Source organism: Halichoerus grypus, chromosome 10 (assembly GCF_964656455.1).
Source record: "Halichoerus grypus chromosome 10, mHalGry1.hap1.1, whole genome shotgun sequence".
Lineage (NCBI taxonomy): Eukaryota > Metazoa > Chordata > Mammalia > Carnivora > Phocidae > Halichoerus > Halichoerus grypus.
Window position 1 is genome coordinate 31803776 of NC_135721.1, and position 489913 is coordinate 32293688.

The 489913-nt window shown below is 39.8% G+C and overlaps 1 protein-coding gene and 1 long non-coding RNA gene across 17 annotated transcripts; one reads left to right on the forward strand and one right to left on the reverse strand.

Moving 5' to 3' along the window:
- Positions 1 to 65672: 65672 nt before the first annotated feature.
- SLC8A1 (solute carrier family 8 member A1) lies at positions 65673 to 446300 on the reverse strand. 16 transcript variants are annotated; one of them, XR_013441666.1, is made up of 11 exons: positions 393743 to 394040; positions 373062 to 374893; positions 148315 to 148421; positions 145073 to 145093; positions 144619 to 144636; positions 136300 to 136430; positions 132292 to 132391; positions 109184 to 109459; positions 85943 to 86200; positions 72867 to 73011; positions 65673 to 66711 (listed from the first exon to the last, which is right to left on the reverse strand). XR_013441666.1 is itself a non-coding variant. In XM_078056237.1 (11 exons), the coding sequence occupies exons 1-11, from the start codon at positions 393809 to 393811 to the stop codon at positions 85824 to 85826; spliced, it is 3015 nt and encodes a 1004-aa protein (XP_077912363.1). In that variant the 5' UTR covers positions 393812 to 394040; the 3' UTR covers positions 73731 to 85823. The 16 variants fall into 16 exon arrangements, 15 of the variants coding, with proteins under 15 accessions (XP_077912360.1, XP_077912353.1, XP_077912363.1 ...); XM_078056237.1 differs by lacking the exons at positions 65673 to 66711; positions 72867 to 73011 and adding exons at positions 140709 to 140777; positions 144491 to 144505 and having other exon boundaries at positions 73731 to 86200; XM_078056234.1 differs by lacking the exon at positions 72867 to 73011.
- Positions 445394 to 483890, forward strand: LOC144379207 (uncharacterized). The gene is made up of 3 exons (XR_013441669.1): positions 445394 to 445877; positions 451825 to 451912; positions 483071 to 483890. It is a non-coding gene; the product is annotated as an uncharacterized LOC144379207 (long non-coding RNA).
- Positions 483891 to 489913: the final 6023 nt, after the last annotated feature.

Sequence of the window (489913 nt, forward strand, 5' to 3'; positions counted from 1 at the left end):
CACTGGATACAGAGAGAGAGAAACATACCCCTGCCTTCATTGGGCTTACACTGCAGGAGAACAGGCTCTCTGAACTGTGACTATAACCTACTGGGACTGCTTTTGAATGATTTGGGGACTTGGTCTCCTTTGTATCCATTCCATCATAACTCTTCAAAGATAACTCCCATTTTTATAGGATCAAGCATGATGAATCCCATCCTTATCTACTTCCTTCCTGCTGTAAGATATTTTGGTATCTACATATTTCTCTTTGTCTTAGAGGGATGGTGGCAGTTAGAAAGGATGGAGGAGTGTGGAATGATGGGAGTGGTATTTATGAAAGGAGAAATGATATGCAAAATGTATAGAAGGAGGAATAGTTTTTTTCCCCCAGTTGTTCAAAGAGTATCAATTCTAGCTTATTATAGGTAAACCTGATAACCTTGGTGTGAGGTCTTAGAGTGATTATCAGTCATCTACCTGATTGTTCCCGAGACTGATGGTTTAAATCAAAACAAGAGGAAAAATCTTGTCATTCCTCTGCTCAAAAGTCTTAAATCACTACCCATTGCTTACTAAATCTGGGAAATATGTTGAGAGAAAAAAATGAAACTTGCAAAAGTGATATTCACAGTAGGGTGCTATTTATATATTTTTAAAAACTATTAAAACAGTACTATGTATGTTTATGGATTACATATGTCACACATCAAAATGATAAACAGCAAATTCAGGAGAGTATTTAGCTGTGGGGTGTGGGTAGGGAGAGAGGGTAATGCAAATGAGGAAAGGCTTCACATGTGTCTATAATATTTTATTTTTCAAGTTCGCTGGTATGTGCACAGATGGTCCATTATATTATCCTCTTAATTTTCTTGGTAAAATTTATTTTTTAAAAGTTTCATTTAGAAAGAGAATGCAGAATGTGTTATTTTAATGCATCTATTTAATCTTTGCTTAAGTCCATGTTACTTCACTTTTATCTCTGCTAGAGATTCGTGTGAGAAAATACTAAACCTCATTTGTATGACTGAGGGCTCTCAGTTCTGTAGGATCTGTTTACCCCCTGTCAGCTTCAGATCAAGGATGGTTGGCCATTCAAATGTTTCTTGAACATTTCCTGGACAGCAGTTTTCTATGCTCATGTTGAATGTTCTCTTCAGTATTGATTTTGCACCTGCCCTCCTAGGGGGCTTTACTTTGTTTGGCTGGAAAATTGTATAGGACTCAAAAGCATTTTTTTTTTTTTTGAACCATTAGTACTTTGAGCTGCTGAACTCCTCCCTGAGCCCAGCAATTCTTTGCTTTGATGATGGATCAACTGTATGAAGGCCCTGAGCTGGTGCTCCCTAAATCAAGAGTGAGGCTGGTCTCTTTTCAATGGATACACTTCATTTTGAGGAGTTTCTGAGTATTAGTATTCTTGGATATGTGACTCACCAAGGTTTTTAAAACTGATGCCTTTAAATTTGATTTTCCATTTCACTGTTCTAGTGAAAGGGCTGTCCCCTTCCTCAGGTTTTCACTGATAGGAACTACCACTGCCCAACACGGAATGTGGAGAAGAATGGGAGAAACATACATGGCTTTTCCTAAGCCCTCATTGTATTTCTCAGGGAAAATGGGGGAGGGGGCGACAGAAGATCCATGAGTGTGGAAAATGAAGGGATTGAACATGGAGAGCTCAGCCTTGCTCAGGTGTCTATTGGAATGACCTGTTCTCAGCATTACTTCTTTGCTCTTATCTCTGATGAGCTTTCTGGGTAGCTTCCTGTCCCCACAAGGGGTAGGGGAAGCTTCCTTTGGTGGGGCAAAGTATACTTTAGAGAATTTAGGAAACTCAATTCTGGCCATAGGTCAAGCCAAACTCTTTAGCCTTATCAGGAATGATGCTGTCATTTTCTTTTTTGTCTTTTTCTTTTCTATCACGGATTTTTTTTTTTTTTTAATTTTAATTCCAGTATAGTTAACTTACAGTGTTATATTAGTTTCAGGTATACAATATAGTGATTCAACAGTTCTGAACATGACTCAGTGCCCAGCATAAATGTATTCTTAATCCCCGTCACCTATTTCACAAATCGCACCACCCAACTCCCCTCTAGTAACCATCAGTTCTCTCTAGTTAAGAGTCTGTTTCTTGGGCGCCTGGGTGGCTCAGATGGTTAAGCGTCTGCCTTCGGCTCAGGTCATGATCCCAGGGTCCTGGGATCGAGTCCCACATCGGGCTCCCTGCTCCTTGGGAGTCTGCTTCTCCCTCTGCCTCTCTCTCTCTCTCTGTCTCTCATGAATAAATAAATAAAATCTTTAAAAAAAAAAAGGAGTCTGTTTCTTGGTTTGTCTCTTTCTTTTCTTTGTTTTGTTTAATTCACAAGAGTGAAATCATATGGGATTTGTCTTTCTCTGACTTATTTCACTTAGCATTATACCCTCTAGATCCATCCATGTTGCTGCAAATGGCAAGATTTCATTCTTTTTATGGCTGAGTAATATTCCATCACACACACATCAATCACATCTTTATCCGTTCATCTATTGATGGACACTTGGGTTGTTCCCATACTTTGGCTATTGTAAATACTGCAATAAACATAGGGGTGCTTACATCTTTTTGAATTAGTGTTTTGAATTTCTTGAATAAATACCCAGTAGTGACATTACTGACTCATACGGTGATTCTATTTTTAATTTTTTGAGGAACCTCCATATTTTTCACAGTGGCTGCACCAGTCTGCATTCCCATAACAGTGCATGAAATCTCCTTTTTCTCCACATCCTTGCCAACATTTGTTGTTTCTTGTGTTTATTTTAGCCACTCAGAGAGGTGTGAAGAGACAGATATCTCATTATAGTTTTGATTTGCATTTCCCTGATGAGTGATGTTAAATATCTTTTCTTGTGTCTGTTGACTATCTGTATGTCTTCGGAGAAATGTCTACTCATGTCTTGTGCCCATTTTTATTTGGATTTCTTTTTATGTCGTATAAGTCTTAATATATTTTGTGTACTAACCTTTTATCAAATATGTCCTTTGCAATCATCTTCTCCAATTCAGTAGGTTGTTTTTTCAGTTTTATTGGTTGCTTCCTTTGCTGTTCAGAAGCTTTTTATTTTGATGTAGTCCCAATAGTTTATTTTTGCTTTTGTTCACCTTACCTGAGGAGACCTATCTAGAAAATGTTGCTACAATGTCAAAGAAATTACTGCCTGTGCTCTCTTCAAGGATTTTTATGGTTTCCGGTCTCACATTTAAGTCTTTAATCCATTTTGAGATTATTTTTTGTGTATCATATAAGAAAGTGGTCCAATTTCATCTTTTGCTTGTAGCTGTCAAGTTTTCTCAACACCCATTTATTGAAGAGATTATCTCTTTCCCATTGCATATTCTTGCACCCTTTGTCAAAGAAAGACCATATAATTGTGGGTTTATTTCTGGGCTATTTGGTACCATTGATCTATGTGTCTGTTTTTGTGCCAGTACAACACTGTTTTGATTACTACAGCTTTGTGGTATATCTTGAAATCTAGGATTGTGATACTTCCTGTTTTATTCTCTTCCCACCCCCCACCCCAAGATTCCTTTGGCTAGTCAGGGTCTTTGTGATTCATACAAATTTTAGGATTATTTGTTCCAGTTCTGTGAAAAATGCTGTTGGTATTCTTTTTTTTTTTTTTTTAAAGATTTTATTTATTTATTTGAGAGAGAGAGAATGAGAGAGAGCACATGAGAGGGGGGAGGGTCAGAGGGAGAAGCAGACTCCCCGCCGAGCAGGGAGCCCGATGCGGGACTCGATCCAGGGACTCCAGGATCATGACCTGAGCCGAAGGCAGTCGCTTAACCAACTGAGCCACCCAGGCGCCCTGCTGTTGGTATTCTAATTAAGGATTGCATTAAATCTGCAGATTGCTTTGGGTGGTATTTAAGATTTTTTATTTTTATTTATTTGACGCAGAGAGAGAGAGAGAGCGCGCGAGAGAGGGAACACAAGCAGGGGGAGTGGGAGAGGGAGAAGCAAGCTTCCCGTGGAGCAGGGAGCCCGATGCAGGGCTCCATCCCAGTACCCTGGGATCATGACCTGAGCTAAAGGCAGACGCTTAATGACTGAGCCACCCAGGTGCCCCTGGTAGGGACATTTTAACAATATTGTCCTTCCAATCCATGAGCATGGAATGTCTTTCCATTTGTTTGTGTCATCTTCAGTTTCTTTCATCAGTGTTTTACAGTTTTCAGAGTGCAGGTCTTTTACCTCTTTGGTTAAGTTTATTCCTAGGTATTTTATTATTTTGGTGTAATTGTAAATGGGATTGTTTTCTTAATTTCTCTTTCTGCTACTCCATCATTAGTGTACAAGAATGTAATGGATTTCTGTATATTGATTTTTGTAATCCTGCAACCTTACTGAATTCATTTATCAGTTCTAGTAGTTTTTTGGTGGAGCCTTTAGAGTTTTCTATATATAGTATCAGGCCATGTGCAAATAGGGAAGTTTTACTTCTTTTTTTTTTTAAGATTATTAATGGACTTTATTTTTTTTATTTTTATTTTTTTAAAGATTTTATTTATTTATTTGAGAGAGAGAATGAGATAGAGCATGAGAGGGGGGAGGGTCAGAGGGAGAAGCAGGCTCCCTGTTCAGCAGGGAGCCCGATGCGGGACTCGATCCCGGGACTCCAGGATCATGACCTGAGCCGAAGGCAGTCGCCTAACCAACTGAGCCACCCAGGCGCCCGGACTTTATTTATTTATTTTTTTTTAATTTTTTTATTGTTATGTTAATCCCCATACATTACATCATTAGTTTTAGATATAGTGTTCCATGATTCATTGTTTATGCATAACACCCAGTGCTCCATGCAGAACGTGCCCTCCTCAATACCATCACCAGGCTAACCCATCCTCCCAACCCCCTCCCCTCTAGAACCCTCAGTTTGTTTTTCAGAGTCCATTGTCTCTCATGGTTCTTCTCCCCCTCCGATTTCCCCCCTTCATTCTTCCCCTCCTGCTACATTCTTCTTCTTTTTTTCTTTCTTAACATGTATTGCATTATTTGTTTCAGAGGTACAGATCTAAGATTCAACAGTCTTGCACAATTCACAGCGCTTACCAGAACACATACCCTCCCCAGTGTCCATCACCCAGTCACCCCATCCCTCCCACCCCACCCCCCACTCCAGCAACCCTCAGTTTGTTTCCTGAGATTAAGAATTCCTCATATCAGTGAGGTCATATGATACATGTCTTTCTCTGTTTGACTTATTTCGCTCAGCATAATACCCTCCAGTTCCATCCACGTCGTTGCAAATGGCAAGATCTTATTCCTTTTGATGGCTGCATAATATTCCATTGTATATATATACCACATCTTCTTTATCCATTCATCTGTCGATGGACATCTTGGCTCTTTCCACAGTTTGGCTATTGTGGACATTGCTGCTATAAACATCGGGGTGCACGTAGCCTTTCGGGTCCCTACTTTTGTATCTTTGGGGTAAATACCCAGTAGTGCAATTGCTGGATCATATGGTAGCTCTATTTTCAACTTTTTGAGGAACCTCCATACTGTTTTCCAGAGTGGCTGCACCAGCTTGCATTCCCACCAACAGTGTAGGAGGGTTCCCCTTTCTCTGCATCCCCGCCAACATCTGTCATTTCCTGACTTGTTAATTTTAGCCATTCTGACTGGGGTGAGGTGGTATCTCATTGAGGTTTTGATTTGGATTTCCCTGATGCCGAGCGATATTGAACACTTTTTCATGTGTCTGTTGGCCATTTGGATGTCTTCTTTGGAAAAATGTCTGTTCATGTCTTCTGCCCATTTCTTGATTGGATTCTTTGTTCTTTGGGTGTTGAGTTTGATGAGTTCTTTATAGATTTTGGATACTAGCCCTTTATCTGATATGTCATTTGCAAATATCTTCTCCCATTCTGTCAGTTGTCTTTTGGTTTTGTTGACTGTTTCCTTTGCTTTGCAAAAGCTTTTTATCTTGATGAAGTCCCAATAGTTCATTTTTGCCCTTGCTTCCCTTGCCTTTGGCGATGTTTCTAGGAAGAAGTTGCTGCGGCTGAGGTCGAAGAGGTTGCTGCCTGTGTTCTCCTTTAGGATTTTGATGGACTCCTGTCTCACATTGAGGTCTTTCAACCATTTGGAGTCTATTTTTGTGTGTGGTGTAAGGAAATGGTCCAGTTTCATTCTTCTGCATGTGGCTGTCCAATTTTCCCAACACCATTTGTTGAAGAGACTGTCTTTTTTCCATTGGACATTCTTTCCTGCTTTGTCAAAGATTAGTTGACCATAGAGTTGAGGGTCCATTTCTGGGCTCTCTATTCTGTTCCATTGATCTATGTGTCTGTTTTTGTGCCAGTACCATACTGTCTTGATGATGACAGCTTTGTAGTAGAGCTGGAAGTCTGGAATTGTGATGCCGCCAGCTTTGCTTTTCTTTTTCAACATTCCTCTGGCTATGCGGGGTCTTTTCTGGTTCCATACAAATTTTAGGATTATTTGTTCCATTTCTTTGAAGAAAGTGGATGGTATTTTGATGGGGATTGCATTGAATGTGTAGATTGCTCGAGGTAGGATTGACATCTTCACGATATTTGTTCTTCCAATCCATGAGCATGGAACGTTTTTCCATTTCTTTGTGTCTTCCTCAATTTCTTTCATGAGTATTTTATAGTTTTCTGAGTACAGATCCTTTGCCTCTTTGGTTAGATTTATCCGGACTTTATTTTTAAAACAGTTTTATATTAACAGAAAAATTGAGCAGAAAGCTCAGAGTTGCCTTATATCCTGTTTCCCTCTACCTCCACAATTTCCCCTATTTGTGTTAGTGTAGTACATTGATTACAATTGAGGAACTAGTATTGATACATAATATTAATACTAACTGAAGTCAATAGTTTACATTGCACTTTTTGTGTCATGCAGGCAAGGTTTGTTTTGTTTTGTTTTTTAACTCCTGAAATGATTTATTGTTTATCCTAATTTTTTCTTAGGTATATTTTCTTTCTTTTTTTAACATATAATGTATTTTTTGTTTCAGGGGTACAGGTCTGTGATTCGTCAGTCTTACACAACACACAGCACTTTACCAGTCTAGATTCCTTTTCTTTTTGTTTTCTGATTGCTGTGGCTAGGACTTCCATTACTATGTTGAATAAAAGTGGTGAGAATAGACATCCTTGTCTTGTTCCTAACCTTAGGGGGAAAGCTCTCAGTTTTTCACCACTGAGCATGATGTTAGCTGTGGGTTTTAATTTTTTTATTGTTATGTTAATCCCCATACATTACATCATTAGTTTTAGATATAGTGTTCCATGATTCATTGTTTGTGCATAACACCCAGTGCTCCATGCAGAACGTGCCCTCCTCAATATCCATCACCAGGCTAACCCATCCTCCCACCCCCCTCCCCTCTAGAACCCTCAGTTTGTTTTTCAGAGTCCATCGTCTCTCATGGTTCATCTACCCCTCCAATGTCCCCCCCTTCATTCTTCCCGTCCTGCTACATTCTTCTTCTTCTTTTTTTTTCTTTCTTAACATATATTGCATTATTTGTTTCAGAGGTACAGATCTGAGATTCAACCATCTTGCACAATTCACAGCGCTTACCAGAGCACATACCCTCCCCAGTGTCCATCACCCAGTCACCCCATCCCTCCCACCCCACCCCCCACTCCAGCAACCCTTAGTTTGTTTCCTGAGATTAAGAATTCCTCATATCAGTGAGGTCATATGATACATGTCTTTCTCTGTTTGACTTATTTCGCTCAGCATAATACCCTCCAGTTCCATCCACGTCATTGCAAATGGCAAGATCTCATTCCTTTTGATGGCTGCATAATATTCCATTGTATATATATATACCACATCTTCTTTATCCATTCATCTGTTGATGGACATCTTGGCTCTTTCCACAGTTTGGCCATTGTGGACATTGCTGCTATAAACATCGGGGTGCACGTACCCCTTCGGATCCCTACTTTTGTATCTTTGGGGTAAATACCCAGTAGTGCAATTGCTGGATCATATGGTAGCTCTATTTTCAACTTTTTGAGGAACCTCCATACTGTTTTCCAGAGTGGCTGCACCAGCTTGCATTCCCACCAACAGTGTAGGAGGGTTCCCCTTTCTCCGCATCCCCGCCAACATCTGTCATTTCCTGACTTGTTAATTTTATGTTGGCATATACTTTTTCATGATATTCTCTTAAAATCTTTTGTATTTCTGTGGTGTTGGTTGTTATTCTCCATTTCTGATTTTTTGAGTCCTCTTTTTTTTTAATGAGTCTTGCTAAAGGTTCATTGGTTTTGTTGATTCCCCGCCCCCCCAGAGAATCAGCTCCTAGTTTCATTGAGCTGTTATATTGTTTTTTTAGTTTCTATTTCATTTATTCTGCTCTGATTTTAATTTCTTCCTTCTATTGCTTTTGAATTTTGTTCTTTTTCTATCTCGTTTAGATATATGTTTAGGTTGTCTATTTCAGATTTTTCTTGCTTCTTGAGGTAGGCCTGTATTGCTATAAACTTCCCTCTTAGAACACTTCTATAGCATCCCAAAGATTTTGGACTGCTGTGTTGTAATTTTCAATTATCTCTATGTATTTTTTGATTTTCTCTTTGATTTTTTGGTTGACCCAGTCATTGTGTAGTAGTGTGTTATTTAACCTCCATGTATTTTTGTTCTTTCCAGATTTTTTCTTGTGGCTGATTTCTAGTTCCATAGCATTGTGGTTGGAAAAGATGCATGGTAGGGCTTCAACCTTTTTGAATTTGCTGAGACCTGTTTTTGGCCTAACATGTGATCTATTCTGGAGAATGTTCCATGTATACTTGAAAAGAGTATGTATTCTGCTGTTTTAGGATGGAATGTTCTGAATATACCTGTTAGATCCATGTGGTCCAATGTGTCATTCAAAGCCATTGTTTCCTTACAGATTTTCTGTTTGGATAGTCCATTGATGTAAGTGGGGTGTTAAAGTCCCCTACTATTATTGTATTACTGTTGATTACTTTGTTTTTAGCTGCTTTATGTATTTGGTACTCCAATGTTGGGTGCATAAATATTTACATTGTTATATCTTCTAGTTGGATTCTTCTCTTTAGGATCATATGTTGACCTCTTCATCTGTTGTTACAGTCTTTGTTTTAAGCTCTATTTTGTCTGATATAAGTATTGCTAACCCAGGCTTTTCACTTCCATTGCATGATAAATTCTTTCCTATCCCTTCACTTTCAATCTGCATGTCTTTAGATCTGAAATGAGTCTCTTATAGGCAGCATATTGATGGGTCTAGCTTTTTTATACATTCTGTCATGTCTTTTGATTGGAGAATTTAGTCCATTTACATTCAAAATAATTACTGATGGGTATGTACTTATTGCCATTTTGTTATTTTATCATTGTTTTTGTAGTTTCTCTGTTCTTTTCTATCATGATTTGCCGGTTTTCTTTAGTGATATACTTGGATTCCTTTCTCTTTATTTTTTGCTCATTTATGACTGGTTTTTGATTTGTGGTTAACATTAGGTTTATATATAAAATCTTAGGCATATAGCAGTCTATATTAAATTGATGGTCACTTAAGTTTGAACCCATTCTACAAGCACTAAATTTTTATTCCTCTTCCCCACCACATTTTAGGTATATGGTGTCATACTTTACACTTTTTATTTTGTGAATCCCTTGACTGATTTTTGTAGATACACTTAATTTTACTACATTTGTGCTTCCTACTTTTCTTATTCCTGCTTACTGTCTGTCCTTTCTACTCAGAGTCCCCTTTAACATTTCTTGTAGGGCTGGTTTAGTGGTGATAAATTCCTTTAACTTTTATTTGTCTGAGAAACTCTCCTTCTATTCTGAATGATAGCTTTGCTGGATAGTGTGTTCTTAGTTGCACATTTTTTTTCTTTTTTAAAATATTTTTTTTTATTTATTTGAGGAAGAGAGGCAGAAGGAGAGGCATAGGAGGGCAGAAAGAAGCAGACTCCCCATTGGGCAGGGAGCCCAATGAGGGGCTTGATCCCAGGGTCCTGGGATCATGACCTGAGCCGAAGTCAGATGCTTAACTGACTGAACCACCCAAGAACCCCTCAGCACTTTGAATATATTGTACCACACCACCCTTTTGGCCTTCAGCCTTATAGGGTTTCCCTCATATGTAACTGTTTTCTTTTAAAATTCTCTCTTTACCACTAATTTTGCCATTTTAATTACTGTGTGTCTTGGTGTTGACCTCCTTGGGTTGATTTTGTTGTGGGCTCTCTGTCTTCTGGATCTGGATTTGTTTCCTTCCTCAGATTTGGGAAGTTTTCTTCTATTCCTTCAAATAAATTTTCTGTCCCCTTTTCTCTCTTTTCCTTCTGGGATCCTTATAATGCAAATGTTGTGCTTGATGGAGTCACTGAGTTCCTTTAGTCTATTTTCATTTTTTTCTCTCCTGTTCAGCTTGCTTGCTTTCCATTCTCTGTCTTCCAGCTTGCTAATCCATTCTCCTGCTTCCTCTAGTCTACTATTTATTCCATCTAGTGTATTTTTAATTTCATTATTCTTCATCTCTGATTGGTTCTTTTTTTTTTATGTTTTCTGTCTTTTTGTTGAGGATTACACTGAGATCCTCCACTCTTTCCTCAAGTCCAGAGATTATCTTTATGTCCATTACTTTCGGTTCTCTATCAGGCATATTATCTCCATTTCGTTTAGTTCTCTTGCTGTGATTTTGTAATGTTCTTTCATTTGGGACACATTCCTCTATCTCTTCATTTTGTCTAATTCTTGGTGTCTGTATGTGTTAGGAAAGTCAGCTATGTCTTCTGATCTTGAAAGTAGTGGCCTTATGAAAAAGAGGTCCTATAGTGCCCTGCAGTGCAATGTCCCCTGTTCACCAGAGCCTGGTGCTTCGGGAGTGTCTCCTATGTGTGTTGTATGTGCCCTATTGCTGTGGCTAAGCTGTGTTTGCCTTCAGTCCAGTCATGTGCAATGGCGCTCTTTACCTGTTGTAGGCAGGGTTTCGTTCCTGTGGTGTTAGCGTGCTGATCTGGGGCTGCCTTAGGCTTGAGGTGAGCCAGACCAGGTGTTGGCCAGAGATACAGTAGCATTGTGAACTGCCGGGTGCTTTCCCTGTGTTGTCTCTGAGAAGCTTTGGTTGGTGGGTGGGACCAGCAGTCAGACCAGATATCTGCTCTCAGACACAGCTGGGGACAAGTTGGACTGGTGTGTGTAGTTATCTTCCCCTCTCTCTGGTTCAGGAATCACTTTGGAATGGTGCTGGCCCCTGTCGGGGCTGCTTGTACCCTGTCAGGCTTGTGGCCCCCCCCTTTGGATGGGCTCCTGTCCAGGGCACATTGGAGGGGGCATATCTGTAAGAGAACATGGTGATAGGGTGTACAGTACCAGCAAGGTCTATGCTGGTCCTCTGGAGGGGACCTGCCGCCAACTGGGAAAATTCCTGCCTTGGCCAAGATGGAGGCAGTGTTTTTGCAGAAGTCCCCGGGGACAGCACACACTGTTGGAAGGCTAGACAGAGTTCCCACAGCACTAGTTCCTCCAAGTATCTGTGTATCTAGTTTGGGGGCAGGGGATGGAAATGGAGCCTGCCAGCTCTTTTGTTCTTGGAGAAGTACCTTCAAGGTTCCTGCCCTTCCAGCACATGCTCTGAGATTAGTAAATAAATCTTTTTCCTATACACCCCAGGCATTCTTCAAACTGCTCCTTATATGCTGTATCTCAGTGGGGCTGTTTATTGTGCTGTCTCTTTAAGGGTGGGGACTCCCCTTACTCTCACCCTCCCAGGTCACTCAAAGCAAAGCCCACTGATTTTTAAAGTTCCAAGTGTTAAGCCCCACTTGGGGGGGCATTGGTTAGGTCCCTCTGGTTTTCAAAGCCAAATGTTACGGGGATTCATCTTCCCATGTGGGTCTCCTGTACCTGGGGTACCTGGCATGGAGCCTTGTCCTCCCCTCTCTCTGTGCTTGCAGTGTCCCTCCCTCCTGCATACAATCATGTGGGTCAGTTTGGCTTCATGTCTCTGCCCTTCCTACCCTCTTCGATGTGGCCTCTCCTCTTCATTTAACTGTGGGGAGTCTGTTTGCCAGTCTTTGGGTTGTTTTCTGGGTTATTTACACTTTTGTGGGTATTATCTTGGTGTATCCGTGCGACAAGGTGAGCTTAGGATCCTCCTACTCTGCCATCTTCTCTGAAAGTCTAATGCTGTCATTTTCATTATCATTTGTCCAATTCCTGTATTTTATCAAATGGAGCCAAATTCTTAATGGAGAGAAGGATATAGTTAATGATTATCTCCCAAATCTGGTGACTTCCACCTGGTTCTTGCATTTGTGAGTATGTGTAGAATGAGGTAAGGAAGGGACATGGCAGAATCCTTGGTTGTTTTCCTGGACCAAACACTGGAAAATAGTTTATATCTGTATATCTAAAAATTTTTTTGTCTGTGTAGGGTTTCTCATTCTCAGCACTGTTGGCATTTTGAACCCTGTAATTGTTTATGATGACTGTTCTTGCATTGTAGGAAATTAGCAGCATCTCCGGCTTCTGTCTACTTGGTGCCAATAGCACCTACCCAGTTATGACAACCAAAAAATGTCTCCAGACATTGCCAAATGTCCCCTAGGGATGGGGAGGGGGGCAAGCTCACTCCCTGTTGAGAACCACTGCTCCCTATAAATCTCAATGCTTGTTTCTTATTTTTTGTAAGCCAGCCAAACAGAGAACAGCTTTCTCTAAAATCTAAAAAATGTGTAATACTGTAAATTGGGATTCCACATGCTTCTCCCAATTTAATACGCCAGAATAGGAGTCAGGAGGCCCAGGTTCTAGTCTTGGCTTTACTGCCAACCCCCCGCCCCGCCACTGCAGGGTGACCTTAAGTAATTTATCCCCAAACTCCCTAGATTTAATTTTTCTCATACATAAATTAGTTATGCAGTAGATTCCTCCTCATCCTTGTGTTCTTATTCCACATTTGGGGGTACACTTAAACTTTCAAAAAGCGGGTTTTATAACCTTTGATTCATTAATTCCACTTCAAGTAATTTATCCTAAAGAAATGCATGTGTATACAAAGTTTATGTGGAAGTATGTTCATTGCATTGTTAATAATGGCAGATAATTGGAAATATCCAATGTTTATCTTTGTGTAATTAGGTAGATAAATTGTGGACCATTTATGCAATATAATACCACTGAGCTATTATAAAGAAAAAGGTTTGAAAATATACATATATAATATGTATAAATCTATATAAATGTGAAAAGATGCATAATATACATTTATAAGTAGGAAATAAAAAATTTGAAATAGAACATATATTACAATCCTATTTATATTTACAAAATTATCTCTATATGCAATGACATAGAGACATATGAATGGAAAAAATAATGAGGCTTATACACTAAATTGTTAATATTTGAAAGGGGTTATATGAATGACTTTCTGCATTACATGTTTCTGTAGTGTTCAAAATGTTAATTTTTTTAAGAATAAAATAAGGTGTATTTTTAAGAGAAAGGCATCTTTTCCTTCATACTGGATTGAGGTGGGTAAAACAGTCATTTTATCTAGGTCATTGTTCTCACCTGGAGGTGATTTTGGCCTCCCCCTCCAGGGGACATTTGGCACTATCTGGAGGCATTTTTAGTTGTCACAACCAAGTATTGGGGGATACCCCTGGCATCTAGTGGGTAGGGACCAGCAATGCTGATATATACCCAACATAGGACAAGTCCTGCCCCCACAACAAAGAATTATCAGGCCCAAATGTCCCTAGTGCTAAGGTTGAGATCTTAGTCATTTGATCAAGAACAGCTGATAGAAACGTACTAATTATGATGAAGAGACTGTTTGAGTAATTGCCTCTAAAATCTTTAGGGAGTATAGTTGAACCTGATAGATATAGTCATCAGAGATCATATTCTTCATCCCATTATTTTTTTCTTGGAATATTAAGGGACATTACAAAAACTCCATCCAGTTTTACCACAAGTTTTATTTTTTGTCATTTTTAAAGAACTTTTACTTTTTATATTCTCTCCTTGAAAATCATGGCTGTAATGAGTGAGTTATACTTTAAACCCATTGGCTCAATGGTGTCATCAAGGTGCTGTGTCTTTTCCATCTCTAGAGTGTTCTTTATGTTGGTTTCATCCTCAGCCTTGTTGCGATATGCCTGTTACAGTTGTAGGTGCCATAGTTAAATGCAGAAATGTCCAGAGAAATGTCCAGTGGCTTTGTAATAGAAACTGCTTAGGAGACTTGCTCTCTCATCTCAATGGCCAGAACTGGGTCATGTGCCGATCACTGCCCTAATTTCTGGCCAGGGGAAGAGAATTAACTTTAGATGGATCCACACTTCCCTGGAGCTGTAGGGGGAGGGATGGTTGCTCAGCTTTCCCTGAGGCTCCTGACAATGGGTAAGGAAGGTAAATACATGAAGAGAATTGGGTTATGTTTAAAAAAAAAAAAAAAAAAAAAAAAGGATGAACATTGCTTGTTGGGAAGAGAACTCACAGTGTCTGCTTCAAAAGAGCATCCCTGGGGCGCCTGGGTGGCTCAGTTGATTAAACAACTGCCTTCGGCTCAGGTCATGATCCTGGAGTCCCGGGATCGAGTCCCACATCGGGCTCCCTACTCAGCTGGGGGGTCTGCTTCTCCCTCTGACCCCCTTCCCTCTCGTGCTCTCTGTCTCTCATTCTCTCTCAAATAAATAAATAAAATCTTTAAGAAAAAAAAAAAGAGCATCCCTGTATGCTCTGAAGTAGCTCAATAACCTCCCATTCAAGGGCAACCCAATCCTGATTAACTCTGCAGTAAGCTGAGTTAGTTCTGGATCATAAACTCCTTGAGAACAGGGATAAAGATTTGTTCATAGACTTATTAATTATTTATGCTTTGACTGCTTTCAAAAAGGACTTGAAGTGACTTACAATAAAAAGTGCATACAATAAAACTCCTAAAACCATGGTAACCAGAATGCTATGAAAGGGTGGGAATAAGATTAATCTTTTCTACCTTTTATATCACCTAGCTTAGTGCTTTACACACATGAAAAAAATTCTTAAGAATAAATATTTAAATAAATGGCCATCCCAACCCTTGGCTGGGAGCATACATTTTATGAAATACCAAGAGAATCATTTCACAATTAGCAGCCAGTGCTTCCCTGAGGAAAAGCATCAGAGTTGCTTATCAGGCTAAGGTTGAGCAGATTTTTCATGCTAAGGGGAAACAGTACAAATGATGATTGACCTTGCCATTGGCAGCCACAGATAGATGGATTGTTTGTCTTACACTGTTCTTTTCAGTGAAGTACTCTTAGCAAAGAACCATCCAGACAGCAGCATCTACAAAACTCTACGATAAAACATATGTCAATTAGTGTGTTACACGGGTTTGTCCCTGTTATCTGTATATCCAAGGGGCTCTGGAAGAATCATTCCCACCAGCTAAACTGTAACTTAAAGCATCCAAAATTTCCTCCTGTGTTCTCTATTCCCAACCTAACCCCCCTCCCCAAATGTATTTCCTTGAAAATGTAAATGTGTAACAGGCTTAATATACTCTGTTGGTGTTTAGATTTTAAGTAGAAGCAAAGCCTTCAGCTAGAGACATATTTCAAATGGTTAGATTCCAGGCACTTGGAATTCATTTCTGGTAATGGTGAACCAGGTCATTTGGGCCAATCTTCCCACTGGAAATAGTGGAAAAGCTGGATTAACTATGGAAAACAACTGTTCTAAGGCTTAACAAAGTAGCAAGACAGTGACAACTTAGGGATCCAAGATCTGGGAGAAGAACAAAACCCAAAGAGGCAAGGCTGGCTTTGGGGGCTACTTTCCTGAGGAGATTTCTATAGGAGGAAATTCAAAGGCTGAGAAGCTTAAGCAGAGCTTTGATAGTCTTATAGGGCTGGTGAGACAAACACCAGAGTTAACGGTTCACCAAGGAGGGAGCTCTGCCAAACTCATCAGGTTTTGTGTTCAGACCTCAAAGGTGCACCCCCTAGGAGTAAGGATAAATTAGAAGTAGATAGGTTTTGAATCTTGTCAGTCCTTGATTGAATTGTGGTATTCTGGAATTGCGAGCACCCCTAACCTAGATCCAGAAGCAAATTTAAAACTCCTTAATAGGAAGATGCTATATTGCAGAGCCTCAATTTTTCTCTACATTTTTCCATGTAATATGAGGAAACACAAATTTGTGACCACAGACCAAAAGAAACAAGAGACAAAGGAACCAGACCCACAGGGGATCTAGATATGGAGTTATGAGACCCTGTGAGACTTTAAAATAACTATGCTTAATATTTTCAAGAAAAGAAAAGGTGAGATGGAGGGTGAGAGAATATGACATGATATTTAAAGAGATAAATGGTGTGAAAATTTCCAGAAGTGACAAAAACCTTCAAGCCACAGATACACACCCAAGTAGGACTAGTAAAAAGAAAATAAGAGGAAAACAGACTAAAAATAATACATTCTATAAATCTGAAAGAAGCCAAGGTAGGAGGGTGGGGGGAGGAAAGAGAGAAGAAAAGAACACAGACCAGATGGAACCAGTAGAAAGTAAACAGTAATATGGTAGTTTAAACTCAAATACATGAGTAATTACATTTGAAGTAAACATGCTAAAAATACTCCAATTTAAAGATAAAGATTGCCAGACTAAATTTTAAAAATCCCAAAACTCAATGACATGTTGCTTATGAGAGATCTATCTCATAAAATGTACATAAACATTAAATATAAGGGTACCAAATTTCAGACACTAGAGAGCTAAGTAAGGCAGGGTTTGGGACAGGAAACATTTAGTATGACTGAAGTAGCTGCAATACAGAGCTGCCTCTTCTGTCGTACTGCGTCTGTCGTTTGAAGGTGATTTATTAGGACATTGAGTAACCTCTGACTGCCTTATTAGACGTTTTACCCCAGATTGCATTATGAGTGTTAGCAAGGAATATAGGTTAAGGATTCCTAATCTTTTCATGATAATTTTTTTTATTTCTCTGAAGTCTTATGTCATTGGATATTAGGCAAGAATGGAGGTAGTAGTGGGAAGACGGTGGGGAGGAGATTTTTCTCTTTTCTTCCTCAAATCTCTTAAAACAATGAGGTGAGCTTAAGCAGTTAGGCAGACTTGGAATTAGCCACGTGAGTTAACTATGTTTTTTCAGGTTAAAAGAAACAGTGAATGCGTGGGCATTTTGGTGATGAGTTATTCGAAGAGTAGATGAGGAAGTGAGAAAACACAGGAAATCCTCTCAATAGGAAACAGGAAGAAGTGGACCTATCTTCAGTGCCACTCGGGGGTGCAAAAGGGGTCATCTTATCTTCTCTTTAGAAGTCTTTCTCCAGACTTTTAAATATGTGTCATCTTAATCCCTGCCATTGAGAGAATGCCTCCTTATTGGAGGATAGGGGAAGCAATTTCAGATGTTATGATTGCTGTAAATAATTGAAACTAGTTTTTAAGATTTACTTCCGTAAAGTAGTCATTACTGTGATATTATCAGCAGTACAGTTTGATATTATTAATGCTTTATGATCATTGTAAGAGTTGTCCATGGTAGTATTACTAGCATGATAATTTTTATCCTCATAGGGCTCTGATATCCCCTCTGCATACTACTGCTGTTTTGTGTGCTTGGGGATAGAGGGCAGGAGAGGAAAGACAGCTTTGGTTTTAATAGCACTTCCTCTCTCTTCAGTTCCAGCTCATCTACGCTTCAGTTTTAATTAAGCTCTGCTTTCATGTCAGTGAATGCTCCATCTAGGTTATTAAAACAATAAGGTTAATTCATTCAGGGATTCTTTTAAATTGTGGTTGCTTGTCTTGGAATCCAAGACCCTTTGGAACAAAAGAAAATCCTTTATTTTTATGTTCCTGAGAGGTAAGGTAACTCACTGCTTCTGTACCTTCTTTCCACACCTCCAGTATTGACCATAGCCAAGCCTTCCTTGTAAATTTGTTGAATTGAATGCAGAGGTTGAGTATCTGAAAGAAGGAGCCTTGGGACACTGTATTAATTTCATCCATGCCATTAAATCCTATCCCATATTTTGAATGCCCTAATGCACCATTTAAAGGAAACCTTCAGAGAATCTTGTGTAATAGAACAGATTATTTTAGTAATTTAAATAAATCCTTCACTCCTTCTTCCAATACATAATTTGTACACAGACTTTGGGTTGAAATCTTAGAATTTCATAAATTGGATTTCCCTAAAGTGGGGAGCACTTTTAACTTGAAATGTTTCCCAAGAGATGTTCTTTCCTTCAGGTCATTTATTACATTTATCAATATTTTGGCAAAAGACCAAACATTTTTAAATTGGATGAAAAATAGAAGGTGTATAGCTAGGATTTTTTTTTTTTTACATACTAGATACTGAGATCCAATAAAGAGAATAAAATTACGATTTTTTTGAAAGCGAGCATGCAAATGGGGGGAGGGGGTGGAGAGAATCACGACCCTGAGATGACCTGAACTGAAATCAAGAGTCAGACGCTTAACCTACTGAGCCATCCAGGCCCCCCAAAATAAAATTATTCTTTTTTTTAATTAAAGATTTATTTGAGAGAGCGAGAGCACACAAACAGGGGGAGCGGCAGAGGAAGTGGGAGAAGCAGACTCCCCACTGAGCAGGGAGCCCAATGTGCAGCTCGATCCCAGGACCCTGGGATCATGACCTGAGCCGAAGGCAGCTGCTTAACCGACTGAGCCACCCAGGTGCCCCTACCCTCACTGATTATTAAGAATAATTTCGGGGTGCCTGGGTAGCTCAGTCGGTTGAGCGTCTGCCTTCGGCTCAGGTCATGATCCGAGGACCCTGGGATCGAGCCCCACATTAGGCTCCCTGCTCAGTGGGGAGTCGTCTTCTCCTACTCCCTCTGCCGCTCCCCCTGCTTGTGCTCTCTCGTGCGTGCTCTCTCTCTCTCAAATAAAAAAAAAAAAATCAGTGAGGGTAGACTAGTTGATGTATGCCATTTACATTGTACCTGACATGATTTCGTAGTTTTTCTATCCTAGCCACCCACAGGGGACCTGAAATTTCATGTAAACATGGGTCAGTGAGAAATACCATCACTTTCCCAAAGCCATCTGTAAATGAGAGGAAAGAAAGCCCCATTAAATCTAATCCTAGTCTCTCCAAGCCTGCTCTGATGGTCTTGGTATTCTCTGGTCTTGGTATTATGGGTTAGTGCTCACTAAGGTGTCACAGCATGGACTAGGTAGAGCCATGCGCTTTTGTAAAATTCCACTCAGTTACACTCAAGACTTGCCACCAAATCTGATTAGGTTGATTTCTTGTCTTTATTATTATTTCCAAACTGGATCTTCCTTTCTCCCTGGGATATAGGATCTATTAAAACACTAGTTAGATTCAGTAAACACTTATGAGGTTTTTGTTATGCAAGTAATTGTGCCTATAGATGGGAAAGTGCAACATGATTAAAACTTGGCATTTTCCTTTATTGAGCCATTGAATTTCTTATATGTGAAAACAAAAAAGAATTAAGCTTTTTAAAGGCTACTTTAACAAAAGGACCCCTTTGTTCATATTCTGTGGCTTTCTAGTGAGAAAAGAGTAATAGTCTCAAGCTGGCTCTATCCCACAAGCCAAAAAAGGAATGATTTCAGCACATCACTTATAGGGTAATTCCTCCTAGGGCTGTCTGTCACATTTACTCTATTGCTAGAGTAGCCAGAGCTGTCAGAACAGGATTCTATAAGAAATGAATACATCATGGACAGAAACCTTTTCTTTGAAAAAACAAGATGAATCTAATGGCTGCCAGTAGGGTCAAACCAAGTCAGATGGGGAGGCAAAACTCTGGAACTGTGAAGTCAAAGATGGTGAATTTTTGAGAAGACCTCCCACTGGAAAAGATGATTGTGATTTCTGAGCCAGTATTGGGAAGGGAGTCCAGTATACTTGGAGCAGGGTTGAGTTTGAGTTCTTGTTCTACTGCTTAAGAACTCTGGGGTCTTAATCTCTTCAGCTGTAAAATGGGGGTAATGAATGCCTGAGGATTATTGGAAGTTAAGAATAATATATATAAAGTGCCTAGCACAAAAACAGCCCCAAATAATGTGGATGATGATGATGGCAACTATTGATAATATCAGCTTTGAAAACTGCTGAAACAGCTGACATCAGCACATCTGATTCCCATGGATTTATGCCTGTTCTTTCCTGGAATTGAACTGGACTTTCCCACAAGCATAATTTACTGTTTATCACAAAGAAGCTCGTTTTGCTTCCCTTTCCCCAATTCCTCATGACTTATTCACACCAACTTTGTCCATCTTAATGTTATGTTTGGAATATAACCAATTCCACAACCTTAGAGGTTGAAAGTTTATTCAATTAACAAATATTTATTGAGGTCCTACTATGTGCTACATGCTTATAATTCAGTAATAAGTACAAATATAACTTGGTTTTTGCTCTCAGGGCACTTATAGCCTGGTAGTAACCCTCTGGAAAGGAGACTAATTAATCATTCAAGTCGATATAAAAATATAACCATAATAATTGCTATAAAGGGAACTGTGTGTTGCTATGAAAGTTAATACAGTCTGGAAATGGGAGCTGGGATCTAGAGATGGGAAAGTTATAGATTACTGGATATTTTAAAAATATTTGGTTACAGCAGCATTTCTGATGTGAGTTACTGATAGGAGGTGTGGTAACAGGAGGAAAGGCAACATATATTCACTAAACACCATTGTCTTGATAATTGCTTGTGATGTCACCTGATCTTTTGATTCTTTTTTTTTTTAAGATTTTATTTATTTGAGAGAGAGAGAGAGGGAGAACGAGTGTGGGCAGAAGGAGAGGGAGAAGTAGACTCCCCGCTCAGCAGGGACCCTGACTCAGGGCTCGATCCCAGGACCCCGGATCATGATCTGAGCCAAAGGCAGACACTCAACTGACTGAGCTACCCAGGTGCCCCCCTGATCTTTTGATTCTTAAATAGACTTTTCTCAGTAAAACCTCTACATGTTAAGAATTATTCACTAGCCCACTATCAACATGTATCATTCTCCCCAATTTTATGGATAAGCAGAAGACAGATTCATATTACTCTTATTTCTAGGTTCTAACATATAAAGTGCATGACCTACAGACCATGGTTCTGCTGCTTTCATTAAGGGAAATCCTAACAGTTCTATATTTCTTCCATGATGCTTGCTGGCTTTTAACTGAGTTAGCTTGGGAAAAGTAATAAAGGCTCTCTGATTCCTTCACTTATTATTATCAATACAGTTTCTGATTTTGATGGGCTGGCCTTTGTGTACCTTCTAGTTTATGAAAGCTCTTTTTCCCATCTCTGTCTTCTCCCCTATCGCTTGCGATATATTTTTATGCACAAGTGTGGCTCCTTCAAGAGCCTCCTGCTAAAAAAAATTAATAAAAAAGCAAGTGAACATTTTTTGGCTTCTTTTAAACCCATAAAATTTTCAGACCCATAGGGCAAGAAGAGAAAAACTAAATTGGTCCAAGCTAGCAGGCAACCTACTTCAGCTCTCTGGTGGTAGAGATTTTGCTTTGTTCAGCATTGTATCACAGCATCCTGAAGAGTGCCTGTTTTATAGAAGGCACTTAAATAATTGAATGATTAACAAGCTCCAAATTTGATTTGCTCATAGGCTTATTGGCAAGTTTTACTTCTTTCCTTTGGGATTGTGAAGATCTTAAAATATAACACAACACAGAAATTTGCACTTATTTTCTGTCTCAGCTATGTCATATTTTTTTTTCTCTACCTATTCACTGTTGATTTTTTATGTGTGTATCATGTCAGACTTTCCATTGTCCTTGGCTGCTTTATCAACTCACTCCCTATTTCCTCATTACCCTCCAGTTTCTCAAATTGAGCTGAAACTGGGCAGCATTTCAGGCTGGTTTTACTGAGGTAGAGAGCTAGAGGGTAGGGCTCATAAATACCATGATGGGAGCATGGGAGTGTGAGGTAGGAAAATGCATAATCAGGATGCCACTGGCTGGAGAAAACTAGTCAGTGCCTTTGAAGACAGCTCTAGTTAAGGTTCAAGAGCAGCCACTGCTGTTAGCATAATTACTATCAATGAAAGTGGCAACACCCATGGTGAATCAGGCCTTGTTTCCCAGAATAGCTGAGATTCTAATTGATAACACACAGAGAACACAAGCATATCAGGAAGGAGAGAAGGCTATTAATTTTAAGTATAAACTACATGAAAGGAAAATGAAGAGAAGGAAAATGAATTTTAACAGAAAGAAATGACCTGTGCTCAGAATCAGCTTCTCCCTTTTATGGATAATTATGTTTTAGGATTATGCTAAGTGTTTTACAAGCATTATCTCATGTGATCGTTTAGCGCTGCTATGGCCTAAGATTATTGGGTCTCCCTTTACTTGATAAGGAAACTGAGGCTTAGAAACTTTAAGTAGTGGACAGTGGGAGCCGGCAACCTAACTAAAAAACCCCAAATTGTAGCCACTCTGCCATTCTGGGTACCTTATCTGGGTCACAGCTACAGTAGTACTTGATCACAGCTATAATAGCACTTTTCTTTCAGTTATTTCTTGTTGCTCATTGAGGATGACGTAGTTGTACATATTTTTGGTTCTTTTGAATTCATAGCTGCTTTTGGATTTAACCTCAAAATGGATACTTGGGCAAAAGAAGTACAAGGGCATTTTTACTAGTTAACTTTGACTACCTTTCACTTAATAATTTTGGGTAGAGAACATAATACTCAATTTAGAGGATGGAGAACTGGGGTTTGAATGTAAACAGATGCACTAAGGTGTTACATATGAAAATACCTTGAATGGTGCTTGGCACATAGTAAGACTAAGAGAAGGTGAAGTAGTGATAGCAATAGGAGGGAAAAGAAAGGAAACTGGAACATACGTCCAAAGATGTAGGACTCTATAAGGTAGGAGTCCGTCAGCCTTCTCTGTCACTCCTTCACTGTTGTCTTCACTCCTGTCTCAAGTCAGACATAAACACAATTGAAACATGAATCTCTTTTCATCTAGTAAAGATTCACGGTGAAATTTAATTTTGAACTAAACTCCAAATGAAGGTGGTGGTCTGTGGAGCAAAGTTCCATGTTTGTAATCTACCCCCTCTTCCCTGATAGGGGAGCACTCAAGAGGAAGAGTGAAAAGAGGGCAGAGTAGGAGACTGAGGGCACCAGAAGAGAGGCGAAATTTTGCTGACTTTCCTTCGGCAAGATCAGTCCTAAATGAATCCCGTGCTTCAAGTGCAATGGGAGATGGGAAGCATTTTCTGGAAGTTCTCAGTGCCACCAAGTGCCTGAGACTCTTTTCTGGGTGTTTAAAAAACCATGAAAATGCTCACCTTATTTGTCAAGTATCTATTAGGTCATAATGAGCTAGTTTAAATGTGGAAACAAAAATTACAAATGTGTGTCTGACTCCAAAGTCAAAGCTATTATAGACTCCCCTCTCTTCTACTCAGCCTCCTTTGCTTTCAGGATGCCAAGCTGAAAGGCTCAAGTTACACACTAGCCATGGGGCAGAGGGACAGGACTGTTAAGTGGCTTGTGTGGTAGTCAGTATACTTCAGATTGCTCAGCATGCTTGGGGGCTAGCTCTAATAAAATGTCCTGGTTAACTGAGAGGTACTAGTTGTCCCCAGATGGACTGCCAATTTTTGAAAAATGCTACAATTAAACTTAATTCAATTTTTCTTTGATAGCACTTGAAGATCATGCAATTAGTGTTTCTGTCATCATTAGGAATATAAATTCTCCTCATACCAGCAAATTGTGGAAGCAGTGGCTCATGGAGAGCTTATTATATTAAGGGAATGTCAATGAACCAGTATTTACTCTCTGAGGGTAGCTGACATTGGGGAGATTCTGCTGGTGGCAAAGGACGTGACAACTCTAGAGGGGATGGGTAGGAGAAGCCTCTTCTAATGTTTGCCATCATTGAAATGGTGCCCACTTGAACTGATTTGTAAACTAACAACATTGACTTCAGCCATCTTGTGTTCCTGGGTACTGTGATGAGTTACAAAAATTCACTGTCACTACACAGTGCCCTCCTAAGGTGCACACTTTGGTTGTGCTGTGAACAGTGACTCAAAGGCCTGATTTTGAATCTGTGTTGGTGCTGGCTCATTGAAGGGAGCATTCAAGTTTCTGTTATGGCAATGGTGAATTAAGACCTAATTGACTTATTTCACTTAGCATAATCCCCTCCAGTTCCATCCACGTCGATGCAGAGAAAGACAATTATCATATGGTTTCACTCATATGTGGAACATAAAGAATAGCATGGAGGACCATAGGGGAAGGGAGGGAAAAATGAAGTGGGGGAAATCAGAGAGGGAGACAAACCATGAGAGACTATGGACCCCAGGGGAGGGGGTGGCAGGGGTGGGGTAACTGGGTGATGGGTGTTAAGGAGGGCATGTGTTGTGATGAGCAGTGGGTGTTATATGCAACTAATGAATTGTTGAACACTACATCAAAAACTAATGATGTACTATATGGTGGCTAACTGAACATAATAAACAAAATTTAAAAAAATTTAAAAAACATAAAAAATAAAATCTAATTGAATTCCACAGGCGTTGAATAGTGCCTCTAATGTGGGCAAGGCTTTATACTAGATGATGTAGAGGTACAGAGATAAAGGATAAGGGGTAGTGCTTGGTAATCCAGGTTTCCTGGTTCTGTGAAGCTCTTAGCAGAGCCCCCTGCATTATAGACACATGCAAACAAGCTCATGATTGTGAAATGTTGACTTTCTCTCTGTCCTAGTTCACCTTCCCCCCAAAGTAGACCCTGCTGGGAGTAGTTTATCTGGGAAGAGATCTCAGGAAACACAGCTGAGGAAATGGGGAAGGGAGAAAAGCCAATAAAAGGTATGTTGATGAGCACGTCCCAGTCTGGACAAGTGAGGGTGGATCCCACTGGAGCTCTCTGAAGTACCCTGTGGTACACATGCCAGACTTGTCCTACCAGAGGATGGGGAGTTTAGATATTTACTGACTCCCATTCCCCATTAGTTGGGGATTGGCCCTGAGCTCAGCAACTCCAGAGCACTTCCACAGGCTGAGCAGGTGCTCCAGGGCTTTGAGAAGGCTTCCTGACAGATAAGCAGGAGCTGGAGGTGGGAGCTGTGGCAGGCTGGAAACCATTTGTTGGTGAACTCACCTCAGCCTAGGAGATTGCTGTTTATTATAGTGGTTACATGTGTTCACCACAGAAAGTTTGGAAAATATAAAGCACATTTCATAATCCCACTTCTCAGAAGTAACTTCTGTCATCATTCTGCTGGACTTTCTGTGAAAAATTTTTTCCTAGTGTATGTGTGTATTCTATATATGTATATTGGTGGGGTTTTCCTTTGTTTTGAGCTTTTACTTTGTTTTTCTTTTTCTCCACTCTTTAAAGCAGCTAATCCTTGATATTTACTTATCTCAAAGTTCTGAAGAATTGAAAGTAGACAATATGTGAGGTTAGGGCATCTTCCTGTCTTTTGTTAAAGACCTAAAAATGTTGTGGAGGTTATTTTGGATGTTCTGGAGGAAACGGTGGGGTGGGGGTGGGGGAACCAGGGAGCCCCTGGGTCTTAGTTTGGGCTATTATAACAGAATACACAGAATGGGTGGCTTATAATGAGAAATTTCTCTGTTCTGGAGGCTGGAAGTCTGGGATCGGGGTGCTAGCATGGTTGAGGTCTGGTGAGGGCCCTTGCTCGGTATGTAGGCCACCAACCTGCAGTAGCCTCACATAGCAGAGAGTTGTCTAGGGTCTCTTTTATAAGGGCACTTATAAAATTCCATTTCATGAGAGCTAATCCCATTCATCAGAGCTCCATCCCCATGGTCTATTCACCTCCCAAAGACCCCACCTCAAAATACCATCACTTTCAGCGGTAAGATTACCGTATGAAGTTGGGAGAGGCACAGACTTTCAGTCTATAGCACCTTGGCAGTAGCAAGGGAGAAGGAGATTCAACCAAAGACTGGAGGGATGTTACAGGCCTGAGATTCTCAGATACATCAGACCTCTTCCCAGGCTACGGCTGTACCCTGGGTAAATGACCAGGGTGGAAAGACTGGCCTGGGGCACAGTGGGTCTCAGCCAGACCAATGCCCCCAGGACCCCACAAGAGGTACAGAAGAAATAGATTTGCCTTTCTAAAAGGCTCAGACCTGTAGGTCAGTAGCATCTGGGGGTGGGGTGAGTGACTGATGCAGGCCAAGAGTGGTGAGTGATGACCTCAGAGGGCTCCCTGGTGCTTGGCTCTGCATAATGCTCTAAGACTTTGCCAAACTCCTGAGAAGGGGAACCCCTAAAAATAACTGATACGAATTATATCATCACCCCTGTGGATGTGGGCTTATGATCAGCTTTAGTTTGATTAAGAAATAGAACAAAGTAAGGATTTAAATTTTAGATTTCTGTTGTTTCCTGAGGGATTACTTTCTCATGGCCTCTTTGGCTTCTGTCTTCTGAGTCCAGCCTACTGCCTCTGATGCAGCTCACAATGACCCAGATATGTAACTCTCATCATTTTCCACCAAAAAATAAAAATCGCTTATTCTACTTCATCTGGTCAACTTTATTAAAGACTTGGGGAGTCAGAGAGAGATCACATTATCTGAAGTCCCATGCCATCTCTCCAACTATCTTTTTTCTTTCTATGTCTCCCCTTTCCTCTGGTAGCAAGAATGGGTTCCTATGGCTACCCCTGACTCTTTAGGCTGGTGTTTGTTCCTATTTGGTCTGTTCTGATTAGTTATTAAATATATTGTTCTTTCTTTTTTAAGATTTATTTCTTTATCTCAGAGAGCATACACCAGCGGGAGGGGGGAGGGAGAGAGAATCTCAAGCAGACTCCACACTGAACCTGCCCAGTCTCATGACCCTGAGATCATGACCTGAGCCAAAACCAAGAGTTGGACGCTTAACCAGCTGCGCCATTCAGGTGCCCCATATTGCATATTCTTGATCATCCTTCTAAGAAGCAAAACAAGTTTCTCTTTTTCATTTTATTATAAGTTACTAATGACTTTTTGGAGCTTGATCATGCCCTTGAGAGTCTCCTATTCTTTCACAGTTACCTTAAGGAAATAGTTCTAGATATAGACAGTACCCTTCTTAAAAGGCATTCTGTTGATTAAAGTTACATTTATCCTATATAAAACAGCCTCTTTAAGAATTTTCAAGGTAAGTGATAGAGAGCATTATGGCAGAGACACCAAATCCCATTTCATTTTTCTCTTCTTGGGCACTCAGGAAGATGTTCTTTGGCTCCCCTTGTAGGTAGGTTGTAGCTTTGTGATTAGTCTGAGCTATGAGCCAGGAGCCAAGAGGACATGTGTCACTTCCAGGCGGAGTATTTACCAGGCAGTGTGCCGCCCTCCAGCGATCTCTCTGCCGCAGTGCCTGTGAAAGCTATGTGCTGAGATGGTAGAGCTGCAAAATGGAAGCAACCTGGGACCACAGGGCTGCCCTCCGGAGAACTGCTTGGCTGAATTGGACTTGGTAATCTAATTGGGAAATAAACTGTTATCTCAGGTCACTAAGATTTAGGGGCTATCTTATAATAGCATATTCTAAAGTAATGGTTAAGCCTTAATCTGATGATCATGACCAACTCTGGAATCAGACTTACTAGGCTCCATTCCATGCCCTACCATTTTCTAGCTGTTTGACCTTAAAAAAGTTAATCTTACTAAGCTTCAGTTTCTTCATTCTTCCATAGCAGGACCTTACTTACAGAGTTGCAAGGAGGCAACCAATATGAGGTGCTTAAAATACTGTCTGGCACATAAAAAATGTTCAAGAAGTAATAGCTTTTTGATGACAGTTATGCGTAAGGATGATTAAAACCTAAGACAAAATTGTTAGAATAAGCATGTAAATACTCCCAAGCAATTTCAGTGTCCATGTTTCTTGTTTATATTTAGAACCAATTATTCATCATAAGAAATGGCATCGGGAAAGTTATTGGTTGAGTCAATATATGTTTACTGAAGGCAATAATCAAATGTTTGAGCCTGCGTTTTTCATATTTGTTGCCACAGAGTTGCACGTAGCACTATTATAAATATTTTAATCTTTTGCAGCTCGCACAGTGATGTGTCTTTATCATTTCTGAGCTAGCCTATTTTTGCTAATTTTTTTCTCTCTAAATCTGGCTGTTTTTCACCAGCTCCTTTTTCCATAAGCAGATAGCCTGTCTTGCCTTTTTTATGGGAGTGCACGTGGCAGTATGTCCCTGATTGTCTACCTCCCTTTTTTTTAATGGTGGTTGTAGGGGTGATCAAGAGAGTTGGGGAGGCACCAGACAAGATGCTTCCATGGCTTAATGCTTGGGGCTGGGGGGAGGCTTGAGGTTTGGCAGTGACCGTAGTGTGAAGTAAAGGAGACGATGAGCTAGGTTTGTGTCTGTTGTGTGAGAGTGGGCACTCGGGGGGAGTGGGATTTCTTAAACAGAGCAGTTTTGTCACATGAGTTTGTGGTGCTGGCTGAACATTAAGATGGAGACGTCCCTTGGCCTTTTAGAAATAAAGAACTCGAAGTTTGGAGAGGTTGTTCCTGTATTTAGGAATTACTTATTTTAGAAGCTAAAAACAAAGGGATTAAGAGAGAACACAAAAAGATTGCTTAAGGTATGGAAGAAGGAACAGGAACCAATTAAGAGGATAGAGGAGGACCATCATAAGAAGACATTGCTCTGAAAGCTAAGGAGGGAAAAGTTCATGTCGGGCACACGGCACTAAATATTTAATTATTAAAATAAATGGAAGGGCATTCAACCGTGCTAAATGGTACAGGCTATTTAAGAAGAATGCAGTCAAATCAACCTCACTCCTGCCTCTATTTTACATCCTTTTGTGTTCATTTGCTAATTTTGTTTCTTGTTTGGTTTGGTGTTTTCCCCCCACTTAGTTCTAATTTATTTTACTTGCTGTATTAACTCATTCTGGAATAAAGTAAGATATTTATAAAAGTATTTGTTCCCTAAGTAATTCTTTTAAGATTTTTTTAAATTCATTTTTGCGAGAGAGAGGAGAGAGAGAGAGAGAGAGTGTGCATGCGAGAGCGCATGAGCAGGGGAAGGGGCAGAGGGAGAAGCAGACTCCCCTCTGAGCAGGGAGCCTGATGTGGGACTCAATCCCAGGACCCTGAGATCATGACCTGAACTGAAGGCAGATACTTAACTGACTGAGCCACCCAGGCACCCTCCCCTAAGTAATTCTATATTAGCAGGATTTGAGAAAAATAAATATTTACTATTCTAACCTCACCAAGAGATTTCTACTGAAAAGGACATTATTATAAAGCTCTGAGTAAGCACATTGTCATAAGGATTATACCCCAGATGCATCTGGATAGCAGTCATCATTATAAAAATAGATGTTCATTCATAAAATATTCCCACATAATTTCTATTCCAGTGAATGAATATAGTATTATTACATAAGGGTCTGGGTTTAACGCCGTGTTAAGAAGAGTGTGGAAAACAAGTGATAATAGTGGTGATATATATATAATCCAAATATATAGAGAAAGATAAAATTAATAAATCTATATATGGAGCATTTCTGGGAGAATCAAGACGTGACTGTTTATCCATACCTTGAAAATTTTCTTTCCTAGATATTGAAGTTAGGATTTTTATTTTGGCTGCTGCCAGTCCTAAGTCTTTCCTAACTCTCCTCTCCACAAGCTGCCTCTCCTGCCTTTCTTTTGACTTAAAATCAAAGACCTTGCCTCCAGCCAGCTGAGTCTACAGACTTAGTCATTTCCCTCCCTTGCCGCACACAGGGGGCAGCTCCAGTTGGGCAGCGGCTAAGGGCTGCAGAACGAGTAGCTCTACCACTGGAGGCTGCTAGCTATCTACTTCCAGCCAGGGGCACTGTGCGTTTTTATGTTTTAGATTTTTTTTTATATTTTATTATGTTATGTTAATCACCATACATTACGTCATTAGTTTTTTTAATTTAATTTTATTATGTTAATCACCATACATTACATCATTAGTTTTTGATGTAGTGTTCCATGACTCATTGTTTGCGTATAAGACCCAGTGCTCCATTCAATACGTGCCCTCTTTAATACCCATCACCGGGCTAACCCATCCCCCCACCTCCCTCCCCTCTAGAACCCTCAGTTTGAGGCACTGTGCATTTTGCTGCCAGAGGCCAGTTTCTCTCTCTCTGAAGGCTGTTATGCTCCTTTGGCATCAAGACCCAGAAGTTGGGTGCATTGGTAATGGGCATGGGGTGGATTGGAAGGGAGTGGGACTCTGGAGAGGGAGTCTCAGCCACACCCACAGAACCTCTTAAGCTTGAGGCTGTTCTCATTGACTTGGTATTCCCATTCATATCTGACATAAACAGCAGAAAGATGGGCTGGAGAGATCAAACTGGGAAGTGCCTATTCCTTTGATAGCAGATACCGCATCTCTGCCATTTTATATTTTCAATATACTGTTGACAGATATTAGCTTGAATAAATGTTTCTAATTCAACATATGAGTCAATACAAATGCCAACAGATATGACTGAATAAGTGCAGGAGACGGTGAAATTAAAAGTATTTTACAAATATTCAAGATCTATATACTCTCATCTTTTTCCCAATTTGGGGTGGGTGAGAAACAGATAACATGTAGGAAAAGCACCCAAAATGAAAGAATATAATTTCATTCACATTTTTTTTTTAAAAGATTTTATTTATTTATTTGAGAGAGAGAGAATGAGAGACAGAGAGCACGAGAGGGAAGAGGGCAGAGGGAGAAGCAGACCCCCTGCTGAGCAGGGAGCCCGATGTGGGACTCGATCCCGGGACTCCAGGATCATGACCTGAGCCGAAGGCAGTCGCTTAACCAACTGAGCCACCCAGGCGCCCAATTTCATTCACATTTAACACTAGATAAGAATTTTTTCAAAGACCAAAATTACAAGTAAGTATTGTATATTACTAAATGATTCAAACTATAAGTTCCCAGAGTTCTTTAGTAATGGAACTTTGAATGTGATAACTGAGCAGTCCCTGTTGCTGTTTAATTTACAAAAATTCCTTAGTGTTGGCAGTGATCTACCTGTTAATTCATCTTTTCTGTACTGAGTAATCAGCTGTTTAGCTTTCACATAGTATCCTTGGAATTAATAAACCAATGTCAGTACCTTGATGGATGGGCTGCTGTTTGACTTTTAATTTACGTGGTTAGTTACAGTGGCCTAAGTGAAAACCAATTATTGCCATATTGTTTAACTTGGCAAATGGCTCTCTTATTACCTCTTCTAGGAAGCATGTCTTCTCTAGATCATTTCAACTGAAATTTTTTTTTCTGACCTCTGGATCTTTTGCTGGCTGATATCACACCTGTCATTTTATGTTGGGTCTACATTTTTTCAAGATTTTAGTATTTTTCTTTAAATAAAAGCTATTAACTTTAGAATTTTCACTAGTAAGCACAGTCTTATATATCAATGTGAAATAAGAGAGAGATGGATTGGAATCTCTCTGTGGTGCCTAGGATGGTTTTGGAATCCCAAAGAATTTGAGTGATCTATCTGCTCCTTTTGTCTATACCTTCCAGGATTTTTGAATATTTTTTTCTTCCATTGCACTTGTCAATTATTCTGCACCAGTTAATCTCTCTGAATTCTGATAACAGTTGATTATATATGATTATCTGAGATAATCCAAGTAGTTAATCTTATAGAATATATTTTATGTTGGAAAGTAATTTTGTGATTAAATTTTAATTGCTGTATCGGGAGTTGTGGGAATTCTCAGTATTTCCTCAAAAACAATGTCACCAACACAGAAGAATGCTAGGAAACATCGTGGTTCTCCTATCTCACCATTTCTCAACAAATCCATTCTCTCTCATTTGTATTGGGAGTAGATCATACTATTCTTAGAAAGAATGCACAGAACCAGTCCAACTCCTAAGTGATCTATACTCCTCTTCCTCTGTCCTCATCCTCATCCCAACTCCACTTTTTTTGTGTATGTGTATTTTTTTTTTCTTTTCAAATTTTTGTTTAAATTCTAGTTAGTTAACATATGGTGTAATACTGGTTTCAGGAGTAGAATTTAGTGATTCATTACTTACATATAACACTCAGTGCTCATCATAACAAATTCCCTCCCAACTCAACTTTTTATTGGAATAGGGGAGAATATCAAATGTTGTTTCTTGAGTATTTTGACTGATGAGCTAAAAAGGCTTCATAGAAAATATAACAGGTTTCTGACTGTAAGCAAACCACCTTAACAAAAAGGATGCTTGCCATCATGTTGCTAGGAGGGAGTCCCTGAAGTGACAGGTGACTCATGAGCCAAGACTGGCAAATGGACAGCAGACCAAGGGAGTCCTAGAGGTATAACAGCCAGATAGATACCCATGTGGGGTCACACTGCAAAGCCACTTTGGCCCAAGTGACACTGCTCTTCCATCACTTCTGATCAATTTGACATCTAAATGTCCTTCTGCCTTGGTTATAGTTGCTCAAGATTCTGGGTCCCAGGAGCAAGTCTCCAATTGATTGATCATAGATCCTATGAGTTTCCATAGGAGCCTGCTGGGGCAGGCAGGTGTTAGAAATTACCCTTCCACAAGGCCCCACAGAAAGATGGCGTGCTGATTGGAAGGGATATAGATAGATGCTAGACAAACACAAAGAAGTTAATAAATATCCAATAAATAACTATATCAACTAAGAACAAAGACAAAATAATCTTCAGAAGCAAAAGTCTAGCAAATAGTACTTGAGGAAAAAATCTAAACTGTACAGCACTCAGAGTATTACAGCTAGCTGCCCAGCAGAGATTCCTCCTCAGGGCTGATCCAAACTCAGAGCTAAACCCAAATTGTAGTTGAGGAATATGGAGAGGAATCTTATCCACCCACATGTACAGGGTATCAAGGTTCCTGCTCAACCTTTTAAGCCATGCATCTGCTGGTCTTTCATTGAACCAAGAGGCAAAGGAGCCCCTTGCTCTATTTCAAAGCCCTACTGCCTCCTCAGCAAGGACACTGTGAGGTCTGGCTCCCACCATCCCAACTCTCTTGCTTCGTCTCACTATCTCAGGCATCCTCCCAAAGACAATCCAATCTGCACTTCTATGCCTTCCAGTAGAAAGAGATTAAGGGGCATGTCAAAATTCTTAGAAATGTTGGAAATATGGGGCTAGTTAACTCAGATTTCCTTATAGGAAATACAGATTTACCCCATTTCAGGTAGGTCTCCCAAATGACAATCTTCGATGAGGGGCACCTGGGTGGCTCAGTTGGTTAAGTGTCCAACTCATGATTTCAGCTCTGGTTGTAATCTCAGAGTAAGATGGGGCCCTGCCTTGGGCTCCCTGCTCAGCAAGGAGTCTGAGATTCTCTCCCTCTCCCTGCCCCTCTTCCTGCTTATACCCTCACGTGCTCTCTCTCTCAAATAAATCTTTAAAAAATAATCTTCGATGAAAACACTTTAAAAATATTTTTTCATTTCTACTAATCTCATCTCTGTGCCTACATATTATACTCATCAGCCTTAAGATCAGCCAGCTGGCACCTCATATCTCAGTTGGCTAGAAAAACTGAACAATGTATGGCATTGTTCCACGTACTAAAAATGAGTAATTTATTATTTAAAATTCAGATAACTTAATATGCTTTCTAAGAAATTGTCTGGTTTAGACAATCATGAAGGAAAACTGAAGGAGAAAAACCACAAATAGGAAATGTTTCTGACATAAAAAGGAGAATAAAAGTTGAGCTTATTTTGATTAGATCTCTCTAATGATGATTCAGAAAATGGGAGAAGGGCCGTTGATCCTCCAATCTGTTCTAGGCACTGTGGCATTATCTCAGGTTCTGAGATTGTGTGGCATTATTTTCATTCCTTTAGGCTTCCAGAGCATGATTCTGCTACTTCATTTCTCTGAGGCTTCTGTGTTTTGAGTCCAGCACCCTCTAATCTCTAGCTGTCTTTGCTATTATCTACTGACCATCTAGTTGCTCCTCTTCATTGAGATTTTAATCCTGACTGTGGTTTCCCTCTGCTTCCAAAGTTCAGTCTTTATCCAGAGTGATTTTCATGCTGTGTGGATGACCCATCCAACACCTTGGTCTCTGTTTTTTTCTCTCCAAGGACCTCTACCTCCATTCAGTTTCACCCTTGCACACCTACAGTCTGGAGCCTGTCATCAGCCAAGCCTGTTCCGAACTCATAATTCAGACTCATCATGACATTTATTCCACTACATCAGGACTTCTCATTCATTGACTCCTTTACCCTCTGCCTCTCCCATACTCTTATTCAGCTTCTATGCAATATTCTATCATTTCATCCACTCTCTTCTAACAACTTAATGTCCATGTCTTATGTTCATTATACCCACTTGATGAAATTCCAAATCCCAGATGAATCTAACCACCCACTTCTCATGTACTTGTGTCTGTTCTCTTGGGTATCTCTTGAGAAAATGATTGGCACTGCTATAAATTTATGGTCATCATCTGAGTGTACAATACTACCCAGAATATTCTTTGAAAACTGCAAGTCTGATTATATTCCTCCTCCTATTGTAGTTTAAATGCCTTCAATGACATATATTTGCTCCTAAAATTAAATCTAAAACTTGCTTAAGCAACCTTTGCCCTCCTTTCCAATCTCAGTGCCCCCTGCTCCCATTTAGCCACTTGGTTACCTACTGGGTATCTTTTAGTTCCCCTCTCTGTAGATGTTTAACATGCTCTTTCCTACAACACTCTTCGCCATGCTGTTCTACTTTGATAACTTCTGTTAATTCTTTATGTTTGGTACTACTATCTCCTTGCTCAGATAAGCCTGACTTGACCTCCAGGCAACTTTTGCCATTACATGCTTCCGTAGCACTCTGCTGCCCATTTCATAGTACTTTTCACACCTTTAAAAATGTATGTAGTGCCTATATTCCACACTAGCATAAGATCTGGGACTCTTGCTCACTATAGTTTCTATTATACAGCATATATAATAGAAATCTTTACTGAATGAAAGGATGGATGGGTGAATGAAATATTCACCAATATGAATAATTCACACCATCCTACCCTACTAATATAGTTGACTTGTATATTCCCTTTGTTTTTTCTCCCTCTTTCTTTTCAATTTCTGAATTCTTATTTTGCCAGTCTATGGAGTATGAAATAAGATGAGATAGACACAGGAATTGGAGATGTGATGTCTGTTTTTATGTTAGTAACCAAGATTTTTTTTTTTTTTTAATTCCTTGCAAGTCCTCTACTGAGACAGATTCTTCTGATCTTGGACATAATCAGATCTGGAAGACCCTTGATTCTGTCGACTGATTCTTAATGCAAAGCACCTTCTATCCCTTTGTATGTGGTTGGCAAACTAAGGGTGAGTTTTTGAAATTTTGATAAATCCATCCATTTCGATTGTGGTTTAGATTAAATCATTTCCTGAAGATTTCATTTTTACTGCTGGTTTCATTGGCAAATTGGCAAATTTGTCCTTATATTAAACTATGTAAAAACAGTTCTAAAGGAATTGGCTTCAGAGGTCATTTTAATATTTTTCATATGAGAGGCAATTATTGGTCACATTGAACAAATAATTGGCCAACGTCTCTACTTAATGTACATCTCCAATGTTACCTTTGGAGCATTTTAAAGAATAGAAAGTTGAAAAATCTCTTGAGTATGATATATAGATTTCCTTTTAGCCTCTTGGAAATGACAGTGAAAAAGAAATTGGAAAGAGAAACAGAAAAGAAATTGTGAGAGGATGAAGAGATTATTTTTCTTTGTATAGTTGGCCAAATATCTTAACCTGACATTCTAAACCTTCTTTCAAAATGATTATGGAACTTTACCAGTAGATGAGTTTTCAGAAAAATGTGGGTATTGAGGCAGTTGGGGGGACTGATCAATCTTACCTTGAGGCATCAGGCTAGACATAGAGAAGTTTAGAGACTATTTCCCAGACTGGGAATCAGTAATGTGATGTGACTTCAGGGGAATCATCTATGAGCAAATTTCCCCCCCAAACTACTGCCATCACAAACCTACTATAGTCCAGGAATTTAGCCATTAATTATTTATTCCTCCGGGATTAAGGGATTATATACTTAGGAGTCTGAAGATGCAGGCTTTTTTCCCTATGAGGTCTTAGGGGTGTGCACATATGTGTACATGCACCCCACTTCCCAGTTATAGACTGGGAATTAATCAAATAGCTATCTTTATGGGAGGGAAACACTGGGAAGGACATTCTGATAGGTGAGACCAGCACACAACAGTTCTTTGGATGGAAGCAAAAGAAAGTTATCTCTGTTAATAATAACTTATTGGAAAGACACCGGTGGTGCCCAGCATTAGAGGAAGAGGCAGCCAATCAGGCCTTAAGAAGGACAAAAATCAGAGTAAATCTGGGAACTTAGGTGAGATGACTACCTCCTCGTGCCTCAGATTCCTCATTTAGGGACTTTGGAGATAAATACAGTGCTGACTTTATGAAGTTCTATTAGGATGAAATGAGTTAATACTCATGAAGTTCTTAGAACAGGGGCTCACATGTAGTAAGCACTCAATAAAAATGATCTCTTAGCCCGAACACAGAAAATCTGTGGGGCTGCCAATGGAAAGACTGGCTAATGGAGAGATGGCATGGGCCAGGGAGATATAGTAGTAGAGGTGATAATCAGATTCTGGACTTACATAGAGGTTAGAATGCCAACTGTATTTGCTAATGGATCAAATATGAAGTGCAAGAAAAAGAAGAATAAAAATGATGTCATGGTTTTGGGCCACAGCAAATGGAAAGCTGGTGGTTGCCACCTATTGAAATGTACATGATTGGGACAGATAAAGAGGCTGTCTTTAGATATATTAAATCTCAAATGCTTATGAGACTTCTAAGAGCAGGTATCAAGGTCAACAGGATATAGGAGTCTAGTGTTCACTAGAGAGATCCAGGCTTGAGTGGCAAACGTAAGATGGAAGAAGAATACATATAGATGCTGAAATAATTCTTTACAAACTACTTGCAAGGGTCTAGCTGTTATTAATGAATTTTCTCTGACATTACTGGTTCTATGTTCTCCCCACCTTTTAGCCAAAGCTTTAACTGGTTGGGTTTCTTTGTCTAATAAAGTGATCTAGACCTTTATTTCAGAGGTTTCTGGGACTTTGATGGAGCTGTAAGTAGTACATTTGCTAGAGTCCTCCATTAACATTTCCTGCTGGACATGGTAGATCAAGGTGGTACCCAGAGGATCCTGCTGGTTGGAAATGTCTCACGCAATTTTCCAGAGGGGAGCTTGGCAAAATAAGGCCACAGGAAGCACCTTGGGGAAAAAAGTGCTGGCAGTGGGAAAGGAGGAGGACAATGAGAAGGGAATGTTCTAAAGACAGGTTTTGTCTACTCTACTGATCACTGCTCAGTGTCTTCAGGGAACTGAAACAGTCTCAGACTACACCCAGTATTCTTTCCCTCCCCACTTCTGGTGCTCAGTGGGAGACATGGCTGAGGGAATCACAGGAAGACCTGCCTCAGCCACCCTCCACTTCAGCACATAAGGTCAAAGCATGTTGTGCTTGACTCTTCTGCTATTAATCTTCATTACCCAAACAGTCATTAAATGAAACTCAGCCCACATTTTTTTTTTCTGTTCAGTTTTTATTACCACCACCTGACTAATTATTAAAAAGCAAGCAAGCATCAATTAGCTCCAGACACATACATGACAGTTACACTGGGGAGACACGACAGGGTTGAACAACACATCCCCCTGGAGTGCATAATAATCTGGCAGAGACCAGAGCTCTATGTATAAGCAACAAATGCGTCTAATTGACTTCCTGGGAAGTGAGGTCCTCATGTCAAAACATCTGGGTACAATTTTCTGGGCATTTAAGCAACTCTGACTCTAGAGAGACATAGAGTAGGCCCCGGGCTGCATCTTGGCTGGATTTACACAACCCCCTAGCACCTTATCCTTGGTCCTTGCCCCACATATGCCCTTTTCTTTAGCTGTTGGTCCGATTCACCTGTTGTAGTTTGAAGTAATGGGCTTTTCTTCCTACATCTCATCAGCCAGTCCTGTGCCACACTGAATTTCTGGCCATTCTATGGACAGGAAAAGAGGGTCAGTAGGCACTTTGCACCTGTTCTTTGCCCCTTGTTTTGCTGAAAATGTGCACTTATTCTTCAACTCCTGGCCTAAATGTCACTGACTTAATGTGGGTTTTACTGACTGCCTCTAAGCAGTTAGCTGTCTCCCACTTTCTATCTCTGATAATACTTAACAAATTTGTGCTGTAATTTAACTGCTCAAGCATCTGTCTTTTCAACTAACATGTGAGCTGCTTGAGTTTAGGGAATATGTGGTTCTGATTTTGTGGTCTAAGATCCCAGTACTTGAGCCATTCAGTGAATTTTATAGCATTAAGGAACTAGCTTTTGCTTGGTTAACTAAAATAATTGTCAGAAAATATGGCTGAAATAAGTTTTTATTCAACAGTTGGTATTGTTTTCCTGTCAGTGGCCCACTGGAAAATATTGATAGGTTTCATACCCTCCTCACATTTGCACTTGTGATACATGACATATGAATGGTTCTCTGCGTTGTCAGAGGACCATCAGAATCATCGAGGGGCTTGATGGGCATGCAGATTCCTGAGCCCTATTTCAGACTACAGAATCAGATCCTTAGGAAGTGGGGACTGGGAGTCTGGATGTTCAAAAAAATTCCCTCAATAAGTCTTACAGACATATAAGTTTGAAAACCACTGTAGTAGAGAGAAGAGAGCGAGAGATAAGATGTTCCTTCATAAATGAAGTCAGGATGCACTATGGTATAAAACCATCAGAGGCCAGAAATTGAGGTGAAAAACCATATTACATCCTATGACAGAAGAGAGAGATCCTTTTATCCCCAACCTCTCTTACCTGCATTCTCATTCCCCACCCCTTCAGCCCTGATGCTGTGCATATATACTCAGGTCTATGTGCTTCATAAAATTTTTCACGAATGCTCCTAATAAAGGAAAATGAAGTTATACTTCTGGGGTTCTGAGGGTGGGAAGGTAACCCAAAGCAGCCTCCCAGAAAAAAAAAAAAAATTCTGTAGTCTTCAGTTTTATCTCACATATTCATGTTGCTTTTACATTCTACTCCATAATATACATATTTGTTTTAAAATAATGCTTTAAAGCACTATTGAATAAAATTTAAACTTCAAGAGGTTGTATCTGTTTGTCCTTTGCCGTAACTGCAGAGTTACTTTTTCTCTGTTTGAGAAGGCATCAACTTAAAATATCAGTGGCTAAGGATTCTGGTAAGAGGAAAAATAGAGTTATAAAACAAATGTAACTATAGGGACACCTGGGTGGCTCAGTTGGTTAAGTGTCTGATTCTTGATTTTGGCTCAGGTCATGATTTCAGGGTTGTGAGATCAAGCCCCGTGTCAGGCTCCATACTCGGGAGTCTCCTTGCGATCCTCTCCCTCTCCCTCTGCCCATCCACCTGATCATGTGCTCACTCACATGTGCTCTCTCTCCTAAAATAAATCTGAAAAAAAGATACTGTAGTGTAAATAGAAGAGCAAAATCCATAAAATATAAATGACCAGTCATGATGATCTTTGCTAAAGAACAAAACATCAAAAAGAGAGCCAATACTTAATGGAGAATCACAGTTGTTAAAATATACTATTCATTTAGCACTATTCAACCCTGTGAGGATAGACAGTATTAAATCACTTTAAAGGTGTGGAAATTAGGTTCAAAGAAATAGTGATTTATGCAGTTACCCAGCCATGTTAATAGCAGAATAAGGATTTAAACTCAGTCATCTGACTCCAAAGCCAGTGCCCCTCCTAGTCATCTTGCTCCACAAGAGTGATCAAGCTCATTCCTGTAGGCTCTTCTGCCACTTGGAGGTCTTACACCATGAGGAAGTGCTCCTTCCTTAAATTCCTTTGTATGTATCTGGTTTTCTCTTTCTCCTTTGAGGACATCTTTGTTCATCTCACTGGGGGGGGGGGGGTGATTTTGTAGGATTATGGATGTTTAGACTTGATAACTTCAAACATGTAGTCCAGAGGTTTCTACTTCTGTTTTGTGGGATTTGGGTGGCATGGTAAGTAGGGACTCCACTCAATGTCTCCTAAAAAAGATCTGATTTTACTCAATATACTGGAATTCTGTGTTAAGATTTCATTTACAGAAAATAAAAGGGCGCTGCTGCTGGGAAATTAATCTATTCCAACTACCAGAATGACTCACCAGAGGGAAACAATTGGTGAGTGGTACAACCAGGAAGAGAAGTCAGATCGCTTTCATAGTTTCTACTTGAGTTTGCTGCTTTCTGGGATTCTATTTGCTGAACACCTGTAATCCTTTGGGCATAAATGTGGCACTACCTCATTTCTTTCCAGATTGATTTTTGCCTGTGTTTTTTCCTAAGTATAATGTCTTCGAGGGCATGTCGCTTATCTTGGTGTCTCCCTCTGGGTAAGGACACAGTGTTTGCATGTTTGTTGGTTCGTTCATTCATTCCTTCCATATTGCAGTTACTTGTTATGTACCTGCCAATTATATGAATACAGTGATTACAATTTCAAACCCAGGTAGTCATTAACCTCAATCTCTTGTTGTTATGCTTGTCAGAGGCAAGAAATACAGGCAAGCCTTGAAGGTCAGAATTTTTAGAGCAGTTTCATTGTTAAAAAGTATAATTAATTGGAATATGTTCCCATGGTGAAAATGAAACTTGGCTGCTTGTCTGTATGGCTCTTTGGTGGAAACAGAGGGAGGTAAGTAGAAGATGGGGACTCTGGGGAATCTGTCTGCAGAGGGCTCCGTCTGGAGAGCTACATTTCGGGAATGTTCCACCTGGCAAACACCTTGTCAGGTGTTTCAGATTCAGTGAACTCTGGATGTATTTTTGCTTAACTGCCTTTTCCACTTGCTTCTCAACTCCTTGTGCATTTAAGTGGCAATTTAATCCATCTGCTTCATACTCATTTACACCTAACTCCTCTAAATGTTTGGAGGGAAAGCTGAGAAGCGTCTTCTGGATTTAGTTAATACATATTGATTTTCAATTCCAGAAAGGAAAGGCATAAACAAATACCAGGATCCTTTAGTCTAATTCATAGCATGGGAGCCCTCTCTTCAAGCCCTAGGCAACATTGTGACTAAAGCATCTAACTTTTACTATCTCTGGGTGTCCTCCTCCTCTGGGCCCCTTGTATGTCCATTTTCACGAAGTGCTCCAACCTCGTGATCCCCTAACACAGTTCCCCATATTTTTGTAACTCATGCTTTACTCATTGGCAGACTATTCATCTGATAGAGGATTTCATGCTTACTTAGGTGTTCATGAAAAATACTGGGATGGAACTAGCAATACTCAAATTTTATTGAACATTTACTACATGTCAGAAATGGGATTAGTTCATTATACTCTCATAACCACTCTAAAAGAAGGTAGTCTTGCTATCCTTGTTCCAAAAATGGAACTTAGGCATGGAGAAGTTGAGTGACTTGCCCTTGGCCATATTGCTTGCACATTGCATAATAGAAATTGAAAGGCCATCTGACTTCAGGCCTGCGCTCCTAATCCCCATGCTCACTGCCTCTTATTGACTTACCACCTTCTCAATGTGTTTGCATTGAACTGGCGCTTCTAGGATCTTTAATCTTAAAGAATGACTCTGATGGGTGTGGAGAGGAACAGGCACTAGGAGCTATAAAATAACTCCCCAGGACTCTTGAACCATAAAAGTTGGGTAGGAGGATGAGAGAATTACTCCACATTCACCTGAGATTGACTCATAAGATGCAAAAATACAAAAATATTTTCCTTTGTGGGTACAAATCTACTTGTTTGAAGAATCTGCCCTGGTACTTTCACTGTAGACAACAAACATTAAATAATTTTAAAATGTGCACTGGATTTCCCAGGTGGTTTGAGTTTTTGCAACCTGAACTTGCCTGCCTTCCAACCTCCCCAGGATATCACAACCCTCTCCAACCCCCACCCCAGCATGGTTATGTCAGTGCTGTGGTTCTCAAAGTGTGGCATCTTAAGTCAGCAGCACCTCGGAACTTGTTGAAAATGAAAATATTTAGGCCCTGTCCCAGACCTACTGACTCAGAGACTCTGGAGCTAGAGCTTAATAACCTATGTTTCAATCAGTCTTCCAGGTGATTCTGATCAATGCTCAAGTTTGCAAATCAGTGTCTCTGTGGCAGGAGTCAATAAAGTAAAATATGGATCCTTATTAACCTCACACTGTACTAAGAATGGTGGATCAACCAGAATATGGCTAGGTCTAGCTCTATTGGCAGCAAGTATACTTGAAATATCAACTATCAGATAGGAATCCAGATAGGAACATTAGAAATCAACATGAGGGAGGTAGAAAAAGCTTTAGCAGCAATAAAATACAAAGAAGTGAAATCTCTGCAGAGTCCTTATGGACCAGAACAAGTCTGACCTCTGACCCCAGGTACCCAAGGTTGGCGTGGGAACCCAAGAGGAGGCAGTGTATGGCAGGAAAAGGCACGTGGGCCAGAATACCAGTGTATGGCAAACTGGGTAACCTAAACAGAGTTTGCGTCCCACAGTTCTGGAGGCAGGAGATCTGAAATCAAGTTGTCATCAGGGCCACACTCCCTCTGAAGGCACAAGGGAATGAACTGTTCATGCTTCTCTCCTAGCCTCTGGTAGCCTCAGGCATTCCATAGCTTCTAGATGCCGTCCTCCAATCCCCCATTTTCACATGGCATTCTCTATATGTCTTCACATTTTCTTCCCTCTGTGCATGTCTGTGTCCAAATTTCCCCCTTTTTATAAGGACATCAATTACACTGCATTAGGGCCCATTCTAATGACCTCATGTTAAATTGATTACTTTTGTAAAGACCTTATTTCCAAATGAGGTCACATTTTGAGGTAGTGGGGTTAAGACTTAAATGTATCTTTGTAGGAGAACACAGTTGAACCCATAACAGTGTTCATAGGAGGAAAGCAAAGAATCAGGACAGGAGAAGGTGTGGGGAGCATAGAGTGTGGTCCCTTGGTGGATATAGCTCAGAGAACAAGAACAAGGAGCTCCCCAAAGAGTGTGCCTTTAGAGCTTTAGTTGACCCCTTTTGTACTTTTTTCCTGCTATACTTTATATGCTACACATTTTGGATCAACCCCACTAAAGGCACTGGATTACCCCTTCCCACAGTTTGCAGTACAGTAGAGAGAACACTGCATTAGGGACAAAGGGTACTAAACGGATACTTACTCACAGCCTGTTTTCTCATCTGTAGAAAGAGAATAATACCTACCCTACCTCTTGATTATCTGTGGAATTGTGAATTTTGCTTATGGTAAACCCTATAAACTCTCTAAAGAATTTCATCACGTGAAAGTATCATGCAAGCTGATAGCAGCTTAATGAGCCCTTCCCTATCTTCAGTTCCCCTCCTCACTCTGCAGGGGATTTTTAAGGGACATTGAGGTTTCATGCTAAAACCTGTATGGTGTAGGTATGGGTGGATGAGACAGGTCTGCTTCTTCAGAGTGCAAAGTTTTTTCAATTGCTTCTAGAACTCTTGAGAAGCCATGGAGAGTTAATCAAATAGTAGAGTAGGTTGCTAGAAGAATAACATCTACTGCATCACCAATGTGTCCTTAACCCCTGAGGCCCCTACCTTTCTGATTTCCTATGGAGTGGAGATGGGACTCTAACCTAGCAAAAGAATGTCATCAATTGCTCAAGGACAACCAGTGAATTATCAACCATGACAGACTCACTGAGAAAATAACAATCCTATTCTCTGTTCTCCTTTTTCATCTAGGAACTTCTTTGAATTAAAGATTGTCTTCTAATCTGGGAAGAATGACAAATGCGAGCGTTAATTCTACCTCTTGCACTTACCACGTTACATGATAATGTGCAAGAAGAAAGTAACTTCTCTGAGACCATTTATTAGAAAAAAGATAAAATATTTATAGACTGGGAGGTTATAATGGTGAAATGAGATAGTGAACATAAGCACAGCTCCTGAGGGCTTGGCACTCAAAATACTGGTTCTCGTCCTACCTTGCCTAAGTGGGAGCCACTCAGTGTTGAGGACCAGTTGATATCTAGGTGTTGGTGGTGACCTGGAGGCCAGGTGCACTGAAATCTGGGGGATGCTCATCCTCTTTACCTCTTCTCATAGTGCCTACTCCTGACTTCCTTTGTAAAGAGGGTTCTAGTGCTAAGAAATCATGCTTAAAACCCATTAGTCTAAGCATAATAACCAGATATCATTGAAAGGGGCATAACATTAAAGATTAACTTAGGAAACTACTCATATTGGGAAATGTGGCATGTATTGAAGTAAAGCCACATCACTCAGATAGGGAAGAGACTTTGGCAGAGGGATATGGGGCCTCATCTATCTGCAAATTTCAGTTTTGTGATGGAATTGCTCTTCTCAGGGTGTATGTTGAGCATTACAGCATCCCCTAATTCCAGGTAAGGCTGTTAGAAATCCTGTCTCTAAGGGAATTTACTGTAAGCAGGGGCAAATGCTACATGCCAGATAAATGGGTTTACTCATCTTCCCAACAGGGAGATCTTTTATACTGAAGAGTCCCTTCTTGGGAGAATTCCTTCTCGGGTTTCTAAGATTCCCAGGTATGATGAAGGCCATAACCTACTTCTGCCTTTACTCAGGGATTGTTCTATGGCTGAATGGAAGAGGAATCAAATTTAGAACTGCCTAAAAGGAAATCCAGATACAAGCTATTATTAGATGAGAGGTGAACTGAGGTGATATCAGCTGGTAGGATACTATCAATTATACCTGGATTTAGGAGAGGATCTTAAATAAGAGCATGGACCTAAGACCATGAATGTGGTAGGAATAATGAGCTTTCAGAAATTCCACTTTTCAGAAACCAAGGTCACAACCATGGCTTATATATGTATAAGGAGGCTCACTTCATGTAACAAGAGAAATAAAAATATGTTTTTAGGAAAGGACAGGACATTAAAGAAGAAAATAAAGTTAATTGTCTTTGAAGGGACTATCTTAAAATTTTAAATGGTACTGTAAGATGGGGAAAATGAGAAAATTCAGAGTAATGGAGTTTGGGAAGGCCTCTCTGGCTGTCAAACTTTGCCACTTGGCACTTAAAATCTTCCATCCTCTGGTCTCACTTTACCCCTCCTAAGTTGGGGGATCTTAGTGATGTAATTCCCAAATCTTTGCTTGATGGATGCAAAAACTGATGACCAGAGATTTTAAGAGCTAATTCACCCCTACACAACTAACATTAGAATTGATCATAGAAGTAAAATCTCCTATGAAATATATTGTTAGCAAAACTTGTATTAAACAGTGCATCTGCACACGTAATTGAGTATGTGTGTACTACTTTCTGAGTAATGACTATGGTTGATTTTTAGTTTCTTCTCTTTTACCTATATTTTCCCCAATATACTTATGACTGGGGAGTCTACAGGCACTATTTCAGCAACAGCCAGAACAGGGGCTCAAAGCAGGGTGCTCTTGTTCATTCGATTTCTTGACCCTGTTTCTTCTTAAGTATTGGCCTTATTCCTGCCCACTGAAGATGAGCTTCCTCCATGTGGCCAGGAAACACAGCCAATGGCAACACTAGCCTTTGTTTCCACTCTGTAATCCCAGGAGGGGTAGAGTTTCCCCAGAAGATTCTATCCTAGCAAAAGAATGTCATCAATTGCTCAAGGACAACCAGTGAATTATCAACCATGACAGACTCACTGAGAAAATAACAATCCTATTCTCTGTTCTTCTTTTTCATCTAGGAACTTCTTTGAATTAAAGATTGTCTTCTAATCTGGGAAGAATGACAAATGCAAGCTTTAATTCTACCTCTTGCACTTACCACATTACATGATAATGTGCAAGAAGAAAGTAACTTCTCTGAGACCATTTATTAGAAAAAAAAAAAGATAAAATATTTATAGATATTGGCAGAGGGATATGGGGCCTCATCTATCTGCAAATTTCAGTTTTGTGATGGAATTGCTCTTCTCAGGGTGTATATTGAGCATTACAGCATCCCCTAATTCCAGGTAAGGCTGTTAGAAATCCTGTCTCTAAGGGAATTTACTGTAAGCAGGGGCCTTCTTGATTCATGTGACCTAGATGGTCCTTCTTGATTCATGTGACCTAGATGGAATCGTAACTGTGGTCAGGAGAGGGGGACACTCTCATGGGCCTGACCAAGTCATTTACCTCTCCTGTCATTTAGGGCACAATTCCATGGTAGATACCCCTGACAATAGTTTATTACTTTTTTTTTTTTTTTAACTGAAAAAGTCTTTTGGACTTTTCTGGTTTCTTTCCAACATCCTATAGAACCTCTCAATTTACTGTCCTCACTACTTTCTCCTCCCACCACACTTGCTCCTGTCTCTGTGATGTTGCTCTGATTGAAAGGAGCGTGTGACCTACACAGAGAACAGGGTTCTAATCCAATCTCTGCCATTAACTACTCTTGAGTCTTGATGGTAACACCATCTCCTTGGGCCTCAGTTCTCTTAAATATGTGAGTACATGAGATGAGGAGGGTCTCAAATGACTACTATACAAGCATAAATATGAGGAGATTCCAAATATGGTGTTTCCCATTTTCCCATTGGGAAGTATCGCAGGCACACAAAACAGGTTTTGTTCAATTATAATAAGTACATTTTTCAGGATGCAAGTGAATGTCAAAATATATTTTAGTTATGCAGACATATTAAAATAGCATATTTTATAAAGATTAGTCATATAGTATTTTTACTCTCATGTTTCATAAATTTTAAACACACAAAATATTCAGCATTGGCATCATCATGACTAGAGGCACTTTTGAACCATCTCAGTTTTCCAGAGTATGCTGTCTTCACTTCCATCTAAGACGTAGTCCCTTTTGAATCTGTATATGATGATTTAATTGGCATTTATTGTCCCTCATCACAAATACTCTTTCAAAAGATATTAGTATACCTGATTTTTATTTATTTTGTGTGTGTTTGATAGCTACAACGTAACTTATTATGTTGATTTTTCAAATCTTTAAAAAGCTTGTTTATAATGGCATCTAACACTCACAATTATGAGCTCATGCCCTAGGAATAATTACTACAGCTTTATTAGATTTCTTGTTTCCTTATTGTATGCAAGCTAATCTGTCATGTGACCTCTATAAACATTTAACTAATATTGGTTATGGGCATTTCAGGCTAGTATCTTTAATCAAAAGATACTTTATTCCAAATAAAGTTTTGTAGAGTGTGCCCCCCTTTTTTGAGACTTTTTAAGGATGGGGTAATGTGACTCCCTCTTTACTAAGGAAAATTTTGGGGGAAAAAACCCTCACCTTAATATTTGTGATGGAAAGGGGAAAGAAGTGGGCGCCTGGGTGGCTCAGATGGTTAAGCGTCTGCCTTCAGCTCAGGTCATGATCTCAGGGTCCTGGGATTGAGTCCCGCATCGGGTTCCCTGCTCAGTGCAGAGCCTGCTTCTCCCTCTCCCTCTGCCACTCCCTCTGCTTGTGCTCTTCTGTCTATCTCTCTGTCAAATAAATAAAAAAAAATCTTTAAAAAAAAAAAAAAAAAAAAAAAGAAAGGGGAAAGAAGAGAGACAGCTGATTAAAGCCAACTTTAAAACTGCACATGGTAGAGGAGAGGCAGGTATGATGCCAGAGGAGGACTCAATCATGCAGAGAATTAATCTAGAGTGACCTGCCTATGGACTGGTACAAAGGCAGGTATGGGCTGTGTTGAGCCAGCAGAAGGACCACTGCCCCTGGAAGTATAGTTGGCATGAGTTAAAGGAAAAGGAGGAGAAGGTTTTACTCTCTAAGATCTCTCTGCATGGAGTAAGAACAGGAGAGAAACAAGTCACCCGTTACACCTCAATTTACTTCAATATTAACAAGTCCTTTCTGTAGGGCACTTGCTATTCATGAAATGTCAAATTTCAAATATGAAACAGTGTGGAAACTTTTGATGAATATCACTGAGAAAACTGAGTAGATGAATAGTGAATATAAGGAATATAATGAATAATCTATCTCATTTTCTGAGAAGCTATATGAAATTGCTTCCTGGGTGTGGGGGGAGATACATGATCATCCACAAATGCCTGCTGTGTCTGAAAGTTAAGGCTGTTGAAACTCATATTTCACATAGGATAAAAGAACAATGGGCTGGACTTGCCTTGGTTAATTAGTACAAGCAAGGGAGGCATTTCTGTGACATCAGATGACCTATTGTACATGTAAGCTAGTGTTTTTTGAAAACTATTTCAGGGACCTAAATGAATAAAACAAATGATGTTTGTTGAAACATTTTCAGGAACATGATTTCATTTCATCACACAAACCTCTGAAGTAGGCAGGCATTATCATTCCCAGTTTGCAGATGAACAGAAAACAGAGATGTGGAGTAGTTAAGGGCTTAAATCTACCTTTCAGGAGAACCCAAAGAATATTGGACTAGTGATGTTCCCTCTTATGTTGAAAGTTCAGAACCATTATATAGCTTGGCATCCAACACCAGGTAATAGCAACATTTTCCCCACCTCCTTTCCTCAGCAAAGTCCAGGTAGTCCAACTGCTAGGAACAACTTCAATTCTGAGGGAAAAATGCCCAGATAATAAAACTTCTACAGATTCAAAGGCAAGAAAATTACTGTATTTCAGAGTTTCTTTGTTTTGCTGTTGTTGGTTTTAGTAAGACATAGATGTGGCATATTTCAAGTAGTACAAGATGTTACAGTGAAAAATGTTTTTGTCTTATGTGCTCCTGACCTTACTCTTCCAGTCCCAAGAGGTAACTCTCAAAACACTCTTGTGAATGGTTCCAGAGAAATTCTCTGTATATCTGAGGACATCATTGCTTATCCCTCCTGACAATATAGTTTTTTTTAAGCACAATTGGCAGCATATTGAATTCTACACCTTCTATTATATCTTGGAGTTTATTCCATATCATTAACCAAAATTGACCTTATTCTTTATAGGGCCTACTTAGTATTCCATTACATTTGTTCCACTGAATAGATGTAACATTATTTATGGACATTTGGGTTTGTAAACAGTGCTGAACCAAATGTTCATATGTGGCCAATATCATTACAGAAAAAAATCTAGGAGTATAAATCCTGTATCAGAATGTCTGCACTTAAAATTTGGAAATTACCGAATTGTCATCCAAAGATGGTAAACTAACTTGCACTCCTATCAGTTAGGATTAGAGTAATTGTCTCTTTCATCAATGTTGCACATTATGAAACTTTTGATTATGGCCAATTTACTAAGTGAAAATTTAGTTTTAATTTGTGTTTCATATATTAAGAGCATATCTGAAGATTTGTTTAACAACATGAATATATACACTGAACTGTACACTTCAGTAACTAAGATGGTAAAAGTATAAATTTATATACTTTAATACATTAAACCCTATATGCATTGTTCCTGTCCTTTGTCCAGTTTTCTATTGGTTTAATGCATTTTCCTTATTGGTTTTTAAGAGCTCTTTTTATATTAAGGATAATAGCTCTTTGCCATCTGCTGTGAATAGTTTTCCCAGTTTTTAATTTTTATGAAGTTTATAGCATTTTTTCAACTTAGATTAAAATTTGCATGTGTAATTCAAAACACCAGTTTGACGTTTGATCTTTCAGAAATATTTTTGTGATTATATATTTTTTCTTTAATTTTACATTTAAATACTTAATCCACCCAAAATATTTTTGTTTTAGAGAGTGAGGCAAGAATCTAACATGTTTGTAAGATGAATGTGCAGTTGTTCCAATTTGTCCTATTTGATTTTTCCCCTGCTGAGTTAGAATGCTACCAGATTTCCACATGTAATTGACTTTATTTCTGGACTGATTTATTTACACATCCTACACACACTGTTTTTATTGTGATTTTATACATTTTATATACTTAAAAATTTAATATTTTTATTTAGTAAGTTGTTAAGTGTTTTACTATGGATAAAAACCAAAATGGAGGCCACAATTTGAGTATACCTCTAAGCCAAGCTCCCATAGTCAAGTAACTAAAACTGCCCTGATTTCCCTGAAATCCTGACTCTCACCTTAAATAACAATGCTTCTTCATGTCAGCATGGCCTTGCAGTTTACTAGCTAATCAGCTACAAGCAAGTAAACTTAGTGCTATTAACACTAAAAAGAATGTACATTTCAGGGGGCTTCTGGGAAAGATGGTGGAGTAGGAGGATCCTAGGCTCACCTAGTCCCAAGGATACACATAGATAATACCCACATCAGTGTAAAAAACCCAGAAAATCACCTGAAAACTGGCAGAACAGACTCCCCACAGCTAAATATATAGAAGAGGCCAGGAAGGATAAAGATGTGGTCAGGAGCCAAACAAACCCTCAGGACTGTCCCTAGGAGGGAGGGATGTTGCATGGAGAAGCTAAAGGAGCAGACCCCACACCAGGCACCCCAGGCACAGGGGACCCATCCTGGGAAGATGAATCCCCATGACATTTGGCTTTGAAAACCAGAGGGGTCTAATTTTGTGAGCTATTACAATCAGTGGGACTTAACACCTGGAACTTAAAAAAAAAAAAAAAAGCGGGCTCAGTTCTGGGAGAGCTGGAGGGTGATAGGAAACTGAGTTCCTGCTTTTAAAAAGCACAACAGCCCCACTGAGATACAGCATAGAAGAGGCAGCTTGAAAAACACCTGGGGGGGGGGGCACCTGCATGGCTCAGGCGTTAAGCGTCTGCCTTCAGCTCAGGTCATGATCCCGGGGTCCTGGGATCGAGCCCCACATCGGGCACCCTGCTCCACGGGAAGCCTGCTTCTCCCTCTCCCACTCCCCCTGCTTGTGTTCCCTCTCTCCCTGTGTCTCTCTCTGTCAAATAAATAAATAAAAATCTTTAAAAAAGAAAGAAAAACACCTGGGGTACACAGGAAGGAGATTTATTTACTAATCTGTGTGCTGGAGGGGTAGGGAACTTTGGGAGACTCCTCTAAGAACAAAAGAGCTACCGGTGCCATTTCCCTCCCCCAGCCTGGGTTGCAGGAACCAGCACAGCACATACACTCTGCAGTTAGCTTGTTAACAGCATGTCCTGTCCCTGTGCTCTTAGAGGACTTGCCCTCTCCATCCCAGGCTGGGCAGTGTCCTGAGGGGCTGCAAGTTCCCTCCTGGAGCTGATGGCACAGACTTGCTGGATTCTTATGCCCTGCCCTTGTATTCTGTGGACCTGCCCCCCCTCAATACGCTCTTGGCCAGAGCCCATCCAAAGTGGTGCCACAAGCCAGGCAATGTGTAAGCAGCCCCTACTGGGGCTGGCACCACTCCATTATGACTCCTGCCTCAGGGAGAGGGAAAGATAACCACACACACCAGCCCAACTCTATCCCCAGGGGTGGGCTGGAGGAAAACACGTAGTCTGACTGCAGGTCCCACCCACCAGTGAAAGCTCAGCGGAAAGTGCCCTGCAATTTGGTGCTACTGCATTTCTGGCAGATACCTGGTCTGACTCAACTCAAGCCCAAGGAGGCCTCAGACTGGCCCACTAACAACACAGGGACCAAATCCTGCCTATAATAGGCAATGAGAGACATTGCAGATGACTAGACTAAAGGCAAACACAGCTCAGCCACAACAGTAGGGTGCATGCAACACACATAGATGATACCCCTGGAGTGCTGGGTTCTGGTGAACAGGGAACATTGCAGTACAGGGCACTACAGGACCTCTTCTTCATAAGGCCACTACTCTCAAGATCAGAAGACATGTAGCTGACTTTCTTAACCCATAGAAACAGATGCAATGAGCTAGACAAAATGAAACAGGAATATATCCCAAATGAAAGAACAAGACAAAAATCACAGCAAGAGAGCTAAATGAAATGGAGATAATATGCCTGATAGAGAATTGGAAGTAATGGTCATAAAATACTCACTGGACTTAAGAGTGGAGGATCCCAGTGAGATCCTCAACAAAGAGAAAACATTAAGAAGAACTAATCAGATGAACAACTCAACAACTGAAATTAAAAATACACTAGATGGAATAAATAGTAGACTAGAGGAAGCAGGAGAATGGATCAGCAAGCTGGAGGACAGAGAATGGAAAGCAATCAAGCTGAACAGGAGAGAAAAAAATGAAAATAGACTAAAGGAACTCAGTGACTCCATCAAGCATAATAACATTCGCGTTAGAGGCATCCCAGAAGGAAAGGAGAGGAAAGGGGGCAGAAATTTTATTTGAAGGAATAGAAGAAAACCTCCCATATCTGAGGAAGGAAACAGAAATCCAGATCCAGGAGGCACAGAGAGCCCACAACAAAATCCACCCCATGAGTTGACACACAATAACTAAAATGGCAAAAGTAGTGATAGAGAATTTTTAAAGCAACAAGAGAAAAGAAAATGGTTACACAAAAGGGAAACCCCATAAGGCTGTCAGCTTATTTTTCAGCAGAAATTTTGTAGGCCAGAGGAGAGTGGCATGATCTATTCAAAGTGCTGAAAGAAGAAAATGTGTAACCAAGAACATTCTATCTAGCAAGGCTAGCGTTCAAAATAGGAGGAGAGAGAGTTTTCCAGACAAAAGTTAAAGGAATTCATCATGACTAAACCAGCCATATAACAAATGTTATATGGGACTTGCTGAGTGGAAAGGAAAGACCATATGCAAGAGTAAGAAAGGTAGGAAGCACAAAAGCAGTAAAATTATATCTATAAATATCAGTCAAGGGATTCCCAAAAGGATGTAAAGTATAACACACTATACCTAAAACGTGGTGGTGGTGGGGGGAGGAATAAAGAATGAGTTCAAACTTAAGTAACCATCAAGTTAATATATACTGTTATATGCATAAGATGTTATATATAAACCTAATGGTAATAGATGAGCAAAATTAAAGAGAAAGCAATCTAAGTAGATCATAAAGTCAGCAAATCATGAGAGAAGAGAACAAGAGAAGAACAGAGAGAAACTACAAAAATAACCATAAAACAAGTAACAAAATGGCAATAAGTACATACCTAACAATAATGACTTTGAATGTAAATGGACTAAATGTTCCAACCAAAAGACATAGGATGATGGAATGGATAAAAAAAGGACGACCCATCAGTATGCTGCTTGCCAGAGATCCATTTCAGACCTAAATGCACATTGAAAGTGAAGGGATGGAAAGCATTTATCATGCAAATGGAAGTGAAAAGAAAGCCATGGTAGCAATACTTAATATCAGACAAAATAGACTTAAAGACTATAACAGGAGACACAGAGGACAATATATGATCACAAAGGGAACAACCCAACTAGAAGATATAACAATTATAAATATGCACCCAACATGGGAGCATCCAGATCTATAAAGCAGCTAAAAACAAACATAAAGGAAGAAATCAACAGTAATACTATAATAGTAGGGGACTTGAACACCCCACTTACATCAATGGACCATCCAAATAGAAAATCAATGGCTTTGAATGACACATTGGACCAGATGATCTAACAGATATATTCAGAACATTCTATCCTAAAACAGCAGAATACACATTCTTTTCAATTGCACATGGAACATTCTTCAGAATAGCTCACATGTTAGGCTATCAGTCAAAAAGATTGAAGTTCTACCATGCATCTTTTCCAACCACAATGCTATGGAACTAGAAATCAGCCATAAGAAAAAATCTGGAAAGAACATAAATACATGGAGGTTAAATAACATGTTAATAATGAATGGGTCAATTGTGAAATCAAAGAGGAAATGAAAAATATATGGAGACAAATGAAAATTATAACACAATAGTCCAAAAATCTTTGGGATGCTGCAGAAGCTATTCTAAGAAGGACGTTTATAGCATTACAGGCCTACCTCAAGAAGCAAGAGAAATCTCAAACAACCTAACCTTATACCTAAACAAGCTAGGAAAAAAAAAAAACCCAAAACCAGTAGAAGAAAGAAAATAAATATTAGAGCAGTAATAAATAGAAACTAAAAACACAATAGAACAGATCAACAAAGCCAGGAGCTGGTTATTTGAAAAGATCAACAAAACTGGCCAGAGTCATTAGGAAAAAAAAAAAAAAAACTAAAACAAAAGTAGAAGAGAATAAATAAGCAACACCACAGAAATATAAAGAATTATAAAAGAACATTTTGAAAAGCATATGCCAACAAATTGAACAACCTAGAAGAAATGGATAAGCTCCTAGAAGCATATAACCTCCCAAAACAGAAGTAGGAAGAAATAGAAAATTTGAACAGAGTACCAGCAATGAAATTGAATAGTAATCAAAAAATTCCCAACAAACAGAAGCCTGGAACCAGATGGCTTCACAGGTGAATTCTAGCAAACATTTACAAAAGAGTTAATACCTATTCTTCTCAAACTATTAAAAAAATAGAAGAGGAAGGAAAGCTTCCAAATTTATTCTATGAGGGCAGCATCACCTTGACACCAAAATCACTTAAAGACATTATAAAAAGAAAAAGAAAACCACAGGCTAATATCTCCGATGAACATAGATGCAAAAATATTTCCTCAACAAAATATTAGTAACCCAAATCCAATGATATATTTTTAAAAAATCATTCACCACAATCAAGTGGGATTTGTTCCTGAGAAGTAAGGGTGGCTCAATATTTGCCAATCAATGTGTTATATCAAGAGAAAGGATAAAAACCATCATTTCACTAGATGCAAAAAATCATTTGACAAAGTACACTACCCATTCATGATAAAAATCCTCAACAAAGTAGATTTAGAGGGAACATGCTTCAACATAATAAAAACCATATCTGAAAAACCCAGAGCTAATAGCATACTCAGTGGTGAAAAACAGAGTTTTTCCCCTAAGGTCAGGAACAAGACAAGGATGTCCACTCTCCCCACTTTTATTCAAGGTAGTACTGGAAAGCCTAAGCACAGCAATCAGATGACAAAAAGCAACAAAAGACATCCAGACTGGTAAAGAAGTAAAACTTTCACTATCTGCACATGGCATGATACTAAATATAGAAAATCCTAACAACTCTATTAATAAAATACTAGAACTGATAAATGAATTCAGTGAGGTCATAGGATTATAAAATCAATATACAGAAATCCATAGCATTGCTATACACTGATGATGAAGTAGCAGGAAGAGAGGAAAACAATCCCATTTACAATTGCACCAAAAATAATAGGAATAAGCTTAACCAAGGAGGTGTGAAGGACCTGTACTCTGAAAGCTATAAACACTGATGAAAGAAATTAAAGATGACACACACAAATGGAAAGATATTCCATGCTCATGGCTTGGAAGAACAAATATTGTTAAAATGTCCATTACTACCCAAAGCAATCTGTAGATTTAATGTAATCTCTACTAAAATACCAATAGCATTTTTCACAGAACTAGAATAAATAATCCTAAAATTTGTATGGAACCACAGAAGACCCCAAATAGCCAAAGCAGCCTTGAAAAAGAAGAACAAAACAGGAGGTACCACAATCCTAGATTTCAAGATATACTATGAAGCTGTAGTAATCAAAACAGTAGGGTACTGGCACAAAAATAGACACATAGATCAATGGTACCAAATAGCCCAGAAATCCACAATTATGTGGTCAATTAATCTTTGACAAAGGATGCAAGAATATGCAATGGGAAAAAGTCTCTTCAGCAAACGGTTGGGAAAACTGGACCACTTTCTTATACCATACACAAAAATAATCTTGAAATGGATTAAAGACCTAAATGTGAGACCTGACATAAAAGTCTTAGAAAAGCACACAGGCAGTAATTTCTCTGACATCAGCCATAACAACGTTTTTCTAGGCATGTCTCCTGAGGCAAGGGAAACAAAAGGAGAAATAAACTATTGGGACTGTGTCAAAATTAAAAGTTTATGCACGGCACAGGAAACAATCTGAAAGGAAGAAGATATTTGCAAATGACGTATCTGGTAAAGGGTTAGTATTCAAAATACATAAAGAACTTCTACAATGTCAAAAAATCCAAATAAAAATGGGCAGAAGACATGAACAGACATTTCTCCAAAGAAGATGTATAGATGGCAAACAGACACATGAAAATGTGCTCAACATCACTCATCATCTGGGAAATGCAAATCAAAACCACAGTGAGATCACCTCACATATGTCAGAATGGCTAAAATCAAAAACAGAAGAAACAACAATCATTGGCGAGGATGTGGAGAAGAAGGACCCCATGCACTGTTGGTACAAATGCAAACTGGTGCACCTGCTATGGAAAATAATATAAAGATTCCCCAAAAAATTGAAAATAGAAATCCTGTAGGATCCAGTAATTTGACTACTGGGTATTTACCCAAAGAATATGAAAATACTAATTCAAAAAGATATATATACTACTATATTAATTGCAGTATTTACAATAGCCAAATTTTGGAAGCAACCCAAGTGTCCATCTATAGAGGAATGGATAAAGGAGAGGTGGTTTATATATATGATGGAGTATTACTCAGCAATAAGAAAGAATGAGATCTTGCCATTGCAACAACATGGATGGAGCTAGAGAGTATAATGCTAAGTGAAATAAGTTAGCCAGAGAAAGACAAATACCATATGATTTGACACATATGTGGAATTTAAGAAACAAAAGACAAACCAAAAAACAGACTTTTTTTTTTTTAAGATTTTATTTATTTGACAGAGCACAAGCAAGGGGAGTGGCAGGCAGAGAGAGAGGGAGAAGCAGGCTCCTTGCTCAGCCTGAGCCAGGGTCCTGGGATCATGACCTGAGCCAAAGGCAGACACTTAACCAGGCGCCCCCCCCCCCAAAACACACTCTTAACTAAAGAGAACAAACTGATGGTTACCTGAGGTGAGTTGGGTTGGGGAATGGGTGAAATAAGTGAAGGGATCTAAGAATACACTTATTCTGATGAGCACTGAGTAATGTATAGAATTGTTGAATCACTATATTGTATACCCAAAACTAATATAACACTGTATGTTAACTATACTGGAATTTAAAATAAAAATAAAAATATAAAGTATGTGAGTTTCTAGTAATGGATCACAATGGAAAACAATGTACTCCCCGTTATGCTTTATTAAACTGAGGTGTAATTGCTGAGAGCAGAGTTTGTTTCTCAATAAATAAAATAGTCATATTAAGTACAGCTCTCTGAATTTTCTTTTGATACTATTGTCTAGGAAGAACTATCTCATTTTTCTTTTAAAGTATCCTGAGCCTACCCTATTCTGTATTTTTCATGAGAATTTAAGTTTTATCTACTGACCCTCCCCTTAGCCTAAAGAACTGTTGGTATTTTGATTGGGATTATATTATAGTTACAGATTAGTTAAGTATAATTTACCTTATTACTGAGTTTTCCTATACAAGACTAGGGCATTTCCATATATGCAAATATTCTTTTAGTTCCCATCATAACTCATTAATTTTTAAAAGCTTTTTGTTAAAATATAGTACACAGAGAAAAGTAAAGTGAGCATACATTTATCAAAGTTAACATACCCATGTAACTACCATCAGGTGAATAAACAGAACATTATCAGCATCTCAAATATTTTTATCTTATTTCCCCCCAGTTACTACTCTGCATCTTCCTCCAAGATAATTTGTGTTCTGACTTGTAGCATTAAAACTATTTTACTTGTTCTTGGACTTATACAAATGAAATCATACAGAATATATTCTTTTATGTCTGGCCTCCTCAACCTTATGTTTGGGAGATTCATCAAATCTTTGAATAGCTTTAGTTTATTCAATTTCATTTCTGTATTTGTAGCCACTGCATAAATATACCACAATCTATGGAACCATTCTCTTATCACACATTTTTTCCCCAGTCTGGGTTATTAATGTACATATGTATGAGTTTTGGTTAATATTGCACACATTTTTGTTGAGTACTGAGGTATAAAATCACTGGGCCATAGGATATGCATATTTATAAATATAATAGGTAGTGCTGAATGATTTTCTGAAGTGATTCATCTAATATATACTCCTACCAACAGTGCATGAGTTTCAAATAACTCATGTTCTCACCAACACTTGACGTTGTTCTTTTAATTTTAGGCATTTTGGTGGCTATGTAGTAGTACTACTGTGTAGTTTTTTTTTTATTGTTATGTTAATCCCCATACATTACATCATTAGTTTTAGATATAGTGTTCCATGATTCATTGTTTGTGCATAACACCCAGTGCTCCATGCAGAACATGCCCTCCTCAATACCCATCACCAGGCTAACCCATCCTCCCACCCCCTCCCCTCTAGAACCCTCAGTTTGTTTTTCAGAGTCCATCGTCTCTCATGGTTCTTCTCCCCCTCCGATTTCCCCCCCTTCATTCTTCCCCTCCTGCTACATTCTTCTTCTTGGTATATATATACAATGGAATATTATGCAGCCATCAAAAGGAATGAGATCTTGCCATTTGCAACGACGTGGATGGAACTGGAGGGTATTATGCTGAGCGAAATAAGTCAAACAGAGAAAGACATGTATCATATGACCTCACTGATATGAGGAATTCTTAATCTCAGGAAACAAACTGAGGGTTGCTGGAGTGGGGGGTGGGGTGGGAGGGATGGGGTGACTGGGTGATGGACACTGGGGAGGGTATGTGCTCTGGTAAGTGCTGTGAATTGTGCAAGACTGTTGAATCTCAGATCTGTGTAGTTTTAATATGCAATTTTCTGGTTGCTAAAGTAGTTAAGTGCCTTTTTGTGTTTTGTTTTTGCTAACTTGGATACCCTATTTTGCAAGTGCTAACTTGGATACCCTATTTTGCAAGTGCAAGTGCATACACTCATGTCCATTTTTCTGTTAATGCCTCTCTTTTTCATATTTACACATAGAAGTTATTGAGTTTTCAAAGATATATATTTGTTAAGGTTATTCTTATATTTTTAAACTGGCATTCCAAATAAGATATATTCTACTGTTACATATTCTGATTTTTTTTTTTTTTTGCCAGAGTATCTTTGGATTTTTTAAGGGGTAGCAAGTATCCTTAAATCTTTTTCCTTTGATAGTTCCATTAGTGTCAAAATCTATTTTTATTTCGCCATCTTCAGGTTGTAAAAGGAAACTCTTACAAGTAGTGACTGACATTTATCTTGCTCAAGGCTTAACTTCTTCATACTATCCTCATCTGGACTGTTGTTTGACACGCATACCAGTCAATAGAGACACTTTTAGGAGTTTTTGATGTGAATGTTGGCTTACTTGCTGATTCTGCCATAATGGAATGTCCAGCTCTCAACCCAACATGCCTCCAATCACAGAACTAAGGTCACTTCAGAGCTCTCTTGGAATTACACACCCTAGTCTCTGGAATGAATTCATTCCTTAGCAGAGAAAACACTAAGTCTCTTGGATCCATAATTTGGTGCCAGAGTGAAGGATTTTACTTATTTGTGAATTCTCTTCTCACCTTCCTGCTCTCCTTCCACAACAGTATTCTGTCCATCAAAACACCCATAGTGTATCATAGTAAACAGTTGGGTCCCTGTCTTGTTTACTTGAACTTGAATTTTCTGCCTAGGTGGCTTATTAGATGCCCCAATTTCTCTGAAACTGGGGATTTTCTTTGACCCCCATAAATCTTTCCATGATAAGGTACTGCTTTGAAACCCGTATCCCCACTGTTGTTTGCCAAATCCTGGGTGTCCTGGGCATCCTTGTTTGTTGCTGTTGTATTTTCTTGATGTCACGCTCCACCCACTTATCTTAGTGTAATTCAATGGTTCTAAGTACTGTACATTAGAATGTATTGGGGAATAAGGTTGCAGATATAATAAGGACTCCCAGTTAAATATGAATTTCACAAAAACACATAATTTTTAGTATAAGTATATTCTGTATATCTGGGGCATACTTAAACAAAAAATTCTTTAAGATTTTATTTATTTGAAAGAGAGAGACAGAGCATGAGCGGGAGGCAGAGGGGGAGGGAGAAGCAGACCCCCCACTGAGCAGGGAGCCCGATGCAGGGTCAATCCTAGCACCCTGAGATCATGACTAAGCTGAAGGCAGATGCTTAACTGACTGAGCCACTGAGGTGCCCCTAAAAATGATTATTGTATTTATATGTATAGAACTTGTTAACTCTACTAGGGAAAGTTTTTGAAAAATGCTTGTACCTAAGTTGTACCATTTACCCTTATATGTCAAGATTTTGATTTAATTGGTCTGTAGTGGGTTCTAAGCCAAGTATTTATATAAACATTCCCCTAGTGCTATTAATGTGTAGCCAGAGTTAAAACCATTTCTCTAATTGTATAGGACTGAAATCTTCCCAATACCTGATCCACCACAGTGGGTCTCATCTTATCCTTAGATCCTGTCTCTTCCTGGGCTATCCATCCATCCACCCTTCCATCCTTCATTCATTCATCCATTCAATACAGGAGTACCAACCCTAGGTCAAGCATATGGCTTTGGCTTAATTTCCTGAACATCTTTAGTGTGACTAAATAAGGCAAATTAGTAAAATTATCCCCCGGAAGTAGTCAAGAAGGACTTCTAGGGGCGCCTGGGTGGCTCAGTTGGTTAAGCAACTGCCTTCGGCTCAGGTCATGATCCTGGAGTCCCGGGATCAAGTCCCGCATCGGGCTCCCTGCTCAGCAGGGAGTCTGCTTCTCCCTCTGACCCTTCCCCCTCTCATGCTTTCTCTCTCATTCTCTCTCTCTCAAATAAATAAATAAAATCTTTTTTTTTAAAAAAAAGGACTTCTATACTCTGGCATATGGGGGGTGGGGGGTGGGGAGTAAATCTTCTATTGGTTCTAAGATGTTTTAACTCATGTTCAGTTCCATTTAATCAGTACATAAAGACAATAGTTTATTCAATGTTTCTAATTATAAGTAGATCAAAAGGAAATGCCCTATCCTGGTCAGAGATTTAGTCCTAAATTCATATAAGCAGTCTTTGATGCAAAGTAATTAACCTTAAAGCACTTCACCAATTAAACACATGTTATTCCTAAGAGATTCTCATATGCAGCATGTAAGGGATCATTTGTCATCTTGCTGGTTGGAGGAAATTAATCCCAACTTTGAACAATGACTTGCTCTCTTGTGCCTGCCATGGATATAGTGTCATTACAGTGGAATGAAGGGGACACTGTGTAAGTTTCTGTGGATGATTAGTGACTCTGCATCTTTCTCAGGGATTTCCGTTAAGTTGCTTCCCAAAACATACTTCATGAATTTTATGATCACAGTAAACATGTTCTTTTACCTTCTGACCTGGTGCTATGGAAATATTGAAGGAACCTTGAAAAATTCCTAAGATAAGAACTCTGTCAGATATGCCATGATGCAGTATTAACTTTGACATAATTTTCTGCAATTAGTTTTCTTGTGAAAAAGATTTATATGCATTTTAGAAAACCATGCATTTCAGCTTAGAAAACGATGTATTTCAGTCTTCCGGAATGTTCATTTATCAAGCCTAAGTGCCTGTGGTTATAAACCTAACTTCCCATTTTTCACATTTTTCCCCATGTGGGAAAGTTAGGCTTGATTTACAATATTTTGATGTGTGGGACTAAAATATACACACACACACACACACACATATATTTATAATGTGAAGATTACTTTTATTCTGCTCATAATAGAGGCCTGGTTCTGCAATTATGCTGCTTTCTGAAACACTGCTGTTTTTTTTTTTTTTTTGCATAAATGCAGTAACAAATATAATGTATCCACAGATTCATTAAGACCATCAAAGAGGAAAAGTTCTTTGCTACTGGTGGAGTTACACAATATAAAACTATTAATATAACACACACACACACAAACCTACAAGGAGGAGAACAGGAAAGAAGAGTTCAGGAGCAGTGTTTTTTTAATGGCTGTTTCCATCGAGCTCAACATTTGGATTTTTCCAGAACCGGATCCGTGTCCTGGTGCCTGCGTGGGAGTGCGTGCAGCCCAGTGGGTAGGGGTGCAGTCTCTGGAGTCACACTGATCTTCATGCTGGCTCTGCATTGATTATCACAGAAGCTCCGCACATTGGGAGCCTCTTTAATTGTCAAGTTTTTCATGTGAAATATGGGGGTAATACTATTGGACTCATGGGGAGATTTTTTGGGAGGGGTGAATGAGATGATGTATGCGAAGTACCTAGCAGTGGCTGGCGCTTACTAAACGTGAGCTCTTGGTATTATTTCTGTTTATTATACAATGATAAAAGTCATGGGGTACCTTAGCAGGCATCACTAGTTGTATCAGTACTTTAAACCCACCAAGTTTCCCTCGTCACTTCACCCCCCTTTCCTTCTTTTACATTAAAGTGCATCCCTTTGGTGTCCATAGCATGTCACTGTTTTCTCTCACTTTTGTATTTTTCCTTTTGGCTCTTCCCAGTTGCGTCTCAGTGGCTTCTGTTCTTCTCTGCTTCTATTTTCCTAAACATTAAGAGTCAAATCCTACTTCACTATGGATGGAGAGTAAATAGAACCAATTACAGCTCTCCGTCTTCTGGCAGAGAAGGGCAGTATGTGACATTTACCTGGCACGCTCTAAGGATTCTGGGTATCTTAACTCATTTCATTTTTACAAGAACTCCATGAGATAGGTGCCATTATTTTCCCATTTTACTGATGAAGAAACTGAGGCACAAAGTAAGTAACTTGCCCATGATCACAGAGCTTAGCAGACCCGGGATTTGAACTCAAATACTGTGGCTTCAGAATTTATGCTCTGAGCCGTTACTCGATCGTGCCCCTCTGGAGGAGTATTAGGAGTTAGGCACCCACAATACAGTGACACTTGGACTCATGTGTTCCCCCCACACAGAACTGAGGCACAGCAATTTTTCAAAGGTCACAGCAGGTCAAGCACTAGTGCTTCCTGTGACTACAAAATTTGTTGCTCCATCTCAGGCTTCCTCTGACTGAAATGAAATGAAGTGCCCTGGTTGACTGACCTTAAAGGGTCTGACGTTTGCCAATTTTTTTTTCTATTTCATCCTTCACCAATTCTTAACTCTGATATATATATTTTTTGTTCTACTTGTAGCCATATGTATATGTGTGTGTCTTGATTGTTTTTTGACAATTGGACTTTCTGGGGTTTTTTTGACATCGGACTGTGCTACTGATCATCTTTGGAAAGACATGGGCACTCTGGTTATTTTTCTATTGAATTGAGAAGACTTTGGAGAAGGATGCTTGAGAGAAGTCTCTGTTCTGATTTGTCAACAGAAGGAGATTAGTTAAGAATTTTGAGTTAGGGGCGCCTGGGTGGCTCAGTTGGTTAAGCGACTGCCTTCGGCTCAGGTCATGATCCTGGAGTCCTGGGATCGAGTCCCACATCGGGCTCCCTGCTCAGCAGGGGGTCTGCTTCTCCCTCTGCCCTCTTCCCTCTCGTGCTGTCTCTCATTCTCTCTCTCAAATAAATAAATAAAATCTTTAAAAAAAAAAAAAAAAAAAAAAGAATTTTGAGTTAATCTTTCCCTTGGAATTTATGGAACTCTGGCTTAGAAAGAACCCTCACAAATGTGTTGAGGAATGAGGCATTATGGAGGCTTCAGTCACAAAAATACAGATTTTCTGTAATCAATAACAGGAACCATAATTTTTACCCCATTTTTTTTTCTTGCAGTGTCCCCAAACGTGAGTGAGCTCTGATCAATAAAGATGAGATTTTTTTTTTTTTTTTTTCGTCTTTAGGTTCTGGCTTCTTTCGGGCTAGGACTTACATACGCTTGGAATTTGTTGGCTAAAATTTTAAAACAGATGGCCACGTTCTTTTTTCCCTCTAGGAAACTTGCTTGGTTGTTTGTCCTCTAGTTCTCATGGTAACCAGAGAAGGCTGTTAACATTTTTCCTCACAAAGTAAAACCAGCAGAACTGTCAGAACAGGTGCAGCTGTTTGATGAGGGCTAGACCTTTTGTTGTATTTTCTAGTTTGTGTCGCTGGACTCTTATTGCACGTGGACCTTATTTTTAGTTATGTAGAGTAAGAAAAGAACATAGAATAAATTTTTTATTGCATATAGGCTATTTAATAATTTTTCATTGCTATATGGAAATAAAAATTTCCCTGCAATATCAGATCTTTGGTGATGTAGGCCAATGTTATTGCTCGGATGAAATGATCTCCTTTCAGTAGATGGGATATGCATGGGACCACTATAGATAACCTGCATATATTACAGATTTGTTATCTCAGAATTTCTGGTAATATTTTATGGAACTCTATTTTTAATCTGTAGTTGAAATGTGGAAGCAAAGGCACTTAAAAAGCATCTGACTCAGGTGCCAAGTAAGGATTGAATATGAACTTTTACTAAATGTATACTTACAGCGCATCCACCATTATTCCTCAAAATGTGGTGAGGTTTTATCTGCCATTGTATAGCTGAGCACAGATCCTGGTTCCACATACATAAGCAGGTAAAGTTGTAGGATCTTGAGAGTCTTCACTTAAACGTGTTTAATTATTGAAATTGAAAAGAAAATCAAGGGTTTACTGGCCCATCTCTGGATCTGCTTATATTGTCCTTCCCTGTTGGGGTGGCTCCGTGTTATGCAGCCAGTACACAGAGAGACTGGACATAATTGGAGAATCACAGCTGTTCACAGATGACGGAAGTGGTGCTGCACTGTGGCCGCTGTTATGGACGGTCTTAGAACAAAATGGTCATTTGCAGTAAGGGAGAACTCGTGGTATACCCAAGCACGTTTTGGACTGGTAATTGTGCCCATTCATGGATTATGCACATAGGCATGGCCTTCTTGTTGCTCTGGATAATCTTGTAACTTGATTTCTTAAAAGAATTGTGCTTAAATTTGTGAGCAAAATTAGACTTAGTTTTGTTCCCAAATCAGATGTCTACAGACAAGCATGCCAAAAGAGCAAGAAATAAGTATCTCTGTTCTCCATGGTTGTCTGAAATATTGAAGGTGATGTTGGATGATCTGTGTCTAAGGTGACTTTGATGAGGCATGAAAAGCTTAGTGAACTTTCCTTGCATCTGGGGGCTATTAGCCAGAGTCTCTTTACTGATACGACATTCTATAGGATTTCTTGTCACAAGTTATAAGACCTGTGATAATAATGATGTAGGATTGTTACTGTGGAGTTGTATATCAAATCTATGTGGAATTTTTTGACCTATTCATAGTGATTGCGCATATATTGGTAGATATTGCTATCATTTTATGTCATCTTAGGAGTTTGTTCAAACCAAGTAGATACTTTAAAGATTGATAGAGGCAGAATAGCCCAATGATCATAAATTTGAGCTTTGGGGTCAGACAGACTTGAATTCAAATTCTGGTTCTGCCACTTAGTAGCTATGTGATTTGTGGCAAATATGTAAGTTCTCTCAGCTTCAAGTTTTCATGTGTAAAAGGCAGCAGAAATTATACTCTTTTCAGAGGTTTTTCATGAGGAACAGGGATATAATACATTGCTTGGTTGATAGCAAGCACTCAATAAATGTTGGCTAAAGCTACTTGTTGTAGTTAGAATTAGTAGTTAAGAGTTAGAATTAATCTCATTTGGTCTTTTCGTCTCTCAGCATGGAAGATGTTGCTAGTGTTAAAGAAAAAATTATCAGACACTTGTTAAAGACAGGAAAGCTTTATTCAAGAAGGGGACTGCTGCAATGAGGAGTGGGGGAGAGAGACTGAGCTCAACTCTGAATAGAGTGAGGACAGTGGGGATGTATAGCCAAGAAGCAAAGAGGGGGTCAGTGGAAGGAACATTACTAAGAGGATACAACCAAGCTAGGTAGATTTTCGCTAGACTGACTCAACAGGATTCTTGCTGAAGGCAGGCCAGGGTGTTAAGATATCAAGGGTGAGGGATGATGAATTTGATCAGCTATCAAGGTGGGAGGATTTTCACTAAAATGACCCAGTAGGATTTTTGCTAAGACTGGACTAAGTGGGCCAGGGACAGATCCCAAGGTCAGAGCCTTCTCAAGAAGAGGTCTCACAGGAGTGCGACTTAAGTTTGGTCAAGGAGAGAAATTTTATCACTGGTATAAGGGACATAAATATTGTATAGGACATAAATACCAACTAACATTTATTGAGTGGCTTATGCATATCAGGTAGTGTGCCAGGCATTTAGTAAATGTTAATTATTTCATTGAACCCTTAGGATAGTCCTGAAGAGCAGGTGCTATTAGTCTGATTTTATACACCAGGAAATTGAGGTTCTGAATGGTGATGGGATTTTCACAAGGCTAGACTACAAAGCTGGAATTTGAATCCAGAGTTTTCTGATTCTGCAAACCAGCATCTGTGAGCGCTGCTTTATCTTGTACATGCGTGGCTGTATGGATAGATCTACTCTTACCTCCAGTGAGTAGCACACATTTACTGTGAATGAATGACTGAATGAATATCTGTGAGAATGGCAAGTTACAATTGGTTTCAACAGGTTCAGAGGAACTTCAGATGCTGCCAAAATTAATTTGTGATACAGGGTCAAGGCATACAGCACCTGTCAACCTTATTACCCTAAGCACCACAGTGGAAGGAATCACAAAGGTTTATATTTCTTCCAAGTTATTCCATTGCCTTGGAACTTTGGGCTTCATTCTTTGACCATGCTTGATCTCCTGCCTTCTGACTTGGATGGATCTGAAGCGCCCTTATCTCTGTCATAGCAACAATTCACCCTGAAAGACAGAGGCAGCATCTCCTTGAATAAGAAAAATGAGAATGTGTCACATTTCAAATGTGAATCTGGCTGCAAGTGAGTGGGTGACACACACAAGCACTTTTAAAAAGTGGGAAACAGACATGGTACATGTAAGGAAATATGTCATTGAGCAAACATCCTAGGTGTGTTCCCTTCTGTGGTATTATGTAGATAAATATCCCTTCATTAGCCATTTTCCTCCTCTTTCACAGGATTTCTTAATCCCCTGCAGGGACACCATTTTAGGAAATGTTAACAAAGAACCTTAATGTTTTAAAACCAACACAATATACAGGTTTCAAGGGGAGACCTTTTAAGCATTTCTTCCAGAGTCAGGGTTAAATCCCTTAAATTGGGTTTTATTTTAATTTATTTTTAAATATGACTTTAAGACATTACTTCTGTGATAGTTGCATTTTCTTGAGCCAGATGGACTGTGTTTTAATACAAGATCTTTCCTTGGGTAATTTCTATCTTTGTTATAATATAGGAGAAACAAAATAATTTCTTAATTCCATGGAGATTATGGAAGAATGGTCTAGGCGGAGGTCAGGAATTTTTCACTGGGAGATAGAGGTTTGTGATTTCTTTGGTTCTTGAGAATTCTCCTAATATTTGGTATAGAGCCTAATTCACAGTAGATGCTCGATAAATATTTGCTGGATGAATGAATGGATTTTTGCCTAGCTGAACTGTCCCTGAGCCTTGGACTGGACTATGACAAGGAAGGCTTTGATTCTTCTTTGTTTCAGGTTAGTTAATGGAGTCACACTGAAGATACATAAAAGTTGATTAAAAAAATGAATGGCTAATTTACAATTAGCCATTAGAAAACAGTTAAGACAATGATTCGTACAGAATTGACTAGTTCAGGCAGCGACTACTTCGTAGATTACAGTTTAACAAGATTAAATGTCACATAGAACATGTATGACAGACAGTGCTTCTGATTTCACCAATTATACGCATGAGAAATATTGCCGGTTCAATTTTGGGTTAAGAAATATGTAGGTTTTTTTTTATAAGACATTTCAAATTACAACATATCTCAGGCAGCATGCAGGAAAAGTCATTTATTGTACATTTGTTAGGACACACCTTGCAATAAGCTTCCAGTTTTGGGTAGTTAGATCAAGAATATAGAAACCGTTGAAATGATAGTATGGTTGAAATCAGCAGTTGTATTTACTGACTGAGAGAGAGCATTTCTGGTAAAAATAAAACTCTCTGAATTCATTCATTAGGAAAATGCACAGTGAGCATAAACTCAATTCTTTAAAAATTTTTTTTTCCACAATTCTCATTTATTGGTGATACAGCAGCTGCAGGAAATCTGAATTCTGAGAGCTGGTTGTACATAACAGCAGGAATTCTGTGGGCTCACATGATTACAACAAAGATGCTTACCATTTGAAATCACATGTTATAACAACGGTGCTATACAAACATCACAAATATTTGGTGTTTAAGAGTCTTAACAAATATTATGCTGTGGTTATTTCACAAAGAGACTAGATTAACAGGCAGTGTAAATCACATATATCTTAAGATTTAAAAAATACATTTTATACAATAGGTTTCTAACTTCTTCACTAGTATTTAATTTTGGTTTTGTCTCATACTTAGAGTCCTTAAAGAAACTATGAATCTCTGGCTCATGCCAAGAAAGTCAATAGAACTGATATTTCCCCACAGGAATATGGCTGAGTGTACATTGAATTACAGAGTCAAAAAGCAACATCTAACTTATAACAGATTATTTTCAAAATTCAAATAAAATCTAAGTATTTTAAAAGATAGCAGTTTGAACAAAACTATAGGAATCAAAATTTTTATTTACAAATAGTTGAATATATTTTGTAAATGGCTAGTTCTTGCTAACTGCACAAATTAAATGTCCCTGGTACACATAGTCTGTCAGCCTTCTATGCAACATTGTTAGACCTTGGAGTTAACTTACACGAGATGATTAGGTGAGAAGATTAGATGGTAATTTCTATCCAGTCACGACAGTGCTTGAAAGGGAACATGTTAATGCCTTCCATGTTAGACAATGTTAGACAAGGTCATTAATGTTGGTGCCTTTCATTTAAAAGAATTAACTGAAATTCCCAAAAGCGATTCATTGCAGTGTAAGAATTATAGGGAAGACTGATATATATGCCCTTGAATGTTGGACTGCTAATCAGTATTATGCAGGTAATCCAAGTTACTGTACCTTTCATTCCCAAGGTGTCCGTGTATTACACTGGTTTAAAGAGTATTTTCCTTGGCCCTCAGGAATACAAAACATTGATTTTCAAAAGATAGAGGATGATAGGGTGAGCATTTCTTATAATTACATTCATAATGAAAGAAATGAACCTACATTTTCATTAAACAATGCTCTTTGGCAGAAGACTATAAATAACCTCCCCTTTTACTTTTCATTTAGAACATTTTCCCTCTTGACAGTATCAGGGGTGTGGTCACTTGTTCACTACTGTAAGTTAATAGGAAAACACCACAGATACAAAAATATTTAAGTTTAGCACATATTTTTGAAAGTTGAATTCAAAATATATCGATTCATTGATACTAGAGAAGATATTTTACATAGGCATTTTTAACAGTGTTGCTTAAGATTATAATTTTAACAATATGGTCGGCAAGGAGGATATGAGAGTACCTTTATTCCCCACTACATGTTATTATTAACATACACTGAACGAATCCACTGGAATCTTTTTATACATAGTGTTTCCTACAAAATGAGTAATAGATGATGCGTTTACCTTAATATCTGTGTGCATGTAGTTGCGTGTGTTTGTGTGTGTGTACTCAGAATGGCAAGTTTAGAGATAACATTCATTGGCATTAAGAATAAAACCCGAAAAACTCAAGTATCCAAATGTATTACTGCCATACCACCACTCAGGAATTTCTAAGTGCAGTGAAGTTACTTTATAAATAGCTTTAGACATGTGAACATTTTCAGGATCGACTAGAGGAATATTAGGATTGCTTATTTCATTTTTCAAGGTAAAATCGCCTCCTCTCCATTTTTAATCTCTCCTTCCCACTCTTCCCCTCTCTGTCTTTGAACGTTATTTGTAATGGGTCCTTTAAACTGCACATACAAGATGTGAACAAGTGGTTTTTCCTTTTTTTGCCCTGTGCAGGCGATTTGTGATTACCTCCTCAGGAGAGGTGGTTTCTTGCCCAATGATCTGCCACTTTTTTCTTTATGGATTGCCTGTTCTGCCTCAGGATGAGTTCGGTTTACTATAGAAGTCTTTACCAGGCTTATTCAGTGGGAACGACTTGCCATCAGTAACCATCAAAGGCAAGAGAAAAGTTCTAAATTTGGTTCCTGCCTAAATCCTCTTTTCTCATCGGCCCCTCTTTAGAATACTTGCGGTGGTACGGAGCAGAGCATATATACAGTATGGACAATAGGCTAGTTCCTTTCCTTGCCCTTGTCTGGGAAGCTACCAATGTCTTCTCAGCGTGAGCTTCCTACTGTCTACAAAAATTAATGGATGAAACCCAGGAAAGTCCCATTGTAATAAGTTGTGCCAACAATTATTATGGCTTATTGGAATAGTGAATTGCACCACTGACCTAGGAAAATCACCGAGAATGGCCCTGAAAGGCAAAACTGTTGGGAGACGAAAACAATTCTCTGTTACCTTCTAATATCAAGGCCTTTTGGATGTGCCTCATGAGTAAGAGTCTTTAGAGCATATAACTTTTCCCCCTACTCTTTCTGAAAGAAATTTTTATTCCAGGTTTTTTTTCGAGGTTTTAGGACTCGAGCCAATAACACAAACCATGGGTTGTGGACTAAAGCAAAGCCACCACTGTAACTTTGCCCTGGGTTTAAGAGTGTAAAAATAACACAATAGACTCTCAAGTTCTGGAAGAAGGTCAAGGCCCTCTGGAGAGGCTGAATTCCAGGCAATCTGATTCAGCACGGCCGCCCCCCCCCCAAAGGTGTGCTTCCCATTACCAACGTCTTGACATTGATGATTATTCTAGAAAGCATCCTCTTAGACTTTAACTTTTAGTAAAAGAATGTGTAAATGGATACTATACAATTGTGGAGATGGAGGAAGGAGGGACTGCTTTAGCCAGAGCTATTTGGTGATCAGGTATGAAAGAGAAATAGGATAATGGGGAAAGAGCCAATGAGGAAATATTCTTGGAGACAGAACACAGACACTCAAATGCTCAAACTTTGACCAGCAACAGGAGAGGAGCACATATTTTTAGAGAAGCAGGCAGAACACATTATGATGTATCAGTTATTCTTTTTCAGTAATTCCTGAAAAAGCAGTCATTCCAAAATATCTGACAAACTGACTCCTTTGAAGGGAGGCCTGGAGTGAGTGACAGTTATAGAATTCTCCAGAATATCATTGTTAAGCCTCCATTTTAGGCTGCCTTTTGTACACTTTGAATTACTTTTCTGAATCCCTCAAAAAGGGGGGCAAAATGTATATGGATGTTTTAAGTACCTATACGTGTGATCTCTACAGGTGAGATTTTAGGAAACATACACACATGTACACACACAATAACAATCTTAAGTTCTATTTTGCAAGACCTCTTTGCAAGACCTGACTATAAACAAAGTCACTTGCTGATTCTCCACTCCATTCCTGCACCAATTCAAATGACAGAGCCTAGAAAGGAGCTCCTGAGGGACTTGGGATGGTGTCTACACTGTCTGTGGTTTCCGGGTTTGATAAGCCATACTGACCTTTGAAACTATCTTCTAAACCAAAACTCACTCATAACCAGTAGTCATTTTAGCTTAATCAGTTTACACCTAGTCTTTAAACCAGTAGAATGTGTCATTAAGTATAACTTAGTACTGGTACATGGTGGTGTAGCATTAAGGCAAATGGTCCAGAGCTCATCAATCAAGAGAAAAGTGTCCAAGGTCATTCTAGGGGCCCTGGGCCAGTCAAGCAAAGCAGATTAGTTGTTGGCTTTTTGAAAGAACTAGAAAACTTGATTAGGAATCTCTCTGGAGAGTCTGCCTGAAACTCAGTTATGCCAGGAAAGAATATTTGTAAGGAATAATTTGCCTCCAAATTATACTTTAAGTCCAAACAGTGAACATTTCTGTCCATATATCAGAATGTTTTGGGCCCACATGGAATCTGCCATTTTAGCTTTTACGCTTTTTCCTCTGAGAAAGCAGAGTTTATTGGCAACATTAACTTTCCTGGACCTCTCAGAGCACTGTTCAGTAGCTCTCAAACTTGAACATGCACCAGAATCATCCTTAAGGGCTTGTCAGAGGCCACATTGCTGGGCCCACTTCTAGAATTTGATTCATAGGTCTGGGCTGGGGTCTCTGGTAAGACCAGAGAATTTACATAAATAACAAATTTCAAGGTTTTTGCTGATACTGCTTTGTTGGGGACCAAATGTTAAGAATCACTGCAGTAGTTTATTCTAGAACACACTGTAGTCACCCAAATCACCTTAATGTGCTCCCAGGACAAAGCTTTTCCATGTGGAAGGTGAAGGTCGGTATTAGATCTCCCACCCCCCACAAGACATTTTTATAATGTAGGTAAGGGACAGATTCAATAGATGCTAATTTAATATTAGAGAAAGAGAGGTTCAGCAGTTTAAGTGCAAACCTTTAAGTAAAATGTGAATCAGACTTGTGCTCTAACCTATGACCTGCCTCTGAAGGGAATATTTTTCCATACCATTAAATTTGAGTCTCTAAAAGGCTTTTTTTTTTTTTTTGAGAAGATGGGCAGGGGCAGAGGGAGAGAAAGAATCTTATGCAGGCTCCACCCCAGCACGGAGCCTGACATGGGGCTCGATCTCACAACCCTGAGATCATTACCTGAGCCAAAATCAAGAGTTGAATGCTCAACTGACTGAGCTACCCAGGCCGCCTTTGAAAGGCTTTGTAGAAGACTTTACAGTTTCCCTGCAGAGGGTATTATTTTAGTAATAGCATTAAGGTTCTCTCTTGCCACACAGGTGATATTCTCCCTATTACCTCAAGGTGATTAACATAATAGTAAAGTTTGTTCACAGCTTCTTCACTGAGCACAAAGTTTTGTTGATTTTTTTTTCTAGTAAAATCTTTTTTAAAGTATATCAAATGTAAGGACCTACCTGCATGAGTAAAGAGAGAGCAAGAACGTCAGAGAAATTCAGTTGATGAGGAATTAAGTTGAACAAACTGTCAGCGCACGTAGAGACTGCCATTTGTTTGACAGGTGGAGCTGGGTCAGTTCAAGAGACCGGATTGGTACAAGGACTTGAGGGGGAAGAGACATGAGGGTCTGAATGAGCAGGTGCCTATGCATAAGGGAGTCTCAATCTATTCACAGCTTCTCTGCCTTACACTAAGCACCTACCACTGATTGACAGAACCACTTAGATGGCTTAAGGCAGTCATCTTTAGAAAATGCTTATGGTGCAGATTTGTTTAAAAAAAGACAGAAAATCCTACCTTTCCAATTTAGGATCTCCTAATCAAATGTGAAATAGGGGTCAAAGTCAATGTGAGGGACTTATCAAAATATAAAAATACCATGCCTACTGCAACTGAACAGCAGCTCTATATAAAGATTAGTAATGAGAAGGAAAAAATCATTCTCTCCCTAGGTGGAAGTCATAGACATTAATATAGTTACAGAAATATATTACCTATTTTTTTTCTCTCAACAGGGAGGTTCATGAGATCACTTTATCTGTTACAGTGCTGGGAATGTTTGTTTACCTTTCCCCCTGACAAATTTGGCGTCGTGCCTCAGTGCTAATAAAGCTGGAATATATGACTGTTATGATGTTGAAATGGTTTTGCCATTTCTAATGACATTCTAACTGGGATTTCTTCAAGAGAAAGCTTACGTTTATTCCACTAAAACATTTTTTTGTTTATATAAGCAGAGTTCACCATGGTTGCTTTTTCTTTTCCCCATGGCAATGCCTAAATTCTCTTGCTATATTTTCTCCAACTGTGTGTAATTTCAGATTGCTAATGAGGCAGTTGCGCTGTGGGCAAACCAGATGATTGCTAGGGGTGGGATTTAAGTCTTTGTAAAAGCTTTTTGAGTGGTCATTTTCTCTGTAACAAGGGAGGCTTGAGAAAGAGTTGAATTTGGAGCAAATGAAATTCCTTTTTCATCTTCCTTTACAATCTTTTAATATCTTTCTCTCTGGTCAACACATATCCTGTTTGTATTCACTTACTTTAGTATAAAATAACTGCTGTCAGTCTCTCTCCTAAAAGGTTGTCATTGAGTACAAAGAATGAAAAGTAAGTGGAATTATTATGGGAAATTGTGTGAACTTAAAGTTTACATTTAGAAGGATAGTGGATTCAGCCTTATAAAGGTCACTGATGTGGAATCCATTCCAATCTCATTAAATTTTCTATTGTAAGTTTACCCCAAAGGGAGAAACTTTTCACTCTCTGTTTGGGAAGGGAAATTTTTTTCTAGCAGCTCACAAGAATTATTTCAAAATAAACCTTTAAATTCCCATCAGACTTAATGTGGTTTTATTGGCTTGACACTTGCAATCAGGTATTATGAGGAGAAACTGATTCACAGTGGAAAGCACCTTCATCCATACCCAGTGGATGGTAACAGGGAACCACAGATTATGTAGGGCTTGATGTGTTCTGGGAAAGCAAGCTAAAGGTAAAGTCCCTCCTTTAATGATGAGGGAATTCAAGTTCAGAAAGAGCCGAAGATTCATAACCCTCTGAAACAAATACTAATTTTCAAAAGAGGAGAGCCTTTGGGTCTCTTCTCTGATGACTATTTGATTTTGAAATGAAGAGAACCTTGTGTATTCAGATGTGGGGACTGAAGTCTCTTCTAGTTGGCTGTTAAAATATGACAGCTGGAGTTGTAACTGACTGAAATATAGCCAGATGCCTCAAAGTCAAAAGAGCAATAGGCAGAGTAAAGAAAATCCAGTGATGTCTTAGTATCAACACCCAATAGAAAAAAATTCAGGAATGGGGAGACAAATGATCTTTGTAATCAGTTTTTTTCAACTGGAAATGTGAAAGACCATAGGTCAACTTCACACAGAGTTTGGCTCATTGTAGACTCAGGATCTGTTAGTTGAGTCTGAAATCATTTATCTCATTGGTGAAAGATTATGAAGTTAATCTTTTGATTATGAAGTTAAGAAAATTAGTATTTCTATTTCTATTAAAGAAAAGCTTCTTGAAAGATTTCAGAATGGCTCCATTAAGCAGTCTGAAATTGATAAAATGTTTCCAACAAAATGGAAGGTTAATTTGAGTGCCACATGGCCTCTTCTTAACTGAATTCAGGACTAGTGTTAATTTTCTTTCTTTCTTTTTAAAAAGATTTTATTTATTTTTTGACAGAGAAACAGTGAGACAGTCAGAGAGGGAACACAAGCAGGGCGAGTGGGAGAGGGAGAAGCAGACTTTCCACTGAGCAGGGAGCCTGATGCGGGGCTCGATCCCAGGACCCTGGGATCATGACCTGAGCCGAAGGCAGATGCTTAATGACTGAGCCACCCAGGCGCCCCTAGTGTTAATTTTCTTAAAACTACTTTGTCTTGAATTCTTCATATCTTCTCAGGGTGCATAATTCAATACTTTGCACACAATAAATGCTTGAGGTTTGTAGAATTGTAGGATTGAAAAAAATAGACTCTGACATTTGATTTAAAAATTGTTCCACAGCCTTGACTATATAGATGTTTTTTTTTTTAAAGTTTTGACTGGATATAAAGTGAATCAACAATTCTGGAAGACATAGTTGCTAAGTTGACTAATTTTCTGCCCTCTTTGGTTTAACTTCTGATTTTTTTTTCTCAGGTAATTTGCCATTTGATATTTATCTAGCCCCAGTATCCAGATCTGAATTTTAATTGATTAGCACCGTCCAAGCACACTCTGTATCTCTCAACCCTTATTGATTTGTGAGGACCAGGCAGGAAGATAAAGTGACATTTAAGATCCTAGTGTCAAAGCAATTTCTGACTTTTGATTAGGAGTTGGAAATGTTTCCTCAAATACTTTATTAAGATACTCTGAATGGTCTCCACTTTTGTACAAAACTTGTGAGTCAACCAGTGAGGCAGCTGTCGTTTCTTTCTTGTTTCTTTGTATTAGAAGCTAAGGAATGGCTGTTTCTCCTGGGAGAATTAGGAAATAAAAGGCAAAGTCTGGGGCTATGTCAGTATCCTCCCACAGAATAAGTGTGGGGAAATACTCCACTGGGAACCATGACAGATAAAAACTTACAAGGAAGAACAAAACATCAAAAGAGCCTGTCAGAAGCTCTGCCCTCCCCTTTAACCCAGAAGCCTGTGCTGAACCTTTTTCATTGTCTTCGAATGTTATTAAATATCTTGTCTGTTTTAAAGGGACCCAAACCAGTTCTGGTTTCTCTACAGCAGAAAACTGTCTTTGGGTAAAGTCCTAATAATACTACATATGGTTCTGGTTTTGGTTAATGGAAGTGTCAAGTTCTAAAGAGGTATGATTCCTAAATAGCAACAAAACTATTATTTTCATCTTACTAATGAAACGAGCTCTAGAGTTGGAGGGTTAGAGTACTGGCCAGGAAGAAAAAATACAAGATTGCACTCCTTTAAGTTTAGACTCCTTGCTAGGTCCAATCCACTTGGCTATGCTGCTTTCTTAGTGTTTTTGAAAATTGGGTCCATGGCAACCAGTTTGAAAAGACCAGTTCATTCTCCAGCCAGACAACAAGTATCTGATTGAGCTGCACGACTCTGGAAAGATTTGCATCAAACAAAACAGCCTGGCTCAGAGCAGAGAGGAATCGTTGTAGGTAATATTCACATTAAGTGAAAAGAATACTCTGGCATTGTTCTAATGTTCACAGACCATATCCATAATGGGGGTGAGCAAGGGTGGTGGTCAGACTCGAGAACTAGTATTGGTCCCATCTATTTTGTCTAGTTCCTGACCCCATCTAGTAACTGAATGGTGATATGACTTAGGACATTGATAGTGATTTCTCTCCCCTTCCCAACTGCTTGTTTGCCTCTCAATACTGTATGAATGGGATGCAGGGAGAGCAAGGGTTGGGCACTGATGTTACTAAATCCCATGTCTCAGTAATTAACATACATTTTCCTTATGGCTTTGCAAAAAATGTGATCTTGACTTCAGAATTGGCATTTAAAAGCATCCCTCTTGGTGTTTAAAGTTTCAAAATTTAAGCAAAAGTTTCAAGGTGATAAGCAGATTTAGTCCATTTTGAAAGTGAGCACAACCCTTTTCTTTTGGCTTTCCCATCACCTACAGTTGTTTCTGAAAGCTGTGCCACAGGGATTAAGAGTCAGGAATATGCAAAGGGGCATAGAAGAAGGGTTGTGGATGTAACCCTACTGTTCATAGCTTCTTTGGGTGCTAGACTCCTTTTTTCAACAAAATGAAACCAGTGGTTGGAGAACTTCCCAATCCATTTTGATGAGAAAGAGACTCATTTTTTAAAAAGTAAATCTATGCAGCTCTGTGAGGACAACCTGAGACTATCAAGAATATTTTAAGCCACATGCATACATTACCACAGTATCATCTGTCTCAAAGAAGACTTGAAGTGTCAAATTTCCGAAGGGATTACTAATGGCAGCACAATCCTTGTTGTTTTTAAGAACTTTAGATTGCAACTTCAAAGATAATATTTTCTTAGAAAATGTAACAATAACAGAGCTAATAAAGGACTTTCAGATTTTGCATGATGTTATCCTTTACTTAGATCCAATACCACAAAAATTTTGTTGAAATAGCAATAAGATAAAGTCCTTCCAGTATTTCTAATAGAGTCCCAAACGAGGTCCAATATGTAATGAAGCAGTTGGTTAAATAGGCTCCAATGACCTGACATCAATATTACTACCCCTCTCTCTACTCACTCCTCACCCTGACTGGACCCCTTGGAGAAATTTCATTACTCCTTAGTTGAAAGAGTTAGTTTGCCTATTAATAAGATCTTGGAGGGAAAATGCTAGGCACCACACAACCAGTGTATATGAAAGTTGAGGGTTGCTTCAGTGAAAATATCTAAGGTAAATTATAGCTAGTGGAGGATCTGTGGTGGTAAATGATTAGGATTTTATGGCAGAAGTGGGTAGGAGTCTCATTCCTTCGTTCCTGTTGTGCCAAAACACATTTCTAGAAAATGTCAAGTGATGTATGGGAGCCTGCCTGCTCAGTGCTATGTTGCCAGGGAAAATACAAAATCTCAGCCTTTTAGTCCCCCAGGATTTGACCTAGACGAGCATAATTTTTTTCAAGAGCGGTTTTCAACACCCTCCAAATAACAGAGGGTAATTGGAAAAGTCAGAGGGGCGCCCTAATTGATCCTAAAGACTTTCTATCAGAAATGCTTGCTAAATGAAGGGAAGAAAAATGAATTTTTTTTCTTTGAAAGATCTACTTATGTTTTTAGAAGGATCCATATAATTAACATTCTAGGCAGTTTTCAAACAACTTTGAATTTGCATCTTTCACAAAAAAGAAAATCAGGAATGTGTTTCCTTCTGTATTTCTCTCCCTTTTTTCATTTATAAAAGACATGTGATAAAAGGAATACTTAACCTGACATGAGCTTTTAGGGTAATCTTAGACATCCAAAATTGTAGTTCAAGTTATTTGACATACATTGTCTGTTTTTGTATTTATGTATGTATCTCTGTGCCCTAGGAAAAGATGGGATAGAGGAGATTTAATGCTGAAACTGTGTCTAATTCTTATAAAAATAATCTTCAAACTACCATTTCAAATACTTTTTGTTTTTATACTCGTTGAAATGGTAACCTCCGGTAGAAAAAAAAAGGTCAAAAACAGCCCTTCTATTTGCTTTGCATGAAAAGGCCAGTGTTTAAGAAGCCTTTTAACTACGGGTAGGTCTTTCTGGGCTTTATTGTTTATTTGGGTTAGACTCAAGCTCAATATCCCATCTGATGATTATTTAAAATATTAAAATTCTGAAATGTTAATAACATCAAAATGGAATCAGCCTTTTATAAATTAAATTGTCAAGTTCTAAAATTTAGAAACTTCTTGGCCTAAAAAAAAAAAGGGAAATCATTGAAGGCCTTTTTATGAGACACCTGTATAGATCCAGTGTATTCCACAAAATAACTCAATATTATGGAAAAGGGCCCAAAGCATACTTTTTTCTGGGGGGGGGGGGGAGGTTGCCAAAGTCAAAAGTTATGTATGCCCAGCTTTGATTTTCATATCAAAACAGATCACAAGCTGAAATTGTACTATTGTTTTTGGAAACTGGAAATTTATCTTCCTTAGGGTTAATGATTTTCAAATATTTTAGACAAGAGTAATCTGTGATGAAATATTACCTCACACATTTGTGCTAAATTCTCTCATTTTTAAGTGTGTTCTGTCAAAACATAGGTAATCATCACCTAAAACATTATTTTAGCCATATTATTCACTTACACGAACATTATTAGAATGTAAAATCTTTCAAGATTTCTTCTTTGGAGCATTTTTCAAAGTTTAATGTTAAGATAAGTATAAGAAGGTAGAGAAATGTACGTATAGAGAAAATTATTTTTCTCTGAACTGGCTAGGTCATATAACTTTTATCTTAAGTATTTATAAAGTTAATTTTTTAAGTGAAACATTTTGAAAAGCGGTTTTATATTTGGTTATTAGAATTGTTCCTTCCAATTGGAAAGAATAGGATCTTCACATGAGAAAATAGGGCCATAACAAACAGAATCACATTTTTAAGAAAGCTCTCCCTAGAGAATTTATCTCTTGTCCTACCATGTGGGTTCAAGGGGTCTAATAAAAAGTTCTGTGAATTTAAAGTGGGTTATTTCAACTTGGGAATGTAGAGAGAGGTCTTTGGAAATCTCTGGGCCAGATCCTCCTTGGTGAATAAACAATTTCCAATATAGAGGGCTGCTAGTATATTAAGTCCCCTGTCACCCCCAGTACATTCTTGGATTTGGCTAGGTAGATCTGTCTTTGCAGTCAACAAATTAGGAGGGCTGGGCTGTTCATTAACTGTCAAAATCGAGTCAGTAAATTGAAGTTAGCTAATTTCTCTTTTGGTGTGTTTGCTTATTGTGAAATTTTACTATCATTTTCATATCAGGAATATAATACCCACAGATAAACATTTGACCCACTCATATTTTTTGGAGGCATGGAAGCTATACATTATGTTTTTCTATGTTTACATCCTTCTTTGTAGAAACTTTCATAGGAGTTGAGTGTGAGTGTGTGTCTGTGTGTGTTAGGGCGGGCTCCTTAATCCTGATCCATACCTACATCTATCAATAGGATAAAAGGCTAGGTAGATGGCACTGAAGCATGAAAAATGTGATCCAGAAAGGAAAATCAATACTGCTGTAGTGGGTAGGTATAGGGTATAATCTCTCCTAAACAAACATGTAGAGATACATACCAAATGATTGTTTTCCAAGTAGAATGCCATTATATTTGTTTCTTCCTATGATAAGTTCACTTTCAGAAAAACATGCCCAGAGCACTTTATCATGAGCCTCTCTCCATTGCTGAGAGGTAATAGTGAGCATTACTAAGGGTGATGAATAGGATGGGAATAAGCATGGAAGAAATACAAATGTTTGGAATTAGGGAAAAGAAAGACTAAGATTGCTTATTTCAAAGTGAATCCCTCTCCAGATCTTTGATAAAGTTAGGACAGCATGATTCTAAAGAATGTGAGTAGGTCAAGTACTTCATTGATTACAGATAGGGTGATTCTGGACAAGCAAGTCTTCCTTGTAAAGATATGAGTTGTGGTTTGAACTACAAAGTCCTGTTGCCTTTTGAAGTTATGAAGTAATGTTCTTTCCTACAAATACATCAAAATAGTAATATATAGAATGACTGTTTATTTAAAGGTCCCTTAGATTAAATCAGAGGAACTTTGATGAAAGTGAAAATTGGTAGAGCCTCTGAGGACATCTTTTTGGACATCTTGGCAGGCAGGGGGAGAAGTCATAGGAAGCTACTCACTAGTTCTTGTGGGCTGGAAAGCTGAAGTGTGCTCTCCCTTGGGAGACCTAGCTCTCAGTGGTTGTTCTTTCTATAGGACATTCTCTGTCTTGGGAGGTGATTAACCCTGGCCTGATTAAGCTCCAACAATGAAATATCTAACTAGTGCAATTGTTTCCCCTCCCTATGTCCTTGTAGGTGGAATACCATCTGGACCACCGAACACTTACAATGTGTTGGGTGGAAGACAACATAGCTAGAAGTGATTGAAATGTAATATTGAAGAGCAGAAATACAGTCCATTAACAAAAATCTGTAGGTAGATCTGAAGGAAAGCTAATAAATGCACTCATAACAGCATCTTTCTTTCTCTGTAAGACAAATATGATTGTGTGAAGCTCTTCTACATAATTCACTCGTTTATCAGTTAAAATGCTACATTTTACCAACAGCTACAATGCTTTTGCCAAGGGAATTGATTACTATAACAAAAGCTGTGAGTGCCACTTGTAAATTTGGGAGAGATTTAAGGTTGTGCATTGTCAATCATGAAATGGCCAAATGTTCTTGAAGTTACGAAACTATACTTGCTCTGAATGCAACTGCCCAAGATCAGAGACAGAAAACCAGAATCAAAAGAGACACTCTACATCTTGAACCAGGAAACACTTTTTAAAAGAAGTCTTAAAGGGGCTGATTTACATTCTTGAGAAGGTGATGTTTTGTCACTGTTAGAGAATGGAAGGCTTCATCATCTACCGGAGGAAATTTATTGTTTTTCTAATTGCAGATATATGTAGAACAAACCAGTCAATCTCTATTTTGACAGATTAGGATCAGGGATCCTGGGCTGGGGAATCAACAAGGAATCTAGCCCTGTGTGGAAAAGGCAAAGTGCTTCTGTTACCTGTGAGACCACTGGGGGAAAGACGCTGTGTTAGGGATTGTCATTGTGAATGGGATCCACCTATCAGAATACCTGCAGGGTGGTTTAAAAGAGCATTTTTTTTTTTTCTTTGAAAAACAGTTTTACTTGTCGCTTTTATTCTGTATAGAAAGCAAAGCTCTCTGAAATCTTCAGTGGTGGTGGGCTTGAATCATTCATTATCTTTGAACTAAAATTAGCTTATAAGAGGTTGCGAATCATTGAGCCATGACATTTTGTTGAAGGGTAGTTAAACAGTGAAGACTACTCTGGTCATTGAATTACTGTCTTTGGTATTTAAAGAAATAAATGTTGGCTGCTCATTTTGTGTTAAACCAAAGATTGGTAACTAGGAGACATTAATTGTTGATCCAAGAAAATATTTAAATTATACCTTATTTCCTTCATATGTGAAAGCGTGCCACACATAATCATATATAGACATAATGAATTCAAAGCAAATTTTAAAAAGATGATCAGATGAATAAATTATCATTTACATGTACACAGTGGACAGATTCTATTATAAGAACTGAATCCACTGATATTAATGTAGACTTGCAAATAAGTACACAAATGAGAGGTCACTTTTTTTTTTTTTCCACAAATGCTGATTTCTGGTGTCGCCTCTTCCTATACTATTGACTATATGATACATAAAGTCAATAACAGGTAATTAATCAGAAATTATTACAGGAAGTTCTTTTGGGAATCAAGAGGAATATAGTATATGATACTAAGTATCCCTTAGGAAACAACTAGTTACTTCTGATCACTTTCATTGGGCTTGATTTATTTGCTGTAATATTCTGCTAAAAAGTGGTCTGATGTGTAACTGTTTATAGGTTCATGTTCTTGGATGCAGAAAGGATAAAGTGGTACTAAAAGATGTAAAAAAAAAAAAAAAATTAGTGAAATGGAGAAACATCCAACATTTATCTCCGTACCATCAGATAGACACATATTCTCACACTCTGCTCTCTTGGGACATTAAAAAGGAAACCTTGTATGACCAAAGCGTTGACATTTGCAAGAGTCTGAATACTGGGTATCTATTTCTTTCTTTTGGATGAGGATACCAACTGCACAATAATACCTTTTTGGTCTTTATTTCTTCAAAACATGAAAACAAAAATGAAGTCAATGACAATGAGAGGAAACATTCCATACAGATTATGCTGTATCACTAGTGATTAAATCAGAAACAATTAGAAACTTTATTTGTCTGTGTCAATAATGTGTACCATTTATAAGGAACGGCACAATTCGTGCACTTCCCCCCTAAAGCTGTGCACAATACACACAAAATAAAATGAAATAATTTTACACAACTACAATTATTAACAACTCTGAACAATCAGAATCATATTTTCCCTATAACATGAAACTTGAAAAAGCAAACAAACCAAAAAGCTTTGAAATTAAAATTCAATGGCAAGAATTTCTGAAAGTCCTCTGTGAAAATTTGCTATGGGATTATCGACGTTCCAAATATGGCTAAAATTGAGTGCAAAATCTAATGTTTAAACAACCTACATCCTTGGACTACATTTACTTGGTGTTTTCTAGGCTAGCTTTCCATTTAGTAAATCTTAAAAAAAAAAAAAAAAGGGTTAGAATGTGCCCCCAAAAGACTTAGACCCACAGTGTTGGGCCATGGCCTGCTGGGGTGAGTCTCCTGGAGATACGAGGAACTGTAGAGTGTGGGGCGTAGAAAAGTACTGTTGACCAACAAAGATAAAAGCTGGGGTTAATTGGACCTTTTCAGTCATCTGGATCACCAACATGATTGCCTTTCTTGGCTTACAATGGGGAGGTGTATATATCTGCAAGATCAGCCAAGGATACATAGGATGCTTCCCCTAACCTGTGCTTTATCTCTTGGTTAAAATCTTAGATATTTGGACAACTGTATTGGTACATTTTCAACATGTTTATGTTAAGAGTTTTGTAATTGTGTTTTTCCTTGCAAGATAAAACTGTTTCCATATGGCTGTGCTAACTTTTACCCATGGAAATAGCAATCACATTAGCTGTGAGCCCCCTGAGGGCAGGGATCTGGGCTATCTTGTTCATGGTTTAGGCCCCAAGAGTAGCACAGTACCTGGCATATTGAGTAGTAACCAGCATTTAATTATTCAGTCACCAAATGTTTATTAAATGATGAATGATCATGATTACTGAGTAGAAAAAGAGGAAATAACTCTGAACAGCTTTTATCTCTTAAGTATCTTTGAATCAATACAAAGGGCCAGTGGTGTCTCTGGCCTGGGATTCTTTATAGATAGAGAAGTCTCTGAGACGGGACCAACGTCATTCCATTTTTCCTCATTACTGGATTCACTACTTTGGAATGTTGGGTTTATCCTTGCTCTTTGGTATTTTGAGATAGAAAGAGCCATTCCTTTTCCAGGGTGAAAAACCTCCCAGCGCAATCCTCCTGGGAGGCACTAATCTCATTTAATTGCTTATTCCTTAGTCATAAGTACAGAAGATGCACTTGTAAAGGCCCATTGGTCTCCCTGGCTCCTTTCCTACTCAGGAACTGCAGATACAATCAGAGGAGTCTGGGTGATGAAAGAAACAGGGCTCAAAATAGCCTTTTACATAAAAAAATAAAATGAACAAACCACTATCTACCATCTGTGCCAGACAGAGCAGAAGTGAAATAAATACTTTAGGGGCAGGGGTGTCATGAAAATGGAGGCTCTCAAAGCCCGGGCACATAGAATCCAGCCACTGCTCTATACCTCTCTTCTTGGCCTTCCAGAATCAACAGGTGACTGTTTAGAGGCCTCTGGTGTATTCCACATGGCTAATTTTCCATGAAGATACTTGGTAGTTTGCCTGCTGTCCTCTCAATAGCTTTAACTTCCCAGTGAACTGTTATTGCTTCTTAGAAATGAATGTGCAGGTCCATGAACAATAAGCCATTTTCTCCTTTTATCCCTAGTAAAATCAAACTCAATAACAACACGAAAGTTACGACTCAGGTGAAAAGGAAACTCACTTATGTCTTCAATGTCCAGTCAACATTGCTGAATGGGAGAACAGTATACGCTATACTCTACTATATACAGATACGCTTATTTTGTTTTTCATCCATGCACTGTGTAACAGGTATCACAACAACATTCCCAAACAGGCACATGAAGAAGGAGCCAATGTTCAGTCATGACTGGAACAGGACTGTGCAAGCCATGGATACTTTTGAAAATAAAACCGACGAATGATCCCAGGCGACAGCAAACATGGGACTGGGACACAGTGATGCAAATGGAAAAGGATGATATGCTTTTTGAGTGGGGTTATTCCTGTTTGCATGAGAGGTGGTGGGCAGGAGGAGGAGGTTTGGGATGGGGGCCTGGGCGGGGGGCGGTTAGCCAGGCTGGAAAACCAGAATAAGGGCCTTGCTAATCACAGTCCAGAGCTAAGGAGATAAGAAATAAATGATTTTGCATGTTCTTGGGAATCGAGGCACATTATTCCTGTACCTGTTGAACAAGAGTGCCAGGCATCGTATCTTTAAATATCCGACTGTATCTAGAACCATCACTCTTCCTGGCTGCATTCAGCTCCCATGCTTCTTCTCAGAGGCAGCTTTACCTCTGCTCATGTTCCAGAGATAAGCATGAAATTTAGTGACCTAGTGAAGACATGCTGCTTTTCCATGCCCGTATCCTTTCTTAACCCAAAATAATTTTTCAAAGTGTTTGGAGAGAGTAATTGTAATGATTTAAATTTTTACCAAAAACCCATTTGCATTTAGATTGGTCATCACCTCCCACAAGAGAAACAAAAACTTTGACCCTCCCAACAAAACGACAGAACACAGAAGTCAAACATCAGCCACCTCCCAGCCCCCACCGAAACCAAGCAGAAACAGAAAACAAAATCAAAGACTCAACGATTTATGAACCTGGAGAGAACACAGTCCTTCTAGGCTGAGCTGCACAGATGCCCCTTTCTCCACGCCTTTGTTCAATGTGACGATGCCCCTGGGAATGGGAGGTGATGGTTTCTCACTTCGGCCCTAGCACAGAGTCTGCTCTTGAAGCTGGATTCCATCAGCAGGTAAGTGAACATGACAAATGTCAGTTTCCTCTGTTCATTATACATAATATTTTATGTATATATATACGTATATATATATATAAATTTACTATATCTGATTGTTCCTTTAGAAGCCTTTTATGTGGCAGTAGGCCTCCAGGGAGGAGAAGAAAATGTACAAGAGCCATAGGAGCACAAAGAGGCAGGACGTGAGGAGCTTGGCAGTCCGGGGCCCACCCAGCTCACCTCCGATTTCCGGCCTCCGCCGATACAGCAGCACCCCCACATTGATGAAAGCAAAAATGGTGAAGAGAGTGACAGAGAAAGCTAGCGTGCCAGGGGACACTTTGAACTGTTCCCCATTGGCTGCATGGTAGATGGCAGCGATGGACCAGGCTACGCCGATCCCCAGGAAGACGTTCACCGCGTTGCTGCCGGTGACGTTCCCTATGGACGCATCTGCATACTGATCCTGGGTGGCTGCCACTTTGCTTGCGAATGTGTCTGTGGAGGAAAAAGAAAAAAGGCAGTGACACTCGGTATTTTAAAGAGGCCCGTGGTGTGCTGGAAGGTTCAGCCACGTCCTCTAGGATCCAATCCCCCAGTGGAAACCCAGTGGCCAGGAGAGGGTTTTGCTGTTCTCTGGAGTCCTGGTCCTGTGGTTAGGATGACAGGGTCGAGACCTCAGAAATCAAAGGTTTGGTGTTGGCTGTGTTACTGACCAGATGATCTTGGTCAAGTTCTTTACCCACAAGTACCACAGTTCTTTGTCATATTGATCTTGCAGGGCAGTACTTTTCAGAGTGATCATGGCCCATTGACATCAGAATCGTAAGAGTGAACAGCACAAGTCTCCATCCAGCTGGGATGGAGCAGGATCACCAGGGCCCAGGAATCCAGTTTTAACAACCTCCCAAAAGATGGTAGGTCGCTAAAGTTTGTGAATGGGTGCTGGAGGGTATTACTAAAAGGTTCTGTATCATTAGCTCTAGTTCACAGATGAGAAAGGTGAGGCATCAGGAGATCTTTCCAAAAATTCAAGAGCAAATCAGCAGTGGAACTGAAGCTAATTGAACCATAGTAATAGCTGGCGTTTGCCTAGAGCCTTAGGGATAGGAAAGCTGACTCACCTATATTATTGCATGGATTGTGACAATTCTATAAGGCGAGGGCACTTTGTAGGTGAGGACATTGGCCTTGGGACAATAAGTAATGGGTGCAACATCACACAACGAGGAAGAAGCCATTTTAGGGCTGGCGCTTGGGTCTCCTGCCTTCACTACAAATGCTTTATCACTGTGCCATCTTACCTTTCACTATGCCATGCATACCAATGGCCATCCTCAAAGCTTTGTTCACCAATAATCCCGAGTACATCTTTTTCTGAAGGTAGGAAAATCATGGCCCATGCAAGGAGTAGGATAAGAAGTTTCTTGATGAGGAGAGCATAGGGATTTGGAGCATGTTTGAGCCAGAAGGTTTCAAATCCTGCCTTCACAATGGAATGTGTGATCCCAGGCAGATTACTTAATTTCTCCGAGCCTCCAATTTTTTAATCTGTGAAATGGGGATAGTGACACCCACTTCAGGGTGCTGTTAACCTGAAATACTATATGTGAACTGTTTATCTTTCTTGGTACAAAGTAAGAGTAGCTCTTTTTTGTTGCTTTGCAAAGACAATGTAAAGCAGGCTAGATCAGTTTACTAAAAGTTGAGGCAGGATCTGATATGGCTCCCTTTATTAAGCATGTAGATAGAGCTTGCAAGATATTCCGTTTCTTTTCTATATAATTGTCTCGTTAATAATGTCAAAGTCCTCTCAGCTACCTTGGCAGAATCCCTTGCACAGGTTTATGGAAGATGTGAATAACTGTCAAATCAAACTCACATTTGCAGAGCCAGGAATGGCAGGGATGATATTACAGCAAGGTATCGTTGTGCCATCTGCTCTGGTCCTCTGGAGGTTCTCGGGATGCTCTGAGCACGCACGGGCTTGTGGGCCATCGGGACTACTTTTCTCCCCTCTGTTGCTATTCTGTTGCCACCACTGACCTTCGGTAAATCCCCAATGGGGATGATACATAAGGCATGTGAGCTTATATCAGCTTGTAGATTTTTGTGCTTTACTCTGGTAAGTAAGTTATTTAGGCTGCTCAGAGGTTACTGCAGAAGCAGTATCTGCGCCCCCCCCCCCCCGTTTTTTGAAAGGAAGTCAGTCAACATGGAGGGCCCCATCTCATTAATCCTGACCTTTGCAATGGAAAAGCAGGTTTTACTTACTGTTCTATAATTAAACTAAGGCAAACACTGCTTCCTCTGTACCAGGCACTGTCCTACACATAGTACACGTGTGTTCCCGTTCAACCCCCTTCTCAGCTTTAAAGAGGCTGCTGTTCCCCTTTTATGATTTGGGAGCACCTCTGGGACAGGTCGGTAGAAGAAGGGTAATTTTAAACCAAACTGATTCACTTTTGGAGCCCATTCTCCGTCCGCACCACACCGCAGCTCCCAGAAGACGAGTTTTCCCTTCCTCAGTTCAGATTGCCCTGTTCCTTCCACTCGGAAACTCCGACACAGGTTCTTGCAGGGTGCTCTTTCCTGTCTCGGAGCAAAGACTGCAGAAGGGGTCGGCAGTCTGCTCAGCCACCCGCCGGGACGTGCGCGGCTGTGTGTGCTCAGATCACACACTGCAGCCCAGTGAGGACTGTTTTGGAGGCTGGTGAGTCAAAGCCCAAGCGAGACAAATCTTAATGGTCCCTTGCACTTCGTTATGAAGAGTTATCAGGAGCCGCAGCAGCAGCCTCAAAAAAAAAAAAAAAAATGAAGTCGTTCTGCTTTTCTTTTTCAAGGCAGCTGAGCAAGGAAAGTAAAGGAGAAGAGTGGAAGGCGGGAGAAGGCAGCCCACAGCTCAGCTACTGCTGAGGAACACCTGAGATGCTGTTCTGCGCTGACATGGCAGCCGGCACCTGCTGGTGGTGAACAGATGGCCGTGTTAGGCTGGGCCGTCGGGACGGGGATGTCCCCTGCCCATGCTGCAGGGGCAGGCGGCCTGGCGCTGGGCCACACCTGCTTACCTCCCCTGGCAGGTGCTACGGGGCACACTGGACTTCCTGGGTGCCCAGTCTCCGCTCAACCCCTAGACTTTCTGGAGGTTTCTGCCACTGTGCCAGAAGGGAATGAGGCATAACATCAAAAATTCCTGGGCCCGGGGACCCTGAACACCCAGACCGGTCCTTTTGCCTGAAACGCAGGGCACACCTGGGTCTGCAGGGGTGTCTCCCTCCCTCATTTTCCCCATAGCCTGTTGTGAATATTGAAGGAATTCTTGTCATAACAGGCTCCTGTTTTCAAATGCCTCTCTCTGGCTTCCCTACAAAATTAGTGGCCAAAGTAACTAGCTTGTCACATAAATGAAACCTATTTGGGGCCTTCTGGAGTCTGGTAGGTTTTATTTACCTGGGTTCTACATCAGGCCTTTTGTCTGTTTTAATTCACAAGCTACGCAAAAATTATAGAGACACATGCAAATCCAAACCATTAACCTTGGCTCCATCAGAGACAACTCTGTTTTTCAAATAAAGTGTGATGGAATCTCCCCAAATTACCTTCTATCACTGTTTGCTGCTTCGTGCAAAGAGCAACATGTCTCGCACCATATGTCAGGCGCTGTCAGGCCTTACCCTGAACACGAAGCCCATAACCTGCTTACGGCTGAACAAGGCAAAAGCCACTTATATGCCATTCCCCAAAGTAAAATCCAAGCAGTAATGACCCCTGTGGTCTCAGAGGGGTTGTAATCATACGCAGAACTTGGCCCATTAAACAAATCTGTACAAATCAGATTTCCCATGTGATTGGCACAAACTAAGACATGTTGATAATTATATATACATTTATATATATAATATGTATATTTTACATATACATATGTATATTTTACATGTATATAAAATGTATATTTATATAATATATAAATACATACATATTATATATATATCTTCCTACATATACACCTTAGATCAGATTTCTAGTAGGAATTTTTGCTTTTAACTCTCACCTTGAATTCTAATAAATTTTGAATTAGCCATACAGTCTTAGACTTTTGGTTCTGCCTCCCGGTACCTATGACCATAAATCAGTAACAGGGAAGATTCGGCTGGGAGACAGTGTGGCTGGAGCTAAACCATACGTCACAGAGTCAGGACATCACTGTTCTCTTATTTTTTACTTGAATTTCTCAAACTTTATAGCTACATACAGACTTAAGTGTCTCTTCTGTGAGAAGGATACTTATTATATTCCTACAGGTCACACATAGGGTTTATGATCTAGAGCAAGGGTTTCATCTCAGATGATTTATTCTTGACTCTTTGCATATTTGGGGGGGCAGCTATTCAACTCTCAGGCAGTCTGTGCTCAGGAACTGACACTGACAGTGATTTTAACTGGGATCTCGCCTGCTCCTGCCCAGCCACCTGTGAAGTCCTGACAATATAAAGACAGACCAGGGGATACGGAGCTTCATTAAGGAGACAGTTTTAGCTCTTCTGTGTGTTCTTGGGCAAGACACTTCACTTTTTTTAGGTTCTAGTTTCTTCATCTAAAATAAAGGCTTTAGACTAGAATATCTCTAAGACTGTCCCTACGTTTATTGTTTGGGTGGTACACAGAACACATCAAAATGCTAAATTCACATGGATGATTTCAGTGTTTCTCTTTTTTTGTAGGAGTTGGTACGTGGGCACCCTTACTCATTAGACTTGATTAATGATAATATCTTCTCCTTTTAAAGAACGGCCGAAATGAAATCTTCAAAGATCCTAGGAAGATCTCTAGAGCTGAAGAAGTTATTGCCATTGATCAAATTGTGACAGTATTTATGAGATTAAACCATACTGCACAGAGTCATTTACCTTTTCCAAATAGAGAAATGTTGGCAAAATTATTTACTTGAAGTCACTTTGACCAGCCGTCCACCTATAGGAGCAAAACCGTGGTATACACGGTGGCAGTGACGACTGGTGGAAACAGCGTGTGTAATGTCAAGTTTGCACACCCCTGGCATGGGGAATACTGGGAGAGCCTGGTTATAAGATCTGGGGCTCCACCCTCAACCCACGTAATAAGACTTTATGAAGAAAGGACACAGGAATATTCATTTTAACAAGTGCATCAGGTGATGCTCCTTGACACCAATGTTTGAGAACATGGCTCTCAGGCATGGAAATGGCTATTGTTCCAAATGCCCAGTCTGCCTTGCTGAGAGGGATAGATGTTTCAGTTCTGAGGAAGCAGCTAATTTCTCTTAGAAACAGTGATGCCCTCAGATATAGGGAGGGGCCACTTGGGTGGTGGAGGGGCCGGGGCTGCTTAACCGTAATGTCCTCCCACTCTCACATTATGCTATGTTCTTATTACTATTTTTTTAAGGTTGGTTGGTTTTAGCGCAAAAAAGCGCATGGGTGGGGGAGGGGCAGAGGGAGAGAATCTTCAAGCAGACTCCCTGCTGAGTGCAGAGCCCCTGGGCCCCATCCCGGGACCCATGAGATCATGACCTGAGCCAAAACCAAACCAAGTGTTGCACACTCAACTGAGCCACTCAGGTGCCCTAATGCTCTTATTATCTTTAAACCTCGTTCTAGCATAGATGCTCCGAAAGGCCAGAGGAGGAGGGAAATTTACTTTAGTTGAATTCTGGCTCTGTCATTTGCCAGGTAAGAAGCTTACCTACTTCATAGTGTTTTGAAAGAAATGTGTTAACATGAACAGCACTCAGATGAGGGCCTGGTAACTAGTGAGTGTTCAGTATTATTAGCTATTTTTATAATACAACAGCACCAGATCCCAAGAGAATCAATAAGTGGTAAGGAATTCTGACTTAATGTGCTAATTCTAAACTTTTAGGGAGTTATTGTATCCTTTAAAGACTTACTCTATGATCCTATGCATTTAAAAAATGTGGTAGAGCATAAAATTATCCTTAAAAATCAAAGAAATTTTTTATTTTGAAAATTCCATGTCACCTAAGTCATAAAATGACATTGGAGATGTTCTGGTTTCTAAGGCACTAATCTTACTGAAAGGCAGGCATCTCTGCTGAAACAGTGCTCCTATTCCTCTCTCGCTCCTCTCCTCTACACATGTTGTTCTCTTGCTCTTTTAGAATTCAAATGGAAATTGTTTATGTACTAATTCTTCTGTCACTAAGGACTTTGAACAAGGTTTTGTCTTTACTTGTGACATTTACCCAAGTAAATACAAAAACCACATTGCCTCACACACTCCGCTGGTTCATCTCAAAACAATCCTTATTTGACTTCCAAGCGAAGTTCAAGAGATCAAGGAATTACTAATGTTTTATTGATTAATGACCAGTCAGGAGTTGTAAAAACAGAAAAAGAGAAAAATACTTAAAGGAGATTTCTGCCCATAAAAGCTGCTCCTGAAAGAGAGAAAGAAATAGAGACGGTGACATGACCTATTTTTAGAAGAGAAGAAAACGGAGGTAAGTAAAAAACCTCCAGAGGACTCGTGTTGGCAGATCAGAACACCTGCTTCTAGTCATTTTTATCCCCAACTGCAAATCAAGCAGCAGGGCAACTTCTGAAAAATACCAGCTTTCTAGCCCCACCAGAGTTTCTGCTTCATTGGTCTGAACACCAGTGTTTTTAAAAATTATTTATTCATTTATTTATTTATGGAGGGATTGGGGGCGGGCAGAGTGGGGGAGAGAATCCTCAGCAGGCTCCACGCCCAGTGCAGAGCCTGATGTGGGGCTCGATCCCACAATCCTGAGATCATGACCTGAGCCAAAATCAAGAGTTGGACACTTAACTGAACCGAGCCACCCAGGCATCCCTGGACACCCCAGTATTTTTTAAAGCTCCCCCAACTAGATTGAGATCCACTAACCACTCAGAGCCTTTGTTTCTTCATCTGTGTAAGGACAATGGCAACTCTTACAGATTAGCCCAGATAACCTATGGAATAGCCCTGATACCATTTTTTTGTTGTTGTTGTTATTGAATAACTTTTTGTTTTGATATGTTAATGTGAATGTTTGCACTTTGCAAGGGTACCCTGGGACTTAATCTTCCTATTATGTATTTGAAATCCTGGTAGATTTTAGGGGTGCCTGGGTGCCTCATTTGGTTAAGCATCTGCCTTTGGCTTGGGTCGTGATCCAGGGGTCCTGGAATTGAGTCCTGCATTGGGCTCCCTGCTCAGCTCTAAAATTTTCTAGAATCCCTGGTTCTAAATCTTTGAGGTCAATAAAAATATTTGAGTCTCTCAAAGAACTCTGTCTGAGATGGAGCTTATTCTATTCAATTGCTTCATCACTCTCCCCACCCCAACTCTTGATCCTGAAAAAAGCCCCAAGCCAACTAGCTGGGTGTGGAGCAAAGAAGTGGTGGTCTGACCTGGTTGTCTCTTGAGACTTGGTTTAACATAGTTCTGGAGTGGACTGGATTATGTATGTGGAGCAGGGTGGGTCCTTTCACTTTGGGAGTCCTGCTTGTTTCCTTCCCCAAATTAAAAGGTTCATGCAGATTACAGTGGTGGAAGTTCCAATGTGTGCCTGAAAACCTAAGGGGTACAGGGTTGACTGACTTGAGAAAAGTCTCCTGTCTCTAGTGAAGTGGTGAACAGGCAGCTTGAGGATGGCCATAATATTGTGCAGTTCCCAGTGAGTTCCTGTGAATCAGAGGTTCTGCTTGGCATCGAGATATGTAGCAAGCTGAGGTTACTGTAAGTAGCTCATTTGGTCACCTGGTTCCATGTTACTCTGTGGTTAACCACGGTCATGACTGAAGAATGCCTGTCCTGGTTCCTGTGGACTGCATAATGTCTCTAGTTACAGTAGTAAGGAGCCTAAGCTATGGAGTAAGACCTGGTCCTAGTCCCATTTGCCATGTGCTGGCACTGTGGCCTTGGGATAACCTCTCTTTAAGCCTCTGATATCAGTAAAATAGGGAAAATAAAAGTCCCCATTTATATAGCCATGAAGATGATCAAAAGTACTGCAAAACAGCTTAGCATGGTATCTGGAAATTAGTAGGCGCACAGCAAATGTAGTTATATTTCAGAATTCTTTGTTCTGGTGATAACAAAGGGAATGTTAATGATATTAAAATCTTTCATTACGGTTTCCTTCAGCTAGGTGATTTAAGCTTCATAGATCTTATGTAGGATTTGGGGAGAATGTGTGTCTCTTTGATGTCCAGAAATAATGGTGGTGAGAAGGCAATAATAGTTACCATTTATGGGGCTCCTACACGCGGCTCTACATACGGCTTCTCATTTAATCTACAAAACAACCATATGAGGTAGGAACTTCTATTATCTTCATATGATGAGAAAACTGAATCCCTGAGTATAAGAAATTTGTCCAAAGTTATATAGCCAGTAAGAAGCGAAACTTGGATTGAGACCAAATGAATGTGATCCTAGCTAGAGTTCGTGTTCTTAACCACAGGTCCATGGTGGTTTATTTTCTATGATTTATTTATTTTAGGGAGAGTGAGCATGCAGGGGGAGGAGCAGAGGGAGAGAGAGAATCTTAAGCAGACTCCGTGCCGAGCACAGAGCTGGACACAGGGCTCAATCTTATGACCTTGAGATCATGATCTGAAATGAAACCAAGAGTCAGACGCTCAACAGACTGAGCCACCCAGGTGCCCCAGAGCACAAGAGCATGGGTATTAACAAGGACTAAATAATATATCTGAAATTTGAAAATGGACAAAGGTTCAAAGAACATATCCAGAAACTTCATCATGTTCACCTCTGACTATAACTACACAGTATTAAAATAGCTGATCAGTTGAAAGAAAAGGATTAAAATCATTGTACAGAGAAACATCTGCCTGACTCCTTTATTTTTTTTTTTAATTTTTTTTAAAGATTTTATTTATTTGACAGAGAGAGACACAGCGAGAGAGGGAACACAAGCAGGGGGAGTGGGAGAGGGAGAAGCAGGCTTCCCGCTGAGCAGGGAGCCCGATGCGGGGCTCGATCCCTGAGCCGAAGGCAGACGCTTAACGACTGAGCCACCCAGGTGCCCCCACCTGACTCCTTTAGAAAAATATTTGCATGGGTCAGAAACAGATTAAAGAAGGGGCTATTTTCATGGACGACCCTTCATTCCTTTAGAACAATGTTAGAGATCACTGACAAAGTAATTTTTTCAATTCCTTAAGTTCCTGGTTTCTCTTGGGTATTACATTTACACTGTCTTTCTAGTACATAAAAATAGGCTTGAGAGAACCTACTTTTAAAATAACATCATGGTTCTGATATTTTCAATTTTGAGCCATAATTCTGTTATTTTTATAATAAACCTTTATTTTTTTTAAAGATTGATTTGAGAGAGAGCCTGAGTGTGGGAAGGGTCAGAGGGAGAGAATATCCAAGCAGACCCCCGCTGGACATGGAGCCCAACTCGGGGCTGATCTCATAAGGCATGAGATAAGAACCTGAGCCAAAACCAAGAGTTGGATGCTTAATGGACTGAGCCACTCAGGTGCCCCTATAATAAACCTTTATTCTATTAATCCTCAGTCCATGAGGGTAAAATATTGTTGAGATTTAGTCAAGCAACATTTTGCTAATTTTGAAAAGCCAAAAAAGGGCATGTATGGGGCTAAAACAAATAGCTGTCATTTTCCCAAACCATTTTGTTATTAGATACAACTGGAAGTCCTTGCCTCAAACACAGAACAGGGCTGCCCTGCATGAAACAGGGTCCTTCCAACTCGCTTCTTCCTTCCTTCCCCATAATCTCCCTCTTTCGCTAAACCCTCCTTGCCTTTGAAGCCTGGTTTGTTCTTTTATACTTTGTTCTATTTCTGGAACATCCATCTCTTCTCTGAATCTTCTCAAGTCCTACTTTAGAGATGATAAAGCCATAGGTGCTCCAAGTCTTGCCGGAACTAGAGGTGGCTGAGTGGGACGTGATAGACTACTATAACTTGGAGAAAACAGACACCCTTACTCTCACTTCCAAGTAGCCTTACTAGGTTAAAAGAGAACTTCCCAGTCAGCTGGGCTATATTGGTGTAATTCAAAGTCTACTGAAGTAATCCTGCAAGTGTGAAAGTTTATGTATGGGGGTGGTCAGTTCAGAATTTTTATGTTAGAGAAAAATTAGAAACCTATTGTTTCTGGTAAAATTACAACTTTAATGTGCAACTGTTAAAATTATGGTTAAAGGTACAGTAACAAAGTAAAATGTTCATGACACTGCTAAGTGAAAAAGGTTCTGTAACTATGCCAAATATAAGTCCATTAAAAAGTGTGGGTAATTAGATATATCCTTGTATATATTTTTTTGTGCAATTTATTTAAATGTCCCAGGATTTTAAAATGAAATATAGATACAAGAATGCAAATGGATGGTGGGATTGCTGGATGATTTTTTTTATTCTGTGTTTATTAATATTTCCCATTTTATTTGCAAAGATTTTGTTTATTGCATTATTAAAGGGCTAATCTACATTTTTAAAAAAGTCTCATCTACATAATAGAGTCTGGGAAGGGATGAAAGCTGATTTTCAGACTTTTCTGGTCCTTTCAGTGGTCAGGGCTGTGGTAGCGGGATGCTAAGAGGGAAGGTATCATACGTATGACACACAAAGCAAATGCATTTTAACGGGCGTCAGGGTTCGGGTGGGGGGGGCGGAGTGATGAAGAGATTTCCTGGCCGTCAGGGGCTGGCCTGGAGTTCAGAGTCAGGAGGGTGCCCAGGACAGGCCATAAAACGGAACAAGGATTCTGAAAACAAACTTCACCCACTATAAAAGTTTTCTGAGGACCAACTGGGAAGGGAAGAGATGTGTAGGTCTTAGTTTCCTTCCAACCATTCCTGTCAGGTACAGATGGACTGTAGAGCAAGGCCAAAATCCTCTCAGTTCTTTGTATTTTTGTTCCAACAACACCATATTGTATTTACTAATAGTATATTCCATTGACTTCAACCCACAAAATTACCTCGCATATTCATTTGTTAAGAGCTCTGTCCCCTTGAGATTTCCGGGAAGGGACATGATACCCAAGAGTTCATTTGTCCTTGGGCTCTTAATAGAGAGGGAATTTGTAATGCAGAGACTAGAAAGGAAGGTGTAGAGCTGTATCCAAGCTGCTAAGGATACATGACAAGGTCTGAACTCTAATGTCAAGTTTTGTCCTTGTCTCCCAGGCACCTTGTATAGCTCTTGGTAGATACTTTTAAAATGTCTTTTGACAAAAATTTCTTATTTTTACATCTTAGAATTTTCAGAGCACTTCCATAGATGTTACACTATCCGCTCTTTCTGACAATTCAGTGGGTGGGTGGATGGGAGCAGCTACCATTAGCCATGATCTTTTCAGGGGAGAAAGCTGAAGCTCCCTAGGAGTCAGATGGGGTGGGGATGCAGGTCCTCATGCTGTAGGCTTGTTTCCAGGACCCTTCATCAAATCCCGTTCCTTGCCAGATATTATCCCATGCTCTGAACCGGATAACACATCTAAATTGCCTAACTTCTAGGGCTGCTGTGGATATCGAAGAAATAAATTATCCAAATGTACTTTTTAAACAGTGAAGCTATGCAAATTGGTTCCTGTTGAAACACTTTTTGTGTTAAATGCAAATGCTCTGCCCTTATGAAATCATCATGAATCACTGATGCCTTTATGCATCCATTTGTTGGATATTCCGAAGTAATAACTAACACGGAACATTTCCAAGGGGAGGGGAAGAAGTGTTGGGGAGAAAAAGCAAGGGCACTTGGGTACTCTCCCGTAAGAACAGATGTGGTAGGGGGTAAGAAGAGAGTCGCAGCTGCTCAGAGAGAGAAGTAAACCACCAAATAACTCAAAGGGATTATTTAAAGGGATAGGCCAGGAAAAAGTAACACCTTATCATAATTTCTAAGATTAGAACTGCCTGGTGAATTTGCAAGGGGATAACTAGAGGTTTGAGTGAGTAGGTATTTTGCTGAAGATTCGTGGTATAAGGAGTCATACCACCCTATTAAAATCCTCCTCCATGTGTGCAGAACATACGTGCTCTTGACGCCAGGATTCCATGATTCTGCTTTATTTTTCTTCTCAACAGTGTTCATCCTCATTGCTGTCTGAAACTTTATCCTATTTTTGTGAAGCATCCATTTTCTTCCACTGGAGTATGAACTTCGTGGATTCAACATAACAGAGGTCTTGTTTATCCCTCTATCTTTACTGTGTCAAACAGGGCCTACTGCTTAGTGGGTACTCACTAAATATTTGTAGAATCAACAAAACTGAGTGCAGAATGGTTCTGGATCCTATGCTATGCCCCTTAGCATACTGCTTCCTTTAATTTAATGTTTAAGAAATGGCATTAATCTCCTTTTTAAGGCCTGATGACTAGTGTAGAGAGAAGCACTTGAATATTTGATGATCAAGAATGCCATATTGTCTCACTCAGTTTGCACATCTTGGCTCCTGGCATCATCTGTCAGAACATAGCTTTTTATTTTGAAGATTACTTTTCACTAATATCCCGCTGTGGACTCAACCCAGGTGTAGAAGTTATAGAAGAAAGGGCTTAATCCACATTCTCAGGACAAGAGGACTGGATACTGAAGTTACCAATGGCAGGTTCTTCTGGGTGGTTTGACCCTTGTCTCCCTAAATGTGAAATTCTAGAAGCACAGAAGAAAGGACAGACAGCACCTGAGCCAGTTCTGAGGCAACCTCACCCTGAGTGTTGATCCCTCTCTGAGCAGCCTGACCTGCAGTCCTCTAGTGTGACGATTGGGTTAGTTTAGGGGTTTTGGCTTGCCATATTTCAGCCATCTGAAATATCATCATACATAGAATCCTTCAGAGAAGGACGTTTTCATGATCCTTGTGCACATTTGTGGCTATGTGTTGTTTTACAACTGTAATGCAGGAATGAAAAGGTATAATTAGTGCTCTGCTGGGTCCATTTGTAGACCCCACTGGGGATCTTTGCAGTTCGGGACTGCAGCAAGTCTTGCTTGTTGTCTCAACCAACGATTTTTTATAGTGATAACCTAATAATAGTTTATAATTTATGGAGGACCATGTCAAAAAGCCCCCTGGGCTCCAGAGGGCAGGGGAGGGGAGAAAGAAAACAAACACCACACATAGTTTCCTGGTTGTAAATAATGGAACCAAAGTAAGCTATTTTCTCCTTAGCACAAAATATAGGATTTATATGTGCTGAGCTAAACAAAGGTTATCAAATATGGTCACCAATAGATCTGGCATTTCTGGGTCACGTGCCAGGGAAGGTGGCCGAAGAATGTAAGGCGTTTTATGGATTTAAATCCCTTTCTGGAATGAAGCAGAATATGAACTAATAATACATAGTTTATGTTTCATTCTTGGGAAGAGGCAGGTTGGGAGGTCTGAGTGCTCAGGAGTATTGATGGCATTCCAGCTGGTGTTGTGCATAAATGCCAAGGACCATGATTTCATGTCTATAATATGCACTATCCCCAACAGATAGTAAAATGCTTTTACAGTCACATGTAAGATTTGCTTTTTAAATTGAGTCACATTTTATTTGCCTTCTTTTCTAAAAATACCAATGGGCCTTAAATGTGTTGCTCATGCAGTACCCATGACATGGCAATTAAGTTCTGCTTTTTTATAGCACGCTTTTTTTTCTTTTGAATTTATTAATAATATGTCATTCTGTGTGTAGGGAGATGGTGCACATGGCCTCTGTTCAAGGCCCTGGTCTCTACTCTCTTCCTAATGGATCCAGGGGCCAATGACCGGTATCTACAGGGTGACATGCTGGGGCCAGGGACAAGGGTCAGAAGGTGAACCCATGAGAGTTGCCTCCTTAGCACTGTGTTATGATTACCTGACTGGGCCAAGGATATTTAGGCCCTATAAATCATTAAACAGGGTGTTACCCCAAAATTCATAATGCTAATTCAGAATACCATTGTGTGATATTTTCCCCCAGCGATTTTGAATATATGAGCCAAGATTACCGTTGGAGGGAGGATAGTGGGATTGCTTTAAAGGGTGCACAAATCCATATATGCACAAAGCAATGAAGACCAAAAGCATCTCACACTTGTAGTTTGCAAATGTCTATGGAGATTTTGTGGTGGACGAAACAAAAATTATTTTAAAATCTTACAGAATCTGAGGTAAATTCCTACATTTTGTATTACTAAAATATAATTTCTATCATGTAGAGAATCCATGACCTTTTTACATTAAAATTGGTCCTTGTAAAATGTTGAAAAAAGACAAATCTGTGGGTCAGGAAGTTACATTAGTGGTTGCCTGGGGCAGGAGGTGGAAGTGGGGATTACCTCTCAGTAGGCAAGAGGGATCTTATTGGGGTGATGAAATGTTCTAAAACTGGATTAGGGTAGTGGTTGCAGGGCATTGTAGATTTGTTAAGAAAATCACTGAACTGTATCCCTCATTTCTAGCATATAAATTATGTCTCAATAAAGTTGTTAAAAAAAATGCAGCCCGAGGCCTGAATTTGAAAGAAAAGAAATGCAAAAGAGTGGTTCTTGAAATTTTTCATTTTCATTATCTTATTTTCAAATGGGAGAAGGGAGAAATGAAAGTTACCACCTCAACATTATTTACAAATCACTTGTAAGAGATCCGTGCTCTTGTTAATCCCCTTGGAGCAAACAGGCCTAAGGCCTTCAGTGCACTTGATGTTTGCTCCCTTTGGAATACACCTTGAGACTAAAAAGGAGAGGAAATTTACATTCATTCACATTGCACGTTCATAACACCAGCTCTCTGAACACACACCCATACACACACACCCCTGAACGGGGTGATGTTTCTGCCAATGTCCTTGCTTTGGCTGACCTGGACTCTTATAGGAAGGCCCAGATATGACCAGGATGAAATATTTTTAGCTTCCCTTCTTTTACACTGTGATTTTTGTGGGACTGAGTGAAGGTGGCTGGTGTGGGATTGGGCCACTAAGGACCGTGGAGCTTCAGATTGGTCATGACATGTGCTGAATTCTCAGCTTCCTGGACCACCTCCCAGTAGGGGACCTCATGGTTAGCATCTTGGTCCCCCTCCAGCCTTGTATTCCATGCCTGCTGCCCCTGGAGACAAATCAAGGATTGTAACTGCCAATAAGAAAACTTGAAAGTACTGAATACAAACTCTTCTTTTGGGCCATAAGAATAAAGGATGCAAATAGTTTTGAAATGGGTCTTTCCCAGGTTTTTACAAGATGCTTTGGGTCTGCTGCGTGTAGTCTATTCCCCGGTGTTTTTTCAGTTTCAGATAACAGGCAGTTCTTGTGCCATTTATGGAGCAAATCTTGTGAAATCTGGTATCCAGCCTTCCTTTGTTTTGCTCTGTCCTTATGTTTGCTTTTGTAAGCTGCTTTCAACTCCTATGACATCACCTATTCGTAAGAAAGTGTGCTGAAACATACTGTTTGACCTCCAGCTAGCTGGTCCCTGGCATGAGGTTGAGATAAGGTCCTAGGGAAAGCCCTCTGATGGATTAGGGCTGCCTGATGCTGCACTCTGGGCATGTCCCTGGGTGGCTCTGCCTCTTGGCCTGACTACGATCAGAGAGCCCATTTTCAGCAGTGCTGACCTTTCTTGGTGGCAAAGAAACTGACTGCTTATTAGGGTATCTAGAAACGAAATATATCTGCCCTTTAGGATCCTCTTGGGGGAACAGACATTAAAGCCATGGGGAAATCATGGTGTAGAGTAAAGCGATTCTGTTTTCATTCCCATTTAAGCTGATGTGAAATGTTAATCATCCAATTAAATATGTATACACACTGTAGCTACGGCACTTCCTCTTCAACCTGTGGCTGAGTCGAAATGCCAGTGTTCAGAGGATTAAGCTCAGAGAGAGTAAAATTGCAGGAAACAGGAACACAACTGGGAATGTCTACCTCACCAGAATTCCTAACATAGGACCATAATGAAGATAGGCTGAGAATTTACTTGGTTTGCTATTTTCACTTGCTGTGATATAGCTGAGCTAAGTACTGACAGGCCTAAACCCACTTATCAGTCTACTTAGGTAGAAAAGAAAAGAGATCTAACATTTTTTTGAGCAGCAGTCATATGCGAGGCCCTGTGCTGGGTGCTTGGTAAAGGTGCTCTCGTGTCATCCTCACTACAACTCTGAGACAGATTTTCATGTCCCCATTATTCAGGTTAAGGAACTAAAGTTGACAGGAGTTAAGCAATTGGCCTCTAGGGGTGTCGTACATTTTGTAAGTGGTGTGGGTGGGTTTGAACTCCTGTCTATCTGACTCTAAAGCTCATGTTCTTTTATACCTCCTTGTGGATATCCATTAACACTGCACTAAGAAGATTTTGCATAATTTTTCTGATATTGAGTTAACCAGTTCATCTGTGAGCCCAGAAATGAGAACACTAAATCTGTCTCGAGTAGGATGGAGGGAGAGGAAATGATTGCATCAGTCGGATTCCTTGTTGTTCTCCAGGGTAGATCAGATGGCTGTGGGATTTCAGAATGGCTGGATACAATTTCCCCTGAGAAGAATATCTGATTTGCGCGGGGTGCTGTGTTTCCTTTTGACCCCATCTCTGTTGGTAAGTAAGGGGTAGGCTGAGTGTGTGTACTGATAGATGCCTTGGACAGTTACCTCTAGTGATCCTATTCCTGGGCTCCTACTTCTTTCTGCTCAGACCCTTAGAAGACTGGGCTTGATTTCCAGAATTGTCAGTAAGTCTTTCCAGAACATGACTGCTGGAGGAACATCCTCAATATGTCCTTCTTGGGTCCCACTGACCCAGTGCCTGGTCAGCCATGCATCACAGGAATCTTTGGTCCTGGCGCAGAACGACCAAACCTTGTGGTCACTTCCATTAGCAACACATGGCTGTGCTGATGAGATTATCTTGGCATTCTTTCTTTTTTTTTTTTTGACAGGTCAGAGCTGAATATGTTTAAAAGGGTTTCCAGTGGTCTTAGTGTTTTAATTTTTACATGTAGGAAATGCTAAGTGTATATTGGTATAGAAATAGGCCTTTATCGTTTCTGAAATTTTTTGAAGCACGTACCCTACTAGGTGTTTTCCATGCCAAAGGGAATAATGATAGTGCCTAACCTCAAAGAGCTTGAATATAATTCTGCTGCATGCTTTAAAAGTAGGGAATACTAAATTGAAGCAAAGAGAGAAGTAATTTCCTCAAAATTATAAGGTATGTGGGAAAGAATGTATGGAATGCTTACTTTAAAAATGAATCCAGGTGGAATGACAGAGCGGTTAAGTACAGATTATAATAGAGACACAATTTATCATTGATTTAAATTTGAACTGAATACGAGCAAATCATTTGTTCTCTTGGAGCCTTAATTTCCTCATGTAACTGAAGATATCGGTGCTCCCTTTCTTTATGTGATAAAGTGACTTTTAGAGAGGACCACCACTATATTCATCCATGGGTATGGTACCCCATACATCTCCAGGGGTATCATTTAGATTATACTACAATCTCAAAGGACAACCATACAAGTTACTTTAGGATCCACTGAGAAATAAAGCAGCAAGATAGAATAAATTACAATGTCCTATTACCCAAGTATACTATACAGTATTGTAATTTTTAGAGTTATTAGAGGTCAGGAAACTAAAAACTAAAATATGTTAACCATCCATAGTGAACTTTTTTCTGCAAAAACAAATGTTTTCTAGCACAGTGTCAAAGAGGTAAAAAATAAAACTCATTTTTAGGAGAAGGGTCTAAGGAACAACAAAAAAATAAACCTCAGAGAGACAAAACCACTTCATATCACTTAATGATATAACCTAAATAAGATAATAGATAATATAAATACAGTGTGCATGCCTAGCACACAGTGATGTGGTAAATATTTTAAAATTTCCACCTCTGCTCATAAAACATTTCCCATTCATTCTCATTTTGTGATGGGTTTCTATTCCTTTCGACATTTTGAGAGTTGATGTCAGTGTAGTCAATGATAATTATTTCCTGGATTTATACCAATTTTCAGTTGACCAAGTGCTCTGAGGTCCAATAGTACTTAATCCTCTCATCAACTCTGCTTAAATTGCCGTGTATTATCATGCCTGTTTTACAGGCAAGAAAACCAAGGCTGAGTCAAAAAATTGATCCCAGTCATACAGTGAGTAATGGTTGGAAGTCCGGCTTTCCTGGATTCAGTTCTAATGTTCTCATCCTTATACCCCCTCAATGTGCTGTCATTGACACTGCCCTAAGAGAACATAGTGAACAGCTAGGATAACCAGTTTTTTGGCAAATTCTTCCTATGATAGTTAGAAATCTGGAAGTAATGTAACTTAAAAATAGCACACATTTTCTCTAAAATAAGGCTTTATTTTTAACAAAAGTCTCTATATACAGAGTGGGGAAAATGCCTAAAATCATCTATTTTCGTTCCCTTCATGACTTAAAATTTCTACAGTGAAATAATTCCTCCTTGACAAAACTCAAAGGATATTCAAAACACTGGAAATTAACAGAAAACCTAACAATGCCAGAGGCTAAGAAACAGCTATAGGATACCCGATTTTTAAAGTGTTGTGGTCCCAGGAGTGAACAACTCATAACGGGAAGTTACAGGGGGTAGCAGGCAAGATTCAGGCACAAGCCTTAATCAAGATGTATGGAGAAAGACCAAGGTAGAACTGAGTGAGGTAAAAATATTCCCAACTCATTAACATCTAAGAGTTTTCTCTGTAATTAAGGAAGAATGCTTGATTCCATTAGGAGCAACAGATGAAAGGAAAATCCATGTTTCAAATGTGATATAGAAGCTGGAATGTCTTGACCCAATATACCCAGTTTTAGCCAAGTAAATAATTGTAAGCTAAAAGAGTGTGTGAAATAGGTAGTGCCTAGTACAAAAATGGCTGGGTTCTAAACTTCTTGCATTAATTTCTCTTGAATTTTGAGCCTGTTTTCTTTAGAAACAATCTGATATAACATAGTTATGGACCCAGGTCAGACTACTGCAAAATGCCTATTTAGCACTACCCAGAGTATATCTAAAGTTTTAAAAGTATTGGCCTGAGTTCTGGATCTCAAAAGCAGGGATGATAGCAGAGAAAAGAATGAAGAAGAGACAACATATCTCGCTCCTCATCACACTTTCCACCATAGCCAAATTGTGAAAGAGGAGACTCAGTGCTCTTAAGTTATGCTTGCCCTTCTTACTACAATAAACTACCCACATATATTCCTCAAGAATAAGCCACACTATAAAAGCATCTACTGTTCATCTCCCTCAATCATAACTTTAATTCTTCACTGTCTCTAGAAGGTGTTAAGAAAGCCATCTGATTTAAGTAACTCATACTAATGTGTTAATGACTGATTTGTACATTCATTTATAGACACAGCTCATACACACACACACACGCAAACACATGGGCATATACAACTGCATTACTTATGTATTAGCTAGGCATCATTTTAGGAGCCAAAGATATGAGAGATTGGAAGGGCAGGGTTTCTGCTCCCATGAAGCTTACGTTTCAGTGGGGAGAGGTAGACAATAACATTCAAAAACAAACTAAATTGTCCAGAAAGTAATAAAGACTCTACAGAAAATAGGGTGATATAACATACTTCACATTGGTGGTTAGGAAAGGTCTCTTTGATGAAGTGACATTTAAGATGAGATATACTTGAAGACAAAGAGCCAGTCTTGTGTAAATGAAGGGAAAGAGCATTTTCGACAGCTAGTGCAACCTTGAGAAAGGAGTGAACCTGGGGCATGGAGGACAGTGTACAGGCCAGTGGGGCTGAAGAACAGTGGGCAAGGGGGGAAAACAGAATGGAAAGACAGGCAGGGGCCAAATCACATAGGTCTTTGTAAGCCTGGGGGATACTTCTGAAGTTTATCCTAAGTAGGGAGCCCTTGGAAGACTGTAGGCAGAAATGTGGTCTGATTTACATCTTAAAACAATCCTTAGCAGAAGCATGAAGAGAGACAGGAGGCCCCTGCAGAGGTCTGAGAGAACGGCCTACCCGGACTTGATGGTAGAGAGAGATGCACTGTAGGGGTAAGATCTGCAGGAGTCATGAATGGTTTGACGTGGGGATGAGAAAAAAGGAATTAAGGACACTGGCTAGATAATGATATTGTTTTCCAGGAAAAAAGGCAAGATCTGGAAGGAATAGGTTTGGTTGAAGGATAAGGCCGTGGGCAGTGGAAATAAGCAGTTCTACTTTGGACATGGTGATTCGGAGCCCCACAGTACACGTCCAGCATCAGTACAGGGAAGGAAGTTGGCATGTGAATCTAGAACTCGGGAAAGTTGAGGCTTGGGATAAACATCTGGTAATCATTGGCGTGTTGGTGGCATTTAAGTCATGGAGACTGCTGTGATGGGCCAGGGAGTGAGCCCAGATGGGGAAGAGAAGAGAGCTGGAGACCAGGCTCTACTTACTTCAACATTTAAAAGTGGAAGGAAACTATTCAGGAAGCCCCTCTTCTCCAGACAAGGAGCTCTGCAGAGGGTGATTCTGGAAAAGAAGGCTCTTGCTCTTTTAACAAGTGTGAGTCTTTAAGGTTGAGCCCCCTCATTCCCCATGAAGACCCTCAGGAGTCCTCCTCTGCCAACAGATTATAATGAGCACTTGATTACCAGTGGTAGGAGGAAGAAGCTCTGTCTCACCCGGAAAGGCATAGCTCTTTTCCCCATAGACTTTGAATATGATAAAAAAAAAATACTTTAAATGAGATATTTAAATATTTAATCCTGCCTTAGGGCAGGCCATCGGAAGCTGAGAATCCAAGGGTCTCACCTACCAAGAGGCAGCAATACAACAACGCTAGCTCGGAGCCCTTCTACTTTAGGAAAAGGTCAAGACATCAGCCTAGAGAAAAAGCTGGGCCTCAGGACCAATGATTAGTAGTAAGCTTTGAGTGAAAAGAATTAGTCTTTTTTATTCTTCCACGTGCAGCAACTGGGCTTTGTCATCTGGGAATAATAGCATCTTTTTTTTTTTTTAGGAGTCAGGAGATTAAAAAAGCACTGCTCTGAATCATCAGGGTTCAAGAATAAAGTCAGAAATATGTTTGTTCAGCATCTTGTTCAATTTGCACAGCTTTTGGGGGGATGTATGTTTATATAAATATGACTATGAGATTACCTACAACTATATCGTGTGGGGAACATGCTGCACAGCTCATATCACAGCAAATTACAGGAATTCTCCTATAACAGAGCATAGAAATCTGTTTCCTGATGGGAAGAATTGATGGCGGTGAAAGGAAACCATTTTGACAGCTAATGATTCTGTTGTATTCTCCCCAACAGGCTTTCTTACCTCTTGATGCCCCTACCTGGGTTCTGAGCCAGTTTTAAGTGGCAGAACAAATGAGGTTTGTACGCTAAGGTTTAGTGTAATCCACATTTCATGTACAGAAAAAAAAAAGTTAATGATATGGTATGGCTGCCACACTTTTCAAGAGAGTTTAATACAAGAGATGCACAGAGCTACTTTGGAAGACTAGTATACAGGAAAAGGAGCCAGTTTTGAGGTATTGAAATGAGGAGCAGGGAAATTTAAAAAACATATATATTTTTAGAAACAAGGATTTGATGTAGTAAAAGCATTTTTTTGATCATTTGGAAAACAAGAGATGCATTAGGTAGGACCAACTGCTGACTTTCCAGAGAAGTAGGTTGGTTGTGAGTACCTCTAATGAGAGACCTAATTTTGCTCTCATTATCATAATTTGCACATATTCTCCTTAAGGGTTAAACCTGGGGCCAGAAGTGTGTGCTAACTTGGGCACCATTTGATACAGTGATTTAAGCCTTAGGGAGAGTAGACTCCAAAACATATTCCTACAGTAACCTGAGAGTGATGGGTATAGTAACCTGAGATAGAGGAACTGTTATGTTTAGTTTCTTTGGGTATATATGTTCTCTAAACAAAATAACTCACAATATGAATATTTTAAGGTTTTCCTCCTGCTTGCTAAATTTCTGGTTATTTTCGGAAAAAGAATCAAAATAAAGACCAAAATTGGAACTGCTAGGAACAGCTGGTGTTGAGAGGGAGTCTGATCTCCTCTGAGGATCAGCAGTCAACTGGAAGACTTTGCATAGTTTACTCATTAAGACAGTCAGACAAGGACCCCCTAAATCCCCTGAGTCCTCCATTAACTCACTTACACCAGAACCCCGTCAGGCCTCTTGACCAGGACTCCCACATGGTCGATCATTTGGGTAGCACCATGGGCAATGGCTCACCACTATAAATCTGGACACTTTATTTCTGGTTATTCAAGGATGAAGTATCCAAATCTATACTGGTCAGATCATCTGCAGCTATTCATCAATAATAACAAAAGCTGTTGTTTTAATCAAATTCCTTCTATGTTTCAAATGCTTTACTAGATGCATAATTTATAGGTGTTTTCTCCAGTCCTTGCCACAATTCTGCAAGTTCAGTATGATGATCTCTATTTTACAAATAAAGAAAGACTCACAGACACTGAAGTGATAAATACCTGAATGGAGAAGAACAACTAGTGAATTCCATTGAAGAGATATATGCATGATTTAAACTGCACTTGTTTTCAGAGTCAAAACCAAAAGCCAGGGTTAGCTGTATATCTGTCAAGATGTCAACTAGCACTGGGCCTGCATCCAGAACTTTGGTTACAGTAGGCTCCCATGTGCACCAGAATCACCTGTGAGCTTAAAACACGCATGTCTGGGTCCTTCCTCTAGATCTTCTGATTCCACATGTTGATGGTGGGTTGCAGGCATTTGTATTTTTTAAACAAGCTCCCAGGTAATTTTGATGCTCACCCAAGCTTGAAAATTACTGCTGTCAAGGTCATGTCTGGGAGGATGATCTCTTAGAAGTCTGGGCAACTATAATGAGCTACAGTTGTAGACTGGAAGAAAAATTTAGCTTATAAGGAATGCATGAAGGGACATCCACGAAATGTGTCCTTGGCCTGCTTGCTTTGGCTGGGATTACTTTTGCCCTGATCAATGTCTACTTTTATTTTTTTTTAATTTACTCACATTAACTTTTGGGTCAAGAGACTATTTTATCAGGTCTTCAGTAGGTATTTATCTCAGTTACTCAACCAATAGAGTTTCATGGAAATTATCCAAACGTTAGTAAATATAAAAAAGACAGATTTTGTGCTTGAAGAGGATTCTGTAATTTTGTTTTGTGTTTTAGAAAGTGCTAACTGTAATGGGAAGCTGATCTGTCAATCTAGCCATCAAACCAATCTATTCTCACCAGGCAGTCCCTCTGGGAATGCTTTTCTGTCATCAAGATGATACTGACCAGCCTTCTAACCTTGAAAAATGCCATGACAGTCTTCTGGCAGTGACATTATTTATATCTCTGGGCTCTTGCCTTTCATAGGCCTGTTTGTTATCACAGTCCTTGAAACTGTGAGAAAGAAAAGGTCAAGAAGGCGAACGGGCTGCCACGGCTGGGGGAAATCATATACAAATATATTCTCTACCTGGTACCGAAGTGCCGAGGGCGACGAACACTACTGCGGTCACAGAATCTTTCAGGCCAATGGTGCATCCGAAGTGGGAAGCCAGGTCTCCGATGAAAGCTGTCAGTATGCCGATCATGAGGATGGAGACAATGAAACAGGCCCAGCCATTCCAGTATTCTGTAGGGGGGACGAAGGCGAAGAGGACCTTCCAGAACACGGTCAGAAAATGCATCACATAATCGAAACAGGAGGGCAGCTTCTCCTCTCCACATTCATCGTCGTCATCATCTTCCCCTGGAGGGAGGAACGAAGCACATAGCATCACAACCTGGGCTCAGCGGGGTCGTCTTCTCTCCGTCTCCCTCCTTCCTCGGCCTTGTCATCCCTCCCCCGTAAGCAGGAGGTCATTAGAGGTGATTGAAGCTTAGGGTTTTCTAAGAGTCAATCATAATTAACCAATTAATTATTAAGCTACTGACATACCCCCTCACTGTGGTTGATGGGTCAATGGCAAAAACTTAAGCCCCCACCCAGTTTTGGTTATATGCAGTCAACACACCCTTTCTAAGGTCCTATCAACTCCAGGGTGAGTTGTCATTTCAGGGAAATGAAAAAGATTTCTTCCAAAAGACTGGGAAGCCCTGTGTCAGGCTCAGAAAGAAGCCTCTTTTGACAGAAGATAACAATGACAGAGTTTTCCTCACCAAGGTTCTTCCAGCCTGGAGCCTGGCTCTGGGGATTCACCGTTAAATAATCACCCATAGGACAGTGTTCAGACAAGGTCTTCAAGCACAGCTCTGGGCCCTATAGATTTCTCCAGCTTTATCTCTTGCAATTACTTCAAACTCAAACTTCATCCTAGCCAACGGAATTATCTGCATTTTTTTTTTTTTTCAAACCATAAGTACTTTCTCCTACTTTTATCTGTTAGAACTAAATGTGTTTGGCGTGTCCTAATCCCTCCCTCCCTCCCCTTCCCCACTCATCCTTTAAAACTCACTTCCTTCCTGAAACCTCTGACGGCACCCTTGCCCTCCAGCCAGGGCTGGAAATTCCTCCTCAGAGCTTCCATAGCCTTCTGACACTTGTGACGCTGAGTCAGTGGTTCTCCAACTGTGGTCCCCAGACCAGCGGTATCAGCCTCACCAGGGAACTTGTTGGAAAAGCAAATTCCTGGCCCCACTGAATCAGAAACTAGAGGCCTGGGGGTGATTCTGATGCATACGCAACTTGGGAACCAACCTCTCTCTAGACTGCCCGTTCATTTTCTTCTCCAGTTGACCGTGAGCCCAGCGAGGTCAGGAGTTTGTTCATTTTTGTGTCCCTAGTGTTTGGTCCAATCTCCTGCACATGGATTAAGCTGGCTAAGGGCTTATTAAATGAATGAATGCATGCATGAATTTCCACTGACTTTATATAACTGCTTAATTATGTAACATATACACATATAACCCAATTCTGCCAATTACATCATATAATCAGTGCATAAAGAAATGCACCAAGCTTACTACTGAAAGGAACCAGGAAATCAATAATAGTATCCTAAAACAGAGACTTCATTTATAATGGGATATAATCCCCACTCACATATTTTAACATTGGGGTATTGAATGTCAACTCTTCTCGAAATGGTGGCAAAGAAATTTCATGTATTTTGTGCCATTTTGGAAAGCACCCCTTGAGGACTTTGTTCACTGCCCCACCCCCAAACCTTGTCACCAGGGATCTACTTTCCTTTGTCCAAGTAATGCCGTTGGCAGGTGAGACTGTCAGACTTTCCAGCTGATCGTGTGACCTGAGATTACCAGCAAGGAGCAAATATGTGTGTTCTCTGTGAGGCACTCAGTGGTGAGGCCATCTGGTGCAGATCATTACTGGGAAAACCTTAAGGCAGAGGAGCTTTGAGGGAAAAGTGTCTCTCGCAAAACACGAAAAGAGGAATATCTCCATTTGTCACCTGTCATGTCACAGGAAGAGAGACGAGGCTATGGCTTGCTGTGCCGTGAGCACATGGTCAGAATTATTATGCAAACAAACTTTGGGGGTCTGTGGAGAAAACAGCTCCCCTTTCAGGCTTTGGACTGTCTCCAGCGAAGTCTTGGGAGGAAGCCCCCAGCAGATGAATAGAATGACCTTTGGAGACTAGGTAGGTAGGGAACTCAAGTCAGGCCAGCTGGTAGAAAAGTGTGTGACTCACTGGAGTAAGAAAGCATTGTTGACCATGTTAAAGTAACTGATGGAGGCCCTCAGACTGAGATGGCCCTGATGCCTTGGTGATCTATGAAGGCAAATCACAGCCTAAACCACATCAATTTCATTCAATACACTTGCATCCGAGAAAACACAATTTTAGAGCAACCAATCACAAGCAGCCACCTAGGCTTTACCAAATAAGGCACCCACTTAAGCTACAGCCAATCAAATAATTTCCTTGCTTTGCTTCTGCCTCTGCTCCACAAAAAGCCTTTCCCCTAGCTCCTGTCCCTAAACCACTTTGGTGTGGCTCTGCCTGATCTGAATACATATTTGCTCAAATAAACTCTTAAAAGTTTTAATGTGCCTCAGTTTCCCTTTTGATAACTGTTTCCTATAGTGTCATGCTGTATGGCTATTACATATTTCTAATATCTTGCCTGAAAGCAGAAGATGATTTTAAACCAAAGCACACATTATGGGCTGAATTATCTCCCCCAGATTCACCTGGTGAAGCCCTAAGCTCAGAATGTGACTGTATTTGGAAATAGGGCCTTAAAGAGATGAGTAAGTTAAAATGAGGCTGTTAGGGTGGAACCCTAATCTAATCAGGCTGGTATCCTTGGAAGAGGAGGGTACTGGGACATACTGACACCAGGCGTGCATGCATATAAAGGGAAGACCACATGAAGACACAGCAAGAAGGCAGCCCTTCTCCCAAATCAAGGAGAGAGGCTTCCGGAGAAACCAAACCCGCCCACATGTTGGTCTTGGGACATTTATCTTCTGGACCTGTGAGAAACTAAATTTCGACTGTTTAAGCTACCCAGGCTGTGGTCTTTTGTTACACAGCCCTAGCAATCTCATACCGTCCCTTCAGAAGCCTCCTGCGGCGTGACACTGATACTTAAGGCCAACCACTCGGTGTTTCTATCACCCATTCCTTTCTTGTTTGCTCGTCCATTGCTTCTTTGCTCCTTCTTTTACTTTTCTTCCCATTTCCCTTTCGCCCTATGCTTTAGCTCCAGGAAGAACTTACTGTGAAAGCTGCAGTTGTTAGGGCTTATTGGAGAGAAAGAAGAAGAGAATCATGTTAATCCTTCCTCTCACTTCTCTCCTCCCCTACTCCCCATCCCAAAGAGGGGAGAGTTGCTCATACCCTACAAAACCTTGGGGAAAGCACTAGACCTTATGGTTATATTTATTTTGAATATGATCCTTATAAGTTCCTATATTCTATATTTTTGGACATTTTGTAACTTCATATGGTATATGATTAAAACAATTTGGAAAACACTGAATTTTAATCGTTTATGGAAACAGATCATTCTGCCTCTAATTCTATGAAATTGCTTAATTTGGGATGTCTAAGACTCACAGTGTGAAGATGAGCAAGAAAGCAAATAGTGAAGCTTCTCAGAAGAAATGACACTTATAAATCGAGAGTAGATACTACATTTGTCTTCAAGATGGAAATAATAACACCTTTCCCATGAGGGATGTGCAAGGGAATAATTAGATCATCTCTTCAAAGCGAGGATAGTTCAAGATAATGATGAGCGTGGTAGTTAGCGTTATTGTCCTCCACTTAGGATTTTCTGTGTTTCCCTGTCATTACATAATTGCTTAGTCAACATGCTGGGTCCTACGGTTACAGCCTAGGCTTTTAGAAACAAAAGTTAATCTTGCCCTCTGGAATTAGCTTCATGATCTATATGTGTGCAATGCAAAATAAGTGTGTGTGTGTGCAAGAGAGAGAGGGACAGAGGGACAGAGAAATTTCCTTCTGTAGGTTTCCAGCATTACAAGGTATCTGAAATATTTTAGCACTTCAGTCTGGAATGGGAGGCCCATCTGTTTTATTACATTTGAAAGTAGAAATGCCCTCCTATCCTCTTCCCTGGGATCACACTGTTCTTTATAAATTTTAATCTCCAACTCAGATGTCATTTAAATATTAAAAATGACCATGGGCTGCCACGTATGATGCGCAATTACCTTGTCTTGGAGAAGGAAAAAGAAATGGGATGTTCATCCGCCACCATCAGGACTATACTTAAAAGTTTGTTCTTTGCAAAGAGCAGTGGAAGATTAAAAACAAAACATCTGGAGCATTTTTATGTGATGGCAAAGATAGTAATCTGCCAGTTCTGTATGTGTGCCAGCTCAGGCTTACTGGAGGCTAGTAATGCTTTCAAGTCCCTCCTCTGCATTAGCAAAGAAACAGACAATGGGGGAGGGGGGTTCCTTTTATAGGATCCCAAGCGAAGGATCTTCTTATCTCAGAATCCTTCTTTTCAGCTTTATGGATTCCCCTAATGGAAAGATAAGAAGCTGCATTCGATTAACCCTTCCCATGGCCCTTCAAATGGTTTCCTTGAGACATGTTGGGACTTCCTAAATATAACTACAAAAATAGCCAAATCATTAAAACCACCAATAGAAGAGAGAGCATCACTTCAACTACTGACCTAACAGAACTTGCACTGACCTCGCTCTGGAGCATGAGAACAAAGGTGGCATCAGCACAATTGATCATGAAAGGGAACCCTGGGCTTGGCACCTGCAGATAACCGAGCATCTAATGTAGACCGGGTGTTGGTGGGCATCCCTCCAGAGGCACTCAGGGTTTGGCCTCAGGGAGAGCTTTGACAACCGGAAAAAGAGGCGACTGAGGTGTAGTGGACATTTAGGTCAGAAAACTTAACAAAATTTCTAGTTCTCAGAGCTTGTTTGGGAGCAGGACTTGACCTTCCTGAGCCTCAGCTCCTCGTCTGTCAACTGAGCTTCTTAACTCCCACATTACTGATGTGTTGTGAGGACCGGAAGAGGAAATGTGAAAGTCTTTTGTAAAACTGCGAACCCCTTTACAGACAGCTGTGCCATAGTCCGTCACTGTTACTTGTCAGAAGGCAGGCAGCAAATCAATACGATCTGAGATCCTGATTTCACAGAATCTATATTCCGTTTGAATGAGTCATTATCACCACTGCTTCCCCAAGCCCTTGATTTTAAAAAAAAAGAAAGGAAGGAAGGAACAGAGGGAGGGAACATGATAGGGTGTCTTCTAAGTGACAGGCACTAAACTTTTTCACATACCTGATCTTATTTAATCCTTACAATAATGCTGCAAGGTAAGCATTATTAATCCCATTGTACATAGAAAAAACCTGAAGTTCGGACAGTTTATGACTTTCTAAAATAATCACATAGTTGGTAAGTGGCTGAATTGGGATTTGATCTAACAGCCCGGGGAATATTCTGCTACACATGATGTCTTGCTGAAGCAAGTTGAGTATAATATTCACATCTTGATTCAAAGTTTGAATTTGAGAATACTTTCAATGCCTAGTGCTATATAGATACAATGTTGTCTTTTTTAGGAATTTGAAAACACTGATGCACCATGTTTGTATTGTAATTTTTCTTTTTTTTTTAACCAATCTATTTTTTAATTTTTAAATTCTTGACATTACAGAACTAAACTGGAATTTATTAACATTCCACTCTTACATTTCTTCTCGACAAACAGAAATAAAATTCATGAGCCAAAAACCCAAAACAAAACTAAAAACAGGGAAAAGCTTATAAAACTAAATATGGATCCCAGCATTAACAGCTGAACAGAGAATGTGATTTTTAAATTCTTAGCGGATGATAAAGTTGTGTAGAAACTGAACACTTACAAATTATTTAAAACCTGGAATCACTGACCAGAAATTACACAGGTGGATCATGGGAAAACAGCAGAAAGGGGTTATGAGTGAAACCTACACTGTTCTAGCTGCACCCCATGCCCTTCTCAGAGGAAAGCCTGGCATTGATTAGATATTGGGCCAGACTAATACTGGCAGCAGAACCAGTGATAGTAACCTGCCTACCAGAGGAGCCTTCCACTGGATTGGCAATTTTGATCTGGGCCCCGGACATCTGACAGATCTCATTAATGTTGGTGCCTTGGCGCCCAATTATGCAGCCAATTAAGTTATTTGGAATGGTGAGTTCATGAGTGGTTTGAGTAGATGTATCCAAACTTGCCCAACAGCCTTTCACCTCTGGAGAGCTGGAGTCAATTCCGGCGAATCCGGTCCCGCTGTGCATCATGGCAAAGTGAGACTGTTGTCTTGCCTGTAATTTATTTTCTAGATATGATACATTTTTGGTACAGTCAGCCATATGATCTTTCTCAAGACCTTGAGGACCAACTAAACACGGAAAACAATAAATGAATGGAGGGCATCATGGCTGTGACCATTTTGGAATCTCTACTTGAGTAGAGCAAGTTCTTATTTCCATTTCTAGTTGTCAAAGGTCAACCATGTAGTTTTGAATCAAACACCCTGGTTTACATCCAGCTCTTCACTCTAGAATTTGGGAAACTGGCCTACATTGTCACAAGTCTGTAATGGAAAGCAGTTTGGAGAATCCTTGCTGCTATTAACCTGAGGAAGGGTCTGACTTTCAATTACTTTTAGGTATTTACCTATAATTAGTCCATTTTTATTTTGCAAGAGTATCCTCCAACTAAGGGATTAATGAGAATGATCAGATGCTTTCCAGGAGTATGACAGAATGGATATAGAATGACATCTGCCAACCACACTGTCATCCATATGATCCGAGCCCAGCAAGTGTTACTCAACAGCCGCATGTAATATACAAATCAATAACTGTGAAGCTAGATCACTGCAGTGGTTTTCTATGTTCAACACACATTGTTTGGGGCCTAAGTTCTTTATGAAATTTTATTCCTTTTTTTCCAAGTGGGGTTGATTTGATTTTGTGTCTCTTTAGTTTCTGAGCAAAATGATTTGTTGCCTTCAAACAAATTAACAAGCTTACTTAATTGAATGGGCTTTCTCCTCCATAGCTATCACTTTTTTTTTTTTTTTGCAACCTGATACACAGTAATTACAAAAAAAATTCTTCTCTTCAGTTGTAGATTTCCATTTCTCTTTGTTTTCAAAGGTTCTGACAGAATCATAAAATGTTTAAGATAAAAGAAACCTTAGCAATCTGCAAATTCACCCCTCTTCATTTTAAGAGGAAATATGACAATATTTGTGATTTGATTGAAGTTTTTGTTCTCTTGATTTCTTGTATCTCTCCCTCCCATTTGATACATGAGGGCTTGAGTTAAACCCAGTGGCTTATACTGTCTTGCTCACTCAGGGATCTAAAACCTTTCCTCTCCATTTCCCCTTTTATGCGTTTGTATCTTATTTCTAGTGAGAAACCATTTATTCATCTCTTTCCACTCATAACAGTTTCTATATGCCACTAAATTCAGTAACCTAAAGATTCTGGATTTTGGAGAAGTGCTGTAAACATTTTCCTATAACCTAATGGTTGGCAAGTACTTACTTATATATTCTCTGATGAAAAGTAGAAAATATCAGCAATTTTTCCACCAGGTATATTGCAAGATAATTCCTTATCAAGAGAGATCTCAAAACACAATTTACTCAGATTCCTAGATCTGTGCATTGTCAAAGCACAGAGAACAAAATGCAGGCATTTGCTTTTATCAAATGAAATGTGGGTATTAGAAAATACCTGGACTTAAAGCACTGGGAGGGTTTCAGAGCTTGCTAAGGTCAACTCTCTGCTTAACATGCATTCCTTTAAAATCTGTCTACCAAATGGCCACCCGTGCTACACTTGAGAGTCTTAGCTACTAGAGAGTTCATGATCTCAACGATCCAAGTTTTAGCGGCTCTGGCTGTTAGGTTCCATTCATTTGCCCAGGCCCCATAGGACCATAAGCCATATGGAATAGGTCCAATCTTGCTCTGCATGCCATTCCTTCAGGCAGTTGAAGCTGGCTACTCCAATTTCAACCTCTCCTTGCTCCATGTTCCTTCATCAGGCTGGCCATGTTCCTCTGAGCGCGAAGTCACAGAATCATAGAATATGATGTGTGGCTCTGAGTGTAACTTCAAGAGACACCTAACTCACCTGCATCGGGGAAGGTCTTCTACCTTTGGCATTCTGGACACTATTCACTTTCATTAATGTACACATTGGGCTTTTGGTAGCCACCTCACACACTGTCCTACATATAACTTACTTATACCTATAAATCAACAACAACTCTTTCAATGCCATTTCTAGCTCCTGTCTTCCATTTCTCATACTAGTATAATTGACTTCTGGGGATACAATGTGTTTTGTTTTTTTTTTAAGATTTATTTATTTATTTTAGAGAGGGAGGGCAAGCGGGAGGAGCAGAGGGAGAGGGAGAGAGAGTCTTAAGCTGACTCCACACGGAGCACCAAGCCTGACACGGGGCTTGATCTCATGACCCTGAGATCATGACCTGAGCTGGAAACCAAGAGTCAGATGCTTAACTGACTGAGCCACCCAGGCGCCCCGCAACTGTACAATGTTGAATCTGTGCTTATTAGGCTCTTTAAGAGAAGTGACTCCTTACTGTCTTTTCAGTACAGTAGAACTGTTATTAGAATACCTGTAACGTTGATATCATGCCAGCTCTTTCTAAGAACTTTCCTTCTTGAAGCCTTCTCCGAAATGGATGTGGACTGTGGAAAAGTCCCTAGGAAGCTAGTCGTCCTTGGGGAGGGTATGAGGCTCGCTGTTGGTCTCCTATCTTTCTGCCCTAGTGCCTGCAGGCAAAAGCCTGTGAGCAAGCCTAGGGGTATACCGAGGGCTCCTTCTTCACTAGCTAGTGGGGATTTGAATTAGTGTGGACACTCGATGTCTAGACTACAGTGTGCCTGCATGCCCACATCTAAGTGTATGTAGTTTACTCCTGGATACTTGACTGGTCTCTAGTTTTTATTCTATGTCCCTAGGTAAAGAAATACATTGGACAGCAACACCACTGTGCATGAAATGTGAGTTCAAGATTGCTATAGATTTGTAACTCGGACTGCTGGCCTGTTCTGGGATGGAGAGGACACCTACACAGTCCCTGTTAATCATCCCCATCCCCCAATTCCAAGTCAGAGACAGCTATGGGCCATTCTGTTCTATAGGACCAGTGCTGGTTTCAGTCCATACTTGGGGGGCTAGGGACCTGTGATGTGTGACAGGGTTGGAAGGGACACAAGAAGGCCACTCACTCTCTGTGAATAACTTTCCACCATGTCTGGAACAAATGAACCCCTGGATGAAAGAACAGAATCCTTACCAGCTTAGGCCATTGTGGACCTTGTTAGGATGGCTGAAGCAAGAGATATCTAACGTATCAGAAATATTTCTCAGCAGATGTGGCCAGTGTCAAAGCGAAAAATGATCCCCTAAGGAGTTCCAGTTCTATGTAAGTTTGATTTTAGCAAAACGAATCAGTTTAAAGCTGAAAACTGACTGTGTGCCTTAGCCTCTTTCTCTTCTTAAAGACTTCTGTGTGAACTGAGTGTTCCTAAATGATTGTAGGTTGACATAATTAGTCATGCGGTTTTGCCCCAAGCTTTGTTTTTGCAAAATAACTCCAAGTCAGGCTAAATATCTTGAAATTCAGTGTACCCTTACCCTTTATTGATTGTAGGATTAACAGAATTCCAGGCTCCTGCAATAGGGAAGCATATTCCCTACAGATGTGAGCACCTAAGAAATACACCTTCAACAAGTAGAACTGATACTCAGCAAGTGTAGATGCCTCCTGCTAGTTTCGATGGTTTAGTTATAGTGGGTGGTTTGTGAGCACACCAGGTTCTAAGATTGGCCTGAGGGCTCTGATAACACTTTGTAAATATCAGCAGCTGCCTCTGAATTAGCCTCCTAGAGTGTAGGCAGTTGAGCTTTGGAGGAACTGTTTGGGCAGCAATAACCCTGTAATTTTCAACAAACAGCTCAATGTTATGTCCTAGGAAAATGCTGAAATTTATGTAAGGTTAGATGTGTACTAAAGTCTGCCCCACATGCAGAGCAGCATAGAGACTGTCCAGATTCTCTTAAGATGCTGCTATGATCAAGCTAAGAGGTCCGGTTCCCTTACTGAGTGCTTATCCCCAGCACGTGGGTAAATATATGCATCCCACCTAATCTTCATCCTCCTAGCAACCTGCTCAAGTAGGTATTACTTTCTCCATTTTAAAGATGAAACCAAGGCTCGAAGAGTTTAAGTGACTTGCTTATGAGAGCTAAACCTCTTTCCACCACTTCGCTGAAATTACTTGACCCACTGTTGCCAGAGAAAAAATTCTCTGTGGTTTGTCCAGCAGAAATCCATTCTGATAAAATCTAAGCTCATTTGGCATTGTTTTATGAAAAGTTTAATTAGAAAATAACTACCCTTCTTTTTTTTGAGAGAGAAAGCGAGCATGCGTGTGAGGGCAAGGCGGGGGAGGGGCAAAGGAAGATAGAGAATCTCAAGCAGACTCCATGCTGAGCGTGGAGCCGAATTCTGGGCTCGATCTCACGGCCCTGAGATCATGACCTGAGTTGGACGCTCAACCGACTGAGCCACCCAGGCACCCCAAATAACAACCCTTCTTAAAATAATCCTTTGCATATATAATTTTTAAAAGATTTATTTATTTATTTTAGAGAGAGAGAGCATGAGTAGGGGAGGGGCAGAGGGAGAGGGAGAGAGAAAATCTCCAGAAGACTCCCCCCTGACTGCGGAGCCCCATATGGGGCTCAGTCCCATGACTCTGGGATCATGACCCTGAGATCATGACCTGAGCCAAAATCAAGGGTCGGACGCCATCCAGGCGCCCCTGCATATATCATGTGTAAAATACTGAATGTTCTTTCGGGGAATGAATGGATGGCTCTCGTTTCTGCTTTCCCAACAGTCTGAATGTCCTTTCATCTTAGGCAAAATCCTCAATGGGTGGTTTATATTTGTCCTATTGAGAAGTGGGATCCTTTTCATTCTGGTGGCTCACATCTCTCTCTCTGCATAGCCAACAGAAGGAATCCAGCTCCTCAGCAACTGCTCCCCACCCCCACCCTCTGGTCCCCCAGCACCCCCTGCTCCTTGCTTGCCTTCCTGGTCTCAGGATCACCTGACCAGATTTTGTTCTGATCGTGAGGCTTGTGAGTTGATGTGCTGGCCAAGTGGCAATGTAAGTTGAGTATCTAAGATTTTTTTTTTTTAATTTTATTTTATTATTATATTATGTTAGTCACCGTACAATATATCATTATTTTTTGATGTAGTGATCCACGATTCATTGTTTTTGTATAACACCCAGTGCTCCATGCAGTAGGTGCCCTCCTTAATACCCATTACCGGGCTAACCCATCCCCTCACCCCCCCGCCAAAACCTTCAGTTTTCTCAGAGTCCATAGTCTCTCATGGTTCATCTCTCCCTCCGATTTCCCCCCTTCATTTTTCCCTTCCTTCTCCTAATGTCCTCCATGCTATTCCTTATGTTCCACAAGTAAGTGAAACCATATGATAATTGACTTTCTCTGCTTGACTTATTTGACTTAGCATAATCTCCTCTAGTCCCATCCATGTTGATGTAAAAGTTGGGTATTCATCCTTTCTGATGGCTGAGTATCTAAGATTCTAATCGTGGCTTTGGTTTACACAATCCAGAGTGATTGCAGTGACTGGGCACCCCTCATCTGCTCTCCAGGGTCCCCTTCTCTCTGTTGTGATTTTCAGTGAGCCCCTAGTAAAGAGGCCTGCCACTGACAACAAAGGGACCTCAGTGATTTCCATGTTCTTGGGCACTTCACAGATTCTCTGTGTGCTTTGTCTCCTGGAAACTGAGGAGAGCCATTACTAACTCTTTAGTGCTGAGGAAAAGATAAACGAGATTTTTAAGAGAGGTTATATGCTTATATGTAGTACAATCTGTTTTGGATGGAGGATTAGCTCATTCAGACAGAGCATGCTCATGTACACTTCTCTTAGAGGGCAGGCTGGCCACTACGGAGGTTGACAATCAAGTCTGTCTGCCACTGGCTTTTTAATCTCTCATAAATAATAACCTTGAATGGAGCTGTTGTGATGGCTTTCTTCCATGTAAACTATCTTAAAAGTATCTCTTTCCCTCTCATCATCTGTAAGTCTATGGCCTGTTTTTCTTATCTGGTTAAAGCAGGCAACAATGCTATTAAGTTTATAGGTCAGAACTCTAAAAATATTTTAAGTCACTCTTTTGTACCACAAGCCTGGGCTGAACCCCTCACCTGGACCAATATCCGCAGTAAATCTTTAAAGAGAATGGAGTGGTTGAAAGAGTGACTTTATCTGTACCGTTCATTTTTTTCAGTGAATAGTAATAATTTATGTGTCAGGCACAGTTCCAGGCATTGGAAATGCAGACAAATACCCCATAGAACTTCCATTCCATCCAGGAGAGATGGATAGCAATCAAGTAAAACAAACGAACAAACATGATTTCAGATACCGACGTGGGCTCTGAAGACTGAAGTCAAGTGGCGTACTTGGGCGTGGGTGGTTGGGAAACTCCTCTGAAGAGGTGACTTGTGAGCTGAGATCTTAATGGTGAGAACATCCAGACAGAGGGAAAGCCTTCCTTGGGATGGGGTGGGCGGGGGGCGGGGGCAGCTTGTGCAAAGGCCCTGAGGCAAGAGCATATTGTGAAGAATAAGAATAAGCCTATGGCTTACAGGCATTAAACTCTGGGAGGCACAAGTGTGACAAGATGGAAGGAGGATTGAGCTTGGAATCAGAACCTGTAGGTCAGGGTCTGAATTCCAGTTTCTGTTTCCCCATCTCATAAATGGGTTCATGAATACCTAATGCACAGGGTTGCCGTGAGGCTTGTGTGATCAGGAAACTGTCCACCAAGGGTGAGACCATTCACTCATTCAGTGCTGCTAAGTAGTTGGCTCAGGAAAGTTTTGGTCTTTGCTCAGAGGTCCTTAGGGAAGATCAGGGGCCAGGCATGGATGGACCAAGGGCTAAGGTGCTGGTTCTACAAATGCCAACTTGAAAAGAAAAATGAGAGCAATGCTGTAAAGTTTGGCAAGAACCAAGGATTCTAAAACAGGTCCTGTGTGACCTTGGATGAGACACTTTTCCTCTCTGGTCTCAGTTTCTTTATCAAAATAAGGGGAAGTTGGAATAGCTGATCAGTAAGCTCTTGTTTTGTTCTGCGCTGGCTTCCGGTCTAAGATGCTCTAACAGGGCATAAGACACGACCCCCAGCCAGACGTGGTCAGGCAACCGCAAGGCAGGAGAGATGAATGGGGTGGGGGGTCAGGGATTGGTGTCAAAGCCTGTTGGTTCAGATAAGTGGCTTCTGGTTGCAGGAATCAGAATGACAAGGTCTTTATCAAGAGAGCAGACTGTGAACAGCAAGAATTGATGTTGCAAGTCACTTTGAGGAGGCTCCCCTCTGCCTTTGGGGTGCGTGTATGTGGTGGGGGGTGGCTGTGTTTTCTCCTCCTTCCACCTCTTTGGATTATGCTGAAATGTTTCCCCCACTGTAAACAGTGTACAAAGGCCTTGCCTGGGGAAGAAAAGCCCCCCACGCCTCCAGCATTGATTTGTAAGCAACCACTAAAACTGTATTCACAGCGAAGCAGCCGACGCCAACAAAAGAGCTACTGGATCCAGTGAGGGCTCATTGTTTGCAGAGTGGCACAGATGCCACTCCACACAAAAGCTGCATCAGAGGAGAGACTCCAGGCTTACAAATAAGAGCGCGAATCATTCTGGAGCCCTTCAGCACAGTGTTTCCCTCAAGATTTTGTAATAAGCAATTTAAGAGAAAAACAGCTCAACAAGCCAATATTCTTTTCAGAAATATCAGCTAAAGCATATCCAAGGGCCAGAAGATAATTGCCAGTTTCTCCTGCCCTCTTGGACTCCCACCCCTGTGTGGCTGGCCTGCCTCTTTCAGAAACAGAGTTGAAGCTACCTGATTTAACATTTTATCCTGCTACCACTGACATTTTTAAGTTGATGGATATTCTAGAGTTGCCTTGCCTACCTACCAATATGGCCCCAAATAGTTTTCTCTCTGTAACTTACTATAACCCTTTCTTCCTCAAGCGCTCTGCTTTTCCTCTTTCTCAGTTAGCATCATGATTATCAGCTAAACACCTTTGAATCTTTGGCTTCTCTGGAGACTTGAGTTCAAGCGGTCAAAGACCCACCAACTAGTTGGATAGCTCTGGACAAGTCCTCTCACTTCCCATGTGAAATTGGGGGATTTGAGTAGGTGACCTCGATCTCTGGAACATGGAAATACTGAAGGGTCCTCTGAAGGACCCTTCGTTTTCAGCAATAGATGTCAACTTGCTTTCCCTGGTCCTACTCCTTGAAATTTAGGGCTCTGACTTTAATCAAGTGGACTATCTGCCTTACAGTACCTGTTAGATAAATTGGGTAATTACGCCAACCCGGCTAAAGCTCATTTAAGACATCTAACACTTAAGACACACCATCGGGGGTCACATTAACTAACTTCAGTAGCTGCTCTTCCTTGCTTTGAAGTAGATATTAAGAAAGTAAAGCTTTCACTAAGAAATTTCACTAAGGAAAACTGATAGACAAGGCCACTGTAAAATACAGATTTGCAGATCCAATTTGCACATACAAAAATAGTATTTTATGTGTACAGATACATGCATCTGAGTATTTGCATGTCCTGTGTATATGTATTCATTATACATGAATTACATATGTCTGGAACTTTTTGAAACATGGCATATGTCTGTGTGAGAGCATGTATTTATACAGATTTTCTTCTAGATCAGACATAGCTGTATGATGTAGTGAAAACAGGCTTTTAATCCAGTTACATGTGGATTGAAAAACACTGACACATAAATTCATTCATTCTTTTCCCACAAATAACTTATCATTGCTGAATACTGCCTTAAGTGCTAGGGAAATAATGGCTAACAGGACAGATTTGCTGTTATTTTTTCTTTTTTTTCTTTTTTCTTTTTTTTAGATTTGCTGTTATTTAAAACAAAAAAGGACTTTATTTTAGATTCTTACTACTTCTTAGAGGACTTGAACAGATCTGTACCTACCAATATAGCATAACATACTTTAAGATAAAATGGGACACAAATGTCTGAAGAAAACAGAGATAAAGGATGCTTTCAGACATCTGAACTGAGTGAATTTTGACCAGTTGGGCAAAAAAACAAAACAAAACTGAGTAAGCTTTCTGATGGTGAAAGCAAATAAAAAAATATTGAATTATACACTTATGATTTTCTAACTGCAGAAGTGGTAAGAATTAACTTGCTGGAAACACTTCTTTTCTTTAAACTAAAGTAGGAATTGATCATGTTTTCTTTATAGTGAGTGACATCATGAATAATTATTATAACTCTAAGGAAAGATAAAATAACACTTTTCAAATACTATATTTTAAAGATAAAAATTAAAACTGTAACTAAATTATAATTCAGTGAAGTCCGTTTTGAAAAGGGCTCTGGTAAAAAGTTAAAGCAGCTTTACTTTCTTAATATCTACTTCAAAGCAAGGAAGAGCAGCTACTGAAGTTAGTTAATGTGACCCCCGATGGTGTGTCTTAAGTGTTAGATGTCTTAAATGAGCTTTAGCCGAGTTGGCGTAATTACCCAATTTATCTAACAGGTACTGTAAGGCAGATAGTCCACTTGATTAAAGTCAGAGCCCTAAATTTCAAGGAGTAGGACCAGGGAAAGCAAGTTGACATCTATTGCTGAAAATGAAGGGTCCTTCAGAGGACCCTTCAGTATTTCCATGTTCCAGAGATCGAGGTCACCTACTCAAATCCCCCAATTTCACATGGGAAGTGAGAGGACTTGTCCAGAGCTATCCAACTAGTTGGTGGGTCTTTGACCGCTTGAACTCAAGTCTCCAGAGAAGCCAAAGATTCCAACATATAATTTTTACATTTGTCATCCATGTTACATGCACTCTCTATCACAATGAATATAAATATTTTAGCTGTATACTAGAAAAAGGAACGAAAACCAAGTTGGATGACAGCAGTGAGGTTCACATCTCCTGTTAGAGTTTAAAATAATTGCTATTCCTCTTAGTTCAAGCATGCTAGTGATTCAGAGCATGAAAAACCTACCTGAATAACTAATCATACCACCAGGAAACAGCAGGAGCTCAAAAAGAACAAAAGAAAAAAAAAAAAAAAGGATGGGCATTGATTCTTTTTATTTCTGAAGACCTGACGTGATTTCTAGCAGTAGATATAACTACAGTTCCAAGATCACAAAAAGAATCTAGAAGTGCTTCTGGCTTCCTCATGATGGGATTAACCTTGCAGTGACGGATCCTGTCCACTTTCCACAACTGGTATTCTTTCTGGTCCTTCAGCACCTCTGTCCAGTGCTTTCACACTCAGTTCCAAACCCTTAACTTCACAATGTGTAACTGAGAGTGAAGGACTCATCAACGTTGTCTCTTTCTCCTGAATTAACTCATTTGAAATCTGGCCACTTAAGCCCTGAATTAAGATGGTAGGAGGGACACCCAGGGTTGCGCTAAAAGCTTACGAGCTTTGGACTGACAACAATGGGGCTTCCTATTCTAGCTGACCACATGCTAGTTGTGTGACCCTAACTAAATATGTTTATGTAAGCACCCTGGGCCTCAGAGTTACCAATTCAGGGAAAAAAAAAAAAAAAAAAAACTTACCTCAGGGTATAGCTGTGAGGGATAGAAATAATATAAATAGAGGATTGGCCATGTAGAAGACAGTCAACAAATGATAACATTATTGAAGCAGAACGTGAGCCATAATTTCATACACAGGTCTTTGATAGACTTTCTTTAAGGCTGTTGTACCTACTGAAAAACCAGCATGAAAATAACACCCTTGTTCATGAAATGAAAAAGTCAGCTTATGATTTTTAGATAAAGGATAATTAGGAATCTGTATAGTCACATAAGAAACAGGGCAAAATGAAAACTCCTACTAATCTCTAGCACCTTCTCCCTCCACTTTGCTTGCCCTTCCTTCCTTCCTTCCGTCCTTCCTCCCTCCCTCCCTCCCTCCCTCCCTCCCTCCCTCCCTTCCTTCCTTGTCTTTCAGTTATGCTGAAGCTGTGCCAAGCTTGACCCAGCAGCATTTTCTCTAACTGCTTAAATGGGATTTTCAGATGACCCAGGGTTAACACATTAAGTAACGAGAGTGTCTCCTCCGTAATGATGTTCAATAACAGAAAAGATGCTAGAAAGATTCCTGCTTAGACCCGGTTGCATGGCAATCCCGTGAACATCATTTGAGGCACCATTTTTATTACTTATTATTTAGGCTCATGGAGTGGGTCAGTCTTCAGGTTGACAGTATTTTCTAGTGAATTATTTTCTGGGGCACCATCGAGTTGGCAGTTTCTCTTATTAAATAATTCAATTTAATTGATAGCCCTATTTCTCCACATAGCATGCATGGATGATGACCTGATGATAGAAACATCCCCCAAACCGAACTAGCCTCCAAGTTGATTTGGTAGACTTGGGAGAGCATGCCCTCATTATGTGGCTGAAGTCGGGTCTCTGGCTATAATCTACCGAAGCAGGGTGAGTGTGGACAGGCCAGCTGCATCTACCAGCCTGGCCTCGTGTTGAATGTCTGCCCTTCTACTGTAGAGGATTTCGCAGGGCTTTCTGATTTCCAGTTAAGGAGCAGGAAGAAAATTAGGCATTTTCAAAGCATCATCTCACTTTGTTTTTTTGAGGCTACCTTTGAAAACTATCCTCCCATCCCTTTCCTTCTAGGAGGATAGATGTGAACCGGATGCTGCTATTGTGCTAAATACCTAACGTAAGAAAGCTGGGTGGGTGGGAAGAGTAGACGTGTCCATGCCAAAATCAGATGGGCCACGAAGCACAAAGTCATCAGGGATATCACAGAATGGTACCGGCCACTGACAGAACTCCCAAATTTCAATACTAGATGGGATCTTAGAACTCACCTAGTCCAACCCTCTCATTCTGCCGCTGCTGAAACAAAAATTCAGAAAGGTGAAATACTCTGTCAAAGTTTTACAGCTGGGCAGAGACAGAACCAAGACCACAAAAAGGCTTTTTTTTTTTTTTTTTTTTTTTGCCACTTGGAGGTGCTCCTTCATTATGAGAACGCCAATAGATGCTCTGTCAGGCAAACTCTATATCAGAAGTAGTAAAAGAATTTCAGAAAAAACTTTGGTGCTGGATACCTAAAATTATCAGGGAAAAGGGAGGGCAGTGTGCTGACTTTCTTTAAAGAATGTCACTAATTACTGGGCAGGAGAAGACTATGGATGCATTAGGCAAAGGCTTCCCTTGGTACTTTAGGGAACTGGCTGGTATTCTCCATGGGGGCCTCTGAATGAGGCTTAAGGAGACTGAATGAATATTAAAGGAAAATAGCCCTTCATATTTTAAGCTGTGGCTCAATTGTCCAAATGAATAAAGATACATGCTATGTAAGATAATGTGCATGTCCCTGTGCGTGTGTTGTGTGTGTCTGTGTGTGCACATGCATGTCTGGGCATGTGTGTCTCTGTGTGTTCATGTGTGTTTGCGTGCACACATGCATGTCTGCATATGTGTGCATTTGTGTGTTCTACATGTGTGTCCCTGTGTGTATGCACGGGCACATGCTCAGCCCCCAGCTACTGCAGGTGAGTGCACTCTTGACACTGGAGAGAATTCTGGGCTGATTTGTATTGTCATTTACCAGCTTTGCTTCTTGAGCAAGTTACGTTGTTTTTTTTTTTTTCGTTGTTTTTCTGAACCTCAGTTTTTTACCTATTAAAATGGTGTGTGTGTGTGTGTGTGACTCTCACTATAAAAGGGAAAAGCAGTGTGTTTAGTCACTTAGTCATTTTAGTAATTAAACTGAATTGACTCTATTCACACAAGATTTGGTTATCTTTTATTGTAGATTCTTCAACAAGATTGGCCTCCCAAAGAGCCAATTGTGATATCTAAACTTATCGACAGCCCTCATGAAAATATGAATTGCCTTGATTAATCCTTACAGCAACTCCATGAGTGAGGAGCAGTTATCTCCGCTTTACATCTTAGGGAACGGAGATTGAGAGGGGAGGTAATCTGTCCTGAGTCACCCAGAGAATTTCTGGAGATCTGGGACACAAACACACACCTGACTCCAAAGCCAAGCTTGCAACCGTTCTCCTTCACCTACCTCACCACGGCCCAAGACTGTTGGTGGTTGTGCAGTCGGCAGCATTGGTATCTGGTTCTCTTTACCCAGCTAATGTTTGCCCTCTTCCTTGACACATCCGTTTCTCCTCTATATCCCGGCTCATCCACAATTTCTTAAGGTCATCCCTCCATTCTGCCTGGGTGGCTCAGTCGGTTGAGCGTCTGACTCTTGGTTTTGGCTCAGGTCATGATCTCAGCGTCATGAGATCGAGCCCTGCATTGGGTTTGGCACTCAGCGCAGAGTCTGCTTGAGATTCCCTCTCCCTCCGCCCCTCACCCTGCTCCTGCATGTGCGCGTGCGCGTGCTGCTCTCTCTCTTCTAAAATAAATAATTTATTTATTTTTTTTTAAAGGAGGACTTGGGGACAATTCAAACTGGACGTACAGTGAATGCTAGCCTCACTTGTCAGTGCAGCTGCTGACACATCTTAGAAGCACCTGATGGTACTGGACTCGCATCGCAAGCATCTGACAGCTGCCTACCTGGCTGTGGGCTACTGCTCCTGGTGTTCTACCCAGGAGGCCACCGAAGGAGAACCGCCGGGACAGGACTGTTGGATCCCTACCGAATCTCCAGAGTCTCATGAATCCTTGAACTCTTCAAACATTAGACTCTACCATTTGGGTTCCCAGAAACAGTACGGTCATTGGAGGCCCAGATACTGAGCTATGAAGTTTAGGAAAAGCAGGGGAACAAAAAGACTGCCGGGGCGGGGGGGTTACCTCGAAACTAATTTAAATATAATCAGTGAGAAACAGAAGCAAAATCCTAGTTCCAAAATTATTATTTTTGTTTAGCAAGATACATAGACTCAGTTTCGCACAGAAAATTGTGTAGGGAAAAGCCTCTCAGTAGAGCTGTTTAAAAGCAATTTAATATTTTTAATAAGGCAAACGGTTCTGATTCTCAACTCTTTAGCCATGAAATCTTAAAATCTAATGAAAGTCTGTTTTCAATAAATGCTGCTTTACAAATTTCATTGTCCATTTAACAACTAAAGAATATTAACATTCTTTAGACACTTAAATTTAATCGTAATGACAAATATTAAGCTCTCTAACTGCCCTTCATGTGATTTAGTGCCCATAAAATATGGGTTTGCTTTTCTGATATTTTGTCTCAAAATTGTAAATAAGGTCAATTTACCCAGCAGCCTGCAAATTTCTGAGCAATTTTGTATTATCCCCAAGCAGTCATTTAGAAACATGAAACACAACATACTGCATGACAAATAAGAACACTTGAGAGGTTTTACATTTCATTCATTAACAACAGTTCTTCAAAGGATTTGGGCAAGAACTTGTCCCATAGAGAGAGTGCTGAAACTGTGGTACCAGAGAGGTGACAAGACCAGCGTCCCTCAAGGAGACACACGTGGCAGAGGTGGGGAGCAATTTTCCTCATTTTGAAACCTCTCTCTCTTAAGGGAGGTAGTTAGCCCATTGGACTGGTACTTGGTAGATTAGGACTGAGCGCTCTTCCAAAGCCAATACAGCCTCACCAATGCTCAGGTTCTAGAAGATAAGGATAATCATAACACCTATGACCCACGATGTGGAGAGGATTTAATTCAACATTATATATGGAAGTGTTTGCAAACCCAAATCCGCCCCTTTAAAGTAAGGGAGTATTAACATCTTTAGCATTGTTTCACTCTATACCTATTTTGACCAGGATCACAACTTTGGTCTTGTGCCTGGCATAATCTCTCTCACTGTTTAAAGCTGCCCTTTGCCACCATAAAATGTCTCCTCTGGTCTCTGGGAGTTACTAGAATGTGTAAATAAAGCAACACAAACCCACTCCACTGCTAGAAAACAAACTGCATCATTAATGGGTCTGTCGATGGTGTCTTCTTGGCCACAGCCCAGCGCGGCCCCTACACATACTTCTTGTCTCTCTCCACAGCTTTGTTGTTCTCCACGACAAGCTCACCATCATACATACACTTTATTTCCTTATTTGCCTTATTCGCTATCTCCTTCAGCAGGATGTAAGCTCCACTTGGGTAGGGCTGTCTTTCTGTTTCACGTGCTGTCGTATCTCTTCCACCAAGAACAACGATTGACATATAGAAACATGAATTAATGATCTCCAGCTTGTGACCATTATATAAATGCTCATATATCTTCAGCCCAAGGAAACCTGGGAACCATTGGGAATGGTTCATTAAAGTTTGTGTTGCTTTTAATGTTTTTAATGTGCTGATTCTGGTATATCAAAGCTCATAAAACAATTTTATTATTTTTAATGTTTTCAGCTGGCCTCATCAGCACTTTCTTATTTGAGCCAGTTTTGTCCTTTTAGTTTTTGTCTCTGTGAAGACGGAGTATAGCTCGTATCTCAGATACTAATGTTAGATTTCTAGAAAAACATAAGCCATAGTGAGGGAGTGCTGTAGACTGACTGTGGCTCCCCACCCCCAAATTCATATGTTGAAACCTAGTCTCCAATATGATGGTATTAGGAGGTGGGGCCTTTGAGAGGTGATTAGGCCATGAGGACAAAGCCCTACGGATGAGATTGGTATCTTTATAAAAAAGACCTCAGAGATCTCTCTTGCTCACTCTTCCATGTGAGGACACAGTAAGAAGACAGCTGTCTATGAACCAGGAAGTGGCTTCTCACCAGACACCAAATTTGTCAGTGTCTTGATCTTGGATTTTCCAGCCTCTTGAGCTGTGAGCTTGTTTATACACCACCCATTCTCTGGTATTTGGTAATGGCAGCCCAGAGGGACTAAGACAGGGAGTTTTCCCCTCCCCTAAGTAGAATTTGTGGGTAAACTCCAAATCTATTCTCCAAGCAGTTTGCCACCATTTAATGTTCATAAATTTCCTTTGTATACTCAATCTCAAGAAACCAAAGTGTGATTATAAACAGCACTAATAATAAAGAGGCATGAAAGTTTTACCACCCTCTGTTCCCACAGTGCTTCAGAGATCTGTCAAATGGTTCTGTGGCAGATTGGAAAGAGGGGGTTGGGTTAGGAGTCATGGCCCAACCACCAGTGATGCTGGCTCCGTACTTTACGGTGGGAATCACTATTTTAAAAATTCTAGTTTTGTTCATTAGTTGCAACAGAAGATGAACCTGTGGGGAATGTTAAAGAGAAAGAACAAGTAGAGATAGAGCAGAAGAACTGGGGGGTAGTGGAGCCCATAACGGTGTTGCTTTCATGTATCTTAGAGAGAGACTTTCCTCTGTCTTTATAAAATCACACAGACAAGGGACAAGGTTTGACAATCCAGGAAAAAGACACTTCTTTCTGTTTTTAATTCCCTCAGGTCTCTGACTCCTTGAGCTTGAAAACAACTTCATTTTTGTAGGATTTTCCTAAATAAGACTCTGCTTGTAGAGGAAGAAACAGAATGTGATTCTATTTCCACTTCTAGAGCCAGTGCAGAGGCTTATTTGTTAGACGTTGTTGAAGAGTGTAAAATGGCACAGATGGGAGTGGTGAAGGGTCTTAAAGTCCCCTCATCCCACCTGGGAGTTTGCTGCCTCCTTTGTGACCTTCACTTGGCCACTTCTCCTGCCTTCAGGGAATTTTCCAGACAAAGCCTCGTGATTGGCTATCTGTGAGGTAGAGACAACAAAAGCTTTTAAATTTATCTCGTCTATTTCCAGAGAGAAAGACACAGTGTAGATGGAGAAGAGTGCCACGTTTGAAGACATTTGCTTCATCTAGAAAGTCTAAATCAGTCTCCGAAATGTGCAGGTATGCTACAAATACACTTATTTCCCTTTTCATTTTACCCTGGAAGTTCTCCGGTGCTTTGACACAGACCAAGTGGTCACAGTGGGAAAAGCAAGTGCAGTTTGGGCGGTGGTAATTTATAGCATGCAGAGAAAGGCACTCACCAGCACTGACAGTGATTGCTTCAATAAACTGCTCCCTCCAGCTGTTTGTCCCAACCACAAGGGCTAAGTTTGTCTTCTTAATAAGTTTGTCCACGGTACTCTAGAAAGGTTGGAAAGAATAAGATAATAACTGCTGGGTTGGTTAAGGCCTCGGGAAATCTAAGGCCTTGTTAATTCTGAAACCCCAGAGTTCTACAAGGGATGGCGGATGTTAAGCTCGGAACAAGTGTTGACATCAAACACTGTCACGATTATGCAAACAAGCATAGTCCTTGCTTGGAACCCTTCTGAAATAGAAATTTCTTCATAGCAGATATGAGCTTCCTTCACTGTCTAATGGCCAAGGAAGAACAGCCTCAGTGTTTAAGAACAGCAGATGTTGCAAAAGCCCACCCCTTCCCCTTGAATGCTTTATGGATTGGCTTCTCTCCTGGCTTCATCTGTAAGATGCTGCCTACAACTGAATTAAGATATGACCTGCTCAGCATTACATATCTCTGAATAGCCACAGTTGGTAGATAGATTATGAAACTAAAAACCATTATTATTGTACTTTTGTTTGTCAATGAAATGCAGCCAGACAGCAGAGCCCTAAGGTTGCTCCTGCATGCTCATCAATAAATAGATTTTTCTTTGGCTACTGATTTTGTCAGCCAGGCAGCTGTTAGAGAATTCACTCTAACTCTACTTCTGTTGCAAGCAAGAAAAGATGAGACGAGAACAGGTGAATTCATAGGGCTTAGGGCCCGTGGCAATTGGCATAGCTCTGAATTTCCCCATGCTTTACTCTTCTCTTTAGACTTTATTTTCTCTTTAGACTTTTTTTTTCTTAGACTTTTTTTTAAGCACTTGGTTTTAGACAATTAGCACTCTCTAGCTTTCTAAATGTCAGTTAAGGGAACAACAGGAATAGCCAAACGTTCACAGGAAAACTAAGGAAGCAGATGCACCCAAAGCGCTACCACAAATCATAGTGACTAGAGGGAGAAGGGTCACTTCCAGGACATGAGGCCGCTCTTCCCAGAGAAACTACCACACGGACTAGTCTACCACACATCTACACTTACTGTCAGAGCATCCTCGAATTCCCACTAATTGCAAAGAGGCAGAAAACACATATTATTTGTCTGAGGTCAAACTCTGTACATGTTTAATGCAATGTACGTGAATTGACTACAGTTTGGGAACAGAGCAAGTTATCAGCAAACTGGGAGCAAGGAAAATGGGATCTGAGCAGTCTGTATGGAAGGCCAAAGCTCAATCAGAATGTTAAGTGGGTTCGTTCAACAAGGGTCGTGTGAACATAGAGATGATAAGCACCAAAAGGCCCATCTCCCACTGGCCCACTCTGTATTTTCAACATTCTTTGCTTGGTTGTTTCCTCAGGATGGTGACCTCTCCACTCTGAGCCTGTGTCTCGAAATGCCAGTGCCCCTGATACCAGCTCTGTCACTGCTCTTGGCCACGATAACTTGAAGCACATGACAAGCATGTCTTTTCTCTCTGGCCTCAGCCCCATTTCATCAAGCACTCTGAGTTATCTTGGCTGATGCCAGTTCAAAGTTCTGTGGAGAATGTAACAAGAAATGACCTTGATCTTTCCTAAATGTCTTGAAAACGTGGAACAGGCCTCCCCAAGGGAGCCCTCTGTTCTGATGCCAAGGCAGAGAATCCCATCACCTGGCAGATAAACAATGAAGAGAGAAACTGCTGTAAGAGCTCAACACACAGACTTGCCTCAAGAAATCTCTCTAAAGAACAAAGTTTTAAAATAAATGAAAGTTAAAATTTATGTGGAGGAAAAACCCAGGGTAGATTATAAACTTTAGTCCATGTTGACCCTGGGGGACTATGGGATAGCCTGGGTTCTACCTGGGACTTAATTTGCATATGTGTCCTCCCTTGACCTATGGGAGGAGGGGGACTGACTAAGATGAATTTGAACTTGGACCTGTTCATCTATATTCTCCTGGAGGTTTCCTATATGCCAATGATCAACTCTCACTGCCCTAGACCTGGAAGCGATTGTTGTAACCTCACCCTCAACAGTGGGTATTAGGAAAGTCAAGCCCTTAGTCACAACATAGTAAAGAACCCAGTGGGCAAAGACAGAGTGGGACATTGTGAGGTATCACCCAGATTTGGGTCTTCAAGCAGTTCTGAGAGCTTTGAAAAAGGTCTTTAAAATAGCTATGGTCTAGAAAAAGAAATTTCTTAAAAGAATGACATAATATCAAAATTGATATTTGAGGGACATGCTCCCAATTTCCCTTTTGTGTTAACAGTAACTACTGATGAACTTCGAGGAGGTGGGAGGAAATAGTCTATGGGAGCTATTCTAGGAAGATAAGAACCCTGAACAAGTGAACTTAGGTAAAGAGACTGGGGGACTTTGAAATGTTCAGGTCATTGGAGTGGTTACCAGAGAGAACTCTGGACCCAAGAAAGCTTTGCTGCCTAGGAGACTGTGCCCTGCCATGCCCAACCCAATGCTTCCTCCAGAAATTTCTGTGATTGCTCCTTTTAGTCATGGGTACGTGGAAGGGGAAGGTTGAGGGTTGTCCCATAAGGGAGAGAACACACAATTATTCCCCATGAGAGCCCTGGGGTGGGGGCAAGCTTGCACCAGGCCCTCTGATTCCAGATGAAAAGAGGGTGAATGAGGAAGAGGGAGGTTGAATACATCTGGACAGACTGGTCCATAGAAATGGACAGTCTGAGTCACCTGTACCCCGCGATCACAGGGAACCTGTGTGTGTATGTGTGCCAGTCTTACGTGTGGAGTGAGGCAGGTTCTAGATCGAACAACAGCTGAGCTCTGATAGTTGGGGTCTGCCTAGAAAGCACTGGTCCTGGTCTTTACCCCTGCTCCTTCTTTCCGTGGGAATGAGTGAAAGAAACAGTGATTTGTAGCAGCCTGAAGGGGGAAGTTTAATTGCATTTTTATCTTAAAAATTCCACTTTGATTGCAAAAGACATTTTTTCTTTCTACCTGTCTCCTATCAGGCACCTCACTTTGTGGACCAATTTTAAAAAATAATTAATGGATCCAGCTAAAGGAAAAGACCACTGATATGAAATATCTAAGATAAAATACTGAGGCTTTCAAGTTTCTGGCCTGCTTCTCTCTTTTGAGATCCTCATTCTGGTTTTGCAAAGAGGAGCAGAGTCTGCTTTTGAAAAATAAGTGGGGAAAATACATCTGCCATCTGGGTTTGTGGTTCTGGAAAACCAGAGAACAACGTTCCTTTTCATGTCCCACTGCAGAAGTCAAGTGTGGCTCTCCTGAAGGGTCTTCTCAGACATTAGGGCTGTGTGCACGCAGTGGGATGGAAGGTGGGATGGGGGCAGAGGGAGCACCTAAGATGGACAGGAAGTTTCACCTCAAAATGCTAAGCTTACCCTAAGGTCCATCTGATTAACTTCTGAAAAATTACTTTCATCACCCAGAGAACCAGGAATCCAATTTTATCAGCTCAATTGTAAACTCTCTGGTTATAGGCACTATATACCTTCGGTATGTTGACTGTGCTAATAGGTCCTAGGATCTGAAGAGGCCTAAATATAAATGAGAACTTGTCAATGGGATGGATGTGCTATAGGGAGAGCTTACCATCTCCCCTCCACAACAAAAGCCTCCTAATTGTCAGCAGTGTGAATGCTTTGCTTCTGATAGATTTATTCCCTTCTTCAAATACAGCCTGGTCCCTTCCACACAGAACAATCTCTTGGAATCTACCTTTGCTTCTTCCTTGCTATCCCCTCGGACAACGTCCTCCCTTTGGGGCACCCCTGACCCTATGCAGGGACAGATGCCACCCTCTGGACCCTGGTTCTGATACTGTTTGGTTTGCAGGACCTCTTGGTTCCCTACCAACTTTCTAATTCTAGTTCTGCTCTGAAAAGCTTCTCGGTTAATGAGCCGGTTCCCGAAATTGCTAACACTATGAATAGTCTTGGTTCCAAGCTAGGCCTGGCCTCCCCTGTGGGCAGTGTTGGTAAGCATACCTTGAATTCATAGGATTCTTCAATGATCACTTCCAGCTTGGTGTGTTCTCCCAGAATGGGGCGCCCCATTTCTGCAATGCGCCTCTCCTCTTCCTCTTTGCTGGTCAGTGGTTGCCTGTCATCACATTCCTCTGTGAAAGGGGAGGGCAAGAAAGTTAGCAGTGTGCTCAATCCTCTTTGGAAATCCCTGTTTTCTGCTACAAGAAAACCAAGAAGGAAGGAAGCCCTGATGACCCACTAAAAGTCCCTCGGGCGAGATCATCAGTCGAGGGGAGAATTGGACAGAGGCTCTGGGCAGGGCAGGCAGCACATCACTGTTGTGCTTGTTGACAGCAAGTGGATATGATGACCCACAACCTGAGCATAAGCCAATGTGCAGATCAGGAAAGCAACATATAGACGCATGTCACCGAGAAAGTCTCTGCCTGCACATTGTCCCTGTTGAGGGAATAACCTAATTGTCCCCTGTGATGCTGGGTCATCTGGCTGTTTGCACACATTCCCTTAGCAGGTGACCAAAGGAACCACAATGAAAAATGCTAGAGTCACACAAGGGATGGAGGAATCTGGCTTCCTCCTCTCCACTTTCTAGAGGCAACAGAAAATGCCCCAGGGCCCACGAGTTGGCGGAAGGGAAATTCTGATCTTAGCCAGAGCCCCTGTTGCAAGTTAAGAAGCAAAACATCCATTCCATTTCACCAAGATGCCTGTGCTCTAGTGCTTCCTCTCTCTGGTGGAAAGTTTGCATTTGTTAGGAAGACCTTGACCACGGTTCATCTTAAAGTAAACAGGGAGGGCAAAGGTGAGGCCTTTGGGAGTTAATACTACTCACCATGTAAGCGTGATTATTTCCAGAACCACCATGTAGCTGACACTCCAGGAGAGGCTAGTGGGTGTTAAGAAAATGTTAATGGACTTGAGAGTCCATTAATGAGAGGAAGCTCACAGTTGGCTCCTCTCTGTGTGAAGATCATTAGGATAAATCCCAGACTGAAAAGGCCATGCACATGTGAAGGGCAAACAATGTTCCTATAATCACACTACCTCCTTATCTTTCAGGCCCAGGATGCTGGAACAAGACAGGCTACTTCCCTCAGAGTCAAGTCAAATGTACTTCATCTCCAAGGAAGTAGTATGGTGGTATGGAAAGACCTCAGACCTGATGCTTTTGCTTCTAGAACTTTCCAGGCAAACTGCCTGCAGTAGGAATCTATTGACTGAGGAAAACATGAGAAAGGGAGGGACTTCTAGCCCACTCTTCTTGCCTTTTGCCTTTAGGCATCAGCTCTGTAGGAGTCCACACCTCTCATTCCCTCCAAAGACATGGTTTCCCTCTGCTGAGGACCTTGCTGTGGTGGTTCCATTTGATGCTCTAGCAAATTTTGTAGAGAACTGGTTCCTAGGCAGGTGGTTCACTGCTAGGGCACGGAGCAGAGGGGCTAGGGATACTGCTAGCATTTTATATACCAAGTGTTAAAACCTACCCAAGGCAGAAGCAGAATGGAGCATATTAATTAATTCTTTAGTATGTACTCAATAGTGTCTTCCTAAAGGAATATTTTAGAATCTGCTTTTCTATTCCCAGTTTTTACGGGGCCCCAAGGAAATTAGATAAAGACTAAAAAATACATGATTTTGAACTGGCCAGAAACTGCTGAAAGTTAGTATATGCAAAGGAGAGGAGATTACTTTTAACTGTAAAAGTAGTAATGTGTTTTATAGTAGGCTCGGGAAGTTATGACCCAAGAGAGGGCAAAGGGTTACAACTGGTGTGCGTAGGATTTGTCCTTGAAATTATGTGTAGTCAAGGAAGTGGGAGGCTGGGATATGTGATGTCCAATCTACCCAGTGCTCAAATCAATCATATTGTGATTCCCACTGCTTTCTGATCCTTGAACCCAGGATAAGGTTATTGGTAGTTTCTTAGCAGCAGGTCACATTAGTGTCTTTGGTCAAAACCTTGGCTGAACATGGATGTCTTAGAGACGTACATCAAATGAAAATTATTTTTCCAGAAGAACAACTGGGTTTATTTTTGATTTGCAAAGCCATTGGGAGAGAATATTTATCATGGCTTCCTTTTCTGTAATTTACTGATAAATGGTAAGTTGCTTTAAATGGGGTTCAAGGCAATTTAGGTAGAAAACTGGGGAAATTACAAAAGAAAGGTGACGTGGTAGCAGTGTTTAATACCATATTTCACAAAATGAAATTATTTGGAACATGGTATTAGATAAATGGACATGGTAGTAAATGAAATCAAATCACAGTGATTAAAAAGGTTATTCCCTTTTTAATCATCTTTCAGTCCTTTGGATCAGGAAGAAATGCTTCGTTTGGTACCATTATGCCTGTAACTAGTTCCTGACATTTGTTCTATGCATATAAAGATCCTTTGTTCATTGTTCACATGGGAGGTGAGGCAAAGAGATGGGACAACTTCTAGTGCAGCAAGGTAAGGGCTGAGGGGTCAGGGTGGGGAAGCAGCTTGCTCTGCCTAAGGGAGTCAGGGAAGGCTTCAGGAAAGAGGACATATTTAAAATTGGCGTTGAAACCTGCAGAGAAGCTTGCCAGGGGAAGGTGGTGCTAAGGTTGGGGTAGGAGGTGGTAGAGTAAGAAGGGGCATTCCACAGACAGAAGTCAAAGCACAAAGGCATAATGTCATGGAGGAGTCAGGGCTATTTTCACTTAGTAAATGTCACGAACATTTAAGGGAGAATTCTATGTAATGGAGAGGAGACAACTGGATCGTTGCTCTACAACGATCCTGATAAATTAGTATCTATGGTGCAGATTTTTGGTACTGGCAAAGAAGAGAGCTGGGACTATGTTTTAAAAAGTGTCCTCTCTTTAGTATCTTTTATTGATTGGGGAAATAGTTGAACACCATTTTTTGGGATCGTCTATTATGTTTGTTTCCTTTTCACTTTATTTTTGTTTGTTTTGTTTTGTTTCCTTTTCACTTTGAATGCTGGATCAAATGCAGTCCATTTCACTCTGGCCAAGTCAGTTTCACCTCCTTATTTATGCCCCAGTGACAACATGCTGCCGTTTTAGTTTTGCTTCTCAGACAGAAAAGTCATTCTCTGTTTCTGTCTCTCCATACAGATACATGTATGCTTTTTAAATTCACCATATTTTACTGAGAAGTTGATAATCAATCACATAACATCACGGTCTTAACTAACTAACACAACCTAAAGATCAAATGGATAATTCATACCCCCTGTTAAAATCTGTACTGACAGGACATAAAACCAGCCTGTGATAAAACCACCAGTAGAGGACCTCCCTTCTTTTGAGTAATTGATTTTGCAAATGACAAATTACAGAAGCTAATAGGTACCTGGGATGTCTGAAAAGGCTGCTGCTCATGCTTTCTGGCTCGGCTGCTTTTTGAAGCAGCAGGGCCATGAGAGGTGAAGGGCTCAGAGGGAGAATCCCTATTAGAAAACAGAACAACCACATGCAGATCTGCACCTGAGGAGCTACTGTTGCTATTCTTTCACGTCGTGGCAATCTTTAATCTTAACCAACAATGTCAAATTCGGAAAGGGGTACAAGGCCAGTGGAGGGACACTTTGCTCAAGGTTATTTTAATCCTTCACTCAGATCTGTGCTGTGACAAGTCTGAGAGTAGAGACCTCTTGACAGTTTTCAGCACCTGACTGGCCTTGCTGGTAAAAGGAGACTGGTCTATTTATTTCCACTAGGAATATTCTGGAACAAGTCTGCAGTCAGGTCTTGGTATCATGATTATCGAGTAGGGAAGTGGCACGTGAGGATGAGGAAAGGAGGAAATGTTTCTCCCACCATGGCCAGTGATGGCGATGGGGATGACTGAGGAATGACCATCCCTGTCCTCACGCAGACTTGGAGATGCTGCCTGGGCTCTAAGCTTACAGTAGACCCGGGATGGTTGTGTGATCCTCTCGTCGCCCTGGCGATGTTCCCTCTGAAGAACCCCCACAGATGTACTATCACCCATGCATATGTGGATAACACTGCCTGGAGGCAAGAAGGGCAGGTTCTAGAAAGAAGGACAGCTTGCTTTTAAAGAAACGCCATTATACTTGGAATGAAAGACCTGTGTTTGAGGAGGGAGATTTGCAAGAAATCTGGAATCTATTGAAACTTGAGAGCGAGACGTCATGGTGGTCAACCTTCTCTGCAGGCCCGTGCTGCTCCCTCCACCAGGCCTCCTGTCCTGCGTGGATACGCATGTGTTTTGTTACGGACCCACCATGCTCAGAGCTTCAGAGAAACCACTGCACCATTTAGCAATGTTCTAGTGGGGACACGGGCCAAACTGTGCCACTTTAATGTCTAAAGACTTAAAGAACACTTGAAGGCAGTTAACTTCAAGCAAATTAAACTGTGGTTTTCAAAGACCATGATGCACTGAGTACCTGCAATGGTGATTACAGTAGAGGGAATAGGATGTTCTCTAGCATGAACTTTCCGGAAGACAGGTTGGCCTAGCGAAAAGGACAGGCAGAAAATCGTTAGAATGGACTGCGTTGGTTTGCTACCAGAGCTCTGTGGAATTAGTCAGCTAAACATCGCACCCAGATGCACACATCACAAGCAGTGTTAGTTTGGGGGTTGAGTGGTTAGAGGCCACCCCTATGGAGGCCACAGAAGTGAGCAAATAAATGGGTCAAGTGTGCTATGAGCCAAACCAGATTATGTGAATGAACCACACACTCCTCAAGAGGGGGTGCAGCTAGGTTCCTGCAGGCCTCTGAAGTGGAGTGTCCTTGTCCTTCAAGTTACTGCTTCCAGAGGCCTCGTGAAACAATGGAAAGCACTTAGTGTGATGACAGGTAACTTGGTTTTGAAGCCTACTGGTGCCAATGACATAACCTTGAGCAGGCCATTTCCCCAGTTTCCCCACAGGTAAATGGGGATATTAGCACCTGCTCCATCCATATTACAGGTTTGTTTGAGGGCTGAGTAACTTAGCATCTTGGAACATACTTATCTATTTCCTGAGCAGTCCGACTGGGAGAAGGTTTCATACACTGGTAGGCTTTGCAAGGGTATGCCATCATCACAGTAACTGTTGGGTTTTCATTAAACTTCTGGCTCAGTTGACTGCCAAATCTACCTGCTGTTGGCTTCTACCAAGAGCTACCTTGAACTGATCTGAGAATCGTGAGATTGGGACTTGGTGCCAACTCTGCCATATGTTTGCCATCGAAATTTGGGTAGAGCATTTCTCTTCTCTGAGACTCAGTTTCCTCAATTGTAAATGAAGCTAAAGTTGAAGGGGATTTGTTCCTCTACCCTGGATACTGGAGTGATTGAAATGTTTTAAAAAAGCCATGTACCTTGTTAAAGTCTATTATATGATGAGCATAATATAATTGGGAAAGCAACTTTTAAAGAAGTATATTGACTTTTAATATATAACTCTATGGCTGCCTGTTTGGGGAATCAGACATGCCTTTCTCCTCTCCAAATTGAACCAGAACACTTAATTTTTTTAAACAATACAAATTAAGGTGCTCTAGTTTCCCCCTTCCAGGGTCCCCCTCATTTCTCATTTGACTGGCATTCACACTGATGGCATTTATGTGGCATAGCTGGGCTTTGGATTGCCAAGGGGTTAAGATGAAGGTAGGAATAAAGAGACTGAAAGGGAGGAGATGAAAGTGCTGGGGTTAGAACACTCATCAAATGGCTGTGGACTTAAAGTCAGAGGGCCAGGCTCTGAATCCTGGATGGGTGATTTGGGGTAGATTAATTAATCGCTTTCAACCTTCATCTCCTCCCTATAAGTGAGAAAAATAAAATCGTACTCCATAAGGCTGAAGATTAAATGACATAATGGATACGAAATGCTTTACAAACTCTAATGAGCTATAATGTATAGGGGGTTATCATGTTATATGCCGAAAAGATCAAGGGACAATGAGATCACAGGTTCCAACAAGGGCCTTTCAAAGAGGCAAGGTCTAGGAGCAACACGTAAAGATTTGTAAATTCCAAAATCACCTCCAGCACTTAATGTCCACCACTAATGAAATCTCTGAAATATATTGGGCTGTGGACCAAATGACTTTTTCAATTTCCATATATCCTGTTTCAAATTTAGATTTTCACACTCAGCTGCACAAAACCATATAAAAGCTGCAGGCAGAGTCCAAGGGCTAGATTAATTCTTCTCTATTGCCCCTGCATCTCAAAGCCTCAAATTGACTTCAAAGAAAAGTTCTTTAGACTTAAAGCTGCTTTTCACTGTGTAGACCTAAGTTTTAGAACCTTCCCCAGGGCATCTATAGAGAGTGGATCCCAGGCATTCTGACCTGGATTGGGAGAAGAAGGGTCATATACTGTGAGAAGAACAGGCCAATGTAGAGATTCCCAGAGAGTTTTTGGAACATTGACTTGTTCTAACTGTATCAATTTCAAGTGTTGGGAAAAGGTGGTAACAATAGACAAACTATTATTTCAAATTGAAGCCGTAAGAAAGAACTTAATGAAGTAAGTACATGAAATGATAGAAATCTTTGGAAGAAGTGATTCTGTTCTCTTGAATGCAAGATGTGTCCTAGGCAGGGAATGTTGGACATTACCAGACAGATATTCTAGAACATGATATGAAGAATTCCTGAGAAAAGAAAAATAGGATTCTGTTACTACCTAGATACTTCAAATGATAGGGAAGGAAGGCCCTAAAAGCAAAATCCTGACATATTCAATAAGGAAAATAGGAAAATATCTAAATATATCAATGCATTTTAACAAAGCGTTCTATAGCCCAAGATTTTTGGTGAAGATCTCAGTACCAGGCTGCGTAAGGCTGAAGGTGTTGCTAGACACTGTACTATTTCTAAAATGGTTGACTTTTTCTTTCTAATTACTTCAGAAGCCATGAAGGCTGTCTTCCCCAATTTCTACCTTCCTCAAATCTCACAAGGATAACTAACTTAAAATAAATGGAAATTCCTGCATTAGATTCAAAACTCGCATCTTCAGCAGCGCACAGTGAGGGAGACTTGACCTGGGACAGCTTCAGATGGCTCAGATTTTAAAAATCCTCTATGAGGACTTGTCCTGTTTAACATTTTTATCCTTTTCAATTTCTGTGTCTCTGAGAGTCTTTGGATCATTTCGTCATTAGATGCCACCATGTCTGGAGAGAAGCAGTGGAGAGCCAACAGCCCCTGTGAAATTGCTCGTCTTCAGAAAGTTCTACTTGGGATAGAATCATGCTGGAACTACCTGATCATGAGTTTACAAGAACAGTGGTTTAATTAACCCCCAACTCCCTTACCACAGCATTTGCAGAATTGGAATCTGGGGGAATATTTCCTCCTTTAAGTATTTTGGTTCAGCTGATTGCAGAAAAAAAATAATTACAGTAGTGTTATCTGCACAATATATAGGAAAACGCCGTGGCTAGTAGGATGCCCTTAGGGACATCTTTAACCTGCAGTTTCAGACACATCACGCCAACCATTTGATATTTCTCTCTCTCTCTCTAAATCTGCCTAGATGATTCTGAAAGGGTGGGAATAAACTTAGGGTCAAAAGGGAGGATACCGTAAGGAGACACCTTCTTCCTTCTGTACACAAGAAAATAGCTTTAGAGTTGTGTTAAGTGACGTGATCAACGCAGGATGGATGCCAATATGAATTTAAGAGTTTTAAACCCTTTGAGTGGCATTTTGGGTTTGTATAGATCACTGTGTAATGCACTTCTAGGGGTCATGTTAATAATGCTCAAACCGAAGTCCCCAAAGAGGGGCTCAGACTGGTGTCGTGGAATGAAGAGAAGGGACGGCTCTGCCCTCTGCTATCAGGGCATCATATAGTATTAGGAGACCGAGCTTGGTCCTGGATGTCAATCCCTATGTTTCCTTGAGGCCAGCGATTGTCTTATCTAATCTGGTACCCTGGAGCATCTAGCAGAATACACTGCACATCATCAGCACTACATGAACATTTTCAAATCGACCAGTATCAAAATGTGAACAGTTACAGGTTCTCCATACAGATTTGCTTGTACATAAACACAACACACACATTGTTAATGTGTACAATGTTAAGTGTGTAAAATCAGCAAGAGCACACCTTGTGCCACAGCTAAATGTTAACACAGGTTACATAAAATGTGGTTTTGGTTTGATTTTTAAGGGCATTTGGGGGAAAATGAAGAACATTAAAAAAAAATCTGTCTTACCATATAGATATTTTCCTTCGTTCAAAGCAAATAAAAAAGAGAAACAATTTTTTAAAATGTAAACAACATATGGCAGGACAGAAAGCAAAAAAATAAAAATTGATGTCATTAGCTTTAAAAATTCATACCTGTTATTGTGAAGCCACCTAAAAAAGAAAAAAAAAGAAGAAATGTTACAATTTATTTAACTTACATTCTAAATGACAAATACCAGTGACATCGGACTGCCTGGCCACCCATCCAAGATACAACAACTTGCCAAATTACATTTACAATTAAGAAAAATCGGATAACATCCATTCGTGATTTAATCACTACTCATTCTTTTAAGATTATGGGACTTAGTGCACACATTTCATTCTTGTGCAGACCTAAGCAATCACTGGTTTTTAAAAAGATCATACTAAACTAAAAATGGAATATTAACTATCTAACCTACATCAAAATGAGGCCAATGGCCCTACACAACAATCCTGCCAGTAAATCAATAGAAATAAAGGTCAGAGAACTACTGGACCACCTGACATTCATGGAAAATCACCTAGAGAAATGGAAAGGAAATGGAAGAAATGAAATGCTTACCAAGCTCATTCAATAACAGGGCTGTGGAGGAAACAGACAAAGACAACACAGAATAAGAGACCAGATGAATAATGAAAGTAAGAGGAATATCAGCAGAAAGAAATCCAGGCAGATCTGATTCCAGTAGTAGGAAGGCCCTGCTAACGTGGGTGCCTCCCAGGGAAATGTGGCATTGGGAATAGTTTCTAATAAACAATCCCAACACTAAGTTTTTGCAAATGTGTGTGACTTATTATATATGGATACAATTCCCCTTATCTGTTATTTCTTGGCATTTAATAAAACATTTCTACTATATATGTTTACATATAGTAAATGTATCTAGTTTACCAAATAGAGTAGAAATGTTTTATGAAGTTAATCTTAACTTCATTGGAGTGAGTCTTCCTCATTAAATATTGCCCAGGAGTTACTGAATTCAACATATGGAAGTCTTAAATCATCCAGGATCTCAGGTGTGACACCTTTTGTTCAATGAAAACAGATAAAACATCTTCGGAAATTCCATTTTGGCTGCCCTGCCTGAAGGAGACTTTGGTCCAACGTAAAGCTCTCCCTGGAGGTTCTATTTGCATGGTATTCCTTGGCCGTCAAGGGATGCTTATGTTTTTTAAATCCTCAAAACTTGGGTGCCAGGAATTTGCATTTATTTGTGTGTCCTTCTCTATGACTTCTGCATGTTATAATTAGACAATCACAATTCTTCTTGTGGACACATAATTCCATGGGGACTGACAAGGCAGGTGGTGGGGCGGGGGCATCGCATCCATAATTTGTCTTCCAGGTTATGTGCTTTAAACCCAGACTATACAGTAACACTTTATTTTGGTGAAAGCTCCCTAGCGAAACATATTATATAAATTTCTTCAGGAGCTGTGGCGGGGAACGCTACAATTCTGTTTCCAGCCCCATTTTCCTGCTAACGGTTAGTGGCATTAGAGGACACTTTCTAAAACAAGTCAGTAATTTTATTTATAGCGACAAGAATCCACTTGGAGGGTGTGAAACCAGATAGTGCTATCAAGGAATTTTAATTTGCCTTTACATGAGGGCATATTTTACTAAAACGACAATTGAAAGAGCTGTATCCAAGATGCTCTTCCTTTAGATAAAAGACAGTGTTTTGGAGGAATACATTTAGAAGTAAGTGCTTTTTTCCTGTATGCTAATGAGGCATTTTTGATCCCATCTTTGTAAGAAATCAGCTCAGTTTTCTAGTGTCTTTTCCTTCTGCCTACTGCCTATGAAACATATTAAATAGCCGCATTAAAATGGGTCCCCAGTGCTCCATTCTCCATCATTCCAAACGGCTCCTGTTACCATTTGGGACATGATTAGGTCAGGGACATACATTTTTTTTTTTTTTTCTTTTTCTGATGGACTCTGAAGTCAGTGAGTTCTTACAAATGTGAGATTAAATTCCCCCAAATGTTGGGTCTATATAGGAATTAGTCCTGTATATTTGATATTTTTCCTTACATGTAAAAGTATAAATTTCTTACAAAGTGGTCCATCTAATCATCTTCTATGCTAGTCATCAATTGTTTGGTTGCAATGAGTAAGAGCTATTAATGTGTAGTAAGCTCATTTTACATGTATAATTATGTAATCCCTTTAAAGTGGCCATTGTTAGAGGATAATTGTAGGAAGCCCTTGTAAAAATTCAGAATAAAAAATGATCTTTAAGGGTGGTATAAAATTCCTGTCCTTCCTTATCAAAAATAGGTGGCAGAAAATAGAAATAAAATCAAAGAGGACAAAGAAATTGGCTTCTTTGTTCAAATATTTTCCTAAAAATATATAAGTACAAATCAACTAAAAAAAATCTAGTTATGAGGATACTGCTGTTTATTTCTTTTCTTTTTTTATTACACATATTAGAAATTTGTAGATTCTATAAGGATCAAAACATTTCAGAGCATAAGGCTGGTTAGGCCTTAAGCAAGGGCTAAATTCTTCCTAAAGGACTATATCCTTCCTACTAAAGAAAATTTGTATGACTGTAGTTTCCTACATCTGGTCCCTTTTAAATGTCATATTTGATGATATAAAAAAATCTCAGGCCAAAACGAATGCTAGAATGTGGGTAACACTACTCTTCAAGGATCTTTGTTCTTATTAAGTATATATTTTTTGAAAATTGGGTTGTCTAAAGAAGCCTAATTATTGAATTCTTCTGAAAGTTCCCATTAGTTGCCATTAGACTCATCTGTCAGTACTAATAGGTATTAAGTAGTCTTTATCATGAACGTTCAAGGGGAGATTTAGTAGTTGGAAGTACATTTTAGAATGATCCCTGAGTAGTAAATACCTGAACACAGAAATCATGCTTTTAGATCATCACTTCTGAATCACAGAAATCTCTTCCAGTATTTCTTCAATCTGCTTTCAATCAAAGTTAGTGGGCATTTCCTTGAGGAAAATGGGCATTGTTTGGTGCATTTGTGAATTAGGGAAGGGAGATGAAACTGTTAAAGCTTCAAAGGAAATGAAGGATAGTACTTGGAGCCGAGGAAGAGGAGAGAGTTAAGTGTGAGAGTAGGAGACACGGAGAGAGAAGAGTACAATTTCTCGCTGATATGTCTTTGTATACTCTCACACCTTTCATTCCTCTTCTTATCCATTTTGGTTCCTCAAGCACAAGGGAGAAACTGCACTCTTTCTCATATTCCTCACGGTCAAATATTCTAATGGTAATGATCTTCCTGTGGGAACACAAGACAAAGGCAAAACAAATGGTTGGAGTCACACGCTCATGCTAGGTGTTCACCAAGCTGCATGTTACCGTGATGTTATGGAAGGGAGAACTGGCAACACATGGACCTCGCAAGTATGTAATAGGGCATGGCAGCTACTCTCAGTGGGCCCCCGTGACCTTGTCTCCTCGTTTGCCACTTTCACAAATGCTTCCTGCTTCAATGAGCTGGCAGGAAGCACCCCGACTTAGGAAGAGAAATCAGAACGTGGGCTTCATTTTGGTATGGCCAGCACCACCCTTCCCAGAAACAGGCCGGACTGACTGCCCTGAAGATTCGTCTCTCGGACCTGCCATGTGCAGAGGGGCCAGAATCGGCCGACGGAGCGACAGCCTGGGCCCGCTGGGGCCCGGGGGTGAGATCTATGCCCTGTTACATAGGTGGAGGGATGTGTGTGCTGTGAGCCACGTCTGAAGAGTGCAGGCATCCAGGGGTGGCACAGGCCAGCAGAAGCTGTTGGGCTCAGCCCTGGAGCAGCTCCCCCACCTTTCTTCTCACTCATCTCCACCAGGCGGGGCTCTCCAATCTCAAGGAAGAAGGTCTTGTTTTTCTCATACTCCTCATCATCAATTACCTTGACTGATATTGTTTTGCTGAAACAGAGAAGAATAGAAATTGACGAACAAGGGGAAGAGGAAAGAGAAGAGAAGGAACATAGAGAAGAGGAAAGCAAGGTTAACGAGTTGCACTTCCAGACAAATGGCAACTGAGAAACTTCTGTACTGTGACTCTCTTCTTCCAGGAGGGGTATGGGATAGGTCTGGAAGATTGGAGAGGTCACCCAAAGCACAGCTCCCCTGCCCAAGGCCATGGAATGATTTTAGGCAACATAGAGCACTCAGGACTCATAGGTTTATCATCACCATGAGAAGGAAAAGCAGAAGAACACAGATCACAATAATAAGAAAAGAAAAATATATTTATTTAGTAAATGCCTTAACCGTAGGATTGTCTGAACCATGCCCTGGAATTTACTCGTTTAGAACAAATCAGTAAATCACATCAAAATATCAAAAGAGGTTATCTGTGAGTGATAGGCTTATGGGTCATTTTTCTTGGTCTTCATTCTGCTTTACTGTATTTCCAAACATAATATTTTTGTAATAAAATGTTAGTAAAGTAATAAATGTATAAGACCATCACAAAATAAAATCAAACTCTTTAATCTTACCCCACCCAATGTCCTAGAATCGAACTCTTATTCAGGCTAGTCAGATTTTCCACCTAGATCACAAAGGGAAAATGTTCATGTTTTATTTGTCTTTCTAAACATGGAAGCTGAGGCCTCCCAATAGCTATTTTGAAAGGTGGGGGATGGGGAGTCATGATGCTATAGTGATTTTCATCCCTCCAAAGCTGAGTTTCAACTTTGACAAAATATACTATTTACACCACTTTCAAACCCCACCCATACACCAAGGCATTTAGTTAAGAATTTTTCCCGTAATCCATCCGTTAGCACTTCTAGCCTTAGGGTCCTCTGGTTGTGAGCGAAATGGCAGACTGTAGGACAAATGCAAATATTATGCAAATCTCAATTTCCCATAAGCCTGATGACTCTGAAGATATATCTAATGTTACCTTCTAATTAATAAGGGCTTAATCACTTCCTATATTACCACTTACTCAGAGCCCCCTAAACACTTGTTTGTCCTTGAAAAAAAATTTTTTTCCAGTAACACTGGCCAAGAACATTTCTGACTAAAGATTTTGAAACACTGCGTTTACACAGTGTACATACCAGTACAATTTCTCGCTGGTATGCGTAGTTTTAGTCATCGACATAAAGATTGGAGAGGTCACCCAAAGCACAGCTCCCCTGCCCAAGACCATGGAATGATTTTAGGCAACACAGAGCACTCAGGACTCATAGGTTTATCATCACCATGAGAAGGAAAAGCAGAAGAACACAGATCTGGTTGGTGGAGCCTGGCTAATAGGGTGCCTTTGTTTAGAAAAAGCTTCCAGTTTTATTCCCAAAGAGCAACATGACAACTCATTCAGAAATAAATAGAAGCAACCAAATAACATTGTTTCTTATTCTTGGCAAATTTAATCCTCTATTGTCCTAACAGCTTTATTTTCTATACTCTGAGTAGCTGATGAGTGTGAGATATATGAAGCCCCACACAATTTGTTTGCATAATAAAATAAGCACTGAAAGTTTATCTTTAGATTATCACTATTTACTAGGATAATAATCCTTAGAAAATGTTTTAGTATTTGATAACTGTGACACTGGAAAATCAAAGAAGAAGAAAAAGAAACCAGTACTTCTGTAGGTGCCTGGCCAAGACACCTAAAATAGATGGGATTTGCATAATGGCATATTTCAAAATCATTAATAATACCATCAGTAGTGTCCCTGACAGGAGGAGCCATTAAATTATAAATTGATTTTGGTGCTCTTGCATAGTAAAATGATGAATAGGAAGCTTGCCTATTAAAGGACATTTCAGTCCATTTAAAGAGGCAGGATAAAGTCAATCCTTATGAATTAGCCCTTTGAATCAAGAGAGGTAAAAATCAGAAGGGATTGCTAATGCTCAACTTTCGCTTCTCCCCCCAGCAAAGGTAGCAAAGTTGAAATTAACCAATGTAATTTTTAAAGGAACAGATCCTTAGGCTGTCCCTTGCTCACTTCCCAGAGCCTAATGCCACCTCTTTCATCACATGGGAAGTTACAGGAGATGGGGCACATTTGGTGAGGACTCCAGGTATAGTTTGATAATCAGCAGAAGCATACCTCTGTTCCTCACAATTCCACAGTGGATATAAATCTCAAGGATTGAAGGGACCTTAGAGGTTCCCCCCATTTGCACCCTCTCCCCCTCCCCCCTCCCCCACTGCCACACCAATCCCACAGTCACTGAGCTTTTGCTCTGTCATAAGGACTCCTTCTCCCTGAGAACACAGATTCATGCTGGCTATCTTTTGTTCTCTTTACCAATGGGATGAAGTCAAGTTTTTTTTCCTTAGATTGACAGGTTAACCCAAACAAGACCGGAACAGTAAGGCAGACACAGCCCTTCATCCAATGGCAACTCTTATGCTCTTATTGCCCCAATAAGGAACAAATAGAAAAATTGATGTCATGCAATTTTCAGCTACCACAATTATGAAGAAGGTAATGAGAACTTTTCACTTGATTTTTTACACGTCTCTAAAGTTGAATAGTGTACTATAAAAATGATGTTTTCTGGAAACTAGCAAAGCAGTTAACAAATCTTATGATAACACTAAATAATTTCTCAATGTGGCCAAAGTTTTTATGGAAATCCATCTTGGTTCCATTTCTAGGGGGAAAAAAGGATTTGATTAAGAAAGATCAGTTTATTGAGTGGAAAAATGCAGGTCATTCCTTTGATTTTTTTTTCTTTCTTTCTTTTCTTTTTTTTTTTTTTTTTGCAGTGCTTTTCCTTTGGTAATACTAAACCAACATCTATACTTGACTTCTCAGTCTCTCTCTTATCTGGTGGGTCTCAAAAGACCTGAGCACCTTCCAACATTTTACCAAGGAGTTCGTATGTCTGGTGGTGACTCAGGCAGATGGTGGAAAGGAAAGAAAGAGGTGGTTTTATTAGTGGAGGTAAAGAAAAGAAAAGAAAATTTCGTTAAAATATATTCTGATCTCTCCTCAGTAAGCCAAAGTAGCATCTGGGCCCCTTTTTCTATTTCTGCCTCGATTTGCCCTTCTGTGGTTTCTTTTTCTCAAGATTGCCCTTGATGTTAGAAGAAGTGAGAAAAAGATAAGTTTGGAACGTTAAAGCGAAGAGACTCTTCTTTTAAATCCCTGTGCAAAAGATTTTAGTGAGGATTTCACATATTTAGATACTGCAATGGCTGCTTTAAAAATTATTATTAAAAAAATTAAACTCTCTTTAGGCATACTGAGAGGTCAATGGACCTATGAGCACTTTACATTTCTTAATTCACCTGTCTTCGTAACAGCCCTAGAAGTAGCTTCTGCTACTTACCATTCACAGAGGAAACAATGACTCAGAAGTTAAATAACTCCCAAGGTCACACAGTGAGATTCCTGTAACTGGCTCCAAAGACTGATACCTTCAATTATATGACCCACAAAGTTCCTTATTCATTCAGCTGTGCAGTATTTTTATGACCACTTTAAAGGATCTGGATCATTATTTTAAATTAATATAAAGGTTTATTGTTTTATCCGTATGTTAACAAGGACTGCCTAGATTAGCAATGATAGAATTTCAACTCTGTTTTTAAAAGGAGAGGAGCACATCTATTTTATGACGGCTGTCCTAAAAAGTTGAATCCTTGAGGAGATAGAGGTCCTATCAGAAGTAATTGAAAAGTGCCATGAATATGTAGGGGCTCAGCAATTCTGAGAACTTTGAGGCACTAACCAGTAGCCTCCACTTCACGGGGGCGCTTGTTAGAACTACAGAATCTCCGGGTCCGCCCCAGACCCACCAAATCAGATCTAAATATTAACAGGATACCCAGATGATGCAATGCATGTGAAAGTTTGAGAAGCATGGATCTAGAGAGGACAATGTGTTCTTTTATTAAGTCAGAGAATGAATTAAGAGGCTGGTAAAAGCTGGGCTTGTGTTTTGGACCTGTCTGCATATTAGAATCACATCTGGAGCTCTGCAAACTTTGAGTGTGGGGCAGGACCCACTCAAAACCAGTGACATCAAACTCTCTGGTTATGGGGCCCCAACATGAAGAGAGTTTTTAAACGTTTTTCAGGTGGTTCCAGTAGGCAGCAGGGACTGGCAGCTGGCTAATGGGGGGCAAGAATGTATGCCTGATGTTTCAAAGAATGTATTAAATAAAGAACAGAATTGTGAGAAAGTCAGTCAAAACTAAATTTCAGATCTAATTAGCAATCTAGACTGAAACATGGGAGAACCATTTTGCTTTGTTCTTCACCAGTGTTCTTTTCTGGATTACACAGAGTATTTAAAATTGTTGTTTTCTCCCCTGAGGAAAGGCTGGTCTCCCCAGGCCACCTTCAGAGTATAGGTGAGAAAACACTGTCGGCTTTCTGGCAGCAGCGTTTACACTCACCCAAAGTGATTTCCTTCCCCACAAAGTGATAGGAAGTCTGCTGATAGGCTTTTACACAATGGAAGTTCTATTTGGAGAGTAGAAAAACTAAGGATTTCAACAGCCACAGAGGACAGTAACGCCTCATATCCCCGCGCTCAGCGAACCTCTGAGCTACGTCAGCGAGAGGCCACGTTTGTGGAGCTGGAAACTTTCCCCTTCGGGGCCACCACACTTAGACTCAAGAAAGAAATGACCCAGGATTGATCACATATGAAGGCAAAAGATCTGGCAACTTCTCTGACCGCACAGTGATGTCATCAGGTGAGGCAAATTTGAAATTTCATTCCCAGTACACCTGGTGTTAAAAGCTTCAGGATAAACTCCTATTACTCAAAAAGACAAGCCAACTTAAAAATGGGCTAAGGATCTGAATGGACACTTCTCCAGAGAAGATCAACAAATGGCCAATATGTATGTGAAGAGATGCTCAACATCACTAGTTAGTGGGGAAATGCAAATGAAAGCCACAATGAGATACCAATTCAAACCCACTAAGATGGCTAGAATCAAAAAGATAATAACAAGGGTTGTAGAGAACGTAGAGCGATTAGAACTCTCTTACACTGCTGGTAGGAATGTAAAATGCTTGCAGCTGCTTTGGAAAAACCTAGCTGTTCCTCAGAAATTGAAAGATAGAGTGAACTTATGACCCAGCAATTCCACTTCTAGGCATATAAGAGATTTAAAAACATATGTCCACATAAAAACTTGTAAATCAATACTCATAGCAGCATTATTCATGAGAGCCCCCAAATGGAAACAACCTAAATATCCGCCAACTAATGAATGAATAAACATAATGTGGTCTATCTACACAACGGAATATTATTCAACAATAAAAAGAAATGAAATTTTGACACACATTACTGAAGGATAGCAGAACACGCCATCCCAAAATATGCCACTTTGGTATAATGATAATTTGGAGCTCTAGGCACTTGAAAAACAGCAGATGTAGGGAGAGGTTTTCTCTGAACTCCCCTGTCTGCCTAAAGACCGATGCTCCAAAATGAACTTGATTATCACAGATCCTCTCCCTGGGAATGTCGTCAGCCATTATCACAGGAGAGGAGACTAGAAGTAGACGCCACATCCTGACAAACTTTGTCACAGTCATACCTCCCATCTGTTCTTCTAAGGATCTCTTCATCTTTCCTAAAAATCATCTACTTTCTCCTAAGAGGCCTTCATCCCCCACCCCATTTCCTACTAAGATGGTATTGAAACCTACATTTCAGCTACCTTAGAGAGTGACTGATTTTTCCCTGGGTGTCTCTCATGTATGCACGAGGTGTACATGTTAATAAATTCGGGTTTTTCCCTCTTGTTTATCTTTCTTTTATTACCTGGTCTCAGCTATAAACTCTAAAAGGTAGAGGGAAAGTTATTTTTCCTCCCCTACACTACAACACAGATGAACCTTGAAAACATTACATTGAATGAAAGAAGCCAGACACAAAAATTCTCATATTATATAATTCCATTTATATGAAAAGTCCGGAATAGGCAAATCCACAGGGACAGAAACTAGCTTAGTGGTTGCCTAGGGCTGAGGGTTGGGGGGTAAATGGGTGGTGACGATCAATGGGTATGCGTTTTCCTTTGGGGGTGATGAAAATGTTCTACAGTTGATTGTAGCAATGGTTACACAATTCCAAAAATACACTAAAACTCATTGAATCGCATATTTTAATTAAGTGAATCTATGACATGTGAATTATATCTTAACAAAGCTGTTATTTTTTAAAAAAGCAAGCTTCCACATAAATCCCTTAGAAGGAACTGTTTCTTGGGTGAGAAAAGGAGGTGAGAACATTTAGGCTTTTCAGTATGGAGTTACAAAGTTTGCCAGCCCTCCAGAGGGCCGCATGCCCCAGACAGGGAGAGCCACGGGCCCCAAAGCTAAGTGCCACTGCTCAGCCTGTCAGCTCTGCTGGCCTCAGTCCATCCCTTCCCCCAGGTTCCCCGCAGAATCCGTCCCTCCAGCGTCAAGGGCTACTGATGTTGTACTTTAACATGCTAAGCATTTCTCGTGGCTCTGGCCTCAGGCTTGCTTCCTTGGCTGGTTTCTTTTCCCCAAAGTACAGAGTATTATAGAAATGTCAGAAGTGGTATTTCCTTCATGGCATTTATTTAAAAAGAGAAGGAGAGGACTGTAATCCTAGGTCATGCCGCTGCCCCCTCATAGAGTCCCCAGCTCTGTTCGCATCACCTCGGGCATTTCCAGCGCCCTTGCTGGCATTCATTTCTCTCGGCCTGTGAGGAAGGATGGGCTCACTGTGGATGGCCTTTTTATCCCTTGGTTTACATGCCTGGCCCATTTTCAGCTTTTTTTTTTTTTTTTTCTTAAAAAATTGGTTTGATGAGTGGCTTGGGAATTTGGAGTTAGGGGAAGAAAGGGGCAGTCAGAGAAGACCCATGCATTATTCTCCTCATTTTCTGTAAGTGACCCAAATCAACTCGCCTGTCCAATGAACATTCCAAATTAGGATAAAACAGGCTGCTATTCATATTATTTCTAACAACATTCTCCCATCATTTTTAGCTTAAGAGAAACTTTGGGCATGGACTCACTTGGGAATTTGCTCAAGATCCCATGTTAAGATGGGTCATAGAGGAGGGGCCAGGCCATGACTCAATCTGTTGTGTCCTTTGATGACATGTCAGGAGCATCAGACCGGGATGCAGATTACCCAAGTTCTTCTCTTGGTTCTCCCACTTTCTAGCTGAGGTTTTCGGACCAGTTCTAGCATCTTTCTAAACATCGGTGTTACCGTCTATCAAATGCGGATAATACAACTCACTTCACAGTGATGGTGAAGATCAAATCACGGGTGTCATCATTCATCAACTGTAGATGATACAACTTCACAGTGTGTTGACAAGATCAAATAATGCAATGCATGCCAAATAATTTTGCAAAGGACTGTGAGATATTAGGAACAGTTGTTATTATTAGTTGAAAAGGAGTGGTTTACTCTCTAGTTCTTACTTGCGTGTTCTCCCAGCCACCAAAAAGGGTAGTGGGCTGATGGCAGAGGTGGGGGTCAGGAAATATTTGATGGAGTGATGGGCCATATGCTCAAGTTCACTCTCAAATGTAGCGAGGGATCACATCCCATATAATGGGCTACCCAAGTCAGGACCCTAAATTCAGAGAAGCAAGGGGCACAAGGGCTACTGGTCAGCTTCTCAGTCCCAGCTCCTCTAGGTCCCCTTTGACCACATCACTAGTTACACGGAGGGGACTGAAATCATGCTTTTCCTGGAGCTCCTGCTATGAAGCAGAGCCTGATGAACAGGGATAGTACTATTCTGTAATTTAAATAGACTTTGAGGTTCAGAGTTGCTAAAGTAGCTAAACCAAAGTAATTCTCCAGAAGGTCTTGTCATCCGTGCACTGAGCTCTGCGTTATCAAGTGGTAATTGAAATGATTGCTTCAAGCAAGGCAAGAGGCAGGGACAGCTAAAATCCTGCTGTTCTCTGGGGATACCAGGAGAATTTTACAGAGTACTGGAGTGGGACTTTTCCAATAGAAACTTGCTCTATTTCCTTTTCTTCTGCTTACTTTTGTAACTGAAAGGCCACCAATTTCTTTTTTCCAAATGCAAAATAGGAACCACCGTAATTCATTTTTGGTCTCTCCCCCTTTAGCATTGTCAACTTTAGTCTCCAAAGAAAAACCTGTGAGCTACCTTCCTGTTCCTAGAAGACTCCCTGGTCGACCACTTGAAAGAGACACTGCAGGGATCCTAGAGTTATTGTTCCAATAAAGAATATGCTAACAATTCTAGTATCCTCCAAAGTTCTAGTCTATTATGGCAGGCTAGTGTGGAAACCACATGAGTAGAGTGTTTAAGAGAAAATGATACGAATGTGTTAAAAAGTGACCATCATTTTGTGATATATAAAATCTACACCTGACTATTGCCCTGCTTCTCTGCAGTCAATAAACAGTCTTGAGGGTAGAGTCATAAAAATCCTGGGTTTGTTACCTAAATGTGCATGCTGAGACAATTTGTCAACTTAGTGAAAAATAAAGTGGATCAAGCACTGGACATCATGCTGACTACAGATCTTTTCTAGATTTTTAAAAATTGTTTAATAATATTGGCATTGTGCCATTTCCATGAGAGAGAGACTTTTAACCAAACAGTGGAGGGTCCTCATCATCTTAAAACTGCTTCCTTAACTTCCTTAAAAAACTTCCATAATTGTCTATAATCTGAGATCTTCGCTGTACTCCTTAAAGGGAATGAGAAAGGTCAAATTCTCTAGAAAATGTTGTTTTGACAAATCCCTCAAAGGTGAGGATAATGTTGAATACTTTGTGGCATGAAGCATCTTTTTGTTAAACTGAACACAAACATCTTTGGTTCTGTTTTAGAAGCTTCTGTGAAGTCCTCGATTTGCCACTGCCCTTTATAAGAATACGGAATTCAGTGGAATTGATGCGGTTGAAATGCAAAGAAGCTTTTGGAGTCCCATCCTTTTCAAAAGCTCTCTTCATATTGGACATTTTAAACATTCCTGGGTTTTACTGAACTTCCTCCAGAGATTATTTATGCATTTGGACCTTCCTCCTTTGTCAAGATTCTTTGTTCAAAGTGGAGTACCCCTGGAAGACAGTGGAAAGATTTCACTCCTAGAATGTTATAGAACAGCGGATAGCGTATGCTGAAAGCATCTCTATCCAAGAGAGGCCAGCTTTAAAAATAGAACACCAAGAAAGAAAGCCAAGCTTTCTTCAGCTTTTTTTATTCACATTCTTTCTCTCTTTTCCTTCCTCCCCTTCTTTCTCGATGGCCACAAAATATTCGATGGCAAATCAGTCTCTCTCTGCATGCATTCATATAAAATACTCTAAAAGACAAGATGCCACATATTTTCTTGAACAGAGCCAAACGAAATCAATAATTAGTGAATTGTTGCTGATTTTTTTATTTCACATTTCTGTTCCATGTCTAACGTTTTATTGCTATTTTACATTCGATTAAGCAATCAACCCTTATGTGTTCATACTATACTATAAATATGTTTTGGTTTTAATTTTGCATTTCACAATGGGGGCTTAGGGTTTACAAAAAATCAAAAACAGCAAATAATAATAATATTTATTGACTACCTACTCAGTGGGGTGTAATGTTAGAAATGCAGATTGGGCTCAGGTTTGTTCATACTGAAGATGTCATGGAAGAAGCTTTCCAGAAAGTCTATTAAACTATTCCAATGTTCATTTTTTTCCAAAAATAACAATTATTAAGGCGAGTCAGGACTCTGTGACCCTATCCATGGCTCTGAGTCATTGTCATTCCACAATATGGGTAGAGAAAATGACCTCCTAAAATACTTTCTTACGAAAGGGAATGAGGGGGCGCCTGGGTGGCTCAGTTGTTAAGCATCTGCCTTCGGCTCAGGTCATGATCCCAGCGTCCTGGGATCCAGCCCCTCATTGGGCTCCATTGGGCTCCCTGCTCCATGGGAAGCCTGCTTCTCCCTCTCCCACTTCCCCTGCTTGTGTTCCCTCTCTCGCTGTCTCTCTCTCTCTCTGTCAAATAAATAAATAAAATCTTAAAAAAAAAAAAAAAAGAAAGGGAATCAGGTTGCGAAATTCTTCTCTGCCATTTACTAGCTGCACCTATATGAATTACTTATTCTTTCTAAGGCTCAAGCTCCTGCTCTGTAAAGTGGTTAAAATGATGGTATTTATCTCATCTGATCGCTGCAAACAGTAATTGTGATAATGCATACAAAATGCTTAACCCAGAGGTTGGCATATATTAAGTGCTAAATGAATATTAGCTATTTCTATTATGACCATGATCAATATTGTATCAAGTTAAGAACTGGGACTTTTGGGAATGAACTGCCTATAACTCTTGCAAGTGGCTTAATCTACGCATTAGTTTTCTCCTCTACAAAAATGGAATAATTAGATCTATATTATAAGGTTGTTGAGAGGATTAGAGAGGAACACAGAATAGTAAGCAATCAATTAGTGATGGTTATCAAAATTATTATTATGGAGAGCAAGGAGAACTAAAGTATTTCAGTGAAGCTTATTTACTAACATGAAGGGGTAGGTTAGTAGAAATCGATAATACAGTCCTTTTAAAAAAAAATCAAATTTTCAGTGTCTATCTTTGGCTTTTGCTTTCCCCGATAATCTAGAAAAAAAAAAAAACTTGATTCTGAACAGAATTCTGTCCTTATTCATGTGAAATATCAGCAAGCCTGTATTTCATGGGCTTTTTTCACTAAATACAGCTAAAATAATATGAATTGCTTTCAGATAATGTGTGTTATTTCTCTTAAATTGCTTTTCCTGCTTATTAAAGTAATCCTTGCTCATTGTTGAGAATTTGACAAATGCAGAAATGAAAAAAAATAAAAATTACCCGTAAGGTCACCACTAGAGATCACCATTTAACATTTAAAAATGTTCGCTTTTTGCTTTTAAAATACACAACTACAGAATTTGGACTATATTGAGTTTGTGTGTGTGTAAATAAAATTCGGTGTCATGATTTTTCACCCAATGTATTTTGAATATTTCCTGTGGCACAAAATTTTTAAACCTTTCCTTTAGAATGGCACAAGGTATTCCATGAAATGTCTTTACAATACTATAATTAACTCTTTATGAATAGATTGTGAGTCATTGTTTTTCTCTTTGCTGTCCCTATCCATCTAGACTGATCTCTATTTTATAGGGGGAAATAAATAAAACAAGCCAAAAATATTATGAACATTTGATGCTTTCCTGTGGATGCACTACTTGGGATTAGTTTTGTTAGAGGTGAATGGTTATTTTCCCTATAATCTTCCTTACATGTGTGGGTTCCACTCTGGACTCCTACTCTAGGTGATAACCTTCCTCAGCTCCATCTTCTGTTGGCCTTTTTTGAAGTTCTTGTCTGCCCTGTAGAAAAATTGTACATCCATTTTTAAACAGGGAAATTCTCTTCTCAGTCATTACTAACCGTCTGGCTAGTTTTGCTGGAAAATTTTTTCAGGAATCATCTGCCAATGTTGTTTCCCTAGAAGGCCATTCTGGCTACCTCACTAAGCTCCTGTTCATTCCGTAGCAAATAATTCCTCATGCTAAATAACTCACAAATACCCACGATTATGCCCTTCTCCTAATCATCCGCTCCCGTTTGTCATCAAAATGGCATTAGTCATTTTCTACTCAAATTCAGCCCTTGCTTTCACAAACCCCCCACCCTCCAGTCTAGAAGCACAATCTTCCAATCCTTGATCACAGAAAGGCACGTCTCATGATACAGATGAGCAAACAGACGCAATGACATTGGCCAACACCTCAAAACTAGATAGCAGAGTCAGGATTAAAATTCATCTCCAGACTTTCAGTCCACATCTGGCATTTGTTTATTCTGTTATTATCCTAGTGTTTTTCTTCTCTGGTGCTTAGCTGGAATCCGATTCACCCCTCTGGAGGAAATCTTTCTTTCCCTACTCTCTTTTTAATGAAGTAAAAGCTGATGCTGATAATAGAAGGAAATGCATGATTTTCTTTGTTAACTCCCTGCCTTTTTATTGTCTGTCATGCGGATGAATGCTTTATGAAGTAAATGGCCCATACATTGGAAACACGGACTTGCTTTAGTAAGGATGGCTGTGTATAACCGTGACCTGGTGAGTCTTTGACATGAAAACAGTCTGCCACATCCACAGAAACACTCAGTGAAGAAGAAATCAAAACAAACCCATGGTCTTAATTGTATCTCAAGTCTTCTGGGCCTCACCGTTAGCAGCTGTCCATCTTGGCCTTTTTCTCTGTTTCCTTCCTTCTTCCCACCAGAGTCACGGCGTACCCCGAGTAGCTACTAGATAAGGAACCCGAAGATCTCTTTGTACCGAGATGAGAATGTTCAATAATTATGTGTAATTTTTTTCCACTTCAGAAGATCAATTTTAAAGGGTCCGCATTTTCTTAATTCAAAGAGAGTAATTATGGAAGGCATTGGTTTTGCAGCAATGTGGTGAGCCGTAAATGCTCTGAATCGTGTGCCTCTGTGTGGTGAAATCCTTCCTCAGTGTCTAATCCAACCAGGCAAAAATTAAAAGTGATATAAACTATGAATCAAAAATTATTACCAGCAAAATATCAAGGGCCTCAGTATGCCCCCTGCTTTGCCCTGCTGCTTTCCACTCTGTGCAAAACACGATTCACTGGCTGTGGACTCTCGCTGAACTTTTCAGTGTACTTGGATGTTTAAATCTTTCAGGTATCCCACTTGGTTTAAAACTGCTCCACACAGTTATTGTTTGGAGCTCATATTCTTAACAGAAGGGACCCAAGGCACTTTACAGGTAATCATCGCAAGAGAAAATCAGCAAGAAGACAATTTAGCTTCCTATTGATGTCAGCAATTTAAAGCTTAAAATCAAAATTAACCAAAAGCAGAATAGAGTTTATTGGCTTTGAACTGAAAATGCGTTTTGCCTTTTTCCCTTTTATGTTTTTTTGTTTGTAATGGAAGTTTTCCAGTTAGACTTTCCAGAACCAGAACAGGTTTACAGAACGTGAATAATGCCATTGTTTAACAAAATTGAACCACTAGACCAAACACAGTGAGAAAGTACTTGGTGAGCAATTCTTGGATTAATTACAGGGCTTCTGATGAGATGCATTTAAAAATGCACATCGATTTTAGGAGGAAATCTGTAAGTAGGCTTTTACATTTTTTTTTTAATTTTTAATTTTGTAATGGATTGTATGTTGTTCACGGTTAGCGCTCAAAAAGCAAATCCTCATCATTATTTCATCTTTTGACCCAGGTGTAATCTTCTTACAGGGAAAGGTTATTGTTGTTATGATTTGTGCTATTTGACAAATTCTCTAGAAAGTCTGCACTTTTGTTCAGAGACTCTGGTAGGTGGAGAGGACATATGATATCTAGACCGGTACTGGTGGCACTGACGGATTTATAGCTGTTAGCTGTAACTATATAAACGTAACAGCTCTTAGCACCATGACCTTGGTCAATTCACTTTCCCTCTCCAAATTTCTTTTTTTTATAAAGATTTTATTTTATTTATTTGAGAGAGAGAGTGAGAGAGAGAGCACAAGAAGGGTAGGGTCAGAGGGAAAAGCAGACTCTCCGCTGAGCAAGGAGCCTGATGCGGGACTCGATCCTGGGACTCCGGGATCATGACCTGAGCCAAAGGCAGACACTTAACCAACTGAGCCACCCAGGTGCCCTCCCTCTCCAAATTTCAATTTCATCAAATGTAAAGTGAGAACCCCCCAGGGCTGACATGAAAAACAAATGAAGGATGGGGTGGCTGGGTGATGGACATTGGGGAGGGTATGTGCTATGGTGAGCGCTGTGAATTGTGTAAGACTGATGAATCACAGAGCTGTACCCCTGAAATAAATAACACATAATATGTTAATTAAAAAAAAAGAAAAACAAATGAAATACTGTATATGAAAGAGCCTTTCCCACTGGAAGCATTTTCAAACGTCAGGTGCTTTTATTATTACTACCTAGTTTCATCTTCTTATTTCACAACTGAGCAAACTTGGGTCTCTTGATTCCAACCATTTTTCCATTAGAGCTTCCTCAGCTCCACTCTAAAATATGGATAGGGTATTAATATTAATCTTCCAATATTCATTTTGGAAAAGAACAGTTTACTGTGTGAACAGTCAGGCACTAATATCAGACGCCTATCCATGGATCTCCTTTCAGAGTTGTTTTATATTTATATCACTAAAACATAGAAATTATAGCAGCAGATAAAATTGACTGCTAGAACATGAGCTAATACTTTATTACATATGTATTATGATACTGTCCTATTGGATTTTAACACTTCTATTAACTTTTATTATATAGAATTAGATTTAACTCATTATTAATTATAATATATGGTTCATTTAATAAAATGGAGAAATAAGGGAGGCATGAGAGTACATCTCACGGACTGACCTATGTATCCTGAGTAAATCTTACTAATTCAGTAGAAATAAGAATTTTTTAGTATTTTGTACTAATTAGATCAGAGAAGCCTTAAAAGTTTATTTATGGATTTTCCTCGTTATATTAACTTGCTGTCTCGGTGTAACATTCCTAGGGCCTGAATACTTTTTTCTATTAAATCATCTTTGAGTTTCTAGAATAATCAAAATGTTCTCCATAGTTTTAACTAAATTTCTTTCATGAGGTCAGACTTCCTGATATAGGTATTCAAAGTTTAGTGAAGATGGTGGTAAATTGAAGAGAATCCATAAAAACAGTTCTGGGTCTTCAGAGCCCCCCAGATGTAAAATTTTTTGTCCAAGCCACCCGTGCTCTATAGCAACGCAGCTGCCAAGAGCCAGGATACCAGTAGGTATGTCACGTGTGTCCCTCATGACAGTGAGCAGTGCCTGCATGAGGTATTTGCTTAATAGACATTTGTGATGACACAGCTATTCTCACTGTCACACATTTGTACTTGAGTCTGTATTGCTCTATCAAGGTCTCTGAGATTTCTTGGTAAAAAGCAGCCCACATATTTTTTAGATAAAAAGACAGGCTCCTTCGTGTGGATTTGGCCATGAGAGTGAGCAAAATGGGCAGTGTGTAGGGGATTCATGCTCATGACTTGGACCTCACCATGAAGGGCCAGGTGAAGTTATCAGGCATACTTCAGATTCCTATGGCATGTTATTCCATCCAGCCATTCCACAGACCTTTACCTAGTATTCAACTATGTGTCAGATCCACGATTGGTGTCAGGGATAGAAAGAAGAATAGGAAGCCACAGCTTAGAGGGGGGGACAGGCATGGAAACCAAAGGTCACCTACCTCCTTATGTGCTACGTAGAAGCCAGGGCTTTGTGCAGAGGGAGCTCAGAGGGTGGGGAATTTCACAAATGACAGGAATAACTGGACTGGGTCTTAAAGGAAGAGTAGAGTTTTGCCAGGCAGAAATACATTTAGGCTCAAAAAGAGGAAACACAAACAAACCTGGTGCAAATAACAGAGAAATGAAAAAGCATGAGAAGTGTGAGGTGCTGCTGGGCTCCTCTTTTGGTGCTCATGTAGGCGGAGGAGGATTGATGGGAGACGAACGAGGAAAGAGGGCTTGGAGTCAGAAGAAATGCTGTCATGTGGGCACAATCTTGTAACAAAGAGCCAATGGACCTTTTTGATTATGGGCTGCCATGATCAATTTTGACCTTAAGGACAATCAGTCTTACTGAGTAGAGCTTATGTTGCAGAGGAATAGAATGAAAGTGAAGGAGAGCACAGAGAAGCAGCCATGGAGAAAATGCCATGGATTTCTGGATGGGCAGAATCTAACGTCCCTGCCAGATTAGCTGGCCAGGTACCCTGCCTGCAGCACGTTTTGAGAAATTGGCCCCCAGCCTCTAGTCTACATCTGTCAGAGCTGAGGAAATAGAAATTGCTTTAATGTTTTAATTTCTTTTCTGCAACCTCTCCTTCCTGAAAACTTGTCTGTGGGTTAGAGAAAACAAATTGAAATTCCATGAAATGGTCTCTCTGAGCTCCTCCTTTCTCATGCAACAATCAATTTCTTACAGCAAGGTGGGCGTCGTAAAGTACAAATTCTGCTGGAGAAAACATCAGATTGTAAAGCTGAGCTGATTTTCATGAACAGAAAATCTAATTATCTGCCATCAATTCAGGTCTGGGCACATCTTTCATTTTATTTTTATCAGGTGTGAGTGGTTTTGGCAAGCTTTATGACAAAATATCTAGATGTACACATTGAGTTTTTAAATGAAAGTATCAAAAACTAAAGTCTCGGGTTAATGAATTACATGGAAAATTGCTGTCACATTACATTATCTTATACAGTATTGGCAGGAGGATTGGTGAGAGAATTACAACCAAAATGATGTAATGAATTAGAAATTTACAAGTTGGGGTGTGGAAAGGGTAAAAAGAATATGATTCTGCTGATACAGTGAGCAGTCACTAAGAAAAGTGATTGATTCTTAAGTTACTTAGGAGGCTGTGTGTGTGTGTGTGTGTGTGCGCACGTGCATACAAGTGCACACAGAGAGAAGAGAGAGAGGGAGACAGAGAAAGAGGAAACAGAAAGAATAAAGTGTCTTGAGGTTTCTGATGAGAAATAGCGATTTACTGTAGGAGGCAAATGAGATGTAAGAAGATAGAAGGCATGAATAAAATGACATCTGCTCCTTGCTCTTCTTTGTTTAGGCAGACAGGAGCAGTGAGAGGTTGAAGGCAAAAGAGATAACAAGGGTTCAGCAGCAGTAGTTGGGGTCATGTCCGAGGGCCTGACTTGATCACAGACTGGACTATCGGGACTGGGGAAGAGGTCAGAATCTGATGATCAACAAGCTTATTGTGATGATAGGCTAGGCTAGGCTAGAGGGCTAGGCTAGGGTTTCTAAAATCCCTCCTACTTCACGTGGGGGCGGGGCGGGGGCTGAGAAAGCCCTTTGGGGTCAGCCCAGGGGTGTGGAGAACTGAGGAAAGAAAGCTGAGAAAGAATTTGGCCACCACAATGCCTTCTCTTGGACTCTTTCTACCTGCTGTCTCTCAAATCTTTTCTATGTGGTTATATCTTTCTTTGTGATTGTTTAATAGCTATAAGATATTTATATAAATGGTGTTTTCAAGGGTCTGAGCACCGGAGATAGCGGACATAATAATATGGAAGGCTAAGGAATTTTGTGGGGAGGAGATCATAAACTCTGATCTTGATATATTTAATCTAAGCTATTATGGGAAATATCTTATCCTATGTGTGGAATATGGGCCTTCAGTAAAGATGAAGTGTCTAAATGAGGGGTCTCTGTCATGCCTATTGAAATAGAAGCTGAAGCCCTTCATGTGAGCTGATAGACTTTCCCTAAAAGAGTGAGCTCAGAAAAAAAAAGCCAAGGAATGTAGAACCTGATACTGTAATCTCTTTGGTAACAGTGTGAAAAAGAGGAGACATTCACACACACACACACACACACACACACACACACACACACACATCAAGGCACCAGTCATGGGAAGGTGGGAAATTGAAGCTTTAGGTAGGATGTCCTTTAACTTGAACGGGGAAACTCTAGCATGTCAAAATCAGAAGATCCACAATTGTAGAGAAAAAAAAAAAAAGAGGTCATGGTTTGGGCCAAGGCAAGACTATTGGAAATAAAGCCAAAGAGCTGGTTTGTGTAGTGATTTGAAGGGAGATAGGAAAGATTTTGAGTTAGTAATGTTGGTGGTTTCAACACAAAAGAGAAAGGGAATGAGATGGCATATATTAGGGGTAGTCATGGTGAATGATGACTTTCTACATAGGAAGTGACCTGAAATGGATTCCTAGTGAAAAGAAGACTTGTGGCATCTTGAGAAATCAGATTGTAAACTTGTGTGGTTCTGAGGCCTATGGAAGGAATATTATATTAGACCAATAGGTCCTCAGCTCCAGCTGACCATTAGAATTTCCTGCAAAGTTTTAAAAAAACAAACACATAGATTTCTTGTCCTTACCATAGACTCAGATTCTCTGGATGTGTAGGGGAAGGGTGAGTGGGGGGCTCTCTAGAGTTAAAAAGCTCCCCTAATAATTCTACAGCAATGATCCATTCATTGGCATGAGGAAAATATTTTACTAGCCCTGCTCCTATCCTCAGCTTAAGGGACTCAACAGCAAACATCATTAAGAGAAGAGCTTTTAAAAACCCATCTTTCATATCATCTCACTTTCCATATTTCAACAGTTCATGAAATTTATCCTCTTCCGTAACAATTTCTTAGATTGATCGGATATCGTATTATCTATTGTTCAGGGTAGAAGCAAAAGGTGGTTCTTTACAGCCCTTGTGGATTCTGCCCACTGTAACATAGCAGGTAATTTTTCTATCAAGTCTACTCTCAGTACATTGATTAGTGGTAACATCCATTTATTATCTCATTGAATTACTAAGTCTATAAAGCATTCTGCAGAGGGGGTATTCTTTCTGGTAGACCAATTGGTTCTGTAACCTGTATAATTGTCGCTTAGAAGCTCTCATGGAAATGCTCCTGGATGTATCGTGCACATCAGTGGCTGCAAATAAAATGAAGTCTGGCATTTATTATTGTGAAATTGTACCAAGCTTGTCGGGCATGACTCCACACAGTCATTTGCCCCAGTTCCTATTTGGGGCCAGATGAAATAATAGTCAGTGTGCTTCAATAGTGATATCCTTCCTGATAAATTTAGCATTTACTGAGGGATCCACTTTCCACACATGCAGTAATGGCACCATTTTCTCTGATTTTTGGCAGAAGTAACAGCTGGTGCCTCAGGATGGAGCTATAATTTTATGGTGTGGTGTCCAAGGCTGGAAATGGAAGTAGTAAACCACAAATGCCAAAGACAGCATAAAGAAAAATGTTCCTTAGGAAGAACGTGCCAATTTCCGAGCAATCAATTATTCCCTAACCTACACACTGACTTTTATGAATAAAACAGCCGAGGAAATGCATTTAATTAAGCAGACAGTTATGATAAAATGAGGAGCTTTTCCTCTTTAGCACGAGACCTCTCTTTCATCTCCTCCTCTGGCTTGCACCCTTGCTCTCTGGTAGATACGCTCTTGGGTTCCTTCCATTTCACAAACTCTTTTATAAACAAGGACTGTCAGGCCAAAGTGAGTGTTTGGGAGAACGGGAGAAAATGGAGTCTTGAGAGTGAAACGGATTGTCTCCAAGACTCTTTCCTCTTTGGAAATCTTCTCATCTGGCTCTATCTTTTTTTCCCCCACCTCTGTGGAACCAAGAGAGTGGTGTTATCTGTGAGGTTCAAAATTGGATCTATTGCCAAAGTTCCAGGAGAGAAAGACTGCCTAAGAGTGCTTCTTGGGGATGGCCTTCGTAGGGCAAAAGTAGTGCCTCTCCGCTGTATCTTCGGCTCTCTCACTTGCCTTCTAGTGCCAAATAGAAGCCAGGTCAGATGAGGGCCCATCGGCACCAGCCAGAGGGGATAAGCAGAGGACCATACGACTTAGGTCAGCTCCAAACTTCTAGAAGGACTTGCCAACTCTAGTTGGGCCTTTGAGAAGAAGGAAATATTAAGGATCTTTGAGTCTATTACACTGTGAAAATAGAAGATGAAATTATATAACTAAAATTTATTGCTACCTTAAACAACTGACAAAGTCGTGTGTGTTAACTTCTCAAATGAATTTGTGGTAGTTTCAATGAAAGATATAGGCACAAAGAAACCATGTCAACATGGGTAAAACATAAAAATGAGAAATAAATGAGTTAGTGGTAGAGAAGATAATGGTAGCAAAAAAATCCCTTCACTTGGGAAACAGTTGTGCTTGAAATGGAGGCTAGTCACATGCACACTGGCTTAACTGGGTGGACATTCTTCCAGGGGATGCTACTAACCAGAGATGGTACCTACATGTCCCTAGCCTAGAAAGATGACAAATAAGTATCAGCATTCTATATTTACGGACTATAATTTCTTAAATCCCCCAAACACTTGGTGACATATCTAACTCATAGAAGTTCTATAAAATATTTCAAGTGTTATTAATTTCATTTGCTATGAGAAAATTATTTATTGATTTTTTTTTTTGGCCAGATGGCATGTAGTAAAACTGACTCAAGGTGTAAATATAGAACGTAACTCACAGTGAAAAATGAATTCCACAGTGGTATGGAAAGTAAGGAGAATAAGACACCAAGTCCGAGACCTTGATGTCGGATCTACTCTCCAGTTTTCACCGGAAGCAAGCTTTGGAAGTATGTTAATAACACAGGCGTGGTGTTAAATAGTGCCCTATTTCGGGCACTAACCACGCTGAAGTTTAGACTGCCTCTAACGTGGAACCCTTACGCCTGTGGCAAAATTCACATCAACTCAATCGTCAGTCCTTTTCATTATGGACATAGGGTTGAAGGAATTTCTCAGTGCTCTGCGCTTTGAGCTTCTAGAGGAACTGTACAGGTTTATGGAAAGCCAGTTTTCATCATCAGATTTAAGGTCTGTGATGAGGCCTGCTTGGAATCCTGGAAAACAGGGGAATTAAATAATATAATGTGCATTACACAGCTCCACAGCAGCGGTGGAACTGGAAGCTACTCACTTTGGAACCTTGATTGCATTAACATTGGGTCAGTGGTTTGCTTAGGATGGAGCTTGGGGTTCAGGGGCTGGGTCTCCTGAAGTAGCATCCTCTAGACCAACACATGATGCTCTTCATCCGTCATGGTCAGACTACAGAGAATAGGCCTCCATAAGGATAATAAGTAGAGTCTGTCCATACTAGACCACATGTGATCAAAACGCTGGCAGCCAATAGGATTTCTTTTCCAAGGCATAGATTCTACTCCAGAATAATGATGAGATGACGAAGGAAGGCTTTAATGATTAGGCAAACTTGTTTAAGGAGCAAATCCTTCTTTGTATTTCCCAAACCATTTGAATTAGGATTCTGGAAACAACCAGAGCAAATTCTCCTATACTACTTGCCAGGAAACTCTGTCCTCAAACTTCCTCTCCTCATTTAGAAAAACACAACTACAGAAATTCAGCTTCAAGGTTTGTGCATTTTGATACATGTTGATGATTTTACATAGTAATTGATCACTTGGAAATTGACAGGACTTACATTAGGCTCTTGTTCTTAGTTCCAGTCTTAACAGGAGAACAAGGAGAGGCATAAAGCATTACTCATCAGTGGCCGTATTTGGCAAAGGCAGGTCTCTCTCCCCTACTATTATCATCCATCCTGATAGAGCTGTGACACAGACCAGATGTCATTTCAATGTTAAAATTACATTGTTTTCATAACAAAGTCAGCTTACATCACTCTTAAATAGATCACACTAATGTTCCTCTGTATACTGTCATGGAGAGAGTGAGCTAGATCTTTCCAGAGGACTTGCCAAGCACAAACTATAGGAGGAGTTAAGATTTTCTCAGGGCACTCAGTAGCTGGCTCACAGCCTATGTATCTCCATATCTCTCTGCAGCATATTTCAGGTCATTGCAATATAAAATGCCCTTTCTACTGATTTCTTTGATTCCTGGAGGAAATTACAGGTACTTGTTCTTGTGGTAGGTAGAAGGCCGAAGTTTTCATTGGCTGGAGCTCTTTTATTGCCTGTTTCCTTTGCCCTTCCTTCTTGGGCCCTGGTGACTCTGAATTAATTTACAGTCCAATACTTAAGAGTATCGTGTGCACTATCTTTCCCATTTAACAGTTGGAACTTGGAAGATAACAACTTTAAATCCAGGGTCAGAACACATATTTTTTGAATCAGAATATCTCATGAGAGCCATACCTATGTATCTTTTCTTCTAGGCTAACGCCATCCTCCCCACCCCCACCCTCGCCCCGCCATTCTAAAAAAAGCATTTGCAGAAAGCACTGAGGCTCACAACATGACAGTGGCAAGGTTTAGAAGTACACTGGACAGCCAATGTGTCACTTCATTAAAAAGTCACTGTTCGGGTGGGAGGATGGGTTAGCCTGGTGATGGGTATTGGGGAGGGCACGTTCTGCATGGAGCACTGGGTGTTATGCACAAACAATGAATCATGGAACACTATATCTAAAACTAATGATGTAATGTATGGGGATTAACATAACAATAAAAAAAATAAAAAAAATTATCACAATAATTACATCAAAAAAAAAAAGTCACTGTTCATTAATCGCAATTACCATTTGGTTTGAAAGCATAATGTTCATGACTAAGAAACTGTCTCTAGGCCCAGAGAAAGTGTCTTGCTGGCTTTTCTCGAGGAAGGGAACGCCAACCAGAATGGCATCTCTGTAAGCAACTTTAGGCATTTTTAAAAAAGTGCCCCACGAATGAGCCACGAGAGCGGACACGCTATGTGAAAGGACTCAGGGACCCTACAGCCGTGCTCTGCTCGGAGTCGGCTCAGACATCTCGGGACTGTTGCCCTTCCGCCAACTGCTCACATTCGATAAAACAAAAGGGTAACTTTAGGCAGCCTTCCCTCATTCTCCGTAATTGACTGATGTTATTAGTGCTGCTTTTTGCCCAGGCCCCCTGAAGCATGTTTCCTTGCAATTCCTTCCAAATGTCCCTTATTAGAAATTCTGCATTCCTGATCCTGGAGGTAATAAACCTGGACACACAGCTTTCATTAGCAAATGGAAAGAGGCTCAGAGTGTATCCAGAGATAAACAAGTCAAAGGGCGGGGAAGACTGGGGCAGCTTGAGGCTAAAGAGCATCACTGTCATCGATTCAGAAAAATCAGGCATTCTGCTCCCCCATAATGTTTCACCACTACTAGCTCTTTATGCTTGCCCGGTTGGGTTGCCAGCAAACCTAAACAGAAAGTGTTGCACATCCATGAACCATTCCCAAATCACTGGCCTGAAAAAATGCCATTCTGTAGGATGCCTACTGCTAAGGCTTCCCTTTGTTGCCCAAGAGAGCTGCAAGAAGAGCTCAGAGAAGTCGTGGCCAAAAATACATAATTACAACAGAGGGAGGAAACCAAAAGAACAGCAAATGGAAAAAGATGAACAAATTCACTGCGGCTAATGGGGCGGGGGGAGCTTTAACCTAAGTTCCTTCATTCTGACACGATGAGGGTTCAAAGCAATTTTATAAACCTAAGTTTAAGAGTGGAAGGGAAAAAATTCAGAAAGATCTGTGTGTTCTTTAGATGACATTTGAAACACACTTGCATGTTTTTAAAAACCATTTGTTGCTGTTGCTATTCAGGTGGTATGCTCGAATGTGCAGAAAACATCTTAAATGTGGGATTTGTTGTTCTGTCCTTTAAGATTGGTTTAGATGGCTACTTTATAATAATTGGGGACTTATTCCAGGTGCAACATTTATAGACAATTCTAAGGTCTGAAAATTCCTGTAAGGAATTTTAAATTTATCCTAATTCTCATGATCCTTTAACAAAATCAACTACAGATTTTCAGATTATTTTTCCATCCCAATTAAGGGCAACCACAATAACAACTACGTACTTCAGTTTTTAGCAGAAGCGACCACATGTTTTTGCCCTTAACTGAAGGGAAAACAACCATATGGACCTTGTTCTTAGCCAGCACTCCATTAGCTAATTAAATTTACAAAGCCCAACCAGTGACAGACCATGGATTAGCTGCATTTTAATGATTCCACCCCTCTGGCCGAGCTAATGGTATCTTGTTTCAGAGCAACCTAGAGAAGTTTGCCTCATTTTGAACAGGTTGGACGGATGAGTGCAAATCACATATATAATTTTTCTTAAGGAAAAAGAAAAGGCAAAGTTAATTATAATCACATATTTTATTTACCCAAAATGTCCAAAATATTATCATTCTAACAGAGAATCAATATAAAATTTGTTAATGAGATATGTTATATTCTTTTTTTCACATGAACTCTTTGAAATCAGGTATACGTTTTACAGTTATGACATCTCTTAATGTGGACTGGCCACATTTCAATTATTTCATTTTTAGTAGCCACCTAGGATTAGTGGCTAATGTATTGGATGGCATAGGATTGAGTGGTAAGATGCAGCACTCTGTATCTTTCTATTGCTCATACCCATAGTCTTTTTCAAGAGTTTAATCCTTCACTCTTCACACCTGAACATTAGCTAGACATACAGCCATTCATAGTGGTAAGTTAACCTAAAGATACAAGAATAAAAGCTAGCCTGCTCCCTATTAAGGAAAACATCTCTAATGAAAACCACATCGTATTTTTTTTTTTTAGGTCTAAAAAGTGCTAGGGACAGAATAAGGCCCAACCCTTTAGCTTGCTGACCCATTCTGAAGTAAGGGATTACAGAATGCTTCAAGCACCTTAAGGCATGTTGTGAAAGTTTGAGTTTGAATAAGTCTTTTCCAAAATTTTGTCAACTTTCTGCTTCAGTTGTGTATAACTCGCCTGTGGGTATCGTGATCATAGTTTCCTACCTAGAAGTAGGGAAACATGATCTGACAAAGGAACGAATTGTGCCTGTGTGATTTGTTGACATAAAAATTCTCATCCAGACATGGGAATAAAATATATTTAGTGAAAAGATTTGACTGGAGCAAACAAAATTATAGAAAATTAGTTTGTTTTCAGAGAGTTCGCCAAACTTAGGGAGAAGAAATAACTAAGCTTGTACTTGGCAGTGATAATGGGACAAAAGGATTGGGGCTATGAAGAACCAAGATAGAACCCATTAGATTGCATCCTCACCTAATTTCTGGAAGGCCAGTGTTAGTACAAATACCAGAGCTGTGGAAAACTGTTGAATTTTAGTCTTAAAGTTAGGGTACCTGCCACTTCCCTCAATATCTACTTCTAGAATTAAAAGATGTCATCTCATCACCTTGGGACATTTATTTTAATCTGTCCTGAATGTAATTATTCCATCAAGCTATTGTCACAAAATCCTATTAACTCAGAGAGTGATTGCATTATTCACTCCCTACTCATTCCTTGATTTCAATGCCTATTAAGTGCAAGTTTCAGGCAGCCAATATGAAGGATCACCTTAAGGATTCTTAACATCTTTTTGATTTTTAAGAATTGTTTTCTACCTGATGTTCTGAACATCAGCCTCAAAATGAGAATGGGATAATATTACCGTTCATCATAACGATATATCTAGGCTTAAGAAATTCAGAGAAGGTCTGAGGGTTTTAATAGGAATCAAAAATTAGATTCATCAAATGACCTAAATACTGCCTTTGATTATCCTAAAAGGCAATCATCAAAAGCACGAGATTAGAACCAGTATAATGATGGATGCCTACACAAACAATGGGATTCTACTTCTTGAATAAGCTCAACAGAAATCAGGATTACACTACCTTAAACCTCAACAAGTGATCCAAGGTAAGACAAAAGAACTTTTTATTTTGATTTTCTAATCTAATTACTTGAAATGACTTTGAATACTATACAAAATGGATTATATTTACACATTTAACAAAAATAATATGACATGATTGCTCAAGAAAATAGGAGACATGAGGTCCCCCTATCATAGATGCTGGTTCCAAGTTTCTAAATTAGAATATGGAATCATGACTTCTGGAATGTTTGGTTTAATCATCTATACGGCTTGTCCTAGGAAATGTGTTAAGTTGGTGAAATGTAACCTCCCTTCCCCTTTTTTAGGATCGATGGGGTACCGCTCTCTGGAGCTCCCACTAGTTGCAACTTATTTTATTTGAAAGGTTTCCAAGGACAAGACCCGAAAATATGTGCTAGACCTCTTTTCAAAGTATGTTGCAGCTCTTTTAAATTGGCCAGATTGAAGTAACCTTAAGGTTTATGAACCAGACTTCCTTCATTGCCACATCACTGGAAAGACTTTCTCTCTAGAATCCAACCTGTCCAAAAGAACTGTTGTTAATGTTTTATGCACCTTGAGTACCCACAGCCAAGGAAAGAGAAGAGAACGTGGAGGATGAAGGGAGGGGCAAGAATAAGAAAGACAATAATAGTGTCTATTTTATAGAAAGAATCAATTTATGCCTTAAGCCAGTAAGTATTGAAGCACATTCAAAAGTTGGTCTCCTGGGCCTCTCACTTTCTAGTTCTAGACCTCTCTCCCTGGTCAAGGTCCCAAAGGCCCACCTCCTGTCTTGCTTATCAAATCCTTCTTACAAGAATAGATCTAAATATCATTTACACACGTGACAGGTAACTGCTTAAATCTCTCCTGGGAATCACTAGGCACTTGTACCTCAAAAGGGAGTGAAATTGAAGTCAAGTGAATACTCTGAGTGTTAGTCTTTCACGTACCACTGGTCAGGAAGGAAGGGATGGGAAAGAGATCCTGACACTGTTTCAGAGAATATGGCAGCTTGTCTGGGAATGCAACAGGAACCGCCCCTCCCCCCCCCCACCTTTTATTTTCATGCTGGGGCTTTGGTTGCTATACTTGGAAGTAAAATTATACAGAGGGCAACAGTTTTTTCTTTGGCACATTAATCAATCAGCTCTGCTTAGAAGGTCCCATAAACAGGGAAGAGCGAACACATTTGGGTACCAGAGGAATCCTCTGGGCCTCAGCAGTCAACTCCTCTTACCCGATGGGAAGCAAACAGGAGCTGAAATGAGAAACCAGGGAGCAATGAGGGTCTGTTTCCTCTTCTCCTCTCATATGCCCACTTAGGCATAAATGTCTTTAAAGAATTCAGAACTCTGCACACTAAATGCATGCGTACTTTTGAGGGGAAAAGAATCAGAGAATGTCAAATTTAGGAGGCTTTGAGATTGTTCATTCCAGAGATGAATGCTTCCATTTTCCCTTCCCCCACTCATGCCAGATATCATCCATTGATTCATTCATTTAGCAGCCATAGAGACTGTTCTTGGAGCTGGATACAGATCAGCAAAACAAAAGAGGAAAAGGTCCTTGCCTTCTCCTTGAGGTGAGACAGATGTAGACAATATATATAATAAATAATTAAACTACAGAGTATGCTAGAAGTGCTATGGAAACCATAGAGGAGAGTTAGAGAGAGGAGTGCTGGGCAGGGGGTGGCAGTTGTGATTTTAAATAGAATGGTCAGGGTAGGCCCTATTGAAAATATGGCATTTAAGAAAAGACTTCAAAGAAACAAAGGAGTTCGCTATCCAGATTTTTTCCAGCGGGGTGTGGAGGCGGGGGGGGGGGGGGGGGAGGCGGGAAGCAGAGGTGAAGAGGGTCCAGCCAGTACACATATGTCTTAGGGTAGGAAAATGCTTGCCTTGTTTATGGTTTAAGGAGGTTTCTGTAAATGATCCAGAGGTAAGAGCACAGTTGGGGAGGAGGGTGTTTGGTGAGGCCAGATCAAGTGGGCCATATAGACTTTTTTTTTAAAGTTTTTATTTATTTATTTGAGAGAGAGGGAACGATTGCACCCAAGAGCAGGGGGAGGGGCAAAAGGAGAGGGAGAAGCAGACTCCCGCTGAGCAGGGAGCCCGATGCGGGGCTTGATCCCAGGACCCCAAGATCATGACCTGAGCCAAAGGCAGATGCTTAACCAACTGAGCCACCCGGGTGCCCCCCACACAGACTCTTGAAAGGACTTTGGTCCTGAGTGAAATCAGGAACACTGTTTTGAGCCGAGAAGGGATTTAATTTGACTTGAGCTTTAATGGATCACTCTGGCAATTTGTTGAGAATAGATTGTTGAGATAAGGGTGGTAACCAGGAGGCTGCGGTAGCTTCAGGCAGAAGACAGTGGTGCTCAGAAGGGAATAGCAACATTTAGGAGGGCAAAGTGCAGAGCTCTAGGTGCTGGCAGATGGGCTGGCATGGTGGTGGGAGTCTATGGAAAGTCTATTCTGATTGCTTCTCTTTCCTCTGGGAGATAGGGAGCCAGATCATCAGCTGGGGGTGGGGACAGAAGAGGGGAGGCACTGGACATACGAGTAAGGAAAGGGCTGGACTGAAATAGCTGGATGGTGGAGAGGAAACGAAAACTAGGGAAATACAGAGTGACTGATGGCATCATCAATGCTTACTACTCAGTATTGCCTCCGTTCCCACAGGTATCAAAATCTTTCTCCACCACAGAACCTTTAGGCAGCCCTGTTGATTGATCTGAGTTGGCAGATGAGAGAACGTGTATTTGCCGGTTTTGATCTCATCTAACCTACTTTGGTAAACTGAAGTCCGGAGAGTATGTTTTAAATTTCCATCTTTGAGGATCCTTTGAATTACCAATTAGCAAGTGCCCTAGTAAGGAAAACAATTAGAATGCCTATCTAAATATCATACACCATGGGGGGCCTGATAACTATGACTTTGGGAAATTCAGGCTATAGGATAAGGGTACCAAGGGCTGCAGCTGAGTGTCTGAACCAGGTTTCTGTTAATGCCACAGGAAGAAGACACCTGCTCGACGGATTTCTCCGTAACTCTTAGCTCTTTACATTCTGGTTCAAAGTTATATCTTCTGCACATACGGGCTTCATTTTTCAAAAGGTGCCAGGGAGATCAGCCAGGGTTTTTTTGTCTTTTGAATTGACTGGCATGACTTTTAAACAGGACCCAACAGTCACATCTGATTTCAAGAAACTGAGGAGACAATTAAGAATGCGGTAGTCACTATTGAATGTAGAGTGTATATGCTTGCTTCTGCAATTTGGGGGCGGGGGGGAAGGTCTATTTAAGTCATCCTAAAAGGGTTCCTGCTATAAAATAGAAGTTAGGGAAGGGGTAAATCTGAAACACAAATAACCTTCCTGCTTTACCAGTAATTTAGTCTTACCTAATGAATGCTGAATAACCAAAGCATTTATTGACATTTCTGCACCCACACTGGGAATTGGTTTGTGACCTTCAGAACTCCCCACTCTTCTGAAATGCTTCTCATCAGTTCTCTCTCTACTCTCCTTCCCACTCAGTTTACTTCTTGGAAGGCTTGTTGACCTTTACAATCATTTCCTCTCTCTCACCTGATCTCAGTCTGCTCATAAGTCTGTCCCTTTTCTCAGAGAGCTTCTTAGAGTGGGTAAGTTCACAAGGCACCATTAACACCATAAAGCCGCATGCAGTTCTAAACAGATGCCCAGGGGCTAGCTCACACATGGCAGAGCCCTTGTTGGATTTTACCAAGACCCTCATTTTCAAGTGGTCTATCACTTTTAGAAAAATCAGGCCATTCTTAAGTAGATCTTTTCTTTGTTTTTCCAGTCTGGAAATAACTGCCGTGTCAAGTTCAATAATAAAATGAATGGCTGCTGTTGACTGAGGACCCGCTCTGGGGTGTGGAGCTAGTGAGAGTGTCTCCAGCCACCCCCCAACAACCATGCCAGCCTTGTCCTTTTCCATTTTTTTTTTACTGTGGATACTCATTAGATCTGAAATTCATGCAGACTGGCACCTCTAAATTAACTGCCATAGTTTGTCCTATAAAAATTGTTAACGATGTTGGGACTTTTAAATTCGGTTTTTGACATTTTGTTTGTCACGGTGAAGAGCCAGTGGGACCCATAGTCGGGTCAAAGTAGACAAATACTAGTGTGGACCTGACGTTTACCACAAAGACTGGGGCTAAAGAGATAGATGAGCAAATCGTCAATGTTAAGCAGAGAGTGGGAGGTGTAGGTCTAGCAAAGGAAAAAGACCCTGGGAGGCACAAGATGTGGCTGACAGCAGCATCTTGGGAGATTTTCATATTTAGGTAGTAGGAAGAGAAAGACAAGCCATAAAAGGATCCGTAAGGGGCAATGGAAAAAGCTAAGCAGCGGACTTCTGAAACTGTTATGAAAGTCAAAGGAATAGCTCTTGAAGGTACTTCAAATGGTCGGGGCTCTAGGGGTCAGTACTGTGGAACTCTTACAGATCTGGAACGTGAAAAAAAATCAAATCATCCTTAAGAGGGTTAACTCAGCAACATGATGGGTGAAAAAGCCCCGTTCCAAGGGACTAATAGTCCTCTTTTATTTCACAGGAGTGGACAGAATCGTGGGGACAGGTGAAAGAATGTTACTTTTAGAAAATCAGTGAAGTGTTGAGCGATTCATGAATACCACAATAAAAGCCTAAAAAGTGACACATGAATAAAATATGGAACTGTATATAATAACATGATTCTATACTAAATTAAAATTCAATGACCAAAATTTAAAGCAGAAATCAAAGAAGATGTGGCACATACACACAATGGAATATTACTCAGCCATAAAAAAGAATGAAATCTTGCCATTTGCAACAACATGGCTAGAACTAGACTATAATGCTAAGCAAAATAAGTCAGTCAGAGAAAGACAAATACCATATGATTTCACTCATACGTGGAATTTAAGAAACAAAACAAATGAACAAAGGGAAAAAAAAAGAGACAAACCACGAAACAGACTCTTAACTATAGAGAAGAAGCTGACGGTTACCAGAGGGGAGGTGGGTGGGGGATGGGTGAAATAGGTGATGGGGATTAAGGAGTGCACTTGTCCTGATGAGCACTGGGTGCTGTATGGAAGTGCTGAATCACTGGACTGTACACCTGAAACTAATATAACACTGTATGTTACCTCTACTGGAATTAAAATTAAAAACTTAAAAAAAAAGATATAAAAGGAATTTTGAATGAATTCATAATATATTCTCCAGCACATTGCATTTGTCTTAGTTTTTAAAATCTATAAATATTTTATGTAATTTAAATAAGGAATGAAGAAGAGGAGGAGGAGGAGGAGGAGATAAGAATTTCAATATGACCCAGAAAGGGGGCTGAGGCGAGGACATAATTCCTAGGCATCCTAAGGGAGGACATGTAAGGGATAGCACCTTTTCCTGATGACTATCTGCTACTTATCACCAAGTGTTAGTGAGAAGACATGCAGGATCTTGAAGGCATCATGAGCATCTCGAAGAAGGAAGGAAGGATTTAGAAGCACTAAAGAGTAAATACCTCTAGCCCCTTTCTTTCCTCTAGGAAACATTAACATTTTTCAAATTCCTAAGCAAAGTGTCTTGGATTCAGAGTTCCTCTTTATTCAGCTGTGCTGTCTCCTTCCAGCAGCCTCATGTCCCATGGATGGATCTATAAGTTTGGAACAACAAAGTGTATGTGTGGAGGCAGGGTTGGGGGTGGACAAGAGAGGTAAGACTAAGTCAGGGCCAGCAGCTGCCTCCAGTTAGCTCAACAGAACACTCATGTCTGATTTGTGGAAGTGACACCATCATTAGCTCCAGATCAATACTGGCCAAAATTTAAGAACTCAACTGTGGTTTGCCAGCTTTAAATCTTTATAATCTAAAGTAGATGACCAAGTTGACTCTTCCCTGCAGGCCCCCTCTTTGACTTCGAATCGATGGCACATTTTCATTTCTAATTTCCAGCCTCATCCAATTCCTGGTGATATTAGCATGCGTAGATCATTTGCTGGGGTGATCACAAAGTGACTCAGGAATGAAAGCTACTGCTAAAGGTTCAAGAGGTCTATTTAGAACTGTATTCCTTGCTCTCCCCCATCCCACCCCACCCCACCCCACCCCACCCCCACTGTACATATGGTCTACAGCCGAGAAAAACGGCCTTTTCAAGACAGAATGTGTTTTACCAGTAGATGGAGTAAGTGGTTCCCAGAACCCTGTACTTGCTAGTTACTGCTGTAGTCTTTCAAAAAGAGACAAAGCCCTCACCAACAACTAATTATGGAACTTAATGGATAATGTATAATTGCAGCTGGTGAATGTAATCAATGACATGGATGGCTCTTGCCTGCAATGTTTTGTAAGAGGGAGGCATTCATTCTGTCATATCGATATCTGTATCTATATGGATGTATGAGTATATATCCATATATATATATATATATATATATATGGATATATGAGTAAATGAAGGGAAGTAGTAGGGCACAGAGTAAACTTGGAGTACCAAAATCCCTTCATTTCTACACAATTTTGCCTAACATCAGCCCAGCATCTGGGAAACAACCCCAAGTGCATTTTTCCCCCCTTCATCTTAATGTTTTTCAAAAGTGATCATTTTATTCTGTGGTTTGGTAAAAGGGCGGGATGGGGGGAAGTCCACTTCGCAGCTGGTACGACACAGAAGAGAGCTGCGTCAACTCTCAAAGGCTGCCAAGCCTTTCTTTTGGCAGAAGCACTGGGGATATTACACTGGGGATAATTTATCATGCTTGCTTTGGATGTTCCAAATTTGCAAGCTGTGGCTAATTTCCAGAGACAGCAGGGCAATAAACTCCACTTTCCTAAAAGAAAAACAGTAACCGCACCACCTTTCAATTAAATGGGCCATGGAAAATGAACAGCCACAGATGATCATGGATATTCAGAAATCCTCAGAAAGCCTGAGTGTGGTCACTAGTGGTGGGAATAATGACTGTGTGCCCGGAGAAGCCTGGAGAAGCCTGGTTTCATGGGTATTAGGAATTGGCACGCGCATCTGCTTCCACATCTGTCTCTTTCTGTACATGTCCCTACATGACTATGTACACACATGCACATGTGAGCCCTCACACGTGCAAGACCAAAACACACCAGTGTTGGATGCTGACGGAGGAATTACAGCCTCTTCTGTTATGAATCAGGTGAAGTTTTCCTCACCGTCTCTGGGGTCTGCTCTTTCCTCAATCTCCTGGTGCTCTCAATGTGTCTCCTTGATCATCCAAGGCCCCTTGGAGCAGGAACCAAACAGCACCTCCCTCTAGATCAGCAAGCCCTGTTGGGGAGTTGTCCTCAACTCCTCAACTCTCCCTACATATGTCTGTTGTCTTTTGTGTTTCCTGAGCCAGGTGTTCAGAAACTGCTTAGCAGGTCATCTATTGATATATTATGTTAATGGATCAGTATTTTACAGAGGATTTCCAGGCCAACATTCAAAGGAATGTGGTTGGTGGGCATTTTGAGTGGGTGATTAGTGGGTAAATGGAAGGATATCAGGGGCTGAGAGTCTAATCCTGAGTAGGAAGTCACTTTCAGATGCTCCTACTACTTTTGTGATCCAGGACCATGCCATCTGATTATGTTAACATGCCAAGTATGTGTTCATTACAGAATCCAGACCAGGACCACACTATGCCTCTAACTTCAGAGAAAGCAAAGCAACCCCAGCAGTGTGAGGTTTGCACAATAGAACACAAATGTCAGCTAGGAGTCCATTGTTCCTCTCCCCTCTCCAGTTCACACAGGGTAGGCTGCTGGCTTACTTTTTGTCTCCTCATTTTTTGTTTCTATGGATGTGTTGATGATTACAGGATCAGTTGCTGGGGTGCAGAGGAATAGCTTGGGTCAGTCTCTACTTTCAAATTCAGGAATGCTGTAAAGTTAGGCAGGGCCTCATGAATTCTGAAATGCACTAGAAATATTTTCCTAATTTCTTTTTTCTGCTGATTAATATGGGTACTTCAACGGTTTCCCTTTCTTGCCCTGCTAAAACATTTATAAAAGAATGCATATAGAAAGAGCTCAATATAGGTTGTTCTTATTATTTTTATCCTATAATTGCTGAAGCTAATCATATTTCATGGCTCCCAGCCCCCAAACCAATGGAAGTTCCCTTCTGTTCCTCACGATCCTTTTTTTTTTTTTAAGATTTTATTTATTTATTTGTCAGAGAGAAAGAGAGAGCATGGGCGGTGGGGGGGGAGGGGAGGGGCAGAGGGAGAGGGAGAAGTAGGCTCCCCACTCAGCAAGGAGCCCGACGTGGGACTCAATCCCAGTACCCTGGGATTATGACCTGAGCCAAAAGCAGACGCTTAACCGACGGAGCCACCCAGGCGCCCTGTCCTTCATGATCCTAACAAACTCCTCTGTGCTGGTCTGACACCTGACAAAATAACTTGCCCTAAGGTGTTAATGGGTGATGGTGGGTTGACATCCATGCCTTCCTAGTGCATGTTATTTCACGACCTGACCTCTCCTTCAGGCTTCCATTGCTTTCCGGCTTCTCTTCTGTCCTTTATAGTTTCTCAGATGCCTCTCTTCCCGGCCCTAAAGCTTCTAATGTTTAGGTAAGTAGCCGTCATCTTCTGAGTTCAGAGGATTCACACTGTAGAGGGAACTGTGATCCCAACCTCCACCCTAGACCATGTGCGGAAGCCAACTTAAATAGAACAACAAGGTAAGGCTCTGCTAAAATTATCCCATCTGTCAGTCTGTGAAACCACTAGTTTGAAGATTTTAATCATAACATTGACACACATAATGCTAATTTCATACAGTTATGTAACTTAACTGAGAAGCCCATCGAAGTCATACCTGCATGGCAACAGACCTGAGGTTGAAAAGTGAAGCATGTTAAGTAACCATATGGTTAATTTATATTTACCTACCAGCAAGCATTTCTGTATTCTGAAACAAACATGTGGTGAATGGATTGCATGAAGGCGTGTCTTCACATCCAGAACCAGTATTAAGAGGGAGGGAACAACTAAATTATCTCATTGGGGTAGCAAAGGGACAAATACTTCAGAATGTCATGGGAGGTCATATTTCAACTACTTACGGTTCATTTGAAAACTGACTTAATTCTGGCACTGTTATTAATGAAAGTTTCAATTAATAACCATTTTGGATCTAAATTTCACATTATTGGTATTTCTCCCCTCTTCTACCTATTAGGATGCCTGGACTACTTGACCTACATTAAAAATATCCTATTTCCTGATGCTAGTTGTGTTTTGCTTTGATAAACTCGTTGCAAATTGTGTGTAATTACTGCATTGTGAACAAGGGAATGGCAATAAATTAGGCATAGCATTTTTGAATAAAATATAAGCAGCTTGAAAAAACGGTCTCTGAATGACAACAAATTTGGCATGACCAAGTAGGTTAAGATTACCACTATACATTTTTATTTATTGAATGTTATGTCTATAGAGCAAAGGGAAAAAAAGAGGAAGCATACTGCAGGCATTAGCCTGTGTACTTTTACGATTTTATGGATGATCACATTTATCTAGGGCCTAGAATGCTTTATAAAAGATGAAAACATTCTTGTGGGAGGAAAAACCAATTAAATTCTTTGCTTGCAGAGATTGGTAACCTTGTTTCTTGTATCTTAGATTTCACCAGGACACCCCCATCTTTGGATGAAAAATGCTGACCAGTGTGTTCTGGGAATCTTGGCTCACCCCAAGGCTAATGAGCACAGTGTCCTGGCTGCATGCCCAGCTTTTGTGGCAGGGAGTTACCCCCGAGTGCTTTTTTTAACTTACGCTAAAGTTTTGACTTAGAAAGCAAGATCTGCCGGTGCATCAGAGGGAAACTGGGCTTTCCTTTCTATAACCGTCAAACTCAAATCCTATTTCCACCTGCAGCCAGGGATCAGCCTGCTTGGGCTGATATCATCGCCATACTCACACAAATCTCTGTTGGCGCAGCTAAAGAGGGAGGAGTGCAGATAGGACTCTCCTAGTTTGGGGGAACCCAATCGATGTACCCCTTTCAAAAGGGATGCAGGAGAGGGGTGAGGTGGTAGAGATGAATCCTAAGGGGGTGTGTATGTCCACAGAGGAGGAACAGCAGAGCATGCCAAAAAAGGGAAAGTGAAGAAGAGTAGCTCTCACTTGACCTTGTAGGCTTCCTGCATGGAATTGAATTTCAGAAACTGGCAGAGGCTTACAAGGAATAATCGTAGCAATTGCCTCATCCCCTCCTGTCAGCACATGGCAAGTTCGCTGTGGGTAGGACAGCAGGGAGTTCTTTCCAAACATTCAAAATATCGGCAACATTTTCTTAAACTTCTCATCAACCCGTAGAGATGATTGGAAACATCAGAAATTCTCTGTCCAATTCAATGCTCACGAAGTATTCCCAAGCAGCAGAATGACAAATGCAGTTGAAGTGTATGCTTACAGTCTCCTTCAGCGATGCTTGCTGATCTACGATAGAACTTACTGGCATTTTTTAAAAGGCCTCAAAGACCCCCATTACAAGGCATTTTTTCCCCTTTGGTCTTCATTCTAAATAAATTATTAGCCTATCTCACAAGTAACGTCTTCTGAAGTCACTTGAGCTCGTTTTCTTTTAAGTTTTAGAATAGCCATAAAAGAGTCAAATCAGTATTTTCACTAGTCTTACTAAGTCCATAGGAGAGATGTCATCTAAGTCAGTTTGCCATCCACGAGATGGCTTGGAAACTGGGATGCAGCCCCAGCACAGCTCCCCTATGACAGCATGATTTTTTATCTATCTTTCTGGCCAAGTTTGGTTAGGCAGAATTTGACTGAAATTGCAAGTAAATAAGATGATTTTTGTCTTTTTTTTTTTTAAAGATTTTATTTATTTATTTGACACAGAGAGACAAAGCGAGAGAAGGAACACAAGCAGGGGGAGTGGGAGAGGGAGAAGCAGGCTTCCCGCTGAGCAGGGAGCCTGATGTGGGGCTCGATCCCAGGACCCTGGGATCATGACCTGAGCCGAAGGCAGATGCTTAACGACTGAGCCACCCAGGCACCCCAAGATGATTTTTGTCTTGCCTGAGAGAGAGGGATCACCATTTCTTATGTTTCCTTTTTTCATCTCAGGCAAATGAGGCCAAAGTCCCTTGGCTGTTCTTATATCTTTGAACCTGTGACCTGGCAACTGGCTAATAATGAACCAAAAAGAGTAACCATGGCCATGCCTTGAGAGGCTTTTCTTGAAGAAAAAGAAGAGACTGGGGCACCTGAGTGGCTCGGTTGGTTAAGTGTCTGCCTTCAGCTCAGGTCATGATCCCAGGGTCCTGGGATTGAGCCCCACATTGGGCTCCCTGCTCAATGGAGAGTCTGCTTCTCCCTCTTCCTCTGCTGCTCCCCCTGCTTGTGTTCCCCCTGCTTGTGCTCTCTCTCTCTCTCTCTCTCTCACTCTATCTCAAATAAGTAAATAAAATCTTCAAAAAAAAAAAAAAAAAAGAAGAGACAGAAACAAAGGACGAGGAGAGAGGCAGGGAACAAGGAAGAGGGAGGAAAGCGGTGGAGAGAAGAGAAGATGGAGAGGCAGGGAGGTAAGAGAGAGGCAGGTTAGAAAGGAGGACAAAAAAAACAACTGTGGCCTCAGGGCTCCCAGGGGAGTGGAGCTCTGACTCCTGAGGGGTCTCCAACGTGGCTCCTTCACCCCCCCACCTCCACCCCAAGTGAGGGAAGAACAGCAGTGTTTTGGAAGGACATGAGTGAGTCAGGCTCAGGCTTGAGGCTCTAGCCATCAGGGCTGGGGTGCCTGCTGGGAGGGCCCTAAGCTGGGCACAGGTCTTCGTGCATTTGGCCTGCCACTTGCAGGCCAGCTAGCCAGCTGATCCAGAGACGGGTTTCATCTCCCGGCCCTTCTGTTTTTTTTTTTTTTTTTTTTTTTCCTGACAGAGCAGTACTTCATTAAGAAAAAGGCACTCAGCTATTAATTTCTGCTCACTCTTAACCTGGCCAATGAAATATAAGCATGTGCCATTTTGCGTCTATTTTAGGGCCTGGATGTGGGGGCGGTTAAAACTCTGCTTGGCTTACAGCTCTCTGCATTCATCTCCCTCTTCCCCGATCTGTCTTCTTTGTTCCTCCTTCTTCTGACAGGCTGCCTGATGGGTATAAGAACGGTGTAACAGGCTCAGACTGGATGAAGGAGGGAGAGAGTTCAGGAAGAGCCCCCTTTCTTCTTAATAGTTTAAAAAAGAATGTATATATATATATAATGTTTTCTTAAGAGAAGGTCTGAGTGCACTTAAGTATTAGTCGCTGCTATTTGAATGCTCTTATCTTCCTAGGGGAAAAATTAAAATCCTCTTGCGCCCCTTACACCCTCCATCTCTTCCCAGGTTATGCAGATGACTGGGGGGGTGGGGCATTGGCGAAGACCCATTTGTAACTAGTCCCTGGTGCAGTACTAATCACTACCTCAGATTATCTAATGCATTAAATGTTGGCCTCAGGAAAGCAAGCAGCAGTGAATGGGTTATATATACAAATGATTAAATATCTGTTTGATTCATTTCTATTAAGTATTTTTATCGCAAGGACGACTTTTTTGCTAATCTGTTGGATTGTCAGTGTATTCAAAGTGAGCATATTCTGATTTACAATAGGAAAATTGGGGGAGGATGCGCAAGAGGTTTGCCCTGTCTCTGGAACTGTCAGAGACAAAGCAGGAACAAGCCTCCAAGAACCAGAGTGGGTCCTGCCCAGAAACTACACAGAGAGCCACCTAAGTTGGTATGGGTCCAAAGTAGCTCAGCTATAGATATATCCACCACAAAGATACGAAAGGGCCTGAAATTTTCATTTCACGGGGACTCATACATGATATTTGGCAGGGAAATGATAGCTAACTGTCTAGTGAGATAGAGTCATTTTAACGGATCACTTAGCTCTATTTTAACTGAACGGCAAAGATCTGGGCTTAGCATGAGATGACGCTACCTCCTAGAGTCTGGTTGGGGTCCTGGGGAGGTTAAAAAAGACTGAGGGGGCGCCTGGGTGGCTCAGTCATTAAGCGTCTGCCTTCGGCTCAGGTCATGATCCTAGGGTCCTGGGATCGAGCCCCGCATCGGGCTCCCTGCTCCGCGGGAAGCCTGCTTCTCCCTCTCCCACTACCCCTGCTTGTGTTCCCTCTCTAGCTGTCTCTCTCTCTGTCAAATAAATAAATAAAATCTTTAAAAAAAAAAAAAAAGACTGAGACTCTGTTAATGAGAGGTTTCAAGAGAGGCTGTACCTTGCCTCTCTTGCAGATTTGGCACAAATCAGGCTTTCCGAAAAGCCCTTCATAACTTCACTATTTAGAACTGGAAGATACCAAGAGCTACAACTCCATCACTTTATGAGAAAGGGAGCTGAATCTCACGGAGGTGTTAAAGAAGTCACAGCTGGAAAAGAGGAATATTTTATACGTGCTTGGCACTGGGCTAAGTGGTTTGAGGTGCGCATACCTCATCTAATCCAGTGATTACCAGCCATGGTGGTGCATCTTAATCACCCATGGCAACGAGAAAATACATAGTTGCTTATGTGTTCCAATCCACCACCCACTAGACACTCAGATTCCTTAGGCTTTGGGTTAGAGCTAGGCCAGTATAGCGTTTTGGTTTTTTGTTTTGTTTTTAGTTGCGCAAATGATTCTGAGTCACTGCAGGGTTGAAGACTATTTGTTTAATTCTCACAATTCTTCGAGGCAGGAATATTACCCTATCTTCTCCAGAAGATGAAAGTGTAGTTCATGTCTTCGGGGGACTAGAACCCAGGTCTATAATTTCTCATTCCTTGTTTTTTTTCCATTTAACACAACAGCTTCCTGGGAGGGTTGAAGTCTTAGGTTTAGAGCGGATAACCATGGGACTTCCAACTGTATCCCAGTTTATCCTCTGAGTGATTGTTTCATGAGAAACCAAGGAATACATTTGCCAGCAGCGGGGTATACAGAAAAGACCATAAGCATTTGCATTGTGGTGCTTTTAATTTTGGTTTGTTGGGTGACTTAATGACATGCCACCTTGCTAAGCCTCAGTTTTTCATTTGTATAATGGGAATGGAAAACAATATCTCAGATTGCATCAGAATATTAAATGAGAAAAAAAATGTATAAAATAGTTACAATAATGCCTGGAACATAGTAGTAGTGTGCAGACAGTTCACATCACCGAACAGGTCCTAGTGCTTAATGCTATGTTTATGGCTACTAATAACTCTCTCTTTGCCAGACAATGGCGTTTAGCCCATTCTCTTGTTCTTTCCCTTTTTCTGTAAACAAAAGAATGTGGTGACTGGGGAGAAGGCATGAGAGGTGGGATGGAGTCAGAGATCCCAAAGAATCCTGCAGAATCTCTCTTACACCCAGTGCAGGATGCATAATTTCTCTCCATGGGGCTCAATGGGAAAATCAGGTGGGATGCATCTTGAAGCTGCTGTCTGTCTCTGCCTATCAAAGCCTTTATTTTTTTCTCAGATGGAGACTGGTGTGGGGAGGTGAAAGCCCCTCCCAAAGATGACGCCTCTCCTTAAGCATCACACTTTACCTCTGCCTCACTTGGATAAACAGATTCATCTGGTATAATCCTGGGAGCTGCTAGACATAGACAAGTACGTTCATCACTTGAACGGTGAGCTTCGGTGTTAGCGTTACTCTATTTATACTTTGCCAATCCTGATGCTTTCACAGAATTGGTGAGCTCCACTAGCTCAGCAGAGAAGAAAATAAGATGGGAAACAGTACTCTCTTTTCCGTATAGGTGTATGATGAATTCATGAGCCAGCTCCCCTTCTAATTATTCTGGCTAACTTGCCTGTTTTAAAGTACATGAGATGACAGTGGGTTTTATTGTTTTCCCTCTAAAAGTTGGGCCTTGATAAGATGGTTCATTTACAAACACAGGGGAGCCTGCTGGATGATAGGTGGGGCAAGGGATGGCCTATCAGTCTGGTTCAACTCTCGAAACATAATTGCTCAAACATAGCCTTGCTGAGACTATTCAGCACTTCTGTAATTACATAATGCTCCAAGACTCAAGAAGATGGAGGTTTGGAGGCATTATATACCATGTGTACTCTCTATACTGCAAACTTCTATGGTTTCAAGGGTTAGCTTTGTGTTCCATACAAAACTGAAATAGAGGCTTGCAAAGTCATAGACCGCATGCGGGAGCCACACACCTGCTCAGGCGCAGGAAAGGCCTAGAATGTCAAGGCACTTGAGAAAAACCTGGTTTCTGTATACGGACCTTACCTCTGGATCCTTCCTCCACAGAGGAGTCAGGTATAGACACTTAGGATTCTGGAAAAGACCTGGATTCTCCTACCCTGATCCCTTCCACTCTGGGGGCAGAGGAGAACCAACAGTGTGGGTATTAGACTGACTTGCATTTTGTTTCCTTGTTAGACATGAAGTGGAAGCATCCTTCACTAATGTGTCCACACTCGAATGTCCATAAAAAGTAGCAAATGCCGGCGTCCCACTGTTAATGAATAATCTAAAAGATTACTTGGTGGCTTTTAGTCTAATCCTGAAATTAGTTAATGGAAGTGCCACTAATGAACATCTATTAATAGGGGCAACTGATGTAACACAGCTAATGTAATGGCCAGGAGGTGTAATAAAACATGTGGATGAAGCAAATCTAATACTGTTTTGTATCAAAGTAGCTCGCTTGAAAAATGCAAACCTGGAAAATGATCACAACGGGGAGACATTTTAACAACAGGGTCATTGCTTGGGGGGCGCTCACCATTGAGTTTTAAATGAAGTAGCGGACAGCTATACTTTGAGACCCTTATTCTCCGTAGGACCTTTCTTGATTATTCTTACTGGGTGTCAAAGCTCTGATCATTTCTTTGAACTCTTATTACATAACAAGGAGCTCATGCCTTTTAATGCAACACTTAAGTTTCTTTATGGTTCTTTGTTTTATGGGTGTTGTAAATTATTAGCAATAGAAACTAGGGACTCTATCCATAATAGGATGTCTTCCCTCACTCTTTTCCTTCTCACCAAACTGCAGCTCAGGCTTGAGTGAGTTCCATACTCTGTGTTCTCATAGAGTGTTTTGTTTCTTTCTTTATAGCTCAATCATACCATGTGCAAATAACCGTTAATGTATCTCCGTGATGAGGTTCTTCGGAATCAGGGATTGGGTCTTTTATCTCTGATCCCCTACCCCCAGCACCAGGCTCTGCAACAAGGCCAGGGCTGTGCTGATTACTGTGACCAAAGAGATAATTGTGTTGTTTAGACTCAGTTTGTGCCTAGTTTGTAGGCAACTCAGAGAACAAGGAGCTGCTCCCTGCCTTCAAAGGGCTTAGGGTCTAGCCATACATATATAGAATTCAGTTTATGCTGGCACATGAATACCCTAAAGAGGAAATGTAATTAGCATATTTGTAATGCATGCTTACAATGACTTTTCACTCTCCAAATGCAATCATTTATTTAAAAAAAAATTGCCTTGATTACTGCTCTTAGCAAATAAAATTATTGACAAAGCCCTGATATAGCTCTCTGCTATGAAATATGGAAATCTTGAAAGTCAGTCATTCTCCATCTAATTTCATAATGTAAAGGATACCCAAGTTCTGGGATCATATATGTGTTATCTTTTTTTCTCCCTGCAAGAGATCCTGGCTTTAGCTATGGCTGCGTATGGACAACCTACACACAAAACAAGAAAGAACCAGAGATGCCTACATGAGAATTCACATACATAAAGCAGCAAGATGGAGTTAGTTTTAGCTCTTAGGGATGTGCGACAATGTGGAAAAGGCTGCCGTCTACACTGGCATGACTCTGGAATTAGAGCCAACTGGAAGCAGCTGCAGCTGCCTGAGAAACAAAGCGGGGTAATTTGACAGCAGAGGCCAACGGTTGCAGCCCAAACCCCAGGGTGTCGAAAGCCCTGCTGCAGGGCCTGGCAAAGGCACTGGTGGATTGGCATCACTGAACTGCACTTAATGAAAAGACCCCTAGGTCTTCATCATGGGCCAACTCCAATATTGCCATATTCTGGTCCTCATTAAAAGTTTGGGCGGCAGGGAGCTTTTCACATACGCAGACCTACTGGGGTCTATATGGAGAGCACAAATGGGGGTGTGTGGCTAGAAGTGGTTTAAAACAAACCTGTTTTGCTGCACAAATAACAGAATTCTAGACTATATCACCAAACCATGGTGGGGATGGCGGTGATGGAATCAAGTGACACCTAGACTTACAGACATTATTTGCTAAGTATTTTACATGAAGGGTGCTCACTTTTTAGTTCTTGCAAATAACGTGTTGTGCTAAATTGCTTCCCTTTTATTAACCTTTAAGGAAGGGAAAGCAATTGTTCTTTCATGTATGCACGCCATTACTGATTGAAAGGCTACAATGTGGCAGTCATGATTAATTTCATAACGGTTATATGCTACAATGTTCACATGTTGATATGTTGTATTTATTTTTATATGTAACCTAATAACCATAATCACCAAGCTGACTGATTTTAACCTTTCATTTTGACTGTGTTCCAGAAAGCTGTTTACCTGGCTACTGTTCATGTATCACTGAATTTGTTCCATGTGCAATTAACAGGGATAAAACTTGAGTTGAAAAGGTGCCAGTTAGAGATAGCTAATGGCCTCTGACCCCACTAAGTTGCAAGAATACCATTTTCATAATTATAAAAAATAGGAAAATAAAAATGCCACTTCCGAGAAATCTATTTTCCCATAAATAAATATAATCTGTATTTAAGAACACAACTTGGGAACGAATTAAACAGAGAAAACACTTCAAAAAAATCCATTGTCCGAGAAACCCCTTAATTCTTTTCAAAGCTAGGAGAACTTGTCCTTGCATTTCTCTCCCTTTGGTTCTTTCTATGCAGCTACGAAACTTTATTTGTGTAGTCAGTCAGGAGTCTGCAAGATGCTCTGCTGACAAATCTCCGAAACAAATACTGATAGATCTCTGTTTCCACAGCACTGCATCATTGTTGTCCCTGCATTTCGGCTCCATGTTCTCTCCTGGAAAGGTTCACTAGGCTCTCCTGAGCATAACCTGATGACAATACTTTTCTAAAAATGTTCTGGAAACAGCCTTGCCACATTTGTGTTGTGTGTCATACACACTATCTTTTTGCCCCATTGTATTCTGTGTTTGCTCTCTTAAGGAGCAATTATTCATGGGTGAAAGAGCATTAGGAAAAAGTATGTAGGTTGAAGTTGTGAATAACATACATCCATAACAGTTCAGTTACTAATGACTGTGACATTGGTACAAAAAGCTGTGTTAGTTCCTGTCTTACTCGATGGATTCAGACACTTTTGATCTGTAAAAAGTCTTAAGAGAGCAGCCAAACAAAACTCATTATTCAGATTTGGAATTAAGGTCTAGGAAGATGAACTGATTTTTTTTTTTTTTATAAGTTCCAAAGTTGGCAACAGAGCTGCAGCTACAATATATCTCCAGGTCCCCAGTTTGGGACCTTTTTGCAGACTCCAGGCTCAAAGACAAACCACTGTATTATGAAAAGGGTACTTGCTTATGGTGAGTCCCAGCAAGTTCAGAAACATTATGGGTTCCTTTAAAGATTCAGCTTTTGCTAGGTTTGCCCTGTTTCCCCCATTTTGTATACAAATCCTCAGCTCTAAACAAACCCTGGGCACTCCTGCCTTCCTGTTGTTTTGACTTTGTGCCTTTCCCACTTCCTAGAATGCTCTGACCCTCATTAGTTGATTCTAGTTCCCTTAATGTACATTCCAGAGGATGGCTTTCATCCTAACAACTCATGCATTACATCTCAGGTCAGATGAGAAGCACTACTTCGATCTACAATGTAAAACAAGATAAACACTTGCCCTTATCTGTTTTACAATCTTAGCTCAACAAATGAGATAATTATAACTTTCCATCTCCACTTTTACTTGATCACTAAAAGGATATGCGTGACAGGCCGGAGCACATTATGAATGGCTCAGTTAATGGGAAATGTTCATGCATTGTTCAATTTTCCTTTAAAATTATAATTAATTGAATGCTGTTTAGGATTAATGAGCCTATATAGATATTTAATATAAAATTCAATGCAAATCTGGTATATAAATGAAATCTGGCTCTTTACCATATTTACTTTATAGCCTACAAGAACAAGAGCTAAATGTACTTTTATAAATAAATTAAAAGGATGACTTTGCTCTCCATTTAGAAGAGTCCCTTTGTCTTTGTTTGAAAGCTTCATGTGGGAGGGAGTTTTCCATATGCAGATATCTGCTGCCATATATATGGAAGGCAGAAATGATGGATATGGCTAGAGGCAGTTTAAAACAAACCTGTTTCGAGGTGCAAGTAGTTAAATGATCAGACTGTATCACCAAACCAAGAGGGAAGGTGGAAATCAAGCCTGAACTTTAATGACCTGCCAACTTTTTCAAGTCTTGCTTGCTTCTCTGAACTGGACCCACCACTGCTTGCTAAAATCTTCCTGGTCTGTTTCATCTTAGGACACATGATGAAGAATACTCAGTATTTCCACAAGAGTAGTAAATGCCACTTATGCAAGAGATGTACTGGTTCTTGGCACAGTTTTTTTCTGAACTGAAAAAAGGTGGTATGAAAAATATAAAGCAAAAATTGAGTTAAATTTTTGAAGAGTTTAATATACATAAAAGCAATGGAAAATATCCATTACCCTTTTAGCATTAACCTCTAATTTTGGTGGGAGTACCTGATACACAACTACAGATCTTTTTGGTGGCTCAGGACTCCGAATCTTCCCACTTTATCTTCATGGGTGACACATAAGAGGAGTGACTGTCTATTTCTCTCAAAATGGCTGTATCCGTGCTATGTTTTCATCCCCTCTTTTTCTTTCTTCTTGATTCGAGGTCAAAATACCCATTCTTTTCTTCCAGGATTCGCTTCAGATGGGTTTCCCCATCTATTGTGAATCTGGTACTCTCACTTTTCTCTTAACATTCATTCTTCTGCAGAGCTCCTTACACGGATCTCCTCCCCCGAGCTTTGGACAATTACATTCTCTCATCTCCGTCACATAAATCTCACTTGGAAGACAAACCCCTCGGGTTAGACTGCTGTCGGGTGTGTGCATTTCTCATCGAGCACCAGCAGCACCTACCTTCACTGACACCTGCGAAAGCATCTTACACTTTGGGAAACCTATCTTCTTTTCTTCAGCATTCCTGTTTGAATGTGAATCTGGCCCAGGACAGGGACACTGGAGCCAGGTCTGGCTGTCCCTGGGCTCTGGCCTGGGCCCCCTATAATGTGGGAGGCACTGGACTAGGAACTAGAGGGGTGTGGTCAACAGGAGTAAGATAAAGCTTCTGAGATGCAGAAGCTCACAATCTAATAGAATGATGCTGTGTCCTAAGAGCAGGCCAGGAAGGTGTTAGCAAGCAATGAATGGGTCCAGTTCAAAGAGTAAAGCAAGGCTTGAGAGAGGTGGTAGATTGTTAAATGTCAAGTACAGGAAGGGTCAGAATCTAGTTAGGGGTTTGTGGAAGTAGGCACCCTGAGGAGACCTTGGATATGACCCAAAAGACTATTTGTGCTCCGTCTTTTGAACCTTCAACTCTATCTGGGCACCTAAGTCATAGGATAGTAATGAAAGGCAAAGAAAATCAGGGGCATATAGGTAGCGGGGGTCCACTTTTGGTGGGCACATAGATGTTCCGATTACAGACAAAGTATGTTATTTTAAGAGAGATGGAGCATGTGAATATGGCACAGATCACTATTGTTTTGGTCTCCAACTTATTTTCAAGGAATGACAAGGTATATATATTCAGAATCATGTGCTGTTTAGATGGCATCTATCTATGCACAGAGACTGAAGATTAGGAGAGTAAGATTAGATAGAAAAACAGAGACTTGATGCATATCCTCAAACTGAATGGCCTTTGTAGAAGCTGCCCTAATCACTTTGTTACTGTCCAACTTCCTCTTCTGTTTCTTGCTGGTAATACCCCGAGTCGCAGCAACGCAGTAAGTCTTCCAAATTCCTTAAATCTGCATATTCTATGAAGTTAAGTGTGTTTCTATTATATAAAGTAACTCAAATATTGTTCAAAGAATTTCTTTTGTGAAAAATTTTTTTCTTCTGGAAGAGATTAATGTATGTCATTAGCTCTAGAAGCCCTTCTCTCCTAAGAGTAACAATGTAGTTACTTAGGTGTTATTTGCAATGCAATTTACCTTACAGTGATAATTGCAGTAGCTTTTTAAAGGAACATATGCATACACCAGAACTTGCACCTGTCATTGTTGCCATGGAAACAGCTCCAAAACATAAGACACAATTCTATTATTGAGGCCCGTATAGTTTCCCAAATAAATTTTAATGAAACTGTAAGAGGGAAAAAAAAGAAGAATTTTATGGAGACTAATTTTAAATTATTTAGTGAAGTTTGTGACTAAAATCTTACTAAAACCACACCGGTAGCCTTCGTCTGAATAGGAAACAACAATCAGTAAATGTCAAGCATACTTAAAGGAACATCAAGGCGGTTTGTTTAAAGGTAAGTGAAGCACCCAAATGCTACCTTTTTAATGTTTATCTTTAACATTGTCTGTTTTCAATCACTACCCCTATCATTGGTTGAAGCATAGCCTTAGCTGTCAGGTGGCGCATACTGAGATCACGGAGTTATCTGAAGATTTTTCTAGTTTCTGTCTTCTTTGGTCTTTCTGTTGTTAGAAAGTAAACAAATCTAGAGCTACAATGTTTTCAGAGCTGAGAGACCTAAAAGATGTCTATTCTAGCCCCTTACTTTCCAGATGAGGGAACCGAGGTCCACAAAGGTAAATGACTTGTCCACGGTACACAAGTTCGTGTGGCTGGACCAAAACGCAGGTCCCTGACTCTCCTTCCCGCACTCAATCACTGTGCCGCCTTGGGAATACTGCCCACCTCCCCACCAGTTAAAGCTGGTGCGTTCTTTCATGGAGCGAGAAAATCAAGCTCTGGATTTGAATATCTGGACCTTTATTGCCCACTTCTGTCTTCAAATGAACTAGTCCAATTTGCTAAATGAAATAAAATTTCAACTACTGCCTTAAAGTATGTGTCTCCTCACAAAATCTATTGATTACGTGGGGATTACTACTTTGCACTTTAGAAACTGAACTAATACCTTAATATAATAAAAAAGGGGACAGTTTTTTTGATTTGTAATCATTGCTTCACCTCTTCTGTACTTTGATGTCGTGTGAATCAAAAGTCCCAGGCTCATAACAAAGCCAACTGTGAAATTGGTGTTCACTTCCAAGTCAAGAGCCTGGGAAACCCATCAATAGGGCTGAATTTAAAGCTATCTGATGATGGTTGGGATTTCAGTATATTATTTTGAGCACATAGTTATGGCATTATATGCGGGGAAAGAAAGCCCTCATGGTCATAAATTATGAGTAGGAAATGGGTACTCCCAGAGAGAGAATACTTATTATGTAACGCTCATTAAGGGCTGACGGTGAGGCAGGCTCTGGGCTGAGTCTCTGGCAGAGCGGAGGACTCCCCAGGCTCTAGGAGGCTCCTGAGACAGTGTGTCATGTGGTGATGATGGGTGGAAAATACTCTCACTGTTCAAGATGTGGATTGTTCTGGCTTCCTTTGGGTTTGGCTTTTGGCACTTGAACTGGCCCCAGTGTAACACCACAGCTGGAAAATGATATTATTTGGATTGGTTAAGAGGAGTTTTTGAATTGAACTCCACTGCAGCGGTGGAGAAGGAAAAATGTGCCGACCACATTCAGCAAGGCTCAGAGGAGACATCTTTCTATCGTTCACGTGTTTGCAGATGAATGTGATTATAAACACTTTCTGTATAGATATACAGGTATAGAAGATGCTCAAAGTTATATAAATCTATATTCCTAGAATAGTTCATCCCATGAATATGTATTGAGCACATACTCAATGGAACACTGTTCCAGTATGTACTTGCATCTACACACACATACAGACACACATGTGTGACACTTTTAAAACAGAGATAATGAATTCTTTCCTCACAGGTATTACAAGACATAGCCTGAGTAAAGTATACGGGGTGTAGAAGGCTGCCATAAATATTAATTCCCTTTACATTTCTTCTTTGCCATCCCCCAGCTTTGGGATATGAATAACCTTTCTGTCCTTCCAAATTCTGCAAACTACCCTCCACATGGGAGACAGGGATGGGTGTGAGGGTGATCTGTTGTAAGCCCAATTCCGAGCCTGTGACAGCCATGAGAAACCTTCTACTTCTAAAGAAGGCGCCCACAGACTCCGGCTTGTCACCTTTCAGATCCAGAAGGGGTGGGAGTTTTTCCAGCATAAATATCTGCTAATTTGTCCAAATCCAGTGAGACCAGACAGATAGATATAGGTATTTTTTTTCTAACTATGAAATTAATACATTTGTGTTGTTGAATATTTGGGATAGAAAAAAAATAATTATGTATAATTCTACAATTCAAGCAATGTTCCACTCAACAGTTTGGTGTATTTCTTATAGCTTGCTCTTGACTTTGGGGCAGACTCCCAAGAAATGAACATAAAGGGACTACACAGTCTCAATTTTGACTACAGATATTGTTCTATATAGCAGCAAGGTCTTATGACTTCCTCAAGCAGAGGAAAAGATGTGTAGTGTGTGTGTGAGAGAGAGAGAGAGAAAAGAGAGAGCGAGAGAGGGTGAGGAGAGAACGTTTATGTGACTATTGAGGAGAAATGAGTCCACTAGAATTTCACGACAAGCCAGAACTGAAAACATCAAAGACATTTAAGTAGGCCTGTCTAGGTCTTTGTAGATATCATTTTAGGAAATGAACTAAGACAGAAGGGTAAAAAGTCTACATTTCATTTCATATTTGCAAATAAAGCCCATTCCATCAGTAGTAAAATGGCCTTGTGTAACTTTGACTTTGACTGTCGTCCTGGATATTCCCCCGACAGGCTGCCCGTGTTTACGTAGCTTCTCCCTGTGGCATGCGCTCGGAGCAGAAAAGGATATCATTATAAATCTCCATCCACTACCAAGAACGATGGCTGCCCCGAGCAATGGGACGCTCCCTCTGTGAAGCTCTACATAGGAAACAGAATGGCGTAGATACTGCTTTGAATGTCAAAGGCCTAAAAATGTTAGGAAACCAGCTGCTGCTGGTTCTTTGCGCCAGGCGCCTCTTTTAACATTTACTCATGGTATCACTTTATCCATCCTGTCAGGAGCAAACTGAAGAGCAGAGATTTTTAAGAGACCATGCCTGTAATTACTCAGTAACAGCAAAAGACAAAGAGGGATGCGACCATCACGCGTTTCAAGACTTGCTAGGCTCGCTTAGAAAGAAAAGAAGCTAAATTTGTGGCTCTGAGCCAAGTTAGCCAGACTGGAAGGAGAAACTTGAAATGCAGAGGCTACTTTATGCTATCTCCATTTGAGAAAAGCAAAGCTAATGGGGCTCTGCTCTTTATTCCACGGGGGTTAAGATTATTTTTCTAAATCTGGGATCTCCGAAGAGATAGATAGTGCAATTATGACAAATCATTTGTTCCTTCAACGAACATGCATACAAGTGCCTACTGAATGTCAGTAGGAGCAGGGCCAGTGACATGGAGGAGTCATTTCACGACCCGTATTTTCTACAGTAAGTAGCCACAATGCTTTGGATACCAAGGTAGCCCCTAAATTTTTAGACCAAACTAAGTCAGTTACTTACTGGAGTTCTTTTCGACTCATGGAAAGAAACTAGGACAATTTCTGAACTCTAAATTTCAATATCAAAATATTAGGGACATCATGGCTTTAGGGTTGTTTTTACCTGTTTTAGACTAAGAAGTCCATTCAAATGGAGCCTGCGGCCCATAACCTCACTCTGGGAAAACCATCAAAGGAATGCAAAATGACACCAGGGCCTTATATCTCCCGAAGGGGAGTCTTGAGCTTCTCCTTTGTGATGGATCGGCCCGTGCACCTGAAATATATTCACCATGGAGAAGGCACCAGCTCTGCTGTGCATTATAGTTGAATCTATTTTTCTTTCCCTGGCAGATAAAGATATTCAGATGGGAGAAGAATTTCCATGCTCTAGGGCCTCCCTCTGACATGTCTAAGTGCTGGAGAAGCATTTCCAAGACCTCAAGAGGACCACTTGAATCGGGAGCAATGCAAAAGGAAAGTAAGAGAGTAGAATGGGGACAGCTTGCAGGCAGATTGTGACATTTCTGAATAATTACTGAGTGCAGAAGGTTCTGGAGTCGGAGGGCCAACTCTCCATCAGCAGCCCGCCTTCTCTGATACGAAAAATGAACATTTGAGCAATTTAATGGAAAGCTGTGAAAACGCAGCTGCAAGCGTTACATTCCAGCGAGATTGCTTCCTCTAAGATTTCCGATTTAGAAAATTTGAAGCCTTCCAGACCTTCTCCCTAGGGGATTAGAAAGTAAGTAGAAGCTCTGGGCTCCTGGACTTAACAATGGGAGGTGAATCAGAAGAGAGTCAATGCGAACTAGGAGGGCCTCAGGCTAACCACCACCATTTCATTCATTGAGCACCTACTATGTGAGAGTCTCATTCTGAGCGTTTCACATCTGTTATCTCTTTAAATTTCCCAACAACGCTAAGGTAATGACCGCCTTTCCTGCCAACCTATGAAGTCCAGGCTGGGAGTTGTCCAGTGACTTTTCCTGTATAATCTCGCCCTAAGGGAAGACGTTACTCTGATTTTTCCACCTCATGTTTTTCCCTGGCAACTGCTGTGAGAGAATGTTGTTTTTGGAGTTGGGTAGGCAAGTGTGGTGCATGATATGAAAAACCAAAAAAAAAAAAAAAGAGAGAGCGAGCGAGAGAGAAATCTGATACAAAGCACTAGTCAGTTTCAGCCCCTCTACGCATGATCAAGGCCTTTTTCCTACTGCAGGGTATTTTTAAAGATCAGTTACACTGTAGAGCAGCCACAGGGTGGCACTCCTGAGATCCTGAGGCAGCTTCCTACCCAGGAAAGAGTCACTAGAGTCCCAGAGGAGCCTGTGGGTGTGTTTAACAAAGGGAAGGAATGTCTGGAGGATAAGACTCAGTGTGCTCATTCTTTGGAAAATGTCTGTTTTATATATTTGCCAAGTGATAAGGAATCTAGGAAATCTAGTAAATCAAAGGCCACTTGACTATTTACAGTGTTCAAAGGTAGCTTCCTAGCTCTTGAAAGAATTATATAAATGGCTATGTTAAAAATAGGCAACCAATATAATGGAGTAACCTGAAATAGGCTGTGATACACACCATATGAAACGGCCATGGAAAATCAAAAGAAGGAATTCAGTATCAATTGAGAATCATTCCCGCTTGAATTGACCCAATCTCATGGAAGTGGCACATTGATTGGAATTCTATGCCTTGTGCTGTTCTACGTACAGATCTTTCTCCCCAGTATGACACCCTCCTCTTTAAGTTTTGAGAGTCTGTTGCCTGATCCCTCCTCTACCCCTCCCTGCTCCCAACACATATTACATAGTCACATTAAGTGCCTGTAAATGAAGAGAAATGTTCAAGCCATTTTTATCTTGTGACAGAATTAACAGTAAAAGTAAACATAAATAGTAAATGCCCACCTGGAAAGAATAATGTGTAAATCTGAAGTAGATTAGTGAGAATTTCTCAAGACAGAGTGCTTGGGAGGAAAATTTAGCAAGCATGGAATTTGACAAGGTAAAACTTTTGCACGTTCTGACTGTATGCTCTACATATCTATTTGTTTCTGCTTGGGAAAGAACCATTAATATATGAGACCCACTTGAACCACCTAATTTAGCAGAAGAAACCAAACCAAAGAAGGCATGTCTTTGCATTAATATTTTCATTTGGTTTCCTCTTATTTATAAAGGTAACTCATTTTTTAAAAAATAATCACTCCTTATATGTATGCACCCCTATGTTTTTTACAGCATTATTTATAATAGCCAAAATGGGGAAGTAACCCACAGGTCCATCCATAGATGGATGGATAAAGAAGATATATATATACATATACACACACATATATATATATGGAATATTACTCAACCATAGAAATGGATGAGATCTTGTCATTTGTGACAAAATGGATGGACCTGGAGGGTAATATGTTAAGTGAAATAAGTCAGACAGAGAAAGACAAATGCCATATCATTTCATTTATATGTGGAATCTATGGGGCGCCTGAGTGGCTCAGTCAGTTAAGCATCTGACTCTTGGTTTTGGCTCAGGTCATGATCTCAGGGATCTCAGGGTGGTGAGATCAGCCCTGAGTTGGGCTCCCCACTCAGCAGGGAGTCTGCTTCCCCACCTCTCTCTCCCTCTGCCCCTCCTCCCACTCGTGAACTCTCTCTGCCAAATAAATAAGTATTTAAAAAATTTTTAAAAATAAAAAACAAGCAAACGAAAAGCAGTATCAGACCTATAAATACAGAGAACAAACTGATGGTTGCCAGAGGGAAGCAAGGGAAGGGACGGGGCAAAATGGGAAGGAGAGTAAGAGATACAGGCTTCCAGTTATGTTATGAATAAATCATGGGAATAAAAGGTACAGCATAGGGAATATAGTCAATGATATTGTAATAGTGTTGTATGGTGACAGATGGGAGCTACACTTGTGGTGAGCATTAGCATAATGTATAAACTTATTGAATCACTATGTTGTATGCCTGAAACTAATGTAACATTGTGTGTCAACTACATTCAGATTTTTAAAAATAAATAAATCACTCCTTCCCTGCACTATTTGCTGCTCTCTTGAGATGTACATTGTGATAAACGCAAACAAATGTTTTAAAATAATGCCAAATGTCCCCAAACAGACATCATGTCCGGTTTCTAAGCTGCAATGATGCCCTACATTTTACTATAATACTTAATATAATTACATAATTATGTGTCAGAGAGATGTTGAATGTTTTATACATATTACCTTATTTTATTCCATAAAACCCATTTTATAAATGAGGAAACTGATGTTTACAGAGGTCAAGCAACTTGTCCAAGTTTGCACAGTAAGGAAGTAGCTGAATTGGGACTTGATAGGTTTGTCTCAGCAGCCCAAGATTGTATTTGTTATCCTACATGACCTATCTTGGACTGGTTCATAAAATAGCTCTTCAGTTAACCTCTCTTCTTTTAACAGTTTTAGCAGATTTTAAGTATTTCTTTTCCTCGCTAGTCAATAATTTAATTTTTAAGCTGCACACACACAAAAGTTCAGATGGGGGAGAAACAAAAATAAACCACCAAACACATGCTCCAGATCGAGACTATAGTTGCATTTCTTGCTGACGGGCGGTTACACCCACACTACAAGCACATGATACACATCCATCCAGACCTTCCTTTAGAAACCCATTTTGAACAGGGAAAACTTGAACTATGCAGACTCTGGTCTTGACACCATTTAATAATGTCTGCTTTTATTGGGTTTACCCTGTAATCATGAAACTTTTAGCCAGAGTCCAATAGAGCAATGATGTTTTTCTACTTGGATTTTATTCAATATGGTTCCTTTGTCAATGCTTCCAACCAGCCCCCATGACAGATTTTGCTCATTGCAGTTCCTCTTGACTTTCCATAAGCAGAACCTCAGATCAGAGCAGGAGGGCCCAGACACTGGGCTGATCAGTCTGCTCAGCAGTCGATCCCTCTGCCCATCACCCTTAAGATCTGCCAGTTGAGTGTGTGGTGTTTCCAGTACTGCCTTCCAAACAGACCTTTTATATGGAAAAGTAGCTGCTGTTTAATTCATTTCAGAAAGTAGATGGTGAACGCATATTGCTTTGATATGCTTCCACACTCAGTCTGTTCACGGGAGGTTTGCGTTCTCTTAAGCATACCAGTTTTTAAAAATTCTGACTACTTGTTCATGGGCTTCTATTACGACACTTTTGAGAACATACTTTTTTATTTGTTTTTAATTCTGTCACTTCCGAGGAAAATGGTCAGAGGCGACTAGGGCTGTGCAGACCCGGTCTTGCTGCGAGTGCCCGACAAAGCCTGCAGCCTAACGGATTTCTGTTGAAAAAAAAAATGAGCATTTTCCATCATTGCCTCAGAGTCTTCCTTCTTTCCCCACATTTTCTGAAATGTAATATCTAAAGGGTAGAAAGCTGTCATTTTCGTGTGAAAACATGCCGGAGTGGAAAGGCCATTTCCTATAGATTACCCCTAGAGGAGAATTTGGTCATCATTCTGGGCAGCAGTGGGGAGTTGGTACCTTAGAATCAGCTCTGAACTATGTGAAAGCTTTGAGCCTTGGGGAATTTTCCAAGCACAGGTCATTGGCTTTCTGTAGCCCGGAAGGAAGAAGTCTATTGCCCCCAGAAAGCATGGCAGGTGCACGTGAGGTACACTGCTTAGCCGAGGCCCACCATGGTCCCGACCAGTCAGTCTCCAGGTTAGGCCAAATCCCAGAGGGGCTTTGTTTCACATCAATTGACAGGTGATTGAAAATGCTTCATGTCAGAATGCAGAAGAAGCCTGGCCGAAGCAACTTGAGAACACAGCAAAGGTATGGTGAGCGCTGTGAATTGTGTAAGACTGATGAATCACAGACCTGTACCTCTGAAACAAATAATACATTATATGTTTAAAAAAAAAAAAAAGAGGAAGAAGATAGTAGGAAGGAAAAAATGAAGGGGGGAAATTGGAGGGAGAGATGACATGAGAGACTATGGACTCTGAGAAACAGAGGGTTCTAGAGGGGAGGGGGGTGGGGGATGGGTTAGCCTGGTGATGGGTATTAAGGAGGGCACATATTGAATGGAGCACTGGGTGTTATACTCAAACAACGCATCATGGAACACTACATCAAAAACTAATGATGTAATGTATGGTGACTAACATAACATAATAAAATAAAATTAAAAAAATAAAAAAAATAGAACAAAACAAAGGTGTGTGTATATGTGTATGTGTGTTTCTTGGGGGGGGGTGTGTGTGTGTGTGTAGAGATGGGTCTGAGGCATGGATTTCACTAATGTGATTATTTCAATAAACTCTCCCAAATGCTACAGTGGCAGATGGTGCTACAAAAATGAAGAAAAAAGGCTCAGGGCATATATGTCACATTAGCTATATTGGCCTGCATTCAAATGATAAACATTTTAATCACTCCAGGTTATAGCTCTGTTTTAAATTTTTTGTTAATATGTTAATATAAAATGCAAATTTGCACACAGAATTCTAATAAAAATGCATAAATAACCAGACTTTACAAGAGAAAAGGATCTTAGGGATTAGCTCCTCCAGCCCTCATTTTAAAGGCGAGGTCAAGAATTAAACCAAATTGCAGAGAAGTTCAGAGACTCGCTAAAGGTCTTACAGGTAATAAAGGGTAGAACTGTGATTAAAATATAGATTCTCTGACTCCATGTTCAGTGCTATTTCCACTATCACCTGTAATAGATTTAGAGGCGAAAAAATTAACTTGTGTCAACTATGTTCAATTCCCATAAAATGCTACAACAATATTTTGTAAGGGTGTATTCCCTGACTTCAAACTTGTTGCAAGGTAGTGAGTCTGAGTCCATTAAAACAGATTGCTTGATTTTTTTGAATCTTAGTTCTCTATTCCACCAAAACTATTTACAGAATTTTTTTAAAAAATCACTTTCTAGGGGATATATAAATAAAATCTTCAGTTTTTGAGGACACTCAGGCATATTAAGCAAACAAAATGTTCCAGATTGTAGATTAAAAATAAAATACAAACTATGGGGTGCCTTTTTTGTGGTCATTTGAAATTTATTATAAGGTTTTCCTATTGAGGTCTTATTGGGGGGATTAAAAAAAAGTCAGTTTTTTTCCTAGGTTTAATAAATTTCCTTTTAGTGATATATAGCTGGGAATAAATTGCATATATATAAGCAAATTAAGACGATGGTAGCCAGGGAGAAACCTGAAGGTGGGCCTACTGCTTACTGATAGAGAAGATCTAGCTCTAATCTTAGGAACCTTAGGTTATTTCTGGTTTTGAAAGTATTATATTATTTGTTCATTGTAAAGTAACATTTTGGTCATAAGCAATTTCAAAACAAACAAATCTATACCTGATGATGTCTTCTATCTTGATTCCACATTACCAGGGCAAAAGATTTTTATTTCTAGGGACATTCAGCGAGAACAAGATGACTAGCAGAGCTGAAGATGGGATAAGCTTGCCAATTGTCACAGGATTGGGTCCTGGAGGCCTTTGTGACCTGCTGCAATACCTCTAGGAAACACACACAGATGAAACCCGAATTTCACAAAACTCTATTGCTCTGGAGATGGAATTATGGCTCCTTCCAATTTTCTTCATGATTTTATAGACAGATGAAAAAAATTATTTTTGAAAAAAATTTTTAATAAAACAAAACAATGACTGCTGAAGGAGACCAAGCTAAGAGCTGCATACCACCCTGACAACTTAAGCAGATGGATTCATTTGGTGTGGCGCCTCTCAGGGCTGCCATTAGCTCATCAGAAATATCTCTGTTACAATGTCATCCAAATGGAAAACAGGCCTATTGCTCTCCAAATGCCCATACATTCTTGGAAGTAGTTTCTCTCAATACCTTTTGAAATAAATAGAATACCAGTTATAAAACTTTAAGTATCTTTACTTGGGATAAGTGCTAACAAGTAAAAAAAAAAAACCGATGTGTCCCATTACACACTGGTTAGTGCCTGTGTGGTTCTTTCCCATCATTCACCATGTTCCATATTTTCATAAGCCTTCGTGCTTCTCAGGTAGGTGGAGAGGCCTGGGTTTACCCTCCCAGTCTCCAACAAGGTGGTAAGAGGCAGAGGAGGTGTTGCTCTTCTTCCATTTCCCACCCTGAGAAGCATTTTTCTAGATGAATCCTCCAAAAATATCTAAGCTTTTAAAAAACTGGTTTTTAAAAAAATGTTTTTATGTAAAGTTAGGGTGAATATTACCATGCTTTTGTTTCTCAGGTCATATGGTAGTGAAAATTGCCTAAGAATCATTTAAATACTGAGAGTACTGACAAACTATAATGTATTCTGTGGCTCAAAATGCTTCCCGACCTGATCAGCTACCAAGACCTTATTTAAGACAAGGAAGGGTGGAGACTTCACTGGACATGACTCATGATGTTCAATTTGTGGATTTTATTTGAAAAAAAAAAAAAAAGGTGTTTTGATAAGTACCAATATTTGTTTTAAAGAAAAGTATTGAGGCTGTATTAAAAGTACACATCCAAATCTATTAATCTAGGTATCTACTCTCAAAATGTGTGTGTGCATGTGTGTGACATTTTTAAAGTAATTCAAACTGAGCCATTTTTCTGTACCTTACTTAACAACTTATGAAACAATTCCTTAATTGTTAAATGGATATTGTGATGAATATTAAAAATGTTAGCAGAATAAATATTGTCTGGAAATATAGAGAATGGCTTCTTTGGTATTGCTTTGTTGTTGGGGGGGAAGAAATTTAATATAGTGTAAAGAGAATAGAATTTTGGAATTAGGTTGAGTTAAAATACTTGCCCTATCAGTAAGTGACATTAGACAAATCACTTACCATCTTGAAGCTCAATTTCTTAATCTAGAAAGTGAAAATAGCATACGCATTATGAAGAGATTGTAAGTACTAACTAGGTGAAACTATGTAAGACATACTTGGCCAAAAACAGGTACTTAACATTATCACTGTCATTAAAGTTGGTGATTATTAACTAGCGCTTTACACTAAAATAATCTGGACAAATTTTCAACATACACATGCCCTGGTTCTATGACAGGAGAATCTGAATCCCAAGCGTTACTTATGTGTTTGGAGAAAGCTCCCCAGATAATTCTGATGTGTGCTTCTGGTTAAGAATGACTGGTCCAGTTAATTTCCATCTTTTCAATAGAGATGCATTTGGAATATTTTTTGGTCACCACTGCAGTGATCTGCTACTGAAGAAACTTTCTCCTAACCAAGTCTCTCTATGGCCCGGATTTAACTTGGAGTTTGGGGAAGGACAGACGGGATGTTTTCTCAGAGTACTTCAGTGCTAGATAGTTGAAAAAAACCCTGAACTGTATTTGTATGCAAAAAAGTGCCTATGGCTATTCAGTAGTTCCACTAATGGGATGATAGAACTAAGGGAGGTAAGAGTTTGATTCCCACTAAGGCTTTTCCATTTTCTCGGCTTCTCGGGCCCTTGGCTCTATAAGCCATTGCATGAAGGCATCAGGAAGCAGAATTGGTGCCAATCTACAGAACCTCCTGAAATTACTGGGAAGAGTTCAACATTAGCAAGTTGTAATAAAGAAGAAATGTGTTATTCCATAAACATTTTGCAGGTTTTGTTTTAAGGAACTCCCTAAACTACTGGATGTCTGAATGGGATATTACTAAAATACTAGGGCGTGAAAATAATTCTCTTCTTAAAATTAAAAAAAGAAAAAAAATCCCACTAGAAAAAACTCAGTGTGTGAGGTGGATAAGCTTCAGACAAAGGGAAAACCAAACCTGCTAGTCAGTGATACCAAAAAAAAAAAAAAAAAATCAATTTCTACTTCATGTTGCCAAAGAGACCGTGTAAACAGACTTAAACAAAGAGAAGTGGCTGGCTGGCATCAGGCTAATGTGGACAACCTCCTCCTTGTCGTGGGGCGTGCTTCTTTTCAGAAGAGCAGGAACAGGTGGCCAGCAGAAAGGGAGAAAAACAAGAATAGAAGAGTCTTTCTTCCAAAGAGGGGCATTGGAGTCCCTGAGGGATAAACTTAGCCCACCCGGGGCGACATCTTGGTCAATCACTTGGAAGGTCTACGGATTGTCTCACGATTCCCTTATTACTTGAACCTCTCTTCTTTAATCAGCTGCACGAGGAAGCAGTCTCATAGGGGATTTTTTCTTTCTTTCTTTCTTCTTTCTTCCTTCTTTCTTTCTTCTTTCTTTCTTTCTTCTTTCTTTCTTTCTCTTTTTTTTTTTTTTTTGAGAGGGAGGGGGGAAGGAGAGAGGTGGAGGGAGAGAGAATCTCAAGCTGACTCCTCACTGAAGGCAGAGCCCAAGAGCCTCAATCTCACGAACCTGAGATCATGACCTGAGCCAAAATCAAGAGTCAGATGCTTCACTGACCCAGTCACCCAGCCACCCACTTCCCACATGGGGGATCTTTTAATTCGAGCTTTCAGCCTATGTTTACTTTGTGTTTTCCGGATAGGGGCAATGGCTGGAGGTTGGGGGAAAGGGTGAGTAACTGAGTCTGTCTGACTGATGGAGGTCACCATTTAATAAGTAAATACAAAGTAAGCCTCATCTGACTTACATCTCTTTCCTCTTGGAAGTTTATCTAATCCAACCACATATCCAAATACAATTATTTCCCCTGCATTAACTTCAACACATACGGGGTATTACACACAAATGCAGTGGAGTTTCAAATGATCCTGTTCAAGACATTTACAGTACATGGTATAGAAAAATGCTCCCATTATAAGCTCTAGTGAGAAAAATGTTGTGTTTTTCCACCACCATATATGCAGTATGATTACACATCTGTAAAACTCTTTAGCAAGCAATCAATAAGTAAATAGGGATCATTAATGATAGATAGGAAAACTAGGGATTCTTGTTTTCTTCCTTCTTTTAATTTCTGTCTCCAAATTTTCTATAATGTGCCCATATAAGAATTTATAGTTTCTTAATGTGAATCTGGTTTCAGATGTTGAACTTAGTAGTTTACTCTTTTATTGAGTCTGAGGCGAGCACAATGAAGTTTGACAAAACCAATATAAAACAGTTCTTTCTACATCTGTAAGTTTGTTTGCAAGTTTTTTTTTTTTTTTAAAGAAAAATGCCTTTTTCTAATGTGTCTCTTCAAACCTGTCACTGTAGAAGTTGCTTGTTTTGAAGGGGGATAAAATGAGATTGCAAACCAGCTCTTACTTCCTTGGAAAGTTTGCACCTAATCAGAAGGCAAATGTTAGCACTAGTAATTACACATTAAAAAGAAAAAAAGAAGAGTTCTTTCCAATTGCTAAGTCATCAATAGATTAAAAATAGAAATGAGATTGGGGTCTTAAGTCATTTCCCTTCATGGGAAGGATCAAAAAGAACACCACTTTGTAAGAAGGCAGCCAACGCTCAGTGCCCAGACTTGGCAAGTTGAATTAATAACACTGCCTATCAAGCTGCTCTTAACTTGAGTCGTTAAATAAGATGCTTTTTTCCTTGCAGGCTGTTCCGCTGCCCCATCATACAGACGGCCTCTTCAGAAAGGTCATCAGAAAACATGAAGTTAAATGTAACAAAGAATTACTGTTTTCAACTCTCAAAAATATCATTTTCTTTATACCACAGGGTGAAACATTACCTTGTTTTTTGTATTTCAAATTTCACTCCAGAAAATTGTGTTTTAACCATCAAGACACACACTCCAAGGTAATGCCACCCTTGTGAGATCTAGTCAGTCTGCATAGTTGGTAAACGTCTCAGATCCACCCAACTCTCAGGAGACTGTGAACTTCTGCGGGCATAATGGTTTCTGTTCATTTGCAACAAGATTGACAGGCTCATTATGGTAATATGGACATCTCTACTTGAGAGCTCATACTGTGCAACTGTAATTTTGCATATGTTAGTGAGGAGACAATTATATCAAAGAGTGAACATTTGGGCTGATGCGCAAGGCACCATTTAATTTTAAGAAGAGTATGGGACTGAGCTCTGTCATTCCTTCTTCCATTCCTTCTTCCATTCCTTCCATCTTGTCTTTCTCCAAATTCTTCTATTTCTTCCTAGATTTCCTTTCTTTTCTGCTTTCTTTCTCTTATCCCCCCCCAAATAAATGACAGATTTTTTTTTTTTTTAATGCCATCTCTATGGCTGCACTTGAAACAAGAGATCTTTCCTCCTAGTTGTTGGTTAACATCTGCAAATGTGAGAGGATTTTAACATGACAAACAACAAGGAATTAGAAATAAACTGACACGAAACAGTGGCTCTTCTCTCCCCCACCTCCATGGTGGAAATGATGATATCCTCACCATCTGCACATTCGCAGGCTGTGAGTGGGCAGAAAACCAGCTGGAGACGCAGCCCATGGCAGGGATCCAGAGCCTCAGCTTCTGGGAGGTCCTAGAAGCTCACGATGCCTCCCAGCTATTGGATTATCTCTTGTCATGTACATTCAAAGGGACAATGTGAAACATTTTCCAACCAATTGTGTATAGAGAGGATCTCCACTAAACAGAAGGCTAAGGTAGAGTAGGGGATGGTGTTCTGGACTCAATGTCAGGGAACCGAGTCCTTGGGGGTCTTCCGTTCGCACTTTTGGGATCGTAGGTCTGTCGCTTCACCTCTCTGGAGTTTGGTTTTCTCATTTCAAAAGGGACAGCTTCCAGCTTTAAAATTCCATGATTTTGTTATGGAAAAGATGTGCAGAATTAAGAGAAGAATGAAAATAATTTAGGGATGTCTCCTTTGCCTTGGTTGACAAATTATGTTAAGAGTAACTTCCAAAATATGGCTCTGAGGCAAGGGTTGTGGCCAAAAAGTAAACAAAATGCCATACTCTTCCCATCAATTAATTGAGGAAATGTGATTACTAAAGAGACTCCACTAAAAAGATGGAGGCAGTGACTCCATTTGGTGTCCTCAGTGGCACCAACTTGTGTCCATGTGTGTGTCAGAATGGAAGTTGGGGCCATGGTACGGTCACCCCTGTTTGCAAGCAGGGAGAGTGGGGCTGACAGGCCCCAGGCGCTGTTTCTGGTGCTAGGCTGGAACACAAAAATCTAACATAAGCCACAGGGGGGATAACCACAATGGAGTAGCGACGTGGCAATATTTGTATGAAAAGTCACCTTGTAACCTTGTAAGAAATTTAATAAAACCATAAGATATACAACATTTTAATTTAATTCCTAAAAGGCACATCCAGTGATACTGGTCCCTCCCACTCCTAACTAAATGTCACGTCAACATTCAACACAGTCTTAAGGACACTTCACAAGTTCTGGTGAAGAAGCCAGGAGAGATAAGGAATATAAAATTACTTTTTGGGGTGGCTGCTTGGAGTTCTAAGGGGGTAACTCTAATATGTTTTAAAACCAAGGCTCATTGGTCCAGGTATGCTTTCCTGAGTTTGAGAATATACAATGGTTATGACATAGCCCTCTACGTGTGCATGCATTTATATGACAAAAATGCCCAAGTGAATGTAAAAGACAACCCTTGTTTCAAATGCCCTTTAATGGAAATAATTCTGTTTTTACCATCTATAGTCTTTTATTGGATCTATGTAGTATTCTTGTTTCTTCTTTATTAAATTATACATTCCCTTTTGGGCACATTTTGTTCCATACTTGATAAGTTTTTTTTTTGTTTTTTGTTTTTGTTTTCGACACACTCGAAGCTTCTTCATGCTTAAGCCAAGCAGTCAGGGGAAACATATAGTCTGTAGAGAAGCCAGAGAGCCTGCCCTCAGTCCTGAGCTGGGCTTTCTCCAGAACACACCCAGACCTACTGTATCAGTGAGGCCAAAGGCACTTCCTGCATCCACAGGGTTGGGAACGCTGGGTCTGTTCCTCCAACATGCCACCTGAGACGCGACGGCCTGTCACACCACACTCTGGTGTTGCCCTCTCTGTAGTTGGGGGTAGCAATGGGGGTGGTGGTAGAGGGAAAATACTGCTACAATTTAGAACAGTAGATGAGCCCATCGAAAGTCCAGCCCGACCATCCACCTGCCCAAAAATGGGACTGAGTACATCAATAAAAAAATACATTACTTATATGTATGTGTATATGTATATATGTGCCCATATAATTTATATATATGTGGACGTATAACATATTCATAGTTCTCAGCCTAAATCTTATAGTCTGTTATAATCTTTCTAGTTGCATTTTAGCTAAAGGCATGGTGAAAACTGCTTGCAGATCTTAGCTCATTTTATTTTATTATTTTTTAAAGATTTATTTATTAGAAAGAGAGAGAGAGAGAGAGAGCATATGAGTGGGGGGAGGGGCAGAGAGAGAGGAAGAGAAGCAGACTCCCCACTGTGAAGGGAGCCCCAGGGGCTCCATCCCAGGACCCTGAGATCATGACCTGCGCCGAAATCAAGAGTCTGCTGCTTAACCGACTGAGCCACCCAGGTTCCCCAAACTTAGCTCATTTTAAATGAACGCTGGTGTACTATGGAGGCTTCCTAACACACCCACACTCTTTCATGTATTTCAGAAAACCTTTTGAGATATACTGCAGGGGAATGTCTTTTAAACAAGTTCCCTTCATGCAGCTCCTAAACAGATGATGGCATTTGACTCATTATGTCCCATTCACTTGTCATCAGCTCCTGGGGGAGAATTAGATGGGCCGAAGTCAGAGGAAAAGTTAGAAATAATAACAAAACTCCTGGTTAAAAAAAAAAAATCAACGAATCAATGACAATTACGGAAATGAGCTCTTTACCACCCTTTCTGTGACCTTTCTTTCCTTCTTGTTTTTTTTTTTTTTTTGATCCTCCTCATAGGAAGCCTTAGTTTATGGCAGGAACATCATCAAGTGAGGTCCCAGAGAAAGAAAAGTGATTAGAGAGTTAGCTACTATTTCCAAGAGCATATCAGATCATGGCCAAGCACATTATGTCAACACTCCCCCTGCGACAATCTAGTTTTTACTGGAGTTAATTAAAGCAATTAATTCCCTTCCCTTTCAAAGCAGGGTGATTACATAAATAGATAATTTCCCAATCCATACCCATAAGGCAAGTGATTTCTCTGCACTTCCCTCAGTGTGTCAAAGAACGTAACTGAACTGAATTATCCTTTTTTAAAATAGGACCTTGTGGAAATTCTCCCTCAACTTTTTCTGCTTTGTCCTCCTATCTGGTGGGACGGTAGAACCACATCCGCACATGGACACAAGACTCCAAGGTTAATTAAGCCTTTCACATAGCAAAGACCGGTGACGTGCAAAAGCTAACCCCAGTGACAGGAGCAGAATGGCAGATGCACACTCTGACAGTCACCACTGAGCTCTCTTCAACAACAATTTACCAGTGTGGGTGATGCTGACAATAATTAGGCAAACAGAATGCCAAACAATTGTAAGAAAAGCTGTCAAACATTTTGTGTTATTATCCCCTGCGCAGGCCTGTGATTTATCATCACAGAAAAAGTGCATTAAAAAAAAATCTCTATAAACAGTGACATTTTGTTCAAATTACAACCTCCAGCCTTCCTGACTGCCTGCAGGCTGACATCTCCAATGTCGGATGCAATGCTCAGCAATTTTTTCCCTCATTCATTGAGCAGGTCGCTGGAGTGGGTTCTAGCCCTGTCGGGGAGAGCGGGTGTGCCAAGAGCAGGAACAAAGCACCTCTCGATGCATGGGAAGCCGCTTGCCTTTCAGATGTCAAAACGAAATAAAGTAACTGCCATCCACATTTCCTTCTTAGATTCTCTGGGTCACACTGGTCCTAGAACTTGGAAATACGGTCTTTTGCACCAAGGCTCCTACCATCACTTCTTCCTCCCTTTCCACCCAAGACCCAGTTTGGGGTTCTGGACTCAGTTAAAGTGTATTTTAAGGGCTTTGATCTTTTCAATATAAAATCAAACTTCCAGGCGATGTCCCCAATGGCTGTAATTGAACCAGAAAGAAAAAGAAATGGAAACAATGCTATTCTAATCTAATTTGTTGAGAGTTTGGCTCAGTTCTACAGATAAATTCTTATAAATTGAGAAGTACTGCAAGGAGACCTCCTTCCAGGGGTGCTGGGTCAATGAGACAGACATAAGGTACTAATACAATGATTTAATAGAGTCCACAGGCAGTCTCTAACTTAGATGTCTGGGCCGCTAAGTGTTGAAATGGACCTTGGAGGTCATATAATTTACCTTTTCAACTAATGAGAGAAATCCTGTCTATGATACTTCTGGCTGAGGTTCTGAACTGGAATGTTTCCAAGGATGGAGATGAGGCAGCCCTTCCCTTACAAACAGTTGGCTGCTGAAAAACCTAAGATTTGGATCTTTCGTGTCTGCGACGGCCCCTCCTACCCCATCCTGACATCAAGATCCACTCAAGGGTGAGATCTATCTATCTACCCCCTATCTATTGCCTTGTTTGAATAGCCATTTCCTTCCATCCTGTTGTAAGGGCTCCTTCCCACTCCTTCCTTCACCCTTCTCTCAATCTTTACACCCACAAGAGAACCATTCTTTCTCTTGACCCACTTTTGTGACAGTTTGGTTGGTCACTGAGTATCATCAGTAGAGTAAATCCTCATTTTATTTAGATTTTGATTTTTAGAAATAGGCAACAGTCATTCTACTTGGAATATAGCAAATCATGTAGGTTAGCACTCAGAGTAAATGAGCTCTAATTTCCCCCTGACCATATATCTTCTTCTATTAATCTTTTCATAGGCATTCAATACCTTCATGCTCACTGCTGGCTGCCCAGGGACCCTCTCACTAGATTAAGCCCTAGTGGATGGCACTTAGCACCTTTTCCAACAAGCTTTCTTACCAAAATCCATGTGTCCTATGTCTCATATCTGAGAAAGTTGATAATAAATTCAATGGACTAATTTAAACTAGGGTGTTGACAGCTTCTATCGGAACACTTAAAAAAAAAAAAGAACACTTTAATATATTGCAACCCAACTAACATTTACACATAAACAGTAACTCATTTCCTTAGCCCAACAAAGGAAACAGGTTTTATTTTCTTTCTTTCTTCCTCTCTTTCTCTTTTCTCTTTCTCATTCCTCTTCATAGACAAATGTGAGTTATCCCCCACAACCTGTTCATCTAATTCTGGAAGCTGGCTTCTCAAGGGAAAAACCTGTAAGGAAGGGCCAGGTAAATGATGTGCAGAGCTCACTGAAAACCCATCTCAGCTACAGAATGCACAACTCACAGCTTCTTGACCAACCTGACCAGATCAATTTTAACACCCTTTTGTCCTGTGGGCTTCCAAACTACCCCGATTGATCTAGGCTGATCAGACACAAAAGCAAGCAGTAAAGACCAAAATAAATGAACTATCTTTTAGAAGCCTTCTCTCTTGTTCAAAAACATTAAATTTATATCAATTATACCCACAGTTACTGGAGGAAAGGTAGTATGAGCTCACACTTCTAGTAAAGAAGAGACTGAGATGCTAACTTTGGGTTCCTTTCAAACCCTATTATGACGTAGTCTAACATATGATAGGACTGGAATATGTTATCTTTCCTTTCTGAGATAAGAAGTTTAATGTGTGTGTGTGTGTGTGTGTGTGTGTGTGTGTGGTTTTGTCTGTTTGTTTTAGATCTTCTACAGGAAACAAAGTGGCTCCTTTTATATATCTGGACTCTTACAGGCCACAGAGCTAGGTATACAGTTTTCTCTCCCTCATAATCAAACCTAAGACATGTGGCCAACATTTCAGAATTCAAAGTTTTTTCATGAATTTTTCATCTTGTTTCCATCCACAAATTAAAAGGGGGAGAATTACCCAATGTAGCCACAGCTGGAAATAGAGTTTGGTGGGAGAAACAGGAAGGGATAGAAATCGAAGGACTTCTATATATTCTTCTTTACAATCTAAATGTGTTGTGCACATGAAGATTGCAACAGAACCACATCAAAATGGCCCTTCCTGTGCTTTGGGAAATCTTGGCTATAAGGATCTTCTGTAGTAGAAAGGTGGGGTGGGTCTATCACACTATCTGGCAGGCCAGTCCCAGGTGTGCTCACTGGAGGTGTTGAGATCAATTACCCACAAGTCCCCGTGGAGCTTCTCTTCGGTGAGAACAAGGGAAGCCTGGGCCATTGGTATTCTGCGTACGCACACACTAACAGCTTGTGCTCACAGAGGCAATCATTTCTCAGCTGCTTTCAGATTCTATTTATTGTTTATTTTCCCCCTTGGCTGAAAAGGTTTCTCCTTCATACTAAGCAGAGGCACCAATCTAAGCAAATGCATTAGAATCTGCTCTATTGGTATTTTGCTGGAGTTCTACTGGGGTTGAAAGGCTCAAACAAAATGTGATGAAAATTTTAGGGTGTTTTGGGTGACTTCAACTCCAAGGTCTCACTAGGGGGACTTGATTTCCTGCTCTTAGAGATTTAGGCAATGCTAGTTTGAGACAGGAGGTCTGGTAGACCCTGAAAATGAGGCAGCTTTTACATCAGCCATTCAGTGGTGGAAAATCCCATGCTATTCTGGATGTCAAGATATGATGCCTTCATTTGTGTGCAGGTGTGAATGAATTATTTAAAGGGGAAAATGCCGGAGTGGGCACTACACAGCGATGCAACTCAGTCTCTGCACTGGATTTTTCAAGAAGTATAAAAGATTTTCTTACGTATTCCTAAGACAAACAAAAGATGATGATGGGGCAGATATAAAGGGAGCTTTGGGGGTAGATAAGAGAAGGACATTCCTTTATTACTCTTACTGAAGTTTACAATTTTGTCTTCCTTTGTGTCCTATTTGGTGCTTGCTCCACAAATAAATTCTAAGCTCCATGGAGACAGGGAACATGTCTGTTCATTACTATATTGCCAATACCCACCACAGTTCTTGGCACACTGCAAGAAAGGACAAATACTTTGTCCCCTTTAAACCGCTGGTTCTCATTCCTCTCCAAGTGTGAAGTTGGTATGAACTTTCTTGAGGCTTGATGATGACCAAAGCCAGTAGTGGAATGAAGACTAGCTGGTAAACATTATCTCTGACTTATTGGGAATTCTAACAATATCTGACTTGGCTATCCAATGAATAAAATTCTAGTATTTCCTAGTCCATTTTGGTGTCCTGGTTTGTAAACCATTCTTGAGCCATAAAATAGAAACCCTAACTCTGTCCTTTTTAAAGATAAAATATAACAGCATTCATTTATACAGTCAAGAAATATTTTTCTGAGCCCCTACATTGTGCCGGGAACTGCTGTTGATTCCTGATGAATATGGCACATGGTTGCTCATGGAGCGTTCAGTCTCATAATGCATATATGATAGAAACTGGTGGGCATGGAGTCCAAAATAGCAGTTCTAAGCCAAACTGCTCTAAACAAATGCTGTGGATATCATGGGGGAATGGCTAAAATTTTGAATATATTTAGCTCTCCTGCCACCTCGCTCACCAACTAAGTTGGATAGGAGGAGGTGCACCTGGAAACACAGAATGAAGTGGGAAGAGAGGTGACTAGGGATCAGTGCAGTGACATTGTTCGTAGCAAATGGTTCTCTGGTAATTTCAAGATGTTAAGATATTTAAGTATTGAACTGATCTCATGATATGGCCATGCCAACTCTATTAAAGTGGTTCCATGATGTAAACCTCCCTTCAGTGAATGATCTAAGCTTTGAACAATCTACAGAGCAGGTTGGGGAGTCAGTTGGCAAGGATAAATTGAAGTCATAGCTCCACTATTTGCTGATTGATTCATGAGAAAGTTACTGCACGTTTCTAAGCATCAGTTTCATATGTAGAGAGGAGATAATAATACCTAGGTTATAGGGTTGTCGTGAATACAATATAAAATAATACAGTGCATTGTGAGCAGGGTAAGTGACACATAATAGCAGCTGAATGCGTTATTATTCAATAGAGATAGAGCCCACATTTCATTAATCACAACACTCAGGGGAGCGCAGTATATATAATTGGTAGGTAAGAAAATTGAGGCTTAAAGGGGTAGAACACCAATGCTTTCACTGCTCTGGGCACAGGGGAGGTTTGCACTTCACCTTCCCTTTGAAATGAGATAAGGCCAGATGACTTGCTTTGGCTAATGAAATATTAGGAGACAGACATGTGTTGCTTTTGGGTGGAAGCCTATAAAAGCCACCTTCCCTTCCCTATGCCACCACGAACAGTGAAGTTTCAGAAGAAGGATCGTGCAGCATCTTGTGTCTCGAAGTGAGGACAGTGCAGAGCAGAGCCCCCAGCGGAGGCTGATGGAATGCAGCATGCACAAGAAAGAAGTCTCTGTTGTTTTTGCCACTGAGATTTTTGGAGTTGCCTATTACTGCAGCAAAACCTGGGTTATCCTAATTTGCCCGAGGTTAAAACTATCTGGATCCAGGATTCAAACTCAGGTCTTAGGATACTAAGGCCAATGCTTCTTGTAGCACTTTACCGATATCCTTATTGCTTATTACTAATAAGACACCCAGTAGACTGTAACTTCTTCAGGGGAAAATTGACTTTCCTATTGCTCTTATCCTTGACTTGGAACAAAATTAATTTTTTTCTCCTCACAGATGCAGGAAGAAAATTCTCTGAGCAAAGGTCAATGGAAGGTAACTAAAAAGTTGGAGAGAGGTGGGCAGATCATAAAACTGGTTGAAAAGATTCATTTGTTTTGCAGAACTCTTTATTTCCTACAGGTTCATGACCCGAAGATTACACAGGATGAAGGGAGGCCCTTATCAAAAGCCTGAAACTCTGCAGCAACAAAATCAATTTTTCAATGATTTATGTGATGTTCTTCAGGACCAAAGGCAGTAATTCATTCCCCACGTGGCATTCAGGCTCCTGCTTAGATGTTGAAAAATGATTAATTTTTATTTACACCGTGCCTCCTCTCATACATTACTGGAAACAAGATTTGAGAGCATGACATTTCTATAGCATGAAATTATTTATTTAGGGAAGTCCCAGGCAAAAAGAAAAAAAAAAATCTACTAAAAGCCAAAGATCTCAAGATGCACTAAAATAAGCATTATAAAACCTTTCCAAGGCCAAATCTTCCAATCTATTCAATTCAATCCATTTAAGGTAAGCAGGCCAAATTAATTTCCCAACAGGAGCCATTCTAATATCAATTCATACTCACCACTAACTTCAACAAGGAGAGGATAAAGAACTTAGAATTCCTATGGTTTTTGTTCCCCTAGAAGACTGAGTTCAAAAAGTTTCTAGAATTTGGTGCACATAGCATATTTCAACTTAATTTTAAATAAATGTGGCATTTTAAAAAAATGCTAAAAGGATGTCTCTTCTGGGCCACCATATGTAGGTATTTCTTTTTTTTTTTCAAAACTGCAGCAGAACTACATTCCCAGGCTCCCTACTCTTCAGCTTGCCAGCCTGAACCCAATATGTCTATCACTATCTGAGAATCAACCACACTCAGTGCAAGGTTCAAATTTTTCTCATCGACCATATTGCCCTGAAATTCCTAGCCCAAGGCCCACAGTCATCTGATAATGAGGGGTCACTTTGTATTTCCTTTCCACCTGTGACTTTCAGGTTTGGGGTAAGGACCTTGTATAGCAAGGAGGGAAAACAGAAACAACTCTGAGACCATTGGAAAGAAGTCTGCCCACTGCTTCTAGACACTAGAAAGTTAGAAGACTGTGGAGAATGGCGCCTGCCATTTTATCTTCTACCATCATCTAAGACAAAATTTCCCAAAGGAACAATTAGGAGAAGCCAGTTTGGTTAATTACCAGCTCCATACCGGAGACCATTCACAGATTCGTGTACATTTCGTACCACATCCTTTTCCTCAGATCATTGCACACTTTCTCCTCATCAGGCTAATGATATTGGCTAAGCAGCAGGTTGATGCCTATGGATCACTATTTCTTGCATCATTAAGCATGCCATAACCCTCAAGTGGGTTATGGATCAAATTAGTACTCGGCTTCTACTCTCACTAACTTGGACTGTTTAAAAGGCATGGCTAGCTCATCAGTAAATGGCTTGAAATGGTTTGACAAAGGATGTGATATCCTGTCAACACAGGTTATTTGTTAAGCCCTCTGGAAATAAAAGATGTACTACCAAAGGGCAGAGGCCAGGGGCTTTTCTTCTTGTTTGCAGTTTATTTTGTGATGGGGTTCATCACTTATCAGCAAACTTTAGGAATCCCAGTTCATTAGGTTTTTTGGGCCAAAAGGTGGGCAAAGTGGTTAAAAATAGGGTTTAAAAAAAAAAAAGAGGACTCTTCTACCACCAGTGATGTTAAGACACTTTCATTAACTGGAATATAAAACAAGAAAACAAAAGAGCAAGGGCTTTGCTGATATATTAAAAAGACCCTGCATCCTTCCCCTGTGGGACAAAGACTACCTTCGCTTGAGTCACCTCGATGAGTCTTATGTCTCCAGATAACTTCAGCTATAACCCTTATCATTTGTTAAGTAAAAGAAGTACAGGGATGTAGGCTGGGAGACTATATGGACTGACATCCTAGAAACTTAATAATATTTGCTTAGTAAGTGAGCTCATGACACATACAAATTTTTTTCATTCACATTTTCCTGCCATGCCACTTTTCTGCATGCGATGCTTTTCTTCTTCTCAAGTCCTAGAGTTGCCTCTACTATTACCAGTCCAGAGAGAGACACTAAGTACTCAACACACAGTACTATCCTAGCCTACCTGTCCCCACTCAGTTGTGAGCTCTGTGAAAGCAAGAAACACTTACATTGACTGTCTATCCCAGCAGCCACTGCAGTACCTGATGTGCAGAAGGTATTTAGCAACTACTTGTTCAATGAATTAATGAACGAGAAAAAAATGATAGGAGCCGCCACTGATTAGGCACCTACTATGCAGGGGTGGGGAGGGGGATGCAAGGCATTTTACTAACCATATTTTGAACTCTCAGAACAACTCTACAAAGTAGATATTATTTGTCTTGTATTATAGGAGGAGAAACAGCTTCAGTGAGTTTCAGGAGTGTGTCCAGCACGCGGGGAACTGTTGGGCAGCGACGCTCTCCCCTGTGACAATCAGGGCCCTTCCTGCGTATTTTCCTGAGTCCCTGTGTCCCGTCAGCGGGATGGCATGAAAACGACAGGTTAAAGACAGCTTGCTTTGCCTGTTGAGCACTTGCCTCTTGGTCAATGGGATGGGAGGGAGAAGGAAAGCACAATTATTGAATTGTGGTGGGTGTTTTACATACTTTATCACTTTTAATCCCGGAAACAATCTTATCGTGCTGACGTTAGCAGTCTTATAGTCAAATGAGCAACCGGAAGTTAGGGGAGAAATGGCTTTTCCCAGACTCCAATCCACAGTGCTAGTGCTATGGGTGCTAAAGATGAAGGTTCCTGGGCCCTGCCTGAGTCCTTACAGTGCAATTCCTGAAAATGGGGCCCCAGAATCTCCATTCTTAGCAACTCACTAGATGGTTCTAATGGCAACCCAAGTTTGAGAACTGCTGGTCTACGTCCAGCTGCCTCTAAATGCATATTCTTGGGGCAAGAAATTTTTCATGCACTTGCACAACACGAGGAGCCAAACGCTCTATAAATGGAAGAAATGTCCCTCTAGCAAGCATTAGGGTTGCATTTGCAGCTCAGAATATGAGGAATGCATTGGTACTCCCCATTAATGTTAATGGGAATCATGTGGCTAATTCTCTATATTCCATGCTGAAAAGTGTTCCCTTTAGAACCAGGATAGGCTATATTTAATCAAACCATCTGGATTCCTATGCACATGTATAAGGGCAGAAAATAGGTCACAGTTGGTAAGCTACTTTCTGGAAACAACTGCATTGTATCAGCAAACTCCAAAGTCCTGAAAGGCACCCTGCTCTCCTGCTTCCCTCAGTGAGTGACAGCCCCAGAGCTAAGAGAGGTCAGAGAAAGTCCAAAATTTAAGGAAATGAAGTTTCAATAGCAAGAAAACACATAAAGCAAATCATCCTCAAAAGATAAAGTATGGAATAAACTTGTTAAAAGCTATTAACCTCCGCAAAGAACACATTGCTACCCCAAATAACCTCGCTTGCAGTTTAGAGAGCAGCATGAAATTAAGAAACACAATTTGGACAGCCTAAGAACTCCAGATATGAACACATGATGTCTATGAGGTTTCCAGACCCTCAAGTTCTTATGAAAAGCGTGAGGATGACGGGTCTATACGCCCCGAGAAAGTCAGGGAACCTGGCAGAAAAGAGTAGTGAGCATTCACAAGGCTTTACAACTCAACTCTATTATTGACCATTTTTATTAAAGGAGAGAAGTTCTAGAAACAGGTGAGGAATTTTAAGGCAAGAGAGGACTTATCAAGATCAGTCTGGATATGAACCTCAGTCAGGTCTTGGAGCAGGGAGCTACTGATTACAATGGAGCATGAGGGCCAGTGAATTCTGGGCTCAGCAGAATTTACAGGTTGGTACTCCCCATCACCACACTGCCTTTCAGTTACTTCTCATGGGTCATGTTGACTGGTGCTCTTTGTAAAGCACTGACTAAGCTGAGCCATGGAAAGTGTGAAGTCTCCCAGGGCACATGGCATGGAGGATGAATGGCATATCTTACACCATTTGCCTTTTGGATTGTCTGAGAGCCTGAGGGCTCCCTAACGAAGAGTGCCTAGACTAAAGCCCCTAGTCTATACAAAACCCCCCAAGATAAATGATCAGTAGGCTTCCAAGCCAGCCTGGTGTGAACCATGCTATCCTTGAGGCATCGGGCAGAGTGCAGAACCCCATAATTACCACCACTGTGTCTATGGGGAAATTCAAGAGCCCAGTTTTTTTTTTTTTTTTAAAGATTTTATTTATTTATTTGACAGAGAGAGACAGCGAGAACAGGAACACAAGCAGGGGGAGTGGGAGAGGGAGAAGCAGACTTCCCGCTGAGCAGGGAGCCCGATGTGGGACTCGATCCCAGGACCCTGGGATCATGACCTGAGCCGAACGCAGACGCTTAATGACTGAGCCACCCAGGCACCCCTAAGAGCCCAGTTTTTTTATGCCAGGATCTTTTCACTTTCTCCACCATAGGATCAAGAACTTTCCAGCTCTAGCTTCAGGTCCAAGGTGGTGGCCAGGAGCTCTGAAGAAAGGGATGGTATAGGATGTTGTATTCATTTTCTAATGCTGCTGTGACGAACCCCCAAATGCAGTGGCTTAAAACAACACAAATCTATGATCTTACAGTTCCGTGGGGTGGAAGGCCGAGACAGATATCATCAGGTTGAAATCAGGGTGTCAGCCAGGCTGTGTTCCTTTCTGGAGGCTGGAGGGGAGAATCTGTTGTGTTGCCTCTTCTACCTTCTAGAGGCCACACATGCATCCTTGGCTCATGGCCCCTTCCTCCAAGCCAGCAGCACTGTGTCTCTCTGACCATTCTTCCATAGTCACATCTGCCTCTGAGTCCAGACAAGAAAGGTTCTCTGCTTCTAAGGACCCATGCAATTAGACTGGACCCACTGGGAAATCCAGGAGAATTTCCCCATCTTGAGGTCCTTAACTTAATTACATCTGCCAAGTCTCCTTTGCCAGGGCAGGTAACAGATTCATAGGTGCTGGGAATTGGGACCTGGACATGTGTGTGTGTGTGTGTGTGTGTGTGTGTGTGTCTGTGTGTGTGTGTGTAGGGGCATTACTCTGCCCACCACACAGGGTAAAACGTGGTGAGGAGGGAGGTTCCCAGAGAGTCAAAGAATCCAGATAAGAAGCTAGCTGGAGGAGGCTATCTTTGTGGGGCCTCAGGTTGGTTCTATCTTTCCAGGACCCTTTAAATAGTTCAGGCTGGTTTTCTAAAGTCCCCACTTTTTAAAAATCATCTTCACTGCTACTACTGTCATTCTGGCCCATCCCTTCTCAGCTGGATTACGCACTAATCCTTCCTCACTGGTCCCCTGTGGCCCTACACCCACATGTGCCCTGTCCCCAGGTTTATTCTCCACAGAGCAGTCACAGTTAGCCTTAAAAACTCAGTCATATTCCGTCACTCCCATGTTCAAAACTCTTTAATACCTTTCTCTCACATTTACAACAAGACCCCAAGCCCCTCACCATGGCCCTCACTCCACTGCCTCCGGGGCCCCTGGGCTCCAGCAGCACCCCTTCTTTGATGTTCCTCAAGCTCCCCAAGCCAGCTCTCACCTTGATCCCTATTGAGCCCTTCCCGTGGTTTGTTCTCTCCCTTCCTTCCAGGCCCAGATGACATATCACCTCCTTGGAGGACTCTGACCACTCTCGCTCCCTCTGACCGACCCCTTCCTTCCCTCTCTATCCCCGAAACTGAACATATTTATTTATTTTTCATGTCCCTTGTGCTACCTGACATTGCATTTGTTTGCTTGTTCTCCTCGTGGATGATGTGTCTCCACCACCAGAATGCAGAAGAAATCCGAGGGCAGGGAATTCCCATAAGCCAACCACAGTGCCTTACACATTAGAGGCCTGCAAATATTTGTTGGGAGAATGGATTCGACACATATGTGTTGAGGACCAATTTTGTGAAAGACACTGTAATACGGCAATGAAAAAGACACACATGGTCAACCCTTCTCTCCAAGTGTCCCACTCACTCATTGGTTTTCCTGCTGAGTCAACTTTTACTGATGACCAGAGGTGATTTTTTAATTCTCCTTTCCATCTCATGGCTCTCGCCTGTGCTCATTCATTCTTTTATTCTTTCATCTCATCAACATATATTTAGTTGGAGCACCTAAGCTAGAGCCATACTAGGTCCCTGTCCCTGAAATTAGAACATTATCAGGTAGGGAGGTTACTTTTGCTGGTAGCCGTGATGAGAAACAGATAAGGGATAGAAAGGTTCTACGCACACTCCCACCATTCTCTCCCTCCTCTAATCCTCCGTACTTCCTCTTTTCTCATATGAATTCCCTTGCAGACAAAGATGAAAGCATGTTGAAATGACAACAGAGACTCCCTAGATGATCAAAGTATTTCAGTAATGTAGGAGGCAAGAGACACGATCCTGGTACCAACCATTCAAAGACTGTGCCATGTGGACGGAGTCAGGTCACTGCGTCTCGGCAGATCCCGCCACATAGGTCTCGAAGGTCACCCTACTTCACCACTGGCCAAGTTAGAATAGGCGTGCGATCCTGATTTCCAGCCCAGCCTAGGCAGCAGTGCACCAGACATTGCCCTTTTAACATTTTCCACTTCTTGCTTTCACCATTATGCTTGTAATTCTGTTTTACTTACAGAACATATGCTAAATAAGTGGCTCTAAATTAGCCTGAGCTAATTTCAACCTGGAGCTCACTCTGTTGCCTGTGGCAAATCAGATAGGGAGCATTGACCCACGCCCTGTGCGTACTACGAGATGTGCTATGCAGAGTTAGTTTGGGCTCTGTGTGGGAAGAGGCACATATTTCAAATACTCTTAATAATAACATAACACAATAAAAGTTAAAAAAAGAAAAGAAAAGAAATTTGCTATGCAAAAAAAAGACACACAAGGAGATGCTTCCTAGGAACAGAGGAGCCAAGAAGAAGTTGCACAAGCCACACACATCCTAGTCCTGCTCTCTAATTTGTGGTTAAAAAAAAAAAAAAAAAGCTTGATGTCAGAAACTTCATTTTGAGTATAAGCGATGTGAAAAGCCACGAAGTACTTTATAGGGTATCCAAAATGTGGTATCATTTCGTAGTTCTAATAAGGACTGATAAGGGCTAAGCATAACTCTGTACTTTGAAAGCAAGGCTCAGTAACCGGTAATTCACTAAGTAAGTTTGTTAAATAACACCACAGCATTTCTATGAACTTTTCCTCTTTCTGATTTAATGCCTCAGGACGGGGTGAAATTTCTAAGTCATTCACTCAGGGTCAGGGACACTCACACAGCAGAGGAAGCTGAAGGAATAGCTCATACATCATGCTCCTCTCCTCATTTTTAGCTCAGTTGGCAGACCGTCTTCTGTCTTGGCCGGAGCACAGCGAGGTGGTCCCGCTTCTCTGGGGGGGCTCCACGTCTCCCAGGACTGCTGGCTGTCGGTACTCATGGAAGGGTCTGTGTACCCCCATTTACGGCCCTGCCCTTCAGCTCCTTATAAAGAAAGCACTGCACCACTGCTAGCTCATTTTGTCACATTGGCACATTTCCTTCACTGAGCAGTCTCGGACGAGAGGACCGTAGGAGGATGTGGAGCAGTCCTTCTGGATAGAAGACACTGGGGCCACTGCCTTCCGGGCTGTTTACCTTCTTTGATGGCATTCCCATACTGCCTTCCACCAAAGAAACCCGGCGCACAGCATCTTCTGTGCTTAGCCCCATCTACGTGTATTGATTTATCCAAATTTGCTTGTTGTGTAAATAAACATAATGTCTAGGGTTAAAATAAACGAGTCATGCCAAAGCTAGGCTGTCCAGCTTCCACACTGAAGGGCTATGGAAATTGTGTCCCAAGACTTTCCAACCACAGCCATGTGAAAAGCCACAGAGTGGGGCTGGCTGGAAAATGAGAATATCAGAGAGACCTAGAGACTGTGTGTGTGTGGGGGGGGATGTGATCAAGAGATGGGAAACTCTCCTGACCATTTGACTTTTTAAATGCTCATTAACAGTTTTTTCACAAAAGATTAGGTAATGATACATGCGTATCAGCAGGCTTCTACTTATGCTGAAGAGAATCCAGATATAGGGATTCTTGTTTTTTTTCCATCAGAAAACTAATTTCACTACTGACAGTAAATCAAAATGCTCCAGGGACACCTCAATAAATAAAAATGACTATAAGTTACACATCTCCATAGAAAAAAGAACAGCAAACACTTAAAAACTCAAAGTGCTCCTACATATAATCTGATTGTTTTCAGTGGTGACGGGTTTTCCAAAGGTCCCTCAACAAATGAACAAGGGTTGAAGCTGTGTTGTGCATCGACCATTTGGTTTTCCTCTTATATTAAATTGAGGCTATATATAGATATGAAATTATAATGGCACAAAGTGCCTCTTTTCCATAAGCAGTAGGTAGATTCTGAAAATATGAATTCATCCCTTTCTTGACTGCAGAAGGGCATCATCTCTGAAACATTTTTACTTAACATACAAAGTTTAATAAATTGGTATCGAAATATATGACAAATGGCTAAATTCCCCAATATTGCCTTATTTTAAATAAATGGAACAGGAAATATATACTTGTGTTTTATAATTAGAGCACATTAAAATTGAGTTGAAACTATTGTATTACAGTTTTTATCCTCTTGGAACAAGCTAACAGGCTGAAGAATCTGTCCACACCACTGTAGTTAAGTTACTAATTGTGACCACGAGGTACCTACAGGATGGAAAGGCTGTGAGCCTCAAATCCTTATTATCTGCACGGAGGAGAGAACTGTTTTATGTGAAGGATCCACAGAGTTAGCCGTTGGCTACAAATGTCACTCCAACCTTAAATAAAGTGTGCAAGTTTTTGCAAAGAAGCCAGTCTACTACCTATGGAGAAAATTCTTAATTTCCAAAAGCGATATATTCTATGTTGCTTGGGGTGCAGCCTGCTTTCCTCCACAGTAGCAGATTGTCTGGGAGTCTGGAAGGAGAAGGCGACCTAAAGCCAGAAGGCCCGGGTCTGAGGCCTCTCTCATCACTTGGCCTTTCTGTAAGCTTGGGTAAGCCGCAGTCCCCAAGTAGCCTGATTTCCCTTGGCTTTACAATGAAGACAGAAGAACCTAGCGCTGTCTACCTCGAAGGGCGGTTGTGAGGATCACATGGGATAATTATGTGAAAGGTACTTTGTAAAGTGAGAAATACATTAATAAGGCAGGGCACTGGGCCATCCAGATTCGAGTCTGGATGTTCTTGAGGGAGGTCAGCCCAGATGCACGTGAGGTGAGGGGCACAGAGAGGGATGCGCTAACTTCTCTGCCTGATAGTCACCTCCTTCAAGCTGTGGGGGCTGAATATCCCCGGGCCGGAGCCCCGTACACAGCATTGTACAGCACCTCTGAACGAGTCATCCGCCATAGCTTCCGTTATCCATCACGAGAGCTGACTGAGCACCAAAGATGTCTCTCTTCTAACTGATGAACAGATCTATACGGCTAGTTGTAAAAATCAAACAGGTGAAATCTGGTCCAAATTTTGCCAATCCGATGGCTTTATAGTGGCAAATTTGGCAAATATTTGGGAAGTGTACCTTGGGGAGCTACTTAACAGTGGCTTTCCCTTGCTTCATGTTCTTGTACCTGTTCTCAACCAGAGGAAGAAGAGAGAGCAGAGAGCAAGGGGTCTTGCCGCCTGATCTTTAGGGCCTCTCCTTGTGACGACATGTTCCTTAAGAGGAGGTCTTCATAAGAGAAGTCGGTTAAGCTGCTTCTGCATGTGGTGAACACCGAGGATACAATAGTGAGATTAGGCTCCCAATCAAATCTCCAAGGCTTCATGAGACAATGGGTGAAAACAAAAGAGCTTTAAACAGATTCAATGCATTTTCTTCATTTCAGAGAACATTTATTCCTGACGCATTTTTCTCTAGCCAACAGAAAAAAGATGCCGGCTCATTCTTTCTTCATGGACATGTGGCTTTAAAGGACAGAGACTGTCAGCTACCAAAACAATTTAGTGATTTCAACTCATATCAAGGTCAGCAAAATGGAGGATATAAACTATTCAGGTAGGGGTGTGGTGAAGAACAGGACTTCTCTTTCTTTGTCTTATTCAGCGTGTTGATAATTTCAGGAAACTACTACTTCGTTAATCTTTCAAAATGCGTTTTAGACAGGCCATTGTTTTTCCTGGATCTTTATTCCAGAGTGCAAGGATTTTTTGTTTTTCTGCTTTGCTTACGTCTATACGAGGCATTTCTCATGGTTAAAATGATTCACTTTAGAAGATTTATTCTGGACACTACCAATGCCCAACTTACATTGAAAATTTTATGGGGAAAGCTTAACCTTTTGTGGTGGTTGAGCTTACAATGGCTATTTTGAGTGACATGGTCTAGGTTAGAAAGTCTCAATAGAAGGACAGTGAGATTCTACCCAGCGGCCTAAAGTTATTCAACCAAACATAATGTGACACGTAAATTAAAAATCAGCGATGGAACCCTGCTGCATCAACATCACAGCACAAGGTGCAAGGGCAGAGGCAGAGGAAGCTCCTATCACGAAAGTATAAATGGCTTCTGCTGACAATAACAATGACCAAATGGGCATGTTCTGGTTCTACTATTACCACTCGCTAGCTCCGTTACTCTGACAAGTTACTTTCCCTCTCTGTGCCACATTTGTAGCTTTTTCATCTTTCAGATAGGGACAGTAATAGTAGCTACCTCATGAAGTCATCATGAAAATTAAATGAAAAAATCACTGCCAATATTTAGCACAGTGGCGGAAATATTGTAAATGTTCAACAAACATAAGCTGTGAGAAGATCAGTAACACTTATTCATTTGACTGCATGAATAAATAAAAAACTAAGAATGAGAACAACAACAAGCATGTAGATAGTTTGCTCCTTAAGTGCTGGGCACTGTCCTAAATACATACAAGTATTGTATCTACTAACGTATTTAATTCTAACAACCAACTTCATAAGGTAACTATTATCCCCATTGTACAGACAGGGAAACCAAGGCACAGAAAGGCAAAGTGACTTACCCAGCTCTCCATGACGGAGCTAGGATTTGGCCAGGCAATCTATAGGTACCTCAGTTTTTCCTGAAGTGAATTAGCACATCTTTGTTTTTATAATCTTATTTATCACATCACTGGTTTCTGACTTTTAAATTATGCAATGGTTATTTATAGCAGCCATCAACTCTCCAATTTGTTTACTTGTATCATTCAAAATAAAGGCATCACAAAAATGATGATATGGGGAAATTAGAGTTGTTTTGTATATTATTCATTCACAAGTGGGGTAAAAAACTATCTCATGCCACATGTGGGCAAAGCAATATCCTTTCAGTGTTGGAGAGTGAGCTTTGGAGATTAAGGGCATTTTGACCTCTCTTCTACTTTTTCATACAAGGCATAAACTGATGGGATGCCTGGACTTATTACAAGGTAGCCCTTTATCCCTCTTTTCTTTCTGTACATCAAGCTCCTATTCTGTAACTAAAGCCTATATAAGAAAACAGAAACACACCTCCCCCCGCCGCCCCTACTTGACAACGGCGCTCTTAAAAATCTTGTGCAGTTTCATCAGTATTCCTTTTTTACAGCTTCTTTCCCTTCTTATTTTATAATGATTTCCCCCTACATGTTTTTTTTTTTTTTTACTCGTCTTCTAAGCCCAGATGCTTAAATATTGGTTGCTCTGGGTCTTAATGGTTACTCCAGAGCCATGGAATTTTAAATTTGATCTCAGACTTTTAAGACGTGACAGCTTGATTATTTTACAAGGCCAAAACCCTGAATCAAGTCTGTAATTTTAAGAATCAAAACTGTTTTCCCACTGATGTAGACATTTTGAAATGTGTGGTCCACAGCTATTTATGAGTGGTTTACAGCTGTGGTCTCTTTGTGCCCGACATCACGGAGAGTCCAGAGCTGATCCTCCTGGGGCTGCTATTAATTTTATTCTCATTTTAGACAGCTTTTCCTTCAACCATCAATTTTTGGCTCTCTTACGCTTACTATAGCCTCACAGCATTCAGACATTCACAGGGCACTTGGGCAATTTAGCGATGATCTATAATACAGTTTTTTAAAACGAGCGACTTAGTCAAACGCTAGTGAAACAGAAAATGACTCTTGGCTAAAAAAGCAAGTGCCAGAAACTGAGAGAAAAATCACATAAACTAGTGTCGGGGTGGGTAACTTCTTCAGTGTAAGGAGACGTGATTAATACAGTATCAGTTTTGGGCATTGTGATATCTGAGACTCAGTGGAATGACTCCTAATGTTGTCACTGAGGAACAAAGCAAGGCTTTTCACGGCAAACTAACCAACTTGTATTACACATGGATATGGTTTTGGAAGTGTTCTATCCAATTCCATGTTCGATAGGGTCTGACACCTCTCTTTCCAAGTGTGCACTGGAAATCCTATTCCAGGCCTTCTTTTAAAGAGAAAAAGTCATTATACCAGTCTTGAAAATGGGATAAGCCTGGTACACGGGTGGTGTATACACTGGTATACAAACTAAAATCTGTTACCAGGGTAAAAAACGGACACATTCTGGTTTTTGGCTCCAACATGCCTCCAATATGCAGACTTCACTAAAGAGCTCCAGCTCTTGACCCTCCTATTGTTTGCATTTGCTTTTAGCCTTTGCTCACTTATGCTTCAATCCTCTGACATTAACATTTTATTCCTTAGTATACTTACCTATAAAATGGTAGCAGTAATATCATAGGATTGTTAGAAGCGTTACATTCATTTATATTTGTAAAATGTTAGAATTATGTCAGGCACAGAGAAAGCACTATATAAATGTTTGATTAAAAAAAAAAAGTCCCCTGCCTCTTTTCTATTCTGACAAAAAAATAACCCAATTAATACACAATTGTATTTGTATGTGGTATGCAGACCATATGATATTTAAAATTACGGAATCCGTTTTTTGTTGTGTTTTTTGTTTTTGTTTTTGTTTTTTAATGAATAAGGCATTTCTGAATTGCAAACTATGGACAGCATTGAATGCCATATTGAGAAGTCAGAGGAGGACAATAAAGAATTGGAAACCTTAGACTTTGGGATATGGGTTGCAGCTTTTCAGGATTATCTCTGGCCCACGTAAATTGCAAAAGCAGACATGAACATTGACAATGTAAACCTGACTAAAACAGGACCCTAAAATATGAATGTCTGCTATTATAAAAGAATCTAGTGATAATAAAACCTGAGGAAATATTAGAAATGAGAAAATAGCAGGTTATTTTCTCTTCCTTAAAAGTCCTGAAATTTAATTTCACCGTGCGTAGTCACAGAATAAAACATCTGTTCTAATGGAAAAATAACAAAAATCCATTTCTGAAAAGCCCCACGGAGAATTTTTCACATGCGTAGATGGAAATATGTATTCCATTTTTAGATAACTACTCTTTCTTGATGTTAAAAAGACTCAGTGGTGAAAAAACACAAATATCACATTTGCCTTCAATCACTAAAGTCTGATAAGTCCCAGAGTTGCAATGCCATCCTTCATGCTTCATAAACTCATTAATGTATTCATTCTTTCCTTTTGAAAAGCGAGCGACATCCAGGCACTGGGAATGCCTAAATAAAAAATGTAATCCCTGCTCTGAGGAGTTCACACTTTAGCCAGGAAAGTCAAGTACCACACAATCAAAATATGATGCCATTAGCTCTGTGATAGAGATAAATGGAGTGAATGGAGGAGAGACAAGGAAACCAGATCAGCAGTATTGGGAAAAGCTCCTAAGACGAGGTGACATCTGAATGGTGTCTTTGAAGGCTCTGTAAAGATAGCCAGGCAGAGGTTCTCGAGGCAGGAAGAATGATTTGTGCAAAAGCACAGATGGGTAAAGATGCATTTGCCATAATCATGGAACACTACATCAAAAACTAATGATGTGATGTATGGTGATTAACATAACAATAAAAATTTTTTTAAAAAGATGCATTTGCCATTTCTCAGAGAGAATTAATCAATCTCACATACAGCACCTCAGCACGTTGTTTATAGCTCCGTTAGCACAAATCTTGGGCCTATTTTCATTGATCTACATGTCGCCCTTGGCAGACAGTAAACTCTTAGAAGCGAGCCGATCCATCTTTGTACCTCCTATTTCGTCTGGCGCTTATAACTTGCCAGCATAGGTTTGATGGAAAGAACAAATGAATTACCGTGAAGTTTAATAAGATCACCTGTGAAATATATACTTTGCCCAAACATCCACTGAACCACTCATTAACAAGGGAGACTCTTGGTTTCTGCAAACATGGCTCCATTCCCAGGGCAGGGGCAGGAGAAACTCTTAAGTCTTTTCAAAGACTCTCATCCCCAAGACATTTTTGTGGTCATGTGGAAAAAGGGTCTGGGAAATGTGCTCTCAGATGGCATGGCTGGAATGAGGAATGGGAGCTGTTTTGCCTTCTACACAGTATCTGGAAAAGGCAATAAGAACAAAAAAAGCATCAGTGCTGGTCAGCATTCTCAATGCCTGAGTCGAAAGGTGCTATATAAACAGGGAAAAGTCTGAAGACCATGTCCACCCAGGCCCCATGGCCAAGAATAGCTCCGGGGTGGCAAATCAAATCAGCCAGGGCTGGTGAGCTCTGTCTCACGACTTTGGAGTCCCAACCAGCATTTGTGAAAGTCGCTCTGAATGGAGAGCCACCTTCTCCGGCAGAGCCAGGGTCCTGGCCAGGTCCCACAGAGAAAGATGTTCATTTCAGAGCAGAAGTAGGGCTCTGCTCTCTTTAGGCAACTTACAAAGGAAAGCGTTAAGCATATGGAGCTGGGAATTTCTGGGAAAGAGGGAGGCCTAGCATCTAAAACAAGAGTTCTCTTTTTTTTTTAAGGAAGTAAAGCAGAGAGCAGAGATTATTTCCACGCCAGTTCTCTGGAGAATTTCTGTAGCCAGGATCAGCTAATGATGCTTATTAAAGGTAAATGTTCCCTGATCTTCAGGAAGTGATTTTTCATCCTGGTGCTTTTGAGGCTTTGTCTTCACTTGAATCCTGGGTAGAATAAAGCCCTCCTGGATTCTTCCTAATCTAATACTCAAAGCTGGTGATTCACAGGACTCTGTTTTTTCTTCTAAGTAGTGTAGTAACGGTAGATTCACTCCTGGCTTCTATGCATCAGTCCAGTCACACTAACAGAAGAGTACAGCTTTATGACTAGAGCGGGCACGTCAGCTTGCTTCCTTTTAACAACAAAATAAAAAAAGGCAATAAAATGCCACCGTTTCTGCTTTTTTCCCCGTTTTTTCCTTCTTCTTCTTCTAGGGCATTTATTTTTCTTATCTAATTCAGAAGCATGCTGGGAAATCTAAATCTGAAAGGAAACATTCTGTAAATCCTTAAGATTGGAGTAGTAGCAGGAAGTAATTTCTGATCCGGGATCAACTCCACTAATAATCAGCTTTCTTACAACCCAGGTACAAAGCACAGTAAAGCCAACCAATATTTGGAAGAGGGAAGAACAGGTGTTCCAGTTGCCCGATGAAGTCTTTTTCACACCCAGCAGGGGGTACAGACTACAACTTTTGTATCTCTGTGCTGGCCAGAACGTTGAGTATCATATTGTGAGCAAGCATCACACTTACTGAAATGCAAAGGCTGTCTACTTTTGACTGTTGCTTATGTACATTTGGTCATGCACTCGGGCACATACGGGCTGCTAACATTATTATTATTATCCGAGCTTAAAAATATAAATGGAAACTGGACAATTCTGCTCTCAAGAGAACTTCCTTCCACCAACTGCCATGCTAGGTAAGATGTATCAGTTTCATTTCACACCCTTCTTTTGCTTGATTCAGTCTAGTACCAAAAGAAAAACATGTTGTAGCTTTTGGGGGAAAGAGTGAGGTCTTGTTTGCTCTGGGTGGAACCAGTCACCAGGAATTTTAGAAGGGATCATCATCTTCTCTGCCCAGCAATAAAGGACAGCTATTAGAAGTATCCAAACTCAGCCACCCCACCCCTCCCACCCACCACCACTCCAGCAGCCCTCAGTTTAATGATGTAATGTATGGTGATTAACATAACATAAAAAAAAAAAAAAAAGAACTATGCCCCCCCCCCCCAAAAAAAAGTATCCAAACCCTCACTGCAAGGGAAGCTTGACCTCTGAGCCACTATAAACCCAGGAGATGCAGACATCCTTCCCACACCCCTGACCGTGTGCCCCTCCCCTGCAAGAATATTGAAAACCTTGGAGCTAGCCTGATTATTTTGTCCGTGCAGCGATGGCCTGAGCGTATGCCCCATTGGTCCTGCCTCATGGAAGCTTCTTCCTGGAAGGATCTTATTTTCATCAGTTTTCTCTCTCATTCACTTATTCTCAAAACAGCCTTGGTTCTTGATCAAGCCACTAGTTTTCTTTATTAAGTTAAATATTCTCCCAGATCACAAGACACTTAAGGAGCTACTGAGGTTGTAACATGATGTTCAAAAAACCGCCTATTCAGTGAAAACAAAAGAAAATCCCAAAACTTTAAACACTTTCCCTTTTCTTCCCCCCAATGGGAAGAGGAGGATAGGAATGTGAAGGACATAAAGCTGGTGTCTCCACTGATTTCATGACTTCTCATCCAATGGTACTGGTGTCAGAATGAGAGCTGGATGCTAGTACTATCTTTGCTTTTTTCTTGATAAAGCCGAGAAACAAGTTAAACAAATGGTAAAACACGTGGATCTCTGACAGGCAATGACATAAAAGAGAAAAACAAACAGTTATCTGGAGAGCGTTTTATGGTTCATCAGGGACGGCTTTAAACGTGTTTGTTCAGAGCCTCCCTCTCAAAGACGCCTACACAAGAGCTGTCAGCTTCCAGTGACACCGAGGAAGTTCTACCTCATCCCAACATGCTCTATAAGCCTGCCCTTTCCAGAATCACACGACAAAACAAAAACAAAGACAAAGCCCGAAGAGGGAAAATGGACGCTGCTTCATTGTCTCTTGCACCCAGTCCTTGAAAACGTCAAATCCAGAGCTCTTTATTCTGGGCTTCACTTCGGCTGTCCTTTTTGCCACATGCAAAACAACTCCATCTCTGGAAGAATCTGAAGGCCCTACTCAAATCCGTAAAAAGTCTTCCCAGCAATAGACACTGAAGATGGGATAGAGTTAGGCTTTCGTGGACGAGGAAGGCTTTGCGAACAGAGAGCTATGATCAGGCAGAAGGAAAATAACTGGAACAGTCAGTGGTTTGGCAGAGTTATCCATCCCCTCGCCCAATTTTTTTTTTCCTGAAAAGCAGAGCTGTATGGCCATGCACCCGGGGATTTTGGCGAAGTCCAGGAAAGGTGGACTTGTAATTGTTCGTGTAATTCTAGTGATTTAAGAGAAGCAGTGGTCTTGCCCATATTATAGACTACCTCTGAAAATATGTATTGCCCAGATGCTCAGGAGGTTAATTTTGAAAACATATTTTTATCCGTATAAAGCCCTGCACGTGCATCTTGTTGCCATTTCTTCTGAAGCTTTCGATTAAAAAGTTATTTATTATTTACATATATCTATTATAAATATAAAATATATATATATATATATATATATATTTTTTTTTTTTTCCAATTGAAAGACTTGCCTACACAGTAATGGTTGGTCTGTAAGATGGCAAGTTTAAGTTCTAAGGCAGCTGGGCTGAAGTACCAGTCTAATGAACTCTGCGTCAAGCAACTTATACTGGTGTCTTTGTCCACTGATGACCTTCTACATAGTCTTGAGCTAAGATGGACAACTACATTCACACACAGTCCATTGAGAACCATCCTTAAGGTAACTTCCAGTTGAAACCAAATAACCATGGACCTACCATGTGCAACTCGGAGCAACTGATGATTCTCAGACTGCATGGATCACGTCTTCTAAGTCACGTGGATTTAACTGGTCAGACCAAAGTTATGACTGAACCAGCTCTGCGCATGTGTTCTTCCTTGAACTTTCCACTTAGACATCCCTCAACAATGGGCAGGATGGAGTCATGCCTTCAGGCCGTTATGAATGCCATGTGGAGTCAGACTTTAAACCGTGACTTCCAAGGATGCGTAAGTAATGTCTGTCCTCTTCCAGAGGTGGAATAGGCCATCAGGCTCCCCTCCCCCACTTCTTAAAAGATATTTAAAACAACTTGGAACTGAATAACTGATGTTATACTGAGCTTCCAAATCTTGTTTGTCTGGCAGAAAATATTTAAAAGGATGTAAGACTCACCATGTTCCCAGGCTGTCAGTAAACCTGTGCTGAACAATACCACCTTGAGACAAAAGCAGAGTATAACGTGCTGTACTGTGGTGTCTAGTTGAATAGAAAAGACAAACACAAATGTAATAATTATAGAGCAATACAAGCCAGCCTAGCTGTAGAACTAAGTGGTTGGTTGAGATGTCAGTGAGTCAAGAGCATATAAAACTGTTCTGCTTCCAAAACATGTTTGTGGGTTGGCAGCAGTCTATATATGTTCTCAGAAAAAATAGTGAGAGCTAGGCACTTACAAAAGCTTACATTATATATAATGCCCCCGAACCAGAGACTTAAGAATACAAACTCATGATGTTTTATTGTTCCAAGAGGAAAAATACCTGCAATGCCAGGAATATTCCTGCCCAGAAGCTTGCTGCTGAGGATAATTCTATTCCTTATCCTCTCAGCCAACCAGGCAGGGGAAAGGTTGTATGTCTGTATGTGTGTATATGGACAAGGACAAGCGGGTTCGTAACTCCAGCTCACTACCCCAGGAGGACAGGGGCATGAGGCTGGAGTGAGGGACAGGGTGGATGAGAGATGAAGACGGAAGGATGGGAAACTAAAATGGGGGCTCTGCAGGGTGTGATCGTGAAGAGCCATCCTGGCAAGTGGGAGGATTCAAGTTTGTCTCCTCTCCTCCCACCTGCTCTACTTAACTCACAGTGTGACTCGGAGCCGGGCACTTTCTCCCTCTGCAGAAAGATGGAGTAGTGCAGCAGTAACGAGTCAACCCTTGGTTACTTCTTTAACTCCTGGCTGGTTCTAGAGGGCAGACAGGAAGGATGGAAACAGAAGGCACTTTTCCCTTTGCTTCACCCTCATCACTGACACCAGCTCTGCCCCGCCAAGCCCAACACTTGATTACGGTTCCCGCAGGGATTCTGGAAAGGGAAGGAGCACACACCAGGTCATAAAACTTTAATGGGTGGTGGTCTGAAGCAACAAGGACAAGAAAAAGAAGTGGAGTGGAGTGTGAAAGCAGGTCCTGATCCTTTGGCTTAGAAACCACTTCTTTCCCCTTCCACTGTCCTCAGCCCTACTGCCCCCTGCAGACTCTGCCAACCATATGTGCTGCTTAAGGCAAGGTGGTCTGTTCTGATAATAAAACTGCCACGGAGTCTGGATTCATGACAGTGTTCTCATGAATTCTCATTTAAAAAGCAAATAAATACCCTCCTGGAGAATTGTTCCTAGGGCTTCGCACACGAAATGAACTTTTCATCTGCCTTGTTTTTATTGAACAGAACCATATTTCGGGAAAGCTAAATCATGTGTCATTAAAAAACCTAACACAGAGAAAAGGTTTTTAAAAATAGCCTTCAAAGGGAATGTATGTTCAGTTGAAGAAAAAGAGAAATGACAGAAGTTCCACCGGGGAAAGTTCTGGTTTCGGCGTGGCTCCCAAGAATGAGATGAGATGTTCTTGTTTGCCATAATTTGGGCAAAGTTCTCCCCCACCACCTGCCCCCTGACTTCATCTTCTCCCTCAGCTGAGACACCCACACGGAGGATATCTTCAAAGTGAGCCTAACTCCTGTGTTGTGCACAAGCCAGAGTATCCTGGCTCTTGAGAATCAGTTATGCATATCCCTTCCAACTCTGTGTTCAGTAAATTCATGTTGGGAGCTTGAAGTCATCCATCACACAAGTATTGACATCATGGGAATAGATAACTGCCACAAATCTTTGGAGGGGACAGTCTACCAGCATACCACTGGGTAAAAGTAAAAACAAAAACAAAAACAGAACCACATTTTTTTTTCCCAGAGAACCTCAAAAAGTACTTCACTTCTAAAATACCTCTACTAAATGACCTGATATTTTGACTTAGACTATTACTACATGTTCTATAAAAACACAGTCTAAGAGCTAAATTTAATGCTCAGCTACAGTGATTTTTTTTCTTTGTCGCTCAAATGCATTATAAAATCATAAATGATATCATTTTTCCCCTTTGGGGAAAGTACAGGAATGAAAGCTATAAAAGAATAGGAAAGCAGGTAGATTAACCAAATCCTAATTTTTCAAAGAATAATTTGATAGAATCTGATAAAAATGTTAACTTATTGGGAATACTGTTTCTGGTTATAAAATTTATGAGTATGGCTTGTGTTATGATGCAAACGGCAAAATCTTTCCTCTTTGAGTTACAAACATAATTTCACGTTGAGGGGGGAGGTGAGGGAATCCCAAAGGGCCTCTAATGAATTCTTGGCTGGGACCTTTAAAGCCCTATATGCCTTACTTGTAGATTATCTGCAGCATTGAGCTACCGTGTCCAGACGATCTCACTAAAATACACACTGGTACCCTGGAAAGGTAACATGGCAATAAAAGATTAGCAAAAATTATATATTTTTTATCAGATTAGTGGACAGAGATAGGGCTTGAGGAGTGGGGTGGAGGACAAACATATTTTGGTAGGTAGCTGGACCTATAAGAAGTCTTGAGCAAGTGTTTTCTTGTAGGATAAGGGATCCAAAAGAGTGCATCTGGGACAATGTAAGGGCACTTGGAGGGAACCGGAAGGAGGGAGAATTTTTGCCCTTGATTCGGTCTCAGTTTGCAGGCTAGGCAGTCGGCGCCACTAAATCAAAGACTCTGTGTCTTCCTCACTGCTATGTCCTGATGGCACTGGATTGTATTAAAGTTCAAATATCAGTTGAATGAATGAGGAATGTGGTATGAAAATCAAAAAATTACTATTTTTCAAAAATTTTCTGTGTTTTTATCGTAGTTTAGAACATAGGTGAGATAATACAGTTTTAGGCAAATTCTTTTTTTTCTTCAAGTTTTTATTTAAATTCTAGTTCATATATATGGTAATACTGGTTTCAGGAGAGTTTTAGGCAAATTCTATGTCTTCCCTTTGACCCACTTATAGTATTAATTCTCACAAGGTGTGGCGAGAACACTGGATTTTAAACTTAGGTTCTTTCTATAGTGATGACTCCTTCTCTTCCTATAGATGAGGAAGCCAAGCTGATGAATCATCAGAGAGAAAGACCATGGCAGAATCAGGGCCACATTTGCAATAATGTATTTCCTGGGAGGTCTTATTGCTTTCTCATTATCCAGGTTCACTGTCCTATGAGGCTTTGTTAGACGCTCACAAATAAAAGAATTCCAGCAAAGGGAAATTGGGTCTCTAAAAAACAACCATGCATTTTTTAAAAACTAGAAGAGGATTCTAGTTGTTGTAGGTAATTTTATGTTTTAGTCATCAGGATTTGAAGGACCCTAATGATCCCTTTACTACATTTTATAGTAAGTAATGACTTTTCCTCTGTTTTCATAGATATTTGAAAGTGGTTCGTATTAGTACCTCCCTGTCTTCACCTTTGATACACAGCAGTTAAATAAAAACGAAACCAAAAATATTTCAAGCAACTTGGTTAAACTCTAATTGACTCCCCCGGCAACTCTGATATTTACCCCCATGGTTTGTGCCCATGACAGAAATGTAGAACCGCTGGGCAGATTTTCTAGACATAAAAATTCAATGTCATATACCGGCAGGCAAAGTTTATGCCAACTAAACATCTGTGTTTTTTATTATAAGAAGTGCTTTCTCAAACAAACTTGCCAGCCTACAATGTAAAGCCACAGAGGAAGCAAAGGGAAGGCGAGTCCACAGTGTTACGTGAGTGACTTTGAGAGTTAATGACTCCACGGCTTTGTATCTGAGGGCCTTACTGTGTTGAACACAATTTTAAAAATAAAAACAAAGTCTGTCCATGAGCAACAGCGAGGTGAGTTTCCCTGCTAAAATTCTGGTCATTACCTGGATCCCAAACTAAAAGTCCCTTGACAAAACCCAGGGTTCCACTGTCACGATATGATCCACTCCCGTGTGTAGATGAGTCACTGGGGTATTTTCCCCATAGAGGCAGGAAAGTAGGGTGCACGTCTATCAATGTCATAATGGGGATATGCATTTTGCAAAGGCCTCCTGGTGACTCTGCCACCATGTCACTCCAAAGTAGTGTTGCTTCAGTCACCTTTGAAAGCACCATAGGACCTCAAATATTTAAAGAGTAACTTTCCATGTCCCTCAAAAGATCCTTTGTTATTTTACATTAGTGTATTTATCCATTGGACCTTTCAGTTAATGTAAACTTCTTATCATAGTTTCATAAAACAAGCTAAAGTGGATTCACTCTTAATTTTGACCGTGAGATTGAGGTCATACTGAGTCACAACAATACACTGATGATTGGAAAAGGCAGCTTTATCTTTATCACCCCCCACCTGCTCACTTTTAAAATCGTACAAGTTGGAAATCATTAAGAACAACTGTACAACACACATGTCAGCAATCTGAGGCCACATTAACCTATAGCACCATGTGGTTAGCTGTTTATTATTTTACGTTTAGTCTTTACATGTACTTATGAGTTAAAGATAAACTACATAAAGAGTGTTACATGGGAAACAGTGGAAAGCAATCAAGAAAAGAGGAAGGAAAACCGAAGAATGAGATCAATATACAGAGTTTTCTCTTTCTATCACCTATGTGCTCTCATCAAGGCAATGACAAATGAAAATAGGTTTCTTCAGGACTTTTTTACCTACGACGCCAACACACACTGGAGGAGACTTCAAATGCCAATGACAGCCAAGTCAGACTATTGACCCATCCACTCTGTCATTTTTCTTCCTCCTGCATCGTAAGGCGATGGCCTTCAGAAAGTGAGGCGATAGAACTTAAGAACCCAAAGAACCAGGGAATCTCATGTGGGGCTTTGGGCTTTGTCTCTAGTATCTGAGCTGGTGTGGAGTCGTGCTGCCGTGGACAGCTGTTTCCAGAGACAGACCTGGTCACCTGCCATGATTTACATGATTATCCGTCATGGGGATAAATGCATCCAAGGAAAGCTCATTTCAGAACAGAATATGGTATGGACAGAAGACCTAATAGAAGTGCACCCAGAGGGGTGATTGTGATCTGTTAAGTCAATAAAACCTTGGAAGCCTCAGAAAATCATGGTTCCCTTCTCAACACACCACTTGTATTTTTTGATTTGTCTTTTCTTAAGCCTTCAGAGCAAAAGGCCGGGCCAGGGGATTTTAGACCTTGAATAGTGTCAACAGGGGATAAAAAGAATGTTCTATTATCTTGCTTATTGTCTTACCAAATGCAGTAATCCAAGCTTCTCTTCCTTCATCTAGTGACTTTCAGGAAAGGCAGAGCCAATAGGCATTTGAAAATTCATCCTCAACAGATTTTGAGAGACCATCAATCCCGTGAGAGAGGGCCTGTGTGCTTCTCCATCTTAATTCTGGGCTACTTACTCCATCATTTTGTTCCGGTGGCCTTCTTTCCCTTCTTTGAGTAGAGCGCATTTTTTTACTGCTACAAAATCTTTGCACATGCTGTTTGTTCATCTAGAATGCTTTTCTTCTCTACTGCTCATTTTCCTGAATCTTACTTGTACTACAGGTTTCCATCTAAATACTACTTCCTTAGCAAAAGAATCCAAATCAGGTGCCCTGTTCAGTCCTCTCCTGAACCTTTTAATTTCACACATTTTTTCACAATCTGCATTTATACTTTAGGCTTGTCTCCTTTCTTATTTCTGTATATGCCATGGGCATGAAAGCCTCACAAAGGAACATGTATGCTAACATATAGTAGGAGCTGAGTAAATATTTGCCATACGGAAGAATCTTTATAAAAAAAATAAGTGAATAAATAGAGTTTCTGAAAAAATAACTGGCAGCAATAATTGTGGATTTTAAATAAAGTTGTGCTGATGTCATTGTGTTCAATTAAGTAAACTTCAAACTAGGAGTTCAGAGTTTGTACACAAATCAGGGGAAGACTCAATCATGCATATTTAAAAATCCAGTTTTTCTCAAAAGAAGCACGTCCTCTAGGTGAAATTTACACACTTCTATCTTCCCTTAATATCAGAGAATTTTTAATATCTAGCTTTATAGGGATTTGTAAGTACCAGAAAAATCACTGCATTGACACTAAGTGAAGGGTAGAGAAAGCAATTCTATTAAGCTGTTGACCTACTTTCTTTCTCTCTGGTTTCTTGAAGGCAATTGAAAAGTCCTCAACTGGGTACAATTTGAAGGTGGCTATTGCACTCTGTTCGGTCAGAAGCATATAGCTAGAGTAGGTTTTATAGACTCACCTATGTCCTATTCACTTACATACTTTTCTGCCATCAAGAAGAAAAAAAGGTCAAACTCTTGATGTTATTGAATCCGTTGTAAAACAAGGCATCCGGATGTTACTTTAGAAACAGTATTGACTGGTACAGAGTTCAAGGCATTATCGATTATTATATAAAGGTTTATGTGGCAGGTTTAGTAAATTTTGCGTATAGAAAGTGTTGGGATTAATAGAATCCATGACAAGCTGTTTAATGTTTTATTTTTTTTTAAGATTTTATTTATTTATTTGAGTGAAAGAGAGAGACAGAGAGCATGAGAGAGAGCAAGCACGAGCACGGGCGGAAGGGCAGAGGGAGAGGGAGAAGCAGGTTCCCCCTTGAGCAGAGAGTCTGAAGCGGGGCTCGATCCCAGGACCCTGAGATCATGACCTGAGCCGAAGGCAGACGCTTAACCAACTGAGCCACCCAGGCACACCCCTGTTTAGTGTTTTAAATAAAGCACAGAATGGTACGAGAGAAACCAACTAGAATGTGCTATGATTTGCCTACAACTGCAATGAGATATCTTTATGGTCAAAACTAGCAAGGAGATTATTTATGCATGCCCTGTAACGCAGCAATTCTACTTCAAAGACTTTATTTTACAGACTGTTGCATAAGTGTATAAAAATTCTTTATGTAACATTTTTGTTTAAAGACAAAAACCCCAGAAACAACTTAAATGTCAATCAATATGGGACTATCCCCCTACCATACATTGTTTGCTCTCTGCCAGAAATTGTTCTAAGTATTTTTCACACACTCAGTTAATCTTCATAACGACAATCTTCAGTTATTGTCTCTACTTTAAAAATGACGTAAAGTAGCAGAGATATTAAGTGGCTAAGCTAGCGTTTGAATCTAAGCAAACATTTTAAAAAAGGAGGTAGACCTAAATTTACTGACACAATATCCAGGACACATTTTTGGGTTATAAAAAAGAATCCAGTTGCATATTAAATATAGTTCTAAATAAACAGCACTCTATATGTTTATCTACATATGTATATAAGTGCCTAGAAAAGATCTAGAAGCACCTATCCAAACCAGTGAGCTGTTAACTCTTCTTTCTTTCTTTTTTTTTTTTTTAAGATTTTAAATTTTTGACAGAGAGAGACACAGCAAGAGAGGGAACACAAGCAGGGACAGTGGGAGATGGAGAAGCAGGCTTCCCGCGGAGCAGGGAGCCCCAATGCAGGGCTTGATCCCAGGACCCTGGGATTATGACCTGAGCCGAAGGCAGACGCTTAACGACTGAACCACCCAGGAGCCCCAACTCTTATTTCTAAGCAGAGTTTTAAAGTGGAGTTTCATCTTTTACGTTTTTTACACTTCTGAATTACTTAAATTTTATATATTTAAATGGCAAAGAAATGACTTCCTGGGTTATTAAAATAAAATTAAATGCAAATCACATTCCCACCCCTGCCCTAAAGGCAGTGATTAAAAAGGTATAACACTTACTGGTTGTATTTTTGTTTCCTAATAATGAAAAGATGTTATTAAAGAACCCAATTTTAAATAGTCTACCTTTGCATGTACATGTATTTTTTTTTTTTTTTTTTTTTTTTTAAAGATTTTATTTTATGTATTTGACAGAGAGACACAGCGAGAGAGGGAACACAAGCAGGGGGAGTGTGAGAGGGAGAAGCAGGCTTCCCGTGGAACAGGGAGCCCAATGCGGGGCTCGATCCCAGGAACCTGAGATCATGACCTGAGCCGAAGGCAGACGCTTAACGACTGAGCCACCCAGGCGCCCCATGTACATGTATTCTGTATGTAACAAATGTAGAGTCCTAAATAGATGACTTTTGTGGAAGAAAGAACACAAGGAAAGTTAGATTATGTTAAGTCCAGAACTATTCCCAAATTTCTTTAGATACACAGCATATATATGAGAAAAATGATGACATGATGAATCCATAAAGATAACAGTATTAATAATGGATTAAAATAAATATACTGAATGTGAAAATCATAATGGGAGTTGTAATGATTTAGTATATACTGTCATCATGCTTATAGGATTCATTTTTAAATTTTTATTTTTTTAAGTTTATTTTTAAAAAATCTATCTATAAACATGACTAAAGAAATGGGAAATTCTCTGTCGTGATATTCGCTGTGTTTATTTAGTGTGATGCTCTGAAATCTATCTATGTGATGAATGCTAGAAGGCAGGATGATAGCACAAGATTCTTATCACAAGAAGGAAATATGACACAAGAAACACCTGTGAATCATGACATGTTGACATGGAATTTTGATAAGTCCTATCTTGCAATAATGTGACCAAAAGATTATTAACCCTTTAAATTCAATTTAATAAGCTCCCGTGAACATAAGCACTTTATTATCAGTCCATCCACAAACAATATACATTTAGAATATATTATATCTAGAGACACAGCTACAGTAAGACTAAAAGGCAGAGTTCTTACTCTTGTGAGCAGGAGATGGAGGAAAGACTCAGGGTGTGCCTACTGGTGGTGAAGAGAGAATTGCAGAGTGTACAGGCGCCATATTGAGAATTTGGGAAGTGCCCTTACTGCGTGTAGAACTGGTCACCGCTCTTGAGTTTTGTCTAGAAAACCTAATCTTTTACTCAATTTTGCAAAGAAATGAGGAACAGGCTTCAATCCACTCTCTTAACCCATTTAGTCAACTCTGGTTTGCCTTGTATATTAGTACTCAATCTCTGGCAACTGAAGAATATTAAAAGTGATTTAAGAAAAATGAAAATATGCCAGAAAGTGCTTCAGGTATTTTTTCCTTAACTAGGAAAGCCCAAGGGCAGAATGAGTAGGTCCCCAAATTTCTAGGAATGACATCTCCTTGTTGGGAGCAACCTGAAATATGCAGTTGTGACAGTCTAACTCCTGAGACACTCCCAGTTATTTAAAGAGAGAGTAAAGATAACACCAGCCAAGCAATAGCGGTAAACTGATTTCTTTTTTATAAATATGTATGCCTCATTTAGGAGATCTATTACACTTCCAGTTAAAATGAGACTTTGCTACTTTCTGTAGCTTTAAGAAACATTTACTTATTCTCCCCTATTAACCACATGGGTGGGAAAAACTCATTGATGGTCTCTTCAAACTCTCCATTAACTTTTGGTGACTTTTGGTAACTGGACATTTGATGTTGGACCTGAATGCTAAACTGCATGTTTTCTATAGACAAATGCATGCGAACGAATGAAACTCAAGGCGTAGCTACGATGTACTTAAAACATCCACCATTTCTTCTGCAAATGTCTTGAAACAAAATACTGAATATAAAAGATTTACTATCAAATGTACAAAATTCAAACTGTTGCTTTAAGGCAGCAATAAACCCACCCTTTAATATATATTCATAGTACAATTTCCTACATTTTACTGATTCTTTTTTATTTCTCTTTTTATCAAATAAAACAAAATAAAGACAAAACTCTGCTAAAAACATTCAATGGAAATAAAACAGCTAAGCCTTTTTAATTAAATGTATTTATTATCAAGTTAGATAGCTCCATGTAGTATTTTATATTTATTCCTGTTACTCCTCCTTATTTTATTTTTAACTCATTTTCCCTTCCGTGGGAATTGTTTGTTAATACTGAAACTGTCACAGAGTTTTTGCTCTCTTTCTTGTATGTTATCATCAAGTTCATTATCAACCAGTATTTTTACCCAAATAATTGACAAAGCATTAGATGGACTTCTCCAAGTACTCTTCTACGCCACCCCACCAGAGACTCCCTCTAAGCACCACACTTTAGTACGGTTGTCCCTTAATAGTCCCATAATCCAGCCCTCCCTGATCTCATAGCGCTGGTCTTGGTTACATGACTATAATGAAAGCTTTTTTAAAATGTTGTACTGAACCGAAGGCCCAGGATACATGTGATGTTCTCCTGGTCTTCCCACTAGGAGCTAGGTCAAAGACATAGAAATAGCAGGTGGATTCCTTGAGGGCAGACATTATATCCTATCCATCTCTGAATTCCCATTTTCAGACCCAGTGACCACATGACATTAAATATGGGTTAAATAATATTTTTATTGGGAGACTCTCAGGCTTTTGAAGAAGTTGCTTTGTGGTCCTAGCTATGCCATCTTCTTGCTGTGTGACTCTTAGTATCTAAGAATCTAATTCTAAGATCTCTTTCAGATACAAGATTCTACCTAGACTGAGCACTTTTTACCTTGTAACAAAGTGGAACGGGAACCTGTTTCCCTAACTCTATGTATTTTTCTGAAAGAAATTAAAAAAATATATTTTTAGGGGCGCCTGAATGGCTCAGTCGGTAAGCCTCTGCCTTCGGCTCAGGTCATGATCCCAGGGTCCTGGGATCCAGTCCCGAATCGGGCTCCCTGCTCAGTGGGGAGCCTGCTTCTCCCTCTGCCTGACGCTCCCCCTGTTTGTGCTCTCTCTCTCTCTGTCAAATAAATAAATAAAATCTTTTAAAAAAATATATATGTATTTTTTTTTAGTTTGTCAATATATCCTGAGATAAAAGCAAGTATGTTATTTCCACATGTGTAAAGCAAATATCTAATCACATGTCTAAAGACAATATGGTGCCCATCATTTGGAAGTTCGGAAAAATAATGCAGTCTGGATCTTTCATCCAGCTGTTTAACATATGTAAATATGAACTTAGAAACCCTAAAACACTTTACTGGAAGGGCGATAATCTTAGCATTAGACTGATATAGATTGACAATTTCAGGGAATGAGTGAACCCTTAACGACTCATCTTCAATCAATCCTTTAAAGAGGAGGACTACTACTGTAATATGTAAACTGAAGAAATCTGTGCTCAACTAAGAGAAAGAGGTATGCTTTAAGAATGAGCTTCATACAGAATGGGAGAATTATGAAATCCACATTCTAAAAAACCCTAGTGTCTGTTTACTATGGCTAATTAGTGTGTGGATGGTAGAAATGGGGAACACACCCCAAACATAAAATGGCTACTCTGTCCAGTAAATTGCTTCCACCTGCTTCCTACTGGGAGTCACACTGACTTCTTGGCTATTTTCTTCCCATAAATGGATTTGGTTATAAGGTTTGGAAAACTGGATATATTTTATTTTCAGCAGCTTTAGTTTAATTGGGTTATGAATGAAATCTTCTGTTTTTATTAAAAAAGAGTATCTTATTAGGGGATGGAGCGTGAGGCATATGGGGAATGGATGGAAGTATTAATTTCAGGGGGAAAAGAAACCATATACAGACAATAATCACCAACATTTTGCTGTCCCTCAAACTGATTAATTAGTTTAATCTTTTTTAGATTCATTCCAGAGAAGTCCTACCATTTACTCCATTTTAAAAGAAGTTAAAAAGCTATGGTTTCAACATTGTGGTCAGCGTTGAACTTGTAAAATGGTAATAATTTACATATTCTGGGGCACTATTGTAAGGAAGGCGTGAGAGATGGCACAGGAGAGCAGGCTGAAGGCTATAAAAACTTATATGATATATTATATATAATTGCAGAGTACTATTATTGATGGTGAAATACAATAGATGATAGTTTATTTAGATTTTAAAAATATTTATGTAGAGCACTCCGACTGAATGATTTAGACGTTTACAACAACTATTCAGTTAGTCCATACTCTGCCCTGGGCTCATACCGTCCTGTCCCCCAGCACCCCATCCTGGCCACATAGAGGGAGTAGGAAGAGTGGCAATGAACCTGGATCGACTGGACACAGAGGTGTAGGCTATTCAAAGAGTAACAAAATGCAAAGTTCCAGACTCGATTCCCCAGCAAGGCAGTTAGCTGGGCATCTCTCCCAGGGTGACCTGGATCTGAAGCTGGGGGTGACCTGGATCTGAGGCTGGTGGGCACCGCACAGGCCAGCTCCCTGGGCAGCAGAGCTATGTGAGGTGCTTGCACTGATCCTACCAGCGAATGTTTCTGTGGCTCTGTGTCACAAACAATTTGTTTCTACATCTTGTGCCATCAGGATCCCGGGAAAGATGTCCATACTCATTATCCATGAAAGGAGTTGATTGCCTAAGTGATTTGCCTGCTTTCCACAGAGTGGCAAACAACTATTAAAGGCACTTTTAGCCACAAGATTGCACTGTCAGCAGTCAGGCTCTCCTCCTTGATTCCTCTCTCTCACCCTCATTCTCTAATAGACACGATCAACTCATTCCCCGAGTGGATTGTTCATCAAGAGGTCAACATCCCTGGGACGTCTGTTAATCCTGTCCTGACACTGGATGTGACATGAAGAAGGGGAGGTAGGTGTAGGAAAGTGACACGTTGCTGGCTTGCTTCTCAGGAAGGGGGACTGAGAGGTGATGAAACATTTGGACTCGCAAGGGTGGTCATCCAGGGAACTGGAAGACTGGCTTCTCGCCTCCATCCTCCTTCACCTTCAATTCTATCACTCTATATTTTTGCCTGCAAACAAAACAGTGACAAAGTCTCCAGAAGAATCTCCCTGTGAGTATTCCTGAGCCTCCTGAACTCCTGAACCCCATGCACACATAGCTGCTTCCATCACAGTCCTGGCCCTTGGGAAAGAGATGAGCACATTATGCTAGTACTTCCAAAGGGAAAGACATAAAACCAACTACTTGCTTTGGTGACAAACATCGAAAAGAAGCATGGTTTTCTTTTCTTTTCTTTTTTTTTAAAATTCCCCATGCACCAACTGCTCTCTCAATAAAATCTAGGACACTTAAGTTCCTCCAGCATATGCCAGATGTGTGTTGAATACTATCTCATGTTATCCGCACAGCAATCCTACAAAGTCATTATTGCTATTACACCCACTTTACACATGAGAAAGCAGGCTTTGAGAGGTCACATAATTAACAGAAAAGCAAGCAATTAGTAAACTGTGGAGCCAGGGTTTCCCATCCAGCTCTGGATGGTTCCAAAATCTTTCTGTTTCACTGCGCTAGAAAGTTGCGTGCTTAAAATCTAGAATGTTCTATTTTACAAAGAGGACACTATACATTTGCTATTCATTCCCTAGGCTGGCTCATGATAAAGTATTGTTTCAGCTCCTCAGAAGAAGGCTGAAACAAGGGATGCACAGGAGACTAGAATTCTTCTGAGTCCCACTGTACCCCACAAGTGAAGGAATTCTTTACAGTTCAAGCCTCAGACACAAGCTCTGAGCCGCAGCTTTGAATTTTGCCACAGCCTAGAAACTGAGCTCAAACTTGGGACCAGAACCCCAGTCATCCTGATCTCTGAGAGGGACTGGGGGTATTTGGGCAAGTGACGGCTGCCCAGAAGCAAACGGGCTAAGCAGCCTCCTCAGGGAAAGGCTGAAGACAGTAGCCAGCGAGAGCGGTGCTCATTCTTTAGTTAGCCTTAGAGAGAATCTTTCTGCTTTGATGATCTTAAAGAGCCATATGGAGAGCTATTTAACCAAATATATAGACCAAAGAGCTGGGAAGGGATGACCAACGTATGTCTCTCACTGGTAGGTTAAGGCAACTTGTCTCAAATTCGGGAAAAATCAATATTTAATCATCATCCTTTTGGAGGACCTGGATTTTTCAAGGTGAAGAGAAAAGGAAAATGTGATTGGGCCCTACAATTTTGTAGGAACAGAGTGGGGAGGAGGAGCAGTAAGTTCCCGTGACTGGGGGTCAGGCGGTCCAGTTTTGCAGCCTGTCTCTTGCATTGACTAGCTCCATGACCTTGCACAATAACAACAATAAAACAGGGTTAACCTTTGTTCCTTGAATTCTGTATGTCAAGAATTTGCTAAGTACTTTATATGTATTGTTTCATTTAGGATTTAGATCAACCCTATAAACTAGGTGTTATAAGGCCTTACTTAGAGATAAAGAAACTAAGTGTGGAGGAGTTGATAAGAAATTGCCCATGGTCACAAAGCCAGTTAGTGGCTAAGCTGGTAATGAATCCAACACTCAAACTCATGGCCTCTAGGCTACTTTGACTTCAAGTCTCTGTTTCCTTATCCGTGCCATTCTGAACTTGGCTCCACAGGATCTGAGAGCTTGCCAGCCTAGCTCTGGGAGTCCATGGAGATCTAAACATTTGAAAGAGGCAAAGCCAATAAGGCATTTTCAAATTCTTCCCTCTTCACAGACTGTAAGCACTAGCAAAATGAACTGAATCTGGGTACTGTGACTATACTCTGCCAGAATCTGATTTATTTTGGACAAGTGGCTGTTTCCAATGGTACCATTCTCAGCTGACCATGGGATGCTAGGTTCCTTCAAGTAACTCAAGTGACTCTACTAAGGGACATGGGTCTTCATCCAGCCACAGTCTGGCCAGCTGGCAACTCTCCTTCATCTTCCAGAGCAAGTAAAATGCCCAGGCCATGGTTAGGCTGTGACAAGAGCCTTGAACCACAAGATGTCATTTACCAAGAGAGCTTTATTAAGTCACCATCACCTTAAAAATTGGCTCCGGTGGCTGGTGAACAAACACACAATATCCAAGTCTTCTAACATCTGGCATATGCTTTCATAATGTCACAATATTCCAAAACAGTGGTAGTATTTTGACCACAGGCAAATACAAAAGGACTGCTGGGAAACCTGACAGATGCTACCAGAACGAGCCCCTCAGAAATTTCCTGCGTCTAGTTCATATTTGCCCTTTCGCTTGGATTTTTAGGCCACTTGATTCTTGGTGAAGGAAATAAGGAGGATGTTGGAATAGCAATTTCCAATATCCAGATTCCAGACATATCAGCCTGCTACAGACAGAACGCAAATCCAAGGCATTCCTGGAATCCCCATGTTAATTACCACATTATCAGGTCCTGGAAGGACTGTGAGCTATTGTATAAGGATTCTGAGTAACTCGATTCCCCTAATGAACTCAAGCCACCCAGACAATGGAATGAACGGCCTGTAGCCAGTCTGGGCCGCTACCTCTCACCCCCGCAGTCTCAGAGCCTTGGCCTCTCCTGGGTTTGGCACATGGCCTGTCCTTCCCCACTGTCAGCCTCCTTGGCGCTGCTTGGCAGTCCTTCTCTTCCACACGGACTGCCCAGAGTCTTGTCCCACCCCTTTGCCTCCACCCAGCCGCTGCCACTTGCGCCTCAGCATCTGCCCATTCATCACCACCCCGGCCTTCTAGTTTCTTGGTCCTGCGTGGTTACTCCTGGGTTACTGGCTGTGGCTCTCAGTCCCCAGGTCCAGCTGTTTTCCAGGCTGCACCCATGCTCACCTAAACCTCGAGCTACACAGGTAAATCCAGGTGGAATTCCTGTGCTCCTTGCTGCCAGATGAACTTGGACCTTTGCTTCTGAGCATCTTCAGCCTCTCCACCCATTTAACTCTAAAACCCTTTTGGTCAGGGCTTCTCAACCTTAATGTGCGTATGAATCACCAGAGGGTTTTGTTAAAATGTAGATTGGGCTTCAGTAGGTCTGGAGTAGGGGTTGAGATTCTGCCTTTCTAAAAACTTCCCAGGTGACAGCAATTTGATCCAGAATCAACCTCGAGTAGCAAGTCTCTGGAAAAGGAGCTTTGTCCTATTCCTCTTGGTGCTCCTGGAATTTCAACCTTATTATCACAGCCACCACTACGTGTGTGGTAGCAGAAATACAAAATGATTATGACACACATTGATAGATGAATGGATAAAGATGTGGTGTGAACTGCAATGGAATATTACTCAGCCATAAAAAAGAATGAAATCTTGCCACTTGCAACAATATGGATGGATCTACAGAGTATAATGCTAAGTGAAATAAATAGGAGAAAGAAAAATACTGTATGGTTTCATTCATTTGTGGAATTCAAGAAACAAAATGGACGAAAAAAAAAAAAGACAAACCAAAAAACAGACTCTTAACTATAGAGAACAAATAGATGGTTACAGAGAGGAGATGGGGGTGGAGAGATGGGTGAACTAGGTGATGGGGATTAAGAGTACACTTATTGTGAGGGGCGCCTGGGTGGCTCAGTTGGTTAAGCGACTGCCTTCGGCTCAGGTCATGATCCTGGAGTCCCAGGATCGAGTCCTGCATCGGGCTCCCTGCTCGGCGAGGAGCCTGCTTCTCCCTCTAAAACCCTCCCCCCTCTTGTGTACTCTCTCTCTCTCTCTCTCATTCTCGCTCTCTCAAATAAATAAATAAATCTTTAAAAAAAAAAAGGGTACACTTATTGTGATGAGCACTGAGTAATGTATAGAATTGCTGAATCACTATATTGTACACCTGAAACTAATATAACACTGTATGTCAACTATAGCAGAATTAAAATTAAAAAGATGATTATGATGCAGTCCCTGTTCCCCAAGAGCATATAGTCTGGGGTGGGGTTCTCACCCTCAGCATTATTCGCATTTTGGGCTGACAATGCTTAGTTGTGGTGGGCTGTCCTGTGAATGGTAAGATGTTCAGCAGCATCCCTGGCTTCTAACCACTATATACCCATAGCACCTCTACCCACCAGATATCGAAGTGCCTACCAATTGTGACAATAAAAAAATGTCTTCAGGCATTGCCAAATGTCCCCCGGGGGAAAAAATTGCCCCTGGTTGAGAATCTTTGGTCTAGGTGGGAGACAGACATGTTAATAATAAGTGAAATGAAGGATCAAGTTAAAGAGCACAGTTTAGGAAAAGGGATTACTCACATTTCAGAGGGCGTGATGAGCATCAGGCACACAGTAGGTGCTCAGGAAAAGTTTATTAGGTCAACAAATGAACTGCCAATGTCCTCACATTCCCTGGTAACTATAACAATTTACCTTGCTGGCCTCAGCTAGTGTTAAAGATACTTGCACATTCCAAAGATAAACATCTAACTACTTTACTGATGTAACGAATTTCCATGGATATATTTATTTACCAGGTACATTAAAAGGGAAGAAAGAAAGCTTATCTTTCAGAATAATTCAGATGGAGTAGGGCTATTCGTAAAAAGATGAGACTCTTCCCATAATAAATAACAGTTTTTTTAAAGGAAATTGTTACTGTTTTTTTTTTTTTTTGATATTATAAACACATTCATACTAGAAAATGACAAAACGGAGTGTGTGTACATATAACTCTGTAAGTGAATTCAAGCAGAATAGTGCATTTTGTAGCTTGGCTCACCTTAATGCATTCTCTTAAGCAGCTGTGTCTTTTCCCCTACAGGTTTTGTGAGGATGAATACATTTCCAAGACACTCTATTCTGAGATGCTCATGTTCCTACACAGATGCATCTGACATCTGACCACGCATAAACAGGATGGCAAGCCGGCAAGCAGATAAACTTAGGGAACCCAAGTAAGAGGGAAGCCGGGGAGAGTTCACATTTCTGGAATGGAGATGAGGAGCAGAGCTGTAGGGTTGGGGTCTTGGCGTCAAGTGGTAGAGCAAAAATAATGTCAGCATTTGGATTCATGTAACAGGGTCGCAAATTGAAGATGTTTGGGTGATTTATCTTATTAAGGAAGCAGGAAGAGAGAAGAGTGTAATTTGGAGGCAGAACAATGAGTCTGTGCCTGGAGAATACAGAGGTGCAAGGGCATTCGAGGACATCTAAAAAGAAGAGGAATGGAGAAGGGGGGTGCATAGCATGGAACATTTCAGTGCAAATTTTTTAGACACGTACTTGGTAGATGTTATTATCCCTTAACATTTTGTAAATGGAAGCCAAAAAGAGGTCCACGGGGAAAGTTCCTGGAGATATATATCAATTGGACTGGAATACCCACAGTTGCCAAAGGAAAGTGTGACACTCGGTCCCATTGCCAAAGTCAGTAAGGCTTGGCCCAAATAGTGGCAAACCTTTCCTTTTAGAATACAGTTTCTTAATTTAAACCCCAATGTCAGTTCCTGCACAGAAGTGGAAATCGGCAGATCTGATGCGGAGGCCAGGCTCCACGGCTGGTTGGCTATGAGAAACAACATCGTTGCTCCAATTTTCCTATCTGTAGAATGGGGAAGCTAATCCTTTCCACCAATCTATGCTAAAGGAATACTGTTATAAATCAGAGGGCAAATCTCTGATTTTTTTGGTTGTTATTTAATACAGAGTGTTCCTGCATTTACTATAATAAAGGCTTCTTCTGTTTCAATCCATAAATTTTAAAAACAATAATATAAATAATTCAACCCAAGAAAACCCAAAACCCTATAATAAGAGCCTTTGGTTTTGGTATCAGAAATTGGATAGAAGGATACAGTCCCTGGTTAGATTTCTTAGCAAGAGCAATCTAAGCTCCTGTTTCCCAGAGGTGTCTGGTTAGTAACACAGTTCATATAAAGGAAGCAAACCCACAAATGTCAATTTAGGACTATTATCTCATGTTCTATCTAGTTTGCGTCTTTCAGTGGCATGTGATAACAGCAAAGCCCCTGGAACCATCCAGAGGGGAAGATGGACAGTCAGTACCGAGTCTGGGTTGGCTGCCATTGACAGCACAGGGTTCTGACTATATAACATCCAGAGCAACCAACTCTGAAGACAATTGCCAGTTCTGTGTCATTAAGAGCAAGAAAACAAAACAAAATAAAATGCTAAGACACTCAGAAAAAAGAAATAATGAAATGAAATGACACAAATCAAAACAAACACTATTCAAGAGAGTTTTGTTTCTTAACGTCTAAGAAACCAGTGTTGGCCCAATATACCAGAGAATTTCTGGTCCCTACTAAAGCAAGAGGGGCTCTTTTTTTGTGGCATCTGCCTTTGGCTAGTTTTAGAGCAGAAAATGCCCACATTTTGCTGCAGTGATATCATCTTAGCAATTCTTACTGTTGTGAAAGGGGCATGAATCTAACTGGCATGATGGGAACGCAACGGAATGGCGGCATGGCATGCTGGGAGTAGGGAGCCTCTCAGTTAGCACCTCAAGATCTGGATCTCAATCAATCACTACTTCACTGGATCATCCTGGGCAAGTCTGCACCTCACCTTAGTTTCCTCTTCTGCAAAGTGACAAGACTATGCCTGATACCTTCCAATCGGCCAGGAAAAGATAGAGAGGGTGACGTGGAAGAGTCAGTCAGAGGGTACAATGAGGCAACGTGTGATGGAAAGTAACCAGCAACTCCTCAGCTTGGGTGAACTTGGGTCATTTGTGTGGGGCAGTGAATGAGAAGCAGCAGCTTAGGAACTGAGGCTGTGAAGCTCCGAGCCACCGGGACTTCTGGGGAGCATCACCGATATCCTAATGCTGTACTTGACTCCGTAAGCAGGAGGAATTTCTCTGTTGGAAAAATAATCAAAACAAAATAACAACAAAGCCCTAAAGGTGTATTGGGCTCACAATTATTTCTGAGAGTGGTTCAGTCCTGTGGGGGAGGAGGGAGCCAGGTAGATGCCATGGAGATCAGACACCTGGCCAATTAGCTCCATAGGGAACGCTGCATAGGGCAAAGCTCTGTCATCCCATCTCTTTGAAGAAGCGTCTTCTCTGGAGGCCTTTAAAAATAGGACATGCTCTCAGCGGGTAAGATGACGAGGTATAAACCTACCTGGGGGAAGTGGATAAGGAATATGGCCTTCCAAAATATTTGGGGCATTGGGTCTCATAGATAGCTGGACTCTAAAGCTAACTGAAGATATTGAGATTATGTTTATTCAACCTAAAGCTCTGGGACCCAGTGAAATACCCAGCTGAATCAATTCTCTTGAAGAAAAAAAAAAAACTAGCCAGTGAAATCCAATTTGTTTTTGTTATGTTGATGTTGCCTTATCTATCTATCTATCATCTATCTATCTATCTATTTTGCTTTAGCAAAATATCTTTAGCTTTAGCTTTGAGGGGACAGATACCAAGGGAACTGTGCTTCAGGCTGAATCTCATTTCTTGCCTATTTACCTTCTTAGTCAAGATGCATTTTAATGTTTTAGACAGGAACCACATTATCAACCCAGGAATAAAGTTTACAGATATTTGCTGTGCTCTCTCAACAGTAACAAGAGAAGTACCTCCCTAGGGAAGAAGGATGTTAGGCCCTGGAAGGCACCCAGATAAAAAGCAGCTGTGTTTCTGGCTGTACCTACATGGTCCTGACCATCTCCCTAAAATTGGTTGTTGAAGTATTTCCAAATGTCCAAGCAATTCATATTATATAAATAAAGACTACCTGAATACTTTAACCAAATTTTTTTGAGATATAATTTACATACCATAAAATCTACCTTATTAAAGTATATAATTTAGTAGTTTTTAGTGTATTCACAAGGTTGTGCAACCATCATCACTTTATAATTCCAGAACATTTTGATCACCTGAAAAAGAAAGCCTTGCACCGATTACCAGTGACTCCTATTTTCCCCTTCCTCCAGCCCTAACAATCACTAACCTACTTTCTGTCTCTATGTATTGACCTATTCTGGATAGTTCATGTAAATGGAATCATACAGTATATGGCTTTTTGTGATTGGCTTCTTTCACTTAGCATAATGTTTTCAAGATCATGTTATAGCATGTGTCAGTACTAACATCTTGTAAGCAATTACTATGTACAAGATTGCTAGGTGTTGAAGCTTTTCTTTTCTTCTGGATGTATGGAGTTGAAGCAGACCCAGCTTACCCTCACCAGCCTTGGATGCATGGGTCACAGGCTACATGTTTGTGGTACAGGCCAAGGGTTACCAGGACCAAAAATAGTTGGGTTAACCCAATGGGACATGGCACATTTCATAGAACATAAGCAAAAGACAGGGCATAACTGGAAAGTGAGGAAAGAAAGAGCAAAATAAAGGAAGTATCCAAGTAATATTCTATTATATATATATATATATATATATATATATATATACAGCATATCTTCTTTATTCATTTCTCTGTCAATGGACATCTGGGCTATTTCCATAGTTTGACCATTATGGACATTGTTGCTATAAACATTGGGGTACAGGTGCCCCTTCAGATCACTACATCTGTATCTTTGGGGTAAATACCTAGTAGCGCAGTTGCTGGGTTATAGGGTAGCTCTATTTTTAACTTCTTGAGGAACCTCCATACTGTTTTCCAGAGTGGCTATGCTGAGTGAAATAAGTCAATCAGAGAAAGACAATTATCGTATGGTTTCACTCATATATGGAATATAAGAAACAGCACAGAGGATCATAGGGGAAGGGAGGGAAAACTGGGAAGAAATCAGAGAGGGAGACAAACCATGAGAGAATCTTAACTATAGGAAACAAACTGAGGGTTGCTAGAGGGGAGATGAGTGGGAGGGGATAGGGTAACTGGGTGATGGGCATTAAGGAGGGCACGTGATGTGATGAGCACTGGGTGTTATATGCAACTGATGAATTACTGCACTCTACATCTGAAACTAATGATGTACTATATGTTGGCTAATTGAATTTAAATTAAAAAAAAAGAAAAAAGAAAGTATCCGAGGGGCACAGTTATGATCTAGGTACCAGAAGAGAAACCAGATAAGAAAGAAAAAACAGTAGATAAGATGAGGTCGGTGGCCAGGGACACAATCCAAGCAGCCAGGGATGAAGTATCTGGGTCTGTAACAGGGCCCTGACTAAAGGCATGGGCTCCAGAGTTCTCTATGACAGAATCATAGAATATTTGCACTGGAGGAACTTAGAGCTCCCTTCTCCAACTCCATTTTAAAGATGAACAGTCTGGGCCCCAGAGAGGCTGAGACCTCCCAAGTTCACAAACTTTAGAGATTACCCCCTTAGTCTCCTTCCTCTCCACAGAATACATTTTCCACAATAGCTCATTGCCACATGGGCAACAATTGGATTTGGTCATATGTTAGTGTCAAAATGCAGCTTAGCAGGCATATACCCTCATGGTATGCAAGAGCCAGCTAGAGATCTTAAGATATTTTTACATTAGCTTAAAAGAAAAACTTGGTGTCCTTTGACCTAATGTTTATTGGCTAATTGTCTAAACAGATAAGGTTCCTTTATATTTAAAATAAATTTCATAAATTAGTATCAATGTATAGACTTAGAAACTGAGGAAAAATGAATGGGGTGTCCTGAGAGGTCAGCCAAAGAAAAACGCCTAATTCTGTTACTGTGGTTACAACAGTGATGCCCAGAATTTGTACATAAATATCATGTAATGACCACTAAAAAGCGCTTAGTGTTCAACAGCATTGTAAAATTAACAGTTCAACAGGCATGACTCCAAAGCACTTTGCCATTTAAAATTCAGAACTGTAGTTTTTTTAATCTATTTTTTGCTAGAATCATGTGATAGAGGAAATCTTTGACCCTTCAGAAAAATGAAAGAGAAATTAAAAATAAACAGACCTTAACAGCCTTGAGATTGCTTAGGAATTTTTTGGTGTATTCATATATAATGAAACAATTGAAGGCATTAAAATGGTGGTATGGATGTATATTTATTGACATGGAGAGTTTGATAATTTGTTAAGAGGATAAAGGCTATATTTAAGGTTTGATGTCTACAGATAGATAGCTATAAATATGTATGTATATATAGATATACAAATGTATATACCTAAATATAAAATATATATAAATATATATAATACATATAAATATATATAAATATATACAATATATAAAATATATAAATACATTTTATATTTAGGTATGTATGTGTATGTGTGTGTGTATATATATATATATATATATATATATATATATATAAAGAAAATATCTAGAAGGACATCCATAACGTATTAAGAATTGTATCCCCACAGTGGAATTACAGGAGGGTCTAGGTTTTGCTTTGTTTTGTTCTCTTACCTTTATCTTCTAATTTTCCCACAATGAAAACAGATCCTTTTCATAATTAAAAATGTTAAAAATAGACTTCATTTTGAATATTCTGATTGTAAGACTGGTTCATTATTACTTGTTCCTACAAAAATATCTTTTAGAATTCACAACAAAACAAAACCTAGTTGTCCTTATCATCTTTGGAAACTCAGAAAATATCCAATTCTTCTACATCAAATATGAATCAGTACAAAAGGAAGCTTGTGAAGGAAACAAATGCATGGGATCTGGATTTACTTTTCTCCCCTCCCTCTTGGTGCCCATGCCCTTGTAGCTCAAAGAGGTACAGCTTCTTTTCATTGATTGTGATTTATTAAATCAGCATCTTCTCTCTAGACCAGCCATAAAATTCATGGTTTAGAATTTATTCTCAAGCTTTAGGCTGTTGACTTTACATCTGAAACAAGAAAGTCACCTATGCCCTGTTGCAAAGTTTACAGGTGCATCACTTCCAAAGGCATATCTGCTGAGCTTGTTTTCACCAAATGTTTACCTCAGAGAAAAGTCCTATTAATAACAGGGCACTTTGAATCACCCCATTTCCTTCCTAACTCATGAAGTTGAAATCTGTAAAAATAGATCATGTCTATGTTCCAGGGTCATCATGATGAACAATTTTGAGAGGCACCATTTTCACCATATATTACAGTGATGGTTTTCTCTAGAGTTGTGGAGTGTACATTCTCTAACAGTGGTCCAGAAAACTGCATTCTGTAACATTTTAATTTAATTCCATTTTTATTCAGTATTTACAGGCACATTCCCCTCATGTATCCTGTAAATTTCACAGATATTTTTAAGGATAGACTTCTAATTCCAAAACCAATGGACCACATTCATTGAAAAATACAAGATACCACTGGATAGCAAGCTGATCATATAAACAGAAACAAAAGCTCCTACTTTTAGATTTAGAATCATGGCTTGTCAGATATAGTATTAGGTTTTATTAATTGTAGCTAATATAGATCAGTTTTATATCTTATAATTTTTCATAATTATTTTCATATCCTCAATGTCTATAGCTCCAGTTTTTTAATAAACATCTTTATTGATATACCACTAACATACAATAAACTGAACATATTTAAAGTATTCAATTTTACAAATCTGGTAAATTTTGAAATATATATCTGTGAAAATACTGCTTCAATCAAGATAATGAACATAACCAATCACCCCCCAAAATTTCCTCAGACACCTATTTGTTCCCTCCTCAGGCAACCACTGATCTTTCTGTCACTATAGGTTAGTTTGAATCTCCAACAGTTCTACAAAAATAGGTTTAAATTTTATCGATTTTCATCACGTTTTTGGTGAGGCACCTAAGAAGTTTTTGCTTAACGTAACGTCTCAAAGAATTTCTCATTTTTCTTCTAAAAGTTTTATAGTTTAGGTTTATATCCATGTTGAATAAATTTTTGCAATATAGTATGAGGTATCTTTCTTTGCATATAGGTATCCAATGTTTTCAGCAATATTTGTTCTTCACTGAACTGCCTTTGCATTTTTGTTTTAAAAAAAGTTTTTCATTGGGGTGCCTGGGTGGCTCAGTTGGTTAAGCGACTGCCTTCGGCTCAGGTCATGATCCTGGAGTCCGGGGATCGAGTCCCACATCGGACTCCCTGCTCAGCAGGGAGTCTGCTTCTCCCTCTGACCCTCCTCCCTCTCATGCTCTCTGTCTCTCATTCTCTCTCTCGCAAATAAATAAAATCTTAAAAAAAAAAAAAAAAGTTTTTCATTAAAAAAAGTTGTTCATATGTGCGAATCTATTTCTATTATCTCCATTTTGTTTGACTGATCTTTTATTTTTATGCCACTACCACACTATCTTGATTACTGCAGCTACAAAATAAGTCTTGAAACCAGGTAGTGTTAACCCTCGAATTTCGTTCTTTGTTTTCAAAGCTGTTGAGCTAGATCCTTTGCCTTTCCATATGAATTTTAGAAATTCAGAAAGAACTTGACAATTTCTACCAAAAAAAAAAAAAAGGCTACTGGGATTTTTGCTGGGATTATGTTGAATCTTTAGTCAATTTGGAAAGAACTAATATCTTAAAAATATTGATCATTCATGAAAGGTACATCTCTCCATTTATTTAGGTTTTCTTTAATTTCTCTCACCTAGGTTTTGACGTTTTTAGGGTATAGGTCTTGCCCATCTTTTGTCAGATTTATCTTTAAGTATCTCATGATTTTGTAAATGGTACTGTTTTTCCAAGGTCTATTTTCATTTATTACTAGTATATAGAAATACAATTAATTTTTACATACTGATATTGAACCCTGCAAACTTGTTAAATTCCCTTACTAGTATTAGTTCTACTTTTGTAGATTCTGTTGAATTTTCAATATAGACAACCATGTTTTCTGTGAATACATAGTTTTACTTCTGCCTTTTCGATCTGGATGCTTTTTTCTCCCCTTTATTGCACTGGCTAAAATCTCCAGTATAATGTTGAATAAAATTGGTGAGATCAGATATCCTTGTCTTGCTCCTGATCGTAGGGAAAAAGCAGTCTTTTACTATTATGTGTGATGCTAGTTGTAAGTTTCTCAGATATACCCTTTATTTGATCAAAGAACTTCCCCAGTTTCTCTGAGTTTTTATTAGGAATGGATGTTTTATTTATTCATTCTTTTTCTACTTCTATTGAGATGATCATATGTTTTTCCATTTCAATTTGTTAATATGGTGCTCATCAGCATAATCATATGGTTAATTTATTATTTTTGCTGCTGTTAAATTCTAAAACAAAGCAGTTTCTGAATAAGCAGAAGGTTAATCAAGGTTGCTGCCTCCATAACATTAGATTGGCCTGAGCTAAGTAATTAAATAACTACTTTCTATCCTAGGAATGCTTTTGAATTTCAATTGTCTAAATCTGTTATAACTGCCTTTCTGTCTGAATTTGCTAGATCCAAATGAATTAGTTCTGAACTAGCATTAGCAAAGGGAAAATATGCAGTCAATTTTAAAGTTGATATTAACTTTAAATGTAGCCCCAAAGCACGATTTCTGCCTGAAGAACTGGTCAAAATAGATAATTACAAACAAAAATGGATCACATATCTTTAATGGCACTCTCTTATCCAAAATAAACCTTCTGGAATATTTATCTAGAGTCTTTTCGTGAAGCTAGAGTAGCAATCATCTTAGAAAATGATTTTCCAGTAACAGGGTCCTAGAGATATGAATTTATCTAAATTTTACCTTGGTTCTATGTAGCCTTTGGCACATGCTTACAATACATTAAGAAACAAAAGCGGAGGGGAGTATTCAAAAGCTTCTTGCAATGAGAACATTTATCACTGGTCTGTATCACGAAATAAACCTGGGCATGCAACCAAGATAAGTAATTGCACTGGTCCCAGGCCAATTTAAATTGTGTACTATAGACCGTCTATGCAGAAAAAAGTTCACAAGCTTTGTATTCAAACCTTATGTGGAAAAAAACATGATATGAAAATCTTTTGTTCTCCAAGGAGGACCTGAGTTTCTGTTGGCAAGACAACCTCTGGGGGTGTGCAGAACTCCTTTTACATAGTATGTGTGGTGCAAGGGGAAGTGTTGGTTTGTGCTGATCACAGTCAATAAAAACATATTTGGCCTATAAGCCAGGATCCATTCATACTGGTATGATTCTGGAGTAAACCAGACTTTCTTTTGCAGTTCAAGGGCATAAGGAGACTAGGAGGTAAACTTGCTAGAAAAAAGTAATTTACTAAAAGGAACACCACTTGAATAAGTTTAGATACCTCTACAAAGCAATGTGTTCACTTTACTGCAAAACACCTAGAGACAGTCAAAGAGCTTAAGGGATTAGAAGGATTTTTTGCATTAATATGAGCATCGTGTATGAACACAGAATTTGGATAAATACTAATAAATACATTTTACATAAAAAGTCTGCTTAGCTCATTATAAATATTAAAATTAAGAGCATATTTTCTTTGAGCATGATAACAATTTAGCTGAGATCATGAACTTCCGCAACAAAGGATTTTCCATTGTCAAGTTTGTTTCTCTTTTAAAATAGCGATAAGCATGAATTCAAGGACATCAACTTGTAAAGAAAATTTCTCCACCACTTTTAATGACTAACCAGCATTTCTAAATTAAGTTTTGATAAAAAGTCTGAATTCTTACATAGGTCATATGGGATTACAAAGAATAACAATAATAGTAATGCCCACAACACTCAATATAAACTAAAAGTTCCAGAACTACATATATCCATTTAAATGTTCATTGATATTCAACTGTTTAATGAAAAGGAATCGCTTGCTGATGTCAGATTGTACTTTTACAGAATTATAGAGACCAATATTTTACCCGTGATCATTCATTCAGAAAAAAAAATTTCTTTGGTAAAATTACTGATATTCCTATAAACCAACAAGTTATTGGTGACGTATAGGCCAACAATGCCTGGGAGGTTACATGATGTTAATGAAAAACACTGCAATCAAGACTGTTGTTAGTGAAATCATTACAAGGGCCAAATAAAATGATTCTAAAATCAATATACAACTACAGATTAACAGAACGAGGAGGTATACTTGTCAAGTTATTCCACTCAATTCTTTGGGAAAAAGCATGCTTTCTCTTTAAATTTCGCAAAGAAGCTGCAGACCCTGAATATTTCCATATATCATTCTTAAATGACTTGTGAACTTAAGTGAGTTTAGTTAATCTGAACAAAAACTCAGCCAAGGAAAAAGTGGATGTTCCCTAAATACTTTTTCATAAACAAAATGAATTCAAAAGCAAACAAAAGGAATTTAGAAAACAGAAGACTAGACTACCTTATCAGGAATATTAGAGAGGATAACCCTGGTTGATTTGGTCAGTAGGGTCTTCTAGGGACTGAATTGTATTTTTCTCAGAATCTGCCTGCAGCATCTCCCAGATATATTTGTGAATGGAAACGCACTGGGTTGAGCAAGTTCACTTGTAATTCCAAGGCTACTGATTCTTGAGAGCCTCTGGGCCCTCCATTTAATAGATGAGGTTTAAAAAATTACCAAACTTGAGACTACTCACTTCTGATTTCCCCTCTACCCCCTTGCCAGTTATTACCTGGGTTTTGAATGTAGTCTTGGGAAGTAGTATAGTAATATATGGGTTTGTTTTTCAGGTTTTCACACCCTAATTCAATGAAAAACCTGGAGAAGTCTGCTTAAAGATAGCTCAGTGAAAAAAGGCATAAAGATAACCAATGTGCAGAAAGCTAACATAATTGGAGTATGATGTGTGATGCTGTAAGCCCAATGACATTCTGGATTCTTAGAATACCATCTACCGCCATTTTGAAAAGTCTTTCACCAAGTGCCAATGAAAGTCGCCATTACTCTCTTACCCTCTCTCTCTCTCTCTTTTTTTTAATGAAAGCCTCCTCCGTTATATGGTTCTATCTGCTGCACACACAGGCTTGTACGTCAGTTCACATTATAGTGTATTGCTTGCACCTTAAAACACAGCCCTCAGTCGTGTGCACCAATGCAAGGATGTGGCAAGAGAAAGGAAGGAATACAGGCCAGTGTTAGAAATAGACAAGTAAATAAAACAACCCCTATGCTTCATTTTATTGGTCAGAGAGAGACACATCATCAGTGTAAGCGGGTGAAACAGGAACTTTCAGGGGAGAGTCAGGAGAAGGCTTCACAGAGAGTAAGGCATTGAAGTTGTACCTGGAAAAATGAAAAGGTGTTTGCTGGCAGATAATTCAGAAGTCATTGAATATTTGGCTTCGAGATGTGTTTCTATACTACCTTTGAATAATGGTGAATTTAAAATTAGAATTAGAACAACATTACATTAATGTTTAATAATAGTTAAGCCACGCTGTCTGGTTCTATATACCGGTTCTTCCACTAAGCTAGTAGTATGGTCTCGGGCATGTTATTTAATTTTTCTGGGCTCAGTTTCCTCATCTTCAAAATGGGAATAATAATATATTATACCTAACCTACAGTGATGTTAGTAAGATTAAATGGCATATGCATTTAACATGCTTAGTACAGTGCGTGGTACTTAGCATTCAACAATGAACTATTATCATTGTTATTAACATTATCCTCATCTTAAAGATGATGAAACAGAGCCATAGTGCCCCCATTTCCTAACCTGTAATACATGTTTGATAAAAATTTTATCTTTTGAGTGCTGCTATAGAACAAAGGTTTGAACCTAGGCAGTTTGAAGCTGGAGGCTGTGGACAGGACAGCCACATTCTAATACGTTCTCAGCACATCTGGCTGCCCCAGCATCGTGGGCACAACTGCTCTGATGTGATGTGCCTAAGAGCTTAGCAAACCTTGGGAACTTCAACCTAGCTTTGCCTCCACAGGTGCTTTCCATATTGGCCCATTTGATTGTGCACCTTTTTTTTTTCTTAATCCTTGTTTCTTTTCATTCTAGGCTTCTCTTAATGGAATCATATAATTTTATTAACACTTGAGTAGGTTTTGTTATGCTATGGGATGGAAAACAAGAAATGGTGTACCCAAGTCACCCACAAGAGAGACTTTTCCCCACCATCAGATCCTTAAAGATCCTACAGACAACTTCAAAGAGCTTCCTTACCTTAACGAGGGGGTCCTTGGGGGCTGGTCAACAGCCCTATTTAGTGAAATTGTTCCAAGAGAAGGAATGGGAGACAGAATTAAGCTCCTTCACAGGCTAGGAGCCTCTTCATAAACAAGGCTCTAGAATGACCTGATGGTCCTATCAGACACAGACTGCAAGGCTCCACCTCCAGAGTTCCTGATTCAGTAGGTCTTGGATGGGGTCCGGAATTTGCCTTTCTAACAAGTTCCCCCCCGCAGGAAGCAGAAGAAAAAAGAAGCCACCACGAAATGAAGACAGTAATCTATGAGGCCGATGTCAACTCCCCTCCCACAGGTTTTGCCCGATAGTATTCTTACGCAATCCTCCTCACTTCCGCTTCTTCTCAGATCCACTCTGAGCATATTTCCAAACGGGAGTCTTGCCTTACATGCAGAGCCCTGCATGGCTGCCATCCAAAACAGTTCCCTGCCTCGTCTGGCATCTTCTCTCCACATATTACCCCGTCCAGCATCTCAAAGTGGCCAAGATCTAATTTCAGTCTCATCAGGATAAGAGAAAACAACCAGGTTTCAGGGTCTTTGCCATCCCTCAAACTCTCTGTATCCCCCTTACCCTGCCTTATGTTTTCACCATCTGACCCATTTATTTCTTCCCCCTTCTACTCAAATATAAGCTCCACAGGGACAGAGAATTAATTTGGTTCACTGGCTTGCAGTAGGTGTTCAAAAATTTTGTTAAACTGGTAACATTCATTTTAGTAGTATTAATTAGTGAAATACTACTGAAAATAAATTCTCCCAGAATTAAGTTGGTAAGGAACTAAAAAGTTCAACTTTGAACTTGAGGTAAATCTCCCTGACTCAAGTACAGATCTCATTTTCAAACTTTTCTTGCTCAACTTCTCCCTGATTTTTGCTCCAGGTTGGAGACACACAGTATCCATCATTTCTCAGACTGATGCAAGGCAGTGGGAATAAAATAAGCTACCCACACCATGTAATCATATTGGTTTTATGATTCATCTTTTTCTGAGTTAGGAAAAATAGCTGTTTTGGTTTAGGCTAGAGTAGAATTCTGACTCATGTCAACAAATCACTGACAAACCAGGCACTGATAGAAAAAAAAAAAAAAAAAAAGACTGAAAGCGGCTTTTATTAGAGAAAACCTGCAACAACTCTACACAACTATTGGTTAATTTACAGGTTGGCTCAATATCCTTTAAAACAAAAACATACACGGGCTATGTGCCAATGATTTAAAAATAGAACATGTAATTAGAAAGATAAGAATATTTATTTAAAAGGTTATTCTGTATTGTGCTTTTTTTAAAAGATAAAAACAACTGAAAAATGAAACATCTCCATTTGTAATTTGAATCTAAAATTCCTCAAATCCTTTAAGTCTATCACTTTAAGTGATCCTTATTCAAAAGGACTATTCTTGTCTGAAAATCATGGCAGCATGTAAATAAGACAATAAATTGTCCCATTTCCTCAATTTTTAGAAATTGCATTTTATTTTCATCATGCCAGAAAACTGATGTTGGCATTTGCTTCCCGCCTTGAAGCGGGTTCTGCGTTCTTTGAGGTCACTGCATGGATATTCAGCATACATGGACAGTGCAGATTTCCTGGTGGGGTCAGGGCTGAGAAATGTATGAGAGCCACAAGGGGCCAACCATGACTTGGTTGGAAAAGAGTGGTTTAAATATGGATCCATGGTAACAAGGGCTAAGTTTTTTTTTTTTTTTTAAGATTTTATTTATTTGCGAGAGAGACAATGAGAGACAGAGAGCATGAGAGGGAGGAGGGTCAGAGGGAGAAGCAGACTCCCTGCTGAGCAGGGAGCCCGATGTGGGACTCGAACCCGGGACTCCAGGATCATGACCTGAGCCGAAGGCAGTCGCTTAACCAACTGAGCCACCCAGGCGCCCAAGGGCTAAGTTTTGAAGGGCAAAAAAATCCAAATCATCAGGTGAATTTCAAACTCTAGTATGCATCAGAATTTCTGGACAAATGACTCAAAATTTGGGCATCTGAGCCTCATCCCAGAATTGCCTAATCAGAGACCCTTGTGGAAGTGGGGTGGACATCTGTACTTTTAAAAAGCCATTCCAGGTGATTCTGAGACTCAGCCCTCACTACAACTCTATGAGGCAAGTAGTATTATTATCCCCATTTTGCGGAGAAGGAAACAAAGACTTGGTACCTTTCCCAAGGTCACATGAACAGTAAGTGAAAAGACTAGAATCATCTGCTCCAAAACTCACTCACACACTTAACCACTATACAAAATTGCCTCCACCCATATGGAGTTTAATGCCCCATATAAATGTAGACCATTGCTGTCTAAGTAAAACGTAGAGCTATTCATGGGAACTGATCCAAAAATAATGCTATTATTTTTATCTACCAAGTGTAACCAATAAGGAAAAAATACCTGTATTGAAAGTCAGTCATCAGGACTCTTGAAGTTACATGAGGATGGATCAGGCAGGAACCTAACTGTTGTATTAAGGGCCTTCTTTGTGCAGTGCTTGAAAGGTTATTATTTGGAAGTTGTTTTGTTTTGTTTTGTTTCCTTCTCACCCTTTTAATGAGATGTTTGAATGTAAGATTTGTGCCCGAGGTATAGAATTCCTATGGATGTTAGAGTGACTCGGATTTGAACAACCATTCCATGGGTTTGTCAGTACTATAAAAATGCCCACTGGAGGACTTTCGGCTTCCAGGAACCTGGATTGGAAAGTAAGGCATGAGCAGGCAGCCAAGTAGGGAATACAGGTAGACACAGTGAGAGGGCCTTTATTTCCTGGCACACTCCTGTTTATAGGGGGTTGTGAGAATGGCTTCCTTTCACATCAGAGAGAAATCAAAGTGGCAAATCATTTTACAAGATGCATGTGATTACAGTGAGAATTTCCAGTCTCCTAAGTGGAACAATTAGCAGGTGTTCATGAAGCCTCTAGCAGGTAATACCATTTAGAATAAGACACAGATTGCTCAACATTGACTCTATTTAATTTTGCTTTCCTTCACTCTGCTCCGAGGTAGCTGGACTAAGGGACCAACTGTGCCTCACTTTACGTCATCAGGCTTTTATTCCTCTCTCTGGTTCCCTGCAGCATGGATCTTTACAGTTGCTATTCAATTAATTCTTAAGAGCTTCCTTTGTTACCTGGTTGCTCCAGCTTTGGCAGTATCGATCCTTCCCTGGGCCATATGTTCTTTATAGGAGATGTTCAATACATGTTTCCTGAACAAATAATTAAATTAATGAAAGAACGCATGCCTCACTAAGCAGCCCGTGCCGTAATCCCAAGTGTGAGCAATTCTGCCTGTCATAAAGCTGCTCACATTACACACTACTCTCCTTCATTCAGCCCTCCATTAGCCACCATGTGCCTCTCTGGAGCTACAAACAACTTCTCTAGAGAGCAACTCTTTTAATATCTGAAAGAAGCTACCATGAACTCCTAAGTCCTATTCTTTGTCCAAATTTCTCATCAATTGTTTCTTTCATAATACGACTTCTAGATATTTCACAATTCTGATCACCTTTCTCTGGAGAGAGGTGGCCCATGTCCCCATGAAAACGTGGTGCTAAGAGCAGAGCACAGTATTCCTGATGTGAGCTGAACATTGCAGTTTCCTTTGAACCTTTACATTTCTTCTCCTCAACACCCTTGCTGCCTCCAAAAAAATAGTATGTGTTATCAACATAGATTACAAGAATTTATGAGTTATTTTAGGTGAGCAATGGCTTACAATGGACTAAAATGTCATTCTTCTTTAAAAACATGGGACGTAAATATTATTTTTTCTGATCCCCTACCACGTGCAACATACTAGGAGGTACACTTAGCCTATGTGAAGATAAATGGTATAACACAAGGAACAAGGGTAGTCTCAGGATCCAGGAAGAACTTTCTCTATTATTCACCTTCAGTACATTGACCTTTGTGTCATTTGAGCAAAGAGGAAGTATTCAATCAATGTTTTCCTGAGTAAGTGGATGGTTGCTCTATCTTTTTGTGGGGATTAAGGTACCTCCCTTGTAAGGTTGTTGCAAGGATGCGGGATGTAGATAAACTGCCAAGTGTAGAACCATGCATTGAGTTGGGATTCAATTAATATTAGTATTTGTTGTCACTGTTGTCACCATCATCACCATTATCTAAGTCACAGCCTATGCAGTTGCAGTTGTTTTTTATTTTTAACTTAAGTGCCATATAATATATTTGCATGCATAACACATATATATTCAATTTATTCCAGAAAAAAATTGAGTGATTATTCTGTTATTCAGTGCAAACTTAATAAACATCCAATGTCTTCATCAAAATACTGATTAAAATATTGGCCATGCTGAAGGGTGGCGGGGGGTGGGGGGGAGACAACCTTATCCTCCATTATTACATAATTCCTCAAACCATTATGTCCCATAGCACTCCAGTGCTTAGTTGACTGGTCCACTTTGCCTGGGATTAGCTGATGTCTTTTTGACCCTATAGTCTACTTTCATGTATGTTTCAAGATAGCTTAGAATAACCCGAAACAAATCCACATCAAACTACAGCTTCATGTTAAAAATGAAAAAGAATGGAATCTTCCTAAGCTCAGAAATTTGTTAAATACAGTAGTCCTCCCTTATCCACAGGATACATTCCAAGACCCCCAGTAAATGCCTGAAACCCGTGGCTAGTACCCAACCCAACTTACATACACTGTTTTTTCCTGTGTATACATATGTATGATGAAGTTTAATTTATAAAGTAGGCACAGTAAGAGATTAACAACAATAACTAATAATAAAATTGAACGATTATAACGATATTCTGTAATAAACATTCTGTAAATATGGTCTCCCTAGCTCTCAAAATATCTTACTTTATTGTACTCACCCTTATCTTCTTATGATGATGTGAGAAGATAAAATGCCTACATGGTAACATGAAGGGAGGTGAATGACATCACATTAGGCTACTACTGACCTTCAGAAGTAAGTCAGAGGAGGATCACCTGCTTCCGGAACCCAGTTGACAGAAGTTAACTGGAACCATGGAAAGTGAAACTGAGGATAAGGCCGGGGGGGTGGCGGGGGGAACTAGTATAATAAGGAAATCACTTTCAGATGAGCAGTATTAGGTTTCTTTAAACTCTTTAACATTTCCTCTTTGAATCACTTTGATGTGTGTCTCATTGTTAAGGACAGTGAGGAACGGCTTGATCTTAAATGGATCATGTAACATAGATCATACTTAAAAGGGACATTTTCCTCCATTTTCAATATTTATTAAACTTGATCTTTTAAGACTCTCCTCAAAAAAGAATTTGGTGAACTAATGAAAATGCATTAAAATCACACGTGGCTGACTTCTTTCCTCCCTGTGCCCTCAGAACATCCCATCAGAACAAAATTAGCCAATTTAGCTGTTAGTCATCAATAGCTTTTATTCCCCATTCTAATAGCCTGTCCCACCGGCCTTCCTATTCGAATTATGCAGGTGGAGGGACTGCGAGTGAGAAAGAGCCGTGCAAATCAAAGGTAAAAGTCTGTAAAATCCCTCGTCTGAGAGTTGGAAAGCCTGTGTTAGATTTGGTTCTATATGTTTTTCAAGGTTATACATCTACTTATGGTTCCGCTGTCTCAATTTCCTCATCTACAAATTAAACAGCATATGAAACTCGATTTTTCCTACGTCCCAGTATATATATCTTTTTGTCATATAAATTCAACAGCTGGATTTTCCCCTCTGAAATAATTACTTTAACATTGCACAGAAAACATCTGTATAACAAATGTACTTGATTTTTCATATATGTTGGTGTATGGTTTGCACAAGTCAATTATCTAAGACATTTATGACCATCATGACCATTTGCATCAGTTGTAACTGGGACTCTGTTCATCAGAAAAAACTGAGCCTTGAGATTGATATGCTCAGACAGGCAGTGATCTGAAACCAGAAGGCTCTCACTAAGGCACAGGGATGGGTTATATTTCTATGTCATGAGTCACTGGAGATACAGATATGTAAAGTATTTCCTACTCATTACATCAATTCACAAGCATTTATTAAGCTTCTACTGTCTGCTTCAACTAAGGAATCCTGTTACTCATTGATCATCTTAAAATTTGCTGCTGAGGCTCTATGGAAATGGAAAGGACCATGATGTCTGCTACTGGAGCTGATACAACATTTATTCATAAAATTCACACACTCTTAAGCAGTAAATCAATTTCTTTGACTTTCTTACTCCTGTTATACTTCACCGAATGAGGTTAAAAAAAGACTGCATCAGTAATGATTTCAGGAAGGCTGCTTTGTGGCTTTGCATAATATAAGAACAGGGTTTTCCAGGTATCCCCCTTGGTTCAACAGCTAGGTTTCTTGAATCAGAAAACTATTTTATTCATTTTTTTTAATTCTAAGGAACTATCCCACAAGTAACTATGGTTAATCCATAAATGTTTGTTGAAGGACAAGTAAGCCATAATTTTCTCACATGTAATACTTCCCTAGTTGCTATTAAGCCAAGTTTGAACAATATCAATTTAATCAATTTATTATGAAATAACATCAAAGATGATCATATAAATGCTACTTGTATTGAGCCTGTTATATATCATGTATTGGGTAATATACACATATTACTATATACACACATCTACCATATAATCTTTTAAATAATTATGTAATATTCTAAAAATATAAATGTATATGTATTTCCACTTAATCCTTAGAACAATCCTTTATGATAGATTTATACCCATATTTAAATATAAATAAATTGAGATGTATTTAGCATTGTTCAAGAAGGAGGAGTCATAGTCCATTCCATTCCTACTAAAATTTTAGTCCAAGGGATTTTATAATTTAAAACTCAATTGATTAACAGTTAAAATTAATGACAGGTAGATTCTAAGGTTACTGACAGAGGGGATAATATTTATAGAAACATTCTCAATTCTTTGGTTTTTTTTTAAAGATTTTGTTTATTTATTTGACAGAGAGACACAGCAATAGAGGGAACACAAGCAGGCGGAGTGGGAGAGGGAGAAGCAGGCTTCCCGCTGAGCAGGGAGCCCGATGTGGGGCTCGATCCCAGGACCCTGGGACCATGACCTGAGCTGAAAGCAGACACTTAACGACTGCATCACCCAGGTGCCACCACATTCTCAATTCTTTGTAAAGTAATACCGCATAGGCACCATAATGCTTTCCTTCTACTCTCTTTATCACAGACAAATTACAAAATTGATAATTATTTTCCTTGAAAAGCTATAAAGATTGACATTCATACACAGTAGATATTTGATAAATAATCATCCTTATTTTTATCAATACTTCCTTTCAGGATCTGAAATACAAACAGAAGGAACTTAAGACTTTGACCCTCATAAAAAACTGTCAGTGAAAAGTTCAAAGGTCTTGGAAATAGAATTGTCTTTTTTGAGTCTCAAATTATTTCATCTGGTTTACCAAAAAAAAAAAAAAAAAAAGGTCAATTTCCTTAGCTAAAAATAACCCTGACTGAATAATCTATTGGACATAAAACAAATCTGGATTCCTGGCTCACTCGCTTATCATAATCTTTTTAACATCCCCAATTTAAGAATTCTATTAACACCCATTCCACAAATATTTGTATGGCAAAATTCAAGTACCAGGAAAGAGCATAATGCAAAATTAACAGAGTGACACTATAAAGGAGCATACGGCCAAAACAGCTGCAACTCGATGATCATTTGTCCCTCTGCCCAGTTTCTGGAAGGGGAAATAGAACAAAAACGAATTCTCCTACCCAAGCAGCCTCTGGGAGTGTTGAACTAGACTCTAAATGCCTGGTAGGGATTTAGAAATATTCCAAATTGTTTAAGTGATTTGAAAGGATGTCAGATAGCTCTCCTACCAAGGGGCTTATTTTGTCTCTGAATCAGAAAATGATGAGAGAGGTAATTCTAGTTTTGTGAGTGTAATTTTTTTATAAGAATGATTAGAATAAGAAGGAGTCTGTAAAAATATCTTTCTCATTTCCATGCACACTTCGCTGATAAACAGAGTTACCATATGACTTACATTCTAAAGTAGGACACTTGGTGAGTAAAAGGGGCACTATTAATAATTAGAATATGTGTAAACCGAGACTGTCTCATGAAATTGAGATTGTCTCACCTTATTTATAAATAAACTTATATAATAAATAGACGGAGATATCTAAACAGAAATCCATGAGAATGAAATAGGATGAGCTTAAAAATCAGTAAAGAGCTTTTAACATTTAAACAGACGCCGGATTGGAAGTAAAGAGGTGGCACTAATCAACACCGTATAGGCGAAGGTAAGAAAGGCCTACAATTTAAAACAGGGGAAATGTTGACAAAAATCAAGGAATGAGAAAGAGAGTCGGTCTGGTTTTGAACGGACAAGTGTAAGACGGTGTTCAAGGTTAAAATGAGGCTATCTCAGAGGCACTTCCGAAATCCACACCACAGCATTATTTAAATTTCCTGTTGTACGCCTAAATAGGACGAAGCATTCCATTTTCTTCTCTTCTAACTCTGCACAAGTGTCCTTTCTCTTTCTTGTCACTATAACAGGAAATGTCAAAAATTCCTGTTCTAAATATGATTCAAAGTGAAGTAGCTCATGCATTTATTAAGAATGTAAGGTTTTAGTTTCCACAATATGGCCGCTTTCTGTTTTCTCTCTCTTTTTCTCTTTCCCTCTTGTTCTCTCTCTGTCCCCCTGCCTTCCACCCTCCCTCCCTTTCTCTGTTTCTTTTAATTAGTAGCATCCAAGTCTGAAATCTGAAGCTCATCGGAAACATACTAAAACTTTTGATTACTCACAAAAGCTGTATCTTGCCAAGCTCTTGGTTTAACCGGAAATGTCACGGCGCCGTGACTTGTTATACAAGCCTCTCCACAGCATCTTCGGAGGGTGCAGGTTGTTTTCAGGTGAGTGTTGCCATTACTCACCTCCTGCTATGGGAGGACAGCATGGCATGGCGACCAGACCATGTGGCCCACAGTCTGTGCCACAAGCTTTAGTCCCTGCTTATTTCTTTCCTATCATTCCCTGCAGACCCTGACGGTGTGCTCAGCTTAGTCCTCAGCACTGAGCACTCTAACGCCCTTTCTTTATTCCCTGGAAATTCCCAACACATCCCTTCCTACTCTTTCCTTAAATAATGACCCAATTTATTTATTTAAAGGCCTGCTTTCTCCCTACAAACTCTGTAGAGAAAACCTGCCATTAATTCTTGTATGGAGAATATAATATATTTTCTGTTTCAGGACCTGAAAAAAGCAGTTTACTTGTTAGGCTCTTGGTTGATGCTTGGTGATGTAAGGGAAACACAGCTCTGCCCCTTCCAGTAAATACAATGAAAAAAACCTGACCTCCTGAGATAGGTCAGAAGGAGAACATTTTTTTTTTTTGAGAGGTCTGTTAGGCCCCCGGAACTAGGGAGGAGTCCCAGTCTAGCCCAGGGCCGTTGCTCTTTCCTTTCAAATGGGGAGTGCAGATCAATAATTTGGCTAATGGCGTGCCTGAAAAGTCTAGGCGGAATGGCTACTTCCTCTAGAAGGCTATTAACCAATTTATGAGCCTCGTGAGCATAGAAGAAGGTTGTACCTATTTAATATTTCATTATTATACATTGTAATATGTATTTTTATGTTATAAGAATACCATTAAAAAAACAAAAAAACAAAAAAATCTTGTTTCAGTTCCCTTCAGATCCAGTCCTGAAACCTGAATTGAGAGGTATCTGATTTACTGTCATAAAGAATAAACACCTCTTTGCTTTGATACCCTCTTTAAGTTTCGCTGACCTTTATAGATTACCTAGAGCAAGTAGTAAGGTAAATGCACAGTAATGTCTGTGCTGGGGCTCCCGACTGGGCCTGCATTATGGCAGGAAGCATGGGCTGTCTTCCTCAGTAGCCCAACAGAGAAAACCTGCAGCTCTAAACTGAACCTACTCGATTCACAAGCACATGTTATGCACCTGTATGAGCTGTCATGCAGTTTGTGTGGTGTTGGAATCAGGGATCATTTGTTCTGGATTTTTCAGGCAAGCCTAGGTAGCAGAGATATAGAACCCGCTCATCAGCACCTTTTCAAATTCAGAGCTAGGGACCTTACGTGGTAAAGGCTAAATGGTGCCTGGGGCGTGTGTCCTATAGTTTACCTATAAGCCTACATTCTCATTTCCCCTTCCTATTATGGGTATTCTATTTACCACATTATTTTGTCCTGTGTCTTGGCTGTGAGCCTGAGGTTCCCACTTCTGGTATAGTATACTCTGCGATTGAAGAGAGTAGGTCTCTTTCTTGTTAAGACCACCTCAGAATATTGTTTAGAGGAAAGATCAAAAATAGTCATGGCTTTTGAAAATACAGTGCTTCTGTTTGAAAGGCTCCATTGAGCAGCAGGGAAGAGATTTTTCAGAGATGGAGAAAAAGGCATCAGAGGGAGGCAGACACACTTAGAGTGAAAAATCTTCCTGCTTTGCTCTTGGTCTTTTCTTGTCTCTTCCTATTTCTTGTACAGCCCACATATTTGCTTGCTCCCCTCTTCTTGGATTTCCACCCTCTTTACTCTTCTTACTTTTTCCTTCTCTTTTGCCCTTAGAACTGCCAACTGTTAGGGGACAAGATGGTCACCCTGTCCAACATCATAAGCTGAAACAAATTGGTGGTGCGACTCAACAGTGATGGTCACTACCATGGGCCAGTAATGAATCCTGACAGCCTGGTACGAACTTGTATATTTAAAAAGGACACTTTTTGGATGAGGTAATGGGGGAAATAGATAATGCAAATTAGGAGTACACTTATCACGATGAGCACTGAGAAATGTATAGAATTGTTAATCCTGATACTGTACACCTGAAACTAATATAACACTGTATGTTAATTATACTTGAATAAAAATAAATATATAAATGAACAAACAAATAAATAAATAAGACATTGAGCCACTTCCAGAAGGGTCTGTACCTTAAGTGTATGGCCTTAGTCAAATCTATTTGATCTATCTGGATCAACAATGTGAGTTTAAAGATGAATGTGTGGAAATAAGAGAGAAGGGTCCTAACCAGAGTGCAGAGGTATTGATCACAAGACCTTGGTTCATTAACAGAAACCTCTGATGGCCCAAATAACCTTCTAAGTTCACTGCCCAGTACTAGGTCCTTCATAGGAAAACAAAACATCGTTTTGATGTATGATGACTTATTACAATAATATATTACAGCAAATTTTAAAAAGAAAAGAAACCACTTACTTGGAATTTTACCTCTTAAAATTTATTTTTATCTATTCTCTTCCAATATTTTCCTATGCACATTTTATACATTTGAAACCATAGTGCACAAATTATTTTGTGTCCTGTTTTTTAAAAAAATAATAATCACATTTCTAAGTTGGTAAATAGTCTTAATGGTTTTTAACAGTTGTATAATTCCATTGAATGAAATATTTATATAATTCACATAAACATTCAGTTGTTACAATATTGGACATTTGAACTATTTTGAATAGGACTCTGGCAAATATGTTTATGTGTATGACGTTTCCACATTTCATATCATTCTTATAAAATATACTCCCAGAAGAGGTATTAATGTGTCAAAGGTGGTAACCATTTTATGATACCTAATACATATTACAAAATTTCACATCATAGCTTTTTCAAAAAAAAAAAAAAACAAAAAAAGTTTTGAGTACTTTCTTCATACAAAAGCATTTTGCTAAACTTTGAGGCAGAAATGAATGAATTTAAAATACAGACTTTGCCCTGAAAATCATACAGTCCAGTTGGTGAAATAAGACATACACACGTGAAAAGAGAACTAACTATATCAACTACAGGGATTCAGGGAAGAAAGAACAAGATCATTTTCAGCAAAAGTAGCTGAAGAGTTAGGCTTTTGAGTCTTAGGAATTCATAGGTTTGGATTATTAGAGATGAGAGAATATCAAGGCTGGTAAATAGTGTGATAAGAAAGAACATGAAGCAATCTAAGGAATTCCCTGTGACTCAAAGCACCATATGAGTAAATATAATTAATTAGCCTGATCCACATAAATTACAAACTCCCCAAGGATAGTTCCATTACTAGGAATAGTTATTCACCCTTGTCCTTGAAACTGTCCCTTCCCTTGTTACATCTGATCTGCTACCACAGAGGTTCACCTCCCCCTGCCTCTAACCAGTCCTTATCTTCTTTCTTTCATTTTCTTCCTCCAACAACCCCTGTAAATAAAGCATTTCTCAAAGTTCTCTTCCAGTCCTTTTGTACCTTTATATTCTTTCTGTAGGTAATGTCACTTCATCTGTTGGCTCTAACTATAACTTCTCCCTTCTAACTCCCTAATCTCAATTGTCTTTTTTGGCCTGATATATACATTTCCACCTGCCACTGACAGCATTTGAAATCCAACATGTCCAAAAGTGAACTCTTTTTGTGTTCTCCAGATCGTTTGAAAGCACTGCAGTTCAGAAGAACATCATCTTTGTTGGCTCTTTCATCTTCATAGTTCACATTCAGTCAAGTTTTCAAGTTTGGTCCTAACAACACAGCAAATCCAATTTTCTCCTATTTTAGGCCATCAAAATCCTTCACCTAGACTATTGTGAGAATTCCTATCTGATCTGCTTGCTCTAGCCTCATCCCCTTCAATCTGTGCTCCACACTATTACCAGGTACCTTCCTAAAGCATAGGGTAGATTATGCCACTTGTCTACCCAAGGACAGATCTAATCAGCAGGCAGAGTTGAATCCAAACACATTGATGTGTCTCCCCTGGTCCTTTATGATTTGGACCTACTCTACTTCTCTAATATCATCTCCCTACCCTACAACTGAAAACAGACATGGAATTTCACCAAGCTGAACCATTTCTTCTACAACTTCCTTTGAATTGAACACTCTCACACACTCTGGTCAACTGAAATCATATACAATCTTTAGATACAACCAACTTCCAAAAAATCTTCCTAGACCTCCATCTCCTTTCCTGTATTCTACAGAACAAAGTAATTTACATTTCTGTCTGTATAACTACAATGTTCCCTTTCTGAAGGCCAAGTCAAGAAATTCAATAAATGCAGGTGTGTTTTAATTTTTAATTTCTCTGGCCAAAGGCTGAGCTTCCTCCTGCTACTTGATAAAGTAGCTATTAGAAGATCACCAGCTAAACCTAAAAGCCTTCAAGATATTCAATAGAATCTTTATCTAACAGGTGTGGAAACGAGGATGGGAAGAAAGAAGGAAAAGCTTTGAGAAGTTACCAACAATTTTTCTTTCGAATCAGCCCTAGGACATATCTTCGAAATGAGCCAAGACCTATAATCACTTGTTCTAGTGGGTTCATTAGCAAAAATGTGGCATTGCAAATTCAAGTTCTTGTGCCTGGCTCTTTTGTCTCCATTGAAGGCCCCTACTTAGTTTTGAACTGAAAGCTTTAATTTCACAAGACTCCCAGGTTGCAAGGGTTCCCCAATCCCTTACCACTCCACGTGAGGCTGACTCGTGTCCTTGCACACTGTGGGATGACGCCCTGGTCTACAAATAAATCTGAGGTAGGATAGAGAGGAGAGAAAGGAAGGGAATTTGCAACTAACACTCCAACTTTATTTATCGCTTACCCTGGGAAAGTACTGAGCTAATAATAAAAGGAAAAAAAAAAAAAACCAAGTTATTTAAAGAGCAGGAGCTAAAACATCAGAAACATAAACTAATGTTTCTGAATAAAAAAGGGTGTGGAGCATGAGTCTTTTTTTTTTCAAAGTAGATGCCATATCTTAAGAAAGCTGAGTTTTAAATGATATTTTTTTGAATGATCTATACAGCCTTGTTTATTAGAATTCAGGGTTATTCCCAAGACCCATTTCTGACTTCCTGGGTTCACGACATTAGGTGGCAGTGTGTTTTTTCCATTTGAGTAGTAGAGCCATGATAATGATAGTATCTGCTTTTGCCTGAAGCGAGACTGGTAGAAGAAACACATTAAAATGATGAGGATAAATGGTCATGTCTCACTAAGACCAGTTCTTCCTGCTATTCTTCAGGCTAAACTCCCTGAAATTTAGTCTTATTTGTTCAAAAACTGCACATGTTGTTGGATTAAATGTATGAAAAGAATAAAATAACCAGTGAATGATAAAGGTAATCTCAAAGGCTGATTACATTTAATAAGCTAAAATGAAAAAGAAAGCTAGAAGACATAAGCGTGGCACCTGATGCTTTCCCGGAATTACCAAATCAGCCAGTTACTCCAACCTGGTGCAGGTACACCAACAGATTACAATCCCAAAGACAGAAAACTGTATACAGAACGTCTCATATTTTGAGTCTGTTGCTTGTATTTGCAAAGTCGAATGCAGAAATTGTCATCATTTCACCAAGAACTAGCTCAGGGAAGGAAAGAAAATGAAAATATAGTCCCTTTTTTGCATTGACTGCTAAGGAACTGACTGTTTATGTTTCAGTAAATTAAGACATTCTGGACAAATGGCTAAATTCACTAATTTGTGATCTAATAAATGCATTTGCTAAACCCAGGCCAATATAGAGAGATAAGTATCTGATCTAATACTATCCAGTTATCTGCAAATAAGAGCCACATACAACATGGAGTGGATACACTTGTCTCAAGACAATCATAAATCATTTTTCTTTTCAACTATAGTAAGGTGCTTATTATGCTGTTTGGAGTCATAGAGGTGCAGGCCATGAGCCCTGGCTTTGTATGCCCACAGTCAAGGTTCAAATCCTGCCTCTCTCAGCACTTACCAGCTCATGATTTCAGGAAGTTGACCTAATCACCTTGTACCTCAGTTTCCGCTCTTGGAAAATGAGGGTGATAACATCAGTGTTATGGGGTTGTTATACAAATTGAGAGAATGCCATAAATCATGCTAAGCTTAGTGTCTGACACATAATACATTCTCAGTAAATGTGGGCTTTTTATAAATATTATTATCAGTGAAGCTGAAAAACTGAACTGTCTAGACAGTGCTCTTAACTTCAGATTCTACAGGAAGTTCACAGAATAATCTAGTTCAAACACACACACACACACACACACACACACACTGAAAATATTTCCACCAGTGCTCAGCTGTGCTTGGTACTTCTCAGATTCACTTCCATGGCCCATTCTGATACATACACAACCCTACAGCAAAGAATCCTCAGGAGAATCAAAATGTTCTATATATTAGTGGGGTTTTGTGTGTGTTAACTCCATTGAATGGAATGGGCTTTGTATAGAACCTTATCAGTATGTTCCCTTATGATGGTTTTTCTAAACAGAGATTTACTGAAGGATTTCTGTGGTGACGTGGCAAACTACACGCATTTTCTTTCTAAATCCTTTTATGTCTTTGTAAAGGTCATGGGCTGGATCTATGTAATTCTCTTCTCAGCACCACACGCAATTGGCTGCTTAGGAAATGCTTTTTGAGATGGTGAAGAGCTTCTGTTTTTCATTAAGTGTCTTTGAACCTTTGGCACTACAAGTCCTGACTCTGTATTTACCCTTCACTTTACCACATAATTCAGTTCAAAGAGCAACGTGATTATCCTCACTCTCTAGTACACGTCAGGGGGAAGAAGGCTGTTTCCCCTGTACCTTCCTATGTACCTTTATCAAGCCAGTCCATTCTAATGAAAGGGTTCCACTCTTCCCTAAATTTCCTTATTCTGACTCTTTTAACTTTATGCTTCAGCACTGTGTGGTGAAGCTAGGGTGGAAAAAAGATTAGCAAGTCAAAAATGGTTAGGAACATAATTCTCTAGAATGCTGCAGAAAAGAAGAACAAAGTTGGCTGAACTCCAAAGGTCAAATATATACAGACTTTCTTATGGGAAAGGAATTTCAAACCTGTTTAAAAATCTTCTGAAGTGAGTTTATAATCCCAGACTACCAAAATTAACCATCCAGTTGAGTCACTCTGATATTTCCCTGAGTTATGTTAGACTGATTAGCTTTTCCAGGGCTATCTGTTATCAGATAAACAAAGCAATATATTTTACATGAATACTTTTGACCAAAATGGCAATGTGGAGCACAAGAAGCTTAAGAGACACCCTTGGGGACTGCCCAAGTTTGTTCATAGACAGAAAAAGCCAACTAGCCTCGTGAATGTACTTTTCAACACCATACTGTACGAGCTGAAACAAACACACAGTCTTCTTTCCTCACTTTTTTTTTTTTTTAATGCTTCTAAGTTATGTTCGAATTTTAGGGCTTCCAGTTGGATTGAAGGTTGGCTGAGTAGGATGATAAATTGTGGGGGAGAAAACTCTTAACAAAAATGCTTGTTGCACTCAATAAAAGTCTCTTTCATTCCAGAATTTCATTGTCAGAATGGTGAGGCAACCAGTGATATGGGGATTCTCAGGTCCATTTTACTCAAGACCCAGGCCTCCCATTTGAGTATATTCTGCTCTGTAATGGAAAACATACATTTTTCTGATCACCCTTATTTTCTCAATAGTATAAGGAAGAACGATGACAAAAAACCACACCAATTTTTATTTTTAGGGCTTCCATAACTTAGTATTATTTCAGCATATAATCAGTTGTCCCCTATTAGCTTGGAGTCAGTAATCATCACATTATAAATATATCTATCTGCATACTAATAGATATCCCATTTTGTTGTGCCATCATCAACATATACATAGAGACACAGAATGTTAGAGTTAGTTAAAAGGAGCCTTAGAGATTATCCAGCCACCTTATTTCAGAAGCAAATGAAACGGGGTTCAGGGACGTTAGTCATTTCCCCCAGAAAAGCTTGTATCTGATCCTCCACCCCCACCCCAAGTTCCAGTCCAGTGTGTTGTTGTAGATGGAGGAAGGTAATACTACCATGTACTGAATATTGTATGAGGCTTTCATGCCTTTTAGCCCATTCAAACTCACTCAACAATGTACTATCACATGTTTTGTCATTTCAGCTTTATATATAGATACCTTAGCATAGCTTAAGGTCACATATCTGGAAAAGGACATTTTTTACAGTCAGTGGGCATATTTTAAAAATAATACTAAAAATGAAATTTATAATCCAAATTTAGTTTGTAATAAATAATAAGTATGCATTAACATTCTTAAAAGCTGTTTTTTATTGGTACCAGTACCAAAAGCACTCTCTGTGATTCTACTATGGAGAAAGAAGAAAAGCCCTCTAAGGGCAAGAATCACTCTAAGAAGGATGCCCTTAAAATGTCCCCCAAAACATTTTTATTAAGCCATAAATATGAATGCCTGAAGTGGAGGATTATAATGACAAAATTCTCAAACCATTGATGAAAGGATGTGTCCTATTTTCAGGCAGATAACACCAATATAGTGAAGGGAAAAGATATCTAATTTGTGTCTGGGACATTTAAATTAAATCCAATGACAAAGAACTGCTGAAGTGTCCTTCCTATAGTCATTCTCTCTCATTCTGATCCTAAAACTCATCCCTCAGCCTGCTGGGATTGGGTGGAACACTTCATGCCATCCGGCCACTATCTTTTTCTCTCCCTGACCTCTACCAAGGCCTCAGTAAAAGTTGCTTATCCCTCCTGTCACCAAAAAGCCAAAACACTTATTTATATCAACTCACGGATCTCAGCCTCCAGGTGGACACCAGTGCTCCAGGTTTGTAAACAGCCATATTCTGAACCCCATATGAGTTTCTAGTTAAGATAAATAGATGATAGATGGATAGATAGATAGATAGATAGATAGATAGATAGATAGATTTTATATATATTTTTAAAGGTCTTTTTTTTTTTTTTTAAGTAAACTTTACCCCCAATGTGGGGCTTGAACTCACAATCCTGAGATCAAGAGTCACATGTCCAACTGACTGAACCAGCCAGGTGGTTGGATTTCATATATATTTTTTATATATATATTCATCTTCCTACAGGTGGTTTTCATTCCTACTATCTTAGAAATTTAAGTTGTTGAGAAAAAATACATAGATATATGCTCAGAAAGTTAGCAACATGTTCATAAATTTTTCTAATTTCCTAAAATATCAAAGCATAAATAACCACTCAAAGAACTAACGTCTACTGCTTATTTGATTTCCTTCAGATTCAAATATGGCTTCATCTGGAAAACACACTTCCTCTAATTAAGTAAAAATGGTCGCTCTGTAACTGTGGTGAAATTTACATTGTTTGGTCAGGTGAAATCTGAGAAGAATGCTGTCTATAAACAGGAAAATAAGAAATGATAGTAAACTAACTTCTTTTAAGAAATATGATGAGCATAGCTTTCTTTCCCTTGTATTTTCTTACAAATCATGTGAATAATATAAAAGTATCTTCTCTTCAAACTTAGAAATGTGACAGCCCCAAAAGAAGAATGGGAATAGTTCTTTTCCATGGACCCCAGATGCAGCCCAGGATCAGCCTTTCCTACAAACTGCCGGGCTCACAGAATTTTAAGTAATTTGAAATAAGCTGATTTTCTTTTCTCAACAGGAAATGAATGTGTTTTGAGGCTCTGTCTTTTTCATGATTAGCTGGCTCTATGTGAATATAGGCTCTTTGAAATCTGACCTTATTGGGGTGAGTGGAATGGGCCTATGGAAAAAGAGTCAAGAAAGAGATAAATGAATGAGTTTGGAAAACACTGCTAGTTGGTAGATGAACCAAATGCTTGAGAATCAGTGGGAAGGAAGAGTCCACAGAGAGGGTAATGTTCGAGCTACATCTCAAAAAAAAAAAGGGATTTACAAGCCAGAGAAGATAGGGCTGTATATCTCCCTACGATGGCATGCTATGGTGACAAACTAAAATCTCTACCTATGGCTCAGGGCAAATGGCTGGTCTCTAAGATTCTCCACTTTGCTCCAATCTCAAGGACGACTTTGGCCTCCCTAGGACCAGTTTGGGTGGAACCCTGAAGATGTGAGCATCTCTAGTACGGTGATTACGCTACATTGTAATGTAGCCTTGTAATCGTGTTTGCACATCTCCTCCACGTGAAGACAGGGGATGTATTTCTATCATACTGCACCAATGTCTGATATATTCTACACACTCAAATGGCTAAACAGATCAATGCATGAACGAAGATGTAACCAAGACAGCAAAGGCCTTGCAGGGGCCACTCTGCCTGCAGTTTATAATGATGTTCACTAAAAAAGCTCAGAATGCCCCATGCTATAGACAGTCAGTTCTGAATACCCTGGAAGGTCTAAATTAGTTCAGAGGGCTCCCTAGAGTTCTAGATAAATCTTGTTTAACCAAACTTCTCTTCTCTGAAAAATAACTTCACATCCCTTAGGGAGGTTACTTAAACTGGCCCTTTCCACTGGGACTCCTCCAGCTCCTGGTCTAGACTCCATTTCTGGAGATGCTAACATAGATACAGGTTGCTAGGTTCACTTTGGTTGACCACCAAAACAGGCACAAACCTCTGTGTCTTGCCAGCACGTTCCATTTTAGGACACCTCAGTATTTTTATTCCTGCTTCCTTTTTAAATAAAAAAATGAAAAAATGTAATATTAAATTCATGGAAAGATCACAGAGTTTGGTATCAGAGACCAGAGTTTTCTTCCTGACCCTGGTTAAGTTAACTCCCTGAGCCTCCATGTCCTCATCTGGAAAATGGGGATAATAGCGTTTACTTCATAGGGGGTAGTGAGCATCCAATATGATACACCAACACAGTATACCAAACAGATATTCAGTAAATAGTGACCTTATGCCTAAGAAAACAGGAACATTTTTGTAATGCACAAAAGCCAACCAATTTCTCTCAAAGATAGTTGGAAACAAGGCAAATGTCTGTTTAAATAGAAACATGGTAATTGTGTTAACTACTTAATTAATGTACTGGGTATATTTTTCTGCTATTGTTTATCTTTAAAAACATAAAATAAATTTTCTTTTCTTTTTACTTTAAGAATGGAGGGGGGGAAGGAAATAAATTCACTGTCTCAGAATGGTATTTTGAGATTTATACCTGAATTGCAATAGTTTGTTAGGAATGACTTTCCAGGAAAGGATGCATCATCATAAAGAGTGATATTGTTTTATAAATATTGGAATGCTACTCTGAGCAGCTGATTCATGCAGAATAGTTTTACTTTCTTGCCTTATGGCACTGAATTCTCTAAGCTTTAAGAAAGTACCTGACTCAATAGAGAGCCTATCAAGGGGTAAAAAAGCAAGAAAAACAACAAACTATTCATTTCCATCCAGCCCATCTTTAATAATGCACCCATAGTTAGTAGATCCAAATAGCAGGAACGCAGGGGTAATATTTGGTATGGATTAATCTCTTACTTTTCTTTTTCTCTAGATACTTTTCCCATCATCTCTTAGATGTTTCCCCCTTGGTTTCCATTCAATTTATTTTTCTTGTTAGTTATATTCCTGTATTCTTATTTATGCCTTTAGGAATATATGACATTCTTCTTCCTATTTGTGGAGAAATATACCATCCTGATGACTCCAGGAAGTCTGCCTCTTTTAATTATTGTAAGTTTTCCACAATACATATTAACATGAAATTCCTTGATTCCTTTTCACCTACCAGTTCTATCTCTCATTCAATAATCCTAAATCATCAATCATCGAAATTTTATCTGTTTTACTAGCATTTAGCTCACAAAATCATGTTTAATTATGAGACATAACTGTAAAGGAGAGGTCTGAGGCACAGAGAAGTAAAGTAACAGGAACAGTATCACCCAGCTCAGATAAATCTAGAAAATATGGAAGTTCAGAAGCTATGCTCTGTTTTAATCTTCTCTCCCAACTTCTTTATCTCTCTCTCTCTCTCTCTCTCTCTCTCTCTCACACACACACACACACACATACACATTCTTCAATGAGGTTAAAATTCAGCCAATGGATAATCCTAGTGGGTCAGTATCTGGTAAATTTCCCAGAAGGCAGGAATATTTATGGATTTACAATAGAAACACAGCTATCCTAAAAAAGAAAAGAAAAGAAAAGAAACACAGCTATCCTGCCTGTAAGACAAATCCTGACACACATAAAAATAAATTTGGCACCTACTAACCTGTAAAAACAAACAATAGGATGTGTGTGTGTGTGTGTGTGTGTGTGTGTGTGTGTGTGTGTGTGTGTGAAGGCCAGTTTTTTTGTTTGTTTTGTTTTGTTTGATAGAGAGCACACATGTGCACTTACTCGAGGTGGGGGAGGGAGGAGGGGTAGAGGGAGACGGAGAGAGAGTCTCAAGCAGTCTCCACGCCGAACGTGGAGCCTGTCTCCCAGGGCTCGATCTCATGGCCCTGAAATCATGACCTGAGCTGAATCAAGAGTCCGACGCTTAACTGACTGAGCCACCCAGGTGTCCCAAAGCCAGCTTTCTACAAACTGGATAATATGAATGAACCCCAGCTATTCTGAGAACACTGAACCTGATGACTGAAGATTACTCTGGAATGGAATGCAACCCAAGTCAAAGCTTCTGGCCCACAAATCATGGCTTTGATTCCATTGCTGCTCTGTAAACTTCCTCACACGGCATCAGATCCTACTGAAAGCACTCAAATATATGTGAACGATTATTGAGAAGCAAAATTAATGACTATGGGCATGTTTGTATCAATAAGTCACAATAAAACAAGTTTCCATTACAAAAACTAGTGACAATTCTTACTTTGAAACTAAATGGTGAATGTCTTCAGCAACTGGACTTTCTGCTTTTTAAAATTTCCTAATAGGGGCTGATAAAGTTACACTATGCACTACAGGAATCCAATAAAATACTAGCTTAGCCTGAAGTCATAGCTGTGTTTTGAAAGATTTGGAAACAATATGCTATACATGATAAATATAAGTAAACATAAATATAAAAATAACTGAAATGAAAAACAGGGATGAAAATTTAAATGACTAATGCATGATCTTCTGATGGAACTATCTCTAGGCCAGAGACAAGGAGCTTTCCTGGAAAGTAAAATGTTGGCTTTAGATAACGGACTGTTCTCATATTCCTAAGGCAAAGAAAATTAGCTACCCCACAACACAGATCCCATACACACACACAGAATCTGTCCAAATTTCAAGAACCAAACAAATTAATAAACAAATGCAGCTACTTCTCTAAAGCATCTTCTTCCATGTTTCTTTGTGTAGTTCTTAGTAAGCATGGAAATAATAGGTCACTCATTCCCAAGATGTCATTACCAGCAGCAACTGCTATCTCAAAGGCTGTCATGCTTCATGTGGGACCCAGTATCCTGTTTAAAGATGGCCGGGGATTAGATAAAGGTAACATGCATTCTCTTGTTACATTGTACTTCGGTAGAAGGAGCAGCAATGCTTTGAGCCTCTCTCAGGAGCTTTAGTGATCTAGTTACAGAGAGGCCAGGGTTCTCTAAAGTTAGGCAGAGCCAAAATGCACTCAGAAAAATCTTGAACAAATATCATGATGCAGAAAGTAATCAATATACAATGTACCCTGTTGTATACCTATTGTGTATATCTCCACAAATTCAGTTGAAAATGCTGGTCAATAAAGAGAAATATATTTCATTACTTCATGACTTTTCAGTTTTTAACCTGCAGTCTGGATGTCTATTGAGAATAAATAGTTACATGAAGCAGAACAAAAATGTTCATATGCAGAGAATAGAACCTCCCATTGTTCATTGTGGCCTGTACCCTTGGTAACTTTTGGCCAATTTGCTTTTTAGTCAAGATAAATTAGGTACTCATTGCATATTAAAAATGGTTGTCTGTGATTCTGACCAACATATACTTTAATAGCCATGAGGAACATATCCATTTCAAATACCCTATTTCAAATTTCTGGGGAATCACTTGGGCAAATTGGTCAAAAAAGGAGTTGGGACACTGGGTGTATCTCCCACCCCCTCCTTGAGAATCCCAGGTTTAGGATTTCTGCTCTGCAATCCTCTGCCCAGCAGAAGGGCCCCACAGTGTTCAAGGTTTACTGAATTTAATTCCCAAGTCTGGCCTGGGCTCCTCCATTTCTTGCTAAATAGCCAGCTCAGTGTGGGAGTAGGGAAAATGCAAATTCATCATGCTAATCAGCCTTATGGGTCTTGAGGGTAGGAAGAAGTCTAAAGCAGTTATTTCAGAGACAATGAGATCTCTGCCCAAAACACACTGGAAAGTTATGCTTGAGTTTTTGTTCTTTTTGCTTAAGTCTTCAATCCCTGCACAAAGACAAATTACCTTGAGCAAGTCTACCTTTTGAGCTATTACCAGCCATTTTAAACCTACTATGAAATGTTTTATGTGATTCATATAGGAGAAGGAGCTTGCAGGGGCTGATGCCCAAGAGTAGAAAGGGGTGGAGTGGTATGGAGAAGAAAGGGATGGAGTGGTACCGAGGAGAGGGAGCAACCTGGCCCATTTCCTTGTCTGGCGTAGTACTAGTTTTGCTTTGTGTGCTCCCGGGTCCTTTGTGCCTATGTTTTCATATGCAGAAAAGTGAGGTCAGCAATTCATTGGTTCCCTGAAACAGGTTAATTCATCTTCTGGAAGGAGCTCAAAGAGCACTAGCAAGCACTCCTCCCTGGGGTTAGCTTGCTTTTTAAAACCATGTCTCAAATTTGGATGGATAAATAAATAGGATAAGCAAGCATGATAGGGGTAACAGTTGCCTTCTTACCTGGCCTTGACTGTCCTGCTAATTAGAATCACAACATCACGACTCATATAGTTTACTCTGGAGTCCAAGTCAAGTAACTGAGATGGAAACTCTGGGCATTTCTGCAGGTTACTTTATAAAATGAAGGAGAGCTCCTTCTATGACTGCTGATTTTACAAGGTCCTTCCTTAACTTACCCTCTATGAATTAAGGATGTTTTCTTTGCTAGAAGTGACAAAAATGTCTTAGTGTTTCCAAAATAGAAAACAAATCACACTATTGTGTCTTTGAGGTCTTCTGAGATTCCAGAAAATATCAACACACAGTTAAAATATCACGCTTCTGGATCTAAATTCTAGTCGTAAGCTTTGCCACATATTAACATTATGTTTTGGGGAAAGTTCCTTCACTTCTCTGAGTCTCTCTTTTTTATGTATAAAATACAATTTTTTTATGTATAAAATACAATTACTAACACCTACTTCTTAAAATTGTTTTTAAGATTATACAAGTGGTATGTGAATATATTCTTCTAAACTATAAGGTTATTTTTAGAACATTAGTATTAATGCATGACTTCCATTTCTGACATCCATAGGGCAATAGTGATCATAGGTCAAATCCCACTGTATGGGCCACCAAGGAAGAACACAATTCTTATCCTTGAAGTAGATTTGCCTGTAAGTGAATCCTTCTAAAATTATGTACCCTATCTGCCTAGAGCATGGACACTGTTTATGATATTAAGGAAAAACATTTATAACGTTAGAAAAAGGCAAATGTGAGGGCGCCTGAGTGTCTCAGTTGGTTAAGCATCCGATCTTGGTTTCGGCTCAGGTCATGTTCTCAGGGTAGTCACATCAAGCCCTGCATCAGGGCTCCATTCTCAGCGCAGAGTCTGCTTGAGAATCTCTCTCCCCTTCACCCTCTGCCCCCTACCCCTCCCCCAGCTTGTGAGCGCACATGCACTCTCTCGCTCTCTTAAATAAATAACTAAATCTTTAAAAAAGAGAGAGAGAGGAAGGCAAATGTGGGTAGCATGTCCTTTCAGTAACATATGAGGGCAGAGACCTAATCAAGGGTTATCAAATTATTTAGGGAAAGTGCATTTTGTTGAATCACTTTGTTTATTTTTGATGAAAAGTACAAGACTTAGTGAAGTTTCATATTAACCTGGAAAATTCTGTCTGGTAGAGATACAAATAATTTTTGTCTAGAGGTAAAGATAACCCCAAAGCTTGCAATTTATTTCCCTGTAAGGTATATATTAACCACTTCTATATCTAACACAGCAATTTTATTCTAACATTTATTAAATGGACTGCACATACTTGGCTCTTTAAAATGATCCAGCCATCTTACTAGATCCCTAAGTAATAAATGAGTTGAATGAATTTTTTGACATATATTCATTTTATGTATGTAAGTCATGTTTTAAATTTTTTTACATTATACTTTCACTGTGATAAAGACATTTTGTTTTTGTGGAGATAGGTATAGTGGGATTAGGTAGATGATAGCATATATTCTGGTATTGGAAAAAAGAGTACTAGAATGTGAATAGGAAGAGAGATGGATGAATGGCTAGTTGGGAACACTGTTTCTGGAAAATTTAAATGAAAAATGTTAAAATTTGCTTTCTCTCTATATTTCTCTTGGGGGGGTGTCAACATGCTATTATATGGTTTATGGTCACAAGTTGGGGAACTTACTTAAATAGTGGCACCTTCTGACTAATAACTGGAATATACAGTATTACAATTGTACTTGACGATTCTAAATTCTCACAGAATAAACTTCAGTGATTATCATCTGCTTACACTTTATGTCTGAGATGGTGGAGACCCAGAGAGTTTTGGGGGTTACCAAAAAGACTGGTCACTGGAAATACAAACAGTATGCAGTATCCTTGATACTGTGCTCAATGTATTAACCACGTTTAGATTTATACCTGGGTGAGATGTGTCCCTGCAGAGGTCCTCACCATATTACAATAAGAGACTGTACGAATACTTCCAGTTGTATTCTGAAATTTCCGCATATGCGTGAGCTTTTAAGACTTAAGTTTTCAGGACCTCATTTCAATAATGAATGACATGAGGATGTTGGGCTACCTCAAATTTCTCATTCCTCTGTGAAATGTTCTATACAAAAAAGGGAAGGCAAAAGATATATGATCGAATATAAAACCTCGGAAACATCTACTTAAAAAGAGAGTCAGAGCAACATCTAGTCAACCTTCTAAAGAGTTCAGCTGCAAGTTAACCTTTTCAATTCTGTTTAACTACTCATTTCCTCAATCTTGCCATAGGCTGACCCCCTCCTGCCACACCTTTTCTTGTCCAACACCTGGGAACGTGCCTATGAACATTACCTATGAACTGAAAACTCAAGTTTTAAGCAGCACTTTAGGAAATTCTGGATTCATCCCCTCTAAGGTCGCTTGAGATTCTAACCAGCACAACTACTTACTTAATCTGTATATAGCACTCAGTAGCTGCCAGGCACTGCTCTGTTCACTTAACAGGTATCAACCCACTCAGATCAGCTTGCTGACTGCACAAGATGTTTGGAATTTTTTGCAATATTCTTTTATGGTGACAAGGTCTGAGTCTATACCAACACAGGTGAGGTAAGATGCATTGAAGGGAGGGATTCGGTGCAAATTTCTGGTGGTTTCTACCCAACCCTCCCATGCCCCCCAAGGACACAAAAGCAAAGGGACAAGACACCAGGTCCCTCCAGGTGTCCACTGCAAACATGCCATAGTGGCTCTGGCTCTAAGAAAGTACGTCTTTGAGTAAGACACCCAGATCTGCTATTTATTTTAACGTAAACTATCAGAGAGGAAAACATCTGGGAGAAATGCACTCAAAAAAGCATCTGTTGAGAGTAAGCAATCTTATGAAGCAATATTTAAATGCCATGAGGAAAAAGAAATCCCAAAACTTCAGGTCGCCCAGTAGCCTGAGTTTTGGCCAATCTAGCCCAATGTACACAAACCTAAAATCTTGTGGTTGAGCCTGCCAGGAAACTCTTATTCAGAATTGGGCGTAGGTCATGTACCTAGCAGGACCTAGATTCCCAGACTGATGCCAAGAATTCTTGAACCTGACACTCAAAACCAAGTATTAAACACAGTAATAAGCATGTAAGATCCCAGGGCACATAACCATGCTTCTCCACGCCATCTCCCTTGCCCTGACACCCACACCAAACCAATGAGGACAGGTCAGGATGGGCAAACTATCAAGAGCTCTGAGAGTCACGGTCTGTGTTTTGTTGGTCTGTTTTCAAAAAGGGGCAAGACGTTATAAGTCACAGATTTTCATCTTTTATAACTGGTTCAACTAGAGTAGTCCAAGCTTGAAAGGCAGCACTTTTCCAATATTGTTTGCTCTTCCAAAGTCCAGACATAGTCTTCGTTGTGTGGTGGATTCTCATGTTTCGTGGTGATGACAGTGAATGCTAGATATTTTAACACTTCGTCTCCCTTGGTTCCAATGCAAGCACAGCAAAAAGCATTCACTCTGGGTCCTGCTACTCTTCCCAGATCCCTACCTCCTATCACATGCCTTAAAAGGAATTACTACACCCTTGCCTCAATGACCACATTTTTAAAAATAAACATGCTTTAAAAATGTTGGGGGCGCTTCATAAATTGTATTTCCATTTTCCTGTAAAGGAAGTTGGAGTGATGGGGAAGAAAACATGTTTATATCTTAATTATGCAGGAAAGCAGTCAGAAGATTACTCTGAGCCCAGGGAGAATGTCAGAGAAAAAAAAATCCATACAGTTAAGAACAAGAAAAATGATACCCTTCAATTCTGACAGGGACAGGACCACCGATTTATTCCCAGAGTTGTTAGCCTATGAATAAAAGAAAGAAATGAAGCAAATTTGGGTCTGAGTATCCCGAACTCTGAACCAATATGCTTTACACTGACCAGCAAGCAAATCTGTATCTTGAGAACCTCTAATTTTTTGTAGGCTCTCAACTGTAATCTCCAGAACTAACAAAAGCTGGCTTAAGACTCTGAATCGGTTCATTTCTCAGGAAGCCTGGCTATACACCTCTATTTGTGGGGTCATTGTCGTTCCCCTGTACTGCAAACAGTGAGTGATTGATGGAGTGAGTGATAAGATAGCTAAGCCTTCCCTTTCCCGAGTTGTTCTTTTGCTAGAGTTGGGATGGGCCGTTTCCTGCCACATCATGAGTAAACGCACCGTACCCTGGGCTCAAGTGGATCAGCAGCATCACCATCACCAGGAACTTGTTAGAAATAGAAATTCCAGGGCTCTCCCCACCACGAATTCAAATTTCTGGGAGTGGGGCCCAGCACTCAGTGTTTTGACAAGCCCTGCTTTGCAGTCATAGCCCCATTCCTCCCAGGGTCACAGCCTGCCATCAGTTAGTGTGACCCTTTCTGGGAAAGAGAGCAAAGCTTGAGTCAATGTTTTATTCTCTTCCACCAGAACTCATGCTATGACGGAATTTCCAAGTCTGGCCTTTCAAGTGCAGTCCCAAAAATGGAATGCAGCACGCAGGAAAGCAGAGAGGGAAAAAAGTCTGAGTGCCAAACAGAGAAGAATGACCTGTATGGCTAAGTTGTTTTGTCTGCATCCTGTCTAAAGGCACCAAAATTTACAGAGAATAAACTGAGGGAAGGACAAAAAAAAGTCTTGGAGCTCAGTGATCTTTCAAGTTTGGAGTGATTTTAAATTGAGCAATAATCTGAGCATAGTTTCAGTCAGCATGTGTGCTCTACCAAGTTGCAGAATGGCTTTTACTCTCCTGAGGAATCAGCCCGCATACAGACAGGTTAAAAGGTAGACAAACACATACATCATTTTTTATTTCCCATGTGTCCTTTTGTATACTCAACCAGGTATAGCATGTGCCAAGATCACCTTTCACATCCAGGTAATAGAGAGCATTTTAGACAGACTTTGGGTAGTGTTCTGTGCCTGGGTTCACATTCTGTCTCTGCTACTTACTGGCTATTTGAATTGAAATGTGGCAACTAACTTGCCGACTCATTCATTGATTTATTCATTCATTCAACAATGATGCTTTGAGTGCCTATTATGTACCCAAAACTGTTACATACAGAGTGCATACACAGTGAACAAGAATGATGCTCTCATCTCATAAAACAAACATTCCAGAGGAAGATTAAAAAAACAGTCAAATAATAACATATATAAAATAATATCAATACGATAAATAAAAATAAAGCAGGGTAGTGGGGACCGAAAATGGGTGATGGTGAAGGTGTCATCTTCAACATAAATGAGCAGTAAAAGCCTCCGATACATGAGCAGAGAGCTGAATAAAATGAGAGACATCATGCTAGTTGGGAAAGAACTTACCAGAGAGAATAGTAAGTGCAAAGGTCCTGGGGCAGAAATGAGTGTGGAGTGGTTGGCACATCAAGAAGGCCAGTGTAGCCAAGAGGCATAAGGGAGGATGAGAGTAGAGCTAGATCACATGGGGCCTGTAGCCAATGGTTATGGATTTTTATGTGTGTGTGATAAGAACACTTAACATAAGATCCACCCTCTCAGCAAATCTTTAAGTAGACTATCCACTATTGTTAACTATAGGCACCATGCTGCACAGTAGATATCCAGGACTTAATCCATGTTGCAAAATTGAAATTTAGTACCCTTTTACTAATACCTCTCCTATTCCCCCTCCCTCCACCCTCTGGCAACCATGTTCTACTCTCTGCTTCTAGGAGTCTGATACTTTGGATTCCTCATATATGTAGTATCACGTAGTATCTGTCCCATGTCTGGCTTTTTTTTTTTTTTTTTTAAGTGTGATAGAAACACATTGGAGGTTTTTAAGCAGGAGAATGCTGGGTCTGGCTTGGACTTTAAAGGATCATTCCAGCTGCTGTGTAAGAATTCACTGTGGAGCTGACAGGAGGGAGTGGATCATGGGCAAGAAAAGAACTGGGGAGACTGGAGAGAGATGGCAGTGTCTTGGACAAGCTGTGGAGGAGATGAGAGATGGATAGGTAGGGCATTTTTTTTTTTTTTTTTTTTGTCAGAGGAGCTAACCAATTTACTGATGAAAAGAATCAGGGATGACTGCCAGGCTTCTGCTCGGAAGAACTAGGTAAATGGTAATCATGTTTGGTGAAATCAGGAACCTAGAGAGAGGAGCAGGTGTGGGTAAGAAAAGGAGTGTAATGGGTTTGGATGGGTTAAATTTGAGATACCTATTTCCTAATCTTTAGGGGTATCACAGACACATCCTAGAGTATGTAGAGCATTGAATGGATATAGTACTTATGAAACCCTTAGCACAATATAAGGCATATAAGAAACATGCAGTAAATCAATAGTAAGGGGAGACATAGTATCTCAGTCCTTCAAGGGAAACTTGTGTGTTGTTATTTTTCTCAGGCTAGAATAAGATCATTTAAGAATGATGTGACCGGGTGTTGAAGTTGCAATAAATAGTTAAACCAGTGTCACCTCAACACTTCTTTTTTTTTTTTAAAGATTTTATTTATTTGACAGAGAGAGACACAGCGAGAGAGGGAACACGAGCAGGGGGAGTGGGAGAGGGAGAAGCAGGCTTCCCGCAGAGCAGGGATCCCGATGCGGGACTCGATCCCAGGACCCTGGGATCATGACCTGAGCCGAAGGCAGACGCTTAACGACTGAACCACCCAGGTGCCCCTCACCTCAACACTTCTTAAAGAAAGCCACACTTCATGCTTCTAACCTATAAATTTCAGCTCATGAAAGGCAGAATCTTTTTGAGAATCTCCTGTGCCACGCTTTCTCCCACCACAGGCCCTTTACACATACTATCAAAGAAGTCAGCATGGAACAATGGGGAGAACCCACAGTTCTGAGCCAGACTACTTGAGTTCAAGGTCTAGCTTCACCTGTTGCTGTATATGTGACATCAAAGAAGTTACTTATCTAACCTCTCTGACCGCTAGTTTCCTTACCTATAAATGAGTATAACACCCACATCAAAGAGCTCTGGGGAACGTTCCGTGAGAAAACGTCATTTTCCTTCAGTGACACTAAGATTTTCTTTTAGCTGTGTATAACATCTACTAGCTTTAATGAAACTCTGTGCTAACAATTTCTAAATAAAGGAAACTAAATACTTTCAAAATATTGTGCATTGCATTAACTTATGACCCCTGAAAAAGAGGTCGAATTTTATTGGCCAGAAGAGAGATCTTTATTTAGTCCCCATGTACTTATATTTTTGGCTGTTATATCCTTTATTTTAGAAGACAGAATTAAATAAATGCATCGATTCATTGTCAAGCACAGTAGCCTTGTTTAAAAGGAAAAAACAGCAATGAAATCTGAGAGAAGAACACACACTTCATGGTGGAGACAAGGGAAGATTCAAGGGTCAGTAGGGGAGTAGGAGAGTATATTGGAAGGAAATAATACACAATTAGGAAATTTTGTCTTTTTTTTTTTTATCCCATTTAGGGAGTTGTTCGTAATGAGATTTTTGCCCCTCCCTCACCTGTTATATACAGTTAGTGAAGTAAAAGTTACTATCTTCTATAAGGCAGACTACCAGGTGCTTTCCTAGATCACCTTCTTTATTCCTAAGAACACAAAAATTTATTATTACCCCCATTTTACATATTTGCAAACAGGCTTAGAACTATCAAATATGAAAGCCAACAGAGATATGTGTTTAACCCGAAGTTTAAACCAAGATTTCTCTACTTTTTTTTTTTAAGATTATTTATTTATTTATTTGACAGAGAGAGAGACAGTGAGAGAGGGAACACAAGCAGGGGGAGTGGGAGAGGGAGAAGCAGGCTCCCTACTGAGCAGGGAGCCCGACGCGGGGCTTGATCCCAAGACCCTGGGATCATGACCTGAGCCAAAGGCAGAAGCTTAACTGACTGAGCCACCTAGGCACCCCAAGATTTCTCTACTTCTAAAGCCCATGTATTTTCACTTTTATATCAACCATGTGGTTGATTTCTTTTAAAAAAAGAAATAAAACAATGGCTCACAGTAAATATGTCCTTTGTGTGTGTGCGTGTGGTCTAAAAAGGCACGTTCAAATTTATAAATAATTTGAATTGGAATTTTTAAAATGCAATCTAAGGTTTTAAAACATAAGCTGTATTTGCTCCAACACTTATGTATCTACTGAAAGAAAAAGGTCAGTAACTTGGCATTCATTTTATGTGTATTATTATTTTAAGCTTAATGTATCTCTCGTATAAAATTAAAAGATGTTATAAATTATAAAGGCATAAGAACTAATCTTTGGGTAACGAGTATAAACTACCATTTTCTGAATGCCTGTAATGAGCCGGACTCTGTGGTAGGCACTTTCTACAAATGATCTCTAATCCTCAAATTATTCCTGTAAAGAAGATATTATTACTGTTGCCATTTTATAGTTGATGAAATTGGGACTTCAAGAGGGATGTGACCTGTCCCAGGGCCCAAGGCTATTACGTGACAAGAGGGATGTGACCTATCCCAGGGCCCAGGGCTATTACGTGACAGAGCTGAAAGCAAACACAGATCAACCTCAACCTCACAGCCAAGTCCTTATTCCGTTGCCTGTAATGCACAACATTAAATCATCTTCCAAGTAATATTGAATACACCAAGAAAATGTAGACAATCTTAGGTAAAGCATTATTATTGAATTTTCTCTGAGATTGAAACCTCCCACTGTACTTTGCATTATATTTTATAATATTTGTATGTTTGTTATTTAAGTCAGGGGCCACGTCTTACCCACTTCAGAAGGCAGAGATGAAATCTGAATTATGTTTCTGCACAGAGTAGACGTCCAAACTCTGAGGATACAGGTTTCATCCAAACTCTATGAAGACAGCGTTTGCAATGGGAAGTCCTAAAGGAGGGAAGGATGCACCAGCCACAGAGGCTCCAGCACAACACGTCCCCTTCCACGTGGTTTCCTGGCAGCCCAGGACTTACGTTCTGAGATGCCTCAGTGCCCTAACCTCCACTCTAGTGTCTGTTGTCAGCAATGCATTAGATCCGAGGAGATTGGCCTACTGACTCCTGCTTTCATCAAAGAGCCAGAAAACCTATACTTTAGCCCCATTTCCACCCAGGACAGACCAAACACTCTCCAGCAACTCTACATATGCTACAATCTGCTCCTTTCTCATTAAATTGAAGAAAGACAGGGCGGGGAGATTTGATGGTGACAGTGAAGAACTCCATGTATTATAGTGAATGGGTGAGCTCGCCTGAGTATTTGAGCTTGTGCAGATTATCTGAATGATCCCCTATGATCCAAAGGCAATGGACAACAAATACAAATTAAGGGTTTTTTTTTTAATTATTCACAGGAATTCAGAGAAGAAACTTGCAGTTGTATTAGGGTTTGGAGTCAATGTATCCTGTGAACAATTCAATTTAAGAACATACTCAATTAGGGAATTAAAGTAGCAAGAGCTAAACTTAGCCCAGAAAATTAAGATTATTATCTCTGAAATAATATTTTCCAAAGCTAAGAACAATCCATTATGGTTATTGTGGAGCATTAGATTCCAATGAATATCTCAAATAGCTACCATATGTGTTCCCATGTTGTTCCTTCCACTGGGGAATGGACATCTCTCCTTGTTAGCCAAAAGCTGGTAAATTCTCTTTCCATAATCTTTGGGAATTCAAGAAAGCCTATGAGTCATCAGAATTCATTATCACAAATGGCAGTGAAATCTAATTTCCTAAACATTATAAGACTATAACACACAACTTTGGTCTCTAAAAATCTGGGTGCAATTTTGGCTATAGGCAAAGAATGACTTAAGTGACCTTATTGATATGGTCACATTTTAGTCAGAAAAAAAATTAATTTTTTTATACAACTTGACTGACTTAAGAAGGAGAGTATTGCTTTAAATTAATACCAGAGTGCTAAGTCATTAAAAATAGATACTGATGTTTGTCTGTTGGATCCAGGTGGGCTAGTCCCCGCTCTCCAGTCACGTCTATACAAGTAAGAGTCTTCCAAATCTTTGTAGCTTATCTGATGTATCTACGAGAAACCAGGAGGGTGTTGAAAGCTGGCAGGGTGTAAAGCTCATTTACGAAAATTCCACACCCCACCTTATTTTTCATGTCCTTATCTTTGACTTCTGGAAGGGGTGATTTCATAGCCATGCTTTTGTGTTCAACTTCTGACTTACTCCTAATTCATCTAGAACTTTCTATCATCAATTATGAAGTTATTTGGGGGGAGAGGGGGTAAATCTCTTTCAGAGCTAGATAAAAAAAAATTTTCTTGATGAGAATTTTTTCCGGAAACCTTCTGCCTGCTCAAATCCTCCCTTCCTCAAACACGTGCTGGCTGTCATATGGCTAGGTCTCTGAGTCTCCTTGGAGGCCACCTCGTGACAGCTAAAAAAAAAAAAAAAGAAAGATGAAGCAAAGAAAGCAGTCCTCCTCCCAGAGCCCTTCCTTGTGGCCCCATCTTTCTCCTGGTCACTCCACCATGAAAACCTGGCTTCATCTGTGCTCCTCCCCTGTTCTTCGCAGGCTCTCCAAGGACTGCTGGTTTTTCATTAAGGAAAATGGCCCTAAACCATTATTAAACAATTTCCACCCAAACCTCCCTTCTCTCGTGTCCCCACTATAATGTTACTAACACATGGAGTCCAACAGTCTAATATTATGAGTACAAAACATTCTCTCTCTGGAGCTGTGAACTGCGAGAAGAATCCCCAACTGTAGTGTACTTTGGGCATGGTATAATCCACCCTTCTCCCTTAATACTGTCCACACACCTTTCTACTTCCTCTCCTCAAGTCCCCTCCTACTCAGCCCTTTAGAAGCTTTTGTTCCATTTTCATTTCCCGAGTCGGTCCCTGATGGTGGTAAATGACACTACCTTAAATACAGTTCCACCCTGTAAAAGCTGTACACCCTTCAACACAGGTAAAGCCCTTTGAAAGGGAGGCAGGGATCATCATAGCAGCCACTTGCTCAAGGCCGCAGACTCTCTGACTCAGAGAAGGGAAAGGGAATTAGACATTTAATAAGCATATCATTTTACTGACCCGATACACAGTAAGTGGTCAAACAATGAAAAACAACACCCAATTGAAAAACATTATACATAAGTCATTTCATTCTTGTGCAGATGTTTTTATAGGACAGAGTCCCAGAAATAAGGTTGCCAGGTCAAAGGACAAATGCATCTCTAATTCTGTTAATTATTTCCAGATCGTCCTCCATAAGGGTTATACCACTTTGCATTCCAGAGATGTACAAAAGTGCTTGTTTCCCTCCCAGCTTTGCAACCGAGCGCGATGTCAAACAACTGAATTTTTGTTAGTCTTCTGAATGAGAAATAGTTTCTCAGTGCAGTTTGCATTTACATTATTATGAGTGAGATTATCATATGTTTATGGGCCATTTGTATTCTCCCTTAGATTTCCACATTTGACAGAAGGCAGTTCTCAGTCCAAAGCACTGTTTCTTTACCTTCGAGTCACACCCCATGGGCAGCTCACCCATCTGCGATATATAAGGCCAACGCTGCTTATACATGTTCTGGGAATTCCGTGAGAATAGACTGACATATGTGTCAAAGGAGCAAAGGGACCTAAAAGCCTTCATACTTCTCATAATCAGTCACTAGTTACTGATTTGGCAGAAGCTGAATGAAGCACGTGAAGGCAACTCTGCAGGCCACAGTAAGAGGGATGGCTGGTTCTGTAAATTTATATGCTGTGCTATTTGGGGATCTTGCCCTGGATGATTTGCCTTCTCTTTTTTCTAAAATGTAGTGTTTGTACTTCTGAAACTTGTGCAAATCTTAGAGAGAAAGAGAGGGAGGGAGTGAGGGAGGGAGTGAGGGAGGGAAAGAGAAAGAGAGGGAGGAAGAAAGGAAGGGAGAGAGAGAGGAAGGAAGGAAGGAAGGAAAAAGGAAGGAAGGAAGAAAAGAAAGAAAGGGAAAGAGAAAGAAGAAGAAATAAAAGAGAGGGAGGGAGGGAGGAAATATTAAGAAAACCTTCTCACATCTGACCTTCAATGTGGTTTATGGCATTTCATTTGCAGACACACCTCGTTAAGTTTTGTTTATTTGCTTATTACGTATTCCTCTGGTTGCTTCTGCTTTTTTAAAACTGAGATATAATTGACATATAACATCATCTTAGTTTTGTATTGTAGTTTAATTTTGACAAACATAGGGAGCTTGGAGGGCCCCGATGGCACCCTTTCCCCTTCAGACTGCCTCCAGAAATCCCTGGAAAGCTTTGGGAGTAAGCAGGTAGCATGGCATAGAGAAGTGCCTCTTACAGTGTTATACGTTATAAAATTTCTATTAACTATTAATAAGTACTTCTTGAAAAAATAAGTGTTCTGTTGGCAAATATATATGGGAAGTGCTGGATTGAATAAAGATATAAGCAAGCTCTTTTATTGCGAGATCTCTCAAAGCCTTTAATAGGAAGAAGCCTTAAAGTAATCAGCTTCTCCCAGCAGAATCTGGCTGCAGAATCCTTGTCCCGGAAAAACAAAAAACGAAACAACAAACAAACAAACAAAAAACAAGGATCTAGTGTTCGTGGTAATGCCGGGAAAGGGTGGTATAGGGACAAAAGCAGGTGATCCAGGTGATCCAGAGGAGTCGGAATTGTGACAACACGCTTTGTGTCTTGGCCTCTCAGGGCTCAGGTTACTCATCTCTAAAGTGGGGCTTTCCTACAAGGTCACCTTCAGTTCTCACTGCCTTTGACCCACAAGGTGGAGTGTGGTGCACAAGACATCCTAATGGCCTAGCCTTTCGTTCACTCAGCAAGTGGCTCCCTTGGTCCATCTCAAGGGTACTATCGAAAGGGAGTAAGTCAGCACTTGCGTAACGCCGTCAGAAACAGCTGAAGAAACAGTGAGGCTCTTCTCTCGCACGATATCATGGAGAACTTGACACTTATCACCATTCTTCTCAGATGGAGAGCCTGCCCTATTCTTACTGATTTTCTGGACTTACCTGTCTAGGTAACAGTTCACCCTGAGATCGGGTCACCGTCAGTCAGAATCCAGCTTTGCTTAGCTCGCAGTGCACGCATATAAAGTACACCTGTCCTCTGATCCAGCTCATCAGTTAAATGTCGAAACAAACCCACAGGTGGTTCCAGTCATTCTGTGTCTTTGGCATTTGCTCTTCCTGGTACTTTATGTTGTTTTATTACAACAGAGATTCGAATCTGTCAATGTCACCAATTATTATGATGTAACCAGGTTCTATAAACGCCTGAAGTGGGATCTGTTGGAAAAGCCTCATGCTCTGCTTGGCCCCTTCACTCCTTCGGTCATAAAATGCATTGAGCCTACGGATGCCGGGCACTCTGCTGAGGGCAAGGGATGCAAAGACATTCGTGGTGGTGCACACACTGTCCTTTCTCACTGCTCTGCCACTCTCCCTACAGATGCAGCTAGGAGACCTCCTCCTCCAGGAAGCCTTACTGAGCTTCACCTCACCTCAGTCTGGATTATATGTTACCCACTCCACCCCTCCAACCCCCCCCTGCACACACACATTCCCAAAGAGCTCCTTCTACAGATACATCACACTTATACTACTATATGCCTGCCTCCCCCCTTAATCTCCATCACCTCAGCATCGACGGCAGTGACTGCCACGTAGGAAGTACCCAGATTTACGGCAGATTCATCGATCAAGGTCTGAGCAAACACTTCTTGTTCTCAAAGAGCACATAAAATCTAGTTCAGCTTTTCTAAGTTACTTAAAAAACCTAGTAACGTAATTATAACATCTTAAATACAAATTGTATGAATGCCTCTTAAATACATAAGTATTTTTGAATTATGAAACGTTCCAATTTACCTTTCACAGAGAATTCGCATAGTGTTAAAATTATCTGATGTTGGTCTCAAGCTCAGTCATGGGTTCTGGACAGAGAAGGACCCAAAGGTAAGACCAGACTAAAACACAGCTGAGAGAGACCTATAGCACATCTCCCTGTGTAAATCTGCCTGCTTTTGGGGGGCTGTCAACTCTTCCTGCTTCTGCTTTCACATGCCTGTTAATGTGGGGAGAAACCAGTTTAATTACAGAAACATAAGCCTTACATCTCCGTAAGCCTCAATTATTAAAAAAATGACAAAAGGTACATGTCATGTCCTCTCTGCTTCTCATCACCGACTGCCTTGCCCTATTGTAAACAAGGATGCTGCACATGTCTTCAGAGCCTAATCACACCACACCAGCCAGCCTGCCAGGTGGGTACACCTGCAGAAGCCTGCAATGGGGCCTTTCATAAATGGACACTGGGAGGCATTTAAAAAAGCGTGCTTGCTTCGTCTGAACAAATCACCTGGAGAGTGTATTTTTTTATGATAACCACATACCCTTGAAATGACATTCTAAAAGATACTTAAATGTATTTAAAGAAAGGATGAAAACAGCAATATTTCTGTGCTCAGTGTGGGAGCCCCTCCTCACATTACTAACCGTCATAGAAAATGCCAGCTACATCACTGAATGCTACTCAAATAGATTCAGACCCCGGTGGCTTCTGTGGCCTTCCTTTGGTGCCCATCATTCCTCTTAAGGGAAGTCCAGCCTGATGGCTTCTTGCTCCCCGCTCCCTCTCTCCTCTCGTGCCTGACTTTAGGGAGATTTCAGCTGTTAGGAAGACAAATCTTTGTTTTTGAGTTGCACAGTTCCTCTCTACTGTCAGATATTTTATCCTGATGTGTTTGTGAATCCATCACAAAATTATTTTTGCTCACTGAATGTTAGAAATTATATGCAACTGAAGCAAAAAAAAAATAAAGACGGGGGTGGGGGGTGGGGGTGTTGGTAGTGACCTAGCCCTCATCCCTGTTGTGATGGGGAAACAGGAGGAAGGCTGAGGAATGCATTCATCCATCCATCCCCATCCCCCATTCATTCATTATTCATTCAAGCAAGATTCAGTAACTAGCAGCAGGTTTTACATCATTCCTCAAATGCACATACTTTTTAAAATTAAAATTAAAATCCAGGCAGAGGATTTAAAAAAAAAAGCCTACCACATGGTGCCTATGTTTAAATATGTCCTAAAAAGTGTGGTTGCAGAAATACCCATAGTCCACATAAAGCATATTTTCATAGACATCCTGATACCTAAAGAATTCGGTGCTTGGGTACTTGGGAAGATCAAAAGCAATGCATATATCAGAAAGTTTGCAAGTTTGGGTTTTCTTCTTCATTGCAGCACCAAGGAAAGAACAAGGGGTTTGGAGTAGGAAAGTCCTAAGTTTGAGACCCAGCCCTGTCTCCTCCTACTTATTCTTTTTACTTTGTGGAACCGAACTGAGGATCAAAAAAGTTAATTAACGCAACAAGCGTTTGGTTCATGTATGCATGCATTCATTCATTCATTCATTCATTCATTCAACAAGCCCTACAATGACCAGGGTACTGTTCTAGGTGTGGAAGAAATACAGGGTGAGAAAAAACAGACACAGCCCCTACTCTCATGGGGTTCTTCATGTCTTAGGGAGCCAGATGCTGATAAAATAACCACAACAATGAATTCATAATGACAAATTAGAGTGTGTGCTCTGATGGAGGGACCTGCTTCTCCAAGCTTAAAAAGTGAACCAACAAAGACAGGGACACTGGGGCAGGCTTCACTAAGGTAGACACTTTCTACCTAAGAGGTAAATAAAAGAGCACTGGGTGAAGGGGTGGAGATGGGTGTGGGTGAAACAGCATGTGCTAAAGCCTCACAACACGACAGAGAGCAGTGGTAAGGGGGAACTGCAAGAAGGTCAATGTGGCTGGAAGGTCAGGAACGGGCAGGAAAGACGAGAAAGTGAAGGTCGAAGTGGGGCGGAAGTGTTCAGCACATATGTAGCTGTTCAAAGTGAAATGGGCTGTGAATGTCAAATTCACACTGGATTTTGAAAACGTAGCATGAAAAAATGTAAAATACATTAATATTTGTGTATATTGATTACATGTTGAAGTGATAACATTTCAAATACAATGGGTTAAAGGACATTATGAAAATTAATTTCATCTGAATTTTTTTACTTTCTTGAGGTAATTACTAGAAAAGTTAAAGGTACATACATGGCTCACACTATATTGTTATTGGACACTGCTAGTTGTACACGCAGAGCCCTTTAATTCTGGACAAGAGTTTCTATCCTGAGCACAATGGGGAGCCCTAGAAAGCTTTGGGCGGAGGGATGACGGGATCGTTCCAGCTTCCGGATGGAGAACAGATCAAAAGGCAGCCAGAGGGGATACAGAAAAGGGGCCGTGCACTACACCAGACAGGCCAGAAGCTTCAGAACAGCTTGGTTTAGGGTCAAGAAGTACAGAGACGACGAGCAGAGGGAATGGAAAGATATTTAGGAGGGACATAGTGAATTGGATATGGCATCAAGAAACTGCGTGAGGGAAATGGGCAGCTGGGAATACGAAGATATATATGGAAATAGAAAACGTAACATCATGTGTCTGATAGTAGAGGTCAGAGTTCCGGGCAGTGGGAGCATGAAGTGGGAAGAAGTGCTTTACGGCATCAGCTCTGCTGTTTCTGCTTCTGTTCTAAGGTGAACCAACTTCACTGGAAGTCAGGGTCTAACATCACATCAAGAAATGGCGTTCTGGTGGGAACATTAAATATCTTTTAACCAGAGTTGGTCCCAAATCAACAGATACCTAATGAGTGTCAACTATGGGCAAGAGACCCTGAAAGGGCTTCAAGGGAAAAGAAAAAGGAACTAACATGTATTCTGGGCTCACTATCACGTGCCAGGAGCCTTCTATGTTTGACTCCTTCAATCCTCCTAAGAACTTTATGAGGTCGTCTCATTATCCCGTTTTAGAGATAAGGAAGATGAGGCTCCAGGAGGTTAAAAAGTTGACTGAAGCTCCGGACAGACAGAGGACACTTTGATCTTGCATCCCACTATATCTCTGATGCCCCAGTGTACCGCCTAGTATAGAATAAATTCTCAACAAATATAGGCGGAGTGAGTGAGTAAAGGCTACCCAGGTCCTGAGGGGTAGAACCAGCTCTGTTGTATTTTCACTCAGGCACAGGGTATCAAAATTGAAATTTAAAAACCATAGAGGCAGAGCTAGCTTATATATTTGTATGTGGTTAACAGGTATTTATGTAAGAGCTCTTTATCAGACAGATGGCGATCCCACACTTCGTTGAATAATAAAAGCTGTCAACATTTCCTGAAAACGTACTGTGTGCCAGACACTGTTCTAATCATTTCACTTGATTTATCTTATTTATGCTTCATTCTTACCAACTCTGTGGAGTGGGTACTATTATTTTTCTCATGTTATAAACTGGGAAACTGAGACACAAAGAGGTTCGGTCATTTGCCCAAAGTCACACAGCTGTCAAGGAATTAAACCCAAGGAAGCTGACTCAAAAGCCCCTACTACACTCTTAGCCACTAAGAGACTGAGCCCTCTACTCCACGGGACCCTGGTTCTTCAAATACCTCCCCAGGATTAGGGCAAAGTCTGCTTTTCTGGCATTGGTCCAGCACCCTCTCCTGGGGCCACACAGTGTGATGATTTATTAGGACACACCCTTTGTGAATCTAGGAAATCATTCAAAGCTAAATAGTGAGTCAAACATTTGGAGAATCAGAGCAAAACGAGTACAAAGAGAGCCTGTGGATCTGTGTGCATCTCATTCAGTGCAAAGAGCACATTTTTCCTGGGTCTTGAAATGTCCACTGGCAGGAAGCTATCAATTGTCTCTGATGGCAGCAGATAGAGCAGGAAAAAGAGGTGAAGCCAGAGCCTTAGCAAGCTGAAGATTTCCCAACAGCAGAGACCATCTCAGTAGGGTGTTAACAAGTGAATTCAAGAGACCCTTGTTCACTAATGGAGCTTAATAGTTAAGATACTCTCTAAGCACACTGGGCAATAAGTGCTTGCTAGCAGTTCAGATAATGAACTAGATGGTTATGACCAGCTATCTAGGCATTTTATATGTGCCATTTACTTCAAGTGTCAAATTATAGATTGATTCTGTGATGGATAAGAGGGCTTAGGGCTTTGATTTGGAAAAATCTGTTGGCCAACTATGGACCTAACGTGAACATTTCACTTCTCTCGAGACTTTAAAATTGCCATGCACGGGCGCCTGGGTGGCTCAGTTGGTTAAGCGACTGCCTTCGGCTCAGGTCATGATCCCGGGGTCCCGGGATCGAGTCCCACATCGGGCTCCCTGCTCGGCAGGGAGTCTGCTTCTCCCTCTGACCCTCTCCCCTCTCATGCTCTCTCTCACTCTCTGTCTCTCTCAAATAAATAAATAAAAAAAAATCTTAAAAAAAAAAAAAAATAAAATAAAATAAAATAAAATAAAATTGCCATGCACATTAGCAGAGTTCCTAAAGGAATCCCATTTTGTTGTTTTTGTTTCTTTAAAAATAGCCTTACTAATCCTGTAAAAATTTTAGAATAATATTCAGTATCTGGCAGTTTGATATAAAGGGGTCCCACTGGTGCCCCATGAAGATGGCCTGAAGTGCAATCAAGACTTCATTATAAAGCGGTCTAATCTAAGTGCCTCACTGCCTATAGACTGACAGCAACATGATGCTTCCCTACTCATTGATGTCATCTTCGGCCACTATAGAGTCATGGAAGTAGACCAATGCTCTATGTGCTAAGTGACCATACAGAACAGATGGGGGGGGGGTCTCTCCCAGGACTGCCCATGCCCACCCAGCAACCATGAGAAGTAATTCTGCCAAGATTCTCAACACCTGCTCTGTCAGAGAACTTATTATACCATATTATAATTGCTTTTCTAATTTTCTCTTCTGCTAGACTAATAACTCTGGGAGGGCATCCAAGTTTCCAAATCCTGCATCTCTATTTTAATTACTACACCCCTAGCATCTAGTACAATGCCTGACATATAGTAGACAGGCAACACACAGTTAATTAACGAATGCAACTACTTTTGTATGTTGCATTAGATGTTGTCAGTAAATTAAGAGTTTTAGAAGAATGACAATAGTGTTCTAAAAATGTGTTCTCCACAATGTTCTCTGATGGCCTTTATAAGTGTGCTAACATTCAGACAACATTCTAAGACCAGAAAATGAAGGCTGGTAATAATTGGATTGGGGTGAAGAGAGAGGAGGTAGTAGGGAAAGGGGTAACTGAAAGTATTTATTTGAGAATTTGTTACAGTGAAGAAATAAAAGAGGCATTCAAGAATAGTCAGATATATTTCACTTGGAGAGAAAAGATCAGGAATTGATACAATGGGGGTGGGGTTGGGAGGTTTTTTGTTTTGTATTTTGTAACACGAAACGAAGAGGGACACTACATTATTTTTACATGATTATTTTTATAATTCACCTAGGAAAAGATTCTTTGAAACACGTATAGCTTCCTCTTTGAATATTGCTTCTTTCTTTTAAACATCATATCAGCTGTTTTTAATTTTATTTCAGTCAAATTTAATGCAGCAGTGATTTACGTTAGTGCCTCAAGGGTAACTGGTATGGAATATTCTGGAACTCGTTCCACACCATGGAAGGAGGAGAAGATGAGGACTGATGGGACTGGATAGTGGCCCCACTTCACATTGCCCCCAGGTAAAATGACAGTTGTAGACAAAACCAATGACTATGGCAAACTTGTTCAAGTGGAAAATTTTAAAGAAAGTTACATAAAAACTAGGTTTTCTTCAGGTTCTTTTCTCTTGGAAGATCAAATGATTTGGAAACTTGGATTAACTTCACAAGGTAGGTAATGTGCTTTATGTTACTTTTAAGCTTTATAGGACATCTCCACTATCTATCTCCCAACCTTTCAACTAATATGGAAGTAGTTCACACCTCTATCTGGATGTCCCATAGGCATCTGAAGCTAAATGGCTCACTTGCCAAACTAACCTAGCAGAGCCCCCGAGATCTCCTTACCACCCAGAGTTTTCTACCTTGATGAAAGACATTTACTCAAGGTGGAAACTTCGGGATCACATTTACTTCCAGGTCTTTCTCCTGCTCAGTTTTCTTTTCTGGATATCTTTTAAATCCCTGTCCACATTTCCACCCCCATTAGCACCTCTGTTTAAAATTTAAATAACTTGCAAAACTGGTTTCTTTTCTCCCAGTTGGCTCCCAGCTTTAAAATGTATTCCCCATTATGTCATGACTATCTTTGTAAAATAAAAGCTTCATCCTGTCACTTCCCTGCTTAACAAGTTGTGTAGCCCTGTGTCGCTTAAATTGAAGCCACAACTCTACAGAACAGCATTCTCCAAGTTCTTCCCAGTCTGGCCCCACTTGTCTTTCCAGGCTTATCTCCTCTCCATCTGGCAATTTACCTTGGCCAGGTGTGTCCCCCAGACCACATGAGTCTATAAGTTAAAACAGGTCCACACCAGCAGGAACCAACAGTATTTCTACGGCTCTATTTGAAGGAATGGCAATCCCTTCAAATTCCTCACAGCCAATTCTTGGAGATCCCAAAAGGAAACTATATGTCCCCATATGAACTATAATCCAATTTGATAATCTTTTTATCACATTCAACACCAGTTCCATACATTTACCTCATGAAAATTGTTCCCTAGGAAAAAATAATGATGAATGAATGTTTAAGGGATTGGTTCTAAATTAGCAGTGTTTCCATAGTTTGACTTTGAATGGTGTCTATCGACCTTATCAGATCCAACTCCCCTTTATAACAAATGTTTTATAACACCCTTCTTCATTATCCTGAAATGAAATTCCCAGGTAATTAAACTTACCCACATCCCTAATCAAAGACAAATATATAGTATAATGCCTAGCTTGTGACATAAATGAAAAATAAAAGAAACTAATTTATAATAAAATATTGTATAATAATTTATTAATAAAATATGTAATTATTCACTAATTTCACTAAATAGCCAGATGGTTATGCCTTCCTATAATGAATAGTATGGATGTAAAAGAAAAGATTAGAAGCTATTCCTGTCTAAAGAATACTGAAAAATAAAAAACAGATGATATTTAGGTGGGTCCCAGAAGAGAAAAGGAAAACAAAACCAAAAGCCAGTATTAGGATAAGTAGTGACAGACAGATTTCTGTCTATGTGAAAATAAAGAAATGCAAATAATCTTAATTTAAGTAGGAATAATATGTCCAGGACAAATTACCAACCCCAATTGAAGAAAGAAAAGATTCGTCATTGTGCCACCAATTGTTTTTTAATATACAGGACAGCAAAAACCAAAATATTTTTAAATGCTTCATAACTTAATATTAACAATATACCATGTTAATAAAATTACATATTTGCCTGCGACAGTTGTAACTGCCGAGTGATATGGATGTATTGCCTTGGTGGCTCAAATACCACAGCTGGTGGTGTTGCCAGGGCGATGTGATTTTCCAAAATTGTGAATAATTCTTGGCACAATTCTAAACCAAGTCAAGTAGAATCTTCTCTCGATTTACATGATAATGGCATTACTCAAACATTTGGTATAGATTAAAACACTGCCAAGACTACTCTGTGTTTTGAATTCAGGTTCTATGGATCAAATACTTATAAACTGAATTTTTACTTGTGTGGATTTCTGAGCGACACTCAGGGTGACCCAGAACTGAAGGAAATGTTTTGTTATTTGAGACCACACCATACATCGCAGTTTATGAAGCCACCTTAGCCCCCACTCACTAACTTTGCACTCTGCTCCCTCATGGTCACTGGGGTAACAGTAACAGGCCCCCACAGATATCCCAAATCATCCCACCCCCACACCTGTAAGCCTCGGGGGTGCTGCTTCCATTCAGGAGTACTGGCTTAGGACTCTTCTGTAACAATCCGCACATCCCATCTAGAGGAATGAGATCATTTTCACTGGTGAAGGTTAGAATCAAATGAGTGTTATAATCATTCTTCTTCATGCAAATAAAACTCAGAGGCACAAAACCCTACTTCCACTCAATGAGATAAGCCATACATTCAACACAGTTTCTTTTTCGAATTTACAGCTTATTGCCCGAAGGATAAAAAACACAACTGATAGCAAAAGCTGTCTTCTTGCCCGTTTCCTGCCCAACGTTTAGACGCACTGACATGATGAGGATGATTTACGTGACAACAGCTAACTTCTATTTACTTGAACACTTATTTTGTGCCACAACTAAACGAAGGGCTTTAAAATGCACATAAGCTACACAACAGCCCCCTGAGCTCGTTGGCGAGGTCTCTGTGAAGACTCAAGATGATCCACGAGAAATAACCTGACATACCATCTCACGCGTGGTAAAGGGTTAAAAACCCAAAGCTATTATCATTAAATCCCAAAGTACCCTGAAGCAATAACTCAAAAGAAAGCATGGCTTACCGTCAGTTGTTCAGTAATTATTTATTTATACCATGAACAATACATTTCTTAAAATATGCATGGAAACAAGCCCATCAGAACCCGAGACTTCCTTTAGATTTGCACCTCTCTGGCAGGCAATAATCCACGGGCATGGCTTAGGTTATGTATAACTGGTTGTCGTTTGGACTCTGCCTAATGCAGCGAATGGTAGCTTTGTGTTTGGGCCCTGAGTTGTAACATTCATTTCTTTATGGTTGATTGATTCTGGACATTCACATTATTTGCCTGTTCAGTAGGGCAAGAAATTTTCCAAGGGAGATTTTTTTGGGGTAGCGTTTACCTGTGTGCCTGTGAGTCTGTGGAGAAAAAAATTTGTGAGCACAATGTAAGTTGTTTTGAAAATGACTAATTAGAAATATCCTGGCTTTTTTTTTCACCTTGTTACCTCTGCACCCACAGCACTGAAGTTTTTATAACAGCAGCTTTTATTTCTCTCTATATAAGATAGTATAAAAGCACAACTGCTTGATAATAGTTGGCTCATATAATTGCATACTGTTCAGATTTTTAAAAAAGAAATAACAGTTGATAAAAGCAATTAAAACATATCAGTTGATATGATTTTTCTCAGTGATCAATAAATGAATTAAATGATGGAAACATAAAGAAACAAAATAATTTAGAAAAAATAGTTCTAAAACCATGAGGTCTTAACTTTATCAAATTTCAAACTCATTGAAATCATCTAATTACTAAGAGCCGTGGGTTTTTTTTAGGGTAATAGGCTTTAATGATTCATTTACACTATGAATAAAATAAGCTAGAGGGTATGGTAAGTAGAACTAAAAAAATTAGAGCCTTTCCATCTAAAAAGTTCACAATCTAATACAATTGAGTAACTTTTTTTTGTCCCTTCTCTAAACAATTACTTTGTTCCATTCACATGTATGTCCACCAAATATTTTCAATATATTTTTCCATCCTCTGGTACTTAGATTACCTTTGTTTGGGAGATGACAAAGTTACTCGCTGCTCTTACTACTAACCCCCCCCCCCCGCATTCATTTACAAATATACAAGGGGGATTTTTTTTTTTTTAAATCCATCCCCAGCTTCCTCTCCTCTGTCTGTTAAAGAAGACACTGCCCTCCATGAAGATCCCCACTTGCCAGCCTGTTTCTTGGGTTATTTTTATGCGGAAAACTAGGAGGAAAGAATAAGGAGGTAAGAAAGAGGAAAGGCAACGGATACAATTTTTTATTCCTTTTAACTGTTTTTATTCAGAGAAGAAAGGGAGCAGCTTGATGGTTTGTGCAGATAACAGAAGGGAGAAGAAAAGGGGATTTTAAGTTTATGGCTAGAGCACATGTCTCTTTAATCAAGAAATCAAGTAAGGGACTTGAATTATTTTATGCTATTATTATATTGCATGGCGTGTATTCTTTCAAGCCTGCCACCACTCTGGGACTGGTCCACACTGGCCATGTTCTCAATGAGTTATTTATGGTACTTTACCATTTTTAGACTGAAAACCATAGGGTCAGCTGGGAAAGAATTACACTCATATTTTACATATGACTGGACCAAAAAGATGAAAATGGGACAAGACCTTCTTTCTAGCACCTGAGTTGGTGGTCCTTCTATCAGCTATATATTGATACATCATATTTTGATACTTAGCTTAATGTGGATTTGCCTCAGAGATATGTCATTATAAATTCAAACATCTAAATAACCTGCAGAAAATAAAATCAGTGACTTCTGTGTTTACAATTATCCAAATCTTTGGCATTCACACACAACAGAGAAATGATTAACTGCCCATTTCACTTTTCACCTAGATATACTGGCCAAATAGTATTTTTCTACTCTTGGACTTAATCACACCATTTAAGAATTCCTACGTAGGGAGGCTCTGAGTCCCCCCTTTGGAAGATCTCTTCAGGAATAGTCCTTCTTATGCAGATGACATAGGTCGGGTTTCCTGTTTAGCTAACAACCTGACCATACCTACATTTACACCCACAAATATGTCATTCATTTGCATTGTACTTGAGGGTGTAAGAAATGCTTTACTATACCTTTAAAAAATAGATTTTAAAGCCAGAGAACCCAGTCTTCATTCTTCCCCAGCACATTATAAGCTCCCTAAAAACAGGTAATGGATATACCTCCTTTATCTCTATAATCCCTGTTTGTGAAATGAGGATAGTAAGAGTACCTGCCTCCATGAGGGCACTGTTGAATGCGCTAATACACATATGTTCTTAGAGCAACTTATAGTAAGCACTCCATAAATGTTAGCTTTTAGTTTTATTAATATTACATTTGCCAATGTTTCTTAAATAGTTCTAGCACATAGTAGTCACAAAAGAAATTTGTGGGGCGCACATTTTATGAGTTCCACTTTTGCCAACATGTGATCTGTGGGAGAATTATTTCATCAGGAAAATAAGAATGTAACACCAACAATAATGAAAACTGCTTCACAGGGCTATTCTGAAGATCAAATGGAATAATATATGTCAGGAATGCTTTATAAATTATAAAATATGAAATAAATGTTAATTATCATGTTTATACTCCATTTTCATCCTCACAAATACACTGATCTGCAGATGTGATTATCTCCATTTTATAGATGAGGCAACAGGCTTAAAGAGGATTATGTAACTGCTCAAGGTCATTTAGATGCTTGGAGGACTACTCAGACCAAAAATAGGTCTTTTTTTTTTTGTACCTCCAGCTCCAGGATCCTTTTCACTACTTCCTAACTGCTTCATACAAAGCTATGATCTCTCTATAGCATTATTTCTATGCTTGTGTTTTTTTTTTTATATAAATGGCATGTGATAATGTTGATAAAAATATAGCTTATATTTTAGGGATATTCTGTCATCATCAAGGAATAAAAAAAAGTGTGTGGCAGCAATCCAATGACAGTAATTAACAAGTTTAATCAATCTAAAGCGCTCTTAAAAGGGCTTCATCTATCAGTTTTAGATTACAAATATTAAAACTGAACATCTTAAAATTTCACCCGACTTTAACCTTCAGCGTCTGATGTTTAAAGGTTTGAAGGCGGGGTTCTCAAGAAAGAGAGATGAATTGCTCCGCTTCTGGGTGATTTCACAGGGATTTTTCACGAAAGCAAACTGGTAGAGTTTAAGGCCGGTCCCCTTAGAGAGCCCTGGCCCCTGACAGTGTACTTGTCCCCAAAGACAAGTTTCCACGTGGCAAAAGCTCACACCAACTCTTGCTTCGTCAAGTAGATAGGACCACGTAGGATCTGTAGTCCTAGTTCTCTCACTTGTGCTGGACTCTGAGCTGCGACTTCTGGTCTCCTTGTTCCTCCTCCTTGTCTCTGCTTCCATTCAGTTCCTGCACATCAAATGTCGAGTCTCTAGTTCAGAATCTGCTTCAGCCTCTGTCTTCCAGCCAACTCGGAATTTCCTGACATTGGCCCCAGCTCACCTTCTCCACCACCACACTATGACTTCTAACATCCAACTCTGACCTATTCTTTGCCCTCTGTGTTCATGGTACCTACGTGTCCCCTTTGCCCTTACTGATTTCCCACCAGGTTGTGGCTTCTTGACATAAAAGTCCAGCCCCGTTTCTATCCCTGCTCTGTTGATTTCTGATAAAGGCCGGGAAATTGCTTCTTCCAACAGAAACACAATTTACTAAACTACAGCAGGTCTTTTCTTTATCCTGTTGAATACCAATCACCCACTCTCCAGTGAGACAAATGTGCATGTATTATCAGCCTGTACCACTCTGCTGTAATTGGTAAACCATCCATCGGGATGACATCTAGACTGTCAATGACATCTGAACACGCAGGTCCACAATGGAATTGAATACGGGAGCTGTGGTCTACCCAGTACAAAGGGTAGGTAGGGAGACAATGACATCTAAGGGTTCTGGATACATTGCTTCTGTTAAAATGCCATCTAGGGTTACACTAGTTTTGTTCACAGACACTTTATCCCATTGACGCACATGAAGCTTGAAGGCAACAAAACCCTCCATATCTTATTCACAGGAATTGGTGCCAAGGGTCTCCCACATCCTTACTATTCACTTGCCGTTTTGTTAAAGTCAAAATTCAGTTCTTTATGTGTATCCCACATTCTTTCTATAATCTATTTAATATTAATTAAATATTAATTATTAGAATATTAGTAATATAATCTAAGTAATATTAATTTAATCATTAACATAATTCTCATTCTTTTAATTAATCTAGCTATTATTAATATTCTGACTTTGAAGTTTATTGGGAAGAAGTAGGATTTGTTAATTCCGAGATAATTCCCTTCTCTTTCATGAAAATTGAGGAACACTTTCTATTATTACTTGTTTTTGCCCCTCATGTTGTCATCATCCAAGATGAGTTGTGTCCTCCATGTCTGCAAACCTCCTTGATGCTCAGGGATGTAACTATACAACAGCCATTAGCTGAGGACATACAGCATTAAGCTAGGAACAGAAACATCAGCACATAATCTCTTAATTGTTAATGTGCATAGGCTTGAACAGCTCCACTCTAAGAAAAACTGAATAGTGTTAGCAATGCTAATTTTAGGAGTTTGTCTTATTTTTCAGCCATCATTTGTCCTGGGATGTTTCACTGTACTCTGGCCAAATCTCGGTTGTCTTAAGTCATGCTTAGTGGGTCATGGACTAGCCAGCCCCAAGGCCCCTGTCCTTCTATCTGTGGCTGTCAGCCATTTCAGTATGCGCTAGTACCAATAATATGGAGTACGCAGGCAACAATTCTGGCAAGTCCACTTCGATTCTCTTTAGCCGCTGTTACATACGTCTTTCCGGTTAAATTGTTGAGCCATTGGCTGGAGCCAATTTGGGGAATCAGCTATAAGTTAAGCCTGGCAGCCAATTTTGAGAGATGAGCATCATGAGAAGGAATGGCGCTTACTGTGCTGGGGTAGAACAGAAATGAGGCAAAACACTGGTCCAAAACATTGAAAAAATAATTCAAAATTTCCCCTTTGGTTTGATATCTTTGTGATATTTCTTTAAGGATAAAGATGTATGAAATAAAGACCACAAAGATGTAAAGTTGAGATAATCATAAAACCTGCTGTGATGCTGTTAGTCTTAGAAAACACGGCATGGACCAATACGGCATTGAAACAGCTGCACATCTGTAATTTCTGGATATAAATTCTGGGCAACAGATTCAACAGAGATATAGCACATCTTAAAATTAAGGAAAAGGATCTCTTTTCTCTGTGTTTGTCACTGAGTCACTGTATGGGCCAGAGTGATAACCCTTTCAGAACTTCTGCTAGAACCCTACCATATGTTAGTGAGTTCTTAGGGCTCAGGCATTTTTCTAAAAGGTAAAGAGAGGACAGGACACCAGATCCCTTGGATATCAATTTACATTTCCAACCTTCCCTGTGGTGTATACTGCCCCCCCAACTTCCTGTATCAAAAAAAACCTCTCAAATGCCTTCTTGTCTCATTTCCCCTTCATTTCACCTCAAACTTGTGTGTTGGCCTCACTGGTTTAGTGTTTTTTGTTGTTGTTGCTGTTTTTTAATTTTTTATTGTTATGTTAATCACCATACATCACATCATTAGTTTTTGATGTAGTGTTCCATGATTCATTGTTTGTGCATAACACCCAGTGCTCCATTCAGTACATGCCCTCTTTAATACCCATCACCAGGCTAACCCATCCTCCCACCCCCGTCCCCTCTAGAACCCTCAGTTTGTTTTTCAGAGTCCATCGTCTCTCATGGTTCGTCTCCCCCTCCGATTTCCCCCCCTTCATTCTTCCCCTCCTGTTATCTTCTTCTTCTTTTTTTTTCTTAACATATATTGCATTATTTGTTTCAGAGGTACAGATCTGTGATTCAACAGTCTTGCACAATTCACAGCGCTCACCGTAGCACATACCCTCCCCAATGTCTATCACCCAGCCACCCCATGGTCTAGTGTTTTTAAAGCAACTTTGCTTTATCCTGTGTAATTAACAGCCTATCCTATTCTTGAGTCTAACACAATCTCCTGGTGGAAATTTTATTTCTTAGGTATCTTATTCTTACTAGACTGACTTGAGCTTCTCTTTTTTTAATTTATTTTTATTTTTTTTAAAGATTTTATTTATTTAATTTGACAGAGAGAGAGAGAGCACGTGCGCACAAGCAGGGGGGAGGGGCAGAGGGAGAGGGAGAAGCAGACTCCCTGCTGAGCAAGAAGCCTGACGCAGGACTCGATCCCAGGACCCCTGAGCTGAAGGCAGATGCTTAACCGACAGCCACCCAGGCATCCCATGACTTGAGCTTCTCGTTAAAAAAGTGTGTTTATCTCTAATAATGAATTACAAAATAAGTTAAATCTACAAAGTACACTAAGATAATAAACGTATTACAGCGAGAACAAAGAGAGCCTCTATTGTACTCTTGGGTCAGTATCTCAAGAAATTAATACCAACTCTAGTGTTTTACAATTTACCAAGCACTTTCACATCTGCACTTGGATTTAATGATGACGACCACAGTATTAACAGTGTGTTTAATACCACATTATTCTTATCATCTCCATTTTACAAATAAAAAAACCAGAAAGTCAGAGAAATTAAGTAACTTGGGATACTGGGAAATTGAACCCCAAAGCTCATGATTCTAAATCCAGTGCATTTTTGGTTTTTGACCCAGCTCACTAGTTAGCTATCTGAAAGCACACCACCTCCACAGCTATAAGGACTACCTGAATTTCATTTCTGGTCTTAGGAGGCTTAAGACTCTCAGCCCCCTCCAAGTTTCAGAAAGGTTTGTTTTAAGGGGGCAATAACAGAGGGGTCTCTTTTGGTAAAACTGTATCACAAAATTGTGTCACAAAATTGTGTCTCTTTTGGCAAAATCCCAGTGTTTAAGGATTTCTAAGTATGATACTAGTAGTCCTAAACCCACCCCTGGAATGATTCTAGTTTACCTCATTTCAGGGTCTTTACACAAGAACCTGAATTTCAAGTGTAGGGGTCAGCTTTGAAGAAAATTTCGCAGATTAAATTTCTACATTGTTGTGGGGGCACCTGGTTGGCTCAGTCGGTAGAGCATGCGACGCTCAATCTCTGGGTTGTGAGTTCAAGGCCCACGCTGGGCATAGAACTTACTTACAAATAAATAAATAAATACAATTTAAAAAAGTTTCTACACTTTTGTCTTTCACCTAAACATCACAACCTTAGAAATCAGGAAGCTGGGCGCCTGGGTGGCTCAGTTGGTTAAGCGACTGCCTTCGGCTCAGGTCATGATCCTGGAGTCCCGGGATCGAGTCCCGCATCGGGCTCCCTGCTTGGCAGGGAGTCTGCTTCTCCCTCTGACCCTCCTCCCTCTCATGCTCTCTGTCTCTCATTCTCTCTCTCTCAAATAAATAAATAAAATCTTTAAAAAAAAAAAAGAAATCAGGAAGCTTGGGGGGTGGGGAACAAGGGAAAAAGGACCAGGGGTCCAGGGCAGCCCTGTCAACTATCATGGACCTGACTGGGAAAGTTGAGTCTAGTTTCTGGTGCTTCCCAACATAGGCTTTTGTGTCTGGCAAAGCTTGAGTCCCAGTTTTCTCCAGCCTCACTTTCCCGATTCATAAAGGGAACAGAAGAAAAGTAGTATCTTCTACCTCAGGGTTTTTGTGAGAACTGAAGGAGCTACTGAGAGTCGAGCACAACGCATACTAACTTGTACAGAGTAAATGCTCAATCAACCCTAGCTCTTTTTATTATGATGAGATGTTATCTGATTCTGGAGATAGAACAGAGACAAGTATATTTAAAGAGAGCATGTGGAAAAATGAAAGGTTAAGCTATAATTCTTTGGAATGGGGGATGCCAAATTGTCTCTGTGTAGGGTTGACCCTGTTCTGTGGAAAGGCTGTCTCTGGCAGGCAGATTCTGAGCATGTGACATCACTGGCTCAGTCCTCTGTTGCCCTAGCAGCAGCCCAGCGGCCAGACAACACAGTTTTACAACAGAACAAGGCTCGGAGTCGGTCTCGGGGGGCAGGCAAGGAGAACCAAAAGCAGGGCTATATTCGTCCATGAAATCGGGATGCAGTGTCCTACCCATTTCTTAATTTCTAAGCATTGTGTATTCCCTTCAGAGCAAATTCAATGCTTTTCCAGGGCATGGTTGCAAACGCCCAGTAATTTAAAAAGAAGAAAATGACGATAAGCCCCTCGTAATGCAGGAAGGATTAGACCGCTTGCTACCAGAAATCGAGAAATATTTACAATAATCACATTCAGCTCCAGACTTTCATCTATGAATCTAAACAGAAAACTTTAATCCTACAGACTGTAAACTGAAGCCATGGCTATATATGGTCACAGAACTCCTAAGGGGAAGAAAAAGGAAAAGAAGGAGGAAAAAAACCTCAGATGCCATGTCTCATAATTTGTGTTTATGCCCCACCATGGGGACCTGTTAACTGGAGCAAAATTTACAAGTGAGGTTCATTAATCAGCTTTACTCAAGCACACGTAGTGCTCTCCATTTTAAGAAGCCACAAACTCCCCTCCCTTTGGGAAATCTCCCTGTTTGTCATGCTTAAGTATTTTCTTCACAGATAAAACTGCTACAACAAACAGCAAAGACAGCTGGATTACATATTCTATGGGCTGAAGAGCCCCAAAGAGGGCCAAAGAAATTAATTTTTCTTGTGGCCAACTTTATGAATACTCTCTCTACTCTTCCCCCGCCTCCCTCCTTTCTCTCTACCTTTTCTGGCCTTTAGGTTCAAAAGAATGTATCTTGAAAGTGTTCAAATATTCTTGGAAATGGCCACATTTTCCTGTATTCTTTCGAGGTTGAAGACATTTCCAGGATCAATTTGGGTTCTAAGAAATCTTGCTGGAGACACTTCCTCCCCTGCTGTTAACAATCCATTGTTTATAGGATGATAGTTTGTTGTTTCATTTCCCCAGTGTAACAATGGAAAGTCATTATCCCTGGTTTTGATCTTAACATAGGAAGGGATGGCAAACTGCCTCACCTACTAGTGAATGGAAGGGAATCCCAGGTGGTTTATGGGGAGTGGTGTTGAGGGAATGCAAAGGAGGAAGAATGCTAAAGGGGAAAAAAATGAATTCTTACAGAATATCCCTATCAGCTTTAGAGACTGAAACTTACGCAACCAACTTAGAAAAAAAAAATTAAACTATGTCATCACCTGTAAACTGAAGAACAGAGTCCAGAAATGTCAAAATGCTTATACCATCAACATTTTTTATTCCTTTTTTGCTCTGAAGAATGTCCTTTTAAAAAGCTATTCTTAGTAGATTTTGTGTTGTCACAACATTAAGAGTGAGTTTACAAAGCTGCAAAGGTCATGTTTCCTGATTTCAAACTATACTACAAAGCTATAGTAATCAAAACAGTATGGTATTGGCACAAAGCCAGACACATAGATAAATAGAGGAAAATGGAGAGCTCAGAAAAACAAGCAAACAAACAAACCAACAAACCCACGCATCAGTGGTCAATAAATCTATGACAAAGGAGGCGAGAATACACAATGGAGAAAAATCTCTTCAATAAATGGTGTTGGAAAAATGGGATAGCTACATGCAAAAAATGAAATTGGATCACTGCCTTACACCATGCACAAAAATAAATTCCAAATGTATTAAAGAGTTGAATTGAAGACCTGAAACCATAAAACTCCCAGAAGAAAACATAGGCAGTAAAGTCCTCGACACTGGTCTTAGCAATATTTTTTCCTGGACCAGTCTCCTCAGGCAAGGGCAACAAAAGCTAAAATAAACAAATGGGATTACATCAAACTGAGGAGCTTCTGCACAGTGAAGGAAACCATCAACAAAACAAAAAGGCAACCTACTGAATGGGAGAAGATATTTGAAAATCATACATCGATAAGGGGTTAATATCCAAAATATATAGAGAACTTACACAACTTAATATCAAAAAACAAACAACCCAATTAAAAAATGGGCAGAGGGCATGAATGGACATTTTTCCAAAGAAGACATAGAGATGGCCAACAGATATATGCAAAGGTGCTCAACATCATTCATCAACAGGGAAATGCAAATCAAAGCCACAATGAGATATCACCTCACACCTGTCAGATTGGCTAGTATCAAAAAGACAAAAAATAACAAGCGTTGGTGAGGATGTAGAGAAAAGTAAACCCTCATGCACTGCTGATGGGAATGCACATTATTGCAGCCACTATGAAAAAGAGTATGAAGATTCCTCAAAAAATTAACAATAGAACTATCATGCAATCCAGCAATTCTACCACTGAATATTTACCCAGAGAAAATGAAAACACCAATTCGAAGAGATATGTGCTCCCCTGTGTTTACTGCAGCATTATTTACAATAGCTAAGTTATGCAAGCAACCTAAGTGTTCATCGGTAGATGAATAAACAATTGAGTATCTGGTGGTATACATTGAATATAAAGTGGCATAGGCATACAATGAAATATTACTCAGCCATAAAAAAAGAATGAAATCTTGCCATTTGCAATATAGATGGACCTAGAGGGTATTATGCTAAGTGAAGTGAGTTAGACACAGAAAGACAAGTACCATATGATTTTGCTTATCTGTGGAGTCTAAGAAACAAAACAAACAAAACAGAAACAGAAACAGACTTGTAGATACAGAGAACAAACTGGTGGTTACCAGAGTGGGGAGGGGTGGGGAGGGAAAGTGAAATAGGTGAAAAAAACAGTGAATTTATAAAAGGGTGAATGTCACTTGCAAATATGGCTGTCCTTTTGCTAATATACAAAACTGTCTTATGCCTAGTTTTCCACCCACAGGTCCTCTGCTTGGGTCAATCTCAGCAAAAGCATGTATCTTCAAAAATAGATAATCACGGTTGTCATTAAATCTCCCATGCTCAAAATTTACAGCCTGTAATTCAGTGTCAATATGAATAATATCCTAAGTCACCAATAATAAAGTTATAGTCACTCTCCTTCCTTCCTGCTAAAATGAGTCCAAGACTAATGTAGAGTTTTTTGTTTTACACATGCGACAATATTTACCTGGAATAGGTATTAATATATCTAATTTACAGATAAGGAAGCGAACGCTCAGAGAACTTGAATAACAAAATTGCACAGTAAGATCTGGAGCCCAGAATTCTCATTTCTCCTGCCAGCAAACAAACAAACAAACCAGTAGATAAACAAAACAAGGTAAGGATCAATGGCAAGTGGTGTAGAGATACTGGATTCCATCATATATATATCCCTAGCCCTCCTTTCTCCCTCTCTTTCCTCTTTATGCTCTACATCTCCTAACACTGCCCCGAAAGCAGTAGGTTTAGGGATTCTTCATAAATCTTCAAAGGAGTATGGATCAGATGGGATAGGAGGCAACTTGAGAGAAAAATAAGTTCATGTCACCTTCCCAAGGAATCTCAGAGATACTGGTCTATTTACAGATATACTCCTTGCCTGACCCAGTATGAAAAAATGAAGAAAAAATCTGGGCTTTTTTTTTATGCTGAGGGCACCCCCAAGTTCACTCAGGATTCACAACAAACATCCAGAAATAATGTTAAGGTACAGAAAGAACTCTTTAAATGCCAAAAATCATACAGACAATAAAAGGGAAGTCACTTTGGGTTCAGGTGATTAGGAAAACTTTAAAGAAAGAACGGGATGAATGAATAGAATTTAAAAGAATTTCGATACAGAAAAGGCATAGGCTATTCTGGGGTGTGTGTGTGTGTATGTGTGTGTGTGAATAATTTTGCACAAGGGAGACTAGATCATAGCAAGGGAGATATGAATTCAGCTATGAATTAGGCTTATAGAGGGGGAGAACTGGCAAAGAAACCATTTAGAAGCTATTATCCAAATCCAGCCTTGCTGAGGATGAGGTGTACCAAGGGGGCAGCAGGAAGAGAAGGAACCATCAGCTTCCCAGCCTGACTCACACACAGGATCTACAAGAACCCCATCACTCCACATTGTGATCATAAGGCAGTTCCAACTGCTTTGTGAATAACCAAAGATGACGTATGTTTAAGGAGGTACTTTGTTTTTTGGAGTTGAGGCACTGAAACATAGACATGGGTTCTTTAAAAAAGAACCATCCTTATCTTTTAAAAAGAAGCCCCTTGCATTGTCATCTTTTTTTATTTACCAGATCTAGCTTCATCAGGATGAGGGAGAAAGGTAATTCCAGAGCAATAAATCTTCCATGGAAAGTGCTCTACCTCTGGCTGCTTGATAATGAATTTAATCAGTCGGGAGAACAGCCCTGTCATTATGGATTAATCACCAAAGACTCTGTTTTGGTAAGTTAATTGATGCTGTGTTTCGAGCTGACGGTGGTCATAAGACACACTTGATATTTTAAAGAAATTCAGAAATTGAAGGAGTGCTCAATCAGTTCATTAGCAACCACAAAACACAGCAAATAGACAAAAAATGGAGTTGTAGAACAGCAAATGTTCAGATATCTATGCCTTTGGCTTTGATGAATGCAAGATATTGGTAATATTTCTCTTCCTGTTGGTTTGTTTTGTTTCTTTTTCAACCCAAGTAGGCAATTATAAAACAATGGAGTCTGGAGCAGGGGTTTTTCTAACTAACAAATTTACAATAAATCCATTTTGTAAAGTACTGCTCATTTTTAAAAGATATATTGTAACTGGATAGTTTTAAAAGATTTTTTATATGTTCTATTTTCAACATGATGTCAAATACTGTTCATCCTCATTAAACTTCCATGTATAACATATGACTCTGGATCATTACCACAGAATTAAATGAAATTGATTTAGAGTTTTCTAGCCAATTATTCTCTTAAAAGGTTTAAATAGGGTGAGAGCCATCCCTCAAGAAACTAAAGCAACTGAAAAATTCAGCAACTGTATGGACCCAGATGTTTAGGTTTATAGGTTGACTTCTTCAGCAAGGTATTTAGAACTCTGAATAAAAGAGGCAGACTTTCCAACTTAAAAGTTTCCCCAGAGTCCATTTTTCCAACATCATTATCATGCTATTTTTAAGTTTCACTAATTGCTACACAAATTTGTGACTTAACCATTAACCTAGCCTTCTAGTATTTCTTGGCAACCTCAAGTGTGTGACAATGAACAATGTTAAGCACCCTAATGAATTCTTTCTTATATAAACTGACCTAAACCAATTTGCTTCTTAATATTTTGGGAAAGATTCATGGTCACCTGAAATTAGAGGTAGATGGTAGCTATGGTCTCTTCTACAATTTCACTATCAAGTGGGCTTTTCCCTGAAAGTGAATCTTAAACTAAATTCTGCTAAACTTTAAATTCTTAGTCATAGGGATGCCTGGGTGGCTCAGTCAGTTAAGTGTCTGCCTTCGGCTCAGGTCAAGGTCCCAGGGTCCTGGGATTGAGTCCCTCATCGGGCTCCCTGCTCAGGGAGGAGCCTGCTTCTCCCTCTGTCTGCTTGTGCTCTCTCTCTCTGACAAGTAAATAAAATCTTTAAAAAAAAAAGTTTTTAAAAATAAATAAATAAATTCTTAGTCATAAGCAGGCACAAAAATGGACATTGTAAACCCAGGGAAGGCCCATTCTGTTGACACTCTGTCACGTGCCTCATAAGAAATGCTCAGGCTGAGGCCAATGTAACCATCTTGTACGGCAAAACCAGGCAATCATATAGGCAAGTTGAGCAGCAGATCCCCCATGAAATGGGAGATAATGGGACCATTGATACTCTTTTTTTTTTTTTTTTTTTTTTTTAGCGAGAGAGGCAGAGGGAGAGGGAGAGATGCAGAGCTCAATCTCACAACCTGAGATCATGATCTGAGCCGAAATCAAGAGTTGGATGCTCAACTGACTGAGCCAACCAGGCGCCCCGGGACCAATGATACTCTTACCAAGAGAACTATTTCAAAGATGTTGGGCAGCTGGGCTAGCTGCTTCTATACATGCTTAATATAGGCACAGTGGGACCCATAATATCTCTCTGGTCCATCATATTCTGAACAATTCTTATTTTCAAAATGGAAAGGTATTTCTTCTATCTCATGATAATCACCAAACTCTCTATTATGGTAGGATAGGCAAAATTCTAAGATGACCTCCAATGGCTTATTCCCCTTCTCTCCAGCATGATAATTACTTGCTTCTAACCAAGACAATATGGCAAAGGTGATGGGATGCCACTCTTAAAACTAAGTTATATAATATGGCAAAGATGAAGGGAGTAATGCAGATGTATTAGGTCCCTAATAATTTGACTTAGACTTAATCAAAGAGAGGTTTTCCTGGGTGGGTCTGATCTAATCAGGTAAACTTTTTAAAGGTGGGGTCCAGGCCTTCACTGAAAAAAGATACGCCATGAAACTCTCCTCCTGGCCTTGAATAAGTGAGCCACCATGAAGTCTATGGATGCAAGGAAAAGAATTCTGCCAACAACAGCATGAGCTTTGAAGAACACCCCAAGCATCAGAAAAGACCCCAGTCTTGGCCAACACCTTGACTGCAGGCTTGCGAGACCCTGAACAGAGGGCCCAGTTAAACTCTGCAAGGCCTTCTAACCCATGGAAACTGTGAGGTAATAAACGCATGTTGTTATAAGCCGCTATGTTGCTGGCAATATGTTATGTGCCAAAAGGAAACAGATACATATGGATTATGAGAAAGAGATGTGAAGTGCTTTCCTTAAGCACAGCTGCTGGGATGGGTGCTTCAGATGCTAAGTAAGAGCCTGGAGCAGAGCTCAAAAGGAATCAACCCACATGCGCCACACTGTTTATTCTTGGGTGTGTTTCACTCAGTGTCCACATAGACACTAAAATATTCGGTTCCACATATTTGGTCTTTGGGCTTTAGGTGTTACATTACAGAGTGAGAGCTGGAAGCATCCACAAATAGTGTTTAGTCCCCTCCCTGCCTCTCCATTTTTACCACGCTTTCCCTATTATAGACAACATAGAGTCCTGGAAAGTTGCAGTGACTCAAGGTCGTGCAGTTGAAGACTAAGACCAAAGCCTCACCTCTTGAAAGTCTCAGGGCCATCTGAAACATTTCTTACTCCACCCAGCTGTAACCCTTCTCACTGCCTTATAAATCCCACCCTAAACTCACCTTCAACTCATAGGCTTTGTAGAAAATAATCCTGTATGCCTTGGCATCCATTCGTTTACTCATTGAATATTTATTAAGTACCTACTAAGTTCCAGGCATTGTTCTAGGAGCTGCTGTTAAATAATGAAGTTCTCAGGCTAAATTTAATGTAAAACACATACCTACCGAAAAGGCTTAACAGCTCCCTCAACTATTTTGCCCATGTGGAACTATTAAGAAAGAGCTCTGGTAGGTCTAATACTGGTTCAGGTGTGAACATTACTAAAGCATTTCACATCTGGTTTATGGAACTCGTTACCACACACCAGCATTGTGTGGCACTGTAATTGTGTCATAATGTCCACAGTAAGGGTTATGCAAAACTGCAAATTAATACTTTTAACTTGCTTAGCGCTTTGCAATTTGCAAAGCACTCTTTGTTGCTTCATCTTAATAGCAGTATTAAGAGGTCAGCCAGACAATTATTCTTGTACTTATTTTCCTTATAACAAAACAGGGGTCAAGCCCCCCACCCCCAGCCAAGCTGATAGGCAGTAGGAGTTAAACTCAATTACATGTCAAGGGTTCCAGGTCCTTGCTTCCAAAGAGTGTCACAAAACACCCTAGAAAAAGGATAAATCAATCATAAGAATTGCTATGAAAGGCCACAAATGTAGGCATTAATGGGTGACGGATGTGTGACTTACTTGATTTTTTCATGAGACTCTCTAGTCTCCACAAAAAAGTTTCACAAGGAAAAAAAAACTTATCTGTGTCATCCTACTTTTTTTTTTTTTTAAACCAAGGGCTCTAAGACAGATGTTTAGATAATTCTTTGATTTGTTGGTCAAAGTTTGACTGAAATCATCACTAATTATTCCACACAAGTGGGTTCTGCCAGCCATACTTGAAGCATGCTTCATCATCCTAATAAAGCAAAATAAAGTAACTTGGCAAGTGATGAACGCCTCAATTATTTTATTGCTACACTTATTAGGATTTCAATGATTATACTTAATAGAATTTCCTGGGTAATGAGGGTCCACATGGATCTAAGTGGGCTTTTCACAACTTCAGGAAAGCAGAAATCACTTACTTATCTGGCTACAGCCAAATTTGGCCTTTCTACTAAAATAAGGGTTACCAGGTGTCCTACTTCTTTAGGGAATGTGCTATTTTTCAACAAATCACCCTGCATATCTGACCCAAAGTAGGGCAGTAAAAATGTCTCCTTTTCTGTGACATGCCAGATTCTTTCCCTCCCTCAGCTTTGACTCACTGAGTTTCCACACCTCTCAGTGTCTGAGTTTGAAGCTTTCCCCAGAATGAAACTACCAGAATCCACGGGCCCCATGAACCTCTTTATTTCCTATAAGAGAATGTGACTACAGAGAGAAAATTTTCCAAGCAGGCTAGCCAAGCTCGTCAGTTTGTATATCCACGTCAACAACCTCTGTGGTTGCTCCAGACATCAGAATCAGGGGTTGGCTGTCCTCTGCAACACCACTAGCCCTACCCGAGATGATTTACTGCATGATTTTACCTCCTCCAGGAAGCCTGCCCAAACATCACATGTTCCACCCCTTGAACCCCCCAACACCACACGTGCAGCTGGAACTAACCTTTCCATTCTTTTGTCCTTCCATAAGTTTCCTTTTATACTTCTCTTCAAGTGATTATAATAAGCTGCCTAGAATCATAGAGGTTCCAGTGCGATAAACTTCACGGCTGCTACTTCTTACGTTATCTCCATGAATTTGTAAACCCTCAATCTTTATTTCTAGAACAGACTTCTCCCTCTTCAGTTTGCCACAATTCTATTCATTTTGCAAAATTCAGGTCAAATGTCCTCTCCTGTGCCCCATTCCTCCTGGTGCCATACAACGAGTCTAACCTTACTCCACAATTTCAGACACTTACACATCCCTCTATTGAAGCACTTAATACTATATTATAATTATTTCTTTTTTTTAATTTGAGTATAGTTGACACACTGAATTGTAGTTATTTCTTTACATCTCTATCCTCACTAGATTATGAATTCATCAAGGTAAGCTAAACCCAGTGGCCTTCCACAGAGCCTAGCACATTGTAGGTGCTCAGTAGGACTTGATAGTAGAAGCTCCCCTAACCAATGTCTACTTAATGATGAACTGATCATGACCTTGATGATGAGCTTAATGCTCTGCATGGCACATTAAGCACCTGCACCTTGTAGATTATTCTCAGGTATGCCTGAGATGGCAGACCCGTACAGTCACCAAGGGCCCATTTGTTTATTCCCAATATGCTATGCCCCTTCTCTTGTTGTCATCACATAATTTGATCAAATATTATATGAACTAATGCAAAAGGACTATTTAAAAAGACAGTTAATCCTATGCCAATCAAGTAGCATGCTTTGTAAATACTCAACTAATACTAGTTTTTTAAAAAACAGTCTAATTTTGGGGCACCTGGGTAGCTCAGTCGGTTAAGCATCTGCCTTCGGCTCAGGTCATGATCCCAGGATCCGGGGATCGAGGCCGCGTCAGGCTCCCTGCTCAGTGGAGAGCCTGCTTCTCTCTCTCCCTCTCCCCCTCCCCTCCCGCTTATGCTCTCTCTCACTCACTCTTGCTCTATACCAAATAAATAAACAAAAATCTTTAAAAATAAATAAATAAAAATCTTTAAAAATAAAAAAGCTTATTTTATGTAAGCAAGACAATTGTAAGAGATTGGGAAAAATATGGATGAACTCTGCCAATAAATTGCCTTGCAACTATCTTTAAAGAAACTGAAACTGAAATCGTACATTATGGGTGTGGTTTAAGCAAATAAGAAAACAGAATTACAACTGCTGGATCCTTACTTACAGAAAAATTTTAATTATTCTTTTAAAATATTAGAAGGATTCTACTGCAATTATTTTATGTCCATCTTGATTGATTCATTTGACTATCTGATAAATTCTACCTTATATATTATTGAATGCACAATCTTATGTCCTATGGTTATAAGCATGTTGACATATGAGTATGAGATATAGTGGTTGGCAAATTAGAGGTACTCCATGGTTGAATAATGAATTAATGAACCTGTTGATCCTTATTTTGATTCTATGTTTTTAAATGTGTCCTCTTTTGACACATCCTCTTACTCAAAAAAATGTAGTTGACATATCACCCAGGGGTAAAGGTGGGCAGAAACAAGTTTTTCATGAACTGGCTGAAGTATTCAAACTTCAAATATGTTTTTCCACATTTTTACAAAGTTAATTGAAACCAAACACATAACTTTGTAGCCAATCTACCTAAGAGGGGTTGATTGTTCCTTTTTGGTTATTTCTGACTTTCACTGCTATATATCTGCATAAAGGGGCACCACAGAATTTATGGTTGTATTTTCATAATACAACTAGCTAAGCTGATTATGTTGAGTTAGACTGTTGCCAGCAGGATATTAACTTAGAGTTAAGAATTAGTTGAGACTGATGGGCCACTAACTAAGGGAATCCTTCGCGCTAATTAATCAATCTGGCCAAACTGATATATAGATGAAATTACCGTACAGATAAAAGCACAATCCTGGTAAAGCATCTCAGATTGACCCCTGGCAATTGTGACTGAAAACTATATGATCATTTTTCAAAGACAGTCACTGTGAAAAATGTTTCCTCTTAGGCCAGATAAATAAATGTTTATGTTATTGATGAGTGGAGCCACTTGGAAATCATTGTAACTTGCTTTAGGGATTGCTTTTACAGACAATGATTAGGATACTGCATTTGAGAGTGTAATTAAATGCATGAAAGTGATCAAACCTGAATTGCTACAAAATATAGCAGCCATTTGGAAGTGTTTATGGATCATGTTAATGTGTGTGTGTCCCAAGTAAATATAAAATATATATTTGTTTGTTGCAGGATGTGTTCTGCCGGTCTACTTCCTAGAAGATGACATTATCACATTAGTACCATAACTCTTACTCCACAGTATGCAAAAAAATAGAGAAAATACTGGAAAACATCTCTTTCAATACTGACTTCAAGTTTCTAGACCACAAGAAGGGTCTACTTAAGATTTAAATTTAAGCTCTTTTATTGAGGAGAGTGGGCAACACAAAATCACCCCATACATAAGCAACGCTGTGTAATATTGTGAGTAGTTCATGTCACCTTGGTAATTGCTTTTGTTAAACCCACTGCTCTCTGACCATTTTTGTTAAACGTTTTCCTTTTCTAAATGTCTTGTTTTAGGGGCGCCTGGGTGGCTCAGTCGGTTAAGCATCTGCCTTCGGCTCAGGTCATGATCCCAGGGTCTTGGGATCTAGCTCCGCGTCTGGCTCTCTGCTCAGCAGGGTGTCTGTTTCTCCCTTTGCCTCTGTCTAACCCTCTGCCTACCTGTGCTCTCTCTCTCTCCATCAGATAAATAAATAAATAAATAAAATCTTTAAATATCTTGTTTTGCTCAGAAGTGTGGGCCAAATCAAATGATAACTCAAATGAATTATGTGTATATATATTTAATTATTTATGTATTTATATTTATTATATATGTATATTTCCTCCCCCCTTACCCCTTAATGTTTTAGCTGCCCAAGAGAGTGATCGGAATCCCTTATCCCCAATCACCTGGTGAATGCCCTGTGTACTAAGAGGGTGATCTGAACACCTAATTCCTAAACCCTTTGGTGGCAATCTTAAACCATGAATTCACAATATTTCCTGTTTATAATCTAACCTAAGCTTCCGGGGTTTTCTCACCCTGATAGATACAACAGGCATTTAAAAATATTTACCATGATGCCTAAGTTTTAGGAAATGAAAGTGTTCTAATATGGATGGGACTCAACGAGGTTACAAAATTCTGTCACTTACCAAAAATCACAAGTCTACCACTTAGATCTTATGTCTCACCTAAAAACACTTATTGTCCCACCCCATCCAACTGAAGGAGCAGCCCCAATTCCTCCAGTGTTACTCTTTTCCTAACCCATGTCAGTCTGTGAGTCTCATAACCAGGTGTAGGGGAGAAAAGAAGAGAGGTTTAAATTATGAGAAATTGTTTTCACATAAATTTTTTTAAAGATTCATTTTATTTATTTGAGAGAGAGAGAGAATGAGCGGGGGAGAGAGCGAAGCAGACTCCCTGCTGAGCAGGGAGCCCGATGTGGAACTTGATCCCAGGACCCTGGGATCATGACCTGAGCTGAAGGCAGACGCTTAACTGAGCCACCCAGGCGCCCCTTCACATAAATTTTTATTATGAAACTTTAAAAACCTGGGAAATACAGAAAAGTATAATGAAGAAAATTATTGTTATTATAATGCAGTCTCCCAAAAACTACCACAACCAATAACCTTTCTTCCAATTTATAGACACACACACACACACACATACACATGCACATGCACAATTTGGTATTCTACCAGTTAACAGCCTGTCATGAACATTTTCTCCTCATCATTCAAAACTCCTCAAAATCATGCTTTTCAGTGGCTACATGATATTCCATTATATGGATACAACATAATTTATGGTTGGGCAAGAGTAACGGAAACATTTTTCTGGAAGATCTGGGTTACACTACTTTGTCACTGTAGTAAAGTAAGTATTCATAGAAAATTTAATATTTTCGGATGTTGTTTAAGTGACAGATTCAGCTGCCTTTCCCTGCTCTCTTCATTGGTGTTCCTTAAATGCAAGATTCTGTTTATCTTGCAACTATCTCTTGGCTTAGAATCATATAATTATGCACCACTTTTTTTTCAAAGTTTGCCATTGTGAACAAGGTGTTATCTTAAATGGGGCTGACTCACCTCAGCTACAAAACTTACAGCAATTTCTCACATACTTCCTGCTAATTATTCTAAATAGCTACAGGAGCATAATTATGATCCCAGTGGTCCTCCAAATGTAATCTCTGGACCAGAAATATCAGTTACCTGAGAGTTTGCTAGAATGGCAATTCTTGGGCACCATCCAGACCTACTAAATCATAAACTCTGGGGATTAGATTTCACAATCTGTGTTTTAACAAACCTCCAGGTGTTCTTGATGCTTGCTCAAGCATTATCTTATACATAGACCATGCTGTTGAGTAAGGCATTTTCACACAAGCTTAACCCCACCAAGCCATCCACCAATTCTTTTAACAGTCTGATGCATAACATTCCTCCCAGCAACATTTTAATATCACTAGTCTGCATTTATCTTAATCTGAACACTTTGGTGTGAGCCTTCCAAACAAGCTGCTTAACAAAATGAGAAGTACATTTCTTCAAAGATCTCAAACCAATTTGATAGAGGTTTTATCATATCCTAGCATTTCTACCCCCAGGTAGGAAACCGCCTGAAGGGGCAAATAGTAAATATGGAAGCTACTGAGTGACTCTTGGTGCACGTATCTTGAGGCAGGTCTAGAATGCTGTGGAGCTCTATCTAGATAGTTCATTTTACAGAAACTGTCTTTATTTCCTTTTGATTTTTTTCTATCTTGAAAAATGTGGCTCCTAAAGAGTACTCCTCTACTGTTCTGCCAACTGTTCTTTTCTCCTTTAAAATATATGTATATGTATCATAATATATCTTAAAATGTATTATATATAAATAACTCCATTTTAGGGGAAAGGCTACTTTGAGGAAAAGTAGTTTATTATTCAGAATGAGAAGGTGATGCTGGTATGACCTTAAAGGATTTGTATAAGTAGAAATATGCAACATTTTGAAAAAGCAGAGTACAGAACTAGAAATACTTTCTGGAAACTCTGATCTCCTATTTTAAGAAAATCCAATTGTCCGGGCTAATGGTAAACCAGGAGCTTACGCCTAATTTCTCTCTTCCCACTCAATGTGGGGAAGTCATACAGCCATGAGGAATTTGACACTAACCATAAAAAGCTCCTCCTGTAAATCTCCCAAGATTTATGAGGGCATTATGTCTTTCATGCTCTTTCTTTCCCAGAGTTTTTACTTCAAAGTCTTCTGGGACTAGAAGAGCCATTCAGCAATCATCCCGCTTCCACACTGTAAAACTCTTGAGTCCCAGACTCTAGACTTATCGAACCTTAGAGGAAATTTAGGGGGCACTGAAACCATTTGTCAGCTGATAAAATGAAGTCAGGTGGACAAAGAGGTTTACCCGTACCACACAGTGACAAAGAGGCAGGGCTCCCCATGGTCAAGCAGAGCCCTTAGTCTCAAGTCACTATCTTCCATGGCTACCAATATCATCCTAGTGACTAAAGGTCTGTACCCCTAGGATATTTTTACACAGAACTAAACTAAGTTATCCATGACCATGTTCAGCATCATTTCTTCTCATTCAGTCTGCAAGTGGAGAGAGCAAAATGCTGGTAAATCCATGAACCTCAAGATCTTTTATAATAACTTATATCATAGAATTTCAGATCAGAAGATATCTCAAGAGGCCATCTTATCTACCCCTTGCACCAAGACATTACTGAACAGAGAACAAAAACAGCTAGAAACCTCTCTGTTACTAAAGATTTCCGGAAAGGAGGAGAAATGCCTTGATAAATTCAGGACATATAAGTGTGTAGGCTTATTTACTGATGAAAGTGAGCAAAATGAACTCACTCTAGGCATCTCAGTAACACTATGTGGTATCATGTATATCTTGATATAACAAGCTGGCATTGATTATAGATAAGTGCTAACTGCTAAAGAGCTACCAAATTTGCTTGGTGCTTTTGTTCAAACATCTTGGAAACTTCCAAGACTTTTCAAGATTTTACCTACTCTGTCTATCCTGTCTACCTTCTTCACATTCACTCTTGTGTGTTGGCAATGACGTGCTGATGATCAAAGTAGTCAAGGAAAAGATAGGAAAAGTGACTAAGAGGACAAGGGAAACATCATGGTTATGATTTACGGAGCAAAGGAGGGCTTCGGGCATTACTGTGTACAAACATTGAGGCAGATTATACTATTCATCTCTGGGTTCCCTTATTATTACCCTGCATGAAATTAAATACTCATTTGTGCCTCGTGAGAACCCTAATTTTAATTCCATTAAAAATGGAAAGAGGTAAAGAATCGGAATATTATCCCTGTGTTCTTTGATTTGTCAAAATTCACCTTGTAACACAATTGAATACCACAGTTGGAAAAAATCAGTCATTTATTTATATAATAGGCTCTGTCATTAGACAAAGAACTAGTGTAATCCAAGTGGGTTAAATCCCTGATAGTCATCATCTGAGTCACCCAATCAACCAGAAAGTTGAAAAGTTCAGCATTCATACCTAGGCATATTGCCTTTGGCATGGCAGTGGGCTCCTGCAGATACTACAAGCCCTGAGAACACAAGTAGGTTACTCTAAACCAGTGGTTCTAAACCAGCGACCATTTGCCCCCTAGCTGATGTGGCAACGTCTAGAGACATTTTTAGTTGTCAAAATTTGGGGGACGCTACTGGCATGTAGGGAACAGGGCCCAGGAATGCTGTGAAACATCTCAAATGCACAAGACAGCCCCCATAACAAAGGATTATCTGGGATCAAATGTCAAGAGTGCTCAGGTTGAGAAATCCTCTCCTAAACACTAAGAAGAACTGGACACCCAATGCCATTGCAACGTGTTGTACAAATCCCTACATTCTGGGGGGGAGGGGGTTGGGTTTGGGGGAGGACAGCCGTTCCTCCCATCGCTCTGATAATAAACAGACATTTGTTCCACTTTGGGACTTCTTACCTCTAAACTAATAAGATGTTTGCTCCTCTAATGTGAATTTATCAGGGCAGTGAAATGTAACTATTGTATTTAAAATATGATGTGTGTTCCTTGCGGTTTTTGTATGTGTGTGATTTTCTGCAATAGAGATCACTGTGACAAAGCAAATGACATTTAATTTTATCATCAAGTTTCTGCTGCACTCTTCAATAAGATCATAGAGAGCATATAGTAGAGATCTAGTAATGTTTATTGATTTGTGGGGGGGAAAAAGTTCATAAACTGATGTCTGCTCTCTTCCTTTCTAGAGAACGGTGATTGCATTTTCCCTCTTTTTCCAATATGTCTAGAGTACCTGCTGCCATAGCAACCACTGATCTAGCACAACAACATGTTTTTTCCTCCTTCTTTTAAAAGAGTTAGTTTCCATTCCTGCCAAGAAGGAACATATTAATCTACCCATTATGCTTGCTTAGGGAAGTTGAAGGCCATAGAAGTTGTCACTTACGCAAAAATTCCAAAAAGTTAATTGTTAGTATCTTTTGTGCCAAGAACTCTACCCCAGTCCCAGAGAGGAAATGGGACACAGAAATAAAAGACTCTGGAGCTAAGGAGGTGAGATCTCTCTTCTTTCCCACAAAGCTTCCCAGCAGGGTGTGAACCCTAAAACTCCCTGGTACAATATGATGTCTGCCTCCTGGATATAGCTTTAAAAGACCATTGATGTCCAGAAAACAGTGACTAACTACATAATACTTTGCAAGACAAAAATGAACCTTAAAAGTTAATCTACTTACCTCTGAGGGTAGAGCGACAACAAGAGCAATAAAAACAAACAAAACAATCCTTTGAGGTGACGGATATACAAAGTAGGAAACCCTTGTTGAAGAAACCAAAAATCAACTGATCAATCCTTGATAAAACAAAAAATCCTGCTGGAGTCTCCTGACTGACTGAATTCTTTCTCGTATTAGGTAATCAGATCTTAAATCTGATCTAGCCTTGCTATTCCGACTGCGGAATGCCTATAAACATACCTACCCAGAACTGTGTCCAGGCCTGTCTTATGACAATGGTCTGTGCTAACCTAAATTTTTATAACTGATACTCCAATCTGCAAAGGCCAGATTCTTCCCCATTTTTCAAGACAAATCCACCGGCTCTTCTGTCTATGGTGTTCCATATGTGTGCCCAAGGCCTGATGGGAAATGCCACCAACTTGGGCCAGAGCATTTGAGCCAGGGGAAGAATGAACAAAGGTTGACCTCAGACTCCCTAAAATTCCAGATCTATTTACTGTTCTAAGAGAAGAAAGGTAGTGGAGAGAAGAGAAACAAAGGCATAATGGAAGGATTTTCCATATTCAGAAATGTCTGCTTATTATCAGAACAATGGGAACTCAAAATTAAGGTGCTGGGAAAGAAAAGATTCAAAAGGGAGAATTAAAGCCGTCACTTACTCAAAGGCTTTCCAGAAGTGGATCCTGGCTTACACAGGAGGCTCAACCAAGAAAGACCTGCTGTAAATGAGAACAGATGAAGGGCAGAACCACTCATTTTTTACTAAGAGTATGCATGGAGAATGAACACACATGGCCTTTTAAATAGAGCCTTAGAAGTATCCATATTGTCCTGTAAGTTCAGCACGTTTCCTATTGTTTTCCTATGCATTTCCTTTCAACTTCATGGAAATGGGCAAGGGTTTAAACGGAAGATACTACTTCCTGAAACCTTGGATGTTTTGCTGAAATCACTCTTAAAGGAATGAATCTCTGCTACAATAACAAAAACATTTGACGAAATGTTTTTTAAACAATCGGTCTCTAAGGGAAAATGTGAGAACTATGTAATTGGGAGCAAATATGCATTCTAGGGCAGTAAGTAAGACCACTATTCTGCTTTAGATCCTCCGTTCAGACAGGAAGTATTTGTTAAGTAGGCAGCAACCTGAGAGGTTATCACCTTTCCTCTGGACGTCAGTTGTTAATTCATAAAACTCCAAGATTACGTGACTCTATGGATGGTCTGCAAACCATTTGTAGGCCTACCTTCAATTCTGTTGTCAGTAATAATAATAATACCACCATTCTATTCCAGTAATCCTTTTTTTTTTTAAGATTTATTTATTTATTTAGAGCGAGCGTGAGCGGAGGCGGGGCTGAGGGAGATGGAGAGAATCTCAAGCAGACTCCCTGCAGAGCACAGAGCCCAACAGGGGGCTCCATCTCCAGACCCTGAGATCACGACCTGAGCAGAAATCAAGAGTCCGTCACTTGACCGACTGAGCCACCCAGGCGCCCCTCTATTCCAGTAATCTAATACAAATTAAAGATCATTAGAAAACAATGACAGAAATTTGAAACAAACAAAACAAGCCTGCCTACAAGGATAACAGTCCACGCAACACCTTTCCATTGACTACACAGCCTGAAAAGATAAGAGCTGACAATGAAAAGTGTGATAAGAAGTACCTGATTAACTCATTATATTTTTCTGGAACCTGATGTTTCATTAAAAAGAGAAGTTATTGGTGTAACTGAGCTTTGATCGTTGTCAGGCAGCATCTTTTAGCCACCATGGTCTCTAAAAACTAAGTAAAACCCAAGAAGAGATATAAAAGAAATAAGCCAAAGAAACTAGAGGTGGCCGTGTCGACAGCAAGTAATCCAGCAGTGACAGCTTGACTTTCTAGGTCAGTCCTCCAGCTAGTCTATAGGGACTTACCTCTCAGGATGGTGCAGGCAAAGCGTGCTTTGTCAGTCTCCATACGTTTTGACAGGTTCTAGGCAGAAAGACCAGGATTGAAATCTGCAATTCCTATGGCCCTGTGAAAGCTAATATCCTTAGCTCCTGTAACTGAAAATGGTGATGGGCATCCTTCGGCACTTCATGTAGGTCCTGGATCAGCAAGTTTTATTAAACTGAAGAAACTGAACTGTTGTTTTATGGATTAAAGAAAAATAAATATATAGCATTTAAAGCAATCCCTGAGACAGAGCAAGTGTCTAATAACATGTCTGACTCCACTCTCTCCCTTTCTCTCTTTCTAAGCCACACTCCGGGGTTTGGTATCAGTGGTGTAAACATGTCATTAGCTAATGTGTTCATTTGATGGTCTAGCTTATGGCCATCAGTCCAGTTTTCTCAGCTGATAAAATGAGAATTATGGACAATAAAGTTCAGGATCGGTTCCAACAAGGATTAGCTGGCTTGTCTTCTTCCATAGTTGATGGAAAACTCAACCAAGTCTTCCATCACTTACAGTGAAGACAAGGGAAAAGACCTGCCACAAATCTGCTTTCCCTGGTGGAAAATCAAGCAAGGAGCATTGCCCACCCGTCATGAGCACCATCTCTGCACTTGAAAGTTTTTATATGGTCATTATTACATATCTGGATACATTTGCTGGGCCTGACCATTCCAGATGAATCTTCTCAATACTGGCTGCACATGAGAATCACTAATGCAGCTTCATAAACATGTCCATGCTCGGGCTCCACCCTGAGAAAAGTGGAGCAAAGCTTTCTGAAATGGAAAGGATTCTCACCAAGATGACCACCCTGAGAATCAATAGAAATAGAGATCATGGGTCAAAGGAAAATATTCTTTCTCCTCTGGGAATCACCAGCATTTGCACAGATCTCTATGGCAGGCCACATAACCCAGAGCCCTTTCGTAAAGTGGGACACAGTATGCTCTGAATCCAGACCTGACTCTGAATTTATCATGCTTGGGTAGCTGCTGCTATGGCCCATGAGACCCTGAACTTACACATCACACAGCTGAACCAACGGATGCTCCAACAGCCAAACAAATCACAGGATGGGGAGACCCTCTGTGCATCTGACACGGGTGCCCGCTTAGCAGAATAGCATTTTTTCCATTGCAGCTATTGAAAGATAATCTAGCAACACCCATAGCCTTTTAGCTCTTAAAATACAGAGCCATGGTTTCTTTTCCAGTTTATTTTCAACCCAAACCAGATTCCAGGTTCAACAGGAGTAAAGAGTGTGCCTTGGTGCCTCTTTGCTAAGTCCTGATCTGCTTTTTCAATTCCTCTGACTGAACTGGGCTCCAACCTGGCTGGCTTTCCAGAGAAGTCTATCAGCTCTATCAGTAGAGTGGCCTTCTGAGCTATGTTGCTAACAAATATACCGTATTATCTAGATCCTTTCCTGTTCCTGATTACTGGTAGTATATTGATTTTTTTCTACCGTATGTTGTTAAATTTTAAATAACTTAGAAAATTATGATATCAATACAAGTTCATTATAAAATTTATAAATAAACAGAAAGAAAATGTCCATTATCATACCACCAAAGGTTAACAACTGTTAACTCAACTTCCCTATGCTTTTCCTACATACATACTCTTTTTCATTTTTACAAAAATGCAATCACAAAATGCTCAATATTGTATACTCTTCCTTTTTCATGAAATCAAATATATGAATATCTTTTTGTCAATAATTATTCATTTAGAATATTATATTTCCTGGTTGTACAGTTTCTCCTTGTAACTTACAGAACCATCTCCACATCGACACTTAGTTGTTTTGTATGTTCTGCTGTTAAAAACTATGCTTCGGTGATACTCATAAGCTCTTCAACTGCTCTTAAGCCATCACGCCTGGCTGATGGCCTAGGAAGAAGCAACAGATTCTGATGTTTACAAAGCCTGTCACTGTGGCTTATCAACAAACAGGCCAATATGTATTATCTTCATAGCCAATGCTTAGAAAGAAGGAAGCGTTGCTGTTCACTGAAAGGAGAGTTTATGTGTGTGTATATATATTATATATATATTTATATCTATATATCTCAAATCTCCTGTTTGTCATAATTTTTTCACTATTAGCTGGGGAAATAAAATGGGTGAGGAGAGCCAGTCTTAAGTTCTTGCCCTGTTACCATTTAAAATTTACATTTAATTTTTCAAATCACTGTTGGTGTTCATCACTGAAGCTATTAATTTGTTCTATTTTTTTTTAAGATTTTTTATTTATTCATTTGAGAGAGAGAGAGAGAGCAAGAAAGAGCATGGGGTGGGGGGCAAGGGAGAAGTAGGCTTCCTGCTGAGCAGGGAGCCCAATGCGGGGCTCCATCCCAGGACCCTGGGATCATGACCTGAGCGGAAGGCAGATGCTTAACTGACTGAGCCACCCAGGCGCCCCTGTTCTATTTTTTTTTTTTTAATTTTAACACATATTTATCCTGTGAGTAGGTTTTGGTGGTGGGTGAATGTGTTCAAGTGGGTCCTGTTTTTGCTGTAGCCATGCATGTTACAGGCCTAGAGCTTGCAAATCCCTTTTTACTGTGGTGTTAGAGTAGGACAACAATAAAGTCCACCATAATGCAAACATATATCTGATATATGATATCCATATTTGGCAAAACAATTTAAAAACTGACTTTTAAAAATGAAATGAGGAATGTAGAGGTACAAATAGCCCAGAGCCCCAGTTGGGAGAGCATCTCTCAGAGATTCATCAATTGGGATTAGCTGCTATTTAGAAAGTCCACTTCTATTTGCTAACATTTCCGTGGGTATAAAAGCAGAAAGGACAAGTATGACTTCATTCCCTTTGACTGGGTTAGACCAGAGCTGCAGAAGTGCTAGAAGATTTGCCATGAGCTTGAGCTTCTTAGCAGGGAACAGCAAACTGTGGCTAACAAGACACCTTGGGGAAATCAAAGGCGAGATTGGCTGCCATGACTTTTGTGAGGGCCTCCCTCACCTCCCCTTCGTGACATCCCCCCCCTGGGGATCAGGGTCCTTTGGGAAACAATGTCAGCAGGACCACATACCAGACTGGTTGTGGTCCCTGGGACTTTGCTCCATGTCAGGGCTACTCTAGCATGATTTCTGCAGAACCCTTAGAGAAGAAATCAGTTGAAGGAATTTTACTCAGGTCCAGAATGGCCCAGTCTCTCAAGGTCTGGATCCAAAAAATAAAGAGACTGCATTTTTTTATCTGACTCTCACCAGAATGAAAAACTATCTAAATGTTCCCTAGGGGCCTTAAATTGTTATGTTTCCAAAAATGCTATACTGTGGGAAACACTAATATTCAATAATAGCCCCTCTCTCTTTTACTCAGAACACTAGAAAAAATAAAATCACTGATGAAGAACTGGATGCTATTTTAAGCTGCTAAAACTGACAAAATGAAAACCGTCCTTTTTTTTTTGAAATTCCGTAGCCAATTAACAACCTATATCACTAGTCACTACATTAAATTCCATTTCACAAACAGGTATATTAAGTTTAAGGAGAACAGACTTCGAGGCTGAAGGCAGATCCTAGAACAGAAAGATGAGGGTGGATAATTGAGGGGAAGACTCACCCAGCAGAGAAAAAGAAAAGGAATCAGACTGGGCTATCTGAGAATTCACCAAGGAAACTAGAAGTTACGCCAGTCAAAATGTCCCTAGCAACACGGAAAAGTCATCTGCAATTAAACCATACATTCATTGGATTCTTCTTTTCCAATCTTTTGTTGTCTCTTGGCCTCTGGGTAAAGGTCATCTGTAAAACATTCGTGGGTCAGATGGGGAGGAAAGGGGAGAAGGAGAGAAAGGCAGGAAGGGGGGAAATGAGAGGGTATTCCTGCTGGCAAATTCAGCAGTGAATGAAGTGGGAGGGACAGCTCACCATGGGAGAGAAAGGCGCCAGGTTCCTTGCAAGTAGGGGACAGGGGAGGGCTCTTCTCTGAACACTGGGAAAGATTTTGGTGGTGATGTCAGAAGCGGAGCATCTGCCTTCTAAGCACTTGCCAACTGGCAAAGGGGGCACGGTCCAGAGTGCCAATTCCCTTTGTAATAAGGAAAGGCAGGAAATGGGCAGGAAGCATTAAACACAGTGGGAAAAGCCACCTTTGAAGGACAGGAGAGGGGACAGAAAGGGAGCCCCCACCGGAGTCTTGGTATCCTCAGTGAGGAAGACATCCATATTTTATATTTGCATGGTGTGTTACAGTTTACAAAACACACACACCCTCATGTTGAAACCTCACAGTGATCTGTAGAGGCCGGCAGAATTATCACTATTTCCCAGATGAAGAAATGATCACCCAGAAATAAGTGATCCACTTGATTGCAAGTCTTCTCATATAGGTCAAATGTTCTAATGCTCTTTCTACTCTGTATATCTGAGCAGCTCCTCTGGGGCAGGTCTGCACTGAATGAGTACGATAAGAGGGGCTTTGTAAACAGTAATGTATTCATAAATTACTAGTTATTTCTATTTGCGATGTTATTAGGCCAGTTCACACTTAGAAACAGTCAATCTTTCCATAGGTAGAAGGAAAGAAGGCACAAACTCTGAGTTTAGAAGGAAAATAAGGTATATCCCAAATATGTTATCAAGGGCCTAATTCATCCACTGACCACCAGAAGAGCTTCCTTTGACCTCTAAATCTAAATCCCAAAGAGGATAGATCTTGGCCTCTCTTAACTTCTAAATCATCTCACTTTGCTACCTCCCAACCCCACCTTCCATGTACTGTCAGCCCTCTTTATGAATGGGACAGGTAAGGGACAATTCTGTAACAGCAGGAAATAAATGGGGATACAGGATCAAATCTGAGGCTTCTGCTGAATCCAAGTACAGCTTTGATTGTGTTATGTGTTCGAATATCTGTTTCAAAAAATACACATTTCATTGGGTTTGGGATCCTCATTTAACTTCATCCTGCTCCAGAGCACACCGAGTTTACTGTTGAGAAAGGCCCTGGTTGAACATGTGGGTTTGGGCAGCTCTTGCCTCTCTGCAGTGAGTGGACACAATATGGCATCACCAACAGGCTGCTGGACAAGAAGGATAGAGAGCCAAATCTCAGGTCTGATTCCATCTCCACCTCCTAGTGACATGCTAGGAAATCCTAACAATGGCTCTCTTTGAGGGCCTCTTGGGTGCCATGTGGTTTACACAGAGTATCTTTAACCCTCATGGTAACACGCAAGGTAGATCTAAACCCCATCACGCGGACGAGAAATTGAAGCTCATTGAAGTTAGGTAACTTAACCAAGTTATCTTGACAATCAGCATACAGGGAAGCCACCCTTCCCCGCATCTAGAACAGTAAAACTTTCGACTTTCTCCACGACACCTGAAAATCATTTTTCCCTCATCTAATTTATAAGCTTCAGAGATGATGGACAGTATCTTTTGAAGGTTGCCCTTTTTTTAAAAATAAGATGTATTTATTTCTTTATTTAGAGTGGGGGAGGGGCAGAGGAAGAAGGGGGAGAGAGAGAATCTGAAGCAGACTCTACCTTAAGCACAGAGCCCAACAGGGGACTTGAACTCACAACCCTATGATCACAACCTGAGCTCTGAGCTGAAATCAAGAGCCAGAGGCTTAACTGACTGAGCCACCCAGGTGCCCCAGAAGGTTGCCTTTTTTATTTTTTTTTTTATAAGTCTGACAATCCATACACTGATCAATGATAGTTTATGCATTGAATCCACAAATGTTTACTAAGTGCCTACTGTCTGCCAGCCCTGGGGGCCCAGCCAGGAATGAAACTGACAACTGAGTGTTGCCTTTAAACTAAGTTTGTATTCACAGAGTTCTATCCACCTATCCACCTGTTCTTTGGCTCTCTCCCCTGCATCATGAACCCGTTGCTTAGTCTAGGGCTCAATTCCACCTGCGGCTCTGTAGCCTGGCAGGAGAGACCACACTCCCACCCAGTGCGGAGTCACACTTTTATACAGTTTACTTATCACTGCAAAAGCTGTAACCTACACAGAGCTGATGACAAATAATTACATTTATCCCTCATCTACATTTCTTAATGACATTTAGCGATTAAAAGACTTAAAAATCCTGTTCATCATTGTATGCAATGCATGTAACTGTAGTTAATGAGGCATTTCAGGTTGAGATTCTTACAAATTTGAATATAATCACAAAGTAAGATGTCCAATTTTGGTATTTTCTGTTTTTATTTGTATTCGTTTATTTATTTCTTTGGTAGTTTCTGTTTTTAATTATAAATTTCAAACGGCAGCATCAAGAACCTTCTGGTACCCTGGCTTTGAAGTGGCTTGCCCTCCATTCCAGAGTCCTTCTCTTTATGCTACTGCATGCATGGACGGCCATCTTTCAGGAACTGATTCAAATCCAAGATCTGAAACGCTAAAATTCCCCCTTTCTACCTCAGCTTCCTTTCTGGTTATTCCTTACCTGTCTTTTTTATTGACTTCCAATCGGTTGCCAAGCCCTATAGGTTCTTAGAGTTCATAACATCTCTGAATGCCACGGGATCTTACAAAGGCATATTCCTTCTTTCCATTCTGCCTTCCTTTGATGTTCAAGTTTTTTTTTTCTTTCTAATTCTAATCCAACTAACAAACTTATACTAAAGTTCCATCAGATTAACTTTCATAGAACATGAACCTAACCTTAAGCTCCTGCTCAAAACTGCTCAGCCACTTGCCCTCTGAAGAGCAAAAAATCAACTTGGCATTCAAGGCTCTTGAAAAGTTGAGCCCAACTAACCTCTTCAGTGTTATCTTCCAGACACCATTTATTTTCAGGATCCTATCCTTTAGGCAAACTGTATGAGAAGCATTCTTTAAACATGCTGCAAGTTTTTCTGCCTTTATGCCTTGCTCATGCTATTTTCTGCCACCTGAACTCGCTTTGCCCAATCTGGATTGTTAGAATGTTACCCATATTTTTCAAGGTTTAAATCTCCACATTAACTGTTTTTCTTTGATGATATTTTTATCGTGATTCTTTGTATTATAGATATTTATATATATTTCTTCTCCCATACTAAATTTAACATTGTAATGCTTACTAAAACTCTTTGCATACTGTAAGAATTTAGTTTTGATTGAATGGACTAGCAAAAAAAAAAAAAACCTTTTTGAGTTTTTAATATGTATTTCCTTGTACATTAAATGAAAAATATTCCCTAAAACCAAATCAGATTCTATTTACAATTAGTGTAAAGTTTTACTAACTGAATTTCATATCCCATATTTATGGAAAACTATCTGTATCTATTTGTATATAATGACACAACAATTTGTGTGTGTGGTTGTAGGGCTCTGTAATTCATTAAAATGAGTGGAAATTTTTCATCTTTGTTGAGTTTATCAGTCATGTCTAAGTACAGAAGCCCATGCTCGCTGAAATAGCATATGCAATCAGGTACTGAAAATCCAAGTGCCAACTGTCCCACATCTGGATTTCTAGCTTCAGGTGTACAATTCTAGGCTTTTATTGATTAAAACGTAGGTGCTAAATAGAACCGCAGATTTCACATCGACTTCTGTCATGACCCAGACTGGTATTCATTTTTCCCCCTTCACCATGGCTGCCATGTTTCCAGGGCTAAAGAAAAACTGTCTCCACCACACCTCACTGCAGTGCTTCCACCCTACCTTTCCCACCACAGGGAAGGGAAAAGAAAGCTTGCAGGTGCTCTTCTAGAGTCATCCTTCAGCTACTCACCCTGACTATACCTCCTCACTCACGCCTGCAACTCTGCGCTCAGTCAAATGCCTCTCTCAGATCAAAGCCTTCGCTGCTGCATACGGACACATCTGCACCATTTATAGCTGTTATTTGTGACTTATGGCTCCGAATCACAGTTCACAGAATTTGAGGCCATGGATTTCTCCCCCAATTAGGCATTTGCGCCTTTCACAAATGACACTCGGATGTTATAAGATATAGGTTCTATGCACAAGACACATCAATAGCACCACATGAAATCATTTTGGAACTTAAATTTAGATTCAAATTGGTATTTAAAGTTAATCCTCACTGAATAGGAAACATTAAAAATGAGGCAAGTTTCAAAAATACCAAGCAATTTGGCATTATTCAGTGTAGCATGCCAATTCCCTTGATTCAAAAGCAAACATTTTCCAAAGCAAAAAAATCTCCCATTAAATTCAAGCATTAAGAAGAAAGTAGAGTCTTAATTACTCAAGGAGGAAATTCATTTGCTCCGTGGTTAGCTGTGTAAACAGCCCAGCGAGGGTTCTCAGTTGCTGCCCTTCTAAAGAGCCCCAGTCAGACTCCACTCCCTCATTCCCCGCAAGCCACAGGAGCCAACCCCTTTGTCCATTAGCCACAGTTTCCCATATTGAGGAAGACATTACTGTCTACCGAGGGAGAGCTTAGGACTTTGCCCTCACGTTCCCTATAGGAGGAAATTCAGTATAACCCTTTAATTGGTCTGAAACAGTCAAGTCATTGACCATCTGACTCCTAGCTGTTTTAGGCAATCTTCACAGTAATCTGGAAAACGCTTCGGTTACAATTTCCTCTCTCTGTTATTCCTCTGCTCATAAGGGGTTAGCTTGAAATTCAACATTAGCTTCAAACTAGTAAGAGAACATTTATTGTGTGAGATTGAAAAAGTACAGAACCTATTCATAGAAAGCACTCTGGCATCCAAAACAAATGTGTAACTAATAATGAATAATAATAGCATTGTCTCTGAAAGCAAGAACACGAATATATAGCTATGAAGTAAAAATAAACTCCTGACAGGGCCATTATGTGCCCTCAAGGAAGTAAGTGGAAAGCTTTTGTTGCTTTTGAACATTGTGTCACTATTTCACTTGATTATTTTAAAATGTAACGCTTCATAAATTTAAGATACATATGCATTTACAGATCCACTGGTATCTAATAGAGCATATTAACCCGAGACTATCAGGATAAAGTAGATCCACGAATTTTAATATATTTCTCTACAGCTTTCTCACTTGTCAATTATTAGGGAGAGAAATGCTCCTCTCTATACATATCTGACAACAAATCTTTTTTTTCTGTTTTTTGTCCTTGTGTGTATATGCCAATGATCACCAAACCTGGCACTATTTTTAGTCATTTGCAAACACTAAGATCACTTCTACACTCCATCTGTGATACATGCCTTTTGCTGATGTCTTCAAGGAATATACTTTCTGGAATAGATATGGTAAATTGAAAAGGCCATACTAAGATATATCATTTTATGCAAGAGCGATCAAATTTATAAAATTCAATATCCCAAAGAGTTTGTGCATATTGGGGAAACAAATCCAAGAAATATTTAACTAAATTAATGAATCATCATTTCTCACTGGTCATCAATGTCCTAGATTCACTAAAAAATAGAATACAGGCACTGAGGCCCACGGGTCTGACTTACAGTGACAATTCCTGTATTTTCATGATTGGAAAGTAGAACTAAAGCATTTCAGCAGTTTTAGGCTGGCACGAGTACTTTGCTTCCTGGCTTGAAATGCATAATTAACCAGAAAACTAGTTGCTGAACAGCTAAACAGACTGTGTAAAAATGACCCCATTACTGTTCAAATGAATGCTGAAAAGTAGGGTGCCATGGTGATTTTGCTTTATAGAGAAGCTAAATCCAAGCAATTGACAAAGACTGTTTTTTTTCCTTTTTTCAGAAGCTGATGAAAGCTTATGGGTAACAGCAATTATCTCTGTTTGTGGATTTATAATCCCATGAAAATTCTGTAATTTACTGAACCACTAAGCAAGTCCATGCTACTCCCCCTCCCCGGCCCCATAGGATGTAGCTCATTTCAACAGAGAAATGGAGTCAATGATGTAAATGAGGTAGTCCTCATAGGTGGAAGGCAAAAAATGTTAGGAAAACATACTGCCCAATTTCCATAAGAAATACCCCAATTGTTGGACAGAATAGCCATATTTCAGAGCACAAATGAATCTCATTTTTGTTGCTAAGTGAAGATGTCAGGGCAGAATTAGTGGCTTAGAATTAGGATGGGCCATATACCTATATTTGCTAAAGCAATTACTACAACAGAAGATAAATATGGGAAACATTGTAGAACAAAGCCAAGGAATGTCTTAAATAGACATTGCTTAAGAAAAGGACATGGATGTTTCCCTATCTTGTAAATGGTAGTTTTTAAGAAGTTACCTTTTAAATGGATGAGTCATGATATAACAGCTGGCCCTTTCCCAGCACATTCTACAAATGAGAATTCTTGTGAGACCTCGTGCCCCAATTCATCTTCCAATTTCCAACAGAGAAGGTACTTCACCTTTTTACATTGCATTTTCATTGCATTGCAGTGCTTGAATGATGGTTTATGGTTGGTCTGGGCATGTTTCGTTTTTAGAAGTGTAAGAATGGGAAGGATGAGATTATTCTTCAACTGTCTCAATCTTTAACAATTTTACGAAAATACAGTGTTTATACTTGAGCTAACAGGTGTTTTATTTTTTCCCTGTCCACTCTAATTTTTTTCCTACTCTGGTCAATCCATGTAACACACTAGCTGCAAATTATTCTGATTGTATTATTAAGCTTTGACATGAAATCTAATTTAAATTTCCATAAATTTGCCCTGTTTCTTGAAAATATTAGCATGAGTTCGAAAACGCTGTTAGGTGAGTTCTCCAAGACTATCATGATCTTGACAAAATCACTTTATACAATACGTCTTACATCACGGGATGCTACCTATGCATCCTCCTCTTTCCATAGCTTAGAGCTTCTAAATGTTTTCCACTCATGCGAAAATGCAATTAATATCGGATTCATCTGTCATCAGCTATCTTTACAATATATGCATGTACACAAATACACACAGAGAAGCTCCAGTTTTTCAATAATGCATTTCCTCAAAAATCCATACAAATAAGCCAAAGATTATGCTAAGTAGGGTCTCAGGGAACGTTTAGAGCATGCTCCCTTTGACATGCAATTTAAAGATAATAGAAGATATCACTGCTCTTGGAGCTTTGTGCATTCCTGGACTTTCTAATTCTTCGTGAATGCATAGTTATTTTGGCAAGATGCCAGAATGTTCTCCCAAGCCATGTGAATGTAACATTAGATATATAAATGCCAAACAGGACATTTTAAAACTTCTAAATGAGTTGCAGAGCTATCAATGTCCATAGCTTTTCACTACCAGACAGGTAAGTGTGGGAAAGGATGCGAACCCATGCCCTGTGGTAAGGGCTGAGTGTGGAGGGTATGCCAATAAGCCAGAGGAGTGGAGTGTCTTCCCAGACCAACTGATGAGATCAGTGTGGGGGAGCTGTGAGAAAGCCAAGGGGCTCGGCCCCCCATCGCTGCTGCATGTGTGGTACTGAGGGCCTGGACGTGAAGACAGAGCCCGTGTGGTTGGGCATTTCCACCAAGCCTACAATGTAACCATTGTCAGCTCATCCTCTGTTAGTTCCATGCAAAACCTTCTGGTGAGTCACTTCTCCAAAGCTCAGAGACATCCGCAGAAGAACCTAATGTCCCACATTTCCCACTTAGGGTTTAAACTTAGGAAAGTTAGCATATGATACATATTCCCCATATCTATGTCACAGGCTGACTGCATATACATAAAACAGGAACAAGTCAGTCCCTCTCTGCGTTGTGTTCTCCCACTTCTTCTGTTTAATTTTCTTACTTCATCATGCAAATGCAAAAAGTGGACTGAAGGTTAGGCTAAGTGGGTTCTAGGCAGTTCCTATTGTGTGATCTTAGTAGGTCACTTGCTAGGCTTCTTTTAAGACTGTTCCTTATCTGTGAAAGGAGATGTTTAACTCAATGCTATCTACAGTTCCTTCACTTCTAAACTTCAATGGTTTCTCCTTTCTTGGTACTTTGCTCTCTCCCTGCCTGTTGCCTGTGTCCATTTCATTTCTATTTTAGGAAGTCATAAATCCTTCACCTCAGTGGAGCCTCTCCCACCCCATACCCCCAACCCTGGGAAAACACCACCACTCTATAACTGCAACTCCCACAGCTCTGGGCATGTTGCATTTCGATGGCTCTGCCTCCAAAAACGTCAGCTTCTTTCAACAAAGACCTTCTCCATGTTCCCAACTTTGTGACACTTAGCATGCATTCAATAAATATCTTTTAAATAACTGACTTTCTTAACCTTCTCCTGGAGGGTCCCTTTCAGCAGAGGGAAGAGTCAAGAGGAGTCACACTTTGCTTTTCTGGCCAATTCTCTTCACAAAGAGCCAATCTTGTCTCCTGTCTCTTCTGAGGTGACTTTTTTGAGCTGTAGATCTTCCCTGCTGTAATGACTGACCACTTCGCATTTATTCACTCACAAGGGTAGGCAAATAACTGTGTCGGCACCAAGGAGTATATCCCATAAGTAATAAAGTCACAAATATGTTATCTCTGTCTGTAACAATTTCATAATCTTCTATCATACTGGACCATGAGATTGGCCATGGAAAGGGCCATATTTTCTTCATCCCTCCAAATTTCCTTCTCTATCTCTTTTGTCCCAAACATCCAGCTCCTGACATAGTCTGGGACATCAAATATTAGGTTTAATATATTTTTAATAAAAGTTTGTTTGGGGTTGACCCAGATCCCATTCAATCTGAACTTACACCCTGCAAAGTCTTTATCTTATGTTGCTCTCTGTATGATATGCAGGCACTCAGATAACCCCCCTGGCCTTAATTTATCAACATTTTCTTTTATCTATTTTTGGGGGCAAGATTATCATGCCTGACTTGTAACGATGCATTAGTTGTAGATGTACAACCCAGGGATTCACCATTTACTGTGAAATGACTGCCACGGTAAGTGGAGAGCATCCATCACCACACACAGTTACACATTTTTTTTTCTTCTGATGAGGACATTTAAGATCTACACCCTTAGCAATTTTCAAATATACAAGATAGCATTATTAACTCCAGTCACCACGCTTGCCGTACCTTACATTATGTTTTATTTTCTACATTTCCCTTTGCAAACCACGAGGGGCTTTGGTACTTGGGACATTCCCTTCACACAATAAGACATAATTCAACTGCCTGAAAATCTGGGCGAGGGAGACAGCAATTAGGATAGCTTTGGGAAATAAGAGAGTGACAAGTAGGTGGCCTAACTGGGGGAACTGAAACGACAATGACAGAGCTACTAATTAACAAACCACGGCACACTGAAGCATGCCTTCGTGCTCACAGAAGTGGTAAAACAGCACCAAAGGCCCGTATTTTGGAGTGGCTCTAGTTAGATACTTAAAATTCATGAGCTTGATCAAGGTTTAGCAATATAAATTACTTGTCCCTTGGGCTTGACCAATTCTGCTACGTGGAAAGATACAGCATTGGAACACATATTAACTGCAGAACTGAATTAAAAGACATAAATATGAGGAATAATTTACAGCCTCAGGATGCCTTAAAAAATGAATTCTCCTTGGTAACTTAACTGCAAATGCACAGGAATGAAAAATATGTTATAATTATATAACATGTTTAAATCAGAGTAAATGATTACATTTAAAGATCACTTTTGATATGATTGCAAAACACCAATTCAAGAAAGGTCTATAAAATTCTTCCTATTTTTAAGACCCTGAGCAAAGAATGCAAGGTGCTTTTCTCAGAGAGATCAAATCTCCCTGAATCAGTCACACTGTTCAGCTTCTGGTACTCATTTGAAATTGCCTATTTGTTGAATAAAATAACACCTAAAAGTACCTCGTCATATTTTTTTATAGGGCTATTTTCTGAACTTTTATTCTGTTAGGAAAACAAATCTGCAGATTCAGGCTTAGAAATACACTTGGAGTCAATAGAAAAATCAGGGTTTCTGCCTTGCTTCATAGCCAAAAGATAATGGATTCTTAGGCAATTTGTCAAGAACTCTTGCTTCAGAATTATCCAAAGCAAACAGCTGGCCAGAAATAAATTTGAACCCCCCAAAGATTTTTAAATTCACAAACCTTCAGAAACTTGTCCACAAAATACCACATCAGAGCTTCAGTTTATCCTGTGTGGGTATGCAGTCAACAATTTAGAATACTCATTCTCACAGCATAACCTCCCTCTGTCTTCTAGCTTGCTGAGGAGAAAAAAAAGTTGGAGGTGGTGGCAAATAATGTGGCTGGAGGGTGCAAAGGAATAAGAAAAATAAGATGCTCAGGTTTTTGGAAGTAATTACCATAGAAATCATCTTGCTCAGAATACAGCAGAAATTATGCATTCCGGTGCCATATTGTCCAACGGTTGCCATTACCAATCTAAAGAGCAGAAGTGGTGATGAGAATGTGCTCTTCCATGTATGGGCCCCTTGTTCTTGCTTTGCCTTCAGTCTCACAACTGCCTATCAACCAACCAGTTTAGCTGCAAATTTACTAACGGTGCTATTGCATACTTCCTGTACATTTACCACCAAAAATGAAGTGCTGGGAGCCGTGTGAAAAAACAGCCCCAGTGTATAGGAACAACCACGGGATAAGAGTGAGAAGAGTAAGAAGGGCAAGGAGGAGGAAAAAGAAAGAGAAAATGGAGAGGCAACCTGTGAAAGCAAATACTAGAGGAAACCTACTAAATAAAAACTTTCTGGTTTAATTTCTCAATAAATCATGGGGTAAGGGAAAGAACGCATGCCTGTTTTCACGAACGCCTGTGGCAGTAAGTCTTAGAGATGCTTTGTTAGATTATGATAGGACCCCTCTGAGGGCAATAAAATGATGCAATTAAAAAATCAATATCAGAACACTAAACTATCCCAACTTACAGAAATCATAGCAAAACCTTTCAATTTGACTTGTTACTGGCTGAATCAGGGTGAAGTCAACATCTAATACTAGAGATCACACTAAAAGTAGTTTTATTTGGTTTTCATTAAAAGCTTTCTAGATGGCAACTAGTAAAAGAGGCCTATATATTCTACCAAAAGTTTAATGTTTATGTGCATTACAGGAAAGAATAAAACTTTGCAGATACCTCTTTGCAGAAATCGCAGTGGAAAGTAGAGTGGTAAGTGAGATTTTTGTACTATATAAATACAATCCTCATCAGAATTCTAACATGCCATTTTAACATGTCTTTCCACTCTTTGAACTCACCTACAAATTATCTCCAGTATTTTCCAAAAATAATATTATCAAATACCATTTTCTTTCATTTCTCATTTTCACATACCTTATCTCATGACACTCATTCCAGCACTTTGGTTAAGAACTAATTTCATGATTTTTCAGAAAAGGAAGCTGAGTCTAAGAACACATAACTAACTTAACTATGCCCCTAAAGCCAGCGAATTGAATTCAAAATGAGATTTTTCAACACCAAAATGTTCCCATTCTATAATGCTGAAATACAGCTGCAAGCTTGATACATAACTTTGAAAAATAATAATTTCCTTAGATTGGATTTGATTTGGGGACCAGCCTAAAGTTGTTTGGCACTAAGACTTTTGAATAAAGTAAATGTGCAGGTCAGATAGTGCCATATGAAATTTTTAAGAAACAGATATTATCTATGGTTCTCAACATAATTTCAAGAGAGGAATTTAAGATTTCTGAAAAATAATGGTATATTGGAATCTGGGCACACTTTAAAGGTAACAAATTTAAAGTATGATAATGACTGGCACAATATTTTGCACATAGTAGGCACTCAATAAATACTAGGAGAAAAATTTTAAAGGTGGCACTTCCATATATAAGCACTGATAAGGTTTTCTCTTCTTTTATGATTTTATTTATTTATTCAAGAGAGCGACAGAGCAAGCAGGGTGAGGGGCAAAGGGGGAGGGGGAGGGACAGGGAGAGAATCTCAAGCAGACTCTATGCTGATCATGGAGCCCCCTGTGGATCTCACGACCCTGAGATCATGACCTGAGCCAAAACCAAGAGTCGGATGTTTAACCCACTGAGCCAGCCAGGTGCCCCACTGATAAGGTTTTCTAGTAAATAATCAGTTTCATCAGAAAATTATGCATAGACATTAGAAATGCAAATTGATACAGATGCTCTTAAAATAACTCAGTAAAAGTTATTAAGAGCCTTAACATACATTTTGGTCTATTTATTCCAATTTAAAGATTTAACCTAAAGAATTAATTTAAGATGTCAACCAAGATTTTCTTTTCTAAATGCTCACTATGTTAAACTATTAAATGTACTAAATGCTATTAAATGTTTAAATATTCACACATATTCATTATTTATGTGCACACACTTGTGAAAAGAAAACAAAACAATATCAAAACAAAAACCAAGAATAGGGGATTCAGTAAGTAAAACTGTATGTATATAGAAGACTATTATTCAGCTTTAAGATATTATTTTAAAGAATTTTATTTACGTAAGAATACTTTAAACACAGACCTGCAAGAGCAAAACAAAGATTACATATACTAAAAGGTAAAAGGTAATCATCTCTGGTTTGTGAGATTATTTACAATTCTCTCCTTATCTTTTGAAAATGTTTTATTTTTATACAGACACCTAAGTTATTTTAAAGTCAGGAATTAAACAATGGTCAACATGGATTGAATTTTTACCATGTGTCAGGTATGGTTCTAACCTTTTTATACGTATTATCTCATTTACTTCTTATAAAAATTATTGATTTAGAGCTATTTATCCTATTTAAGAGATGAGAAACCAGGGCAGAGAGATGCTAAGGAACTGGCCCCACATCACCTTCCAAGTAAATACGTGAGCTGGGTTTTGAACCAAATCACCCAATTCCAGAACTCATACTCCTCCTGGCCATCCTATCCTCTTCATATTACACAGCCTGCTTAGTGATGTGTCGAAACACATTAAGGTCATGGAGAAAGCGATCTCTTACACCTGTGACTCTTGCCTATGAAGTTGTATAACCCTATTGGTGAGTTGGCTGGTGATTCTGATGGTGTATTAAGTGTATTTTACTCTCTATATAACCAGTTTTCATGAATGTGTTACTTCTTAATCCTGAGAACACCAACGCTGTTTTACGTGGAGGGACATTAACGTCCATTTAAGTCCATTTTGCGATCATCTATTTACCGTATATCAAGCACTGAACTAAAGTCGAGAATAATTAGCTAGTGATAGCTCTCCTTGCCACAAATTTTAACACTACCTTGGAGGGGGCATGTGCTCTTAACTGAGGCTGTTTCTTGTCCACAGGAAAGGAACACTACTTTAAGAGCAGGGAGATTCAGATTGTTTCTTGCTAAAACAGCTTCTTAGCCATTACTGCCTGAATAGATCAAAGACAACACGGTAATTTTGTTGGTTTCAGAAATTCCTGTTAAATTCACCGGCAAACATGTCCACAAAACCACAGCTGCTAAAATTGCAAAGGTGTAAATCAGTCCTAACAATAAAAATGGAGTATGATAATGATTGTATCAACTAGGAAGACACAAACATAATTTTACTAGGGATGAAAACTACCGATGGACACTTTTGTTGCTACTGATTCCATTTAAGTGCACTCTGAAAAATTAGAGACTGATACAGAGTGGGGTTTTTTTCTGGTCATTATTCTTGGTTATTAAAATTATCTATTTACAACCAGATCCCTGTTTTTCTTAATAAAAAAAAAAGTCAGGAAGAATTCAGGTATTACTAGCATGCATTTACTTTAAACCTTGTATTCGTTTCTTCTCTCCAAATACCATGTGCGTCTTCTATCAAGTGCAAGTGAGAACACTCATGTCCTATAGCTTGTCTGAAGCTTTATTATATATAATATCATTGCACAGCATGCTATAAATCCACATCTTTTAGGTAGGAACTCAAAGGCATACAAAGGTGTAATGTATGTCAATAAGTTTTATTCCAACTTTCTTTGTTTATAAGGCAGATATTTATATTTACTCATTCCTGGATAAGTAGGTAGGAATATAAAAGATGTAAATAGAAGAAGATGCGTTATGTTCTCAAGAACTGACTTGACCCACTGCAGGCATATGATGAGATATTTCACTGCATGTTGCATGTAATAATACATACTGGTTTACCACCTAAAAGCTGCTAAGAAAATTTGTTTCTTGAGTACTATATTTTATACCAACTGAAAAAGAAAATTCATGACAATCATGCAAGAGAAATAACCTAATGTCTAAATGGCACCTTAACTGTATGAGCAATTTACAAACAGAAAATTAATATCTTGATTTCTACAAGGTAAAAATATTGTTCATATCCTTCAAGTATTTTATAAAATGAAACACAAATTGAAGTGTATACAGAACAACTCATGACTGAAATTGCAGTCTTTTTTTTTTCTGTCTTTTATTTTAGGTATTGATTTTATTGGAAAACAATATCCTATATTGAGGTCAAAACTCTGAGAACTATTGAGGTTCTAGCCACAGAGACAGCTAAACTGTGGGGATGCAAATATCTGTACACATCTGCATCCATAGAAGTCCCGTATGAGATGTAGCAACAACCTATGTCTTAATGAGACAGTGTAGGTGATGTATGCCAAGCACATTGGGACCATTACATGGTGGTACCCGTACACTGTGCTGAGTAACTTCAAACTTGTGGTCAATTAAAACTCTCAGATATTCTTTTACTTTAGAATATTTCCAGGTCTACTAACTCTGATTCTTGCCTGATTGATTTAAACTCTGTATTGTCCACATCTTTACCGATCTACAATTACCTATCACTTCATTAATTAAAATATTCCATTCTTCAATTGTTTTTCTGTTCCATCCACAGTCTTATGTTTAAGTAAGGACTTGTTTTAGTCTCTTGGAGGTTCATTCATTGTTCATGTACTTTTGCAATACATTTTCCCTTTTTTTTTTAAATAAATAAATAAGCTTCATTTGTCATACCTTTAAGATAAGTCAGTATGTATGTATTACAGAAAACAGAGCTAACTTGATTGGAAATGAATTGGCTTATGCCTAGAGATCAATTTATTATTCTTTCTACTCCTATAGCCATCTTGAAACATGCTATTGGTTAAATAAAGAAGGTAAGTAATGATGTATATTTATAAGAGGACAATAGGCATCAACTTGAGAAAACCCTTTGCAGATGGCAATATTGGGGGAGAAAAGACAGAGATCTGTGTCCTCTGAATATCAAAGAGCACGGACTATCTGGCTCAGATAGTTGTGGTAGAAGAGAATGGAAGAGTATTTAAGGACAGAGCCCTGAGGAATGTCTGTGGACATCAGCATGAAGAAGCTGATGGGGATAGCCGAAAGAGGAATGGTAGATTAGAAGCATACCAGGGATATCCCTCCGCTTGGACAACCAAGACTAAGAGCAAGATAAGGTAAGACAAGGTCATGGGGTCTCATGAGGGTGTAACTGCGGAATAATTGCATTTTAGAGCTGGAAGAGACATGAGAGATTTTTTTTTTTTTTAATAAAGACAGAATTGGTAACTTTTTGAGTGACACAGAGAACACTATACTGAAAATCTCACAGATCTGTTTCGGCTGCAACCCTACAAGTTCCCTGAAGTCACAGAAGAAAAATCAATTATTTAATCCATGTGAAAAAAAAGAAGAAAAAAAACCCCTGCCAATGTGGTTTGACTAGCAAACCACTGGAGTTGTGGTTTAGGTATAATGGATTCCCTCTTCCATTGCCTTTAATCTAATTAATTCCTCATATCTGTCTCCATTCCAGCAGACATGTTTACTAGCCAAGCTGTATTAAGATGATTTTTGAATAGCTTCATTGAAAAAAATGGAGAGGATGTGGGCAAGAGAAGCAAACAGACAGAAACATCAAAGTCTTTCATTTCTTAGGAGTATTGCTTTCTTATTACAAATGTCTTTAACAGAAGAGCAATCTCTACTTTTCTGAGACACCACACACATAGCGAGTGGTCAAAATAAGGTTGGCTCTGCCACATTTCCTAATTATTATACCTGCATAATTTATGTGCCCCCTTTTACTCGAAAAAATGCTCTCATTTGGACAATAAATTAAGTGGCTTCCTTAGATATGTTGTGACAGGAATGTCAATTTACATAAAACATTGAAACAAACTTGATATGACCTCTTTCATATATCTATGCCAGTGGACGTACATAATTTTGCAAGTTCAGAACTTTTCAGGGCTTCCTAAGAAAGGATGCAAGCGTCTCTTATTTGTTTTTATACTGTTTATTGTCTTTCAACATGTTTCTTTTTTTAAAAAAAGATTTTGTTTTTTTATTGAGAGAGAGCACGCACGAGCACAAGGAGCAGGAGCGGCAGAGGGAGAAGCAAACTCCTCGCTGAGCAGGGAGCCCAATGTGGGGCTTGATCCCAGGACCCTGGGATCATGACCTGAGCCAAAGGCAGACGCCCAACCGACTGAGCCACCCAGGCGCCCCTCCACATGTTTCTTGTTAATAAAAAATCATGTCAAGAAAACTAAGGCAGGGAGTGATTTAAAAACACAAATACAAATCAAGTTTCTTCATACTTGACTGTAAGTCTTACTCAGTGTTATGTGATTTTTTTAATGTTTTCTCCCAGAAGAACAACAACCATTTCGAGATAGAGGAAAACCTAGAGCATTTACTTCAACTCCTTGATTTTGCTTTCAAGAAAACCAAAGCTCAGGGAAATGAAATGACTTGCCCAAAGCCACGGGTTGGGTTAGTACAGAGCTAGGTCTGAGGACTCAGGTCCAAACATGTGTGCTTCCTTCTGCATTCCATTGTCTCCTGCATTATACTCTTCACTTATTTTAGTACTGACCATCCTCCTGGCAGGGAGAAAGTCATCAAAATCTAGCTTTTCCCTAAGCAGTACATTTTCCAATAGGGAAAGGGAGATAGAAAAAGTGAAGGACCCCAAATAAAAATTTTAACTTACCAACTTCTCTCTCAGGGGGCAAGGTAAAGTAGTGACTGTAAATCAGCGTTATAAAATTTCCTAGACTGTTGATATCTGGCTGCTTCTTGAAATAATGCAAAGCAGGTTCTCCTGGCTCTGCATCTTGTCCCTGGTTTTAATGCAACAGACCTTAACATGAAAGAGGAGCAGGGACTTGGGGAGGACTGGCCCACAAGCCATCACTGGGAATTCTGAGTTTAACTAAGAAAAACAGAGCCAAGGTTTATTTTTAACTCAGTGTAATACAAAGTTTAATTGGTTCTAAAGCAAGTGTTAGGATTAGTTTTGCTGAAGAATTTAAAGGTAAAATTTTGAAAATACAAATGTGTTCAAAGCAATGTACTCTTTAAAACAAAACTACTATAGTTAAAAAAAAAAAAAACATTTTTCAGTGCTTTTATTTCCTTCCTAACACAGATTTATGTACTGTGTTAGTTAATTCAGGGAAATATGTTTATTTACAGAATTTATATTATCAATAAATTCGAGGAGAAGCAGTTTCACTAACTGGATTTCAACACACTGAAACTTCCTACATGAAGGTTTAATATATATTTGACGACCCCATCTGTCCTACACCTATACAAGTTTAGATGAATCATGTTTATTTAGGAATTATTTTCCATCAAGGAATCAGTCAACATGCTGCGAATATCCAGTACGGTCATAACTGTGAAAAAATTTATTACATTTCCAGACAGCTCAGATGAGATTTCCACATATTTTCCACAATTACCAAGAGGATTTAGTTTTTTATAACAAACATGTCCTGGGATCATTAAAAAAAAGAAAAAAAAAGAAAGAAGACAAAAAATTAAAGTAGTAAATTGCGGACCAGAGTTACTGAACCCCCCTGGCATTTTGTTTATCTCTCTATCATCAGAATTACATCACTTTGTATTATAACTATATTTCTTTTTTCCCCATTAAATTCTGAGCTTGGAAGAAAAAGGGGACTCTCCTGATATTCTTCAAATCTCTAGATTAAGTGCAAAACAAGCCACAATTAAGAAGTTAATAGATTTGTGCTGCATTTAATGGTCCACTAATACATGGATGGATGCAGTATCACAGTTGGTGAGGAATAAAGATGAATTTAGACGGTAAGGACAACAGCGGCATGTCAGGCATGAGGAAGATTCATGGCTAAGTTGCTAATGGAACTGGCTTCTTTTAAGGCAGCAAAAGGAACAGGAATCACCCAATTCCACAGACCTTTTTGTTCTGGGCTAAGAGTAAGAATGTGATCCTGGCAGCGTCACATGAGGAATTTCATTTCATAGAAGCCTTAATAGAAGTGAACATCCCACTACTTTGATAAATATACTATTATCCTTACTATTTCAATCATAACCCTCCCCAACTCTAATCCTGAATGATTCGATATGTCTTACGAAAATTTCTCAGGCATGTTTATATAGTCATCATAGACATCCCTCTGAGTCAAGGAGATGCAGAACACAGGGAATCAAAATGTAACACATTTTTCCCTCCTTGGACAAACAATTCAATCCAGATGGAAACTTGTTAAAATACTCTCTAAAAGGATAATAAGGCAAATAGATGCCATGAAAGGTTTGTGGGAATGAGCAGGTACCCAGCCAGGCAGCTTGTCCTGAGTTGGACTTGCTGCAAGCGTTATGAAAGAGCTGTAGGCTAAGTCCTAGACTACTCCACTCAGGGGAATGTCAAGATTACCAGAGGAGGTGTCAATGTAGTCAGTTTCTAGTTTGGGCTCTGCCACTTAGAACAATTCATTTAACTCTTTGAACTTAAATTTCCCATCTGTAAAAGTCTTTGTTGCTTCCTTCTTGCTTTCTGCTGTCCAATAAAAAACCATTTGTGAGCTTCTATTAGGTATTAATCACTGTGGCACTCCTTGTGCCCTAAAATAGATGTGCTAATGCCTGGTTGGTGTGAAGATGAAACAGACATGCAGGCACCTTGTAAATAGCACAGTGTTATGTCAAAGGAAAAAGTCGTATCTCTGACCCTTCCCATGTTCCCTAGCAGCTCTAGCTCCCCGGGCTCCACATTTTATCTTCTTTCCTCCCCCTCCCCACCAAAATGATGACTGCATTCATGGGGCACACACTGGACAGCATCTTGTTATAATTTTGATCACTTTCCATAGCTATCCTTTTTACTAGGCTATTAGAAGAAAACTATACGCCTTGAGTGCCCCTACCTTAAATGTAAGCACGCACATACACACATGCACAGAATCACAAAATACACATACACAGAATCACAAAATCCAACAAGGTGCTTTTTTTTTTTTTTTTTTAAGAAAAGGAAGATAAGAGGAGAAGCACCTGTGCCTAATTCCCAGCAAGCCTAGATTAGACTTGTGCAAACAATCATCGGGAAAGGAAGTAAAAGCAAGAACAATAACAACGGACATTTGCTAAGTACTTAACTATAAGGCAGGTACTCGCTAACCAGATGTAATCTTTTATAACAGGTACTATGACCTCATTCTATAGATGATGCAGCTGAAATGGAAAGAGGTTAAATATTTATGCATTTTATGCAGTTTATGAGTGAGAGGGAGGATTTAAACCCCTGCTAATCTGGCCCCAAAATCTATGTTCTCAATAATTATATTGCTGCAGAAGATGCGTCTGGGTGGCCCTAACAACTGTCACGAAACCCATCCACTAAGAGAAATGCTAAGCACTTGACTTCATAAGGTTGTCATTTGTGTTCACAATGAATACCTACCATTCATTCTTATTCTATGCACAAGTTTGGGAAGCAACAAAATTAGAAGGAACATAGTTAGAATTAGGCACACTGATACCCTGATACCCTGTAAAAAAAGGAAAAAAAATATATTTTCTGTATTTATGTTACATATGTAATAAATATATATATAGCACATGCAAGGACTCAAAACTTAGACCAGAAGACTGGAAAACTTTACTGTAGGGCCCAAGGCCTGGATCCATCTCAAAATATCTCAAGGGCTTCATATGCAAGAATGAGTCATTAAATTAAAACCCAAATAAAAAAACAGATTAATTTAAGAGACTATATAGTGTACATGACTATGGAAGTCATGGAATATTAAGAGAGATGTTCCTTTCCTGAAAGAATTGAAACCTATAGAATAGGCCTCAGTTACTCAAACAATTAAGTTTTGCAGGATATTTTAGCCATAGCCTTCAACACCATGTCAGGATATTCTGAGATGCTAGCCTACCGGAGTCTGAGACCCCGAAGGCACCGAGCCCCAGTAAATTCCTGGCTAGGTAGCTATGGTGTTTGTAACAGCCTTGCTTGTTCATGCTCAATAAAACCATAGCATTTAGAAGAAGGACTCAGACTGAGTGGCATAACCTCCCTCAGTAATGCACCGGATGAGGAAACAGAGGGAGCCAGGTGAAACCAATATGGCCACGTTTCCTCACATCACACCCCTCTGAGTTCATCACTTCTATGAAAAAAGAATCGGATTTGAATTGCTCCCAATATCTACTGCTCTGATCTCCATTAAAGAGGGCAGCCAAATGGCGGCGACAAGAGACATCTGGGCTGGAGACGGGGAGGGAGAAGGCTCTCCTGGGGAAGAGGAGGCAGAGTGGGCTGCTTTGGTCAGAGGTGGCCAAGCAATGGTGCCAGCTCATTCTCATTTGTTCCCAGCCTGAACACCAGCAGCAAGAGCCCCATCAGTGCTAAGGGCACTGAGAGAATGACGCCAAGGAAGGCACAGAGGTAGTGAAACATCCGCATTGGTGCTTGGCTGAATATCTGCACCTCCACCTCAAGTAGAGGAAAAGACCTGAGGCTCTCCACGGCAGGGACCATGCCTTTGTCCCCACTGTTTTTCCATAATCTTGCAAGGAACTTGACACAGAACAGATGCTCATAAAACATTTGCTGGAAGCAGCAACCGGTGGAAAGGTAGCAGCCCTACCCCTTCTATCAAACCTGGGAAGATTCCACAAGCTTCCTCTGGCTCCCCAAACATACTGAGGCAATTGTGTGTACATCTGATTTCAAGGACAGAGTTGCTGTCTATTTTTAATAAAGAAGCAGCTTGAGTGAATCTCGGTGCTCTCCTACTGCCTTTTGTTTGCTTGAGCAAGAATCTGGACTAATTTCAGGCTTCACTTCATTTTAGTAATAACTGAAATTTAATCAGGGTTGCAAATTCTTTGCCTCTGTCTCTGTCCCTCAGCCTGCCTCCCTTCTTCCCTCCTCCCTCTTTCTCTCCTACCCCTCCCTTTTCCTACTCTTGGAGCCTCCCCTCTCCCCCTCGCCCCCCCCATTATCCTCCTCCTCCCTCTGACTCAGTGTACTTCTCTGCCTCTCTTCTCTTTCCTTCCCTCTTCCTCCCTTCTTCCCACCCTCTCTGTCTGTGCTTCCTCCTTCTGTCCCTTTCTCTGTTTCCACATCTCTGTCACCAGACCTCTCTGTCCCCGTTTGCCTTCCTTCCCCACTCCCTCTGCCTCCTGCCCCTTGCTGCCCCTTTCCTGATCCCCAATCTGACCCCCTCTGACCCCTCTCCTTCCCCCCATCTCTCTCTGCCTCCTCTCTCTCCCTCTTTCAGCTAATACCTAAATCTCACACTCAGAGATACACACATTGAACTAAATAGCTCATTTTAAAAACTGTGTCAAGATTATAACATTTTGTGTGTGAGAATGAAAGCTGTCCTCTGGGAATTTTTTTCTAATTGCGCCCTAAAAATTAAACTCCGTGTAAACAGGAATTAATTTTACTTTCCCACCTTTATCCTGGTAAATGAGTATGTGTGTATCTGATTTTATGTAGAAGTTTTTTTGTTACTGTTCTTGTCCCCTAGAGAAAATGTAGTTTGGAAGCAAGAGTGACTTGGAATTGGACTTTTAACAAAGTATCTAAAAATTCCATTTGCCCTGAGAAGGTTTATATCAGAGGAACTGCCACGTGGGTCACTTGTTCTAGGAAACTTCCTAACTAAGAATTCTTACCTTTTCTGGGGGGACAGAGAATTGATTTTTGTAACCTGTTGGTTGTGCTGACACAAGGTAACAAGCATCCTCTGGTATTGCTTCTCTGTTGTCATTAATTTACACTGTCTTGTAATATACATAAGAAAGACGGACCAAGAAACTACTATTTTAAGTATGGAGAAAAGCTACATTCACTGTTCAGCCCTATGAGGAACTTACACTGTACAGGGCCAGGGCAGGCCATGACAGGAAGCTACTAATAAAGTTTCTTTTTCATTTAGGCACTAAGGGAAAATAAATACCACAAGAGACAATAATTGAACCAGTCAGGTACATGGAAGAATTGTAACATTAGCATTTTTTTTGCTTTTCACACTCAGTTTAATCATGGCCCTTCTGGGTTAACAGAGTGTGGGTGGGGTACAATGTGGTTAATGCATGTTCAACAGTTCCAGAAAAGATAAATGGCTGCTCTAGTTTCTCATCTTCTGAGCCGCATGAGTAAATGCTGCAGTCAGGGTCACCGCACTACAAGCCCCCCGCATGCTCATCCTCACCTGGAAAAGCCGTTCAGAAAAGGAACAACCCCGGATGAAGCTGTGCAGGTTTTATGGTCAGGCAGTCCTACCACTAAATTCTAGATCCAGCCCTATTAGCTGCATGATGCTAAGAAAGTTAGTATTCTCGAAGCCTCAGTTTCTCCATTTGTAAAAGGAGTATGAAGGCACCTAGCTAATGTAGTTGTTGTGAAGATGAAATCAAATGAACACTGTAAGAAAAACAGCATGAAACCTGGCTCTCAATACATCTTAGATCACTACCATCTCCGCCATCGTCATCACCTCCTATACCACCACCATATCCAAAACCATCACCTCCAACAACACCAACACCACAACTACCACCATCATCACCACCAGCCCCAACACCAATGCCACCACGACTGGCGTCACTACTGCTACCACCATCACCACCACCATATCCCAAACCATCACCTCCAACAGCAGCACCATCACCTCCACTGCCGGTACCACCACCATATCCAAAACCATCACTTCCAACAGCACCACCACCTCCACTGCCGGTACCACCACCATATCTAAAACCATCACCTCCAACAGCAGCACCACCTCCACTGCCGGTACCACCACCATATCCAAAACCATCACCTCCAACAGCAGCATCACCACCGCCGGTACCACCACCATATCCCAAACCATCACCTCCAACAGCAGCACCATCACCTCCACTGCCGGTACCACCACCATATCCAAAACCATCACCTCCAACAGCAGCACCATCACCTCCACTGCCGGTACCACCACCATATCCAAAACCATCACCTCCAGCAGCAGCACCACCACCGCCGGTACCACCACCATATCCCAAACCATCACCTCCAACAGCAGCACCATCACCGGCACCGCCAATACCACCACCATATCCAAAGCCACCACCACCATATCCAAAATCACACCTCCACTACCACCACCACCACTACCATCATATCCAAAACCGCCACCTCCAACACCATCACCACCACCACATCTGCCTCCACCACCCTTGCTGCCACTACCATCACCACCCCAATCACCAGTACCCCTGCCACCATCTACCACCATCATCCTCATTTTACAGGTGAGGTAAGCTTGAATAATCTCCTGAAAATCACACAGCTTGGAGGAAACCAAGGTAGAGCTCAAACTTGGGTGTGGAATCCAAGTTGAGGACTCCGTCTAAGTCCATCTTTATCTCAGGGAGTCTAACATGGAAAGTGGAGTGGTCTTAGTTTCAAGGGTCATCGCAGGGCTTCAAGAGTACCCAGAACTCCAGATCCCTCATGCCTCAGCCTCCTGGAAAGAAAATATCCCAGGCTGTTTCATTAACATCTGAATCACCAGGTACAGTGAAACTCCCCCGGGTGCCTTGCTATGAACACCAGCCTGAAAGGCGAAGTTCTGTGCTGGGCTCCGTTTTTGCCCCCTACCTCCATCTCTTCAGCTGTCACCAAAGAACACAATGTCCATTCCCCTATCTGGCCCTGCAGAGACATTGTAAGAAGGAAAGAAAATGTCATCTAGAGCACAAATCCTCAGGAAAAGGCAGGAAATGAAAAGGCATTGTTTATTTCGCCTGGCTCTACAGTGAGACAGCTGTATAGGGCTGGGAAAAGAATGAGCTGTGGCTGGCTCAGCCTTTGGCAAATAGATGGGTATTACGTAGGCAGTCTGTCGAGCCAGGAGAGGAAGCAAAGGAGGAGATTTCCTTTAATTCTGCCCATATTGTTGACTGCTTGCTTTCCCTCCCAGGGCCTTCTGGACTCCCCCACTACCAGAGCAGAAAGTGCAAGGCCGTGTGGGAAGCCAGCAGCTAAAGCCACTCGCTGCCACAGCTATGTGCTTCCTTGGTGGCCCCTCCCACAGGGCTGCCCCCTGCGGGCTCGCCCTGAGCAGTTATAAAGATCAGTGCTAGTGGGGCGCCTGGGTGGCTCAGTTGGTTAAGCGGCTGCCTTTGGCTCAGGTCATGATCCCAGGGTCCTGGGATCGAGCCCCATGTCGGGCTCCCTGCTCTGCAGGGAGCCTGCTTCTCCCTCTCCCTCTGCCTGCCTCTCTGCCTACTTGTGCTCTCTCTCTCTGTCAAATAAATAAATAAAATCTTTAAAAAAAAAAAAATCAGTGCTAGTGCCATTCACCCTCCTTACATTTGGCTGTCCTCTCTTCCTTTCCTGCCACCTGGCCCGAAGCCGCTTCTATTCTATCCTTGCAAAGATGACACTTAAGAATCGCGTGGCGTGTATAATGTAATAGGAGCCTAACGGCTTTCCCATGCCCCCAAGATGAACCTCCCAGGAGCAGATGTCAGGAACCATGACAGAACATGATGGAGATATTTTATGGGTAAGCCTCTACAGTTCTCAAGATACTGTAACCCACAGGCAAGTCTCCATACCTCAGCTAGTAAGAACAGAGCAGCATAACAACAAATAATCCCACGATAGGTGTTAGACCCCCAAGGTTGTTCCATTCAAAAGAATTAAGCATGCCTAAGTCTCTCCCTGGGTTACCAGTGTCCTCAGGAAAGAAACAAAACAAACAAACAAACAAAAAAAGAAAGGAAATATGTTCCCACTTCACCATTTAGTATAAAATCTGCTCAGGCTTTACCAAGATGGTGGCCGTGCCCTGCTAACTGTGAAAAAAATGGGACAAGAGCGGGAGGTGCAATGAATTAAGGGCTGCTCAAGGGGGTACAGGATTCATGTAAGTCAAAACCATCCCTAGAGAACAAGCACTAATTCACAAAGTGCAAAACAAAATATTGACTAGTGTTATTAGAAATCTTGTAAATTTTCTTTAGAAATACAAGAGGCAATCTGGTAGAGAGGGGCAAGCACATGAGCTTTCTTTAAAAAAAGTAGGTCAGCTCTTTTATTTATATTTATTTAATTTAATATAAAACTCTTAACATGAGGTCTACCCTCTTAACAGATTTTAAGTGCACAGTACGATAGTACTAACTATAGGCACAATGTTGTACAGTAGCTCTCTAAAACTAATTCATTTTGCATTACTGAAACTTTATACCCGTTGATTTGGACCCCCTCCCCATTTCCTCCCTCCCCCTGGCAACCACCATTCTGCTTTCTGCTTCTAGGAGTGACTATTTTAGGTATCTCATATAAGTAGAATCATTAGGTGTTTGCTCTTCTGTGACTAGCTTAAAGGGACATATACTCAGATTAATTTAAATACCTTTGTGACTATTTAAAATCCCACTAAAGAAAATCAATGTTCATTGAGTCCTTCATTCAGTTTGATAACCATCCCATCTATTTAGTGAAATGGTCCATACTTTCAGGTTTACCAAGATACTACTCCATCTTAAAAAACACCATATTTTTCTCTCCGGTTATGCCTTCTGTCCTTCAAAAGCAACTGCAAATATTTTGTCCAAAATTAAGACTTCTGCTACAGCGTCCACCATGTCTTCATAATGATGTGTGTACCTATCAAAACATGAGTTATCTCATCATCTCCCATTTTAGAGTATAAGGAGTAGATTTCTTCTGTTCCCTTCATAATAACTAGCCCAGGACTGGGCACAAATCAGTTAGCTTATTAAGCATGTGCAGAGTGATTGATATATAAATTCTTTTCTAGCCTTAACCAAGTGAAGTAATCATCCCCCTATGGAATGGCCTTGAATGATGATACAGAAAAGAGTCCATAATTTAAACACTTCAGTGTGTCTGAACTATGATATCTCCTCATTTGCTAAGATAAAATTTCTTTACATAACTATATTATAACCCTAAACTCTAATTAGCAGTAGGAAAATGAGATTACAACAGTAAACATGGCAATTTGGTTGACATAGTAAACAACCCTGCTGCACATAATCAATTTAGGCTCCTGGCAATATTGAATGGGAAGTCAAAATATTTTTTGGCTCTTACCCCGTCTTATGTTTGTAATAGTTCTGCATTCATGAAAACATATGCATTTATAAAAACACTTCTTGTAGTTATAATTTAGATTTGCAGATGATACTACATGTGATTTGGATCTAAGAAGAGATAAATATTCCAGTCTGAAAAGCAGAAAACCATTAAAATCCTAAAATCATTTCATCTAAATTTCTTACATTAGCATATTACCTAAGAAAGTTTTATGTCAATATAAAATCATGGTTCCATCATTTTAATAGGTTAAATGTAGCAAATAAACTTCTTCTTCCATAAAGTAAATCTTGAGTATGTTGGATTCATACACATACTAATGGCCTTTCTTGTCTAACATTATTTTCTGTAGTACTTTTCATCGTTTCTGATTCCCCCAAAGACACAAAATTATTCTTCTGTTCTGACCACTTCAAGTTTTCTTACTATTTTTGTTTCATCTCTTTTTTTTCTTTTTCTTTCTTTCTTTCTTTTTTTTTTTTACAGCTGGCTGCTTTCTTGTATTACACATTTGTCCTACTCTCCGAACTGAATTACTCTCTTATAAAGCTAGGTCTTTACTCCCTGGAATTCTATACAGCAAGAACAGAATACTGGTAATATAGGTAGCAAAAACAAAGTATTTATTTTCCCTGGAGTATAATAATAATAATTCCATACAACCTATATAATACCGAAATTTTATTTCTTTTCTCTTTCTTTCTCCAGAAAAAGCAATATAAATATTTAGTGTCAAACAGCTATATTTGTTAGGATGTCTTGCATATCATATTTCCTAAAATTAATGAAGTCACAATCATACTTGAAAACATTAACAGTTGTGGAAGCAAAATTAATTTTGGACAGATCCATTGATTAATAAATTATGCTGTAGCTAGGAGCCCCCAGGAAACTGATTTGCTAAGCGATATATTGCATGCATTTTCCAACCTGCATACCTCATCTTTCAACTCTGTATTTTAAATAGGTAATAGTAAATGCTCATGATCTTTTGAGTCCTCCTCCAAAAGTATTGCTATTGGGTTATAACTAAGTAATTGAATTTGATTCGTATCTACATTAGTTAATTAACCTTATTATTTTCCAGAACAGTCAAGCTCATGTTAGACCCTGGAAGACCAAACAACATTTTGTAATAATCATTACCACTAAACTAGCATCATTAAAAAACAACCATTAGTAGCCCTTCAAATTTGTGGATATCACCTACCAAACCACAAATCAAATTAACATGTTCTTCATTTATTTTTTATTAGCTGTTAACATTAGGCAGAATTCCCTGTTGAAAGTCAAGATTAGCTGGCATGGGCTTAGTATTTGTCATTGATTGAGTTTATACAAAAGCACGTGCTAATTGTTAATTATATCGATTAACGTGTTTTGCATTATAATTTTAAAATGTCTTGCCGAGAATACACTTTATTTAAGACTACAAGCACCACTTATCAGTATCTTTCTCAGATACAGATTTTGATCTTAAAAAAGGTCAAGTTGAAATAATTCAACTCATTTACATAAAAATGTGAATGAATAGGCAAAGATATGCTTAATTATAAATTTAAATGACTTCTACAAAAATAAGATCAGGAATAAATAAGATTAAGAATCTATCTTGTTCTTGAAACCAAAGAATCAATAAAGCTGACTGCCTGTTGATCTCCATTCCTGATTACATTGGACCCAAGGTAGAAATATCTACCTTCCTTAATGGCTTTTTAAAATAGGTTAGCTTTAAATCCAGGCTTTTCCAAGCATCTCTTTAGGTCCTCTGGAAAGAATCATAAATTCTGGCTTTGTGCACAACATTAAACAAACAAAAAAAAGATTTTAATAGTTAATAAAGTTCACTGGCATCAACAGTCCTCTCTATATATTGTAGGTTTTTAAGAAAGTCACCTCTCAAGATTAACTATGTAATTGGATGAGATATAAATTCATTTTTCAAGAAAAACTGGGTTGAAGTCCACATGGTTCAGCTTCACTGCCTGATGACAAACTCTGTCGCTTGGGTCTGACTGTGGGGACCTGGCCTTAGAAATAACTTCCAGAGGAAGAATGATCCATGAAGAAGAAGGAGGGGGAGAAGAAGAAGAAAAACAAGGGATCTTTGATAATATCATGTTTTTCTAGAAACATTATGTTGTAATCCTCGGTGCCTAGCTGAAGGCTACGTCCCAGTCACCTACACAAATTTATTTAAGCAGCAGATGTAGTAAGCATCTACAAAGCTTGTCAGCACTCTATAAGGTCAGGATGAAGACTCTTTAAAATTAAAATTCTAGAAAAAAGAAAAAAATGGAGGGCTGTAATTTTATTCCACTGATAAATAAAATGTTTGACATCTCTAAAATTTCATATTTCAACTTAGTCAATAAAATACAGTAAGAGTTTTATTAAACTAGTAACTAGTGATTGATCTAGAATACTCCTAAGAACACACACATACACACAGATGGCATGCCAATAATTCTACCCATTCTTACCAATCTTCACAAGATATTTAAATTTCTGAAGCTGGAATTTGGCAATATTCCTTCCTTAGCAAGAATTAAATCAATTTAATGGCATAGGGTGAATGTTTTAAATGGAGCTTGGCAGAATAAATTATTCCATCAAATCACTGTCAGTCTTTTTTTTTCCTTCTTCTTCCTCTTCTACACTGTGTCCAAAAAAAGGTTATTTATTTACAGTTTGGTAATGTCCTGGACAGCAGAATAGATAAGGAAAGACTGCCTCTCAAATAAACAAGTACAGAGCCATTATTCTTAACAAAAAGCAAGACCAAATTTTCAGGAGAAAACATCCTAAGTAAAATGAATACACAAACAAGACAAAACACCCATTTGGTCATATTTTAGTGCTACCCTTGTGAGTTCATTTAATAATATTCAATACTCCTTTAGTAACATGCAATATACTTTTACATGGATTACAAGTGCTATCTAATACAACAGGGTTCAATAACTGAAAGGATTAGAAAATATAATGAGAAAGAATTCCTAACGAAGGAATAAAGTTTATGAGCTAACATGGGCAGGCTCCCATTCAATGCAAGGCCTCTGGGAAAATCCTTCCTTAAGTATGCAGGATGTTCATTTGCTTTTATATTATTATCTTTCAGTAAAATACATGTCCAACAAAACACACTTCAACACGTGGAACATTAACAATATAAGAACCAACATAAAATAGATATTCATCCAAAGTTACCCCCCACACATCTAAAGGTGGATATTATAATCTCTGCTTTGCTTGATTTCATCATGATATCACACTCAGTAATTGTTCATCTCTATAACACAACATCAAAGAGAGGTAAAGAGGAAGGCCTCTGCAGGAAAATCTCTTCCCTCTGCCCATTTCCCCTCCCCCCCCGGCCCCCTCCCCCCTCCACGTTCAGCAAGAGAAATTTCATTTTGGAGAGAATGTACTTGGCATTTGACATATCACATAACATTTACTCAAGAGTTAACCATTTTTAGAACAAACTGTGTTATATGTACTTTTTTCTTTCCTGGAAATTCTTAAGTTGCCAGTGATTCGACAAACATAATCATTCATTTGAATGTCCTTTGCTGTACTACAGATATCATAAATAATTTCCTTCCTTCCTTCCTTCCTTCCTTCCTTCCTTCCTTCCTTCCTTCCTTCCTCTTCTCCCTCCTTCCTTCCTTCCAGTTTGGACACTGCTCATTGAGTCAGCTTTCTGGTTTGCATTTGGTGAGGGTAATGCCCCCTCCCAGGCAAGGAAGAAGGAATAGCTCTGAATAGCAGCTGTCATGGTAGAATCATTGCACAACCAGGCACTTGGTGTTACAACACTGGCAAGTGTCACTGCAAAGTGTCAATAGGAAGAGTAAACTGTTCCCACTTATTTTCTTCGACCTGTTCCCTGTCAACTAGGATGCTTGGACAGAATCTTATTCTCTCCCCGTTACTGTATCAGTAGGGTAAAAGGGTTTACTTAACCACGGAAAATAAAAATAGACTAGATCTCCATAACAACTATATGACTTTTCCCACGTTGGCATAAGACTAAAAAAAGCAGGACTGGTCATCAAGTCATAATTAAGCATTAGCATGTAAGCAGAAACATTATCTTAGATTGTCACAAAAACACAGCATCAGATAAAAGCAGCAAAAAAATGTTCCAACCAGCCTTGGTAACCAGGAAATTCTTTTCAAAGGTGTTTCCTTTTTGAGCTTTCCCAATTTGTACTCAGTAATAAAGTTGGGGACCTAATGTGATGTTCTAAATATTCACTTTCGATAAATAAATAAATAAATAAATAAATATTCCCTTTCTGTGTATATATTATGTGATTCAAAATAGAATATAAATTTTCCAACTCATCATAAGCGGTTTGATAAATTGTGTCACAGAACTCATTTTATCATAACTGCTATAATGTACTTAAAATACGCAAAAGCACGGAAGTTAAAAATAAAACCAAATTAAGATCTCCGTATGGAGCATATTGGTAAGTGTGGCACAGCAGGGATAGTTTTAAAGTGGTCTTGTATAGCAAATATTCCATTCTTTGTGTACCATTTAGTTTAAAAAAAAAAATCGCACCCACTCTCCCATCCACCAAGGCACTCGACCCCACATGTATGTATAAAAAAAGAACTTACACAATTTCATCGTTCTGGAATTCGAGCTCTCCACAAGTGTCCTCAAAGTCCTCCCCTCCGCCTCTGGCAGTCCCTTCGATGGTTTTATAGGGAACGATAACATTTCCTCGAGCTCCAGATGTTCTCAGTACCTTCACCTCCATAATGCCAATGCTCTCACTCACGTGAGTCACGGGCTCCTCAAAGGTAAAGATGCCTGCGTGGTCATCATCAAAAATGGTCACAGTGGCGGTGGAAGGAGATCCGAGGCAAGCGAGTGTAGAAACATGATTGGCTTCCAGGATGCCATCTTCTGAGGCTTCCGAAGATACTTTAACATTGCTCAAATGCACCAGGAAATTTTCATCCTCCTCAAAGATATCGTCATCGATGATGCCAACTCTGATTTCCTTCTGGGTCTCACCAGGCTTGAAGACCACAGTTCCTTCGGTAAATTCATAATCAGACCCAGCATTGGCCGTGCCATCCTCTGTTCTGAAGTCAACGAACACAGTGTTAGTCAAATCACCACCTCTGCGGATAATGGTCAGGGCGACGGTACCACAGTTCTCCAGACACTGATAGGTCCCTTGTTCAAAGAAGATCTTACTCACAGGGTCATTTTCAGCCACTTCAGTGTTGACCTCATGCATGCTGACAGCCTTCCTTGCCTGGTCGGCTGCATGCCTCTTTAAAATGTTGCCAGCTCCAGTCATCAGGCGAGTAGCTTGGATGCGGTAAAATGCTCGACTTTTTTGCTGCTGACTTAGGACTTGGTAGTTAGCTAGTTCTATTAATTGCTCGATTTCTTTCTCTGGATGCTTCTGCTTGAGCTCCTTCAGAATCCGAGCCATTTCTCGCCTAGCCTCTTCATCATCTTGGTCCCTCTCATCGACCTCCAGAACCAGAGCGCCATCTAAGAAATTGTCAACATGGGAATTGACCACTTTCCCATCCATTTCAATTTCAGTCTTGGAAGATGGCCTATCTCCTTCATGCTCGATAATCATTCCCCTCTGCTTGCCAGCCCGATACCTCTTGTAGACATACTTGTAAAACAGAAGCCTCCTATCTGCTACCCAAGCGAACACGACACAGATGGGAAAGAAGAAGAAGGTAAGCAAACCTTCCCAGACCTCCACGACCCCAGGAGAGATGACAGACAAAATAATGTAAAGCCAGGTATAGGCAAAGATGCTCCAGGCTGCCGTCACAAAGAACACACGCAAATGCTTAATCTTCCTCGTCTCTCCGTCTGGGACCACGTAAACACAAAGTGCGATAATGATGAACATATTGAATGCAGCACTTCCCACGATGGTGCTAGGACCCAAGTCTCCTGCAGTGAAGTTATGGCCACACACTTCAATTACTGAAAGGAGAATCTCTGGAGCAGAAGATCCCAGGGCCATCAAGGTCAGGTTGGAAACGGTCTCATTCCAGATCCTCACAGTGGTCTTGGTGGTCTCTCCATTGGGTTTCTTTATGGTTATTTCTTTTTCTTGAGATGTGATGACTTCTATAGAGGACATGAACCGGTCGGCAATGATAGAGACTCCGAGAAACATGTAGACCATGGCCACAAAATACACAGTAGCTCTAGCAATTTTGTCTCCAAAGGAAGGGTCTTGGGGCTCCCAAATGGGTAAAATTACCCCTTTCTTACAGTAATACGAGCCAGTGCACTGGCCGGTTTCATTGCCTTCTCCTTCCATTTCTGTCTCAGCACTTACAAGGTCCACGTGGGAAAATAAGAGAGCCACAATGGCTAACAGATGACATCCCATCGAAAAGGTAGGTGAGAGTCTTAACGGCAGCATGTTGTACAATGGTAGACTTCCAAGTGTCCCAACCTACTGGTAAAAATAAGATGGAGGGAAGGTGGGGAAAAAAAAAAATCACATCATCAGAGCCAGATCCAAAACATGACCAATTACTGATTTTTATTGCTTTTACCAATGATTTGTTTATATTTGACTACCATAACACCTATAGTGAATCATTAGTCTAAGTATCCATCAGTGATTAAGCAATCCTTTGTACCATTTATAACTCAATCTCTCCACGTATGGATTTTCTACCTGTAGTCTCCATTCACTGAGCAATGTACACAATTGACTTATTGGAAATGAAAAGTTCAATTATAGCCTTGCCTTGTTGAATACATAGTTATGCATGCTAAGAGCCAATAAGGGGGGGGGGGATACCTTTTGATGCATTAAATAATTTTCTCCTTGTTGCTAATGCAGATTTTCTTTTAAATTTTGGTTAGTATAATCACCTTCCAGAAACTGTTTCATTACCAAAATCACCTTATTAAGATTGATGCTTTAAAGTTCAGACTCTAAAAACTTAACCAGCACAAGGCCTCTTGATGATCTTAAATTCTGGAGCAGACCTTATACCTCATTTTTTGAAATCATGTCCTATTGCTCCAAACTTACTTGGAAACACAGAGATATCTTCAAGCTTTCCTACAAAGTCAATGGTAGTTGTACTTGAGGGGGAAAAAAACTTCTGTAATGCAATCTTTCCACACACTAAGTACAGTTTTTAAAAGCATATATTTTTTAAAGATTTTATTTATTTATTTGACAGAGAGAGAGAGAGAACAAGTAGGCAGAGAGGCAGGCAGAGGGAGAGGGAGAAGCAGGCTCCCCGCTGAGCAGGGAGCCTGATGCGGGGCTCAATCCCAGGACCCTGGGATCATGACCTGAGCCAAAGGCAGCCGCTTAACCGGCCGAGCCACCCAGGCGCCCCTAAAAGCATATTTTGATGAGAGCACATTGCCTCCTAATTTTCAGCAAGCCCAGTGCTCCTGATATGTTAGCAGCTGGACATCTGGATCTTGAAGCACAGCTCCTCACATCTGGGGACAGATCTCACTTTAGAATCTGCAGGCTGTCCACAGCAGGAAAGGGAGATAAATAGGCCTGGGTCTAGTTGTGTGTTAGGACTCCTGTCTGGCAGGCTGTGCAATCAGCTTTACCAGCCATAAAATGTTCCTTCTCAGTGTTGATGTCATCCTTTCCATGGTCATTCTAAAACACATATTAGTTCTACAGAGGGTTCAAGTGACCAAAAAATACAGGAGCAATAATTCCATCTAAATTAGTTCATGTGGCAGAACAGCAGTGACCACAAAGTATACATATGATGAAGGGCTGGAGGCAATTAGAGATAGAGCAACAGAGTCACTGAGCCGCACAAAGCTTGGTAAACAAAGCCAAGTGGCGGACTGAAAAACCATGGTCTGAATTCACCCACCAGCTCAGGCAAAACGCCACCCTGCCCATACATCACTTCTGCCTCTAAGGCTTGAAAGGTGCTGACAGAGAGGAGGGTCTGCTCCAAGTCAGGGTAACTCTGGCCTGGAAGGCCAGTTCGGACATCAGATAAAGTGGTGGCAAGAAGGCGGTCCTAAGTCAGAACATAGCCTTGTGGCCTGATAAAAAGTTCACAGTGGAGCTAGACTGGAGCCTTCCATAGCCTGGGGTGGTCCGAGAGCCACCCACACACTCACCTACGTTCGCTGCTCATGGCATGCAGTGGAAATTCACCAGCGCCCGGGAGGAAACCCCTGGCCCAGCACATTCTGGCAGACCCTCAAAGAGCCCACCATTTGCCTAAAGCCCCTTTTAGCTCATCACTATGAGTAGATAAGCTTTGACATTTTTCCCAGGTGAACACACAGCAGAGGGTTGAGATGGCACAATTACATTCTGCATAAAAGGCTGAAAAATCGAAAAAGTGTATTTCCAAAATATGCAAGATTCATGGTCAGTGAGTCTACTTATTCAGTCACTACAGGGCTTGGGTGGGATCACCACCTAAAACAAGGAGACACTGAAGCAACCTACAAGAGTAGCAAAAGGTCTAGCTCTAAATCCATCATGCAGCCATTTATTCCATAACTATTTATGAGTGCCACCTAACTATGTGTTTTAGAATCACTTGCTAGGCTCTCTTCTAGGTCCTAAGAGTTCATCAGAGAATTAAAAAACAAAAAACCAAAAAAACACAAAGTCTCTGTCCTTGCAGACCTTATATTCTATCGGGGAGGAAACAAACAAATGAATATAAATGTCAGATGCTAAAAAGTCCTGGAGGGGTAGGGGCGGAAGCAATGTTAATTAGGACAGGGAGTCTGCCTGCATGAGTGTGTGTGTGAGTGTGTGTGTGTGTGTGTGTACACACATGGCATGCAGGATTTTATACTGGATGGTTAAGGAAGGCCTCTCTGATAAGGCGACATTGGAGCAAAATCCTGAAGGAAGTAAGAGACCAAGCCTCATGGATATCTACAGGAAGAGAATTCCAAGCAAATGCCAAGACCCTGTGGGACTTGTCTTTGCATCGTCTAGGAAACACAGAGGAACCAGTGTGATGAGAGGGCCATGGGCCAGGGGAACAGGGCTCCGGAGCTGGGAACACACTGGGGATGGATTACGAGGGGCATGGAGGCCACCACAAGGCACTGACTTCAATTGTGAAAGAGATGGGACTCACCAGGAGGTTCTGATCAGAAAGGTGGTATCAGCTAATGTTCCTATTAAATACATCTTTCTGCTGGTTCCGTAAAGAATAGAGTATAGGGGTAAGGGAGGAAACAAGAAGACCTGTTTTTGCCTTTTATAAAAAAATCCAAATTATAAATGATCCCAATGCCTGGCAGGTATAAAAAATGATACAGTAGAGATCTCAAATTTAGAAAAGGAGAAAGAAACAATTTGTAGTGACCCTTTGGAAGATTTACAACTTCAAATGTCTTGGGAACCTGTGAGAATCAGAAAGGTTAAGTATTGGCTCCCAGAGAGTAGTATGGAAAAGAGAGAGTAAACACAGAACAGAGATTCCAACCTATGCCTGTCTCTAGGACTGATATAATCAACCACTTCCTTCAAATTCCTGCCAAATCTCATCATTCCATTTTCACATTTCAGCCAAAATGAGCTTCCTGAAGTACAGATCTGACTCTCTTACTCCCCCTTAAAGCTTTTTCATGGGTTGCCTCTTGCCCTAAAAACAAGCCCAATCCCCTCAATAAGCTATTCAGACCTTTTAGGATCTAGCCTCTGAGTTCTAGAATATGGAAATTCTTTCCATTCCCTGACCACGACAACACTTTCTTACCTCCGGGGCTTTGAGGATTGTGTTTCCTGTGCCCCAAATTATTTTGTTTCTTAGAAGCAAATGTCAAAATGGCACAACGGCAAATCATGGTCAGTTGCCCGAGAGAGTAACAGTAGGTTTTATTCATAATCACGACAGCAGACACTATGCTAAATCTTTATATGTAGTATTATATCTAATACTTAACACTAGCCAACATGGCTATTTTACACAGCTCCTGGTGTTGCCATTTCCATTACGGCCCATGAGGATGGCACCACCTGGAGTTGTGCAATGCACAGTGCCCTAACAATGACCCTATGCAGTAGATATTATTAGCCCATTTCGGAGATGGGATCACTGAGGCTCAGACAGGTTAAGTGCTTGTTGGAACTCAGACAGAGAGGAAACTCCTGGACTAAGATCCAAACCCTGGTCTGTCGCTAAGACTGATATTATTAACTGTTCTATAAGAGCATCCCTGATAGTGTATGAAGTCATCTCAGAGAGTATCGGATTTGGGCTCGGACTGACCTATTGGAAAACCTCTTGGTTTCCATGCAGGGTAAGGAGGGCCTCAGTAGCAAAAGTCCCATGGAAGGTTTCCAACAGCCTGGCTTTTATCTTATGGATTAGAGACTCCAACAGACAGGCATCAACAGCTGTGATGTACCATGTGGGCTGGCACGCTCCTAGAGACAGCTGCCCTTCACCTGCCGGGTTTTTAGCAATTACCTGGCCATCTCTTCCTGCACACATTCTCAGGGAAATCTCTTAGGTCAGCCAAAAAAAAGCCCTCCCCCAACCCGCATCTCGCAGTTGCTCTTGGCCAAAAGGGTACAGATGTCTAAGAGTGGATGCACCTGTAAAAATTCCAATCAGAGAAAAAGGAAGGGGCTTTCTGAGGTTAAGTCCAAAACATCACAATTATATTCAAAAGGTGGTAGAATTATAATTTGTGAAATCAGTGGACACAAAACACTGATACAGGTTTTAGGCAATGCAGCAACTGGAAAGAATTCTCTGGACTTCAGTTTCTTTCTTTATTATATTAATATCAAATTCAAATGTTTGGGAGGAGGGGGGACAGATATCATCTAAATGAAATGGCCTTCTTCATTCTTTCCTTTCAGGGTCTTTCCTCCATCATCAGATTCAAGCAGATCTACCTGACGCTCCCCACTGTCTCCTCAAATGTGTATTTCCATAAAAATTCAGCAGGAAATAGAGGCTGCTAGTATGTTGTTCTGCTGCCTGGCTTTTTTTATATTCTGCCCTGATCTCCTGAACTCTGTAACAAGGGTAGGCTGGTTTTCACGGTGCTTTCAGATCAACTCTTACGTCCTCAGCCAGTTCTTGCTTAGGAATAGCCATTGTGTCATCCAAATGAGCCTTCAGCACCATAGCAAGAAGACCCAGATTGTCTTCTGCTCACTATTTATTTTGAATCCAACAGACAACCCCAGCACCTGCAGGGTACAGATGTGAAAGGCACATAATGAAGGATGGGGAAAAGAGATCCAACTGAAAAAGCTGAGACACCAGTGTTGAAGGGAGAGGTCAGAGGAAGAGAACATGCACCTGCAAGACAGATTTTTGGCAAACTGCCTTTGTAAAGAGTGAGGAAGAGCCCCCCCAACTGCAGAGGCCTGAAGAGACATCAGGCAGCAGAGCAATGGGTTCCTTGTGGGAAGCTGGAGCCAGGGTTGACCACCAAGGAGGACCTGGCTCAGAGAGAAGAAATACGCTTGGCATTCCCACCAGCCCCAGGCGCAAGGCGGCTGAATCTCGTTCTATTGATTGTCAGCTGGGGTGATTCAAAGGAACTCCTTGACTCTCCCTCATCAGGACCTGGAATTCCCTTCTATGTAATTCTTGCTGACTGAAAGCATCAAAGCAAAGCCATTAATTTGTTTCTAAGGCAACATTAAAGCAACCCTAAGTTCTTATCCACTACCGAGACAAGCACTTTCAAATGCTTTTAGACAAAGAGATGATGCCAGAGGATGACTTTCCTTACCTGACCATCCATCTAGGGTGTGAATTACTGATCTGGCCAACAGACTGGGACCCCGTGTTATGATGGAGCTCTCTTCCCACAAGGACTCTCTGCTATTACTTTTTTTTTATTTTCAAAGAGAGAAATTCCTCTTTGTTGCTTAATAAATTGGGACAGGTCCTCTAAAGTACAGGCAGCGAGAGGTCACTTAAGGGGCTCACGCTGTCTGGTTGAACCTACGAGACTCCAGTCAGGATCCTGTGCCATGGCAGGAAACGCTCACCTCATTCATCAAAGGAAGCCACTGGGGTGATGGTCAGGCAAGGCGGCCAAAAACAGAGAGATGAATTTAGGATTTTAAATAATGAAGAACTTATTGAAAAGTCATGAGATGTAATCCCTGGCCCTTTCCCCTACTTTGTTTTTCTATGTAGAACTTCTTCCTCTTTATGTGCTAATATAATTTATCTCATGGCTCTGTTTATTGCCTTTCTTTCTCTGATAGATGTAAACTCCGTATAGGAGGAGATTTCTGTCTCTTTTGTTCATTGATGGATCTCCAGTTCCTGGAGCAGAATCTGGCACATAAATGATACATAGCACCCGCTTATTGAATGAATAAAATAATTCTCATCGGGTCATGTGCTGATTCACCAAATCTCTGAAGGTGAATCAGAATCTGGGAGCTGGGACTAGGCATTTGCATTTAAAAATGTGCCCTGCGTGAAGCAGACGCCCCTAAAATGAGCAGATGCCAGTATAACACTGAAAAGCCAATGGCAGTACTAAGTGGAGGAGAGGAAATGTGATTCAGGCTCATGGGCAGAGAACCTCAGGCTGGAAAAACTGACCTCCAGCATAGAGGAGATGGGGCTCTGATATCTCCCCCCACAACCTGGGGGCGGGTCCTCCTCCATGAGCCCTAGCTTGCTGATTTCTTTTGGAATGCCAAGTTCATCTGCTCTGTTGAGAGGGTCCTGATATTTCGGACATCCTCAACAAAGCGTATCTTCTCCTTCCAGTGCAGTAAGAAGACATCTGGTCAAGCACCAACCAAAAATGAGCTCCATTATAGAAGCCTCATAAAAGGGAAAGTGCATCACGAATTTAAATATATCAACTCTGCATACCGGCATGGAAATAGGAGTAAGAGAAAGAAAGCTGGGGAATAAAGAGAGTCTTTCAATACTAAATAAATAAAGAGGAATTCAAAGGGAAGCTGCTCTGCTAATCTTGGGCCAGGACTGTCCTCAGATTCATTTTGCCAGTGCCAAGGACAGAGTAAGGGCCCCACTTACTGTCATAAATTGGCATTTATGACAATAATGACTGAAACCATTGACTGAGCACTTGCTTGTCCTGGGTGCTTCACTGACTGCTTTGCATTCACTGTCCCTGACCTTTCTAACAATACCGGAAGGAGGTATTATCGTTCTCATTTTAGAAATGAGAAAAATAAATGGTTCATAAAAGTAAACTGACTAACGTCGTACAAACAGAAGGGAACTAGGATTTTGATCCAGGCACTTCGCATTAGTTATGCCATCGTGCTTTCCAAAATGGCAGCATCTTTTTGTTTGTTTTCGCTACCTAGGTGAACAATACTGTTCTCTGGTAGCAGAGAGCTCCCTACTTAGATACTTAGTGCAGAATAACCTTTCCATGCTGCCCTGCTTTCCCCCTGAATAAATGTATGTAGTTTGCACTACCTTCTCAAGAGCCTTCATGTTTGCCTCTCCTGTCTCATGCCTCCCCACCCGCTGAGTAAGGGTTTTATAAGCACTCCTATTCATCACGTAGCAAGGGAAAGATGATCCATTTGGGGGATCATCAGCTAAAATCTGAGGTCTGAAATCACTCCAAAGTCGTGTAATAATCTCAAGGTTTTTCCATTTGGTCAGGAGAAAAGAAAATGGAGAAAGGAATCCTAGTAGTGGGCAAGCAAAACTAAATTAAAAGATGGGTGGAGTTGGGGAGAATGTCCTGAATTTTAGCATAACAAGTGAATACTTTGCTCTAATAGCAATAAATCAGTACTTTTTTTTCAAGAATTTCAACAGAGCTCACAAATCTACTGTCTTGGGGTCAAGATTTTTTTTTTTTTTTTAATTTTAAACCAGTAAGTAATTCAAAGTGACAGGAAAACAACACATTCATTCATGGTTTTGTCTGCCAAGCTTTCTTAGCCACTCACATATGCCAGATACTGTGTTAAAAAGATGAATAAGATAATATTCTCCAAGAAGCTCACATTCTAGTGGGGTATTACAAAAGTCAAGGTGTGAGTCTCCTTTCTGGTACAGAACTCTTTCATTGCTAGAGAATCCCAGAAAAGGAGAGACCTTCCAGGCATTCAGAGAGTGAGATCATGGGTACACCTTGACACACTCAAAGTGGACCACCTCATTCCCAGGTTAATGCACCTGAGCTCTTGGGTTAACACAACCAGGTTTCTAGAAACCTCAGACTGCTCAGCCTACAGTTCTACCACCCAAGGTTTTCAAGTGTCATGAACTCCCGGAGTCAGGGCCTTGGATCACCTTGTCTGTACTCTGTGCATCTTTCAGGAACCTTGTGATGGACAATAATAACTATTTCAGATAATAATTTGTTCACCATCCACCATGAAGAGAAAGAGCCAACTTTCTTTGATGTCTGACCTTCCACGCTGGGAACTAAAAAATGAGGTCACATGCATGCGTTTGTATCTAGGTCACCAAAAAAGATTTACTACCTAAAAATATTTTCCACGCTAGCTTGTTGACATTTCACCTTAAGAAACGTGTGTGTGTTTTTTCCGAGTGAAGGACAGCCCTCTATATTTCTACTTCTAGAAAGTGAACCAGTCATTTATTCATCAAGCATTCATTGAGTGGCATCTGTGCGCAAAGCACCAAACCAAACACTGAGGGGCTTACAGAGATAATTGCACATGTGCCTGATGAACTGACAGTGTTCAAGCAACTCAACTAGTTACTCAAATGGCCATGAGTACTAGGAAGGATATGGAAGATTCCCTAAAAGGAGAGGATTGGAAGGATGACGAAAGCTGGAGAGAGTGAGAGGACATTCCAGAAGGAAGGAATGATGTGCATAAAGGCATAGAGCGCTGCTTCTTCAACTTAAGTTCACCTAAGAATCACCTGGGAACTTCATTAATATGCAGATAACTGGATGCTACCATCAGACATACGGCAGCTCTAAAGAGGAAACCCAAATCTGAACTTTAATAAGCACCCCAGCTGATTCGATATAGGCAGTCTTGGCACCACCCCTTAGGGGCACTGACATAAAGGGCAGAACTGGGTAGAGAGAAGAAGGGGTGTGGGGTAACTTTAGCAAATACAGACCGCAGAGCACTGAGACAAGGTACTTGACCAAAGGTAGTGCCTAAAAATTAGAAGATAGTGTTTCTTGCCGTTATCAGTAAAATGTCAATGTGAAATAATATATCAGAAGGGCTTTCAAATCAAAATATGGAGCCCCTTGGTGAGTTTGGGGGGAGACAGGAGAGAGGACGACGGAGAAGAATGGACCCTAACAGGAGATCACAGGGGCCCCAAAAAGAGGAGGTTAAAGCATTGGGAGTAACTTACATCTACTTCATCATTTTGCCAAGGGCTAGTTCTGCCCTCTTTAAACTGAAACAGCTAAGGACTGCTAGGACACTACACCAATACGTGACAAAGACCCAGGATAAATGGAAGTCTTTGGAGACCTTCTATCCAGGTTCCATGCACAATTCCTGAATAAAGTAGACAATATGTAGAAACATAAACCCCAAACCTGAATCCTCGGGTGGTGAGGAAAATTGTGCTCTTTATTTTATTTTATTTTTTTTTAAGATTTTATGTATTTATTTATTTAATTGACAGAGAGAGAGAGAGAGAGACACAGTGTGAGAGGGAACACAAGCAGGGGGAGTGGGAGAGGGAGAAGCAGGCTTCTGGCCGAGCAGGGAGCCCGACGCGGGGCTCGATCCCAGGACCTTGGGATCATGACCTGAGCTGAAGGCAGTCGCTTAATCAACTGAGCCACCCAGGTGCCTCGAAAATTGTGCTCTTTAAATCATAAGGTCTTTATGGGGGTATCACCACTCCCTTTGTTCACCTCAACTCAAGGGTAAATCTTTGTAGTCACTTTCTACATTCTAGTCTGTCTCTTGGGACTAGAGATGTTTAATACAGAATCTAACTTCAAGCTATGTGATAGGAACATCCAGAATGCCTTAAAAAAAAAAAAAAAAAGCTTTCTTAACAAGGAAAATGCTGGTTATGTGAGCAGAGGCTGGTGAATTTCATCAGCTTTTTCCCTGAGTCATTAAGCTTCATCTTCAAGTAGATTGCTTTTCAGAAGATGGAACCCTATCAACTTGAAGTTTGTAAGTCTTTTAAATTTTTCTGCATAGTGTCAAATCACAGTCCTTGAAAGAATAATATGCTCTTGAAAAAAGCAGAAGAAAGAAGAAAAAAATATTTTTTTTAAATTCAAGTTAATAGATGCTCATGTAATGGTGACCCTTCATCAGTATTCTGTGCAACCATTTTCTAAAGTTTCTGACAATACACACAGTGACATGGCTCTAAGACCAGGTATTTATATACATAGAACAAATAAATTTTTTTAAATGGAAGCAGCTTAGAAAGGAACTGGCCAAACTTTAGTATTTATAGGAATAATTGAGTAGCTTATAGGAAAACATGAAATTTTTATACAAATCCCTGAGCACAGTTTATGAAACATAGTTTCTCCACTAGATAAAGAATCTAATGAATATGCCCTTTACACCAATCCCATATACCTATATTTGAAGAATATTTGAAGAATCCACCTTCTCTGGAAGAGTTGAGAAAAAAAGTCAGTGGAGGAAGAAATGCCAATCATTTAATTATTTCATTAGCAAGTGAAGACAGTAACTTCTGCCTTTTAAGCAAGGACTGCTTTCATCGATATCAATGACTTACGCGAGAACACTCAGTTACTCATTCATTCAACAAACCCTGAATGTCTATTACATGTCTGGAGTGGGAGAGACACTGGGGCTAGAGCCATGAAGTAAACAGACACAATCTCTCCCCTCCTGGAATGTATTATGTAGCTGGGAAGACAGAAGACAGACATTAATTTAAGTTATTTCCAAAAGAAACATCATTATCAACTCTGCTAAATGTTGTAAAGGCAAAAACACTGTCCTCCAAGACTAAGTAATGGAGGACCTGACCTACTAGGGTATTAGGGAAGGTTTTTTGCTAAGAAATAACATGTGAGCTGAAAATAAAGATAGCAGGAAGCCAGGCCAAAGACTGTTGGAGGGCCAGGTCTTGGGTTAAACTTTTTGCAAGTTTGTAATGGGGTTACTCACAGACCTACCTTCTTAGATATGCTGCGGGGGGGATGAGATCATGTTTAGAAAATACTCAAAGCGGGGATGGGGAAGCAGTGCACAGGGTGGGTGGGCACCTGGGTGGCTCAGTTGGTTAAGCAGCCGACTCTTGACTTCAGCTCAGATCATGATCTCAGGATCCTGGGATTGAGCCCCACATGGGGCTCCTTGCTCAGTGGGGAGTCTACTTGAGATTCTTTCTCTCTCTCTCTCTCCCTCCCCCTCCTCTCTCTCTCTCTTTTTCTGGAATAAATAAATAAATAAATCTCTTTTTAAAAAAAGAAAACACTCAAATTGGCTTCTGTTATTTTTTTGAGACTTGCCCCTCGGAGGTCACAATCATGTAATTGCAGTTAATTTCATTCTACCACTGTGCTGGGGGCAATGTGGTGGACAGAAGGATCATTGGTCTGGGGTCCAAAAGAAATGAGTGCTGGTCTCAGCTCTCAAGTACCAGTCCTGTGGCCTTGTACAAGGCATTTTCCCTTTCTCAACTTGATCTGTAAAACTGGGGAATTTTGCTAACAATAGGAATACCTAATACCTGAATCCCTCAATTTGGCATTCAGGGTCATCATCCATAATACAGCACATGTCTACATTCCCAGGTTACTGTTCCTAGTAATCAACTGAGCTACTAAATAAAAATTACCCAAATATGTACCATGTTTTCCTTTCTCATGCTTTTCTACCTGCCCTCCATGATCCATCTTAAATGTCCAATTTCCCTTCATAAAACTGCTTTTACTGCTAGGAAGGCCCCTGAAAGCCACCTAACTCTGCCTCTACCCCCCTTTTCCCAACACAAAAACTCAGGCCATGATAACTTTAAAGACATTTTCAAAGGCACACATCTCAGATATGACAGAGCTAGGCTCTAAAACAAGGTCTCAGTTTCTAGGCCACCTCTCTTTGCACGACACCAACTCCAACTGCTAGGATTCTTCAAGCTCACTGATATTGCCTTTGTATCTCTCACAGTCTAGCTGTGTGTCAGGAGGCGGTGAACTAGGGCCAACAGGTCAAACGTAGCCTGCCACCTATTTTTCTAAGGCCCATTTCATTAATTTTTTTTTTACTTTGTTAAATAATTGAAACAATGAAAAAAACCAATGTTTCATGATGTGAAAATTATATGGTGTTCAAATTTCAGTGTCAATAAATAATGTTTTATGGCACACAGCACGCCCATTCATTTAAGGATTGTCAATGGGTGTGACACAGCTATGTCGAGTAATTGTCACGGATCCTGTGGCCCACGAAGCCAAAAATGCTTACTATGTGGCCCTTTGAAAAACAGGTTTGTGACCTCTGGTATATGTCATTATATGTGTCCTTATCTTCCTCCTCTGCATGGCAACCTCCCACAGTTAGCATGTTCATATAAAGGCACACAGGCAGGGACAGAGACTCTCTCACTATTCATTTCAAGAACAAATCCTTATTAAGCACTCACGTGCCAGAAACTGTTCCAAATGTTTTACAAGTATTAATGTATCATTCCTCAAAAAAACCCCACATGGCTTTTTACTATTGTCATTCCCATTTAACAGATGAGCAGAATGAGGCACAGAGAAGTGAAGTACCCAGCACGATCTTAAATATGCCATTTGTTGAATCCAAATAAATGTAATGACTGTCATGATATGCCTGTTGACTTCAGAGAACTTTAGCCTGAGTATTCCAGGGTCCCTCACTTTGTTATCAATACCTTCAATCTAGAAGCCAAAGTCACCATTCTCTTTCCACCTTGGGGAATCATTAGGAGACACCCAGGGACTCCTGAGGCCAGAAAACACAGATGCATTCCTGGAGGCCTTCCACTTATCAGACAAAAAAGGAAGATGTGACTTTGGTGACATGACCTCAGGACCCTAGATCTGAATTCAACTATCTCCTATTTCACTCTCAAAAGTCATTTATTTTCATGTGGCCTTCATATGCTCATTTGTTTAGAAAGAACTATTTGATCTCTGCTGTTCCTTCCAGAGCTAGCTATGGTTCTAAGCAGCAAGAGCACAGAGAAAGAGAAGCTCTTAGAAGGGGTTGTTGACAGGTGCAGGGCCAGGAGGAGAGAGGCAGTGAGGAGTCAGGGGAAAACGAGCCACCAACTCTGCCCAGGACCAATTCACAAATTTCAGCTTTAGGGAGCTCACGTCCCCCAACATCTGGCAGGTAGGTTATTTTGGAAGAGTGACTTGGAACTTCTGAGAGACATATGATATATGACTTAGCACATCTCCAAACTCTATCCTTTTACCTCTGCCCAAATGCTGTTCACTTTGGGGGCTCTACCGTGGGTCTATGCCAGAAGTTTAGGTTTGCGGGCAAGGATAAGCAGTCTGATTCTCTAAACTTGCTCTTGGAACTAGATGCTCTACATCGAGCAGGGCAGACAGAGCTGCAGCGGGCCCTGGGTCCTGTGCTTTATGGGGAAGTGGAAATGAGCAGGAGTTCAAGAATCTCAAGGGAGAAAGCACCAGAGCCATTTGGTGCCAAAAAAAAAAAAAGAAAAGGAAAATCACCTGTAATGGCCCAGAAAACATAACCATCAAATTTAAGGGAGGAAGAGGATGGCAGGTGGTATGTCCCTTGTCTGACCTCTCAGACTGTTACAGTATCTCTCTTTAAAGGCCATGCTGGAAATTCACCCTGAATTTTGGCTTCACTTGTAAAATGCATGTGAGCAGTGGCGTATGTTATCCTTTGTTCCAGATCCACGGTTCCCATGGCATGGTTCTGACTGGGACACACAGCTGATCTGAAAAGCCTGGAAATGGCCCTAATGTTGCCCCAGGGTTGTCCTTGTCATAAATTAGCTGGGGCTGGTTTACATGCTTCAAAAATAGCTAGGCTTCATTTATTTTTTAAAGATTTATTTATTTATTTGAGAGAGAGCGAGCGCCTGTGTGTGCGTGGGCAGTGGGGGGTAGTGGGGAGGAGCAGAGGAGAGTCTCAAGCTGAATCTGATCGCGGAGCCCCACACGGGGTTGGCCACGGGGCTGGATCTCACGACCCTAAGATCATCACCTGAGCCGAAACCAAGAATCAATCGGGTGCTTAACCGACTGTGCCACCCAGGCGCCCTGGCTTTATTTATTTTAGAAGCCTTTTTCACTCTTTGAAAATAAACTGAAATGCCTCCTCCCCCATGAAGCCTCTTCCAATATTCTCTTCTTCCTTTCAACTCTACAGCATTTTGCTCATTAGACAGTTGTAGCAATATTTCCCAGTTGGCTCAGCACTTAGGTGTTCTAGACCATGACATCCTTAAGAATAGAGAACATGGCGCAAAGAACATGGCTTTTGAACAGCATCAAAAACTCGTACTATCACCTATTAACCCTCAAGTAAGTTATTTAACAGAGCCATAGTCTTCATTTTTATATCACGATAAGGATGCTTCCTTGCAGGGCACTTATAAGCATTAAATGAGAAAACACATTCAGAGTGCTTAAATTGGCCCTGGGCATACAACGGGCAATCAGCAAATGTCAAATAACTCCTCTTCATCATCTGCATTCTCTGAAAAGCCCAGGGCAGTGCCTTGCATACAGTGAGCGCTCAATAAATATCACGGTTTGTTTGTAGTAAATTGCTGAATCACCCTCTTGTCTGTCTGACTTCATCTCACATTAGATTCCATGAAGAAATTATTAATTATTCTGACTTCACATGTAATGACATCCACTGAGTGATTATGTTTTAGGTCTTTTTTTAAATTAAGATGAACTCTAATATTTAAATTTATTTTTCTATCTCTATTATATATGCAAGAAACCATTTGTCTGAATTGGTATCGCATGTGTATTTTATAGGTTACTGGTATGAATATTCCAAAACGGCATATAGTAGAAGCCATTCAAGATTTTAAGGATATCATTTCTCACTGGGGATCATAATTTGCCCATTCTCAGAAGAATTCGAAAGGCTACATTTTCCAGAAAGGATCAAATTTTTGATACCTTTGCTGCCCCAGAAGTAAAATTTCAGCGTGGGAGTGCATCGCTGTCTCTGTCTGGCTACTCTCAACTCCCTCCGTCAGCAGCCCCATTGCTGGGCACGCAGGTCCTCACACTTCCCCACCAGAAGGAGCCTCTGAGGGCACAAACTGGGCACCAACCCAGTTTCAAACTACTTTCACTTCCTCTTTATCTTCCTGTGTTCCAGGCCCTCAGGACTTTTCTGTCAGCTGACCTGATAAACCAATACAAGTTAGCAGACAAACAAATGCCAGTGGTCTATAAGAATTAAAGGTAGCTCTTTCCTAAGTGATGTCATTGCATTTTATTAGGGATCTACTAGATAGAATTACTTTATTCGAATCAATGTCTAATAGGGAGAATTTCTGATCTTATGCTGGTGGATGGATAAATGCTTCCACCCCAAGGATGTTTTGCACCCCCCCCCCCAGATCACTTTACAGTTGGCTGCCTATAATGCACTTGCCCTTGACCACAAACACATTTCCTTCACTTCAGCTGCCAGTCAGGACTTTTCTCCTTCCACACGTCCTCCTCCTCCTCCTCCTCCTGAAATTGGCTAGAAAGTTTCAGATAGAGAGAAAATGTGATTCTCTTGAACCTTTGTCTCTCTTGTTCTGTACTACACTCTCTTGGCTAGGCAGATCAAAGGACTATCACAGAGTGGATATAAAACACTTAGAGTTCAATAAGAGTCGTCAGCAAGGAGAGTCTACACAAAACACTTGAGGCAGCAAGGGCTGCAAGCAACTGTCTTCCAAGTTGAGTCAACACACTGGAAGAAGGCACCCAATCTCCTCATTTGTATTCTGACCTGCTCTTGATGAAAACATGCCAATGAGAGTAGCTTACCCTAGAAGTCTCCAATTCAGAAAATAGGTTGTTTGATTTACAAACTTTACTGAGAACCTAATTATTGACTGAGTTTAAGTCTTCAAAATATGTGTTGTAGAAAATATATTTTGTGTTGTGTGTGTGTGTGTGCGCGCGCGCACACGCGCACGCATTAGAGTCTAAGGAGGGAGGGAAGGAGGCAGTGAGAGAGAGAGAGAGAGAGACACAGACCCAGACACACAGGGAAAGAGGTATCTTTTGGAAGAGAAAGAAAGAAAACTGAAAATCATCTCACTGCATTTAATGAGGCCCCACCGGACTAGCTCTGAGTCCAAATCAAAATCTCAGAGGCCAACTCTGAAAGCTCACATTTCCCGAATCTATTCCATCCTAATGGGTCACAAAGCATCTGACATTTACTTCCACTAAATCTCAAGTATGTCTCCAGGGCATAGACATCCCTTTGTTCAGAGAGAAAACTTGAAATGGCTAGTTCATCAACCCACTGGCTTGGTTAGTCACAAGTATTACTGAGATTAGAACCCAAGTGATAGGCAGCTAAGGGAGCTGTGAATGATGTTAGCTGTGACTCTGAAATCTAGGGAAAGTCAGGGAGAATATTTGCCACAAGAGGGAGCAGGAGAATTTGATCAGATGGGAGACTATCTGGTAGAGGTTATGATGAGGGGTCTAAGTATGAGGTATGGGCAATACTGGAAGATGTTTTGGCAAGAGACATCTATCCCTTATAAGAAAAAAAGTGGCTGTGGGGGGGAGGATGAAAGGCACAGGAAGAAGAAAGAGATTGCAACACGTTGATTCCTAAATGCTCAGCAAATGTAAAGCAACAATTTAATTTTTGGTTAGAAGCAACATACATTCACACTGCAAAAATACAAAACATGCAAGATTGGTGCTCTACCACCCTCTTTTAATCGTGTATTTCTTTTTCCAGATTTAATTTCTATTTCAGCCTGGACCTTGGTTATTTCCATGCTGATGGGGTAGACCGCTTGCTACTTACCTCCATGCTATGCTCTCTCTACCTGAAGGTGTTATGGAGAAAGGGCTCCTTTCACTGAATTGCAACACAAAAATCAGATGGCAAAGTCCTATAATGCACTTACTTTGGGAGAAACACATCCATGACCTAAATGAATGCTTTAACTTGCTTTAAAGCAGGAATGTAACCTCATTGGATCTGCAGAGCTTTTATCATCATTTATTTTTCTTTTCAAAGAAACAGGTTAAATACTGAGAGGGAAGAAACCATGCGTTTACTTTGCAAGATAAATAAAGTCTATTTTTGTCTGATAAAAAACATGTTAAATATAGCTTGCTAACAAAATGCTGAAGCTCTCTTGGAATTTTTTTTTTTTTTTCAAAACAGTAAGCTTGAAAAAGCAATTAATGTAAATCCTGCGTACAGTCCTGACTATACTTCATCTTCCTTTTGTAATTTTATTTGGAGTAAAAGCACTGCTATCACTTCTCTTCCCCTTCATGGTCAACAAAATGGTTAGCTAGCTCTTAATCTTAAATCCAAAATGATATAGCAGAAACCATTCAATAGTAATGATAAAATAGAAAGAATAGAAAGACAGATGGATAAATAGGTACGTAGATAGGTAGATAGACAGATTGATAGACAGATAGATATAAAGAACAGCCTTCATATTCTTTTAATTCATTACTCTCCTCTTCCAGCCCTGTGAAGCTTTCAGGACAGAGTAAATGAAGTCTGACTGTCATGGACACTTGCATCCTTTGCAACCCTGCACAGCTCAATAGTCAATAATGGTTTACCTCTATCCAGTTCTTTAATTCCCTAGTAATTAATCATTCCATATTTAATACAAGACAACAGCCATTTTAGGGAGGAAAAAAAATAAGGGCTCTTTTTTTAGTAGGTGGGAGAAATCTTAGCAAAATAGCCCTCAGAATCAAATGGAATTCTTCAAACAGGCGGGATTTGTAAAATGAAAACCATTTAAGAAAACACATCCTGCTTCTTGATGAAGTAAGTGGGTCTTCCCCCACCTTCTCACTCACAAGGCCCCAAAGATGGAGCTAGCTCTCCTTTCCTTCCTCCTTTCACACCAGCCTAAGCAGCCAATTAAGCAAGTTTAGCAAACCCATAGAGCTAAATCCAAGTAACACAGGATTTGAAAGAGGAACCTAACAGCCGTCACCCCTATTCTGGTTTTGCTTTCTTATCTGAAATGAATGAAACATCTAGATACATTTCTATCCTCCTTTCCTGACTTGCTGCAGGAGTAGCTTTGAGAGAGAAAGAGAAAACACGCAAGTGTGTGCATGTGTGTTAGTTTAGGGGGGGCGTGGGTGGGAGGCATACTTGCAGAATGCCCTCCTGGTTGCTCCCCATTTCCCTTAGCAAATCTTCCCACAGACGCTGGATTGTGGGTGCTCCAATTGCTCATATTTGGAGATACTCAGCCTATGCCTTTAACCAGATCTGATCAGAATCTCCACCTACTCTGCTAGCTCCTCCATGATCTGGATGCCAGTACTGTCTTTACATCTGTCATTTTTTAAAAAGCTTCTTCCACTACACCTCCTACTGATATCCTTTTTTCTCTTTTTAGTCTTTACACCTCCAGCAGGACAAAGTTTGTATTGTTATAGTCACAACCACTAGTGGCTGACTAGCAGGAGAGATACAGAGCGCCAGCAAGGGAGCCAGGCTAAGGGGGGGGGGGGGGGGGTTAAAGAGGTACCTAGTGCAAAGCCTGACTTTCTTTCCGATGAATGCGGACACCACGCACTATTGCTCTCTTCAGAAAATTCTTTGTTAAATTTGATCAGTCTGCTTTCAACCCAACCACTGCCACTTTGTCTGGAGAGGGAAATACAAATTGCCAGCCCCAGTCATTCATCAAATAGTCAACAGAATCCATGGGCGGGGGGGTGTTAAAATCAAGGATGCACACACACTGTATTTTTAAAAGCATCCTCTGGGCAGATTTGGTTTCTTTAGCTGACTGTCCACCCATAAGACCTCCCTCTTCTTCATTAAGGAGGAGCCAAGAAGGATATCCTCACATCTCAGAACACAGACCATTTCCCCAAGAGCCGGCAAAGCTCCAGAGGCAGATAATGCAGCTGCAAAGTTCCCTTCGAATCTCGTGGGAGAGAGATGCCTGTGCGTGCAGAATCCCCAACGCGCACACCCCGGCATAGTGCCCAAAGACCCGGACCCTTCAGCCCACTACCCGCCCCCCCACCCCCGTCCCGCTGTAATCCCCCCTTGCCTGTTCCTCCTGCCCCGGCCACAACTCCCTCCTCTCCGCAGTCCGTGGTGAAGGAGCACCCAGACCTCGCCGGAAAAGAGACTCGCGAGTGTGGCCTTGGGGAAGACCCCAAGGATTACCAGGAGGTGGGATGACCGCGGAGCAGAGCCCAGTGGGTGGGGACGCCTGGATCCCCAGCAGCGCTGCATTCCGGGTGGACTTAGCTCTTCGCGCCCTGAAGCCTCAGAGCCCAGCGCCGTGCAGGGTGCAGCATCTCTCCTTAGCAGCCCTTTCTTCCTCCGGCAGCCGGCACTGACAGGCGGGCACACTCACGCCCAGACGCACCAGCCCGAGCAATTTCGCTCCCCGAGAAGCGCGGACACCCCAGAAAACGTGTAGGGACACACGCGCGCGCGCGCGCGCGCGCACACACACACACGCACACACACACACAATTCAGCAGCCGGTCCTTCGCCCAAGCGGGTGGGAAGTGTAGCCTTGCGAACAAGAAATGGAAAATAGTTGGCGGTAGCTGACCAAATCCCTCCTGCTGCCCATCATAAGATCCTACCTGGTTTGGGGGAGTGTGGATGGATCCTTCCCCAGTTCCTCCACGCTAGCTGGCGATACGGCGCACTCTCTCCTTTTAAATAGCTCCCGACCGGGAAGAGGTCGCTCCCATCTTCTGGGGGGAAGCACAAAGCGGGCGGCGGCGGGCAGACTCCCGTGCAGCGCCGGCGCGAGCGGGAGCGGCGGCTGCGGGCAGCCGGTGCGCGCGGGCGGGAGGCAGGCGCGGAGGCCGGGAGGCTGGGAGGGCCGGGGCCCGGGCGGCGCGCGCGCTCCCCCTCCCTCCCGCGCACACTCGCCCGCCCGCCGCCCGCCCGCCGCCCGCAGCCTCGCACTCGCTCACACGCGCGCTCGGCCCCGCCGCCGCCGCGTCCGCGGCCCGCCGAGCCCCGGCGCCCTCGGCGACCGCCCGGGAGGAGAGCCGGCGCGTTTCTGGAGCCTCGAGCGGGCGGGGAGCCTTTCCAGCCTCCCAGCCTCCCAGCCTCCGCCGCCGAGAAGGTTTTTCGATTTGCTCCCGGCCCTCGGCCCCGCAGTGCGTTCTGGCCGCGCGCTAGCGCTCTCCCGGGCGGGCACCCAGCCCATCGATTACACGCGCAGACGGGCGCTGCAACTTTTCTTTTCAACCTTCCTCGCCTCTCCCACAGGCAGAACCCTCACCCTGACTTGCCTACCCATTTCTCACCTCTGAAATTGTTCATCCAGATATATCTTTCTTCCTCCGCTTTCTAGCCCTCTGCGAAAGGAAGCTTTCGTTTAGCAAAGGGACCTGGGGATGTATCAATGATTTTCTCTTATATCCTCACTGTGTTTTTCCTACGTATAGACATGCACAGCAGTACCGTGGCTAGAAGCTGCTGACACAAGCAGATAAGGATGTGGGGGTGAGGGGAGAGGTATTCCCCAGCCAAGATTTCGGAAAGATTCTCCGTGTTGGTATTTCCCTCAAAGATTGCAGCTCACCTGGGAATAAAGACCAAGAAGCTGTTTAACGCGAAAGCCATGCCGCTTCTAAACCACACAGAGGAGTAAAAGCTGAGCATTAAGGTTGAGTTGGGAAAAATCTAATGCAGCAATCGACGAACCATTCATTGGCCTTTCCAAGAGAAGTATTATCATTGCCAATACATCACTTCCCCATAATTAATAAAGGAGCATTGCACCAGGCCCTTGCTTTCTTGACAGCTCATTCATCCTTACAAATCCTTAATGACTTGGCAGGATGAAAGGCTAGACCCACTGTGGAGTTCACAAACCTGGCTGCACATCAGACACACCTGGGAAGCTTGTTAAAAATGCAGATTTTAGGGGGCGCCTGGGTGGCTCAGTCGTTAAGCGTCTGCCTTCTGCCCAGGTCATGATCCCAGGGTTCTGGGATCGAGCCCCACATTGCATTGGGCTCCATTGGGCTCCCTGCTCCGTGGAAAGCCTGCTTCTCCCTCTCCCACTCCCCCTGCTTGTGTTCCCTCTCTCACTGTATCTCTTTCTGTCAAATAAAACTTAAAAAAAAAGAACCACTTTTTAAAAAATGCAGATTTTAGCATCCCATCTTGAGACTCTGATGTTGTAGTCCTCAAGGGTGACTCGGAGCTTGCGTCTTTAAAGCACCAGTGGACATTCTGGTGTAGTTTGGCAGAGGGGTGAGGGGTCAGGGACAGCTGTGTGGAGAAGCTGAGAGGAACAGAGCACCAGGCAGAAAGTTAAGTCCTTAGCGGAGATCTCCCCACTACTTACTCTGCAGCTCTCTGGCCGCCAGGCCACGGGGGAAAGGGGACTCTGACTCCAGGAATCCCACTGTTTGACTATGAGGCGGGTGGCTCTCAACCCTGACTGCTTCAGAATCTCCTGGGGAGCTTTTAAAAATCCCAGTGCTTAGGCCACACCCCAGACTGATTAACTTGGAATCTCTGGGGGTAGGACCCAGTCATCAGTAACTTTTTTTTTTTTTAAGATTCCCAGGTTGATTCTTACCTGTAAGCAAGGTTGAGAACCACTGTTCTGCACCAATACCCCTCAACCCTGAATGTGAATATGAATCACCTGGGGATTGCAGGTTCTTCTGGAGCTGATCTGGAGAAGGCCTAGGATCTGCATTTCTAGCAAACTTACAAGTGATGTTGGTACTGCCTGGATGAGGATTGTGCTTTAACTAACAAGGGTCTGTTGCGTCCATCTAATGCTCGGGGATACCCAGCTTGATGGAGGAAACCAAGCTTCTTCTTGTCTTGTATATTCCCAGGAATCATTCTCACCTAAGAACATTTTCCTTTCCTCGTAGGAAATAAATGTTCTTGACTTGCCACAGACTTTTTGTTAGACTGCACTGACTAATGGGTGTAAACAGAATGACGTGGGGAGACACAGAAGGTCACCATCTCTCTGTAAGAGTATGTCCTTAGCCAAAAATTACTTAGGGTACTGATTTCAAGGGAGTGTGAGAGGCAGACATTTGGCTCACACTCAATGAAAGGGACTTAGAGAGAAAAGTGGCTGTTTTCTAAATGGCCTGTAACTAAAAACTCTCCCCACCCCACCCCCCCCACAGGAAATAGGACCAGGCTAACTAAAGGAACTGAGCAAAAGAGCTGAATGAAAATGTGAGTGGACTACATCTCATTGGAATAGATTCTGTAGAAGGGGCGTGGCCTATTCTTGCTATTAGGGACCACTTGGTGAAAGCTCAGATTTTCTTGAAAGTGTAAGCATGCTTGTGACTTGGGTGACACCAGCCTGGTTCTTAAATGTCTATATTCCAGTGCTGCCCAAAGTTCACCTTGTCGGTAGCTGAGAAAGCATTAAGGCTTCATCTTGGTCCTCTTTACTCCTCTTCTTTTCCAATCTAGTCTGGTATTAGACTAATTTGAATTTGGGGGGGAGAAATTTACATTAAGGTCCTCTCTTTACCTAGAACCATTAAAAGGCAGCCTAGTGCCTAGTGATTTGGCACACCCTTTCAGATTTGGCTCAATTTCTGAATCCTTATTTTTTTTTTTCCTTTCATTTCTCATTAAAGGCATCTTTATAAGTGTTCCGGGCCCCACGGCAAGTCAAAGCTTTTGCTCCCTCCTAAATGTCATACATGACTGGATTTTTATTGCAAGAATTATCAAAGGCTACATCACTGGCACAAGGCTCTAGGTAAGGAAATAGAGCGGTTCCTCAGGCTGTGGCTTTGGAAAGAAGAAATATTGTATGTAGGAAGGTGGTGATTTACATTCCAATGCCAATAGTTATTTCTTAATTGTATTCTTGAATCTTGATTGCCATTCTTTTCTTCGGGCTTAGGGTTCAGAGATACGGGATCTGGGTCTCTTCTGTTATGTATCTAAAGCAATAGGGCATGACCATTTTGGGGACTCCACAGGGAAATCACTAAGATTTGATATATTCTAAAGATGGTTCAGATTTTCATGAACTAATTCCCTGCAAACCTTCAGGAGATCTTTTAGCAAACTCACTTTCAGACCAAGTATAAATGTTGAGAATTAGGCCCTACTTTTTCCTCCAGTCTACAGAGAAACTGGACATATGATCGGGGCTATGAAAATTTTTTAATATATTTAGTATTTTACTAAAGCTCTTGATAATTTTTCAACATAAGAAAAACAAGTACTTTCTTGTAATTTCTTTCATTTTTACTTTGAATCATGTAGGTCAGAGTTACCATCCTTGTTTTTCTAGCCTTGGGTCTACGCAAGTGTGTTCATATGGAGTTAGTATTCCCCACCTCATTTCCTCCTCTGCCAACCTTCACACTCAACTACCTGCTCACCCTTAAGCTCAGTTGGATACTGACTTCCATATAAGAAGACAGTAGCCTAGCAAGCATGCCACGTGGAGCTCAGCATTAGCCATTCTTCCACACCTAGGAACTCCAACTAGATCACTGGCATCATTTGTCTTTTGGGTTTCCATTGCTGCTGATTGGATCCAGGGTTTTTTGCTTTAAGTGTGACTGCAGGGAATTTTTTGTTGATTTCTAAGCACTATTATTTCTCCTCACTGTGGTCTTGTTCCTGCAAGTAAACTTTTACTTCTCTGTTTTGTTTTGACTAGTTCAGCACCACCCTGAATTTCATCCTGTAAGTGGGCCCTACTGGGGCCTTACTGCCTCCCCAGTAGACTCACAGTTATAACCCATACTTTCTTCACTGTGGGGGTCACCCACTTCCTCTGAATTTGTCACAGTGTTTGGATCAGGGACCTGCACTTCCATATTTGAGCAATTTATGGTCAAGGATTGGGCTTGTACAAAATCCTGATACTTTTATTTTCCATTTCTGTCCCTTATCACATTAAGGACATCCTCTAGTCACTGTCCCACAACTTTACCAGTGACTAACTTCATGGCAGAATCATTATCTAGAGCAATTAGTGGGTCAGAAAAGAACCGAAACTGGTTAAGAGTTAAGGATTTGGAGTCAGAATATCTGGGTTTGAATCTCACCTCTGGCCGTGTGATCTTGGGGAGGTTCTTTAATCTCTCTGAGTCACAGTATCTTTGTCTGGAAAACCTAGGTTGTAGAATTTCCTTAAAGGAGTTATAGGAAGGATAAAATGTATATAATGTGCTTGACATGGTCCCTGATTATAGTAATTATTCAATAAATGATGCTGTTGTTATTTCTATTGTTGGTAAAGTTCCATAAAAATGATATTCATAAAATTTTTAAAAAGTATCTATATAATTAGGTGGCACATAATCAGCCATCTCATTTTCAATAATGATTATGCTATCATTTGTACTATACAGAATTCTATGCAAGAAATAAATCCAGGAAAGTGAATGCTCTACACTTTGAGAGTACTTTCCTTCTCGGTAATGAAAGAAGCTGTTGCGTACTTTCTAATTCTGTAAGTAGAGAATGTAGTTATATGTTTGATAGAGGGGGCACTGCATCTGTTGTATATTGGTTTGGTACAATTTTCAAATCCACTTATTTATGACAAAGACCAAACAAATAGTTGTTTTTAGAAATAAAGTTGTTTTGATATAAGAATGAAGTAAGTTGTGTCACGAAATCATCATCTCATCTCTTGTCACCAATAAGAACTCAGCAGTTCAGCTGCTGGAGGCCACCACCCCACCCCCCACCCCCCGTGGAAGTGGGGGAGCTTCTCGATAGAAACATATAAAGAAGCAACTATGTCAAAGGGACATTTAGACTATAAATACCGAGAGTTTGTGAGGCCTATCTGAGAGTGTTCAGTCTGGGCAAGGCCACTCCTTCTCATCTAAAATAGCTCTCCAAAGACCTTGGGGCATTAGCTCTTGCCTTGGTCAAGGCAACTCTTATTGGCAGAGGTGAAAACCATGCAGCAGCTCTTGGCAAAGCTCATCTTGCCCATCAACACCAGAGCTACCGTTCCCTAGTAACATGCTCTAGCAACAGGGAACTTTACCTTTTGCACTGAGAGCTGGACCTCAGCTCGCAGTCGGCTAACCTGTCTCTCCCAAGTACTAACTCCTATAAAGGTTCAACCCCACTGAATGTGGACTTTATTCCCTTCCTCTCCTCTTGCCTGGAACAATCACGTGATTAATCTATCATTGATTCGGAGTATATTATTTCTTTATTGGCTTATTAAGAGACATCCTGTATGTTATTGACTTGTGAAATTCCCGCAGTGAACCTGTGTTAAATAAATTGCTGGCAAAAAAAAAAAACCACCTCAGTCTCTGAGCATTAATTTGCTTTCCAAAACAAAGCAACATTCTTGCTGGGTCACAATATTTCTTTTCCTTTATGTCTGGGTATTAACTTCATCCCATCTCCATTATAATCTGGGGGTGTAATTTCCAATAGAGTTAAACAAATTTCACTACAATGAAGATTTTGCTTGTCCTATCAGTTATATATTTTTTAAAGATTTTATTAATTTATTTGAGAGAAAGAGAAAGAGAGAGCATGAGCTGGGCAGGTGGCAGGGAGGGAGAAACAGAAGCTGACCCCCCCCAGGAGCAGGTAGCCCGATGTGGGACTCGATCCCAGGACCCTGAGATCATGACCTGAGCCAAAGGCAGACACTTAACCGATTGAGCCACCCAGGAGCCCCTGTCCTATCATTCATATTAACAGATGACCTTATCTGTGACATAAACTTCTTTGCTAAGTTTGCACAAACTTTCCTCAACATCGATTCAAGGACTCTCTACCAAAAGAGACTGAAGATGAAGCCTCTGGGGTGCTTTGTACCAGTTATTTGTGTAGATATTAAAATTATTTGCCATCTACAACCTAACTTTTATTTAAGAAATCCTTAGGAACTAACGAGGGAATTATGATTACCCTCATTTTACAGATTGAGATCAACGAGATTTGTCCCACCCTGGCTACACAGTATCAGTTATATTGTTTCAAAATATGGAAGCCCAGACCCACTCTTGGAGATTCGGCCCTCATTGATTGAAAGTGGAGTCTAGGCGTGGGAAAATTTTTAAGTTCCCTGGGTGGTTCTAAGTTTCAGCCAGAGCTGAGAACCTCTGGCCTCAGATCAAATAGCTAATTAGTGGTAAAGACGAGTGAAAACAATCCCTTTACATCTGCCACAATGCTGCTTGTATTCTGCTGTCCCATCAAACACTGATATTTAACAGAATATAAAAATGGGGACTCTTCTTGGAAACTTGAGAGCTTACAAATGTTTGAGGGCCTTTTTACATTTCTAAGGGGCCCAAGTGGGTTTTGTAATTGACAAAGATAGATAAGCAGATTGGAAGAGATGATCAAGAAAAGTGAGTCTGTTGACTGCAGGGCCGCTTTCGGTTTTGTTGAACACTCAATCCCTAGCATGTAGAGCAGTTTTGGGTACATGGTTGATGAATTAATAAAGCACATATTGTGCCCTGTAAGGTACTGCCCTGTGTTGACAAAAGATGGATTTGGGGTCTAGGGTAAAGGAAACTCTTTGGCCCCTGTCCAGTGCAAATTGCAACTCAAGAGCAAACACCTCCTTGTAGCTATCCTTAGTGCAGGCCCTGGTAAGCAACTGATGACCGTACCATATCCACACCCACAGTCCTGCCTGGCCACCTGCTCTGTGATGACAGACAGATTGTCTGTGACATTGCAGGAGGCCAGACCGCAGAGCGATGGCAATCTGACCGAGCCTCAGGCTTACGTGGGTAAGCTGACCCTTTGCCAATTATCTCAGGAATTACTTCTAAGCTCATTTGGCCCACTTTGTAAGAATGTCAGAGAATCTCTTATTTCCTGTTAAGAGAGGCTCTTTAGGCACATAATTTATGGATATGTGCTTGTTTTCTCATTGACTATTTTTCAAGAATCAAGGGACCTGTGAATTTTCTGATATGCTCAAAGTCAGTCATCAAGCAACTCTTATTAAAGGCAACAAGCTGGGCAGAGCAGAGACAAAACACAGTTGAGAATAGTCATATTAATTCATTTTCTCATTCATTCCTTCATGTATTTATTCAACAACTATTGATAAGGGCCTACCCTGAGCCAGGCACTGTCCCAGACCTAGACATACAATGGAGAAAACATCAGTTAAATTTCCCATCCTCTGGGACTTACATTGCACTGGAAAAAGAAGAGGCAGTACGCAAAATAAATGGACTCATGCTAGGGTATCAGCTGGAGATACTGCTATGGAGAAATGAAGCAAGGAAAACAAGCTAGTGACTTGAGGAAGCAAGTATGAGTTTAAGTGGTCAGTTTTGTGGACACCTCAGTGAAGTCAGAATTTCTCATTGACCATGCCATCCCTCTTGTGTGTGAGAGTACCACACAGAAGAAATGATAGAGCACAGTGTCTTGTTTGTTTGATACTTTGTTTCTGCGGTGAGTGAGTCCCAGTTCCTTGAGGAATTCCCACCTCAAAGCAGCCAGCCTTGATCAAGCTCAGCTGCAGAGCCTCAGCCACATGGTTTGCGCCTCTGCATTCAGGTGCATGTTCGTCTGATATAAATCCAAGCGTTGTTCCAAAACCACAGACAGCTCCCAGAAGCTGCATATAAAATGATTGTATTCTTTCTAAGGCAGAACTGTTGCAAGAATTCTGACCACCCCTTTGGGTTTTATTTCAAGAATGGTGCTTTAATGCAACTAGATGGCAAACTTCACAAGTGAGCTCTCGTGGGGGGAGCGTCTTCCCACAAAGTCAACAGCACTGGTGAGGAGGGAGGGGAATAACATGTGTGTAGCTTACTGATGGTTCCAGTGCTTCTTTCCATGAGTTTGTCATGCCTCCTGTATCCTTCTTCCTATATTCTTCTCTGAGATCACACAATACACAGAGCATGCACACATACACACACGTACACATTGCACTCCTACACACCCTCCTGCACAAACTCACACACTTGCATACACAAATCTTAACTGTGGCTAAGTATATAATTATTGGAAAATCACTATTTGCAAATTTGCAAAAACACCTGGAAATAATAGCTGACTTCTTGTTTTTTTGTTGTTTTTTTCTAATTTTATTTAACCTTCATGGTCTTTTATTGGCCAGATCTTATATACTTGGTTTCAAGTCTCCTTCGGGGCTCAAAGGCTAATGCAGAGTATGACCCATGCACTGCTCTCTTTCAAAAAGAATGATGACAGATTTGAGACCTAAAAAGATACTTGGTGCATGTATCATACAGATCTTGAGAGACATTTGGTTTTTGTCTTCCTGTTGCTTTTGTCAAAAAAAAAAAAAAAAAAAAAAAAAAACTCTGAATCCAGAAATTGCTCAAGGAAAGATTTTAGATGGAAATATTCACAGCAAAATGCCAACCTAACTCAAAGGAGGTGATCAATAAATATGTGTTGAATAAATGAGGCAAATTAATGGAACATGCCTCATTATAGGGCAATCATGTAAAGGAAACTCTGTAGCACGTTTACTGGCTGAACTTGTAAATAATTCAGGCAGCAAACAGTGAGTGACTACTCCATTCAGTGCCATGAACTAAGTCCTGGGGTGGTTAAAAACATGAATTAGATACCTCTAGGAATTCAGCTTCCTAGTAAGAATTAGACTCTGAAGATTTTTGAGCACATGAGTGCTATAGGCAAATCTGCATTTCATGAAGGTACATCTTGAGGAAGGTATGAGATGTGTCAAAGTGACCATGGTCAGTGATAAAGAGACCAGTAAGGAGATGATTATGGTCATCTCGCAGAAACCCCAACCAGTACGAGGACTCTAAGCAATGACTGGAGAAGAAAGGGAATATAGTTATTTTTCTCCTTGGCTCAGATCTTCAGCAGAGTCTCGTTACTGCTCCTTTCCCAGCCCAGTACTTTTTAAAATTACTGAGTTTTCACTTTCAGGGGAATCCTTCTGGATAGTTCCAATTGGAAACATGATTTCTGTAAGGCTGCTAGTATTCTAGGAAACAAGTCTCCTTTGAGGGTGGCATGCTAAAGGCGGGGAGTGGGGGGGTCATCTGCTCCAGCAGACAAGGAGAGTATTTCATCGCTGCGATGGTGCATGGTGAAGAGTGGACAACCCTTAGTTGGTTTTGTTATTGTTTTTAAATTCTCTTCAGACAATGCATCCCCTTATTCTTTGTACCTCGGAGTCACTCCTCCCACTGCCTGACCTCCTTGATGTGTGGCTGCCTTTTTAATAGGTTATAGGAGACTGGGAGTATCTGGTATCCTTTCTATGACATAGATCTGACTTGTAGGTGGGGAGCAGGTGGGTAAGATCCTTTCCCCCTTACCCCACCCTCACAGCCACTCTACTAGTAAATCGCCAGACGTTTAAATCTATTGTGTGGGAAAGCCAAATGGAGCTAAGTTTGACAAAGGATGGCCTTTATAAAGAGCCTCTTGCTTCCCCTAACTACAGCTGCTTTTAATATTATTTTAGAAATATACAGAATCAATGAAGGAAATCTGAATGTAGTCAGAACATTTAATCAAATATCTATTGTCTTTTGAACACACCCACATTCAGAAGAACACTGATTTGCTAAAAGCAGTCTTATTTGTTGAATAACAGATCCAAGATGAGCCAATTAGCTTGATTTTTCCTATGTATTTCTGACATCGCTTGTGACACACCCATATTCTGACACAAACTAAAAGATTGTACATTCGTCATTAGGAGAAATCTAGTGTTAATTTACACTAACACTACTTGACATTGTAGGATATATTTTTAAAATAGAAAGCATATGCTAGATTTTTAGATATTCATCCCTTTCTTTTAAAGTGAAATGTTATTTATTTTATTTAAATAAATTTAATACATTTAATTATTAAGATTAAGTTTTAATACATTTATTTAAATAAAATTTCATTCATACTAATATTAGAAAAAAATGCCTAATGAATATTTCTGACAAGTTTGGAAACATCTTTCTTTTTTCTATGAGAGAAAGTATCTTATGGTCAGAGCAGATGTGTGCTTGAATTTTGTGGAAATAGGCTTGAATTTTGGAAGTAACCTGCTAGCTATACAATCAAAGATAGAAATCATTTATTCATGCGATCACTTATTTATTGAGTTTTTTAAAAGTAACTATTAAGCAAGGGACTATGTTAGACACAGGAATCATCAATGAACACATGAAAAAGTGGGGCTTTCATCTTGGGGAAGAAAAGAGACATTAGACAAATTATACAATTTCTAATGCAGGAAGATGACCATTTTTAGAAGAGTCTGTTCTTTTTTTATCTACATATCTTCCAGAAATGCTCTTACAAATTACTCTCTTATGGATAAAAAGAAATATTGATAGCCAAAGTGAACAAATTAATTCTGGCTTAATTCTGGCATGGAGGCAATGCATTTCATAACTAAAAGATTCCTATATTTCTACCGAAGTTAAGATTTCTGCATTGTGGTATATAAACAAATAAGCAACTACGCCCGGTGTGTTACACACTCTGTCAGGAGCTTTGGGAGGACAATACTCAACCAGGTCCTCCTCTTTGAGGTAAAGAGACGAGGCTCCCAGACGAATTGCTTTAAAGACTGGAAGAAGCAGAGACTGCTAGCTGATTTCCGAGTCTTAGTCTCCAGTCTACTTTTGCATTATATAGTCCTGGGATGGTGGGAAGACCACCTGGGAGAAATGCGGTGCGGTGGTCTCAGAAATGGGGCTGCAACAGGGAAATGAGATTGGGCTGTATACCTGCCAAGGATTTCACCACAGGAACTAAGACCCAAAATAATAATCCAATCACACAGAAGTTGCTCAATGCCTGGAAAAGATGCTGAGTAAAGGGTCCCTCCCCAGTGGGAACAGTTGAGGACTTTACCTAACCACACTGAACATATAACCAATGAGATGGCTCAGCAGCCATCCTTCTTCCCTGCTGGAACAGTACGGGAATGTAGAGGAAAGGGGGTGGGCAGAAGGTAGACAATATCCCCTTCCTTCCCTAAGTCTCTGGAGCACTGGGTCTCAGTTGGGGTGGTAGGGCTGTTTAGGGGCAATTTGGAAATTCACGGGGATGTTTTGTTGTTGTCACAATAATATGGAAGTTGCTACAGACATTTACTGGACTAGGGCCAGGAATGCAACACATCTTACAATGCGTGAGCCAGTCCCATACGGTGAATAATTGTCCTTCATTTCATATAACTTTCAGATGTCCTACGAAGCCCTCATATAGGCGAAAAACTTATTATCTGAGTCTAGAAGCTTACTCTAGTTTTTGTATAAGAGCAAAGTATTTTTGGCATGTTTTAACTTACACAGATTTTTCCAGGAATAAAACTATTGTGTATATTGAGGAAAGATTGTACCTTGTTTTATTTGAAATTTAAAAAGAGCTGTTCACCATTTTGGAAAATCACTTCACTGATGGCAATGTTGCTTGTTAACCAACATTTTATAAAATTTTTCAGAATTATGTATGGAATAGGTTATATTATCAATTAATTTTATTTCAGAATAATGAAGAGGTTGCTGCCGCATATTTGTTGGAAAAGAGGGAAATTGGATCTGAAGGAATCAATCACCTCTCCAAGTTCATAACTGTCCGATACTTGCAAATATAGTCTGCAGTGTCAAGGGCAGGAGTTGTGGGAGAAATTTGAATCTATTAGGAGATTGAAACTTAACAATACTTATGAAGGAGTCAATTATAATAATGAGGCTCTTTCAAGAATGGAAATCGACCCAAAATTTTCTGAACTGGTATTAAGGAGCCACTGCAGCAAAGGGCTGCCCCAGAGCTCCACTGGAGGCAGATCATTCCAACATGACTTAAGGGTCTTCCCTGCAGCTTTTATATCCAACTGGATGATCACATACTGGAAGAGCGGAAAGAGTGTGTAGTTACAGTTTTGCTACTACCTAGCTGTTGCCAACTTTGTCTCCTTTGATTTTTTCTACAGAACAGTGATTTGCTACCTTTTGCTCCTTCATTAAAGATCATAATAGCACTCGGGGCACCTGGGTGGCTCAGTCAGTTAAGGGACCGACTCTCGATTTTGGCTCAGGTCATGATCTCCTGGTTGGAAGACTGAGCCGTGAATAGGGGTCTGCTTGGGATTCTCTCCCTCTGCCCCTCCCCACTCCCATTCTCCCTCTTTCTTTCTCTAAATAAATAAAATCTTTTTTAAAAAGGTCATAACAGCACTGAGCTTTGCTTCTCTTGCAAGCTGGAAATACTAATAAATTTTCTGTCTCTTTCAAGATTATTCTGAGAATCATTTGGTCCAATAGACATGACAGGAAATGTGATTCTGTACCTTCTTACATTCCAAAGTACTCAGACCTATAGCTCATTTTGGTTAGTTGGTTGAATATGTCCTCCTCCCCTCCCCAGCCCAACAAGCACAGACGCTGGGAATTTTGACTTGGTCTTTATATTTCCGATGGATGATCCTACTTTCTTTATTCACATGTATGATGTACCTGAAAAAACTATGATTACTTGACATCATTAACTCTTTTATAAAGGGCCCAAGAAAGCACTACGTATAGTAGTGTCTAGATATTGAAGTGAATTAATCATATATTTTATAGGAACAGGTACTCTAAAAACAAAATGTACAGAGAAAGAAAGAAGCTGGATAAATGTTTTAAAAGATGGATTAATCTGAGAGTGAAATCCCACCAGGGGAACCGTTAATTAAATCCTGTGAAAGGAGTGGAGTGGATCCCCAAGGCTGGCTGGAGTCTAACCTGGTAGAACACAGTGTTTATTGTGCCCCTTACGGTTTGTATCTGACCCTCAGGAGGGTTGTTGAGCTTCAATTTTTATCTGTCCAAAGACTTCACCGTTAAGCCCAAGCTGCCTGTCTCGGAAATGTCTCCTATTGCACAGAGCTGAGAGTGTGATGGGGGACGGAAGCAAACCCAATACCACTGCTAAAGATCAGCTCAAAGTGAAAGGATCTGCTTTATAAAGTGTGGCCAGTAGATCATACAGCAGCACTGCCCTCCTAAACAAAGGTCAGCATCTTGATGGTTAGATTTGCTTCTCATGAGAGGTGATGGTGCTATTAATTGTTTAAGTACAACGGAAGAAGGACCAACTCTGAACTGTTCCAATCACTTCCCTAAATTCTCTCTCTCCTCTCAAAAACATTGCCAACTGCCATCTTTGTCTCCTTTTGCCTCTTCTACAGAACGATGATTTGCGACCTTATGCTCCTTCATGAAATGTCTCTTTGCATCTGACATTCACATAAACAACTTCTGTCCTTGTTATTCCCACCAGAATGCTGTTTGCTTTAATTAAATCCTGATTAATTTCCACTTTTTCCCAAAGAAAACAATAGCAGTTTCCTTTGATATTTTTGAATTTACTATGTAAATTCACCACCTTTATCTATTATATTCATGATATTAAATTTTTATGGCTATCACCTTGTAATCTTCACAAAAGAATTTTTAATAACAAAATTGGAATGAAGACTTTTTCATATATGACCATATTACTGTGCAAAATTAATTTAATTATTATTAACCATGTGTATAACAATAAGCAAACTACTTCAGGATCCTAGATCTCAGGTTGAATATCTGTAAAATGGGTATCTGGAACTGATTTTTCCTTCTTTCCTCCATTAAAACGTTGAGATTTCAGGATATAAAATCTCAGTGCTTACTGTAGGTTTCAAAGCTCATGTTCCATCATTTGGTCTATGCTGCATCTTATAAGAGAGATGATATGGAATTATCAGCAACCTCCTCCATGATTGGGAATCCTCTTTTTCTCGTTAAAAATACAGTCATTCATTTTCTCTGGAAAGATAACTTTCAGATAATAGTGAATTCCTGGTATTGATTTATTTAAAAATAAGCAGTGTTCATGTATTTTTTACTGTTTACTGTGATTGCTTTTTACAGAAAAGTGTTCTTTCCTATCCATCTAAATAAAGTCAATAATCACTCAATTATTTTGATTATGAAGACTTTTCATGTCTTTCCACATGGTTCCTAGCGTTGCCCATTCCTCCTGAAACCAAAAGAATTTTTAGAGTATCACAATTTTCTATTTTTATTTTATTTTCTCTTAATTAAAATTAGATTTTCTTTTCTGCATTTCATGAATTCCCAGTGTGCATAAATCTTTTTTATAACAATAATCTATGTTTAAACACATTCCTCACTTTTTATCGTAGTAAGTTTCAAACATAAGTAAAAGTAAAGAGAGAAGTAGAGCTAATCCCCACATACCCACCTTCAGTTTCACCAGTTAACAACAAATTGTCAATTCTGTGACATCTAGATCTCCCTCCACTGTCCAGGTTTGATATTTCAAAGCCACTCCTGGATATTACATTACTTCATAATTTACTAGTTGGAATTCTTAAAAGCAGAACTTTCTCTTGAAGGGAAGCAGAATTTGCCACCCCAAAATATGTTTTGGTACAAGGATTATTTTAGAGTGATGATTTTTCAGAAGCAGGCAACACAGGAGAAGCTCTGAAAACTGAATAGAAGCTACCATGTTGTAAGAAACATTTACTTTTATAGGGAAATCTTCATTTGTAAGAGTGTCTTACTCTCTATACTGGAGAAGGGGGATGACCAAATCTCTAGAAACTCTTATCAATGGAGAAGCCTTGTACTTAAATCCGAATAACAACAATAAACTTGATTTCTGTGCTTTTCTTGATGACCTTCCATGACTGGCTGCATTCCGCCGCCCCCCCAAACATTTTTCTTTTGTCTTTATATGGAGATGGCATTTAAGGTGATGGTTTGGGCCATTCTGGGAGTTACTCAGTTTTTCTGCATATCCTATGTACACAGGAGGTATACATGTTATTAAACTTCTGTTTGTTTTTCTCCTGTCAATTGGTATTTTATTACAGGGGATCTCAGCCAAAAACCTAGGAAAGTAGAGGGAAAATTATTTTTTCCTCCTCTACACTCTCATCAACTATTTGGTTACCCTGAAGTTTGATTTGAACAGTTTTAATACTTTCACTAATCCTGCTTATGCACATTCTTTCCCTATTTGCTCTTACTTGGCTTAATCCACTTTTTAATGTAACCCACCCCTTTAAAACAGCATTTAATTAAAAATTTTAAAACAGCTTTAATTCAGTTAGAGCTCCCTACTTTATAGAGACTTAAAAATTTCCTCTTATGTTTAAGTCCAAGCAGTTTTTCTAGAGGGCAAGCTGACAAACTTTTTATTTGTAATGTACATGCCTTTAGTCAGAGTAATTCTACATCAAGCAACTTAGCCAAAGAGAATAATTAAAAAGTATGCACAAATATAAATGCACAGAAATTCAACACAGCATTGTTTATAATAGCTAAAAATTATTGCAAACAATCTAAATGTCTACCAATAGGCTGTGTAACACATGTTAACCATGAGTAGCCATTAAAAATGGAATTCTAGATCCATGTTGACATGAACAGAATGATCTATGGATCATATAGAATATAGATCGATACTGACATAAACATATATTATGTTAAAAGCAGGTTACAAAATATCATGTATAGTTAAATGCTATAATTGTAAAAAGAATAATTTCGTAAGAATATATATATATATATATATATATATATAAATTAAGAAAGCTTATCCTTTCAAATGTTACTTATATTTACTGATTTCTGGACTGTGACATTTGAGTAATTCTCTCTTTTACTTTACTTACTTCCATTAACATGTGAATTTTTTCATAATTAACAACATGATTATGATTATAGAAGTATTTCCAACCAACAATAAAAAACATTTCTTTAATCACAAAAAACCCAATAAATCAATTTTCAATTTGTAAATAAAGAAGATCCTGTTCATTGTCACTTAAGCTAACGTGCCTCACCCGTCCCTCTTCCCTTAAACGTCATGGTGCAGATTACAAACAATGAAGTGGTTTTGCTATTGCAATGATTTCTACCTTCCCACTTTTAAAATTTTAGGTCTAGACTCGATGCTTCTTATCACCTGTGAAATTGCTGCTTTTATACTGAACTGGACTGCTGGAAGCTTTACATTGAAGGTTAAGTTTCTCAAACAGAAGCCTTTGCCACTGCTAATGTTCTGTGGTCCACGGAGACTCTATACAATACAGTACGCTATTTAATCTTTAGAACCACTCTGTGGTGTTAAGTATCAATAACCTCACTTTACAGATGAGAGGAAAGCCCATGTTTACACAGCTAATAAACTCCTAAACTGGGAATCGGACCCGGGACTTTCGACTCTCAAGTCCCTTCTTTGCCTGCTTGACCACTGCGTCTCCTCTCGGTCGCATTCACCTCTTTTCTACCTTGAAAGTCTTATCTGACAAGTCTTAACCACACGGAGAATATCTTACTTAACTCTCTGCCACCACATTTCTGTTGGAATAGATTACCTTATCCATCATTGTCTAAGCTCTTGTGCACTAGCTCAGCTTCAGCTCCTTTGAAAGAGGCACATTCTACTTCCTCCACCACCCTAGGTACTGAGACGGTCATAAATTGTGAGCCAAGCACACGAACTGCTATTGCTGCCTGAACACAAAGGTTTTCCATCAGTCACATAGAGGAAGCACACCCTTCATCACAGTAAGAAGTAACCGACCTTAGATATCGGTCTGGAAATACCTATTCATTCACCCCAAGGCAAGAAAGTTGACAGGAAATCTGAAATGATTCCTGCAATTGCAGTGTGCTAAAAACAGGTTGTTTGAAATTACAAATAGTGAAAATATCAGATAAGTTTGGCAAGATAGGGCAAGATTCATTTTTTTAATCAAAACATTCTAAGACAAAACTTTAATATACATGTTTCTATATCACACTGGCAAATCTTTAAAAATTAAGACATTGTGAAAGATGTTTATCAATCTATGATGCATCATCTGATAAATGAAAAGGATGGGGCATCAAGTATATAGGAGAGAGCACTTTTCTGGCTTGGGGCAGGAATGTCCTGAGATACACTATGAACATACTTGACCTATGTCTAAGACAGGAGGATTAGAAGCATGGGCATGAAAGCAGAGGAATCAAAGTGGTATAGAAGGCCAAGTGTTGTCAACAGCGACCTTCTGACTTACGTATGATGTTCTTGCCTGTTTCAAAGATGATTAATCCTCCAACAAATGTTTTCTGAGTGTCTAGGACGTACCAGGCCTGTTCTAGGTACTGTGAGTATAGCACAAGAAAACTTAACTGCCCTTCTGGAGTTCACATATCCAATCAGTGGAGAGCAAATTATAGACTACTAGATTTGTAAGGGATATTAATTCATCCGACTCAACAAATATTCCTGAGCACCTCCATGCGTCATGCACAGTGATGGACTAGAATGTACACACTATCTGTTGTGAAGTTTTTTTTGTTTTGTTTTGTTTTTAAAGATTTTATTTATTTATTTGACAGAGAGAGACACAGCGAGAGAGGGAACATAAGCAGGGGGAGTGGGAGAGGGAGAAGCAGGCTTCCACTGAGCAGAGAGCCCGATGTGGGGCTCGATCCCAGGACCCTGGGATCATGACCTGAGCCGAAAGCAGACACTTAACTACTGAGCCACGCAGGTGCCCCTGTTGTGAAGTTCATGGCTTAGAAGACAGCCTGGAGTCTGCCAAGTCTAAGATGGGCCGTGATACAGCACAATACAGATAAGATAATGCAACGAGGAGACACTTAAATCAGATTTAGGAGTCGGGAGAGCATCCTGAAGGAAGTACTGTGCATGCTGGAAGACAGAACACAGAAGACAGGTGGTGGTAATTTTCCCATTCTGCTCTGCATTTTTGAGTATAGTGTTCCTGGCTGAGTATGTCCAAGGGGCAGACCTGAGACAAAGAGGATCTACAAGTCCTAGCACATGGTAAATGATGACAAAAACTGAAGATATTTATCTTGGACTATTAAAGACTTAAACCTAATAAATACCTAATTATAAGTAAAATAAATTTATTTGGTGTGATTTCAGATAGCATATTTCAGTCAATGGCCAAATATAAATCTTCCTAAAATTCCCGCTCCCATTTCTTCTATTTCTTCCGGAAACATCCTTCCCTCACTGTTTAACCAACTAACAACCCCTCATCTCCTTTCCGACATTCCTTATCCTCTTCCCCGCTTTGCTTTTCTCCAAAGCACGTACCACCTTCTGAATATACATATTTGACTTATTAATTATTAATCCACCTTGTCTCAAAATAATATGTCATGCAAAGGCAGAGATTTTATGTTTTGTTTACAGCTATATTTAAAGTTCCTAAAAGAATGTCTGCCTTATAAATATTTGTTGAATCAATGAATGAGAGTTGTCCAGAATATGAAATGCCACATAGAACATTTTATTTCTATTATAGACAACCGAAAGTTTAATGGGTTTGTTTATTTGAGTATTAATGCTATGAGTAAGGAGTATAATCAGACGAACCTATGATTTTTTTTCCTGGTAGAAAAATACACTTTTCCGGGGTGCCTGGGTGGCTCAGTCGTTAAGCGTCTGCCTTCGGCTCAGGTCATGATCCCAGGGTCCTGGGATTGAGCCCCGCATCGGACTCCCTGCTCTGCGGGGAGCCTGCTTCTCCCTCTCCCCCTCCCCCTGCTTGTGTTCCCTCTCTCGCTGGTCTCTCTCTGTCAAATAAATAAATAAAATCTTTAAAAAAAAAATACACTTTTCCTTTTATACATCCAATGTTGGGGAACTCATTTCCTCAGGCAAGGTGGGTAGACAACTCTGATCTTTCCTGTTTTCTTCTTACACTGAACCAAATTCTGCCACTCTGAAATCTCTATTTAGTGATCCTAATTCCAATATGAATTGATATTCAATATAGAAGTAGATATAAACCATTTTAGGACTGAAAACATGCCTAGAATATAACTTTTACAAGATATAGTCATGGTACTAATAAAAAAATTTACGTGATCTAGAGCATTCCATTTAAGATTATTTCCACTGCTGTCCTTTCCATGGTGCAAATGATGAGACTGGCTCTCTCAACCAGCTGTCTTCCTCCGAGGTTGGCTTTCACTGACTCCCATTATCCTTTACCAGGACAATTGCCCTCTAGCCAGATGATTTTAAATATGGTGTTCTGGCTCAGGAAACAATGTTATCAGGAGATGGTATTCTTAGCCTTAACAGATTATCTTTTCTATAATTACTAATCTTCATAATACACAGTCTTTGTTTTCTTCTTTGGGGCATACGTTTAATCTGCATAATAAGGCATTATCACAGGGTTACAAGAGAGTACCAGAAAGGGAAATTACTCTTGGACAAAAACATATATGATTTCTCAGAAAAGGATACTGTCTCAATGGTAAGATTAAATTTATCTTTCAATTTCTGATTACTTTGAAATCTCAATACGTCCTAAAGTGTTGGTATCGGCTTCCCTTTTTTCCTCCACGGTTCCTGCTAATATTTTGATATTATTCTCAGTAATGTTTATAATGGTAGCTACCATTTCTATATTAACTATAATAGTAGCTAACACTTACTAAATGTACCTAGCACTGTTCTGGACACTTTATAAGTATGAAATTATTTAATCTTCTTATCAGCCCTTCAATTTAGGTACTAATAGTATCTACATTTTAAAGTTAAAGAAACTGAGGCATAGAAGGGTTGAGTAAATGTAGGCAATTTTCGGGGAGCCTGTGCTCATGACCACAGTGTTAGATCTTCAGATTTTCTATGGGTTCTCATTTGGATTCATGTTTGCAAAGCTTTAGTTAATTGCATGTGCAAATAAGCTGAAACAATTGTCTTGAGTATACACTAAAAACCTTGTGGAAAGAGGTAGACATAATGAATGCAAAAAAAGAAAAAAATCGTGATTTTCTTGGAGTCCCCAGAAATATATTTAACTAAGGTAACCAAGGTATTTAACTATGTCTTCATCATCACTCCTTTATTTATAACTTAAATTTAAGTTATAAAATATTTATTGAGGAATCTATGTGTTGATAGTTTAGTGTCTTAGATCAGCAGTTCTCAAACTTTGTGGATCCCATTATACTCTTAAAAATTAGTGAGGATAAACAGATCTTTGGTTATGTGGTTATATCTACAGATATTTATTAGAAATTAAGAATTCATTATGTGGTTATTTATTCAATAAAGAGAACAATAATATACCTATTACATGTTAACATAAATGATAAATTTTTACCCAAATAACTACATTTTTAATAACAAAAATATTTAGCAATGAGAATGGTCTTGTTTTCCATATTTGCAAATATTTCTAATGTTTGGCTTAAGAGAAGACACCTGGATTTGCATATCTGATTTTCCATTTAATCTGATTTGTCACAATATCACACACTATGTAACCTCTAGAAAACTCCAGTGTACACTTGTGAGAAAACGAGAATGACAAAGGAAAATAACATCTTATATTATTATGAAGAAAATAGCATTGACCTTATGGAGCCCCTGAAAGAATTTCTGAGATATTCAGGAGCACCCAGATCACACTTTGAGAACTGCTGTCTTACACTGACAGACGAGGAAAAAAACAAAAGAAACCTTAGGACTTCCTTTAGATAATTACATAAGCTGTAGATTCTCCTATTTTCAGTTCTGTTTTCAAAAAAAAAGAAACAACACATAGCTTTCTATGATGCCTCAGAATTTTTGAGGAGTTTGGAGGAATTTTGCTCCCCTCAGCAATTTTCTATTAAAAATATAGTTAACAACCTTAACATATTCCCAGACTTGTTTTATCTCTAAGAGCCTTTGTTTTGTTTCAAAGGGTGGGACTAAATAAGTAATGAGAAATTAAAAGCAATTTTTAGAAGTCAGTTGTGTAAGATTCTCTTTTAAGAACTATGACCTTGGGGCACCTGGGTGGCTCAGTTGTTAAGTGTCTGCCTTCGGCTCAGGTCATGGTCCGAGGGTCCTGGGATCGAGCCCCGCATGGGGCTCCCTGCTCAGCGGGAAGCCTGCTTCTCCCTCTCCCACTCCCCCTGCTTGTGTTCCCTCTCTCGCTGTGTCTCTCTCTGTCAAATAAATAAATAAAATCTTTAAAACAAAACAAAAAAACAAAAACTATGACCTTTTCCTATGTGCATATTCTTCATATCATCCAATTTGCAACAACCTGTTTTCCCTTGTTTTCCTCTGAGAGGACCCTATAAAATCTCTGGGCCTAGGGCCTAAAGCAGAGTGCTGTCCATTTCCCGAGGACACCATGTGCTCTTGTCCAGACTCCTTTCCCTGACTGCATTTGCAAGGAGGCTGAATTCTTTTTTTTTTTTTAAGATTTTATTTATTTATTTGAGAGAGAGAGAATGAGAAAGAGAGAACACATGAGAGGGGATAGGGTCAGAGGGCGAAGCAGACTCCCTGCCGAGCAGGGAGCCCGATGCAGGACTCGATCCAGGGACTCCAGGATCATGACCTGAGCCGAAGGCAGTCGCTTAACCAACTGAGCCACCCAGGCGCCCCAAGGAGGCTGAATTCTTAATACCTGCTAGATTCAATGCATTCATTTAGGGGTAGAGAAGTCGAGTCTTACCCTTCTGAGGTGTGCGTTAGCTGAGGAAGACTGACAAGAAACACGTATATAATCTAATGTTAGATAATAATAGCCCTAGAAAAAACTTAATCAAGTTACGGGGATAGAGAGGGACAAAGGAGGTTTTTAGGTAAGACAGTCAGAGAAGGCCTTCCTCAGCAAATAACATTTGCCCAGAAATCTGAATAAAGGAAGGAGAATGTCTGTTTCTGGGGCAAGAGCAGTCCTGGTAGAGATCATAGAACACGCTGATTCCCTCAGGTCAGAAGAAACTTGGGTTACTTGCATTTGAGGAAAGAGCAGGAGCCAGTGTGGCTAGAGCAAAGAGAACAAGTGAAAGAGATAGAGAAAATGAGAGGAAGACCAGGAGAGGTTGTTACAATTTTTTCTAAGAGTGCTGGAAGCTCTTGGAAGGTTTTGAGTAGAAGAGTGTTGAGTTTAAAGAGAATCACTCCACTGTGGAGAACTGCCTCAGGAGCATGATGGAAGTAGGAAGACCAGCGTGGGGAGAGTTGCCAGTGACTTTCACTAAGACGTCAGAAGTGGGAGAAGAGGGATCTAATTTGAGATCTTTTTGGATGATAGAGACAGCAGAATTAGTTGATGGATCAAAACTGGGACATATGAAAAAGTACGTCAACAAGGTAAGTGGATTTTTCTGTTGAGCAACTGGGTGAATGTGGGTGCTATTTACTAAGATAGGGAATCCAGGGCTTAAAAACGAAGTTTTGTTTTGAATGTATGAAGTTTGAGATACCTACTAGGTATCTAAGAAGGGATGTTGACTTCTCAGTTGAGTATGTGAATCTGGAACACAGGGTTGTGGCCTGAAATAAAAATCTGAGCATTATTGACATGCAGTATGGTTGTTAAAATCCATAACAAAGTGGGGAGCACATTGGAGGCTCCACCTCCAGTATTAACTTCTGTCCTAATGGTATGACTATATCAAGAAGAGTAGAGTATCTTACGAGAAATGTACATTTCTTTTCTGTCCAAGAAAAGCTAATTGGGATGGAGGACATGCATTATTCTCTTGATTTCTGAGTATCTGGGAATAGTGATCATCCATTTCAGATGGTCTAATATAATCACCTTTCCATAGTCTGTCTTGTTCACTCCTTTGTTAATATCACCAAACCTAATGCCCACTGCATATTAAGTATACATTAAATTTTTGAAGGGGCGAGTGAACCATTAAATCAATGAATAAAAGTTAATAGTCTATTTTCTCTGATATTTCGGTCTGGAAAATATGGTTATGATTAATGGATGGGTGCATCTTACCTATAGTGAACATAATATTGCAATGACAGTGTCATACAATATTTGTAACATTCAATGTTTAAAAACATATAATACTGTTCTCTGAAAACAGGAATAGAACGCTTGTTAAACAGGTAAATTTCTTGGGCAACATAACCTTTTAAAATTTATTCTTAGTAGGCTAAGCTACCATTGGAGTCTGAAGAAAACGTCAGGTTTCTATTATCTTAAAAGATGAAAGACGTTACGATGTAGTCCTAGATTGGGAACTGAGGTTTTGTAACTCCCTATTCTTGGAACCCTCTGAATGCATGCAAGTAAATCAATTCAATCCTCTCTGCTTCAGGTGGTTATCTGTAAAATAATCCATCTGCTCCTCTCCCCCAACCCCCTCCCTATTTCTTTGTCTCACGTTATTAAAAAGAGGTAATTTCTTGCCACATAAACAATATTTTAGAAATGATTGCTCAACTTTATAGTCACCACCCAAATGAAAAAGACTCTTGACCTTTTGCTGAAGGAAGAAAAGGGGTCAGCTGGCATGGAAAGTTTCCTTCCTCTGGCTGAAGATGAACTTCACGGAGTTTTTCTCTGCTCTGTACACTTAAGCCGCCTGAGTAATTTACCCTTGAGTTGAACTGCTGAGTGTCAGTAGATGTGTGTGTGTGTGTGTGTGCACGTGTGTGCATGTGCGTGTTTGTATATAGGGGGAGATTTAGCCAACATGGGAACTGAACGCAAAGACATTGGTTAATAAAGTTCCAAGAGGCCCAGAATATGTTCGGTAAAGGTCCATTTCTGACTTAGAGTAGCTTGATATGGCATAGCAAATTTCCAGAATAGTTGTGATGCAGGACTTTTCAGGAGCTGTTTGGACTGCAGCTCGGGGAAAAAGCCAGAGATGATCACCATGTGTTAACAGCTTTCCAGAAAAAAATGCTGTATTAATACATGGCATTGTTATTATTCCAGTCTGCCTCCTTTGGCCACACATTTTGGTATCAAACTGTGAAAATCCAGTGTTATAACTTCTGGAGGGTTGTTTCACTCTCACTCTATTTTTCCTGTTCATTAATATTGTTTGAGAGGTAATTTCTTTATTCTGATAAAAGTCCTTTTCTCACTCAGTTTTTCTACTCTCCACACACACATTCCCCCTCCTTCCCCCCCCACCTCCAACCGCCTGTGCACACACACACAATTACCATTTTTCTGCAAAACAAAACAAGCCACCTGTTTAAGGCTGTTCTACTTGTCACAGTGAGGACAATTGTTATTTAATCAGCATAGTACTGGGCTGAACCAGGTGTCTTTCAGTCCCTGTTTACATATTGCTGAGGCCAACTAAACTCAATATGACCTTTACAGAGCTAAACTATCCCTACAAATTGCACTGGGTAGTCATCTTCGTATTTATAAATCCAAACATTAAAAAAAAGTCTTTAAAGCAACATGTGTTAGAGAATCAAATGCACTGTCCATTTAAAAGCCTATGATTTTGTTTGAGTAGTAAAACCCAGGTGGTTAGTTTTCTCATTGAAAAACTCTCCTATACATATAGAGTGCATTTCTCTCTCCTTAAAAGATCAGTTTCTAATGGGTTCCAAAGGATCTCTGAGATAACCAGATTTCAATATGATTTTATTCTTTGATGGACTGTCTAAGGAAATTCACATCCATTTCACTGGATGTTGTGCTTTATTATCGATCAACTAATTTCACATTTCAGGAAAACTTTCAAGCTTCATCAATTGGGACCACTAATTCAGAATGTGTAAACATTTAGACATGTGGTTATTATTGAATAAACATTTAAAATATTTGATTTCTGAGGTCCTTTTTTGGGGGAATTCAATTCTAAATCAGCATTTTAAGAAAATAAATGTTCAAGAGATGTCAGAATTTGTGGGCTTTTGTATGTAATTTTAACTTACACATTTAAAATTACTTTTTTGTGTAATTTTTTTATGTTTATAGCATATAATCACAATGAATTCCATTGTTCCTCTAGAATCTGAACTCCACGTTTTTGATATACTATTTATCTTCTAATCATGAATTTTCTCAGGCTTAGGAAAATCATAAATGTTCTTTAAACTCATAAAAATCTTTCTCTTGGTTACCTGGCTGGATACCACTTTTTTTCTCAAGGTTTCCTGATACAGAGATAATAGCGATAAATACTTCTTCTATTCCACAGATGAGAAAACAGAAATTTCTCACCCTGGTTAGAAAGAGAAAACATTCCAGGAGCAATAAATAGAGGTTTCATGTTCCTATTTCTGAAAACACTAGTTTCATTTCTAATTGGGAAATTTCACTAAAGTAGTAATGATAAATGTTTCCATCTTAGCTTTGAACAAGCTGCTTTGACATCTTAACACTCTGGATTTGTGGAAATCATTTTAAAAGCCGTGACTATTGGGAGAAAAATACAAGCCTATTTAATATCCCTTGTGTTGTTTGTCTCTTCATAGTGGTCCTTTTAATAGCTGTGTAAATGCTAATCCTCAGTCCCCACCCATGGGTCGTCAATTAACGTAGCAGGGCAATTTCTTCCTGATGCCACATCTGTTGATATAGCTGTGAAAATTGACTGAGGGCACATGATAAGGTTTCCATAGTGACTTGATTTTACTGAGGAATGGGAGAAAAATGGGAGAAGGAAAGATCATAAGATAAAAACTGCATATTTTCATTATTGTTTTTTCAAATTGCATTCTGATTTTCTGTGGTGCCAGTAGAGAGGCTACAAATGTGTATTGTTTAGAACCAAAACAAAAAGCCTCGTGAAGCATTGAAAAAGGAAGCCAAATGTTGCTCTTTTCCCCAAATGAAGTGCTCTTGGTTGCCCAATGTTAGTTGTTAGTTGCCCTAATGATGCTTTGATGAAGGAGGTTGAGTGTATTAGTTGAATCCTACCAACAGGTCTTGTTGGGGTGAAAGGGGTTCATTTTCAAGTTGTGCTGAGTAATTGACCGCTCCAAAATACACCCCTTTTCCCAGTCCATACCTTGTCAGGAATGAATGAACTCAATGATATGCTAAGAGATGAAGACCACGATATCGCACAGCATTTGTCACCAGCACCCACTATGTAATCTTATATTTTGAAGAGATTCGTCACTGTCTAAAGCTGCATTGATGCTTCAGCACAAATGCCTAGCAATGCAAAGCATCCCATCCACAATCTTCTAATTATGGAGATATCCTTTACGTGGGAGGGGGCGAAAGGAGTGTATTCTTTGCTCTTAGATACAACCGTTTTAGAAAGATGGCGTCATTCAGAGTCCTTTTCCAAAAGAAAGCAAATGTTCTCCTTTTGTGTGTGTGTGTGTGTGTGTGTGTGTTTGCACAAAAGCATATGCTTTTAGTATTTTAAAGAACATGAGTTGCCATGGGGAGCAATAGACATTAGAAAGAGGGCAATTTATTAGATCTGAGGTATATCATATCATATCATATCATATCTTTTTAAGGTTTAGGCTTTGAGTGTCACTGCACATACAAATGAATGCCATATTTATTTGTAAGTGTCATGGTGTTGGGAGGACAAAATAGGCTTTGAATTCAGTCATACCTGGGTTTGAATCCCTGCCAGATGTTAGCTGTGTGATTTTATGCAAGATTATTTTATGTGCTTGAGCTGTAGTTTTCTTATTCACACAAATAGGAATGACCCCTTTCTTGCAGGCTAGCTGTTAACATTCAACAAGATCACATTTGTAGAGCATCTAACAGTGTGTCTGGGAAAGAGTAACAGTAACTCTTAGATCCCTTTTCTCTCCCCATAAAAGAACATAGCTTGATTTGGGCTAATAAAATCTCATCTCGCAGAGAATGATCATAATCTTTGCCACTGGGCTTATGGGTAGAGGAAGGAAACGAAGTTATTTATTTATTCTTGAAAATAAACCTAAGGAGAACTAGTGGTTCACAAGTCTTAACACTTGTAGACAAGTTGTGTTTACAGGCTGGAAAGTGGGATCTCAGCTCTTCATAGCTCCACCCCTGTCTGTCTCTCTCAAAATACAGAGCATTCCTTGCCTTGGGCAAACCCCGAAAGAGGGGGCCCGGTTTCTGATTCTTCCACACAATCTTCTGATTCTTCTTTTGATTGATGATTTCTGAATCGAGATCATGTAGTTCAAAGTTAGAATTTCAGAGTTGGAAGAGCTATTACCACAGAGTGTCTTAAGTTTGGAGGTACATTAGAATCACTTGAGAAGCTTGATCAAAATGAAGATTTGCAGGACCTATCCCCAAAGATTCTCATTCTGGAGGTATAAGCCCTGAGTTCCTACATTTTTTTTAAGTTTTCATTTAAATTCCAGTTAGTTAACATACAGTGTAATATTAGTGTCAGGTGTACAATTCACTGATTCAACATTTCCATACATCACCTGGTGCTCTCCTAAATCTCCAACACCTAGTTCACCCAACCTCCTTCCCACCTTCCATCTAGTAAACAAATATCCTAAGTATCTCTGATTCAGTTGCCCACACACCCACATAGAACAGCCCCTGACTTAGGGCTGTCTAATTCAAGGTTCTAACCAGTGTGGGGTCACATGGCTTCTGATTCAGCTGCACGGCCAAGGGAGGCATTGGGTTTTGTGGGGACTGAAGCTTCTACAGTTTGGGGTCTGTTTTAAGAAAAGAAAAAAAAAGATCTTACTTTTGTAGATGTTGCCAAAGCATACGGTCACATGAGCCTATTGCCAGGACTACTCTGGGGGCCTGGGAAGGGACCCATGGCTATGAGGGTACCTGGACATAAGCTTCCCCAGCTTCCCAGGACATTGACTTCTGAGTACCAGCATAGCAATACATCCTCGTTATTGTCTCTATTTTACACAATGAAGAAACTCAGCAAGGAGACATGAAGTAACAAGCCGTGGTCAAAGAGCTAGTAAGTGGCAGAGCTCGGGTTTGAATCCAGGCAGCCTGTCTCCAGGGCCTTTGTTCTTTTCACCATGACAACATAATGTCTTTTATAGATACTTCCTGTTTTCTGAAAACCATAGAGAGACAATACTTCTTCTTATTTCCATTACAGGACCCACTGTGACACTCTTACTGGATGAAATAAAGTGCTGATGACAATAAATAATAAGATAAAATGATTAGTCAAGTAGTTTTGCATTGTTAAGTTACTATGAAGTTACTCTATTTACTTGTATATTTTTATATTTTAAAATCTAAATTTAAAATACACAATCACTCAGAATATATATTGAGGTATATATATATGATATTGCATATATTATATATATATATATGATAAATAGTAGATGAAGTCTCTGGGTGATTAAAAGTAAAAGAAGATACATCTATCACCCCCAGAAATTTATAATCTAATAAGCCAAGGGTGTGAATAGAGGGGGTGGTATATCTCCAGGGTGAGATAACCATGAGCTTTGTAAGCAGCATGAGGAAGTATGTGGAAGGCTTCAGCATTTAGAGAGGGGAGAAAGTAGGATCCTAACCTCCGCAAAAGAATAGCTACATTAAACAAAACCAAAACAGAACAAAAGAAAAAAAAAATGAGACGGCTAATTGTCTAGTCCAATATTCTGTTAGCAACACACTCCTCAATTTTAACTGCTTAGAATAAAGATGACTTTGCAGTGAAGGGTGGCCATGTGACTAAGTTCTGCCTGATGAGATGAACAGAAGTGTCATGTGACAACTTCCAGAAAACCTTTATTAAAAGAGAGCTGCCATGCTCCCTTTGTTCCTTTTTCTCTTTCTCCTTCTGCTGGCTTGAATGCAGACTGATGGCTGGAATTTGAGCAGCCACCATGGTCCATGAGACAGTGCACTAAGGTTGGCAAAGAATCAAGAGAGATAGGAGTCCTAATGACCATAAGACCTCTCTATCAGCCCAGAACTGCTTATTTCCAGATTATGTTCATCAGAGAGAGACAGACCATTATTTATTTAAGAAATGTTTATTTGGGGTTTCTCTCATTTACAGCTGAATTTAATCCCAACTTATAAAAACCTGGACTGAGAATGCTAACCCCAGCCATCATTTTCTTAAGATTTCATTGTATAGAGCAGGTGTAACTAACATTATACAACTACACTTAAAAAAAAAAACCAAACACATCATTATTATGTATCCATATAAAATTATCCCTTACAAACTTTCACTCTGGGAGAAAATATGATTATTCCAATCATACCACTATTAGTCAAATTAGCATTAAAGTTTTTCCTTTGGAAGTATGTTCAGATGATTTCCATAGACACCTTCTTCTAAATTAGGTCCCTGTAGTGGATATTTATTGTATTAAAGGTAGTTAATAAAAAGTAATTCTGCCAATGCTGGAATTTCTAGCAAAAAGAGAAGACATTTTCTATACAGTACCTTTCTGGGAATGCTCAAAAAATACGCAGAAAATTTCATATACAATCTGAGCATGTCAGACATTTAGTGTTTGTTGAATGAATAATTTAACAAATAAATGCTGTTCTATAAGTAGCACCATTGGTGGACGTGATGCAAATGCAAACATATGAGATATGGAGGGCGTTGGTGGAAAGTGTGAAGCAAATCACTTTCATGGGATAAGAAGAAGGTGTGTAGAAGGTAGGAGCAGATGTTTGACCAATGGAGCAAGATCAGTAATTCATGCTTGGAGAACCAATACTAGTCATGAAAAATCAGCCATGTTGTAAAATAATTACTTTTGGAGGGATTAATAATTAATTAAACCACCAAAGCATTATCTTCCAGAAAAGAGAAAATCTGTTTCTTCTAAACAAATTAATTAATTCAAATATTAGAGAATCAATTGCTCAATAATTATTTGTTGAAATCCTGGTAAGTGATCAACACTGTGGAATCTAAATATGCCTCAGCACTGCATCTATTACTTTAATTTTAATGCTAATGATTCAAACATTTCCTTTTTTTTTAAGATTTTTATTTATTTATTTGAGAGGGAGAAAGAGAGAGAGAGCACACAGAGGGAGAAGCAGGCTCTCCTCTGAGCAAGGAGCCCGATGGAGGGCTCGATCCCAGGACCCTGAGATCATGACAGCCAAAGGCAGACGCTTAACCAACTGAGCCACCCAGGCGCCCCCACAGTCAAACATTTTCTGTATTTTTCCTAATTGGTTGCATTTTTGTTTGTCTCATAGATACCATAGTTTTATAGATCTCTTATAGAAGAGATCTTTAAGATCATTTCACTAATGCTTAGCCCAAATTTTGCTAAATGTAATTTTTTACTCGAGGACATGTGTTTTTATCATAAACAAGTAGATTATACATGATGATGATATAATACAAATAGCATATGACTATATTATATATATATTTAACATGTCTTCCCATAGTGCCCCATGCTTTTCTGTTGTGCATATTTATGCATTTTTACTTTTTTGGTATAGAACTGCTATATTCATTCTACAAGCATTTAAAAGTTTGGTTGCTATTTTCTCATCAGTCAATTCATTAGGGAAAATGTTATTTCCTTAAGAAAACTTTCCCTGATTACCCAGACCAGATCAGATCCCCTGCTATACATCCTGTATTTTAGAAATACACTTATCATAACTGTAATGAGTTAAAAATGTAATATGTGTTTAATATCTAGCTCAGCAACTGCCATATAAGCTCATCGAGGGCAAAGAATGTTCACTCTATTGTTCCCAGCATCTTAGTATAGTCCCTCGGGCAAAGTACATGCACCTAGAATATTGCCCGGCCCTTTTGAAGCGCCCAATAAATGACCACGTGCATGAATGAACACAACAATTAATAATTGAGAACCTACTATGTGCTTCCCTTAACTGTGCAAATTATATTATAGCAACAGTTTGATTTGGGGTCATTTTTCTTGGCCAACCCACTATTCTGCCTCATCTGAGATTGCGGATTTCCTACTCAGGCCCCTTACGAATAATTCTCCTTTATTCCTTCAATTAGCATCTGGTTTTTACTTGTTATGTGTGAAGCTGAATTTATCTTCTTGGTCTTCCATTTTTTGATAACTTGCTACCAGCCAGCTAATCAGATCAGTTTAAATTATTTGAGTTGGAAGAGCCCTTAAGTCTATATAGTCCAAATTCTTTTGTAATAAAACATTTCCTTCCCTAACACATCTGAAAATTAGTTGTCTGGCGCTCTTGGAACACTTTTAATCACCCTTAAGAAACATACTTCTTTGCAAGGAAGTGCAACCCCTTGCTGTACCTCTCAAATTACTGGAAACTTCTTTATGTTGTTTGGAGCCCTTCCATGCTATAGAATCTCTGGTGGGTGCTGTTGTTACACTCTAAACAAAACCCTCAACTTTTGGATGATGGACCCTTCCATGTGGGAAGGAAGCTGTTAGGCTTTGTCAAATAAATTTAAACATCCCTGGCTCCTTCACCTGTTTGCCACTGATGTTCATCCCAGATGTTTTGCCTTCCAGCTCATTTATATTTTAGCTCTTTAAATATGTGGTGTCTTAGGTACAGTATTCCCCCGGAGAACAATTTAGCGCTTTGACCAGTGGGTATGTTGCCTTACGTGAGCTTCATAAGGATCCCAGGATTCAATATTAACTCACTGGTAGTTTGCCCTAAGATTACAGGGCATGATCAAAGCTCTATTTCTATTAGTTAGGCTGCGCCTAATGCCACAGAAGAATGAATAGCTCGATCACTGGCAAAGGCACAGTTATATTTTATCAATTCATTTCTGTTCACAAATGTCAATGACAATGAACCAATCAACCACCGCTTCGGATTGATCTATGTGTCCGCCCCACCTTCTCCACTTTGACAGGCTGATGATACAAAGCAATAGAATTGTTTATGCTACAGATTTTTAAACAAATGATCTACAGACTTATTCAAACAAGGTCTGCCACAGGGCGCCTGGGTGGCTCAGTTGGTTAAGCGACTGCCTTCGGCTCAGGTCATGATCCTGGAGTCCCTGGATCGAGTCCCGCATCGGGCTCCCTGCTCAGCAGGGAGTCTGCTTCGCCCTCTGACCCTATCCCCTCTCATGTGTTCTCTCTCTCTCATTCTCTCTCTCTCAAATAAATAAAAATCTTTAAAAAAAAACAAACAAGGTCTGCCAGAAAAATATGTAAGAGGATATGTAAGAGGAATAATACAGACTGTGAAAGAGAGTGTTGATATCGTCTGCTTCATTCTGAGTATCAAATATGATGGAATTTATTTCAGCAGGTTCCTGAGTCTGGATGCTTTATTAGATCATGTGCCTTGAAATGTAATTCTGCTTGCAGACAATAAGCTATATATCCCTCTTTCTAACAAATAATTCTCATACTCCATAATGTGTATTATATGAGCTATTCTATGTTTTAAAACTTTTGAAAATTGTAACATTTTTGTAAAACACAGAATATAACATATCAATGAGGAAAAGTTCAAAAGAATATGTAGAAAATGGGAAAATATGTCCAAGGACACCATAATAGTGAGGTTTCCTATTAGTATCATCCTAATCATTGTATATAATATTGTTGCATAAATCTTTTTTGAGAAAAAGATGGCATAAATAAACCAAATATTATTGAAATATACACTTCATTTTTTTCCCCAGTTATTCAATCTACACCATGCATTGTGTGTAGGAAATATGTCAGGCTATCAAGTCACTAGAAGTGAGAAGCACATTCTGTCAGGCTTCTTTGAGAAGGTGGCATTAGAAATGAAATATGTAAGATGTAGAAATCCATACTTCTAAACACTGATTTTACCACTACTCAGATTTTTTCCTTAATAATTGGCAATTTTCGTATTGATAGTATTTTCAGCTTTTTAATAGTTGTGGGGTTTTTTTGTTGTTGTTGTTGCTGTGATTTCTTTTCCTGGTCTAAATAAATATTTATTTTCATAGTTAAAAAAATAATTGGCAATTTTCAACACTTCAGATCCATAACATACATTTTCTCCAGGTAGCCTAGAAATTCCTTTAGTTATAGAAGATAGCTGATTGAGAAGAACATTTCACATTCCTCTTTTTTTTTTTTTTTGATTCTCCAATTGACACAGAGTCTAGTTTGGATTTCCTTTCTAAAACTAATGTCTCCGAGCTCCGAATCACCTTTCATTTTCCTTGAATACAGCAGCATATAAGCCTTTATTATTCCTGAGGTTTTGGCAATGATAATTGGATATATTGACACAGCACACGGAGGGGGAAAAAGTTTATTCCACCTCACTACTCAAAACAGACAACCAGCAGTTCAGTTGAGATACTTCCTTTAAAATAAGCAAAACTGCCAACTCTCACTACTTTGGTGTTTACTCTGACTCCAAGGAGAGAGGAACAGGAATGAAAGGAGCCCATTGCGGTGGCCGCTGACTCAGACTGGTTTTCCCATCGCTGCTAGAAAGGCAGAGCGGGTTGCACAACTGAGAAAGCTTAATGGTCAGCCGTGGCGTTGACACAAACACTGGTGCTCAAGCCCTTTGTCATGCTCCGGTAAGTAAATTGTTAAAGGACAGATAACACCATCTTAATCTCTGATACTACTTCATGGAAGTAGTCCCAGTCCCAGGGAAGCAGGATTTTAAAATAGTAAGAGTAAGCGAGGTTAAAAAAGTGGAAAGCCAGCAGACTGCCTATCTGGCTTTGAGTTTAGCATTAACCTTCAGATAGGAATGGGTATTTGAATAAAAGTTTACCCATTTAGAGGCACGAGCTATTAAAGGGTGGATAGACAGAAAACGAAAGGTCTTGGTACATGTGTGAAATATCACAAGATTAGATGAAATGCCAGACTAGCCTTTGCTGTTACCACAAGGGGGACACCTTCTGTGGACAGAAATAGACGAAAAGCCAGTGAAGGCTTTTTTGTCCATAATCCTCCCTCCCTTCCTCCCCCAAGTTCACTGTGAAAGCTGGCAAAAGACTCTAAATGCCAGGGAACTGCCATGAGATCGACTATAGGAGATTTGGGTCCATGAATAAGCTCCTAGGGTTGACTGTTGTGGGCTCCCTTTATAGCTATGCAGGCAAATTCTCTTGAAACAGGATTCCTAAGCTGCTTACTCTCCAGTTTTTTGTGGGTTGTATTTTTTATTTGTTCGTTTGCTTGTTTTGTTTTTTGCATTTTGGGGTTTTTTTTTTTAAGAGCTGCTCAGCACGTGGAAAGAATAAGCATGTTCCCTTTTAACTGTCAAAAGGGAAGTCTCAGATGACAGTGTACTTTTGAGCAAAACCAGCTGCTTTTCTTTTTAAGTGAAGTGACCAAAAGGGGTGGGGTTGGGAGGAGGAAAAGAAACCCAAGTGTTTTGCACTAAGCCATTAATCTCCTCATTCATATTTTGTTTTCTTCCTAACCGAAAGGTGACTCAAATTCACACGAGTTCTCTCTTTGTGCCATCTTAGTATTAAGTATAATTTGATTTCCTTACTTGACTGAGATTTTTCAGGACTGTACTCATGTCTTCGCATTCTTAATATCCTCAAGAGTAGCTACTCACTGTAATACGTCAGTGAGAGCAGAGAGAGGATGCACACTGTTCTCTGATGGAGCCTTCCGTCAGCCCCAAGGTGGATTGCAATGCTGTGTGAGTCTCTGGCCCCGTGACAGAGAAAAGAATGGTGGGTTTGGAAGCAGAAGATCTGTGCCAGAATCCCATCAGACGATCATAATTGTGGAAATAATAACCCTCTGACGACAGCAGCCGTTGTTGATGGAGTGCTTCCTCGGTGTCAGGCAGAACATTGAGTGCTCTGCAAACATCTAAGGAAGCTGTTGCCTCGATCCGGGAGGGATCTCAGGATCCCTGTTTTACAGAGAAGACACTGAGGCTAAGGGGACACGCTGCCCGGCATGTATAGCAGAGACAGAATTCGAAATCCAATCTCTCTGCTCAGTTTCACCATCTGTAAAATAAAGGTATAATTTCCCCCAATGTTGCCGCGCTTAAGTGGGAGTACCTGAGCCTTGTAGACCCCAAAGAAATATATATGCCAAAGCATTTGTGTGAAGGGCAACGTGACCTATAAACCAAGTGCAGAATGGAAAATGGACTCCTCATAAGGTGGGGTACAAGGCAGAGGAAAGCAGGAGAAACGTTCCTTCCCAGGGTCATGGTTCTACGCCTTGTCACCAACCTAAAAGTCTCTTCTCACTTTTCTGATACTCAGCATTACTCTCTTGAGTTGCCAGAACAGCTTTGTCCCCTCTGCTGGTAAGGGGACCGCAGCAAATTGCTGGAAGGGGATGTGGGACGGAGACTCAGTTTCACTTTGGGTTTAGAACACTTCGGTTGGAGAAAGAGAGAGGATAGAAGAAGACTGGAGGGCCAAGGAACAGACAGATTCCGTTTTCTCCCTTGAGACAGATGCAGCACTTAACTCCCAGCCTTCCGCTCTTACAAGAGCCATTAAGTGGCTTCCTGACAACCTTCGTCTGTGGGCCTGGTCTCCGAGCAGGAAAAGGATCAGGTTTGTTGGCAGAATTCTCTCATAGGAACAATCCCCAAAATTTAGCCAATAAAACACTTTTCTAAGTCCCCAAAGAGCCAATAGAGTATCACCTTATTAAAAAGCCAGTCCTCAGATTTTTCCAGCCCCATGTGAAAGGGTAGGAACTCACTCAGCCTCACAGGATGATACACTTCTTTTAAAAATCTATTTGTTTGTTACAGTAAAATACACACAACATAAAACATCCTATCTTAGCCATTTTGAAGTGTACAGCTCAGTGGTGTTAAAGATATTCATGTTATTATGCCCCCATCACCACCGTCTATTTCCAGAATTGATGCGCAACAGCGTGGATGAACCTGGGGGACATTATGCGAAGCGAAAAAAGCCAGACACAGAATGACAAATGCTGCGTGATCTCCCTTACGTGTGGAATACAAAAACCCAAATAAACACAAAACCAAACCAAAGCTCCAAACCCAAACTCATAGAAAAAGAGATCAGACTTGCGGTTACTGGAGGCAGAGGGTGGGGTGGGGGGGGAGGGGAGCAGGAGGAAGGGGTCAAAAGGTGCACACTCCAGTTATAAGATGAGTAAGTACTGGGGATGTGATGTACAGCATGGTGACTACAGCTGACGCTGCTGTATGGCATAGGGAAGCCGTCAAGAGCGTAAAATCCTGAGAATTCTCATCACAAGGAGAATTTTTTCTTTTTTGTTTTCTTCTTTCTTTTTACTATATAGCGGTATGAGATTATGGATGTTAGCTGAACCTACTGTGGTGCTCGTTTCACATATATGTAACTCAAGCCATCATGCTGTATGCCTGAAATTTATACAGTGACGTATGTCAATTATTTCTCAATAAAACTAGAAAAAAAAAGATGAATTCATAGTAACACAGTATAGAAAGGCAGTTACCAGAGACTGGGGAGGGAAGGAAGGGGGTGTTTTAAAAAGGTTAAAAACAAAAAACAAAAAACAAGGAAGGAAAGTAGAATGGTTGTTGCCAGGGGTGGGGGGAAGGGGGGGCATGATGATACACTTCTACCATTTTACATTGTGCCGTTAAATCTGTGTTAGAAACACACACACAAATATATTACCCTTACCTATCAAGACACATTCATGAGAAATTTGATGACATTAAATATGTATAAGATTTTTTTTTCACCAAGAAACTGGTGAAAGTGTGGATATTTTCCTTGTACCCAAGAAAAATATGCATCATTTAAATATCATCAATCACTTGAAATGTGCAATCACATATTTATGAGGGCAGAGGCACTGTGCTTGACTTTAAAACGTGTGGCTCATTGGAAAGTATGGAGAGATAGGTTTTTTGTTATTATTTTAACCTTTGATTATTTTTTTTTAAAGATTTTTTTTTTTTAATTTGAGAGAGAGAGAATGAGAGACAGAGAGCACGAGAGGGAAGAGGATCAGAGGGAGAAGCAGACCCCCTGCCGAGCAGGGAGCCCGATGTGGGACTCGATCCCGGGACTCCAGGATCATGACCTGAGCCGAAGGCAGTCGCTTAACCAACCGAGCCACCCAGGCGCCCTTAACCTTTGATTATTGATGTGGATTCTAAACAGAAACTTTAGTATTTCAGAAGGTAATAAGCACAGAATAATTTTGTTGTGAAGTTTTCAGATCTTCATTTATTCCTTTCATATCCTCTAATTGTTTGTTTTTCTAAAGCTTCTGCTCATATATGGAATGCATATACTATGCTTCCTTTTATAAATATGAATACATCAATTTATTCAAGACTAATTAGAACCTCCTAGATACCTAGCATCTCAATAAGTGTTGAGGAAACAGAGATGAGTATCTTCTAGGTATTTAGTGAATCTTCATTATGAAAAATTCTAGGTATATGCTGAAGGTGCGAAGTTGAATATAACATAGTAATATTTTGAGATGATTTGTAGGGAATGAGATGGAGTCCTAGATTCACAATTACCTACTCAGATAACTAGGGATGTCGAGGATAAAACTCAAAAGGGAAGACGTCTGATGTCAGTTTGGCAAAGATATTGAACACAAGGTATTAGTAACATCACTGAAAAGCAACAATTATAAAGTACAGTAAAGCTTTATGATGGCTGACATCTAGTTGGAACATATGGGCAAAGATGCAAATCATGTTACAGAGAAACATGTATTATACTAGACATAGAATAAGGATATTTACAAATCAGTAACAATGAGGGATTGGTGGTAATATTTTCTTGAATCTGGGCTCGAAAACCCTGCCATTCACTCTATTTCCTACCATAGTGATACTTCTTCAAATAAGAATGTGAAAATAACAAGCCTAATGTTAAAATACAGAATTTCTATTTTGAAGTTGTAAGGCCAAAAGACAAACCAATACAAAAGAGATTCTCTCCATATAAAAAAGGGGTATTTCATAACATTATCTATGTTCCTCCTGTGCATGCAATTTAGCAGTTGTGAGGGAACTTTGTTAATCATCCAAGTCAAGCCCTTATTTTATGGCCAAAGAAGCTTAGATCCAGAAAATGAAAATAAATTTACCAAGATCCCAGAACTGGGGCGTTGGAGAACCAGACCCAGCTCCATTGTAATCCAGCAATCTTTCCCGTATTATTTACGCCAGTGGACAACCAGTCAGTAGCTATGTTCTGACTTTGTGACGGGATTTCCACCTTCTTCATTTTCTCTCTCCCAAGTTGGTTTTTTCTCTAATACGCTTGATACTTTTCCCCTTTCTGCTGCTCTGAGAAACTTCAGGTCAGACCCGATCCACCCAAATGTGTGTGCCTTCTCCCCTCTGCAGGCCTCTGCAATCACTACGATCAAATAGTTGAATCATTTGGCCCAAATTCGAATAACAGGCCTGACAGGTCTGGCTGTCCCACTGCCTTTTGGTGACTCATCCATTTAACTTGTAATTTCTTTCAGGTACCTGGACATTTTTGTCCTCAATCCAATAGCTTTTTGGAAAAATCTTTTTAGCACAAACACTAAAAATAAGCTCCAGTTTCCAAAGAGGAAGCACAAGCATGAGAAATTGTTTCTGAGACTAAATAAATTACAATTATGTAAAGCCAAATGGAACCTAGAGATTATTTAGTTCCACCTTTCCTTTGACTGATGTTCAGAAAAGTTCATGTCATTCATTCATGAATGTCATTTGGGTCAGCCATTGAGCTCGGATCAGAGGCAAGTGCTTCTGTCCTTCTGTCTGATGATCTTAGTTGCATTTTCTGAGGAAAATATGGGCTCAGGGGAATGAAAGAAAACTCTTTGTCATGTATCATGTTTTTAAGCGTTCTCATCCATTATTTCATTTGCTCACACACCCTCAAATGCAGGGAAATCATTATTGTTATCATTCATTTACAAAGGAAGAGCTGAAGCTAAAACTGAACTGAAAAGTCGTACTACCGGCAGATGAACTTTGATGCTAGATTTATCAACTTTGTATTCTGTTTACTTTTTATGAAGTACTATGATAAATAAAGTTGAAAAGTTATGTATCAGCTGATACACAATTTTATGATTGCTCATAGATATGATTTCTTCAGTGTTTATGATAACAAGAGCTGCCATTTTGAATGATGATTATCCAGATCATAAGACATATGGAAAGCGCATAGATTTTAATGTCAGGTAGACATACATTCAAATTCTGGCTTGTCTACTTCCAATGTAGGAGCTCAACAAGTGGTAGTCATAATAATTTTTATTATTATTCTATTATTCTATGTCTGAAAGTAAACCATCTTCTTTTTGGGGGGTGTTGTTTTGTTTGTTTTGTCCTTTAGATTCCACATATAAGTGAAATCACACAGTATTTGTCATTCGCTATTTGATTTATTTCACTAAACTGAACACCCTCAAGGTCCATGTTGTTGCAAATGATTAACCATCTTTTGAGGAACAGCATATCCTATATTAAATATATAGGACAAAAGAGCAGGGTCTAAGTCAGGACAAACTCTTAAAACATGTTTTTATTTCTTTTCCACTTATGCCTTCTTATTTTTCATCAGATGACAATGACTAGGACAATTTATATAAAAATTAAAAGCCATATCAAGAACAAAAAGAGGGCTTAGGAGCAAATCATGGATGTATCAGTGAGTAAAAAACTAACATGTACCATGAAAACCTTCCTACAAGTCTATTTCTCCCCTCTTGCACACACTTTTGACCATAAACTTTACAGCATGAAGGCATTCCAGTGGTTATGAAGTCCAACTTCCTCATCCCATGGAGAAAACAGAGGTCTGGAAAAGATTAGTGATTTGCTAACTATTTGTTTTGTGACAGAATTGGACCTTAAAAACAGGACTTAGGATTTTGAGTGTAGTAGTTTTGCTCCTAGTCTCCAAGTTGAAATTGATGCCTGTTTAAAGATTTACCTCCTATTTTTTTTTTTAATTTTTTTATTGTTATGTTAATCCCCATACATTACATCATTAGTTTTATATATAGTGTTCCATGATTCATTGTTTGTGCATAACACCCAGTGCTCCATGCAGAACGTGCCCTCCTCAATACCCATCACCAGGCTAACCCATCCTCCCACCCCCCTACCTCCTATTTTGATAGACTTAGCCTTTGTCATAAAAGGCTGTCAGTAATTATTCAGTGGTTAGATGCCAGAAATTATTGGGTTTTCAAATGGTATCATTTTATCCTTTTTTTAAAAAAATAAAGCAGACCCATTCAGGGGCTACATTCAGGCACCTATACCTTACTCATTGTCATGTTTTCCTCCCTGGCAAGAAGTACTTTGACTCTAATAAATGGAAGAATACAAAACCTGAGTCAGATTTTAGATGCTATCTAAGTTTTTAGATGTTATCTAAATGGGATATCCACAGTGGTCTAAATAAACAGATTATTTGACGAGGTACACTTGGCATGTCTGCTTGTATACACAGGTAAACTGAGATAAGTTTCCGGATCCAAATGGAGGCACTACTCAAGTGGTGTCCGGTGTTGTCAGATTAAAATCCATTTCTAAAAGTAATACCCAAAAGGATTTCAGAACTATCTAAAGATAGAAAATACCGCTCTATGGCAAGGACTTCAAACAGTTGGATCAAGATCTGGATAATGTTGCTAAAAATGCTAATGGAAGCTTCTCACTATCACCAGGTGTTATTTTTGCCCTCATAACCAGATAAACCAGCACTTGATTCTTAAAAAGTTATCCTCAAAATACTTGTGGGTATTGGAATATAAAATAATGGAAAAAGAATATTCTTCTAAGAAAGATTTTAATTACCCTTTCCTCCATGTAAATTCTCTCATTTTAAGGCTGGTGAGGTGGATAGCTTTGGAGATTGGTGAGTTTGGATAACCTTACAATAAATGGACTATATTTTGGAGCTAATCAACCACCAAAGCCTTTAACATGTGAATGAGTAATGTTATAAAAATCTGTTTATTAGTCAGTCAGGTGGACCTTAGGATATAAAGAACCAATAGGATTCTTACAATGAACAGTTTGGAACTAACTGAGGAAGAGACAGGCCTCCAGCTTGGGGCATGTGGAAGACAAAAGAAACACGTAACTCCTGAGAGAACATTTTCTTCTAGTTCTCCATCTGATGAGAATTATCTTGGCTCATTTGCTTCATTATTCAATAAGCATTTATGGACTACACCCACTGTATGTCAGCCACTGTGCCAAATCCTTCGTATACAAAGATGAGTAAGATAAGTACATGCCCCCAAGTTGCTTAGATTCTAAAGAGGAGGCGGAAAAATACACTTCAACAATACTGAACATGATCGTGGAGATCTATGCATGGCGCAGTATGAGCCCATGGGACAATACAGATCAGAATAAGACTGGGGAGGAGCATTACAGAGAGAATTGTTCTTGTTTTGAGTCTTAAAGCAAGGGCAGGGTTTGTTAAGTGAAAAGATAAACACACGCTGAAGGAAGAAGGTATGAACAGGTAAGAAAATGGAGATCAGAGCGGCTTTTGATTGTTTCAGTGAATCATGAGTAGTTTGGTAAAGCTGGGACAAGGAACATTTCTTGGGAGATACAGAAGAACAGGCTTAGAGATGTAGGCAGGCCTACAGTTTCAAGGGTCTTTGGCACTAACCCAGTGAATTTGGATTTTATCCTGGAAGTTATCATTAAAAGATTTTACAGATGAGGATGTCTGATTAAAATTGTGTTTCAGCAAGAACACTTTGGCAACTGAGTGGGGATGTTGGGAGTGGCCAGGCTGGAGGAAGGGCATCTCGTAGCATGCTACTGCAGTAACTCATGTAATAACTATAAAAGGCAGTTGTGATGGATATGAGAGACATTCAGGAGACAGGAACTACAGGATTTGAGGACTGATTTGTTGTGGTAGGGAGACAGCAACTCAAGGAAAGGAGTCCAAGTTGACCTTTCGGTTTAAGGTTAATAAAAAAGTTCAATAAACCAGAAAGATCAGTCAGATGGATAGTAAAAATGATGAGTGTAACTTTGAAAACATTAGTGTGAGTCAAGGGATCTGCAGACATGGGTTGAATAGACCGTTGGATGTATGGATAGGAGGCTGGACAGTAAACATTAGTAATGGGAAACTAGAATCAAAGGTAAAAGTGATGGTAAGATAGTACCTGGTTGCTCCAAATTTGTTCAGATGCTTTGCATAAGTAAATTACATACCAATGTATGAAAACTTTTCAAAAGAGAACCTTCAACCAATCAGTAGCCTGAGGAACTCTGGAGATACGAAGAGGGGCCATAAGATTGCAAATAAGCCAATATAGTTTCAGTGTCCAAAGTCAAGTCAGCCTAACTTCATAACATGTAGGGATCTTAAACTAGCCAGATAGAGAAATGCTGTTGGCACATGATTTCCAACTTTCATCAAGATATTTTACATAACTACACAAAATTGCTTTGGACCAAATGGAGAAACATGACTGATTGATAATGCAATTAGGTGGAATCCTTACTAAACAACTGTGCTCAAAGACTGCTGACTCAGGATGGATAGAAAGTGAGTGGTGTGCTGCATGGCATTGTCCTTGGCTTTGGCTAAATACTCTGTCAGAGTAGCAGATAAAGACATAAAAGCCACTCTCACTATGTTTGCAATAGATATCAAAGTTGAAGAATAAAAACAAGCTGGATGACATTTAGGATCCACAAAGATCTTAACAGATGAACTTTGATAGGGGTAGGTTTCAAGGTCCCACACGTGGAGCTCTCAAAATTATTTGCAACATACTTGTTAGCTGAGTTGTAGTCATCAATCCCCTCAACACATCAAATAAATAAATTAAAAAATAGAAAGAAACTAGTGCACGTTCAAAGAAGAGATTTTAGGCTTTACACTAAGGTGGAATTCACACACATGTCATAGGAGAATTCACTGAAGAAACTGGAGCCATAGAGGAAATTTGAGGGAAATGTAGTAACTGCTGGTCTTCAGAGACTTCAAGGGATGTCAGTTGGAATAGGAATTATGTTTTGCAAGATTATAAGGACTAGTAGTAGCATTACTAGATACAAGAAGTTACCTTTCTTTATTAATCTCTGTTATGCACTTGCCCAGAGTGGAGTGGATAATATCATTGACTCCGGAGCCATATTTGTCTGGCTCTACTATTTACTATTTATTAGCTGGGTGACCTTGGGCAGATTTCATTAGTCCCTCCCTGTCTCTTTTTCCTCATCAGAAAATAAGGATGATGATAGGCTCCAGCTCATAAGGATTTAATGAGTTACCAAGAAAAACGCCTGGCACATAGAAATTGCTTTATGTGTTAGTTACTATTGTTATTAGTAGCTACAGGAACATAGAGGACAATTGCCCTCCACCCCCAAGGAAATACTAGGTAGAAAAGAGATTTAGAGAGGTACTCTTTAAACAACTTTTTAAAATTTATGAATTATTTCTAAGCCAGTGTCTAGAAGTTGGTGACAGTTTCTAAGTCTTCTGGTTGCTGGTTCATCTACACAACTCCTGTCGGAGTATATGGGAAGTCAGCTACACATGAGAACTCCATCCTAGGGCCCAGGACAAATTTCTGCTTGGGCATCTGACAAAGTTAGGTACTACTTTTATTTCTGAACTCATCTTGCCTTCATACTTTACATACTTTAGATTTCCATGCAAGTTTTTGACCTCTATATCAATGGCAATTCAGAATCCTTGGCTGATTCCAAGTCCTTATTCAGGGAAAAGGAAAGGGCACCAAGAAGCTTTTACTTTAAAAAACTCCCAGGCAGGGCACCTGGGTGGCTCAGATGGTTAAGCATCTGCCTTCGGCTCAGGTCATGATCCCAGGGTCCTGGGATCGAGTCCCACATCGGGCTCCCTGCTCCTTGGGAGCCTGCTTCTCCCTCTGCCTCTCTCTCTCTCTGTCTCTCATGAATAAATAAATAAAATCTAAAAAAAAAACAAAAACAAAAAAAAAAACTCCCAGGCATAAACTGAAGCCCATAGAACCACAAGCACAAAGCAAATACTAGATTTCATGGAAAATGGAAAAAGACTTATTTGTATCTCCAGAAGATCAGAGCAACCTTGACATTTTGGTGCCAGCTAAATCAGTGTGAGCCTGCTTCTAAATTGTGGTTTGCAGTTTTTCATACCACTGAGTTATCTACCCAGTAATCTAACTAAAATTGCTGCATCAAATCTTGAAATCACATTCATCATCCATTCTATTCTATCCCTGAATGATAACTTTCTCCTAGAACATTATTCCATGGAAGGCTAAAGTCACAAGATATTATCTCCTTGAAAAAATAAAATCTAAGGACAAATGACTTTGAAAAATACTATATACCATAAAGAGTGCCTAGATATTCTGAAGGCAGATTAGCTTATTAAAAGCTCCAAGAATCAATTTACCTAGGTTTTACATAGTGGTACCTAGTTTATTCTTTCACAGAATTATTTTTAGTCAATAGCCCATTAATATATTATAAGTCTTATTTGGTGAAAGAGTTCATAACTATTACTTTTAGCTGCTTTTCCTTGAGCACCTACTCAGTACTCATTTATTCTTGAAAACAGTCCTTAATTAGGGCAAGCCTTGGATGCAGTGAGCGGCCCAGGTTTTGGTGCTGTAACCAGGGAATGAAAGAATCAGGGAACTTCTGTCTTCCCACTCTGCTCTAATCTTTACCCTAAACCAAGCTCTTACCACGAAGCAGCAAAGATTGCCTTCATGATCTCTAGACATTATCCTAGTACACTCAAATAGACTGTTGAAGGGAAAAAAAAAGAGCTTTGGGACATACATTCTCTATATTATTTATTTCATCTGTGTTCCCAAGAAAGCATGGACCTGAATTTTGACTTTGGGACCCAGGGACTGAACTTAAGCTAAGTATATAGTGTTACTTAAATTTAGTTCTTTAATAATGAAAATTTTGGTGTCTGGTTTTTAGTATACTGTGTTTTTATTTTTGTTTTTCCACACTCTGAATTGCTCAGGAAACTATGCGATTTAGTTTAATCAATTATTACGGCTGTTTACTGTTGATACGGTTGTTGACTGTTAGTGGTTTAAAAAATGTATCCTATTAGGGCTTATAGGTTTATGGGGCCTACAGGAGCCCCATTTTTTGCTTGCCTCTGATCTTATTTGCTTTCCCTTTCTCCTACCTGCTTCAGAGTAGATATTTCTCTTTCTAAGGCAAAAAAATATTTAAATTAATAATAGCAAAATCATCTCAGGGGAAACATAAATGATTTTTCATGTGTGGTAGAACAAAATACAGTGGTAGAGAGTGGATTTGACCTCTAGTCTTCTGCATATACATGATGAAAAGAGGAGAAAAGAGATAAGTTTTCATTACACGCTCTTTGCAAAAAATAAAACAAATAAATAACCAACTTCTGCATAATTTGTATTTCCATAGATAAAATAGATTTCGTCATAATTTTCATGTAACTAAGACATAATTCTGCAATATTGTATGTTGAATTCCTGAAGGTCCCATGCTCATAAGCATAATCTACAATGTAAGTTAAATGTCAAGTGGAGTTCTTGTTTTTCATTTTAGATTTATTAATTGGAATTTAAATGCAATTTAACATGTATGTGAGATGGATCCCTGAATATGATACTAACTTTCATTTGGATGATTCTTATCTCATTTTATGATTTTTGTCTAACTCTTCTTTGCTACATAACAGTGAAGAATGGGGGGGGAAGGATGTAAAAATTCTGACACATATTTATTGAAACATAATATAATGAACAGAGAGGGGAAGAGGATGGAATATAGTCACAAAATAATAATTTAACATCTATGTCTGAAAAATGTCCAATCAACAATTTGGAAAAGTTAGTTTACAAAGAACAATCAATATTATTTCTTATTCAGAAATATTAAATAGTATTTAATAAATATTTAACATTAATAAATAAGACTAAATATTAAATATTATTTATTACCGTTTCTTATTCAGAAGCACTATTTCAAATGATTAGCTTACCCATTCAACAGATTAAATTAAATGAACAGTAATCTGAGAAGAATAAGTTTGCTTTTCTTATCAGACACTACACTAAATACTTTTGGACATTACTTTTTTCATACATTAATTTATTTGTTTCCATTTTTAAAAGGCCAAGAAACAATTGTGAGGCAGTTGTAATACAGAGGCTAAGGACAGGCTTCAAATCCTGCCTCTTCTATTTACTTGCTGTGTGACCTTGGGCATATTACTTAACTTTTCTGTGTATCACTCTTCGTAAAATGGCTGCTTATCTTACAAAGCAATTGTCAGATTAATAAATTAATATATGTGGCTTGCTGGGCGCCTGGGTGGCTCAGTTGGTTAAGCAACTGCCTTCGGCTCAGGTCGTGATCCTGGAGTCCCGGGATCGAGTCCCGCATCGGGCTCCCTGCTCGGCGGGGAGTCTGCTTCTCCCTCTGACCTCCTCCCTCTCATGCTCTCTGTCTCTCATTCTCTCTCTCTCAAATAAATAAATAAAAAATCTTTAAAAAAAAAAAATATATATGTGGCTTGCTTAGAAGCATGCTTGGAAAATAATAGGGCTCAACACATGCTTGCCCAGCATGGTATTAAGATGCACTGTTGGGAGTTAATAGATTTGTCTGAATCTAGAATTCAGGGCTTTAACCAAAAAAAAAAAAAAAAAGAAGAAGAAGAAGAAGAAGAAGTCTTTTTATTTCATAGCATATATTTTGTCCATATGGGTAAAACAATGGTAAAATAAGGTAAGATTTAGAAATCATTTGTTAAGATTATATTTCTTTAAATGAAATTCAAGAATAGCTTGCAATTGATAATGTCATTCCATATATCATCACATCTTATCTCTCAGGGGCAAGCTGCTAGACAGACTAAAGGACTAGACTTATAATTACTATTATATATTATTATTAATTGGAACATAATGCATTACTATGAAAAGAGTAACTATTCAATGGATTCTTCAATTTCTACCTAAAACACACCTTGCTCAGAAAATGATTCAAGAAGTGTCTTGTTAACTGGTGCCCTTTTCTATTATGATATGAGTTCATTTTGAAATTCCTTTTCTATATGTCTCTTAATATTCATGAGTAAATATATATCTGTATTTATTTATTCTTGATATATTAAATGGACAGTTCCCAGGCTCACCTTCACGGTATGATTTGGAGGAGAGGAATTCAATGCTCATAATCAACTAGTCAAAGAGTATTTAATCAGTACCTCCCAAAGCCTCAATGTTAGTGCTGGGTTGATTTTAGGAACTGGGTTGAAAGGCATTTAAGAATTCATCTAGGGGCACCTAGGTGGCTCAGTCAGTTAAACATCTGCCTTCGGCTCAGGTCATGATCTCAGGGTCCTGGGACCGAGCCCACCAAGGCAGGCTCCCTGCTCAGTGGAGAGTCTGCTTCTCCCTCTCCCTCTGACCCTCCCACCCCTGCTCTTGTGCTCTTTCTCTCTCAGATAAATAAATAAAATCTTAAAAAAAAAAAAGAATTCATCTATACTCTCTTTGAAATATGATCACTCTTCTATTTAGTATTTCTAGTTTCAGAGACTTCCTCAGGAGACTGATTTGATTCTACTATTGCTTACAAAGATGGTACCACCATTTATTGGCCACTATGCTAACCTCCTTGTTTGCATTTTGCTACTTAATCCCTTCACTGTGGTTTTTGCTGTTACTGTCCACAATTCACAGAGAAGGAAATGGAGGTCACACAGCCATGAGTACATTGAAGAGCCAGAACGAAATTCCATGGTCTGACTCCACCTACTCACAGCAGTCAGAACTCTGCTCGCTCCTTCCATCCACTACCTTGAATAGTCTTCTTTAGCCTGAGCTGAAATCTAAGAGTTTTAAATTTTATGTACCTGCATTTAGTCCAGACTCTTTCCTTGCAGGGTTTGGACAACCCAGTCTTCATTTCCCACTTAAATGGAAGAAGTCTTATGTGGCCCTACATATCCTCATCATGTTTTGCTAGTGTTAGTTTCTTATTCATATACTTTGATATGTGATAAATTAATATATATGCTGCATAAAATCACGTACCCTCTTTCCAAAGGTCTTGCCATTTAGAAATGCAAAAGTAAAAAAAAAGACAATGATTTGCTTATTCCTTAGAAAACGGTTGCTATCCAAAATTAACAAGCCTTTTCAAGATGGCTGTTTAATAGTTGCTAAAACGATATGAAGTTTCATTTAACAGCTGTAGCTCAGAACCCTAATGTCACATATTCATATATGTTTTACCTTTCAATAATTGTGGTTAGAACACATATGTTTCAGGCTAAAGAAGTATGTGAGATGTCAGATCCATATCAATCCTTTGGCTTAGAGAAAACTTCTTTTTAAATATGCTGAAACTTTAAAAGAGGAACTCCCTGTCAGCAAAGATTACATCAGTAAAACTTCCAAAGAAGTAATCTCTTTGGGAAAGAGCTCATTTTTAATCTTCAGCTGTGGTTCTGTTAATTCCCCCTGTTGAAATAAATTTTGAAATGGTTACCACTTTTTTTATTACAAAAAGGAAGTGGTTCTTAACTTTGGCTGCATATTTAAATTTCATGGGGTAGATTTAAAAAATAAACTACCCTTGCCTGGACCCCATGAGCATATGTAGTTCATCAGGGGTGTAGTGTGGACTGCACTCATCCCCAGTGATTCTAATGAGCAGTTAGAGGTGAGAAGCATGGGAAAAAGTCAATGGGAGAGGAAAGGGCATTTTCTCCTCACCAGCACTAAGTGCCACAGGAATTCGTCACCTTCTCATTACTTTATTATTTTTTTTAAAAGATTTTATTTATTTATTTGACAGAGAGAGACACAGTGAGAGGGGGAACACAAGCAGGGGGAGTGGGAGAGGGAGAAGCAGGCTTCCCGCAGAGCAGGGAGCCCAATGCGGGGCTCGATCCCAGGACCCTGGGATCACACCTGAGCCGAAGGCAGACGCTTAACGACTGAGCCACCCAGGCGCCCCACCTTCTCATTACTTTATATACCTTAAAACTACCTTTAAAAATCCTCTGTCATGGAATTCTTCTCATATCTTGCCATGCCACTTGAAAATATCGTGTAACTTTAAGATTAAGAAAGAAGTGCCGCAAGGGCAGGCTAGTTCTGATCAGAAAACTAAGTGATCTGGATTCTGGGGAAATTTCACTTCCCACTGATGAACCTTGGAGAAAGTGGGTAGCCTCTCTGGTCTTCAAATTTGTTCCCTAGTCTCAAGCCCGCTTTAAGGTTCTTGCAATCATCAGTGGTTGGTCAGAGACCCCTCAATGTCCCACAATTTTTAATCATCTGAGACAATCTTATTTTATTTAAAGTTCCCAAAGGGATTTTTTAAAAAAGTAACCAATGCTATCATTTCCTTGAAACTTAATGACCTTTCCTGTAGGTCAAAATCTTTCGTACCTCTGGAAAAGTAAACCTCTATTCTTACTTTCATACAAACTCCCCGTTTAGTGTTCAGGGAAGTTGTTTCCCACCGAAGCCCCTACAAGCCCTTGCTCTTCCCGCTCTTTGGAGCACAACTGACCCAGCCCAGGAGCTATCCTGTCTGGTCTTGTCAATATACACGGGAGCCTCAGATCTGTGCTCTAGGGTCTTAGGATCAATTTCAACTTCTTTGTCATTCTTGGTCACCATGAATTTCCTTCATATCTCAGCTAACTATGGCATAGAGCATCCAAGTCTTCTTTTTTTCACATGAGACTGTCAATACTTCCAGTTTCCTTCTCAAAATATGTTCTTCCCAAGATTTTCTACGTGTAGAGTCATCACTGAGCACTGCAGAGGTCATAGTCAAAAGATCAAATAGTTTAACTATTTGTCAATTTTTTTCCATAGACGTTTACATACTCCATATCAAAATAGCAGTAAGTCACTCTTTATTACTTATATTACGCTTCTCAAATTTGCTTGCTAAAGAAAAACAGGAATGGGCATTTCTCATGAGGAATGCACACTTAAAATGTACTTGGCAGTGAGCAACTGAGAAAACAGCCAATGATGTCAACTATGCATCGCATCTGGTCACAAATATTAGTGACATAATTTATAATAACCTTCTAGTTATTGAAAATTGCCCGGACTCCTGCTGTGCCGTTCCTTTAGAAAAGCTGGTTGGTATGTAGTGTTTAATTAAATATTTTAAAGCCATCCTTTTGTAGGCCTGTTCCACTTTAGCTAAAGTTATGACAGCTTGTCTCTGTTGGTTTAAAAAAAGAAGGCATAGTTTATTGCCTGCCTTTCTCTGTCTCCCTCTCTCACGCGTGCGCATTTACAGAATATTAGTATTTTTAAGTGAAGTAACGTAGCCTATTTTAGAGATGTGTGAAAGGTAAGTTTGAATGTGTTGTTAATTTAATGCGTTGTCAGTGTAAATAGTCTAGACATGAAAAGGAATAATTTGATGAAAAAATCGGTGTTTTGTATTATAATTATTTTAATAATGATGAAGTATTATTATTGGAGTAGAACCATGTTTTCTCCTTCTCTGCTACTTTTTTTTTTGTATTACACAACATTAACAATTTGAAAGAAGCCACTGCATAACTATAGTCATCTTATCTATATCCCCTAAGCAAATTGCTTTTCCCGCTACCTAATTTATCCAAAGAACATCTCCTTGCTCAGTGTTATAAACCATTTTATTATTTTCTTACACTTGTTTATTAATCATTTTGCATGTCATGCTTTGTCATCAGGGAAGGAAAAACCACATTCAATTTTTCTTTTTTTTTTTTCCCCTCTTAAGCTTTATTTTAAGATTGAAAAGCTAAATAACAAGGGGCTTCAAATCTTGCTTAAAATATAGACACATTATTCTCAACAACAGAAATTTTAAATTTACATTTCATTTTCTTGTGAAAAAATTCTTTTACTTCAATCTTGGAAAGACACACACGTTTTACAGATATGACCTGTAAATTTGTCCTTTGACTTTTGTGAGTGTTAGGTAATAGTTCCCAGATTTTGCCAACAATTTTAAAAGGATGGCTTTAATGATCTAATTATTACAATTTGGTAATTAGCTAGAGTAGCATTTCAAAGTGTTATTGATATGACTTGTCTGGGTTAACCAGTATTTTTAGAAAATAGACTAGAGTCATATAGATACTGGTATTGTTCTTGTCTTCACGTTTACACTTCTCCTTTGGACCCCTGAGACATGCAGCTTTTGTGGTTCTGCCAGAATCTAGAATTCTCGAACAACCCTGACAGCTAACCTAGAATAATCTTTGGGGAAATCTCCCCTCAAGTTCCTGTGTTTTCAGTCATTAACAAAAAAGAAAGAAGATGTTAAAGGTAGCGAGAAAAGTCCAGTGTTACAGCTGGTTTCAGCAATTTCAACTTGCGCAAGACCCGTGTTTGTGAAAGCAACTCAAGAATCTTTGAACAGGATGTAATCAACCTCCGATCTGCTGAGAAACACTGCAAAAATGACTTCCTCTGCCAAAAATAATAATGTCGTTTACAAGCAGCTCTTCCATGTCTAAGGAAGAACTAGCCCACGTGGGAGTTTATGCTGGCTTCGGGGGAGCAAGCAAGGAAAAGGGCAAATCCTACCAACCCCAGCCTAAAATACCCCGTATCAGAATCCACGGGAAGCTGTGGCCCATTCCAAAGGTGCTGGCAATATCCAGGAAGATTCGTATCCACAAAAATCCAAAGGGTAAGTGACCCCGGAAAAAGGGATCATATTTGGCAGCCATTCTGTGCTGTCCCTTTCCCTCTGTAACCAAGCTGCCCCGGTTTGTGAAGGCAGAGCTGTTAAATACCTCTTAGTCACCAGCCCCAACCCAAATCTTTCTTTCTTTTTTTTTCAAAATATCATCTGGCAGCTTCCCTTAAAGGACATCAAGAGCTCTCTCTAGGGAGGGAATATTCGTGAATGATCCTTTAGATAAGTTTCATCACAAAAGCCCTCACCTACCTCTGTCAAGTCTGGGCTGTTCGGTCCGCATGGGCTGGATGTGAAAAAAGACCCGGGATGATGGCTTCGCCGAATTTACCAGAAAGAAAGGACCTGGGATGCTTGTCCTTTAAGTGTCTCTAAACATGGTTTGCATAGCTGGATCTCTGCTTATCTGTGCCTTTCGGCTTTCGCTTCCATACATGGATCTGTTCCCAACAGTAACTCCAAGCTGTGGAAAAGCAGCTATCTGGCAGCTCTCCGCTTCATCCAACACATGGATGATAAAAATACACATATAGAGATCCTTCCAGCCAGGCCCATTTTCCACCCTGCCGTCCTGCCACTACGCCTTTTTGGAAATACGCTTTCAGATTGGCATTTTTACTCCCCAGACGTTTAGAGAACAATCGCTTTCCCCCTGATTCCCACATAGAGCTTTTAGGATGTGGGTTTGCTTAGTTTTATGAAAACAGAGGCACGATTATTGTTCCTGGCCGGGGTCTTCAACCTTAAAGATTTTAGAGATAAGATATGTACAGGACCTGCGCAATGTGTAGTGAACGGATGAACATATAAATGAATGGCTGAACAAATGGACATTGTGTGTGAATGAATACATACGTATTTAATGTATTTATTTAGTTAAGAATAGTTGCTAACACTCTGAATTCTTTGTCTTAAAGGATCAGGTAGGAGCAGAAGGTCAAGGTAATCAAAATCTCTAAGACAGGAGAGGTCAGGTTCTTCCTTAAACAGCTTCTCATTTAGGATATAGTGGGGCTGTTTCTAATAAGCTACCATCTAGCATACAGTGTGAGATATAGAAAATTTCTTTTAATGTTAAAGCATTAAACTTGAATAGAATGCTAATTGCTACATTTGTTAACTGTCAGTGATACTTTAAATGACATGAAGCTGTGACCTAAATTTTAAGGGTGGGGGTGGGGAAGGAGAAATCGGCTCTGGCTAATAAAGATATAGGTGAGAGGTACTCCTTCAGGGGACCGTGGAAACTCCACTTAGCCTTCTAGTTCCTGGAAATTGGGCTTCTCCGTTTTAAAATTTCTCTCTCTCTCTCTCTCTTTTTTCCAGTCTGTTGTTACTCTTGTGTGTGTGTGTACACATATGTAAAAGAGAGAATTTCCAAATAACATTTTTCCATTCGCCATTTTTTTTCAGAGTCATGTTAAAACTCTTATAGATTCTCTTGTTTGAAGAAAAAATAAATTTGAGGTATACAGGGATAATTCATTTTTGTGTACTGAAATGGAACTAGTTTGCTTAAAACATTCCAGAGGAAAAGGGGAAGGATAGATGAAACAAGATTGGCAAAAATGATAATCGTCGCAGGTGGTTGAGTGATCAATAGGGGACTCATTATATTATCCTCTCTACTTTGTGTATGTTTTAAAATTATGGACCCCGGGAAGCAAACTGAGGGTTTCAGAGGGGAGGGGGTGGGGGATGGGGTGACAGGGTGATGGGTATTAAGGAGGGAACGTGTTGTGATGAGCACTGGGTGTTATATACAACTAATGAATCATTGAACACTATATTAAAAATTAATGATGTACTATACCGGGGCTAACTGAACATAATAAAAAAAAAGAGATTGCTTGAAAATAAACCCTTAAAAAATAAAATTTGTATAAAAGAGAAGAGAGAAGAGTACAAGATAGATATATTAGGGGCGCCTGGGTGGCTCAGTCGGTTAAGCATCTGCTTAGGCTCAGGTCATGATCCCAGGGTCCTGGGATTGAGCCCCGAGTAGGGAGGGGGCTCTCAGCAGGGAGTCTGCTTCTCCCTCTCCGTCTGCCCATGCTCTCTCTCTCAAATAAATCAGTAAAATCTTAAAAAAAGAAAAGAAAAGAAAGAAAGAAATCCGAAAAGGAAACTCTTTTTCTTTTTTCCCCCGCACTGTCCCTTGCAGCTAGGGACAACCATGTAACGGGGTTCTGGCCACATAGGTGTAAATAGGAAATCCCCTGAGTGACTTCAGGAAAGTGTTTATTTATCTGTTAAAAAGGGATAGATTCAGCTTTTGCCCCTCTTGTCCCTCTGCGTCTTCCACCTATTTCCTTCCCAGAGAACAGACTTGACCCCTGAAATTGCAGCAGCTGCTCGGTGACCAGGAGGGGACAAGCAGGAGGACACAGACCTAAGAGGTGAGGAAGCTGGAGCAGACAGACAGAAAGAATTTCAGTTCTTGATAGCATCATTGAGAGGCTGTAGCAATGAACTACCCACCCCTGGACTTCTTGCTCTTTGAGAAAAAGAAAACCAGAATTAATACAAAAAGTGGATTTCATCCATTTTGAGAGATCAGGCTTTTGTCGGGAATTCTTTTTTTCAGCTTCAAGTATTTCTGTGGATGATGGTAACATTCAAAATCAAATTCTGATTTTTCCCCTCTGCCCTCAGCACTGTTTGATCCTTCCCCAAACCATTTAGGATAAAATATAAATTTCTTAGCTCAGTTCTCAGATATGTTTCAAAATCTACTCGCAATTCACATCTTCATCTCATCTCTGGTCACTCCCCCACCAAGGTCTTTCCGTTTCTGCTGCCTTGAATGGCTGTCGTGTACGTGCAGCCCGGCCAGGTAGAAAGCCATGGTTTCCTCAGACTTCTTATGCTATTTTCCTCTGCCTTTTCTTTCTGCATAGAACATTCCTCATTCTCTTCTGTATTTAGCTAATTCTCCTTAAATTTCAAGGCTCAGATCAGCAGTTTTCTCCTCTGGGGAGAGGACCCTCGCCCTTCCCGTGTGGTCTCGGTTCTGGAGCACACATTGTATGACCCTTCCACTCTATAATCGTGGGGTACCTGCTCTTTCATTGGTTTGTTTTTCAACTCAGCTTCAAGTTCTATATGGTCAGGGAACAGATTTCATGTATACTTGTATTATTAGGACTTAGCATACAATAGGCATTCAATACAATATTTAAATGAATAAATGACAAAATGGATAGATGAGTAAATTATCCTTTGTCAGAAAGATAAAGAAAGATGTCGTGGATTCATTGCATGGCTTTGAATGAGACTCCTCACTCTTGAAGTAGGGTTAGAATTGAGACAGGCACAGAGACTGGCCCAGACCAAGTAATGAGTACATATGTCCTAAGTTCCTGTGTGAATAAATGGGTAAATGAGAAGGCAAGAATTCCAGGGGGACAGAGTTTGAGTCATCGCCAAGAAGCAATATGGTTCAGAATCTGCTTGACTAATTGTGAGGAGTTCACGTTGGCTGAGGCTTGGGATGGACAAAACCCAAAGGACCTCGAGTGACAGGCTTAGCATGTTGGTTTTAGGTAATGTTAAAGGGAGGAGTTTTGGCACAATCAGAATTGTGATTCTTTTATGAGACTTAGTTTTCCTTCTTGATGAGACCTGATAATAGAATACTACAGCAATCTTGAAAGCAAATGTTTACTGAGACAAGCAGGTGGGTGGGTTCTTTCCTGGCAAGAAAATTCTTTTTTTTTTTTTTAAAGATTTTATTTATTTATTTGACTCAGAGAGAGAGAGAGGCAGAGAGCAAGTACAAGCAGGGGGAGCAGCAGACAGAGGGAGAGGGAGAAGCAGGCTCCCCACTGAGCAAGGAGCCCGATGTGGGGCTCGATCCCAGGACCCTGGGATCATGACCTGAGCCGAAGGCAGACACTTAATGGACTGAGCCACCCAGGCGCCCCTGGCAAGAAAATTCTTAATGTCTTCTTTGTTTCTAAAGGGACATCTTACTTTCTAAGTCAACTATTGAATATGTTAGAAGAGAAGAAGGAAGAGGGGGAGAGGTATAGAATGAAGTGTTGGGGCTTCAGCTAGTTTAAAAATTGGTCTGCCATGCTTATATGACCACTTGGATTTTAAATTCTGCCCAGCACATTGAAAAGCAGAATCACTGTGCTTAACATAACAGATTGCATCTAGAAGGTCCCTTAAGTAATTCTAGTAGCCCTATATAACAGCAATGTTTAATTCATTTCGTGTTTTTATTGTTAAAATATTTGATTATTTGTGTCATATATCCTTCTATGTCAGATTACATGATCTGGTGCTTTGAAGTCATCAATAGCAATTTGGCTCTAACTGAGCTGGCGGTATCTGGGGAGATGATCTTGGGTAAATTCATCTCATTTTTACTCTCTTCACAGGGTTTGATTTTGCTCTTCTGTGCCATTTGTAAATGATAGGCCCTCTTGCCTCTACTTCTTTCTAAACTCATGTCCCCATAATTTGCAAGAAACATTTTTTTTAAAAAATTATTTGCAAGCAAAATTTTTTTTTTTTTTTTTTTTTGGTCTTCCAATTATGAGCCCCTGAACAACAGAATAGAAAGCCCAGACTGGTCTCATATTCCTTCTGGGCTTTAAGGTCTCAAGCTCATCATAGGTGTCCAATGATACTTCTTTGACTTTATGTGGAATGTAAGGACCTCCTTCCAGAAGAAAGCACACAAGTTGGGATAGCCATAGTTACTTGAGAGTTTAGTTCTATATCTCATTTAAAAAATAAAACAAGGCAAAACAAGATGAAACAGTATTCAATTATTTTTGTTCTCTAATGAAACTGTAAAGTGGATTAGAATATTCCTGACTTCAGGAACTCAGCCTAGTATATACTACATAATCTATTTATAGTACCTAATATAATGTTCTATTCCTAAATAAATTCCTAAAGTAATATTTCTAAATAAATGAGTTTTTAATAAAAAATATTAACATTAATCTACTCAGATTTTGCTGTTATTAGGTGGGGTTTTTTGTCATACTGACTATAAAAAAATCAGTGACTATAAAAAAACCAGTGTTTAAAAGGCTTTACTAATTGTAATAGTGTATCATTTAAAGTCTATTCTATCTTACTCTATCTTCCTATGTAGACAGCCCAGTTAAGCGTGATCATGTCCATGGGCTTATCTCTACAGAACAGGCAGAGACATTAATGTACAATGAAGAAGTTTTTTGTTTTGTTTTGTTTTGTTTTTGCAAATGTTTCATTGAGCTACAGGCAGAGCTTGAAGAGATGAGCTGAAACAAGAGTAAGCAATTTCAATGTATTTTGATTACAATTGTTGGACATCTGAGTAAAGAGAAAATGTTGGAATGCCATAGCATTCTCTCTCACTTGGAATCCAGTGAACATTTTTGCAGGAGAAGGTGATTTGAAGGCACGGATCAACTAGGAATCATCCTGTCAGTTTAGTGAGCCAGACTAAGCAAGGTCAGTAAGGCTGGTACGGACGTGGAAGTACTGAGTGGTGAGGCTGTTAAGTCATGGAAGCATTTCTCAGAACACACTTGGCCATTGGTCCAAAGAAAAGTTGAGAGACTTTGCAAAAGTGCGTGTTACTATGCATTTCTGAGGAACTAACCACGTCCAGAGGCTCACACAGCCATTGGAACCCATAAAGTATTGTATACAACATCTAAGCTAGCCATTAACATAGGAAAAGGCATGACGAGTGTTTAGAAAAATGCCCAGACATTACAGGGAGATACATATTTCTCCAAACCTGAGCTTATTTTATTTGTGATACTTTAGAACTACCTACAAGCTGCTTTAATGAGATTGCTTTCTGAAGGCAACAAGTTCAGTAAATCGCTCTGCTTTTCTCCAGTCTTTTCATCCCGCATGTAAAATTTTAACCATGATGGACAGAGAGTCTCTGGTCCAAAAAGCTCACCACGTTCCTTATCCACAGATACAGGTAAATGGAAATCGCGGCTCTTCAACCACAGCATTACTCATTGTGATTTGTTTTGAACTCATTGCAGAGTCAAATAACACTGGTAAGTGTAATAAGATGTTTCAAAATCTTCTTGTGCTTGTTCATTTGCTTGGAGGACATAAAGAGGCAAATCTTAAAGCAATGTGTTCTGATCAAGAAACTGCTGGAAGTGGCAGCAACCTGATACAGAGCAATCAAGAATGGAAGGTTTATTTTGAATGAGAGGTGTTGTCCAACTGTGAGACTGAGTGATTGCAGCTGAGAATAAGTGCAAACACAATCGCTAGTGGCTCCAACTACGAAGTTATCGAGAATCTGTCTGGTTTCATGTCTTTTTCTGCTGCTACGTTCACATTACATCCATAGATTGCAATACTGTCTGTGGAGGAGGAAAAAAAGTTCTTCAGTTTACTCTTATTCTTAATGACAGCTTCTGAGCTGCCATGATTTGAAATTACAGTGATAAAAATGCTCCTTCAGAAAAAAAGAAACAATATATTCCAAAGCCAAATTGTGTATCGGACAGGTAAGAGTGCCTCATCATTAAAGGGTCTTGGATATGCATTACCTCTACAGCCTGCCATCAGTTTTTATATCGGTTATGCTCTGTTTTCTGGACTTGTATAGCTTGTATGGGCAGAGTCATTTCATTCTTCCTGGTCCCTAACAATGTTATTATTTTATTGAGATAGATCAAAGCAGCTGATCAATAAATATGTGCTGTTGAATAATCTGTAATTGCAACATTTTATGTTTGGATGCCACTTGAGTTTGGGAAGCACTTTAGTGTGCCTTATTTAGTTAGACTTCACTTCAACACCAATATATTGTCCAAAACATGTGTCTCTTTAAGCCTCATTATTTTATAGTCACACTTTCTATATCACACACAAATATACTGCAGACACATAAAGACAGACACATAACTGTATTCCCCAAACTTGGGGCGTCTGGGTGGCTCAATTCCTTAAGCGTCTGCTTGGGCTCAGGTCATGATGCCAGGGCCCTGCTCAGCGGGGAGCCTGCTTCTCCCTCTCCTTCTGCCCCTCTCCCTGCTCTTGCATGCACTCTCTCTCTAAAAAATAAATAAAATTTTAAAAAAGAAATATTCCCCAAACTTAAGCTTTGTGCTTGGTTTAGTATATCTTAATAATATAATTTTTTAAATAAAGCTCTTTCTCCTGCTTATATCACAAAAATGACCACTTGATGATTAATTAAATCTTTCCTTTCTTTCTTTGTGTAAGGCCTAGACGGGGCCAATAAGCACATGGAATACAAACATGAATAAAATAAAGTTCTTGACCTCAATGAGATTGAAATTCACTTGTTTCTTCACTCAGTCCTTCCCAACTAGCATTCTCATTAGACAACTTCAGAAAAAGGAAAAAGAAAAAGCAAAAAAAAAAGCACTTATTTTAGAACTTTGGGAGTCAAGCTGGAGCCTGGGCAACCTTTCCACTTGTTGGAACTCTTTTGTCTATGCTTAGATGTACAACACTCTTTTTCATCTGGTTGCTTTTATAATGCAAAGGGCAGAGGCAAATTATTTGGAGTACAAGCAGTGGGTCCAGAGTATTGAAACACTCCTCTTCATGACAATGCTAAGTGTTCCTGAAAGTGTGTGTTCATGAAACACTTGAAAAATGAGAAAGAACACCAGGCCTTCAAGAGAGAACAGAGAAAGAGTTGGCTCCCAATGCTTTCATTACCAAAAGAGAGTGTTAAAATGCATAGAAATGTTAAATCTCTACTAAAAAAAAAAAAAAAAAAAATCAATGAATGACACATCCAGTTGCAGCTCACTCAACCCTGATTTCACAATCATAGGAGATCTTACAAGAGAATGGTTCGGAAGTATAAAAAGTATTTTAATTTCACCTGCTGAGTATTAATGCATTTGAAACATTGGAGGGGAAGCTGTCCAAGGGAAATAGAATATCTGTACCATCACCTACACTCTCTCAAACAAAAATGATAATGCATGTGTATGGAAGGAAGTCTGTTCTGTAGAACACTTGGGCCTGGCAAACAGGAGGATAATGACCCCTAAACCGAGGCAGCCCACGGCAGTGTCTTCATGGACTGCTGCTCCATGGTGTAGGGACGTTACTCAGAGCTCCAACCTCAGCATCGGTGCAGTCCACATAATGCTCTGCTAAGTAACAGATTAAAAGGCCCAACTCCTTTGAAGGTCCAATGTCCATACTCAGAAACGGCAGAGGGTTTATTCCAAAATGAAAATCTGGTGAAAAGGCAACATCAGACTTTCTAGCATCATAGCAATATTTTAATTTAAAAAAATGTTCTATTTAGAGCATTTATATTTCACATCAATATAGTTATTTTGGGATTGAGATGCCATAGTAGAGAACCATCGGGTCCTTATGATATTAGAATTTATGCAAGCAAGAGCACATTGTTGCCATGGGGATCGGTAAATAGTCTTGATCTGAGACACTAGTTCCCACTGCCAAGACATGGGTGGAAGAAGGTGGTTCCCACAGACTCTGTTTTCTCTAGACTAAAAATATAGCCTGATTTCTATTAAAGGGCAATTAAAAAAAATTCTTGATGATGTAGTCTAAAAGAAGCATACCCTATCATTTTCAGAACAATTAAGCAGTGAGCTCACTATCTAATGCTTCGAGATTGTATTTGTACGCAATATTAATTTTATGTTCATGCTCTGTCACATCAAAGGTGGTGTTGCAACTGCAGCTTTTCTTAGTGTCGTTCATAGGGTCTTAAAAAAGAAATGGTTTATGGAGATGCATATATTACAGACATAAATTACTTTCTTTTAAGGGTTACAATATAAACTTAGCACTTTGAAGTTAACTCTTTAAAATCATTGTTTTGGTTTGGGAAATATTGCTCCAAATGGTTGTGATGAATGTGAATTCTATGACTTCCAGTTTTTATGGCCCTCCTAGTCAAGAAATCCAAAACATTAGAATTTTTCCCTGAAGTTTATTATGAAATAATATGTCCAGATACCTATAAGTAACCCTTGCATTCATAAGGTGCTGTAGAGTTTGCAAAGTGATTTTACCACCCATCATTTTGCCCAATGTACTTCACAATCCTGAGAGATAGGCAGGGTTTATAATTAGTTAATCGTCTCCTTTTGTATGATGAGATGGAAGCTTAAAAAGGTCAAAATGCTTGCCTAAATCTACATCGATAATACGTGTAGGAGTGAGCAAAATGTCTCAAGATGAAAAAGACTCTTTCTTCTCTACTGTGGTATTAGGAAAATGACACACTTCACCACATACATTTAGTCCTATAAACTCTATCATTCCATCATCAAGACTTCTGGATTTAATTCTGTGACAATTAACACTAAAATACCATCTGAATTATTGTCTGAAAATTTGTTGAACTAAATAGCAGTTAAGGAATGTTATCCATTGGCTGGGGCAGGGTATCATTCACAATCCGTGTAAGGGTATTTATTTTAAGAAAATTTGACACACATGGAAAGGAACTAATTTTCAGTTCATTATAAATTCTGCCAAAATAAGTTTTATTTTACCACTTGGAAGGTAAGTTTCCTCCTCTTCCTCCCCCTTCTCCTCCTTCTCCTCCCTACCCTCCCCCATGACTTCTTGTGACTTGTCAGCCTTCATAAGTTTATCATTGCACAACTTAACCTATTTTTTTACATTACTTTGCTGGATCTCAAGATAGCACAGCTAGGTTTACAAAATTATTATTATTCCTCATGCTGTCTTCCTCCAAGGTATGTTCCTTATATAGAATATTTGTTGGGCTGTTTCCAGTTTTAAATGAGTATAATTCATCAAGGGATCAACACTCACTAAAGAATTAAAGTACATGCATTTTGAATGACTGCTTCTCAGAAGTTCTAAAGCACGCTTTCTTCTTAAACATCACTCCTTTTCATGCTGGCTCATTCCTCCATGAACAACATTTTTAAAAGAACTCGATTTGGTAAGAATTTCTCTTTTATCAACTGCCCCTTGGGAGATACTTCTGTTGGTTCCTACAGCCCAGGTCCCTAGAGTCAGATGTTTTACGTCTCCATCCAGCTTCCTTGTAATCTTACCCTTTATTCCTATGAGCCACCCCCATGACCTTCCACAATTTTTATTTTCTCCTAAATTATAAAGTTGGTTTCTTACATTTGCCACAGAGAATCCTGCTTGCTATGCAAGAATGAAAAGAAAGTGTTATAATTAGTGCTCTTTCCTCATTTGAGCAATACTGTAAAATAACCAAATATTTTTGTCATCAAGCATTATTTACTACAGCAATCTTATATTTCCTCAAATCACTTAGCATTCATTTACCAAGATATGGTATGTTTTGCTCGAGAATCTCACACTGTTTTTCACAGGCTGTGCTTACTCCATTTTGGAGGAGGGAGCCCAAATGAAATAGACCTGTTCTCAAAAGCTCCCTACAGTCTTTATATTTGGAGCAGTGGTTCCCAAACCACATCAACATCAGCTGGGTTCGAGACCTGCTCATTGGGATAGTGTACCCCTTACGAGGCTCATGTAGGAGACAGAGAAACTGAAGTACTGCCTAGGTAGTTTCTCTAGGTCAAGGACAAAAGTCATTTAGCCTTTTCTCTAGTCTCGAAATCTCTTTGCTCTGTTAATTGAACTACCCTAATCAGATCAATAATGTCCCTTATCTGCAGTGGGGCAGGTAAGAAATCCATTCCAAAGTGGCGGGTGAGTTGCTTTCTCCTCTTTCACCCTGCCTGCTTACTGTGAATCTTGGTGCAACAGACACTACTTAGCAAAAGGTAAGTACACCGAAGTAAAAACCATATTCTCAGTGAGTTCATTTATTCCTGACCAAGGCTTAGGTTTTCCCCATCAAAGATCATGGAGTCACTGGGAAGAGGTGCCTTCCTATCTTTAGAAATCTTGAGGAGTGGAGACTGGAGAGAACGGGGTGAGACCATACCATCGGGGTCCCTCAGTTCACGTCTCCTGCTTCTGGGGATTTACAATAAACACAATTCCCTGGAAGCCTACGTTCTGATCAAGACCAGAAAATAAGCACAAGCATATTCAAATCCATTCTTATCAATTATACTTATCTTCCTTCTCCTTATTAATATGTTAAAGAAGGGAGGATGAGAATTTATCATGGGAAAATAATTAGGTTGAAGACTTATTTTCTCTAAGCCCACTCCTCGTCCTGTGTTCCCCATGTCAGTAACCATGACTGACCAGTTGCACAATCACTCAGCTTTGGAACCAAGCTTCCAACTGGTCTCCGTGCCTCCTGCCTGGAGTTCCTCCTGTGTCCACCTCACATTGCATCCAATATGATCTTTCCCAAGCTTGTCTCTGATTTTATCGCTCTGCTGATTTAAATCTTAATAGTGGCTTCCCAGAGGTTTGTGGTTCCTCGCAAATTCCCTAGCTTCTGCACATGGTCTGGCACCTGCCTGCTTCTTTTGGCTCATCTTCCGTTCCAGTCCCACAAGTATCCTCTACTCTGGTCCCACAAACTCTTTGCCTCTGTTCTCAAGAACTTCCCAGGTGTCATTCTCTTCACTTAAAACCTTTTTATTTTTTTTTCTCTCTACCCATTTAATTCCCATTCTTCAAGACCAAGCTCTTGAAAAGGACTCCTTCTGACTTCTTAGTAATGAGGCTATTTTTTCTCTATGTCTCCAAAGCACCCTCCACAGCTTTTTAACACCCGTCATAGGAGATTACACTTGCTGGTTTGTGGCTGTGTGTCTTCCACTGGATGTAAAACTCTATGAGGGGAAAGAGAACATCGCTTTGTCTTTCTATGCCCAGCACCTAGAAGTGTGCATGGAATGTAGAAAGTAATCAAATTTGCTTTTGGAATTAAAAAAGAAATTGAATGAGTCAATAAAGCAAGTTGATAGATGATGTAAATAAATATCTGAAGTTTGCCAGGAAGGCAGACTTGCAAAACACACTTTCCCACAAACAATTTCTGATGGCTAAATATCTCCTTTTGCAATCTCATCTCCAATCTTTCCATCCTGCTGAAACCACATTTTTCAGGCCCAGCCTGCTGACTCTCCCCAGAACTCTAGGTGAGGTTCATTTCCCTCTGTCATAAACATCGATTGGGTATCATGTACTCTTGTTTAATCAAGCTATCTCATTTCCCTGAACCAATTAACTCAAAATTTCTGTCTCTTCTGATATGTTTTTCTCAATTAATTAGAAAAGAAAGCAGATTCCCATTAGTGCTCCTGTATCTAAACATGGAAATCATCATGTTTAGCCCCAACTATAGGCAGCCCCACTGCCTCGGGATGCTTCTAGCACATTAAGTGATGAATGAGAGCTACGGAGTCCGAGACCTGAGTGTGAGCCCCAGTCTTCCCACTTTCTAGGTCATGTAGGCTGTGTTACCTCCTCTTTGAGCTTTGGGCTCTTTTCCAGAAAGTTGTGGATTACAGCCTCTTCCAAGTGCAGTTTTGATAGTATGGCGGGACGTGGTCTGGAAAGCCCCTAATCCCTATCTAGCACAATAGGCTCTCTGGAGATGAGTAGTAATTATGTGTGTCAATATGAAGAATCTTTCAACTGATATTTAATATACCAAATTGCATTGAGTTTTGCACTCCTAGGTCATGGACTTTTCAATATTTTAAATCAAATTAAATAAAGTATGCAAGACAAGGGTCTCTAAGTTCTAGAGAGTAAAAAGGTATTTTTTGCAGCTAGCATCACATTATATAAATTGATGTGCATATCGAGATCACTTGATTTCTTGAGAGCTTGTTTGGAGGTTCTAGCAGGGGAGCGCAGCTACTCGTATACCCTTGACCGAAGAACGGTCCTCCTCTATCGGGGAAGGTCATCCTCTTCGACCGAGCGCGCAGCTTCGGGAGGGACGCACATGGAGCGGTGAGGGAGGAAGGGGACACCCGCCTAGCCAGCCAGATCAGCCGAATCAACCCTGGCGATCAATGGGGTGACAGATGTCGCAGCCAGATCGCCCTCACATCCGAGATCACTTGATTTCTTGATTGGAAACCTATTGCTGTCCTTCAAACGCAGATGTGGACATAAATGTGAGTGACAGCAAAAGATTCAGGCCTGAACATTTGCCTATATTGTCCTCCCCTTGGCTCATTTACTTAATTTTTGCCATTATTTCTTCTTCAATCCCATTTCTAAGTACTCCATGTTCTTTCTTTGCTCATATTTGGCCTACATCATCATTGAGAAGGCTTTATTAGATTCCTTTCATTTACTAAATTCAATCTCCCATGGTTTTCTTGTGTAAACCTTTTCTTTCTGTTCCGATTGTTCTCCATTTACATCACTAGATCCATCCTTCCTTTTTCTATTTCCTGCTCAGTGGCCTGGAAGATTGACCTCAAGAACATAATCACCGGGATTTCCTTGCCCTCTGGCTTTCAAATGGGCTCAGTCCTTTAAGAGCCTCTGGAAACATAGTGATGGCTGGGAGGAGAGCTAGATTGGTATAGTAGATTGCTCCTGCCACAGGCTCACTCCCTGCCTGGCCATAGTCCTGGCGGTAGTGGCCACAACTTCTGTTGGACAGACCCACACCCATAGCTCCATTTCTCAGGAGGCTTCATTAACACTATTCCTTCCCCTTATCTTTTCATGTGTAGGAGTGGTAGAGGCTTCCTGATATCAGAGTTCCTGGGTGCCTCATAAAATCTTGTTGGACCCTGAGCCCTGCCCCAATATCTATAAAAAGCCCCTTTATAAAATCTTTTTTTCAGTTAAATCTCTCCTTTGGAATCTGCCTGATTGATTTTCCATATATCCTCAGTTCAGGAAAAAGATATTTGCCTGCTGAGAGCTAACTCCAAGGGCTTACAGTGAGTGAGGGGATGAGGTGACTTATTAGGTGATGAAATTGAGGTCTATGGTGGTTAAATTACTTGTCTAACATCACATGGCTGGTCAATTTATGGGCAATTCATTCAAATATTTATTGAAACATAGAATTAGTTGGGCAGTGGAGATGAAGATAAAACATTGTTGCTGCCCTTAATAATCTGTATTTTAGTATAGGGGAGAGATGTATAAACCAGTATTTAACATGTAGCAAGGGCCGAGGAGCCTGGGTAACTGATTCGGTTAAGAGTCTGACTCTCGGGGCGTCTGGGTGGCTCAGTCGTTAAGCGTCTGCCTTCGGCTCAGGTCATGATCCCAGGGTCCTGGGATCGAGCCCCGCATCAGGCTCCCTGCTCAGCGGGAAGCCTGCTTCTCCCTCTCCCACTCCCCCTGCTTGTGCTCCCTCTCTCGCTATGTCTCTGTCAAATAAATAACTAAAAATCTTAAAAAAAAAAAAAAAAAGAGTTTGACTCTCAACTTCAGCTCAGGTCATGATCTCAGGGTCATGAAATCAAGCCCTGTATCTGGTTCCATGCTAGGTGTGGAGCCTGCTTAAGAGTCTCTCTCTCCCTCTCTGTGTGTGTGTGTGCTCTCTCTTTCTCGCTCTCTCAAAAAGAAATAAATTAATTAAATTAAAAATAAAAATAAAATAAATAAAAAAATATTTAAATATTTAAAAAATGTTAAAATGTAACAAGAGTAAATGCCCAATGTTAAGAATACTGAAGTAAGAAAACCCAATTTTAATCTAGGCCTTGCAGATGAAACCAAAAGATGAGGTGGGAAGAAGATGGTTCTTTGAGTGGAGGGTAAAGCATGCTGTGAAGTTGTCTTCTTGCGCCATTTTTCTTGCAGCAGATCTAGTGCGTAGAGCCTTCTCCAAGCAGCATCTGTTTCCTCCTGGACCGCTGCAATGGGCTTCTGGAAAGTAGTATGTGGCCCATGCTTCTCATCCTTTAATCCATCCTCTACATTGTGGTCAGAATATTCTTTTCAGAAGCAAATCTGAGACAATTCTCTCCCTAAAAATATTCAAAAACTCTCAGTTTTCCTTAGGATTTAAAAAAAAAGAAGCAACTACGGCTAATAAGTACTTAAATGGACTGGTTTCTGCTCCTATCACTAACTTTATCTCTGGCTACCCACTCTTTCTCTCTTTTTGTCTTCACCTCTACAACAGTCCTCCCTGATCTCTGGTTTTGCTTTCCACAGTTGCAGTTACCCCTGGTTCACTGCCATCCAGAAGTAGGTGATCCTCCTTCTGACACATCATCAGAAGGTCAATGGTTGCCCAACACTACATCGCGGTGCCTACACCATGCACCTCACTTCATCTCATCACGGAGGCATTTTATCATCTCACATCCTCACAAGAAGAGCAAGGGTGAATATGGTAGAGGAAGATATTCTGAGAGGGACCACTTTCCCATAACTTTTATTACGGTACATTGTTATAAGTGCTCTATTTTATTATTAGCTATTGTTGTTAATCTCTTACTGGGCCTACTTTATACATTAAACTTCATCATAGGTATGTATTATAGGAAAACATATATATAGGGTTAGTACTATCTGCAGCTTCAGGCATCCACTGGGGGTCCTGGAAAGTATCCCCAGAAATAAGGTGTACCACTCTATGCATTTCTTTCAGTTCCTTGAAAATGTTGTTCTTCTCTCACCACTGGACCTTTGCATATTCTGTTCCCTAGCTTTAAAGGCTTCTCTGAACCTCCTGCCATTTCTTTTGTAATTTCTATAAAAACTTCAAGCGTTAGCTCAAAAATCACTTGCTTGAGGAAGCTACCTCTGAAAATCCCAACATAACAACCTATGACTCTTTGCGGCATCTATCACAATTCTAATGAAGTTAAATATGTTCATTTATATATTTTTCACCTTTTGAGAACTGGTATGATTTCCATTTCTTCACTGCCTTATCTGCAGAATTAGATCCAGTGCTGTATTGATAGTAGCAGCTCAATAAATAATTTTTGAAGTAGTATGGGAATGATTATAAATGGCTTGGACTCCAAGAAGGCATTGTGCATTAGGGGAATGTGCACCTAAGGTGGAGTGATGATAAATGAGGCTGAAGAAGACTACAAAAGCCAAATTTTGAAGGGCCTTAAATGCATGACAAATCTGGACTTACTCTTGAGTGTGATAAGCAGCCATTAATTTTTTTTTTTTAAGCTTGGACTTGTTCAGGTTTGTTGACTGGTGGAGGAGTGACTGGTATAGAAAGAAGCTGGAGTCAGGCAGAACAATTAAGAAACAAATGCAAATATCTGGGAGAGGAGCAGACACTAAAGCAGTGTTTCTCAAATTTGTTGCATATCATAATCACATGGACAGCTACTAAAGCCCACAGAGGTCCAGGCTCCTTGAAGTAGGAGAGCTCATTTGGCCTTTGTATTTTTACCGATACAAATTTCCTCAGAGGACTCTGATAGCAGTACGTTTGAGAGCCACTGAAGTAAATTTAAGATAGTAAGATGCAGTCTTGATAAAGTTGAATGATTTTTTTTGAGGTGGGGAATGGGTGCAAGTGAGTCCATATTAACTTTTAGGTTATGGGCTACAATGGCCAGTTCTGCCATTGGCTAAAATGGGAAGAGATGATCAGTTTTGCATCTTTATTAATGGGATTAAAGTCAGTCTTTTTCTCCTCGTTTTATTGGTCTCGGTGCTCTGCAAAATCTATCCCAGTTGGTCAGTGAAAAGCTGGGGTCAGAATCCCTCCTGGTACGATAAAAGAGATTATGATAGTTCTCAGTCTATGATAAGGTCTTAAAAATCACAAGTGCATCTTGTGAATCTTAGAATATATTTTTTTTCCCCTCTAAGTGTGTTGCTTTACTGTCAACTTGATTTATCTATGAGAGAAAGCATGTGAAAATCACTGTAGTGTTTTTTATTTCAGTAGTGTTAAGTATTTGCCCATTTGTTGCCAAATCTTTCATGATTCACGGAAGTTTAGTATTAGCACCCAAACTCTGGATAATATTAAATCTTGTGAAAGATCAACTGAGAAAGTGTTTATTTATCATCTGACTTTAAAGAGGTACCACCCATACACTAGTGGTGCTAATATTTGCTGATCCTTAATAGTACTACTGAAATTAAAAAATGTGTTGCAGATTTAATATTAGTTCAGCATCTTTATGATGCCTGGAGAACAGTAGATCCCCTGGGATTTGTACTTTAAGAGTAAATATGAGAACCCTCAGTTTGTTTTTCAGAGTCCATCGTCTCTCATGGTTCATCTCCCCCTCCGATTTCCCCCCCTTCATTCTTCCCCTCTTGCTATCTTCTTCTTTTTTTTTTTTTTTTAACATATAATGTATTATTTGTTTCAGAGGTATGGGTCTGTGATTCATCAATCTTACACAATTCACAGCGCTCACCAATAGCACATACCCTCCCCAGTGTCCATCACCCAGCCACCCCATCCCTCCCACCCCCCACCATTCCAGCAACCCTCAGTTTGTTTCCTGAGATTAAGAATTCCTCATATCAGTGAGGTCATATGATACATGTCTTTCTCTGATTGACTTATTTAGCTCAGCATAACACTGGTTCTAGAGGGGAGGGGGGTGGGGGGATGGATTAGCCTGGTGATGGGTATTAAAGAGGGCACGTTCTGCATGGAGCACTGGGTGTTATAGGCAAACAATGAATCATGGAACACTACATCAAAAACTAATGATGTAATGTATGGTGATTAACATAACATAATAATAAAAAATAAATAAATAAAACTATGGTGACTTCTGAAAAAAAAAAAAAAAAGTAAATATGAGACTGGGCAATATCCAGGAGCAGGAATCAGGAAAGATCCAAAAGATGCAATGGTCTGTGTTGTTAATATTCCTGTACCTAATTTCACCACACAATACAGTTTACCCTAAATATGTTTTTAAGGAAGATATTAAAATGTCCCTTCATTTGTCATAATGACAGACAACCTGGAATAGTAGAAAGGACTTGAGTTCTAGTCCAGACACATAACCAACCGTTGGACCTTGAGCTCTTCACTTAACATTTTGTGTGCTCTGATTCCTCAGCTTTTAATGATGGGAATGGCTATTCTCTAAAATTGGTTCTTCTGGTTCTACAATTCTGAGATTCTGGGTTCTATCGACTGAGCATCTGTATCTTTTTTAATAGAAATGTGATTTCATCTGGGAACATCTGTTACAGTTTATAACATATTTTGCCAAGTCCTTGACCTTAATTTTATCATAGGCATCAGATGTTCCTTCACAGATTCTACTCTGCATCTTACTGAAGGAACATCAGTTATGCTTAAGTCTTGAGTAGTGTTAATCTGGCTCAAAAAATACGCCAGATTTGCTAACATGATCATTAAATGACTTCTTAATTAAGATTGTCAATACCACCAGTGATATAGTTCAGAGCTATTTTAGCATTAGAAATTACATAAACTACTCATTTACATTTTTATTTTTATACTTAATGCAAAATAAAAGTATTTTTGTCAAAGGCATCATACTTTTTCCAAATAAACATGGATTCTAAAATAATTCTGTGATACACGTATTAATTGACTAAATATACTGCCGTTTTATTTCTTCTAATAAAACAATATTCCCTTACTAATAATTATACTTACTTCTATTATTAATTTAGAAACCTGCTTCTTTGCACTGGAAATTTTATTTTTACGATTTCCTGGTTATAAGAGTTTAGTTTGGGCCATAAAAGGCCCCCAGTTTTTTGCTTACTTGAAACCAAGGAGATAGAGATAATTTTTTTTTAATCTTTGCCTTTACTATTTGTTCATTAAAAGAAAAAGTGCAGTCTTCTATGGTGAATTATTAAACCAAGGCAAATCTTTGATTCCAAGGGGAAGAAAGGATAATAAGCAAAGAGTAAACAAACAACCCATTAGACTCAGTGCACTTTGGTGCTTTGCCTCTCTGAGTCTCTATTTTCCAATCTGCAGATGATGGTGGAAAAGCATGAAATAGTCATCACCTTGTGAAATGTACTGCAAATGACTTGAGATAACAACAGTACAGCTCTTGACCAAGAGTTATAGTTGCCAAGAAGTATCTACTATTTGATGATTAATTTAATATGCAAAAATAAGTGACAGGTAAGAGGCTTCCCTAGGCTCATGCTATTTCATGATTGCATGTCAGAAACATTCATTTTATGTCACCTCATCCACTTTCCTTTACAGTGAGTCAGACAAATGTCCATAAGCATATTGGGCCTCCTGACGCTGTCTTCCTTCTTTCTGTTCCTGGCGCTGTATTGTTGGTCATAATCAGTCGTGTGTTTTTAGCATCTGGGGATCAAATGTTGATTTTCTCTCCCAATATGGTCTAGTTTTTTCAAATGAGCTTCCTATTGTAGCTTTTTTGATTAGCCTTGTCTCTGTTTCTTCTTAGAAGCCCTTGATTACTCCGGAAAGGAAACTTAAAAGTGTCATCAAATACATACCCTTACAAGAAATAATTTCAATATTTTGCAAAAGAAATTCCAGAAAGCATAGTGGAGGCATGCATTACCTATCTCTGATTCTTTCGCCCTATCGTATCACTATCTTCTCTGGTTCCTTTACCCCAGGCTGATCTCTGGCCTCCGCCTGTCTGTACTGGGTGCCTTGCTCAGCTACTTGGAATCTTCTGCCGCAATGGAGCTTAGAAAGTCCCAGCACCTTGCGGAGAGGGATGGAGGCGAGTGACAGAAGGAAGGAGAACAAATTTATCCATTTGCACTGTACTTTTCAAAAGTAAAAAAATGTGCCTCCAAAGAGGGCCTCTTACGTGCTCTCTTTATCTCTTTGTGGTCTGACTGAGGCAGGAACTACCATCTCCGAAAACACTGGGACTCATACGTGTTAAATGATCTGCTTAAGGTCACGCAGTTTGGAAGCATTTCAAATCAGTTTTAGTCTGTATCTTCCAAATGCAGCTCCAGGATTCTTTCCACTCGTTCATTCCAACATCTCTATTCTGGGACTATTATCAGAAGTGCCTGAACTTGTCTTTGGGAAATCCCGTCATTCACTCAAGTGCTTCATGAGGCGCTTTGATTGTGAAAACAGAAGAAATCCTAAAGCTTTGCTATGATGATAAATAAGAATGTTAACAGTCTATTAAAATAAGATGTAAGGATTTAGGAAGATATGTATACCCTCACCGTATCTTCTCAAAAGCAGAGTGAGTAATATTGCCAGAAGTTTCACCCATAACAGACAGGAGGAAAATAATAGCAGTAGACAGTTCTGTCTCTGGGATAGGTAAGTTTTTTTTCCCCCAGGAATGTAGAGAAAATGATGAGATTGTCTTAGGCTTAATGCTCCCTAATTTTCATTCCATACAAATAGCATAGTACCAACTGTGGACAAGATAGTAAAATCCCTTTTGAGAAGTGCAATGAAAAAGGTATGATTTTAGACTTTGGATCAAAGACTTTGAATTCAGGCTAACTAGAGCTCCTTGTAAGTTTGTGGCTAAAATGAAATAAAATAAGACAAAAGTTGTTACAGAGTGCCTTGAACATTTGTTACAAACAATTAAATAGGTATTTTTTGTTGTCAGATGAATGAAATCAAAGCATTCAGAAAATGCCCCTGGATTTCCAGGAAAGAAGAGCTTACTGGTTCACGATAGTCAAAATTAGTAATTTTAGCAATAAATAAGCATGCAGCATATTTTGGAAATTTTTTTTTTTTGTTAAAGTGGTCCTAAGCTCCAGATCACCTTATAATCATTTAGGAAGTAACAAACAAACAAACAAACATAAAAACAAAAACAAAAGAACCACAAAATATCAAGGCCTATTTCAGACCAGTTAAATCTGAATCTCCTGGGGTGGAGTCTGGGTTTGTTTGTTTGTTTTGTTTTTAAGATTTTATTTATTTATTTGACAGATAGAGAAAGAGTACAAGCAGGGGGAGTGGCAGGCTGAGGGAGAGGGAGAAGCAGGCTTCCCGCTGAGCAGGGAGCCCGATGTGGGACTCGATCCCAGGACCCTGGGATCATGACCTGAGCCGAAGGCAGCCTCTTAACCGACTGAGCCACCCAGGCGCCCCTGTTTGTTTTTGTTTTGTTTTGTTTTGTTTTTGTTTTTAGCTTACCAGGCCATTCTAACATGAGGCCACAGTTGAGGAATGTTGGTTTGTAACATCAATGGTCCTGAGTAGCAATCACAGAAAAGGTCTTTTGATGATGACTGTGACATACGTGTGTCTTTTTCAGTAATAATGGCCCATGGTGTACCCTCCTTTCCTTCTCATGATGGCCCTATTCATAATTTTTTAGTTTTCTGAAGAGGCTCTGAGGTGGACACATCAGCCTGCGGTGTCCCGAGCAATGGTAAGTGAAGTGTAAGAGAAGTCACAGGAGAGCTGGTCCAGAGCCCATGTCTTGCAGCTGGAGGGAGGAAACCAATGAGAAGCTTCTTACTTCTTGATTACAAGTTACTGTGACTGTTTCTTGTGTTTTCCTTGTCTCCCTGGGTCCTTTCCTTTCTCCTTTTTCTCTTTGCCTACCTTATTTACTCCTCTGTGCTGCTCAGTTTCTTATCTTCATTTTATTTTTTCTTTAGCTCTCTTTCTCAGAGAAAATACACTTGCTTGAGGATAAGAAAATGAAGCTGACATGCAATCGGTTGTCATTGACCCCTGGTTCTACCAGCTCCACTTGATGTTTGGCTCCGTAACCATTTTGGAGTGGCTTAGATATTTGTACAATTCCCAGCCATCCTAGATTCCCATAGCACACCCTAGCTTTTGCATTAATGTCCTGTGTGAGGAATACTTACCAAATGTTAGTTGGTTAAATTTTAGTGGTTATCCAATTTGTTGGTGTACAATTGTTCAAAATACTCTTAAGATCTTTTTTACTTCTGTAGAATCAGCAGTAGTGTCCCAATTCTCATTTCTCATTTTAGTAATTCGAGTCTTCTCTTTTTTCCTTCTTAGTTCACCTAGCTAAACGTCAATGTGTTAATCTTTGCAAAGAACCACGTTTTGATTTCATTCATTTTTGCTATTATTTTTCTATTCTCTATTTCATTGATCTCTGCTCTAACCTTTGTTATTTCCTTCCTTCTGCTAGCTTGGGGGTTAGTTTGCTCTTTTTCTAGTTCCTTAAGTTGTAAAATTAGGTTGTTGTTTTGAGATCTTTCTTGTTTTTTAATATAAACACTTACAGCTATAAATTTGCCCCTTAAGCACTGCTTTTGCTACATCCTGTAAGTTTTGGTAAGTTTTTTTTTTTTCATTTTCATTCATCTCTAAGTATTTTCTAATTTCACTTGTAATTTTTTTCTCTGATCCATTGGTCACTTAAGAATGCTTTGTTTAGGGATGCTTGGGTGGCTCAGATGGTTAAGCCTCTGACTTCAGCTCAGGTCATGATCTCAGGGTCCTGGGATAGAGCCCCCTGTCAAACCCCACAACATGTTCCGTGCTCAGTGGGGAGTCTGCTTCTCCCTTTCCCTCTCACTCTGCTCACCCCGACTCCTGCTCTCTCTCTCTCTCTCAAATAAATAAATAAAATCTTTTTTTTTTAAGTTTTTTTTTTAAGGGTAAAATCTTTTTTTTAAAAAAAGAATGCATTGTTTAACTTCCACAAAACTGTGAAATTTCCAATTTTACTTCTGTTTTTGATTTCTAACTTCCAAGATGGTGGGAAAAGTTACTCCCTATGATATCTGTCTTTCTGTATCTATTGAGACTTAATTTGTGGCCTAACATATGCTGTATCCTGGCAAAAGTCCTACATGCACTTGAGAAGAATGGGTTGTGCTATTGTTGTGTAGTCTTTTCTGTACATGTCTATCTATTGTATTGTTAAGTTCTCTATCTCCTTAATCATCTTCTGCCTGGTTGTTCTATCCATTACTGAGAATAGGGTATTGAAGTCTATAACTATTTTTATAGAACTGTCTATTTTTCTCTTTAATTTTGTCAGTTTTTACTCCATATATTTTGATGGTCTGTCATCAGGTGCATAAACAATTATAATTGTTGTATCTTCTTGCTGTATTGGAGTTTAAAAAATATATAATGCCCTTCTTTGTCTCATAATCTTATGATTTAAAGTCTGTTTGTCTGATATTAATGTAGCCATCTCTGCTCTCTTTGGTTACCATTTGCATGGAATATCTTTGTCCTTCCTTCCACTTTTGGTCTATTTGTTTCTTTGGTTCTAAGGTGAGTATCGTGTAAACTGAATATATGTGTGATGGAGCATGTGATTTTATCCGTTCTTCTAATCTCTGTCTTCTGATTGGAGAGTTTAATTCATTTACATTAGTAAAGTAATTACTGATAAAGAGGGACTTCTGACATTTCTTTTTTGTTTTCTCTATGCCTTATAACTTTTCTTGTCTTGAATTTTCTATATTACTGCTTTCTTTTGTTTAGTTGATTTTTTTGTTGTTGTTTAATATCTTTTCTCATTTTCTTTTGTTTATGTTCCATAGCTATTTTCCCTGTGGCTATCTTAGGGATTATATTTAACATTCTAAGGTTAAAACACACTAGTTTGAATTTATACCAGCTAACCTTCTATAACATAACCGTCTATAACATAACAGAAGAACATATAACCTTCTATAACATGAACAGAGTCATATAGAAACTCTGCTCCTTCATAGCTACATCCTTACCCATTTAGGTTGTTGATGTCACAAAATTACATCTTTATACATTGTGTGTCCAAAAACATAACCTAATAATTCTTTTGAATGCATTAGTCTCATAAATTATATAGAAATCAAAATTTGGAGTTACAAAGCAAAGTTATAGTGATACTAGCTTTTAGACTAATAATTGGGTTTTTTAAAATGAATTAGTCTCATAAATCATGCAGAAAACAAAAAGTGAAGTTACAAACTCCACAGTTGTTAAAAGAATAAAGTTTTTATAATTGCCCTTGTATTTTCCTTTATTGAGATCTTTATTTTGCCATATAGCGTTGAGTTATTATCTGGTGTCTTGTCATTTCATCCTGCAGGACTCCTTTGAACATTTCTTGCAGGGCAGATCTAGTGGTAATGAACTAGATCTGGGAATATCTTAGTGTCTCCCTCACTTTCAAAGGACGATTTTGCCAGATGTAGGATTCTTGATTGACAGTTGTTTTCTTTTAGCACTTTGAATATATCAGTACACTGCCTGTGACCTCCAAATTTTGTGGTAAGAAATCTGCTGACAGTCTTATTGAAGATCTCTTGCCTCTCTCTTGTGCTCTCAAGATTCTCTTTTTGTCTTTGTCTTTCTAAAGTTTGATTACAATATGTCTCAATATGGGCCTCTTGCAGTTCATCTTACTTAGAGTTGGTTGAGCTTCTTGGATGTTTATATTCATGTATTTCATCAAATTTGGGAAGTTTTTAGCCACTGTTTCTTTATATATTCTCTATGACCCTATAACTTTTTCTTTTCCTTCTGGGACTCCCACAATGTGTATGTAGGTCCACTTGATAGTGTGCTATAGGTCCCTTAAGCTCTATTTACTTTCCTTCGATCTTTTTTCTTTCTCTTCCTTAGACTTCATAATTTTCATTACCTTAAGTGTGCTGATTCTTTCTTCTGCTTACTCAAATTTGCCTTTGAATTCCTCTAGCAAAAAAATCATTTTGATCATTGTACTTTTCAGCTCCAGAATTTTGTTTTGGTTTCTTTTTAGGTTTTTTTCTTTATTGATATTTCCATTTGTTCATGTGTATATATATAGATATAGATATAGATATAGATATAGATTTTTTTTTTTACTTGCTCCACATCTTCTTTAGTTCTTTGAGTATCTTTAAGATGGTTGTTTAAAAGTCTTTGCCTAGTATATCTGCCATCCATTCTTTTGCAGTGACAGCTTCTATTGATGGATTTTTTTCCTTTAAATGGGCCATACCTTCTTATTTCTTTGTATGCCTTATGTTTTTGGATGAAAACTAGAAATTTGAATCTAAAAATGTGGAAACTCTGGAAATTAAGCTGTCCTCCTTTCCCAAGATTTGTTGAGTTTTTTTGTTGTTGCTGTTTGATTGCTGTAGACTAAAAAGTTATAATGATACTAGCTTTTAGTATCAGCCTGAGATGTAAACATAAGGTCATTTCAGGTCTTTTCTGAGTCTTTTGCTGGTCATGGGTGGTTAGTTTCTATTATCTCCTATATTTGCAGTTATTTTGAATGTCCTAGTCTTTAATGTCTGGCTCCCCAAAAGAGGGAAATAAAAAAATGAAGGGGCAGGGAAATGGGGATGAAGTACAACAATAATGGCTGCTACCTCTTTGTCTGCATCTGTATGATCAGGAACAGGAACCAGTGGTCAGAGCATAGATCCCTAATATTTGGAGGACAGGGTCTATTTTGCCCAACTTGACTCCCACAGACTGTGTGTAAGCTGCTCCGGGAACATGTGCAATGCTTGCCATGCGGCTGGGAGGGGGATGGGGAGCTGCTACTGTGCTAAGAGTTGAAACAGACTGAAAATAACCACAATTTACTGTCCATGCCTTCCTTTGGAAGTTGCAAGCTTTCCAGAGAGTCCATCAGACAGATTCTGCCAGTGTAGTTGTTGTGTAGGTGTGAAGACAGATTCCTGGCGCTTCTTATTCCACCATCTTCCCAGAGTCCCATGAATGGCTAATTTTTAATCATCTCGATAAGGGTCATTTTTTATTAATTTAGCTTCCTAATAACATGATTAGTCTGAAATTTCAAGGAAGGAACACTTTTCAAAAGAGATTTTTGATCATCTTAGAGTCCTTTGTTCCGTCCTCATTGTCCAAAAGCAAAGTATGTATTGGAGAACAAATCTCACAAGAGACTTTTAACCTTTTCCCTGTGACCTGACACGCTCAAATTTCAACATTCATATGCAAGCATTATGCACTAGAGATGGTCACAAATAGCTTCCACCAAATTTCCTTCCTTTAATGTTTAAATTTATGTCAATACCAGTGTCTGAGCAGTATACAGTTTTTCTTCTCTTTAACTCAACAATTAAGCTCAAGATCAATTCCAGACACTCCGTGGCTCTTCCAGGTCATGTTGGGGCTGTAAATAGGAGAGGAAAATATTTCTGCTTCAATGGAGATTTTTTCCTAAGGATGCAGCTCCGTTTCTCAATCCACGTTGAATGAGACATTATGCATTTAATAGTTCATTCATTAATCTATAGTCTGAGTTCTTGTTTCCACTAGCACTTTTTAAGACCCTCATCACAGTCTAGTGAGTCTGATTTCTTAAGGAAACCTCAGGCTATTGGGTGAGAAAAACATTTTCGATCAATTATATTAAGGCACAGTTAAGTGAGATATTACAGAGCACAGAAGGGGAAAGGACAAATGCTGCTCGGAAGAGTCAGGAAAGGACATCACAGGGATGATGCCTGATCTCAGACTTCAAAGATAATTAGGAGTTAATGAGGCAAAGAATATGAAAACAGTAAAATAAGCAAAGGGAACAGCATATGCAATGACACGTTGGCATGTTCAGAGACGTGGAATTCAGAATGCTATCAGGATGTTTATAGAAAGAAGGGGTGGGTGGAAGGAAGATTCTGAAAGCTAACTTTAGATTTTTAGGTCCTCTGACCTAAAGACATTGGACTTGATTCTGTAGGCAATAGAGCATAAATAAAGGGAATTTTAGAGCAGAGTGTGGTTTGTGAGTATTTGCTTTTCGGAAAGTTATTTCTAACAGCACACAGAGGATTAATTAGGCACTAGTAGCAAGAAAAGTAGTGCAAGAAAGAAATGTCCTCAGCCTTGGAGAGAAGATGGAGAAGAGGATTCATGCTTGAGAGACCTTTATGACATATTATTGACAGAGCTTGCTATTGGTTGGGCTTAAAGTGTAAAGGAGTTTGCTTAGGAGAAGGTTAACTTTGAAGTAGCTGAGGTCACTAGAGGTACTGAACAGGTCACTATAAATTCAGACTTGCTGTTTGAGAGACAGTTGAAATCATTTGTATGTATGAGGTAAAGGAGAGTATAGTTGGAATGGAAAGATAAGTTAGCCAAGAGCAAAACTCCAGTGGCAGGGTTTCCATTTCAGATCTTAGCTAGGTCTTAGTAGACTCTACATGTTCAGAGTTTAGTGGGATTTCTGCAGGTTTGTCGGGATGACTTATCTTCTGAGTCCTCTTATATTAATCTATATTACATATCTTTTGAATTTCTGGGCAAAGATTGGGCCTAATTAGTAGTATATTACAGCAGTCCCACCCCCCTCCCTTATCCATGGGGGATACGTTCTAAAATCCCCAGTGAATGCCTGAAACCATGGATAGTACGGAATCCTACATATGCTGTGTTTTGTCCTATACACACATACCTATGATAAAGTTGAACTTATAAATTAGACACAGTAAGAGGTTACAACAATAAGTAATAAAAAATTAAATAGTAACAATGTACTATAAGTACTGTACGCACCTTTCCTCTTGTCGTGATCATATCAGATGATAAAATGCCTATGTGATGAGATGAAGTGTGGGGAATGACGTAGGCACCGTGACGTAGCGTTAGGCTACTACTGACCTTCTGATGATATACCAGAAGGAGGATCATCTGCTTTTGGACTGCAGTTGAGCTCGGGTAACAAAAACCATGGAAAGTGAAACCATGGATAAAGGGGAACTACTATATTCTTTTTTCTAGTTATTTTTTAAAAGAGTAAAGTATTAAAGCAGCAGTGATTTGTTTCTTATTAAGAAGAACTGATCATCATTTTTACATGTTTACTAGAAGAGAAGCGCGATGATAAGTGTTATAATCACAATCCTATGAAGTAAGAACCATTCATAGCCTCATAGTACAGAGGAACATAAAGCTGAGAGAGTTTAATAATTGGGATTCCAGTTCAGGTTCCATCTCTCCAAATCCCACGCTCTAAGCCTGTGGTTTCAAAACATGACTGATGCTTACATTCACCCCCCAGAGATTTTGACTTAATCGCCTCAAGTGAAGCTCAGGCATTGGTTCTAAAAGCTCCCCTGGCAATTCTAATTGCAGCTAGAGATTCAAACTGCTGCTTCACATCTTATTACTTTCCTTCCTTCTGTTTGGGAAGATGCCACACTATCACACTATCTCCATGCTCCCCCTGGAGCTCAATGCAGATGGTGCCCCACAGAGATGTATAGTTTGGCAGCTGGGCCTCAACGCATATTCAGTCTCTGAAAAAAAAACCCTTCAAATCCAAGAGTTTTAATAAGTATAATTAATTGGAATCCTTTGTTTATATGAAGCCAATCAGAGCCTGGAAAGGTTTTCTAACTCTTTAAGGATTATGTGATAGTTTTTAACAACTTCAGAGATCCTATAGATGTATCAAGAATTACCGTAATAGATATATTTATTTGATTGATCATACATATAATCAGTAGAATCACAACTACAAAACTGGGTAAAATGCTTTAATTTCTGAGATGGAGAACAACATTGTGGTATTACTATTCAGAGCAATATTACTAGGGGAAGGTAGAATCATATGGCCATCGAAGTAAGGAAGTTCGAATAAGCTGCCATTCTTAATTCTTACAGTTTTCTTACTATTTTTGAAAAACCTTTGACTTCATTTACTCTTGTGAGGACTTCACAGAGCTCCTTACCAACTCAAAGTGGTCTGATCTCTTGGAAAACAGCAACAAAAGCAAGGGAGGGGCAGGATGGAGGTAGGCTAAGAGTGTAGATGGAATAGGCTTTGCCGTGATACTGGGTGGGTACAGTGTCATCCTCAGATGCCACCCAGGAGATTCCTGAATGCAGGCAGTGGGAACGGGACCAGAACAATACAAACATTAGTTCTTATAGAAAGAGAATGGGCACTGGAGACAGTCCGGTCCATTCTTGCCTGGTAACTTCACTAGCTGCGTGACCTTGAGCAAAATCATTAACCTCTCCGAATTTCAGTTGCTCTTCTATAAAAGGAGATGGTGATGCCTTCCTCCCAGGGCTTATATGAACTATGGAATGTGACAGTACCTAGCTCAGAGCCTCTTTATTGATTTCTCTTCCACATTGGCCTTGGCTGAAGGACAGTGGTAACAAAAGCAGATAGTGCAAGGGAATGGCAGCCGAGGTGGCAGTAAGTCAAAGGCCACGAGGTGCCAACGAGGTGGGCTGGACATGGAGCACCGCTGCGAGATTTGAAGCCTCCAGTATGGCCACAGTCGCATACGATCAGTTCCATCTGTTTGCCGAAAAGGAACCACCACTGTAAGGCCATACTCTCCTACCCACCAGGGAATAATTCAGCGCGGCCTGCTTTCAGCAGGTCAGCTCGGTACCCTGTAGGGTCTCCTCAGAAAGAGCACAGGCTATAGTCATTTCGTTTTATAATGCTGCTGCTCGAGTTTTCATTTAATTAAGAAGACTGACCTTTAGAAAGAGAGTTTATTTTTTTTCTTCCTCTAGCTTAGCTTACTATGATTCTAATGGAAGCCGAAAATCTGATGGTAAAGAGTGCCAAGTTTGCACTGATAAGGCTAACACATTGTTCCTATCCTTACAGAGAAATTAAATAAGCATAATTATAGATGCATAAGCCAAAATCCCTTCCAGATAAACCCGACCTCAAGTAGATGAGAAGGTGGGGACCATAGGAAATGAAAGATAAGCCCTAGAGGAATGTATACCAAAAAAGAAATATACCAAAGAACTGAGGCCCCCAGAACACATCTCCTTGTAATTAGCCTTTATCCCAAGCAAATTAAAGTCAGCTTCTTACCGAATCCTTTAAACCTCTGGAGATGGAGAAGTAGCTACTTCAAGGCTCTGTTATGTACAGCACTTGGGCCACACGAACCGGTGAGCAAGGGGACAATGACCTGTCAGAGTGACTGCAATAGGACTGCAACACTGCGCACTCCGAATTTGCCAGTGGTTGATGATGTCGTGCTCTACAAGGTTAGCAAGAAGATGGGGACCTTCAAGCTCCACTGGAGTCTGGAGAAAACTCTGGCATTTGCTCTGCCCTGGATTTATCCACACATGCCCACGAGCCCGTCTCTACTTAGGAGAGCTCATGAGCTTCGGCCCTGACCCTATGATCGCAGCCCCTGCTGCTGTGTGTGTGGGTTCTTTATTTTTGGTGCCCTTTCTCCTTTTTGCTAGAGAATATATCGGTCTTTCCAGAGACCAATGAGAATGAGATGGTGTTACCAACACAGACTGCCTGACTCTCAGCCATGTCCTGACTGTGTCTGGTGGCCACCTGAATGCACGGTCGTCATTCAGCGTACAACCCCACACCAATGACAACTCTTTAGGGGGGTGATGGGCTTATGCCCCTGGAGTTCACGACTTGCTTCCCAGTTTCACCCCATCGGTAAGCAACCTTTCTTTAATCAGCTATCATTGGTTTACTGACAGATTAAACAAAACAATATGATGTTTACTCAAACTAAGGCTTTGGTCCCAAGGAATTCTGGTTTGTGTCTCCCCGACTGTAAGCACTTTTACTTCTGGTCCTTTTAAAGGTTGTAAAATATCATTCAATACAAAATGGAGCAAAGAGATAGAGAAACAAAATATGAATGGGATCTTTGAATAAATGCTAATAGGTTAAATCCTAAATCACGTTATTATGCCCCCTAGTTTTCTCTCAGTGTTAGTATCCATAGTAAATCGGCTTTACTTTCCCAGGCACATTTGCGCCGCGTGAGAAGTGAGACTATTTCTCATGCTGCTAATTTAATAGCCTGGCTCCGGGCATTGGCATCACCTTAAATGAAGAAAAGGTCAAGAAAGTATGAGACAATAAGCAGCATTTGTACTTACAGCATCTCTTTCTACCTTCCCAGGGGCCTTCCCAGCCTTGGATATTTTTAGTCCATTATACACGAATTCAGTGCAGGTCACAGAATTTACCACATGCATGAGTGAACTCAAGGAAAGGAGTGTTACCAACAAAATTGCTTTTGTGTTCCTACGGGCGTCTATCGCTAGACATGCACGTGCACGCACACACAAACACATGCATATGTTCTCATGTTAACATAGCCAAGAAATAAAAGGCATTTTTCAACTTTAAGCTCCAGTATATAACAGAGCCCTTCTCACCTCAGCTCATTATATACCGTAAGGGAAATGTGAAGCCAAACAGCAGACCTGTAAGACCTGTCCGCGACTCCTTCTAACAGCAGAGTCTGACTATTTTTATGTGAGCTGGCATGGCATTTACGTGTATTCTCACATAAGATAATAGCAGTCATTGCACACATCGGAGAGGAAATAAAATCCATCCACAAGGAGAATACTAGGTGGAGGGGGTGCATGTCCTTAATAAAGGCTGTGGGGAGAATCCTACAAAGGCTCTCACTTCTATTTTTAGTATGACAGATGTTCTCTGATAGAAGGATTTTTCTTTTTTCTTTCTTACCTATATATATATTTTTTCAGATATTGACAACACCCGCAATATTTTCTCCCGTTGATGTTATGATCCACGTGGCCAGTTTAACACAATGCCTGTCAGTTGTCCAAATCCTCCCGGGGAAAGGCAGTTTCGCACACACCTCCTTAGGTATCATCCTCTCTCTTACTTCTTTTTCCAGATAACAGCCATCACTGCTGCCCTAAACTAGTAACACTAGACTCTTCCCCAGGGAGCCAGCTACAGCTATTTAAAATACACCTTGGGGTGACATCTTTGCTATCAAGAAGGGCTCTTAATAGAAGGCAGTCATTTCTTAAGAGAATGTTGGCCTTGAGTGCACAGGACAGAATCGGGGTTTGTGTAGCATTGTACATGAAGGTCAAGAGGATCTAATCTGGAAAGACAGTGACATTCTTTTCTTTAGCATCTGATTGTTACTAGACTAATAATACCCGGGGAGAGGGGAAAATACGAAAGAGGCCCTATTTTCCTTCCTTGGTAATGACTGCTTGTGACCTTGAGCATCTTATAGATGGACGCATAGCTGGAAATCTGATTCAAAAATAAATTTTTCTTGATTATTTTTTGAATTAATATCTGAATTATTCTTTTCTAAAAATACATGTTCCATTTTCAATCTCCGTTCTCTTCTCTAGTCCTTCTTGCTTAAAAAAGAGACACCGTGGCTTCATCTCTTAATTGAATTCGTACCACTGCTCTTGGCAAAGAGAGATGGAAAGAGAGAGATATACCAGTGGCAGAATGTCAGGTGTGACAAGATGATACCAGCATAAGGTGTAGTGACAAGGAGAGGGAAAGAAAGGCCCATGGTCAAAGGGAGGTAGAGCTAAGGAGGATAATAGGATGGAACAGAGCAGAAAAGTTCGCACAGGTTTTTTTTGTTTTGTTTTGTTTTTCTAGCAAGTTTGTGTCACATGATTGGCAGGTACTGTCTTCAGTGCTGTGCTAGAAAGGGCTATAAAACCCAGAGGACCTCACAAAGGCAAGAAGTACTTGTCACAGCTCCCTGCTGCTATTTCTTCGCATGACGGAGGGAAGAGTGTATGTGCCTGCCTACCTCCCCCACTAGGCCACCGGAGCAAATGGTCTTTGGTTTACTCACCTCTATTTTCCCAGAGCCAGCAGAGAGCCTGGCGCATGATAATCACCCAACAAATGTTTCTTAAATTGCGTGTTTGAAAATCGAATCAAAATGAGTTGTTCTTCTAGAACTCTAGAGGTAAGACGGCATAGATGAAGACCCCAGATTCCAAGGCCTGGGGCTTACCCCCAGAGGGGTCTTGCATTTGATAAGAATGTTTTCTGTAGGCTTGGCCAGGGGCTATGGGAAGAAAGTTTACTTGTTATTCAACGTCAGGAAATAGACACAAAGCGTTAAAGAGATAACACAGGAATTTGTGCCGGGAAGAGAGGACATCGAGGAGAGTAGAGCAGTCTACTTCTTGTGCAGGGGTTTGGGAAAAGACAGGTGCAAGAAGACCACCATATGAAGAGAGATCCTGAGAAACTCACAGAGATTCCTTAGTGAAAGAATAACTTGGGCTGTACAAACGTGTAGCCGTCAATTTCAGAGGCCAAAAACACCTGCCTACATATCCATGGCCACTTATATTGTAGAAATTGCTAAAAAGAAAGAAAAAAAAGAAATTAACAGGTTTGAAGTGGATGTTTGTATAATCTATGATTGTGAATGGGAGGAGAGGGGTGCAGGCGGACATAAGGAGGGTGTTGAGAGGGGGAGATTTAAGTCAGATCCATATATTTCACAATGCGGCACCATCTTTTACTTCTCCAAATTTTTCTTCCAGTCTTGCCAGTGTCTGTATATTTGCTTCTACCTATATTCAATTATAGTCTTCAATTTATGCCATTTTGCTATTTCACCCCCTATGCCATATTTTAAAAAATCTGCCCCTCCTTTTTTGAAATACAGATTTGCACTAACATGAAACTATAAAAGCATTGGTCTGGATTTTTCAAATATAGAGTTGTTTTTTTTTTAAAGATTTTATTTATTTATTTGTCAGAGAGAGAGAGCACAAGCAGGGGGAGCCACAGGCAGAGGGAGAAGCAGGCTCCCCTCCGAGCAAGGAGCCCAATGCGGGACTCGATCCCAGGACTCTGGGATCATGACATGAGCCGAAGGCAAACGCTACACCAACTGAGTCACCCAGGCGTCCCATACATAGAGCGTCTTAATTGTAGAGCAATCTTATAATCGTATTTATGCTTATCTCACAGAGTGTAGATAGTCAAATGAGCTCTGGCCGCTTTACTATTAATCTATACCAGGAGGACAGCAACATGATTAGTGGGATTTTGGCATTCTCTGTGGATTTGTCTGGCATTCAAGTAACTGAAGTCATCAGCTTCTGGATCACAATTTCAGAAAATGAAATAGCTCCTAGTTTTAAAGCCACACATTTGTTCTTTATCCTAGCTCCATCCATTTCATCAAGTTGTTCATTATCAACTGGCTTCTGATTGAAAAGTATGACTTGGAAAATATTAAGTAAAAATTATTTTCTCCCAGTTAATTTGTGCTCTGCCTGGTTTTAGTTTTTAGGAAAAAAAGGTTTGAAAATTATTTTGCATTTAATCAATATTCTTTCTCAAATGGAAACAGAAAACTATTCTTTTTGGCTTACGGCAGATTTTTAACTTTTTAACAATGGAATTTAGCCTCAGAGTTAATATTTTGAATGAATGATTCTTATTCCTAATTTTTCTCATAGATAATATTAAGTATTTTATTAAACATTTTTAAAAGACAGAACCCACTTCAGCAAATATTTACATTTTTTAAAACAACAATATAATTTCCTTAAATAGCTGTTCTCATTTTTTTGGTATGGTCTGTTTGACATAAATCTTTCCTTTCTTTATCTTCATTTGTGAAATGATCATTATTATTGCCATTAGTATTTTTAACTCATTTTCATGTGAAAGCTCCCATCGATTCTCATAGGATCCATGACTTTTACATTCTGTGAACAGAAATGAATGACTACATAAATATGCATTTATGCAAGTTAATATTTAAAAATTTGTTGACAGCATCTCTCTGAGCGCCAACATTTCTGATGAGTATCTCTGTTCGGCACTGAGACCAGAGCATCACTGTAGACCTGATTTCAGAATCAGGGAATGAATAAAAAACTATTTTGCCTTTTCTATACCCACAGTTATTTAGGACAAAGCTCTGTGCTAGTGTGTCATGTCTTATTTGAACAATATTAAATAAGTGGAATTGATACTTAAAATTTTTTTAACTTCTAGACTTTAGTCTTGAGAAGCCAATACCTAATCTAATTATGGCATGAAAAACAATTCAAGCACATTTTGCATTAAATTCGAATATGGAAAAGTAAACTCATGGGAAGAAGAGCCACTGTAAATAGTCTAAAAGCCCAGAAAACAAATGTATCAGAAGAAGTAGTTCTCTTCTGATTCCTCAAAAATTTTTTTCTAGTTCAGTATTTTGTTTTTTTTACAAAGATCTCTCATATATTTTCTGTTGCTGGATACTCAATTTGTGACTGTGTTGATTTTCTTTCTAGGGTAAAGCCCAAATGTCACAATCTTACAATAGATGAATATACTCTATAATTGATCATTTGAGAAGTAATCAATTAATAATGGATTTTATTAATAGAATATAGGTCTACTAAGCTCTGACTATATTTATAGATCTATGTGAGGTATCATATAATATATAAAAGGTATAGCCAATGGTCTTTGTCTGAAGAAGCTGCTCATTTTGAGAAGAGAAAGCTGATTTATATGGACTATAACACAAAGTAATATGAACAACAACAGTGTTTAGGTACAGGGCAGGCAAGATCTATGTTGTGTCCCACACGGTGAGGCAAGCCATGGGACTTAAGTTGTTTCTGTAAGAAGAAGTATGCTTTGTATAGATGGGGAGTGGGCTGGAGAATATTTTGGCCTGAAAGAATAGTAAGAATGTGGGAGGAGTGATATGAATGTGGGTGACGGGTTTGGGGAGCTGTTTGCATTAGTACTTGGAGCAGAGGATGTGATGTACATACACATGTGCAGAGGAAGATGGGAGTATAGGGGAGTATTGGAAAGAGGTAGTGGATGATTATGGAAGGCAGGAGGGTCAGTTGGACCTTGAACTTTATTGTGAACTCTATTCTATAGATAGTACTGAAACTCTTAAGGACTTCTGAGCTAAACAATTGGCTCAGACGAAAAAGTTTTTTGGAATATTAATCTGACACTGTTTTGCAGATTGCTTTTGAAAAGGAAGAAGAGAGAGCTCAGTGAGGAAAGTATTTAATACTCAAGGCACAATGGATACAAACCAAAAATAGTATGGTGGAATGAAAAAAGATAAAAATTCTAAGCAGTGGTTTTAGATTTTTAGTTCAAGGCAAAGCGGAGGGCTATCTTATGAGATTTGTCTGCTGTTTTTAAAGGCAGCTTCCCCATTTTCTTTCTGCCAATCTACCTGTTTATATTCTGACCTGATACTCTGATAGAGAATGTATTTTGGGATTGTTCTCTGTCTTTCATCCTCATTACAAAGGATTGGCCCAGTGATTGGGATGCCTGTAAAACTCTTAAGCCAGTGTGAGGACAAAGAATCGAGCTTGGATGAAGGAAAATAGATCTGTCTGTCTGGATGTTGCAAAATATTCCATTTTTAGTGATCTTTAAACCCATTGGTCCACATAGATTATAATTTACTTCCACAAGTTTGTGAAATTCAAGAGCTCCGAAGCGAGGCTACCTGTGTTTAATCCTAGATTTACCCTATTTTATTGGTGGCTTTGGACAAATGAGAATTTTTTATTCTTCGACTTTGTACTTCTAGCTTCTGTCATGGCCTTATCTAATAGTGTTTGAGAAAAGGCACAAAGAAGTGTATAGTGAATAGAATGCTGACTTTAACATGTCATTAAATCTTAAAGAAGACCTGTAATAACCTATCTCTCCTACCCCAAAGCTTTCCATAATTAACCAACATCTAAGTATGAGCCAGCAGGTACTTGCTGATACAACGAAGTGTGTGTTGACAGGAAAAGCTAGGTTTCGGTTGATCAATGGAAAAAAGTACTCAACTCTGCTTGCTTCTTGCAGCTACTAGAAGCTAGAGCTAGTTGTGCTGTGGCCTGTGTTGATGGTTTCAAGAGGCACAAGGCCTCCAGGCAACCAGTTGGTAGGGTCAGTGGAAAATATGGGAAATTATAGGTTACTTGTATGTAGAATTTATTTTTACAGGAAAGAGAGGCTAAGTAGTTCAGCCATAGAGTTTATAGAAAATAGTCTGAAATCTCTTATTAGAGTGATTTTGTAGTATAAATCTATGATAGTTGATTTTTGTGGTTTTGAAAGGTACTCTTTTTTTTTTTTAAGATTTTGTTTGCCTATTTGACAGAGAGAGACACAGTGAGAGAGGGAACACAAGCAGGGGGAGTGGGAGAGGGAGAAGCCGGCTTCCCGCCGAGCAGGGAGCCCGATACGGGGCTCAATGCGGGGCTCGATCCCAGGGCCCTGAGATCATGACCGGAGCCGAAGGCAGACGCTTAACGACTGAGCCACCCAGGTGCCCCTTGAAAGGTACTCTGTAAAAGCAGCAATGAGCTCAAAAAACACAAATGCATGCAAAATTTAAAAATAAGTACTACCTTTGCACTTCTCTAGAAAGTTAATGATTAGTGATGAATTGCACGAATTATTTGTCAACATTAATCATTCTTCACGAGGGCTGTGGTGATGTCACTTGACACTTGAAAAACAGAAATCCGCTGAATAAGCATTTGCATCTACTTCAAAAGCTACTAATTATTTTAAGAAGACTTTTTAAAAAGAAGAATTTTACATGTGGAACTGCAGAAGGCACATGTTCACATCACTGCATGTCATTTTTCATTCAGATCAAAGAATTATTCTTATAAATTTCACTCATTTTTTAAAAGATTTTATTTATTTATTTAGAGCGCCCATGCAAGTGGCGGGGGGGCAGTGGAAGAAAGAAAGAGAGAGAACCTCAAACAGACTTCACTGAGCACATATCCTGACGCCGGGCTCAGTCTCACAATCCTGAGATCATGACCTGCTTTGAAATCAAGAGTTGGTCATTCAACTGACTGAGCTAACCCAAGTGCCCCAAATTTCATTCATTTTTAATTTCAAGTTTTCTTATGCATGTATGAAAAGTGTTTGCATGTTTGTTCCATTAACAGAAAAACTTGACATTGTTAAATGATGTCAGTATTATATCAGTGGCATCTGATTCCAAAGAGAAAGTGAATTAATCCCCCAAATAATTCATTTTTTGACTCAATTCATAGAATTTAAGTAATGCTTTGGAACTTGATTGAATAAAAGGTGAAATATTTCACAATTACAGATGCTATTGCTAATTTTTGAAAACGAAACTTCTGATTTGGGTTGCATTTGTTTTGAAATTTTGGAAATCTTTAGCTAAAGGATTCAATGAATAGAGTGCCAAAATTTTTCAACTTCTGGAACTTTAGTGAATTGCAAGTTATTGAAAATAAAGCAAAAAAGACATATTGAAATATATCCCTACAGAAACAAAGAGGAATGGAAGAACTTAAACACAGAAAGCAAAAAGCGTATAGAATTTTATACTGAAGTCACATAATTGTGTTCTGTGATATCTTGACTTTTGTAAAAATCTTTGAGTGAAGCTCATAGTTTTAATTGGATTCGTGTCCACTTTGAGAAGACCTTTGATTTTTGTGGCAACTATATTTTGCTAATAATTCAAATAAATCATGAATAAAAATCATTTGATGAGTTTTGACTTATAAACATATTTGTCTAAAACAGTAAGTTGAATGGAGGTAAATGATGGTACTTATGAAAATATTTGACCTAAAATACTTATGCATTTTAATTGAAAATTGAATTGAGGATATTCTTTTCACACAGTTTGCTCTAAGATTACCGGGTATCTCAACACCTGCAGCAAGAGGATATATAATAAAAACTGTTACGTTCTACAGGGGGAAGTTAATAGAAGATATCAACAAATAATTTCAAATTCATTAACTCTAAAATAAATCCTTGAGATGGAGATCTTGCCAATTTTATGAAAAATTAAAAGAAGTAAAACAATATTAAAAATGTATTCTTTAGTAAAAGATCTCAATGTTCCAGTGTAAGAGAAATACAGCTAAGAGATTTATTTAAAGGCAATGTGATTAAGTGCCAAAATTAATTATCCTGCTGATATTTAATTTTTCTTAAATTTTTAAATTTTATTTATTCATTCATTTATTTATTGAGAGAGAGAGGAGTGGCAGAGGGAGACGGAGAGAGAGAATCCCAAACAGGTTCCAAGTCCAGCACAGAGACCAACATGGGGCCCGATCTCAGCCCCATGAGATAATGACCTGAGCAGAAATCAAAAGTTGGATGCCTAACCAACTGAGCCACCCAGGTGCCCCTATCCTGATTGTATATTTTTAAAATATTTTTGGGGGGCGCCTGGCTGGGTCAGTCAATAGAGTGTGCAACTCTTGCTCTCAGGGTTATAAGTTTGAGCTCCGTGTTGTGTGTAGAGATTACTTAAAAATAAAATCTTTAAAATATATATGTATTTTTGGATAAATATCAGTTTCAGTTTTGTTTTGTTACATATGCTATTTTTATTTTTAGAAAGAATTTTATCATTGAATACTATTGAATACATTGTTTTATGTCTGTCAACATAATAAAACTAATTTACTGTCAAAAATATATCAACAATTGAACAATTTTCATTACTTTTAGTACACCTTTCATTTTAAAAACTGTGGTAATTTGAAAAAGATAAATCTCTGGAGCCCAGCTTCCTGGACCTAATATCCTATTGTGACTCTTACTACCTTTGAGAAGTTAAATCGTTACTTAAACTATTGAATTGGCTTCAGTTTCCTTATCTATAAAAATGGAGATAATAAGAGCACAAGTTTCCTAGGTACGTGAGAATTAAATGAGCAGCTAATTGAATGCTAGTTGGCATCATCGTCCTCATCATCATTGTCATCGTCCTCATCATCGTCGTCGTCATCCTCATCGTCAGCATTGTCTTCATCGTCGTCATCATCATCATCGTCATCGTCATCTTCATCGTCATCATCATCGTCATCCTCATCATCATAATTGTCATCATCATCATCATCCTTATCGTCATCATCATCGTCGCCATCGTCATCGTCATCATCGTCATCGTCGTCGTCATCGTCATTGCCATTATTGTCTTCTAAAAGTTTTGCCTAGGTGGCCTAATTTTATAACCTATTTACAATTACCCAAAATTAGCAAAGTATCCTTTGTGTATTGCAAAAAAAGACAAAGAGAAAAAAAAGGATGCTAAATAAAGAGTAACAAGTTACAGATAAAGTATGGAAAAAATCATTTGGTGCTTTTTATAACCTGTGGGTTTTTTAAAAAAAATATTGGTGCTTCTTATTTAATAATGTGTAAATGGAGTTATTTTTTTCTTTATGTATGCCAAATGAATTGTTTTAAATAAAAATATTAAATAACTATAATAGATAACATCCAATGCCATAAAATAATTGAAATATTTGAAGAACTATTTTAAAGTAATATTTATTAAAAAAAGAAAAAGTCACTTCTGATGAGCACCACGTGTTGTATATAAGTGACCAATCACTAAATTCTGCATCCAAAACTAGTATTACATTGTATGTTAACTAACTGGAATTTAAATAAAAACTTGAAAAAGAAAAAAAAATAGCAAATCGCACATGGTACTTCATAGTCTTTGTCTAAAGGAGGATTTGCTTGAATAACAGAGATCTTAGGCACTAGTTACTGTTCCTCATAAAAAGCATAAGATTATGGGGGTTATATTTCTTCTTTGTACATGTAACAGTTAAATAAAAGAATGGGGATTACTGTTTGTAGTAGAAAGGAACACTGTGCAAAATTACTCCTCACTTCAAAGTAAGTTTCTTTTTGCTTAGTTTGTTTCTCTTTCTCTATTGCTAAATGAAATGGCATTTGCATTTTACAACTGTAATTAAAATGTACCAGTTTTATATTTCATTTTACAAATCTAAGACTCCTAAACACATGAACTAAATTTTAAATTGAGGTCTTAATTAAATCTTTAAATAATTAGTGTTCAAAGCAAAAGTGTGAACAGAATTAATGTTAATTAGATTGTTCATTTATCTATTCCTTTATAGACAGAGATATAAATTTGGATCTTAACCATAAGTTTTTTTTATAGAGAGGAGACAGATATTAGAGAAACATAGTAGAAATTATTTATAAATCTATAGTAAAACATAGCTTTTTTCTGCTAGGACTGCCAGAGTTAATGTGTGGGTGTGGGTGTGTGAGCATGTGTGTGTGTGCATGGTGTATGTGTGTGTGTGTGTGTGTGTGTGTATGACTCCCTGTTAAATTTGAATTTTAGAAAAATAAGTTGTAAGTTTTGGGTAAGTAATTCTAAATATTGCATGGGACGTACTCATACTAAAAATTGTTTATCTGACATTAAAATTTAACTGTGCTTCTTGTATTTTATCTGGCAACCTTGTTTTCTGCATCTTGAATACATTTATTCAGACATTTTGGATTTCTAACCTAAAAATCTTTTGATATAATGTAATGTCTTCCAAGGGGGGGTGGGTTGAGAAAGCCAGAATTTATTTATGGACCACAAAGACTGTTTAGTTGTAATTTTAAAACAGTTGGGGGAGCCTGGGTGGCTCAGTAGGTTAATGTTTTATAGGTTGCTTATATAGAGGTCTTATGCATCTATCATTAAGATTTGTATTTTATATAAGTATGGATTTTTATAAAATATTTTACATTTTTGATGTTATTCAAAATGGCATATTTTAAATGTCTTAATAGCTGTTTATTGCTAGTTTATAGAAAAACTATATTGTTTTGTTTTTCATTACAGTATCCAGCAACCTTAAAAAAATCACTATTTATAACAATTTATTATAGCTTCTTTTATATTTTCAATATTCATATGCACATTGGCTGTGCATAATGGCACTTTTATCTCTTCCTTTTCAATCTTTATATCTTCTTTTTTCTCACTGTTCTGTCTAGGACTTTTGGCAAAATGTTTAATGGATTTGTGAGTAATGAGCATTTGTGTCTCATTCCCCATTTCAGGCAAAGAACAACTTATCATTTATCATTAGTCATGTGCTCTAATGTGCTCTAAGTTTATCAATTACTTTTTCTTGATATTTTATTTGACATCTCTTGATATTTCTAATTTCCATGAATCGAAGTAAGTTTTATCAAATACTTTTCCTGCCTATATTAAAATGTTGACATGATTTTTCTCATTTTTAAATGTTATTTTATGGTTGAACTATATTGATTTGATTGGTTTTTTTATTTTAAAGATTTTTTTTTAAGATTCAATTTATTTATTTGACAGAGAGATAGAGAGAAAGCACAAGTAGACAGAGTGGCAGGCAGAGGGAGAGGGAGAAGAAGGCTCCCCGCTGAGAGAGGAGCCGGACGCGGGGCTCAATCCCAGGACCCTGGGATCATGACCTGAGCAAAGGCAGCCGCTTAACCGACTGAGCCACCCAGGCGCCCCATATTGATTTGATTGTTAAACCAACCTTGTATTCTTAGTATAAACCTACCTTGATCATGATGTCTTGTTATTTTTAAGGTATTCTGATGAAGATCTGTTGCAGGTTTTTTTTCTGTATTTTAGGATATGTCTATGTGGGTATGTCCACGAGAAACATCAGCCTGTAGTTTTCCTTTCAGTTTTTGATATCAAAATTATTTTGGCCATATAAAATGAGTTAGGGATGTTGTCTTTTTTCTGTTATCTGAAAGAATTTATGTGAGATTGATGTATTTCTTTTTAAAATGTTTAGGAGAGTTTGCTGGTGAGGTTTTATTATCCTGGAGTTTTTATTAAAGAAAAGTTTTATTTACTAATTAAATTTCATTGATAGTTATGAGATTTTTAAAAATTTTTTCTCATGTCATTTTATGAAGTTGTGTTTCTTGTGGAGTTTGTCAATTTCATCTAAATTCCTCCATTAATGGACATAAGTCCATAATTTTTAGAATTTTATTAGTTTTTTTATGCTGACTTTTGAGGTTGCTCTATGCACATTCTAATTTACTTTATTAAGTTCTGGTTTTTATAACTGCATTTATTATTTCTTGTGCTGATTTTGCCGATTTTTAAAAATTTTCTGTGTTTTAAAAATTTATACACTATAGGGCATATGTTCTTTTGTGTGCATGTTGCTCTCAAATTTTAAAAAAGTTAGTAAATGTGTTCTGGTGTTTTTCTCTATGGATATAATTTAACAATGTCTACGGGTCCCTATTTTCATATAGCTCCCATGGGATCCTTATTCTAATGAATCATACAAATGTTTTATTTCCTTTACTACTGCACTTATTCTGTTCTCTATCATCCAACTTTAGTAAATAATGTTTTCCTTTTCAATGTTGACTTTTGTAATGCTTGGCATTAGTACCTTATGTTTCTTGATTTAAATGGTATCCGATCTCCTCCCAGCTATCAAGGATGAGACAGTGATCAAACATAAATGGTGTCTGATAGTCTTCCTCTCTCTCCTTCCTAGTTTTACTAGTTGTGTCATTTTGCATTATCAAGGAACACAATCCTTAAATTCCATTCTGCTACCTAAACCTCCTAATTTGTTTGAGTCCCACTTCTTACAGCAGCTCCTCACCACCAGATTTCCTGCCACATTTCCTACGGTCACCTTCTGCAATGACTGACTTTCTACTGGTTTCCTCAAGCATGCCAGGAAATCATGGCAACAATATTTTCTAAGTCCTTGTGTATTCATAATTAGCCTAGTTAGATATCCTTAAAATTGCATTCTACCTTGTCATCCTTTCATCAAAGGAAACGAGACAAAAAAGGCCAGAGTTGAACTTGTGATTGATACATTTGCCTTGATTTAAATACATTCCACACAAGTTCTACAGGGTGTTGGAAGAACAACACTCAGCAGCACTCTCCCAGCCTGGCCTCTCCTCCCCAACACGGGGACAGGGCCTGCGGCTGGCAGGGGGCCGGGCTGTTCCGTGAGTGCCAACTAGAAGGCTGCCCTGGCACTTTGGGCCCCTGGCTCTCCCCAAGTCCACATTAAAGCAACCTGAGTACAGGCTTCAAGGAGAACAGAGACATGCCAGGAAAGAATGCCCATATTCTTGCCTGCCGGGACTGGGGCCAGCCCCCTCGTACGTTGGACCTAATTTTCTTCTCAACACAGAGCTGGTCTGGATGAGGGCTAGCCTAGTTAAATATAAAATTCTTAGCTCACATTTTTCTTTCCTCAGATTGACCAAAACAGCCTTATCATTCCCCTCAGTTTGACTAAATTTTAACGTTTCTTCCTGATGATAGGCTCCTGAATTCCCTTTTCTTAGAGCATTTACTTTAAAGACTTTCAATTGCATATTCTTTCTCTGCCCCCTTTGAAATGTAAATTTTCTCTTAACCTCTTGCCAGTTTTATAACCCAGAAATGTCTTTCTCAAGGACCTGGGAGCCATCCTTTGAAATGTAATCATCAGGAAACATAGAGCCTCTATCTCCCTGTCTTTGGGGACCAGTAGGGGCCTAACTTCAATACTGGCCAACTAGCAAACACGGAGCCTGTGTCCTCACATTGACCATCTTCCTCCCTGATGTCCATCAGCACTTTGGCTCTAGCTTGCCCCAGTGCTAAAAAACAATCCCACCTTTTGCTTTGGAAGGGTTGAGTTCAATTTCTCTTCACTGTGGTAATAGTTATTGAATAATACTTTCTCTGCC

Excerpts from the sequence above, each read along its gene's own strand:
- SLC8A1 (XM_078056237.1), bottom strand. The coding sequence starts at position 393,811 with ATGCAGCGCTGCTGGGGATCCAGGCGTCCCCACCCACTGGGCTCTGCT. Across the intron at positions 374,894-393,742 it reads CGCGGTCATCCCACCTCCTG|GTTGGGACACTTGGAAGTCT; the intron begins GTAATCCTTGGG and ends TTTTACCAGTAG. Across the intron at positions 148,422-373,061 it reads TTCCAGAACGATGAAATTGT|CAAAACAATATCAGTCAAGG; the intron begins GTAAGTTCTTTT and ends TCTCTGTTTCAG.